The sequence below is a fragment of the Aquila chrysaetos genome, chromosome 9 (assembly GCF_900496995.4).
Source record: "Aquila chrysaetos chrysaetos chromosome 9, bAquChr1.4, whole genome shotgun sequence".
Lineage (NCBI taxonomy): Eukaryota > Metazoa > Chordata > Aves > Accipitriformes > Accipitridae > Aquila > Aquila chrysaetos.
Window position 1 is genome coordinate 41,364,163 of NC_044012.1, and position 538,278 is coordinate 41,902,440.

Here is a 538,278-nt window from a genome sequence, read left to right on the forward strand (position 1 = left end):
TTAAGAGCAAAAGCTTGCTTTTTTGTCATTTTTATCTCAGCCACTTAGATTATATGGGTCACAGTTCCTTCTCTTTCCCTACAACAAATGGGAACAGTTAGACATCGTAGTCTTCTCTCCACACTTTTTGTGCCAAGTTTTCATTACAGACCATACGTATTTCCTTAGCTGCAGTCTGCCCTACTTTGTAAGCATGGTTTGAAGAACCATAGGTAGGAAACAGCGTCTTAAAGGCAAGTATTTGTTAGACTATTCTGAGAAATGTTCTAATAAACTATCTGTGCAAGACAATGTTTTGATGACTGTTATAGTAATATGGCACTAGAAATAAATTAGATGCCCCAGTCGTCAACCATGATGAGTTCTTTTAAGAATCCACTACAATTTATAGCACAATGACTAAATCCATCTTGTGTAGTTGGGTGTAATTTACAATGTAATGTACTAAAATATAGCCACCCTAATAAAAAGCTATATAAATCACATAGGAAAACAACAACCATTTGCCAGGAAAAAAAAAGGAAAGACATGTCAACAAAGAGAAAAGGCTTTCATTTTCAGCCTTTCCCTACTTTAGGGTCTAATCCTACCCCTGCGAAGTGCACTGCAAAAGTCCAGTTCAACAATGGAAAATCAGAATCTTGAAAACTGACATTGTTAATCAGGACTGACACTATTGAAAACAAGGTAATTGTGTGGGGCTGATGCAGTAATCAGTCTAAAGCCTGCAGAAGATTTGCATAGCTATAGCATGCCAGGTCCTTTGGAAGGCATATTCTGATGGGAAAGAGTTAGCTTTGAGGTTGCTCTGCTTCGTGCAAGAGCAAATTCTTTCCCTTCCAGTGGAATACGCCCTTTATTTCCCTTCTCGACTGCAGAATAATCTAGGATCTGTCTTTTATTTCTTAAGACCACACTTTAGTATGGAAATGGCCACTTACTGCAAATAGTCAGCTGTGGTGACATCCTCAAAACATGGAACTTGGTAGCTGGTTCAATGGGATGAATGCTGCTGTTTCCCTGCCCTTCTGGCATAGCAGCAAAAGAGCATTCCTTGCTTCTCACTGTTGAAAGGACTCCTGAACGAATATCCTTTCTGCCTCGTGTTACCCTGATGAATAGATAAATACAACTTCAAACATGCTACAATGACACTGGTATGTTGGACTGTTACCCAACAGTCTCAACTTTTCCCTCCGTCTCCAATTTTGTCATAAAACACAAGCATCAGGTAGACCAAAATGCATCTACATTCCATCTTTGACATTGGGTGATAACAGATGATTAAGAAGAGTACAAGAACCAGGGCAATTTCAGGGTGTTTCAGGCCCTGGTATGTCCTCCCAGCTTCTCACAATCAGCTGTTTATGATCTTTTCAGGACAAGGTTAGACATTGATTTCTTTCAGCCAGTAGTCAGTTAAATCAAGGAAGCTGAGGTTTTGCTAAAGAAAAATAACCACCCAAATACAGGGCCCCAAATTGAGAAACGGGAAGAAATTACATTTCCTACCCAGGAGAACTGAGGGGTAGGATGGAACAAGCCATGCCAACCCTTGTGTGGTTATAACAGAAATAGAGAGGGGAAGATGTCTGCTTCCAAAAACTCTTCTTCCAGCTTCTCTAGATGATAAGCCTGGTGGGCTGGCTAAGGTAATCTTCCCTGATACAGAGCCTGCTATTACTTTTAAAGGTACAATTCAGTTCCAGCCAAAGTGGGAAAGATTAAGCTTTACTTTCGCTCATTGCACTCCAGACAGTGGATGAAGAACAGTCCTTATCTACATATACATTTGGTGTCCAGATCAATGACGTCATGCCCTTGGTACAAGTCCAGCACTCATCCTTCTTTGGAAGCTGCTTTTAGGCACACGAGAAGAAATCTCACCAGAGATAGGAAATTAAAGTTGGGGTATCTGAGAATTCTTCCCAGCTGTATTCCTTCTGTCACATATTTTTTTTTCTCTTTGATCACTTTCTCTTGGTGGTTGGTCAGCTTTCCTACTGGGAAATGTATTTTTATTTTGCTTTGTGTAGGCTCGCTGCATAGCAAAAAGTATGGCTACAAATGCTCAGTTAGTGCCTTGAATAAAAGATCGAGCTGCTGGTTACAAGTTCAGTCGTTGCCCTTGTCATAACAACCTGTTCTGATTTTACAGTAATCAATACTCAGCATGGTCAATAAGAACCTTTCCAATGACCTTAATAGGAGCTGGAGCTGGTCCCAAATATCCTGGGGTTTGTTAGCCTAAGCTTTTATCTTCTGCAATGCTACAACAGTGGTATTTATTAAAACTTAGCAAAAAGATTTGCTGTTATTAATGTGTGAGGCCAAATATAGTTGCACCTCTTTAACATGCTGGCATGGTGCCATTAATTTACAAGACAGCAGAATAGAGTAGTGATACATAAAGCTGAAATTCCAATTAGAAAGACGTTCCCTGATTTCTGAATACCCCAACAATGACTGTGACATTTATTTACAATAAAACAGCCTATCTCCAAGAAAGATAGAGATGTTTATTTTATAATCCCTATTTATAAGATGCTGCTTTTTATCTCCAATAGAAAACACAGTGGCAGTATTGTTGTTGATATAATAGGACAGTTGGCTTCTTTTCTACCATGGTGAAATCTTACCTATGAAAAGAGTGTAGAGATGACAATTTCAGAACCATTGTGAAGCGGAAGGGTAAATGGTGAAAAAGGCATTACTTACTATTTTAATTGATGAGTTCTCCTGTAACGCTTGTCAGCCTAATATCCAAGCAATTCTCATCCAACAGTAACTTTCTGCCCCGCTACTAGTGAGACCCAGGAAAATGTTCTTATTTCAGTTTTGCAGAGGTGTAATCTGAGGAGGGTGGGATTTAGACAACACTGGGAACACATCAGGAAACAGGATCAAGATTCTCTGCGAGTTCAGTGTCTGAATCCCAGAAACATCCCTCCAGTGCATGAAGCAAGTGACCAGCCCAAGCTTGCATGGTTTGTTTTGGCTACTGGAATTTGTGAATGGCTGGCCCATTAGCTGGAATTGTAAAGGACCAGAACAGAAAGGGAGGAAGGATGAGCGGACAGAACACTAATTGAAGCAGCTCTACCACATGCTCTGTTGACCTTTAGCAAATTGCTTGGACTCTTGGTGCATCCATCTCCAATGTATTAAATAGGTTACTTTGAACCTACCTCACAAGGGTTTATTGAAGCGGTGAGTCGAAGATTGTGAGATTGTTCACGGAAGCATTTGGGAGAATCCAAGATATCTGCAGGAAAAAAACCCCAAAGTTTTAAAAGCCCAAGTCTTCTTTTATCTGGGTATGGACCTCTAACCTCTTTGTATTGTTTCAGTCCTTCAAATTGGCAAAGACTTGAGCAGAGTTGAGGATCTTGCCTGAGGAAACTGTAAGTTTGTCAGGAAGCAGGAAAAGGGAAGCTGCTCTTTTGCTCCAGAGGAGCTGTTCTCCACCTCAGAGTGAGAGAGGCAGAAAATTTTTCATTAGGCTGGTGCTGGAGGAGGAGAAAAGACGATCTATTTTCTTTTTTGAGGAGTCGTCCCTCTTGTTACCTGGTGCCAATAGGAGAGAAAAGAGCCACTGTCAAATGAAAACATACATAAGAGATTTCATAATCCCACAAAAACATTAGAGACTCCTAACATTCAGCATTGGCATCCTGCTTTAGGAGCTCAAAGAGCTGCTCAGACATTAGCTAATTACATTTGGCACAATCATCTCATCTTACATGCAGGCAGACACATTAGGTCACGTGCTCAGCTGGTGTAAAGTTTTGATTTCAGCAGCATGGCTCATGTACTCCAGCTGAGGACAAGCCTCTTTGTTTCCATTTCTTATATGTAAGGAGAACTCACCACCTTGTATCTGCAGTTCCATATAGTGAGGAAGGACCAAGATGAAGGTTTCAGCTTGTGTAACCACAGTTCAACCAGGAACTCCCAAGCTGCTAAATTAAGATTTCTTTTTGTTTGCCACAGGGTTAACACAACCACACTGACAATGAAACTTGACTCAGATCATGGTGAAATGATGCCAAAAGAACAGCAGCATTGGGGTTTCTCAAAACCCATGGAGGGCTGCAAGGAAGTTAAAAGAAACGGAAGAATACAGTGACCAGTGGAGTTGAGGTGTCACAGGTCAGAATTGGACCACATCCTGTTCACCTGGCGGCAGCACTGCCACCAATTTCACTGGGCAGTAGATCAGTCCTACAGAGTTTTTGAGGGAAGTTTGCCACTGGATTTTGAGATGGAGGGAAAGAAAAGCATGGACAGGGGAAAATATGGCTTCACTACCTGTACAAATACTAGCTTATCACTGCCATATACAGAATGAATAAAGTGGGAGCGCAACAGAACTTTAAGAGCTTACTTTTCTCTGATGGCTGCAAGTCATAGAAATCTGTGTTCTTGGCTCTTTTCCTTGAAAAACATTTATCTCTTGATAATGAGGAGGGGACAAAATAAGACCATTAATCAATAACATATTACACCTCAGGGGTCACTGTACTCACCTATACCCTAAGCTGGCATTGTTTCCCCTTATTGTGGCTGAAGGATCAACAGCATTTCTCCCCAGCGGGTCTTCTGGAAGCTTTGACAGGCAGGTAAGCAGGTCATTAAGATCATCAGCTTAGAAGGTCGCTGGGTCACTGATTTCATCACCCAGCAATTATGACCCACCATGAAATACACAGTTAAGCCCAGACAGGTTCACAAAGGTCATGTATTTATCACTGTCTGCGAGTTCAGGGGTGTCATTCTACTGTCTTACCCAGCAGAGTAATAGCAAACATATGCTAAGGTAAGCAGGGGAAAACATATCTTCAGGTGAAAACCTGGGAAATGCATCTAAGGATGCTTGGGTTTTCAATATTGATTTTAATAAGGCAAGAATTAATCTATAATCACAAAATAACTACAGAATAAACCCAATGCAAAAATAAAACATCTGAATTACAAAAAGAATTAGTGCACAAAAAAAATTGTCTTAAAGCTTACAACTAACCTGTGCTTGGGGTATTTTTTATAAAGGAGAGCTAAAATGAAGAGCAAAGAGAGGCAATGTCATTTAGATATGGAAATCAGTATATCCATACTGAGTAGATGGCTTGTTATACTATAGGTATTGTTAGAGGAATGTCTGAAGAAATGACCCGACCTGTCATCAGAAACTCAGTCTTCATTCTACATGGTTAGATGAGATTGAAATTTGATGGTCTGTCCAAGACATCATACAGGAAGGAGCAACAGTATTTAGCTTTTATTTTCTGTGGCTGACTACAGCCAGCAGAGCACTGTAGAGGGACAAATTTCATTTGTGCAAGAGTGGTCAGTGGGACTTCCTGAAGTCAGCTCCCCTTCCCTAGTCTTCCTTGAGGCAGATCTCAACAGGCAGTAGTTTTCTGCTTGAAGACAGTTGTAGCTGGAAAACCATCTCATCTGGCTGTTTGATTAAAAGGTGGAGGACTGTGCACTGAGGGGGGCTACTCTTGTCTGAAACCACTCGCTGAAATCGTCTTCCGGCATCTGCACAATACTTTCACGTACAAACTGAAACAGAAAAAGGTTCTTTCCTGAGCTTTTGATTTATGTGTAAGAGAGAGATAACGTGAGAAAATTTGACCATTGTGACAACAGAACAAATATAATAGCTTTTGCAAACAGTTAGTACAGTGCTTTTTATCACCAAAACATTTTTAATGCAACTTTCAGAGCAGCTGAATATGCTCTAAAATGAATTAAAAGGAAAACTCGACAATCTTTATTGCAATTTATATCCTGAATCCTTCCAAGTCAAGTCTTTGTGTTTTAAACTTGCAGCTGTCTTCTACCTACCATTGCAGTACATACATTAAAGCAACTTGAAGTTAAATAAGAACTTCATCTGGAATCTCTGTCAGTATCAGCCAGGTCATATTCAATGATGCTCTTCTTCCTCCTAAAATGTGACAGTTTCCTTTATCTATTCATCAGAAGGAACACCAAGGTCCTCCTTCCTCTGTGGCTATTTTTGAAAGACGTATAAATAAATAGATAGGAGATTCAGCTGTGCTCACATGTTTTTCTCCATTACTATTGCACTAATATGAGGGATCAAAATGCAAACGGAACAGAATGGAAACAGCAAAGAAATAGATCTAAACCCAGCAAGCAACAGAGACATATATTGAACATTAAGGCAAGGCTGCCTCTCTGGTTATGACTATGCAAATTAGTGCACAAGACAAAATGGCTATTTTTATAAGACATCAAGAAAATACAGGCTGTCTGACCTTGACGTGTTGGGTGCTAAACCTTTGCCTTTGTAAGGCATGGTAACTCTCAATATGTGTAAGATGCACAGTAACCTGCTGCCTCTCAGAGATTTCTGTTGGTCTTGCAGATTAGGGCAAATAACTGTCATGAGAACAAAAAACACAAGGTGGCACCATTGCCATTTTTTCTAAGTTAATTACCTGGTTAGACTACATAGTGGTATAGATTCTAAATGTATTCTCTTCCCTTTCTTGTGTCCTTCCTCTTCTGCCAATTGCTTCTAGAACTACAAGAATTGAGCCCACCTTAAGAACTTGAGAAGCAGATGTTAATGTTGCTAAAGCAAAACGAAGATATCTGCAGAGTTCCTGGATCAGTGATGTAACATTACTTGAATAGCTCATGGATGTAACTACTTGGAATGACGGGTCTTTTCAGGGCACAAGTTAATGTTTCTCTTCAAGTGTCCTAACAATTTATGACAGATGTCACTTTCACTGTGATGGTAAATAAATCAACAATGACATAATAATAAAATGATACCAATTAATAATCCAATGCTTGTCATAACATCTTTCTTCTGAGGCGTTCAAAGTGCCTTGTGAAAGGTGAATAGTAGCATCTTCATTTAGTGAGATTCTAAATGATTTCATCTGGTAACTTTCCACTGCATGAATTTCACCCATAGGTGCCTGCTCTCCCCACCCTCATCACACAGAGAATCAAGAACTGGACTCATCTCACCTCCACAGCTGCAGCAATTTCTGGAGAACACAGCTCCCACACCTGTAGGTCAGCCAGAACCTTAAGAAAGGTGTCTGGATGAATTTTCAAGTCAGGAGTCTTGCCATATTTTTCTAGTTTCTTTAAGATTTTCTGTACATAATGGTCACTCTTCACAGACTCTGGGAGTCTGGCAAGCAATACAGGAAACCTTTTAGCAGAAAGAAGAACAGCAATAAAAGAGAAGCCATGGGAACAAATGCATATCTGATTAATAACTCTGGGTTTGCCTGGCATTTCTCCCACTTCACCACCACCGTAACTTCCATGGAAAAATGGCTCTTTGGGGAATGCAATACCCGGTGTAATTCCGAGTGAATAATGTGAAAGAGCTTTACTTTATTGGACTTGTGCACCAATTCCCTTTGCAGAGCATTGAAATAGATGCTTCTTCATTGTCCATTTAAATTTTGGATGACAGACTTGGGTATGAGAGGAAATAATAAAATCCTAACAAATATTTCCATTTTACCACAGATTTGTCCTCTTCATCTTTTCTGTATTTATTTTGTTTAGCCTCTACGGATTTTCCAGTGCAGTCAGTGCCTGATCTGAAACACTTTCTGATTCTCTTTACTATCCCTTTTCCCTATGCTATCATCATTTTCCTCTCTCTACGTGCTGACATAAATCTCACTGATGTAAGTGCACTGTAACATGCAGTCTTTACCATCTCACTCTGAATATAGAGATTCAGAAGGAGAATTACACATTACAATAAAAATAAAACTCTTGTGAAAAGCCTGCCTTTTTTTTTAATGTTCTGTATAAATTCTGCAGTGCTGCTATGACAGTCCTGGAGACTGATGTTCCAAACCTTTCTAGACTGTGCATGACTGGGGTGTGCTGTGGCTTTCATGGCAAAGGGCTGAGGATTTGGCAACACATCAGCAGGAAATGCTGCCTCCCTCTGGTTTAGGACACATGTTACTGGGACAGCAGGAGAGGGGTGAGGAATTTCCTCCTTAAACCAGTGAAAAAGGAAACATGTAGGTTCTTGCCTTCACTAGGGCCAGTTCTACACTCAGTAGTACACTGCTGGTATGGGTATGGCTATATAGCCAACTCCTTATTAGCACTGGCTAGATTACCCAGGTTACCGTAATCATGTCACACACAAGCCTTTTATAACCCATCCATGCATTAAGTTATTTTATTTGAGAAAGGAAACTATGTTTAGCGTACTCTTACATTGCACTGTTCATATTTTATATTATTTTTGGTTTTTTCGCACCTCGAGAGAGATAAGACAACTAGGCTGACAGCATATACCAGTAAAGTGTTCCTACTGTGATTCTGTTTTCTTGGCAAGGCAGCGTTTGCAAGAGTATGGGAAAAAACAGCACTATTGTGAATTAAACAAGTGGTACGGTGAAAGCAATTTCTCTGTCATGACTTGTGTCTCCACAAGGGGGTTGACCAGCCTTGTCAGAGATCTCACTCTTCATACCCCTCATGGATAGCACTTTGCAGAACAGGCCTGGCATAGAAAGCAGTACGACTAACTACGCTGGCATAGTCAAAGCAAGATAGCCTCCTCGCTATGGAAGCACGATTTTCATATGAATGAACAGCGGACTTGTAGTACTATTCTTGCATAGGAGGAAAAGTAAAAAGCTATATTGGTATAGTCTCCTTTATACTCAGGGAGCTTTGTCCAAATTAAGGCTTTTTCTAGTGGAACAATAAGTATAAAAGCAAACTCACACCCACTCCAGTTTCAGGGCTTATTTACCTGCCTGATATTAAATTTGGGGGACAGCTGGAACATATATGTTTGACAATTAAAACCAGAGTTCTGCTAGATAGGTCAAGACTAGGTTTATTCATTAATGCATGACTGATGTGCTCCTGACATGTCCTGGGCCACCTGCATTTTGGACCCCAGATTAGAAGTGGACTTTTCATTATCTCAAATTACGAAAGACAGAAGGCTTACTAGCAAGGAGAGCAAAAGAGGGCAGGCTGAAAAAAAAACCCATTCCATGCAGCATGCATATTCTGTAATCCCACGTCCAAGTAGTTCTCATGGACAGGGCAGTAGGGAACATGCTGTGAGCTTGCTGAGGTATTCTGGTAGGCTATTTCTAGTGTGTATCTGGAAGCTGATCACTGGATACAGCTAATACCCTTTCAAACATAAACCACTAGTAATCTGCAGAATTGCTGTACTGGGAAGCGTTTAGGTGATTACTCTACTTGCCATTGTAAGTGTTGCAGTATTAGCCATATGCAGTTCAAACATTGGCAGCGAAATATTTTTCTTTTTAACATGGATGAACAGCTAGAGTCAAAGTCTCCTTTGCCATCAGTTTTAGTACTGTGAATATTCAGTTCAGTAAGAAGTTGTGACTCTAACCCATGTACATTTATATAACTTCTCTCATCTTCAGGGTACAGTGTGTTTTACATACTTCCTGGTGGAAGAAGTCTCCTATAAAGCTGCACGCTGGGGAGGGTGTGAGAATGCAAGGACTAAGTGCTTTTTGCTGAATATCACTGGAAAGGAACTCTTCGTTATCCTCTTTCTTACCATTTCCAATTAACCTATTTACTGAGCAGGCTGAGATCTGCTCCTAGAGATTCTATCTGTAATTTTGTTGCTACCAGTTTGAAAAGCCTGCGTTTCCAGCAACTGATTCAATGGTTTCTAGTGATACTTTGCTTTGGGGAGGTAAAAAAAGAATAGAAAAAAAGCTTTTTGTACTAAAGACAGAACTCTGGGACCCTGACCATCTCATTTGAAATGAGGGTTTCTGTGCCCCCTTACCAGTTTGGTCCACCTTCATCATGTTCTCTTTCAGCTCTCATGCCCAGCTGTCTTATTCTTTCCATGTCTCTTCTGAAATACTTCAATTGTTTCAAAGCCTGGTATTTTTGACAACATCGCTCTTCCTGCCTCCTACAAAAAACCCTTAAAAGTTAAAGCTGTGTTTTAAACATTACCATACTTCTGCATAGTTAACTGGGAGGATACTAAGGAAGACAGAAAACAATCAATGTGAAGAACACATTGTATGTTCAGTCTGTGGACACTAATAACAATTTTTGCTTTTGCAGTGTTCTGTATACATTCAAATTTCTACAAACATATTAAAAAGTGTTTACATTTTATATCAAGTCTAGGCTGTAGGTAAGAAACAAACTTCAGAATCAGCATTTAAACTGAAATTCAACCACCACTTTCTATCAGGTATCCACTACTTAAAAACAAACAGAATTCTGTACAGAGATTTAGGGTAAAATATTATTTAAAATACAACAGAAGAGATGTGGAATAGAGTGACCTGAGCTAGAATTTTGACACAGAGATTGGGCTCATGTATGCATTCCTACAAAAAGTACTACTGTGTTATAGCAAAAATTAACATCTGCTTTACTTTCCAGTAAATTACTTATACTATATCCTGCCAAACTGAGGTTTCATCTCCAAATGCTGATCAAACAGAATACGCTTGTGTGGCTGTATGGAGAATGGTAAAATAGCTGCAAGTAGTAAGTTTCCATCTGACTAGTCCTTCCATACTGCAGGATGCTGGAATGATTAGTTCCTTATGCAGTCACAGCAGCTGTTCAGGGAAGAAAACAAGGACCCAGCTCCAGATAAAGAAAGCTGGAGGAGAGGACAAAAAAAAAAAAAAATCTAAGTACAAAATGGAACAGAAGAATGGAAAGAAGAAGGAAGTGAGAGGGGGAAAGAAAATTGTGCCTATAACACCCTTCAGAACAGCAATGTTGAGAAGGATCTTGGGTCTGATGCTTAGTGAGACAAAAGAATTTGCACAAACATCACAGATGAATGTTTCTGGGTGAAAGGAGAAGGATGACAGGCTTCAGCTGGTCAACAAGGTAGAAATGTCACCGATCTGGGAAAAGGCCTTGAGAGAGGACATTGCAACTGTTACTATGAGAAGAATCAAAATAAAGTTGAAGAACAATACAGTGATCTCTGAACTGAAAACACAAGACAGCCATATAGATTGTATGTGGACTGAATTTATTATTTTGTCTGTGGTGAAAAGGACTATGATGTCCAAAGTAAATATATCCAATGTTTTTAGCAAAACTATTTCCAGAAAAGTCATTCAGAAATATTCCAAAACACTGCTCTAAATATTTAACCTGTAAAATATTTTTTGTACGCAGTCATAAAACTTTCTATGATCATCCCTATATTCTTATTTTAATGTCAATCAATACAAATGCATCTTTAAAAGGCCTGAAGACAAGTCCTAAATCTGGTCAGAAGCAAGGTGTGTAGTGTTTTAAGAGTATACAGAAAACAGTCTCTTCCTACCTCTCAAGGCTCACTAGGGTATTATGTAAACCACAAGCTGCTTCTTCACGTACCGCTGTGAACTTTTGCCTCATATCGGCACACAAGTTAGATTTGCTTTTAATGAAAGAGCTGATATGGCAGCTGCAACTAAAACACAGAAAACTGGAATTAACATCTTGTGGTAAGCACCTATGTTGCTCAGAATATACAGTGATGTGAGCCCACATAAATTTTGATATTTCCTTATTCTCAGTAAAAATCCAAATTTAATAGCATTTACAGTTTTTTTTTCAATTCATCAAATTGATGAAAGAATTTGATTAATTAAAAAAATTGTAAGTGATATTAAGTTTGTATTTTTACTGTTTTTCCAGTCACATCCTTCCAGCAAAGTGCCTTCGCATTGCATTGAAATGTACTAAATGTGCTGCAAGGTTTCACTGGCCTGCTCTGGTCTCATGTAATAAAATGTTCTCTGACGTTTGCATGCCAAATGCTTTTCACACATAGAGCTGAGTTTATACAGCATATAGCGTGCTTCAAAACCAGATTTGTACCCTTACCCCTGCCTTCTGGGCCTCTGTTTCCTTGGTATTATACTCTCTTGGTCCTTAATGAATGGCATGTTTACTCTGTAGTTCTTCTGAGCCACTGGCAACAAACTGTAAGACACAACAGGGTTTTAAATAGTGTACAGTATGCCTTCTCCAGAATGTGAAATATTCTACAGGTGCCGATAAAATGTTCTTAATATTACAGACTCACTGGTATAAATTTATTTCTCTTGACCTCAACTCAAGGGAAAAAATGTCTCAGCAAAGTCTAGTTGTAAGAATGGTTTGTCATGTTGATCTTATAGCTGTGGAAACCACTACAGAACTGAGTAATGATGGAACACATCTAATGTAAGCTTAGCTGGAAATGTTATAGAGATACTACTGAAAAACGCAATGGTAGAAACAGAAACAATTCTACTGGAATAGGATAGACCATCGCTTTTTCTACAAAGCTGCTAGAGCATAAGATCTCTTCTGTTTGCAAAGGCAAGATTCATGGGGTATTTTCCATAAAACACACACCGCTTGCACAGCAGTAAAATGGGCTATTCTGCCACCCAGCCAAAAAATGTAAATGTCATCTGAATTCACCAAATGCTGAATTCAGTTGTTCGGGGGGAAGGGAAGGAGGGAAGGAGAAAGAGTGAGAGGGAAGGAGAAAGAGCGAAGAGAGTGAAGAGAGTGAAAGAGTGGAGAGAGTGGGGGAGCGAGCGCAAAAGAGCACCAAAGAGCAGGAAAGAAAAAAAAGCATAAGCTCTGTCCTGATGAGTTGCTTCTCCTAGTCATTCAGAAACCCACCAGGTAACATACCGCTGCAGTCCAATCTTCTTGACCATATCTTCTTGTTTATGGGCATCTTTTGACACCTCTTCATGTGTTATTTGGATGACTTTCTGTAAGGCTGATAAAAAAAGTTCTGTAGAAACATACCAACTCAATAGTACATTCCTCTGTTTCTTGCAGAGAGGATGCCATATATGCTGGCCTGAATGAGACATCCTAAAGAAACCTGCTATTTAGTATTTCTAAAAATTTAAGTTTCTTCAAAAAAATGCAGCTTTTTAAAGAGGTTTCAAGATAGGTACCCAAATACAAATGCACCCAATTCATTAATCACTTTTGAAAACATAAGCTTTGCTCTTTCAGCTATGAAAAAAAAACCCCAACTCATCAAGTAGAAGGTACTAAATATTTTTTACATTTGATGCTTATAAAACTAGTGTATTAGAAAAAACAGGTAGATTTGAACAAACTATGCAGAAAGTCTATTTTCAGTTCCGTACTGTGCTGTTAGCATTCTACTGGCACAACTGTCAAGTTGTCTGAATTTTGCCATTGTTCTTTTAAGCGTCATATGGAATTTAATACATTTAACATCAACAGGTATCTAATTACCTCTCTGTGTCTCCTTATCAGCATCCACTAAAACTTAAGACACGTTCTCAAGTAGCCCTTCATTGGCTATAATTTCCAAATTATCCATCTTTGAGCAGATCTCTCTCACTAATAACACTCTTTACTCTTTCTGCATTCCACTGTAACGTGAATGCTTATATTCTCCTCTCCCTTGAATACCTGGAAAGCCAATTTAACTCACTGTTTTCCTTCAAATTGACATCTTTGTTTTCCTTCCCACTGCTCTTTCATTCCTGCTTTGATGCCAAACCCCTGGAGAGACACTGAGACGGCCATCTTCTCTGCATTATTCCTTCCACTCACTCATGCAGTAAAACAACTGTCACACTTGTTATTAAAAATCCCAGTGTTAGCTGTCAAATTCTAAGTCATCATCTGAGGCACTCAATATGTCCTACATGGTAATAAGTGACATTTTACTGAGCACTCAACACCTTGAAGTTGTAATCCTCAAAATCAAAAGGTTCTTTTCCTACGTTTTTGTGAAGCACCACATGTAGTATAATAGAAAGTGACTGCTGAATGTTGACTGTGTTAAATAGCAGCACAAACTATTTCTACTTGTTAAAGATACAGATTTGAATATTATACTGTGAATGTATAAATGTAAGACACGGATGGAACAAGTTGCTGGGCACCAGCTAATGGGCTAAAATTTTAAGAACCATGCTTATAATGAAGATCCTCTACTAGCTGTGGCCAGGTGAGTTTCAAGAGTGCCAAGGTCCCAGTAAGAAACTCCTAAGTTCTAGCAGTGACTGGTTCTAATGGTGGCTCCACTGTGACACTTACTAGTCTCAAAGTATAAGCCTGTAAGATGCTGGCTACGCCCCTGGACCTTATAGAGCTCTAGAGCTGAGGAGCAGTTTGAATACAAAGGCTGACCCCCACAGGGTCTGGGAACCTGACATCAATATAGGCAGGGAGCCTCTGCTCAAGCTGAGCTAAGGCTGCATACAAATCTCATCTGTTCTTGGCATGCAGTGTCAGAACCCTTCTTAGAAGAACCCAGTCCTTTCTATTTATGGTTACCATTTGGGCAGATTGAGTAGCTGGATATCTGAAACCATCTACTGTGCAGATAATGGTGCCTTGGGGGAAGAGGGCTATACTAACCCGTGGCTGCATTTGATGTTTTCTCCAAGATCAGTTGAGTTGTCTAAAGCCAGTCCTGAAAGCAGTCCTGTTGGCAGATTTTGTAGGGAGATGACAGGAAGCAGACCAGGGCTAATACCATAAAGATACAGCTCCTCTTTTTGGTTGATCAACAGAAACAGAGGGCACAATACCTCTCTGCCTTCCATTTTGTAGCATTAGAACCTGTTCCAGTTCTCTATCTTGGAGAAGTTGGGAAAACAAATACTCAAGCCTGTCCGTATTCATAATATTTTTGAGGTACTAACCTCCATAGCTGTAAGCTAGTCAGACATTAATTAGAAAAGAGAAAAACAGTGAAGAAGAAAGTCGTAATTTCACCTGACCTTGATTTCTATGTCTTAGTTAATCATCTGTGAAATGGGGTACTAATATTTACCTGTTTTGCAGGGATCTCACCATGATAAATGAATTGACAAGACATTGATCAATCCCAAAGAAAAGCCCCTAATTCAGGTATAAGTTTTATAATGAAGATCCTTTGCACAAGTATCATACCTCCTCTTTTAAAAGTATGTATTTGACTGAGAATTCAAAGCTAAACTGATGGCCAGAAAGCTTTGAGGATAAAATCCAGTTAGTGTTTAATCTCGCAGATACAGGTCTCAAGTTTTACTTCTCCGTGTGAAGAAAATGTATGTCATTTGGCCTGATCTGCATACATACATTCTTCATTACACAGTAACCAGAAAAAATTAGGCTTAGATTTAGAACATTTAGATCATATACTCTCTGTCTGCACAAAGAAAGATATTTTTTTTTAAGTGTGGTGAAGGAAGCAAGCTTAGAACACTAATCTGCTTTGTAAAACCTTTGACTGATTAGGTGGCGACTGAATGATAAATGACACTACCTCAGCAGTGACCTGTTGTTATACCACAGCTGCAAGGACTGCAGCTTCCACATTTTCCTTGTCAACATGATGTAACATTTAAACTTTTGGACTAGTACAGGTCCTCACTCAGCCAACAGCATGGAAAAATCAAGTTGGTATAAGCAGACATTCTACAGCAGCAGTCCCCAAACAACAGCATCTAAATTATAGGTGGACAAAAGGCTTTTTATCAAGTTATGAATTCTTTCTTAAAAGAAATCTTTCTTTGAGTCACACTCAGCTGTATCTACTGATTAGCTGCCTAGTACAGAATCTCTTTCCCACTTTAAAAATATATTTATATGCTTACATGTGGGTTAGGGTTGTATGTGCTCTCAAAATTATGTCTGAGTTACATGAAGCTTGGTGAATTTGGGGTGTAAGGCTACAGAGCAGCTGTACTTGTAATCCATTTCTGATTTGTCCACGAAGCATCCTATAATCAGAATCCTGGATTAAACATGATTCTAGCAGCTTCAGAATTCATTATCATCCAACTTTTGCTACAGAGCTGACCTGCAGAAACTAACTTCCCATATTTTTTAGAGCTAGGAACGTAATCCTTGAGAGGACCAGACTGATAACTCAGGCCAGTCCCCTGAAATCACAGGCAATCGTGTGATAGACATTGTTCCAAAGGGTACACTGAACATACTTCCCATACATCGCACATACTGCAAGATATTTCTTTATGTCCCACAGCAAATGGAGGCTCCCAGGTATTACAGCTCTCAAGATTATTTTCAAATCTCATCTCACCCACAAACCAATTGTTCACCTATATCTGTAAACAAATTGCTTGAAATTATAGCTTTGAATTCTCCACTACTCCCATTCATGTCATAGAAGGGCCATTCATCTGTGCTCCGTGCCAAGGACAGCAGCAGCTTGTGTAGGTAGTATATGGTATTAGTGCAAGCTTCCTGATATATCCACCCAGCTTCTGGCAGTCTGAACCTAAAGGTCTTTCAGACCCAGAGAATGTGTCCATTCCTTTACATTTAAGAGCAATTAATTGTTTGTTCTTCTATTCAGTTAAATTGTTTTTGGACTTGAATATACTTCCAGATATATACTGTAGCAATGAATTCCTAAGTTTAATCATGCATTGCATGAAAACACTTCCCATTGCTTTAAATTACCTGTCAGGTAATTTAATTTGGTGTGCCATAAATCTGGTGTCAAGGGAACTTGTGAATAACCACTCTAATCACTTCTTTCCATGCACTTCGTGATGTTACAGAGATCTGTCATAACCTTATATTCAGACATTTCTTTTCTGCACTGAAGAGCCCTAGTCTATTTAATTGGTTCTCATCTGGAAGCTATTCTGTGTCTCTAACATACCTCACCATGTTTTTTCCATCAAACTTTACTACTTTTGATACTAGCCTGTCTGAATTGGAAGGACCAGAACTGAAGAAGCACATAGATGTATTTTGTTTTCTGCTTTGTCTTCCACTTCATTCTTAGGGTTCTTCTTGCCTTTTTGATAGCTACTGAACATTCACAGAACTATCCCAAATGACTCCAAGAGCTCCTTACTGAGTGGTAATTTAGAGTCTAGCAGAGCAAGATGTCAGCCTAATAATGATAATATAAATATCAATTAAAAGCTAATTAGCAGTACTAAATACTAATGTGGTTTTCTGATCCAGCTTTACTTAGAAGGAAGGGAAAAGACTTACGATTACCTAGCTTTGTACTGAAATGCATTGCAGAGCAAACAGATAAACTATTCTGTCACGTTTATCAAGCGCAAGTAATCGCTGATGGATGAGTAGGAGGAATACAGGGTGAGAAACCCCTAAGTTAAACAGAACCCCCTAAGTTAGACAGATACATATTCAGTAGATCAGTTGGTTATGGCAGAGAACAGTTTCACTGTTTTCACCGCCTGTTGGACCTTACAGATGTGGATGACAGTCTGATTATACAACTGCTGTAACTGAATATTAATTAAAACTCTTACTTAATATTCACATGGGATTATATTGTCATTAAATCAATTTGCTAATGGGGAGGGCACAGAGAGACTTGTACGAAGTTCCATATGCCTGAAGAGAAATACACTGGTACATCTAGCAGTGTCTTTGACATAGGTTCTCCCTAGTAACACTGAAAGCAAATCCATTTGATATTGGCAGTCAAGAAAAGTAACTTACAGGGGAAAAGAGGTTGTTGTTCTTTAGCTTGTGCTGACTCACTCATAACATCAGATGAAGCTATATTAATCTTGACATTGTCTTCAGAGCAAAGTACGGTGGAAGTTTCGCTGCCACGAGGGGTTTGACTACGGGGAGATGACTGACTGCTAAGCTGAGAGATACCTGGAGTAGATGTCTTGTTTATCTTCCTGCTAAGTAGACTGTATCGTGCTTTCCAGGTGCATTTCTGTACATAGAAGAAAAAACAAATAGGAAGAAGGGTTTTCTATAGCAACTTGACAAGAAAGAATCATATTTCTGTTACTAATTCTAATATTAGATCTTTCTGATCCACCTGTAACCTCACAGATTTTTCTCCAGTGACTTCAAACAAGCTAGTGATTTTTTGGGTACAACCTCCTTCATTTTGTTATCTTTCTTCAATACTCCTCTGCTATAGCATTAATGCCAACAGATTAAACTAATTTGTAAACGAGTAACACTGCAGCTGCAGAGAGGGTTGGTAATAGAGCAACCTTCTCATACAGGGAAGAATAAGTCACAGTGATTTGATGAATGTTCAGGTCTCCTCCCAACACCCAATAACCTAGCAAATGAATTTCCTGTGTCAGGAATGTAAAACTGAAGTCTGAAAGCAGACTGAATTCTACAGGCTTGATAATCAGAACAATATGTATTACAAAGCAAGTGCCCGTGAATGTATTTTCACTAGAAGTTTCATATCAAATATGAAAAGCAATCTTCAAGTAATATTAGCGTAAATGACAAAGGAAATTGTCATTAATTCAGCGAGGGAAAAAAGTAAAAGTCTCAGCAATGCAAATGGTAAAAGAAACATCAAGACTGACATGCACTTTAGTTTCTTCTGCTCATGTTCATTTGGACATGCCTTTGGAGAACTGGTAAGACTGTATGGAAAAATCAGAAAGCCTCTTATTTAGAAAGAACTCTGGTTTTTATGTGACTTGCTGACTTTTTCCTCTCTGTTCGCTAGCAGCAGGAAGAATATTTGTATAAAACCACAATCTTTCTCTTTTAAGTTTTACAACTTTTGATGCTTATTCCCCAACAAAAATCATTATCTTCTATTGAATCATTTTAATTATTATGTTGCATGGGTAAAAGCTGCAGGTGTTGACAAATAACGAGAGCAAATAGCCTACATATGTAACAACAGCCCATATTTCTAAGAGTGCCTCACCTGGGGTTCTAAAAGCACTTTACAAAACTTTTTAAATTTAGCCTTCTAGGGGGCAAAGCAAGACACTAAAAGTTTAAGCAAACTGTTGAAGATAACAATGTAAGATGTGCTACGGAGTGAGAAACCCACTGGTTCTTTACTGAGTTCTAGTTATATTCATAAACATCACTCATTCTGCCTTCATTTTCTTCCAGGCACTTCAGCAGTTTCAAAAATAAAAGTCTTTTTCTGGTTTCAGAATGATAGTAAAACAGTTATCAAGTGTTACAGATAGTTTTATAGTATTTAATTTCCTCTCAGGTATTAACTTTATTTTTCTTTTAAAAGGCTTTCATCTGAATTGCTTGTTTTTTCCTTTCATTGGCTTTGCTTTGAATGTGGCAAGTGAATCCTGCTTTCTTTAAAGGCCTCAACATTTGGCATTTGTTTCCAAATTTAGCTTTAAATTCTGTGTAAAGAGGCAACCAAACAAATCATGACTACAACTTACTAGAATAAGGCCTCCAGGATACCAGCCTGAAATCCCCATTTGACTGAAAATGACCTATTTGTGTGAATAAGTACTGCTACGTGATTCTGGGTCATAAAAAAGGGGGGCAAATGCAAACAAGAGTCTAGTTACATTTTAGCTGAATATTTAATTCTTCCCACATCAGTACTTATCACTAAGACCAAGCCACAGTTTCAGTCAGCTACATATTGCTCTTCCTATTACCTAGCATCAGATTGTTATTCTTCAAAACCTAGAGACAGTCTTACCAGCTCTTGCAGTCACAAGATCCGTAGCATAAAATGTGATATCATGGAGTTCAATTAAGCAACAAAACAAATGCTTGGAAAGTTGGATTAGGTCCCAAAGAAAGAAATTAACAATGAAGTTACCTTTGTGTTTGTAATAAAGAGCTCCCACATGTATGTTGCTAACTTTTCCTCTTCAATTTCTTTTACTGTTTTTTTACAACCACCAGGGTGCCTAAGTGAAAACAATTTAATTAGTTTTCCATTTGGAGAGTCTTGCTTTATTATAAGTTCTTTTAAGAAATGCAATAAATGGAGAGTGAATAGTGGCTGACCACTGCTATGATGTATATCTTTGATTATAAGAAATGGAAAGACAATGCAAGGTGTATGAGCCATGAGTAAGTTACAGTCACAAGTGAAGAAGAACCTAAAGAAAGCACAGCCATGCTACAAACTATCACGCATGTACTGGGCCAGATTAAGCTCTCAAGTTCCTCTGTACAAATACTGAAGAATTTTCTCCAGTATAGCAAGATTTCATGGATAGAAATGACAGCAGGTTCATACAAGTTTGATTTTTCCATGCTATTAGCTAAATGAAGACCTATACTTGTCCAAAAGTTTAAATGTTTACAGAGGTAAATGTGGAAGCTGCAGTCTTTGCAGCTGTGGTATAACAACAGGTTGCTGCTGAGGTAGTCTCATTTGTCATTCAGTCCTCATCTAATCAAAGGTTTTACAAAGTGGATTAGTGTTCTAAGCTTACTTCCTTAACCACATTTAAAAAAAAAAATCTCTTTTTGTGCAGACTGAGACTATATGATCTAAAGGTAAGCCTAATTTTTCATGGTTACTGTGTAATGAAGTATGTGTGTATGAAGATCAGTTCAAATGACATTGAGGGAGAGGAGTGGTGGTTAGAGACAGCAACAGGGAACAGGAGGAAGTATACAACAAGAGATTGCACTACTTCAGAACCTGGAAATGAATCCAGAGCTTTATGCATTTATACTCTGCTGTCAGCCTGTACCTGTGAGACTTTCTGACAAACTGTTTCTTTTCTCCCAGTCTATTGGTTGGTCCTCATATGTAAAGGGGTGAAAAACCCATCCACAATACATGGTGGACTGATTCTCTCCTCCAATTTATCAGGCTAATTCTATATAATGCTACTCTGCCACCTCTGTTATACATAGACACAGTTTGTCTTGACTGAGAATATACAGAGTAAACAGAACAGCTTTGAAGAGCTCTGCCCTGCAAATCAGAGCATAAACCATTACTGTTTTACGAAACACTCATGAATAATTTAAATGCATGTTATGCCAACATGATTATATTGACTAAAAATGTTGGGAACTTAAATTAATATTTACTTTTAACAGTATAAAATTTCAAAAGCAATGCATCTTTTACAAGTACCCACCACTGTCATACATAATTGATAGAATAAAACCAGCTACTAAGTATCACTTAATAGCTGGCTTTGTTCTGTAATTATAATGTATATGGAATTCCTGTTGAGTTCACTGAGATAACCCTCCAAGGGAAGGCTATGGGAATATACATACATCTATTACTACATGTATTTAATTTGCATAATTGTTAACGAAAAGAGAAAAAGGAAAGAAAACCCAACTAAATTTGGCTGGGATATCTCAGTATTTTCTCCTAGTTTTGCAACTTACAATAATAGAGAACCATGCTGTGCTACTGATTTGACTGTACAACTCCCTGCTGACTGCATGGGGGAAAAGCTGATGCAAAATTTGTTTATGTTGCATGGCACAGAATTAATAACATTTCACTCAAATAGTTATTACTTGAAAGAAGAGAAACAACAACACATAAAGCACAAAAGATCCCAAACATTCCCAAACTCCTCATTCCATTTACTATCATGCATTATGCACATACATTGGATTCCAACAAGTTAATATGGAACACATGGAACTGTTGGATTCAAGAGTCAAAGCTTCCAAAAGCCAGTGTATGGCACACAGTTGTCGGAAAAGATGTTCACTGCAAAGAGGAGAACAAGTGTGTTACACTGTAGAGTCAGGGAAACAAACTGGCATCATGTTAGCTGAAATAGATACATCTAAGCATTTCTGTAGCAGATGATTTTTTTTCATTGTCCCAATGAATTCTCGACACCTCTCAAGGTTTTTGTAATGTTAATACATAACTGAATCCTTAAAGCATATTTTTGGGCGTGGAATTTTCAATGGACTTATCTTGGTGATGTGCTCAGTGCTTTCATACCTATGAGGATTCTGGCATTTATCCCTTTATGGTATGGATTCTACAGTAGCTTCTAAGTTTTGCATTTAAGAAAAAGCAGTGTGTGAGTTTAAAATGTTGGATCCATCTCTTTCTGAACAGATTATCTTTGGCAGTTTAGCTTATTCCACATGGAAATGTAAATATGTAAAGACACTTTTGGTGAGCAAGTGGATTAATGATATCGGAACATAAAAGTGTGTGTTAGTGACTAATATAAAATATATAGAAGCATACATGGTACAAGTACTATCTTCTCCCTCTCTCTTTTATAGGCCTACTTTTTTTTTAACTAGGCAAATAAAATTTTAATATTGACAGCCTTTCCTTAAAATGAGCCTAATCTTGGAAGCTATACCACATTAGCAAATTTTACACAACTTAGAACTTGCCGAGTCAAGATCAGCAAGGCAAACGATGTGTGTTTGTGTACACGCACACATACAAGGTTTTCAGTAACTCATTAGGATTCAATCACTTAGAGTTTAACAGTTGCTATTAGTTAAGACAGACTATTTCACCATAAACTCCTGAATTCTCAGGATACGTGTTTACCAGTTGAACAGCAGCTCTAGGTATACGTGTTATGGGTCTGTGTTGCTGTGAATTTTGCTTATGTCCTACCAAGGAGGGCAGAACATAAATCTGCCTTCAAATATACCTTTTTGCTCCAGGGGGGCTTGAAAACAAGACACTGGTATAAACAGGAGTGAAAGACCGTAAGGTCATCTTTTTTTTCTTCTTCCCTGACTTCCTCAGGTGGTTGCCTTCTGTTAGAGAGCAACTGTGGGAAAGGACAAAGACTGAAGTTAAAAAAAGGAGTATGTGAAATGAAGACAGAGCCAATAAAACTGTTTATTGTGTTGACATCACCACACTCTCTCTTCTCCTCCTTACATTTAAAAAAAAATACTTAGGTGTATTTCTAAATTCTTAATTACTGCATTTATTAGCATTTATTAGTATTACAAATCTGATATTTATGTTTACCAGGATATATAATTATTATTTATTTCTAATATGTTTACAGTACTTTATAAATTATAAATATGGTATTATTTGCATTAATGTATTTATACTACTACTTATTATTAGCAATTAAGCATTTATGTGAAATCAAATTTTGGGGCAGACAAAATAGTGTGACTGGTTTGTTTGAGAAAAGATGCTGAGATACTGCTTACATTCCATTACACTTGTTTTCTGTTGCTATCATGCCAATGGAGTCAGTAGGATTATATACATGAGGCCAAAGTCTCAAGACGTGCCTCAAATTCTGTTCAGTTTTTCCTAAGTTAACATATTGTGTGCACAGAAAACAATAAAGATTAAGTTGAAAAGATTCACCCCAATGAAAAAAGAGCCTTGAGTGCTGGCCAAACCAATGTAACAGAAAACTGAGCTCTTTATAGGCTGTGGGCACTGTTTCTTAGCTGCCACAAGCCTGTTTGGCCATTTACACCCGTGCAAAGTGTTTATAAAATGCTACCAAGCAAGAAAAGGAAATGTTTACAGCTGTTTTTCCCAAATGTAAATAACTACCTGCACCTGGTGTTAAACAATGGAGATTCAAGCTTAAGAAGCACAGTGAGATATTGTAGCCTTCACATATTGATAGTATACAGACGATAGAAGGTCCACACAGAAAATATAACACAAACTATTGTATGCTGGATCACAAATTAGTAAAAAACTGAAATGATACTGACCATAACAAAATAGCTGAGAGGTTAACTGAGATCTAAGTGGTGGGTGAGTCTTAAAGCTTTACGCAGATTTCTTTAGCAAAGACTTCCTAGATGAATGAATGAATGATTCTGGATTAACATTTCCTTTCTAGATCTGAAGCAGTTTGGGGATGTCAGCTTACTATTGCCTACTATAAACCAGCAAATATTTGGAACAAGGGTTGAGGAGTGTGTGCCCTAAGCATTCCATTGATACAGATTTTCTAAATCAAAGCAGCAGCTGTAAATGGTACATACAACACTGGCATGGGCATCTCAGCACTATATTTAAATATAGATCAACATGTCTATTTTCTTCAGCTAATTAAGAAATGAATACACTTACATATTGTTTTGTCTAACAAAGGAGATGTCTAACAAAGGAGATGTCTAACAAAGGAGGTATCTAACAAAGATACAAGCTGAAATTTCTTACACAAAACCTCAAGAAGTGGTGGTCTTAATTCAGATAATCTTAGACAAATTTTAACTGCAAATTTGTACTTATTAGAGATGACTGGGCACATGAATTCCACAGACTTTGTTGTTCAAAACCACATGTCTGTCTTGTGCTTCCTCAAATCACACTTCCAATTTTCTCTTCTATGTAGTCCTAATGAACAACAGAATGCTAGAATAGACAGTGGGACCGTTATATACACATTAAAGTGTTTGACAGAGTCCATATTCCTACTAATGAGGGATAACTAAATTTACTTCTACTTTGTCTACTCTTATGATAAGAAGCTGTTACCAAGTTTCGAGTATTAATAGATTTTAAATAGTTGATAACACAATTAAATGCTACAACTTATGTAACAGTGGTAAAAAAGTCCCAGCAGAGGCTTAATACTTGCTCTTGTCTTACAGGGAAAAGAAAGGAAGGGGGGTGGGAAAGGCCTACATCCACCACTGGAATCTGTGCATATAAAATCATGCCAACAGTTTCAGCCACTGTGAAAGACTGAAACCAGACATCATTTGTTAAAAAGACATTTTGTGCCCCAGCAGTCTAACACTGCTTCAGAGCTTTTCTTATTCCATGAAATTCCTAATTTTTGAAGTCAGGACTGTGAAAGCTAGGTGTGAAGTCTCTACAACAGATAATGAACTGTATTTTGTACCTAGGCTTTTGCCCCATGCCCCCATTTAAACTGTTTACCACGGCAGAAAAGCATATGTATAACAACTGCAACTAACACATGCTGGCAGAGTTCCCAAATGTGTGTAAATCACATGGGACAGTTTGAATGAGTAAAGGCACACCTGTCAAAGCCACGCATTTCTTGTTTCACACGCGTTTCATTGTGTCCTCCTGTCCCACCCAACACATCCTGGAGTTGAGAAAATTCTCCATAAGACTCCCTAATTTTGACATCTGATCTAATGATTTCTCTCTTAGAAATGTTGGCAGATGTTAGAGTTCTTTCCCCTAAAATGAAGTTAAACTCTCAATTAATATTAGTTTTAAGCAACACATTGAAAATATTAAAGGATATCAGGTTTACACTAGGAACTTTTGCTAGTGTAGATTTTTAGGTTAGTTGTAAGATTTTTTTTAATAAATTTTTACAACTGGCAAAAACCCTGGTGCAGATGTAGGATTAAAGTGGCTTTGTCAGTATTCACCCACAAGCCTGGTATACTATGCACCAGTAAAAGCTTTTTTACTGCTAGAGAAGCTGTACCTAAATGCAAATAATTTTGCCTATGCAGGTATACCTTCATAAAGGAAAGAGGAATGTTAAATCTTTTTAGGTCAGCCTTGCTGAAGAAAGAAGCCTTTCCTTACAGAAGGAAATAAATGACTTCAGTAATCTGAATGGTCACAATAATAAAGGCAATGGTATTTTTCATATGTGTAATAAATTATTTGTCTGCAATAAATGTGGATTAGCTGAGTTATGGGTAGATAGAACAGTTACATATCAAAAAGAAAAATAAACATGGAGTTTACAAAAAGCTTCCAGGGATGTTCTTATGTATTCAATTTTTTTTTTTCAAATTAAATAATCTTGTTTACCTAAAATGTTCACGTGGTCTTCATTAACCTAGGATCAAAGTGCTTCATAGTGCCATTTAAATAATACAGCTGTAGGTGACTTGTTTAAGTAACAAGAAAGTTTTAGATGATGGAGACCATTAGAGGCTAAGATTCCAAAATACTTTGACTAATACCCTATACCTTTTCTCCTTCCATAACACTATCTCTCAGTAATACTCTATTCCTTTCCTACCTTTCCTAGCTATTCAGTTAGTGACCATTTAGAATGCTGGATATTAAATATTACTGTAGTAAATATGATACTTTTCTCTTCAGAATCTCTCAGCCTGTCTGTGCTACATGTTTGCTTTTTGGTCTGGGTTTCATACTAACAGGAAAGATTTTATTTCTTATTTTTTAATAATGGTTATATATTGTTGTCCCACTTTATGACTAGGGCGTAATTGCATCTCAGATGACTCTGGAGACTGAGTTTTCCAAGTTAAGAGTTAGTTCATGGAAGAAAGGTGAATGAGAAGAAGCTAGTACTTGGGAGTGACAAAAGCCACAGCAAACTGATGAGAAAAGACTGTTAGAGATGGATAAGCTTTTGATGCAATAAGGCTCCAAAGGTGTGTAACCTCTAGAAGAGCTACTCTGTCCTGCTGGGCAAGTATTTAATCACCTCACCACCTAGTGAGGGTTGACAAATGGAAGACAACTACAGTGTTATAACAGGCTTTAGAGGTGCACTGAAAAGACCAGCGTGAGCCAAAGGATTGAATACTATCTAATGATCAAACGGAGAGAAAATCTGAAAAAGGTAGTAACAGGTCTGAACTAGCGAAGAAACCCACTCTGCAAGCTAAGCCACTTCTGCTGAATGCAATTCTTTTTTATTCTTAATGCTGCGGTCCCATTGTGGGAACAAAAGCATGGCACAAACTCACCAGGCCCCCTCCTTTTCTCCTCCAAGAATCAGGTCTGAGTTGGCTATGAAACCTCTCTTGAGTTCACTAACCTTCTGCCTTCTAAACTTCCTCCTTTTTAAGCAGCACCTCAAGCATTTTTCTTCCATGCTTGCTACGCTTACAGCTGCTCGCTTACCCAGATTTTAAGCATTTTCTCTTTCTAGTTCACACAAGTAGTAATATTCTGCCTTAATACCAAGTAATGACAGAAACTGGAAACTGTTGCTTTTTAAAACCACTGCCCTCAGACCACCAAAAGCCCTCTGAATTGACTTACATGTTTATTTCTTCCTCTGACTCCTCCACATCAGAGGAATATTCGGGTGCCTGGAACTCAGTCCTCCATCTCGTGCCCTGAGCCTGCTGAGCTGCTTTCTGTCTGTTATTCCTCTCCAGTGATTCTTGGTGAAGTAGATGAAAGTATTCTCCACCTTGCTTCACAGAATTGATATGATGCCTGCAGAAAGTCGTCACAAGTTGGTCAGTGTACTGAAGACACATTATCAAATTGATTAATTTCTCTGATGCCCACCAACTTAATTTTTAACAGAGATTTCAAATTCTTCTATATTCAAGAGTTCAACATTAGTGTTTCCTTCTGCAATATACCTATTGGATGTCTTGAACTCAACACCACTTTGTCCACTACTTGATTTAAGAACTTCCTGCCTAATTCTAATTTATAGCAGCCAATTGCCCATTCGGCCCCTCACTGTCTTAACTCAGTTGTCAGCCTGACAGGCACTGCCCTAATGCTAAACTCCACTCGCTGTCAGAAGGCTGCATTGTTAGAAACAAGAAAGGTGCCAGTGAAGCCTGTGAGTGAGCTGAACAGCCAGGGTATAACTGCAAGAGAAGAAAATAAAGAAGAAACCATAATGCACTCCCTGTAGGATGACAACAGAGATTTAAAAAAAAAAAAAAAAAAAAAAAAAAAGAAAAAAAAAAAAAGAAAAGAAAAGGTGAGCTAGGGCAGTGAAAGAGATATGGCACACAACTACTTTACAGCCTTAGATTAAAATGTAAAATTAAGAATGTAGCAGCTGATCCAAGTTAGACGAGCATCCTATCCATGTATAGGACACATCCCTTTTAGTTAATGTATTGCTGACTTTTGAATGAAGTGTCATCAGGCTGTATTGATTCTTTCAAAAACAAACTAGGCTTGAAAGCTGGGCCTTATTTGTTTTACTGACAAGTAATAATTCTCTTTTCTTACCAGATAGGTATTAAAGCACCTGAAGGTCATATAGGTTGCAAATTTCAGGCACCAAATTCACCAGTTCTCGAGGGGAGCACAGTTTACCCCCTCCTTGTTTCCCTTGATGAAAAACCACTTGCACAATTTAATGGTTTGGGGATTGGGTTTTTGGTTTTGTTGACATTATTTTTTAAGTCCAGCAACTACAAATACAAGACTGAAAATATTTCCAGTTCAGCTAGATAATCCGTTTGCTAGATATTCCTGTACTAACTTTGGAAAAACTAAAAAACCCACAAAAACCCAAAAGAAAATAAGATGTCCCTGAGAAGAAATGCTGCATGCTTTAGAAAAACATAAGGATTTCAGAGTCGTTTCAGACTGGCTTAATGTTTTTCATAAGAACCTAGTATTTTGCATAACAGACTTCTCTTTGAATACTTTAAAACATTTAATGGCCTCAAATTCTTGCTTTATGTCTTTTTCCAGTAGTTTTCTCTCTCTCCTGTCTGCCAACTCTCAAGATATTTGTATGTAAAAATATTTTTTCCCCTTTGTAGTGCTTTTTCTACATTTCTGCACACACTAATGTAAGTATTCCTTCTTCAAAACCCCTGCTGTAGCTGTGTATTATAATGCCACAAATAGCGAACAATGAGGTTATTACATGAATCAAAGACAAGTGGTAGAGAAAGATACATTATAAACTAGGAAGTTCTTTTACACTAACAGCCATAACCAGTATTATTGGAGAAAGATGCATAAATGGCAAGTACAATGAGTACTTTTTTTAAAGGTTTATCTAATATAGAAGGCTTTAATATGTATATACCAAAATCAATGATCACTCTCATACACCCATAGGAATAGGAAATGTTATGCACACTTGTGAATGAATATTTTTAGTCTATGACTTCCTTGATGCCCTAGGTATTACAAAAAGTATCTCTACAGTCTCCAAGTATGGAAAAAGAAATAACATAGAATTAACAGAAATGCAGCATATAAAGCTGTAATAACTACCTGATTTATACCAAAAAAGTCCTCTCATAATTCCATAGAATAATTTCTGGGATATTTATGAATGACCCTAAAGGTTCATGGATTCTTGTCAGGAAAAAGAGTAAAATAAATCCAAACTTAAAATACAGACGTCATCAACGTACTTTTCTACACTGTAGATTTACAGTATATTGCTGGAATAGGACATCAAATATTTCTCCATTTAAACTCTGGCATCACAATACCCTGTTTATACAATAACTTAATAAATTTAGCTGGGCTGCCTATTTGACAAGTAGGTGAGAATAATTCATTAAAATGCAAATGTAATCAAGATGAAATTTGGAATACATTTATTAAAGTAATTGAGCTTCAGTCAACTGTAGTCACAACACAGATTTTCAACTGCCATTCAGACAAAAGGATTTGTCTTATTTTTCTAAGTTAATATCTTTATCAGCATGAAAATCAAAAGAGTTTCCTGAGCAGTAATAATGTACCATGGAATACTTCAAGTTCTCTCTACAGGAATATATTATAGATAAGGGTCAATGACATGTGCAAAGGAGTGACCCAGTAGTGTACTACACATACAGAAGCAAGCATATTTTTAGTGCTTGGTGTAACTACGTACTTATTAAATTACTCTTTAAATCCTTTAGGGACTCAAGGTCATCAGTTAATTGTTATACAAGGCCATTAAAGTATCGGGGAATTGGACTTTTACTGCTAAGATCTGAGATTCTTGGTGCCTTTCTTTGAGTGAGAAATGACTCATAAAAATAAAAGGAAATCATAAATTTGTCTTAATTATAATTTAGGTGCTAGAAAAACAGTAAGAAGCTATAATAACAACAATGCCAGAAACCTTTGCATCAGGGTAAAGACAAGCTAGATATTTACCAGTTGTTTTTACCTTCTGTTTAAATATACCTTATTTAAGTACATCGGGTCATCATCACTAAATTCAAAGGAATCATACTAAGGGTGTATTTGTCTCAGAAGATCAAATTTTACAGTTAACAACCTCACATCTACTTTGTAGGTAAACAAATTCAGTGGGAGATGGTTTAAAGGAATGACATGCACTCCTGAACATGTGATGCCAAATCCTTGCTCAAGTAACCTGGTATAACTCCAGCCTGAACAGAATTGCTAGAAAGATAGGCAGAAGGCTGCACACCCATGTGGCTGTCCCTGTACTAAGCAACTGTATTGGATGCAGTGGGTGGTGTTACAGGGGTCCTTCAGTCTCATTAACTCTTCCTGCTTATCTCCCTCTGTCCCATTCCCTGAGGTGCAAAGAAGTTGCAGTCTATTTATACCAGCTTGATTCTCTGTCGCTCTAAAGCTGAACATTATGTTATGATCATGGTGAACAGAAATTGTGAGCTGTAAGTAAAATAACTATGTATCTATCAAACAATTTACATACATATTTCTCTGATAATGGAAATTGTTAGCCACTGTTTCATAAAATGGCTTATTCAATTTTCTTAATGAATACAGCCTTTACACCAATAAAGCTAATGACTGAACATCTCCAGATGCTATACAGAAAGAATTTAGCCTTTTTCCAGAGGCCTATAGCCAATTGTAAATATAAATGAAACCAACATGGCATTGCTCTGAAAACCACTGAGAGCACAGGCTTTCTAAAAACCATTTCCTTTATTTTCATAAAAGCATTTCAATCTGCATCTGCAACAATTCCCTACTAGACCAGTGAAAGCTCCTCTTTGGGCACAAGGCCAGACCCTGTTGAGGGTGTTGCAAGGTGAGTATCAGCTGGGTACTGCCTAACTTGTTGCTCTAGTGACAAACTGAATATGAGCTAAGGCTTCCCAGGTGAAAAGCAAGGGCAATTTTATGCACAATGCCACTTAAAAGCATTCTGAGTAAATATTTTCGACAGCAGAAAAAGTAACACAAACAACAATCCATTTCTGTATAAAACAGGAAGCACAGGAGGCAATAACTTTGAAACTACAGTAAATACAGCTAAACTGTATTCTGAACATTACAGACTAAAACCATAGATTAAAACCCAGTATAATTCTTCTAAATGAACACTTAGCATTATTTGCAGCTATGCCATTATGAGCTCTGACCCCATCACAAATCTCAAATGAGGCTAATGAGTATTTGGATCCTGAAGAATTCAAAGAAATATCCACTGAAGGAAGTGGTGAGAGCAGCAAGCTTGCTTCATTTGGATTAAACTTGAAATCTATGCTCTTACCTAGTTTTAGGGGGCATTGTGGTACTAGAAGGTCTGTGGTTTTGAACATATAATAAAATAGAAGTTCTGGCAACCTGAAGTTATTAGGGATCCTACAATAATCTCTGCAGGAGCACAAACATTAACACCTGCATCCTCATAGATTTCAATTGATTAAATGTTACTGTCCTCACTGCTGTTTCAGTTAGGACACTTATTTTTTATCATTCCAGTCCCCCCAAATACTATGTTGTGTGTATGTGCATTAACACGTCAGACTCCATTTGAGCTGTTGCTGCATTCTAATAGCTGTAGTAATTCTTGTATGTCCCTTAACTTTCTGACAAGGTGGTGTAACACCTAAATAGCTAATAATTTTAAAACAGCAGGAAGTACCAAGATAAAAGAAAATCCATACGCACACAGTGCTCTTCTGATTTACAAAGCACACACAGAACAGTAGGAGAGCAAACTCTGCATTTCTTGTAAACTGTCAGCAGTGATACTGATTTATACCAGTGGAGAATCTGTTCCATTCTCTCAAATACTGGAGCTGCTGACCATTTCACTCAGTTCTTCAGTGCCTTACATTCAGCGTTGTAATCTATGCCAGTATGTCCCAAATTCATTTACATTAAGACTGCTTCACACCTTTCCTGAGTGATGTAAGGCAGTCTCATTGTAAATAAGAATTAGTGCATTGTTCACTTAAAGTATACTCGGTGAGTTGTTACAGGGTGCATATGCTACCCACCTTCTGAAATTACTGAAAGCCATGGAGTTAAGTTTACATGGTGGTGAGCCTGAGCTAGCAAGTCCTACTATTAAGCTCCACATTCAGGTCATATCTTGAAAGCTTAGCATGTGGACAAGAAAAAGCTTGCAACTATTCACAATTAATATGTAGATACTAATGTAAATTAATTACAAATTCTGGTTTGGTAGCGTTTACAGCCAAGTTAGAGATGCAAACATAGACACGAGGCAACGGAGAATCAGCAACACGCTGGTTACTACTCCTATTAAATGGCTGAGTAATTACACAGCAAGAACCAAATGGGTAAATATTCATACATCTACCCTTCCCAAATTCAGTGAAGGCCAGATGATAATGACATTAAAATCTACCAAATGTAGTTACTAACCCATAGAAACTCAGACATATGCGATCATTTACCATACTGAAACATTAACCATTTTGGGAAGGAACTGAAGTAGTACCATATCAACATCTGTCTTGAGTAGCTGAAGACATACAAACAATCTGGAATACCCACGTTATTTCAGATGTAGATTCCCATTTTATTCTCCTGCAGATGAGTACAATATTCTGTACTCAAATATCTGTTTAAAAAAAACCTCCAGGATCTGCATAATGGGAAAGATGCATATTATCACATGAAAATCTGACCATCAAATAAGTCATCTGTAGTTCACAGAAGGTTGTGCAACAAGAAATAAGGATCTTCAATAGTCAAAACACCACCCCACACTACTATAAAAAATGTCACCAGGTGAATGTGTTAATGCATCACTGCATATTTAAAGATGTCTCAGAGTGGTTTACAATTAACTACAAAGACATTAAAACGTAGAAGATGCTGCTTCCATTGTGAAATGAGGCAGAATGTCTACTTTGAAAATGAGGAGAGGTTGTCTAACGTTGAGAAGCACAAACATATTTGGCTACCTGGAGGTACAAAAACCAACATAGCAAAAAACTGGCTTATTTTTAGTTGGAAATGTGTTCTTCTCAACCTAGAAAGAATGGAGTGCAGCAATTTCTCTCTTAAGAAGTCCCAGAACACAAGAACATGCACACATACACCCCCCTCCACTTCTGCCATGCTGCAACCCCCATTCCTGTTGATCTTCATATAAAAGTTTTCTCTGGGGGTAGGCACATTTAGGTTTCCAGCTCTTGGTGTCTCTGGAGAAGTACATAAACAAAGGTGAGTGGGGGAATTACTTCCAAAGCAGCACAGAGAAGACAGCTTTGTATTGATAAAAAAAAATAAATCTGTGAGATTTCAAGGCTTTGCTTTAAATTCTTTTCCACGAAGCTGTGGGGAAACTATTACTAAAACTTCAAAAGAAAAAATCATCTGGAGATTTCTGGGCTTTCCATTTTCTTGCTGTAAGAATGTACAATAATAACTTTATGTTCATATTACCAGTAAAAACTCACTGCTTGTTAAGTGGAACTTCACTGAGGTCCCTGATCCTCTACCAGGAAATAATGCTGGTTCAAGATTTTCATGTGAAAGTAGAAACCACTCCCCATGATCTAGTGTCTTGCTTTACCACATAAAGGTATTTACAGAGCAATGACATTTTACTACTAAATAATGGAAAACCCATTTTAAGTGTTAGCTTTGTTCAAACATTCATTGACAATGTGTAATTTTGTATGTGGTATTAGACTGTTGTGTTTAGATAGATAGCAAAATCTAATAAGCAATGAACTATTTCCACTTACAAAATTTCAAACACACACAAACATATTTTTGCACAAAAGGAAAGGAGATTGAGACTCAAATGAACAGCCTGGAAAGGCAGAAATGTTGATGGGAATAGCAGCCTTTCCAGTGATTGATGATAATGATTCATACATCCATACACTTAGATGGTTGTCTTTGCTCATGACTGCTGTCTAATTAATGTGAGCCATCATTCAGGTAAAAGAAAATTTTTGCTTGTGGAAAAAAAAAATAATGCTGCAAACTGCCAGCAGTGACAGTGCTAGAAACACGCCAATTAAGAGTGATTTCTGCCAAGCAGCAAAAGGGCACAAAACACTAGTTTCCAAGCAACTGATGTTATGAAGTATTAAATACATTGGAAACTAATATTGGCAGATAAACATTTCACCTTCTCAGTACTGCCTCAGTCTCTTCTTTGCTTCTTAACTCTACGTTGCCTCTCCTCCCTGCTTTTACAGACTCCACTGTATCTTCCAGTAAACAGTATGCATTAAGAAATGCCAACTTATCAAAACCTCTAAACACTAACATCTTTTTCATCTGCATATATTAGAATAGGATCAGTATAGATTCACAGGTAAGGACAGACAAGGTCATAACCAAAACTCCAAAAATAACACATTTCTTGCCATTTAAAATCTTCTGGTAGTAGCTGCCATTTCAATCACAAAATTTAAATGGTTTTGTATTAAAGTCAGCTACACAGCCACTAGCAGGAAAAGAAGTAAGAGAAATGGCTCTTGGGGTAACAGTCAGTCTAACTGTTGTTGCAGGCATAAAGAATGCATTAGTAGAGGCTGGGCTTTCTGCATGCAGAGTGACTTTTAGAGATCTGCCTTCAGGAAACTTGAACCATTTTAAAGAGCCATCCAGTTTCTAATTTAAAACATAAAAAGCAGCCAGTTGAATACTGTTAAACTGCCAGCAGTTTGACATTTAGTTTTATTTAACTAGCACAGCACAGTGAAACAGATGCATGGGAGCCATTTTCTTCAAACTATGGGAAATGCAATGCAGAGGTTTAACATGCCCTTTTTGCAAGTAAAGGCTTGGACTGGCTCATGGAATGGCATGGACACTTCCCCTTTGAGCTTGCAGCTCAAAGCTGTGGACTCCTAGACACCATCAGCTGAGGATGACCACAACTTGTCATTTTTACATGGGCACCTATGCTTAGATGACTGTCACTGCACAGCTTCCAGTTTCTATCACCTTTCCTACCTCCTTTTCACACAAAGAAAGTATTTTCAGCTACTCTCATTTGAAGCAATATGCTTATTTTTAAGCACTGCTTTTTGTGGTAATGTTTAACAAGAGTATTTCCAGCACACTTGCATGGTCTTTGTGGGCTGAGTTAGTCTACAGAAGTGATTTATGGCAACCTGCTTTTATTATGGATTAACAACTACAAGCTTCCCTTGCTTTGGTAATCTCTTTTGCTGTGTAACTGTTCCTACATCTTTCTACAATTTATTAGTTATAGACACATCTACTTTCTTGGTTCTCATACAATAAGTCCTCATGCAAGCATGGATTACTTAACATTATTTCCAGATCCCATTTACAGATGTCATTGGAACAAAGCAATAAGAAAGGATCTCCCTCAGAGCTGAATGTCATTTCAAAGGGGCTGTGCTTCTAAGTTTTGCTTAGTTTTAGAAAGAATAGCAATAGCAATGAAAACATAATTCTTAGCTCAAAGCTAAAGATATTTGAATGCTCAAGGACAAAGTGTCATTTCTGCCATACTGTATTCCACCCACTGAATCTGACATTGGGAAGTACTTAGTCAAGTAAGTCAGAGCTACTTTGTGTCTACATGGGCAATCTCCACTGGAAGTAACATTCATTGATCTACAAAGGAAAAGGAATGATCATTATCTACAGATTTCCCAAATAGTTTTTCATTTTATGCTGCACAAAGATAAGCAAATTCCTTCCTAAATTTTAATCCTGTGTTTAGGTAAAATGGTATCTGAACACTGGCAGGTGTCTCCCTAAAGCAATTGGGTACAACTCATCAGTAGGGAAGAGCTGGTACAACTTTCTACTTGGCACTAGTGACTGACAGTTTTGAAAGATGAGTAGTTTGAGCAACCTCTGCGTCTGTCATCATCCTCTATCATCATGAGGACTCAAGAAAGTATAAGAGAGTATTACTGAGAGGAGGTATGAGGTCATAATTATAAGGTTTATCTTCAGTTTAATTATGCTTTTAATGTGTAAGGTAGAATATTAAAGCTTTATGAATGCAGCTAAGTCTGTTCCAGTAATGACTCTCAAAACATTTTTGAGATAATTTTAAAATAATTCATACAGCTGTGCTATGTCACTGTCATCATTAAAAAACTTCCTCACAGTTTGTTCCATTATACTCTTTCATACAAACAAGCTGCAAGATCACAGGCACTACTTCCTGTGAATATGTATCAATTATCGTCCAATTAAGACAACTGCTGGGTGTTCCTTTTCAATCAAGAGGAGGAAAAGCAGCAAAAAACAAATCCACAAAGGCCATTTGTATTCACTGACTCCCTGTAGTATGTATTAGCATGCTGCTCTGCTAGCCTGACTGCTTTAATTGAAATTAAAAGTTGCTGCCCTGGAGAAGAAAACTCCAGTTTTCTTCTTTCTTTCTTTCTTGCATTTTCCACTCTGCTTCTTTTTTCTAAAATAGCTCCTTTTCTATTGTCCGAATTTGTTACTAAGAAGTATTGCTGACATGTCCTTTGGGTACAAACCAGCAGTGCAGTCATTCTCACTTGAAATTATCTTTTCCCCCAACTTCACATCTCAATATTTGGTTAAAAAGTCTGTGGGTTTGATTTCTTTGCTCTTCTTGCTGTTCTTTTTTTCTACATGCAGATTTAGTCAAAGTAACATTGTGCAAACACTCAAGATGAATGGCTAACATTTTCATCGTTAAAAAGTCATACAATGACACTCAAAGAACTTCCAGGCTTACACAACACAAAAATTTAAAAAACAGCTAATGTGTACCTTTGATTTCCACATATTAAGTCTGTTGGATATTTTCTGCATACTAGGTCATTTGGCTACTGTGCATTTCAGAAAGTGAGTTCATATTTCAAAAAAATCTGTTTCCCTGACTTCTCAATAAAATTTCTCCGTGGCCATTACAGCCCATATCATACTTCACTTCATAAATAATATAAGATATGTGGGATTCATGATTTAATTGCCACAGTAAATAGAACAAATTATATTAGGTGTGTTACAGGATCACTATTGGGATTACAATATAAAGAATGTGTGGTATTACATGATATGACAGGCAAACTTCATTTGAGCATTTATTCAGACAACAGTGTTTTCCAGAAACTAGTATTAAAGTGACCATTGCCTACACAAGAGCAAAAAGGCACATTTCTCCTGAGTGTACTAAGCAGCTTTGACTACACCCTGACCATGCTTCTGATCTTCAAAAACAAAATGTGTGTAAATATATCATTTACTGTTCAGTAAATGTAAAAAGTAAATATACATTTATTAGTGCAGTAGCACAAGATTAAGTCTTCCCTTTCTTCATCTTCCATCTGTTTCAATTGTCATGGAAAACTTGTGGTCAGGAATATTTCCACCCAGGCATTTGAAATCACACGAAGTTAGTTTTGAATGCAACTGTGAATTAAATTTAGGGGACTAGAAGAAGATGGCAGAGTCGGAGATGCTTTAACAGGTAGGTATTTTCTTACTTATCAGCACACTTCAAACTCTGCTTGGGATATTAAAATGGAGTTTGGTTCTTTCCATCTTCTGCATCAGCAGTAAAAAGGATTCTGCAAGCCAAATTAGGTATTTAAGAACAATTGCACAACATCACTATCCTCTGCAGGTGTCATGCAGGTACAACTGATCAGGACACAACAGACAATTCTGCTGATAATGTACATAAAGGAATATAATCTCATTTGTCCCTTTAGCTGTATTAGCTTCTGGAGGTAAGAAGGGATGAAAGACTGAAATCTGGGTTTTTAATAACTCGGAGGAAAGATATGACATCAAAACACATCAGGATAAAATCTGTTCACATCATTAAAAATCTACATTTAACATAATTTTCCAGATTGCATTACCATTAAAAATTCAGTGGAAGGCAAATCTGCGTTTATCATAACGCGGTGCAGGAAACAGAAATGTTTTCAGTTAAAAGTAGGCTAGACTAAACACTTCATCTGTTATAGGCCAGAGTAATGGGCTGGATGTCTTAAGAAGTCTTTCCCTGAAGCTTCTAATTTAGTAGGCCAGTTCTGAAAATAAAAATAAAAATCAGAGAAACAGAGGCATCACTGAAGTCTAGAAGAATAAGTAAGGCATTCAGTTACCTGAGACACCCAAATTCCAATTGTAGATGTTCCAGTGATAATTAACCTTACACCCCCAACGTGACTTTCATAGTTTACCTATGGGAGTAATAATATTTATCCACCTAACACCTAGCAGTGCTGCAGAGATGAAGATGACAATGCTGGCATGTATTTGAGTGCTAGGCATCGTAAGATTTATCAAACATTCCTAAAAGCGTAAGATAGTGGTAATAAGATTAAAAATTTAAAAAATTTACATGAAAATAGCAAGAAAAAAAAATATCCCCTATATGTAAAAAAAAAAAAAATTTTGCTTTCAGTAACAAAAGCAATCCTCATTCACACTCCACCATCCATATAAATTTAAAAGCTATATATTTATGCAGTGAGTTTAGTTCAGATACATTGTCTAGTTTCCAAGCCCAATTTACAATTTACTTGACAGAGCTGCAGAGGGGTCAAGTGATTTGCACAAAGGTACATAAAAAGTTAGCTGCTCAGCCAAGAGTTAGGATCAATACCTTGACACTTCAATTATTCAAACTGTAAATTATAATGAAATGAGTGGTCCAGCTTGCTTCATCCAAATGTCTACAAATCAATTTGCTAAGATTTAAAAAAATCAAGCCTTTTAATACCCATGGTGATAGTAATTTTCATCCTGTAGAACACTTGCAAGTATTTTTTATCCTACTCATTTGAGAATAAAGAATGTAAAGCAACCAAAAGCAAGCTCCAAGCACCTGCAACTCATATATAAAGAAGTAAACTGATCTTTGGCAGGTTATCATCAAAAGAACTTTAACTTGACCTCGAGGAGACAATCCCACTGAAATTTAGCAATAAACAATGAATGCAGGCAGTCAAACATAACTAACAGTGGATTTATGGCAAAAACAAGTCATGCTTTACTAAAATGGCTTATCCAACCTTCAAAGTACACAGCATTTATTATTTTGTTTAAGGTTTATTACTATTTTCGGCCAAGTTTATCAAGTGAAAAATTCACTAAAAGTGAATTAACAAAGTGAATAATAAAAATAATTGGGGGAAGAGAAAGATAAAAGGGAAGAATGTGAAATTTAATGTTATCATGAGTAACTAGTATAAAATTTAGAAATTGCTCTGATGTAAAAATTTGAGAATATTTAAAAACACATTATTGTGAAATGTAAAGTTCTGATTCCTCTACAGTACCACATGCAAAGAAGCTACTTTTCTCTAACTTCCTTGAGTTTTATGCAGTTACAATCTCAGCCAGACAATGCAAGAGCCTAATTTGTCTTCAATATATTATGCTAATACAATATCATGTGTTCTCGACTGCCCTATTTGCTTAGATTTAACCTAATTAATAATTTTTTATATAGATGTCTGTCTTATTGCTGCTTGCTTTAGTTCAACTATTTTTATTGAGTGAACACTCTTCAAAGACTTAAAGTCTAGGAACCTTGTAAACACTTGTGTAATCTGTACCCTGCTGGGGCTGGCAGTGGTAATTTGTCAGTTTTATTTGCAGCAGGCTGTTGCTAAACCTTGCCAGATGTAAATCATCTTTTCGTACTACTGCTTGCTGTTTCAGTTGCAAATGAATCTCATTTCTTAGCTTAACACTCACATCAGGAAAGCTAGAAGGTTCCAGGAAAATTTAGAAAACCCTAGAGTCACCTACTGCAAGGCTTATTATGCAGTTTAGCAACTGTTTAAGCTAATACTGAGAAAATAGAGCGAATGGTCTCTGTAGGCAAGTTTGGAGTGCAAGCAGAATGTGTGATTGCAACAGAAAAGCATATTCAAGCCTCAATCTTGTCAACTTAAGCACCACCTGCAGTGACTGTGGTGAAACACGGGTGACAACACAGCCTAAGTACATTTAAGAGTATGAGTGCCTAAATGGGAGAGTACTCTTTGCTAAAGCTTATTACCAACAGGCCTCCCTGGTTTTTGTTTTGGTTTTTTTAAGTGAGACCATAAGAAACGCCCTGCTGGGACAGAAGTTTATTGTGTCTAGTGGCAACAGAAGATACTTTCTAGGAAAAGCATGAGCACCCAGCTACTTTCTGTGGTCAGTCCCATAAAACAACAGTTGCTGTCCAAACTCTGCTGGCTAAAAGGTATATAGGATCCCAAATCCATATCTTATTATAACAGCTCACTATCCATCAGGTAAGGGGCACAAAAATCAATCCTTCCATGTCAGCATCTTCCTGAGACTCAAGTTGGTAAATTTCAAATGAGTCCATGCAGGTGTTTCTATAATAGTGGTAGATATTTTCACTATGATTTTCTATCACGTAATATCACATTATATGTCCTAACATTGCTCATTTTTTACTACTTTATTACCAAATCTTGGCACAACACTGTGTCATGCAAAAGATTGCAAAGAAGTAACAAGCACCTTTATAAAGAACATTAAAACAATATAGTATTGATATAGACAGAGCTATCAATCATTCATACATTCATACAGCATTGAAAACATTTTGAGTCTGCATATAGCCTATAAAGGAAGAATTGTAAACTATCTTTTCTAAGCTGTTGGTACATTTGATTATTTCACCTGTGATTGAACTGCTGCCACTAAAGAACCAAAGATTCCTTTAGCATTGACTGGCCCAAATCTGTGTGCTCTGGATTCCCTTACCTTGAGTGAGCTAGAGCTTTACTAAGAGTCTTCAGCTCCTTCCCTGTGTCTCTAAATGGGGACACCCTCTTCACTGGTTCTGGTGGATCAGACTGAAAGTGATCAAATTGAAAATAAATATGACAGTATTAATTAAGAAGAACTTAGCATAGAGATGGTATGTGCAGTCTCAGGGTTCAGTTTTAATCACCAAATATTTTCTGAGATGGTCATCTTCTGGGACAGCATTGTGTCATTTCACAAGCATGTAAACAAGTCTTACATGATACTGCTGTGCATGCCCATGTGTACCTGTGTTCCAACAGCTTTTAATTCATGGGCTGACTTCAAGTTTGACAGAGATCTTTACAGGCAGTTAAGCACTCATGAGCTTTATTAAACTACGAGACAGGAAGAAGAGATTGTTCAATGGCCTAGACTTAAGTAAGGAATGACTGCTGTGGGTGCTTATGCATTAACACACTACAAAAAGCATGCATAGGAGAAAAATCTTTTAGAAGTCCCAACCCAGAAAAATTTTCAAATCAGGCTCAAAACAAGGAGAATAACATTTGTAAAAAACAAAACAATAAGAAAAGCTCCACAGACATAGCTGGTTTCAGAGCTCAGAACATAATGGTTTTATTATTTTCTTTCTCTCATTTTTTAAGAGTGTACAAACCAGGTCAGCAATTTTATGTAGGGGAATTAAAATCACCTACTTAGTATATTGTTCAAAATGCCTGCAACATTTTTTCTTCTGAGTAGCTATGGAACTGAAATACATTGGAGATGAAAGCTTATATTTGTTGTTGAACTAGGCCTGGCTTAGCAGTAGTACCCTTGGGGTTTCCAGAGAACAGCTGCATCAATTTCATAGAATTATGATTGCATGCTGTGCATATGCAGTGTTTTTGCATGTGTCAGGTAATAAAATAGGCAGCTGAGGCAGTGCTCAATGTGCAAAAAGTGCATGGCTAGATTGCTATCCATTGGGAGGCATAGTGCTGGTGTGCAGAGACTGAGGTGCAGCCCAAGGTATTCCTTGAGGCAAGTTCTGTGCATTTCATAAGTATCCTAAGGTGTCCAGAAAAATAAATTCCTGGTAAAGGAAATAAAGAAGATCCTTTATTATGCACCTGGGAAAGTATACAATAGGATATTGCAGATCTCAGTTGGATCTGTAGAAAAAATGCTTGCCTACTCAAGAGAGGCTGCAACTCTTACTTCAAATCATTATGCATATCTGAGTGTACCGTTCTTGGTTGCTGAAACAATTGGTACTCTGTATGAACAACAGCTTCTATGATAAGATTGAGCTGCATACTTCACTCTTTCTTAGTACATTTTTAACTTTAAGAGAACATTCTGGAAAGTGCAAACAAAAGAAAAGTCTTTTTAATGAGATGTGTAGATAAAAATAGTAATTGTAAACGAGAACTGAAAAGAGAAAAAAACAATAAATGAAGGTGGTTGGTGGAATGTTTCTGGTATTCAAGCCAGAGTGCTTCTGCCAGTAAAACAGCTGGCAAGGCTGCACCTTTCAACAGGACTTCCACAGCACATCTTACTTTTCAACTTTGTTAGCTTCCAACAAATCTGACTGATTTGAGTTAGATAAAAAAGGAAATCAAATATTGTGTTATGATAGGTGAGATGTTACTGGATGCTAAAGTCAGGCTAACACTTGTGCTTTCTTTCTTAAAGAAAAACTAAAAAAATTTAAAAAAATCATTAGTGTTAGTTGTCAGTTTTCATATAATTGCAAATGTAGCATCCTTTCTCTTTTGTTTACATTTTATTTTTCTCTTTTAAAAAAAAGTTATGATCTAATCAGCTGCCTGGCATTCAGTTTTGTTCTAAAGAGAAAGGAGATGGATCAGGTTTTAAATAAGCTAACAAAGACAACATGATGAAAAAGTAAATGTTTTTGCTGGATTGTCAAATAAAATTCAGGTACATTGTTGAATGCATACAGAGAAATTAAAATGTGTTTTAATTCCAACATTTTATTCATATTTACAAGGCCTGAATTGCTTTGGGATAGATAGGCCTGTCATGCAACAATGCAGAGTTAGTGTAATTTGTGGCTAAGTACACATCAAAATAGAGCATACGCTCGGGTGGTCTTGGATGAATTAGAACAGACTCACCACAGTAACTGTTCTGTGCTGACCAAAACCTGTCATTTAAGTAAAATTATGCCCAAGCCTTTCAGTATTTAAAATTGTACGTTAAGGTCACACCAGGCAAAGGCTGAAAAACCAGGTATAGGCTAGATCTTCAACAATTGTTAATTTGTGCAGCTCTACATAACACCCAAAGGAACAGCTCTTTCAGCTTCAGGTTTTTGAGATCTAAGCATGTGCAATATTGACCTATGTACTCTAGTAAAAATATGAATTTTTGAAATAAAAAGTCATTTTGGATGTATTAGCCATTTCTGTGCTAAATTGTAATATAGTTTAAAGGTCAGTCTTCTAGAATTGACACATGGAATAACTAACACAGCTAAACTGAATTTTCAGAACACTATTTTTACCAAATTACAATAGAACCCTACATCTCACTCCATCATCAGTGATTTTTTTCTGATAGCTTCAGGAAGAGTTTTATTAGATAAAACCTATGAAATGTTCATCAGTCAGCAGAAGGCTGGTTCCTTAGGTATAGTAATCCTTTAAACCTTGAATTCAGCAAACAGACATCTATATGAATAACTAAAACATTATGTTTGTCTGTTGCCTTCTTTAACTCCATCTTGAATCAAAGCTTCACCAGTAGTCTCACCTCTGGATTGAAAGAGCACTTGTTAGTAGTAACCTCAGCCACTTCTTTGGGTGGTTTTTCCTGCACATCTTTTTTCACTGGTTCCTAAGAAATGAACAAAAACATGTAACCATATTTGAAATACTGCCAGTTACCCATACGGTAGCAGGTCATAGTTTTCACAACTGAGGGGTGCAAATAAATTTTTCTACAGAGATGCAAACTAAAGCAAAAATAATGGCTAGTCAATTGTAGAATAACTTAAAATATCAGTAAGTAACTTTGGTGCACAAATAGATTCTCATATGAAGTACCAGCTGACAAGCTACTGTGCAAAATGAATACATACTTTCTAAATTACTATGCTTAAATGCTCCGAAAATGTAACTTTTCTCTTGGAAGACTGTTATATAGACTACTGTGCCTAACATAAAAAGAAAATCCAATTTCCAAAACCAGGAATAGAAAATTACTTACCTGTAATTGCTCTTCCCTGAAGATACACACTGTGATAGACCAATATTCTTGGGTCTGTGCTTTCACCCACAAGGAAGGCACAGACTCATAAAAAGCCCTGAAGCCAAACACAAGCACACTTTTAGAACTCCTTCAACCATCAGTTTATTCAAGTGGAAGGAAGACATATTCCCTCCTATTAAAAAAAATTGTATAGGTAGATTAATAAAAGACTTTAGATCACTCAGCAGTGTATGGTGCTCAGGCTAAAAGGATATGAAAACACTAATTCCTTTCTGCACTGGTTTTAGATCAAAGAGCTAATTTACTGATTCCAAGCAAAGCAAAGCTGGAGGCCCTAGCAAGTTGCATCCATATAGTCAGGGTAGAGCCAATGTACAAAAAAGACTGCACAGCAGACTCAAAGCTGCGGCTGAAATACTTGCTATGCTGTATAGCTTTTGCACAGCAGAGCAAAGCCTGGAAATATTCAAGTATTTAAAAAAAAAATAATTAAGAGCAGAGCATTTTGCTCATTGGAATCTTGACTTGAGAAGGCACAAAATTCTTTCTGAATTTATGTTCCTATGTAACATTTCAGCAGAACAAAGGTTCAAAGCGTAAGGAACGGTATTTTCACTCACTGGAGAACTGAAGATACTAATGTTCTAATATAATGACAGAGGCATCCCAGAAACAAGTAGAAAACTTGGGGGTGTGGTGGGAGGGTGGGAGGTGGGTGTGTGGGGAGCAAACCCAAACCCAAAATGGTACTAAGAGCACAGTAGCTGTAATGGAAAGATTTTCTGCAGCCAGAGTGTAAGGATGAACTAATGAAGTGTCAAAGTCTGAAGGCTCCACTATTTCATGCAATTGGGGCACATTTGACCAAGATTGGTCAGCAGCAGAGACAGGTGGCAAATTGACACTGCTCAGGAGCACAAGTCTTATAGAGGGCTACCAACGAACCTCAGAGTCCGCCTCAGTGATTGTGAAAAACTCATTCATGCGCTGAACAAGAGAGGAATCATTTTACAGCCTGAGTCAGCACCCATACTTCACCTGTAGGAAATGCTAATCAGAGATTACTGGGGATGAGTATGCATTCGGTATGGAGAATCTGTTACACTGAACTTTAGGGAAAATAAAAATTAAGTATTTGTCATTACATAAATCTAATCATCAATATTTGGTTTATTTTTTTCCAGAGATCAAAGTGTATTTATTTTAACTATTTGTAGTAAGAAGCAGATTCTGAATACTAAATATCTTTGTCTGTGAAAACAGGCTTTCAGAAGTAGACTGGATTTTAGAAATGAGTTGCCAAACAAAACCCTTTTTAAAAAAAAAAAAAAAAAACAAACCCAGAAAATAATTTCCAGCATAAGAAGTCTGAAATATTTGTAACTACATTCCTATATATTCATGAACACAAATGATCTATCCAGAACATAAATAATGCTAAAAGACAAATAATTATTTATTTCCTCTGATTTACCCTTCTAAATTTCAGGGTACTCTTAAAGGTAGAAAGGTGCCAGATGGACAGAAGAGAAGACTTTGTAGGTGAAACATTTTCAGAGAAGCTGGCTCAGAAGCAGTTTGGTTTTAAATTTGGAAAAGTTTTCATATTTGGGGCAATATTTAACTTGTATCAGGGCACATGTTTTTTTGAGAGTACAATGAAAAATCCAAGAAATTCTAAGTATTTGGACATCCTTGAATCCTCTTTCTCCTTTTCTGTTACTATTTCCATATGGCTATCTTCTCTGCATTGCATGTCTTTTTGTAATCTGTAATGCTAACTACCACACCATCAACCCATAGCACAAGCAGCAACAAAACCCCAAACTGTAAACTTGTGTCAGTTTTCTCATCATCTCTGCTCTGGGAATGGCATGCAGCAGACTGATGCTGGTGGAACTTTTTTTTTTTTTTTTTTTTTTTTTAAATTGCACACATAATCTTTATTTAAAGAGAAAGCTAGAAGAAATTTGATTTGGACTTGAAGCAGAAGCATTTTACACTCCAGGAACTGCAGAATTTCCAGTCTGCTTTGCTCCTGACACTTTTTTTTTTTCCAGAAGCAGCAAAATGGTGACAACAGCCAAGTGCCACTGCTTTTACAGCTGGCAATACCTTGAGTGACATGATTAAAACCAATTAGAGTCTCTCAGAATAACTTACTACTCAAGGGAAGAAAGAGTGGTGGAATGTAGCCCTAAGGTTTCAATGGCTTGAAAGCGCCAGTACACTGACCACCAGTATAGGGTCTGGAGCCATTTAGGTATATTCAAGTGTCTAATGCCACAGAGCACTGAAGAAAAGTTTTCTCAGGTGCAACATTTCCCTGCATCCTACCTCTGGCCAGCCAGCTCTGCCAGTTCATGAGGAAAGGAAAAAGAGCTGTGAACCTACCTAACCTTTGCACAGTTGTTCAGGGAGGGAGGTATCACAAACACCACCCCTTCCACTCAGGCACTGATAATGTGATTCAATCAGACTTATCATAGAAACAGAAGGGAATAGCTTCCTTTTCTACAACATTATCTTTCATTACAATGTCAAGTATTGAAAAGGTGCAATCTGCGCTTAAAACAGTAACAGTACATAATTATAGAACAGTAGAACTCAATTTGCAGTGCAGATATAAAAAAGATGAAAGAAGACAATACTGCTGTGTCTAATTTGTTAAACTCAACAATATATCATCATGACAATCTGAGTTTAGGTGGGTTTGTTTTTTTTTTTTTTTAGTGTTTCCAACTTATGAAGATTTTCATCATAGTTCATCTAATTTGCTTTTAAGCCATCAAAAGGCCTGTTTCAGTGATCATTTCCTGCTTTCATTATAGTGAAGTAACAAAATCTCATACAACTCCATATGTAAGAAACAATAATTTAAAAACAAACAAACAAAAGAAAATTATGAAGTAATATATGAAACATCATCTTAAAGTGAGATTACATGAGGAAATGACCCAAGAGTTTTCCATGAAAATTATTACGGTCATTTTTCTTGAGACCACATCCAGCAGCTCTAGGTAAATGAACTACAGCCATACTGCGGTAGGTGGAGCTCGATGCCACCTGATTGTCTATAGCAGACCTGGAGGCAATCCCTTTCAGTGCTACTACCACAGGTGGCTAATGGCACACAGGAAGCCCTGGCATTCCTGCTTACTGCCTTAGACAGCTCCTCTTTGTGTGTCCTCTTCATCTTATAGAAAGAAAATTGAAGGCTCTTCAAGTATTTTTGGATTAACGAATTCTTCTGAGCAGCTTGTTTCAGTAGAAAACCACCTCCTGCAGACTCTAGATTTTAACCTAACAATTCCCAAATACTTCCACTTACTCTTCTAAATAATTCTGGAGATTAAAAATTGTTCAACTCTCACAAATCCTTCCTTTTATTAAACATTCCCTCCATTTCACACACCTGTCATCTTTGCAGATGTCATTCTGTAAGTCTTGAGAATTTCCAGCTTTCTTATCCAAACCTTTTTGTGGAAATAGCCTGAGTTGGTGGTGTACCTGCCAGCTATAGATGGAGAATTGAGGAACAATAAGCATACTTTTAGGTTGTACATTTTCAATATTTTTTTTTGTTTGTTTAAGCTGGTGGAAGAACCTTGTTTCCTTCGCAATTCCTTAAGTTTTTTCATTCTGGGTAACTCATTAAGTTTATATGTTGTTGTCAAAAATAGCAGATTGACACACCTATTGCACTCTTCTTTCTTCTAATATATCACTTGAATAGGACCATTATGATTATTACATTTGCAAACTGTGAATGTGTTTTGATGAAAATAAATCAGCACAGCCTCATCACAAGCCAACATTTAGTCATCCAAATGCAAGATCGACCTGGTGAAATATAATTTTTAATTTTACAAAAATGTTTAGAAAGCTTTTGGGAAGCACTACATATAGAGATGACTATTTCTGTTCTGCAAGTGGGATTCTAAATGTTGAATTTTAAAGGTAATATTCTAGCCAAGCACTCAGGATTATTTTTTTTCCCCCTGTGTCTTCTTTTAATGCTGCTGCTCAATACTGACCCTTTCTGCCCTTTCACTAGAATGTGGGAACATGGAACATACATCCGGACCAAAAGAGAATTTTCAATTAAACACAAGAAGCTCCAAGGCAAAGGACTTCACTAAGAATATATTGCAGAAAATTAAGATTTCTTTAAGAGTAATGCTATTTTAGTGCTTCAGCTTGAAAAAAAAAAAAAAAGCCACAACTAAATCTGCAGATATAAATATATATCAGCATCAAAGACAAGATACCTGATTTGTTAAGGTTGTGCTGTACCATATCAATAATGCAAAGCACTTTGCAGTTGAAAATCTCTGTTGCCAAGGAGAGCACTTGATAGGAGCTACTGCAGCAGCTTCCATTCCTTGGTCTCTGGTCAGAAATGGTCCCAATATCAACGGAAAGGGGCATTCATTCCACTCTTTTACCATCGGTAGTTTTAATGAGCAAGGGAGTTCCAGTCCTGTTAGGTCTTCTACACTCCAATGAACACATTACTGTCAATAAAGACATATCAGGAAAATGGAAGGAGACAGCTGAAAAGTGAGAGAGAGGTTGTCTGCTAGTGAAGGCATGAGAATGAAATTCGGAATAAGTAGATTTAATTTCACCTCTGTCAGAAATTTCCCCTGATATGCTAAATAAAACATTTAACACCTCATCCCAGCTAGCAGAACTTTTTTTTTTTTTTTAACACTACAACAAATTTTAGTACAAACTCCACAGCTCATTGTGCCTCTACTCCCCATGTCTGAAATGGGAAAAAAATAACACTTCTCTTTCACTAACATCTGTGAAGTATTCAGATATTATAGTGATGGAACGCCTATGTACAGAAAAACTGTAATTTTCACAACAAACCAAGCTCAAATAGCTTGGTATTGTTTATTTCATCAATTTCCCTCCTTTTCTTGTATTCCTTGGGGAAATCCTCTTTTTATTTTCTTGTCTCCAAAGAACACTTACCTAATTCTGATAACTTTGGTAAGTTTTGTAAAATAATTGGATCAAATTAATCTCAGTTGTAATACCATTGTTATCAGTGCATTTACCCCACCGTTAGTTTTAACCCCTTAAGCAACTACATTATTTGAGCTGCCATCTTTATCGTCTCCATGAACTCTTTTCATTAAGATGATCTGAAAATTTTGAAATGTGCCATTGGAAGTCAATGTAAATAAGCAAGCAAAAAAAATATTATCACTTCTGTGTGACATCTCTCTATACTGCTTGTATTTCTGTCTTCTGTTTCTCTCATTTACATGGTCTCTGGGCAACATGCCAGTAATTTAGGTACATGCAACACTCCCAAAGCCTTTTATTCACATTTTTGGTTGCATACTGGCAATGATAATATTACTCAACTTTAGCTAATGTTTTCTAGATATTTCCCCCTACTGAAGTCAGAATTACAAATGTCCTTGCTAAATCTTCTTCCAGAAGACCAAGTGTCCCAAAGGCATTTTGGATTGCCAAAAATCCATTCTACTACAAATGAATGTAATCTGTGTTAAACTGAAAAAAGAAAATCCTTTTGCACCACAGTAGTGCTCACTTCCTTCTTGCATTTAGCAGAGTTTAAAATAGATTACAAGAGTACTGAAAAGAACCCTTTAGGCACAAAGGACACTCAGAAAGCAGAAACATCTATAAACACCTCTAAAAAATTAGTTTCTTACTTCTGCTAGTCTAACACAGGATTTCTTATTGAAATGCTATGCTAAAAACATGAAAGTTCATGAACCAAGGCAGGAGTACCTAATAAAATTATCAGATCAATATCTGCTACAGCACAGACTCTCTATTCAATCCAAAAGTAACAAGGAAAAAAAGAACATGCTATTCTGTTTTATTTCATAGTGAGAACAAAGTTAATTTGAGAAGGAGTTGGGGGAAGACACAGCTGGAGAGCAGAGTTACCAGCCTCAGGAAATTCAAGGAAATGTAATTGAGAACAAATTATCTCTTTAATTACTTTTGACCAAATCAATAAAAACCATGGAATAAAAAGCATGATGACTGCCACCTGGTAGAGGACAAAGGACACCAGAGTTGAAAATTACCACAAAACCAGAACACAGCCACGTTAAGAACAATAAAAGCACTTCTCTTACAGAAGAAAAAAAAAAAAAAAAAAAAAAAAGAGAGGGTGAAGGATATTAGTTCAATAAACAAGCAGTGCATGCAGGAGTTAATTGTTGGTTTTGGCCACTGCTCACTGTTCTCAGCTGTAAAGATTGTTAACTCTTTACTATGTTGTTTGAATTTCAAGTTGTCCCATCATTACTTAGGGATCAGAAAAAAAATACCCCAAACGCCAAGACATCCTGTTTCCTTCTGAACTTCCATAATTTCTCCCATGCTGACTTTTATTTACTAAACACCAATGTAGGAATTATTTATTATTTAAGGCACAGCACTTATTCTTGTCAGTGTGTTAATAAAACAGAGCAAGATCTTACCTCTCCTTTGGCTTCATTCCCAGATATGAGTAGTAATACTCACATCTGGAGGTCACAAATGTGTAGCTAAGCTCTGAGTGTGATGGATGGGACAGTCTTCTGGTTCGGCAGAGATGGAGGGACTACAGGGGCTACAACAGCATCCAGTAGCAGTGAAGACTCCAAAGCCTATCTATCTATAATACTTACATGGTCCCCATTACTGTAGTAGTTTAGCAGTTTACCACCTTTAAGCCATCAATCCTCACAACATTCTTGTCAAGTAGGAGTGTGGTATTATCCTCTTTGTATATATGAAGAATGAAGGTAGAATGAGATAAGTGACTTGTTCTGGTCACATACAACGTATACAAGAAGAGCGGGGTATTGAAAGCAGGTCTGTGAAGCCAAAAGCTTGCATCTTAGCCCAGAAGTCCCAGATCCCCTTCCACAGTCTGAATCCTACAGCATTTGCCAGTGTCACTGAAGAACCAATATTGAAGGAGGCAAATTTCTGAACCTCCTCCTTTCTCCTCAACCATGTTTTAGTTTAACATTCCACAACTGTTCTTCATGTGGATGCTGAGCACTGAAGTTTAAGTGGATTTCAGATGTGCTGTTGACACCTTGCCCTCTGCCTTTTTCTGTCTTATCGCAACTCCTCGTGGTCCTTAAGATCTTCAGAGTTTCAAACAGCTCCTTTAAAAGTCTTGGCATTTATATGCAAGCAGGACAATCTGTTTATTTTACAGGCTGAGTAAAAGAAATTTCACTCTAAGGTGACCTTTGCTTGCATTTTTTCTTGGAGGGAAGCAGAGTGGCTATTTTCAATCTCCAGAATGCTGCATCTAGATTCATAGCAAATATGCTGGGATGACTGGCTCAACCGACCCATTAGCAAACCCTTCACAAGGTGTCTGACAGCGATTATCTGCTTTATCCTGCTTCATAGTAGACCCAGTTTAGCTTGAGATGAAATTCGATTTTCTAGTAGAAACCAAGTTTCACAGCACCAAGGAAGTAGCATCAAGGTGGCCTGTAGCTAAGCACTCATTTTTCTAGGACATTCCTCTGCTGCTTTCTCACAGGATCTTATAGTTAGGAGTTACTTCAGCTGGCAATGGCAAAAGACTGCAAAATGCTAAACTGGATCAGGAGCCTGAGACAAAGTACACTACTGTGTAATAATCTTCACACCACCCTGTGCTGTCTGAATAGCTTAAACGTTTCACAGAAGTAAAATTAGAATTAGCAAAAATAGAGGCCTTAAAACCAAATAGTTCTTTACCTTACAAAAAAGGTAAAGCAATTAGGCGGTTTAGGAAGATGTCAATATCTCATTGATTTTTAAGCGGTAAACTGTCTTTTTAAGATACACTCTTTCCCTAGCAGTAGCTAATTCCTTCTTCCTCTCCTGCCCAGCTTATACCTTAAACTCAAGTACCGACTAAGTCCTTCACACAGGGGTAGTATATCATCCCAGTCCCACCAAAGCCAGTTATGTGTAACCTCTACACAACAGACAGAAAAGACAGGATGGCGATGAAGGATCAATCCAGCAAACGGAATGCCTTTGCTCTCTAAAACCACAGCCACGTTAGCTAGAATTTCAAAATTATTGAAAATTCAATATTACAACACAATTTCCCCCCCCAGGAATATATGTCTTATAGTTTTTGAATAGGTCTTATTAAAGTGCACACATGCCTAAAAAGTTATTTACTTTTTCAGTGGAACAGAGGTGACTTCTACTAAAAGTACGATCACTGGCCCAGAAAAAAAAAAAAAAAAATCTCGGAAAGATGAGCTACTTCCTATTTCACTGTCAGACCTACAACGGAAAAAAATTTCAAGTGACAATATAATGCAGATAATGCAGTGAGATATGCTATATAGCCCAAGGTAAACAAAACTGGCTTTGCAGTCTTTTTTCTTGTCAGTTGCTGTAGCCCACTTAACAAATAAATGGATTTGGGGCCAAAACCATTATCATCACTGCATCCATTCCCACAGAAATGCATTCTCTGAGAGAGAGAGGTCCTGAGGTCCTGGGAGAAAACGTGCACCACTCCTACTGGTTTTGTTGATAAATAGAAAATATCATTCTGCAAAGACTGTTAAGCAAGCATTTTTCATAAGATCTAAAATAATTTGAAACCCCAGCAACAAAAAAAACCACATTAAAAAATACAATATAACAGGCTTCCTGGCACAATTTTCTCAAACAACAGCTGGCCAAGTATGCCAGACTCACAGGAAAGAAAGAGCTGGCTGTGCTTTCTAAAGGACATTATTTCAAACAAACTAGATCTCAGAACTCCCTTGATCTTAAGAAAGCAGAAAAATCTTTTTAGTTGGCATAGGGACAGCTAAACTATTGGTAGAATGAACAACTAATTATGGTTAAATTCACCTCTGGAAGGAATTGGGAATGCATAAGCAAGCCCAGCTTTGCCTTGTAAACAGAACACACAGTGGATCAGTCCCAAGAACTTCTATCTCAAGCTCCAAGACCCTTACTTCCATAAATTTTTAGAAAACCTCTTTCATGACAAAGTCGAGTTCAAAATTATCAGCTTTATGTGGGCAATTTTGCTTTACTGATGTCTCAGAACACCTGATAGCTTATGTTAGTAAGGCTGGTTTATTAGAATGCATTGCATCCACCCGTATTTGAGTTTTTTAAAGAAAGGAGCAGGGGAGAGAAAGGGCTTAGAGAATTTTCCTGCTACTTAGAGTCAAATTACTAGATGTTAAGTTCCTAATTACATGAGCTAGCTTTGTGTCTACCCAGCACTTATTTCTAGAATGTCTCAACCTGATGAGGTATGCTTTTTTTTTTCCACATAGACAAAGCCAGCCAAAGTCTGAAAGCCATCTGACATGAACAATGATTTGTTAGAAGCCTCACAGCGGACTAAGCTCTGATCTCTGGGCAGCCAGACCCAGAAGTGGTTCACGCCCTGTATATAAGGACAAGGTGATTTTCAGAAATAGTTCTTAAGGAGGATGGGCAGGACCAATGGAGGCTGGGAACAGCAATATCATGGAAAACCACACCTTTATTTGATTAAATGTCTTAGCTTCCAGAGCTCTATGACCCTGGTTGCTCAGACATCTGCAAAACTTCACACTTTACAGTCAAACAAACATTTATTTTGATACAAGGTACTAAAGTAAAAGTGGTACAAAATGTATTCATCATTTCCATGATTAAAATTGGTTACTCTCAGATAACAGTAGAATAAGTTTAGGTGCTTGTGTGTGAGCAACTGAAGAGCTAGAACTGCAATAACCAGAGGTCTAAAACACTATAATTGACTGTCATTTCAGATTGCATGACCCTATTTGTTTGCAAGGAATATGCTAAAATGTGTTTTACATGATTCTTCTCTAGAGAAAAGCTGCGAATAACTGGAATAGCCATGGTGATTTTTTTGCTTGTATATTTATACTTGCAGAACACAAAAATAAGACAATAATCTTCATCTCTATCCTAGGCTTTACTTTGTCCTTGGCATAGTAAAAAGAATGGACATTACTGAACCACTTTCACAGTAAAACTTTAAAAGGTCTCTTAGTAATGAACTTTCTTCCTATGCTGAAGACTGAGGGTTTCCTATTCAGGTTTGTGCAGAAGAGATCTATCTTGGACTTCTCCAATCATAGATCATTTGATTTACTCAGAACTAATCTAAGCAGCATTCAGTCACATCAACACACATACTTACCAAAGCTCTGTTGCAGTAGACAATTTATTTGGTCCATATACCTAGTTTGGTAAGAAGCTATAAAGTCTAGCATAGTCTTAATCAGTGTGAAGGTTAAAGGTCTGAGGAGTCTTAGGGATGTGTCAAGAATCTAATTTCCCTACAATCCATATGGATAGTCTAGAATTAGCTGTGGGACTATGACACATTCTAGAGAAATAGCAGTGTCTTAGGATAAATGCTTAAGCTAATGTGTTCTGTTTCATAGCTCTGTTTTTTTGCTGAGTAATATCTAAACCTCATGTAACAGGAGCCTGAAGGTGTTGGAAAGGCTAGACAGCAATATTGTGATTGGAGAAGAAAATGTCGAATGTATAGGGAAAGAGTAAGCCTGTGCTTGTTAGAGCAATTGTTTCACTTGTATCTTCCCAGCTCACTAGTGGCACTCTAAATGTTGTTATTCTGAGATCACAATGACTCATGTTTCTGTGGAAGAAAACAATGGAAAGCCAACATTAACAGAAAGCTCAGCTGATTAAACATCACTTCCTCCCATCTATGGCTTTCCTAAGAAAACTTGTGTGGAGGAGAGCTGTGCTAACAGATTGCTTTCCAAGTAAGAAATCCAAGTGAATTATTACTCAGGCCAAATGGTTATCAAAACTAACTACTTTTTTCCAAAGTGGTAGCTGTTATCTGTAGATCTCAAGCTTTTGGCAAACAAACATTACATCCAGTTTGGGGGGGGGGAGTTTTTTTCCCCAAAGACAGCTAAGGCTCAGTGATTAGGAAAAACAAGTTTCTGCAAAGAAATGTTAGATAAGTTTAGTAACAGTAATTCTCTTCCATTATCACAGCACTTTAAAGCATTTCTAAAAGGATGCAGTTTTCTAGCCACGTCAAGATAGATAATATCCTAATGCACAAATTTCTGCTACAGATTCTCTCCTCTAAGAATGCAGACAGATTAATCAAAATCTCTAAGCAGATTAGCAAAGACAAATTTTTTGTTACTCTGCATGCAGTGACATACCTAAGGTCAGAATGTAACCTTCCATATGGAGTAGCTAGACAATGAGAATAATATAGTAGGTTCATTATGGAATTTATCTATCATTTTTTCAAATCATGTTTTGTCTTTCAAAATTTAAACTTCTACATTTATCTTGCACACTGTCTAATCTTTTGGATATTCCAAATCATATTTTAAAAACTCACACGATTGAGTTTGTATAATGCGAAATTTAATGACCTGTAAAATGAACAGAGTGCATCTGCCAGCCCTAAAAAAGTCATCTTTTCACCACATGCACGTCACAATATGGGACTGACAGTTCCATTGTTATTTTTCCAGGCAGCCACTCCTGTTGCTTCCCTAAAACATACATGCATTTTGGCATGCAAGTTGAAGACTATTTTTTGCCAGTAACACTTTAAATAGAATAAACAGAAAGTATACAATGGTTGCTATATAAATGCACATTCTCCCCAGGTAAACTGAAAATACAAAGTTTACAAACAAAAAGATAACCAAATTCTGAACCACTATTTAATTTCACTCAAGCATATTTTTGTTAAAGGGTCAAATTCTCTGCTGCAATAAAGGTCCTGACTGAATCCATATTTTGACAGAGATGAATACAGTCCATACTGCAACAGCAGAATGGATGTGCATCTACAGACTGGCTGGCACCAACTTCATCCATTATAAACATGAGACAGATGAACACGTCAAGAAAAGGATCTTAGCAGCTACGTTTTATGCAAGATTACAGAGTATCCTTTAATCCCGATACAAAGCCCAAAACACCCTTTATATCTATACCAAGGTCCTAGCAAAAAGCTCTCCATGGGTTTTAGATATAACATACTGAACTAAAAATGCCCTTTATTATCTATTTGTAATTCATGCTAAAACTTCAGCATGCACACACCCATCCCCCTCATTTGTACCTAGTATAGGCTGGATCATCAGATTAAGTTAGCTAGCATTCTGGCATAGATTTGACTTTGGTTATCTGAAAATAAAGCTGTAAACCGTTTTATCTGCGACTTAAAAAAAAGAAAGTATTAATATTTAGGAATGACTCTACACTTCTTGTAAAAGAAGTTCAGTCCAAACTGCTAATATCCGACACATAAATAAGGGAATAACCCACAGCTAAACCATCAAACTTGACTTTCCAAAGGACAGCTATTTTCAGAAGCATTTTGTGGTAGCCATGCCAGCTGCACACACAGACTGCATTACATCTGTGGCCCATTCTCCTTAAGCATTGTCTTTGTTTTGATTTCCTATTTTGTATTCCATTAGTTTTAAGGCTGTATGTCATACTGCCATTAAATCACTGTTTTCAAGCAATAGTGTCTTCCAGCTGACCTCAGAGCAAAACAGCACAAAGACTTACATTCATACAGTTTGGTGTTACAACCAATAGGCGCTGGAAAGCCTTACTCCAGAGCCTCCTTCTTACATGGCTAACTTGCTCTGACTTACCAGTTATTGCCACGCACAAATTCAGATCTCACATAGATAATATAAGCTAACATTAATTTAGGAAAACAGCTGAAAGTTAAATACCTGAAGGGAAAAAAAAAAAAACAAAACATGCACAACATTTTACCCAAAGCAGCTTTCTTAAAAGGGAATGATTCAAACATTTCTGATGAGCTAATGGAAAGCGACATTTTGGAAAAGGTTTTTTGGTTGGTTTTTTTTTTTGCATCTGTTTTTATCTGCTTTCACTAAAAGATGAAGTGGGCTCACTGTCAGCAAGAGTGATTTCTGACTATCAGACAGCAAAGTTGAATGGATTCCATGCTGCTGAGCTTTTAGAAAAAGCCAGAAAAAAAATAAAAACAGCTTCCATCTGATGAACCTGGATAGGGATCACTAGGTTCCTGCCAAGGTTTAATTTCTCATTTTTCATGGATTAACATCATTGTTTATAGTTCAGGCTGTTGCATAGTGACACAAGCTCTAAACAGGGTGACAAGAAACAAACCCAACCAACCAAATAACAATTCCAAGACATAGCAGTGCCTCTGACAGGAGTTTAAAATGAGCTTATTTTACAGAAATCCACCTATGAGCTTCACCAACAATGGCAGCATTTGTCGAGGCAGAGTTTGCGGGTGAAGTGCCCGAGAACCCTCCAGCGATGGTACAGCTGTCTGCACAGAGGATTCAGCTCCCTGAACTGTAATGAGCAATTTGTCTCACAGCTTTGATCCACTGTCAGTTTAGCTGACACTGACTCCAGGAATTAATTTCTAACATTTCAGGGTAACCTAATAAAAAAAAAAAAATGGAACCAGCGTGTGGTACATATCTGTAGATAACCTATCACCTGCTGCAGGTGTTAACAGAGAAGTTAAATGTGTTTCTGTTATAGTACAAAGACTCTCAGTTTCTTGAATGCATAAATACATAACCCTAAGACAAAGTATCAACAAGGTAAAGCAGCATAAAGGACAGAATGTTTTAACCATATGCTCTAAGCTAATACTGTCTTGGTCCCATGTATTTGAGAAGCTTCCTTAGAGAAAAGGCTTCAGTTGTACAACTGAACAGATCCTTTATTTGATCAGTCTGCTCACTTCGGAAAACAGGTTAAGAACTACAGGGAGATCAGTTTCCAAATTTTTAAAACCATCACAATGGAATTGAACTAGAATATGTTTGGGTTTTAATTACAAGACAATTGTTACAGACTTTCAATTATTTTGTCAATGTAATCAATGCACTGTATGAAAGTCATAAATACCTCTAGCTCTGGCATAACTGATCAACACTAAGTAGAGCAGTAAATACTGGCTTTAGAAAATATTTAGGACAGGAATATAAAGTCTCTTTAAATTCAGTCCTACCGTTATGCTGTCATTATGCTGCAGGTGGATCACAATCCACCTATTTCAGTCTGTTCTGGGCAAAAATCTGTCAGTAACAAACTGCCACTATGTTGCGGCTTAAGGTTGTCACACTTGACCATTGTGAAACAATGGCAGTCACACCATTCTTCACCAGTCAGCCAACAAACCTGCCAAAGCATTACACCAGCAAGAAAGTACTAGTCCTAAGAGTTACCAATGACCAGACTTCCAGACCTTTACTATTTCCTATTCCCCTGTATTCAGGCATGTGTCTGGCAGTAGGTTATGTGACAGGAGGGGAACATTGCTGCTGGGCTCTCACATGTGATTTTTAGTGGGAAATGTTGTGCACGTAGGCTCCATAAGATAACGTTCACTACCTTCAGTATTGTGTCACAGCCTCTCTGACATATCCAACACAGTCAGTTGGCAGACCAGAGATCAAGATGACCAGTAGCACCTGGCAGCTAGGCTCAGACAGCACCAGAAATACAGAAGGTATCAGTCTAGTCATAGGGGAATTCAACCACATGAATAAGTCTTATTCTAAAACTGTGAGACATGACAGGTTTGACTTTCTGCCATTAACTCGCGAGTGAAAAAGAATGTTTGTCCTTTATTTTTAGGTCATAGTTAAGAGATAACTTCATTTACTCTTTAAATAGCTCTCCAAACAACAGGGCAAACAATTAGCTATGAGGATCATTTGTATTCTAATAAAGCTGTAAGTCTTCCTCTATCTGGACTGGGAGCTAACAGATTCAAGGGGTACAAGCAGTTAAAGAATGACTTTGGGGAGAGAGGGAGGAATGAACTGAGAACAGAGTTCAGAAACACAAGGTTTCTGAGGCACCGAGAGGGAAATGTTGACACATAGTGGGACCAAATGATGCCACCTAGGAATCCTGGACAGATCAGCGTGCTCAGTACGGAAGGCTCAGTATGGAAATGAGGCACTCTGATCACTGGGAACCATTGGTTGTACCTGCAGGAGAGAAGTGAAGCACCGAGGTCAAAACTGTTGAAGTAAATACATTTTGGACTGAAGTACCACAGCCCAAGGACTGCTGTAACAGATGAGGAATGACATGATTTCACCCTCCCAGAAGTGCCACAGGCATTAGCTCAAGGCCAAAGACACAGTAGAGTGCACTCACAGAGACTAGGATTGGCCAGAGGCTTCAGTGGGTTCTGTAATTTACTGCAACCTAACTTTAATTGCAGCAGAGAAAACAAAAATAACCCTAACAGCTTTGCAGTCTCTTTATTTCAAACATATGGATTATTATCTGGAGGCCAATGTAATACAGCTAGAATTTGCCTTTTATGAGTAAGAATAGTTACTAAAAAGTCAAAATAATTCTTAAAAAAGGTAAGATTTTTAATGGATGCAGTGTATGAATGAGTGATTACAAATTTTAATATATCACAACCGCTTTATGAAGCATCTTTTGACCCTTAAATGAAATTGTGTAGGTGTCTATGAACCAAAATGCTTGCAGACCAAAAATCTAGCAGTGTTTCACTTGAAGAACTGTGCCTTACTCCATGATTACTCCACTGAGGTTGATAGGCATATGAAATATCCGAGTATTCCACCCACACCAATAAGGACTGTGGAATCTGTCATTTGTACCTGCTTAGATCAGCAGAGGGGACACAAACCTTTTAGCAGTAAGTCATTGAGGAATTAAGTTAAAACCTCCCTCTTAATACACCAGAAAAAAGGTTCCAGGCTAAAATACCCCAAACAATATCACAGCCTAGTTTTCACAAATAACACAAAGTAACTGCTTTTTCCAAATGAACAGAATCCAAAGGAAAATTATAGCTACTGCCTCCATTCCCCATACATTGCTTTTGAGCTCTCAATGTTGAGACTGACAGTTATATAGCTGCCTAATTAAATTGACTATTGTCCCCTAAAAATACACGCTCTCTTAGCTCTCCTTCTGTGCAAATAGCATAACATTAATTTAATGGAAAGGTCACATTATACTACAAGGAATGTAGTGACAGTCCGTTATGTCTTTCTCTCCCTGCTTACAGTCCTCCCCGCCATCGCTGTTGTGCATTCAACACTTTTTCTATAGGCATTTCATGAATAAGGAGAAGCTACTCTAGCCATGGAAAGCACTGCCTTTCACTGCTTTCAATTTAAGACACATCATTCTACAATCTCAAGGAAAGCGAAACACCACCAATCTGATTTTACACAAATGGTTTTTCCTCTGCAAGCCATTCCCATTTAAGAACAGGTTTCAAAGTTCTTGCATTCAGATCAACTTACCCCAAGACTATTATTTTCTGTATGAGAAGGATGATTCCTCCTCTGCCATGCAAAGTCTGGGGGAAATTAGCAAGGTCTCCTTGGCTAAACTTCAACTTGCTTAAACTGCTGTCTGCTCGCTTAAGTTCACCTCTCCTTTTTCAACTGGATACATTATTCTTCATCACTTTCTATCCTGAACTCTCAGGTAGTATTGCTCTGCTCTGTTAACCACAGTAAACCAGACCAGGGATGGCTGATATGACCTCTACATTCAGTCTGCAAAGTGCTTTTGGCATCATTTTGGGTAAAACTGATCTATAAATATATTAACCTTCCTAGAAACGAGCATAACCCAACCTATCTACAAATCCAGTCCAGCATGTCTACATCAGTTCCAATTTTTTTTCCCCCCTCATGTGAATATAAAAACCTCCACATTGTTCATGTTCCCCTGCCCCTAATTAAATACCTACCACTTCCTACTAGTGATCACATTCACAGAGAGGTTCCTAAGTTCGACGTACACAAAAGAGCTCTGCTTTCCCACCTGAAACATTTTGTTATATTTTACTGGTACACATACATTCATTCCTGACATAACTCCACTGAACATGACATTAGAGAAATCCACCAGTGTCTGGTAAGGTCAGCATTAACATTCCTTTGTGCTATCAGTGACACAAAGGAATAGGAACCAGAAACTCATCCACGAATTACAAAGAGTGTTAACATTACTGTCCAGTGCAAGATCTAAACCGATCATACCCACAGACAGTAACAACCATTTCTTTCTCACCTAGAACTTTTAGTCAAATATCAAAATGTTTTTTCTCCATTCTCTCCCAACAGTAGCCATTTGATGAAATGTTTTCAGTTATCAAGAGTCAATTTTAACTGCCACACTGCAGCCAGAGGAGCACCATGTTCTTCAAATACAAGGAATAGCCTATTTCTTCATTATATAACCTACAGAGTATTTGTATGCACTATTTAAGAGAAGCAAACATTAAACCTGTTAAAAATCTAACGTTTTGAATACACTCTGAAGTGTAACCTTTGTAATGCACTTCTCTCCTGCCCCAGGCATGATATTGCAGATCAATTCCCAAACCTAGGTGAGCAATGCAATTCGCTATAATGACAACTCAAGCTGTAATCACAGAAGTGTAATGCACCATGACTGTACCAGCAGCCTGACATTTGGCAAGTTTACTAAAACCTTAATAACAATGCATTATTACATTTGATATGCTTCCCGTAATTCATTATGGAAGCAGCCTTTAGGAACAGAAATTGAACTTTTGAAATTGATTAGACTGTTTTGAACTTAATAGCATGGAGATTGTGCAGACCTCACCGGCTAGCTGCTGTTCCAGAGATATGTCAAACTAATTTAGCAATCATAAACCCTTTATTTTTATAGAACATAATGTTTTTGCATAGTTAGGCTCAGGTCAGGAGTACCACCTAGCATTTAATATTCATGTTAGAAAGTAATACTACAAATCTTAACCAAATAAAAAAAGCCCAATCTTAAAAACGTAGTTCCATAAGCATATGCCCTATCTTCAGTCTCATTTATATCACTATTTTTGTTCCACACTCTAAAAGAGAAAGCAAGAACACCTGCAGGAAAAACCAAGAGCTCAGGAACAGAAAGTTCTTCACTATAATACCACGTTTATACTTTCCATACGCAATTAGCTAAGATAATCCACTTTTCTAAGTCACTTTCTCCAAAGGTACAAGAAAGGTAATGATTGTCAGTCTCACAAGGCCATGAAGAAAAACATTTCAACAAAACTCTCAGTACATGGGTGCTTAAACGTTATGGTTAACAGTAATAAAACCAACTACTTCACCATTGAAGGACTGCTGCTCCTCTAAAATAGCCAAGAATTTCTAACAGACACATGACCACAATGGCAGAGTAGATCACAGATAACAATAAAAAATGAAATTCAGAAATTCCGCATCAACAACAGCTTCACCATGCCTGCTTAATAATCTCAAATACTTGATCAGCAATGTTGTTATCCTCATTAGAATTGCTGCAATATGATGTAATATTTCCCCGTTTTGTCCATAAACATGTCAAATAAGAATTTTAGTTCCTCAAAAATGGCGTGACTGACATTTTTCAACTTTTTAGTAAGGGCTTTTAAAAAATCTAACCCAAGTTAAAAGAAATAGGTTTCTGGTTCAGGCTAACAAAAGGGAATAAACTTAATTAATAAAACCAACAGTAGCCAGTGTACAGACTAACAGCCTACTCTAATGTAACATTTGTTGAAGAAGGCAGAAAACTATCTGCGATAGCAATTTAGGCGTATACCCAAATTAGATAAAATGTCTAAAATCAAACTTTCCTTCTTATATCGTTCTCTCTGTTGCAGTTCTGTTTATGACAACACCATTATCTATCATCTCATTTCACAGCTTCTGTTTATCTTTCATTCCATTCCTCCTTTTAGTACCACTCTCACACAATCAAACTGCTCCAGACCGCTAGTTCAGTCACCTAAAGCTATACCCTTTTCTGTTATTCCATAGCCAAATTATCCACAGTCTGCTTATTCACCACTTTCTAATATGCCCTCAAACCTTATGCATTCAGGCTTACTAACATTTAATAACATGTACATAAAAGCAGCAATATAATGGTACATTATCATTACATTGCAAATGGCTGGTGGGTCAATGCCTCCTTGGATGGGTGAGAAGAAAGTCACCTATATGAGAGAGAGAGAGAGGCCATTAGGCTGTTCATTTCCAAACACTCTCCAAGTTTGTCTTTTGCAACAAGAAATGCATCTGTTACTATTTTTAAAAAGGAAAAGTAGTGTAGTGTTATGCTTGCTAACATAGTAGAAGGCTATAGAAGACAAGACAGTTAAAAAAGTACTTGAGCAACTCATTCTATTTACTGGAAATCAACATTATCCATAAGAAGCATACAACCAGAGTTTCACTTGCTTTTTGCTAGCAGCGACCCTGGTGAAAGCTGGAAGTGTACATCAGCTTTCATCATGGCAAGTGAAGCAAAGATGTCCCCTCGGATGCATAACATGCATGAATTCTGTTCTGCCTGATGATTACCATGCTGAGAGCTTGCACACATATGTTATCGATAAAGGTTATGAAGCTTGTAGAAAAGTCGTTGGTGTAACACCCACAGTTAGTTTCCCCCCCACACACCCCCCAGAGCAGAACAGCTACTTCCCTGTATGTTTACTCCAGAAAGAAGAAAAAACTAAACACCTCACAACTCGTATCTGGTTAACACCAGAGGAAAAAAAAAAAAAAAAGCCAAACCACAAGAAAACCCCATAACACCCTTTTACCTATTAAAACCAAGAAAAGGAAACTAGACAAGGTTAGCAAAAGAAAAACTACCTGTTAAATGCACCTGTGTTAATTAGGTACAAGAAATCTCCATGGAAACCTAAGTCAGGCATACCTATATACCCACTGTATGGTAGGCTTTCAAATGGAAGCATCACACACTGGTGACAAAGTCTTTCAGACATTAAAGTACATTCAGCCAGGTCTCTCAGAGGCATAAAACGATGCACCCTTTCATTTCCGTAACAAGTAGTAGAATCTTTCTTACAATGTGAGACTATCAACTCAGAAGTTGTAATCACAGTGTCACTGTGCTTGCACCTGCTTGTTTTGTTTTACATGCTCTGTACTTAACATTGCTAATATGTTTCGGCGACAGCAAGGTGATAAACTGTAGTCAATTGATAAAGGGTAGTTTTCCAACTACTGACTTTTCTTGCACAACCTATTTCTTTCTCTCCTGTCCTGGAGCATTTCTAGCACATAAGCTTATGGCCAGCTGTAAACTGTCATGACTTCAGAAAGCAAGAAAGGGCAAAAAAAAAAAAAAAAAAAAAGGAAGGAAGTAATTTCTTGAAAAGTAGAAGTGTCCCACATTAACTGTGTTGCACTCAGGAAATTCATTTTCTTCATAATCTGCAACAGAGAGCCAAGATAGCCAAGTCACGACACAGTCTATATTGCAATGGAAGGGTAAGGACAAACCTGGTTTTGCAGGTGCTTTTAGTTTTCACACTGATTTTCATATGGGGGGCATGCACCGCGGTCATAGCTTCGAAAAAGAAAAAAAGAACTTGGGTATAATTTTGTGTTTCTTATCTTCATTCCCAGTTCTTCATCAGAAATGCACAAGGACAAACAAGATAAATTTGGATCACAGAGGAAGCTGAAAGTATGACTCTCACAGCTACAATCACTTCTATAGCCTCCCTGTTTCTTCCTTGTTCCCTTCATTATGTTCAAAACACCAGCCCATATAAACATTGTAATTCATGAGCTGACACATTGTCATGACGTGATGAGCCTGGCAAAATAGTACAAGCAGAAAACCCCCAAATAACCTTAAATCAAACATGAATTAACCCTTTCAAACAAAGCACATCTCAAAATTCTCACTTTCATACTGCCAATATGTGTTTTGTAATTGTTAAAGAGATACTCAAGTGTTTACCTCTAGCAAGCAGTGGAAAGATGTGGAAGGGTTCAATTTCACCAGCCAACAATCTAACAAAATAACCTGAGATATACTTGAACCTGGACATCTCTGTCAATGCTTTGGCACTTCTGAATAACAGCCATCCCAGCGATAACTCACCCTTATATTCTACTTCACATAGCTAATACAGAAAAAAATACTCTAGAAAGTATTTTATAGCTTTTCACTTTCAAAGCCAGTTGAGTAGTTAACAGAAAGAAATATTGTGCTGTCCTCTTTCTCACTAGCATTTGTTGAAATTTCACATTCTTCACATAGGAAGTTTCAAGGTATTTCTGAAGCTTCCTCTAAATGTATAATAAGGTTGGTTGTTTTTTTTTTTTTTAAATGACTCAGGCATAGCACTTCTTAGATGCAGGTGTGAGACGAGAGTTGATCAATGACCATATATTGGTTACTCAATTCAGAAAGCATTACAGATGTCACCACACCAGTGTAGTCTGGCCTGACCAGTTTCCCCATTTTGGAGATACTAGGAAGGCTACCCACCATTAATGTTTTCCTGCTCTTCCCAGAGTGATAAGGAATTTTATGATTGACCTTCACATCAGAGAGCTGGCAGGAAAAAGGTTCTTTGCATTAGAAGTTCTGCCTTGAAATACATGGGTTTAGTCTTCTGGAAAGCAAGATTTTTAAACTGGAAACCCTGACAGATCTTTAACTGCAGCAATAGCAAATAACATCAGTGTAATTTCTCTTGAAAGAAATTGCTCTGTTTTCTTCTCCAGTTCCCAGCTTAAAACCTTTCATTGCTGATGCTGTTGTCAATCTTACCTAGTGACCTGTTTACCCAAAGCACAGAATTACAGAACAGAATTTTATGACAAGTACAGCGCAGGCTTTGACACTAATAATACTCAAGATTTTGTGGACTTGGTTTGTTTTCAGGGCTTGGTCAGAAGGGCCACCTTTCTTTCATGTAAAAAGTCAACAAGCCACCTCAGAGGTTTTGCAAATGAATTTGTCATAGCAATTAAGGGAAAGAAGCTATATAAACATGATAAAAGGTGACTAACATCACCGTGCACCGTTACATTAAGGAATAAGAAAGAGACCTTTAACACATTGCTCTGAACACTTAGGAAATCAAAAATACTGTCTGGATAGCTACATTCTTTGACTTTCAATGAATCAGTGCTGTCTGCAATGCGCACCCGACCTTTGAGAGAGAGAGGGGAAAAACCTCAAACCAAACGAAGTAACTTCCAATTATCTGTAATGGAAGCTTGAAGGGCTCTATCTCACAGTATGGGTATGGACTGATATTAACACAACGCAGAACCAGGCAGCCCCACAGGGAATCTCCTCCCCCACCCCCCAACAAGCTTTGAAAAGGCAAGAACTTGAAATCCATTGGGAACACACTTGGTGTAGCTGCTCTTGCTAAAATACATGGCCCATTCAACATATTGGGATTCTTCTAGAAAAGATATTGGCAGGGAGCAGACAGCACGTGTAGAAAGCCACCACATAAAAAGCACATCTGAAAACACTGAGACACAACTGGAGATAAAAGTTGGGATAACTGGCAATCTAAAGCCATAATGGTCACAAAATCCGCACCACTGTGAAAGCTGGCCACTCAATTACGCTTGGATAATACTGTACAGGATGGGTGAAAGAAGCCTCCTTGTTGTGGGTTTTTTTCCTGGGGTTTGGGGGGTTTGTTGTTTGGTTGTTTTTTAAACACAAATGCTACACTTCCTGAGCTTCTCCCATCCCTTGCTGGTATTGCTAGTAGTTTGGAAGGGGTTTATTTTGTTCCAGTAGGTTGCAGTGGAATGCAATTCTTCCACTGCGTTGGCCCAGCTTTACCTAGTGTTTTTGCTGCAAGACAGATACCACATTCTCTGTGTGGCTACAGAACAGCAGAGTTTCCAATGCAACAGTGAGAACATTCAAATATCAGCTCTATATTTTCAGATACCAAATTTACTGAATAAAGATACAAAAAGCATCCATGAACGCACAGCTTTTCTGAATGCATTTGTTGCCATCAAGTATATAAAAAAGCATCTTAAATGTGCAATTATTACATATAATATCCTATGCCTGTATCATTTTGACCATCCCAGCATACTTACTCAAAGGTTTTTAGCTCTTAAAAATCTATTTTTTTAAATAATATCAGTTTAGAAAGTAGCATTTGCCAGCAGATACTAGCATATTCAAGCCCTGTTGAATTCGCAGGGCTTTTATCATCATCTTGCTTTTTACAAATTTTACTGTCATTCACCATTGCAAATCATCATCTATACTTGTGGCTGAAGAAAATGCAAACTCAGAAGGCAGACATGAATGCAAATGCATTAATTGGAGATCATGAGTTTTACTACTAGGAATGTTATGCTCTCAGACACCTGTAATTAGACATATCCAGTATCTACAATCTTTTCAGTTATGCACAGTATGATGGGGACTGCTAGGTGTGGGTGGGAATGAGGTAAATAACCCATATGAAGCAAAAATACAAGTAATACAAAGTAGTTTTAGAATTAGGCTATAGAAATACATTTCTATTCTGGTATCTCTGAAAAACACATAAACAGATTTCTGCAGAGCACACTGGCAGCTTAAACAGTGAGTGTTGGTGTGTGCACAGCATGAAAACCCTGGGCCTTCCCCAGTTTGTGGGAATGGAGGGAAGCAGAGGACAGGTCAGATTCATTGCCAGGAATTTTTTTTTATTTATTTATTTAGTTTTTCAACTTAGTAACCATTACCTTCTGGGAAAAGGTAAAAAAAGTGGTTACTCTGAGATTTTCAAGACTATGTAGTGCTTTTAGCCACACTCTCCACAAAAAGGAGCAGCAGGTGTGACTACATCCCCTCCGATAGCTTCATGAATCTAAAGCATAAGCCACAACCACGCATTTCATGGCCTACATATAGTTTATTTTCTGTATAAATCATATACTTTTAATTTGGTCAAGTAGCTGAGTTCCAACTGGGTTTCAGAGCACCCTTAAGGATCAAATCCTGACATCATTTTTCAATGCCAAAACAACAACCACCACCACAAATTAACCGACATTTTCAGGATTATCAGGTTTTTAAAGAGTGTATCTACAGTTGAAAAATCTTTAGAACAACTTCTAACATTCAGAAGGAAAGATGTTTTAGAAGTTAAGGGTTAAAACAAGAATACTGGCAACACTTGCTGGATGTTGACTAATTTACAGAAACAAGCCTCTGAATGAAGACTGGCAGCAAGATGATGCTTTAGGTAGTATGTAAAAATAAAACAAATGCCAACCATTGTCTATTTAGAACTTAAAACACTTGATCTAAAACTTTAAGCTCTGAATGCAACACACACAATCAGAGCAGAAAATTAAGTAGTGGGTGGACAGAATCGTTTCCGTCTACCCTGAATAATAACCACACTGCTTCTGCTGCAGCTCTCAGACTATCCCTTTGGGCACTCCATTAGAAGGCACATAGCAGAGCATAGTCCTCAAAGTCACAGAGACTGATGTTACAGATAGGCTGGAGATACTTCATTCGGTTTCCACAAGGAAAACTGCTCTCTGCACAAAACAGCACAGAAAACTCAGAGAGCTTCAGATCTCCTTGCATGAGCCAACAGCATTGAGGAAAAGAAAACAAATAGCAGAACACTGCAAGCTCATCTCAAGCATCAGTAACAGAGTTCTTGTTCCTGTGGTTTAATGATTCAAGCTTAACTTAGAAGCAACTTCAGACAGTTCAAGACCCACAAAGTCAGTGGGTATGCAGCACCAGGAGACCAGGAGATAATAACCACACAAACAATCAAACTATTACAGGGACACTCCTGGCTAATTCCCTTACACCTTCCTGAAACACAAATACAGATGCAAAGTAAAATGCAAAGTAATTAATCCACTACCTCTGAAGCCATCCCTACTTACGTAATACAAACACTACTCTTTGTATCATTCTTATGCTCAACTTTTGAGCTTTTTACCCACCCCTCAACTGCCACCATTTATCATCCCTGCTTTTTAACCCATCCTTTACCCTCATGCTCTCAGTAAGATTTCTCTCCTTCCGTTTTCAAGACTTGTTACCTTTCCCTGAGTATTTTTCCTTAAGTACATTCTCATTATCTCATGTTTTCCCTTTCATTCATTAGCCTGCTATTGTCTCTGCTCCATTTTAAGTGGTCTCATTAAGAGCTTTAAAGACCAGTTTCAAAAGCCAGTTCCCAAATCACAATATATACATCAGTTTGCTTTGTTTACAAATACTCCGTACCATCATCAAATATTATATCAGATTGTGATTATTCACAGGAAGGCATGGAATATTTCTTGAAACAGAAATAATTATTCCTTGCCCTTGAAACAGGGCTTGCAATTTACTTAGCGTCCCTACTTTTCTATTTAAAGCAGAACCAGGAAAGTCAGGCCTACCTGTGCAAGCTGCCCCAAAGAGTAGAGGGTGAGTTTCTTCGGGTCTGTGTAGAGAATCTCTCCAAGCTCCCGATAAGGCTTCCCAGTGGGGGTGAAGTGTCCCTGAGTAAATTGCTTTTGCCTCCTATGGTAGTTTTCCCAAAACACTTGTTCTCTTGGAGGTTCACTGCTTCTGTAAATTGTTCTGCTTCTGGCCAAGACCTTTCCCTCCTTCTGAGCAAAGCCAGGCAAAGCCTGAATGCACACAAAATCTCGAGGATTCAACATTTTAGTGGCTGCTAGCACCTTGATTCTGCTGTTCTTGGGTGGATCTGGTACCACAGGTGCCTTGAGTCTGCTGCTCTTAGGTGCGTTTGCTACCACAGGTGCCTTGGGTCTGCTCCCACCTACATTTGCTGCCACAGGTGCCTCAACTCTGTGTTTTTTAGATGCATCTGGTACCGGCATTGCTCCAGAATGGGAACCTTGGTGGTTTTAGTCCCCAAGTTATTAAAAACTCTAGTTTCTCAGTCATGAAAACGCACACCTGCTGCCCAAACTCTGAAGCAAGTCTTTTCAGTTTTCTAAAGGATAGCCCAGCAGAAGAACCTGCTGCTGACTAACAACTACATGAGGTCTCCTTCCCCTCAGCAGCCCCTCAAACAACAGAAAGAAATCCCGAGAGGCCGGAACACCTAAAATCTAACCAGTCTCCTGGGGAACACCCAGAGCCAGAGCACCTCCCTCTGAAGGGCTTGCGTTACAAATAAAAACTTCCTTTATACCTTTATTTTTAGCAACGGCACGACCTCCCCTGGCCTCGCTCCTCACGCCAAGGGCCTCCCACCTCCCAAACCCTAGGGACTTGCCTAAATTGCCCCCACCTTCCTCCTCAAGGCGCCGCGGAGGCGGCGGGGGAGAACGGGAACGAAGGACCGACCCCCTTCTCCTCAGCCGCCTCAGAGGACGACGCCGTCCCCGCGCGACGCTTAACGGCCAACGGTCCCGCGTCCCCCTGTTGCCCGGGAAACGCCGCGCGCGTGCGCGTGCATGGGGGGGGTGTGTGCCGCGGACGTGAGGCGAGCGGCGGGCCTGGCGGCGGGCTGCGGAGGTAGAAGGCGGGCTGTGGGGCCCCGTGGGTGTCTGAGGAGCGAGATCTGCGCCGGGGGCCGTGCGTGGGGGTGCCCCGTGGCTGCTCGCTTAGCCTTAGGGGTGAGGCTGCGCTGTGTGGCTGTGCCACGCGAGCGTTGCTTCGGCCCCCGGAGGCCGGCGTGGGGGGTGTTGGGGGGGTGGGGGGAAGAGTTGCAAAGGGATTCCTCTTGCAAAACCCACGCTGGGGGTCACCAGGAGGTAGCAACGAGGTTAGGGTTTCTCCAAGGGTGAGGTTGCCTGCGGAGCTGGGTTTTTTCATCTTTCTTTCAGCTGAGGGGCAAGCTAAGGTGTCGTCCCCTCCCCGCCCCGAGGTTGGGGACACCAGAGCTTGTGTCGGAGGGAGGACAGGGCCATAAATAACATGTTTTGCCTTTAGGTAAACAGAACTTTATCACTTCACGACACCGGTGGAAGGTGCAGTGGTTAAAGCACTGGCAAGTGGGAGACCTGAATGTCATTATAACAGTAAAAGCAATATTCATCAGTATTTCAATTAATTAAATATAATCTTTGGCTTCTCTCCCGGGCGGCAGCTTGGGGAGCGTGACAGAGCAACCCCAGCCCCCTCAGGCTCTTCGGGCAGATGCTGCTCAGCCCTTGAGAAAACTCATCAAATCTCACTCCTCCTACAACCGTTTTCAGTAAAAGCCTTTCAAACTTCATTCAAACCTTGTCAAACAAGCAGTAACTGGTGGCAGATGAGAACTCGAGATGAATTTAATACTGTATCTATTCAGCCCTAAAATAACACAGATGATCAGCAGCAATAGCACATTATTTGAGGTATATGATTTCCAGCAGATTGGGTTTTTAGCCTGTCAAGATCACTCCAACCATTTGAATCCTGTGAGCTCTCTAAAGGGATGGGATATCTGGAAACACCTCCTCCCCCCCAAATCTTTCCTCTCAACCCTGAAAATACCCACCCTTGCTATTATTTCACTGCATTTTAATCTGTCCAACACCTATTCGCTATTATAACTTTTGATTTAGAGTGATGTGACCAGACATGAGAGGGCAGAAGCCGCGAGCCGCAGCCCAAGGAGCGGAGCTGTGGAGCTTCACGGTGCTGAGGCTGCAAGAGGACATGGGGAACGTTTGCAGGTGGGAAGGTTCCCCCCACCTCCTTTTCCTCCCCAGCTGTATATTTTCTGCCGGCTGAATTGTTCCCCAAAACCTGGTGTCTTGTGCTCCTTTGTTTTTCAGGAGAAACTGCCCACCCATGCGCGGGTCGGGGCCAGGGGTGCTCACACATAGATCTGCTAAATTGTGGAGCTGGAGATGCAATTTCTGCTACTTTTCTCATTGGCTGCAGCTTAATCATAGATGTTTCCAGCTGAAAAGAAATATTCCCACACCCAGTGTTTGAGACAGCCACAGGAAATATCACAATTTGGTAATGACGACCCTCTGAGCACCTGCTTTTGTTGTACCTGCATGTACGAGCGTGTTTTCAACTAAAACATTTGCGAAAAAGAACCAGTTTCAATGACTTCCCTAATACAAATGTTGACATCTCATCTAGCACTGGGATTTCAGCTCCAGGGACTTAAGGGAAATATCTGCTAGACAATCACCATGTGAAAAATGTAAAAGTGGCATTTGGAAGCAGCCTTCATGCCTAAAAATGTGCTTCTGCATCCATACAGCAATGCTTTTGCATCAGAAAACAGTGCTTGATTGGTTTTGCTGATTGGTTTGCATTTGAAGAAGCCTCAGCTCAACCTTTGGCTGCAGCAGGTTAAGACCTGCCAGGGGCTTTGGGGTCCTAGAGCAGGAGCACCCCAGCTGCGACATGTCACCCCCGGCACCCTCTGATAATTTGAGTCAATCCAGATGTTGCAAGTGCTGCTGAGGATCGGGGTGGGCACGTGAGAGCCGTCCCGCACCCACAGCCTGCAGGCTTTACTGCTGTAACACTCTGGAGTTGTGCCCAAAACACACTCTGCTTCCCCAGCAGATCCATTTTTTAATGGCCTTAAAATAGGCAAAGTGCCGCTTGGCTTTTTGTCAGGATGCTCAGGGGCCAGTGGGGCTGGGAAGGACCCGGAGTGGACGTGTGCAGGGCGATGTCCTGCTGGTGCTGGAGACACCCCGTCTTTCTTGGTCTCCCCACCCTGCTCCTCGCACCTGGGTTCCCCCATCCTGCTGGCATGGGCACCCGCACCCCGTGGGCGGCTTGGGACAACGCTCTTGCAGAGGTCTTTTCACCCTGGGTGGTTTCTACAAGGCCATCATGCTGTTTGCAATTTGTTTCCCCCAAAGTTTGTCACTGGGACCCCATCCTGCAAACCCCTTCCTGGCAAGAAGTTCCCTCCGGAGCCCTGACCTTGGGGCCATTTCCATAATGCCATTTCCATATAAATAAGCTCCCTCCAAGACAGAGGAGGATGTATTATTCAGAAACAACAAAAAAGATGACCTATGGGTTTGTGTTTTTGGAGACACGCAAAACCTTTTTCCTCCTGCAGCCCACAGAGGCTCCTGGGCAAAGCTTTTGTAGTGACCAGCTCCTGTCGCCCAGCTGAGGTAGGTGACTTCTCCCAGCTCTTCCCTTCCTCAGCTCCATTTCTCCTCCACCCTGTTCATCATCTAGTCCCATTTTCAAGCAATATTCTGGGAACGACAGATATGCATTTGTTTCTTTTTTCCTTCCGTGTCATTTCTCCATCCAGCTTACAATTTTTGGTGGCAATTTAACAGCTTTTACAAATTACATTCCTATCTTTTTCTCGGTTATTGTTAGAGAGGAGAAAGTCTCATTTTTCACTGTGATCCTTCAGGTTTCTGCTGTCACTGTATTTAAGACTTTTTTTTTTTTTTTTTTTGTCCTTAGCTTTTATTTTCTTATCCCTCAAGGGCAGCCTTGGAAATTCAAAGCTGTTCCCTGACTATCAGCGGATCTGGTATTCTCTCTTGGCAGTTCTGCAGCGACTGTCTCTCTTCCTTCCGTCCTTCCACCTAAATGACACCCTTTTCTCAATAAATTACCCTTTGTCTTTCAAAGCGACGTTTCCATTTGTGACAGTTTGGATGTATAATAGTTGTATCCCAGCGGATACCTTCAGGACTGTCAAGTAACAGGCCAATACAAACTCAGTGGTGCAGAAAATAAAGAGATTTACATATTTTGGGCTTTATTTCTTCCCCAACAATTGGGCTGTGCTCTGAATTTTCAAAGTTTGAGTTTAAAGGTATGGTTTCTCATCACCAAAAAAACTCTCCTGGAATGGAGGAATGGCTGAACCCATGGCAGGATTCCCTTTTTTCAACGTAACATCCCTCAGGGTCCCTAGAAAATGCCCCAGAGCAAGCCCACCCAGCCGTGGCCCGCCGGTGTAGAGCTTCGTGGCCCTGGCATGCTGACCACAATGCGTAAAGCACCAGAACCTGCTGAAAGCACAAATCCGGCACCACCAGCAGCGCATGCCCAATTCCTCTGCCCTATTTTGGGCATTTAGCAATGTTCACGCATCACTGGCGCGGAGCAGTAGGTGCGAGGGGAAGGCAAATGGAAATACCGCCTGCAGTAACGCCTGTGGGCATCTCGCATGGTCCCTAAACACATGCAAGTGGCCTGGGAAGGTTTCCCCCTGTACGGCAGCGCATGCCTTAGCGTGCTGGGTTGCTTCAAGTGTTTGCAGAGGCTTGCACGGAGAGAAGGTAGTAGCTGTGCCGCCAGGAATGAGGAAATCTGTTGCATAGTATTTTGCACTTATCCAGCTTTTTCCACTCTTTATGGCAGAAACGTGCCCAACAAAAGCCCTGACTGCTTACGCTGCAGAGGAAACATTGATTTTGCAAACATTTCCCAGCAATAATGATGGTGATCGATTAGCGCTGCTGTTGCTCATGATCTCGCTAATGGAGGGTAAGTGTGCAAAGTGGCTGGAGCAGGCTCAGCTGGAGCAGCGGCTTTAGGGTGTCCCCAGGAACCCTCCCTGCCCACGGGGACAGGCACACACCCAGCACTGCTGGAAGGGGGATGCAGCAGATAAAGCTCAAGAAGATCAGATGCTCACACCCCGCTCCCATCGGATGAGGATGGAGATGTCCAAGCCCAGGGCTGGTGACAAGAGCATCCTCCCCGGCTCCTGCAAGCTGCCCAAAAGCAACAGATCGGACATTTTTGTAGAAGTTGTCAAGATCCAGTCCTTGGCTTTAGCAGCCTGGGACTTTCCTCTCGCAGCCCTGCACCTTCTGTCTCCTTTCCAAACACCAGACAAGCCAAACATTATTTTACAATCCCGGCATCTGGCACGCAGCTCTGGGCAAGCCTCTCAGCCTGTCACTGGTGAGATAAATGAGCCCGTTTCAGTGGCCGACTTCATAAAAGTATATGAAAAGTAGTTAACAAAAGGGTATTTCACAAAGCCGGGAATGCAAATGCAACCTCCAAGATAACTAATTAACTGAAGCAGCCATAAAAAGGGGAAGCAGCTTCCCATCTGTGGAAATAGATGTCATTTTATAGAGACTCTAATTAGTTATGCCCAGTCCTGCAGCCGTTTTGTCGTCAGTGCGCACAGGCTGCCTCCTGCTCTGCAGCTCCTGGGGCTTTCGAGGTAGAGAGGAGGAGAGCAGAGCTGGAGGAAGAGCTGCTTCATCTTGCAAAAGTCCCCTACAAGGATTGTGTTTTCAGCTGGTACCCAAGCAGCAAACAAAGCCAAGGTTGTTTTGCGGAGGTGGCCGGCGTGGCCGCGCAGAGCCATCCGGCACAGGGCAACGGCAGCGCTCGGCTCTGGCTGCACGGCAAGGTCGGTCCCACCAACAGTCCCATCCTGGCCCTGGGGAGATTTGCGCTTATCCGTCTCCTCTGAGCCCAGAGGGACTCACAGGGAAGGTTTGCTGGGGGCTGTGGTTTGGCACTGGGGTCCCGAGGCGGTTACTGGTTCTCCCCAGCATTGCTGCTGCGGCCCGGGGGGCTTTTGCGCGGTTTGGGTGTTCGGTGTTCACAACGTGCCTGGGAGGTGTGCTTGGGAGGGTTAATTGTTCAGCAGAGCTCTGGGTTTGCCAGCTTTTGTTTGGTGGGAGGCAGCATGTTTACAAATACAGATTTACAGTCGCCTTTTTTGAGTCCTCCAAGCTGCCACCTCCTTGACAGGGAACGTCCCTGCTGGGGCAAAATCCCCTCCTAGCTCTTCCATAGAGAGGGATTTTCCCCCTTCCTCAAACCTTTCCAGCAACTTTTGGGCAGAAGCTTTAGGTTTTGTTACACCCCATGCTTTGCACAGCTCACACCGAAGCACTCCAGAGGGAGGGTGCTGGCATTTGTCCCCACGGTGCCACCGCCGCAGCCGGCGCCTGCCCCTTTCGAGCTCTTCTTGTGCAATGTTCAGCTTTTTCTTTGCTCCTCTGCCTGCAAGGATCCCTGCAAACCCCGAGCCTGCAGTGAGCTCAGCAGGATTAACGCTGGAGCGGGGCGTACCATGGGAATTAGTCACCACTGGGACCTCAGTCAAGTGTTTTATTTAATGCCCTTTTCCAAAGACATTTGTACTTGAAAAAATGAAGAAGTATGAGATTTCTGCTAACAACCGTGACTCAGAGGAGCTGTGGGCACACACCATTTAAGTGAGAAGTGTCTTCACAGCGCTGATGCAACGTGGGTGAGGAGGGGAAAGGGGCTGCTGCCGCTTGCCAAAAGAGCCAAAACCCGCTTGCCGCCTGCTTTCCTCCCACCGTGGCAGAGCTTCGCCCTCTGCCATGGGAAAAGGTGCTGCTGAGAAAGTGGTTTTTGCAAAAAAACCACCCAAACAAATGGCTTACATTTCCACTGACAACAGCTTTGCTACAGAGGGAACAGCTCCGACTGCCAACGGGGAGAGGCCACCACCAAAACTGCACCCGGCAGCTTGGCCACGGTCTGACCAGCCCTGGTGACAGCAACCAGAGCTGCTCTGGACCAAAAGCGGCTCTGGAATTTAGTGCACCGAGCAAACGTGTGCCCAAAACTTGGAGTAGGGCAATGCTTTGCTACCAAAGGCCATGCTGCCCCTCGCCATGCCGTCCCACCTGCGTGACTGCCAGGAACTTGCTCAGCAAGAGGTTCGTGGGACATTGCCAACCCCCCCAGGAGCTGGCTTTAAAAACAATGTGCCTTTGCCAGACATTACCTGTAAACTGCCCCAGCACACAGGCCCATGCATGGAACACCAAAGGCACAAATGTTTGCAGAAGCCATTTGGGGGTTGCCTGAGTCCCTGCGCCAACACCCCAGCACTTGCTTTGATGCCGGGGCCATGGCAGGGTGCAGCATGGGCGTTGTGGGAGCCAGGAAGGTTACAAGAAAAGAATAATGATAATTTATTCAGCTTTTCTCAACACATCATCTCCCACCTGCATCCAGCATCAGCCTTGCTGGGAATTAATGGATCAGACATCGTCAGCAGCTGGGAGATGCTGTACAGGGGACGATGACCAGCAGTGCAATTTATAGGGACAGAAGCCTTGAACTTTCTTCAGATCGACTTCCAGCGTGTTACTGGGATGGTGGCGATTAGCTGCCAAATGGAGGCATTTGGAAATCCTCCCAGCTCTTTCCCAAAATGGAGGAGGAGGAGGCTTTACCCACGCCGAGCCCGGTTACTCCCACCCCCATAAGGACCCCAAGGGAACAGCTGGGAGAGGGGACATGCACGCCCCATGGGACCTCACCGCCGCCGGTCAGGACAGGGACGGTGACTTTGCACGATGCTGCGTCTCGATGACTCGTCCGCAGCAGCTGGCAGAGGCTCGCCGGGAGCAGGTTACAGCCCGGGTATTATTAGACACGGTGGTTTTATTTCTGAGGGCAGGGCTTCGGCCAAAGTTCAGCTGGTGTAGTTTGAGCTCCAGCACCGCGATGGGCACTGGATATGTCCCGTCCTGCCAGACACGCTCTGGCTTTTTGGTGCCTGAGGGTCAGAGGGGCCCAGCCCAGACAAACGTCACCCTGTCCCATGCACGCTGCCATCCAGCCATGCAGCTTCCCACATCAAAGTATTTCATAACCCTTCTTTTGTTATTAAAAAAAAAATATACAAAAAAAATAAAAGAAGCAATGACAATGAATGATCCTAAGCTGAGGCACGCAAGGCTCTGGGTTGTGCAGCACCAGCTTTGCCAGACCACATAACCCTCCCCTTTTTGCATTCCCTAAGGAAATTTCCTCCCCTCTTCACAAAGCTCAAGCTGTCAGAAATCTCTCCTTGCTGCTGTCCTACTTAGAGGGGGGAAGAAATGAAATAAGACCCTGTACAACATCTGTACCAAGCTGCAGCACATTCCTCTTCTCCTCCAGTATCACGCAGCATCTCCCCTGCGACTTGCCCAACCTGGGCTTGCCGACCAGGAAGGTTGGGGAGAGCAGCGGGGCTGGGGCTTGGCGTGGGAAAACAGCCGGGCTCCATGGCTGGAGAAGGCAAAGCGAGCGCTGCCATCAGCCCGGAGAGGCGGCGGATCCCTCCGTGCCATCCCGACATCTGCGGGATGGGGGTTATTTTTCCGAGACCCTGAGCAGCAATTCCCGGCACGCGTGCAGCCGGCTCCTCGGAGCTTGTCAAAACTTCCTCAAGTGCAACACTGAGTCTGCGCTCCTGGCTGCGGCTTGTTAGAATAAATTGAAACGTAGAGGGAAAGTCATTAAGATCTCTTTCATTAACACCATTCCTCACAGGCCTGGAGAAGCTGAGGTTTTGTCAGATCACGTTATCACCACAGCTTCGCCGTTTCCGAACCTTGAAGAGAGTCTTCCAAAAAGCACAACCGCCCCCTCGCCTGCTCCCCTTTCAATCTCCAGCTATTTTTATTTCACTCCTTGAGATAAAACTATGCATGTGGGGGAGGTATTTACACACACATAAGAAAATATAGATGCACATAAAAATAACCTGATGATTTGAGAGAGACATTTCACTTCTGCAGATCTTTCCATTCTCCATTCCATTATAAAAAGAAAATGCTGAAGTTGTCGAGGCTTGGGGAGGGTTTTGCTGTGGCTCTCGTTGCGGATGCAGCGAGCATCCTCCCGCCCACAGCAGGCTCTGCTTATGCACGAGTTCTGAAGCCCCCAACGAACGGGGCAGCAGCTGCGGGAAGCATGCACTGGGTTAGTGCTGAAATTCCTCAAGAGAAAAAATAAGATACTTTTGTGACGCTGCAAAGTTTACAGCTCGCTGTGGAGCAAATACAGTGGAGATTAATTCCTACGGAAACCTTCTCATACCCTTATTACATTCATGATACGTCTCCAGATGTGTAACTGCCTGTCTTCACATTGCTTTTACGTTTGAAATATCCTTTTTAAAGGAAAGAGGGGGGAGAAAGATGAGTGCCTGGTACCACCAGCCACAAGCTGATGCTGCCCGGTCTGGGAGCTCGGCTGTGCCCGGGCATCAGGGTGATGCAGCATCTGCCCGTCCTGTGGGATGAAAGCTGAGGGTCTCACACGCCCACCGCTCCTCCTGCACCCCACACATCCCACGGGATGGATTTAGCATCCACTGACCCCAACAGAAATTTGGGATCCATTGGTCAAGACCAGCCTCTAAGCAGCACGTGGATTCAGGAGGGAGCGAGCTCACACAGCAAGACAGGCGGGCGGCAAGGGCAGGCTCAGCCCAGCTTGGGGCGAGCATCTCTGCCAAAAACAAGACGACGACTCAGGAACGCGAGACCTGGGGTAGCGCTGCCGGTGTCCCTACAAGCCACAGCACGCCAGGACGTCGCCACTGCCCTACCGGCGAGCGCATCATGGGCTGCACCAGCCAAGCCAGCATAGCTCTGCGGTACAGAACATCCTTGCTGGCTCCGGCACGGAGGAAACACAATCGTGCTCACAGAGCCCTGGCAGCGACGGCGATGCGCTCAGGCTGGCTGCTGCCAGCCTTGTTTTGACTTTCTTTTTAACAGGCTGCCACACACAGCATTGTTGGTGACAAGTGACAGCCTTGTTGCATTAACAGCGCTCCACCAAATGGTATTACTATTATTATCTGTTTTCGTGAGTATAATAGGTAATATGACTACCCCCCTCCAAAATAACTTGGCGTTTGAAGGAAAGATTCGGATTATTTGCTGAACATCTCAAGCTGTGATAACACGAGACAGTACCGTGTCATATCAGAAAGCATTGCTGTGTGTTACACACACCGTACCTGCAGGAAGCTTCTTGCATTAAACCGCAGGATAGCTGTCACTGAATCATTCTGTAATTGCAGGAAGAGATAACAAGAAAAGGCAGCGCTCTGGCAAAGCCTGCCCGGCCAAGGTTGTTTAAAAATACCTAGCCCCAGCCCTCACGGCTTTCTGCAGCTCTGCTGGGTGTTGGAAAGCCCATGCTGCTGGCGAGCAGGTGCTCCCTGCGGGCTCAGTCCATTGAAATAACTGCTGGGATCTCGCCCAAGATCTCTTCTCCCAAAACTTAAGCCAGATCCCAGGTGGGAAGTGCTCCGCTACACTGGAAAAAACCACAGCAACATGCCCCACCTGCGACCTCCATTTCACGTTAAGCACAAAGACGTCTCACCACCCATCAGGAGCATCACCCTGCCTGCTGGATGGACCCATCTGCCACAATGTGTACGTAAAAAAAAAAGCTTGCCCGGAGATGGGCTGAAGGGACAGCTGCCCCATGCAGACCAGGCTTGAACGGGGCTGGAAGCAGCAGTTTCTGACCCAGCAGTTTCTGCCCAGGCACCATGGCTGCTCGCCCCATCGGTGTTTGCCGGCACGAGCGGGGAGGGAGGTACGGAGAGAGGAAAGGCTTCGCGAGAGCCCCGGCGCTGCTCTCCTGTCATCCCCAGCACATTCTCCTGGGAGGCAACACAACCAATGTTTGCATATTTGCTGCTATTGCTCACGGTCTCCCCCGAGCACCCCAGCCCACCCCGGAGAAGCGAGACCGGTCAGAGGAGACAAACCAGCCCGCGCACGTTTCTTTTGCCATGACTAACAGCTTAAGTAAACGACCGGGGTAAACACACTAATTTTACTTTCAAAACAAAAACAAAAAACCACAAAACCCAGTTCTTCCTCCTTGAGTAAAGACTATTGGCATTTGTCCTCTCAGTGCTTTTGCAGGTTGCCAGCATTTTAAAACCTGGCAGCCACTACAAGACAAAGTGACATATTTAGCTCAGGAGCTAAAATGCTGCTTGCTTGTGAATACCAAGGAGGGGGAAAAAGAAAAAAATCCTGTGAGAGAAATGCCTGCTGCCCCACAGAATGGTGCCAGGCAGGCTCCACACCATCATCTCAAAGCCAGGGGCACAGAGTCTGTCCCAAAAGCAGCACAGCTCTGGGGATGGCTGGCGTTAGGGTAAATTTATAGCCAAATGCTTCATTCTTACATTTGGGAATCTATGCATCCTGCGGCAGGTGGCTTTCCAAAGAGAAATACAGCTCCAGCCATCGCATCTCGCTTACACTGCAAACCCCAAGGCTGAGCCCTGACAACCGGGGTTTGCCTACGACTCTTTGCTTAGAAATGGGTTTGGGCAACCCCCCCAAGAAATCCCAGCCCTGAAAGCCACCTTCCCAGGGAGCGGGTGGGGAGGTTTGTTACCACAGAGGTTGCCTTCGTTGACCTGGACTATTAATTTTATGGCAAGGCTTACTCCGAGGAGCAGCATCTCGCGCACATCCCCAGAGCTGTCGCTCTGCTGGGTCCGACAGCCTCTCCCCCGTTGCTCTGGGCTCACGCCGTGGTCACACAAAGGTCCCGAGGAACCCGAATCCTGCAACCCCTCCTGCTCCCCAGCCGCTGCAGAGGAGGAGGTGAGGAGCCCAGACTCGACGCTGCCAGGTTTGGGGATCTCTCAGTGTTAATTGCCGTCAGATGCAGGATTGAGATGAGGTGGTTTCTTAAGCGGTGCACCGTAAGGATCTCACTTGCTCTGTTGATGACTCCTCTTGTGTCGTTTCAGTAGCAGGTGGTGGAAGGGGGGGAAAAAAACCTATAAAATTTTTAGCATCCCTTTAGCTTCAATTTATCTGAAGAGAATTCAAACAGCACAATTTCCTCCTGCCATCTGGGTGCCACTTTAAAAGACATTTTCTCATATCATTGCAATTTCAGAAAATCTTGTTGTATAGCTATAGAAATGCAAGATGCTTCCCCTAAATTGTGCATCAATGTGAAGCTTTTTAAACCTCAACTGCAGCTTATAATATATTTTGACAGGTCACAGACAGCTCCCAAGAGACTTTCCCAGTTCCAACACGACCCATGCAGGCGAGCCCAGCTTTGGGCGCCGCAGTCCTGTGAGGCAAAGCCCTCCGCTTGGTTTTGCCTTGTTTTGCTTCAGTAATGGGAAGAGGATTCCCGTGCAGAGCTTTGAACCTGCTTGCCTAAACACTTGAACCCACAGGCTGTTGCATATGGGTGCACACAGGTCAACGTGTCCATGACACGTATTTCCCACTCATGCGCCCCAAAATAGCTTAGAAACACATTGAGCTGCTCCAAAACTTTAGAGAATTCTCAAAGGTCGCTTATAAGCATCCTGCAAGTGGGCAGCCTGGAAACTCTAGTGATGTCCCTGCTGCACTCAGCTCTTCTTAGACACCCCAAACTGCTGCAAGGAAAGCTGCTCCTTGCAGACAGCCAACCCCAAAATCCAGTTCCATAGGAGAGGGGTTTCGGTGCCAGCACAAGCCGCCTCCTTCAGTGCCCCAGCCCCAGGGGAGACTCTCAGCCAGCCCTTGGTCCCAGCCATCGGCCAGGTGAGAGAAACACCCCAGACCCCAGCTCTAAGCCTTGGCTTTGCTGAGCTCCGGGCTCGACCCTCGACCCCTGCCTGCATAAGCGGATCCCCTAATCATGGGGCAAACTCCTACGGCCAGCGAAACACAGCTCAGCCAATTTCTCCAGCCTTGTGTAAGCTGTTTGTTCCTGTCCCTCTTTGGCAGAGGGAGAGACAGAGCCTCCGTGCATCCCGGCGTGCTGCTCCCCTCCAGCCTCGCCGACCGCGTTCCGAAAGCGCCCGAGCTCAGGCATTGATTCACAGCCAGAGGAAGTGACTGAAGAACGAATTGAAGGGTTAGCGCAGGTCAGCGGGTGGTTAGCGTTAGTCGCCTTGAAGCTTAATGATCACATAAATACAGCAGGAATAACTCCGGAGCAGCCGGTTCATCAAGGGGATGCCCAGCAAGAGATGGGACACGCGGCGACTGGCCGCTCCTCCCCACGCGTGGGCAGGGTGTGCTGGCAGAGCTGCACCCATTTCACCCGCAAAGGGTGAAGCCACAGGGCACGGAGCCGGGGTTAAAGCCGGGAAAGCGCCGTTTCTTCCCTGGGGGGGGGGGTCCAAACAGCCCCTACCATGGAACCGTTACCGGCTACGCAGCTCTGCTCGCCTTGACACGTCCCCGTTGCTGCCTGTGTTTGAGCATCCCCAACCTCAGCAATGGGTCACCGTCATCGGCCGTGTTTGCTGGGGTGCTGGGGCAGCCGAGGGCAGGACCCTGAGACAGCCCTGGGCTGGGCATGGAGAGGGGGTCACTCCTTCCCAGGGGACACACTGGGAAGGGAAAGACAGGTGTTTGGGAAGAGTAGAGATTTTGTTTCAAATCCAGTGGGTTTGCTTGTTTTTGAAGATATTCATGATTTTTTTCCCCCACGTGGCTCCTGCATGGCAGAGGAAGGCAGCTGCCCCAGCTTCACAGGCAAAGCCAGAGCCGACGCCAAGCCAAGCTCCCAGCACAGAAGGGCAAAGCTTTTGTCGTCAGACACCCCTGGACTCTGGAGGGGTCTGGCAGCTCACCGAGGTCATGGGCTAAACTCAGGTTCAGTAAACCCAGGACTGGGTCTACACCTGGCAGATCGGGTCTGGATGAGGCCAAACGATGACGTTACTGCCCTGTGTGATCCTAAAACACGAAGCCCCATCTTGAGAAATTCCTGCCGTGCACAGTTCAGGGAAGTCAAGGACATTTTAAGTGGAGAAATGGATGTCCCCAAGGGACCAAAAAGCCATCTAAGGGCTAAGGATCAGCCTTGCTAGCCCATGCGTGTCGCTTCATGAGGGCCTCAGTTTCCCCAAGTTACAGAGCAGGACATTTTCAGTCCTTGAAATGCAGGATGCATCTTCCAGGTTTGCACCGATACCATCAGAAAACAGCCCTGGGAACTCAGGTAGGTGCTGGTTCCGTCACGTTCTTCCCAAAGTTGGCTCCTGCCGGAGGGAGCCTCTTGCAGCTCTCCGGGGAGGAGTTGAAATGCCGAGCACGCCTTCCCAGCGCTCACCCTGATTTTCAGAAATTGCAGTAAATCAGTATCGCTGCAAATTGGCCTCTTTTTTTGGCTCTGGCTTGATGGAAAAAGGAAAACAAATGGAGTTTTAAAATGCAGCTAATCAAGGAGTTAAAGAGAGGTTAATCCTAATGGATTAATCAACACGCAGGGGGATGGGAAGGAGGCACGGACAGGGAGGAGCAGAGAAGCAGCCAAGCCGGGTTACTCCTCCCAGGGGTGACGGCACGTTTCAGGGAGAGTTTGGAGACGGAGGCAATGCTCCTTCTTCCACCCAGCCGCATCCAGCATCGGGACCACACAGGTTTGATCTAGCGATAACAGGAGAGTCCCGGGCTTAGGTACACCTTCCCTGAGAAAACACTGAATCCTTGATGTGTTCATTATCACCCCCTGGGAAAAACAGTGAGCGATGTTTGACTTCACCACCCTCACCTACTGTCCATCATCTCCCTTCGGACACCAATAGGTGATAAAACCCGGGACGTGGGGCAGCCCTGGCTGGTGTCAACCCCGCTTCTAGAACTCGAGGTGACTGAGAAAGGGGTTTTAAACAGAGCGGAGCTGCCCCGAGGCTTTCCACCATCTCCTGCAGAAAGCAGCAACCGCCAAGGCTGCCCTGACCACCCTGCAGGATCCAGCCCATGGCTCCTGCAGCCAAATCCCAGGATTCTTCTGCCCAGTAACCCAAGACATCAGCATCTGCCTCCCGGTGCAGCCGGGCATTCTTCATGGGGTAAAGCCTCTTTATAGGCAGCTAATTGGGCTTAGGCATAAGAAGGGCTTGAACATAATTAGTGACAGTGAAAGCAAGGAGGTTTGAAGAAGGTTATTAATGATATACACCGCTGTATACAACAGCATAATCACCAAAAAAATATTAGATCCATTAAGTATCATTATCAAGGCCTGGAGCTAATCATTTAAGCTTAATGAAACTAATACATTTCTCCAGCACTGGCAGCAGTGCTCATCCCTTGGAGGCAAGCAGCAGGCAGGAAGGCTCAAGCCACGCTCTCTCAGCAGCATTACCACTGACTTTGGCTGTGGCACCAGCGCCCGTGCTGGCTCTGGGCTCCACGTTCCCGAGAGCTGAGCCCACTTCCAGGTGCTTTCAGAAGCGATTCGCTCATTTCAGCAGGAAACCTTTTGCTTTGGCAGCTCAAAGACCTTCTGGTCAATGAAGTCCTACGTGGGCGTTTAACACATTGCAGAAGGCTTTCCCCAGAGCCCCGCTGGTGGTGAGCCCCTTCCTTGGCATGGGTCAGGCTGGTGATGCTGGTCTTTGCTTCTTGGGACCTTCGGCTCGAGCGTTGTCATTGAGGAGGACAGCAAGATCTCCCAAACCTTCCTTAGCTGGTGCAGGAGTAGGGGTCCAAGGTGTCCCCCTCCAGCACCCATCTCTGGGGGCGCCTGGGCATAGGCAGGGCACCCATCCTGCTCTCTCCCCCCCACACACCTCCCTCTTCTCCCTTGTGTTTAGCAGCTCTTTGGAGACCGGAGGAGAAATGACTCCAAGCCAAGGCGGTCGTGATGATCTCACTGCTAATTATGCAGAGAAGTCATTTAGCTGTGGCTGCGCGTGATGAAGTGATAAGACGGGGAGGAACAAAACCCCACAGCCACTTTGCACAACGCAAATTAAAGAGGGAAAAACCCCAAAGTGAGCAAACCCAAGCACCTCAACCTGTGCCTGCCCCTCTGTGAGCCACTGCTGATGCTGCACTACCCCCAAACCCACTGCAATTACAGAGAGGCAGCTCAGATTGGGAAACAATTAAAAATCCCATTAGCTCCGCTTTCCCCTCGCCTTTGTCTGGGTCTGTTTTCTGCCCCGGTCCCAGCAGCGGGATCGTCGCTGCAGCAGGACTCACCATCACTTTAAAGAGGAGCCTGGGATTAGCACCAGCCATATTAAAAACCCTCACTCACACCTCATTTTACCTTCACACTGGAGATGATTTAGCTTGATTTATTCTAATTAGTAGTAATTTATTGTTTTAATGAGCTCTTCCGCAGGCTTTTTGTGCTTCATAACCACCCTCCTTGGCTGTTATAATAGGTTTCAAGGAGGTCTTTAATAAGGAGAGGTTTCCAAGGCCACCTAGGATAGGAAGCTTTTTGTTGCAATATGAAAGAAGAAAATGAAGACAAAATTTGCCTCTCCTCCAGGATGGGTTTGCTGTGGAGCATCTGGCTGGGAGCAGGAGGTTGCACTTCAGCACATCACCCAAATGGCAAGACGGCCCTTAATTACCAGCAGCGTTTGCAACCGGGTTTAAAGATTGACAAAAGAAAACAAATAGAAGAAAACTCTCCTTCCCTCCAGCTACAGCTCATTATTCGAGGGAGGAATTCATGGCTACAAGATGTCACAGTGCCCGCAGGCAGCTGCGGCTCCACGAAGGGGTTAGCGATGCTTAACACCACGGTCACACACACTGCCCACCCGCAGGGTCCGTGCTGCTTGTGGGGGTCACCGGCCTCGAGCCTCAAAGCACACCCAGTCCCCTTCCGAGATGGGTACGGGCAGAAGCATCCAAAACACAACGCTGTAACATCCCACCAGCATTGCTTTATCTACGGAGGTTTCTCCTCCCTTTGTCTCTGCTGGGATGGGCAAAGCTTCAGGAACTTCTTGGTCTGCTCTCAGGGGTGGTCGTGCCGGTTTGTGGCCAGGAGCTCCTGCTGAACTTCACGGCCTTTGATTTAAGAGACAGAAAGGCCGTCTGGTCAGCCAGGGCGGGTTATTTCTATGACACTGAGTTCTTTCATTAGAGAAAAAGAAAGTTTGCCACATGATGGCTGAGGGAACAGAGAAGCGAAAAGTCTTCCCATTGGAGACATCCAAAATAAAGCAGATATATGCTTTGCAAGTAAAGACCAAGATCACAACAAAGCAAAATCTCCAACAGAAGAGAAACTCTCAAAGAGAAACACGAAAAACCCCAAATGACCTCGACTTTAGCAGAGAAACACCTGGATGGTTACAGGATATTCTCTGGGGGAAAAGGGACTGGCTTGTACCGAAGGGGCCCAGGTTTGTGCGAGAAACCCTCGGGGAGCCAGGGATGCTCCAGAGGACTCTGGGAAGGAAAAAACACCCCGAAGTGTTGTATCAACCCCTCCGTGCAAACCCAGCTGGTAATCTGCAGGAATAAGACCCAGCTGCCAAGTGAGAGCCTGGAGGACTGCAGCACCGGGGGACCAAGGAAGGGGATGCTGGAGGAAAACAGGCTGAGCCTCTGCACGCCCGTGGCACGGAGAGCTGTGCAGAGAGGCTCCCGGAGCGGCTGGAAAGCACGAACATCCCCATCAGCCAACAAAAAGGGTCTCTGTGGCCACCCGAGGACCCCGCAGCACGATCCAAACTGCGCGCCGGGAGCAAGCGAGAGGCATCAAGTGCGTCTCTGCAGGGCGAGCCAGCGAGAAGCGTGTCCCGAGCCATGGGCACGGGTGGATGCAAAAGCGATGCTTGCCCAGAGCAGAGCTGGACGCAGCTTTGGGAGCTGCTGTGCTGGCCGCTGGCCACGGCTCTGCCCGGGCATGAGCCGGCTCCTGCCACCGGAGCTGGGGAGTCAGAAAATAAGAGCAACCCAGTTCTTCTAGGAGAAGAAACCGTGCCTCTGGAGATGCCTGGTGTTTCTGGACAGCTCTGGAGCTTCTTGTGGATTATTTACCCACGTGCTGCCAACCAAAATAAATCAGTTCAGCTTTTGCTTCCTTTTTAGGAAAATAAATCCTCTGGGACAGGTTGGGAGCCGGTGCCCTGTGAAGAGCCACGTGCTTGCCCAGCCCGGCCCCAGTGGGGTGTAAACTGGTGCTCAGAAACTGCTCAGCCCCCCTGGCCCGCGCCCCTGCTTTACCGAGGGCCGGTGGTGCTGGCAGAGCCTCCTCGGCAGCAGGACACGGCCGAGAGGTTTATTCAGCCTCCTGCAAACCAATCCTCCTGCTGGCGAGCTCTCCCAGGGCTCGGGTGACCTTATCCTTATCTCTTTATGTCCTTCAGCCTGTCTGCAGCAGCTGGTTGGGGTGGCGGGTCCCCCGAGGCCAGTTTCCCATGATGCAGCCCCCTTATCTCATGGTGCTGAGCCAGTTTCCCAGTTTCCCCTTATCTCATGGTGCTGAGTTCCCAGCCTCGAGCCCTCCCCAGCTCCCCATCTGCAGCACTGGGAATCACCCGCTTGTGCTGCAGGAGGGATCACCACTGCAAAGAAGCTAGAAAAATCTTTCCCAAAACAAAAAGACCGCGCGAACCACCTGCATTTCCCTCCAGCTGCCCAGGAGAGCTTTGCCAGGGCTCAGAGCCGAGCTTGAAAGCTCCTGGTCCTGAGATGGATCGAGAGCTGCTGGATTTCCAAGCTCAGCCCCGATCCCAGCATCTCCTCTCCCCGGAGCAGGCACATCCCTCACGCTCCTTGCTCCGGCTGCTGCCCGGGGAAGCGAGGCACATGTTGGCACCGGTGGCAACAGAGAGCCTAATGCAAATTGCCCAGCATCTGACTGCTTAATTACACCAACCCCTTTCAGATGCGATTGTGTATTTTATCAGAACTGACTTCTTAGAAAAAAAAAAAAAGAAAATCTTTCAAACATCTGCTCCTCTCCCCTCCCCAGCCAGGGGCAGGGCCCCATGCCAGGAGCATCAGCATTGCTCCGAGAGCAGGATTTGAAAGGCCTGATTAGGATGGCTCCTCTGCCTCCTTCAGCAGTAAAAATCATTTGGCTTTGAATGATGTGGATATTGATAAGCCTAACACAGCTCCAGAAGGAGAAATAAGGGAGCACTGGCCTCCCGGAGCGATTTGGACACAGCCAGCGGAGAGGTGCTGCTGTGGCTGGGGTACCCCATGCAAGGTGAATTGCTGAGAAACACAATCCTGCCCCTTCTCCCGCCTGCGAGAGGGGTCCCAAAATGCACATCCCCTGGTCTCAGTCCCTCCCGAGCCCCCTTGGCCGGCCCCGGGGGCAGATCCGCGGGAAACCCGCTCCTCCCCACCCCGAGGACGCTCGCCTGCAGCCGCGTCCCGCGCACAGCGTCTCCCTGTTAGAGCCGATATTAAGCTATAAACCGTAATGTGTTATGACACCACCCGATGCAGTGTAATTGCTATAAACCCATGAAATGTAATGTAATTGGCGGAGTGGCCATTACAGCGTCGTGTTACGGATCTAATGGCTTCAAGCCGTTATCTCGCACGCAGGCTGAGGAGGAGTAAACAGCTCCCGCTCCCCGCTGGCCCTGGCTCTGCAGCACCCTGGTACCCCAGAAACTCACATTTCCCACCCACACTCCTCAGACACAGAGGGGAGATGCTGATGCAGAAATGCCCCAGCGTTTCCAAACTTATTTTTCCATTTGCAGAAACACCAGTAGAGATTACTGGTTTTAAAACCTCCTTCCCTTCAATAATCAGGTCATACTTTAAAAAAAAAAAAAAAAAAAAAAGAAAGCAGATCTCCATTTACAATTATTTCATTAGTATATGATACTCCAGACAATCCAACAGCTTGAGAAGCCGCTGGCTGCACAGGTCCAAGCACGCTGCTTGTGTAAGAGGTCCTTAGAGCTAATTGCCAATGCCAACCTCAGCCATTAAGAAATTATTGCTAATGCATCTTACGACAGTCTTCATAAGACGTTATTAAGGAATTAATCAGAAAGCAGAACCAAATAAAACAGAAAGTGATTAAAGAAAAAAAAAAAATCTTCCCCCAAACTGCACAATCAGCAGGAAGGAAAGCTGGGAGCCATCATCTGACTATGGCAGCCCTTACCTGTGCTGCAGCCCCAAAGTTGAGCCTGGAATTCCCTTTGCCCCAGCACCGGTACAGCTGCGGCCTGGGGACCTCCCCATATACCCTGGGGTGGGAGAGGGGCTCAGCTGTGCCTAATTCCCCCCCTGCAGCCCCCGGCAGGATTGTAGCTGGTCCCCTGTGCCTGCAGCCCTGCTCGGGGGAGTTCTCGTGGGGTGCACGGTCAGGGCTGCCGTGGGGCCGCATCCAGCCACTCGCTCCTGTGGGGCTGGGGATGTTTTTTCAAAAGACTGGAAAAAAAAATTTTCTTTGTAGGGGTGAGGAAGAGGAGGGACAGTTTGTGCTGGAGAGCTGTCACCTACGGGGCACGACGGCTCCAAGTGGCGTGAGGACACAGGGCTGGAGCTGTGACTCATGACTTTTTTGCTTTCCATCCTGGTGTCGGTATTACATTTCAAGGATTATATTTTATTCATAAAAATTGCTGTGCTCACAGCTGCGCCTGGCAGAGCTGTCATGGCTGAGCCCGGGGCTGGCTCCTGCCGACACGCATGGGGGTGTTGCGCACCGCCTGGGGGTCCAGGGTTCATCACAACTGCCGAAAATTAAATATAATATACAAAACCAGGGCGAGAGCCCTCAGGTTCCCCTCTGTGACCCGGAGTACGGGTACCATCGTGGCCCCCGAGCGCTGGGGCCGGGGTTTACAGCACGTGATGGGCTGTTGTTGGTAACTGCATCCCAAATGAGACGGAGCGAAGCATGTGAGGTTGTATTTTTAACTCTGAGGTCCTGGTGGCATGGAAAACCGGGTGCCCGGTCCAGGTGCCACACAGCTCCGTCGAAAAACTCCTGCCGCCCATCAGCACCTCTGCTTTGTCGACCCTGGGCATTGCAGCATGCGAACAAATCTTACCCGGTGCTTTGCCCCCGGGAATGGTTTTAAGGCTGTGTCCAGAGTCCAGCAGAAACCATTTGCCGTTACCTCTGCCAGTGAATTAGCCGGGAAGCGCTTCCCGGCGGAGCTGCCGGTGGGGAGCTGGCAGGGTGAGACGGAAATGGGGATGGTGCAAACCCAACTTTCCCGGCTTAGAGGCTGATTTAGCATCCCCAAGCAGGAAAAACGTTCTCAACCCCTCAAGAGGGTAAGGAAAGGATGAGCCCGTGGTCCTCGCCGGGCTCGGTGCCTCCCAAGCACAGCGTTAGCCGGGACTCGGCATTCACAGGCTGCAGAAAAGCCTTGAGCAAACGCTTCAGCTGCCCATCAGTGCAAACATCCGCACGCATCTCTCTTCTCCTTCTCCCCGTGGGGAGAACCCCGTGCCGGGCTAGGAGGTGGCACAGGGTGGCATCCCCCCTCCTCCCTGCCGCCCTCCCGCAGCCCTGTGCCCTCCCCGCCGGGCTCAGCCGAGACAAGCGGAGGCTAAGAACATCAACTGGGTTTTATTCCTCAAGTCTGACAAGTAAAAGCACAAATTCTCTTTGGAAAAAAAGAAAAAAAAAACCCAAAAAACCCAAAAAACCAAAAACAAAACCAATGTTCAAGCCACGCGGACAGTTTGCGTTTCTCAGGACGGAGGTCAAGCTCCGCCGCCGGACGTGCGTCCTTTGCAGAGATGTAGTTTAAAAAAAACCCAACCCACGGAGGAGGAAAAGACACATGGCTATGGGATTCCACATCAATTTTAGACAAAAAAAAAGGGCCCTTTTTTGCTATCGTTATAAATATCCCATCGGAGCGCCTCGGAGCGAAAAAGAACCGTAACGAGGACATCTGTTCTGCTCAGCCCCACGGGCACAAAATCTCTACCGGCACCTCAGACCGCTAGAAGCCCTCGGGGACAGTGGCCTGGCACCCAGCGCGCGTGCCCCGGCTCTCAGTTGGTCCCCCTGCGGGGCGGCGGGTGCTGCCGTCCCTGCGAGCGGCACCCATCACCCTTGCCGGAGGCTATCCGGATGCCGTGCCGCAGGGGACCGGGGAAGCGGGGGTCCGGGGGGGGGTGGTGGGGAGAGGAGAGAGGGATGGAGGGAGATGCCGGGGTGCGGGAGGGATGCGGGTGGCCGGTCAGGCGCAGGTGGCCTCCTGGCTCTCGACGGGGATCTCGCTGCCGCAGCCGCCCTCGCCGTACTGCTGGTAGGGGGGGATCTGGGGTGCCTCGATGATCAGCAGCCCCTCCGGCGACAAAGAGGCGAAGACCGTGATGGGGTCCACCTCGTAGGGCAGCCTGCGGGAGGGAAGGAGAGATGAGGCGGTTGAGGAGCCGGCTCCGCTGCCGGCTCGCAGCGTGCCACGTCCCTGGTGGACGGCGACCCTTGGGAAGCCCACGCAGGATCCCCGGCGCGTGGGGAACCGCCGATGCCGAGCCGGCAGCCCCGGCGAGGGGCTCGGCGAAGCCTCTGTTATTACCGCAGCACCCGGGAATGTGCCGGGGATATTTAAAGCGGCCTCCTGGCCCGTCTGGCCCCTGTGGGCGCTCTGTTTAATCTCCCCGGCAGATGTGTTTGACGGGATGTCACCCGCCGCTTGTGCCGCCCGGGCTTCTGCAAAGCAGGAGTAAATCATCGTCGTGCCGCAGCCCGCGTCGGCCGCGAGCCTTGCCCCTAAAAGGAGCCACCGCGGCCGCCCAGCGCCGAGCGGGAGGGAGCGCGGTGCTCGCCCCAGCTTTCCCACGGGAGTTTGGGATGCACGGGGCTCCTTTGGGGTGGAAAAGCAAAGCTGAGCTGCCGCCAGCCGAGGAAACCCTTCCCGTGCCCTGGGCTTTGCTGTTTCTCCCTGTTAACCCCGCAAGCCCTGTGCCTGGGGGTCTGGCCCCCGCACGGGTGAAACGCTGCGGTCGGGGCTCGCCTGCCTCCGGACTCGCCTTTCCTCCCTGCCCTTTGCCGTTGTTGTTGCCGAAGTGAGCCATCGCGGTGAGTCAACGCGATAGCAATCTAATTGACATCATTCAGATAGAGAGAGAGAGAGAGATATTTACATTCACACGCAGGGATGTATTTTGAGGCGGATGATGGTGTCAGCCCATCGTGCCCTGCTGAACCCCGGGGGATGTGCTGGCACCATGAGCGTGGCTCCTTGCACCCCTCCTGCTCCCTGCGTCCCGGCTGGCTCCAAATGCAGCCCCGGGCCCGGAGGAGACTGACAAAGCACCCAGAAAAAGACCTCCTTCTCTTTTACCTCCCTCGGGAAATCACCGTGTGGCCTGAACCAGCCAGGCGCGTGCTGCAAAAGGGCAGATTTTTGGGGTGAAAATAGGCGCAGGAGGGTGTGAGCCTGCGCGCGGGGACTGGCAAAGTCCCCGTGCTGCCTGCGACCTGCCTGCGCCGCAGGGATGGGGTCCCACAGCAGGCTAGCGACATTTGGGTGCTGGTTAAGGGGATGTGGCAGCCCCCCCCCCTGTGTCCCAGCCCCTTCGGCGGGGGGACACCCCGGGGCTGGCTGGTACCTACTGGATTTTCTTGGTGAAGTTCTTGGAGACGATCCCTCCTTCCACCTGCTGCTCCTCGTGTTTGCCTGCAGGGAAGGGCAACACCCCACGTCACCACCTCACCGGGAGATTATTTTTTTCCCCAACAAACAACAACAAAACCCAACAGGAAAGTTTGCAGAGGAGTCGTTTCCCTTCGCCGGTGCAAACCCTTCCCTCTGGGGAGGGCTCAGGGAGCCCCTCCTATGTGAAGAAGGAGATGCTGGACACAGCACACCCATATTTCCAGTCAGAGCCTGGGCTCTCACAGCCCGCCAAGAACTGGGGCTTAAGAAAAAGTCCCCAAAAGTAATAAAACCTTTGGAGGTGGCAGCGTCCCCCCCTTGTCCCGCTCCCCTGGCTGGGCTCCCCTCCACCGTGCTGTCAGGCTGGGGGTCCCTGTGCCTGGAGCATCTCTGAAGTTAAAAACCACACCAGCAGCTGCCCGGACCCCCCCCCCGAGCTGTGTTTTTCCCCCCTCGTGATGCCGTGAGCCGCAAATAAATACCCAAGGCCATGCTGCGTGGCAGCCCCCAGCCCCTCCCTGGGGACCCCGGCCCGGGGCACTTGGGGGTAACGCGGGATGTCGGTGCAGGGCTGAAGGGATGCTCAGGGCTGGGTGTCCGCGGGCACCCCAGATGCGGCGCACCCCGCACCCACTGTCCTTACCGTTAATTGAATTTTTAGGGACGTGCTTCTGGCCGGCTCGCCCCCAGACCGGGGTCTCTTGGGGCTGGGTTGGGGTGGGGGCCATGGGGCGGCTGCCCCTCGCTTCCCAGCACCAGAGCTGCCTCTCTCTCGGCCCCTTTAAAGGGAATCTCCCTCCGCGCTGGCCTCACCCTGGCTATAATTAACCGAGCCAAGCTGGGGCCCCTCTTGGCAGCTCGCTGCAGGGTGCTGCCGGCCGCAGCGGTGCCTCCCCGGCTGGCCGGGGCGGAAAGCTGGGAGATTTACCCCAAAAGAGGCTTGTCCTTTTCATTTTTGCAGCAAACCGCCGTGGCTTCTGAGCCAGGTCCCCCCGTGGCACCCCCAAACTTTCCACCAGGCTGCCCGAAAGCCGTGCCGCAGCCCTGGCCCTGCTCCCGAGCACGGGGCTGCCATCGCTGGCTTAAAATAAAGGTGATTTTTTTTTTTTTTTTGCATTTCACAGCAATTTCTTGAGCTGGCACGGGCAGGGCAGGCTTTTCGTGCCCCGTCCTTCTCCTCCCCGGTACCTCCACTCTCACCTGACACCTCGACGTAGCCATCCTTGGTTTTGACCGTCAGCTCCTCGGGTTTGAAGCTGTGCACGTTGACGCACACCTTCCAGGGCTCGCGGGGAAAAGGCACGGGGCTGCGGCTCTCGGGGTACCCCCCGAAGCGGGAACCGTAACCGGGGGCCATGGTGGAGGCTCGGGCCATGCCGGCACGCAGGGGACCCGGCCAGGTAGTGGTAAGCCGGGGCCGAGCCCAGTCGGGCCAGTCCGCCGTCAGGTCCCCGGGGAAGGGCGACATGCCGAAATCATCGTCCAGCAGGCGCGAGGTCAAGCCGGGCTCCCGGAAAGGGTCGCGGACGCTGCGCCTGCCGGGGTAATGGCAGGAGAAGGGCATCTGGCTGTCGGCCATGGCTTTCTTCGGAGGGGTCCGAGCGTGTCCCCGGGGCTCTCCCACAGAGCTTCAGCCTCTGCGCGGCCGCTCCTGGCTGCAAATTTGCCCGGGGAGCCTGTCCCGGAGGAGACGCATCCACCCCGGGGTGGGACGGGATCTTGCGGCTGCGGGTGGGAGCCGCGGGGACGGTCCCCTCCTTCCCCGGCACCAGGTGAAGGACGACGGAGAAAATCAATTCCGAGCTGAATCACCGGGAGCCGGAGGAGCGCAGGAAGGACGGAGGGAGCTCTCCGGCCGCGAGAAAATGCTTCCTGTCTGGCTGTGATCCCAGGGACCGGGGAGAGGATAATAAAACTTCTCGGTGGGAGAGGGGAAAAAAAAAAAAAAACAACGAATATCCCGAGATTAAAAAGCTTATCTCTTCCCTCTCGCTCCCCAGCACTTTATGTGCGACTTTGCCTGCCACTCCCGGGCGAGAGCTGCAATAAATGCCTGAGCTCGGAGCCGAGAAACTTCTCTAACCTTCCGGCTGCCGGGCTATTTATTGGATTTGGGAGGGGGGGGGGCGTGTGTTTTGCAATTCCTGCCCTGTCAGCCGAGTATTTTGGAGAGGATGAAACAGCCGTGGAGAATCTGGGCTGCGGCAGCTGACCTCTCCCGCCAGCCCAAGGATCCCGGCTGCCGCAGGGCCACGGTGTTTCGGCAGCTGCCCCGCCGCCCCCTCCCGCCACCCTGCGCCCAGCCCACCCGCCCAAAATAGCCCCCCGAGCTCAGGCCCAGCTGCTTTCACCCCAGTGTCACCCGTTAAAAATACCCCCCCCTCGGCTGGGCTGGGCCAAGCTGCTCCCCTCACTGTAAAGCCACGTGTCCCCTCGCCGCTGAGCAACCCGCCGTTCTGGGAAACGGGTCACCGGTGGCACCCCTAGCACGGCCGCTGCGAGGGCGCTGGGACCCCACGGGTGGGTTTTTTGGGGGATGATGGGGCAGGGGACGGACCCCTTTTTTGCGGCCAGCAGCATCTCAGCCACCCGGGGTTGCCCGCGGAGCCCGGGTGTGAGCGGGACTGCGGGATGCCGGAGGAAAGCCGCGCTCCGAGGGATGTCCATCTCCGGCCATCCTTCCTCGGCCGCCTTCACCAGTCGGGCCCGGAAAAACGTCCCCCAACCGCGGGAAGGAGAGGGACCCCGGGCAGCAGGTCGGGCAGGGTCCTTGCGGCGCTGCTCGGCACCCACCTCCTCCTCGCCTTCCTCCTCCTCCTCTTCCTCACCCCACCGCGTGCCCAGGCCCTGCCGCAATCGCCGCGCGCGGGCAGGGCGAGGCGGTAATCACAGCCGCGCGGCGGCGGGGCTAATTACAGGGCAGCGGCGGGGAGCAAGCAGCGCGCCGTGGGAAGAGGGTGCGGCGGCGGGTGAGCTGCCGGCAAGCATCCACCCCGGGGAGACACGGCCCCGACCGTGCAAGCTGGGGGGTACCTGGTGGCAACGAGGGGCTCCCCACGGAGGTGGTCCGGGCAAGGCTCGGGTGGGCGATGGGATGCCGGAGGATGGGATGTCATCAGCGAGGGTCATGCTGGATGCAGGACCACTTCCTCGTGCCGCATCCTCCCTCCTGGCTCTGCCTCATGCTCCTTCTCTCCAGCATCTGCAATTTTTCTAATAGACCTGATGGAATTAATTACAGCAGGAAGACTTTAATGCAGCGCAGGCCGCGCAGCGATTCAGCCGCTGGTCACTCCGAGGGCATTAATCACGCCGCACCGACGCGGCATCGCTGGGGGAGGGAGCTGCCTCTCCTTGGCGCGGGGCAGGGCTGCTCCCCCGTGCCCAGCTCCTTCATCCCCTCCGCGTGCGGGGACAGCTGGGCATCACGGGGGTCTCCCTGGGGACCGGGGTGGGGGGATGCCTGGAGATGCCTGGTGAGGTCCCAGGTGCCAGCTGAGCACCCCTCTGGGTGCAGGGAGGCAGCTGCCAGCGGAGGGGCAGAGCATTCCCCCCCCCCCCCATCCCCTCGTCCTGCCCCGCTGCCCCTGCCCGGCTGGGGGCTGCCCGAGGGTGACAGCAGGGTCTCCTGGGGGACATCACCACACACTGAGCCTGGGCTGGGCACCTCTCACCTTGGCCAGAAAGTGGGATCACCCCAGCACCCAGCTCTGCACCCGCTTGGGCAAACACCGGCCCACAGGGAGAGGGGGATGAGCCCCAAAGAGGTTTCAGGCAGCCCCAAGATCCTGCCGTGTTTCCAGGAACCTCCCAACATCTCCAGTCCCACGTTTCCCCGCATAGCTCTGGGCCGGCCTCCCTCCCCTGTCAGGAATCCTCCCTGTCGCCTTGTTTATCCCACACGTCCCCTCCTGCCGGCTCTCGCCCTCTCCGGGCCATCCCAATTTAGCTCCTGTTGTCACTCCAAATCTCCTGGCTGCCTCCCGCCGCCGAGCCGGCCCCACGACATCAGCTCTGGGGGGGGAGCAAAGCGGCCTCGCAGCCTCCCTTCCCCTCCGAGCGACCTGGGGACGCTGCCCCGTGTCCCCAGGATTTGTCCGTGCTGCGGCCGGACCCTGCCTGGGTGCCCATCCGAGCCCTACTGGGAACAGCATGGAGACCTCATCCAGTGCTACTGCTCCCCTGTGGGACTTCCAGCCAGTCCAGGGGAGCACCCCAGGGTAAGTGGCATCATCTGGGGGTGCCGGAGAGTCCCCACCGCCCCGTTGCTCACAGGGAAGCGTCCCGGCTCCTGCCGAGACGGCCGAGGAGGTGACCGCGGTGGGACCCTGCGGCGTGGGAGCACCGTGGGGGGCTTGGAGCGAGGGCTGTGCGGGCGGGGAAGGGGACGGCGGCGAGGAGAGAGCCGGCGAGCCCAAACGGTGACCTCCAGCTGCATTTCTGGCTTGGGCTACCAGTGCCTGAACAGGGCAGGAGGATCCAAAGCGCCTGGCAAAGGGCAGCGAAAGCCTGACCCAGCAGGGAAGGGAGAGCTGCCAGAAATACTAGCCCACAACTTTTTTTGCTTCAGCCAGTGCCCCGAGCAGCCAGTCCGCGGCAGCTGGGAGCGGAGGCACATGCCCTTCCCTGCGGAGCAGCTGAAAAAACCCAAAATATCCCACCGAGCGCAGTTGGATCCAAAAGGAACATGACAAACAGGGCTGCGATGAGAAGGAAATACTGTCTGAACCTTTATTGGAACCCTTTTTCTAACCAGGCTAACAACTCAAATACCCCAGGAAGACTAAAGAATACAGTATGCATTTCGATGGAGAGCAAAGGGAGTTTTACAACAAAGTCAAACGAACAGATGCGCCAGAGTCATTTGGTAAGGAATCGACCAACAGGCGAGAAAACAAGAGACACCGTTTCCCTCGCGGCTTTTCTTACGTCTTGGCTTTTGTTCTAAATCTTCTCATTCCCTGGGTTTTGAAGGCAGAGAGCTGCCCTGGGGCCGGTGAGGTTCAGGGTGTTGTTCTCTAGGCAATAGCCCAAAAGTCGGGATGCTTGACCATGAAGCTGTTGCCACAAGAGCGGATGTACCAGTGCTTCGGAGACGCTCCCGGTCATGTGCAAACTTCCAGGTAGCAGCAAAAGTCATGAGAATTATTTATTCTCTAGTACAGAGGTAATAAAACCCCACGGGACACTAAAGGGCAAAGTCTTCACGTAGGCACCTGAATCTGCCTCGTTCTCAAATATCCTGATAGCCCAAGGCTGAGTGCCCTGCAGCTCCTGGCCAGCTCCGTGGGAATAACCCAGCGCTGGGCGCTCGCCTGGCGATGACGGAGCCGTATCCACCCTCGGCCAGCCCAGGCAGCTCTGCCCACGGAGCGCGAACGCCTCCCACTCGGGTGAAGAGGACAACGGCTGCAGCGTTGGTGGAGCCACACTGGGGCAGGCTGTGATTTTTAGCACATCCCATGCTTTTTTCAAAGCTAGGGGAGGGATGCTTGCAGCAAGCTCTGGCTCGTGTTGGAGACGACAGGAGAGACATTCCCACTCCTGTCCTGGCCACCTTTCCCGAGCTCACGTCCGGGCAAAGCTACTGGTTCTGGCACAAAGCTAAAGGAAGGGGGAAAAGTAGGACATGGCGTGAGGACAAGTGTCTCAGGATGGGGCTGGGTGGACATCCTTGCTTCCTGGTAGATACCACGGCAAATCACTTCAACCCTATCCCCTTCCTCACATCGACGAAAGGGCGACAAGACCCCCTTCCCCCAATAACCTGGAGAGCCAAGAGGGGGTCAGTGGTGGGAGATCAGAGATCTCCAGGGATCTTTGGCGATCCAAGCAGCCCTACGCGGCACGGAGGAGGAAGAGCAGGGTTATTCCTCCGCCACAGCTGGCCTGTCACCTCTGAACGCCCAGCACCTTTCCAGGGGGTCGTGATTTCTCAATAGAAGCTGGCCCAAGAAGATGGAGTATTTTCCCCCTGCCTGGCTCATCTCCATCTAAATGAGGTTCCTCCCTAAATCACTGGTGGTTGAACTACAAACGAGCCCAATTTGTCTGCCAGATGCCTCCATGCCAGCAGGTGACAGCCTCAGTAATTCACCTCTCTGATAACCTCTCTCCAGTGTATATGGCAACACCTCAAAGGCTCCTACCTTCATGGACCCAATGGCAAGACCCAAATAGCTTTTTATAAATTTATGCTCAATAAATAGAAGAAATAAATATTAAATAGAGGCCAAGTCCTCTCAGCCTGTTCAATATATGTACAATGCATAGCAAAATAACAGTGATTGGCTGTTGCAGACAAGTTTGGTACAAATTCAATCCCCCCAAACAACAAAAACATTGAGAAAAGTTGCAGTCAACATAAAGCAAAGCTCAGCTGAGCGCTGTAACCCATGAAGAAAAGAAAGAACACAACAGTGTTTTGAAATATCCCTTATCTTTGCTTTCCAGCAAACCTGCAGAGATTGTCTTGGGTTTTCTGGAGCCTGGCTCCAGCCCTGGGGTTGGGAGAGGTGGGACGAGCCTCACTCAGTGTGACAAACCCCGAGCCAAGGCAGGTCCAGGGAGCGGGGAGAGCCAACAGCATGAGTCTGGGGTCAGGGGGACATTTGGGAGCGGGTGCTGCGACGCGTGCTCTGCCGGGGAAGGGCAACTGGGGCATGTGCAGGATGGAAACAAAATCGTGGGTGAGAAAGAGCCTCTGTGCTTGAGGAAAGCAAACCCCTCTGAGATAGGGCCTCCAAAAAATGGCCGAGATATTTTCCTGAAGCCTTGAGGCTGCAGCCAGCCCTGGGCATCCCTCGTGCGGCTGACCGCAGGCAAGCAGTGATTCACCAACACCAAAATGACCGAGTTGCCTTTCCACCAGGTGAACACTGCTCTTTGCAGAAAGCGCCAGCAGCAATCTGAGATGCTGGACGCAGAGCAAAAAATCCGTAAAAGCAATGAATGAGCAAAACAACATTAAAAAAAAAAAAAAAAAAAAAGTGCTGGCAAAAGGCACAGAGACAGAAAAGCTCATGAGCTTTATGCAAACCGACAGAAAACCCAGTCGTCCACTGACAGGGAGGGTGACGTTCCAGGTTGTGCTAAAAATCTTAAATAAGTTAAAAAATAAATACCACCACTGAGGGAAACTCCTATGTATATGCACATATACACGCACATATACGCACACATACACACACAGAATTGGTTAGGTCCTGTCACCAGAGGCTGGATTTTGCAAGCATCTTCAGCATGGATCACTCTCTCACGGTCTCATTTCTTTAGTTTTTCCATGGGTGGGTCATTGTGCAGCGATAAACACGGCAGGGGAGTCCTAGCGACGGCATCCTCCCAGGAAAACCAGCGGTGCCTGTGCAGAGCAGCTCGGTTTCGGGTTGTGCGCTGGCTGCGGAGCCAAAGGAAACAGCGGTGGCGGCCAGCTGGCACCCAGCCGGCGCGAGCACGAACCGGGGCGAGACTTCCCCTTGCAGCACTGCAAACACCCCGTCACTCAGCCGGCCAGCGAGCAGACCCTTGCCGTCACCTCCGTGAGGTCCTAGACCCGTTCCTGTGGTCACATCCATCGCGTTCCTGCACAAATCTAATGAGGAAACCCTAGCTTTTAACATGAAAACAGATAAACAGCTCTGCCCTGCATCCCTCTGCCCGTCACACGCTCTCCGCCCTGCTCCGGAGAGTGCAGACGAAGGGACGCATTGGCAGCAGGAGTGACCGTCACTCCTCCAGCCACCTCAACGAGAGGGGCCAGCGCTGTAAATCTTTACATGAGAACAGTGGCATGGATACATTCAAACAAACACATAGATCCAAAAATAACTTACTGTTAAAAAAAAAAAAAGGAATAAATAAATACTGGTAATGGTGACCACCTGCATCCATTCTGACATACAATTAAAAATATAATAATAATAAATAAATAAATAAATAATTTAAGAGGTTTACTCCAACGTAAGTCTGCTTGGGAAACCCCAGGAGCGTTTAGCTGCCACGGACTGTACAAGCGGAGGCAGTCCTTGAAGCACGGATCAGCCGGATGGGTACGAGAGCTGCTGTCAGCCCCGTGCAACCCTCGGAGTCATCTCCTGTCCCACAGTCGGTGGGTGCTGCTGACCCTGATGTGGTGCTTCGATCATGCGTCCCCAGCCACGAGGAACTCAAGTCAGTGTTGTGTTTGATATTTACACCAGTCGCACAAAGCCCCTCTACTTTTCTTCCCTAGTTTTTGACCTCCTGGCTCGCTGCTTCCTTGTTACAGATGCACGTGCGTGTTAGGGGGTGTTAAGCGGCATGAGGCTACTCTTGAAACACCAGTAGATCTGGGGTTTGGGCTCCCATCACTGCCTTCGGATCTTCCCGGGGAGCAGAAGGATGGGGTGTTTCAGCGTCAAACTGGGAGAGACTCTTTGGGGAAGAAGCATGAGGTTTTCAGCCCTTTAGGAGAAGGGAGTTCACTGCAGAAGATGGCCAAGGGGCCGCTGTCAGGGCCAGCGCAGGAGGGTAGGCAGTGTCACCCCACTGCAAGAACATCCTGTCTCTGATCCCTCAACCACAGCCCTAGAGCGTTTGCTCAGCCCTACCAGGAACGCTTTTCTCTATGTCCTAGAAAGTGGCCTCCTAGGAGATGGACACATGTCCCCACCAAGCCACTGACCATACCAGTGCCCAGCTCTCTGCCTCCGCCACCCCCATCCTCAAATTACCTGCAGGGAGCAAGGCGGGGGATGAGGGACTGGGCAAAAGGGGGGCTTTGGGGGTTGAAGGCACAGGACAAGGGGGACCAGCGGTAGCAAGGATGCTGGGAAAAAGGGACACCCCACGCTGCTGTGCTTTCCAACAGATAATAGGTTTATATGCTTGCTAAGGCAGTCAGCCAGCTCCATCAGAACACAACATGGCACTTGGCCTTCCTCAACCTGCGACTTTGACCCTTTACCTGCTGCCAGCGGGACTGGGGGGCTGTAGGTAACTCTTTAGCTGGGGGGGGGGGGGAGTTGCATTTCTTTCTACCCCCTCTCCTCCTCCAGCAGATGCTGGCTCCACTTAGCCCTTTTCTGTGACACTTAAATGACACACCTCCTTGACTCATTAAGCCCAAACTCGTTAATAATCATGCAGGATGGAAGGGGAGGGGATGGAAAAAGGGAGGGAGGGAAGTCTTAAACCCAAATTAGCGTCTCTAAGCACCCAGGTGTTGTAAGAGAAAGAAACTCCTCAGCACCAGCTCAGCCTGTGCTGGGAGAAGCCTTTGTTACCCTGCAAAACACAGTAATTGCTCAGGCAGCTGGGCTGGCAGGCCTGGCAGGGAGACAAAACCCCAGGGCCCGGGGCCGCCCAGGCAGGCAGGGCCCTCCTGCCGCTGCCTGAGGCTCCTTGGAAAAACAGGCAATTAGCGGGGGGCCCTTTCTGTCCCCCTGCACTGCTCTGTCCTCCCAGCAACAAACTGGGGTGTGAGCGCATCCCGCTGCAACCCTGCACAGGCTCTGTGACAGGGCGAGAAGCGATTTCCTGAAATCCTCCCGGCATTGCTTGGAATTGCTGCCTGTTATAAGGAAGAGGAATTGGGGTCCCCTGGCTCACGCGATGCCCTTTTAACCCTGCGTGCTCTCACTACACCCCACAGCTAGGCTATCTCCGTATCTCCTTACCAGGCCCACCAGAATTGCACTCCAAGGGCAAGGCTCCCTTTAGAAAAACTTAAACCCAAACTGCAAGAAGGTTCGTCTGAGAAGGGAACCCCATGACCCCTATCTCCCACACCGTGGCCTGGCCCTCGGAGCACAGTGTGACAGCAGCTCCCTTCTCCCTTGTACCCCACCGGCCCCACGTCCGCTTCAGACCTCAGCAGTTTGTTTGCAAGCAAGTCACAGTGCTGGAGGGGGATAAAACAACCCTGTGAAAGATGATGCATACCTGGTAGGAAAGGGCAGGAGAAAGAGAGGGAATGGCCTTTTTTTCCCTAGGAATTACATCAGGAGGGATTTCTAGCCTTCTATTTGTAGCAGGGACTGGCTGACCGGCAATAAATAAATATTCTCTCATGGAAAAGGCCTGCTGCCGAGTGGGCAGAAACTCTGGAGGAGAGACCCAAGGGACCTGATATTTGCCTTTATGGGGACAGGTCACCCCTACTCATCACCAAAGCTTCCCAGCAAATTCCTCCCTAACTGGGTCTCTCCCTCCAACAGAAATTAATTTGCTGGTTCCTGGTTTGGCAGAAGAGCAAGGAGCTGAATACTTTCCTTTGGACCAGCTGGTAATGCTTTGGAGAGCAGCAGAGATGGGGAGACGGGGGGACGTCGGGGAGGATGGAGCAGATCTGTCGTGACAGACCCTCTGTAAAGCACTGACCCTTCTTCCAGCCCTGGCCAGGGGAGCTGGGACTGATCCACCCACTCCGCAAGGTGGCAAAGGGGCTGCACCGGGTGCACGAAGGCTCTTACTCCGAACCGGGGAAGGGGGACCTGGCTCTGCCACCACATCAGTATCGGGGATGATTGCTATCGATGGCCAGGTAGGTGGGAAGGAAGCGGAGAATGCCAGGAATCCGGAGGTGACGCCGGCACGTGAACCGTCGGTGGCACTCCCTAACGATGCAGGCTGTCGGAGCTGCCTCCTGAGTCATAGCTCCTGCTCCTGCTGCGGCTGCTCCTGGGGCCTGAACTCCGGCTGCGGCTCCTGCCCTCGGCACTGCTGCTGCTCCAGCTTCGGCTCCGGCTCGTCCGGTAGCTGGAGTAGCTCCGGCTCCGGCTTGGGGAGCGGCTAAAGCTGCTGTACCAGGAGGAATAGCTGCTGGCGCTGCTGGAGGAGGAGGGACTGGGACGGTAGTAGGGGATGGGGCGTTTGCGGGCACTGTGGGGACAGAGACACATGGGTTACCGCCAACACAAGGATGGATTTACTGCCAAAATCTCCAAAAAGCACTGTTTACGCTGCACAACACTCCCCCAAAATGCGGCTGTGTTTGTGTAAAAGAAAAAAAAGGAAGAGATCAGGTAGCTGACAGGCCTTGGGATTCAAACCACCCACCCCTGCGGCCCTGGGGAATGTCCCAAGCACCACGTCTGCGGCTGGTCTCTGCTTGATGTTGTCCAAAGAGCCCTCAGCGTGAAGGTTAGAGTCAATATTTGACTGTCTCTGCAGTGTGGGACATCTGCCACAGGAGAGGGTGAAACAAAAAGCCCGTGGGGGGATGCTCCTGGCACCTGGCAGTTGAGTCCCTGTTCTGACTTCATCTGCCTTTTTTCTTCAGCTGTTGTAAATGGACACCCCACCCCGCATCATCCCTCCGCCTGTAGCTGGAAATTCCCAAGCTCTAGGAGGTGTGGAAGGGCCTGCTGATCAGGCTCGGGGAAACCGGTCTCCTGCTGGAGACACCTCGGCTGGCAAGGGCTGGGACCCAAGGACAGTCCATGTACCCCTGGGGCGTGCCAGCGGAGCCTGTCTCCAAACGATGGGACCGCATCCCCTTACCTCGTGATGCGTCGCGCTTCGAGGTGGCTGGGAGAGTCTCTCCTGCGTTTCCTCAGGGGTGAATAGGACCGCCGCCGCCGCTGCCGGTCACGCTCCCTGTGCGACTCCTTCTCGGTGGAGCCATACTTGTGCTCTCGCTCACGGTCTCTGGGGAAGGCACAGATTGGAAACTGTCACTGCTGGGTTTTTGTGGGGTGGGTTTGGGATGTGGAGGCAATGACCCATGAAGGCACAGATGAGCGGAGGACGCTCAGCTCCAAAAGGGACCACTCTAAGCAAAGTGCTCTGGTGGCATCAGCCCTGTGCACACTCAGCTGGACAAAGAGACGCTCATCTGGCTGGACAGATGGACACCCACTAATTGTGACTGGAGGTTTCAGCAGAGTCTCCTGCTGGCCTTGCGCTGCCAAACTAAGATGGCTTTCTGTATACCTGTGTCTGTGGATGCGCTCTGTATTTAGCTGTACTAAAACTGCTCTTGCTGGCCATGCCGCAGAAGCAGGCGAGAACCAGCCTGCCAGCAGGCCCCACGAGGGCCCCCGGTATCCCTGCAGGGCTGTGCAGCTCTGCACAGCTCACCCGAAGGAGTGCCGGTGTTGCTATGGTTTTGTCTTTTGTTAAATTCTCATACGCGTCAGCACAGGCCCTTCTATGGAGTGTGGCTGATTTCATACACCCTGCTCAATGCCATCTACAAAGTGACATGTTGCAGGTCAAGGGCCTGATCCTTGCACCCAGGGAATGTTCTCCTGCGCCAGTACAGGAATTATCACAGCCTGCAAGAGTCAGACCCTGGGAATGTAACATTTTAAGGTGCAAAATGTTCACAGCAGCAGAGACGTTACCAGAAAAACCTGCCCAAAGGCGTCTCTAAGGCTGAGCTGAGATGTGTGCTTTCTGTGGGGTACAGAAGGTATAGAGTTGCCTGGACTGTGTTTCCCTCTGCAAGGCTGTGTGAGTGCCAGCATGAGGGTACCTGGCATCTGCCCATGCAGCAGGGGCACTTCTGAGGGCCTGACAACTCTTTGGCAGAGCCACAACTCTGAAAAGCAGAGTCTTTCCCTACTGCAGTAAGATCCCCCTCTGACAAGGGCTGCAGCCCTGCTGCAGGGGCTGCTGGCTGGTGCAGGCTCCTCAGGTGATGAAAGCTGTGGGCAGACCCAAGCGGAGCCTAACGCTTTGCCCACCATATACACCAGCACGATAGAGAGATGCTCCCTGGGTTTTCCTATGAGGCATCTCCCACTTGCATGAGGCCCTGGCAAACACCGCCAAGCAGCCATCTGTGCACTCTCAGCTGCATGGCATGTCCCCTGCGAGGGCTGAGAGTGGAGGAACAGCCACTTCACCTGCCATATGCTCTGAATGTGAGATACCATGATGCTTCAAAGCCAGGGATAAACCAGGTCTCCTTCCCAGCAACCTAGCCCCAAAAGTGCTTTGTGTGAACTTGCCCTGAATCAACGCAGGGCAGTCCTTGGCTATAGAAAATCCACTTTTCCCACAGAAAGTGAAAGGCTCATCTCTGGGCTCTTTCCTCTGCAACCAGCACCAGTTCTGGGGCAATACATGAAATTTCCACTGGACTGAGGGCCAACAGAACATACTGCCATATGCCTTACTCCATGTCCCCCTGCTCCCTCTCACCCCAGATCTGAGGACTAAAGTACCCAGTGAGGAAGCTGAGGGAGCAGTTTGGGGCTGGCATGAGCCAGCAAGTGTGCTGGAGTCCAAACAAGTAATGGAGGCAGTGAGAAAGCATGAGGCAGCAGATACATGAAGAGAGAGCTGTACCTGCTAGGGCTGTAGCGGGAGTAACTGGGGCTCCGACGAGGCCTTGAACTCCTGCTCCCAGGACTTTTTTTGCAGGATTTGGAGGAATAACTGGGGGAACGTGAAGAAGACCTGGGGATAGGCAAGAACCACAAAAGAGTTAAAGATGCTGGAAGGTGAGGCTGTTCCAGACTCCTCCGAATCTGGCTGGGAAGAGATGCCCCACATTTCAGTGTCTCAGCTCAGCTCTGTGCGGCCAGTTCACCCCAAGCCATGTGGGTCCTTAGGCACCCCCCAAACTCTTACACCTCCCCCTGAAAGGAGCCTGCCAGCCTGCAAGAGTTAGACATTGCCCAGGGTCACAGAGACAGCCGTTGTAGCTGGTCTTACCTCTTTTCTGAAGAGCAGGACCTGCTTCGGGAGTACCTGGGAGAGGCCTTGTGGTGTGAGGAGCGGGAGCGGCTGGAGCGACTGGAGCCAGGGGATGATCTGCCCGTGCTGGTGTACGACTCACTGCGGGAGCATGGCCTCAGCGGGGAGCTGTGGGTTGGGGACGGGAGGAAGTTTTGCTTCTCCTCCGAACAGCTGAGACATAAGGACAGGCACCCTCTGTGAACATACATTTGGACAGTCATTGAAACTGTGGCCGAACTGGGACTGGTCCCTGCTTGAGGGGAGCACCACGCTCCAGCCAACAAATACTCCCATCCTCCCATTCCCCAGCTGAGGATAAAAAAGACCTCCCGGCTCCCCAGGCTGCTGTTGCAGAAGACCCCATGTGTGTGGGTCATAGCCCAGGAGCTCACCCGCCAGGCTATGCCAGGGAAGGGCTGTGGAAGAGGTCTCTGGTGGCATGAGGGGCAGCTCTTCTGCCCCATGCCCAACACACCAGAGGTGTCTGGTTGGCAGAGCCTGCGTCAAGCCAGCGAGCGGTGCAGGTCCTGGGGACGGAGTGAGGTGAGAAGTGCTGGAGCAAGGGAAAGCCAGAGCATGGCAGGGCAAGTGCCTGTGCTCCAGAGCAACATGAGCGGGCACGGAGCGGGTATGTCCTGTTGCCTTTGGACAGGGCTGCGTGAATTCCTCCACTTCCAGAAGTGCCCTGGGTATGAACTGGGGTTAGAGCCCAGCAGCGAGGCAGCCTTCCAACAGCCAGGGCCAGCTGCAGTCCCAGCTCCACCCATGTGAAGGCAGAGTTATCCCACTGAGTCACATTGTGAAAAGTATATACAGCCCTAAAATTTTACCCTCTGACTGAAAATTGAGGGCTTGTTCTTCCTAACACCAATTCCCCTGGCTCCCTCTCCTCTCTCATTCAGTGCTCCCACCCCCCAGACCACATCCTGGCTCTGACTTTCAGCCTTTAAGACCCAAGGGCCTGAGCTGGAAGAGCTCCGTAACACCACTGCCTGAGCATAGCCTTGGGTACCAGCCACCGTGCTTCAGTGCCTTCACCCCCACCATCACCTGGCAAACCCCCAGGAATGGGAGGCGGTGATTGAGGCCAGCGTCTACTCCCTTCTCCTGATGATGACCTGTGGGACCAGATGGTGGTTTGATTCCTGACCCCGACCCTGATGCCCCGTGGCCCCAGCGCACAGAGCTGCTGCTGTGTTATCCTGCAGCCAGCGAGGTACTTGTCCCTTCCTGTGCTCCCCATCTGCAGGAGATGCTATCTTGTCACCCAGGACCAGTCCTGAATGAGCTAGGAAGGGGCAGGCTGGATTTGCCTCATTAGACACGTGAAAGAACAGCCCGTAATGGTTTTGGTGGAGATGAACCCCACTTCCCTTCCCCTCAGTAAGCAGAGGGGAAGAGTTAGCATGGCAACCCCCGATGCACCTTTTAGATTTTGCCCAGAAGGGCCAGCGACTCTCTTCTTTGACATGGTCACGTCCAGCTGAGCAGGGATGTGTTCAAGACACAGCTCGACCCAGGGCCAAACCCTGCATTAGCCACATTAACACCAGAAGAGCCGACACAGGCAATGCCAAGGGCGTGATGGCTGGGTTTTCATCTTCCTCCTCAGGCTACAGTATTGGTCATTGCTGGGTTCTGGACTCCAGACTGGCAAGACCGTGGGTCTGATTGATATCTAACTGCCTCCAGACCACAAAAACCTCCCTGCCAGCTCACAACTGCAACTGGCGAGCAGGCAGGAGATACAGAGCAACAACGCACCAGGTATTTGGCTGCCAGAAGCAGCTACTGGTAATCACTGACCTTCGGTCTTGTCCCTGGGCATCTGGAGACAGATTTTCCAAAGCTGTTCCCTTGGTCTGGGAAAAGCAACTGGTGAAGGAATTTCCTGAATCAGAGCTGTTATCGCTGTTGGCCAGTTTGGGCTTCCCGGACGAGAAGGCATGGCCAAAGCCATCATGGACTAGACTTCTTTTCTCCTGGCTGTCCTTTGACCTGGATGAGCTCGTTTGAGTGGAGGGAGGGGAGGAAGTATCGTTTCCTGAGTCATATTCATGATACTCTCCGTTCTGGCTGGCTAGGTTGCCAGGCGGGCTGTCTGTTTTGGTAAAGAGGTCAGCAGAAGACCCTGACTGAGAGATCTGAAAGCAAAAAAGCCATTTGGCATTGTTTGAACGGTTTTGGGGGTGGTGGTTTTTGGTTTTACTTTGCTTTTTTGTTTTTTAAATAAACCCAGAAATTTTACCATCATGATGCACTGAAACAAAAGGAAAGGAAAGAAACAAAGTAAGAAAGAAAGAAAGAAAAAAAGAAGAAAGAGGAGAAGAAAACAAAAGCACATATCCCTGAAAGAAATCCACAGTAAGAAGAAACTTCTTTTCCCCCTGCTATGATAACGGGAAGATTTAGAGATCATGCAAAGAGTATCAGCATGCAATTCATGTTAAACAAAAGAGTTCAACAAAGTAAACGGGCAACCAAAGAATCAAAATAACTAACTAACTAAATAAAAAAGGTGTAACAGAGGACAAAGCCCTTATTTAACCTTAAAGAGGGGGAGAAAAAAAAAAAAAAAGAAATGGGTATATACACAAAAAAACCCTATATAATCCTTGGAAAGAAAACAAAAATGAAACAAAATCTTAAATGAGTGAATTTTTTAAGCTTCCTTAATAAAGAGGCTGAATGAATGTCACTAAAATAAGCAAAGAAAAATCAAATCAAATCAAATTAAGGGCTTCTGTACAAAGTAAAAACTGGCAAATAAACAAGCTTATCACTTTGATACTTAAAAAAAAAAAAAAAAGGAAAAAAGAAAAAAGGAAGGGGCAGGGGAAAAAAGAAAAATCCCTCTGGAAATAAAAGGTATACAGATACTTCTTTGTGTGCTTTTTTTCCCCCTGAAGAAGATATAGCTAATGCGCTCGAGTGACCTCTAATAAATTCCCTGGTGTCTTGCGGATAGCATCCACTTACCCATCAAGAACTCCTCCTTTAGTAGGTAAGGTGTAAGAAAAAAGGAAGAGCGGGCAACATAAGTCCATCATTAGAGTCTCAAATTACATGAAAAAAACATAAACCCTCTCTTCAATCCACACTGCCAACTGTTCGCTTGCCTCCTCTATGCAAATGTCATGACTGCTTTTTGTCTGCTTGCTTGTCTCACTTATTATTCATTTTTGTTTCCTTCTGCTTTAAATTAGGCTGGCTAGCCCTTTCCTGGAGGCTGATCGCTTGTGCTGAAAAGTCGCAGCTTGCACTAAATCCCCTTGGGTTTCATGGAAGTGACAAAGGGAACTCAAGTGAGGGAAGTGGCAAAAAAATAAAGTCGAGGAGGAAAAATACCCCCCCCCCCCCCCGTACTGCACTGGAGACCTATGGGGAAGGGGACAACAGCCCTGCTCCTGCCAGCCTCTGCGTGGGGATTCAGCCATACCCTTGCCAGGTTTCGGTGAGTTGCTGAACCCAACAGGGTCAGCAAGGACCCCAAACCCACACAGGCTGCCCTGGGCAGGGCTGTTGCCTGGGACCTGAGCACCACCAAGGGGATTTACATCATTTGAATGTTTTATAGTCCAGTTTTAACTCCACTGGCATTTACCTGAGCCAGTCCAGGAATGTACTGGCCCTGTGAGTGAGGCTATATTAGTACTAACCTCTGCCCTTGCAATGGGGTGAGAATTAGGGCCAAATGTGGACCCAGAACGTCTGCACTCTCGTGTGGCCTCCTCCTCTTTCACTCAGATGCTCTGCTCTCCTCATTCCCACCCATAAGGTCTGGTCCTTAGAGCGTGGACACATAGTTTTGGTTGCCCCCACTCAGGATAGTCCTCCAACACGTTCCCAGCAAGCCATTCTTCCTCAAACACCTGCACACGTCCTCACGTCGCGCTCTGGGGCACACAATGCCCTCCCTCTATGCCATGCTCTCCACACTGGGGACCTGGGCCATGCCCTTACAAATCTGCAGTATTCTGAGCCAAGAAAACCACATTGCAATGTTGGTAATATCTCAGGGAGCAGAGGAGACCTGGATCAGCTGTCACACAGTAGGGACAGGGCCAGTACCTTTGGAGAGCTTAGCCCTGGACTGGCTGGTGCAGGGACCCAGCTCTTTCTCATCCACAGAAGGGCTACAGACCCAGCCTTTGTCACTTTTTACGTAGAGCTCCTTCATCCCGTCAGATGGTGCCTTCACATCCACCCTCCTGCCTGTGGCATCTGATCTGTGTCCCTGGCGGGGGGGAACCTAGTTCAAGAGGTGCTAACTGGGACAGGGACAGCAGACTCAGATGCATGTGCTAAACCAGCAGCGACTGAAACCAGGCTAGGTCTGCCAACACACAGAGCAGCTCTCAGGACACAGTCCACGGAATGATGACTGCCCACAACATCCTCCTGCTTTGAAAACACCTGGAGTTGAAGGATCTCCAAGTACTTCCTATGTTGCCAGAGAGGGAGGCGTTACTGCTTCTTGGATAAGGGACAGAGGGACAGGAATTAGTTCATCCCAGCAAATCCATACTGGAGCTGGGGACTCCCCCATTCCCACACTAACTTCTAAGCCATACTCAGTCCTAACTTAGAGGCATCAGGAGCCCCAGCAGCAGACATGGGAAATTAAGTGATCTTTCTTCACTAGCTAACTTGCACCTTCAACACAGAAGCCCTGCACAGAGCAGAAACGTCTCCCAAATATTCCCAACTAGGAATGGGTGGAGACACACATTGCAAGTCCTCATTTCAGCATCTGGTACTGCTCCTTGCTACTTCTCAGCTCTAGCACTTCCCTACCAGTCCTTGTTTGCTCCAGTAGAAATTGGAATGTCAAAGGAGCATAAAAGAGCCAGCTATCCAGCTCTGTTTTTCACCAATTCTTTGTGAAACCCCGAAGCCACATCCAGAATCCCGAGAGAACTGGCCCCCTTGCTATGAACCACTGCGCTCTCCCCAGCCACATCCCAGAAGATACAGGATTGTGCTTTCAAATATGGCACCAGATATTTTTTTTAAAAGGTGGGTTATGGTTTGCATTAGATCTGAACCCTAATCAAGAGATGACCAGCTTTTGACCACCTTTCCTTTACAGACATAAACCACCATGTGAGGTACTCCCTGGCTACAGAGGTAAGAAAGGCCTGGAGCAGGCACAGGGCTGCTCTGAGGGACAGTGACCCCAGCATTGCACACGCAAACACTTAGCTTCTGTTTCCTCCCAGTCTAAACCAAAAGGCCTTTATTTCTGCCAAGAAATACAGCAGTTTCTCGGCATTTCTAAAAGAGCTTTTAAGACTGCCACTGGGACCTGGGGTGCATGGTTTTTCTTTGCCTTCAGTGAAGTCTACCTTCAAAGTAGCAACTGTTGTCAGCACATCACAAAATCTGTCAAATGACCTGGAGATCAACAAGCTCCTCTGTAGCTCAACATCTGTGGTAGCAGCACTCTGGGAAGAGGCAACATCTGGATATCAGTGAAATATGGAGCCCATAGTCCTTGTGAGGGCTGGAGGGTCTGGCTGGGCTGTGCCGGGGAGGGAATCCAGCAGCTTCCCAGTCCCACCACCTCAGGGCACCAGGCTGTAGCCAGTAGCTTCCTTCGAGCTCCAGGGGAGATTTCTGTCCTGTGGCAAGAGCCAAGACAAGTCTCAAGGTGCTCGACTTGCCTGTCTGCTCGGACAAATCCCCCGTCTGAGGACCTTGGCTTTGCTTCTGGTCCCATTCTACTGCTTCTGAAGGGCATGCCCGCCACACGAGATGGAAACGAGCACCACATCTGAAAACACTGTGCGGAGCTCAATTGAATTCTAATGGCTTTTTATTTTTCTAGGATGTCTTAAAAGAGTCTGCTCTTTCATGAATCTAATTTTCTCTATGTGAACACTTGGATTTTTTTTCCCCCTCTCTAATAAGTAATTAAATAATCTTGGTGAACTTTGCTTCCTCCAGCATTCAGCAGGGGACCTACTGCTGCCCTCAAGGGAACCCAAGATATCTATGTATTGGATTTTTTTGTTTCAAATCATTATTTAATCAAGATGAAGGGGGATTAGAAATGAGGCCCTCAGTCATACTCCAGACTGTAATTTTAAGTGCGATCCTAGACCAAGAGGCAGTGCAGTCTGATAGGTTACAAAAATACAATCACTACTCGTCTTCCAATTAAAGTGAACAAGTCCATTTACTGTGCTGCAAACAGCCCTGAGGCGAGAGATGACTATACATTTTCTCAGCCATAAGGGGACTGAGACCCATCAACAAGCAGCATGGCACAGCCTCACTTATAGTGATAGAAATTTCTTTCTTGGGTCTTTTTTCTCTTGTTTGGCAACTCGCTTCAAAGTGGAGTTAATTTCTTTTTCAGAGGTGCATAATGTCTCCCTTTCTCTCTTTTTCTGTGCATTGTAATAATGAAAGGAATAAAAAACTTGCGTCAGTGACCCCAGCGAGCCTTGCTCTCAGCAAGGGCCCAGCAGACATCTGCTGAGGAGCCGCCAGCGCAGGGAGCAGCACCTGCTGAGAGGGGGAAAGAGGGTCTGTGCCTGCTCTGGGGTACCTCCATCTTCCAGAGCAGGGGACTGGGGGGAGGCCTTCTCCTGGGGGAAATGGGCTCACCTCTGCTGGCAGTTTGCCCCAGCTGAAAAGCCAACCTCTTATTAAGGGAGTACAAAATATAGCAGTGCTGTAGGAATACAATATAAGCCCCTTTTGCACAATTATGAATCCCTGACTCAAGGAATATTGAGTGGAAAATACTTTGGTGGGGTTTTTTTTTTGTTTGTTTGGGTTTTTTTGTTTTTTGGGGGGTTTTTTTTGGTTTTTTGTTTTTTGGGGTTTTTTTTGCTAGATGGAGACTTCAGGGTGAGGCTTTCTCTACCACAAGGGCTAAGCTAAGTCCAGGAGCATGGAAGCAATGACACAACTGCCCCTGCAAGGTCAGAGCTTGGGTTATTTGGGGCTGGACAGCAACACGGCTGAGCAGCCTGGCTCACAGATCCATTGCTAGGGGTAAATTCCAGAGAATGCCAGGCAAAGGTTTGTTCCTTTGCAAAGAATTTTTCAGCCTGCTGGGGTACAGCCAGTATGGCGTGATGCAGGCCAGGCTGGCACTACTTTGGAACAAGGGTTTGCCTTCCAGCACCTCCTTTGGTACCTGGTATACAGCACAACCCTTCAATGGCTGCAGGCATCCCTCCTTCACCCCAGGCTGCTGGCCTCCCTGCAGTCCCAGCGCTGAGCTGCGAATTTACCGGGCAATAACCAGGGGGTAACCTCAGTCCCCTGGCTGGGAGGGGAGAAAAGGAAAAGCAAAACCAGAACAACTTCCATATTTATGGAAGGCTTTGCCTTTCCGCTCTCCAAGGGCCCTGTTTGTTGTCAGAAACACGCTGCCTAAGAGTTAAAAGAATAGGTTTTCCTACGTAAACCAAAACCCAGGCTAGAAAACAGAGAGCAACAGCAAGCCAATATGCAGGTCTGCTGTAAAGTTTCCTGAGCCCTCCTGCACACACTGTCCCAGCCCCTGCACAGCATTTCCCCACTTCTACCTTTCTGCAGACACATGAGCACAAAGACAAACAGCATCATTTGGAACAACTGTACCCCACTGAGCCTCACTGAAAATCTGGCTCAAGCCTGTGTTAATTTGTGACATCATAAATGAGTGTCAGTGGAAGAAAAGGAGCTGGCAAGGAAAGTGTATGCAGCGCGTAGTTATCTTCATCAGGTACAACAAAGGCAATTAGATTTGTACCCTGCAGGTATTTATATTGCATTGCTCAACTGAAAGCACAGTGGCATGTAATACATCTGTGTCGGTGTGGAATAAAGTGTCTGCAGCAGGTTAGGGGTATTCTGTTCAAAAATAGATGCTGCCTATTACCCACAGTTTCTCTGCATGCTGAGGCACAGACCCACAATCCTATTCTCAGTAGGTGGCTATTGCAGCTGCATGGGATTAAAGTGCGAGCGAGAGGGAGAAGCTTAGAAATTCACTGCCAAAAAGCAAAGTAGCAGGGAATTTTGGGGTGTTTCTGCAGGTGTGCGTGCATCAACTTATGCATAAAGGCAAGAGGGAAAGAAGCAGCAAGGTAGATGCACAGGCAGGGCATTATTTTGTATGCTTTATCCCTCCTAAATTACAGGTAGACCTAGTTCGAAATTGTGGCTGTTCCAGTAGAAAGGAAAGAAAACAATCTGGGGAGGGGGGATGGCAGAATTTACCACAAAATGCTTCAAATTTCCAGAAGAAAAAGAATATAGAATAAAAATTGGCTTAAAAAGCAAGATCTTTGATTTGGAAGTGCTATAGCATTACCTCATGGGAGTTTGTGTATTGTCTCTCTGGGTCTTTTCTGCGCATTGGGATCCTCCCTGGACAATCCCTTTCCTTTGGAGATATGACAATGCATCTCCTCAGGTAAGGATGGTTTGGCTTGGAAGCCCAGGCCAGAGGGAAGGGTAGGGAGTGTGACACACCAACCCCCATAGAGGACTGAAACATAGCATTTTTGAATCCCAATTCTGGAATTTTCCACAAAATCTTTTCTTTTCCAGTAATTTATTTTTGACATGTGATCAACATTTTCTGCAAGAGCAAGTTTTCATTTCATAACACATCCAGGCTGCTCTCAAAGTAGATTCTGACAGAACTAAGTTTATTTATAGAGCAACCATTTAACTCACAAAAAGGAAAGGCATCAAAGAGTTGCGTATAGTCATTAATAAATGGGACTAAAAGTTCCCATTCCATTTTTCTCTTGCCAGTTTTGAGTACATGATATTTAATGACCTTATTCAGAAAAATTTCAGGGGCAGCACTTAACCAGGGGCTTCAATTTAAACAAGTGCTTAAATGTGCTCTTGAATGATGCCCCAAGAGAGCGTACTTCTTTTTGGGAACAAAAGGACACTAGCGGGTTGCTTAGTAAAAGCACTGATGCCTTTTCGTCATTGAAATATTTGCCTGTGTTATTAACCCTTACTAGAAAGAATGCAGCAGGGGCCTGATGACTTTTACCTTGCATCCATCCCTTGCATCTGTAACTATAAATCTCTGATTTTCCCTGCCCCGCAGCTTGTGTGCTCATTTACTCCAAGTGATTCAAGTGGAAAGGGGAGTGCAGCATGCTTGAGTTTAGCTCATTTTAAAGGTTTTACAATTTTAAATTAGAGTTTACTCTTGCTCAGGGAACAGAACAGCTGGCAGTCGGCCTCACAGGACTCAGGGAGCCTGGCTTCAGAGAGAGGAAACCTAGTACCAATTAAAAACCAGGCTTAGACTTGAAAACATTTATGTAAAATATGCAGCTTGAATCAAAAAAACCCTGGTGACATGATGCAGTCTTTGGCTGGTTGTTTTCTGGGAGGAGCTCTTGACTCATTCCTACCTTTAAAGTTGACAGAGGGCAACACCCCCGGCTCATGGCAATAAAAGCTTTGTACCTTGTTATTCTTTCTTTGCGTGTGCGCACACACACGCATCTAAGTGCGGTGTGCAGGTTCTGCTATTCGCTCTACCTTATATGGGTTTATAAGCAATGACTCGTATGTGCGCTACACACTCAGTAGATGTATGTAACGAGAGCAAATATGCATATCTATAATGTTGAGAGACAGCTTGTGCCTGTCTGTACCCACATATAATCTCTGTGTATTTTGATGGGAACGCTGTCTGTGCAGGTGAGCGGATAAAGTCTCTCCTCTTGCTGGCACTAACTGTCTCATATCTGATATAGCTAATGTGTATGGCTGAGCTATTTCCAATGATGACTGGGCCTAAAGGAGAAAATCAGTTCCCCATTATATACCACTTTGGGGCTTGGAGGACTCTGTACTCAAGACACCTCTAACATTACACATCCACACACGAGTACCAGATTCTGCACTACCTTGAGTCCTATGTAGCAATTTATCTCTCCAGAATGCCTGTCAGATACTAACACCACAATCGAAGAGTATCACACCTCTGCTTTGCAGCTACCAGGAACAAAGGGGAAACATGCCACGGAAAAGGAAGACTTCATATCGATCTGTATCTAATATGTCTCTCCATCTCTTGCTCCCCCAATTCTAAGGCATGTATTATATCATCTCTTTCCATGTATATGGAAAAACATCCCAAGGCACTGAGCCTGATTTTACCCTCGGCTGCACATGCAGTTCCCATTAGCATCAATGAGAGCTGCTCATAAGTTCTGAATTTGGCCCCTGGGCTTGTCAGTCCAGAGCAACAGTGATCCTAGAAGGATCCTGATAGTCAGAAAACATCCCCTGCCAATAATCACCAACTCATTAAATGTAAATGTTTCTTTTATATATGTTTGATTCCCTTTCTTCCCCTGAAGGACTAAACTTTTGGACATGAAGACCAGTGAATTAAGTTCACATCCAGCTGAGCAAAGACTGCATAACAAACACCTCCCTGTAAAATATCATTGCTGGAGGCCACTTTTTTTTGTTAAATGTCCTCAATTCATTATTCATAGGCTAGAGCCTTTGCAAATTTTTCCCCTCTCCAGCCCAACCCTCGGTGCGAAAGTGCTGAAGGAAGGAATGACTTTAAATACATTGGAGAACAGCACCATTAATAAATAATACAGTTTTAACCAACTTTGTCTAACATTGCTATAATTGAGTTATAAAAATTTCATATCAGATTTCTTGCCCAGATTCCTGTGGCTAGTTCAAGCAAAGAAGCACAGTGTGTAATACTTACTACTTCCTTAGGAGACAGGAAGCTGTAGAGCGGGAGGGTTTGGCTGGCTTTTTGGCTGGCCTGAACCTCTGCAGAGGAGCTTCGCTTTGCCGTGATCCTTGAATGGTGCCGGGAGTGTCTTCGCCGTGTTTTACGCCCTTCCTCCCGAGACCTGGCTCTGTGCCTCCAGAAGACATGAACAGTCAAACCGTTATTCCTCGGTATTGTAGTAGTGCCCATTACCAGCTCCATACAAACCCTCAGCAGCTCTGTGCTAGGCCATTGAGTGTGGGAGAAGGTCTTCCACATGACTGCTCTCTGGAGTCATGGTGGAGAGAAAAGGGCTGTTTTGCTTTTCTACTTTTTTAAAAAATATTTTGCATCCAGGCTTTGGACCCTAACCTCAAATTTCAGCTCCAATTCATGATTTTATGGTGGCTCAAGGCAAACCATACTTTCACACACATGTGAATGTCCCTATCGTAATACACTTCCAAGAGAAGACACACTCTGCTCTTGCATGAACACCCCTCCAATTACTGACTGCATTCCTCCCCCCACTGATCATTGGGTTTTCATAAGAAAATTCCCAGTAGTTAGGAGGAGTGAAGTGGGAGCATGGGGGTGGTTTGTTCAAGTGCTTTCAGAAAACGTGAAACATGAACGCATAATGTGTATAAACTACACGACTTGCTATTGCAGTGATGCCGGGTCTAGCACCAGCATCCACTTAGCTGGCCCCAGGATGCATCTGTCATCCACAGGACAGAGATTTTAATCAGGTCAAACACGGTGGCTATAGATTGCCATGGGCAAATATATTTCCATTGCTAAGACCATGTTTAAGAGTTTCCTGGGACATCAGCAGTACAGAGCCCTTGGGCTGAGGAAGGGAGACTAAGCTGGAATCAGCTGTCATGGGCTGATCATCGGCCATAGGGATTAGAAGTGACTGTCAAACTGAAAAGCTGCAGCCACTGCTCCTTGAGGCAAAACCCTTCCACGGCCAAGACCACAAGAAGCTCAACCCCCAGTATGTGGCATAGCTGCTACCGGAATGGGATGTGGTTCTGCACAGAGTTTGTGGGTCACACAGGATATTGCAGTCACATCTGTGAGCCCACCGGGAAGTGTTGCAGGACACTCAGCTCAGGGAGCGGTGACGTTACCTGCTTCGGCAGCTGGGGGAATGGGAGTCGGAGCTCTCTGAGCGAGAGTGGCAGTGGCGGTGGCGATGGCGATGAGATTTCCGGGCGCGCCCACGAGAGCTTTAAGAAACAGAGAGGAAAACCACAGTTAGACTGGCAGACTGGGGGGATGCAAGAACCAGCAGCTGGAGGCTGAAGTCAGTAACATTCAAATCAGAAAGGACATCTGCGTTTTAAACCAAAGGGATTGGTGTATGAAACATCATGCAGGACACCGAGGCATGAGAAATTCTCCATCCCCTCACAGCTACACTGACATTTAAGGCAAGCCATCTTACCGAGATCTACGCTAGCATTTTAACTACAAGATATTAGGTTGGCTCTGTAGCCTGCTGGGGGAAGATCTATGGACTAGCATGCAGGAGTGCAGCAGACAGCACCAATCCTTCCTGCTTTCAAGACTTTAAAGAGCTATGTGCTTGCCCACTCATCTGGTTGCCCTTCATCCTGCAGCCTACCCTAAGACAGCCAGGAAACAGCCTGGGACCTTCCCACTGCTGAGCCCCATTGGGGGAGTGCCGTCCCTCTGGGCAAGCCATCGCAAAGCTCCAGCCCTCGCATTTCTTGCTCCAACCCTCTCTGTAGTGCAGGCTCCTTGTTAAGGAGCAGATGCAGAAGGACGGGCTCCAAATAATGCAGTACACTTGGTAACAGCCAGCCTTCCCCACGCTAGGTGGGAGGGTCTAGCCAGTCCTGTGGGCAGCTCTTATGGTTGCTATATAAACATAAAGCACAGCTTCCCTAACTGCAGCCTGCCCTATGCATGGGTCCTGCTTGAGGGGCAGGACCATTTTACCTGGCTTCTTGTAGGTGTCCAGCCACTGCTGCTCCCTTTTCTGACCGGGCCACAGGACAGTTACCAGCAAACCGTGCATAGGGACCCAGGTTCAGTGCCCTGCTGCGCTTTCCTTTGCTCCATTCAGGCTGTTACTGATGGACAAACTGGCTCTATTACTGAAGGGCTGCTGTTGCCTGTGCCAACAGCTGAAGTCCTGCATGCAGAGAGCAGGACGATGTGGGTGGCAGGCTACCTGTCACCTTCTGTGCCCATTCCCTCTCATCGTTCCCCGCCACAGCAGTTATTTTAGATCTGGTAGCGTAACCATCTGCTCAGGCTGGCATCACTGTGCCAGCAGGCAAAGCTAATGACGGGTTAGCTGGTGGGAACAGTCTGGTTTCATGGCCACACTGTACTAGTCACTGACAGCACTAATACAGCTTGCTTGGACAGCATTTAGCAATTTGCTCAGCAAAAAAAAACCCTCAGCAAATCAATTGCTTGAGAACAGCATCTCCTTTAAGACAAAAGGGCAGCCTCCAGGGCAATTGCTTGAACTCTGCCTGGCTTTTTTCTCTGATGCTTTTCACGCCCTATGATTATATTTTTTAAAAACTTCACATTTGGGGATCCTCGTTCCTTATTTCCATACAGCTGAAATCAGCAACACTGAACATCTCTCCCTCACATAGTGGATTTGTGTGAAAATCCCCATGTTTGCTCTTCACTCTCTGCATCAGTCCCTCCAGTTTAAGAGTTTTCCCTTTCTGCAGGAGGAAAAACTGGTCCTGTGTGATTTAGATAACCGGTTGCTTTACACAAAGATAAGCCAAAGCAGCGTGATTATACAAAAATCCTGATCAGAGATGGCTCATGGGATCTATCTGATCCACGCCTGGGAGCAATAAGAAGGTTTGCAGAAACTGGGAGTGGCTCAGCTCTGATCTGTGAGCTGAAAGATGCGGGCTAAAATGCCTTGGCTGGTTTATCCCCAAAGAGCAATTCTAGCAGTGCATATCTGCAGGGCATCTGATCTTTGTTTTAACCACACCGTTAGGCTATTGCATACTGGCCAGTGCTATGCTGGGTTGGGGAGGTGCCTGCTTTTATTGATAACCTAGGAAGCCTCAGTTTTACCACTGAGATTTCTAGGTGCACAGCAGCCCAGTTTGAGGAAAAAAAAAAAAAAAGTGGCTGTGCTACTGAACATGCAGAAATCGTAGAAAAAAAGGAGGTGGCCTTTCTGCATGCAATAGAGATGGCCTGTGCAGGCAGTGCAACATATAGCATATTCTGCACCTCATGGATTCCCAATCTCTTCAGTCCCAGTGCGTACTGGGGTGACACTGGTGGTGTTGGGCTATTGTCCCTCTGTCACCTTTCTGCCTAAGGACTAGAAGTTCTGTTGGGAAGAATTAAAGGGCAGGTCCTACTATACACCAACCCAACCAGCAGATTTCCATCTGCTAGTTCAGCTTCTGTCTCTAGTAGAGTATCCCAAGCACCAGCGAAGCCAACCAGGGGTTTGGTGCCCAGGGTTCAGCCCCAGAACTGTTTCCTTGCTCTGAAAGCAGGTGACAAGCCGCAAGCTGCAATCCCCAGGAGAAGCCAGTGAAGGAAGCGAAAAAACAGAGAAGGCTTACAGGCTTTCCTTCCAGCCCTGAGGAACCACATTTTATACCATACCCCTTGATTGTATCCCCCATAGGATAAGGATTGCGCTCTGCTAACACTCCATGGCAGAAGGGAACCTCAACCCCAGATTTTTACAACCTCCATCACCTCCAAACAATCCCTTCTCTTCCCTAGTCCCCATTGCCTTCTGCTCCCATTTGGATATTTGGTTGTACTGTATGTCATGAGTAGCCCCTACCGTAACCTCCAAAAGCAGCAAACAAGGAGGAGCTAAGGCCCTTCCCAGTAAGAGTGTGCCAGCCTGCCCTTTGGGCAGTGGAGGCTGTGGGGCACCGCGATCTGCAGATTTGAGTTCATCCTCTCATGCTGACCTCATCAGAAAAGCTGGAGTCTCTGCTCAGGACTGGATGAACAAGACACTGTACATCCTTGTGAGATTCAAAGAATGTACTGAATGAGGTAGCACAAAAGAGAGGGAGAGGAAAGATCTCCAGCCTCTACAAACCCTTTTCCATTCCAGCAAAACCAGAATTGCTGGCTTTAGCTGCAAAATAATCCTGAGAATTGCTTAGGGCTGTGCAGCCAGCGTTAGCTCCAGGGAACCCACCACATCAAGCACTTCCTAGCCCCACAGCTCTGCGCAGGCAGGGCAGGGAACTCCATGAATCGCTACTTACTGTTTTTTGTGTTTTCTTTCTTCCTTTCTCTTACTTTTGGGGCTTGAAGAACTAAATAAGAAATGGCTAATTAATTCGGAGATTTCTGTTCCGATAAAAAGCTGCACAATCACATGTCAATGTTACAGCTAGATTGCCCAAGAGCGTGCAATAAGAATGAAAGGGATTAAATGGTTCTGCCGCAGCACAGGGGGTCTGAGTGCCTGCTGACAAATCTGGCTCGTGGGCTTGGCCAAAAAGGATCCTCAAAGGGATCAGCCATCCTGGCGATTTTGCATTTTCCCATAGAGAAGATGAATACTTCTTGATACTGTACACACACGTACTGGAATCTGGAGAGTTCTTCCAGTACACACCTGGAAAGCCACTGAATCTGAATGTTTCAAAGATGGGCACTGCTGTGGGATGCCATACTGTTTGCAAATGAAACTATAAGAGAAATGAAGACTCAATATGCAGGATGGATGCAACATGGATGAGGTTGTCAGGGGCTAGGTTATACTAAGAGGTCTTTGTCAGTTATGTGCTTGATTGCACAGGCTGGGCTGGAGACCTGATTCCAGCGGAGTCTGAGGAACACATAAGGCTGAATAGGGAGAGGGTAGCCCCAGACCCACAGGGAATGCAGGGAGCCAAAGGGATTCCACAAGGAGATACAGAAGAAAAGTGTCTTCTGCCCCCACCCAGTGAACATCAACCTTGTGAGACCTTGAAGAGACCACTGAACTAATTTCTAAAGGACCACTCACACTTTCTCAACTCTTACCTGTGTCTTCTTTTCTTTGAAGATAGCCTGCAAGACACAAATATGTACACTGAATACAGGGTCTCACAAAACTGGAAATTTGAATCAGAGACAATGTGTTTAGGCCGAGCGTTAGCCTGAGCATCGCGAGACCACCTCATGTTGGGCAGTATGGCCCTGGCTGTCCTTTAGCCAGCTGGCAAGGGGGTAGCTGAGAAATGCTGGTATGGTAGAAGTGACTAGCACACTCTACAAATAACTGAGAATATGATCTTCAGGATAACAATTCTACAGAGATCAGATACATGCCATCCCTGGTGGGTCCATTTTCTCTGCTACTGCCTGCACTTAGTTTGAGGGTGCAGAGGTGAGTCCATTCCCTGGTTTTCTGTATGAAGGACCAAGTAGCAGTCAAAGGAAAAATCCTTTCTGTATAACTCCAGAGCAGCATCATGCCTCTGTCTTGCCTCCTGGAGCATCTCTGGGATGACACAGGAGCCACTGTGCTGGTGGTCCTCATAGAAAACCCTGGGAGCAGGGAGGACACTCTTCCTTGCAGTGAGGCCTGGCCCCAGTACACCGCACAGCCCGCTGTGTCTCATCTTGGCTTGGAGCACAACATCCTGCAGAAGATGTGGGCTGAAGTCCTGCCTAGAGGGGCCGTGAGATTGCCTGTGGCAAGCTCAGTTGGGATCTGTAGTTGAAGTGCTACTGGGTGTCTGGAAACAACCTCCATTGGTCACTAATGCTTAATGGTTTATCCTTTGGGGATACTTCTGGGGACCAGCTACAGCTTATCCTTGGCTTACAGGGGCATAAATGGGTACTAAAGGTTCAAAGCCAAGGAGCATTAGACCCAGGACTTCCATCAGGAGATGACATGCATAAAAGACCATAAGAATCTCTCCTTGGGAAGGAAGTATTTTAAAGGAGTTTCTATATCCTTGTCTCTCCTCCTCCCTCCCTCCCTTTTCTTTAAGATTCAACATCGGCTTTTCACCGTTATCCATTTTTGGTAGCTTCTCTCTTTGGTTCAATATATTATAAATACATGAACTTTCCAAGGGAGACGCATCCACTGTTCTCTTCAAATATTGGTTTAACGGTTGAGAGAAAACAGTGAAATATTTGCAATTTTAAAATTTAATCGTGCTCTTTGAATTAAACATGGGCTTCAGAAGGGGAACGTGGAGGCAGTCACCCAGAGCTGGGAGGGAAGACCGAGATGTGGATGTAGGGAGCTGGGTCTGAGCCTTTTCCTGGTCCAAACACTGACACTTTCTGCGGGCTGGGGAGAAGGGAAAGGGACCGGTGCAAGCCCCGAGCACCGATCCTGTTGGCATCCCAGAGGATGGGAGCCATGTGAAATGGGACAGCAAGGACAGCAGGCAGACCTCGTGGCGATTTGGCTCATCTGCCTCTCTTCCCCCGCGCCCCGACAGCTCCTATTTATCTGTTTGCACTGGGAGTGCACCCCATTTCACGCCCTCCTCGCCCAGAGGGACACCGGCTCTGCCCCTCCTCAGCCGTCCGGCTTTCACCTCCCGGTGGGGCTCTGCCCTCTGGGCAGCCATGACGGAGAGTCGGGAGTTTGACGCCTCTCTCTGCCTCCTGGCGCTGGGCTCGACCAGCTGCCCGACGGCAGTAACGCCTTCCACCCCTTCTCCAAACCTTCCCCAGCAGCCGCTGCCGGCGAGGAATTCCATTTTGGGGGGGGGGGGGGGGGGGGGGGAATAAAAAATACCTGTTTCTTTTTCGCTTCTTGGAGCTTTTCTTCTTCTTCTTCTTCACAGGCGAGGGGCTGTAGGAGGGAGACCTGAGGAGGCAGAGGGGCATTAGGGACCCGCAGGGCTCCCCACAGCCCTCCCCAGACACCCCAACCCTTACCCTGTCACCAGTGGCATCCCCACGGGGCGGAGAGGGGCCAGGGGCTGCCGGGGCCCCCCCAGGACGGGCTGTGGGGTGAGCCCCAGCCCACCATCTGCTGCCCTGAGGGGAGGGTGAGAAAATGGCGGCGCCTCCCTGGGCCTGTGGAAACCCCCAGCCCCTCGCACCTCCCCGCAGGTGAGCCTCCATTTTACACCCGCTTTCTTCCCTCACACGCGGCCGAGGGCTGCCTGTTCCCTCCCGCCCTCACCTCCTTCGCTTCTTGCGGCCGGATTTCTTCTTCTTCTTCTTCCCCCGGGCTGGCAGCGGCGCACTCTCCCCATCGCACGAGGGGCTGAGGAGGGGGAAAAACCAAAAACAAGCGAAAAATCAAAAGTAATAAAAATAAAACCTGAATCAGCTGACATGGGACTGCTCTCTCCCCTCCCCACCTCAGGGACATCTGGGGCAGAGACATCAGTTTTCACGGCGGACCTGGGGTGCAGGCAAGTGCCTAATTACTCTCTAACGAATAATTTAGTCACAGTTTAAATGAAGTGTCTCCTCCGCGGGTCTAATGGAGATATAATGAGACAGCTACTGTACACCACAGCGATGCCGGCTGATTATTTAAAACGTGTTTGCTGAGGTTAACAACTCCGTAACAGATTTATAGGTTTTGTTGCTCTTTGTAAATATGCTTTAAATAATTAATTGGCATTTAATTTGCATACAATAATTATTGCAACTATAATAAAAGACTTGACATATGTTAAATAGCAATTGATTAGAAATATATATTTTTTGAGATGCTATGGTAATTTAATGAGATATGCATCTCTTACACAGTTGTTAAACCTTGGGAAAAAAAAACCCCTCCTGTAAATTAATTTCTTTTTTAAACATATGATGCCGAATCACGTTACATTTCAATGAAAAGCAAATACCATGGTTAAATTAATTCAGAGCACTGGGCTGAAAATATGACAGATACTCCATGGCTACTCATTAACCAAAGCAAACTCTCATGAAGACAGTGGCAGCCTGGGGATCCCCAGGTTAATCCCCTGGATCAGGGGGATCAAATCAACCTGTGGATCCCCTAATTGATCCCCAAATGGATCCACGGATGAAGTTTTTGGGGGGCACAGCCAGCTTCCCAGGGGTCCTGCAAAATCAGTGTTGGAAATGAGAGTGCTGCATTTGTGCCTCAGTTTCCCCACTTCTCACCCCACTGGCAGGAGGAGCTGCTAGCAGGGAATGTGCAAAGGCAGCCCCGTGTTTGGAAAATGCTGTAGGATCTTCGCTGCAGAAACCGGCTGAAAATGGAGCGGTTTCTGCAGAAAGAACAAATGTTATCATTATTAAGAGTCCTAACACACAGCAAATGTCACAGCACATTGACCTGTGTAACAGGGGCTGTAACAGGGGGATGTGGTGGGGAGACTCAGGCTCCACTGCCCCCTGACACTTGCTCACCCGGGGCTTGAATTACTACCAAAATTACACTATCAGAAAAAGCCAATTGCTTAGTACTTTTAATACACTTTTCCTCGCCCTCTTTCTCCTCCCAAGGATTTCACCAACCAGTAGAAGCACTGTTAGGAGATATGGCACACCTTGGGCTTAGTGGGTCTTTTGTCTGCATTAAGGCAGAAAAAACATGTTTTCCAAGACAGCTCATTGTCGCTAAGCTCAGACATCTGCCCAAAGACACCTTAAGGGTCCGTGCCAGAGCAGGGACCTGAACACCCATCTCTGCCCCTCAGTTATCAGGATGCTCAAACCCAGCTCCCACGCCCTTCCCCTAACACAGATTTGGGCTCCCCACAGCAAAAAGGTCTGGGTGCATCTCAGCTCCCCCTCGCCCAGGGCCACGGCCAAGGGAAAGCAGGGAGAAACCTCTGACTGTACTCTGCGGCCACAGGCGGTTTCTGTAGAGCCCTTCTCCCTCTCCCAAGACAAAGCCTTTTGTCTTTGATGTGGAAGCTTTTACCCTGCGCTGATCTGACTTTAATTGTTTCTCCACGATTGTAATCAAAGTCTAATTAAAAGTACGCTTTAGATTATTGTTCCGCTTAGCCTGAAATCTGAAGATACGAAATGTGCTTTCTTGCTCTTTCTTTCCAGTATCTTTAACCGAATGGAGAGGCTTTAATCCCACAGAGAGTTTAGCAGTCAGGGCTCAGAGACCCTCGCCGCTTCATTTACAACATTCAATTCATTTTTCCCCTCTCAAGTTGTCAGGGGCTAACAAAGAACTGATAATGAAGCTGTGTCTTAATGAAACCAACGCTGCTGGTCTGCTCTAGGCTTGGGGAGAGGGGAATCGCTGAGGGTGATGCTCAGCCAGGGGTACCCTGCACACCTGGTAGCACACAGGGATGCTGGCAGGTTGCCTGTCTTCCAGCCGGGGCTACTTGCAAGGAGGCTGTAAGAGCAAGATGCAGAGTGGAAGCGAACTGCAGGTTTGCTGGTTTCTCCCTGCAGACACGCACAGGGATTTCATACAATTGCATACATTTGCTGTACACTCACACAGTCATTTAAGCCATCCCCAGCTCTCACAGACCCCCAGAGGAGCCGGGTAAACAGTCACAGACGCCTCCTCTGCCATCCCCCTGCTTCGAGGTGACCCTGCTCACAGCCCTCTCTCCTACCTGCGTGACCTGCGGTGACCATGGTCTCGTCTCTCCTTCCCTTTTGCACAGCCATTGGTGGTGGAGCTCTCCTTGACTGCACGACCACTCAGCTTTTCGGGACGTCTATCCTCCGCAGGGTACGACAGGCAGCTGAGCGTCCCACTACAGGAGCAAGAAGAGAGAAAGAGAGCAATAAAGAATTGTCCATTCAGCTGGGCTTGTTGGCTGAAGGTTCCCCATGTACTGGGGAATCCCCTTTCCTTTCCACAGGTAGGACCTGTGCTGCTGTGAAGGAGAGCTGCAGGTTGCTCTCAGGCCTCCTGAGCCCGTGGTGCTCAGCACCGCAGTGGGAAACAGTCCTACAAGGCTCCGGAAAGCCCCCATTTCCAAGCCAAGCTGCGCCCCAGCACGGGCAGGCTGTGCTCAGCTTTCAGGCAGAGATGCCAGGAGCATCGTGCAGCCAAGGAGCAGCTGGACAGCCCCATACTGCGGGGACAGCACAGGGTCCGGATCCAATGCCACAGAAAGGGGCAATGGTAGCTAATCAGACCAGCACCGCTAGACATCTTCCTCTGTGTTGTGGGTTTTAGCTTACCAGCTCTACAGAGATAGCACTGGTGTTACACTCTGATAGGAGAAAAAAAAAAAAAAAAAAAAAAAAAAAAAAAAAAAAAAAAAAAGCTTTTGCATTTCAAATGCCATTCTCCAAACCTGCTACTGCATTACCAATATCTTGCCACACATCCTCATCCTATCACCCTTGCCAGCACTCAAGTGGAAGCAAACTTTTGGCAGCTAGGGAAAAGCCCTCTTCCCGGCTCCTACAAATAGGGTGCTGGGCCAGTAAACACACCTGGTCCTGCTGAAAGCCCAAACTGGAGAACCTGGAACAGCCCAGCAGAGCTAAAGGGAACCACCTGGGCCAGGCAGGTGCCTGCAAGGGTCCTGGGGAGACCATGAGAGCTGGCTAGGAGCAGAGCCAGGGCAGGGAAAGCCTGGGCTGAGAGGTCTCCGAGAAACATGAGGCTGGGGCAGGGTGAGTTGAAATAGAGAAAAGCAGCCAAATGGAGAAAACAAACCCAAACGAGCCTGAGCTCAGACACTTGGGAGGAAAGTAAATAGGCTTCCAGGCCCTGCAGTTGTTTATTTCAAAGAACCGAAAGATTAATGGAAAGCCATAAACCATACCCAGCAGGGGCGCTGAGAACACTATGGTTTTGATGTCTTCCAGAGTATTATTCAAATAAATAAAGCAAGCATTGGCATGTCCAAGCCCAACCTGGCTGCGGGGTGGTACCAATGGTGGGTCGGGCTCAGGTGGCAGTGAAAGTGTTCCCATTTCTTCCCATTATCATTTTGAAGCCAATCTCAGGAACAGGTTGTGGGTGTTGCTTTGGGGTTTAGCCATTCCCAGGTCAGCTCTGCAAGGTCCCACTGCTGTGTCTGCCACCTGACCTACCTCCTCCCTTCGGAAAACAGCACGCCAAAGCCCCCGGGCCATGTGGACCCCGCCAGAGCAGGGAGAGTTTGGGATGCCCCCCTGCCAGCCCCACAACCACAGTGGCTCAGGGATACTGGGAGGGTGTTTTGGCTGCCATCACACGTAGGCTGTGGGAATAGGAACAAGGGGCTGGGGCCAGGTGCATGCTGCACATCTGGGGAGTTAAATGGGGGGCCAAGAGGGTGGTTAAAGAGCGATGTGATGCTAAAATGGCACGTTAGCCCTGGTTAAGCATGGCCAGAGGTTTGCATGCCCCAGGGAACATCCCGCTGCCTGCCCCAGCCATGAGCAACACTGTTTGGGGCTGGAGTTGGCACAGGAGCACCTGCAGAAGAAGGGTCACCCCTCTCTTTTCACCTGTGTTTTCTCTCTCAACAAACTCCCACTTTCTCTAATAGCTGACTCCTTTTTGGAGGCCCTTTTGTAATGCCTGAACATTTAAGGATGCGCATCAGCCAAATACAAGCAACAGGGATCAGTGTGGGGAAGCTGGGTGAAATATTTCTGGCCCAGGACATGCAGGAGGTGATGGTCCCTCTGCCTTGAAAAATCTATTACTCTGCTTGTAATAAATCCCCCAGTCACTTCCCAACATCTATGTTATTTTTAACCATCTGGGAAGCTACATGGTTAATTGCTTTCTTTGTGTGAGCTAATTAGCTCGTGGCCTTTCCGGAACCCCTTTTAAGAACAGTCTTCTGAGGCTCAATCATTAGGATCCATTAAAAATGTCCCCAAATTAATGACCTGTGCAAAGTCTGGGCTGGACCAGCTCCAGCAGTGGAGGCGGGAGGTTCCTCCCCGGACTGGCGGCATGCTGGGGCACCACTACCTTGCAGGAGGGACCCGGGCACGGCCGGTGATGTCCCTGTCACCCCGGCCTCCGCTCCCACTAATGGGATTTTCAGGTCCTGGGGTTAAAACATACTGGCCTTGAGGCAACCAAAGACTACTGTCCTGAAACGCGCTAGGAACCCTTTCTTCTGGGCTTGGAAGTAATTATTGATGGAAATAATTATTTTCCAATTCCATCAAAGGCTGGCTTCAATTCAACCAAATGGTCTCCTCTGATGAATGCTGAGAGTCACTAATGCTCTAAACTGGCTGGTAAACCCCTTGTGTTAAGTTCCGTAGACATTGATTGAATATATATATAAAAACATTTTTTTTTGTTGTTGTCTTTCCTGTCTTTCATGACTGATATAAAAGTGCTTGCAGTTTGGAGTGAATGATTACTGTGGCCTCAACGGAGAGGATTATCACACCTTCCCCTGCCGGTCCCCACCTGCAGCAGAAAGGAGAAAGCCTCTGTGGGTGCTTTGCTGGAGCCCACGGAGACGTGTGCCGGAGCAGGCAGGAGGAAGAGGAGGCAGGAAGGATGCCCAGGGTTTGCCCTGCTGGGGGGCAACAGTGCTTCACCATTGGAGCGAGGACCGCAGCCTCTCTGCCTAACGTATGGGTTGCATGTTTGTCCCTGGGGATGCACTTCTGGCCATGGGCAGCCGGGCCAGGACAAGGCAGCTGCCCACCCGTCCTGCCTGCCCTCCAAGTTTCTCCATTTCCATTAGGCAATTCGATTGCTTGCACTCATTTTTCTTTTTTCTTTCTTTTTCCCACGCAGAAATCCAGCCTATCCATCAGACCTGTCCAAAAGCAGCATCCCTACTCCTGACGGGGAGACCTCACACGGCAGGGCACCTGCCGGGCTGCCTGCAGCCAGCTCAGAGCAAAACATGCCCTGTGCAACCTCCCGCCATGGACGGCTCGCCTTGTCCCTTCCCTTCATAGCAGTCTCCAGTCCAGGAGGGGTTTTTTGAGCTCACGGCAATTTTTGCCAGCTTTTCAGCGGCTGGAAGGGAAGCAGCAGGCACGCAGGGCTCTCGCCTCTCCCACCAGCCCAAGCCCTTCACTGCTTTTTACAAGCCAGCCAGCCCACCTCCGCATTGTGGTATCAGATTTGGGCTCTCCCATATTTTCCTAACAGAATGTGTTGACAGCAGAGGGAAACGATCTATTGCTACCCTAATAGAAATGATGCAGAAAAGGTCACTGGTGGGAAAGAACCCAAATATTCCTAATTTAAGGGGGGGTGAAACCACTGTAAAACACTATGGCCATTTGGAAGAGAATGGGGCAGGTGATGGCAGCCTGCCTGTGAGGTGTGTGGGGGGGCTGTTTATTTCTGCAAAGCTTGAACCGCTTCCCACCAGCCTTTCCCAAACACACGTCATGTTTCTGAATCCCACCGGGCTCCCTGCTGCCGGCCGTGCCCCGTGGAGCACCATCACCAGGTGCCACCCCATCCTTCCTCCCTTCCCGGGGGTGCTGGCATGTCACCTCCAGTTTGTAGTGGCACCAAGGAGGCCAGTTAACCACGCTGCGGCCCCTGCACGCCGCAACGGGTCCCTTTGGGACTGGACATCACTGTTTGCTGGGGAAAGGTAGAAAGTCACTGACAGGATCAGTGGGAGGCTTTTGCACTGGTCGTCGTACCGGAGCCAGAGGTGGCCATGCGCATGGGTGGCAGGATAAGGCCACTTCTCTGCAGAGGCCAAGGAAAATGCAAGACCTTGCAAACTCCCAAGTTTGCAAGACATGGGAGATGCGCTGGGCTCAGCAAAGACCCCTCATGGAAGTTGTTAAAGACGTGCTGTGGCCTCCAGAGCCGTGGGTGAGCCCCACAGGTGAGTCGTGGGGGCTTAAACCAGCCCATCCGTGGGGCAATATCCCCCCTCCCCGTTAGCCCCCAGAGGATTGCACTGACCTTCCTGCCCACAGATGGATCCCGGCACCTTTCACAGAGGACGGGACAAAGGCACAAGGTATTCGCTGCCTCAGGGAGCAGACCTAACTCCCAAACCATCCCCATTCCTCCATCCTGGGCCGCCGCGCTCGGTGCCATGGCCAAGTGCCATCTCATCGGGCCATGAAATGTGGCACTTGGTGACACACGCTTCACCGGGAGCTAGACCCAATGACACCCGTCCCCCCCGGTCCCGCAGCGACGTGCAGTCGGTGTGGGTTTGGTGTGCACTTGAGATCCCGGCGTGCTGGCGGCTCAGCGCTGCCGGGGCCGGGCAGCTGCCTTCCCCTGCCTGCAGGCTCCTGCGTCCCAGCCGAGCTCCTCTGCCCTGGCCCCGCAGCAGTCTCCTGCCACAAAGCTTTCATCAATCATCCTTTTCCCCTGCGGTAACTCAGCTCCTCTTCTCGAGAGGAGAGAAAAGCAGGAAAATTGCCTTCCTAGTGACCTTTCAGCTGCCAGACCCTGCTACCAGGCCATCTCCCTACGCGCAGCAGCATCGTCCCTCGCCTCCGCAGGATGGGCTCCAGCAGTCCCAGCCCTCGGTGGCCTTGCCACAGCCCCTCTGCCCTTTTCAGCTGCTTTGCAAGCAGCAGCTTAAGCACGCTGGGGCTGGATCATGCTAACCAAGGCTTTTTTTTTTTTTTTTTTATCATTTATTTTACTTTGCACATGCAGCTGGGTTGGGTGCTGGATGCACCCGGCCGCATACACAAGCACTTTGGAGGCCCCGAGCACTGACTGCACTTGGCAGACCTGCACTGACAGCATTTCCAAGCTCAGGACAGAGTATCTGGGAAAGCCAATACAGAAACTTCACTACCTTACCCTTTTCAGCCCTCGCTGGCTCCACATTCCCATCATCTCTACAGCCCCCGCTGAAAACACAGGAGCGGCTCCAGCCAACCGGAGCCCCGAAAATGGAAAAGGTTAAAGCATCTCTGATGATCCTATTAGTCGTGAATGTTTCACTGGCATTAAACCAATGATGGATGCCTCGCCAGGGGACTGGGAACATCAGCCCGTGAAAGCACGTGGCGTCGGTGGCAGGCGCACCGCCCCGAGGGGAAGCAGGAGAAACTCCCGCGCCCGCAGCCCCTCGCACCAGGGATGGTCTTGCTGCTTCTCCTGAGGAACGTGGAAAAAGTGGGTGGACACATGATTGAATATCTCACCTTTCCTCACCTGGAGGTTTTGGGTGTGCAGGAGGAGGTAGGCGGAGGTTTGAGGTCCCCGCTGTCCCGCATCCCTGCGGCTCTCTGCCACGGCTACCTCCGATGCGCTACTGCCTTGGGCTCTTGGCCCCGGTGGACTGAGCTGCTCCCGGGGTTTCTAAAATCCACCACTTTGGGCTGAGAAGCCTTTTGGTGCTGGCAAAATGACACTTTTATTTTCTCTCTTGCTCTCTGGCTTTGCTCATCTGATTGAAAAAGAAAATGGTCGAACCGTTCCTTTGTCCCGGGAGAGGGAGGGGGCAGAAAAGATGGTTGTAAAGACATTTCCAAGCGAAAACTCCAGCAGATATGTTTACACAAATCTCTTTGAAATATGCACTAAAAATACCTCTTCAAAATTAGGAGATCGGGAAAATTGTAAGTGCTTCCCACAAACACACACACACACACACACACACACACACCCCATGGCAGGTTCTTTCCCCACCTCATTCAAACCGTTATTATTAGTGCGGCAGGAGCCCTGCAGTTTGTTATTGAAAATTATAATAGCAAATAACCGAGATATTTTCCCTGATTACATAGACTTCAAGCCAGTTCAATTTTAATCTTCTCCCCACTATTTTTCCTGTGCATCAGCAGAGGCACCAGCTGCAGAAATGCGCGTGGTTTTCTTGAGGCAGTTTAAACACAGAAGAGAAATACAATTCTGCAATATACATTTTTCATCCAATTTTTGCCAGCCACGACTTGCCTCCCCCTCCTGCTCCCGGGAACCCTGCGTCCTGCTGCAAGCCTGTATGCAGCAGCGTCTCCTTTTGCTTCTCGGACTCCAGAAAGATTTAACGACCGCTCTTATCGCATCCCGGGCCAAAAAAGCAGCTTGGCTCTTTATTTTCCAGCAGTTGATTTGCTATGCATGGTTGAATCAGAACAGAGGAGCTTCCCTGCTGGAAGAGGCCCCGGTAGCGGTGCAGGGTCAGTGCCAGATGCTTTCGGGGGATGCTGTGCGGTGGCAGCCCACGGGGAGGGCTCTGTCCCGGGCACCAGCTGGCGGCGGCTCCCGCTGCGCAGCACAGGATGGATGGCTCTGGCGGAGCGTAAAACTCCACGAGGGAAAGCGATGCTCCCGTGGACCATCTTTCTTAGGTAGGGTCAGGCACAAAGGCGAGCGCAGCTTCTCCCTGGCTGCCCACGGTTGGGTGCCCTCCTCCCCCGGGGCACCGGGACCCCCGTCCCCCTTTTTTCCTGAGCACCTGGCTGCCTTGCAGGGCTCGGCGTCAGCTTCCCTTCGCTGCCAGCAAACCAGGATGGGTCCGCCGACCGCCTGCCAGCGACAGCAGAGATAAACCCGGGGAATATGGCACGCGGTCCTAGCGTTTCTAAAGGAAACCTGGACCGCTGCCCCATCTCGAGCGGTTTCTGCTGCATCTTGTGCCTCCCACGCTGCCGGCTCGGAGGTCCCTGCGGTGCTTTGTGCCCATCAGCACCTGCACGCTGCCAGGCCAGGCTTGCTCTCAGGGGGACATCCTGTGCCTTTCCTATCCTTAAATCCTCATCCTTAGACAAATACCCTGGAGGTTCCCACGCCTGTAAAGGAGCCAGTTTTCTCCTCAATCAGGGAATAGGAAAGAAGGAGCCTTGGCTGTCCCAGCAAACACAGCTGAAATTGCCGACATTGCCATGCTGTACCAAGGCACAGCAATCCTGCACATCCCTGATCCATGTTTTGGGGGACTCCAGGCTCCTGAGTGACCCTGGCATGGCAGGGACTGGTCTGAGGAGGGACTGGGACCGAGAGCTTGTACTAAACCCTCCCATAGCCCCATGGCCACTCTCCTCCTGGCCGGCTGTCATGGTTTAACCAGGACACCGGCCACAAACTGCACTCCCAGACCCCATCCCTGCCATCATCCCCAGGCAGCATGGAGCGGCCATGGGGACAACTGCTCCGCAGTGAAGGGGGCAGAGCTGACAGCCAGGCACGGGGGCAACCCTAAGCAGCCCGTGCAGAGCTTGCAATTAGGAAAAGTCTGGATCTGAGCTCAAATTTCTCATTAATCGCTCACCCACGAGCAGCGCAGGGCAAAACCACGCCGGGCGAAGGTCAGGACCGTGGGCTGGGAGGGAGCCCAGTGGCTGTGGTTGGGAAATTCCCGACACAACACTGGGAGCTAGAAGCTGAGGAGCACCAGGAGATGATGCTTAATGTTTTAGGAGGGTTTTATTAAAAAAACCAAACTGAAGGATGTCCCAGAAAAGAAGCGCTCTGCCACTATCTGCAATGCGGTCAGGCTGGAGAGCACCTTTGCACCCAATGGGCTGCACAGTGCCAACCCCCCCTGCACCACGGAATGTCCCCTGTGTCACCGCAGCACCCCGGGTTCAAGCCAAGCCCCCCCCCGCCTTGCTTCAGTGCTGGCTGCTACGGATGGGACCACGCTTGCATACAAGATTCCAGTCCCTCGCACAGTTTAATCTGGGATTTTTTGGAGATCACTATCCTCCCAGCAGGCCTGGGCTTGCTCTTTAGTGGGGAAGCCATCCTGTGTGCTGCCAAGCGATGGCAGGGCCAGCCCGTGGGATGCCACATCACGGTGCTCGGTCGTTACAGGCGCTCTCTGCGATGCGCCGATGCCCTCCTTTGTCCAAAACCTATGCCGTCTGGCATGGCGAACAGCAGTGAAATAGTGTATTTGCCAATAACACAGCTCATTAAATTTTAATCAAATAAGGGATTGTAAGCGCACAGTTACCAGGAGCTCCTGGGAGTGCTGAGAAGCCACTTTAAAAATGAATTAGTAATAAGGCACGTTGGAAGCAGCAAGGAGAAGACGGCTGGAGAAGATCCACTTGAAGCAGCAATGCTCCCTTTGCTGCTCACATAAAGCTTTTTCCTCCTGTCCTTTAATTTGCTTTTTTTTTGAATTGCCACTGGAGGAAGAGGGGAAAACACATGGGATATCCCAATACTCAGATAACTCCAAAACACCAACCTGTTCATGCAGCTGCCGCCTGCCTGCGGAGCTGTCCTGGGAACGACTCTGGTTGATGTTGACGGGGAGACCATGGAGAAGACGGCCACCCCATCCATCCAGGCTGGGGACAGGGACATTCAGGTCACCGCACTCCGTTAATAAACCACCCCCTGTGCCGGGACACAGGCACGCATGCCTGCCTGCAGCTAACAAACAGCAATCCCAAGAGCTCAGCTTGAAACGACTCCGATGCTAAAAAAAATGCTCAACCCCCACCCAGGACAGACCTGTGGGTGCATCTGAATGGGTGTCCCCAAGCCAGGTGTCCAGGAGCATCACCCGAGCAGGGCAGCACCGGTGCTGCTCTGCCCCGTGGGGCTGCCAGACTTAGAGGAGCTGAGAATAACATTTTCTGCCAACCTGTGAAAGGCAGAGCCAGTCTGCTGCACTTGGGGGGGGGACTGGTGAGAGGGGGGTCCCTGGACATCCTCCCGTTTGGGACTTGTCTCCTGAACATCCATCCTGCCACGATGCCCAGGGCCGCGCTGCCAGGGCCACACGGGGCCGGGAGGGCTCGGTGACGCCGCGAGGAGCAGATGTCCCTGCGCGGGGATGCGTGGGCAGCAATTAGCTCCCGCGGAAAGGAATTAAGGAACAGATTTCTCCTGCCGGAGACACGAGCCTATAATGTTCCCAGCCCAGGAAGTGCGGTGGCAAGCGGGCTTCAACCCCCCGCTACATGCTGCCAGGGGCTTTTTATGGCCAGAAGCACCCTTTGCCTCCCTGTATCGCATCTCCTATGTCAGCTGAGCTGAGAAATTCCCAAATTGCAGCTTCATGGGTGGGAGGGTTTGGTTTGACTCCAATCCTCCTTCCCTGTAACACACCCTGGTCCCATGGGAAGCACCTCGGTGGTCTTGCAAGCTGCCCGGGAAGGACTGGTGAGGGGGTTTTAAGTTAAGGAGAGTTTCTGGGAGGGAACACAGGGCCTTTTCTCCTCTCTCTGTGCTCCGAGGAGGGAGAGGTTGGTATGGCCATGCCAACCCTGCCACACGGCAGACACCGGGGTGCTCGGTGCTGCAGCACCCAGGGCTGTTTGGGGGTCAGAGCCAGAAAGAAACCTCCTTCTCCGCTCCCAGGTCTTGTCCCCAGCCATCCACACCACCCTGCAACTCTGATGTTTTAAATCATCCCCAAAAAGAAAGGCGAGGATATTTATCGGCTTGCTGCTCCCTAGGGGGAAGGTTTGGAGGAGGTAGGTGGGTGCCTGGGCTCCTGGGCCCTGTGGCAGACCCTGCCAGGAGGGGCTGGAGAGAATCATTTCACTTTTCGGCACATCCACCTTTAATTGGGTGTAATAATAATTTTATTGCTTGCTGGGATTTGTGAGGCTGAACTAATATTTGTAAAATGCTTTGCTATCGTCAGTTGAAAGGCAATCTAGAACGGCAAAGCCCCGGTGTTATTCACATTTGGATAATCCAGAATTATTCATAAACAAAATCAAGATTATGCAAATATATTCATTAGTTCTCAGAATACCTCCAGGAAAATAGAGGAATTAGTCTTGTTAACAATTATATGTTATGTAAGAGTGTGTCTAAGCACGCACAGACCCGCTCGCTATCGGTGCTGGGGCACATTTGCCTGGGACTTGTCCCAGGATCTCAGAGCGCTGAAGAACAAGGGCTTGGCCTGTGCAAAGCAGCCACATCAATTTTGGGATATCCGGATGCCCTATGGCAAGCAATAGCACCCGGCACAGACCCCTGCACCGCCACCGCCCCGCGGTCCCGCCGGCTGCTTTTCAGCCAAAACAGCAGAGACATCCCCAACGTCCCCTCCGCAACCATCACGGATAGCCTACGCATGAAAACCATCACCTTATTCTAGCCAAAACAGCCTTTCCTACCCAAATGAGGATTTTTACGGTACGTGCGGGGCCAGGAGGCTGAGGAGGTGGGATTTGGATGCAGCCCTCTCGCTCAGGACCTGCCCTTTTCGCTCTGCACGAGCCCTCGCCCCGATGCGAGCTTGTGCCCAGCTTGGCTTTCTGCAGTGCAATGCCACCCTGTATTCGGGGTGTGCTGGGAAAGGGGAGATAAAGGTGCATCGAAAATACCGCGTGGTTTAATTAATGCCACATGCCTTTCACTGTATAGGTTGTGTGGATTGTTAATTATTTTTATAAAGAAAATAATTAGTCCCAATCAAGGCAGAAGCTCTCCAGAATTACAGCTCATTAACTGTTCTCACATTTTTCTGTTCTATAAAAAGTCATGTGGTGCTGATGAAAATTATAGACCCTTGGAATCAGCATTAAATACAAATTCAGACAGTGTTACCATCCTATTACCATCAACCGCATCGACTTGGCTTCGGTAATTGCAGCTGGAGATGAAGTGCAGGGATTTCTGCTCTATACTATCTCTGAAAACAAGCACTCTGCCCATTAGTTTGCCGGAAACAATGTGACACCAAGCCCCGACTCAGCTAAGTACGTCCCCGAGGAGATGACAGCCACCAAGGAGAAAGGGGAAAGCAAGGCGGCTTTGCCGGGGATGGGAAGATGAGGGTTGCTCAGGTTCGGTTCAGCTCCAGTTTGCAGCGGGGCTGCTCCTGCACAGAGCAGGGGTGACCACGCAGGTCTGCTGCTTGCCTAAATTAGGAAGGTGAACCAGCTAACGATGCGGCAAAACTGTCCTATGGGCTGGGGTAGCAAAGCCACCAGTTCAAGGGACGGAAAGAGCTAGGAAATGCAGATGGAACAAGGAGCAACCTTTAAGCAGTGGGATTATCCTCATGGGACATGGGGAAAATAGGACATGGAGGGATGCTCTTGTCGGGGATGCGGGAGCATCCCCAAGCCTCTCCCTCTGGACCATCCTGGTCCAGGCACCGTGCTGAGGCTGACTCTATCGAACGCTGCAGAGGCCTCGCTCAAAGCCTAATTGAAAGAAATCACAGCACATTAAAGGGAGTTCAGGTCAAATCAATACGGACACAGTGGGGAGGGCGAGCGGGGGGAGCGGGGCAGTGCCCGTGTCCTAGCGCCAGCTCTGCAGGCAGGGCACAGGCTGCGGCCGCAGGCTTCGTTGCCTGCTTTTCCGCCGTGCAAAGGCAAGGTGAGACCCGCTGTCCCCCGCTTCGCGCAGGACAAACCCAGCAGCAGTGCAGGGCGAGGGTTGGCAGCGGCAGCCCGCGGCAGGGAGGGGGCAGGGGAGCCGCGGGTCCTCAGAATCCTGCTTTTCAGTTTCCATTAATCAGGGATGAACGTGCCTTCGGTGGCATTCGCAGCCCAGCAGAGCCGTCAGCCAGCTCTTTGGCCCACGAGTCTCCACCGCAAAATTAACCCATGGTGGCAGCTCCCATGCTGAGCGCCTGCCCTTGAGCATCCGAACCTGCTCAGGGGGATGAGGATGGGGAAACTGGGGCTGTGGGTGGAAAAAACACTTCTGGGAAGCCCCTGAGGGCAATGGGGCAGTAAATACTGCCACGAGGCATGAAATAGCCGGGAGCCAAACCTGCCGCTGGTGTTGTGCCTTTAGCTCTGTCCCTGCAGGTGCTGAGATGCTCATGGCGAGGGCAGGGATGGGGCCACAGCCACACGGCCCCAGCGCACCTGAGGGCAGGGATGTGCCTGGAGCATGAAACAGCTGCATCTGCCAGCCTGGACTCTCCGAAACATCCAAAAAGCCCTCCAAAACATCCGAAGGACATTCTTCACCTGCGCTGGCTCCTGAACCACGCATGGGAAATGTTTGGGAGAGTACAAGGACCGGTCCAAAACTGTGGCAATGACTTCTCCAGCCGTCAGACAGAATGGACAACGGAGTCCCTGCAGCTGGGGCTGCCCTGGGATTCTGGGGGAGAAGCAGCCAACACGTCCCCTGTCCTGCAGAGCTCAGACCCGCACAGGGACCCCCCAGGGCAGCCAGGGTCTGGGGACACAGGGCCAGGGGAGGTCACCAGGAGATCACATCCATCCTCGATTAGGAGGCACGGGGCACACCCGGGCCGACAGCCCGTGCGCTCCACCGCTCCCCGGCGGGTCAGGCTGCAAAATACCCCCATCTCGGTCATTAACCAGCGGCTCCCTTTGTTCCCCAGCACACGTTATCCGCCTGCCTCTCTGCTCTGGTGACCCTGCACCATTGTCCTTCATTAACTTGGCCAACGCGTGGCTGATGGGCAGACAAAGGCAGGGACGGGGCAGGTGGCTGCGGCAGGCGGATAACCACAGAGCCCATCCCACACGGCAGGCGAAACTGGGCTGCTTTGTTGCTTTGGGTTTTTTTTTCCTATATGTTCCTGATTTTGGAGTTTTTTGGCAAATAAAAACCCCATCCCTTGGAAGAAGCAGTGTTGAACCCACTTGTCTTGCTTCTCCCCAATCGTAACAAACCTGGCCATGCTCTGATCAAAGCAGGGGGGATTTGAGGCGGACAAATGCTTTATAGACAATAGGTTCCCAGAGTTAAACCACCAGCCTTGGGGGAAATCAGCCCAAAACCCTGACTGCCTCCCGCACTCAGTATGCCATGGCTGTGGCCATGCCTGCTCCGCCAGAGAAGGACTGCTCCACTGGCTGCAGATGACGGAGCAGTGGAGAATAAGTTATGATATTTACATGCTATTATACATTGGTGTTATATATGCACTGCTTTGGCGGGCGGTTGGTTATACGGCAGCTCCAGGTGACCCGCAGATTAATTCAGCAGGTGGTCTTTAACTGTGAAATCTCTCATAATGCAAAAATATTTCTCTTGCTGGGCAATAGATAATTTTTCATCCTGACAGTAATGTAGCTAAAATCACAGCCTCCTCCCCATCTCTCTTCCAGTCACACCCCAACACATGCGCTCCCAAGTGCATGCGGGCACGGAGAAAAATTCAATACAACCAGCCCATTGCCAGTGCTGTCAAGTTCCACCAGGATGATGTGCTGCTGGAATTTGGTATTAGTGGCGGAGAAAACCTGTTTTCTCGTCATGGCCCATGGGTCTCAGAGCATTTTCAGCCACCTGCGTGCGTGATGGGCATCTGACCCCAGCCCGAAGGTCCTTGCAGCACGTCGCAGCCTCCCCTGCCCCCAGGGAGAAAGCGGGACTGGAGGAGAGAGCAGAGCAACCCTGCAGGCAGCAGGAGCCTGCCCACGCTGTCCCTGACCCCTCTGCCCACCCAGGCACCCGCTCGGGGGCAAAGGAGGAGATGGCCTCCCCAGTGCCCCCGCTCCCACCTCTGCCCCTGACAAAGCCCCCAGCCAGGGCTGGGCAGCAGCAGCTGTTTCTTCTTCCATTAATGATGAGATATAAATTAAACATGAAGTGTCAAACGGGTCATCAGTGAAGCAGTTAGCCCCAACGTCGCTGCCTCCAGACTGGGGATCCGTCTCAGCTGGCCTTAAACACCAATAGAGTTTTTAATAGACCTTTTTTCCCCACGTTTGGTTTTTGGTTTTTTTTTTTTTTTTTTTTAAGCCCTTCCTGCAGTCCCCACTGCACTGGCAGGGAAAGCGCTCCCACCACATGTGAAAAAAACCTATTTTTAAACTCCCAGTGTTTGTCAGCGCTTTCGGCTCAAGTGGCTGATGGAGAAGCCAGTTTTGCAGCACACCCGGCATCCCGCAGAGGGTTGCGTGCCCTTTGCCAGGCGATGGTGGCACCGAGACGTGGGCACTGCACCCGGCCGCGCTGCCGGAGGTGGTGGTCCAGCCCGCTCATCCCCCCGGCATGTGCCAAATCCGCACCGCACCAAAGCCCCGTTATGGATGCTGTGCCGCTGGGATCCACCGCTCTTCCCAAATTTCAGGCATGACGACCTCTGCGCCTTTGCACACATCGATAAAATCAGCAAGCGGGGCTGCGAAGGCAAACTGGCTCCTGGGGTTTGGCTTTTCTCCCTGCCCTTTGCTGGGAATGCCAAAGGGCTCTCCAATCTGGGCATCAAACCCAGTTCCGTTTTCCAGCTGGTGGCACTGCTGGGAATCGGGGCCAGAGTAGGACCCAGGGGACTGAGAGCCACGTGTGGGTCTCCCGTGGGGCAGGACAGGACTGTGGGTCACAGCAGACCCACGCTTCCCTAACAGCAAAAGAGCCCCTGGGGTCTTGAGACGGACCAGGGGCTGTGGCAAAGCCCCAGTGCCACCCGCAGCCAAAACGCAGGTGGGATTTGCTGGCCTGGGTCAGGCTTTGCAATGATGAAGAGGTTTCAGTGGCCGCAGGGAGAAAAGGAAAAAAAAAAAAGAGAAAAGGAAAGGGTGGTCATGCATGAAATGATTTCATTTCAGTGACGCGGGGTTTGCATTTGATAACTTAATCTTATAGAAAAATGTACGTATAGAAAGGTCTAGCCGCCAGACACAGAGATGTGGGAAGGGATAGGAACGGGGCTGAGCAGAGAAGGGTTCAGCTCTAGCCATGGCCCTCTGGAAGGAGAAATCTCCCAAGCCTGGAGACGCCAGGGGAGAACGGGGACCCCCACACGCAGCAGAAGTGGGGTCTGCAGGGCCCCTTTCTGGGGACAAGCCGCAGCAGGACAGGCTGCCCTGGATGGTGGAGCTAGGATGGTGACAGCAAGGAGACAAGAGCGGCCACAGGACCCACCGGTGGGCAGAAGCTCCTTAGCAATCCCAGGCATCAGGGTCATCGCTGCTATTTATTATTTAGGGCTTTGCAGCCCCGGCCCCGCAAGACCCTAAACTGCCACATTTTGCCCTGGCCTGTTACTCCACACTTCGGTACCTCTTTGAAACAGCCTCACTCAAGTGCTGGGATGGTGCTGAGCCCGGCAGGGAGGGGACCCCATGGCCAGCACAGCCCCCCAAGGTACTGGACCCCACTGGGACTGCGCTCACAAATCCAGCATCCACGGCCGAGCCACTGCGGCATCTGCAGACACAGGGGCTCCCCGGCAGCTGGGGGAGCATCTGTGGGAGGGTCTGTTCAAGAGTAAAATCAAATATTTCTACAGAATGTCTGCCAGCCAGCAGACATTCCCCCCTTTTGCTTCCTTCCACCTGATTTCATCCCTCATCTGAAGAGGAGGACAAGGAGAGGAGATCGGATACGGTGCTTGCCCCAGCGCAGCGTGGGCACCGCAGGCTCCCTCCTCCCCAGCGATGGGGGCAGCAGGAAGACCCAGATTCGGAGAAAGCTGCACCCCACGTCTCCCCACGAGACGCCGTGGACCTTAATTCTGAACAAGGGCTGGGTTTTGCCCGTGTTCTTGCTGGCGAGTGTGGGAATTGGAGCCACGGGGCCAGATTTGGGCCCCGAGGAGAGCACTCAGATAAACTTCTACAGGTCAGAAATTGCCCATCCTCCAAACCACGGTGTTTCCCACTGCCCTTCTGGTTTCCAGTCCCTGCGACACTGGTCTGGGGACAACCCTCAGCCCCACGTCCACTTTTGGGAGCTTTTAGGTGAAGGTGACAAAACCCCACATGACTGCAGCAGGGGCAGAGCGGGCAGAGCTGGTACTTTCGGGGGGTACCCAAAGTCTCTAAGAAGTCCCTGTCCATGAGCTTGGGGCTCCTATGGGGGCTTCCAAAGGCCCCTTTCCCTAAATCCTTAGGTTTCCCTAAATCATCCCATGCTGATGCACAGGTCGCCTGGCTAAGGCGCCCATAGGTGCTAAGCCCGGCTGCGCTGCCCGGCGCTCGCTGCATCCCACCCAACCTGGTATGGGTCCATCCCACCCATGTGCCAGCAGGGCCACCTCTCTGGGGACAGAGATGTCCCCCACCCCACCGAGATATCCCCCACCCCACCGGAGAGGCCAGCGGGGACACAGTCCCCAGCACTGGTCCAGCAGAGGGGCAGATGGATGGGGGCTGGGAGGAAGGAGGAGGAGGAAGATGAAGGCTCTGTGAGCAGCAGGGAGGGGGTCTCGCAGGCATCCCCGGCTCTGCCCCTCACTCGGCTCCCCCCAGCCTCCCAGCAGCTCCCAATCTGCCTAATTAGCTCTCCCTGCTCCCGCAGTCCAGCTGGAGCTGGAGGGCAGGGGCAGACAAAAGCCTCCCTATTGACAGCCCCTCCGAGGAAGGGGCTTTTCTTCTCCCCCTCTGCTTTTCTTTTCAAGCCCCTCTCCCCCCCACTTGGGCCGGGGCCACGGGCTCATTAGCGCTTGGGCTCATTGGGAGCAGGAGGGAGCAGATGGCAGCCAGGCGGCTGGCGCGGCCGGCCCTGCCGTCGCCTCTTCCCGCAGAGCAGATGCCCGACCAACAAGGGGGAGGATTAACGGGAGCGGGGGGCCATGGGCACGATGAGGCCACCAGCGGAGGCTTCTTCCCCAGAAGCACATCCCGATGCCTGGGGGCCGCCAGCCTGCTGGGGACGAACGGGGTTCGGGGCCACCAAAACGTGGCTGGGAAGCCAGAGGTCAGGGTGGGAGAGAGCTGGTCCCCAGCCCATCAGGGACTCTCTGCTGGGCCAAAAGTCATTGCAAAGCCCATGGGGGAATTGCAGCCACCTTCTGCCCTTTCTGGGGGTACTCTGACCCCCTGGCACTGCAATGCCACGGCTGCTTCTGCCCGGTCCCAGCGTAGCCGGGGGGGGGGGGGGGGACCCGCTGCCACCCTTGTCCCAGCAGGTTTGCCGCAGCAGCGCCCAGACCCGTCTCCAAAATCACCCGCGATGGCAAACCAGGCAGCAAAATTGCGCTTAATCCCACTTCAGCAACACATCCCTCCCCCCTGCCTCCGCGCAGAGTGCATCCTGGGGGATTAAGGGTTAAAGCACAAATCCCCTGCACTGCCCTGATGTGACCCACTTAGACCATCTGGCAGGGAAGGATGCAGGAGCCTCCTTTCTCCCAGCACCGCCGGTGCTCACCCGGCATCACCGGCTGCCCCGGGAGCTGATACCGGCACCTGCAGCCTCCAGCCTCAGCAGCACCCTCGCTTTTCACGTAGAAGTGGATTTCAGCTGAGTTTGGGGGTGCTGGGACGGGGCAGCCTGTGCCACACTGCCATGGCTGGTAGTGTGGGAGTGGGGAACACAAACACCCCCAAAAGCATCCCGCAAACCCCCGGACTGCCACCAGCTCCGGGTCCCTGGGGGACCCTGGAGCATCTCCCAGCCCGGCTGTCGCTGGCACGTGCAGGTTCCCCAGCAGAAGGGTGCTGATGAAAGACGGAGCAGCGCTGGGAGAAGTCAGGCTGCCGAGCGCGAAGGGGCTCCCAGCTACCACGCCACAGCCGAGGTCACGGCCAGGGAAGAGATGCAGGCAAAAGCCCAGCCAAGGGGGAGGAAAGGGGATCCCGGTTGTGGGGACAGGGCTACAGTGCGACGGCGATACCCGTCCCCAAAGGCTGGGCAGAGACCGGTGGCACCTTATCATGGGAGGTTTAAAGAGCATTTTTAGTTCACAAGAGCCAAAGCCCCTTCCAGCAGCTGTCGAGTGGGGATCGCAGCATCCTTATGGACCAGTGAGAGGGAGCAAGGGCACCCCGGCTCAGCGGAGGGGCTTGGGGCAGGGTGGGGGGGCTCCCTGTCCCCGACCCCATCCTCAAATCCCACCCTGGGGTTTTGCATGTGCTGGAGCAATCCCCCTGTAAAGGCGAGCATGGGGGTAGCCCTAGCCCTGCCTAACCTCCCCACACCACCGAGTCCCTCACCCCCAGCTGCAAAAGCACGGCCCCAGGCTGCACGGCGAAGCCCCGCCAGGCCCTGCGTAGGGAAAGGTTAATTGGAAATGCCCCTTTCCCCATCACCTCAGTTTTTCCTTTCACGCTGCAAAGTGGTCAATAATCCATTTACTTTGGCAGAGCCCTGCTCTAGGCACGAAGCTGCGTTGGGGGGCCGGAGTACACAGCCCCCCCAGCTCCAGCAGGACAGGGAGGGAAGGGATTAATGTATTCTTTTGTTCCAGGATGAACCATGGGTTTAGTAGAGCTTTAACCCTCCAAACCTCCCAGAGAGCTTGATGGGAATTTAGATGGAAGAAGCTTTATCTCTAGGACCAGCAGTAAGGTGGTGGCAAGGAATGGGGCACAGAGCAGAGCAGGCTGGAAGCGGGGGAGGAGAAAAAAGAAAAAAAAAAAAAAAAAAAAAGAAAATCACCTTCTGCCCCAGAAACCCCACCATTGCCCCACAAGGATGCAGGATTGAGCCCTTAGCCATGCCCAGGGCACCCCGTGGGGATTGATTTGGGCTATGCCCACTGTGGGGGTTCCCAGCAGGACCCCCATGCCGCAGCTGAGCCGCTTGGCACCCCACAAGGGCACAGCCTCAGCCAGCAAAACTGATGGGGAGACAGGCAGCGCTGGCCTAGAAACCAAGCCATCGCCTCCACCGCTGCGGGAAGCGCGGGGCCGGATCCAGGGCAGAGATCTGCAGCGTTTGCACAGGAGCAGCTGTCAAGTGTGGGAGAAAACAGAAATCCAGATGGTCATCTTAATTTTTCATTTGGCTAACTGGTCTCCCCGTCTCCTCTCTGGTACGCTCTGCTTGCTGGCACCGCAGTCATTTGCTCTTAAATTAGCCGGGAGCATCGTCAGGGAAGAAAGGCCCATCCAAGCAGCAGCGGCGCAGCAAAACCTTCAGGAAAAACAAACCCAGAGCGGAGCCGGGCGCGGAGACGGCTGCAAGAGGAGCTGCCGCAAGCCTTGGGGCCGTTCTCCCCACGGATGGGGAGCAGGAGGCCAGCTCTGGCTATTGCTGGGCTACGAACCTGGTGCCAGCTCAGGGTGCTGGGGACATCACTGTCTACCCTGATGGGGTGCCGCTGCAAGGCCCCTGGGGATGCGAAATCTGGCATCTCACAGGCGTGATCCTGCCAAGACAGCAGCCTCAGGCTCCCGGCAGAGCCCCGCGAGATGCAAGCCGAGCCGGCAGCCCTGACGAGAGAAGCCAGCGACCGCGGTTTCTCTGGTCCCCCAGCCTTTGGCTTCAGCCCCCTGCCGAAAAGCAAAGCCCCTCCGTGGCACAGGGACAGGAGCGAGCGCAGCAAGTGCCCCGCAGACCCCGGGGCGAGCCTCGCCGGGGCTGTCCCCGCTCGACACCTGTAGCGGAGGCGGTGGCACAGATGGCTGCACCACGGGGAACGTCCCCCGGCCCCGGCCGGCGGCACACGCTGCGAGGAGACAAAAGCAGCCGCGCTGCACCGACGCCGGGACCTGGCAGCATCGTGGCCGGCTGCGCAGAGTACACCCCGGCTCGGGGACCCCGTCACGCAGGATCTGCCGGTGCCAAGGTGCAAAACGCTGCAAAGCCGACTTGGCGGGTCTGTTTTGCCGTGTGTCGAGAGCTCCCGGCCCCGGCACAGGCGGTTCCCCTCCCGCTGGAGCTGGCGTTGCCAGCAAAACAGAGGCACACGCGTGCGTTAACTTTTTAACAGAGCCGCAAACGCTCCCTGCCCGACCAGGATATCCGTGGCAATCCAAATTGCCATGTAGAGCCATGCATCACTCCTGGTACTTGGGCTTGCTGTATTTCCCCAATGCCCTAATTCGTCGCTATATTACATCTCCAACTGCAAGCTATTTAAGCAGCACATTCAGGCAAGAGAGAGCGTGTGAGCCAGCACCCAGCCCGCTGACAGCCCCATCGGGTGCCAACCGTAGCCCAATGCAGGGGAGGAGAAAGGCGCGGTGGTTCCTCTCCCCCACAAAGGCTGAAACCCTGCAAACACTGCCTGTGGAAACGAGAGTTGCTTTTCTCCTTTGGAAGCCTAAGTCATGCCTTTCCCAATTTCCTACCCTGATTAATGGCAATCAGAGAGATCAGAAAAGGGGCAGAAGTGACCCCCGCATCGCATGAGCAGCGGGACCCCCATCGCACAAGCAGCGGGACCCCCGTCCCCGTCGCTGCTGCGGCTCACAGCCTCCACCGGTACAGGAGGCACTGGAAACAGCTCTCTCCCTGTGAGCTCTCTGCTCTTTAGTACAGGCTGAGCCCCCAACACCCAGCCCGCTGCAGACCGAGCCCCTCTCCTCTACAGACCCATTGCCCCCGTGAAACTTTGGGTTGTTCCCCACATCGGGTGGGGAGCAGCCAGCAGTGGAAAGAGAGCAAAGAGAGAGGAGAACCAGCAAAAGCCTCCTTTCCTTACAAAAACAGTGCAACGAGGATATTTTTAACCAATATTGAGACAGTCAGCAAAATAAAACTGGTCTAAATTAGAGAGCGTGATGTTGTGAGGAAGCCACACGGATCCTTGCCCATGCAACAGCCCGGCTGAGCGGCTCGGTGGGTACGAGCAGCCCCCTCGCCTCGTTTCATGGGTTTTGGCCATTGCTCTGCCTCTGGCAAACGTGGGGGGCACCGGCCTCCCCGGGAGTAGGAGGGACAGGGCAGGCAGGCAGCAGATGTGCAAAACCGAGACTGCTCGGCTTTGGGACCTGGGGGACACGAGCCCCAGAGCTGCCCCGATCCGCGGCTGCGTGCAGGCTCCTTGGGCAGCTGTAGCCTGTGGGCTGCATCAGCCTCCCCCCTGGTCCAGCTGGAGGTGGGGGGGCTCTTCCCCTCCCTGGGCATCACCTTCCCAAAGGTCCCTGGTGAAGGAGCGATGCGGAGACAAGACAACCAGCAAGACGCACACCCCAGGGGTCTGCGTGGCAGGGATGGACGCGGTCACACTTTCTAGCTGATGACCCCCCCCCCCCCCCCTTCCACAGCCCAGCTAGAGCTTTCCAGGCCCCCACCCTGCTCCCCTCAGGAGGCAGCCAGCTCCCAGGCTCCAAGCACCACCGAGCCAAAGTTTCCCAAGCCTGCTCCCCTCCGGAGCACAGCACCTACCCGGGGAGGGGGCCCAGCCAGCCATCATCCCCCTGCCCCAGGCACCGGGGGGGGGGGACCCCCAGGTCCTTCAGCCCCTAACCAGGAGTGGGGAGAGGAGACACTCCAGACCCTCATGATGGGGGGATACTAATTGGGAGTGGGGAGGAGGATGGGGGTGGTGCAGCCCCCATCCAGAGGCAGATGGGGGGTGTCCCTGAGCCTCCCCCCCCCCCCGGTGCCCTGCCAGCCCTTACCTGGGCAGCGGCTTGCGGGCCGTGATGCTGGCCACGATGATGCTCTCGGGTCGCGGCGTGGCCACAGCTTTGAAGGTTCCTCGCCAGAACTTCTCGAAAAGCTGCTTCTCGCCCTGCTGCACGCTGGCCATGGCCCACCACCCCCTCCCCCGGACCCCCCCCACAGCTCTCCGCAGTACTGAGCGCTACATCCCCCCCCCCCCCGGTCCCTATCCCGGCTCGGTTCGGTTCGATCCCGGGAGCCCAACCCGGCTCTGCCCCGGCTAGCGGGGAGGTGTGCGGTCCCAACCGCCCCCGCCTCCCGTTTATGTGCCGGCGAGGCGGGGAGAGGGGCCGGGCCCGGCCGCCGTTCCCTCCCCGGTGCCGCCTCCCGCAGCAGCGGCAGCGCCCGGAGCCGCGGGGAGCCCGGCCCGACCCGCGGAGACGGAGGACATGGGGGGGGGGAGATCTACCCCGGGGGCTGTGATCCGTCCCCGGTGCTGTGCCGGCTGGAGGAGGGCTGCTCCGGAGAGGAACCGGGCCGGTCCCGCTCGGGCTTGGATCCAGTCTTCTCCCGGTGGAAAACAGGGGCTGCCTCGCCGGTCACCCTGGATTTGATGGCTCTGGGGGGCTCGGGTGGGTTCCCACCCTCCGGGCGGGTTTAGCACCCTGGCCCACAGACCCGTTTCCACCCCGGTGTCTTCACGGTCCCCAGGACCTTCCTTGCTCCATCCCCATCATTACCTTCCCCGGCCGAGGAACCCCTTCCAGCTCGCTGCCGGATCGTGGGCACCCCCACGTCTTGCCCTTTGCGGGGCACAAACCCTCCAGACCCCCACAAGTCCCCGTCCCCCAACACGGGCTACCAGTAGCCTTTGTGTTTACCCACTCCCAGCTCTTTACCAGGCACCGGGGAAGAAAGAGGCAGAGCCTAGAGCCACCAGCTCGGATGGCCGAGGGAGAAAGCAGCAGGAGGCCACGGAGACCTCTCTGTAACTGGTCCATGCTGGGACCTGTATGGGGAGGAGATATTGGAAGAAACCCCCTTTTTCTTCCCCCTCCCCATTCCTTCCCATTTAACGGGCACTGGTGTGGAGGGGCAGGGATGGGGCACGCTGCTGCTTGGACCCAGCAATGGGGCTGGGCAGCGGCAGGCTGGGAAGCCCTGCGGTGGGGTCCCGACCAGCTCAGAAAACAATTCCTCACCTTCCAGGGCAGGATTCGACCTGCTGGGACCAGGCACATGGGGAGGGGGAGGGAAGGGCTGGAGCAGCACAAGTGCAGCGGTGCTGTTTCCCTTAGCCTCTGCACCGAGTACAATAAAAACATCTTTAGGAAAAAAACGCTGCTTCTACCAGATGCTTTGAAGCACAAGTAAAAGCTGGTGACCTTGGATGAATGAGACTCTCTCTATTGTGCCTTGGAAACCCGCACGATACGTTTATGTAAGCGACGGGGGGATAATGGAGCCAGGAACAATAAGCGGTGGGAGCCAAGAAAGAATGAAAATCACGGAGAAACTTAATCGCTTTCATGCAATAAATATAAAATTACCAGAAGGCTCATTCTGACAGCGCTGTCTGTTGAACTCCTCCTTCCCTGCCCCTTTTTGCTTTCTGCTCCCGGTGCCAGGGCTCTGCCCTGCTGGTACCCGGGGACAAGGTGGCCCCGGGCTGCGTCCCCACGCCAAACGCCGCAAAGCAGGAGCCTCAGCGGCACACGCCGGCCGGCAACGGCGGGCTTTGTGCCGCGAGGCCACGAACGGCTGGAGACGGATGCTGGAGAAGCAGCGGCGGCAGTGGGAGCGGGCACGGATCCAGCAGGGCTTTACAGTCAGCTCTGCCAGACATCGCCTAAAAAGCCTGATAGGGAAGGACGATATTCACGACACGGTGGAGAGATGCTCGCTGGGAGGCTGCTCCCCACCCCCCGGGGAAACCGCCCAGAGTCGACGGGCACCACGCTGGGGCTGGGAAAGGCCGGCTGCGAGCTGCGGCTCCGCTTTAGCCCAGGACACATCACACGTGCCATGGGCAGGAGGTGTCGGAGTGGGGACCCTCCAGGGATTGCCGTGGCCAGCGAACGCCGGGGCAGAGCAAAAGGAGCAGGGGAAAGGGCTCGAGAGGTCTAGAGCAGCCACCCTGCAAAAGGGCAGCTGGGGGAGGGCACAGACAGCACCCCCGGCAGACACAGCAGGCACCCACCGGCCCCACGACAGCCGCCCACCAGCAGGAGTGGGTGCCGCCAGCTACCCCATCACCCTTCTCCGACGGACGGGCAGGGACAGGCACTCCCCATCCAAGCAAATCCAAGCCCGGATTTCCTCTGGCCCTTCCAGCCGTTCCCATAACACACAGCCTATTCGTTAGGAGCCCGTTTTCCTGCGGAGCACATTAAACTCATCAAAGAGAGATCAGGTATAAGCCCACACGTGCCCTGGTCTCGATCTGGTTTGTTGGCAAATGACCGAAAAGTGGGGTGGGGGGGGTCAGGCAGGAGCCCCACCGGCACAGCCGGCGCCAGCCCCAGCCCTCTGCTTGCAGCTCATTAATCAAATACCCTGCAAGGCATCAGCCCCTGCATCCCCGCCCCGGCTTTGCAGGATGAGTCCAACCACCCCCAGCTGCAACCAGTGTCCTCGTTGCACGCCAGGGCATTTCACCCCCTTCCACCAGCAATCCGGGAACAGCTCTAAACACCCTAAAATTAACTACAAAATAAAAGGAATAATAAATGTTTGCACTATTAAATTAGCAGCATGGGTGGCGTGTGGGCAGGAGGAAGGCTGCGATCATTATAACAAGAGCCCTCTCTCCTGGCATACCTTGTGGAGACATCAATGAGCCAATTAAGCAATTGCCTCAGTTAACGGAGGCTCCTAGGAATAGACTTCCCTGCTACAGAATAACCGCGCTGTAATAAATTGTCTCATAAATAAACAGCCTGAAAAAGCATTACAAGATACCCAGAAAAAAGCACTACATCACGTGCAGAAATGACACCTTACATTTCTAGCCTATTAGCCCACGGCATTGGCAATGCTTCCCCGGACCCAGGGAACCTGCGAGGAGCCGCGGGGCCAGTGCCACGGGGCACAGGCAGCCCTGAGCCCTCGGGGTGGTCACGGCCGTACTCTGCAAACAGCATCCCCAGCAGATACTGCCTACCCTGCGAGGCCGCTGTCTGCCAGCGGCATCCAGCCGGCGGTTACTCATCCCGTGGGCATCGCAATAAATGCCACCCTGGGTTATTTACAGCCCCAGCGATAACACGGGGCTCTGCCAGGTTCAAATGTTTGCACCCAAACGGGCGCAATAAACTCTAGCAGAGAGAGCGGGTCCCAGGATGCGAAAAGGGAAACTGGGACTTGGAGGATAGCTGCACAATATCCTCCAAAGAAAAAAAAAAAAAAAAAAATCTCTTCCTTAGAAAGCTCTTCTTCCTTGATTTGCTTTTTTTTTTTTAAAATTACACAAAGGGCTGAACTTGGGCTTCCCCCACCCTGCATGGGGGGGCTGCAAACGGGGCTCTCCCCGAGGCTGCCGGGCCCCCAGCACCACTCGCTGCGCCCTGTTCCGCAGCCCTACAACCGCCTGCACCACACAATTAAACACCCAGCACCCCCTCGCCCCGCAAAACCCCCCCTCGGAGCCCAAAACCCCCTGGGGAACCCGAGAGGGACCTACCTGGCTCAGAGGCAGGTGAGGATGCTCAGGCCCCCCAGCCCTGCCTTCCTCTGCTTTATCCTCTCCCACATTCAAAGGGCCCAATCTCCCCATCCCCTCCCACCCCCAGGCTGTGATTTTGGGGACGATAGAGAAAAAAGAGCGGTCTTTGCTCTGGGTGAACACCCGCTGTGGGCGTTCAGCTGCTGTCAAGGCGGACGAGCTCTGGGGCTGAGGGAAGAAGCGATCAGCAGGGCGAAGCTGTGTATGTTCAAGAGGTACCCAAGGGGAGGGAAAGGAGAAAATGTGTTTAACTAGGATTAAATTTTAATCTGTTCCCCCTAGTAGAGAGAAGAAAGCTGGGTTTGTCCTGGAGCTGCACAAATAATTTTCTATAAATGCTGAATTTTATTTTTTTTTTTTTTTCTTATTTGGCTTGCATCCGGCAGGAAGAGCCGGAGCCTGGTTTTGCCCAAACCGCCCCGTTTCCACCTCCACGCAGCGTTGGTGCGGTGCCGCTCCACCCATTCCCCAGCCAAACAGGTTTACTGCAAATTCAGAAAATCAACAATTATCTTTGGAAGTATTCATTATCACTCAAGAGTCAATAAACAAAGGCTACGAGTGCCCTCTATTCATGGCACTTCAGAAGCACCTACCAATTATTCCCTTGACTAAACCAGCCTTGCCTGGCAGGAGGGGGATTCTCCACCGCATGCTGCAACGCGGCTGCCTGCTGCAATGTCTTCCCGCTTTGGTCAGGGAGGAGGAAGAGGAGGAGGAGAAGGAAGAAAGGCTCCTTGCTTAAAATAATATTTGCAACTGAGGTGTGAACCTGCAAGGCGATGCATAGCTCCGCTTCGGATGTCGTGGCAGATGCAGATGGATGCTGAGCGGGTCCGGCCACGGGGCTTCCCCGGGCGGAGGGGCCGGGAGATGCTCGGCGGGGCTGGATCCGAGCTGGTTTTCCCAAGAAAGGCGGCGTGGAGCGGGCTGCGGGGCAGGGAAGCAGCAACGGCCGTGGGACAATGTGCAGCACCGCGTGCTGAGCTGGGGAAAGCCCTCGGAGGGTGGCGGGTGGCCGAGCAGCCCCACACTGTTGCCAAAGCATCTTTCACTCGGTAAATGCATTTTGCAGAGTCAAACGATTGCAAGAGGGCGTTCGTCGTCTTCCCGGTGGGAAATATCTGTTTAATGGCTCTTTTCCCCAAACTGAAGGGCTCCCGGCCAGCCCCGCAGCCTGCACAGCCCCGGGCAGAGCCCGGCACCCGGGGTCCCCCCTCTGCCCATCCCCACGGCCAGGTACATCCAAGGACGAGGCATTGCCAAAGGTGTCTTTTTTTTTTTTTTTGTCCTTCCTTTCTCCATCCGTGGAAAAGCCATTTTCACCCACGGGACCCCCCACATCCTTGGGGCAGCTGCAAGGCTGTGCTGGCCCGCGGGGCGCAGGACGGTAGCAGTGGCCACCCTGTCCCTTCCCTCCATCCCCCTGCCCCATGTCTTGCCAGGAGATAAATAAGGGAGAGGCTGGGAAGCGGAGCTGCAGCCTTCCTTGAAGAGCACCGAGGCCACGGGCACCCGGGCGCATCCATCGCCGGCAAGGGCCATCCATCAGCTCCTGGCTCGAACGCTTCGGGATGCTGGACGTGGTACGAGGGGGCTGCGGGGAGGAGGAGGCAGGGGGCTGATACTGGGGGGACGTAGCTGTGCTCCCCTGGTTTGAGCTGATAAAGGATGAGGGTACCCACGTCCCCTCCATCAGCGCTGGCTCCACCGTTCTGGTGCAGCCCTCGGGGAGGAAAGAGAGAAACCCACGGGCTTGGGGCGTGAAAAACTGTGATGGAAGTGGGACCAGCACAGGGTGTCACCCCCAGGACGCAGGACACCCCCAGCCAGGCCCCGGCTGCCTCGCAGTGGTCCCGAGATGCCTCTCCATCATCTCCAGACTGACACCGGGGACCTGCCAAGCCCCTGCGTCCCCCTCCCCAGGGCCGCCCACGGTGGCAGGACCGGGCGTCTCCCATTCCAGCTTTCTGCGCCAGCCTCGGTGAAGGCAGCCGGCTTCTCCGTCGGCAGGAGGGGGCTCCGCAGCTCGCCCACTCCCTCCAACAAAAGCGCTTTTTCCTCCCCGCTCACCTACCAAAGCCGCCCGGCCCTGATATTTAGGCAGCGCGAGATGAAAAGGCGCGGGGACAGATAAGTGCGTGTGTTCTCAGGCAAAGCCATTTGCAGCTGCCGGAAAAAGAGGAATGAAAGGGCAGGAGCAGAGGGGAGGCAGGAAAGCCAGACCACGGCCTTTTCTTCCCTTTGGCTCTAAAAAAAGCTCCAGAGCGGGAAGGGGGATGGAGGGATGGAGATGAAAATATAATTTTTCCCCTCCGAGCTGCAGTGGCCGTGGCGGCGAGCCGGCCCCCGGGGACCATGCGGCAAAGCCGCGCAGCCGCCGCTGCTCTCCAAGCGCCACTGCCGAAAGGTCAAACGCAGCTGGCGGAGGGGGACGGAGGGGGACAGAGCCCGCAGCCGCACGTGTCCGGGCAGGAGAGGCAGGGACCGGTTTGTCAGCCCCGGAGTAAATGGAGAAAAGCCCCTCGCTGGGCTATGGTGGGCACAGGCAGCCCCCGACCACAGGCAGAGGGTCCCAGTGCCCCGAGGATGCGCCCGAGAGATGGGGAGGGCAAAACAGAAAGCTGCCCTCCTCTTCATCGCCTTCCTCGGCTGGCAATTAGCAGCCTCTGATCACACAAATAGCACCATTGCCTCTTGGGGTAATTGCTAGTTAATGAAGCGGAGGCAGCTCAGTTGGATCCCAGCCTCCGGCTCGGGGTCTGGCTGAAGGGGTGGGTTCAGGGATGCTCAACACAGATTTGGGCTGCAGAGCTGGAAGGTATCAGGCTTTTGCCTCCAGCTTGGGAAGGGTAGGATGGGTCAGACCCGGGATGCACGTCCTCCTCCAAGCCGACACCGGGATGTTCCCATTCCCGGCTCACTCCAGGTCCCGGTGCCAGCGTGGCAGGGCCAGCTCCTGCCTCCTCCTCCTCCTCCAGCATCTCCCTGTGCCCGCCTGCACCCCACTGCACTGAACCCATGAGCCAAACCAGGGCTAGGAGGAGGTTTGGTTTCCCCAAACTGCTTGAGCTTTAAAAACCCGCCAGGCTCAGCATCCCTCACCTTTCCTTGGCCACCCTGGCTACAAAAGCCCATCTCCCCGGAGGAGCTGAGATCCGGACGAGGTGGGAGAGGGACAAGGTACAATCCCCACCCTTTCAGTTTGGCCTCAGACCTCAAAATTCATTTCACACCATGAGCCCCGCATCCCAAGTCTACCAGGGATGGGGAAGATGCTGCCCCAGGAAACACAGAGCTGGCCACAAACCCAAAGCTATTTAACCAAACCTGCCTGGGGTATGCTGATGGGACGAGTGGTTTGACTCCATGCAATCACCTCTCATTGAGGTTTTTTCGGGATTATTGTGCTGGGCTAGCAGCAGCCATGGGCAGAGGAGCCCTGTTCTACCTCCTCGGCCCCCGCCGTGCAGGGCTGCCCATGCCGCCGCGGAATGAAGCAGGAGGGAGCAAAGTGCCGCGTTCCGTCTTTTATAGACTATTACTTATAATGGAGAGGAACAAAAATACTGTAAAATAAAGCACTTGAGGGCATCAGCCTAAGCGTTAAATAGGCTTCTGCTAAAAAGCTGCTTCGACTGAAAAAGCTTCCTGATTTGGATCGGAGGCATTACCCTGCTTGTGAGAAAGCCGGAGCTTTGATAAAGCCGGGGGGACAGGCAGCACCATCCCCAGAAAGGGGCTCTCGTGCTCCTCCTGGGATGCAGGATGCTCCCACCTGGGGTGCGGGGTGCTCCCTGCTCAGCTCCCTCCCACCAGCAACTTGTAGGTGCCTCCGGAGAGCACCCAGTTTCCCTAAATTTTAGGCTTCCCATCCTGTCCCTGTGGAGCAGCGCTGCCCCTGCAAAACATGCGGAGCATTTTGCAATGTTAACGGGCAGCACAACTGCTAATGCGTAAACTTTTACTGCTCCGGCGAACAAACGGAGAGTTTGGGGAGCAGACACTTCCCATTAAGACGCACTAATGAAATGTGAAAATGTTTTACTGTGGTGTAATTTTATATATTTTTGAACACAGCCGCAGCTGCAGCGCTGTTCCATTTGTGGCTAATTTAAGTGCCAATTAAACCGGGCTAAATTACAGCCGAGCACACTGCAGGAACCGATGTGACAAGGGACGTGTCCAGGAGCCCCAAATCTCGCTGACCTTGCCATCAGCGTTCAAGCTGGTTTGCAAGCTGGATCAAGAGCCACCGGCTCCTGGCGCTTGCCGAAAGGTCACGGCAGATCCCGGAGGTCTGCGAGATTTGCCGGCCGGGGCGATGCGAGTTCCCTGTGCCTCCCGCGGGCTCCGGAGCAGTCGGGGGCATCTGCAGGTGCCCGGCTCTCAGAGGGGTCCTCTTCCCTCTTGGCTGCCAACTGGGAGCTTGGATGAGGCTGGAGCTGTAGCGAATCCTTCCCGCTCGGCCAGGGACCCCCGCTCCCCCTCGCCGGAGGCGCGATGGCCTTCCCCGCGCATCTCTTCAGACCCCGATTACGACCCACCGCACGCTGCATCCCGCACGTCGCCAAAGCCGCTGCTTGTCCCGGCTGCCTCCTGGGGAAGCCGATTTGTCTCAAAACAAAACCCTCATTTTTCTGGAGAATGGGAGGAGCTGGTGGGATTTTGTTCTTTCTTTTCGGTAAAGGAAGGAATAAAGGACCTAAATGCTGGGTCGTGCCCGCTGGCCTCACCTTCAGCCTCGGCTCCTGTGTGGTTTGGGGTGCAGAGCCTGTCCCTAACAGTTTGGGGTTGTTTTTTTTTTACTGATTTAGTTAGCTGATGATGGCCTTAGGATTTGCTCCAGCAAGGATAGTTTAGAGGGCTTCAAAAGAGCTGCAGGTCGGCATTTTGTACCAGCAGCCAGCTCAGCTGCACCCCCATAAACCCCAGCATGGGGAACTGCTGGCTTTCCTAAGGGCACTTTTTTTTTTTTTTTTAGTTGATTTAGGCAATTGCAATAAATCCCCTGAGGCCCCTGGTTTCCAGCTGAGCCAGGTTAGACCCAATTTAGCTCAGGGAGAGCAGGGTTGGCATCCTCCCACAGCCTGTGGGTATGCTGCTTGTGCCCAGGGGCACCCCATCTCCACAGACCCCCCCACCTGCCCCCCACCTTTCCTCCAGCCAGATGGACAGCAGGCTTGGCACAGGGTCCCCAAAAAGCTTTTTCACATACCTATACATATATATATATATTTTTTAATGGGCATTTCCCAAAGGCAGCCAGGGAGCCAAACTGATGGCACAGACCCCAGGCAGCAGCGCAGGATCCGGCCCTAGAGCACAAACCCAGGTTGGGGACAGGCTCCTTCAGCTCGCCGGGCTCCAGAGAGGTCTAGCGAGGATGTCTGTCTGTCTCTCTGTCTGTCCAGAAGAGCCACCACGCTGGCACGCAGGCGTTGGGACTGGAGAGCGGGGCTGAGCAGCCGCCCTGGGATGTGGGAATACGGGATTTCGCCTTCCTGACGCTCGGCAGAGGCTGCGGGAGCGGCGGGACGGCGCAGGAGGGTCCGATGTGGCCAGGCTGGTCCCGCTCACCCCCCGCCGCAGGGCTCCCAGCCCACCCCCCACCCTCCCCAGGACACGCAGCCCTCCCTGCTTCTCCCCCAAAATGCGGGACAGAGGCGACCGAAGGCTGGCGGACATCATCTGCTGCCCGTCAAACAGCCAAGGCTGATGGGGAAGGTGACCCCCGTCCCTCGCCCGCCAAAACACCCACCCGGCTCCTCACCTCCGGGTCCCCCCGGGCTCGCTGCCCCCCACGAGACCGCAGGCCCCCCCCCCCCCAAGTCCCTCAGCTGGCAGCAGAGCCCACCCACAGTCCCCTCTGCTCCCGCTGCCTCTTACGAGCACCCATTAACCAGGCCATGCCTCGTAAACTCCAATTAGCGGGCAGGTCGTTTCCATCGGGGCTGTCACCCAGCTCCAGCGACCGCGCAAGCCATAGCCCCGGGGAAGCGGGGCTGGCCCCAGCATCTCCCAGTGATACTGGTCCGGCACCCGGCGGGCACAGATCCCACCGCTGGAGGAGGCTGCAGCCAGGGACAGACCTCCCGAGAGCGGCCGCTAGCTCCTCTCTAATTAATCCAATTACAACATTGCGCTGGCCGCGCAACCAGTGGATTAATTGCGGTTTGCTCCAGGTAAACAGCAGGCGGAAACACTCCTGTGTTCAAACAGGCTTGTTATTTGCTATTAACTCTGAAAAGCCTGGCCTCAAACCTGGCCGATGAGGAAGGCGGTCCTGCCACCAGCATCATCCTCGTTGGGAAAGCGGGGAGCTCGCTTCTCCCCAGGCTCATTGAGTGCCTGCGGAGCCCTCACATCGCTCCCGAAAAACAAATCCTCGCCTAAGACTAAAAAAACAAAGATTAGGGGGACAACGCTGGGAGCAGGAGTGTAGAGTGGAAGGCTGCTTGCTCTCAGATTTTTTTTAATAGAATAAAAAGGAGATTATTGGAAACAATTAATTGTTCAGACTGTCAAGAAGATGAAAGTGTCAGGAGTAAACAGATGCTGGTCACGATTCAGCGCTCATTAAGGCAGGAGAAGGATTCATTTCATATGCATGATTAACTCCTGGCCACTGATGATTTACACAGCAGATGATCAAAAGAGAATTAATTATTCCACAAATCGGGTTGCTGCCAGCCCGGCCCCGGTCCTTGCTGGAAAGCAGGGCTGTCGTGGCCGCCGCTGCCCCGCAGCCGTGCCTGGACCCGGCTGTGTGCTATCTGCCCCTGCCCGGGGGTGTTTGCCCCCCCAGCCCACCCTCCCCACCATTGCCCGGCATCACGAGCATCTCCCCATGAGCCACCTCCGGCATCACTACGTTCAACGTCGAAGGGGTTTCATGCCGCCCAGCCCCGCTGGAGCGGCCGCTGGGGAGGTATCGGCTTTCTGACACCCGGCCCAATAATATCCTCCTCCGTTAGTGGTAATTAACCCAGGGAAGGTTTCTCTCCGCTTGACACCTTTTCTTTCTTTTGTGATTGATGGAGTCTCTTGCCGTTACAAATCCACGCCGTAATTAAAGGAAGGAACTCCACTCCCTCTACCTGATTTACTTTTTAATACAGTCCCCTTTTGATCTCGTCTCTCTCTTAATTAAATTACGAGCCATGAATCAACACCCTGCCACTACAAAAGCTGTTCTGCCTCGCTCACTTTCCTCCACCGAGAGGAAAATAGCGTCTCCAAATCTTGGCAACGGGGAATCGCTGAGAGTTACGCAAAACACCAGCTCTGCTCTTGCTTGGATTTCATGAGGAGCGCAGGGGCCGGATCCTGCGTGCTGGTGGGCTCGTGGAGAGCAAGCATGAACCCCCTAGAACTGGGTGCAGAGCAGGGAGCGACGCTGTGACGTGATTTCTTTGCAGCCGCCCCATGTCCCTGGTGGGTGCTGGGGCTGCTGGGGGACACGGGGCAGCCGGGGGACCACGGCCCCGGCCCCAGCCCAGGCATCGGGCTCCTGCTCGCGCCCGGTCCCGGGCTCCGCCGGGCTCGTCTGTCCTCGGGAAAAACGAATTGTCGGTCCGCAAAGCCCCCGGCAGTTCTCGCCTGCTCCGGGGGCTCAGCCCATCCTCGAGCATCCCCAGCACATCCGACGCCCGTCCCTGCCGCGCCGGCAGCATCCCTCCCGCACCGTGACACCCCTGGACCCCCAGGCCCAGCTCCCCTGCACCTCCCCTCCCTCTTCTGAGGCCACCACGGAGGGAAAATCAGCCGCTTCACGTGGCAGAGCCCCCGGCCACGCACCACCGACCCACCACGGGCACCCGGCACGGCCGACGTGCATCACCGCGGCGGCTGGAGGGCTGGGGAAGCCGCGTGTGGCTGGGAGCGTAATGGCGTAATAACTCTTTCCCGTGCAGTCTGGGTGATGACAGAGCTTTTAATGAAGGATAATGGTGTTTTGCATTTAAATATACTGCGCTGTTGACTCATGACTGCAGCAGCCCCGGGACAGGAGGCGTAAATCAGGGAAGGCTCCCGGCAGCGCTCGGAGCCTCGTCCCACTGGAGGCATCTCCTGCGGACACCCCGGGATCGAGGCGAGGGGAGGAAGGCAGGGACGGGCACCCGCACCCTCTGCCTTGTCGTCTCCCCCACCGCCGCCAAGTGCAAATGAGCCTGATGCTAATTTAATGAACTTCTGATGATTATCGCCTTTATTTTTAAATTTGAATTCCTGCAGGAGTCACCTTCAGCAGGGAAAGGCAGCCCCTCCCCAAGGCGGTGGCGGAGGGGAGGGGGGGATGAATTGATTGCCTGTATCTGATTAGCAATTACGCTCGGCGCACTTCAGCAGTAAATACTGTCACCCGGGGCTGCGGACGAGGTGATGGCAGATTGGGGGGGGTCCCTGGGGAGGGTGCTGGGGGTGGGCTGCAGGGACGGGAACAGCATTTCAGCATCCGGATGGTGCTGACACCCACCCTGGGCTCGGTGCCCGCACAGCACGGAGCAGGAGGCCACAGGCACCTTCTGGCTGGAGGGGACAGTCCCTGAAATAATTTGCTTCCCGAAGATTTTCGAGGCTCCGGGTGGAAGCCGCTGGGGTGAGCTCGCCGCCTCTCCCTCCCCTGGGATAACCGTCTCCTGCCGCCGAAGCCGCCGGGCCGGTGCTTACGGGCATTTATGAGTTGTGTCTTTAATATGGCGCTGGAATATTTGCCCTATAAATTCTTAAGAACAGATTTATACATGAGCTATTACTGGCATTACAGACTATTAATAAATGAGTTAAATCTACAGGGAAAAAAAACTGCATTCCCCCCCTTTACGTTGGCGTAATAAACATATAAGAAGGGACACGAGGCAGCGCTGCAGCTGGGGGCGGTGGTGCCTGGCCACCGTGGCAGCGGGGCCACGTGCCGCGTCCCCTGGGCCACCTGCCCTGCCCCAGGAAGCCACCGGCCATCCTTCCCTGCAGGGATGCGGGATGCACACGGCTGAGCGAGCTGCAGCAAAGCTGCGGATCCTCCCCTGATCCCAGACAGGACCGCCCGGACACAGAGGACCCCGGCACATCCCCGTTTCCAAACTGGCAGAGGTGTCCCGGGGGAAGCGGAGGGTTTCTGCACGCTGGAGCCAGTGCCGAGGCGCTCAGGAGCGTGGAAGGGACACAGGGGACGATGCTCCGATGGCGCTGCCTCCTCCGTTTTGGGAGGCGAGCTATTTGCAGAGCTGGCTGCTCAGTGTACACAAGCTATTTCTGGAAAAGCCTTGACTGAGAAAAGCCATTTGGAGAAAGGCGGCAGTGGAGCCGTGTCTCCGGGAGCAGCTGGCTCCGTGCTGGGATCCGGTGGCTTTCGAGGGCTCTGATGTACAGGGAAAACACGGAGTCTCCCCTCGTTCCCAACTACATTGACCAACTGGACATCGGGAGGTGCTTTGCCAGTGAAGCCCGGTGGCTTTATCCCCATTTGCCCAGGGCTGTTTCCAGCCTGGGGAGATGCTCAGGTTCCCCACGACCGAGGGCCACAACACATCTAAGATTCAGGCAGACAAGTTAAGACCTGGAGATGCCATAAGACCAGATCCTGGCGCCGTCATGGGTGATAGGAAACCCGGAGCGGAGGGCTTGAACCCAACACCGGCTCCTGGGATGGGGGTATCAAGAGAGACCCTCTTCCCGAAAAGAAAGGGGTAGCAGGAGGACATTCCCACCGCTGCCACGGGGATGCGTGGCCAAGGAGAGGGGCTGGGAGGAGGTGGGCTAGCGGTGGTCCTGCCGCGATGGCCCCACGTACGGCGTGCTGCTTCGGTTAACAGCAGGGCAAAGCTCGCGCCCTGCGGGGCTGCCGAGCGCGAGGAGCCCCCGCGAGAGCCGGGACATCTCCAAGGGAGCGTAGGGGGAGATAAACAAACAAAAATGCAATATTTTCCTCTGCCGCCAGGATTACATCAGTGCTGGCTGGCTGAGTTTGATTAAAACTCTCATTTATTACATTTGGGAAGAATATAATTTAGCTACCAGATTAAAAGCGAATAAGACCCCTATAAAGGGTCCCAGCGCATCCGTTTCCCCAAAGCCACCGCGTGCCACGGCAGGACGCTCCGGGCGGTGACGGTGACACCTCAGGGTACCCTCGGCATTCCCACCCAGGCTGCCGGCCCCTCTGCCAGCCTTTCTCTCGCTCGGGAGGTTGCCTTACGGCTCCAGCACTGCGTGTGGAGCTCCCCTGGGGATTGCAGGCACTGGGGACCCACGCGGCCAAGGAAGGGCCACCGCGGGGGTGCAGGTGGCTCCTCCAGCGGGCAGGGGCATCGAGGGACCCGGGTCCATCAAGACGCATCACCTGGTGAAAGGACACCCGAGGGCTACGGCCATCCAGCCCCGATCTGCCCGTGTCGGCGAGCTGGACCGTCCCCGGGGTTCTCCGTGGGGGTATGAGGGTGACATGATCCCATCCCTGATCCGACCCAGGCAGCTGCTGGGGAAGAAGCCCTGCTCTCCCAAACCCCCTCCGTACAGCCTGTTCAAATAGGCACACGCAAGGTTGCTGCTCTGGCAAGCTTTCGGCTCTTTGCCTATTACTTTTAGATGAGCTGGCTATTTAAACAGCACTTAAGCATTACAGCTGCTGGTCTGTAAAGCGTCTCCGTGACACGAGCCCTTGTTCCCAGGCACTTCAAAAGCCGCTGTGTAAAAGAAATTAATAACAAAGTGAATTGTACTCGAATGCAGCTTCTGGAGAGGTAAAGCGGCGGCGGGGGAGCGGCAGAAGGTGAGGGAGAGGAGTTTAACCTCCCCTCCCATTCCTGACCCCCCCGGGCAGTGATGGATGATGCCATTTTCAGGACATCACAAACCCAGGTCAGATTAAAACCAAAACGGGCTGAGGTCCACTAGGCTTTCTGCTCAGGGTCATTACCGGCGATGACGGGCATCTGAAATCTAAACCAGCATGATGGCAAACGATTGCTTTCTAAGCAGGCTGGTTTTTCTTCCCAGCCTGACGTTCGGAAGCCGGAGGGATGGACACCAGTGGGGTTTTGGTCGAGTCTGGCCCAGCAGCCAGCGATCGATGCTCAACCCCTGTGCCAACAACTGTCTCTAGCTTCAAGCTGCTCCTGGCCGGTGGCGTTTGTTCGCTTTGTGATGGACAGAATTTGGGAAAACTCAAGCCTAAAAACCTCTACAGTCTCAGCTGGAGGCCTCAGGGCTTTCATCCCTAGCCTTTGCGAAATCAATGCAGCAGCAGACAAACCCACCAGCCCTCCACGGAGCTGCCCTTGATCCCAGCAAGCATAGAGAAGGAAAAAATGTATTTTAAAAAAGATGCAGGTTCACTCGGACCAACCATAATTCACGGCGTGCCCTGCGGGCAGGAACAAGAGGCTGGCATAGAGAAAGAGCATCTTCCGTGGGCTTCAGCCCCAAGGGGGATGTGGTTTCTTCCCAGTTTTCTGCTGGAATGTTCGAGGAGAAGCGCCGCTCGTCTGCAAAATATCCCCGGCTGGGGAAGAAGCAGCGATCGGGATCTCAGCATCATGGCTCCACCAGACGCCGCACGGCCATCGTCAGTGTTGATTAATGAGACATCGGAGCAGTCGCTCAGCGCTGCAATGAGTCTGTAAGCAAACAAGATATATTAGGGGAAAACGCTTGTGGGAGAAGAAAAGGGCTGGGCTGTTAACTCCAAAAACCTCACAGACCCCGCGGGGAGACTCCTGTTGGTATCTGACTGTTCGGACAGGGAGTGTCCAGTCCCCAGCCAGATGTCATCTCAGCTGGCATCCCTCCCAAGCACCATTTTGCTCCCGATTTCTGAGGGGATTTGTCTCACAGGGGCCCCGCAGGTGCTGGCAGGAGAGGGAGGCAGGAGCCGGTCCCACCTGCCCGGGGAGAGCAACTTGATGTCGTTCAGAGCTGGGATCTTACCTCCAAATCCCTCTTTCTTTGACAAGAGCAGAAATCATCCACTCCATCTTCAAACAGCAGTTCAAAGCCTTTACATCACTCTCAAGATTAATTAGCAGCTAAATAATAATCCAGGATAAGTCTTATCAAGGCATAAGAAAAGCGACATGGTCAGTCAGTGATGTGGGAGATCCAAGGTTGGAGAAAGCTTCATGTTCCTGCTTAAATCCAACATCTCCCAGGAAAATGCAGCCTCTTCCCATGACAAATAGCAGCGTCAGGAGTTAATCCTCACCAGAGGAACATTCCAAAGAAAACCCACCTCGGGCAGCGGGTCTGTTTGCTTTATGTGCGTTAACACGTGCGTGCTCAGGCAGGGGAGCAGCAGAGCTCTGGTCGCTGTTGGCCAACTCAAGAGCCCACCAAGGCAACGCATGGCTGACCCTGTAAAGGACGGGTTAGGGAGGGCAGAGAGCTGACGGTCAGGCAGGTCCTGGGCCCGGAGGCTCAGGAGAGAGTTGCGTGCATAGCCTGAGGATGGCTGTTAAATACAGGGACACCATCTCAGATCTGGGACATCCTCAAATGCAAACAGCGGCAAGCAGAGAAGAGACTTTGGAGGCTCCCCGCGATTCCCCTGTCCCGTTCTTACATGTCGTGGCTGGGCACCGAGCTCACAGACCTCCAGCACGACCCAGAACGGCTGCCTTTCTTGCTCTGGGCTCCCATCTGGTGCTGATGTTCCACTCCAGCAGCCGTCACTGCAGGATGCAGGGTGCTCCCCAAGCCACGGGTGAAAGCCTCGCAGCCCCACCAGCCCGGGGGTGCCATGCCTTTACTTCCAACCCCCCTTTTCCAAGGCACCTCCAAATGCTAGGAAAGAAAAATAAATAAATAACCAGCTGCAGCAAGCTGGCTGCACCAGAACATTTATTTCATATAATGCATCATTTATTTTCAATTATCGTGGTACTTCCCCCCCCCCCCCGCCCCGCCTCCCTCCCCGCGCGCTTGGCAGATTGCTGGTGGAAAGTTTGCAGAGTTGCAAAACAGCCGTGGCAGCAGCGGCGGCTCTGGCGCAAGGCGAAGGGACGGACGTGACGGGGACAGCGCTGGCACCTCTTACAGCAGCGCGGGGCTGGGAGGAGGATGGCAGCCCGGCGGGAGGGGGGTATGGATGGACACCTCGGGGCTATGGGTCAGACAAGGAGAGACGTCCCAGCTGTCAGCTCACCTCCGGACTAATGCGCTGAAGGAGGTGACAGCAGCGAAGCAGAGGCGGTGACAGGGACACTGCAGGGGAGGGCGCAGAGAGGGACGAGAGCAGCGCTGTGGGCATCTTCTCCCTCTAGACACAGTTTCACCCTCCCAGCACCGGCCTTCTCTCCTTTTCCCTCTTTTCCAGGGACCTACTCTCAACACCTTGGGGAGCCAGAGCTTGGGGATGGAGCCGGGTCAACCTCCAGCTCATGGGAGATGTCCGGACCTGACCTCTGGGATGCAGCTTGAGCTGCGGTTTCCATAGCTGGTGGTTGAAAAACCCAAGCCCACCCCAAGTCCCTGCATGGCCAGGAGACCTCCAAGGGCCAGGGTGGCCCTGGGCACGACCACAGCTCCCGTAGCCAGGGTGCTTGTGCAACACCCGCCGTGTCCCGCAGCATCCCCATCCCCTGGGAAGATGCTGCTGCTGCAGCCCAGGCGCGGAGGTGCGGCGCTCACCGTCTTTGCCCCATACTTGCACACCAAACAGCTTTTTTTATTCCCAGGTCTCTCTCAGTCAAAGCCATTTGAAGATCTCTGACATATCATGAAGAATTTTCTAATGGGGTTCAGCCGACTTTAAGATTTATATCAAAAAGCCCCAATTTATTGAATTAATGCTGCAGAGCAAACCCACGGCTGCTTAACAACTGGAGTATCAGTATTTTACAGCAACATAACTAATAAGGCCATTAATACAAACTGGGCTCACTCCTGACATTTATATCACTGTAAATCTCTCTTTCAGCACTGGAATTATTTATGCCATCCCAGGCACTCGAGAAGCCCTGTCGTCCTTTATCGGGCTACAAGATTTAAGCCAAGAAATGACAAATATAAACATAATAAAAAAAAGGAGCTCAAGAAGAGCTGGGCCAGGCCCCCAGCGGTGCACACCTGGGACTGTCCCTTGCTTTCCAGCAGGGACGGGACCAGGAGGGACCTGCACCCCAGCCAGGTCCCTTCAGCCCAAACCCATCCGACGTACCCGGCTGCAGCTCCCCACGTGCGTCACGTTTGCCCTGGGCAAGGAAAGCTCGGATGGTTTTAAGGAGGGATCACGGATGCAGCCGGTCCCCTTCTCCCCAGCATCCCCTCCAGAGATTTCCCAGCACAGCCCCGAGCCTGGGGCAGCCAGGAAGGCTGAAAGCTGCACGGGGTGAGAAAGGTCTAAACCACCCCCCAAAAACCCTCCCGAGCCCTAACCGAGCACCCAGAAAACTGCAAATAGCAATGAGATCAGGGCAGGGGGGTAGGAGAGGAGAGGAGCCTGACAGACCTCACTGAGTACTAATTATTTGTGGCATTATCTGCACAGACAGATAAGGTTCTCATTAATAAACTTGAAGAACGTGGGGAGCGGGGGGACACAGGCACAGAGAGAAGCAGCAACAGCCGAATGCCAAGCAAGAGCTGCGAATGAACCACAACCACCAGCGAAATGCAATCAGGCACAGGGAGCAATTAGAGGCCCGGCTAGCAGCGGTGGCAGCGTGGGGGACAGTAATTAGCTGCCAAGCCTGTCCCCACTCGGCTTTGTTTTGCAGGCTGCCTCATAATTCACGACATGTTGGAAATGAAATCATTAGTAATCTTTCATAGGCAGGGCCTTATTAAACCCGCTATCTGCACTTATTTAATTGGAAGGAGATAAACCCAGGCCAGCGCGGGAAGCGGGGCGAGGGAGATGCATCGACTCCTTATACAGCCTTGCTGCAAAATAAATGCAGGGGGTGCAGGCGTGTATGGGGGACAGGGGCTTGCAGGGGCTCTGAAACCGCTAATTTTGATTTTTATCTATGTGAAAGAACCCCGAGAGGCAGGAGGATGGAGGAAAGCCCTTGGTTTGCAGGTGGTGTCACCCAGGCCATGGGCTCCGGGGCAGGATTACGCAGGAGCGGGGTCTGGCCAGCTTTGTGCTGGCTGGGCAGACGGATGGAAGTTGGGGAGCAGGGGCGATGGCTGGAGGAGGGGGGGGGGGGACCCAAGGAGCTGCAGCAATTAGCAGATGGGGGCAGGTCCCCGTGGCAACGGGACGGGTCCAGCACGTTCCAGCGGCAGCACGGGGGCTGCTGCTGCCTGCGGTCGGAGGAGGGTGGTGGGCAACCTGGGGTCCCTCGGGCCATGCCGCCGAGACACGGGCTCCGGCTGACACGGGGGGCCCCCGCAGCAGCTTCGTCGTGGTTCTGCTTCAATTCAGACTGGTTCAAACCAGACATCGTTTTTCCCCTGCCCCAACAGAGGGGAAGATGCTCGGTCCACCCAAAAGAGTATAATGTCGTAAATAGTTGAAATCAGGGTAAAACAACCCCCTTTCCCCAACAGCTCAGCCTCTCTGAATGACGCATCCATCCCAAACAGCCACCCCCGGGTGACTGGTGACCCCACACAGCAGCCCCCCAGCCCGACCCGCTCCCCCCAGCTCCCCTCTCCAGCTCTCCCCCAGCGCCTGCGGACGCACGGGGTGACATTTCCATCATCCGTGCTGCTCTCCCCGGGGAGCTGTGCTGCTCCAGCTCCCTCCCCGGGGAGCTGTTCTCTTTGATTGCTGTTGAAAGGAGATATCATCCTACCTGATGGGGAGACTTCCAGCCCTCCTGCGAGAGCCCTTTGCTTTTTGAGAAGCGGGAGCTCCAGGGCCTCTAGTGAACCTTATTCACAGACGGGGAAAATGGAAAGAGATTGGAAAGGTGGAGAGAGAATTGCTTTCCTCCGTTTTATTGGAGCCAAGGCTTTAAATGGCTCTCCTTAAACTGCAGCATTGCAAAAGAGGTGAGAGCCACGCGGAGGTGAAAGGATGATATTTCTTGAGGCAGGGCGAGGTGCCATCTTGGTAAATATTTAATTAGGAGTCAAACTGCTAGACCAAGGAGTTTTGCCTGCAGAGATTTATCAGACACAAACATCATCTGTTTGAAAAAGTAAGCAGCTCATCAGGAAGTATTTCTTTCTGCTTGAGCCTGAATCCACACCTAGCTATTTAAAGCCAGAGTACTCTGTTGAATCTCTTTATGCCACTCCAGCCCAGCGATGAGACGGGCTCAGGGGCTGGGGGGGGCAGTTTGGCCAGGGAAGATGCTCTTAAACCCTGTCCTCGTAACAGGATGCATTTCCTCCCCTCCTCGTCTTCCTCCCTTCCAAAATTGAGGGAATATTGGTACAAAGCCCTGAAGACCCACCCGTGCCCCCTCCTGGGCATGGGGTGGGTGTTTGGGGCTTTGCTCTGGGTGCAGATTTCCTGCCTCCCCCTGTATCCCACCCCACCAGACACGCACGGCCGAGTGGCACGTGGGTGGGCAAACCCTGCCAGGTAGCGTAGGAAAACAGGGCACAGACGAACCCCGCTTCAGAAGGCAAAACTTGCACTAAAGCCTACCTAAGCCAGGATTTGGTCGCAGCAGTGAGATGCTAGTGTTTTCCTGCCTCGCCAGGCTTGCAGGACTCTTCCAGACATCCACTAGCTCTGGAGAGTCCCAAATGTGGGTGGCCACGGCCACATCCATCTCCCATCTGGCTTGTAGGCACCACGGGACGGGAGGGTCGAAAATCTTCTTTGCTTCCTTCAATGAACTGACCCCAAGATGGGGAGGTTTGGTTGGAAATCTCCCCGTGCTGGCATGGGGACAGCATCAGGTTTTAGCAAGGGCACCAAGAATGGTCCATCAGTAGCTCGGGATCCCAGGAAACACAGGTTGAAGTCCTGTTAGGAGAGGGAAATGTTGACTCTTTATACACCTACAAACATTAAGCTTGCAAATCAAGCCGATATTTAAGAAATCACTAACGCTTAAGGAGCTAAAACCCCGGTGTGTGATTGATGGAAAACTGAGAGCTGCTCTACATCAAGCTGAGCGCGAGCGTGTCCTCCAGTGCCCCCAATGCGTTTGCAGCACAGCTCAACTCGTGTCCCGGATGGGAAGGACTGCAAGGATTTATCCCAAAGTCCATTCCTCCCTCGTACTGCCGGCGCTGGCACCAGTTAGAGTCACCCCGCCGATTCCCATTTAATATCGCAGGGAATTGCCAGCATCTCCTTTCTGTGCATCTCTTCCCCTCTCGGTCACTCAAGCAGAGGGAAGGTTTCATCGTTTCCTTCAAGGTGATAAAGTGCTGCTTCTGCAGCGCTTGTTGTCTGGAGCGATTCGTGTGCCACAGACTCAGCCAGATCTAACAAGAATGGCAGCAGCCAGAGCAGCTTTTCTTCCAGGTTTCCCCCTCCCCACGTCATGCCCAAGGTCCCCAGTCCCCTGTACAAGCCACTATACGTCCTCGGTACTCTCCTAGCCTTCAGCCAGGTGAAGCTGGCCTTGAACCAAATAGAGTTTGGCCCCAAGTTAAGGTGAAAAAAAAGAAAACCTCAGAATCGTCTCATTGAGAAAAAGGGTTGAAAGGCCAAGCTCCTCACCGCTCCGGCTCCTTTGCCCTCAGCAGAAGAGCAAGCAAACTCTGGGCTGCTTAATGAAGAATTGCAGCACTCGGTGGACGTAGCGGGCAGAGCGCTGTCATCTGTGGCTGCCTTTCAAATTTATTAAACACGGCATCGCTCCGCTAGCGCTGCCAGCCCGTATTCGCTTCCCCGCAGCCAGCGAGCACGCAGGGCACGGCCGGGAGCTGCTCGGGGTCTGCACCGGTTGCAGACCCGCTCCACTGCTGCCTCTGGGTCTGTGCCACCCCATCGCCTTCGCTGTGCTGCGCAGAGCAATCCCACAGCCCCGGCAGCTCGGGGACATCTCGCCATCCAGAGCAACAGGAGGATCAAAGCTGCGGCGGCAAGCGAGAGGCCAGGATGAGATTCCCCAGGGAGGGAGGTGACCCCAGCGCCGGCACGGCAATACGGGGGGGGTGAGTTCACGTTGCATCGTGCAAGACTGGAGAAGGGGAAAAAAAAAAAAAAAAAAAAAAAATCCCATCCCCTATCCTTCTAGGATCTCCTTTCGCATACCTTGCTGCCCAGCTTCTCCACAAGCCAAATAAAACCTTTCTCCAGATCCTCTTGGTAACAGCAGTGACTTGCCCTGCTTGGCTGTAATTAGCTGCAAAACCACCAAAAAAATTGCCCAGCTGAAGAACATTTAAGGACCGAAAGAAAAAGGAACTGAGCTGCAAGAAAGCAAGCAAAATCCATCATGGCTAATTATTTGCTCTTAATTGTCAAAATAAGATGGATTGATGAAAGGAGTTGGTAAGCAGGATGATAGCAGGCGTGTTCTCGAAGGCAAGCACTGTAGTAGGATCCAAAAGCAAGACTTTTCATAATCCATGGGCTGTTAATTATCTAAACACAGGTCCCTTGGAGCTGCCTCAGTGAAGATTAATTAGTTTTTGAAATAATAGCTAAATTGATACTGGGAAGGAGTTTGGGTTCCCAAATAATAGCTGAAAATTAGCCAGTCTGTTTCTCCATTTCTCTTTGCCACGTTCAGGAGGACATTTGTCTCTGTTGCTTTTTCAGAAAAGGGCCATTAATCAAATCAGCAGCTGGTCCTTCCCAACCCTGTGATGTTGCAGAGAGACAAAAGGGAGAAGGAGGAGGAAGCCATCACCCACAAGTGTTAGGAAAAAAATCCCCAAACCCAGTGATTAGCAACTCCGGAGACTGTGTCCCCAGAAAGGGCTGGATCTGTTCAACTGGGGTAACTCTCCTGGAGGTGAGGAACGTCTCCTGTGACAAGCAGGCACCTACAGGGAAGGGATTTGTCTGTCTTTAAAACAAATTACCCGCACTAATCCCAAATACCGGGATTTATGTCTCCTGGTTCACCCAAGTTTGACGTCTAAGTTGTCGCCGCCTGCCCAAGCTTTCACCCACGAGAGGGCCACACGCGTCCAGGACTCGTTCCTGCGTGTCCTGGGGGTGTGCGCACGCTGGCTTGTCCCTCCATGGTGATGCTCGCCGTCACCCTCTCCCATCTGGCTGCACGTTTCACGGGACACGCGGGAACATCTCTGTGCAAGAACATCTCCGCGTAGGAACATCTCCCGTCAGCATTGGTGACAGCTCTGCTGTCACACGCGGCTGAGACCATCTGAGGGGCTCAGGAGCTGTCAGGTGTACAGGCACATAAAAAGCCTGATGGCACGCGTCTTGTTCCCTGGGAAAAATCAGCCAGTGGGAACCTTGGCTCCTCCAAGCAGCCCCCCCAGTGCTCCCTGCCTCCCCGGGCATCCGACCCTGCCTTGGGGATGGCGTTGGCCATCGTCACACGCAGGCGAGCAGCTCTGAGCACAGAGCCTGCAAAAACCCCTCACAGGAGGTACCCACGCAGGTGGGACCCCGCTGCCCAGAGGGACCCTGCCTTCCCAGCCCACGGCGATGGGGTGCTCTGGGGAAGCAGATCCCCGTTACAGCCAAGCGAAGGTGCGGGCAGCTGAAGGCTGCCCTATCAATCACACCAGCCTCCGCTCACGGAGCCCCTTGTCTTGAAAGAGCGTCTGCTCCGTCACATACGCGTGGCTGACACGCATGAAACCCTTTGCAGCGTTTATTGATGTACATTACCTTGGATTTTATGGCATAATAAATAACGGGGGGAGAGGCAGGCACCCATCCCCTCAATGCCGTCTGCACTGCATCACCCACCCTTTGTGGCTTCTCAAACCCAGGGCTGCAGACAGCATCTTCCCCGGGACGTCATTACTCAGACACCCCGCCAGCCACACGTGTCCAAGGGACAGAAGGTCCTGCTCCCAGGCGGGGAGGCCAAGACCTTGTTCCCTTTCCTATTCAGCAGCCTTTAGTAAACAGGCATCACCAGCTACCAACAAAAAAAAACGTCCTTCCAAGCTGCTCGTTATCGTTGGCGTCGAACAGCCGCAGCCAAACGAGGGGCATGCTGGCTCTGTGCGGGGTGGTTCTCCTCCAACATCTGCCGGAGCCTCTCCCCGAAGGCGACAGCCGTGCCCTTTGCAATACGGAATTCCAGCAGCCTCCTACGGACCACCGCCCCGCTCCGACCCCGGAGCGGAGACTGCCGGCGGACAGATCCGCTCTCACTTCATGGCGCTTGCCGGCAGGATCAGACCTCAGCGGTTTGTTACGCTACAGAGGAGGCTTGAGAGGTGCTCAGAGGAGAGATCCTATTAGATAAGAGGGAGCAGACGGCAGGCCCGGAGCAGAGGGAAGCCACTCCATCTCCGGGAGGCTCGGTTTATCGGCGCAGGTCTCAGGCAGCACCGAGTCCCTGCCGCCGCGTCAGCCAGCGAGCAGCAAACATCTCATTAGTAACGGCAGGGCTCCCGCTGCTTCACCGGCCGGGGTTGAACCAGCTCCCGACCGGGAACGATATTCCCCCCCCGGCAGCAGATTAAAGGCAAGGCAGGGAGAGGGAGGGGGAACAAACCTGGCGGCTGCTGGTCCTGCATCGTCCTGAGGTCCTGGAGCACACGGGCTTGGGCTGCGTAACCTTGTGGTCTCGCCCTGCTGCAATGCCTTAGCTAGATTAATCGCTCCCGCCATGGGCAAGAGAAGTCAAGTGGATGCTGTCTCCTTGGCCATTACTCTGATTTTTCATCCTTCGCCTACTGTGAATAAAAAAACATGACAGTGAGAGTGGCAGCCCCCCAGCCCAGCATCCATCCTCACCGTGCAAGCACACAGAGCAGGGCGAGGAGCACCCATCGCTCACTGTGCCCTTCACTGTCCAACAAGCCACTGATTTATGTCCAAGTACCGACAGTCCTTAAGCAAAATCGAGGTACCTCTGCCTCGAGGAAGGGCCAGGTCCTGCGCAGAGCCTGGTGGTGCTCCCTTCTGCGGCATTGCTTCTGACACAGGTTTGCTTGGATTCAGCTCATTGCCAGAAACCCAGCCTCAGCTGAGGAGATACTTCTATTGCCAGGTTTTGGGGTGCCTCCGCTAAAAACAGAAGTAAGGGGAGCACCAGGGCCCAAGGGAAGAGCTATGTTTCAGGAGCCGTTACACCGAGGTGGCTTGCGGAGGCTTTGGATGGGCAGCATCCACACCACCCTCCTTCAGCCAGGCATCACGGCCCCTGGGAGGGCAAGCACAGCTCCAGCTCCTGGGCAGGACGCCGGGGCTCTGCTCCACTCGGACATCTCCGTGCTTGATGTTTTCAGCATGGGCTTTTTGAACCTCTGAGTCCTCCTGGCCAACCCCTGGCTGTCTGCAAGCACAAACACCAGCTCTTCTGGGCTTTTCAGCCCAGCTAATATGACGGAGTGAGCACGCGGTCTCTTTTCTAGATTCCCTTTTAGCTATTTCCCAGCCCCAGGGGTGGAGATAGTTTTTCATCCCCTTTTGCAAGGTGATTAAACGCTGCACTTGTAAAACACTTCATTCTGGGAAACAAATTATGCAAAACACACTCAGAGGGATCTAATACAAACTGATACAATCAGCTAGCAGTGGGGACTCCGCTCCCAGGATTTACTTTCCGGGGACTATGAGAAGCTGCCTGGACAGCCTGCTGGCCTGCTCCATCCCAGAAGAGGGTCTCCACCGGGCACAGCGCTGAGCTCCGGCTGATCCTGCTCCATCGCAGCCTCCCGGGGACCTCGGAGCCTGATTCTCCTCTGGAGAGGGCTGGATGGTTGCACGTGTGGCATAGGGACAGGCCAGGCTGAAGGAGACTTGGGCATCGCACAGAGCGGCTCTGGATCCAGCAAATCTGGATCTCCTGGTGTTGCTCATTTTAAAATTCACGTGAGTTTTTTTCGAGCTTTTCTGTTGCTACTAGCCACGCTGCAACACTCTCACGCACCATGCTGGGAGAGGAGCATCTGGATGGACCTTCACTCATCGCCGTGTTTCCAAGCAGCTCCGGGGACGCTCTACCTGCCCGCAGCCTCGGCCAGCGCTTACCCAGCAAGAGACAACGCTAACGAGACAGAGCTTTCCATGCCTCAGACCACTAACGATGGGGAACGATGCTGCTTGCCTCCGGACAGGCCACTCGGCAGGTGTCAGAGAAAGGAGTTCCTACTTCTTCTGGACAGGCTCAAGGGTGCTCCAGGGAAAAGCACTGTGGGCAGGGAATGTGCTGGATTAGGACAGAAACCAAGCCAACCTGGAGCTCACCTTGGGTGCATGGCTGTTGGAAAAAAAAGGAAGAAAAGAGAAATCAAGATTTCCCGCCCCCGATTTGCTGACTCAGTAATGACTCAAGGGGCTAAATTTAGCTATCGAAGCGCTCAGCAGCGGGGTGAGCGGCTGTTGGCCTCTCCTTAACCTTATTATCAGACCTTTTAAGTAAACCCTTCACCAGCTCAGGAGAGATTCTGCTCTGGCTCCAGGGGGATTATAAACCACCTTTGAAAGCTGGAATAAAGCACATGTACGTACAGAGGTACGCACACAGCTTTCTGGTGGCGATGCAAGACCTGGGAGTGGAGAGACAGCACTTGAGCGCATCACGCTTGGTAAGTTGTCATAGCAACAGGGAATTTTAAAAGCAATTAGGTGTGGGTTCATCTGCATCGCACCGAGGGATCTCCAAGAGCCCCGGTGCTGCAGGCAGCCTGCTGGGGCCGCTGTGGACAAGGGACTCCTCTGGTTCAGAGAGATGTGGTGGCACTGCCTAAACATCGGCGGGCTAACCCCAAAACGGCTTTGCAAGCCGGGCGGGTGCTGGTTCAACAGTTCAGCCTGCCCTAGGGAGACGAGATGCCCTGTGGGGAAACACAGAGCTGTGACCCAGGCCTGTTTCTGTACCAGGGTGCAACAAGACAGAATTGAAGGACTTTCCGACCGAAGAAAAGTATGAATTTCTAAACAGCAACGATATCATCTTCTGCAATACACCTTGACCCGGCTGCAAGCTAAGCTGGCTCCGTGCTTTAATAAGGCCCATTCCTGTAAGGTCAATCATTATACAACCTCCCACAAAACCTTCATCAACCATTTCCCAGAAAAGCCCAGCCTGGAGAGCAGCTCGCCTCCTGCGCCGCTCAGGGTTCATGCCGAAGCAGTCAGCGTGTGATCCAGCGAGCTGCTCCTCGCTCCTCTCCAGCCCCAGGGCAGGAGCTGGGGGAACCTGCCCGCCCCGAGCCACCCACGCTTCCCAAATCCTGCTGATGGGACCATCGGCCACGGCAGGGATGGAGATAGATTCACCGACGTTCACCGTCACGCAGGCTGAAGGCATCACCCCTTCTCCGCAGATAACACCACACGCTCTACTTTTCCAATTCCGATAGCACTGCTAAGAGCTTTTTTCTTTTTCCCCTTTTTTTCATATGCTAAAAATCAGTTCATCCTCCTCACTGCTAGAAATTCTTCTGAAGTTTCTCATCGCATCTTTTCACTTCCCTTCAAAATTTCTACATTTTCCAGGCTGTGTGCTGCATGAAGTGCTGTTGATTCCCAGCTTCTCCTTCCACTTTCCACTTATTTTTCCACATTTTCTGCTCACAGTGGCCACTCTGGCCAGGGCACATGCTCTGGCATTCACTTCTCTGGCTGGGGATGTTCCCTTTTGCATCAGACAGCTTCCAGGAGGCCCCGAGAGCTGCCGAAGCGTGGGCGATGCTGTGTTCATGCCTTGCTTTAGCATCCAACCTCCCCTTTTATTTATGGGCTAGAGAAGAGGTTGTAGCATTTACCGGAGACCGGGCTGGGTAGCAGCATTTCAGCTGCTTTCTCCCAGTCTGGCGAGAGAGGGGGGTAACGTACATCTGCAGCGGGGAGATAAGGTAGTCGGGCACCTCAAATGCCTGGGATCTTATTAAAGGAGAGCTGGCTGGCGAGATCCTATCGCTGCGCAGAAATATCTGCAACTTCATCCTCGACTGTAACATGAACCAAAACAAATCGAATGAGCAGGGCGGTCAGGTCGGGCTCTTCTCCAAGGCAGAACGGGCAGGGAGCCGGGGGGAGGTTGCCCCCCACGCGGCCGGGACCCCGGCAGAGCAGCCGGAGCGCAGGGCTGGGAGGACGCGCGGCCGCGGCAGCCCGGCGAGGGGTGGAGGTGGCTGAGCCAGAGCGATAAGGGAGAGCCCGGTGGGTGGTGAGGTTTGGCCGTCACATCCACGGGGCGGGATGCTGCTGCAGGGTGTAGATGCAGGGACCAGGGAGACCTCGTGAAGGGCAAGGGACGGGATTCGGCCTCACGTGCCAAAGGGCGCGCAGCCCAAGGGAGCTCCTGAAAAAGCAGATGCCTGGCAGCCGGCTTTAACCTGGCTCGCAGAAGTGCCTCTCTACGGGGACCTTGGGGACCCCGAGTCACGCTGTCCCCCCCCAGGGCTGGCCAGCATTACTGCTGATGGATAAATCTGCGGCAACCCGAGGCAATCTGACTGCTAATGCAGGCAGCAGAGCCCGTCCCTGCTGCCCACGATCCTGGGAGCACACAGGGAGCCAGAGCTGGATTTTAAACTCGCTCTTCCCACATTCACTCAGGGACACGGGGGACAGGGACAGCTCTTGGGCAGCCAGCATCTCCCCTGCCACGGTACCACCTCCCAGCCCTCCAGACTGGCTCAGTCGGTCCCACCTCCTGTCGAAGGGCTGGCAGCCCAGCAGGTACAGCAGGAGAACCGTGCCCAAGCGTTTTTCCACCCCACGCCGTTTCCCCGGGGACAGCGTGGTTGGTCTGCCAAGCCTTCTTCCCACCCCTCTGCTCCAGCCGCGGCAGAGCGAAGCGGGCAGCGCAGGCAGCTAAGCACCTGCACGGAGCCAGGTCTTGCCCTGGCAAAGCCCCGAGCAACTTGCACACAAGCGAAGCTCAGATTTCCAGCTCCTTTCCTTCTGCCCAGGAAGCGTGTCCTGACACCTGGGAGCCCGCTTTATTTCAGAAGCCATCACGTGCAGCTCGTTCCTCTTGGGAACAAGCACGAGGCAGGCAGCAGCACAGGGAGGGAGACCTGCCAACAAACACCGTTCGTGCCAGTCGTGGCCAAGAGGAGCCAAGGGGAGAGGACCCAGTGCCACAGGCTCCTTTCTGCCAGGGCAAAGCTTGCTTTGACCCCGCCGTGATTTGGTGAAGGGGTTTCGGAGGGCAGGTAGAGCCTCACCAAGGCTCCTGGGGCAGGGACAGGTACAAACAACATCCCAAGCAGTTATAGCACTCTTCTTGTCACATTAAACTTCACAAAAGCCACACGAATAATAGCAACAAACTCTCCCCCACCCTTCAAAAGGGAGGGCGGGTGTGCACGAGCCTGCTCCGAGCCCTCCTGGGAAGCAAAAGAGGATGCAGCCTCCGGGTCCCCACCGTGCCCCCTCCAAAAAGCCTGGGAACAGCCCGCCGGCTCACGGCACAGAGCAGCCTTCGCCTGAGTCGCAGGGGTCTCGGTGCCACCTCCCACCCAGCCACGGGAACAAAAGGAACCTCGTCATCCTCCCTTGCACGGCATGTGCTGGCGGCGGGGGGGGGGGAAAGAGGTGCCTCTGCCTGCCGGCAGCGAGCTCTGCCCTCCCCACCGCTCTGGGAGAAGGAGAGCAAACAAATCAAGCCCCCGCAGCCAGGCGCGTGGGCAGAGCGTGACAGCATCTCACCCATGGGTGGGCTCTGCTCTGAAAGGGAAGCGTTCCAGCGGCGTTTGGGAATAAGGCTGTGCAGGCTAAGGCAGCACGGGGAGAGGAGTGCTGAGCTTGTAGCACCAGGGATGGGAGAAGAGGCCAAGCACGGCAGCAGGGAGCCAACATGAACATCGGTAGAAGGACCATCACATCCACGCAGGGGAGCTCAGAGCTGCACGTCACGTCAGGAGGAGGGGGACAGGCACAGCTGCTAAGAGTCAACTGAGAGCAGCGATATTTGGGAGAAAATGAGTAGGCATGGGGAGGCAGGCCCATTTACACCAAAGCAACAGATGCAGAAAAGCTTCTGCCAGCTCCTCTCACCCTCTGGAAACACCACGCTGGGAGCACCACGCTCCCCTGCTCACCATGCTGGGGATCACAGCCTGCCCAGCCCAGCCCCTGCACCAGCAGGGCAAGAAAGCATCCAACACGGGGGGCAAACACAGATCTGGGAAAGCATAACGCATCAAACCGGCCAGCAAAGTCTGTTATCGGCTGGTGTCTCTGTGTTGCCCCACTGAGACTGACAGCCCACACGCTGCCAGAACAACTCCTAGATAGCAAGGGCAATGTTGACCAACCTACCTTGAGAAGAAGTCCTGCACCTTGAGATCATATCTTGTGCTTCTCGAGATGGGATGAGTACAGAGGGCAACAGCCTCATTTAAAGCAGCCCTGCTGCTTCTAGACTCCACAATTCCTCACTCAGTGTTAGCTCTCTGCATCCCACTGCGGTGGAAGCAAGGAAGCCCCTTTGGGTGAAACAGAGACCTGGAAACCTTCAGATGATGCGGAAGGAGGATGTTACTGCCTATTACCTGCAACTGAAGATATGCTACCTGATTTATCCAGGGCAAATAACGCTTGTCAAGAGCGACATACTCATTGAACTGCTGTATTGGTCAGTCTGCACTGACAGAGGTAATCAAAGCGCTGCTGCAGAAGTAACATGTAGCAGCTCTACCCAAGCTCTCAGATGCTGATGGGAAAAGGAAGGAGGCGAAAGTGCTGGCAAGCCAGCCTCATCTATAGTAAGCAAGAACAAGGGCTGGCATACAGCTTAACGTATTAAATAACACAATGAAGGAATGAAAAAAACTCAGGGGATTAAGGGAGAAATCTGTTTCCCTTATAATTTATAAACATCCAGAATGCGATGCTCTTGGACTTAATATCATCAGTATGTGATGAGGTAAAAGGGGATGCACCCTCCGATCTGCACCCAGGTCGTTAGCTCACCTCTACTGGTTTTGACAAGGAAAGGTAGCAGAATTTAGATGAAATCATGGAAAGAGGCATACCAAAGGGCCAGGGCTACTCCATGGTGGGCCGAGTCAGGCTGTCACCACAGCAAGTGGAGTAGACCATGGAGCTGCAGGCACCTCTGAGCCCCCAGCGGGTCTGGGATTCCCCGTGTCAAGGTACTTTGCATTGTCAGAGTGTCCCGGTCAGGCTCGGGGTCATTTTCACACCACCCGAGACTTCGCTGCTAGGACCCAAGTCCCTTCGCAGAAGGTGGTTCCAGTCAACCGATGGGTGCCCCAGTTTGCTCCTTGACTCACACTCACACACTCATCTGGGCGGTATTATCCCTGCGGTTTGGACCCTAGGTTTCCCACAGCAGTGTCTCAGGCTCCAGATTCCATAAAAGAAATAATTTGAGGGGTACAGCAGTAGGAACAGCTCGAGCCGGGTGTCTCCAAAGAGAGACCCCAAACAAAGAAATCCCTGAGTAATTATCCCCTTGCAACCTGCGCACCCGCCCCTCCCGCGCTCTTCACGCGCCTTTCGGTCCAATGGTGATTTCTGGTCTGGGATCTTCTAACACCTCACTGGGTTCCTTCTCCATGTCCAGGCAGACTGTTAACAGTTCTTACCTTGCCCGAGCTGCAGCTTCTGCTGGCGGCTGTAGCCTCCCTCCCTCTTGGTTTGAGCTGGCTCTGGAGACCCTCTTTTGCTTAACTACATAAAAGTTCAGCAAATCTAGGTGAAAGCTCCCAGCTTGCAGCCTGAAGCTTCAGCAGATCTAGCTCCTCATGCTAAGTAAGTAACGCTAGACAAACAGTATACTAAATCGCACAATATTATGCTGTAACTTCTCTATCCTAATGCTAAATGATTGACTCTGAGTGATTCATTCTATTTAAAACTTATTTATTTCTTAACACCTGGACAGGTCCCAGGGCAAGCACCAGCGACCCAGCTAATTGTATGGAGTTACTCTGCAAATGCTGGCTCATAATAAATGACTATGCTCTGTAAAAACCTTCTTAAACCAGCTGTGTCATGCAAATGTCCTCAGGAGCCAAGGTGCTTAGCAAAATCAGTGTGAACATGGCACTAGAGGCTCCTCCTGAAGACAAGATCCCATCTGGCAACACTGACCTGACGAGGAAGAGGAGACATCCAGGCAGGAGGAGCACAGGACCATCACCCCACGTTGAGCCTCTCTTCAGCAGCTGCGGGAAGGGCACGTCAGGAGATTTGGTATCACGTGGAAGAGCCACGGGTCCGGTCTCCTGGTCAACAAGAAAGCAACATACGGGAGACCCGTATTTTAGCGAATTCAGAGGACGAGGTTGTATCCCTGATGGCACATCCCTCCGCCTGCCTTCCCATAGCGGTGTTTTCTCTTCTCGGGTTAGCAAATATCACCGACCGCGGAACCCGACCTCTGCGGGCAGATGGCTTTTTGCCTTCATAGCAGCACGCTAATAGGGAACTGGCGGGGGACAGATGCTCCTGCCTTCCCACGTTAAGCGAGAGCATCGGCGCCGGGATGGCAGCATCAGCAGCGCTCGCTCGCGTTGGCACCGAAAGCCACCGAAAGCAGCAGGCGGCAATGGTGCAGGCAACCTTGGTGGTAGGTGCTGGGAATCGAGCTCCGCGTTCATTCCCACACAGCCGGAGCTGATCGCTGCTCTCAGCCACGGCTGATCGAGATCAGTTCCCCTCTCCACGTCCACAGCCGCCCCGATGCCCCAGCCCGTGCCGTGAGAGGGGACCAGGGATGTTCAGGCATCCAGGGAGGGCAGCAGGCACAGGGTAACAGGAGAACATGGTTCTGGCTTAGTAATGAGTTTTGCATTGTGCTGCATTAACCCAGACTAAATTATCTTTTACGCTACTATGCTTCAGCTAATAGAATAAATAATACAACCGGCAAGCAGCAGCAGATAAGTTCTTCCTTTTGATAGCTGTCAAGGGAAAACAGACCCTTTTATTTCGGCCCCTCTGCTGCTGACGTGAGGGCAGGTTTCCAGATACCCCAGGTGCTGCTGCGTTCGGCATGTGTCACAAACACCAGGACAACCGTCCTGGCTGGGTGGAAAGGAACGGCCGGTACTCCTAACGGAGCTCCTAGCTGGTTAAGGAAAGAGAAGTCTATTTCAAGGAGTCAGAGCCTTTTTAACCTACCTTCCTTTGAAAGGAAAAAAGCCCACCTAAATATACCTTACCAGAATTAGAGCTTTTAACCTGTTTGCCTCCTGCAGCCCATTGTCAGGTGCGTCAAGAGCTGTTTCTCTGGAAATGGCGATGTTAGCTAATTGCTGTTTGAAGTCTTTCCTCCTACGGAGCAGAGCAGCAGCCTAGGAACGCCCGCTCCCTTCCCTGACAGCTCTCTGCAGAGCAGGCTTTCCAAGCCATCAGCAGGAATGGGGCCGAATCCTACTCTCCGGAGCAAACCACAAACGGATCCCGAGGCAGAAGGGGGGACAGCTGAGCTCTCCCCATCACTCTCTGCTCGCTCACCCTCCCAAACGCCATGGGCACAATCTGGAGATGACCGCACCAGTCCTGCCTATGGGGCCAGGGATGTGCCAGCATCTCCCCCAGCACAGCGTCAGCGGGGCAGCGAGGGTGCCCAGGGCCGTGCATCTCGGGGGAACTGCTTTTTTTGCTGCAATGAAAGGCCAGTTCCCCTGCCTGGAGGAGATCCGCAGGGGAAGGCAGTGCAGGCAGCCAGCAAATCCCTCCCTCTCCCAGCACAGAAGGGCCGGCATACTGCATTAACGCACAGCTCCCAGCACCCTGGGACGCCTACACGACCCTCCCCGAAGAGGGACAGGGTCTGGCCCCTCTTCTCATAGCAGCATACGGACCAATAAATAGCTATTTCTCCCCAGTTTTTTCCCTAGACAAGCAAGATTTAAATGAGAAGTATTTCCCTGCAGAAGCCACCCTAGGGTGGGTGCAAATGGGAAACTGCTGGGGACACAAGTGGGCTCCAGCGGAGCTCAGGGGACCCTCCGGCAGAGGGACAAGCCTGCAGCCTTCGATAGAGATGAGGAGTCAAGGCAGCAAGGCAAGGAAGAAATGTAAACGGGGAAAAGCACATCTGATTTAGCATTGGGCAGATGCGTACTTTTGTCTGAGCTAGTGAGAAGAGCAGGTTGTCAGGAGGCGGAACAGGCATTTCAGCAACAGCTATCTGTAAGGGTTTCTTCTTTAAAGTAATTGCTACACCTCAGGAAAAAAAAAACCTATATGCCTTATCATGAGCCAAGATAATTTTCCTTCAAGGAATCCTTGAGGTTTGCCATTTCCATGAAGCTCTGCAGACAAGAGAGCCCTTCTCCAAGACAGCAGCCAGGGCTGGGGAAGCCACTTTCTGGAGAGGCTGGGGAGGAACGTGGCACGGCACTGCCCTCTTTGGGTACATCCACCCACTGATCCCAGGCTGGCCACTGTGCTTGGTTCAGGACTGGCGTACAGCTGGATCTTTTCTTCATGTGCTGGTAAACACAAGCGACCTTGTTCCCCACCGCTTCGGAAACGCACACGCATAGCAGATGTTTGCTCCGGCAGTCTCACCCTTACTAACTGATGGCCAAGAGATCCTCTCCTCACCCACAACTCGCCCAAACCCCGCTTCCATCCAAGCTGCTGCCGTGCCGAGCCTCACCACTACTGCTGTGGGGATCTGCTCCTGGTGGGAGAATGCGCAGAACGGAGCCAGGCTCCCTGTCCGCATCCCCAGCCCTGGCTGGGAATCGAGACCCCAGCAGAGCATCGGGTAAGAGCACGCATCCCTTTTGGTGGCCCTGTGTACCCAAAGAAGCTGGGGCTCTGCTGAAATGGCTGCTGAGGCTTGGGGTGACCGTACAGGAGCTGCAAAGGACAGCTCAGATGGACAAAAGGCTGCCAAGATCAGAAAACCCCAGAGCTGCAGGGGGTCAGCAAATTGGGTTCTCGGTATTGCAAGAATCGGGGAAAGCTTCAGGTCCTCTTCCATCTCGTTCAAACTGCGGCCACGCTCCTGGCATCACTCTTGTGATAGCCACGCTCTGGCTTTGAGAACTCCACATGGTAAGAAGATGGAGCAGCATAAGGTACATCTATACCCGTGCTATCCAGGCTCCCCTCCACCCTGCATCCTCACAGCCCAGCCAGGGGAGGATTTCACACCGGCAAAGGGCAACTTCACAGAAGCGGCAGAACTGAGGGTCAGTGTGCATCCTTCACCTCTTCCCTCTTTCCCACAGGACTATGGCACATGCTTTGGACGTCTTGTGAAACACAAGGAAGCATCATTAGGAGAATAAGATAAGGACATAAAAAAAAAAAAAAAATCACAGCTGAAAGCCCTGACCTTCAGGCACGTGCCCTGACTGCTGGGAGAAGACCTGCCAGACCCAGGCTACAACATGAATCATCTGCAAGAGGAGCCATCCAGACCTCCCCATTTCATCCCGCCATGAGCTCCTTGCACAAACCCCAAGGAGGGCAGAGACCAGGTGTCTGCAGAAGCTGGGGTGTTTGGATCCATCAGAAAAGTGGTGGATGCAGGAAAGGGACGTTTTGAGGAGGATTTGCCAACTTGGGACGGGTACCTGGTGCCAGAAGACTGGTCATTGATCCATCTCCTCTGTAGATAATGGTTAATAAAGAACTTGGTTCATTTAATAGTCCCAAAAGACTCTGTGCTAGGATCTACCACAAGCTACAAGAAGTGCAATGCTTCTGACCAACTTCGCGAAGCTCACAGCAAGGACGGGGTAATTAACTGCAGAGTAAAGTGGCAGCAGGACCGAGACGCTGGATACTCCGACAGCTGGAACAGGAATAGAGCCCAGCCGTGGAGCTGAGCAGGGAAGGGAAAGGCAAGGTGCTGTTGGTTTGTTCACTGTTCCCAGGAGGAAGAGAGAACAGGGAAGGAGGGACTGTACCCAGGAACAGCATCAGAAATACCGCTGAGAGGGAGCAGGAATTTTAGAAACATATGCATCTACAAACCAATCTAAATGCAAGGAAAATAAGAGTAATGAGCAGCTTACTGCAGAGCTACAAACACTGCAGCTATTTTTAGTTACGTAAAAGACCCCAAATTATAGGCGGGATTGCTGTAAGACTTTGGGAGAGAAACAGATCCAACACCAGCACATTTCCCTTGACGCCAAGGGAAATCTCAGTGCCTTAGAAAAAAAATGAGGGAGAAAATACACAGTTTAGGCAATTAAAGTGGAAAGCAACTCTCCAAACCCCAAAATCACCGCACGGGACTCCATCTTCTACTCCCTCAGCGGGCCTGAGCTCTTCACAGCTCCCCCGAGAAGCAGTCCTGTTTTCCTAGAGGAGACGGCCAGCAGTGAGAACGGGCATCTGCCTCCACTCTGCCAGATTATTTACTTGAGGGGCTGTGGAGCCAAAGGCTTGAGTTCTGCTGCCAGTTGCTTGTACCAATAGTAAATTACGGAGCTACTTTCTTTTTTTCTCCTCTATATGAAAAGGACTTAGCAAACCGAGTGCAAAAAATACAGGGTAGAAAGAACATCCCAGGGCACGGTGGAGACAAGAGCAGAGGATGGAGGAGAGACCAGCAGGTTGCTTGATCGCTGCAGATGTCCCCTTCATGTGGCCACAAGGAAGGGGATGCCTTACAGTGGTGGGCAACAGTAATACTGACACGTCCTTTATCTGGGAGGATGGGATTTCTCCAGTTACCCGTGAAGAAACAAGCAAAGGCTTTCACTGAAAGAATTCCCTTAGGACTGGAAGGAAACGCCCAGGGAGGAAGAAATCCATCCGCTTCCCACGCACAAGTGTGGGGCGGCAGACGAGGCAGGTCCACGGCCAAGGCACTGCCATTCACAGACCAACCCCTTCAGTCTGCTCCGGGGCTTGGCGATCCCACTGGGAGAAAACCTATGCATCCATATGCAACAACGTCCCTGCAATTTGAGTCAAACTTCTGGATGGGTAATGCTACTTCAGCCTTGTTTTGCTCTAGCCCTTCTCAGCTGCAGGTCTGGTCGGGCGTTCCAAGGGGGAAAGCCGCCTGCCCTCGAGCTGCATTTGGATGGAGACTATTTTTGGGCTCCTTGCTGGCACGCAACACCGCTGTAAGTAATCACCTCCGAGGTTAATTAAATGAGATTCTTTGGCAAGGTCTGTGGAGGAGCAGGATTTCCTTTTCTCCGCATTAAGCCCTTCTATTAACACTCCAACAGATCTCGACATCACGGTGCCCCTTCGATGCTACCCATCATACCGCTGGCAATAATGGCGGGTCTATTGCAGGAGATTAGGGGTGAGCTACAGAGAACTGCAAGCAGCAGAGAAAGCAATAAGAGCAGAACAAGCTTAGAAATTGTCAGCTATAGTAGCAACCCCAGAAGTCACAACCGTGCTCATGCCCACAGCAATCAGCCCAGCGCTGCAAGAATATCACACAATATTAGAGTCACTGCTGCTCGCAGCAATCTCTCTGGCTCGTACCCCTACAAATTTCACAGGGACTGGAGATGCTTCGGAGCTCTAACAGGCACCACAAAAAAAAAAAAAAAAAAATAAAAAAAAAATAAAAGGACAGTGTTCTCAGTTTAATGCAACATGACTATTTGCTTGCAAAAATGACTTGGCTTCTCTGTCCCTGAACCTTGCAGGTGTTTGTTTAACAGGCTGCATAAATTGAGGCTAATCACAGCTCCGCCAGCTGCTGAGGAGTCCGACAGCCAGGAGGACACAGCCTCGCTTATCTCAAGTGCAAGCTGAGCGAGCTGCTCCCGAGGGTGAGAGCTAATCTATTCCGCCCTAAACGAAGCAGCCGGTCTCTCATGCCTGCAGCCTCGCCAGGGAGAAGTGGAGGACGGGGTCTGAATGGGATTAGTGCAGAGGAGAGAGGGGATATTCGGGGCCGTGCCTTGGCTGCTGCCAGGGATGTACCTGGGGAAGGGTCCGCCTTGGCCGCCCCTGCGATGCCGAGGGCTGGGCTGGAGGCCAGGGACGTCTCCCCGGGTCTGGCGGGGGAGCGAACACGTCTCCAGCCTCACGTCCCTTCTGATCTCCCAGCACGATGCAGAGGGAGACGGGCACCAGAGCCGGCCAGACAGCGAAGCTAACGCGCACCCCTCCACCTCCCTTCCATCTTGCTGCACAGACGTGCCATGGGGTGGGAAGGGACTGGGCATGGCATGAAGGAACCGAGCGCCACTGATGAATAAACCATTGGGATGTGGCTTTATACACCCCCAACGTGCATAAGGGCACGAATTCTATATCTTACAAGCCGACAAAAGCAATTTACCTAAAGGATGCTTCTGTCGTGAACCCAGGCTTCTCCGGCGCGCGAGGCAGTTTCCAGGCAGCGCCGTTCCCTAAAAGCACCGCGGGTTTCCTGGCTTCGCAACGCCCTCGCTGGCTTCATTCACCCCCAGCTCTTTGTGCCAGGGGACAAGGAGGAGGCAGGGACTCGGGTACCGCTGGATACGTGCGCTTGCGTCTCACCTCGGGGCTGCGGCGGGAGAGGACGGGACGGAGCAGCATCCCCCGAGGCAGTTCAGATCCCAACCGGGCCACCCGCAGCCCAACGGGACGGAGCCCAGGCGACGGAGAGCAGACAGGGAGGAGGCGGTCACCCTCGTTTCCCTGTGTTAATCGAGAAGCAGCAGTCGCTGAGCACCCTCCTTCCCCAGCCGACGGCGTGTCGGGACGCAGCGCCGCGCTTGAGGGCAGAGGTGCAGCTCCAGCACTCACAGCCTCCTGCCGCTCCCCGTGCCCGAGGCCAACGCGGGGTGCTGGGGGGGACCCTGCCACCTCCTGAAACCACCTCCTGGGTCCCACCACAGGCTGACACGGGCTAGCAGCGGTAGCGTCGTTCGTTCTCTCTTTCCCCTGCTAACCAGGACCCGTGACATCTCCTAGGTCCTCCGTCCTGACCTGGGCAACCCTTGCCGCTGTGGGCTTCCCGCAAATGTCCATCCACCAGCAACTCTGCTCACGTCCTCACGATGAAGCAGGGCCATTAGCCAGCACAGTATGGGCTCGGGCTTAAAACCCAGCCCTGCACACCTACAGGGATCATCCCTACACATGAAATCTCCTTCCCCAGGCACCCATACGTCCAACAGAGAAAAGCAGAAGTGATGGACTTGTACTCGTGGCATGGCAAGCACTAACGATTTCTGGGCAGTCATAATCATTTCCGATCAGACTGACATTCACAATGACTAACCCTGTAATAAGGCCATGGGGAGGTGGCTGTGAGACACTAATCACACGCCCAGCCCTCGCTCATTAGCCAAGCACAGACCTCCCGCCAGCCAGGTTCCCCGGTGAAGGAGTCCCACCGTGACCTGGGGGACGGCTCAGCACCGTTAGGAACCAGCCCCCTCACTCCTCTCATTTCAGTTTATTCCAACCTCGTGCTTTCTTGTTATCATAAGAGCCCAACTCCATTTCAGGGGTTTATTATGCACGTCGCTTAAGCCGCTGAAGAACACAGTGGTTAGAGGTTTTAAAAGCAACCCTAGCAGCGCAGGCACTTATTTCTGCAAAGTACAATGGTCTTCAGAGGAGCTTTTTCATTAGCAACCCATATTTAAAGCTGGGCTCCCTACTGCTGTGTTAAGAAGCAAAACCGTGGTCTGTGATCAGCCCTTTGCCAGGGAAACGTCCCCTCACTTGAACAGGCAGCAGGACCCTCAGCCTGGAAACCAGCTCCTGACTGAGGTTACGTGCACTTTAATCCTGGCCTGGGAGACACGAGAGGGACCGTGGTCAGGACATAACTCGGCTGAAGGCTGTGGGATCAGGTGAGGCTGCGACCACGCAGAACGGGGATGGTGGAGGGGCGAAGGTGGGGAGGGAGTGCTGAGTAGGTGCCTACCTGAGGAAAAAAAAAAAAAAAAAGACCTCATCCAGCCATCTCCAAGGCTCTCTGCAAACCACTCTGGGAGCACAGACACCTTCCCCTGTCACCCCTTGGCCCACAGGACCAGCCACCTTCACCACCACCGTTTCACAGGAGAGCATGCTCTGCGTTGCTCGTGCACGCAGATACCGACTCAAACCAGGGAGAAAAGGGAGAAAGAGGCAAGCACCCTGCTCTCCACCCCGCTGCTAGACCCTGACGTCCAACCTGATCTCCCCACCAACTCATCCGCGGCCCTTGCTCTTCAGCCACCCGCGTGGGTCCGGGCGGCAGCAGAAAGCCAGCACCCCGGCTCCGAGTCATTAACCTCGCTTCTTAGCGGCTGGGTAACCCTCGCTCAGCCCACCCCAAGGGCTGGCGGGGTTATCGTGCTGTACAACTCTGCAGCGCCTGAGCTTCAGAAGGCTTGGGCTGCTCCCTCCTCCCTTTTCGCTTCATGGAAATGCATAATAAGATCTCAGCGTGAGCCGAGGAAATTGCCTTCCTTTATCTTGCCAGCGCGTTGCCCAGGCTAATCAGGGAAGAACACCACAAGCAACAGCTAGAATACAATTCTCCTGCAGGCAGCAGGGTTCAGCGGTGAAGAAGTCAGCAGCCCCCTTGCCCCTCGGCTTTCCATTTCATTTACATTTCATTTTCTGGAGCTGCCCAGCTCAACATCTGAACACAAGCCCTGCAAAGGGCAGGGGATGCTCCAGGGCTGGATTCCTGCTACACAGGTCAGCCACGGAGAGAAAAGGCACGTTCCCTGCTTGCCACATCACGAGGCATCACCAAATGCACAAGGAAGAGGTCAGGCTTAAGAAACAAAACCAGAAGCTCCTCCGGCAGCATCCTGGCACGCTCAGCCTAGGAAGAAGCAGGTCACACTTCTCCATGGATACCTGGACCGGGATGTTCAAGAGGAACATCACAGCCGGTGGGCAGTGGTCCAAACTGACTGGTTTTAGGCACCTGAGAAGCCAGGACTCCCCCCGCCACGAGCTCCCAGAAATTATCCCGACTCTCCCTACAGCACGGAGTTCACTGTAGCATCGGAGGCTCTTCCTGCGAGATCCTCGGTAACAAATGGCCCAGCAGCATGCCAGATGGCTAATAAATCCAGACTTCGCACACCACCCGCTCCTGGGAGCGCTGAACGCTTCCCGTGCCTACAAACAGGCATTATAGATCAAGCTCAACTGGAGACGATGGCTGATGGCTAAATCCATTGTGTAGAACAATTGCTTCATTAACAGGCTGAGCTGGGTACACGGTCAGGCCTGCCAGAAGATAAGACAGGGCTATTTTGCAATCATTTGTCTAAGTCTGCATGAAACGTCAGGGTTACAGCAGTGCCTCTGGAGCCAAACCAAGACAAGGACCTCATCATGGGTCCTACACAAACTCACTCACCCCCAGCAGTCCCCCAGCCCTGCGCGAGGGGAAGGGGAGCAGCTCTGGTTTGCCCTTTTCAAGTGGTCCTTGGGAAGCACAGGAAGGTGAAGCCAGTGTTTTGACTCTGCACGAGGTACTCCGATCAATCTCCAACTTCTTTCCCCAAAGAGCCACCTGGGAGACTCCCCTAAAGATGTTGCTCGTCTAGGCGGCAAGAGGCAATCCACTGAGTCCATGCACAGGAGGAAGGAGAGCTTCTCCTTCCCCAAAACACAGGAGGCTGCTCCCCTGCCCCAGAGCCCACCTCATCCTGGAGGAGCTGGTGTCTCACAGGTGAACGGCACAGCCTGCTCCGGAGGAATTAGTCGCAGGGCTTTGCATGTCAGCAAAGCTTTAGTACAGCGTCTCTGCAGCTCTGAGCAACAGTCTATGCCAGAGAGAGAAGAGGGGGAAAAAAAAAAAAAAAAAATAGCCTTGAGCCATCACGCTGCAAAGATGCCATCCCCCGTGCTGGCAGCTTGAAGGACAAGCATGTAGTACCTCATCTTCTCTTGGCCCCATTGATTTTCTGCAGCTCTGCCTCCAGATCTACAGAGAGGCAGCTCACTCAGCCTTGCAGCAACACCGGAGCGGGATGAGGATACCCGTATCACGCTGGGGACAAATGAACCAAGCCGAAGAGCAGAGAGAGCAAAAGGCACTGCAGAACAGTTGGGTTAATACAGCCGCGAAAAGAGAACAGGAATTCCTGCTCCTTGGCCTGTTCCCATGCCCTAGGACAGGGACTGCTTTGAGCAAAAGGGGTGCCTGGGTCAGAGCCAGCTCCTCGATGAGCTCCTCGTACCCCCAGGTAGCAAGATCCCCCCAGAGCCAGCCCTGCCTGCCTAGCAGCCACATTCATGGGCTTTTCAAGTCTCAAATCCTAGGCTGGAAAGCAAACTACAGCAATTAACAGCATTTGCTGCTGTGAAGGGGAACACTTTGTAAATAAATTACATTTTGGAAATTAATAAGTGTTGCCTAATTGAGGTTTAGCATCTTAAATTCCTGAAAATTCTTACAACTCAACAGAAAAGGAGGGAGGAAAGACATTTGCTTGGCTGGAGAGCCCTAACCCAGACCTAGCAGTAGGCAGGACACCCGAGGAGACTCACCCCTGCCTGTTATCGGGTTGCCCTGCTCCAACACCAGGATATGTACACCCCGGGGTCAGATTAATTTCTCCTGCCAGCAGAGCAGCAGTACTGCAAATGGCTTTTAAATATCAAGCTAGTGCTTGAGTACTTCTAAAGCAATGCACAACATGCATCAGGAATGAAAAAAAAAAAAAATAATCAGCTAGTATTAGTCAAGCCTGGGCCTTAGCACATGAGCCAGAGGAAACTTTGGCATTCAGCATTTGCAGTGGATGAAGCTTGATGTTCCTCTCCTCCTCCTGATGTCCGCCAGCTCTTTGGCATGCCCCACCGCTGGTGAGAAGCGGGTATGGTCACGCTTTGGTCAGCTGGCAGCTCTCAGAGCTGCTGGTGTACAGCATGGGGTAATCATTTTGCGGCCAAACTCCCGTGGCATCACAGATTCCCAGCAGACGACTCCCGTGCCACCACGCTAGCAGCTTCCTCCTGGCTGCAGGCTCTCTCATGCCAAGTCTGTGCTCCATCCAGCCTCCGAGCAATCTGTCCCCACAGAGGGAGCAATGTGTTGTCCAGATCTTTTCCTGGCCTAGAGCAAGCGTGGACTCGTGCCCGACGAGAAGCAAGTCTGAACGCATACTTCTGTGTGATGCTGATATTTTGATCTCCTTCAGATTACTCCCACCCACCTCCCAGACACCCCAGGCGTCCCAAGGGACTCCATCTCCCAGCCTGTTAATGGGAGACCAGCAGATGGGCAACTGGGATGAGAGCGTTTTCCACACTTCCAGCTTGCTGGGGCTTTTGTCCCAGTCCTCACCTCGCATCCCTCGGCGCAGGCTGATGGACACACTTCCCAACTTGCTGGCAGCGGCACACAGAATTATTATGTTCATTGCTGTGGAGTCAGTGTCCCCCTCCCTGCTCCACACATGGGTAATCTTGAAGGTTAAAGCAATAATCCCCTCTTCCTCTACCCACATCATTAACACATCCAGGTGAGCAGGCAAACACAGCCCCCTGACACAGAGCACTGGTTTTTCTCTCCACTAACTCCTGCGGGGCTGGTGTGTAGAAACCTTTAATGAATTTGACATAACTCCTAGCACAGAGCAGCTCTACTATTTGATGCAAAGTTTAATTTGATTTCTCACTTGAATAGCTGAGACATCCTTGATACGCTTCCTTCAGCTCCTTCCAGATAAATCTGCTGCATACAATTAGCACCAGGAGTCACCTGCATTTCACCCTCCCCTTTGCTCCACTCTAAGCTCCACCTGCATCTCCCAGGGCTGCAAAACAACCCCAGCTCCGGTCTTTGGAAAGGGCTTCCCATGTCATTCACCCTCCTTCAGCAGAGGGAAAGTTGAGCTTAAACAGCAGCAGCGATCGACCCGAGATGATTAAGCAGGCAGAAGCCAAGGCAGGAGCTGCAGCCGACTCTCCCAGCTCAGGTCACCACCAGCAATCTCTGCAAGAGAGCAATCACGGGCAGCAGCAATCCTTTCTACCCCAAGCTGTTGTGCTCCTCCACAGAAGCAGTTGCATTTCAGCAACAAGGCTTGCATCAGTTATACAGCACTTAAACAACAGCAGAGTACCATGCTTTGAAAACAGGGAGCAATCATTGTGATTGCTATGAAAATATGGGAAGCACAGATGGGAGCGTGGTGGTGGGTTTTTTTTCTTTTTTTTTTTTTTTTAAAGTCTTCAGGTTTTTCTGGCATCTGTTGACAGGACCTACTGCAGCTTCAGCCTACACAAAGCCTGGGGACCACAGACCTGCTGAACCAGGTTCACTGCTGGGGCAGGAGGAAGACCCACAGCTTTCCAAAGCCCCGTAAGACCAATGTTCTCCTACACCACAGCTAAGCACAGGTAAAAGTCTCACCTGAGACTCGAGAGCCCCCACGGGCTCTGTCTGGTTTCTGTCTCATTCAAAACCCACCGGCGAGCCAGCACAAGCAGCATCAGCTTGACTGAATCTGTTCCCTTCCCAAAGCTCTGAAGCACAACAGTTGATTGAAAAATCTTAAAGCAAACCACTGGGGAGCGAAAGATGGATTTGCAGGCATTAAAGCCCCAGACCAGGGAGAAAACAGACACCTTTGATTGAGAAATCAATGCTTGGGTTTTACAGCATTTCGCACTAAGCAGCAGCAGAGAAGAGCCCTGCATGCAGCTCATTCCTCCAGAACAGGGGAGGAGAAACCAGCAAAAACCAGAGAAGTGAGACACTGATGCTTCCCGTAGTCTTACCAAAGCCAGAACAGGCTTTGGAGACCTTCAGTCCGTGGGGCATAACATGTTTTCAAAAGACATCCCTCAGATGATAAACTGATAAGAAAAGGGCCCATTCCATACCTCTTTCAGAGAGGGCTTCACCTCGCCGTTCTCCTGCTTCTGCCCTGGGGACAGCTCAGGCACAAGTCATCTCTGGGCCGGTTATAGCCAGGTTGGGGAGCACCTGAGCACAGCACCAAGGGGTACCACGCCAAGGACCCCGACGGACGGACACGTCCCACCGCATCTGAAGAGGGTGGGAGGGATGCACATCGTGCAACGAAGATCGTAACCCGCTGGCTTTTGGATACATGGGGGCCAGCCAGAGCAGGGCTGTGTATTTGGAGGCTTATTCCCAGCACGCAGGCTGCTGCGGTTGCTCGAGGCCAAGGGCTGGTGTCTCCTCACCCCCTGCTAGCTGAGACCCTGGGTGCCAAAAGGTTGGCCTAGAACGGAAAAAAAAAAAAGGGGGAAAAAAAAATAAATCCAGAGACTGGGATTGATGAAGATGCCAGGGAGAAGGAGCAAGTCGTGAAGGGAAAAGGAGGGACAAGCCCTGCACCCGGCAGGGGTGTTACGAGCAAGAGAGACATGCTAACAAATTAAAACAGACCACGAGAACCCCTGATATTTTTTAAAGCCCTTTCTTTCTCTCAGCTTTCTTCTTCTCCTTTGTATGTTCAAAATTCATCTTCAAAAGCAATCGCAACGGCCCCAGAGGGAAAAATACCCCAGCACAAGGCAGACTTCCCTCTAGGCAATGTGAATCTGTATTACCCGAGTAAAAAGGCTTTCATCTCAAAATCATTCGTTTCCAGAGCACTTGACCCAAAAGGAAGTCTCCTCTATTTCTATAAAAGTCACTTTCTCCACCAAAGTCCCCCGGCCTCGGAAGGGAGCTGTTAGGCAGTTTTCTGTGTTCACCGTCGCCCGCTCAGAGCCCTTCTCCTGCCCGCAGCAGCGGGCAGTGCCTGCACCGTGCTCCTCAGCAGCCCCACCGCTGCCCCAAAGGAGGGCACGGGGCACTGATGGGGCAAAGACCGGCCCCGCTCTTGCAGCACCAGGGTAGCAGCGGACCCCGGAGCCGGGAATTCAGGGACCCCCCCTGCTCCTCAGAGGGCTCCTCTGCCCCTGCCAGGCTCCACAAGCCCCTTCTGCCTGAAGACGGTGGCAAAGGGGGACCTTTCTCCGACCGTTCCCGTGCTTCAGCAAGAGGCAACGCAGCAGACGCAGTCGTTGGTACCCGACTTGTTTCTCGTCGGATGCTCCAAGCCAAAAGCGAGCTCCCTTTCCCAGAAGGAAGCCACGGACAAGGCTGCGTCTGCAGCGCCTGGGTGATTTTGGACAGCTCGGCGGTGCCACCAGACGTGCCAGATAGAAACCAGTTCGTGCAAGCGGCGTAGCCGGGGCTCGGAGGGACCGATTCTGCCCAGGGAGCTGTCGTGGCTCCACGAGAAGCCAGCTGTGATCTGCACCTCCAGGAGCTCACAGACCACGGGGATGTCCCCTTGAGGCACTCAACGCCTGAAACGGAGGGGAAAAGCGGTACTAGCAATTCAGCAGGAGGCAGGAGAAAAGCTGTTTGTCGGGGACAGCACGCAGCCAGGCAGCTGGCCTGGGCGAGACGAGAGCTCCTGGCTCCCGCAGCCGCCTGAGCTGCGGGGAAGATGCTACCACCGACAAGGATCCATGAACCAGAGCTCCCAGCCCAGTTTAGTCCTGCTCGGGCACCACCAGCCACTGGTCTGCGGGCGACAGGACGGGGGGCACGACGTGCTGGGAGGGGGCACGACGTGCTGGGAGGGGGCACGACGTGCTGGGAGGGGGCACGACGTGCTGGGAGGGGGCACGCCTGCTCTATCCTGAAGGGCACCAAATACCAGACGGTCTTGCTCACGTGGGACACGGCTCGGTAAAGCAACCTCACGCTCAGTAAAGTTGCAGTCCATCAAAAGTCACTGTTTCAATGCCGAGTTTTGCAATACCTGACGTGCAGCTTAATGGCCCAGCCTCAGGTCAGGGAAAGGACAACAGGGCACTTGGCTCACAAAATTATAGCAAATCTCTACCCCTCCAAGCTGGGGAGAAGAACTTGAAGCCCAGTCCACAAAGTGCTGAAAAAGCCCAGGGACTCCCAAGGCTGGCTGCATGAGAGCTCTGTCAATTCTGTGGTTTTTAAGCAACCCTCGGCGTCGTTTCGAGCGCCTGTTGTTGAGAACCCTGCGAGCAGCTCCTGAGCATAAGCTCTGCTCTCTCCTAAATACATACACGTACAGTGGGTCTGGCTTACTCGCTGGGCTCGGCCGTCCCGGAGGGAGCAAATTTATCAGGCAGGACTGGCAATAAAGATAATGGCGTTGGTGATGATTCCTTAAGCTGAATTGCTCACTGTGCGCTGGGAGGTGACATCCAATGCAAGATACCTACAAAGTTTTATAGAATAAATACAACCTGGTTCAATTTATACAAACCATCGCTGCAGAAACATTAAAAATCAACAGTACGGCACTAACAGGGAGGAACAGGAGGAGCCAGGATATCTGAATCGCCTTTCCAGCGAGGATGCGGTCTACCGGAGGCACGGTATATAGAGCACGGGAAGGCAGCACGTGCACCCTCGCACGTCGGCGGTACATCCCCGGTGGATGTAGCAGCTTTAACATCACAAGGCGATACCGTCGCCCGCGTAGGCTCAGCATCCCAGAGCGGGTTCGGAGCGAGTCATCGCCTCCAGCCCCATTTTACCCGCGAGGACAGCGCGCGGCCCCAGCTCGCAACACTGCACGAAGCGAACTGAATGCAGCTCTTTCTGCTGGCACGGCCACGCAGAAACGCAGCTCGCGCTTCCCCCTCTTCTGGGAAGCGGTACAAAGCAGGCGGCTCTGCACCAGGCCATCAGGAAGAGATTCCCACCGCATATGAATTAGCGGCACGTACAAACGAGCCTGCTCCCTTCCAGGCAGGAGCAGAGACCCTGCGCAGGATGAGGGAGTCACACCTTGCCTCACTCTCTTCTTCTGAAAAGCACGTACGACAGTGGTTTTTATCTGTTCAAGGAGTACCATCCCCAATCCTTCGACGGCAGCGCTAAGCCAGATGCTTAGAGACGATTTCTAAATTTCCTTGGGGGGTTGCTAGCTATTTCAAGTTGGGCTGATTTCTGCATCCTTCGGCAGCATTTTCGGGGGGGCTTTTTTGTGGTTCGAAGGTCTCCCCCCAGCCTCCCTTTTCTGTACAACCCAAGGAAAAGGCAATGAAAATCTTTAAGGAAAAACAACTTCCAAAGCTCCTGGAGATGAAAAGGTCCTATAGACTAATTCTTAGGAAAGCATGGGATGCAGGGAGAAGAAAGCTTAAGCTAGGCAAACTATAGTGGAAAAATTGATCTATTAAAGCAGTGGATGCTATCAGGGAAGCGAGCAATTTCCTGCAAGCCAGCATAGCCAGATGCATTTCTGCTAAAGCAGATCGGTCTTGACTTCTCTGCAGCTTTCCCCTCTACCTGCCTGCCTGGCTCCCGGCAGCCCAGCTCGACAGCTCTAATGGTGCGATTCACTTTATTGACCTATTAGCTGCCACCTGCTTGAGACGCAGCCACAGCAGATTTACCATTGTGTAAGCAGCAGCAAACATAAAACCCTAAATAAATTTTCAGAGGCTGCGGAGCAGTATAATTAATCACAAGGTCTTTCACGAGGCGGCAGCAGCAGCAGGGAGGCAGGCAGGGGAACACAGAAGGTAAGGCTGCAGGGGGGGACGGGGACATCGGTGTCCCCCCTTCTGCTGCCTGCCCTCACCCTGTCCTGCCAGAGGTGATGCAGGAGCCAAAAGTTAAGAGGCAAGGCAGCAGCTGGAGTTGGAGTCGAGGTCAAACTCTGTTTCACTGCTCACCCATTTCTTGAGCCTGAACAAGTGACTGTCTCCCCAGGGTGCTTCGTTCGGGTACATCCTCGATCAGCAAATAAGTAGCACTCACTGCCAGCGTTTGCAGAGGTGTAAAGTTAAGACTGCTCCAAGCCCATTCCCTGCCTTGCTGAACTTGCATCTTCCCTTTCCCACATTATCTCTGAATCTGGCCCAGACCCGCTAACGCAGAGGGAGGGCAGAAAAGAGAAGTCAAAGGAAGAAACAGAAGGAAAAGCTTTAAACAGCCTGAGCTGTTTCTCTCCAGCTCCTCACTTGGCAAATGCACAGCCCTCGGTTCTCCCTCCCTGCTACATCTCACAGCCACCTCTCCTCTTGCACTCCGTGCGAGCGCACCCGTTTGGGATGCAGCTGAACTGATGCGTGAAGGCACACAAAGTCTGGTGACCGCTTGGGAAAAAAAAAAAAAATAGGAGGCCTCAAATTTTACTGAGTTTAGGACACCGCACATCTCTGCGTCAGTGTGCCTTGCTGCTTGACAGCCGTGCTCTCTCCCTTGACAGCCTGCCCCTAAGTTCATCAGCAGAAGCAAATGGAATAGCTTGGCCCTGGGAGAAACCTCGTACCATCGTCACTTCAGAAAGTCATCAGGGACTCTTGGGGACACTTGGACTCACTCACCAGGATGCCAGAAATGGTAAGTTGGGAGCCGTCGGGACTTCTCCAGAAGGAGCCGACAGATGCCTTGGCTGAGCCCTCTGCTCCTCCTGTCTTGCATCCTCCCTAACCCAAGGGCAGCGGTCAGCAGGAAGGTGTCGTCCCACTCCAGAGGAGCACTGCCCTCGTCTACAGAGACAAGAAAAGAGTTTTTATTTCCTGCCATTGAACAGGAGCCAAACGAGACTAAAGCACGCGTCCTAAAGGCTGTGGTGGAGTTGAAGTGTCAGCGTTCACCCTGAGCCCCGAGATCAGCCCACCCGAGACATGCCTCTTCTTCCTCGCTTACTTCAGCCCCACTCCCCGCTCTCTCCTGACGGCTGGCATCCCTCCTGCTCCGACCAGCTGCTGTCTCTCCGAGCCACGCTGAAGCACTTCTGAGCAGAAGCCCTCTTCAGAAAGGGGAAAAAAAAAAAAACCCCACATATATATTCCAGCCTTTGAGCCATGCTTTTAATATTTCATCTTTCTTTTTCTGCCAGAAGAAAGTAAATTCCTTATGCCAGCTGGGCTGCAATTGCACCACCACATCTCTCTGCCTCAGACAGCCCTGGCTGCCAGCCCCTCCAGGCAGATGGCAAATGCAAGGCTCATATCCCCTCCACGCAACCACTTCTGCTCCTGCGTCCCTCAGCAGCGGTCAGGCGGAGGGGTGGCCACACAGCTGGCAGCACAGCAGGAATAAGGCACCGAGGGGCTGGGGAGGGCTGGGCAGGCTGCCCGGGAACCACAAAATTCAAGACAGATCCGAGTATTGCAGAGGAACCCTGCACTGAGCTCCACAGGGCTACCCAGACGCCTCAAAGGACCCACTCGTGTGGAAGAACTTGTTTGGGAGAGGTGACAGGTCAGCAGTCACCAGGTCACACTGAGTGACATCTGTCAATCACTGCTATCAAGCTCTGTCTTAAAGCCATCCCACCCCCACAGAAGCTATCCATCAAGCATCATCTGTGTCAAGCCAGTTTTTATTTTTAAATTTAATGTCTGTAAAGTATTTTGGCTTTAAATTATTCTGCAGACTCAGTTCAGCAGCGCTTCCCCGTCTAGACAGAACAATCTTGTTGTCAGTGAAACAGATTCACCCTGACATCCCCGTGGCGTGCGGTGATGCGGTTGCTATTTTGTAGAAAGGAAGAGAGCTAAAAAGCTCTTTCTCTTACGGTTTTGAAACGTGATTCCTGTCCGTTCAACTTCAAACAAACACCTTAATAAATAATCCTGTCATCTTTGATTTGATCTCTCTCTCTATTAGGGAGCGGGATGGATGGAGAAAGGGGGAATGGCTCAGTGTCTGCGGGATCCGGCATCTCCCAGTGCTGCTTGCAGCATGCCTGCCCTCCTGCAAGAGAGGGATCCCCTCCTCTCCTGCTCCAGCTTTTAAGCGCACCTGCTTTGGCTCTCTCCTCCAGGCTCCAGAGGACTGGAGTTCGGAGATCTCGTGGTACCCCTCTGTGACACCGAGGTCCCTGCTCCCCAAACCAGACCTGCCTGATCCTCCACGGCTGCAGGACAAGCCTCGGATGACTGGCGGGGAGATGCAGGAGAGGCGTCAGCAGCCTGAAAGAGACATTAAAGCAAGTCAAAATACATTTTGCATATCAGCTTTGCCCCGAGGTCTCTGCCAGCATGAAAGACTACAAATGCTTCCTTTGTAATTAAAAAAGCACTTCTCTCCCTTGTGACTAACCTGCACCAAGGCAAAGGTAAATCAGAGCGAGCATTGGGCAGCATCTCGTGTCTAGTGAGCCCCGCTGTAGCCTGCAGTACTTGGAGAGGGAAGACAGCCTGATCAAACCAAAAATAATATCGTTCCCTTTTTGCTCTGCCAGTGACAGATCCTTGATGTCTGCAGTCAGAAGTAACAAACACCGGTTGGGGATCTTTTCATCTCCTCTCCTGATAACACGGCCGCCTGCCTGTCCAACCCGCGGCACGGCAGCAGGGAGGCGATCTCTGCCTTGTGCGAGGCACCCCCCACCTGGGCATCACCCGGGGGAAACGCACAGCCCCCAAAACTAAGCCCGTGAAAAGCCGGTTAGACGTACACAATCCCACGGGAACAGCGGGGTCCTCCATCACAGCGGGTTGAAGATCAAGAGCTCAGCCCCAAGGATGGCTCCTGAGGGTGCCTGTGGTGAGGTGGGGATGGAGAAGAGTCTGAATGCGCCAACAGGCGCATCTACAGGGTGGCAAAGGGCCATGTTACACAGCTGATTTTATTCCCCAAGTGCCTACAGACTTCCAGGAGCTGCCCAGTTCAAAGCAGACTGTATCAGCACACCTGCATTAACATTTAATCCCAGCGCCAGAGCATCACACAATAAATCCGCCGTAAATGTTCTATACAGAGACACCTGCCTCTAAATATTCAAGCAGAAAAATGCCTCTATACATTTAAATAACAAAAAATGAAATCAGGAAGCAAGAAGGACTTGCTCTTTGCACCGGCACTGCCATCCGGCACCGTACCGGGAAGAACCACACGAGAGAGCTGCCTCAGGCCACCGCACACTGGTTTCCCACCCTCCACAAGATTTATAACCTCGTGGAGCCATCCCCGTTCTGGCCCCCGTGGAGATATTAACCCACTCAACAAGAGTGATCAGAAATCCACCCGTCCCAGGAGCAAACCGGCTCTGCCCAGTAGGAAAATCCCGCCTGTGTGCCTGCTCCTGCCGGTGCAACCCTGGGCGTGCGAGAGCCAGCAAAGCTGCTCCTCTGGAGCGGCCACCAGCACGTCCACCGCCGCGCAGCCAGCGACTGCGCCCAGGGATCCGGAGAGGCAAAGCGGTGGAAGATTTCATCGTCCGAGAGACGGGCCGTGCAGAATCAGACCAAAGGACCGACTGTACCAAGGGAAACAGCACCAGGAAAGTGTAGGAAATAGCACATGGGTAGTGGCCCTTCCCCAGGTGCATTGAGATCATCTTCCACAAGATTCTCCCCAGCCATATAACCTGATGCTCATAGCTGGCTGGAGAGAATCCTGCAGCGGCAAGTTCCACCTTGTGTCTCCTCCTTTACCTGCTAGTATTATTTTACTTGCTCATTAATTCAGCCAGAAGGTTTTGCCCTAGGTCTGGGGGACCAGCCGTTGCTCTTTTGATCAAACCTGTTATCTTGAGCATCTGCTCCCTGTTGATGGGGATCTGAGCCAGCTTTCTGGGAAGGCACCTTCTTCTCTCCTCACCCCCTCCACCCACGCATGCACCAGCCCTGTTGATGCCCAGATGCATAAAAAATGGAGTTACAGCACCAGCTGAGTGTTTACTGTCCTCCTGAGAGTGTTAACGCAGGGGCTGAACTGGGGGCGGGGGAGCGAAGTGCTGAAAAATGATGCACGCGATGCCTCATTATCACATCCTTAATAGCCCTGAAATTGCTGTGAGGCCCTCTGTCATTTCTCCTCCCCCTGGGTCACAAGGAGCCCTTCCCGTCTGCCTCGGCAGCAGGACCTGGTTTCCTCAGCATTGCTGCTGCCCATCCAAGCAGACAGGGCACCTCAACGCTTGCAGCCAGCATCTCTGCATCAGGCATTCCTCCAAGGAACCGCAGAAGAGCCGCCACACCGGCTCAGCTCAGCACGTCTGCTCTAAATCCAGTGACTCCAGGAGGGGCCACTGCCCTCAGGCATCCAAATTTTACTCCTACACCCCGCTACTGCCCTCCCCAGCGAGAGGCAGACCGTGCCTCAGTTTCCCTGCCTATATGAAAGAGTTGTAACATCTCCCACCCACCTCGGTGAAGATCTTTTGCTTTTCATTTTTGTTGCGCACTCAGAGCTTCACCTGTACGTTTTGGGGAATTTTCAGCCAGTTCAGAGGTGCTAATGGCACTTCCAAGATCACCCAACATCTGGGCTACAGCTCTGCTCAGGCGTATTTTCAAGCACAAGTCAACGGATCATCCTGGATGTCTTTATGCTCTCTCCAGTGGGAGAGGGCTGTGGACACCGACCACCTTGCTCTGGCCAGGTCTCCTCCAAAACCACACCAAACAGCTCAGCTCTCCATCAACGGAGAGATGCTCTAGATACAGGTTTGATCAAAGGAGCAATTGCTGGTTCCCCAGACCTGGGGCAAAATCTTCTCGCTGAATTAATGAGCTGGTAAAATAATACCGTCAGGTAAAGGAGGCGGCACAAGGCATTAGCAGGTCCTAGGACAGCGTGGAGGTATTTACTACTACTACAGAGCTGGTGGTTGCACCTTTAAGCATTGCATCCCAGTTCCACTTTTCGTGACACCTGCGCTGAAGGTATTTGATGACTCCCAAGAAATGCCAAGCCAAGAAGCTTTTAAGAACTACTGAACTGCCTTTTTAAGAGGCAAGGGACATGTGCACCTAATCCAGTCTTAAAACTAATGATTTAATTTACCTTAGGAGAAGCAAGCCAGCATAAATTAATATCTCCCAGTAGTATAACATAAGCATGTTTTATCTGGAGATTATGTTGATTAAATCATCAAGTGCCATAATCTTCCCTTCCTACCTCAATAAGATGGGGAAAGAAAAAAAGCCTAAAAATATAGATATAGCCTTCTAAGCCACAGGAGGGAACTATACATTCATCTCCAAGCACTCTCCTCACTCGCTAGAGCATGCACACAAGACTCCCCACCCTGGAAGAAGCTGTTCCAGCTGGTGTGGTACTAAGAGGTAAAATGAAGCTACGTGTTCAGAATTGAAGAGATGCCAGGAGACGGAGGCTGGAGGAGCTTAGAGGCACTATAGGAGTTACACTTAGGGGCTTTCACTCTGCAAATGTAACTGAAGAAATTAGATCTGACTTCTCAAGGCTATATTTCTGCTTTCAGGATATAAGATACAAGGCCATTAGTCACGCAAGCTGGAAATTCGAGTGGCTTAGATCCACCATGCACGAAGACAATGCCTTGGCAGAAGGGGAAAACACAGAAGCCCATTTAAAAGGTCTTCCTCCCACCTCCCTAATCTCATTTCTGCTTGTTCCTACCTCTTTTGCTCTACACTGAAACGAAGGACTAAGCCACCCACCTTGACAAATCAACAAGACCTACCTTGACTTTTTCCAACAGAGTTATCACCTGCTGAGGGTGGTTTTTCAGACAAAGCCTATTCCTGTGGGACTCGGCTGCAAACACTTTTCTACAGCTTTCTGCCAGGTAATCACGCATAGGCACTTCACATTTAATGGCTTTGTCTGCTGGCTGTTTGGATTGCATGTGGAGTGCTCTAGAGCCCTTGGGCAGGGCACTTCAGAAGCACAACACCTTTTATTTAAAGCCAATTCAAAACCACAGTGGTGAGTTTGAAAGCTTCCCTGGAGAATGACAAAGGATCTTGTTAAGCTTGTGGCAGAAAAGAAGGGGTCCAAGGCCAAAAAAAATCCCTACAACACAAAGCTCCCCCTGAAAAAGCAAACTGTAAACACTGTTTATACCGACCCCTGACACCAACAACAGGTCTCCAGCAAGCAATCTGTATTTACAAGGCCAAACCTCAACGCGAACAACATTGACTCACCCTCTTAGCCCGTTGTTACACAATTCGGCATTAGTGTTTACGAAATGAGTGGATTTTGCAAAGGAAGGGCAATTAACAGATGTAGTTTTATTTGCTTATTGGAAAGTTGGGACAAGCCGCAAGCTTCTGCCAGCAGTGCTGAGCACAGGCTGCGGCAACCGCAGTCCCCTGCCTCAATTTCCTCACAAATGGAATAATTACTCCGCTGTTGTAAAAGCTTGGAAGCCTTCAGAAGAGAAACAGCATTATCTGGAAAATTATTTTAATACCAAAATGAAGTTATCAAGAGGAACGCCACGTCCAGCGTCTAATGCAGAAAACACATCTGCATTCAAATACCCTGACCCTGCAAGGGAAGAAAAAAAAAAAAAAAAAATATATATATATATATGGATGGTGTAAAGGAACCACAGTTTCAGGTTCTGCAAGGAGGCATTTTCTCAGCAAGAGTTTCTCTCAGAGAGGAGAGACAGTGTGCTGACTTGCAGCCTTACAAATCTGGAAGCTGCAAGAAGCCTCCTGACTTTTTTTCATTATTCATTTCTGTGGTCCTGTAAACCTGCATGATGATTCCGAGCAGAGGATGGTGTGTTTCTTTCCGTGAACACCTTTGAAATTAAAACTCAGGCCCACGCCCCTTTCTCATCTAGAAGCAAACCACCTAGTCTTACCATATAAAAGCAACTTCCCTAAAATGATTCAGGTTAAGGAATGTAATTTCGGAACAATTCTTCACATCCTTCTGATGGCATTTTACAGTAGAAATAACCTATTCTGACCCTCTCCCTCTGCAAGTGTCTCTGCCTTCCCAGCTGTGAACAGCGTCTCCCTTCTGGGCATTGTACCTCTTCAGTTCAATTAACAGGGTCCCCAAAAAGCTGAGGACTTCATTACTTCTAAATGAAACATCCTCAAACACACTAATGCCACTTGTCTTCTTCAGGACCTTGGTTCCAGACAAGACTGACATTTTGACAGCACCTTCACACTCATTTTCCCCAAGCAAATGCACCATTACACAAAGTTTAATTTTTAGGATGGCTAGAAAATCTCTCCCTCTAAGTAAACATTAGACAAACATCTATATGCTGCATGGAACTGCACGTCAAGCCACTCAATAAAAGCAACTTATCTGCCAGGAACAAGCCTGACAAATCCTCGGTACAGATGCCTTTTCTCCCCCCACTTTAAATTGTACACGGAGTCCTCAAAGTCTAGAGGAAGGGAGGGGTTTCCACTCATCGATCAGCCCCAGCCAGCCAGCACCGTCTCTCTTTGTGCTTCACCCTCCCTGCCGAGACAGCTGCCTTTGGAAAGGAGGATTTTGAGAACAGATACAGAGAAAAGCATTACAAGACAGACACGGAGGTTGCTTTACCTCTACCCTCAGCCCCAGAGCTTGAGGTGCACTGGGAGAGCGAGCGCTGCCTGCAAACACCACCTTTGCCATGTTTCCTTCTCTCAAAACAGCAGACAGCCCTGCAGGCAGCGCAGACCCAGAGAGGATGCTCAGCTCCTCGGTGACACCGGCCATTGCATTCACATCATTCGGCTGGTGCTCATTCACAGCAGTTCATTCTTTCCTAGGGAGAAAATTCAGTTGAGGGACTTGCTCCTCACTTCAGTGCTCCCAACAGACGAGACCTACAAGCGTTTGCCCCCCTTATATTTTTTTTTTTTAAATACATTCCCCCTCTCCCCAAGCTGGAAGCAGAAAGCCTTCACAGCAGATCAAAGCCCACAGCTGTCAGCCAGCTTTTCTTCCTTGCTTTTGCAAGCCTTTAGCTCCATGATGCCCTGGGAAAGCCAAAGGTTGTAGGCAGAAAGCCCACGATCCCCAGCAAGACGAACTTAATTGTCTCTAGCTAGTGAGTTCCACCTTGGAGGGAGAGATCCTCCTTTCCAGGGAGCTCAGGTCCTCTGAGCTGTCTCACACAAAACCCTTCTGGTAGAATCTTCACAGGCACTGTCATTCCATACTCAACATCCTGCATGAGCAAATGATTAATTATCCCCAGCAACTTGCCATCTGTCAGCTGATCACTGACAGATCTGATTAACAGACCATCCCCATGTTCTCCACCTACTGCAAAGGAAAACACACTCTCTTCCAACAGTTTATGCTAACACATTTTTACTTGAGATTTGCAACCAGCTTCTCACAGTCAACTACCAAATGTAGCTGATTAGCAGTAACTCGTTATCCAGAATTCATCTGGTCACCTGTCCTGGACTAAACCTTAGCCTGTCCAGCTGGATAGAGAAGAGACAAGAGGGTAATGCTGAAGAAGAAATTATGTGCTGAGAGGTATAGATGAAGTTCTGACATAGCTGAAACCCCAGAGCAAAACCTTGAGGAAGATTAAGTTGCCCTAAAGCCCAGAGTATAAGCTAAGTTAAGGAAGGAGAAGGGCATTTCTATCTGAATAACGGACACAGTGCTCAGTCTTTGGCAAGACCACTGCCCCCCTATTCCTCAGCCTCCCCAACTGAGTAATCAAGTATGTTCTTATTTACTTCTCCCTGTAGAAACCTTCGAGATTTGCATATCAAAAACACTATAGGGGTAAAATCACTGCCAAGCCAGGCAGCAGCAGGCACTGGATGCCCTTCACAGCACTGACCGTGTGGGAAAGCAGGATGCTCTTGCACTGACGTTGGCTTCTCCCACCCGTTCTGCTCAGCAGCAGTCAAGATTGCCACAGCAACAGGAGACAACAGGAGAAGGAGGAGAAAAACACTTCTCTAGAACATATTTGGTTGCTTTTTAGTGGATTGACATAAGAGAGTTCATTTATAAATACATCTGGAGCACGTTGGTGTGAAATTGGAAACGCGAGTGGATGGCAGCAGGGTGAGCAAAGTACATGGGGTGAGGAGAATGAAACGCGCAGGTTCACCTGAGCGAGGTGCAGATTGAGCGCCCCGCGGGAGAACGCAGGATCTCAGCGCTAATCAACTCCATCGATCGAGCAAAGAAAACCCATTTCCCTAATGCAAACAGCTTCGTGGTTACTTGCCTCCGTGCTGCCACGGGGCCTGAGGAGCCTTCTGCCTCCAAAACGCCCACCGTCACGCGCAGGCACCGCGCGGCCGAGCCGCAGCCTTCAGCTTTCCCCTCGGGAAGGGAAAGACCACGGCGCCGGTGCTCGCACCAGGCTGCTCCGCTCCCAGCACCGCCACTGCTCCGTCAGCCCAGCCACGTCGCGAGGCGGTAAACGGGGACAATAAGGTCACGCAGGAGACAGAGGTCTTCCCCAAAACAATTTAAGAGGCTCATTAAACCAGTTAATAGCGCAGGAGCGGCGCTGACACCATGCCGTAGCGTTTCGTTTCCCTTGTAACGACGTCCCAGAAGACTCGGGCATCTAGCTCGAGCACTAAGTGGCACCTCAAGAGCCTTGTCAGGAGCTAGAGAGGGCAGCTCGTCCTGAAAAAACACAGAAGGTAACAACCCCCTTCTTGGAAGAAGAGCGAGGCTTTCCGCATGCTCAGATGATGACGGCCGGGCTGAGCACCCAGCGAGCAGGCAGGCACAAACCACCCTCACCAGCCTTCACAGCACCCCAGTACAGGAGGTGCATCAGCAGGCGTTCGAGAGACAAACCTGCTCACTAAAAAACCACTCGGGGGAAGCGGGGTGAGTCAAGCAAGCGCTTTCAGTTAAACAATAACTGCATTTTTGTGATTCTGTTGGAGAATACTGTAGCAAGGCACAAGCAACAGATGGGGTCACAGGACCAGGACACCTCCTTGGTCAGAGGCATCACGTCCTGCAATCCCCAGTGATAAACCAAGTACGCAGAACCCGCCTGGCCACACACCACGTTCTTCTTCATCTGAGACGCCGCACTGATTCAACAAGGTATATATCAACAAAACGATGGAGAAGCAGTGAAAATGCTTACTATAATAAATTAACAAGAAAAAAAAAAAAAAAAAGAAGTGTGGCAATGCCTCGAAATTTAATATGCAACAACAACTTTGAAACAAGGTGCTGTAACAAGGCACAATCAGTTGGCTGAAAGAGCGAGAAGACAACTGCCTCTTCTGGGCTTGTGCCTCTGCGCAGTTGACTGGCTGTATCCGTTAATTAGATCCCCATTACACAGGTGGGAAATGCACCCATCAGAAGCACCTTACCGCTCTGTCATTCAGCCCAGGAATATGACAGATACAACAAAGAGCTCAGGCATAATCGAGATGGAATACCTGTCAGGCGCTCTGATGGAAAGGGAAAAACCCTCAAAAAAAAAAAAAAGCTTAGAGGTTTTGCAGATTACTACCTTTAGTTACATCAAACAGTAAACAGGAACTAGCATGCCTTGTGAAGGCTACAGCCAGTATTTAAGGTTGTTCACATCCACTACAAAGTAATTCTGTTGATATGTTCCCCAAGGTCTTTAGCACTCGGGTAGCAGCGGGCAGGCACGGGCAGAAGACACTGCAACAAGGCAGTCCCGAACACGTGCTGCTGAATCCTTCACGCTCCCTTCGGCTCTCAAAGTACTTCAGACCAACTCAAACCCTCAGACTTCTTTGAGAAAGTCAGCCTTGGAACAGAGAGGTACCGAACCTCGGCTAAATGCTCTAGAAACTCCTCCCTACACTAATCCCAGCCATTCCCTCCAAGAACAGCTCACCCGTCGGTCTTCCCGCAAGCCGGACCTCCCTTGCCCAGACACACCACAGCAGCGGTCCAGGGAAGAAAGCACCAACACTGCAGCTCTGCATCCCACAATATCTGCCAAATACTCATCTTCACAGCGGCTGGGAAGGACAAGCAAACACCTATATCTTGTCATATGGATGAAATAAATCCTCAGTGAGCAAAGCCTTGCTGCGGCAGAGCCACTCATTGGATTGCCGGCCAACTGTCCCTTCCTTGGGATGACGTTTTTCCATCTTCAGGCAGAGACCAGAGGACAGACGCTTTATTTCTGTGTTTTGCCCAGACTTTCAAAGCTCTCCTCAAAATAGTTATTTCAATGAAAGAGGAAACAAATCAATAGTTTTGAATTCTATTAGGGGTGAACAAGACCGATAGCCTCAGCCAGGGCTGGCAACTATCCTGCCAGCTTCGCCACGTTATTTCTCTTTCCTGAACCACAAAACTTCATACTTGGTACAAAATGAGACCTAACCAATACTTCAGTGCTGAAATACTATTACAGAGCATGCATCCCTGGGTCCCAAGTTACATGTGAAACTCTTCTGCCATGTCTTACGGTCTTCAGGACAGTCTTAAACCAAGGGGTTTAGTTAATTCCCAATTTCAATGGATGAGATTTTTTTTTAATACCACAGAAATCCTTATTAGAATATTTGCCTTGCGTGTTTATATTAATTTTGTGCAACTATGTTACGTGATTTAGTATCATTAGTATTCAGAGTTTTCCCCATTACCTGATGCCTCATGATGTATCAGGTTTGGAACATTGCTTCCTAATCACATTAGAAAAAAAAATATTCATGTGACTGTTACATATCGTTACTAAAATCTAGTTCATGGGCAAAAGGGTATTTCTTCCCCCAAATGAATAATTCTTCAGTATGCTGACATGATCAGCAGCTACCTTCAACCATTTGTTTCAACAGAAATCAATTATTTGTCAGACATCCACTACCTCCCTGGAAAAAAAGAAAAAAAAAAAACCACAAAAAACTCCACCTACCTTTTAATTTTATGAAGCAAGCAGACACAGAGCTACGTCCATGTGTCCTGAGCCAACCACTCTCCAAACCCATGCTCAGTCAGTGCAATCAATCCATTCACTTTGACACCTTTCAGTCACCAATTCCAAACAGGATTTAAACCACCAAGCAGAAACCTTGATTTAAGACACCAATTTTAACGTTGATGTGCATTTGTTTTATTTTCATTAAAGATCATTAACTGGGATAGCCATTCAAATAGCAGAGATCTGCAGGCAATCATCACTGTCAAAAGAATCCTCACTCAATAAAAATAAGGAACATAAATAAAGTGAAATGAAAAGATTTGGGGCAGAAGACGTGGATGCAAATTAGAACTAAATGAAAAATGACAAAGCTACCTTAGGCATATGGGACAACTGATAGATTTCAAATTTAAGATTGATTAAATAAATCAGTAGCTGTTTTTAGGGGCTTAGATCTCTTGGTTCCAAAACCGTAAAAATTACTGGCTTTGCTCAAAGCATTGCTATTTTAGAACCAAAGGATGAAGTAACTCTTCCTGTATTGCTGTTCAGTGTCTCATTTATGTGAAGGAAGTTTAGACACCCATCCTGCTTATATATACACCATGTAAAATATTTTACATTCATGTCTTTTGTCACCTAAATGTTATTTAAACTTTGGTCCCAGGGGACAAGGTTTCTGAGCCACTCTTCCCTCCACCCATTCCTTAACATCTGATCAGAGGGAAAAAAAACCCAAACCCTTTTGTGGTGTTTTTTGGCTCTCAGTGAAGTAATATAAATCCAAACTGTTCTTTACGCACATTTATTAACTAAACTGAAATCAAGAATATTTCAGAGAAAAGCACTCATGCATAAAAAGGAGGAATCTAAATACCAGCATTGACTCCACTGTATATTATGAGATACTTGGGCATCCCAAATTTGAGCTAATGATAAGTGTTAAAGGTGTTTCCCAAATTCAGCACAGCATTAAAATAGTGGAATTCTTTAACTCAATGAAATGTGAAGTTCCAGCGACAATGGGTTTTCAACAAATCCTAGAAAAATGGAAATACTCATTCTTTTGTTTTCTAAATAGTTTAATAAATTTTTTAGAATTCGACAAACTAAAACTGATTAACAGCAAACCTTAAACACCCATTCAGATTTTCTTAATCATTTAGCATTTGCCGTTTACTTCTGTGGAATAAGAACCCAAAAGGTGTGTTAATTTTTCTTTTTCTGAAAGAGGAAGGACCTCAGTTATTCACAAAGGTCACAGCAATTTCTTGCTCTTTTAGGCTTTATTTTCATAAGTGGCCTGGGAATGTACAAGAAATTACTAACAATCAAGACTTCTGTTGTTAAATTACTTTGTCTCTTTACAAAATTCCAGACAAAGCACATGAGCTAAAAAAGACAATTTATTTTATTAGCAATCATTCTAGGAAAAAGCCTCCTTTGAAACCTTTCAGTGAGTATGATGTCAAAAAGCCACTGGAAGTTGGTTCACTGATCTGGCTTCCTGTCCATTTCAACATCTAATGGCAGGGAGGGGTGCAGGGGGAGAATCTTTTTCATTTTGCACTTGATCAACATCACGGTCCATTTCTCACGCCAATGAAAAAAAATGCTTAATACGAGTTAACCGCCAACTACAATTTAACCCTCAATAAAAGTCTACTTCTGGCAGAATGTTCACCTTTCTTTAAAATTACTATAACTGCGAGTTAAAACCATTTCTTAAATTTACTTTAAATGCTGTTCATGAGGATTAAATCTTTTCATACCTGTAGCAAAGCCATTTCTGTTCACTGAGGGTTTGAATTCTTCAAGAGACTGATGTTAGACAGGCAAATAGCAGACAGAAAAGCCAATTTTCTCTTAGAATTTAAGCAAGACCTTGTCCATCTCCTTGAGTAACTCGTCTCTATTTTTCCAACCAGTGGCAGGAAATCTTCATTTCTACAGCTGATGTCTATACTCTTGATCTCCACATGCATCATCCTCGCCACAACACATTTTGAGCATCCTTCTAGGATTAAAAAATGTACTGCTTCCCTGAGTGCACAACAAGGCACTGCATTTTTATCGTTTCCAGCCTTGTAAATGGCACAGGCCATTACAGAAGAGCCTGCTTGAGAAAACAGGATACAATATTCATGTACTTTGTTAGAGGAGATAAATCTACATTTTATGGTGATCAACTAAGGCAAGAAAGACTTTCATTTCATTAAATTAAGAAACTAAGGATGAAGTAGCCTTAAAAGAAAATACCTTCAGTGTAGTAGTTAAATTTGAGCACATAGGGCTACAAGCCCACACTCAGGACTGTCAAAAGCAGAAACTACAGTTCACAGGTTGATTCAGGAGCACTGGGCAAGGAACTCTGACAGAAGGAAGTTGTACAAACCTCACACATCCTTCTTGGAGATCCAAGATCGGCGTGAAAGAGTAGAGTAGGAGTTTGAGATTGAGTTTTGGCAACTTCCATGCTGAAGCACTGCCCTGAATCAGTATCAGTTTATGTAATCCATCTCCCCAGTCAACACAACAGTACACTTAAATTTCTTCCTTCCCACTCTGACTGCTCCCTGTCCTCATTCTTAGTTTCTTTTTCACCACCAGAACTTGCAGTCCAAGGCTACGCTCCTTGATTATCTGCACCAACACAAGATGACTCCTTATGGTAACAGTAACCTTCTCAGCACAGCAGAGCGTCCACAGGGGGGTTACAGAAGAGGGAAATGGTGCAACAGTCCCACAGGTATTCGCTTCCAGAAGACTCTTCAAATTCTGATTAGGCTGCGAACTAGAAATGTGTGTCCCATCCCATCACCCCCACCACCACCCTCCCTACCCCCCACAAAAGACCACAGCCGATGGGAAGACAGGCTTTTGGCTGCAAGAGCAGCTATTCTTTCCCCCCTTCTGCCAAGGAACAGGGATGGTGAGCAGATGTTGTTGATTGAGATTAAGATGTGGTATCAAAGCTATAAAATTAAGCTTACACAATGTGCACCTATACCAGGCCTGGCTCTAAGAGAGCTGCTGCACTTCCACACTTCTACCAATGCCTTTAAAGTTACCCCAAAACAGGTAACATCACAGCAGCAGAGAGATCACCTGCTGTTAGCAGGTTGGCAAGCTATCTCCCCAAAACTGAACCAAAGTTTCCACCTATTTCCACAAACACATATGGATAAAACGATATAGGTAGGAAATAAATCCTGCTATTTACTTAGCACTTTTTATTATAAGAACTACGATGTTCGTTTTAAGGCTCAGTGACAAATCCTGCTTGGTACATCATCACCTTATTAAAAACCTGTCACACGTGCAGAGAATGCTAAGTTATATTAAGTATGCTGTTAACTTGACAAAATACAGCCTGCTGCTTTCCACCTGACTGATGCTGCAGCAAAGATGGCACATTTTCAAGGGGTGGGAAACAAACACCATCTCCTTTCCTCGCCAAAGCTCCAGATCCAGTTGAAACTCTAAACACAATAAAAATAGGTCTCTCAGCCACAAAGGCAACACATCAGAAACTCAGCCATAACACTCCACTCCAGATCCACATACATACATCAGTTATTGGGATGTGACTGCCACCCAACTGCAGTAAGTAAAAGAAATGGAAACAGTCATTTAAAATACTCCATTTATCCAGATATGAAAGAAAGGCTAGACTGATGCTGAACAAGAAGGCAGTTCAAAAGCAAAACCAAAAGATGCCTCAAAGTGACACATACTGATAAAGGCAGAAATTACAATTTCTTGTCCAGTAATCAAAAGGAGCACAAAGTTCTTTTGCACAGAAGGCAAAGATCTGACAGCATTGCCAGTGCACTGTGTAGTTCATGCCAATGCAGTCACACACGGTATTGGTGGTTTCAGCCATCAGCAGAAGACTGGGAACAGTAAAGGAATGCCAGAGTCAGATCTTTAAACATCTTGGAAAGGAGTACATTAATATCATCACTTAAGCATTTTCACTTGTGCTGCTGGAAGGCAAGTGTAGAAACCCAGTGTTACCTCCATTAATTAAAATACCCTACAAAGGGAAACCTTTGCATGACATTTTAGGGAATGAAGGTTTCGGCTATACACTAAAAGCACGTCAATGCTGCTTTCTACTCTGTACCAGGCTTCTTTGGAAGATACAACAGATCCAGTATCTTCTGTCAGCAGGATTCCAGCATGACCTGTTACTCTAAGCATCAGTAAAGAAAATGAAATTTACCTTTCATGTCTCTACACGTATGAGTGGTTATACTCATACATATAGTTCATATAGTCTCTCTACCTGCAAAGTCCAGTTAATCCATCCTTTGATTTATACTCTTCCGCCTATTTCAGGAAATTACTTCAGCAAATAGATATACTCTTTGCCTGTTCATTGAAGGGTTTTTTAATGTGAAGAGAAACGGAAGCTTCTGATTAACCACATGTGACCGCTTAACTACATTAAAATCAACTGGATTTTCAGCAGTTTCTAAGCTGTTCACACTTTCCTAAAAAAGCCTCAGTGCTCAAGTCTTTAAACAGTTCATCCAATAAAGCTGATGTCAAATACCAGGTATTACAGATGCATCTCTCAGCTGCAGCTGAAAGCTGGCAAGATTAATCTCCTTTTGCCCAACATCCCAAGCCTTGCAGGAAAACAAAACCAGAAAGAACGAATAACCTCAGGTCTTGACAAGCAAAGCTTCTTCCATTGGTCTGATTCAAAACATAAATGTTACGCGGTTTTCAACATACGAGTCCCATCTATGCACCATGAAACCATGATGAAAAAAGTATGATGCAAAGTCTTCTTAAATAGTCACCCAAAATATAAAGAAAGCATACAGAAGCTTGATGCAAAATCCAGAAATAGTCCAGGGCAGTGCTTGGGTATCACTAAAGATTTAAGGACTACTGGGGATTATGTGGCCAGCCACAAACTGTCTCGTAAGAGGTCATGACAGTGTTCTCTGCTGCTAACATGAGCGAACACACTGCCATTCCCCGTTAGAGGTTTGACTATCAGTTTAAAAAAAGGAAAAAAAAAAAAAAAAAAAAAGACCAAGGAAGAGCATACAGTCATGCAGCTGATCGTCGACGAATCACAAAAACACCTCGCTGCAGCTGTCCCAGATAGATTCTCATCTTTGTGCTGTCACTGGTTTTCCTCACCCAGATCTGCATGAAAGAAAAGAAAAAAGAGGGGGCAGGGAGATATATTGGGGAGAAAAAAGGAAAACCCACTGTAAGCAATACACAGACAAGTAAGTCCAGGTATTCTTATTGTCAGATCTGAACATCTGTTACTCAGGGTGCACAGATGATTTAGCTTAATCCCTTCTCCCTCCCCACATTAGGCATTTGCAACCTGAGTAGAAAACGAAGTAAGGTTTCTAACTTTACCACCTTAACTTCCTGCTCAAAACAGTCATCAAGAAAAATTACTCTTTCCAAGCATCATCAGGAAAGCAAGTTTCCTTCTGCTACAATTCACAACAGAACCCTGGCATTAAGCTTTACCTAATCAAGAATAAGTCTCTCTAGATCCACAGATCATAAAATTATCTAGCCTGGGATTTGCCCAGACAAGTAACTATTAGTCAAATGAAAAGCTTATTCTGATTTTGTTCAATGAAGCATTTCTCACAATGTATTAAATAAATTGTATCTGAAGATAAAAGGGCCTCTTTTTTAAACACCTGCATGGAAGAATTCACATAACTTGTAGATACACAGTATGTTTCAAAGGAAAAATTGCTGCCATGGAGGCAGCCACTCAGAATTTTTGAAATCACTGTCAAGAAGTTTAGATCCAAATATCCGTACTTTAAAAATCAGATCTGAGCAAATCTCCTCTGCATTTTATCATTCTAATACATTTAAACATATTGAAATAAATGAATGGAAAATAAGAGTTATCCAGCACTGAGTACTAGAGTATTTTAGGACAGAAGTCCAATATTTCCTACTGCAAAGGATTATAAACTCAGTGCTGGCATGCAATTTACCCAAAACTTTTTTTTTTTCAGATATTATATTAGCTACAGGCTTGGCACAGTAGATTGATATAACTCTATTATTTTAATTATAAATTGACTTCACTAACAGAAACCCTCAATATAAAATAAATTTAATATTTGCCTGCATTTGTACTTCGGTTATTTCCCCAGAGAAATTAAAATCCACGTTCACTGATAATCATCTCTCTACTGCAACATTTCCAAGAATTTGGTATGTTTTACTAACCAAAAGAATTCGAAAATCTACAAACTCTGAGCAACTGTACAGAACAATAAACATGTACAGTTTTACATTCTATCACAATATGATGGAATGGTATATTAGTTTTGCTAAAGTCAACCACTTTGTTAAGTTCCATTTGGAAGAAAATTAAAATTCTGTTTTAAGTGACTACAACAGCAAAATTACTTATCAACACTAAAATGTGCCACAGTGTTCAGAAAAATAAAAGCATCAAGACACATTCTGAACTTAAAACTGATATTTTAGACATACAATGTATTTTGCAATTCAGAAAATAACATCTATTAATTCTAAAGAACTGAAGGAGATGGTGAATAGAAACAACCAAATCCATCTCTGAATTTCTTTTATTCCTAGACTGTAAAAGGAAAATAAGCTTCCTCCTTTTTTCAACTTCCAAACTGAGATTGCTGAAAAAACTCATGGGAATAAAAAAAACCCCAAAACCCTAACTTTCTTGCAAGTACTGAAGAGTTTATTGTTGTCAAAAGGCAAATGATTGAATTGGTTCCATGTGCTTGGCCAATGATTTCCACCAATGCAGTATTTGATTCACAGTTTCCAAGGAAATCACATCTAAAGTAACAGAAATTTATTCTGTTTAGTTCTAAACACATCACCAAGTTTTAAAGAATTTGGGCCCGGGAAGATATTTTTGGTTTGCTTTTTTAAAGGGGATTGTCATAGCTCAGACTCTGTGTCGGCGAGGCCCACAGCCAATTACAAAAATCAAATCCAGTTTAAGAAAACTGATTTAGACATTCATATGAACAAAGATGCCTCTGATACACTGTTAACTACTTCCTTTTCCCAGCCACAAGAAGGCAACTGTATGCCATCTCTCTGATGTTTCTCAGTTAAGTCTTTTCATATTAAGCATTAACAGAAATGCTGGGAGACACTCTGTGCAAATATTTTTCATAAAGTTCCTTTGAATAACTTGACTTCCTTTAGAAATGCTATCAACTTTTGACTCCAGTCTACAATTAGAGACCTCAAATCTAGGTCTGCCTTCTAGCTTCTAAATTCAAGCAGGAACCAGTAAGATCATAGTTTGGCAACCATACTTCTGAATGTGTGATGAAATCTGAGATAGGGACATTGTACTCCTAAGAGAACAGCTCATTTCAGTATTCTGTTAAGTATTTATCTCCCTTGTCTTTATACTGTTGCAGTGAACCACCACAGGGCAAACAAATGCCATGCCTCCTCCCCAGCCTCTCTCAAAAAACACCCCACAAAATCAAAACTAAACCTATGTCTCACTTTAAAGTGGAATTCATGCAATAATAATTAACAGATGGCATTTCCCTCAGGTTTCAGGTAAGACGCTCCCAAAAGATTGAGTTTTAATGTTATAAGTTAACAGTAATAACTTCAATCAAATTAGCAGTACCATGTTTTTAACACATCCGTTAGCAAGCTACTCCTACTTTATCTAAATAGCCAACCGTCAAGCATAACAACTCTTATTGCAAGGGGAACAGTTGTGATACAAAGCATATCCCATATGCAACTCATTTTGTTGAAAATAAAATATTTTTCCTTAGCTGCAAAAATAAATTAAAGTTTCTTTATTGGCTGATTGAAGAGAAGTGCATTTAAGCCTATCTTCTTTCCTTGAAGTGTCTGGAATCTGCAAGCAAAGAATAAACTGCTCCCTTTGCCCAACTGATGCACTGCTCAAGCACTAAGCTTATTTTGCAGCAAGATTCACATCAATCTCAGGCATGCACCTCTCTTCACCTGCTTCTCTAAGCCTTAATCATTAGCCACACTGAAATTGTCTCAGACAAATGACTCACCTGCCCTGTCTCCCAAGTAGGTGATGAATGTTGCCAGCTTACCTCACATGTACTCATGTTAGCAGGAAGAATTTTCTCCCCTTATAACAACTAAATTTGGTGACAAAATTTTTCCTCATCCTCTTCTGGATTCCCAATAGGATATTTTATTTTTTTTTAGTTTTGCATTAATAACACCTGTAAGTATGTTCTTGAAATAACAGAAATGGAACTAATGTAGTGCCAGTGAGATGCAACATGTCAGTTCTCCCCATTCTTCCTGCCTGCCAAACTACTGCTTGCAAAATGTAGGATCATTCTTTAGAAATGGAGCAAGTCTCTTCCCATCTCAAGAAGAGATCTCTCAACTCAGTTTTATCTTGGATTAACTTCTTTAGACACCAGACAACTACATCTTTTCCAAAAGTAATACTGATTTTCTCTTAGTCCTTACTAGGCAGCCGTCTACCTGCCTATGCTGACCCACAGCTTTCCCCACCCCCATGAAAAAAAAGGAGCCCGCTACCTCATTGGCACCCACAGAACTGATCACACAGCTGATCTTAGTGTTCTCTTTAGACTCCAGGTAAATAGCCTGGCTCTTGTGGTACCTGCAAAAATAAAAAATAAAAAAAAAAAAAGGAAACACATGAAACCATTAGCTGTCCAAAGACTGAGAAAACGAACAGTAATAAGATTGATAAAGCTAGGATTCTACAAGCATTGGGATAGAGTAAATATGAAGTCTGTCTTTCCACACAACTTTCCCCACCTTCACAACATAGCGGGTGGTCTGATTCTACACACACACACTTTGCATTTAAATGATACTTTGAAGCGCGTGAAGCTCTCAATTCTATATGCAGATTACTGAAAACAGATTTCATATCTGCAAGAGGGAGCAGCAGAGCACCAAGCTACAAGACAGGAGAACACTGATTGACAATAAACCTGTGTTTCAAGAGTTAATCAAACTAGCCTTTCACATTTCAGACACAGGATGGATTTTAGAAGGCAACTCCATATTATGCCTGATAAAATATGACAGAGCAAATCAGATACTCAAAAGTTATTCACATTCCCCAATACAAAATTACTAGTGCACCATCACCAACAAAAAAAAGTGAACTGTACTCAATCAGTGCAGTCAGTGTATTGTTTAAACAGAGACCTCAAATTTCTAATACCGCCTTATTTTGTGAAAATACACAAAATGGTAAGTGATGGGTTACTGACTCTGTAAGAAGCTGTATATACCTGCCATAAGGAGGCCGTGTCTAAGCATTTCCATTTTTTCCCCTTTTAGATCATATTTTAGTCATGCTGTATATTTTTCTTAGTGCATTTTGTATAAAACAAAGTAAAAACTTCAACATTCCTAACTCTGAATTCTTGATTTCATGGTCTTGCCTTCTTCACAGATCATATTTCTGGTAAGTGCTGCAAAGTGTGCTAGACAAAACTCGCCAGTTTCTGTTTATTCTGTCTAGGAGGTAGGCAGAACTAATTATACTGAAACAGATTATTTGTAAGTCATCTTAATCAAGAGAGCACCAAAATGCTTTATAGTTATAAAAGCATAACTGTATTTCCACCTTTACCCTAACCATGATGTGCTTCATATATAACTGGGCAATCCAAGCTGCAGAATCACTGCGCACAGATTCCCTCAGTAACTATTCAGTATGCAACTCCCTGCAGTCTGATTGGCTGACAGGCATTTGTCAAAATGCATAGACTTGCATAATCTTTACAGTTATTTCTACAATAACCACACTGTAAAAATGAAAGTCTTCCAATAGTTTATTCCACAGTCTCTTCCCACTGGCTCACGTACTCAGAATTTTCACACTGCTTGCCAGTAACAAGAATAATAGCATCAGCTTTCAGCCTTCCAAACATACTAATTACCAGTGGCCTGGGCAAGGTAATAAAAAAAAAACCCCAAAAAACAAAAAACCAAACAACCCCAAATCCTGCAACTTTTAGACACTTCTGCCCAACCACTATTCCTTCTCCCTCATTTTAACAGAAAGGATGTCAGTGGGTTCCAGGGCAATGCAACAGCAGCAATGATCTGAGCCAAAATCTCAGCTTACTGAACCCAGACGATCATTAATTGATATAAAGAAACAGTATAAGCTACTATAAACCAGACCTCACTAAGATAAGATGTAAAAACCTCAGTCCAGTAGTGTCCTACCATGCCATGCTGTGACTGCTTAAGCAAGGAGAATTGATGATCTTGGTACAACCAGTGCACAAGCTTTCGCGTGCAGAAGATACCACTGCAAACGACAACTCTCAAGTGATATCTGTGCCTGCACAGATAGTGAAATAATTTTTCCACTCAAAGCTGTTCCTTCCAATTTTTGATTATCAGTGAATTCCAAAGCTAATGACACGAAGCTGGCTTCAGCCCCTGGATTTCACATCACAAATTACTGTCCACCAGTAAATTTGTGTTAACTCTGCACAGAAAAGGCAAGGTAACAAGTTAGTTCAGCACTTTTTCACTGAAGAGTTGTCTCAGCTGTCTCATGCTCCATGCACGCAGAGAGACAGGTCAGCTGAAGGCACAGTAGCCTGGTACATCTCAGTTACACATTCATGTCTCAGCCTTTTGCTGAGTTTATATACCCGCAGGGGAACAGAGGGGTAGAACTGAGGAAAATACTTCAAGATGAAAAATGCAATGGAATGTAAGTTGGCTTTCAAGAGAAGGAAAGTGCCAAACAATGCTTGCTTTTGCAGTAGGTAAAATACACCACAATAATGACAAGTGAGGCAAGCAGAAATAATTCCACTTTCTGCTACAAAATATTTTGCTGAAAGGCCAAGATTTTCAACTGCATCTCCATCAGAAGATTGAAAGAAATCACTCTGCATTATTGAATGCAGACAAAGCTAAAAGCGAAAAGATGGCTGTTTTACAGTGAACTGTATTTTAGGATCTGATGGGGGGGCATAGAGCAAATTGACTGAGGATAAAAAACTAAGTCTAATTTCACATCCATCTGAAACTCCCTATACAAAGTCTCCACTTGAGACGTGTTTGTGAAATGTCTCTGCAAGACCTTAGGGAGTCCATTACTAGCCTTAAACATTCACTATTTTGAGATAATGGTGCTTCATGGCTGCCATCAGGAAACAGAGAAAGTAGTCACTCCCGAGCTGTTAGTTTTATTATTTCTGGTGCATGCCAGCAGCTACAGCCTTAATACACCTTTGAAAAAATTACCCTCCCACTATCAAGAGCTACTTCATTATTTTAAAATACCAGCTATTTTGCACAAGTATTATTACTATCAATCAAAAAAAATCTAAGCGGGATTATTGCAGACAAAAAATGTAAAATACTTATCTTAAAACAGCATAAGAACACGGAAAGGCAACAGCTGGAATACCTGACAGTGAGACGCTCATCACAATTGAATTCAGCAAGATGAAAGTATCTGTTAGTGTTTTATGTCCCAACTAGATATCTTTCAGAGAGAGCTGGTGCTTTCGAGAGATTCATCTGGGCTCACTGAAGCTCTCCCAGGTTTAAATTTGGTGGGCGCCTGGGGAACTTTACTGACCAATTACTCCAGATTCCATCTTCCCTCTTTTTTTTTTTTTTTTTTTTTTTTTTTTTAAACTTATGCAACACTTTTCAATACTCCACATGCTTAAAAATTCTGAAGAACAGTTTATTCATCCAAATATATCCCCGAGGATAGTCACTTTACACAAAAAAACCCATTATGAAAGCAAAAAAAGAACTTCATGAATTTGTGAAATAAGCAACCTGTTCAGTTCACGTCTGCTTTACGCTTCAAGGAAGTTTAAGCTCCAGGCAGCAGCTTTTATCAGAGCTGTGTACACTGAACCCTTGATGAAACTTCACTGTTAGAAGACCAGCAGAAGGAAAAACTGACCAACTATACAAGATGGCTGTCATGTAGAAAACAAGCTTCACACCTATCATTTTCCATGATAAAATTACAACCTCGTCACTTGTTATTTTGAGCCACCAGAACACTGAGGTAGGCTACAAATAAGCATGCAACTTGCAAATTGCTTTCTGCTCAAGGAGTACGAGAATGCCCCCTTGATTATCCAGTTTTGCATGTCTCACGGATTTAGTTTAAGACCTACTAAGATTTCTCTGCAGAATTTAATATTTTTCTTGTATTTTGTGAGGCTTGCACAGCTATATGCCCATAAAACTTAACAGAGCTAAATCCAATCAGCAATTCTGAAGTTGCTTTTCCCGTGTGGGTTTGATCTTTAAAGGTTATTTGGATTTATTAGAAACATTTTTCATTCTGCTTATCTAGCGCACAACATTTCTTCTGCCACCTTGTGGAACGATGGGTTAGCGCTCTACAAAACTGAACACGAGGACTGTGAATACTGCCAACACTACTGTACCTGCAATCACAGAGTATCTGTATCCTAGCTGACCGGCTTCACAGCTACATCACACTGCGTCTGCTGGTGGCTCTTACTTCACATTAGTTTGACAAAAACATTTCCCAAGTGTCACAGTGTGCACCACTGACTCCATGGAAAAGATTTAAGTTTCCTTTTGAGGCAGTAGTTACTTCTGAAAGTCTATGAAACCTAAACACTCCATTATCACTTCTGATTTACCAAAGTCACAATGATTAGCCCTTGGAGGAAGCGGCCAACATCTGCCCCAAAACATTTTGTCCTCAAATTTTTTTCTCAAAGAAATTTCTCTCTGCAGTCTTTGTCTCCTCACTACACAACACTCAGACTGCTTAAAACAGAAATTTACCAGGACTTACCATCTCTTATCATAGTAGAGTTTTCCATCTTCTATCCGGGCTTCAAACCGCTGTGCTGGAGACTCTGCTGGTGTAGCTGGGAGGTGTTCAGGAGAGGAGGGAGAGGCTGAGAACAGGAGAGAGACTGTGTTTAAAGACCAGCATGTGTCCACCACACAGTAGCACATCTGACTGCAGAACTGCAATTAATAAGGTCATATTAAGCAGAAATAATAAACACAGAAAGCTACAAACTCAAATTTTCATCAGAAAAATATTCTCTATTGGGACTAATAATTCAACCTCTGCCTTGAATATACAAATGATAGTATTCATTGAAATATAACATTTATCTGAAAAAATGTTGATATGTAGGTGATACGACAGTATGTCCTTGATTTTATTTTAATTCTAATCCATAGTAAAGTAGTTAAATTACATCAGAATTACTTAGGCAAGTTAGTACCACTCTGTCTTGAAATAAAGTGTACAGACACATCTAGATTGCTGAAGGCATAAACCCCCAAGTTCTCTATCCCTCCATCTACCCGACAAGCAGGCAAGCTGCCCAGATGCATCTGAATATAATGGAAAAACCTCTTTACACAGTTATAGATAGTCCCATGCCCAAATGTTTCAGCCACCAAAGATGTGCATACCTCCCTTCCCATCCCTGACAAACTTCAGAACAATGAAGAGACTTCACACAGCACCCATTTGCCACAATAGGTACACAAAAAACAGCAATTACAGAGTCAAAACAATTATACAGTCAAATTACACAGTCAGCAATTATACAGTCAAACAGTCTACAATATAATTCTCTGTTCAAAACAGCATGACTGTTCCAATGCAACTGTTAACTCACCTGGTCTCTTGGGTGATTTAAGCTACATGGAAAGAGAGCAAAGAAGCGTTAGAGACCTGACATGAGCCATAGAAGTCAGCAGTAATAATTTCAGATAGTCTTACTTTCCATACTCTAAATGCTTCTTTTTTTAAATGTACTGTTAAGTGGCATAACACAACCAGAACAGCATGCTATAAACAGCCAAAGGTGTAGATAACCGGTGTGATGATACAGAAGGTCTACAAACTGAACTTCAGAACATTCAGGTAACCCACTAAAACAAGTCAAAACCAAACCCATCTAACACACTATATTTTTGAACACGAGCCAACATTTCCCAGGGTACACAAAATACAGGAGATAAACCATTAGACACACCTCAACAGCTGGCACAAAAAACATGCTCCGCTACCATCCTCAAATGCCTTAATGAGCAGCTTCTATTATAAGAAATTAGATAAGCCTTAAAGCGTTTAGCAAGAAAGCAATACGTTAATCAAATCTAGAAAAACTATAAACATGCACACTGCACCCTATCCAGTTTGCTGAAGTATTGCACCAGTGGGGAGGAAAAAAAAAAAAAAAAAACCAAACCAAAACAACTACAAAACCCACCCCACACTAAGGCCTAAACCAAAGGCAGCCTGTGACCTCACAGAAAAACATGTTAACATCTGCTCAGCCATGCGGAGGAAGAAACTCCTTAAGATAGCTCATCACTTGGTTCAGACAAAAGGTAACATTTTTAGATGACAGTCATTTTAATTAGGTTAATTAAACCTATTAAAATAAGAGGGAGGAGATACCATCTTACTAAATTTTTTATTGTGTTACTTCAGAAAGCCTACTGGGATGAAACAGTCCCACATCTCAAAAAGGAACATAAAACAACAACAACAACAAAAAAAAAAAAAAAAAAAAAAAAAAAGAGCTCTCTTCTCTTCAGGGGGAAGCATTAGCTTTCTCTTTAAAACAAAGAAATACAAATCAAGCAATAATCCCTACCTTATTCAGCGTTCTCAGGTCCTCCATTATTTGCTCATCAGTCAACAAATAATTTAGCTGAGGTATCCAGAATTAAGGTTCCCATAAGCTCTTGACAAGCAAGGCTAAAAATTAAAGGTCAATGACATATCACTTGATTAAACGTAAGCCAAAAGGTTTCTGTAAAGTTGCATAAGATTTTAATAAGTGTCATACTTGAGCTTTTTTTGTCATATGAATTAATATAAGTCCATCTCCACAGAGCCTCATATTTAGCAGCAAATAGAGTGCAAAATCATTTTAACTTATTCAGACATAACTGTCAATGAAAAACCTTTAGTGCATTGACATTTACTTCACAGAGGCATCAAGCACAAGAGTTTTCAGTGTTTTTCATCTTGCATTTCTGTAGAGAACAATCTGGGAGCTGAAACACAACAGACTCACTTCAGATTTTGTACAAGGAAGCCGAATCCCACTCAAACCTAGGAAAAGAAACTCATCATTTTGCAACTCAGTAAGCGGGAATAGAGAGATAGAGAGAAGAGGGGAAAGCCCCACAAAAAAACCAACCACCCTCAAGAGAGAACCAGAAAATAAAGCCAGAGGTACAAAACACATCCTTTGTGCGGATGAGGATAAATAAGAGCCTACCATTCACCTGAAAACAAACCCAAAATCTCAGAACGCAGAAGTTAGTGTACTACAGCCTTATTAGAGCTCCGCTGTCATTTTGTGTAGTTTCACAATCGCATCTTCCTAATTCCCTTTCCTACCGCTCCTCTGTCACTTCCACACAAGAAAAACCTAAGTACACAGAAGGAAAAAATACCCAAAGCAGTGGACCCTCTCTCAAGCTTTAATCTACAGTGTTTCTTCAAAACAGCTCTTAAGTCAAAAGCATTCAAAGTAGCAAACTAAAGTTAACAATTGCTAGGCTGCATTTTAAGGATTTTGGCTCTGATGGACTTTAATCTTCTCCCCAGTGAGGAAAGGCAGATAGACTTTCATACTGTGGCTGCCATATCATGCTCAATTAGTAGGTCATGTTCACCATGAAACTCATTTATTTTGGATGAGATAGAGGCACTAATAAATAGATTATTTTTTTTCCTGGAAGAGTGAACAGACTCTCCAACCAGAAAGAGGTTAATTAAAACTGGAGATGCTTGTGACCATCCCGCATGAACTCTAGAAGTTCAAGGTTTGATATTGCCTTCAGAAAACGTGAGTCACTCAGAAGTCATAAGATAAGTTTTTTTAATCTGATTTAAGCCATACAAGTTTGGAATCTAATAATAAGCCTCTGCAAAGCAAATATCATTGCTTTCCTTTCCAGGTGAATTTAATATACAAATAGAAGAAGTGCTTATCACAGAGGAGCTAAAAACATATTTCCAGAAGCCAAGAAACATTTTAATTATAAGAAACATGCAACAAGGCAGAAGAGAAGGATTACATATACATGTTTTTCTCTTTCTGGTTATATATAAGAAGATGGATTTTCATCTTCTTTTATTCAAAGAACAAATCTAGCACTCCTTACTTTTGCTATGCATCTCTCTGGATTAGAGATCTGAAGCCTTTATCAGAAATGGAAAAACTAGTTTGATATGACAAATACGATCTTTCTGGCAAATGTTTTGTCACATCTTGAAATGAGAAAAGCTTTGGCTCATGTAAAAAGCCATTTACTATCTATGGAATCAATTACCTCAGCATTTTATATATAAAGTTCTTTTAAAGCTCTTCTTTTGTGAAAAAAATTGGCTGAAGAACTCAAACTATTCCCACTAACAAAAAAAAAAAAAAAAAAAATCAAATAAACTTCACAGTGTCGTGAGGTATCTCCAAAGACTGGTTCTGTTACATTAGTTTATCACACATTATATACATGACAAATTGTGCTTCAGTATTTCCTAGATTAAAATCTGATCCTAGCACCTAATTTCATTTTCCTTCCTGTACAAAACAACATAGATGCAGGTAGCATGCTGGCTTCAAATACAATAGCCCTCCAATGACTTTGTAAAAGGATATCAGGGGCAGGTTTCCTCCTCTTGTCTGGGATAGGAACTGGATCATTTGGTCGTCGCCTCAGTTTCCTTGTCATAATAGGCTTCACTTCCATTGAATCTGTAGAGTAATGAAGTTGGAGAGCTGATAAGACCAGAGGAAAAGGTATAAGAAGCAGCAGCTTTCTACACAAGGGACAAGGAAAATAATCTTTCCTCTTTCATACAGAAAATTGGATTTTTTTTCTTTATTTTTTTTTGTGGTGGCTTCCAGCATCCAAGCTGAAACTGCTGACAGGGAACACAAGTTCTCTTTCACACCAGGTCACTGTTCAGCAACAGCGTTGTAATGCCATGGTTACAGCTTCCATTGGCTGGAAGTGGCACGGTTGGTTTGGGGGCATTTTACAGCTGCTTCAGGTACAGATAACAAGCACAATGATGCTACAAGGATTCAGGGCAAATTTCTTTAATGCTAATGCTATCTGCTTTAGAACAGATCATTTAAAAGGAAAAGTTCATGGAGTTCTTTGCTAACAAAACTTGGACAGTTAATAGCACGTAAAGCATCAGCTACAAATCAATTGCTCTTTTTCTTGTCTTTAAGCTGGAAAAATAGCTTTGTCAAAGGAATACAGATAATTACTGCATTCAAGACTGATCCAAGTCTGCTGGAGTAATTTTAAACACAAATAGTATTTAAATTCAGATTATCTAAAAATGCTTCAAATTATGATTAATGAAATGAACCTAATTAATAGCATGCAGAGCAGCAGTTGACAGGAAATAAATTGTAGTATATGCACTGGGGAAAAAGAAAAAATCTGTTTAAAATTGAAACGCAAGTCTCATCACCAAGTAATTACCTGAAATTACAGTTTGTCCAAATGCCTACAGGTAGTCTTAACTGAACTACTTTACTCAAACTCTCACAAATCATTCCTTAATTTATGAAGACATCTTGAATTGGCAACCAAGACACATCTTAAATGCTAAACACATCATCTTACCTCTCCTTCTATGTGCTGAAAATTATTCGCTCATCTTTAAGTACACCTGAATCACATCCTAGGTAGCACTTAAGTCTATGAAGCCTCTTTGGCTCCCTCTAGATGCTAAAACCTTGAGCAGCTATGCATGTTCAAAATACACAAAATTACTTTTCTCCTTATCTCAAGGGTGAACAAGGATGACCATGCTACACATCAAGGGAACAAATATTATGATAAAAGCTTTAAAAAAAAAAAAAAAAAATTAAGTGCCACCCACTAAGTGTATACCAAAGGAAACCTTATCTCTAGGATTCAAAGCTGAATTTGAAAACCACTGAAGATTAATAGCCCTGCAGACACTAAAAACATAACTTACTGTGTTGAATGTAAGCCATTCTTCCCATTTGTTAAAACCTATTTACAAGAGCCTCAGAAGAGGGGTCTGAAGCACTTATTCAAGGCAATACACAGCCAAGTCAAAAGGCTTTTTCTCCTCTTTAAAAATTAGTTTCAAATGAGTTGTCACAGAGCTGTTATCTATATTGCTTAAAATGTGAATAAGGCAGAGAGATCAATTTTCTTCTCTCTTTCTCTTCCCACCCTGTATCTTAAAATTGTGACAAGTCAGCTGAAAGTCAGCACCAAACAAGTTTTCAGAAGAAAACCCAGAGTTTGAGAGTCTTACATTTTCTGTTAACCATTTGAAGAACTTTAAGATTCTCGAGACATTCATGAAAACTTTACAAAGGAAGTTTTGAAGAGCTGCTAAAGCACCAACAGATTTAACCTGAAACAGTCCTGCATGAGGCTTAATAGTCAAGAACCGCACTATACAATGCTCCAGAACAGCAGGCAACTATTGCAACCTAATGAAACCACAATGCTCCCAACACTCGCAGACAAGCCTATTCATCAGGCTGCTAACTTGCATCCTTGTATACGCTGAACTTCCACAGGTTTTAAAAACCATCGGGTCCACATCAGGTTCAGTATTCTTATTTCTTAGCCTCCAACACATGTTCACCACAAAATCTGTTACTTCTAAAGAAATCACATTGCACTTCTGCTAGTCTGGAAGGAAGTAGATAAGGGAGGGCTAACACACACAGAATGCATCTCTTCTCTACAGTTACTTACATGCCTTTTCCTAGAGTTGTATTTGATGAAAAAGCTCAACACTTCAGGACACGCAACAACGGGGGGAACACATTTCCCTGATGAGGATTAATCCGGTCCCCAAATCAGACTACTAAATACTTTTTACCCCTCCTCAGTCTCTCTTTAACTCTGCAAATCTGAATCCTGATGTTAACAGCTGTCCCACTGATAGAGAAGTTGTATTCCTTTAGACTCCTAGAACATTGGTATGCAGATTTCCAAATGTTAAGACCTAGTCAGATCCTGACCCACTAATGAAAACCTGCTTACAAGATTAGTACTGTATCCCAACTTAGTAGTGAACAGACACAGGCAGAGGATAACAAAACAAAAGTTAAGGCTAAGGCATGGTTTGTAAGATCAGACTACATTTCATAATTGAGAGAGAGATCAGGGAAACAGCATAGCTCAAGCTGTTTTCCAGACCAGATTAGCCCTAACAGTTTGTACAAAGCCAAGAGTACTCCTGAATACGTCCAAACAGGTTTTAATTCTTGCTTCTGAACACTGATTAAATTATTAGCTTACATAACTTCTAAAGATACTATACAAGAAAGATATAAAAGGTCTAACTCATGGACAGGCCTCAGCGACACAATCAACATTATCTGTCAACGAAGTGAGGGAGTTGCTCTTAAAAAAAAGAGAATCAAATCAGACTTCTGGTTCAGTATCACAGCAACACAATTGGTGAAGGAGCCGAATTACCCTGCTACTTAGGTCCACTGTGTCAATTACTGCAAAGAGCGTTGCCAAGGCACCAAGAGTACCAACGGGTTTCATGAAAGAAATCTGTCCATTTAATGTCCATTTTCCAGAATCTGGACACAAATGTAGCTCACAAATCTATTTTTCTGGCTTTAAGCAGCATATTTCAACCTTTACTGTTTGCCTTTCTTCAACTTCTTGACCACCTATTACTGGAGAAAAAACAGGACACAGTTTGCAACCTGGCACGGCCGGTTAGGTCAATATTGTGATGTATCTCAATAGTGTTATTGCCAGATCACAAGAACTGAAGAAGCCCCTCTCCTATTATATAAGAAAACCTATCCACTCTGCTGCTTTACTGGCACTATTTTGATTCACCTGTTAGTAATTCAGGTCACTGAATTTTATTATGAACTGCTTTCTCCATTAAAAGACAACCAATTTGCGTTCTGTATCTCTTGGCATTTAGAAAGCTTTAAAGCCTTCACACTAGCTGTCTGTATAAACCAGCATAGCTACCTTTATACCTTTTTTCCTAAGCAATAGCAGAGCGGATAAGACAAATGACAGATGCCTATCTTGTTTTTACCTCCTGTTAATTCCATGGTTAGCTTTTCATTCTCAATCATCTTCTTCTTCTCTTCCAACTCTGCAATCAAATTTTCCTTAAGCTCAATTTTCTTATCTTCAAACTCCTTTGCTGCTGCCTTCTTTTCCTTGACGTAATTTTTTTCCACCTGATCGGTCTAATGCAAACGAAAAGAATAAAAAGGTTAACTAAGGAACCAATGACTCAAGTTAACGATATCATAACAGCTTCTTTCAACTGCTGTATTGATAAGCTTTTCAGTTCAAAACTGTAGCCAGTTCTAAAGATTATAAATATTCATAATCAACAGAAAACCATCTAAAAATAACTAAGCAGTACTTAGTATATTGGCAAAAGAATTACTTTTAAAAAACACTTTAACGTTGCATAATATATCAAGTCTCTAGCAGAGAGCTCTTCAGATTTATAAACAGCACTGACATTTATCACCTTAAACAACCTTTTTAAACAAGCCAAATGCACAGCCAGAATACAACAGCCCAAGAGCAAATATTTCTTTTAACTCTATTTTAATGACAAAGTCCAGAAGTTACTTGAAGTAATACCAACAGTAGGCTGTACTACGTCTCAAGTGTAACAACGCTAGCTAGAGGAAGAAAATTTCTTTAAGTCTTCTGGGAAAACAAGCACAAGTACTAGCTGATGAAACAGCAGCTTTATACCTGTTCCATCTAGTTAATATGTATTTTGATAAATTAAGAGTACTTACTTCCAGCTGGAGGAACAGTTCTGAAAGACAAGAAAGAATTTATTATTTTCAGAGATGTACAAAATTACTTCCCTAACATTTTAAGTCATTGACTATTGCAGCCAAGAGAGGCAGTGAACCAAACAGTGTACGTACTCATCCAACCTCTACTCACACTTCGTAGTTTTATGCTGAAAATAAAGTAACTATGAAAAAACCCCCACAAAAATACATTGTCAATTGAAGTTTTCAACAGATTGTCAAGCACATTTGCAAAGCTTGCCCAGCAGTATTCCATATTATTCAGTTTAGCTACCATTTCCAGCAGTACTAAGCATGTAGTCCATCTTTCTTCCAGTTTAATTACAATCAATTAATAGTAGATGCAAACTTCGCAGATAGAAGCTTGAAACATGTAGCTGAATGTATGGCTGGCAAACATTCACAGTTTAAGCCAACTTCATGAATTTCAGCAATGACTGGTTCAGAAATAATTCTGCAGCTGTTAGAAGATTCATCTACTCAACACACGTGTCTGATTTCAGGCTGTTTATGACTGAGAAAACAAGCAAGGAAATTGTTATGTATCACTGAAGGTTAAGTTCTAACACATGGCAATGATTAGTTCAAGTCACACCTATGGATGAGGCAAATGGATTTCTGGGTGTGAAATAGCCCTGCTACTGATGTTTGTGCTGTTGCTAACAACTTGAAATTAAGCTGAATGGGACCCTTCTTGTGTTTCCTGGAGGACATAATGCCCAAAACAAAGTGTTTACTCAAGATAGTGGCAAGAAAAGCAAACTACAGCACCTGATCAGTCCTCAAGTCACCATATTTCACTAGCATATTAAGCTTTTGCAATACCTGAAATCATAAAAACTTCTGTAAAGATCACAGGCTTCAAATATGTTTTGGAGAAGACTGTAGTAGCAACACTGCAGTACTGTGCCTTTTTTTTTTTTTTTTAAATCATTTTAAAAACAGCAAAATAGATACCAAAGACGATAATGGCCCAATTAAAAAAAAAAAAAAAAAACAAACCTTTTATTTGCAAAGGGCTCTACCAGTTGAGCATGGAAGTAGTATTATGGATGTAATCAAACACAAGTAAATCTAAACTGTTGCTTTAATATCTGTAAATTCTCAAAAAAACCCAAAACAACCCACAAGCCCAAAACCTCAAGATGGGAGGGATAAACATAAAAGACTATTCTTCCTGTAGTACTAAGCTGTTGGATTTTTTTAATCATAAAATTGAAAGTTATCACCATCTGCCCTCCTGTGGAAGAAATATGTTGCTGCAGCACTGGTCTTTACCAGCCAGAAATACAAGTTAGCAGTTAATCTTAATTTTATCAAACCAACCCAATATTGCTAGAATGCAGCTCTAGTGTACATGAAATTCATCTCAGGAGACAGATTCCTGTTACCAAGTAGTTCAACTCACTTAAATTCCTCAAGCAAATCCTTTACCATCCCAAGCACTTTTAGAAAGACACAATTTATACTATTCAAAGGTTGGAGTACATTAGCCATCATACAACTGCCACTGCCTCTCTCTCATATTTTCCAGAGTAATGGCCCAGGCATTAGGGGATTCATCCACTATTTTTCTAAAGCAAGGACAGCTACATTTCCTATTTCCACATAACAGCTTCTATAAAAGGCCCTGTTTCAGTATTCAAGATAAGAACCTGCTGGAAAGGGAACAAACAAGAAAGAGGGAGGGCAAGCAGACGGATCTGATTTCCAAGCCATTTCTCTGCACTAACACAAAAAAGCTACCCAGAAGGGCTGAGAGCTAGGCACTTCAAAAATTAACTTGGGCCTTTGCTCCTGGAACAGAGCGTAACACAAAGAACAGGCAGCCCATTCAATGTCACAGCTATACAGAGTAACAGTTTCAGCAGCAAACCCTCTGTATTCGTTGTTCCAGGGCACAAAACAGATCTTTGGGAATGCATATAGTCCAAACTTTCCATTCCTGCAAACTGAAAGAAACAGTGCACCTGAAGGTTTCATCCACGTTGCACAAAAGAATAAGCCAAAGTAGGAGACTGTAGGTTAGGCACGGTACCAGATAAAAAAGAAATAATTTTTTTACTTGTGCTGTTTCATACAAATGAAGACTAAAACTGTTTATTGGTGTTCAGTAAACAATCAGCAAACAATGTTGATGAAGGGGCGGGGTTGGGGGAATCAAGATAGATCCTGTCATGCTTTGTGCACTCTCAAAAACACCTACACTATACCGTTGGAAGTAGAAGAACGCTTTGCTCCAGCAAGTTCCTTTTCTTTAAAGAACAGAATTACCATTATTTTTCTTCAGGTGTTATAAAAACCATAAATTTGTATACAGCATCTTAGAAACAAATTCAGCTCACCTGCATTTCGTATCCTTTCTTTGTACTGCTGGTCCAACTTTTTCATTCTTTTCTGATATTCCTGAAGAGTACCTAGTTGAAATAAATTGTGGATTCCCACTGGAATTTATTTTTTTTCCAAGTATTAAATTTTCTCAAGGAGGCATACACCACTTGAAACACAAATACTAGTATCTGAAGTCAGAAAACTACAGTTCTAGTTTGCTTATTTTGATAAGCACAATCCCCGTTTTTTCAGAAAGCAGACTACTCCTTTCAAGAAATGATTTAGTATACAGAGGCTTATCTACAAGTGTTTAGAGGGAAAAAAGATGGAAAGTGGCTGACTTTTTTCACTCAGCAGCATGACTGAGAGTCAACATTCAGTGAAGGATACTGCTTACACCTTTCAAAACCATCATCCTTCTATGACCTTTGAAAAACGCTGAAAATTGTTTAGGAAAGAAAAATAAGCTACCCCCTTCAAAGCTTACCTTCCTGCAATTGTTGTAACTGCCTCTTAAGAGATGCCAGTTTGTCCTGATACATCCTGCAAAGATAGAGAGCATGCTACTTTACTTTGAAAAACAAGCATACATCATTTATTTCACAATCTGTTTAGGTTACAACATGTTTACACATAATTAAAAACTTTTCAGAAGAACTTCAGGAAACAAACAAATGACAGCTGAAAGAATATTATTCAAATGAAAGGTTATCATTCTATCTAAAAAGCCTCCCACCCTATTGGTTTTACAATGCACCTAAACCAATTATTTTGGGAACAGTTCAGGGTAAAATAGGATTTTTACTATTTTTTTTAGATGTTGAAATCTAAAATGACATTTAGCTCTACAGATGCCAGAAACTATATAACAGAATCATTCTACCACTTTGTCAAGCCTTAATATTTGTGTATTAGTTCCCTACTTATAAAACAGAACGCATTTCCTCATGTAGATCTTGACATTATAAAAAAAACCCCAAAGTCTATTCCTTGTGCTGTTGCAAACCTGTGTTTCCTTTACCACATATCTGTGGTTTAACACAGGCCAAGTCTTCCTGACCTGTATAAAAACATGTCTCTGCCAGTAAGCAAGAACGCGAAATATTGCAAATACACCTAAACATCAAGGGAAACTATTCCAAGTCTCCAAAAAGCCCATCTTCTTGAACAGGACTAGCATTCTATTGTTTAAGGGATTTTAACAGGCATCTTGTCTTTGCTTGGCTTATATAAAGTAGATCTTTTATTTTATTTAAAGGATCTGTCTGCAACAGGATTCAGTTGCAGCAAAATTCAGCTGTTCCCAGAAACATGTACCTATTTCTTTGTCCAAAACAGTAGCAGCACTTAGTTTCTTCAATACGATAGAACAGAGAAAATAACTGAGGAGAGAAGAAATACAAGTATACGGACTCATTAGCTGTTACATTGGGCTAGGCACTTAAAAACCCCAATCTTGGCCCAAAACATTGCAAAGTTTTATGCAAAAACCGAACCAACAAAAAAAACCACAACTAAACCCAAAACCAACCAAACAAGAAAACCCCAAATAAACAGAACATTACCTTACTTTTGATTAGAATGGGTTACTTACTGTTCTTTCATTTCTACAAAGTCCTCTTCCTCATGTTTTGCCAGGTCAGTTTCACTGGCATCCTCAGTGTCTAAATGAGGTAAAGAATGACTTGTTAAAACTAAAGTAGAATTAAAAAAAAAAGTAGAAAATCATTTAAAAACAAAGAAACAAACAAACAAAAATTCCCAAACCTCAGGCAACTTAACCTCAAATACACAACCAGATAGGCCTCTGGAGAGATGAATTCGGAAGTGAAATAAACCATCTCATCTCTTTCCTGCAACTGCAAGTTAACCTCTGTAAATCCTCTGATAGTTTTGCAGTGAAGCTTACATCAAATCTAAACAACTTCAGCTTAAGATAGTCTGGTAATTTCTTCCAAGGTTAAGACAACAGGTTCTACATTAACACACGTACAAAGGTGAGACAGAAACAGTCTAAAGACTCTGGAAAACATTTCACAGACTTCTTCCTATAGTTTCGCCCACGACATAATATATATGGAAGACAATGACTGAAACAGCTGTATTTGATTCTGCGTCTTGACCTGAACGAAAATACTACGACTAGATGCTGTTAGGGTTAACCACAAAGGTCTTGCTAAAGATAACAGAGTTACTTGCTGTGATCTGAACTTGACTTCTCAGCTACAGATTGCACAGAAGTACTTCAACATTTATACGTAATAAAGACCAGCACTACCATAAAGACAGCCCTAATTTTATGAATAGATAATATAAACTATAAACAAATTAAAGCAGTATGGGACTGCTAGTTTTCTGCTATGCCTTTTCAGGCTTCTATTTATAAGACATGGTTAGCCAAGAATGAATTACCTTTCCTCCCCGAGGAGAGGGCTGTGTCTCCAGGCTGGAGTTGTGGTAGGCAGAATACAGCTGTAAAGCCTAAACCACAGCTATGTTCCCTACATATGGATGGGGGCACCAGCCCTTAAGTGTTCTTCAGATTTTTCTTAAACTATGAACAAACGGTTTAAGCTTACATACATTAAGATAAAATTCAACACACCAAAGACAAAAAGTTTTAACTGCAAGAAAAATACTTAGATGTCTAGGTCACCATAAAGGACTTCCATACTCAGTTTACTCATGTGCAGCCACAGGGAGCCCCCCACTGACCAGTACGCCGTCATCCTTTGTAAGGATCTACGGGTTTGGCTCCGGCACCTCATTCATGAACGTACCAGACGTGATGGGAGGGCTCTGGCTGACAGAGCAATGGGCACAGTTGAAGGGTCATGCTTGTCCTGGTTTCAGCTGGGATAGAGTTAATTGTCTTCCTAGTAGCTGGTACAGCGCTATGCTTTTCAGTTAGGTATGAGAAGAATGTTGATAACACTGATGTTTTCAGTTGCTAAGTAATGTTTAGCCTAAAGTCAAGGATTTTTCAGCTTCTGATGCCCAGCCAACAAGAAGGCTGGAGGGGCACAAGAAGTTGGGAGGGGACACAGCCAGGACAGCTGACCCAAACTGGCCAAAGGGGTATTCCATACCATGTGACGTCATGCCTAGTATATAAACTGGGGGAAGTGGGGGTGAAGGGGATTGCCGCTCGGGGACTAACTGGGCATCAGTCAGCAAGTGGCGAGCAATTGCATTGGGCATCATTTGTATATTCCAATCCTTTTATTATTACTATTGTCATTTTATTAGTGTTATCATTATTAGTTTCTTCTTTTCTGTTCTATTAAACTATTCTTATCTCAAGCCACGAGTTTTACTTCTTTTCCTGATTTTCTCCCCCATACCACTGGGTGGGGGGGAGCGAGTGAGCAGCTGCGTGGTGCTTAGTTGCTGGCTGGGGTTAAACCACAACAACACTTCATCTCCCTTATTTGTTATTTTATGCATCCTACACCCCAGGATACTTCCATTTCCTCTTCTCCACTGCTTTCCTGGTTCTTCTACAAACCCTTTCTTTCCTCTAACATCCTCCTGCACTCCCTTACTGCGTTGCACACTTTCTTCTACCTTAACTGCCTCCTTCCCCCTTCACACCACAGAAATATAACTAAGCTTCATACACCAGACTTCTCCGCTACTTTTACCCTGTTGCCCCATATGCTCAATCCCACCTCTCTCTCTGCCACTTCTTCACTTGGGAAACCACTTCAGTTCCACCTCTCCATAGGCTTTGCTTTTCTACTCTTCCACAGGGAACCCCAGCAATCTAACAGGCCCCTGTCTTCTTCGCTTTTTCTTGCTGCTCCAGACCACTTCTCCCCCAAGCACTCTCCCCCACCTCCTCCGCGCACCCTGTCCGGAGCAGTCCCCTTCTTCACCCCGCCATCCCGGAGAGCCCCCCCACGAACCCCAGGCGCCTCCGCTTCCCCCCGCCACGCCCCAGCCCTCCCTCTCCCAGGGCACCAAAGCCCCCCCCCGGCCCCGTCTCCGGCCCAGCCCGCCGCACCACCAACCCTCATCGGAGTCGCGGGCCCGAGCGCTCCGCTCGCCGTCCTCCTCCTCGGCGCTCTCCAACTCCTCCTCCTCGTAGTACTCGGGACCGGGGGGCATGGCGGTGGCGGGAGCCCCAGGCGGAGCGGGGGCCGGCGGCGTGGCAGACACCAACCCGGCCGCGCTCATAGCGACGGGACGCAGCCGCCGGCCCGCGCCTCCGCCCGGCGCTCGGCAACGGCGGCAGGGCCTGCGCCGCCACTTCCGCTTCCGGGCGGCCGCCCTACTGCCGGAGCGCCTTCGTCCGGCGAACGCGGCGGGCACCTAAAGGGGGTCCTCGGGGGCGGAGACTGGAGGCCGGCCACGGGTTCGAGTCCCGGCCCCGCCGGCAGCGCGGGGCGAGGGTTAAACCGCGCTCGCTGTGGGCTTTTTCTGCCAGGCTTTGCTCTTCAGGGGGCAAAGGGGGCTTTGCCTGGACCTCCAGAGACGCGTATCGTCCCTTTTTTGCCACCAGCATTACTCCATCTGCCACAAAACGCAGGGCACGGGCACGCAGCGGTGCCGCTGCTCGCCAGGCGAGGAGCAGAACCTCGCAGAGGTGGGAATGGGTTTGTCACAGGACACGCTACTCTTTCCAATTTTTTTTTTTTTAAATTTTTTAATTTAATAAAAAATTACTTCCCTGTTCCTCCATACTCTCAATAAAGCACCACCACGGTACTGTGATCTCGCATTCACCCAAGTGAAGCAGTTGCTTTGTGCCAGTTAAGGAGCAGCTTTCACAGAACAAGCGTCCAAATCCATTAGGAACGCCTCGCATCGGCCAGGTACAGGTTATTCTACTGACTAGACACTGCCAGAAAATTAGGGACCACGATACAGATCCTGCAGTGAGATTCACATGCAGGACCCATTAAATACAGGATCCCACTCCATATGAAAATGCCTCCCATTGATACTTCAGGCTAAATATCTCATTTAGCCCTTTTCTGCAACTCCCAAGTCACCTGGGAAGAACTAATTAGTCTCACTGCCTCCAGCAGAGCCATACTAAAGGCTTACCTTAACAGTTGTGAGGTGCATTCCTCAAATGCACAACTTATTGACTCACTGAGATACTATAAACATCTCGCCAAGGGAAAAGAAATAAAACAGAATAGGTTTTATCTAAGGGAGGACTGAACTCAAGAACACCGCAGCGCTTTTTCAAACTCGCTGAACTGGGCGCTCAGCAGCCCAGAGGAGCACCAGGTCACACTCTTTGTTCTGAAAAGAATTGTAATAACGCAGCGTATGCACTTTGCTTTCCTGTAGTTCACCCCAAAGATCTGTTTGCCCTGACTGACAATATTTAACTCAGAACACCCATGTAAAGTATGCCCGATACCTTTTTACATAAGTAAATACTACGTTTTACAGGAGATGAGGCTGAGACACAGCTATAAGTCAACACTACCAAGAGCAGTTCCCAGAGCTCAATGTCCCATTTGAGGGCATTTGACTTGGCACATGGGAGATACAATGCCAGAGCTGCTCGCCACCTCTCCATTGCCGAGTAATGCTGGGTGCTAGGGGTTATCAGCATCTTGGAAAGGAATCCTTTTACCTTTCTCCTTACTCAGGGCAGCGGTAGCTGGCAGGGCTGCCTGTGGCCACAGGGCGAACAGGAAAGGGTGCGGTGGCGGCTGCCACATGGCATGAGCTGACTGGGTGCCCATGCTGCACCCAGCGCCGATGGGTTTGTCCTCTCCCTGTAGACTTGCACCTGGCTTGAATTGTTCAAATAACTTTCCCAAAGTCATATAGTCACAGAGTTAAAAATAGAGATGGGACTGGCTAAAGCCCTTTCTCAGAACTAACCAGAGCCCTCTCAAAAGCTTTATAAACACGATTTTCCCCCTTTCTTCCCTCTTTCCTGTCTGCACCTCTTCCACCTGTCCACATATTTAGCCCACCAGCTCCCCTGCAAGCCTGGTTCGTACTGCTGTGGATAGCAAACAAGTTGCAAGGGTGTCTGAACCAAGGCTGCCCTTCCAAGGTTAATTCTTCCTGCGTTACACTGCCTCAGCACTTTGTCTGAAGCCAATTTATCCTTTAAGAGCAGCCCATCTTTCACACATCACACAAAGGGCAGGTGCATTTACTAATATGAGGGCACACAAGAACCCTTTGAACAGAAGGAGCTGTGTGCAGCCAATGAGTAAGAAACTGCATGCAGCTGCTGATGCAAAATTTTTTAGCTCGTTCTGTGGTCAAAACTGGAATCTCACTTGCTGTTGCTCCCTCCATTCTAATTCCTCATGTTTAATATTAGCCTTCTGGAGACACCCTCTACTGTCATCTCTCAGGCATTCAGTGGGAACCCAAGGGAGAAGGTTCAGCTTTAAGGAATGCCATGTTTGCCTTACAAATGCAGAAACTTAACTGTCTACGCCCCAAAGAGCTATCAGGGAAAGTTTAAACTTCTCTGTCAAGCTATTGTTCTTGGCTCATGTTTTCATCAAAGCTGTTTTTCTCATCACAACTCATTTATTGTTTTATACACCGTCACTCAGTTTGAAGAAAGATTTCTGCCTCCTGCTTTGTCAGCGTCAACTATTCACAGAGTAGCTGACGCGGAAGTCATGCTCGCTATGTTTTTCTTTCCATTTGTAAGAAATAGAGAAGAAAAGGTTACGAAGCTCAGCTTATAAACAGAGATCATGGCAACTCATTTATTGTATGAGCTGGATGACTGCAATGAGAAAACCTGTAATATAGTACCTTGGCCTTTGAAGAACAGAATGCATACCAACACCCTTAGCCTGGAACATGTGGCTTTCAAGTTTCTGTACCTTTAGTTTCAAAGGGCTATACGATGATGGTTCTAGAAGGCAGCCCAGGAGGAGAACAGTCGTCAGAAACAAGCTAGTAGAATCAGGTACTGGCAGAAGATAAATCTCTGCTCCTTCAGTTTTGTTTAGCAAAAAATTATAATAAAAACTATCACAGAATAAGCCACTATGAGCCTCTACAGCAATAAAGGAAGGAGGATTTGCCTCGATGGAGAGGCTGTAGGGAACCACAGTGTGACAGAAACAGCATTAAATCACCTTACCCTGTCTCTGCTCTGAGCTCTTCCTAATCCAGACCTCTGAACCACCGCTAAAGCACCTTCTTCTCCTTTGAGGCCTTTCCTCCGTAAGGCACACCACTGTTTAATCAGACCTTCTCTTTTCTTTGGTTACTCGGAATCTCTTCCAGCTGCGACCTGCCACAGGACACCCAGTCGCCGTGAAACCTCCCCCCAACCCTGACAGCAGGTACTTAAAGACTCAGAGCTGCCTTTTTACCGGGCCCCGACACCCCCCCCCCCCCCACACACACCTGAGGCTACTGCAGGCCCGAACCCGGACCCTCACACACCTGAGGCTACTACAGGCCCGAACCCGGACCCTCACACACCTGAAGCCGCTACAGGCCCCGACACACCCCCCACAACACACCTAAGCCCGCTATGGGCCCCGACACCGCCCACTCTAGGCCCTGAGAGTCCATCCCCCCCCCCGCAGCCGTTAACGGCGGCCGCCGGCCCGGGACGCCCCGAGCCCTCCGCTCCCGGCGGGGACCGCGCAGGCTGCTGAATCGAGCGCCGATGCTCCAGAGGAGTTGTGCTCGATGAGGAGGCGGCGGCGCCGCCTCTCCGCTACCTGCCCTGTGCCGCCGGGCTGGGTAGCCGAGCGCCGATGCTTACTCCCTTCCTCCCTCTCCCCCCCCCCCCCCGCCTCCCGCCCGCGGCGGGCAGGCCGTGGAGCCGATCGCCGAGCGATTGGCCGCGCCTGGCAGGGGGAGCCGCACCTCGGGCGGCGGCGGGGCCGTGGCAGGAAGCGGCGGGGGACGGGAACGGCGGCGGGGACGGCCCGGCGGACACCTTCCTGCCCTCCTCCCGCCTTTCTCCTCGGCCGCCGCGGACGTGGCCCGTTGCCGCCGGCCGGCCGGCAGGCAGGCAGGCACCAGGTGAGGCGCGGGGGTGGGAACGCTCGGCCGTGAGGCGAGGCGGCTGAGGGAGCGCGCGCGGCGCCTTCGCCTCTGACAGGCGGGTCCCGCCGGGGCCGGGGGGGGGGGGGGGTGTTGGCAGCGGTTTTGGGGCTAAAAATAAAAAAAAAAAAGCACTTTCTCGTTGCTCCCGTGGCGCCCGTTGACGGGCCGAGGGGGTACCGGGTTTCGTGTGAGGGGGGTTTTGGGGGGGGGGGGGGTTGCGAGCCCCCCCCCCGGCCAGCTGCGGTCTTCCTGCGGCGGCTGTGGTGCTGGGAGTGCCGGGATGGAGGGACACACACACACACACACACACACAGGGGTTGGGGGGGGTCCCAGCAGCTTGTGCTGGTTTTTGTAGGACCTCTGACGTGCGGCTCCCTGGTGTGGTGAGCTGTCCCGAGTTTGCTGGTCGTGGTGGAGGAGCTCAGTGGGAAGTTGGGAGCTACAGGAGAGCAGCTCCGGCGCATTGGAGTAACCCGTGCGGAGGGGGAAATGCCTCGGTGGGAGGGTGGAGGTGAAGAGAGGAGGGAAAGCCACTGCCTTTCCTTCAGCTGCAAGGTAGGGACACTGTCACAGCTCAGATAAACGGCGTTTGTCCATTAAGATTACCCCTCAGATCTGTTTGTGAGCAAGTAATTTGAACGGCATTAGTATTGGCCTAGTGAAATTCAAGTGAAAAGGGGAGCTTGGTTACTGTCAGCTTGCTTTAAACTGAGTTGGAAGTAATTACGTAGGTCTGGTCTTAGCAGATGTATCTGTCCTTTTAATGACATAAAGAAATGATTTACTGTAGGTGCTGAATGTCATCTAGCAGTACTCATATTTGCGTGGGAAGGAGAAAGAAGGAGGACACTAGGCAAGTACTAAGCCCTTAGAATTCTGTTTTACATATATCTCTTCGTGTCTCCCCCCCCCCCCCCCCCCCCACCCCCAGGAACATAAGCAGAATTAATTCCCTAATCTTATAACTATGATAATTCTAAAATTGAGTAGCCACTGAGTAGCCCTGGTAGCATCCAGGTTTTCCCTGGTTGCTTGCTCAGCCTGGACAGAATTGAGCAGCTCAGAGCCAGATTTGCTCTCTGCAACCAGGGTGTTCTCCTCAGGGTTGTGCTCTGGCCGTTGAACACTGATCTCATAGGTGTGTGGAGTACTTGGGCTCAGCACACAGTCTGGTGGCAGCTGCCATGTTTGTTTAAAAACAGCGAAACAGGTGGTGCTGGTATGGCCTACCTGCTGTGCAGAAGCCTCCTAGCAGAAGGACTTACCCAGGCTGTCGGAGAGCTGTGCTCAGTTCCCCTTTCTGTCGAAGAGGATTTCAAATCTCTTCGCCCACCTTACAGCATAGCGATCGAAATGAGAAGATGAAAGCAGTTCAGGGTTATGGATCGATGGGGTATGCTCCTCACCTGTCCTGCGGCAGCTGTTCCGCAGTACACAAAGTGATTAAAAGTTAACTGGGTAAGAGCGCAACAGGGGTATGACACTGTTACTGCAGTTTATGGTGCTCGTGTTTGGGTGAGGATAAGTGGACTCCAATCTGTTCTCCAAGGTCTGCTTACATAACAAAGGTTTGGAATGCTACAGTGCTTAGAGTGATGTAGCTTATTTTGCTAGTGGTCATTAGTTTAATGTATCTTGTACCAGGTTTATTAGAGTACATGTGTTGGCATTTCTACATTGATAATGGATTGTTCGTGGACAGAAGTAATACACCATGCTTGTTCCTCTCTGTTTTTGTCTTTAAAACTGTATTGTTTCTGGTAGCTAGCTAATTTTGAGTTCTCGGGGAGTAATGTAACAATATAGGGAGTGTTTGAAATGTAAATACCTGTTCACAAATTCTCTTTTAACATTGAAATTCTACAAATATCTGACAACTTAATTCTTTTATGCCTTCACAGTGAGGCTGCAGACTGTTCATATCTGCATTAATGTATAGGGTTTTTTCAGGTTTTTGTCAAATCAAGATTTCTTACTTATAACTCATCATATAACTTCCTCTGGCAACTGATTTGAGGAAAACTTGAGCTAGATTGTTTCCATCTTCCTTTCCCAATATAATGGTTTTCAGATTGCAAACTGATTCTTCTGTATGTATATTACTTACAGTGATTCTCTGTCCCTTTTGCTATGTTACATTCATTATCAGTTAAAAAGGATCCTTGCAAGTCAAACCTTTTAATGATGAGATGTTTCTACTTCTGTGCATTCTAAATATGGATCTTGTATCAACAGGCTTTTGCTGTTACATTTACTTTTCATAACGTGTTGCAGGATGGGGTGGTCTTTCAACAGAACTGGGCTCTGTCTCTTCTGACTGATCAGCCGTCTTGCCTGGAAGAGAAAACCCTGCTTGTACATAGCTAGCCTGGAGTTTGCTGCGCTGACGCAGGCTGTTCAGTAAACCCTGTGGCTGGGGAGGAGAGGGGTAGCAGTGGCAGGGAAGTTTGCTGCACAAAGGGTGCGGTCAGCGAATTTGGACCAGGAACACAGACGAGTTGTTTTCTCCATTTACAGGTTTTTGTTCCAGGTTGTTCTGCAGCCTTGTGAAATGCTGCAACATTCAGGTTATGAGAAATGGCAGGGGAGAAGGTGTTCATGAAACGCTTTCAATTTTATTTATTTGTTGTTTTTTACAGGGGAAAAAAAAATTAGTGTAAGGTTAATGTTTTTAAATAGAAAACAGATATTTTGTTTTAAGAGAGAGTTCAGATTCTTTCTACAGAACCTCTCTGTGGTTCAGTCACAGCATTTACAGCAAAGTGAGTTTGAATAAAAGTGCAATTTTGGTGTCAAAGATATTCAAGAAGTAGACTTTTATAATATATTTCAGTACATGTTCAGCTTTTTTAATAAATGTGCTTTTACACGACAGGAAAAAAAACGTAGTAAACCCAAAAGAGTGCTTTATTTTATGCGTATTATTTTCAAAATGCTTCCTTATTTGAAGGCCATTGATTAAACCAAAATTATTTGATTGCCTTTGGCTTAGTGCTGTGTAATAAACATTATGCAATTGCATTGTGCCTGCTTGTTCATTAGTCCTTTCAAGGGTAGCGCAGTGAGTTTTCCTGACACTATCTTGTTATCACTCTGAAATCACTGTGGTAGGTCTGTTTTAATTTGAGTGAAACATATTTTACAGAGTATTGATCTGATAAATCTAGGGTTCATTAGATATTTGGGGTAAAAAGAAGGAAATCTCTCTTCCTATTTTTACATAGGTAGCACACGTTCTGACTTTTCATTTTGATCTGCTGGCTGTATTACAGCACACGAAGCACAATCGTATAGTGTGCACCACTTAAAATCATCATGGGCATTGCATGCCAGGAACTGTAATCTATGTGAACCTCAGTTCCTAATTAATGAGGAGGAAAGTTGAAATAGAAATTGAAGTAAATTAATTGGGTGTGGTCATCCATCTCCTGAGCTACTGAAGGATGTTGGAAATCCGAGTGCCCTCCTAGTTATTTCTGATACTGTGGCAGCTTCTGTTGAATCTTTATAAAGCCCCACTTCACAGCATTAAAGAGCAATGCTTCTAATGTGACATGCTATCCTTATTCTGTAGAACTATATCGTGGGTATTTAATTTTTACCTCTGGTCGGAAATGTGAAAAACACATGTTTGTCAAGGTCAGTACATTTTGCTCTCAGATTGAAAAACCCTGGAGTACTGCTAGTATTGTTGGTTTTTTTTTTTTTTAAAAGAAGTCGTTTAAGTGAATTCAGAGAAATTGTTGAAATTAGGTTGTCTAGGTGGCTTGGGTAGGCTTGTTCTTATTGAGGATGGCAAAGAATGCATTTGATTTGGGCAGTTTGGAAGTTCTCGTGTTTATATACTCATCCTTGTGTTTGTGTTGTCTTACTGGACTTTCCCTTTGTGTAAGAAATTGTTAGTTTAATTTGTAAGGGCAGGGAAATTTCAAATTTAATATAGGGAGCTTACAAAACAAGTTTGTCCGAGTTGTTAATGAAGTAAGCACTTATGCCCTTCAACAGGTAATAGCTTGATGTTGATGTAATTACTATTTTTTCCCCACCCTGAATATTAGGTCAAAATGGACTCTGGTTTATTTCGAATTTAATGAAACCAATAGTTATGTGGGAACGCGCAGTTGCATGCCTTCCTACTTAGCTACAAAAGACTTTCAAATAAAGACATTCTCACAGTTTGTTTGGCGTATTAATTTCAGTCTGTCTTTCTGAATATTAGTATAATTGGACATGGTTGGATCGTGTGGGTTAGTTGGGCAAAGCTAGAGAACGTAGCTCATTCAGGTGAACTAATCTTCATCAACTTTAAAGTTTTCAACCAGGGAATTCCCCCCTATTTGCAACCCCTTCTGCTGTCACTCTGTTAATTATGATGCTGGGTTACCTGAGACCAAGTAATTCCTCAGAAGAAGGGCAAATGGTGACTTTGGGGTGCCATGTTTTCAGGCCTTAATGACTTTGCTTCGGTACAAGCGGCTTTTATGCTGCGGGTTGCACTGTCTTTGGGAAGAGAGAGAAAGCTCTTCGTACTTAATCTAAGAAATTGTCACTCTAAGAGCGGAGATGTTAATGCAAAGTCCTGGATAAACTCCTGTCTAGGAAACTACACTGCCTACTGCATTTCCCTGTAGCCTAAAATGCATACATGGGTTTTGTTTTGTTTTGTTTTTCACTTTTCTGACAAACTACTCTCCAGAATTACTGTGAAGCAGAACGTGGCAGATGCCATGTTCCAGAGTAGTTGCTTTTCAACACTGGGAGGAATGAATCTTGTAGGTAGTGTACGTATTTTCACATACATTAAGCAGTTTAGGATGAAAGGTGTTATGAATACCAGATACTATCATCATTTTATGAGCAGGATGTCTTTATTAGATTGGAATTGATGAATGTGTGCCAAATCTTGTGCATAGTGAGTCTGCTTCTGGAGAGGTGCAAATAGTGAGCTCACTTCCTACATTAAAACTCCTTTTTTCTTTAATTTTAAATAATTGATCTGCGATTCTGTTGCACAGAATCTGGCATAAAATTGAGCAGATTTATTTAGGGTTGCCCTTGAACGTTGTGAGTGTTTAAGCCAGATTTACAAGAATATAGTCACTGATGATTCATATTGAGATGATGTTTTTCTTCCCTGTGATGGAACATATGGGACTACATAGCATATGGTACCGCTGAAAATTGTTAAACGCAGAGCACTGATTTATTACACAGCAAAAAGAGTTTGGATTTTTAGTCTAATGCTAAGCAAAAAGCTTTGTAAACTGCTCTGGCTGGTGGTTTGTGTTGGATGCACCACTGTGTTATAGTGGTAAATTTTCAAAGAATTCCTTTAAATAAAAACAGGATTCTTCCAAAAGTTGTGTATGTGCCCGTTGCACTGGAGTGAATATATGAACTCACTGGATGTTTCGTTAAAGGAGGTGGCTATTGCCTCAGCAGCTCTGCCTTGACAGTTCACCTACCCTTTTAGCCATCCACAGGGATGTCTGTTTTCTTACGGTTCAGTCTCGCTTTATGGTATAACAACTTAAAACCTGAAATCCTTTCTGTCTTTTATGGGAAGTAGAGGTATTAAGAATGTGTAAATATATAGTTTTCTTCTAGTCTTACTAGCCAAAACATCTTCCTTCTGTGTTTTGGGGGTTTGTTTTGTTCTTACATAGCTTCTAGGGGGGGTTTTTGGTGAGGCAGGTGGAGGAAGAAAATGTACACCTTGATCCTTCCAGTGCACAAGAGAAAGTGTACTGAAATGCAGTTACAGAGAACATAAATTCCAGTCGTCTATTTCCTTGTGCTCTCCTGTGTTTCTTAACTATTCATCTTTTAGATGATGCCTGCTCTGAAGAGATTATAATCACCTCTGCTGTGGCTTTGTAGGTCTTACTTTGGTGTAACTGAAGCTTACAGGTGCTGCAGTAATATAGATAATAAATAGTTGGTCGTAAGAGTACATTGATTAAGCTTTTTAAAAAATGATTTAAGCAATAAGCAGGAACCTTCATTTAAACCTCAGAATGGTGTTTGTGTTTGTCTTTTTTCCTAATGAAAAACCTGATTCTAATTTATTTGTAAACATTAAAGTACTGGTTAAAACAAACTTTATGCCAGATTTGGTACTGCTTTTGTTAGGCCAAAGATACACAATATCTGTAAGAACAAATATATATGCTCTCTCAACTTTGTAAGTTTTTGCATAAAAATCAGATGAGTCTTCTTACTTCTTACTTGGTTTATGACAAATCTGCCTTTCAGTTCAGGGTTTCTTGTGTGTTTCTTTCTGCTTATTGTGACTGCTTCAGGTAAAGTTTAAGTATGCTGTATCCTTACGAAGAAAAAAAAAATGACATCATTAAAAACTGATGTTATTTAATAAAAGGAAGTAGTATCTATCGTTGAGGGAATTAACTAATGACCTCTTGTTACCATCGCCTTCAGGATCTTAGATCCTCCCTTCGCTTGCCTCATTCTTAGTCATAGATTGGAAAAGGAAAACAGGCTTTTTTTTTTCTCCCCCCCTCCCAACTCTTAAGCAGTTTCTCAACTTCAGATGAACTGATTGTTGACCTAAACCATGTGAATAAACTGGAAGTCAAGAAAATACTCCCTTTCCAGTTGCAGAACATACTACTGTTACTAAAACTTACATAGCATGTCAATTAACTCTAGTTCCCAGTTTCAACCTGTACACAGAATATTTTTAAAAAAGTATTAGCCTTAAATGAGTTTTAACTTATAACATTTTTTAATCTTAACATTGGCTGTGGTTTCAGTTTTAACTCTAAGCGTCTTTCAAAAGAGGGGAAAAACATTTCTTATCTGGAAAGTATGCAAGTGGCAGAGCAGATAAGATAATTGAGACCTAAATGTGAGCTGGGATGGAAACAGTCTCTGTTAAGAGTCAGGTCTCATCCGCTTTGCCACAGTCAGGCGGTGCTTTAATGCATACTAATGCAATGAGTTTTGTCATCCTGTGGAGAATGCAGTGAATTTTGACTCTGCTGCTGCTTTTGCATTAAGAGACGTGAGCCTTTAGCTGAAGTGTTAGAGGCTCATGTTTTCATAGTCATGAGGTTTTTGTCATTTGGGAAGCAGACAGCCAAAAATAGGAATATTTTATGGCTCTCCTGCCTGTAACCGCATTTTGCTCCTGAAGTGAGGAATAGAAATAAAAAACGTTCCAACTTGTTGTTCAACTCAGTTATTTCTCAAAATTTCTTGTGTATGTTTCTGCATGGTGTCTTTTCTCTGTGGAGGATCCCCACAGAAGATAACAAGCTTTCCATTTTCAGCTCTTCCCATAGACAAAAAGCTCCTGTTATGGTTGTAAAGGTGTGTGTTCAGCACTTGATGATGGCCCAGGTGGGTGGGAGGTAGTAATGCAGGTATCTAAAACTAGAATAAATGAGCAACTACTGGAATTACTTTTTTACTACACAGTCTTATTTTTAGTTTGTTTACTTTAGCTCTGCTTTTGCAATTTTCAACTTTGTATTTTAGGGTTGCCTTACCAGAAAGTATGTAATTTCAAGTGAATTTTTTTGTTGTTGTTGTTGCAAAATCAGTATTGGGCTTAGTATTTTGCCACAGGAAATGTAGTCCAGGAATTAGACCTGCTGCAGGTGTACTTACGCATCTGAGAGCTGCAGAAATTGCAAGTAAATGTGTGATATACAGTAAGAGCAGTTCAAATCCTAAAGGCTGACTCAATATTAACTTGGACAAGTGGTCCAAATTTCGGGTGTGTTGGGGACATTTTCTGTTTCAGGTTTCCAGCTGTATGTTGTAGTGAGATTTCTGCCAGTCTGACCATGAACATTTAGTGCCTTAGAATAAAGTAGCAGAAAGTTGCTGACTAAGGCTTGTTGTTTATTTTCTTTTTCCTGGCTACCTGAGTATTTTAGAACAACATTGTTTATATTTTTGAACAGTCTTTACTGTTTCTTGATATGCTGAGCCCAAACCAGCCAGAGGTGGTCAAATGAGATTGTGGTCTGATCTGTTACACAGTTTGTATCAGACCCAGGCTCTGAAGACATCCAGAGAAGCAGAGGGACAAGAACCCCGGTCTACTGACATGCAGGCTAGTGACTGGAGCCCCAGGCTACCAGTGCAGCTCTGCTGGTGTTTAAGGTCAACTCCTTGCAAATATTTTAGGAAGGCTTATATTCAAATGCTATTTATAAGAACAGACTAATTTCTTTCTTCATAATGATGGCCTTTTGGCTGATGACAGGGCTGGAATCTGGAAGATCTGGATTCTGTATGCCACTAGTCAGCTGCATATCCACAGGGAAGTCGTTTGCTAGCTTTCTGCCTCAGTTTTTTATCTGTACTTAAATGGAGAGAAAAAAAAAAAAAAGGTTGACTAATACCTGCCTCACAAGGCTATGAGAGCACAGTTAGTAGCCTCATGCTGTGAGATCTTCGGAAAACACTGTAGGAATGTTCAAGGGGCTTATTATGGTTAAGGCCCTCGCAATGAGAGAACTGGTTAAGCCTGGGTTATTGTTAGACCATTCATTAAGGAGTCTTAATAGCTGAAGCTATGATAGTAGCTGTTCCTGGCTTCACCTTCAATTACCCTGGGTAGATACAGACTGCTGCAATATCGGAGCACTGCAGTGGTCTGGAGTAAAACTAGAGCATATGCATTAATGCTTGAGTCCGCCTTGAGCATTTCTTTTCTATTTCACGGCTGGTTTTGCATGCAGGTCATGCCGTAGCCTAAGTGAATTTTGGCAGTTTAACATCGTGATGATTACTTATCCTGCCACTAGTGAGCCCTTAGTACCTTCTTGCCAAAAGAAATGCTATGTATTCAGCTGAATTTTTCCTGTGTATCTGCCTAGGTATTTTAATCTGCCATGTTTTCACTTTGTAAATTGAACAAAAGATTAAAAAACATGTATTAGGCAACAGAAATTTTAGTCCTTAGTATTAAAAGGTGTAAATCAAATATTAAAAACCTCCTAAGATTTGGTGATCTTCAAGCTCAGGTTGTCTTTTGACAACTGTGAAACTTCTGCGTGAATGCTCATGTTGTGGTTTTTAAAAATTCATTTGAGAGTATATTTATAAAATATCTGTCAGAATTTTATCTCTTCTGGCCAGCATTATAATAAGCCACTATGCAAGAAAGGAGGAAACCCCATTTTAGGAAAGACTGGATGTCAGGGTTTTTTTCCAAAACTAAATAATCTTGTCAGCCATTAGTAATGGTATCTTATTAAACTTTAACTTCCTTAAAATTCAGCAGTGCCACACTTACGTACTTGAAGGTCAAGATACAGCCTTGATGACTGAGGTCTAAATCCATACATTTTTATTTGGTTTTGGAGTTTCATCTCTTCATGATTATATACATAAGCTGTTTTCTGTGTCTTGATGGATTTGAAATGTATTGACTGGAAGAAGAATACAGACTCGGATTCTTATTGAAACACAGGGCTTGAGGAGGTAGGGATCAGGGGTTTGGGAGCATGAAATTGATTGATTGTGAATTTTAAAATCATGAGTCTGTAAATTAACATGAATTTTAAGCTGATGTTACTGCTGAATTAAAATCGGCTGTTACTTTAGCTTCTCCTTTCTCCCACTGAGTTGTGTTGGCACGTACCTGTGATACGGATTAGGAAACTGATCCGGCTGCAAAATAACTATGTGTAGCAAAGCCAGTGGTCTGGGGGTAGGAACAGGCAGATGGGGAATGAGGATGGGGCTGGAAGGTAGAAACTTCCCTCTCAGGAAGTAGGGGCAGTACTGCTAAATTATACTGTGAGTTACCTTTCTTTAAAAAAAAAAAAAAAACAAAACAAAAAGCCCAAAACCAAAACCTCCAGACCCCCCCCCCCCCCAAACAAAAAAACCCCATACCACTGTTGAGTTTAAGTTAATGAGTAAATTAGTGAGTTTCACTTTCTGTTTCTTATGCATTAGCTGGGTCTAGCAGCATTTGTGTTGTCTTTGGCTGCAATCTGCAGGGGAAGACTTGAATCATAATTAACACACCCTCCTTTCACTCTATTTTACCTTGTTTTCTGAAGTGCTTTTTTAGGAAACCCAAGTTTGGTACTTTATATTACTTGCACCTGCCTTTTTTTTTTTTTTTTTTTTAAATGGGTTTGTGTTCAGATATGTGATATAAACAAGGAAAGGCTTTTTTGAAAGGCTGACATATTTTGCTGCATGTTGTTCAGTGTTTTATAGCCTACATAGAAAAATACCCTGCCTTAAGAAGTGGGAGAAAACCCCAAGCAGAATATTTCTCTCATAGGCACTGAGAATATTGACTAGAAGATGATAACATGTAAGCAAACAGGTATTGCCAAACAAACTTTTATTTCATACTTCAGGTGTACAATGGCTTTTTAAAACGTCAGGTTATGGCACCACATGACAGGAATCATGTGAAGGTGAAAAGTTATTTCTTAATATTGTCCTATTTGTTCCTGAAGTGAGAGAATTACTTGCAGTATATAACAGAGAACCTAAAGTTAGAAAAGGAAGCACCAATGCATATTAATTTTCTTCAAATAGACTGTTTCATTAATACAAATGAGGAAAGTTTCTGTTTGTTTGCTTTTTTATTTAGGAAGTTCTTTAGTTTAGGTAAGCAGTACAGCACAACAGAAATCTTTCTGAGCACTGCTAAGCCCACCTGGCTTCCGAAGCCATCCAGGGAATTTGTGGTGAATGCGTAAAGGATAAAACATCTCGGTTAAAGAACATTTGGCTTCTGGTGGCAGGGCCTCACCATCCAAAGAGCATTTGCAGCTGTTGTCAGTGAAGTTGTGGGTAAGAGTCTCAAGGGTGTATAGAGAGGAAGTCAACTTTCGTATTTATGATCTCTGTCTTCCCGGTTGCCTTAAACAAAAAGGACAGCTTAATTTGTGTCATCATTCATAAATTAAGAACTCTTGCGAAGTTCTGCTGAACGCTGAGTGTCTGGATGAAAGTCCCTCTGTATCCTGTGCTTTTGTATTCCTGCAGCTCAAAAGCTGCGTAGGAGATGGTAGGACTGTGTACGTGAAGAGTTATCACTCTCATCTTGGGTGCCTGTCAGAAGGAACTTCCTAGTGCTGACTGCTAATGTCACAGAACCACAAGTGTTTGCTACTACTATTAGTAGAAGGGGGATGTAGGGTGGAATCTGCCTCCCCCCAGCTGACGACTGATTTAAGAAAACTGTTGCAAAGTTCAAGCTGACTTAATGAAACGGATGGCTGTCCTTCAAGTCACCAGGGGTCTGTCCTGGTTTGGGGCAAGCAACTACGAGGAGTTGTGGTGGTTGGTTTGTTTTGGTTTTTAAAAAACAGGGTGTTTAAAACCAGGCTTTTGCACTTCAGTGGTTAACTGGTGGCCAGGGAGCTGCATTTATATGCAATAGGGAAGGTTTTGGTTATGGTTTGGGTATGTGGCACACCCTGTCCAGGCTGCTGTACCCAACAGGTAGTGTTCCCACTGGAGGTGGGTTAATATGAGCTCTATGACCTGGAGCCATCTCCTGGTCTCGGTGGGTTTTTAAGTGGTCTTTTTAGTGTCAGGGTACCAGTAGAGCACAAAGTTTGGTGTTTTTTTTTTAATAACTGTCATGTGATTTATTCTGTCTTCTCAGGGGAAAAACTGTATGCATTGTAGAGGGGTTTTTCTGTTCATGCATTTGTGTGTGCTGCCTTTTGTTTAGAGAGGTCAGGTCAAAGGAGAATGCATTGCCTTTTTACTGGAAGCTTGCAAAGATTTTTGGAGGATTTTTGCTGCTTTTATATATTAATCTTATATCTAGGGCCACCTTTTGAGTGGGACATCTGCACAACTGAGTTTTACCTTTACGTTATCCTAAGTTTCCTTTGTTTTTTCTCCTTCACCCACTATTGCTATCCTCCTTTATGTTTTCTGTACAAAAAGTGAAGATCAAATACACCTAAAATGTTCTTCTTAAAAGGTTGCATGTTCAGGGGGGTTTGATCCCTGTATTGGCATAGTGGCAAGATAAATGAGCATGCTGATGTTCTACACTGTGATTTAAAAAAAAAAAAAAAATTAATGAGACATCTGGGTGGAGAACGCAAACCTCAGAAATGAAAATTACTTTTTTTATTTTATGACCAGTCAAAATATTTTGGAATTAAAAGCAAAACCGAAGTTGAGTAAATAGATTTTTTTTTTTTTAACCACTTGTATTAAGAGCTTATTTTATGTAATTACTGGGGTGTGACTTTAAATTCTGGGCAGGACTTTGTGGCTTGTTAGTATCAAGTTCAGCTTCTGATGTTGCAACGAAGAAGGAAGTGAGTGCTTGGGGAGGGGGAGAGCGAAGCACTTCTGCCTAGCCACATAAGGTGGGAATTGCAGCTGGCCGGTTATTTTTAGCTTCCAACTCTCTCATTGTGAATGTGAATCTTTGGTGGTTTTGGTTTTTTTGGTTTTTTTTTTTTTTTTAAATCAGAATGTTTGGTAAATGAAGCTGTCAGTTATTGTTTTGAAGAATTTTTTCCATACCAAAATGCACTAAACATAGATGACTTCTTCACCCCAATTTTATTCATTAAATCTTTAAGTCTTTTTAAACCTCCAAAGCTGCAGGACTTGGTGTGATGCATTTTGCAAGTATCTCTATCTGTTGTTGATTTTTTGCAGTTGTGCATCCATAGCTAAGAATATAAGCATAGTAGGGATTCCAAGGAGAGGTGAGACCTTACAGATCAGCCTCTGTAGCTGGAGAAACACAAAAGCTTCCTTAAAGGAAAAAAGTAAAAATAGCGGATCTGATTTTGCTCCCTCTTTGCAACAACATGCAATAATTTGTTCATATGGACTTTTTAATAGGTAGGAGGGAAAGGCAAAAGATATCGTCAGTTTCCATCAGTGTGTTTTCCAGTCACTTGCTATAGTAGTAATTCATTTTTGTTGGTTGTTCATCCTGGCCTGAAGAGAGACATACAGAATGTTTCCATTTTAAGCTCTTCAGCTTAATGGATGAATGAACTCACCCTTCCTATGTTGATTTTTGCCACAGTGGGTGAGCTTTCCTTCCTGGGATCATTCTGGCTGCACTGGCCCAAAATATCCACCTTTTGAAAGCTCTTGGTGTGCTATCAGAACACCGATGGAAGAAAATGTTCTAACCATTTTGCTTCAGGGTTACTGATATTAAAATGCACTATTAAAAATAACAAGGTTTTTAGATGCATACAGCAATGTTTTCCTGGCTCCCTGCCTCTTCCCCCCCCATAGTAGGTGCCACTAAAGGCTACCAAAACTCAGCGATCCCCTCGTTAAGTGAATGGCCATGTGCATTTGCTGCAGCATTGATAAAGTTTATTCCAAGCCAACTTAAAGAAAATGAAATAATTTTTTCATGGATGGAAGCCCCCTGGTAGCAGCAGTAGTGCACGCATGCTTTTTCTGCACCAGATAGTATCCTTCAGTCTGATAACAAGAGAGAGTCTGAGGATCCTAAGTTGTCTCCTGATCTTTGATTAGACTGCCAGCTGCACAAATTGTGTGGCTGCCCTTTGTCAGGAATAGCTGTGAAACCATCAGCTCATTTCAGAAAGGCTAGTAAAACAGCATTTGGAGTTTAAGTACTGTCTGTACCTGCTGACCTGTCACAACAGCTCTTAAAACCAGTGATGATCAGAAGGGATGAAAAGCTTTCTGTGTGCAGGGGAACGTACTCTGCTATAATTTTGGGAGTGAAAGAGCAGAGGTAGATACGACTCATGGTAACCTTTAATAAACAGTGTGGCACTGACATGACAGGGAAATGCTGCCATATTGGTGTACCAGGGCATATAGTTTCTGTCCTCATTTACTCTTAAACAATGTGTTCAGAAATTATTTTTATACTGCTTTAAACTGTCTCATGCTGACTCAGTTTGGCTGTGATAGTCTGAAGACTTATAATCTGGAGCAAGGTTTCCTCTGTCAGCAGAACAGGTGTATCCTAGATATTTTGATAATAGCAGAAAAATTGATACCTTTTAGGTTGATCTTGAAGGATCTGCTGCTCTTGATGTCTTTTTCTCTCCCCAAAGACCATTTCATTCACCAAGCTCATGTTAGGCTCAGTCTACCTTTGCAATTATGTTTGTGGTGGTTCTTTCACACTTTCTGCTCAAGAAGCTGCATTGAAATCTACAGTGTCTGATTTTAAATAAGAAAGACCTGATGGTGAATGCTTTCAATTACTGGTTGCATAAACCAACTCTGGAAGGAAGTACAGGGCTAAGAGGCATTTCCAGGCCAACAGAGGCAGAAGTCTATGTAACAGTAGCTGAATTCCTTGTAGCTGTTCCAGAATCTTTATGTAGTAATCTGGGCATATTCCACTGTTTTCAGAAGCAGCTTTAAAATTTTGTCCTCCCTCCTAAATTACATGCCAAATGGTGCGTTTACTGAATTGAATCAAGAAACCTCTGGTGGTTCAAATGGAAATCTTGAACCCATATGTAAGGCTGCCAAATCTATCTGCTGAAGTGTGTAACTTAGAGCAGGTAGTTAAGAAGCTGTGCCGTCTGGGTTGGGACTGTCTTAAACCCAGATCCCAAACCCCCAGAACTTCCAAGGACAAATGCAATACCAGAAAACAAACAAAATTTTGCTGGGGAATGTTTGAATAGCTTCTGAGCATTAGAACATTTACTGGCCCATGATTAATTTCAATTATGATATATTTTGATTGGCTGTCAAAAAGGTGCTTCAGATGAATTTGATAAACTTCTCTTTTTGTGCTGGTCATCTTGTTCCTTATCCTTAAAGTGCTTGTGCTCTGTGTCCCTATTTTGGAAGATAGTACAGCCTTCTGAAGGACACTTTGGTTTCTGTGTAGTCTTTAAAGTCTACCAGGTTGTTTAGTATTTGTCTTGGGTTACCCTTTGAGATTTACAGAGCATTCTGTGTTTTGACTGTTAATTTATCTCACTTAGAAAGTCCAGTCTCTTCTGGTGGTGGGTGATAGGATGGGAGGATTAGGATGCTCTTGGAGCCTGTGTTTGGAGTGCTGCACTTCAGAGTGCACACTTGGACTCTTTTTCCCTTAGTCTTTGTGTTGAATGTATGATTGAAAGGGCTGTAAAATTAACATGATGACAGAAATTAAATAAATGGTTAAATGTCTTAATCATTCAGACATGAAATGGCCTTGCTGCTTGTACTTCCCTTAGTGCTTCTAGGGTATTGGCCCATCTCTGGTGACAAAATACTCTAATAGTTCTGCTCTTGCGTAGTGGTGGGGCTTCCTCTGCTCAGTTCGTGTATTAATTTTTAAGCTTTATACTGACATTTCAGTTGCAGGTTTGGAAACTATTTTACAATCTGTAGGCGTAAATGTCACTGGTCATATTTACAGTATGGTGGTTGGTTAATAAATATACACATGGCAAGCTATGGGATGATTGCCTACTGTGTTATTCTTAACATGCCGTGGAAATGGTTCTGTCTTCCTGAGTAACACTCATATAGCAATAATGTACATTAAATTTTTTTTTCTGAAAACTATTTTAAAATGCCAGTGCTCCTATTCAGCTGTTGACTAGAGGTATGAATGATGCAATGCTGAGAGTTGGTGGTCTCTAAATTGAAGGATTTATGCAAATGTGCTTCAGGGGTTTTTCTAAGAAGCATTTTGAAGCTATACTTGTTCTATGTGTGTATAGTAGGGTAGCTGAATTATACTCTGTGGAAAAGGCCAGTTTAAATCTACTTGATCCGGTACTAGCACAGGTGAAATCTTTGGATCTTCCCTTCATCCAGACTAGGTGAATGCAGAGCTGCAGTGTAAGGTTCCTGGTGCCTTTTAGTGTAATTTAGTCTAGAATTATGGGTGCACAGTGTTGAACTGAAAACAATTTAACGCTGAGCTCTCTCTGCATCCTGTAAGGGCACCTCAGGAATGCTGTGCTTTGTGAGCACTGCCAGCTGAAAATTAAACTGGGGCAACCAGATCACTGCATACGTCCTGCAGGTGTTCTTCAGGTGGAACTTCTGGTGATGACTGACATCATGTGCCCAGCAGTCCTTACTGTTTGGCGATACTGCTGAATCTTAAACCTTCCCAGTTCTGGAAAATCAGTTGATGTAGTTCTTGTGACTGAGGGGAGCAGCAGTGGTGTACTTTTCTCCATCAAACAGTTAAGCTCCTTAGAAGCTGCAGTTTTATTCTTTGTAGAGAGCGAAATAAGGCAGAGGGGTGCAAGCATACCTTGCATAATACACATACTTGTGCTTAAATTATACACACTTCTTACACTAATACAAACTCTTATGCATACAGTTGATGCTTTACTAGAAAGGTGAAACGTGACAAATGTGTGATGGCCATTTTGCTGAGCAGGTTTCCTGGAACAGCTACATGTGAGCTTTTCTTCACGCTCCCAGAGATCCGTTTGACAAATTTGTTTTGTTTTGTTTCGTGTTTCAATAGTGCTTCCTGTAGCATAACTTAAAATACGTTAGGGCAGATTTTTGCCATTGTATGCGTAGGCCTCCCTATCTAACGCACTTTCCTGTTGCTTCAGGGAATTTGGATTTGCGTTTTTTTGGAAAACAGGAGGGACCTGGGATTTGAATGGATTTATGTACATAGACGTTTTGGTTATAATTGACAGATTTTGTATCTTCGTCGCATCTGTGTAGCACTGGTTGCAGCTAGAAACAAGTTATTGGATATATTAATATGATTGTGTTGACATCTTTTGGTTCTGCTTTAGTATTGAATGAATGCAGCTTTGCAATTGAAGGCCACATGATGTCTGAAAAGAAGAAATACTGATAAAACTGGTATTCTCCTTCAGAACTAAAACCAGCTACAGATCGCTACAGTGCAGGTCTGTGCCCTACTTTGCTGCTACCAACTATAGTGGTATTTTGGCACAAACCCTTAATTTATTGTAAATATTTGCAAAGAATTCCAGCTATTTTACATCAGGTCATACCTGAAAATCCCCTCATCAGGAATCTTTTAAAGAAAATTCAATGGCTGGGAAAAAAAAAAAATCATCTAGGCTACATCTGATGCTGGCAAGGGGGTTCTGTGAGTGCTGGGGAAAACTGTGTGTGTTCTTATAGTCAGCTTTATCACCTGATGCGGAAGACTTGCTTATGCCACTGATTTCAGAATAAGCAACTTTTACAATGGAGTGAAAGTTTCCAATTGCTTCTTTGAACTTGCTCTTACGCTTCTTGTTACAATGCTGCTGTGATAATTAAGCACTTGTCAACAGCCAAATACTAAGTATTAGTAGTGATATTTAGCAGTAGTATGTCAACAAGGACAATTTATTACAATAGCATTAGACTATTCAAATGTAGTGCCACATTTAGCTAAGCTATGTAGGAATATATATTTAAGTTCATGCTTGGAGAAATTAATTGTCAGTATAAATATTGCAGATAAATGGGGTGGTGTCCCATTTTACAGAAAGTGTCTTGTCTTAAGAGAGCTAATGCCTGGTCTGTTGTTGTACAGGGAACCTGTATGAGTCTGGGAACTAATTCTCAGTAAGACCAAACTGCCTCTTATGGACTGTTACTGGGATAGCAAAAAGTTTTGTGTACTCAAATGCTAGGGCTTGTAACTCTCTTTGCAGTCACTTTCATGGTGAAAAATAGTGAATCTTATTCTGTGTCATTGGTGGGTGTAAGCAACTGTCCTTCCAAGTAGTTCAACCAAATGGGTTAGGGTGTTGCTGGTTTGTGGTGGATTTGTTTTAAGTTCACTCCATTGATAGATGAGAATGTAACTTTCAGGTATTCAAAAGTGAGGTGGAATTTCTCTTTTGTCCTTCTGGATTTTTATCAAGAGTCCCGGTAATTTAAGAAGGCCATCTTGTACTATCTGAAGGTGAGACTACCACTATTCAGTAATTCTAGGAGCCTGAGGGCTTATCTGGAAGTGTTATTAGTTTGCTACTTGCACACAAATGTTTGAGCTCTTGTTATGAGATTAGAAGTCAAAACCAAAAATGTATCATAGCTTGAAGTACACAACCAATGCTCCAAGACTGGATGAATCTTCATAGAAATCCTGTATCCTCCCAGTTTCCTTGCAGCTGTATTGACTGTGGAGTAAAAATGTTGAAATTGGTCAAAACAATATAAAATAACTTCATCAAAGTTTGGCTTAGATCTTGAATTTGTGCCTAGCAAAAGACACGTCCTCAGTACCTACTAAAGTAAAAACTAATTCTACGTTGTCAGTGAAGTTGCATTCCTTCATTAGAAGGTCATCTGGTAATTTGACCTGACTTTAAAATCCATACTGTTCTGACTGACCAACTTCAAACCTAGAACTTAGTTAAATTTAGACTTTGCACATTGCAGTCCCTCTCTTATAGAAGGTAGTGGCAGACTGTTTGGAAAGTGAGAGGCGAACATAACCAGGATGCTTTTAAGCTCAGGACAGACTGAGTTTTACTCCTGAGGCCAATCTAGAGGTGGCTGCTGCTGCTATGGATGTATCTTCTGAGAGGTTTTCGTGGGACTGTCAAGCATCTGAGGGGAGGAACAGAATGAACCAGCTCTACAGTGTGAAGGATCTAGCTGTCAGCAGAGTAAATGCGAAGTGTCTCTGTGATATGGGCCATCTGGGGTCAGGGGGAAGGAGTATGCCTGTTGAAAATGAGGCATTTCTAGTGTAGTATTTTGGAGTGGAGAGAAATTGGAAGGTGAGAAGTTTGATCCTTTGTAGTTTTAGATAAGACAGAAGCTGGGGGCAGAGCGCTGAGATTATTTAAAGTTTGGGGAGGGACAGATGTGGTAAGAGATTATACAGTTAATGATGCAGCACTTGAAAATGCAGGCAAGTGCTATGAGGTGTTGAAGTTCTGTTGTGTATTTACTTTCCTCCTTCAAAATGTCCTCAAATTCATTCAATTTATTTAAATTAGTTTCTCTTTCTTCCAGTCTCTTCTGTCTTTTAATGTATCTTGACAAAATTTATGTTCCATTCAAACTAAACTGGGGAATGTTTTCCCAAAATATTTTTTCTAACTGTAATCTCTTATTTGAAATCTGCAGTCAGTATGTTAAATATAATGTGCATTTATTGATAGAAGTTATTTCTTCTCATTTGTGTGGGTGCATACATAGTCAGATCACTGGTTCAGTCATTGGCTGCTTAAACTGGTTCCTAGAAAATATAGGGGAATTTCCTACCATGACTCATCTTAGAAGTAGCAGATGCCACATGCTCTCAAACTGTTTATGGTAGTTTCTGGAGTCTCAATAAATATAATTGAGTGTTGGGGAGTCAAAAATATATTGGATGACATTAATTATTACACACTGCTACTGTTTCTCCCTTTTTAATGAGGACACTTAAGTGAAATCTTTATAAAGGGTGCTTTCTTCCATTTCTGTTCCTTAGCAGTACTGTGAAAATGTGTTTCCATTTTGAAATTTCATTTTCACACTGCTGTCACCAGGGAATGGCTCTAGTTTTAGTATGCAATAGGTCTGAGAGACCTTCCCTATCTTTTTTTTTTTTTTTTTTTTTTACACTCTTTAACCCCAGGGGATAAAGTGACTCTTGAGCCATGTGCCACTCACAAGCAATTCAAGCACAAGTCCCTTATCAGAAGTAGATCATGTCACTGGCAATGGGTCTGTGCTACTGTGGAGTTTCTGGGTAGCTGCAAATCTCAGATACAAGGGAAGTGAGTCTGGAAGTGCTGCATAATTGCCAGCAGACTCACTTAAGTGCCTCTGAAGGGCTGAAGAGTGTGTTATGGTGTAGCTTCATGTTCAGTGTGGTCACGTTAGGGTGTACAGCAGCACAAGGAGGATGGAGTTAAAGATGTCACGGAACTGTGCCCAGCTGGGATGTCCACCTGTAACTGCATCTCTCTGCAAACTGGGAATTGAAGAGACAAGGAGCTGCTTCGTCTGGAGATGATGGGGATGCCTGCCCTGGAACACAGCTCCCCCTGTTCTGCCATCTGAAGAGGCAGAGTGAGAGAGGAGGGTGGAGGAGGAGGAGAGGACAGAGGTGGTTTGAAAGGATATCTAAGGGAGTGGCTGTCCTGCAAGCTGCATGTGCAAGATACGGAGCTCAGGCTTGTACTCTAAGAATCAGTTCTTGTTCTGGCATTGTCCAAATAAAACCAACCTACTGCTTCAGAAGCTGACATGCGTGTTTCTTCCAGCGTGGAAGTCTGGATTCCCATGCAGGGGGGGATCTTGCATGGAGGCGCATGGGGTGCTCCAGAGAAGCCCCAGAGTGCCAGTGGAGTGCTATCATGTCTAGACCCACTTTGAAATCCGAGAGCCCTAAGGCTTGCTGTGTTCCACAGTTGCATGAGGGTTGGCTTGCTGAAGGTAAAATATAAAGCTTTGGGAAGCAGCTGAATGGCAGGCAGCTGGGCTGTTAGGGTGCACGGCTCTGTGGTGATGCCCTTACTCAGCTCCTTTGTGTAGTAGATGCTGTGGTCATCTCATGCCTGGGGAGTATTCCCTGAATTTGCTCCCTTGGTTGTCCAGGACACGTGGTACTTGTCGTCCTGCCCTGTCTTATGAATATATTTTAATGTGGGCCTTGTTAGGTTAGTAAGGTTGCCCATTCTTGTGTTGGTGGCTAATATGGCAGTGAAAAGAAGAATACTGGCTGGGCTTTCTCAGTCACTGATATTAGGTGCCATGTTGTTAGGAGGGCAGCTCTTTTGTTTAAAACCACTAAATGAGCAGTGCGTACCTTATCTTCTTGGGCACACAGTGAAATATCTAAGGAAGGATGGAATTACATTGTTACTTGAGGTTTTCATGGGAAAAGGGCAAGTCCTTTAAATGCTTTTCCTACTACGGATCATACGGGCTGATGTCTCTTCTAGATTGCAGAAATGGGCTTTTCCTGTAGTTACGGTAGAGTGAGCAAGCAAGCAACAGTTCTCAGTGGAAAACTGCAATGTTGCATTTGTAACAAGAAGCCAATTTTGCAAAGCTGGACATAATTGGCAGTTCCCAGCCCATTATTGCTGTGTTAAGTGGAGCAGGGAGGAGTGCTTCATCCCTGCTGTGCGGTGGAAAAGGGGAAGCCTGGAGCTGAACCTTTCTGCTGCATTGCACTTCCTTAGAAGAGCAAGATGAGGAGAAGGCAGTTCCTCTGTTTGGCTTCATGTATGTTTTACAGAGAGTTTAAGCACAGTATAGGTTTGCTCTGTAACCACTTCGTACTCTCTCATATTCTCTGCAAAAGTTTGTTTCTGACCAAGGAAAGATGTAGTTGTGTTTTTTCAACAGTGTCTGCATGCAGCGTAATTTCAAATGGTTTGAAGCTTCTGGGTTGGAGTTTGCAAGGTAACTTCTGTGGTTATTTATTTCAGTGGGATTTTTTTTTTTTTTTTCCAGTCACAGGATACTGAAATTTGGCTAGGTTAGAAATGTTCAGCTCTGATCTATGTTGTTTGTATGCAAATATTTGGTGTTTTTCTCCTGTAGTTACACTTCCAAAAGTGTTGGGTTTTTTCAGTATTGTGAAGAGAAAATCACAAAACCATATGGTTACTTGATAGAAAAGGGCTGATCAGAAGAGTTCAGTGCAGCTTCCCCTGAAGGGTTTCTCTCCTTGGAGGCAAGTGCTTTAAAATTGTAAGATATAAGTGTAAAATTCATGATAGCTCTGGTAATCCTTATAAGGCCTTTGTTCTTGTCATATTAGTTTTAGCTATACATTTATACTATGTATAGATTAGTTAGGTAGACCCAGAAAGTTTTTCCCCAGTCTTCCTGCCTAGAGTATCCTCTTCTAATAGCAGGAGTGACTAGATGTTCCTGTACAGTAGTGACCCTGGTACAGTTGACTTTCTGAAGCCTTGACTTTCTGAGCTGCTTTAGGATTTTGGGCTGATGTGACTTTACAGTAAAATATTGAACTATCATGAATGTGTTAGTTAATGCTAGAATTTTTCATTCTTAGTGGTAATATGCCCCAGTCTGCAGAAGAATGTACTTCATTCATAGAGCATCTCAGAAAGCTGTGCTTAAAATTAACCAGAACAAAATAATGGGTCTTGCAAGCTAACCTGTGATTGAGAAGCTGTCCCTGATTAAAATATTCATCACTTAGACACTGTAGTGTGTAGAAAATATAGAATTATCTTTTAATATTTCAGTCAGCTTTTAATTTCTTGCCAAATATAAAAATATGTATACTAAAAAAAAGGGCACAAAGAACTGTAATCTTCTGGCTAAGGTAAGGGATTGGAGTCTTTCATAGTTTTGCTACTAGTATCCCCTTAGGTTCATTATGCCTTAGATGCTGAATCCATAAAATAGGGCTGTTACTATGTACATGAGGCACCAAGAGCTAAAATAGTGCTGGAGACTTTCAAAAACTGATAATTCCTTCATTTATTCATAAAGCAGGGAGCATAACTCTTGAAAATTTGATCAGATGCCAGTTCCTTCAGTAGCCACTCGATTCAGAAACCTTTTTATAGCTGTGCTAACATCTCTGAAGACTGTTAGGCTTAATTAATGTTTAAGACTCTTGAACAGAACATGTCATGAAAAGGGAAGCTTTTCTAAGGGAGCATAGGGAGGCAGGCAGGCAGGAGTTTTGCTTCAGGGAATAGGAAGGCAAAGGATGTACCAGCATTTGAGTTGAGTAAGTTCGTGTCTATTCTCTCACTTAAAAATATCCTGTTTGTGTTTTTTAGAGAATTACTGCTACTTGGTGTTTTGAATTGACAGGTGTGTGTGCAGAATCCTTCACAGGGACTTTCTTTTAAATGTTTAAAGGCAATTCTAGTATTAAAAAAAAAAAAAAATATAATGGCCTTGTTGAAAGTATGTACTCATCACAAAAAAAAGTTTCTGTTCTGTGGTGTGAGTATGGCTAAGCCTGATAAAATGGTCATGAAAATGTTCACAGTCAGGCAAAACATTTATATTTCTCCCACCTGCAAAACAAAATAATATTTATATTCTCGCAGGCATCAAGTGTGGGGACCCTTTCTCTGGGAAAATGAGCATCTTCTTGTGCATAAACCTGTTGTAGATCTTAAGATGAGTATTTTCCCATGACAGTGACATTTTCCTGCAGAAATGCTTTCAGTGCAATGCAGAACACTATCAAGCAGCAGAAAACCTTTATCCTGTGGGCATGTTCAGTGCTTCTGCTGCTGTAGTAAGGTTGCGTGATATTCTTTATCAGTAGAAGATGGTTTTCATGTATTGAAAACTTGCTTAACAAACATATCAAAAAACCCTCGAACCTCTTTTCCCTGCTTTTCCTCCTCAATACATACTTCCCCAAAGTCTAAATTACTAGTAGTGAAATATTAAGTGGAAAAGAAACTGTAATCACGAGATAGGAATGGTTGTATAGATGTTTGTATAAACTTACCTGGGCAAAAAAGATTGGATTATTTCTGAAGAATTTGCTTTAATAGAGTGAAGGGTATATTTTTGTGGTTGTCTTGTATCTTTGTTAGATACCAGGATCTATTTCTTAGAGGAATTTAAACTGAGTGTCCATACCCAAACAGGTGAAGGTCTGGCATCATGAACAGAGAGGAGAATGAAATGTGGGAAAACAGGCATTTTACCCAGCACTTGCAATGGGAATAGGACTTCAGTCTGTCTTAATAGAAAGCAGAACTGGAATAGACTGACATAAGTGACTGACTTTTTCTGATTTAAGTCCAACAACAGTGCCTGCAGGGGAAAATACTCTTGGCAAAGACGTTACTAGTGATGAAAGCTTTACTGTAGCAGTTAAGCTTAGTTGACTTTAGATAAAAACCTCATGTATTATTTAATCTCTATTCAGGCTTTTTTTTTTCACCTAGTTAAAAAGGTAACAAGTAGGGCATCAAGATCATATCAGTGAATGAACTTTAGATGTTTTATTCACCAAAAAGACCATTTTTGTTTCTGTTAGGAAAGTTTAATGGCTTAATTGCATGAGATTTAAGATTATTTTAAGTTACTGAAATTCTACTACAGTCTTCAAAGACTGCTTTGTTTACTGTTGCTGCCAAGGCTGGGTTTGCAGAAAAATATAGTGGAGGAGTTTTTAATAGAAGATGGGGAATTTTTGTCAAAAATCAAGCTCTGTAGTGTAGACTTAAGGATGTGCAGCCACATCTGGTGGTCTTGATCTCTCTTCCCCCCCCCCCCCCCGCAAAGACAGCCTTGCTGCAGCAGAGGACCTAAATAAGCAATTGTATAACTAGGTCCTTGCTCACACAGTAATGTTAACTTGTAGCTATTTTATCTCTGTCCAAATAAACAAAGCTTCAAGTGGTCAAGGGATGCCTAAACATGTGTCTCTTGAAATCACTAGGCCATAGCTACTCAAGTGGTTGTGTTTTAATCCAGAAGGGTAGAGCTAGATCTTGTTTGGTTTGTATATGTGGGAACCTTGCAGTGTGTCTGCTCTTAGTCGAGCAAAGCTAATGCTGGACAATGAGGAGAAACGGGGTGCTGCAGCATGGACCCGTCCCTGGGTGTAGCTGCTCCAACACCTCTCTGCTGCTCGCCAGCTCCTTTCTGCTCTGCTCCAAATGAAGCATCAGTTGGAAGAAAGTTGTTTATATTAAATTTGGAAATCATGGAGCACTGGGATGCTAAATGGCAGTATTTCTATTGGTTTAGCTTTGGCGATGGTCAAATGTCACTGTTTGCCAGTGGGGACCAGTAAATGAGGACCAGTACTGAGCTGCAGCCTTGTAGATGACGGGATCTGTGGAATGCTGGCTTGTGTGTTACGCTTTTGCTCGATATTTTGATTAGTGTATTATCCATAGTAACCAAACTTCAAATAATAACTCTTATTCCCAGAACATCCTTGGAATAAGTTTGACAGCTCCAAGGAGCTTTAGAAAGTGTAACTGGAATTTTTCTGTTAGATAAAAACAAATCTACAGAAGGAAAAAGTGACTTTTCCTTTCCTTGCGTATGTAAAAGCTGTTGCCCCAGGAATTTGCCACAGAAGTAATGAACAAAAAGACTCGTGATCTATTTCTTATCTGCTGTTATTATTCACTCTCAGCATTGTTGGAATACACTGATGTAACATATCAAATAGAACTATAATATTTGGCAAGGATAATTTCTTACCAGGAACAATAAAAGTGGCTTAAAACAGTTTTCATTACCGGTCAGGTTAACAAGAAGTTTGGGGTCAGATGGTATGAGCAGGTGTATTTTTTCAAGGAAAGAAAAGAGTGATCTGAGGAGATGATACGACGAGTAAACATGCTGGATTGCAGTGGGAGTCTGACAGGGATTTATTGTCAAACTCTGGATCAAGAAAAGAGAATTCCTGAAGTAAATCTATAAGGAAATGGTTATAGCATGTGGGTGCTAGGAGCAGGGGGACGGGGACAGGGTGTGTGTGATGAACTTGTATCTTACTGTGAAGGATGCTGAACTTGATCTTCTCAGAGATGGGAACAAAAGCCCATTGAGTGGGCAAAATTAAATAACCTACCTACGAAGGAGGTACTTCGGGGGTTTTGCTTTGATACTGGTCTTGGCAGTCTGTGGTTGTCTTCTGACTGAGGTGGAAGTGTTCTGTGTTTTCCACTGCAATTTTCTGAGCTTTTAGCTCTGAGCCTTCCATTCAGTACTACAAATCAGTGAATTCATCAATTGAGAAGGTTTTGTTTCTATACTCAGTATAGAAACACATAATATTTTAATGTCCATCTATCTGAATTAGCTGTTGTATTTTGAAGTTGAAACTTGTTACCTTTGGGCTGCATTCCTTCCTCTGCCTCTTCTTAGAGGGGAGAAAAAAGGACAGGCTTGTCGTGTGCTCTTTTCCCCATTTTATTTAATGCATCGTACCCCTTCTATTTATCCCCAGTGTAAGCTGGCTTTATTTTCGGTTTACCTTCATGTTGATGTCTTCCCCTACATCTAATGCTTTTTTTATTTTTCTGCTTTATTTCTAAAGCCTTTTTCATGTATCTGATGTGGGATATTGTATTTGGGTAATACAATATCTTTGATCCTTAATTTCTGTTGTGACATTAGTACTTTTGGCATGGCTTTCTGTCATTCTATTTATGCATCCCAACACTCCATTTGCCTTTTTGTCTGCCTCTGCACACTGAGCAGATGTTTTCAGAGAGCTGTCTACAGCAACCCCCAGGTCTTTTTCCTGTGTGGTTACAATTAATTTAAAATTCAGTAGTATGTGCGAGTAGCTGAAAATGCTACTACTACTGTATGCCACCCTACTTTTGTAATAAATGCATTTCATCAGCCACTGTTCTGCTTCTGACTTCTCTCAGGTCTGAGCCATGCAAGGTGGACCTAGCTGTGTTTGTTTTTAACACAATGATTTCATCACTGCTGCTATGAATGAGTGTTATCTACAAGATAAGTGACTGAAACCTATTTGGTGTTGTTAATACACACAAATCTATGTCATTACTCTAGATGCCTTCTCAAAAATAGCAAACAACTAAATGGCTATCTTGGCGACAATTCAAAAATAGTAAATTATCATTAGAGCGAAAATAAAACTCAATCATATCTTATAGCAGTCTCTAAGTGATCTCATCTTCCTACGCTGTGTTTACCAATAAGCCTGGATTTTGTTGCTGCTTAGCTATTGAACACACACATTCCAACATCAGCTGCCAGTTCCTTGGCTGCTGCTCATGCAGAAATATAGATATTTCTAATTATTCTTTAGGGTATGGTCTTCTTTCATTCTCTTTGGTATCCTTTTTGTTATATTTTCTTGTTTTAGTGATGTCTCTCATCTGAATTTCTCATCTGATCCCTCCTGCCCTCAAATGCCAGTGGAAGTGTCTGCCACTGGCACCCATGGAAGACACCTTTATCGAGTGCCCCTTTGTCCCTACAACCACCCTCCCAAATTCTGTCACCTTTTATTTTTGTGCAGATGTGCAATAATCTGATGTGATTTAGGTACACTGCATAGAAATTGGGCCAGCAGTTAATAAGTTTGACTCTCCCCTCATAATAGTTTTCTTTCATTGACTTTGTAGGTCTTTAGATGTTTTCATCAGGTAGCCCAACGACCAGAGAATTTAATTTAAGCTTTGATAATAATTTCTGTTACCGATATCCATGGTGTCTTCTGCAACATCAGTTTTTCATTATTGGAAATAACAGCAAACAGAAATGTACTCCATGTTTTTGCTAAAAGCTTTTCTATTTGTTTGGAAGAGGACTGCTTCTTGCCTTATCTATTATGTTCATAGCATAGCATATTGCAGTACTAAAGTATCTCATAAAATACTCCGTTGCCATGGTGATCTACCTTCCCCTTTTCCTAAAAGGACCCACTAGGTCCTGGGAGACTAAGTCTACTTTCTTTGCCTGTGAGAAGATTAGTCCCATCCCTTATTTTACCCTTATTTCTATCTTGTTTTCTTGAGGACACCAAGTAGGTTTTGTTTACTGATAATTTTTTTCTCTCTGGGTTTAACATTCTGAAATATTAAATCTTAGTACTTTAAAACTCATCTGAGGATATGCCTGTGCGTAAGGATGCAGTACTGAAACTTGCGTTTTGAATTTCAAGTGGAAAAATGAAATTTAAGCATAGATTATTTAAAATGAGAAATAATGTCAGTTAAAACTGTATATTGATTCTTTGTGACTGCAATGCTAATAAAAAAAAAATAAGAAAAGAGTATGCTGAGGGGAGAGGTGCTTGCCAATTTGCATGTCCTAACCGAGGTAGCTGTTTCTCTTCTTCGCTGCCTGTGTCTGCTGATCTCCCTTCAGTTGGAACCAAAACTATGTCCGAAGAAGGATCCGAGCTGACTGCAGTGTGCTGGCTTGTTCACAAGCTGAGTTAATCTTAAACATCTGATTCCAGTGCCCAGTGAAGCAACCCCACCCCCCTCAGTTCTAATATAAAACTTTTTTTTTTAAGTCGCTAAAAATGTGCATTGAAGCAATGTTAAGGGTCTGTTCTGACCTGATAAATCCCAAGAAAATAAGTCTTAAGGTCTTTCAATAAGACCTGAAAATAAGTCTTTCAGACAGTCTTGTGTCTGAAATCACAGACGTGGACCTCTCCGTTATCCAGTTATTGGAAGAGTCTTTGAGTGCTGCACGTTCTTATATAATGGGAATGATGGCATGGTATCGTGAGATATAATTTCAGTCTTAACTGAGAATTTTTTGTGTGCTAAAGCAAAATAGTTGTTTCAGTTCAGCAGTCTTCCCCGCCTGCGTCCCGCCCCAGTTTTACTCTGGGACTTGTAATTGATATGCTTGACAATATATTGAGGGGTTGTTGGTTTTTTGAGGGTTTTTTTTCTGTCCATCCCCTGTCCCCCCCATCATGTGCATGATGTCCATTTTTCTCTCCTTCCTGGTAAAGAGCCATTCATCATTCCTGATTATACCCCTGGCTGAAAACTGGCATCATTCACTGTGGGTTTTCTTTCTGTCTCAACAGCCTGCTCTGCGAGTTGGAGAATACAGGATTTCTGACTTCAGTGTTGTCTTTGAGACAATTACTGTATCCTGGTGTCTTATACAGTAGCATATTAGCAGCACAATTATTTTCTCAGCTTACTTGTCAAGTACAATGTATTAGCAAAAGGTGGTAACAGTATATTAATTATAGGAAAATACAGTCTCCTGAAGGGGTGACTGCAGCACTCTACTGGTGAGCTGCCAGAGTCTTCAATAACCACCCAGGAACCTCCTGATGGAGGGAAAATAAGGGTGTGTAGGCTTCAGGATGAGGTATTGAATTCATTGTATTTTGAAAAATGGGTGGCCTGAAATTACTTTTCTTTAAAGTCTTAGCAACTGAAACTCCAATGGAGATGTTCTAATAGCCTCGTTTGACAGTTTTGGCAGCGCAGGCGTAAGCAGTTCCTGCCCCTGGCTGTTTGCTCCTGTTTGCATGGATAGATGTGGTGTGGGGCTGGGGAACAAATCTGGTCAGAAAACAAGTTTTTTCTGGGTTGTTAATTGTCTGGATCAGCTTCTTGATGGAGTGAGTGTAGGGTTGTACTAGTGGCTGTGCTAGCACTATGGAGAGGGAGGCTGCTGTTGAAAGCGGTTTATGAAATGCAGGTAGAAATTTTGTCTCTCAAAGTCCTGGATGTTTCTCGTGCCTTGCTAAATTAAGATGGAGTTATCCAAAGCAGCATGTAGACAAGCATGGCTGCATAATGCAGTTAGGTTACAAGTTAAGTTATATCTGAGTTAGTCAAAACTGCTTAAGTTGCTGCAGAGCTGTACTCTAGAATCCTAATCTTCAATTTAGGGAGTGTAAATACAGGAAAACTCCTGAGGCCATACCAAAATACTGCTCTAGAACACTGGAGTAATCTGATGCAGTGATGCTTGCTGGGCTTTGGGAGGTCTCAAGCAGTTTCAGGAAAGGAGGCGGCGGGGGGAAGTGGTGGTCAGAAACATGCATTAGTGATGCAAGATGCCGCTGATCTGGATTCATATGTATATTAGCTTACTCATTGCATAATGAAATGGCAGTGGAAACAGCTTCTGTAGCGTCTTAAAGTCCTGAAAAAGTCGAAGGAAATAAGGACAGTTTCCTGCACCTATAACAGTATCTACACTGTTTCTCCATTCATCCAGTCAGCATTAAGTTTTATTCCTGCCCCTTCTTGAAATAATCTGTGTACAATGCTTGATTTTGAAGGGGTAGCAAGGTATTGTAGGTGAAGCATGCTGTATATAGTGAATTTACTTAATGTTAAATTTTTTCTCTTGTCTAGTGATCTGATACTTACTAGTTTATGTTCTTTGTTTCTTTGAGCTGATATCCTGATGGCTGCTCTTTAAAGAATAAAAGACAAATTTGAAGTCTTTCCTGAACTTCTTCAGCTGATGGAAGAAATGCATGTTTTTCTCAGAATAAACAGTGAAAGGGAAATAACATTTCCTGTCTTCTGTATATCCAAAACATAAATCACCTGTATGCCTTTCTTTACTGGAGTGAATGAGGGAGGGGCTGAATCAAATGAAGTCCTCTTTAACCTTTCCTCAAATGCTAGGATTTTTCTTTTTTATTTTAACAAGTAAATTTGTGCATGTGTGTTTTAAAATGGAATGTATGTTTTTCCCGTATTAAACTACATTCGGAAAAGAGCTGCCGCAGGTGGCAGAGAGATGCAAATATGAACGTGACCCTAATAATATAAATGTTTCTCCAAGCACTCTAGTAGTATTTGTGGTCCAGCTCTCTATAAAACATAATTGCCAAAAACAAGCTGTGAGATAACAGCAGTATTTGTGCTTTTCCTTAAGTGAACTTGTGAGAAGATGGAGGAAACTTGTGTCTGTATATTTGTTCCTAAAATAGAAAAAGCTATGAAAAAAATCCCTGGAGATCTGGAACCATCATGGAACAAACTTACCAAAGAAAAAATGGACCACCAGTAATGAAGAGAGGTACCCAGTGGTTTTTGCTGGTGGTGCCATGGTTCAGGCCCCATGCCTGCCGGTTCAGCGGGAGGACTAGGGCATAGAGCAGGAAAAAGAGTAAATACCTGTTGAAATACTTTAGTTTATATGACCAAGTGTTATTACTTATATCGCTTAGTGATTAGTTTGTGACCCTGTAAGATAGGAGAGGATTTTGCAAGCAGTGAGGCTTTTTATTCTATGCACAGTCCTTTCCCAAGAGCCTAGTGCAGTGCTGGTCTGTGTGAACCGTATTAGAGAGTGGCTGAGAACATGCTTGCAGGGTGAAGGAGTTACTTTAGCAGCATTTGTCTGATGCTGAGGGTACTTGGTGATGATGAAATCACTCCTGCTTGTGGTGTTGAGGTACTGCAGAAATGAGTACCTTGGAAAGGTTGCATATATTTTTAAACTTCATACACTTATTTGCTTTTATTCAGATCTTTAAGAGATACTGGGTGATTTATTTTATGAATGTTCAGTCAGCCAGAAAACCAGCTTCCTATGTCAATGTGTGTGATAGGTAAATCAGCCAAAAAAAAAAAAAAAAAAAAAAGCAGATGATTATTCAGCAAGATTGCTGCCCCAGCTCTTTCTAATCTGGAAACCTCGCTTTTGGTTTTTGGGTTTGTGGTTTTTTTTTTTTTTTGTAGTTGCTGTATTCTTTGGGTGACCTTGAGCAGGTTTTGTTTCTCATTTTATCAGCTTCTGTGTTTTGTAAAGTGTGGACAGTACTGCCCTCAAAACCTCTGAGGGACGAAAGTACATGGACACCCATAGAGGGTTCCAGGTAACAACAACCCCCCCAGCTGTGTGGTCCTCCCTGATGTGTCCTTCTGCCCTGCGGAGCTTTATCCCTGCCCTATGCACCAAGTAACTGTTAGCTTCACTGAGGCTGCTTGGTAAACGAAATGTTTTACGGTTGTAAAACAGACCGTGTATTGTGTAAAGCTAGATGCTTTCATGGTGGTGTTTATGGATGGTTTACTGTATTATGGCAGGTAAAAATATATTTGGTACTTTCATGATGCCATGATAACTGCTGCATGTAAATAATTGCTGTAATTGTCATAAGGATGTTAAAATGATCCTGTAGAAGAGGTATGTGCAAGAGGGCCATCTTATAAACATGTATGATGGCTGATATAGCAAACTTTCAGTTCTTTCTGGGTGTTGAATAAAAGCAGCGCACTATCTTTTTTTCTTTGCAGATGTTCAGCCATCCAGTGCTTTTTTCATAGAGGATATATGCTCTCTTCTTGCACATGATTATTAGATTATAATAAAGATGTTTTGGACATTAGACATCTGTATTTCACTTCTATGTGTGTCTTTTATTACTAGCCATAAAAAATACAAATGCTATGAAAGAATAAACTTAGAAAGCCAGTGGGTAAGTCGTGTAATATTAATGACTGATTCTGACTTGGCTGGTATGTGCTAGGTTAAGTTTGTCGTCTTCTAATAATAGTATTCCCACATGAAATTGAATTTTTGTGGATTTATCAAAATAAGCTTTTTCATGTTTAATTCCACTCTGGAAGCAGACTTTGAACACCTGAATGAAACAGATGTAGCCATTTTTAATAATATGAGTGTGGAAAAAAATTCCTGTTACATATGTTAATGGTTGCAGTGGTGCCTGTAAATAGGTCAGGACGAGAGCTGGATGTGTTGGAGTCAGAGTCACTGAGGGCGGACCAAGCTAAAATGATAAACCGAAGTAGTCAAAAAGGCTGTTTCCTAAAGTGTTATCTCTGGCTGGCACAGAGGAGGCAGGCAGGAAGGAGATCTATAAAAGGAGAAGTGTGTGGTAGGGAGAGATTCATGGGGCAGAGAAAGGGTGGTGTGTAAGGGGGAAGTGTAATGCAAAGCAAGACTAGACATCTTGGGGGAAATGTATTGGAGTGCTGTGGCTTTCTCTGCTGTTTATTAAACCAGCAGCAGTACAAAGTTAGGATTCAGAAGCCTTTCTCTCTAAACCTTATCAATGGAGAGGATGAACACCATGTGCTGCACTGTGCAACTCTCTTTAGAAATTCAGAGGTTTGGGGTTTTTATTAATAGTAAGCTCATAATGAAGATCCATGGATTTTCTTAGAATCATGAAGAACATACTTCACACCTTCCCCTGTCTCTTCAAACAGAAGAAAAAAATTTAAAAAAGATCACAATTTGGTTTGTTGTGAGAGCTACTCTGACCCTCCATGACCAGAGAATGTCTTTCCCCACCACCACCATCACCACCACCACCACCACCCACCCCCGCCTCCATAAGTGCAGTCTGCATCTGTTTTCTTTTTGTTAAGAACCTACTGCATGACTCTCTTTTTGGCCAGTTTTACTGTGGTATAGCTTCCAGAAAATCAGTATCTGAGTTACATTTTCTTGCAAAAAGAGAACAAACAGTTTTTTAAATAGAAACTTACTTTTTCAAAGTCAGTTAGTGTTACGACAAAAGCTATGTAGCTACAGTAGGACACTGTTACATTAGAGGATCTTATTCATTGTCTTCTTGCACTTACATAATGAAATCACTTTTTGCCCCACATGATATCACAAGGCTTTTCATATGTAAATATATACATGTCCCTCTGCTAAAACACACCTTTTCCTTGGGTAGCACAAAGTAACTGTTCAGTAGTGTAACTATATGTTAACCTCAATTAGTTAAATCTAACTGTTCCCTGCAGTTTTTTACTTACTCTAAGGGACACATCAAAAGTCATGCCATCTAAGCTAACGAGATGAAAACTAATTTTAAAACTCAGAGAATTTTTTTGTGTTCAAGGTTATCGTAACAGTCACTTCCTACATTTCAGAAAAACTGAGCTTGAAATACAGACGGAGATGTGCTTGCAGCCCCATTATGCGTTTACTATTTAAATGATCTGGTGGCATGTAGATCTGGTGGCCGCTGTGATCGCTTCAGTGTCAGCGTGTTGATCCTACAGTTTTGAGTTGTGATGCAGGTGAGTAGGAGTAGGTCAGCTCTTACTGCAGCATCATCCTGGACAGTCTGGAGAGCTGTGGGAATAGATTTATCCAGTTGCTGTCTTTTTTTTGTTTGATTATGTGATGGTCAAAATATAAACTCTTTAAAAATAATCTAAAAATAGCTTTAAACCACGAAATGGATACAGCTCTTTGGAAGCCATTACATTAATAGGTAGGAAACTCTGAGTGTGCTGGTGTCTCTTCAGGCTTTCATAAACAAATTTGATGACTTATTTTTGCCTGTGAGTAGCACACAGCATAATACGCATGAATTTGTAATTGTCTAGAGTTCACTGTCTTTTAAGCAATATGATGAAGAGCCTGATAAAAATGCTACAGAAAAAATCTGATGAAAATAGGGAGGCAATTTCCTCAATTTCATGACCCATCTGTGATGTTTTAGAGATGTTTTGATGAGAAGATCTGATGAAATTTATACTTCTCTGTATGCTATTTGGGCTTATGTACATTAGGATTTAAAATTCTTCATATATCTTTCCTCCCTTCCAGATGTACTACTGAATTATTTCAAGCGTGCCATGATGAAATACTATGAAATGTTTTTCAGAGCAAGAAGCCTTTTTCTTTCCTTTTTTTTTTTAACTATACAAGGTTTATTTAATGACTCAAAGTTCTTAATCTTGTCAAATAAACCTGCAAAACCATAATAACACACTCTAGATTGTATAATAAAATACAGGTTCTGGTCCAAGAAATGTAATAGTGTTAATTACCCTTAAACAAAATAAGGACATACGTATTTTCATTAAATTGTTTTAAATTTAACTGGAAAATTATTGGCAAGCATCACCCAGTGTCTTTTGCTGTGAAGTTTTGCTTTTTCATTACATATCTGTTGTGAAGAACAATGCTGTTTGACTTTTTAAAATAAAGCCCAGGCTTTACCCCATGATCTTGGGTAACTACAGTTAGATGTGTTTAGCAAAGTGAAGTGAAGGTGAAGGGCTTGCCTCTTGCCTGTAAAAGACAAGTCTCCAGGTACTAAGAAATGCTATCATGCCTTTTATTTCAGTTCATTCTTAAAATGCCACTTGCAGAGAAGATTTGGGAGGTACTAGCTTGTTTGGTACTTTTGATGACTCTGCCAATTGGGCTGATCACCTGAGTTTTTAACTCATACATAGTTTCCTCACAATTTTGTCATTAAAACATCATGTGTTTTTTTTTTTTTTTTTGACAGCTGCAAAATTTCCAAAACGCTAAAGCATCTGCAGCAGGATAGTCACAAGCATATGTCTTTTAAAGTCATTTGCTGAATTTTGAGCTATGTGGTTATTAGGGAAAGGCCGCCTGATACTAACTTTGTTGTTAGAGATGTTCCTAGGTTCCTTGAAGAGGAAAAAAAAAACCCCACACAAACAAAACCCTCAACTTTTGTTTTATGGACAATAGCAAAGGAGGGCTGTTCCTGGCAGTAGTTTTGGGGCTCAGTTGAGGAACCTGTCTAAAAAGAGGCACCTGAATTTTGAGCTGACACCACATTTCCTTTTCTTTCTGCTGTTCCCATACTGTGAACATAGCAGATAATGTTGTAAATATTTCTAGTTCATAGGTAATGAAAATACTAGAGTTGTATAAAGTCCTTAATAAATAAGCGGTGTTCTTTGTTATGCATCCAAGGGGAAAAAAAGGTCACAGAATGGTCTATAGGAACATGTTATTGGGGAAGACCATGTTAGTTGTCAGGTTTCTTTACCTGCTTTCATAGAGGTTTGTGGGTATAAAGGGGTGGTTACTATAGAGAAAAATTACAGAAGCCCTTTTTAAGCTGGGTTTAATACTTCAGAAGGGCTACACGGTGCTCAAAAGTAGGTGTGAGATTAAGGACTATGTTTGTGTTGACCTAAATGAGTGTATCAATTATCTCAGATGTATGCCTTCTCATTCTGTTCCTGCTTTTTTTAAACAACCTTTGATGAATATGTAAAACGCAAAACTAAAATTAAGCATGCTGTTTCACAGGTGTTAAAATTCAGTGGGGTTTCATGAAGCAAGTTGCAGTAGGACTAATAGTGCTGGTCTGTATGGAAACATTCACTGAGTCATGAACTTCGGGTCAGGTGCAGAGAAAAGATGGCACTTCGCCTTTGAACAGTAGGTTTGGAAGAGGATGTTGCTTTCAGAATAACTGTTACTCCTATTTTCTGCTAACCTGTGATACCTGTGATACAGCTTATGTCCCGAAAGGATGGCTAAACTTCCTGGAACATAAGCATGGTGTCAGAATTTGGGGTGTCAATGGTTGCAACTGTTTATGGTGCACGCTGCTGCGTGCATTTGTCTGTAATCGCTGCATTCCTGTGTGTTGTGTTTAGCTCCCAGGGTATCTTGACAGCACGATTCAGAGTAATGTTACTTTTAGGAAAATTAGAGGATCAGTGTAATTTTTACCTTGTATATCATGCTTTTCCATAAGGTGTTCATAAACAAGAATATAAATTAGTTTTGGGGGTTGGTTTTTGGGGGTGGGTTTTTTTTTTTCTGGAGGATTGTAGTTAGTGTCTGGCTGCAGGTCATGATAGACCAGTGCTATAGGTGCCGCTAGTTTCTCATTTCAGTGCCTAATCATCATTGTGCAATTACTGAAACTTAATACATCAGCCATAAGGTCTTTTTGGAGAGCAAGAAGGAAGACAGTGTATAGATATTTTTTGATGCATTTGCGTTTTATAATATCCCTAAACTTCCTGCAGTAGCTAGTGTGTCTTTGCCAGTAGGACTTCCAATGAATGCAACTGGTACTGATTCCTTTGGAAGGCTGGCATGTTGCTTGACTTCATGCTTGTTGAAACATTCCCTATGACTAAAACTAATTGTTTGTTTCTTGACTTTAAGCCCACTGGTTTTATGTTTTTATTTTTTTCATAAGTTTATTGTCCTACTCTTGACACGTAAATACTAGTCATAGAGGAGTTGCAAATGGAACAACGTTTCCTTTAAAGCTACTGCTTCTAATCAGGAAAAAAAGTTGCTTCAATGAAGGTATGTATCTACAATAAGACCTGCAAGTTACTAGGTTAATTTCATATCCCGGGGCACTGTGCACAGTGATCACCTTAGTCAGTAAAGTTCTGATTCAGGGGGTTTTATTAGCATGAGTAATCTTGTTAACTCTAAATGACCTGATGCGCGTGTGAACACTGGAGAATACTGAACCAAAGCATGTATGTGTCAGGATGATATTCGAAGTGGATTGCTGAGCTGAATACTTGACAAAGAAAAATTCTTGCAGTTCTTTTTAGAAGTTGTAGGTAGTGAAGAGCTGTGATTGCATCCAAATATTATGCAAATGTTAAAAATGGTGTGTAATTTGACTTGAATGTTCTGGGAATTTATTTCTTTGAAAAGCAGAGCAAGAAAGGTAGTGTTTGAGGAACTAGTGTACGAGTCTCAGCTGCTAACTATATGACTGGGTACCTTTTGTGCTTATGTTCTGGTTACATTACCCAGCTTTCCTAGCAGACTGTGTCCTGATTCCTGAACGTGGTCCCCCTGGTGCATGCCCTCAGGGAGTGCTATCCTGATATCTACAGAGCATTTTCGAATGCTCAAAAATATTTTTCTTTGCTACTGAAGGTCACTGAGTACCTTCCATTTCTGTTACGTACAAATTAGATCATTTCGCTTCTTAGAAATTTGCAGAAAGGACGTGAGAGGAGTTGCTGCTTGTGCAAAGTGAAATCTTTTTTCTGAGTTATCTTGGAATCAGTGATGAATTTAAGTAAAAAAAAAAAAAAGGCTGTAGTACCGTTTCTTTTTGTATACACTGTCAGTAAACTTGTAAGTAGCTTGAATTTATATACCAGATATGTCTATCTGACTGTTTTAAGCATTAAAATAAACCAAGCGTTAATAATACTAGGAAAAAACACATGTTACTTTTGGTTACATAATGTTAGCTGGAAAAGTAATTCTTGACAATCAAAGAAATGACACTTGAAAAGCTTAAAATATGGAGGTTCAGGAGTCTTTCTCAAAAAGCCAAAGTACCTGCTTCTGCAAAGTGGTGGACTGTTCATCCTACATTCTGGTCTGCATGTGAGGGAATTAGCTGCAAAAGCACGGGATGAAGTGTTTGTGTATGGCCTTGCTAGCTAGCCATATGTAGCAATTAAAGGAAGAAGAAAAGCTCCTACTTCTTAAAAACAACAACAACAAAAAAAACCAACCCCAAAATCAAACAAACAATATAAATTTACGTGTGAGGACTGCAGTGGAACTTTAGCATGTGCCTACTTTGAGCTCAAAAGGTTTCTTATTCGGGACAGTTTTTATCGACTGAGTTTATCTGAGAATTTCCTTCTTAATGTTGTCTTCCAGATTTTTGGAGATTTTGTAGAGACTGAAATGGAGAAAGGGGACTCTATGTGTTTGTCATTCTTGGAAAAAGAATTCTGGTGTAAAATTATTCCCCCAAAAATATTCATCTAAAAATGAATGCATGAGCCATGTCACGTTGCTCCTCCTATGAGTGGAATCTGCTGCTGTTCCACCCTGTTTCCTGTAGTTTGTTTTTCTGCTTGAAGTGGAAAACTTTGTCCTTGTTTTGGGAAGTAGCGTGGTGTAGTTAGCAACTAAAATTAATTTTATATATTTCTGTACTCATTTGAAAGGGGCCTATAGTGTTGTGAGATGCAAGTCGAGCTGTGTTTTACAAGCCACACACTTGCACTTTATGGGAGTGCAATTGAGATGCTTGTAGGGTGTGGAAACCCTGCCTTGTGTATTGAATGTGCTGTGAGCTAAGGGTGCTGGGCGGGTTGCCAGTTGTTTAGTGAACTTGACAAAGGAAGAAGTAAATATCTTAACTCTTCTGATACTGTGCTCTGTGAAGACACCTCATTAGCAGTTATAGAAATTGAGTTCTCAAGTATAACTATCTCCTTATCCATGCATGTAGTTTTAGATCCATGGAATACTTGCCAATGTGGGTAGTTTAGCTCTTCTTAAAGGCACTTCCAGTTATGTTTTGTTGCTTCCTTTATATTCAGATCAAGGTCTTTTCTGTTGTTACTAATATAGCGCCTGGCGATCTTAATTGGTAGCAAGAGAATTTTTGTGCAAACATATGTAGCAAAAGCAATAATGCGTGCTTTTAAAATGTGAGGGTTGCTTATGATTGAGGAAACTTTGCTTTTCTTTAAACTGTTGGGGGAGAAAACCCCACTTGTTTGCTATAGTAGTGAGACTAGTTACAGCATTATCCAGGGTCCAGTCTATGAGTAGTCTGCAGGATGCGTCTCTAGTTTATCGTTCCTTGTTCATAGGCAATAGCACGCTGCTATCTGCTTCCTGGCCTGACTGTTCCCATATTATCTACCACAATTTTCTGGTGAAACTCCATGATGAAACCTGCTGTCGTCTTGCCCCAGCCACTAAAAGCAGCAGGTTATTGTGCCATTTAGCGTGAGGAGTAGCAAATCTGTGAAACACTATGATAAGATGGCAACGGGCCAGAACTACAGCAATAACTACCCACTCCATCGAGAGGGATTCACTTAGTCTGGATTGCATTCCTGAGTTTCTGTGTTTGAAGGGTGGGAGAGGAGGGGAGTAGTACAGCAAACTGGTCTAAGCAGAATTGCTTCACTGGTTTAAGAACATAATCATCTTGCGTGCAGTTTTCAAGGCAGTTCTTCAGCATTTCACTCTCGCTTTGGGCACTTCTGTGCTGGGCAGTCCACAGGTCGCATCGTGCATTTCTCATAAAAGAAGTGAATTTTAAAGTAACTAGTGATTTTGCTTTTCTCTGCCTGTGACATTACTGGGAAACAGAGACATTGCCATATAGATGCATCCAAAGTAACACTGGTTCCCCAATTGTGGCTGGAATAGTTGTAGGCCTTTAAAAAACAATTTTCTTTCTGGTTTTCATAATATGTTCTGTAACTTTCATTGGAGAATTTTTTCTCAGAGAACCTTTTAGATATTTTTCTTAGTGTCATTTCTGATGCTGAATTTACTCTCAAGAATTCATCCTATTTTTCTAGCCCCTTACAGTATTTCAGAAATGGGGCACAAGCAGTTTTTGCTCCAAGGCAGGGATTTTTCACTAGTAACTGTTGATTGAGAGCTTTAATTTCTAGGTAGGCAGTTTGAGGCATCTCCAAAAGGCCTTGTGTGAACAAAATGCTGATCTCACAAGCTCTGAAAATCCTGAGTCACTTGTCACTTCTGTAAGTCACCGCCAGTGTGATTAATGCTATTTTCATTTGAGGTCTTCAGAGCATGTCTCAAATACTGCTTTAGGTGTGCTTTTTGAAGGATGAAAAGTAGAAATCTGGTTTCTAGTAGAAATTGTTTCTTGATGTGCTAATTCAGTATTTTGGTAACTGAAAGAACTTGCTTAAATTGACCATACCTTGAACTTGAGCTTTTCTACTAATGGCATTCAATTCCCATGATGCTCTGCCATTGTTTAAACCATCTTTCTTTCAGTCTTAGTGTGTGAGGAAGAGAGTTACAATATTAAGAATTTGTGACCTTGCCAACTTACCTCAAAGTGGTGTGATTTGTATCTTTTCTGTTTTACGCTGTCCCGTGCCAGAATTGCCTATCTAGTGCTGTAATGTGGTCATGCAAAGGATTCTCAATGTTTGTTCCCAGGAGGCACTGCAGGCGCTATGGGATCATATGGAGTAGTTGGTGATCGTGTTCAAATCAACAGGACTCAAGTTACTCTTGATACACTTTCCATCCTAAGTTTTTTCTGATAATCATTACTGGAAAATAATAGTCCTGCTGAGAAGATTTACTTATTGTACAGCTTCACTATATATGTCAGTCCTAATTGGAGACTGACGTTATTACTTGGGGCTTAACTTTAAGTATTGAGATCTAGTTTCCCTTTTCAGATACTAGTTTATCCTTGAATATTAGAGCTGCACAGACTTTGTTTATGGCAGAGAAGTTCATTTGACTAGAGATGGATAAATTGTTTTCTTCGTCAGTTTGTTTTTATTGTTCTAGAGCCAAATGGATTTTTCACTTGGCTGAAGAACGCCAGACCTGAAATACTGCATTCTTTGCCCCTGTCTGCAGGCATGTAGTAAATATAGCACCTTTGGGTGAGGCCAATCAGCTGAGAATGAATAATCATTTCATTCATCTGGCTTTTGTCATTTGTTTATATTTGAGATATTTTTTTTTTTTTTAAACTAAATATTGCAGAACCTTTTTCTGGAGCTCTTCAAATAGCTTTTTAACAACTCGGTAGTATTGCCATGTGTAGAGAACAGTAGACAAAAGTACCATGTTTTGGTAACGTTAGCTACTAGGAAAGATGACTTCTGGTCATATTTTTTCCTAATAAATGAGAAGATGAGTTAGCTTGTTTGTCATTAATTCAGGTGTATATTAATTCAGATTTTGGCAATGTAAGTATTGTAGTATGCTTTACTTGGAAGCTTTTCTACTGTGGATGTGGCTACATGATAATCTTTTCTATGAAAGCAAGCTAATTTCAAGCTCTCTATGTGTTTGACTCCACTGAGAGAACAGCTGTGGCTGTTTGGGAGTGTTGCTACACTGGTAGGAATGAGTGACTGCAGTGAGTTGCATCCTTAACTGTGAGCAATCTAGACCTGATTTCAGCTGATGGGTCTAACTGGTTGCCCTCCTTTTTTCATCTTTTCATTGCTCATTCTCTCCCTGGTGGAATCCAACAATGTTTGACTTATTAATGCCTAGGACTTTCTTTGAAGTCTTGTATGTCATCAGGTATAACATACTGAGCGAAGTAATAGACTCAGCTTTGTGAGCTTTGTCCTTTTTATAGGCAATCTAAAAAGTATAGTCTGAGAGCAAACTTCTATGCTCCCCTGTGTCCCAGCAAGCTTAAGAGTCTTTGTAAAAGTCAAAGAACTTGGCATTTAACCTCTTTTCCTGGTTTCCTATCTTATAATGATACATAGCAAGCCCAAAGGCCATAGAACACAGGAAGTGCATTATTTCACCTAAAGAGACACTATTACCATTCACAGCCAGTATTCCTTTTAACTGTGCTTTCAAGTGGTTCCTTGATAGTCCGTGATCTTTTCTAGATGTAGTATTTTTGTGTATTAGAATAAGGTATAAAACTTAAAATACTTCTTCTAATTATTGGTATTTGTTTTCCTTTGCAGAATAAGAGACCGCATAGAGTCTGGGGGGACGAGAGCACAGGACAATGCTGCTGAAAGGAATCTGAGCCACAGAGCATGCTTTGTGCCACAGTTACCCAGGTATGCACCAGCAGAGTACTTTGCGCACCTCTAATGAACAGCAGTTTGTTGTGCTTGTTGCTCCATTACTTATCATCCGGAGCCAAGGAGACTGTCTCAGCCCCAGACCAAAATTATGCCCTGCCTACATCATTCCATCTGGATGGCACTTGCAGTCTGAAACCTTCTAAAGCCTTTTATGTGTGTTTTAGTTTTAATTTTATCCAATTGCTAAATTTCAGCTGGTCTCTCTTTAAATGTTACACTGGTTTATATCATGAGGTAGGCTGAACATTTTAATGTATGTTTTCAGAAGTCTTTTTCTTTTATGCACACAGAAGATGTGGCCTCAATAAATGAGGTGCTGAACTACAAATCTGGAAGTAGTTTTGAGACTTGCTCCAGACTGTTAGAAACTGCTCCAGTTGACTCACCTGTAGATAATCTGCTGGGTTTCAGAAGTCAAAAGCAGATGGGTAGGGGCATCCATCATTGCTTTGCACACCAGTGTCCAAGGAACCAATGCAGTTTTTTCAGGATATTTTGATAGGAAATGTGAAACTTTCTGATGGTGGGGGTTTTTTGGGTTTGGGGTTGGGTTTTTCTCCATAAATTTTGGGGATGAGTATTTAAAATCTTCATTTAAGTGCAGCTCAGTTCTGTGCTGTCTAATTATATGCTTATGCTAAAGAAAGATGTTAGAGGTATAGATCTGCCTTACATGATGGAGTCTAGGATCTTGCAAAAGCAATTCTGTGACCTGGGAGCCATCACAATCCAACAGCACTAGCTGTCTTACAGCTCTGAAAAATAAATAAATAAATCCTATATTGTGAAGTGTTTCTGTGGAATAGAAGCTAACTTTTCTATTGGCACCAGCTGGGAAGTGGGAGTAGAGAAACAAAGCAAACAAACAGCAGAGAAAAGTAGGAGGAACAATGGTGATAGTCTAAAAACTGACACATTAGGAGACCAGCATGAAGAATAACAAATTCATATCACAGGATGTTTTGCATAGCAACAGGACTCTTGTCTTCAAGTGGACTTTAGTGTAACTGCAGCACTTGCTTCCTGTATGAGATAAAGAGCTGTTGTACTCTGAATGCATTTTAATCTCTATATCTAAATTGGACTAATAATTAAAAAGAATTAGCTGAAGGAAACAATAGTGAGGTCTATTGCTCCTGAAAGTGTTTCCTCTTGTTTTGCTGTCAGAGGAGCGAGAACAGAAATGTGTGTAAAGGAAGCATATTAAAGATGAACTTTTTCACCAGGTGCTGAATGCTGTCTACAAACTACTTTGTCGATGAAGGAAGAAATTGATTGGAAATTGAAAGTGCGAACTAGTTTGTAATACTGTTCAACATGCGCAAAGGGGTGCCAAAGGACCCAGAAATAGCTGACCTGTTCTACAAAGATGATCCTGAAGAAATATTTGTGGGTTTACATGAAATTGGACATGGAAGTTTTGGAGCAGTTTACTTTGTAAGTATAGTTCTTTACCTCCTTTTTGAAAAACAGAACCATTTTAAGTGGCATTTTAGAGATTTTCAGCATCTGTAAAAGGGAGCGTCCTTTGAGCTCTTAGTGCTTTGTGTGTATTAGCTTTCTCACAACACATCTCAAAAAATGTCTCCAGAGCACTCCTGAGCTCTTTACTGTTACAGCTGTATTTATAGTAGCAGTTGACTATAGTCTTAATAGTGTACCCAACCATTCAGGTTAAGTATATGGTATCTTGTGCTGTCTGATGCTCAGTGTTGAATTTAAGCAGTTGGAAATTAATTTGCCAAACTGGAATGTCAAGATACTCTACTTGGTGCTTATATGCTTGTAAATCATTGCAAATTAATAGATCTAGTGAATTAATGATTCAAAATGCGTTTGGAGTTAAAAGCTACTTTTGTTAATGAGTTGGTATTGTGGCTGCTTGGGTAAAGATACCATGGAAGTCACATCAAATTGCGTTTGGGGTTTTGAATGATTTCTCTGCTGCTCTGATAATCTAGGAGTTAGAAATGTCTTTGAAATACCATTTTGTTTTGCTACCCTCCTTGTCCCCATGTTCGTCTCATAACCTACTATCTTCAATAGAAAATGCTTACATGACAAAAGCAAAGAGAAGGTCCTAAAAGGAATGAGAATTCAAGCGGGAAGGATGTGTTGCATTAATTGATAAAGTCAAGAGAATTTAATCTGGAGAGTGAGAAGAATAGTGCTTTTACCATTAGTATCAAACAAAGCCAAATCCAAGATACTGGATTTGGAAATAATTATAATCCAGTTGCTATCAGTGAAACTAAAATAGAATTCACTATGAAAAAAATCAGTCAAAGACAGATTGAAGCTGCTTGGTAGCGTGGCCTGCCACTCCAGAAGATCAAGTTCACTAGAACCGAGATTTCTGAATATCAAACATTAAAGTATTTAGACAAGTAGTACCCTTACATCTGTAACTCCAGAACCTCGCAGTAGCTAGCATGAATTATTTGCAAGCACTTCAATTCACTGTTTATAGTTGTGTACAGTGATGGAGTTGTTGTTGGAACTGTTGTTAGAACAGGAGAGGAGCCTGATATTTTGTGCCAGATAAGCAGTGCATGTGTGTTTTGAGGGATAATGGTATAATTCCTCAATGTATACTCTAGTAGTAATGATACGGGGCGGGGGCGGGGGGGGTGGGGTGGTGTCTGCCATGGGGCTTGTCAGCAGTGGGGCAGGCACTTTTAGATGTTGGAGTAAGTGACAGGTAGGTGAAAGCATAATGTTAAATGTACTACATGTGTAAGAGGATGAGGCTGTAAAACTTAGAGTACATGTTGATCCACTCCAGAAGAGGAGCAAGCATGGGAGTAGGGCGGTCCTACCCAGTGCTTTTCAAAACCAAAGGGAAAGGATGCATGGCATGCTTTAGGGTAAAGATGAAGTAGTGAAGGTGCCACCTTTATCATTCAGTTTTGGTGTTCAGAAGTTCCTCATACTTCCAGGGGAAAAGCGTGAGGAGTGTTGCACATCCAGTCTACCAGGCAGGCTTACAACTGAGATGTCGCTACGGTTAGGTAAAAGACTTGTGATTCTCTGATGCTTCTTTTCCTCCTTTCCCTGCAAGCTTTATTTAACTGGTCTGTGCTTTAAAAACATTGGAGAGTTTAGCCAGACTGCAGCTTCTTGCAATATCCTAGCAGCAGCAGCAGCAGCAGCATCCTCCAAGCTTGATGGTGATTGCTGTCATACCTGTAGTAATACTACTGTAGTAACTTAGTAATTAGATGCATTGCCACTTTTCTGTGGTACGTCCGCACTTCTTTGCCACTGTTTGAAACTTAAGGTTTCCTTCCTGTTGCATGAAGTACTTGGCATCCAGTAAATTGTTCTTCAGAGTCTTTGCCCTGTCCTGCTGTGTACGTAAGTCACAAGCAGGAACTCACCTCTTTGCAATTTTCAGTGCACAGTAGCCTGGGATCCATCCGTTCACCTGAGGAAGGCCTCTAGCTATACCCTGCTTTGCATGGGTCATGCTAGAGCTTTTCCCTACCACGCAGGGGATGCTGTGCATCTTTGTTTTGTTTTTCCTCCTTTTTAAAAGCTTTTGTAGCCTGTCTTACATCGTGATTCTTACGCATCTTGGAGTAAGGCAGGGGCTGAGAATAAGATCTCAGATTGTCATGGCAAGATTCCAGGGATCCTGACATGCTTGGTATCAAAAGAGGAGAATAGGTCAAAAAAACCTTTGAAGGACCAGGGCTTTCTAAGTCATCCAAAAGAATGGGGAAGAGATTTCAGATACATAAAAAGGGGCAGGGCGTGGATTGCTATGCTGTTGCTGTATCTCTTTGACCTTTTTGTTTAAATTGGTACTGACACTACTACAAACAGCAAATACGTTGATCAGTATCTTGTCACTGTTGTTATTGTGGATTAATATGATTATTCTAGTATAAACTTCAATTTAAGCTAAATTTTTGCAAGCTGTTTTGTTTTCCAATATACTATTGGCAAAGCTTGGCAAGATAATTTGAAATTTCTTTTCTTGCTTGAAAGAAATGATACTTCATATATCAGAAGGCTAAGAAAAAGTATATTGCTTCTCACAAGGTTTTAAAGTTGATGCTAACGTGACTTGAAATCAACTAAGTTGATTTTGCACTTCAGAAGTATAGTTTTCATCAAAAAGAACCTACTTATATCCATGTTAGAAACATGAAAAGTGATAAAGCAGATGAGGGCAGTGTAAAGAAGGTTTTGTAAGCAAAATGTCCTTGTTTTCTGCCAAGCTTTTCACTAAATATCTACAAGCATGGCCAAAACCACTTTAGCAAGTGGATATTTCTGTCAAGTGTGCTTGTACAGCCCTTTAAGTTACTTCAGCCAGGAGGATCCCAAGCGCTTGGTACAGCAAGAACTTCACCCACAACTGTGAGAACATGGCAGTGTGCCATTCGGCAAAAGATTATGGCTGAAATGAGAGATACCATGTTCGCATGAAGATACTTGGAATTAATGTAACAGACACAAATACTTGGAAATTTCTTTAGAACACTAGCATTAATTCATCTATTTGAGTAAAATACTCTTGATCTTTTATGTGCTGAATCAGGATGGTGAGTGATTAGGAAGGGTTTTGCCTTATCCAAAAGTTACTTGTTTTCAGCTTTCTCTAACTTACTTGAGGAGGAGTGTGTGCTGTGAAGAGTCTAAGTGTGTCAACTCGCTTTATTAATTCCTATGCTCTGTTGGTTCACCCAACATCATTTTTCTTTGAAGTTACTGTATGCCTCATGAAATGTCTTTCGTTAATATGTTACTTGAAAGTATAGTATTCATCCTCTCAAGCAGTTGAAAGAAGGATTTACCACATTTAGCTTCTATTGTATTCTAAGCTTTTAACTGTCCTTAACTTTTTGTCCCCAAAATGGTAAATGCTTGGAGGTACAGGGATTTCAACAACTCTTTTAAGACTAAAACCTTCAAGTTTTCTGTCCTTAACATGCAGAAATGATGGCAGTGCCAATCCAGGCAAGTAGAGCTCTTTCTAAAACTGAGTTTTCAGCTTCCAGTTGCAGAAAAGTAGAATTTTGATGACTGAGTAATATTCATTGCAAAACTGAGATCCAGTGCAGTGAAAGGAAGGTTTCTTTTTTTTTTAATTGAGATAAACTCCAGAATGAAGCATCTTCTTGAAACTGGAAATTGAAATAGCTGTTTAAGAATATCAGTGTTGTATTGGGGTTTTGGATGAAATTACAGAGGTTTTGACATACCTCTTTATTTGTTTCTTTGCAAAACATTTTTCCAAAGGTTCATCTAAAACTTTTTTTACTGCAAATCCAATAAAACCGTATTTTGTGTGTTCTCAGTAGGTGCAATATTGGGCCTTGGTTTGCGTATCAATAGAGACGTAGCAAGTGCAGTAAGGGCTGCGGGAGGAACAGTGGATATGGAAAAAGTGTTGTAAAGAGTTGTCTGGTAAATCTTATCACAAGGAAGATGTCTCTGAAGTGTAGGAGCTTGCAAGGTTGCGATATAGGAGAAAAAAGCTTGTGTTTGCCAAAGGCACAACTCACTCCATGGGGAGGAAGAAAATGAGACTTTTTCAATCTATTTCTTTCTCCCTACTCCAGGCTACAAATTCCCACACTAATGAGGTGGTGGCAGTCAAGAAAATGTCCTATAGTGGAAAGCAAACAAATGAGGTAAGATGAATAAAGACATTTCTGCATGCACAAGCTGTTGCAACCATAATGTAAATCTGAACAGTGAAATTAGCTGCATATTTCATTTGACCCTAGCAGTCCAGCTTTTTAATGCGGTAGCTGTTGCTCACTTCCGTAGGAAGCATGGAGGTTTGTGGAGGGAAAATGAGTTTATGCAAATTCTGACAAATAGTTCAGTTTAAGGAGGTGAACAGGAATTCAGAATGCTTGTATGGTGGTTATTTCAGTAATAATTCCAGTAATAACTGCATTAAGAGCACACTGGCTACTGGAGCCATAACCACAACTCTTTTAGGTGTTGACTGAAATGTATAGCTGACTTGAAACACTTTTCAGGATCTGTAATCTAAAATTGCATAGACCTTGTATTTAGAATATCAGTCTCGCTTCAATTGTTGCTTGTTAGTTGTTTCTCTTATTTTTGTGTTGCGGTGCTTTGAACTTGGATTGACTCTGTTCATTTGGATTGGTGCGTTGACATGCATGTTTGTTAAGAGGAAACAGGGATGTTTTAAACTCATTTTTTCCTTGCTTACCTGTTGGTCTCCCACACGTGCTGAGGTCTTCCAAATGTCAGTGGTTTTGTGCTGCATTACAGAAGGAAGCAAACAGCTAACTGCTGCTATCTCTAGCATGTATTATAGGTGGCATTGTCTCTTGAGGCAGGTGAATTTGTTACTAAGTTTGAGACCACTGGACAGTTCAATATGCAAAATGGTAGCAATGCTTGAACTAAAATGTGTTGCAATTAAAATGAGGAAAAAAATATTTTTGCAATCCTCAAGCTGTTTAAATATGTCTTGGGAAGTCTTAGTGCAATAGGGATCCAGACAACTGATGTACAGTTGTGCTTTTGCAACTATGACTCTTACCATCTTCACATTGTAAAATGGTTTTATGGTTGCTTTTCAGACTGTACTTACAGGTGTGGTGTATGAGAGTATGTAGGGGATTAAGCAGAGAAATATATTTATGCCTTTTTGCCTTTTTTTATTAGAAATGGCAGGATATCATCAAAGAAGTCAAGTTTCTACAACAGCTGAAGCACCCCAACACCATAGAGTATAAGGGCTGTTACCTGAAAGAGCATACGGCATGGGTGAGTGAGTGATGTGGCATTCAGAGGTCTTCATGAGCAGAAAATGTACAGTACAGCAATCAAATATTCAGTACATGCAGTGTCTTTACACGCAGCAGTATTCATCCCATGCTGCCTGTAGTCCCTTTCATATGAAGAAGCTTCCAGATAATTTTAAGGGAATAGATATTTAGGATATTGCAGCAAATCCCTGCTTCTCTGAGGCAGGCCTCTGTGTTCGTGCAGATTAAACAGTTATTATGGAACATCCTCTACAGTATCTCCCCACGAACTTCTGAGTGCCTAAACCTTCTTCACAACAACGAAAGATGTCTTGACGTTGCTGGAATATTTGGAGCATTTTATTTTGTTCATCGCTTATTGCGTTTCTTACATCTTCAAGTTTTATTTGCTTCTATTGTTACTCAGCCATTCAAGTAGTAACTGTTTGTGGGGGAGTGTCTACCCTATTATTCAAAAGCATGCTTTTTTTTTCTTGCAGTTGGTTATGGAGTACTGTTTAGGATCAGCTTCCGATTTGCTAGAGGGTAAGTTTCGTATAGTCTTTGATTTTTCTTTTTGCTAGTGCCCTTTCTGAGTATAGTGGGAGGTTGTTTTTTCACAGACTGGTACTTTGCAGATGGTAGAGGCTGTCTGTCTATACTACTCCATTCTGTAGCTAGAATGCCAGTGTTTATGATACCAAGGGTAAGCTGAGACTTTCCCACGAGGCCAGTGCTACATATAGTTGGCATGCACATTTATGTGTTGTAAACTGAAGGTGTAAATGTATATAGCTATGTTCCTGTAATTTGTGCCTTCTTGATGACTGAAGCAGACTGCTTGTTTTCTGAATTTCCATAACAAAAATCTACAGAGATCACCTTTGTCCTTGCCTTGCAGTTTGTAGGAATAATTACAGATAGTTTTATAGAACAAGAGACTGATATGACCTCAAAACTAGAACAGCAGTACCTGCAGAGGCATGGGGAATCTAAGCTAAAGTTTGTAAAAACTAGTACTTCTTATGGGCCATATCTTTTGTATATAAGATATGGTCAGCCAAAGGCATATGCTGGTCATATTTAGGGATATATGGAAGGTGTTTTGGGGCATCTCTTTGTAGCAGGTATTCCTTGTTTTCCTGGTTTTGGCTCTTTGGGGGAAAAACTGGGAAGTTTTCCTTGCTAAGGACCAAACCAGTATTTCAAATATATGTGGCAAGCTGCACTCAGGCCTATCTCCTGGTATTAACAGTAATTGTTGGCCCTAGCAGGAATGTGAAGAAAAATGTGGTTTCCTATGACGTGAAATACATGCACAGGCTGTGCATAAACTCTGAGCTGCTAATGGCCATCAAGCCACAGGAAACTAGTACAGTGAAGATGATGTTTACCTCATAGCTGGCAAAATTGGTGGTGTTCCTTCTCTTTAAAAACACTGTCTTGGGAAAAGATCACACTTACCTTCTTATGGTTTTTTTAAATTTTTTTCTGTAGTTCACAAGAAACCACTTCAGGAAGTGGAGATTGCTGCCATCACCCACGGTGCCTTGCAGGGGCTGGCCTACCTGCACTCTCACTGTAAGATTCATAGGTAAGGCTAGAGCTTGGTGCTGCTAGATGCCCTTCCATCTTCCGCTCTCTGGAGTCTGAAAATTGCTTTGCTGTGTTTAAGCAACTTTGGTAAAGGTTATTCTACCAAAATTTTCTCTAGTGAACATGTCAGTACTCCTACTGTCAGGGTAGATACAGAAATAAAAGCTGTTAGCTGTTAAGGAGTGCATTTTTTTGGTTGAAATAATTTCATGTGACTATATCCTGTGCTGAATTCTCTTCCATGTTAGCAATTTTTCTCTGCAGGTCCTGGTAACAAAGAATAAACAAAGTGGAGTGATAGAGCTAGACTATTTTTAAGATTAGACATTGTGAGAATTTTTTATGTATGAGTAAGTAAAACTTCATGCTTTCAGAAATCAGTCGATGAAAGCATAAGTCAAGGGTAAAACTACCTTGGGAGAAATCAGAACACACAGGCAGAGGAAGATGTTGTAACAGGCTGCTCGTGGATTCTGCTCCTAGATCTGTCTTTCGTAATGTGGTGTTTTTCAGGAGTTTGGATTTTTTTGACTCATTTGTCAACAATGTTGCATGTTCTTATTATAAGGGTTTTTTTGTCTTAATTTTGGTGCTACTAGTATGTCAGGAACTTGTGAAATGGGTGAGAACTAGATTAGTGTAATGAGTGGGGAGTCATCAGAATGAGGGAACTTGAGACTAATTTACGGGGCTAAAAGCCTCTTCGTAGTTTACTGGCAAGTTTGAGACAGCAAATTGGTATATCTGAGGCTGAGACAGTGAGGGATTTCTATAGACCCAGGAATTATTTGTCACTTGTTAGAATAACTATTTGGGGCGTATCTCCACATGGTTATTAAATCATATTTAAGTGAAATATTAATTTAAACATGAATGCCAGTTTATGAAATTAATATTATTTTTTATCAGCCCGTTGCATATATGCCCTTATCTGAGCATAAAGATACCTGTTCTGATATATTTTACGTGCATTCAAAGTGCATTGAATTCTTATTTACAGTAAATGACTCCCTGTATGGACACTATAGAGAATTAGTTTTTCTCAGTATACTCATTAGGACTTTCTAACATGGTGCAATTAATGTGTTGTAAATTTAGCAATTTCACATACTGAAACCTAGCTACTCTGTGTGACCTTTCCATTAGCATGCTTATTGCATATCAAGAACAAAGCTGGTTATTTCTCTTTCAAACTGGAAAAAGTTACTTTGCTGTTGCAGCGTGCTGAGAGCAGCCATAGGGAAAGTTACTGCTAGAAGTACCACGCAAGCCTTTCCTGTCTAGCTGGTTTTCTTCCATGGAGGGTATTCTGCCTTTTAACTTCTGAGATGGGAAGGCAAGTCTCCTCTCTCAGAAAAGAGGACCATCAAGAGATTTCTAATTTTTTGATAGATGTTGTATCTTAAAAAGGAGAGGCAAAAGAGTGCGCACACCTGGAGGAAAACACCGCGCTTGCCTCTGCTGTGGCAAGTTCCTATAGACTGTGAAAAGTAAAGCAAACGCTGAATGAGAAGGGACCAAAACTGTGGCAGGTGGGACAGCTTTGGTTTCCCTGCCCCACAGCAAGGAAGGCAAAACCGAGCGTGACCTAGAATGGAGGGACACCTTGTGGAGATGCAGGAACAAAGCAAGTCTCTAATCTCGCCTCCTGAGCTCTCTGAGCATCTCTGCTACCAGTTAGTTCTCACGTCATGCTATGGGATGGCAAAGGATGAGATTATTTTCCGTTTAATTGCAGGCACAAGGCAAACGTAAGTTAGCAATTTCGTTTGCTGATACCTAATGTGGCTCCTGAGTCCTCTGTTGATTGTTGTACAGTGAAGGTAGCGGTGGAGATGATAGCAAAGAGGACAGTCTGTGCTGTCTCTTTTGTACTTTTGAGGTGTTCATTCTTGCACATACAAGACATCTTTAGCACTTGTCCTCCAGCAGAGGTGAGAGATGCATAGACCCAAAACATGAAGACATGTCAGGATGTATTTGAGTAGCACATGTGTACAAATAATTCTGTAATATTAGTTTTGAAGCACTACTGTCCTGGGAATGAGGGAATAGAGGTTCTTTACTCTGGCTCTGCTGCTGAAATACTGTAAGTAAATTCCTATCTCTGTGGCTGTCTTTATCCCAGCTTTGCCTATCCTGTGGGCTGCCCTTTGGAAAGGCATCTCACCAGTGTTTATCATGCTGAATTTAAAGGGTCTTTCAGCTTAGCTGTTGACCGGGTCTACAGTGATACTGGATTTGTGTTTGATGCACAAATCATTATGCTTCAACCGTTGTATGATAATTCAGTGTATGCTCTTCCTCTGCAACAAATACAAGATAGCTTTGTTTCCCTTCCCATTTATCTAATTAGCTAGTTTTCATAGGGTCAGAGTATGAGTGCATTTGGCAATACACAGTAACTTCTTTGTGTTGGAGGTCTACTACTACTGATAAGTGGCTTTGGTGCTTAGGGACTTTTCTTATCTGGTGTTCAACTGTAAAGCTGATATTTTTCTTGATGAATTTTTTGTATAAAGATACATTATATATTTTGAAGACATGGCAAAGAAATATTCCAGACTGTATGGTGTATACAGCCTGGCTGACAGGGATCCCTTAAGTGTATTCCATTTATGTTGAGGGTCTGCTTGTGCAAAAGCAAATAGCTTTGCCCATGTAAAGGCATCTGTGGCATACCTAGTGTGCAATTTTCCCTTTGTTATTGAAGTGCTGTATCAGGGTTTTAAGGAACTTTCACTATATTGTGGTTTTCAGCTGACACTGTCTAAGTAGACTTGAATGTCTTTAGAGCAATCCTTTTATGTCAGATGGGTGGAAGAAAAAAATATTTCGGATATAACTGACAAGTCTGTCTCAAACTTTGAATAGGGTCATTGCCAAGTGTCTTGGAAGGTATGCAGATTGAGTTAACCTTTCTCAACATTTCATGGGCAGTTAATTTGAAATTATCCTACTTACTGCTGGAATTTAGAAACTTACGGTGCCAGAGATGTTGAGTGTATCTTGTGCCTTTTGTATTTCATTAGTGTCATTATTGTTAATCTCTTAAATGTGTGAATTATGAGAGTTGTAGGAAGGATTAGATAAGGGAGCCTAGGGCATTTGAGAGATGAAAATGACATGTCTGGTATTGTTTAAGGGTGTCACAGCTGGGTATTAGGATACATCTCTCCTGCATTTCAGTTTGGGGCCTCAACCTTGCAACCATGACTCATGTCTTCTTTTCTTCCCTCACCCCTTACCTTTTTGGGTGCAGCCAGGTTTCCATTCCAAAAAAACCCATGTATCTGATTTCTCTAGCTTTCTGTAATAGTAGACTTCTAAATTTTTGTTAGGTTTTAATGAATGTTTAATTGAGAAAAAGTTAGTGGATTTCTGTGTGTTTGTAAATTTTGGAAGTTACTGTAGCTGGAAGTATACTTTTCTTTTTTTCTTTTAAAGGGATATTAAAGCTGGAAATATTCTTCTAACAGAACCAGGTCAAGTGAAGCTAGCTGATTTTGGGTCTGCGTCTATAGTCTCCCCTGCCAATTCATTTGTGGGAACGCCTTACTGGTGAGTAAAGCCTACAGTACTTCAGTCCTTTATAAGACTGCTCTCTTCCATTTCCAGTGTTTCACAATCTGAAAATAATACCTGGCATAAAAACTTTATTAACCAAGCAGTTTTCTTAAAATCCCTGTGTCCAGCTCTTCAGGAAATGTGTTCTTCCTCAGTACCCATGAGTAGAGGTAGGCTGTGCAGCGCTCTGAAATGGCACCAGTTAATGTTTTGACTGTTGTAATGCCATTGGCTTAAAAATTATTAACACTTGTCACAGGTAATGGAACTAAGACAACCACATGGAGAAAGGGAATCCTGTTAATTTGGCCACGCAGACTGCAAGTCACACAGCTACTTAAATTCTGTTTTGAAGAAACTTGCTTAAGGGTCATTTGAGTTGCTTGGCATTCCTAACATAGTGGACCAGCATAGCTTTATGCTCCACTTACTTTGTGGCAGATGCCCCAGGCATTGACGGGAGGTCACCTATCACCCAACCTCTGAACGAGTCCATTTGGCAGGAAGCCTGCTTCATCTTTGAAGATCAAAAGTTAAGAGGCTGAATTTTTGCAGGCTGGACCCGCTGCTTCTTTTTCCCCCTACTCATCCCTTTATCCTAGACCGCCGTATTTCCCCACTGTTCCAGATTTCCCTGTTCCTTTCATAGCTACACTCACAGGCTGCATATATCTGCTGGAAAACTCTCCTGGTGTGCCAATGGAAAACCCATCATCTCTGGTGAGAGTGAAAGTGATGCCTTTAGGACTCTCCCAGCCCTTGCTGTCTGCCTGCAGGTACAATGCCTGTGAGAGTGGTGTGGGTCTCCCACGTGACAGCATGTTGTGCTAACAGCAAGATGATCAGATTGGCCTCTTACTTTCTTTCTTTTCTTAAACTGCCTTTTGGAAGAGTTGCTAGTGCAGGCAAGCATTGTTTCATTTCAGCATGGCTTTACTCAGCTCCATGCTGGCTCTTTAAGTTCTGGTCCGCTGTGCTGCTGAAGATGATGAAACCATCTCATTTTAAGTTATGTGCTGGGAATCACAGTTTGTATCCTCTAACCCACATGTTTTGCACTGTGGTTGGTAGGATGGCACCAGAGGTGATCCTTGCTATGGACGAGGGACAGTATGATGGAAAGGTGGATGTCTGGTCTCTTGGGATCACGTGTATTGAGTTAGGTGAGTAAATACTTGGTAGCTGAGATGAATCATTAACTGTTTGCAATATTTATTAGGAAATCCTGAAAAAATGGAAGATTCTTATTCCTCAGAAGTTGGTTTTTGGGTTTTTTTTCTTTAAAAAGCCTATCTTGGAAAGCTTTGACAGTTGAGTTAAACCTTTTACTCACTGGCAAATCAAGAGCAAGCCATTAATGCTGTTGTGCTTTAATGTTAATCTGGTGTGCTCAGTTATTCCCTTAACTAGAGGATTCTAGTCTTGTATGAGAGGAAATTATAGTTTGTAGACTGTATTTTTCAAGCTGGATTTTGAGAAAGTTGTTCCAGCTATTACGTAAAGGGAACTGGTGTCCTAAGAATTGTGTGTCAGAAGGGACCTACATTTAATTTTCAATTCTTCTTACTTCCCCACTCTCTGAAACAAAAATCTTCAATCTCAGCTGAAAGTTTGTGACATGAATCAACGTGGACAGGTTCTTTACATGAGAAGAAAAGGGTTTGCACTGCAAAGGGCAAATGATACGCATCCACACAACCTGAAGCAGATGTAGATGTGATAGCAGGTATACAGAGCAGATGTGTGCATTTTAAGTTTGAATATTGACATTGCATGTGCTGAGTAGATTATTTTCAAAGATAGTCTTGATATGGATTATACTTACTTTAACAGCAGTACCTCAAGAACTTATTGTGAGGACAAGTTCACTGAAAATGTTATTTATAAATGTTTAATAAGCAGAAATATATATGAGATAACAAAGAGGAGGACATACAGAGTGGGAAGAAATGTTGACTCCAATATGGAGATGGTAATGGCGTAGATGACTAGTAACTTCCAGTGTTGTATTTCATGTGCCAGCACTAATGCCTTGCTGACACAGCCTGTATTTTGATACAAAGAATGCCAGAATCAGAAGTTTTAGACTTCTGTTCTTCTGCATGGCCACTGATTTTTTTTTTTTTTTTTTTTTTTTCCTCATGCAGAGTTTAGGCATGTTATGACCTCTCAAGGAGTAAATCACAGTAGTAGAATAGATGTTATGCTACCCTACGTAGGCACTGAGTCTTCATACTAGAATTTCTATGGAGCTTTTCAGTCAAGAATCTCAAAGTCACTTTACATAGTTGATGGGTTTGCTTTTTTTAATATTACCCTTTTAAGAAATATTAAACTTTCTTTTTTAAACTTTGAACTTTGCCTTTGCATGATTCCATATCTGAACATGGGGTCAGGTAGCAGTGGGAGGAAATGTCTCTGAATGCTGATGTCTTAATTTCTTGTGTAGCTGAAAGAAAGTAGTGTTTAAAGAAAAGAAAATGCAGTGGTTTGCATGCATGCTGCATGTCAATGACAAGTGATTGCTCTGACCTGACACAAACTTAAAAATCCTGGCATCACTGGCTGATTGGCATGACTGACCTTAGATGGTGGTGAAAACTAGCTTTTCTCAATTTCTGTGTGAGATGTGCTGCACTCCTGAAAGGTCAGGGGCTGGTAGGTAGGTGTCCTCTTGGTGCAAGGACTAGAAAGAATTTCAGAGAGAGTTAACAACACATCTGGCAAGTGAATTTGGCAAACTGTCCCACTTGCAGGTGACTGCCGATGGCAAATGAAACGGGCAGCCAGCCACTCTTTTCCCTTAACACAGATGCTACAGCAGTGCATCAAAGATCTGTAGGGATTGATACATAAATTTCCTAGCCCTGACATGCTGTATGTCGAAGCTCTGCTTTAGTCAGCTTCTGCTGATTTTACCATAGCAGGTCAGGTGTGAAATGTTGCAGTTAAGGTAAAATTTACTGGAAACTTTTCCTTATAATCTGCATCCTGTTCTCTTTGGATTTCATCATCCCCTCTTCAAATGAATAGCAGCTTTCTTTGAGTGGTTGTCCTGGTCTAACCTAGAATATTAAAATAATTAGCCTAAATGTGATGACGACAGTAACGAGCTATTGATTTAGCAGTGATACCCTGCTCATACTTCTATATCTTTCTCCTTTTCTTTCCAGACTACCTTATCACACCTTTCTCTTCTCTTTCTAGCTGAAAGGAAGCCTCCACTTTTCAACATGAATGCAATGAGTGCCTTATATCACATAGCCCAGAACGATTCCCCTACGTTACAGTCAAATGAATGGTAAGAGAGCTATTACTAGATTTTTTGTTTGTTTGTTTTATTTCCCTGAAAATGCTTTGCAAAACTCTCTGCATGGTTAAAGTCTGACAAGAAAAAGCGTTTGTTGCAGTGTAGTGATTTGACTGCGTTCTCAAATAATACTCCTTAATACCTCTGTGTAGGCAGGCTCAATTTTGACCTTCCATCACTTTGACTGTGCTACTATCTAAATGTGTGGAGGTGTTAATTATGGGGCTGTAGACGCTGTAGGAATTAAAATATTCTTGGATGCATTAAGCCAGCCATAGCTCAGCTTCAGCAAAGTTTCCAGCTGCAAAAGATCCCTGACAGAAGAATTGTTAGCATTGCAGTGCAGCTGAAATATGGAGAAAGGGAGGGGAGAGGTACACAGAATATAGAGGTAATTAGATATTTTCAGTGAGTGACTTCAAAAGTTATCAGAGCTCTGTGGCCAGTACATATCCCCATGCTACAGGCTCGTTCCAGAATCTGGGCTTGGATGCAAGAATGCTTTGTTATTCTGTGGGAGCAAAGGGGTTACCCCGTTTCCTGTTCTCTGTACCCAAGAGTGGAATGTAGCTATGGAGTAGTGCTTGGCAGAGTCTGCAGATGGCTTGAAACAATAGCTCCTGGAGAGGTGTGAAGTTCCCCCTGTTACACTGCTAGGCATTTAAGCAGCATAATTATTTCACTGCTAATCGCTTTATCAAAACCACTCTACTTCAGTTTCCTTATTTCATCGTCTCCATTTTGTCCATTTTTCAAGATTCAAAGAACTTGGTCTTGTATCTGCACACTGATACCCATGGTCTTCTGTGCAGAATTTGCAATGCAGAGTAGAGACAACTTGTGAATACAGTATAAGAATCAGTATTCTTGATTGCAAGCAGTTTGTTTATAGTCACCTGTTTGCTCTCTGTGGCTTTGAGAAGGGAGTAAGCAAGGTGCCTTTTATGCCGCTTTCGAGTTCAGTGGCACCTAGATGATCAGTTTTCTTCTTTCCAGTTGTGATACAGCCTCATATATAGCCTAAAGTTTTGTTGAACTAAGCATTGTATCAAGGCACTGAGTCAGTGTTACAAATGGTGGGAAGCTTCTAGAGAATAGAGAGCCATTTCATTGGCTAACTTAAGTGCATTTCTGGAGTTACCAATAATTTCATTGTCATCTATTTTTAAGTAGTTGAAGTAAAATTGAAAATAGTGACTGGTACACGTAGTTCTTGCTTGGTTTTCAGTTTGTGGTTGGGGATAATTGTGTGTTTGTGTTTGTTTCGACAGTCTTTAACTGTTTGAAGAGCTGATGGGATCAACTTAGAATTTGAAAAATCCAGTTAATTTCTCTGCCCTAGAACTTAAGAACAAATTAGTCAAGGTTTTTCTTTTGCTCTGCACTAATAAGTGTGCGTGTATTCCACATCCTAAGCTTCTTTTTCATTTAGAACTTTTTTTTTTTTTATTTACAGGTCAGACTCCTTTAGGGGATTTGTTGATTACTGCTTACAGAAAATACCTCAGGAAAGGCCATCATCAACAGATCTGTTACGGGTAATTTTTCACATCTTTTCCAGAAATTTTGGAAAAATCTGTTTGTGTACCAAAATAATTCTAAAGATGGTGAAAAAATATTTAACCTTTAAAAAAAAAAATTGTTGGTTTTGCTCTCATCTGAAGCAGTAGAGTGTTGGGTTCTTCTAAAGAGTATTTTAGGCTGTTTAACTTTGTTTCCTGACTTTGCCTGTTATGTCCGTCACAATTCATATCACAATATGATGCTCAAGAGTCAAACTACTGGAGAAAAGTAGAGGTAGGCTGCGTGGTAAAACAGTTATACTGCTGAGTGAGGAGTTATTTGGGGGAGCAGCCCAGCACCTTGTTCCTCTTACACCCCAGAGCTCTGCAGAGATTACATTTGTGTTGGAGAACTTGCAAGCCTCATGGGATAGTAGTGTGAGTAACAGATATTTTTTTAGTTGAAGGAAGGACCTGTCAGGAGGAGGGGGATAGAAGGATTTAATCTTGATTTTTAGTTTTTTAATTTTTTTTTTTTTCCAAGATAATGCTGTACATACTTTAACTGAAAGTATTATCAAGGACAAACAGGTCCAGAGCTGGGTTAGTTAAATCTGTGCTGCAGAAGTGAATTCCAACCAATAGTTTTCTGTGTAGGCAGGACTTAGGAGTGTGTTTCCTACTGCTTTGAAGAAGGAGTTTTCACCAGCCTCTCTGCTGTACTGTGCTGTCAGTACGATGCCCTGAGTTGTGACCATGCTGCACTATGTGGTCTCTGAAAAAGCAGACAGAAATGAGGGAGGAAACTGGAAGCAACCCTATTTGCCCTCTAAATGGGGGAAGAGGGAGTGGAGAGACCATAACTTGGCACAGCTTGTGTGAAAGCGAAGAACTTTTGGGAGTAGTTACGCAGTTTTGTGTAAAATAATGTAACTGTTAACTTGCTGATGTTCCTTTTTGGTTTGGTGGTGTTTTTTTTTTTTTGCTTACCTTCTCCAGTAAGGAAAAATGTTATTTTTCTGTTGTGTAACAGGCAGTACTTGCTACCAAGCTTATGTGCAATTTCAGTGAGATTTAAGGCTTGTAATTTGCTACAGGCTTTCTCTGTAGAAGTGATAGAAAATCTAAAAAGCCATTTTAATTGCTACTCAAAATCTAGACTTAACCAGTCTTTATAAGATGTACAGGCAATAGCAAATCTTTTGCAGAGCTACTAGTACTTTGAGAATTACGCTCCACATGATCAGAGGATTGAGCTCTTAATAAAGATTTACAGATAGTGGCTGATTATTTAAAGGAGCATGGGTATTAGAGATTGAAAGAGACTGGATGACTTATGTTTATCTCCTGGCCAGAGCAGGATTGTTCTGTGTGGGGTGCTCTAAACTGTCCTGTCTTGCCTGGTTTTTTGGCAGACACTGAAGAAGTTCAGGAAGGTTATCTTGACCTTTTTCTTCTAGTAATGCTAATGTGAACATGATTAATTCTTTATCTGTTCATACCTTTTGAATATGTATCTTTTAATGATCTTTTTGCCTGATCTCAGTTCAGCTCTTGTTTTTGCTCTATTCATGTAAATCATTCATTTGGGCCTTTCTGATCCACTTTTTGGTTGTTTTTTTTTGTCTAGTGTTCCTCTGGCTGGACGGGCATTTCTGGCACTAATACACATATTGTGAAATGTTATTCCAGGTGTGGTTACATGGGAGCTGGGAAAGGCAGGCTCTACTCTGCTCTGTGATGTTACAACAGGAGGTTTTGATGCAGTGTTCTGTTGACTGCTGTCTGGTGCAGAAGTCCTGACAAATTTATTGATAGGACAAGGGGTAATGGCTTTAAACTGAAAGAAGGCAGACTTATATTAGATCTAAGGAAGAAGTTGTTCCCTGTGAGGGTGGTGAGGCACTGGAACAGTTTGCCTGGAGAGGTTGTGGATGCCCCATCCCTGGAAGTGTTCAAGGCCAGGTTGGATGGGGCTTTGAGCAAGCTGGTCTGGTGGAAGGTGTCCCTGCCTATGGCAGGGGGGTTGGAACTAGATGATCTTTGAGGTCCCTTCCAACCCAAACCATCCTATGATTAGTGCCAACTGTAGATCCCGCCTCATATTATTACTTACCAGACATACTCTGCATATGTTGTTGTTTGTTTTTTTTAATAGTGTATTTCCAGACATCACATTTTTTTCAACTTCTCTCTCTAGTCATGCAGTGTTGTATTTCCTATCTGTGTTTCTGGTCTCCATTTTCCAATCATCTCTTTGTCCTAGATGGGTTTTGAGCAATTGCTCTTGTTTCATTAACATCTTGTAACGTGTTTGCTTCTTTTCTATATTCATCCATCATGCTTCACTGTTAAAAGTAGCACTAACAGGGTAGGCCTAGGTTAACTTCTTCCCCAGTCAAACTACCAAACCCAAAAGTTGTTTATATCCCCTTAATAGTTTCTATACTGAATCTAATTAATTAGAACTTGTTTTGGAAATAACTGTACCATTTTGGAAGGTGCCTTGTACAGCTTCATAATTGACAAGAGCATGTAGGAGGGGGACCTGTGCTGGGAGTGATGTGTCCAAAGTTTGCCAAAGTTTTGTCAGTGAATCATAAATCAGTTCCAGTTTAAGTCTCAGTTTACCTGAGAGGTATAGGAACTGCTTATAACTCCAAGGGCTTTGTGTTTGGGAAATTCAGGAGCAGCCTTCCATTAGAAGGTAGGGATGTGTGAAATCCTGTCCAGCCCCTTTTCCATCATGCTTTTTTTTTCTTTTAAATATTTCCTTTCTTTAAAATTGATTAGTGGCCCTGCTGTTCCTCTGGTTGCCGTACATAGCTGCCGGTGAGAATTGCATTGCATGCTGCTGTTCCACACCAGGTAAACAGGATTCAGTTTTTCCTTAAATATTTGAGCAGAGGAATTGCTAGCTCCATTGAGCGTTTTGCTGAATTTCCACAGTAGGTTAGATTGCTGCTCTGTGTCTACCTGACAGCCTTTTCATGCTGATTTTTGTTCTAAGGCTACCATTCAGCCTTTGGTTTATGGCTTCTCTTGTTACTCTTTCAGCTCAGTAAAATGCATTTTCATGGATGTTTCTGAGCCTCTTGGTTCTTGAAGAAAGAAATCAAAACGCTGCGCTCTTTACCGAACAGCTAGCTTTGCATTCGCTTCTGTCCTTGCTTTAAGCCTGGACCGTATAGAATATTTAACTCTCATGCCTTCACTCTCCAGGTAAAGGCTGATGAATGAGCTTGTTTGTACTCTCTCTTCACTGCCTGGTATATTTTTTTTTCCTGTGATACATTTGTGCTGTGGCACATAACCAGCGTTTTGTTCTCTGGTTCTGCTTGCAGCACCCTGACAATCCTTTGACCAGCTAATAGGTTTATGTTGTGGGTTTCAGAATGATTCATTCATGTGGATTGGCAGCCTTTCTGCTCTCTAGGAATAGTGTAAGTTCATTGAAGGATATGATTTCATGAGTACCTTAGGTTGGAGTCTGTGCAAACAATCGGATCTGAGATCTTATTCTTAAATCATGTATATGCAGTCTTTTTATTTGGTTTAGACTTTCAGAACAGTACCCTAGATGTTCCGTCCTGCAGTAGCTCTCCCTAAAGCTTGTTAGACTATAAGATTGAAGATCTTTTTGTCTTTTGAGGGTTTTTCACTTGTCTGTGGTAAACAGGGATAGAGCAAATTTTTTGTGGCCACATTTTCCTAGAGAACTGAATTTTAAATGAGGTATTTGAGAATGAATTCGGTTTCCATTCACTATCCCAGATGAAAATAGTCAAATGACTGTAGTGATATTAAAATGCAGTTGAAATAAAAAAAAAAACAAAAAAAACCAAAAAAAACCCAAAAAAACCCCACAAACCCCAAACTTCCAAAACTCTCTCACTAATATTTTTTCACTTTTAAAATTAAAAGCAATTATACAATCTGTTTTAATCACTTTTTCCCCTGTTTTTCTCAGCTTGCATGATGTTCCCAGGAGACTTGAGTTCCGTTAGTCACTCTTCCAGCCAACTTGGTACATGCCTTTAGACTAACCTTTTCCCCCCCTTGAGTCCATTTTGGTTTTGTTGTTTGCTTTTGGAGAAAGTAGACAAATTAAGTACTTTCAGCCTTCACTTCTTAGAGTTGCACAGTACCTAGCAGTGGGGTGTCTACATCTCTTATGTGCAGTTTTGACAATTAGATAATGCAAGTAACAGTCAGAATTGTATTCTCGCTATGCAAGACCCTTTTGGTTTTCACTTCTGTGCATCTGCCCTATGGTTTCCATGTGGTTGCATTCTGATATTTGAGTAGTGCTTGAATATGAAGGACATAGTCTTTCCAGTGAAATGAGTATTTGCACTGCTAAAGAATATGGATAAACAAGTAGACACTGGATATATAGGATGGATTTAAGTTCAGGACCGTTGTTCCAAATGCATTACTGCTTTCTAAAAATTATCTACAATGAGATAAAAATTATTGCCTTTTTTCTAATTGTAGATAAGCTGCAGATTGTTGCTGTTTATAGAGAAATAAATGGTGGTTATCTGTGTTGAGGAGCAGAAATTATTCATTTTGCTTTTGTGTGAAATGATGTTTAGAACTTTTAGCTATAATTCAAAAGTAAATATCATCACTACTAGCAAAAAAATGATAGTGAGATGACTAGCCACCCCCATTAGTAAAACTCAAATGCACAACAGTTTGAATTCAATTAAAAACAAGAAATAAGCCTGTGGCATGATACTGTCCATGTTATTTACAAATCGTTAAAAGAAGATCGGCTTATCCTTTTAGCTTTTTTGTATGTAAGACTCCTGTTTTAAGGAGGACTGGGTTTCATGTATCAGTTACTCCAGCTACAGTTGGATGTATTAGTTCTTGAACTTGAGGAATGGCAACACGTCTAGGGTAGAGGTGCTTTTCCCTATCCTATGGGACCCTGAGTTCACCAGGTGTGGAAGGAGCTGTGAAGCCAAGTGGGCAGACGTGACCCTCCTGAGAATTTCTTTGCAGGTAGGGTCCAGCTGTTGAGTCTCTCTAACAAAAGGCCATCGTGGCACTTGCAATACAGGGTAGAGAACAACTATGTTTCCCATTTCTCTCTTTCACTGTTAATGTTTCCAGAAGCATGTAGAAGATGTCTGTGCCTTCCGGCCATCTCCCGTGGCACATACTAAGCAACATACCCAACCGTAGTGATACCATATAGAATATTGGCTAGTGTATACTCAGGCTGTCTACTTTAGTCAAAGGTTAATGGGAAAGCTGCAAGGCTTTCATACTCTACTGGCAGCTGTACAGTTCAGGAGAATGTATCTGTTAAGTCAGAGAAGAGCTTTTAATCATATACTTAAATTCCATTGAAGAATTTATTGTGAAGCCTGCACTTAAAACCTGCACTTCCAGTACCTCCTTAGCAGGAGTTGGTAAGAATGTGATTTTACTTTAGCTACAAATGTTTTGAGTACAAAAAAAAACCACAAACCCTTGCAGTCATCTTATTGGTTTTATGTATGAATCAAAACAGATAGATGCAGGATAAGCTTAGGCAGGTAGTCTTGCATAATCAGGATTGATTCTTCTTTGTCCTTTATGCATTTTGTTCATTTTAAAGTCCTATGCCTTTGTAAGGTTTGAAGTGGCACCGTCTTGTACCTGGTATGCTTCAAGTGAATGAGCTCAGGAAGGGACAAATCAGCTGTGTTGCTTGGAGAGCTCGGAAAACCTGACCCTGGTACAAACTGTTTCACTTCAGACAGAAAAGTGAATAAGGGAGTCAGGGCCAAAGAGACCTTGCAAAGGGTCAGCCAAGCCTCACACCTTTCCATCCACTACCCAGCTTCTCCTGCTGCTGATGTGCCTGTGCGCATGCGTACACATGCACATCAGTTTCAAGCAGCAAAGTGATTTCGCCTCACTTCTCTGTACTGTACATTTGATTGAGTTCTGTGCTTAAGCAGATCTTTTGACTTCTGAACAAAATGTTTTGCACCTTATGCTTCAAAACTCATAGTGCGTAGCATGATCAGTTTGGTTATTTGATGTCGTGGTGAGCCCAGTCAGTGTATTTCAGCGCTCAGTGTGTTTGGAGTCTTTCATAATGGGTATTACTAGTTACTGAATATGAACAGACCAGTTACTGAACATTAACTGTCTTTTCAGGTGTCTCAAAAAAAGTCACTTTGTCCCTGTTTTTACATCAAACATACTAGTGTCATGTCTGAAACCATCTGTTTTATTTCCTTTAATTTAGCATGATTTTGTTCGCCGAGACCGACCACCAAGGGTACTAATAGACCTCATACAAAGGACAAAAGATGCAGTACGTGAACTGGATAACCTTCAGTACCGGAAAATGAAGAAAATCCTTTTCCAAGAGACACGGAATGGCCCACTGACCGAGTCTCAAGAAGAGGAGGAGGTACTTTTATTTTGTTACCCCATTTGCACTGTTATAATTTTAGGGCAAGTGAGGTGTTCCTGCCATTAGGGGGGCAGAACAAGGACAGCCTAGGTGAGGATGCAGTCCATGTTATTGGAATATCGTCTGGATCAGCAGAAAGACAGGATAGGATAATGAGCGATAGTAGGCCTTACTCAGTATTAGATGTGCATTTATTGGCAGCTTTAAAACTTTGGATTTATTTCAAATGGTGGCCTTCTGAAAGCTTTAGGGAGAAACTTGTTTGGAGGGAGAGTCTCTGTGAGAAGAAAGCATCTCACAGCCTGTGTGAAGGAGGGTCTATTGACAGTCCAAGCTTTTCTTTCTCATAAGTACAGTCAAGACCACTTGATTAATGTTAATATTTTTTTCAATTGCCATAACTTTACTGTAAAGTAATTGGCCTACCATGAGCTGAAAAGCAAATCACCAAATTAGTAAGACTTATTTTTTAAAATTCTTTAATGTTGAAGAAGAAAAAAAGTTAAAGACATAAAATTCAGCTTCAATTTAAATCTTGTAATAAACAACCCACTTAATCAGTGTATGATAATTGACACTAACTGTGGCTTAGAGAAGGAAACCAGTCATTTTTCAATTGATGAGCTTAGGTGGAAATTAATGTCATTTGGTGCAGACACATTGGGTAAATAAATCCATGACTGGTTCTCAGTGAAAAAAATTGACAGACAAATTGATGTTTGCATTCCTTCTTCCTGCAGTATAGCTAGATAATACGCAGTGAGATGCCCAAGCTCAGTATATATTCAGGGACTTGGTTTTGAGGTTTGTGTATGTCAAATGTTCCTTTAAAGCTAAACCAGAGCTCTGGTTTAAGAAATGGGCGAGCCTGGGTGTCAGGTAGGAGAGCATACAGAAGGAGGGGACTAGCACTTAGCACTGTCCTTCACTTTGAAGGAGATGCACAAAAGGAGCAAGAACAGCAACCACTGTGATTAAAGCTACGAAGTGCTAACCTCTAGCTAGACAACTTCTAAACTTCAAGCTTAGTTGGGGGGTGGGGTGATTGTCAGACTTTTGCACTGAAACCTTCAAGCTTTTTCTGCCCATGTGTGAAAAGCTGTTAGAAGGGTGACAGGGTAGGAAGGCGCAAGGGAATGGGTTCCCCACTTGGCTGTTCAGCAGATCGGAGCTGAACAGCTAAGTGGGATACATGTGGTAGTAATTGACTCCAGGATGTATCTTCTTCTGTTCCTCCTGTACCCACTCCTCAAAAGAGGGGGGGGGGGGGGAAAGATATTGTATCTCTAGGAATTAACACTCTAATGAAGCTCACACTCTGCACGTGCACAGCATGCTCTGCACTGTGTTTTACCACTGAGCTTGTGTACCATGAAAGGTTGTATTGCTCGCGTGTATCACTAACTTGGCAGTGAAAAGAAAACCTAGCACGTGCTTCAGTTACTACTTAACTGGTTAACAGAAGCTGCTCAACTGTTAATGCCACAAGACAGTTCCTTTTTCTACCTTAGACTTTCTAAGGTGGAAAAGGAGCATTACAAATCTTTAACACTCAAAATATTACTAATGCTTTAATTAGAGCTCTTGCAAGGAAGTTAAGGTCATTTGGAAAGTATTCAAGTCAGGAAGTCAATGTTAAAGTTGCATATGCAATCTCATCTCTGTCCTTTGTGCGTATACATTAATTAATTACATAGCCATATCCTCATCTCAGATGCTTCATTATGTTATTTCTTCTGCAACTTTATATAAGCATCCTGGAAATATTTTCATTCTCATGTGCATACGTTCTCTCTAAAAGAGTATTATTTTGTATTTTGGATTATAAGTGCTCTCACGCAGGCTCTGAATGATCTGCTGATTGCTTAAAAAATAATCACATAATCAAATACAAATCTGTCCAGTCTGTCAACTTTATCTTTCTGTCAGTTTCCAACAAAATGAGTACCCTGTTAATTGATTTGTAATGTAATTCTCCCCAAGATCACTTTGGAGGCCAGGACAAACTGGGTGCATTAGCAAGCCATTCATTTTGGTGAATCAAGGCTATTTTGGACCAGGAGCTGAAGGATGTTCAGAGTTCTAAGTCCTCACTGTGAACTCCTTGGAAGCCTCTTCAGTGCCACTAGTTAATTACAAAGAACTCCATAAATTCTCTTAAGTCAGTCCAGATTAAGCACATACTTTGGGATTACTGTGCTCATATGAGTATGCAACAAGAAAAAAGGCTGCTAACTTCTAATATTAGTCTGTAGAATCAAAAATATGTCCTATATGAGGAATATTTATTTACGTATGGCTACATTACGGCAGTTTAATCACTGTAGTAATGCAGGCTCTTCTGAATCAGCTGTTTTAAAGGTGAATGAAGAATTTATCTTGGCCAAAACCACAAGATTAAAGGGGTTTTTAGCTTGACAAAATGTAATTCCTGACTGCTTGGGACATGGAGGTTAAAACCTCTACACCTGTTAAGCACCATGTGATATTTATCAAATAATAAACAAATGGGTTCATTGTCTTACATCTTTTCTGATTCACAAAATGTGTTGTAGCATATCCTGACTTGGAACACTGTTTTAATACAAACTTAGATCACTCCTTTTAATTATGAGACTTCTCCGCCAGCCATCCAGTATTCCTGGATGTCTCCTATTCAAGCCAAGAGCCATGCTCAGACTTACTGATATGTAGAAAAAACTGACTTGAAGCCTGATGTAGTAAGATTGCAGGGGAAAAAGCAAAAGCTAACTCCCCATATTGAGTATTTTATAACCTAAGCAACCTTGAGAAACGTAGTTGCTAAAATAATGAGCAAAGAAACTGTAACTCTGCAGAGCTGCCTTTAAAAAAAACTTTGGGCACTGCAGGCACATGCTGGGCAGGTGATCTCCTGCAGTATTTGTAACTGATGCCCCTTGTTTTATAGGACAGTGAGCATGGATCAAACCTGAGTAGGAAGATGGACAGTCTGGGCAGCAACCATTCCATCCCAAGTATGTCTGTGAGCACAGGCAGTCAGAGCAGCAGTGTGAGCAGCATGCAGGAGGTCCTGGATGAGAGCAGCCCTGAACTGGTCATGATGCATAGTGACGAGAGCACAATTAATTCCACTTCCTCCGTTGTTCACAAGAAGGTATGTTCTCTGGTGCTCTCCATAGTTTCCTGCAGTCCCTGCTATTGCTCACGTTGGCTCACCTGCGTAGGGCCCAACCATCAGTGTGCTGTGGTCTTGTGCTGAGCCATCTGCTGAGAGCAGGAGCTGGTGCTGGGCTTGCCAGAATCAAGTTCTGTGTTTTTTCTTTAAAAGCTAAACTGCATTTAAATAACGTCTGAAAATAAAAAGAGGCCGCTAATGGAAGGTAGCGCTTTCAGTGTCTAGGCAGGGTTCGCACAGAGTTAGTGCATGCCTCCTTACCCAGCCCTGCATGTGCACTTCTTCATCTCTGCTTGTAACATCAGTCCTTGTTTCCTTGTGAATGATTGTGCTGTATTATGTAGTATGGTGACAAGTGCTCATAGCAGCTAAGCTAACCATTTACCAGTCACAGTGTATGATTAAAATCTGCTTGCACTTGGATTTCCCTCATGAGAAGTGGAAGTGTGCAGAACTTTGGACCCTTCCCACGAGGTATGTTTTGAGTCAAGTTCCACTCAATGCTTTTCTGCTCTTTTGCTGCATGTTGTGATCTGTTGCCTTTTGTTTTCTTAATGCTAGATATCAAGCTAAAGTTGTCTAGCTGTAAGTCAGCATCTAAGCTAAAATTGTTTGACTAAAATAGTTTTGGCTTGGCCTTAGCAGTGTCATTTGCTAGTGGGCAGTAAAATGTAGGTTGTTTGTGTGAGTGCGTTCGCAAAGAGTTTCAAAGTGTATGTATGCTTTTTGCCGGAGGAGCAAAACATTACAGCAGCATGAGAAGTATGAATTTCTCGTTTGTAAGGTTACAGTAAAGCCTGGTTTCAACTAACTAAATATTTGTAAGCAATTTTTCCTCCTGAAATACTGTGTGTGTGTAATTGGATATTGAAGCGCTTATAAAAGGGAGCTCTCAAGAATTTTTGTCTTCAGCTAAAGATTGCCTTACATATTTAAAGATATTGGCAGATAAGTTGCATAGGTTTCAGGGGTTTACATCCTTCTGAAATACATTCGCAACAGCACCTTTAGAGAAGATTTTATTTTCACCTTTCTGAAAAAACAGTTTTAGGTACAAAATACCAGCCCGAGGAACCATCCTGAATGAAGAACGGTGCAACTGATTATATGTTTTGGGTGGTTATAGTTGGAGCTCTTTCTCATTTCGTGTAAGCTTCAGAAATGTGTATTAACTTTAATTTCACATTGTTAAGTAGTCCTATTTACATATGCATTAAAATAGAAGTTTGAGGGTCAGATTTACACAGTAGTCATATGTTACAATATTGCTGACTGATCAGTGTCATTACAGTTGAAGAAAACAAAATGTGAGCCACTCCCACCAGACATAAATTGTGTTTGTGAAAGAAGTGGAGTTCCTGCTTGTTTTAAGAATAATATTTTGGTTTACAGTGATTGTATGACACCTGAAGTACAAATACAGGAAGATTTCTGATGCTATGAATTCAGTCCTCTTAAACTTATGTATAGCTGTTTTTTTTCCTTGAGATTAAGACATTCAGTTGGCTAGAATGCATAAACATGACACCACATGAAAGTTTTTGTTACCTGGTTTGAAAAAACAGGGTCTCTTGCATACTTGTAACTGAAGTATTGTAAAAGAAATCACCTGTAGATCAATTAACACAGGTGTTTTAGGGTAATTTTGGAAGCACAAAACCCAGGTCTGCACTGATGGTCTTTACAAAATAGTTAACAACTGGCTGTGATTACTGATTCTTGCAGTGGAGTAGGTACCTTCTCAATTGGCAAATGTTACCTTCCACTGTATGTATGTATGCATAAGGCAAATTTAGACTATGTGTAGCAAGATGTATTCCAGTCTGCAAATATATTGTTTTAATTTAGTACATGATTTTTTTTTATTCTCTGTTACTTTGGGGAACGCAATTTTAAATGGCAAACTGCTTCACGTGTATATTATATATATATTAATACATGGGAAAAGACTAAAATCGGAACAGTAGACTTCAGGGGGTTTATATACATGTACATCCCACCCTATTTTCAAGGTAAAGTTCCTTATTCTGAAAAGACTTCAATTTGTCTTTGTGCTTGCTTTAACTGTGTTTCTGTAAACTGTGATGAAGCTCATCCACACAACTTGGTTTTGTTCTAGCAGGTGAGAAGTAGGGAGTGCTGAGTTTGGTAGCACTCTGGAGCCTAATCACAAACAAAATGGAAAGAACCTGGGGTTCAAGTTTAATTTAAGCTTTTGTTTTGCATTTAATCAGCGTTTAAAGGCTAAAAAGAAAATACTGATGAATATAATTAGCCATCTGTCTCCATTATGTGGGCATGGGGTCACATACGAGATTGTTTTGACATGGGTCAAATCGAAGTGTTGTGTAAAATTATGGTATTCCACAAATGTGTTAATTAACAACGTCTGGATGTACCACACTGTGGAAAGTGACCAAGATGGCAAAATTGCCTAGACTGTTGATATTTTCTAAGGCTCAAAGCTCTAAGTGTCAGAGGCCTTTTGATTTCTTTGGACCACAGCCCCAGAATGTCACGTGCAATTGTAAAATGTAGGATGAAAGAGTCTGTGGTCATGTGTGAAATGTAGTTCCCAGCCTTCAGTGCTTCAGGCTGCTGGTTGGTGTGAAGAGCCAGTTTGGAGTGGCATTTACTTGGTGTAAATCAGGAGCAGACCTCAGGCTCTCACAATATCACCTGGGCAGCGCTAGGCTGGGAGAAGCTTTAGGTATCCCTATCAAGCACTCCTAGCGTCTATACTGTGACCAGTTAGTCTGAGACAGAGACAAAGCATAAGAAAGAGGCTGATACAGTAAAAGCATTTGTAAACAACTTTTTGTTTGTTTGTTTTAAACAGCTGCTAGTTGGCTGTAACATCCGAAAATGTTTTGTGGTCATAGGGTAAGTGAAATGACCTGCTTCTGATCTGGTTAATTTTCACTGCCTATACTAGATCATGATAGCCAAAATGCTTGGGTTTTGCCTGATGGAGAGTAGCAGTTGTGATAAACCCTCCATGAAAAGCAGGCACAGACTCACCCCTTCCACAATAGAAAAGCTTTGGGGCAGCAGTAGAGCTCCATGTTTCTGAACTTGTGCTTAGAACAAAGGTGACTCCCACCTATCAGCAGAGTAGAACTTGTAGATTGGAAGAGAAATCACTGGAGAGGAAGAAAATAATAAAAAGCCATAATTGAATGTGTATCTTTTTATATAACTTAGTTTATAGCTGTGTCCTAAACTCCTGAGAGGAAAAAAAATTGCAATAATGTCTGCTACTCGGGCAGGAAGCCTGCGTCCTCCCTTCCTGGGATCTCAGTCCATCTTTAGGATCAAAGACCGCTTCCTCAGGAGGATGCCTTAATCGCCACCAGATTCTTTACAGGAAATTCAGATGTTCAGCCTGGATGAGCTGTCCTGCTAGAACTTTTCCTTGCCCCTTTGCGGGTTTCAGATTGGTGACCTCCTCCACAAAAGTCACAATATGGTCAGTGTAAGAGTTCTGGCTTTCTAACGTCTCTTTTGAAGACAGTTAACATAACTGTGCTTCTCCATCCAAGGATCATCTTGCCTATGGATACGCATTCTCGTGCCCATCTCCTGTTGGGAACTAATTCAGTTGTTCAGCTGCACAGGTTGAGAACTGAAGAGTAAATCGCAGCTCTGATGCAAATCCAATTGTATCTGAGAGCGCAAAAAAAAGAAGACAAAAGGGGCAGGGAGTTAAGTTCCAAATACACTGTGCTTCAACGACACGTAACGTGGATCTTAAAAGCAGATAGGTATCAGTTAATTCATCTTAAAATGAGGACAAAGATTTTGTCTCCCTAAGAATACAGGCATCAGTTGATGCATCGTAGGTAGTTTGTCATCTGCTTTGTTCAACTGCTGGTATATGTCAGTGTGTGTACAGGTGGCTTCCCAGAAATATTATCTTGTTGTCCAAAATGAATATGCCAAGTGGTAGAATTTAGAATGATCCCACATGGTATTATTTTATTTCCATAACAACCTTTTTTACTATTATAAAGTTTTATCTTTTAATCTAAACAAAAAGCCAGTACAGTACTGTTTTGTTCAACTGCAGTACAGAGTTGTTGCTGTTACTTACTTCAACCTTAAAAATCATCAGTACTTACAAAGATGAAACTTGGGCAATAAAAATGTCAGGGAAATCCTCTGATTAAAAATCTAGTTTATAACAAAAGGATGAAAAGAGGATGTTCATAGTTGATCATCACAAATTCTTGCCCAGTGTCTGTAATAAAAACATACTTCTGTAATAACTGTTGCAACTTGAGTGACTTTTCAAATCCATTAAATTAAGCTTTACATGTCACCTATCGCTGCCGTGATTAATATGCAGGGTCCATGTTGAATTCTGTGGATGGAGAGTGCTCTGGCATGGCAGTTCTGCATGAGTTACAGCTGAGGCAAAGCTGAGGGTGTTTTCCCTACATGTCAAGATTTATGATTCATACTTGGAAAAAGATGTTTTTATGAGATTTAAAGGATATTTAGGTAATGACTTACTCAGTTCTGGCTTGTATGTGCCAGCAGTGATGACCCCTCGTGTACCCTCTGGAGTCATGTCAAGCAGGTTGGTGACATGAAGCCTTTTCTTGAAAGACTCTTGATAGTTAAGCCTCTCTGTAGATTATTGAGGCATTTAGTGCAATGTATTAAAATGAACGATGGCACACTGCTTCCTTGCTCTTTAAATTCTTAGAAGGAAGGGATTTGCTGCAATTCCATTAAAGTCCTTACTATGGCTCAGAAATTGCCTTTCCTATTTGTCTAGGAGACTGGCAGTCCTTTCCAGTTAGTGAATCCTCTTGTGTAAACAGTGTTTGTGAAGGTCTTTATTTGGTGTGCATAACAAAAAGTGCTATGTGGAAGTGAATGCTCCTTCTGAGGTGAAAGTTTACATGTTTCAGCTTCAGGCGAGTCCAGTGTGATCAGAGTTCGCAGTTGGGCTGTATGTTAGTTTCTAAATCAGCTGCTGAAGACGATGGGACTTCTTTCTCTGTATTTTGTTAATTCTTGTGTTTGATTCTTTGTCAGTGCAAGGGTTGCTTCAACCATATAACAACGTTATATACTGAAAAAATGTAAATATCAAATGCAATTTATAGATCTGTCTGCCTGGTTTTGCTGTGATTAAAATCTGAGGTGAAATTCTCATTGATTTTTTTTTTCTGTAGGAAAACTCCTGTCTACCTACTGAGTTGTTTTCTGTTTGCTTCTATACCTTGCTTGTTCCAGTTGTCTTCTGAGCAGGTATTTTACTCACCTAGGAAGTTTTGTTGCAGCAATGTGTGCGTGGGTTTTTTCCCTAGTGTTTCTTGGAACAAGCTACATCTTCCTCTAAAAAAAACAAAACAAAAAATGATCTGATCAGTGTAATTATTAAGTGTTATGAGGAAGGAGTCTAGTCGGAATATCTTGAACATAAAATGAAGATACTGTTAGCAGCATGCTGTTAATGTTGCTCTTAAAAATGCGTGGCAACAGTGTTAAGCAGATATTCCTGAAATGTTGTTGGGAGGCAGTGGCTGATAAAGCCCTTTTTTCAGTGAGGAGGATGAAAAGACAGCATGTGATAGAACTGGCATGGGACTCTAGAGAGCAAAATTCAAGTTCTTACTCTATAGGGTGACCTTGGGCAAAACTCACTGGTTTGAGCAGAAACCCGTGTGCATTGTAGGATGCTCAGACAATATACCAGTGGTAGCCCTTTAGATACCCAGCTGGAACCCACTTGAATCAATTTGTATCTGAACAAATATTCTGACTGCTTCTCTGTATTTCTATTTATCCAGAGATTAATTTCCACAAGAACAATTTTTTTGTTTGTTTGGGGTTTTTTTTTAGGTTACTTATTAATCCATAATATATGTAGGAGTCCTGCCTTTGGGGTTTTTCATTGTTTTTGAGAGACTTGCTCTTTACCATCTGCTAAGTAACTGGAAGCTCTGCCAGCTCTCTGATCAAATAATACTATAGAAAAGTTTGAGAATTTTTGTCCTGACAAATATGATCAGCAATTTCAAAGCCAACACCCAGCCAAATACCCCCATTTGTTGTGATCAACCTGAAAACTGTTTATGTAGCAGATAATATAGTCAGAAGAACAAATTATTTCTGTAGCAGGAGGTTGAAGATTCTAGATTATTGACCCTAAATAGAAGGATTTTAATGGTTTAAGGTGAGTTGTTATCTGAGCATGCCTGAAGTTGTATTCATAAAGCAAATATTGCAATACACACAGAAAACAGTTGGAAAGTGAAATACACATGAAGATACATTACTTTAAAAACAAACCAATGTTTGAACTGCAGATTTAGGGCCGAGAGATACCCTGACCCAAACTTGGTGAGTTTCTGGGGTGCTTTTGATCAGATTTTACTTACTGAGTAACTTGAGCTGAGATGACAGTTTTGTATCTTTGTTTCCCACAAACCTGGAGCTAAAAGTTTGAAACAAAATCATCTGATTTGTGCCAACATCTGAAAGGAGATATGATTGCAGTGTCTCTTAGCAAGCTTATTGGAGAAGAAAATAAAATTAGAAGAGCAGAAATCTATTTTCTGGGTTTGTAGGTAGATGTCTGTTGTAGGAGCCATCAGTCACATTGTCTGAGGAAGGCTGGTGGAGATATGGCTTCTCTTAGGTTTATCCTGCAGGTCTCTGTGGTAGTGTAACTTGCTAGATTTGGTAACTCTTCATGTCAAGTGATTTTATTTCTGGTAGTGTGACAGTTTTTCAGAAAAATGTTTTGCCTGTTAAGGTTGCATGGGCTTATTTGAGAGTTAATAGTGGTTGCCTGCCTGATGCAGAAGCCTCAGATTCCAGATTAAGGGATGCCAAGGACAACCACTAAGGTTTTTGTCCACTTTAAAATTGGACCTTTTGCTCAGTTGCAAAGGAATTTTCCCATTCCTTGCCCAGTTCAGTTTGAAATGGAGAATGCAGTTAATTCACATTCCAGAAGGGCAGTTAGATTCTGCTGTGGGCTTCTTATGTGCACTGAAGTTACTAGAAGTCCCATAAAACAAGACCGGGATGACATTCTGCCCTCTTAAGAATCCATCTCTTAGATAACAAAGTAACCTACAGATTAATTTCTCCTATGTAAGAAGTAATTAGAATTTCAACTTGTCTTTTTAGGTGGTGTTTTGGAGCATTCTGAAAAATCTGAATGCCCATTTTTAGTCTTTTTTTCAGTGATTTGCTGCTGCTCTGGTTTTAGCATTTCACATTCACCCTGGCATACCAATGTAATGGAGAGAGGGATGAAGGTCCAGGGATTGGGATATTGCTAGCAGACCTTAGGAACCTTGTACGTTCACATGTGCTGCTGCAGGCTTAGTGTGTGACCATGGGTAATATTTGTCCTGTCTCCACCTTAATTTCATAGCTACAGTAGAGGAATAGTAGCTTCTGTGTACTATCGTTTCTCTTCAGTCTTCCATGCTTCAGATGAGTAAGTCTTGTATAGATCTTTACCACAGGACTTTTTTATTCAGCTTTATTTTTTTATGAGGTGCTCCAGTTTCAGCCTGTAACAAAGGAGTTCCCTTTTGCAGTTGCTGACTCCCTTCCCCTTGCTGCAGCTTGCTTCGTACCAGTGCATTCACATGAGGCTGTGTTTGCACTAGCCCCAAAGATTCAGGTTTATCTCTGCAGAGCTGCTTGTTGGAGAGCGAGAGGCCAGCCTCAGCATTGCTTTCTACCCCTTGCCTGGCTAGGGGGCTGTTGTGCCGGAAAGCTCCAAAACACATCACCTCTTAGTTTGGTATTTCTACTAAGGTTAGTAGCCAGCCCATTTGCTTTGGGTTACCGGGGTATCACCGATTGTATTTCAGAGTCCTCCTTATACCTACTTGATAGGCAAGAGTGCTGCAAAGCTGTATAAAGCTTGGGATTGGTATTCTTCCAGTGAAGCCATGAGTCCAATTAAACTGAGTGATACTGTTAAACTTCAAATGTTTAAGGAGGATTTTTTTTTTGTATGACTATTGTAGAGCCTAAGACATACCTTTCTCAGGAAAGCATGTAAGTCTGAGAGCCCTGCCTGTTGTATGAGCATGCACAAGTTGAAAATCTAAGATCATCCCAATTGCCAGTAATTGCCCTTTTGTAACACTGCCTTGCACTGTCTTAACGGGGGAACAAAAGGCCCAGTATAAGGATGGCCAATATAAAATGAAACTGCAATTTTCCGTTATGCTCTGTAGCCTTACTACTTCTATGGCGGACTGTCATTTTTAAGTGTTTTAGCTTGGTCTGTCTCCCTTGGGTGGGTATGGAGGAGCTGGTACAGACTTGGCTCTGTGATGCCCTTGGATGTTGTTGTCTCTCCATGCAAAGGCAAGTGAAAGGTGAGCGTGGAACATAAACGCTCAAAATGAAGAATATGAGAAAAGGTATTGGGTTTAAGGCACTTCAAATCAACACGTTGTCGAGCTCTTTATATCAGCATTTCTGTACCTGTTTGGCTTTTGCTTGAAATCATTTACAGAATCATATTGAAAATGGCTGAATGTGCATGGATCCAGACTAAAAGCAGCTAGAAATTGAGGACAGCGGAGAGGGAAACAAGTGTCTGCAGAGTGGGAAAGGACGTCGTTGGTAGGACAGCAATGTCATAACAGAGATGCTACTCCATATCGGCTGGTTTCTCACCATAGGGCTTTCTGACCTTACTGGTGTCTGCTCTGGCATGGCAGGGTGGCAGAGCTGCCTGTGCTCGCCTGCAAACACCGGGTGCACGGAGGCAGCGAGTCACTCTGATGGAGCCAGCCGTTCTCTGCAAGGGTTGGAGTCTTTTGTTTGCCTTTTGGTATAGGCCTTTGCTCACGTTTGCAGCCTTTATTTTGCACCCCTGACAGCTGACGTAATTCAGGAAGAATCTCAGTTTTCCTTAGAGTTTTTTAGGAGGGGGAGCTTGAGGCATGAAACTACGGTAGATGGCAGCGTGGCAGATGTGCCAACGCTGGCTACCGTCACTGCTGCCCCGTGGAGCCCACGCCGCTGGGCAGGCTGAGGTGGGAGGCAGCGGGACGCGCCTGGTGTCCAAAGGCTGCTCCGTCCTGAAGGCGTAGCCTGTGGGTGCACTGAGTTTCGGCAGTCACCATTTCAGTTAGCAAGATTGTGGTGGTGTTTTTCGCCGGCCTTTCTGATTAGGGTCTCTCCTCTCTACGTGCGACAAGAGCGTTGTTCTGTTGGAAAATTCGCACGCGCCGTTTTGCAGATGCACAGTCGCTCCTCACGAAGCCTGGCCAGCGAGCAAGAGGGAGGTTGTACCGGGAACCATTTGTGCTAAAACCTGTGAGCTGTTGCTTTAAAAGGGGGAAAAAAAAAAAAAAAAAATCCTTTGTGGGCTGTGGAGAGAAAGTGCTAGAACTGTGCAGGATCATGACTGGAAAGCAGGATCCCTGAGCGGTCACGGAGGCTTTCCTGGTCCTCTCCAGCCTGCCATGGTTTTAGCCAGGATGCTTGTCCTCCACAGCAGATAGCAAACAAGAGACAAAGAAACCCTGTTGAGGACGAACCGGCAAAGGGAATGAGGCAAAATGTTGCTCTTGTGTTAAAAGGGAAAAGCATCATCTTTGCTAGACATGGAAATCACGTTTTTAATGGGATTGCTCGGTTGCAGTGCTTGAACCCGACCTTTCTGAGGAGTCCGATTGCTCTGCATCGCTTTATGCTTTTGAGTCTTTTTTTTTTTTGCACATATGTAATACTGGAGGTTTAAAAAAAAAAAAAAAAAAACAGCCAGGGATTCAGAAGGCATCCCGCTAGCGATCAGCTGACACGCCGAACCCAAGCCTGCAATGTGTTGCTTATTCATTTTGTACCGTGGGAGCTGCCGGGGCTAGCAGAGAGCTGAACTATGCCTCTCAAACAGCGGCGCTTGTGCAGACAGAGGGGTGAGAGAGAGGCAGCCGCCGCGGGAAGAGCACAGCCGGACTTTCTCCTTGTTTTTATCCATTTCTGCAGGATCATGTATTTATAAGGGATGAGGTGGGCCACAGGGATCGCAGGCCTGAGGTGCGGCCTACCCAGTCAGTGCAGAATCAGGCCCTCCACTACCGGAACCGAGAGCGCTTTGCCACAATCAAATCAGCATCTTTGGTAAGCAGCCACCCCACCCCACCTCCTCTCATCCCCTCTCCCTCTGCAAAGGGGTCAGGAATTTTTTTTTTTTTCCTCTCCTAATTTTTTTGTTGTTGTTGTTGTTGGCATAGCAACTAGATATTGCACCGAAAGATATTTTAGCTCTGTGTGTGTGAGATGTAAAATGCAGAATATGTTTAATTTCTCTGTGTATTTCCAGTATATGTGAGATAAGCCACTTTCCTGGGTGAAGTTAATATCATCTCAGATTCCACACCCCCCCCTTTCCACCTATCTCTTTTATTAATATGTTTATTTGCATGTGCATAAAGTGTGTTTATGTGCTCGTGTGAAATATGCTTAAATGCTATGGAGATGCAGATGGGTTTTGAAACAATAAGATTGCTGCTTCCCGGCTGAGCTGCTGGCTGGTTTTTTTTTTTTTTTTTTTTCATTCATTCATTTATTTCAAGCAACTGTACCGTGACTGCATTTTTCAGCTTGATCCCTAGCAAGGATTGCTGGGTTGCGATAACGAAGAGGGCTTACAGCGGGCTGTGGGCTTACAAAGAGGAGGGGGATGGGATGAATCCATCAAGATTTGTACTATTGCAAATGTGATTGCTGTGGATGCCTTTGTAGTAGGGAAAGGGGTGTGTGCTGGAAGAGTTAGTTGTCGTGCCGCCTCCCCCACCTTGCATCCGCACAGGCTGCAGTCGGTAGCAACCTTTTTGACGGAAAGGAGTGAAAAATGGCCTTTTAAAGCTAGAATAAATGTAATCTTAAATATCTCAGCCCGATGGTATTAGAGGTCAGATGGACAGGGAGCATTAGAAAGTACCCACTGTTGGCCATGGCACTTGCTCAGTGCTATGACATCATCCTAGACCAACCCCGAAATTACACCAGTGAGCCCTCCCCTTCTTGTTTTACCCTGCCTGAACGGTGGGATTTTTCCTTCTATACCACCATTTCTTGATCCTCTGAATTGCTTCCCATTTCTAGATGCACTAGACAGAGTGTGTGTGTGTGTGTGTGTGTGACCACAGCTAAAGGTTGTGAGTGGAGGGAAAAAGCAGCAGCAGTGCCAGTAGCCAAAATTTTTCTGTGTGGTGGTTGCTGCTGCTGCTGCTGTTAAAATCCAAAATGATGCTGTGGCATTCAGACTTCGGGCCAGATGCTTCATGGGCTGACATTTGAGGGGAGCATCTGAGTTCCATCTTTTGCAGGTGTACTTCTGAGTAGCCATAGCCTGAGTGCTCCCCATGCCAGTGTCCCCTGCTCCCCCTTCCCTACCTGCTGCCCCTTCCACCCCCTCAAAATTTAAAGAGTGACCTAGAAATGTGTGCATTAGAGGACTTCATGCAGCACACCTGACACAGGCAGGATCTCTGGTCTCCTGGATACCCTCTGGCTTGTGATTTTTTTTCTCTTTTGTATGTGTATGTGTGTGTGCATGCACCCAGTATAGTGCCAACACTATTGCCTGCACTGAGCAAATAAAAGTAGGATCCAGTTAGGTTGGCTGGAAGGAAGAAATGATGAATGACTCAAGTATCATACTCCAAACTTACATATGATTTGATTGATAAATAGGTATGGGTGTTGAATATATTAATATTCTTCTACTCCCTGTGAAAAGCTGCTGCACCTTCTTGTCCTGCCTTCAGCAGCAGAGTCCATAACTCCTATCTTCCTTGAATAGGTCATCCTTGGGCTACTTGGGTGGCTTGAAGGTATTGCATGGCAAGGCCCCCTTGGGAGCTGATGAAAGATATTGGTATGAAGGTATGGACTGTGAGATCTTCCCAGACCTCTAAGCTCTGGGGAAGACAGCTAATGTCCCAAGGTCACTCCTAAATCCCATGGCAGCCTCCTGTGGGGCTGGGACTCTGTCTACCTTAATTCCTTAGTCACTTGGATTTGCTAAATCTTTCTGCTTCAGTGACCAAATGATGATAAAGATAAAATTAATACGGGGTGGAGAAGATGGTAGGCTTTTTTGGAGAACTTTTTTTTTTTTTTTGGCTTTTTGTGGAACACACTCTGGTATGGAGTATGTCTGGGCTCATGCTGGGAGGGCTTAGGGTGCACATTTAAGGTGAGCAGTACATGCACAGCACAGTATCTTTTGGGGGAGAGGGAAGTCCCACCCATTAGCTCACTATGTTAGCCAGCAGGCCTTTGCAAAAGCACATGGAAGTATGTGTCATGCAAAAGCTTTGTTGTCCCCATCATATGCACAGATATTCCCTTCCCAGTATAGAGGAAAGTTCCCAAAGCACCTCCTTGGTGCTACAGGAGGTGTTACTGTGTCCTTAGGTTCTGAGGTTATGTGGTGGGGGAGAAGTTTCCCTGTGTTTACAACAGAAATATTTCATTTCATTTCATTTCAGTTAACCTTGTGATGGGCTTTCCCTTTAATAATCTTTCATTCCCACCTCTTCATGTTCCAAAATGGAAATCTAGGAGGAGAAAAAAAAAAAAAAAAAAGGCTAAGCTGAAACCTATTGCACAGAACATGAAGAATGCCAGCATACGTGCTTGGGTTTGAAGTGCTGGTGTGGCTGTCAGCACACTTTTTTTTATCACTGTGCATTTGATCACTGCTCAGTGGCTGGATGATGTCAGTGGGTAATGGTGCTGAACGCTGCTGCCCTTCTGGCCAAAGGAAGGCTCTCATGCCTGCCCCCTTGACTTCCTGCTTAAATATCTGTGGGGAGGGCAAGGTCAGCCATGTAGCTGATATGCTGAGAATGACCTAAACGTGTCTGGAATTCATAGTGTGAAACCAGAAACTGATCCCACAGTATTAAAAACTAAAAAAACCAGCTTGCTTTCATTCCCTACGTCATTGCTGCTGACCATCAGTTGGTTTCTCAGCAGCTGGGTACCGCTTTCTGGGCGCAGAAAGATTATGCAGTTGAGAGCATCAGGTGGCCTGTATTGCAGAGAATCAGAAAATGGGAGTTCTGACCCCAAATTCAATAATATGGGATGATATTTGGGTGTAAAAACTTCTGCTTGTGGGATTTGCTGAACACTACCCCCCAACACGAGAGCAGGGCAGCATTATAGAGGAAAAGCACCGAGTCTGGGTGCTGGGGGCTGTTGCTTCACAGCTGTTCCTGCTGGTGGAGTCCAGGGTCTTGGGCCCTCAGGCCCTTGTTATTCACCCTTAGATCAGGGTATTGCAGATGGAGGGAAGACTGGCATTTCTAAAAGGATGCTCCTAACTTGGAAGTTGGATCTCTTTCTAAAAACAAGCTCAGGTAGCTTCAGCGAGTGCAGGGGTGACAGGAGAACTACAGTAGACAGCTCTATGCTCCAGATGTCCCAGTGATTTTAAGCATCATTTTAGTGGCCTTGCCCAGTTGCTCTGCAAAAGCATCACGTGAATAAGAAGGAAATTGGACATACTTACAGATAAAATAGTGAAATGGGCTGTCCACAAAGAAACAGGCTGTGAATATACCTTTCTAGTCTTTCAGTGATGCTTTGATACTAAGGTTAACGAAAAAATGAGCAGATGTGGTTCAGAAAGCTGAAGGTGCTTACCTTTGGTCATAATTGAAGCAGCAATTTTAATAGTCACTCTTTCCTGGACCACCTTTCTCTTTGGTCATTGTGGAGACCAACCTCCCCCAACCCTCCCTTTTTTTTTTTCCATGACACTCTTGTGGCAACAGTAACCATCACTTTGGAACAGTGGTGGAAAACACACTGCATATTTCTGCTGTTGCAGTGGAAGTTATTATCTGAAATGGGGATCAGGTACCTACTACATCTCCATATTATTTTGCAGACTATCAGTGATCCATAAATTAAAAGTTACAACTAGAAATCTAAGCCTTGAAGCTCAGAAAGCTGCTGTTTAAGAAGAATGGTAGAGGTTCTGCATGTTGATAAGACTACACCTATCAGCATTTTCAAGTGAAAGGTGTTTTTTAAATATGTGCAGAGATGCATCGATCTGCATTTCTGGATGTCTTTCATGCTTGACCTCTTAACTCCCCACCGCCTCATGCATTTCCTTGATAGCTGCTTTTACAGTTTTCAGATGAAATGATCTAATAGTTAAAATTTCATTGAAAGATCAGACAGTGTGGACTCTTATCGAAGGCCTTGGCATTCTCTTTGAAATCCAAATACCAGCGAAAGAATGATGTGATCTCATCCAGGGTCTGCAAAGCCAAATGCCTAGCTATGTGTGAGCAGGCTTCTCTGGATGTGGCCATTAAAAGGACACCAGGGCAGTCTGACTCCAAAACCAGGTACATTTACATGATGGCTGTTCCCTTGCACCCTCTTCTGCTGAAGCAGTGACATTTTATTCCAGATGGTTGAGTTTCTCTTAACAGACTCATCTGGCTGCTGCCTTTATAGATCTTTGCTCTAAAAATACTGAACTTGTTCTTTCTTATCTCAAAAGTTCTTTTCTTGCTGTGAGAGGCTGCCAGCAGTGTCTTGCTCGGTACCCTGCTTTGTCCAGCAAAGAGGAGCTCAGTATTTTCTTTGGTTATTGTGAGGTGAGAATAACCGTCCTTTAGGAGAGCATTCAGAATCTTGGTTAAACAATGTAGAAAAAGGAACTCTAAAGAGCTGCTGGTTTGGAGGAGAAGTTGAGTCCAACTTCCTTATGTAAAGCAAAAATCTTGGAGGGGTGAAAGAGGGAAAGTTTGGATTTTTATGGCAAGTGAACTGCCTGTGGGAGTAGGTTGGAAAAGACATCTCTCAGTTCTGTGTGTGCCAAAGATACAGAGAGATAAGAAACTGAGAAAATGTCATACCTTAATAAAAGCTGTTCTGTTTTAGACAGTTTTTTTGGTTCTCCTGATGATCTGCTTGATTATTGCATGCTGCAGATAGAGCTTCAGGAAACTGCTGTTTTCTGCTTTAAAAATCCTGACATTTTCTGGTTATGTGGAGAACAAATTTTGCAATGAGCAATTCAGTTATCTTTTTTCCCCATAATAATCTATGGGATTATGTTTGTGAAGTACTTCATAAAGTTCCAAGTGCCTTTGTCTAAGAACACCAGAAAGGTGATTCCTAGAACTTCCCCAAATTTTCTTTTTAAAATGGTTGCTCAAACTGTTCATTCATTAGGGGCTTAATCTTTAAAACCATAATCCTTTATTAATTCATGTGTTGACATGCTTAGTCTGAAGAACTTCTCTGGTACTAACTGGTCATATTCAGTAACTAATATTAATTTCTTCCAATTTAATCCATTCCCGGAGATCACCATTTGGAGACCTTGTCTTCAAAGACGGAGTTCTGAAGAGTGTTGGTCTTGATTAGAAATTACGGTGATAAATTAGGTCTTTAGCACGAGCATGCTGTATGCAGACATTAAATCTACGAGATGTCCACCAAGTCTACTGTTCTCCTTCTCTCTTGTCTTCAGGAATGAAATGCTTCTTTTGTTTTCCTCTGGCTTTTTAATGTCTCATATTCTGCTGTGACTAAAAGGCTTTATCAGCTAGTGTTATAATTAGTAATTGCATCCTATTGTTGGGGATAAATATCCCAGACCTGATGTGAAATCTTTCAGAGATGGAATTCTTGTCATGAGAGAGACAAGCTGAGCAAAACTGGAAATGGTGTGCACAGGAGCAGCAAAAAAAAAAAAAAAAAAAGGATAAAAGTTCATTTTTGCTGTAAATAAAACAAGTGCATGTTCTAAATCTCATTAGAGATTAGACCGAAGGGGAAACTGGGAACGTTGCTAGCGGATTCTTAGATCCATTTTTTCTTATACTCTTGCTGTTTGCTTCATTCTGCCAACTTCTTGGAACGGCGTGTGCCGTGCAGAACGTCCCACCGCTCACAAAAAGGCCGGGCCTCAAAAATAGCACATCCAGGAAGATCTTGTACTGCTGCGTGGTACTTATCTCCATGTCTCCGCAAGTCCCTGACCAAGTCTGTTCTCTCCAAGTCGTATGTCATTTAACATGGTAAATGGCATATGTGAAATGTTGGGGGTCTGCCTGTCTTACCTGACATCTGTCTCTTAAAATTAACTTGGATGACTTCTCAGAGGAACTTTCATTACCTGGAAGCTTCTGTCAGAGATCTTATTCCTGCTGAACTTGACTGAAATGTGCAAATTCCTTCAAATGCTTACCAACTTCTGCGAAGTATGGCTGTCATTGTTAAGCTTTAAAAAAAAAAAAAAAAAAAGCTTTTTGAACTATAGCAATGCAGAGGGCTAATACTGTGTTTGTGTTTCTGTAGTCATTTCTACAATCTCACATATTCCTGGTATCTGGCTTAGATCTATTTCATTACCTAGCCTCAAGCATTTGAAGGCTGCTATGTTACACCAATTGCTGAGGTGTAAGCATATATTTAATCCAGCCAACTTCAAAATAACATCCCAAAATTCCTTGTACAAGGAGGATGTGATTTATGCATCATCGCTTACCTTGTAGTTGATGTTTGCCTTCACTAATGTGGTAAACCCACCATCATCACTTCTTGGTAATGGAGTCTGACACAGCACTGTAGTCAGGCTAGTTCTTTGTTTTCTTTGCAATCAGATGTTTCCTTTTCTCTCTGGGGTTGTCTTTGGAAGGGATAGGGGAAGACAGAGGCTGTCCACTTCAGTCGCTTCATCCTTTCACGTCTTGTTTCCGTTCTGGCACTCTGGCTATCGTTTTCTTGGTTGGTAACTATTTACTGTAAATTGTTGTTAATCTGTTTCAAGGTGAAGGCTTTGGAAGGCTCTTCCTAACCTCCTCTTCACACTCCTTCCAAGTGTTGGTAGTCATTTGAGCTGAGACAGGTGGCAGCATGCTGTCTGCCTTGGGTGATACATCAGTTATGGTGTTAAACTTGCTTGTTGATTTTGGAGCTCTTACTTGATCACTGCTTGCTATCAGCTACCAGTCCTGAAGCACAGGGCTGCCAGCAAGTGGCCTTGGTTTGCTGCTCGGTAAAGCAGCTGCTCATCTTCTGTTGAACTTGAGCCTTCTCAGGTCTGTAGGTGCATCCCATCCTATGTCCGAACTTACTTTGAAGATCTCTGAAAAATAGCCTTCAAATGACAGCAGTACTGTAGCAGGTGCCAGTTCTTTCTCTTGGCTGCTGTCAGAAACGCGTCAGGAAGGCTGGGCTCTTGCAGACTGCAGGAAGGACTGTTGGTTCATATAGCTTCAATGATCACCATCAAAGGGCTGAGCTCTTTGCTTCATACTTGTTAAGTGTGAAAGGAGAGGTCCCCTTGTACAGAATCAGGGACTGCAGCTCTACACATGTACTAAGGACTCTAGCTTTTGGCTCCCAGGACTGTCATATAAAAGATCAGTAGATCTTTATATGTGAAGTTCCTGGGACTGTATTAAGGAAAAAAAAAAAAAACAACCTCAGTCTTGGACACTTTTCTTCTTTTGAAATGGAAGCATTACCATTCGCATTTTCTTCTGAAAATTTTTGGCACGACTTACTGGCGGTTTTTTTTTTTTCCTTTCACATGGATACACTTGGGCATGGAAATGAATGTGGAACTTGTGAGTTTGTTTCAGCTGAGCAGAGTTTAAAATCTGCTTAGACCATCTGATCAATCTTGTTAAGAGCACACAGTTCCAGAACACTGTTCCCTTGTTAGAAAACTTTCAGTTCTGGTAGGGAATGAGCTCAGTCTTGCCATACTCTTGAATTTTAAGAAGAAATTTTGAAGGAGGCTGCTCGTTGCAGGAAATAGGTATTGAGGGACTGAATTGGAACGGTGGTGACTTGAGGAGGAAGGAAAGAATGGGTGGGTTGGGGGGGGGGGGGCTGTTCTTAAAATGGCTGCCATCTTGTAAGTCCATGTCACCCTCAAGATTTGAGTCCTGTGTCTGAAGAAGGTTGTCCAGCAGCCACCTTTGTTTCCGGATCTCCTCTAGTGTTTCGTGGAGTGATTAGTAACCTGCTGTTTCCTTTATTCATAACATGGCATTTTCTGCTGTGTTACTGAAAATGCACATCAAATTCTCAGGAAAAGATGGGGGGTGAAAATCAGGAGAGAGAAACCTTATGGCCTCATTTTTCATATTAAACAGCAGCACCCTCTGAAACCTGCGACAGCATTCCCTGAAAGTTGATTTATAAGAGTACAGCAAAGCAGGGTCTGGTTTACAGGTAAGCAGCTAATATGGAGACAGCTTGTCTGTGAAGGAGGCCATGTAGCACTTCTTCCCCTTTTCCTGACATCAGGTTACAAGACAGATCCATGAGCATGAGCAGGAGAACGAGTTGCGGGAACAGATGTCAGGATATAAGCGGATGCGGCGCCAGCACCAGAAGCAGCTGATCGCCCTGGAAAACAAGTTGAAGGCCGAGATGGACGAGCACCGCCTCAAGCTGCAGAAGGAGGTGGAGACGCATGCCAACAACTCGTCCATTGAGCTGGAGAAGCTGGCCAAGAAGCAAGTGGCTGTGATGGAGAAAGAGGTGAGTAGAGTTACAGGCTCCCTAGCTGTACATCAAGATTGGAGGGAAAGGTGTGTACCAGATCTCTAAGAGAAGGCTGTGGAAGTACTGCTTAAAACCCATGTTCTTAAGTGCACTGTGCGGTTACTGTCCGGAGCTGCCCTGGCTAGTTTTGCGAAATAGCTTCACAGCCAAAAGTCAGCCTTCTGGATGATGGGCACTCCATTGGCATCGACCAATAACTGTAGCTAGTGACAGCTGGCTAAAAGAGACTGACAAACTCAGTGGAGACCTTGGAGGGAGCTTCTGCCTCATGGCTGAGGGAATGACAAAAGCTTGCTGCTGTTACTCAGTCTGTTTAAAAATCAACACATTAATCCATACGGTAAATTAGTGGGGTTTTACCCTCTGGGGTGGTTTTGGTAAGAGAGGTAAGAAGCATGAGGAAACCCTTAAATGTATGTGAGCGTTACGGGGTTTTTGTACAAGCAGCTTTCATGTGGTGGAATACTCATGGCTTTGTCTAGCACAGCGATGGGAGAATGACAGACCGAAAAACACACAACAGGAGACTGATTTGTGCTGGATTCAGTACCTGTTCCCTCACCCTTTGGTTTTTTTCTTTCTTTTTTTTTTTTTTTTTTCCTCTCTCTGTGCCTTGCAGGCAAAGGCAGCTGCAGCAGATGAAAAGAAATTCCAGCAACAGATTTTGGCTCAGCAAAAGAAAGACCTGGCGACCTTTTTAGAAAGTCAGAAGAAACAATACAAGCTTTGCAAGGAAAAGATTAAGGAGGCAAGAAACCATCATTTTCAGGGCTGAAGGGGTGTGGAATGAACATGAACTAATCTTTCGTTTTGACAAACCTGGGCCAGCCCAGGGGTTTAAGGGATACTGTCATGCTTGGAAGCACATGTAGATTCTCAGCAAGTAAACTTTCATGAACTGGGAGCATCTGGCAGCATTTCTAGAATAATCTGTAAGGGTACTAGAGGTGCCTTCACAATTTGCTGTAAGAGCAGAATCTTTGAAACCAATGGTGATGAGGGAAAATGGGACTTCACAGAGAAGTCTTCTTCCCCTTTTTCCTCATCTGGTTTGTTTTATTTTGGGGGTTGGGTTTTTGGGGTTTTGGTTTTTTTTTTTTTTTTTTTTTTTTTGCTTAAGCTGGAAGTAATCAGAGAAGCCATTTAGATGTCACTTGACTAAAAGCCCTGTGATCACTTATATGAATTAGAAAAAGAAGTAACTTAGTATATAGCTTATCTATTCCAAATTGCATTACTTAAGTACAGTGTTCCCACCACATCACAAAAATTATTTGCTGTTAAGAATGTCGAGGTGAGAAAATGAATAGCAGGGAGCTCTGTTAGGTATCTGATTCGATAGCGAATTGAGCATGAGTCTTGTTGAAATGAAACTTAAGCCCAAGCTGGACTCCTTTGTAAAACAGGTGCAGAGCTGGGAAGGGAGCCAAGGGGTTTGACCCAATCTCTTTCCTGGACAGCCAGAGCATCCCTTGCAGTGGTGTGTTACAGTCTTTTCATTGCTGCACTGTTTAGCCCCCTGAGATGTTTGTGTTTAATGGCCACTTTTTCCTTCTCCACTTGGTGGGTCATAATACAACTCAAGAGGCAGTAGGGCTGGGCATGGCAGGTGACGAGTCTGGTTCTGCTGGTACCTGGTGTTGTAGTCAGGATTTTGGTGTCCTTTTGTGAACTGAATGGCAGAGTAGCCGCCAGTGACTGAAAGTCCTCCAAGTCCTGTGTCTCTGTAATCCTAAGGGAAGTGTTGGTTTTGACCCTGTATGCATGCAGGAAATGAATGAGGACCACAGCACGCCGAAGAAAGAGAAGCAAGAAAGAATATCCAAACATAAAGAGAACCTGCAGCACACACAGGCTGAAGAGGAGGCCCATCTTCTCAGCCAGCAGAGACTCTACTACGACAAAAACTGCCGTTTCTTCAAAAGAAAAACAATGATCAAGAGGCACGAGATGGAGCAACAGAACATTCGGGAAGTATGGCACTCTTCACTTCCTTTCCCAAGTGTTTCTGTAACTGTTTTAGCTTCACGTTTGTAACACAGTTTGCTGACATTAGATCTTCATGTTTCCGGTTGCTAAACAGAGCTGAGAAAAATGTAGGAAACGTTTTGGGAAATAGTTTTCCACACAGATATGGATGCTTTTATTAACTGAGGAGGGGTGGCATTGTTGATTTGCAGATGGAAACATTATGTGGGCCACCCACTCTGTCATCTGAGCTCCTGGGCATTAGATTTTGGGGGATCCTGCTGGGCTTCTTTGCAGCACAGGGCAGTTTGTGCCATGTTGAGTGCCAGGGCCACCTGTGGGACAGCTGAAAGGGCATCATCATGTGAGGAGTTCTACTTGTTGGCTAAAGAAAACTTACGCAGTTGAAATACGTTTAATAAACCAGTAATAACCTTAAAAGAACAATATTAAGGTTGCAGAATGAAATGCTACAAATGTAAGAAATACCAAAAATTCAGTCCTTTCTTGTGTCTGCATTCTGGTTGTCTACAAATAAGCAGATGTTGCTTTTCCATTGGGCTCTGCTCAAGTTAATGCACAGAATGGGCAATAGTTTGTTAATGAGAAGGTATTCAACATCTTGCTTTTTCTCATTAGTTATTAACCCTTGCCTTACAGGCTGCCTGTAGTCAAATACCACTTTGGAGAAAGAATTATTACTTGTAGATTTTTCTGTGGTCATCACTACAGTATCTGAATTCTTCATTAATGTTATTTTTGGATAAAGACTATCAGATGAGAAGGTATTTTAGTAAAGGTGAGAGTGAGTGAGTAGTCAAAAATTTCTAATAATCATGTACTTAGTCTGCTACCATCAAATTTTCTGGCATATTTAGCATTGCTCTATATTTCACCTGTTTGGAGCTTTGCTTCCCTTGACTTCAGATGTGCCTGGGGCTGCTCAGCTGCTTTGCAAATCACATCCAGACATCTCAACTTGGACACCCTGAAAATCAATGACTGAAAAATCAGATTTGGGCACCCTTATCACAGCATATAAGCTCTGTGGCAGGGATGAGAACAGAGTTAAGTTACCTAGCATGGTATTTTAACTAGGAAACGCTCCTCTGAGCTGCTGCATTTAAGCTCTCGAGAGACCTAATTTTCAGAATGATGTGCTTATTTCCTGAAAGTAACATCCCTACTAAGTAGTTCAAATTCACTGGATCAGACACCTGAAGTAAGTAACATTTTCAAAATGTTTTTTTCTTGATATTTTAAGTAACCACTGAGGTTCTTTTTTTGCAAGTGGGAAAGTGTTTGAGAGAAGTGGAGTGCCTCTGTCTGTTCATGCTGTGTGAACTGAAATCAGGTGTGGAACGGGCACTAGAGAGGCTGACATAGTGCCTGTTCAGTGTGCTGCCTGCCTTTGTGCAAGTGGGAAATGATTCAGCACACCAGTAGATCTAATTTTTTATCTTGGCTGTCAAGGTGCAAATTTTGCTTAAATGTAAGCATGTGCAACATCCTTATGGCCAAGAATGCAGAGACAAGACCTGGCCCCATTTCCTTCCCCATCCTCCTAGCTTAAACCTGTCACAGTTGTAATAGCCAGAGGGGCTGAAGTGCCTGTTTGCAGGTGCTGATGTTGAGAATTAAAACAGGATTACAGCATGCAAGCAACAACTCAAAATAATTAGATTTTTTTGCTTTTACTGCAGAAACTTGTTAGACTGAGCCAACACTGGGCCCTCCATGTGCTGGGCACTGTGTGTGTGCGTAGTGCGAGGCAGCTCCCACTGTGCCTGTCTTAGTCTAGCATGAAGCACAGTGATGAGTTTGTAAACCTGAGAGCTGAAACTGAGATGTACCAGCAGACCATCTGTGAAGGTCACCAAATACCAGCAAGGGGTACAGCTGTAATCACTGCTTGACTGAGCTGGATTCAGCTCCATGCTCCACAGGTTGTTGCTGATACCCTGAGCCAGAAATACTAGCAGTAATCAGGGAGAGAATCCGGTATATTCCTCTTCCTTGGCTTGCAACTCAGTGAAGGTTTTCCTAGACTGCAGGGCACCACGTGCAGGAACTCTGATGTGCACATTGCAAAACTGTGTGAGGCTTGGGCTGTATCCTCATTTTAAACGTGCTGTGCCAGGGGCCAAAAGCCACCTGTACACACAATGGTAGATTAAACTCTTTTTCTTATCGGGTGTGGTGTGTTGGAGCTGTTTGCCTCCACTTTGGCCATTCTAGTATAAGTGATATGAGAGAAGCCTCATCTCCCAGCGCCTAGCAGGGGCTCAGGATAATTTAGAACAGACAAATAAGAGCCCCTGATTCTGTCAGTCACCCCAGCTGTGGGCACCCCAGGATGTATTTATTATAACTTCCGTGATTCTCAGCAGTCACAGAGGGCTTGCGTGTGGTCCCAGTGCCACCTGCTGGAGACTCCCTGGGTGATCCAGGAGCTGCCAGAGGAGCAGGTTACAGGGGGATGGATGGATGCTAGGTGGCCGCTTTATTAGCGTTCCCATCGTGCTGCTGGGTTTGTGTTTCCCTGCGGTACATGGAAGTCCTTGATGTTGCCTAGACAAGTGACCAAAACACCCAGCCTCACAAACTCAACTACTGCGTCTCAGGGCAGAGAGAATCACTCCTCAGCTTTTGTCTTGTGCTCTGCTGTCCTCTTGTGCAGGAGTTAAACAAGAAGCGGACCCAGAAGGAAATGGAGCATGCCATGCTGATCCGGCACGACGAGTCGACGCGTGAGCTGGAGTACAGGCAGCTGCACACGCTGCAGAAGCTGCGAATGGACCTGATCCGGCTGCAGCACCAGACTGAGCTCGAGAACCAGCTGGAATACAACAAGCGGCGAGAGCGGGAGCTGCACAGGAAGCATTTCATGGAGCTCCGGCAGCAACCAAAGAACCTGAAGGTGCTGGAAGCTTTCCTTCTTCCTCTTCCAAACTCTGTCCTGCCAGGCAGGCTGGGCTGTGCGCTTGCTGCCTCCTCTGTGCAGCATCCATGCTGCAGAACCACTGTTCTCCACCAGCACTGTGTGCTCTCCCTTGCCTCCCTTTCCTTTGCGCAGGGCTGTTCTGGTATAAGAAAGTTGTAGGCTATTATAGCAAAGAGCTCACTGAGGAATTTTTAAGTGCCGTGCTAATTGAGGCTGCTGGGTAAAAATAGGCTAGTCCTTAGCAAAGTATTACAGAATTTGCTTCTGATGAGCTGTGCTTCTTTAGGCCCTTGCTGGTGTCAGCCTATAAACCTTGATATGGAAAGGGGTTGGGTGATGCTTCCTTGCTTTCAAAGTCAACAGAGAGAGAGAGAACATGGGTGTGCTGAGTGCTGTGCTCTGTCCCAGTTCGGCTGCAGGTTGATTAGAAACCTCTGACCTGCTTGCTATGGGAGATTTCTGTTCCTCCTCTGAACATCCAAAAAGGCACGTTGCTTTTATTCGCTTTGTCACACCCTCACTAGTTCTCGTATCTACAGTCTCCATTGTAGGACATGGTTGAGGTGGGGGAGGCAGTTTGTGGAGGCCTTGGTGAGGTAGCAAAATGGGAGGCCTTGAAAAAGCAAATGCTTTTTGGGAGGCAGGGGGCAGGGTGAGGGGCTGGGCGACCTGCAGGAAGCGGGGGTAGGAGATGGAGATGTTCTGGGCTGAGGAGGGCTTAGTGGATCCTCTTCCCAGCCCAGGCCTGTGGTCAGTGCTGAAGGAGAGCCTGAGTTGATGCCGCTGGTTAGGTTGCTGTGTGTGCGGAGTACACCCTGCTCAACCCGCGTGCAGGGGCAGGAGACAGCGCAGAGCACAGGAGAACTGTGGCTGTCTCTCACCAACCTGCCCATTTGGATGTACTACAACCTCTCCATTCCCAAAGCTCTTCATGCTCCTCACATCGTTCCTTCCTTGGCAGGCTATGGAAATGCAGATCAAAAAGCAGTTCCAGGACACATGCAAAGTGCAAACTAAGCAGTACAAAGCACTGAAGAATCACCAGCTGGAAGTAACTCCAAAGAGTGAGCACAAGACAATTTTGAAGAGTCTGAAGGATGAGCAGACAAGGAAGCTCGCCATCCTGGCAGAGCAGTATGAGCAGAGCATCAACGAGATGATGGCCTCACAAGCGGTAGGTGCAGCATCCGGCACCTCCTGTCCCTGGGCAGGGGGTCTCTGACCAAGGTGCGTGGAGTTGGGGTACAGTTGGGCCATCGGTCCTTGGAGCATATTGTGTTCTTCCCGTCCTAGCCGCTGGATGGTGAGCGATGCGGCTGTGTTTTTAACAACTGTTTTAAATAATGCATCAGGTGGTACTTTCCCTCTTGTAATAAGCATCCCGCAGAACACGCATCCTTTCCCCGCTGCCCCTCGCATGCTGGGGTTTAGAATTGGATCTTCTCTGAGGCTTCTGCCTCTGTGTCAGTGGGGAAGCAGCTGTTTATGAAGCCCTTCCCGCTTTCTCATTCTGCCACCAACACCAGAGGCTCCCTGGCTTTGAGAAGGAAGAGCGGTGTGTCGCTAGCGTCGCAGCAGAGAAGTTACTAGTGGAGGCTTGAATGTTGTTTTCCCAATGATCTTACAGCTACGGCTGGATGAGGCCCAAGAAGCGGAATGCCAAGCCCTGAGACTGCAACTCCAGCAGGAGATGGAGCTGCTCAACGCATACCAGAGCAAAATTAAGATGCAGACAGAAGCACAGCACGAAAGAGAACTCCAGAAGCTGGAGCAACGGGTGTCGCTGCGCAGGGCACATCTTGAACAAAAGGTACGTTTTGGGTGGGCTGCCGGGGGGTACCTGGTTAGACGTGTCGATCTCGCCTCGGACACGGGGTTGGCACCGTGCGCCGGGAGCTGCCATACCCGGGGCGGTCGTGCTCTGCTAAGGGGCTGCTGACTGTGCTTCTTTCAGATCGAAGAGGAGCTAGCCGCCCTCCAGAAGGAACGCAGCGAGAGGATAAAGTTTCTGTTGGAAAGGCAGGAGCGAGAGATTGAAACGTTTGACATGGAGAGCTTGCGAATGGGCTTTGGGAATTTGGTCACATTAGAATATCCCAAGGAGGACTATAGATGAGATTAAATTTCTTTGCCATTTAAAAACAAAAAAAGACAAAAAGCAAACAAAACAATGATGAAACTTGCAAAACCAACATTCCCCATGTTAACGGGCGTGCTCTCTCTCTTTCTGTCTCTCTTACTGACATCGTGTCGGACTAGTGCCTGTATATTCTTACTCCATCAGGGGCCCCCTTTCCCCCTGTGTCAAGTCCCGGTGCAGGACAGCTCCTGGCGGTCTTTTCCATAGTATGTCACAGTATTGATGTCTCTGTGCAATGATTAAAAATGTTTCAGTGAAAACTTTGGAGACAATTTTAATGGAAAAAAAAAAAAGTGGATGTATGTTGCTTTTGAGCAATCACTCATTTTACCACCAATCAATGAAAGTACAAGCAAAAAAAAATAATAATAATCAAAAGATATATACAAACCCAGGGGGAGAGAGACTAAATCCGCAGCCTTACCTTAACTAGCTGCTGCATAATTTTATTTTATTTTTATTTTTTTGGTATTTATTCATCAGGAATAATTAAATAATAAAAAATTTTATTAAAGATTGAAAAATTTGATACATTTTACAGAAAAAAAACTTAATCGTGATGTACATATCAGTGGTGACATATTATTACTTTTTTGGGGGTGGGGAGGGGCGGGGCGAAGATCTGGTGATTTTTAGAAGAACCATGCCAGGCGAGGCGGGGATGAGACCTCGGTCCTCGGCATATTCTTGATTGTATCATAATCATTTTCTGCTGTCGCAGAGAATGTGAATACACTTAAATGAGCCCACAGGATCCCAGTAGCACAAATTGGGCTTTGTCAAATCGTGTATTTTGTGTATAGAAGGAATTTAAGGAGAGCTTTTACTTATTTTCATATTGTATTTTAACTGTTTCTCTGATCAAAAATTTTTTTACTTCTTTCCCCCCTTCCCTCCTGCTCCCAGCCACCCCGCCCACTCTCCAGTTCAGTACTTGGAGTTCAACACTGTCTGTTAGATCATCCCCAGCCCTTTTTTTTCTTTTTTTTTTTTTTTTTTTTTCTGTTCCTCCCCCAAGTCCACCCCCAACCCCATGATCTTGGTCATAAATATTGCATTATTCACACTTTCAAACTGTGTATTTTCTTACAATAAAAAGATAAAAAAAAAAGGCTTTACTTCTTTTGCATGCACTTTAAAAAAAAAAAAAAACAACAAAAAACAACAAAAAACCAACAAAACAACAAAAACATTTTTCAGGTTCCAAGGAAGAGCATGAATAACTGTCAGAGCTTTTAATTATATTTGTAAATAAAAGTGTTCATCACAACGCCTCGCTGTCTCATTGTGGGAAGAGCGGCTCGTGGCCTGTCCCCGGCACAGTCTGAAGGTGGGAACAGGGGAGGTGACCTCCTGCACTCCCACCAGCGCACCTCTTGTGGACGCGCAAGGGGCGAGGTGTCCCTCCAGCCCCGTCTGTCAGCCTGGGGCTGTGCCGGCAGGGCTGGAGGAACCTCTGGGGCTTTGTTCCAAACCTGGCTTTCTTGACAGTGGAGGTTTTTAGGCTAACGGACTGTGGCTTATTCTTTATGTCCCGCTTCCAGCCCAAGGTGGGTCAGCCCTGGCTGAGCCCGGTGAAGTATGGCTGTTCAAGCTTGTCTCCACCCACCTGGTGTGTTTCATCTTGTGGGTCTTGGTCATTAGAGCGTCACGCTGATTTTTACAGGGCCCTGAAGCAGCATGGTGAGGTTTTTGATACCTGCTTCTCTGATCACTTGGGTACAGATCTTTGAGAAAAGCAGCAGTTTAAAAAAGGGGGAAGGCTTCTAGTTCCATGAAGTAGAATTACATTGGCTTCCTCTTTTTTAACCTTTTAAAGATGTCAGACTGGACCAAAAGTTCATTTTCTGCTTTAAGTGCTTAGGAGACACCACCAGGCCTCACTGCAAGCTGTCGGAGGATCAGGAAAACAACTGGGACCCTGCAGCTTGGCTGGGAAGTGGCTTCAGGTCAGTAAAGCTGGTGGTGCTTCTCACAGGAGCTGAAATCTGCAATCAGGGTTCAGCTGTGGCGGTGCGAGCTCCTGCAGCACAGCACCTGCTGGGTGGAAAGGAGGAGGCCTCCAGGGAGCACCATGCATGGGAGATCCTGTGGGACAGGCGCCTCTGCCAGCTACCGAGCATGGGCTAAAGGCACTGGGCTCCCTCGGCCACAGGGAGGCTCGTTCCAGGGTGGAAGGGCTCGTTAACAGCTGGCTCTGCTCCCCCACAGCTGGCCAAGGCACAGGACAGAGCTGTGAGCACAGGCTACCCCATCAGCTGCAAGGAATGTCAAGGTTCTAACAGGGGACAGGAGCTTTTCAGGGGATCCATCACCCTGCTGCTGCTGAGATGGTGGCTTCAGAAACACCCTGGAAAAAGAAGTGTCCCCTCTGAATTTCTAAAGCCAGCCTGCCAGCACTCTGTTTGCCATAAGCCTTTACTGTGAAGGCAAGCTGCACCTCAAGGCGAGTAGACTTCAGTTGGCACAAGGCAGGCTGTTGGATAGAAAGACATTGACTGCTTTGAGCTGCACTCCTCCAGCATCAGCACTTGTTTCAGGTGGCACTGCCAGGAGGGTGGAGCTCCTGCCAGAGGGTCCAGCCTCTCTACATCAGGTGGGGGAAAGGAACCTGTTGACACCGACCTGCTCCTGTAAGCACTGCCCTCATCCCCCAAGAAGACAACCACACCATCCACCTTGGTAAGTTTTTAATTGCACTGTGAGCAAACAGCACGTTAACATCAGGTCACAACAGAACTTGAACAAAATGACAGTGGTCTCTCAGCTCTGAGTGGCAACAGGGAACAGAAGGTAGTGCTATAAACCAGCTTCCCTGCCTCCTCCTACCAGCTACGCCTTCACTGTTTCAGTGGTTCACTTCAGTGAAGTGGAGGCACTGGCCAAATACTTGAGGGTAAAAATAACAAAAACAAACAAAAAAACAAAACGAAACCAAAAGAACGGTAGTTTCCCTTAGACTGCCATTTCCTCTCCTGGAAAGGGGAGGCTACACTGCCAGCACCAACCCAGAAGTGGTTCTGTACCCACACCGCTGCAACATAATACCATTTCAGTACAGTAGAGACACTGAGTGACACTAATTCGCAGAGGGTTTGGTTTCCCTTAAGCAGGTCAGCTTGGAGGGGGTGGCCCTTAGAGGGACACCTTGTCAGAAGCTCATCTAGCTAGCGATTACCTGTACCTACAGCAATCAGCTGAAGCACAGCACAGGTCTGGACCACACTGACACAGAAGCAGGTTCAGGCCAGGGACAGTGACAGGGTTACAGTTCCAGCAGTCAGCACAGGAGCAGTTGGGTTCAACTCACTAATCAAACAAAACTACAGCGATGTGCTTTGACCAGCTTGGTCTCCAGGGGCGCAGAGTGTGCTGCACAGTGCTTCTTCAGGGCCCCTCGCCCTACTTCCCTGACAGCTGCTCGTAGAGCTTTGGCACATAGTCATCCCACTCTGCCTGGTAGCAAGTGCCAGCCACCGGCACCCCCAACTCATACTTGCTGCGGAAAGAAGCCACCTTGAATTTCCCTCGTTTGTCACCAGAGCGATTAGAGAGGATGGGCTCGTTGCAGGTCAGCTGCTTCGGCTGCTCGTACACCAGCCACACATAGCGATGCAGCCCTGCGGGGAGGAGACAGCATTACAAGTGCCAGTCACCTGCAGTTCCCGGGTTTAAGGTTTGCTTTGAAGTGACCCCAGGAATGCAGGGAAATGGACACCTGCATTCCCCAGGATCAGAAGGGTAAGTATGATGGAGCTAAAGGAGCTTAGAGAAGATGTACTAGATAGGCTTAAATAGCTCATGTCCTGCCTGGGCTAGCGCTCACCCTCACCAAGCAACACTGCCTACCAACTGCAGGCAGGACAGCACAAGCCTGCCATCCAACAAAGGGACGTGTCCGTGCTGGCCGTGGCTACAAGCAGCTGCAGGCAGTCCCGCGTGGTCCGTTTCCGCAGCGCAGGACAGCGTTTGCCCAGCCATGCAGCACACGCCAAGCAGGCAGCCAGTTTTCTGCAGGCCTCCCCACCCTCCCCTGCGCACCGCATTTGATCCACGCGGCACGGCTGTGCTCAGAGCTTGGGAACTGCTGCAGCCAGGTACCGACCTGTTCCCTTGGGAGGTCCGGAGCCGACGTAATCTGACAGCACAGTCCCACTCCCCACATTGTTGCCTTTCATGTTGGTCACCAAGAAGTGATGCCATTCCCTGGAAGAAGGCAAAAAGCAATCAGACTGCATCACAGCCTCAGCTAAGACCCTTCATTACTCCAAGCTGCTGCTTTTCTGTCAGGCTGTCAGTGTAGGGTAACTGAAGCTAACAGCTGCCACTCCTGCTTTGCCAAACCCAAAGAGCACCAGTCCTAGAGCAGGTACTGCCTCCTTCAGGCAGCAGAGCCTGTCAAAACCAGCTCTGTCGTCCTGCCTGGGTTTCCCAGAGCCTGACCTCTAAGAGTGGGTATTCCACATGCTTCTGAGCCTGATTTGAGAAAGGTGAGCTGGTCCCAGGTTTAATGCGCCACTGCTAGCACTGACAGACCTAATTCCAACTCACACATGTGCCAAATTGGAGCAAGCAGCCAATGCTGTGCTTCTCCAAGCAACAGCAGACCTTCAACCACCCCTGGCAAAAGCAGCTGCTCCTCCCCATGCTGTCCCTGTCTCAAGGAGAGATGCAAGGGCACTGTTTCTCACTGCTGCACCTTAGGCAGAGCACATTCCCGATCTCCTTCTAAGCCTCTGCTCAGATCAAGAGAGATGCTCCCTTTTCCCCAGGCCAGATAGGGAGCTGCCCACTCCCATTACCTGAACTTTGGGTCCTTCCTGCTGGGAGCATCTGGGTCTGTGAGAACCAGGGTGTAAAGCTTCTGCGGATCACAGCCATCCCACTCGATGCTGGTGGGGCGATGCTGGACCTGGAGAGATGACAGCCTTAGCCCAACCAGCCAGCCCTCCGGCCCGCACCACGCAGCCTGCGCCAGCCTGCTGCACTGCACACGGAGGCCACGCGTGACCAGCGCAGCCAGCAGCACCCGAGCGAGTTCAAGGCCGTTCAGTGCCAGCTCACGCCCGGCCCACGGCAGCCGCCGGGACCTCTCCCGCAGCGCGGAGCCAGGCCTGACCGCGCCGCCCCCGTACAAAAGTCGACAGGAAAGCGGGGCACCTCTCTCTCCCCCCCCCCCGCACCCGGTGAGGCTCCGATGGGAGCTGCCAGAGCGAAGGCGCAAGAGGCCCGGCCGCCTCCCGCCATTTTGCCGCGCCCCCGTGCGACACACCCCCCCCCCCCCCCCCCCCCCGGAACGCGGGGCCGAGCCCTGCTCACCTGAGTGGGCGTGAGCACCTTGCCCAGCTCGTCTATCTCCACGGAGCCATACTTGACACGCAGCGGGTGCGCCGGCTTCTGCTCCACCTCGGTGAGGCTCAGCGGCCCGCTCCACAGCCCCAGGTCCACCGGCATGGCTGCTGCTCCCCTCCGCTCCGCGCACTGCGCCCGCACCGCCCAATCCCCGCCCCCCGCTCCCATTGGCGGAGGCGCCGCCACGCTCCGCTCTCATTGGCGGCGGCGCGCCGCTGGCCTTTCCCCCGTTCCAGCCGCTGGGGCGCCCCCAGGCGGGGGGGCCGCGGCCGACGGGAGAGGGCGAGCAGAAGCGGAGCGATTACCTAAAGCAGCGGTGCTGCCCCTGCTTAACGGCCTTGGCCCTGACGTTAATTAGGTTATAATTCATGTGCCAGGGGCCAGCCCCGTGGATCTCGGTGCTCTGCTCCATGCAAGCCTTAGCCCAATGTGCGATAGCTGCTGGAGAGCTGGCCGTGTTGTGCCTTTCCCAAGCGGTAAGGTGTCTTGGAGGAACCTGAGGATACCTGCGTGCTTTACAGCCCTTGTTGTGGGTTTACGCAGAGAAGTAATCTATGCATCACTACATACAACAAACCAGCGTGGAAGCTGCTGTCTGCAATGGTGGACAATGCAGGACCGTTGGGTCTACTTGGCATCAGTCAGCAAGAAAAAACTGTCATTGGGACAATTTCTCCTAACACATATGCTGCAGAAATTGAACACCACGCTGGCTGTGCTTTGTTACATTCACCCAGGGGAATCCGAGGGATGCCTTTAAAGAAACCGAAAGCACTAGTGCCTTTCTCTTTGTTGCCTGTTTCCTTGGGACCCCTCCAGCTGTGGAGAAGCTCATCCTTTACCCTTTCCACCTGCTTCCTCCTGCCAGTCCCTCTTTGGTCTGTGGTCTGCTTCTTTCCAGCTTTGGTTTATGCTGCTGCCTGGGGTTTGTTTTGTTTGTTTGTTTTTGCCCTTAGCCAAGAATCATACAGTTTGTGGCACTGTTCGTAGTCATTTATCGCTGTTCTTCCCGCTCCCGCTGCTTTTGGGGTGTCTCTAAGTGGTTGAATTATGGAAGATCCTCTGGGCGGGGGGGTTTGCTTACTACCTTCACTTAGTTTTGCCGTCTGGAAACACCATCCTCCTTGCGTTAAACGCTCCCGATCCTTGGACTGCACCCCGGGTCAGTGCCCGCCTGCCCGGGCAGGGAAACCGGCTTCGGGCCGCTCTGAGGGGGCTGCCCAAGATGGCGGGGGGGGGGGGGGTGCCCCCAAGATGGCGGGCGGGGGCGGGGGGGGGGGGCGCCCAAGATGGCGGGCGCTCAAGATGGCGGGTCTGAGGCGGCGGGGATGGATACCCGACCCCCTTCACGGGCCCCAGCGAGCGGGCAGCGGGGCAGGACGGGCCCGCCGGCCCTCCCCTGCCCGTTCGCCGGGGCGGAGGCGAGGCAGCGCCGCCTCCCCGAGGCGGGAGGCTCTGGCGGCAGGACACGGCGATGCGGTTCCCCGGCGGGACGCCGCCAGCCCGGTTCTTCCTCGCCCTCTGCGTCTGGAGGCTGGTGCAGCGCCGGGACGCCGCAGGTAGCGGGGGCTGAGGGGAGGGGAGCGGCGACCGTGTGCGGGCGACTGTTAGAGCCGTACCTCAGTCCGCCGTGCTCCTGAGGGGAGCTCCCCAGTGGGCCCTAACGCCGATTTATTTTTTTTTAAAAAGTAATTTTTTTGTGCTGAAGGTGACATGATTCCCCTTTGAAAACAGGCAGGGCAGACGCTGAGGCGGCTGGTAGAAGCGGGGACTCCAGCGGACCCTCGAGCTGGCTGTAGGGTCCAGGTGCCATTTGGCAGGGAGGGGAAAGTCGGAAAAAGGCGAAAGGGGGATATCGACAGTTGTGTCATCTTCCTCGGCGGCAGGCGGGTTTTGTCTCTTTTTTCGGTACCGTGCGCCCTCCTGAGCGGTGCAGGGATGAGGCTACTGGGGCAAGTGGTCCAGCAAAACGTTGGCGGAGCATGGCCGTTGCTGTGACCCCACGTCGTTAGTGCTCTAACACCGCTCTTCTCTGGCTCCTTCGGGTCACTTGTTTGTTGCCCTCCTCTCTCGGGCAGAAATAGCCTGTCCTTGCTTTCTTCTTGAGCCCTTTAAGCTGCGTTCCTCTTCCTGATCGCGCATCTGCACTCAAACGTTTTTAGTCGCCAAATGCATCTCGGAGATCCTTTGACAGTAGCCCGCTAACGAGCACCCCAGAGGGTTGATATATATCAGATGTCCGGGTGTTTGCTGACAGAAGAGGGCTTTGCCGGTTCCCTACATCCCTAACACTGTCCCTTCTGTTTTGCAGGAACAGAGGAAGTGGTCTTTGGGAAGGTTGGAGGAAGCATCCTCCTTTTATGCCGAAATGTCTCCAAAGAAGCAACCGAGGTGGTCTGGTTTCAAGGGGATCCGCACTCTTTCCCCCCACTCTTCTCCTCAAGGGTCACCTTCCCCCCGGACGTCCGTTTCTCCCTGGTTGACAACAGCTCTCTGCGCATCACGGAGCTGCGTGTGCAGGACGAAGGCAACTACACTTGCAAGGAAGTGCTGAACAAGACGGACCATGAGCACAGGGTCCGGCTCCTGGTAGCCAGTAAGTCTGTCCCGCGTCTGTGAATTTCCTCCCCTCGGTCTCACAGGTCCCCAGATTCATCTGGCACTGGTGGAAAAGTAATGTAAAAAACGGCAAGGTGGTCTTATCATGCAAAATCTGTGAGCAGGCTGATACTACTTAATTACACATTCACTCACGAGCACCAAGACTTCTCTAAATGGTCTGTCAAGGATCAGTTGTTTGCGATGCAGAGGATGAAATGCCAGCTGTCGAGTCCTCACTATGTCTCTTCAATTCCTTCTTCACTGGTGATGATAAACTAGTTTTTGGTCAGATCTTTCATACCCTGTAGCTGTTCCAGGGTGGCCCTTTGCCTCAGAATCTGGCTGACTTGAGCCTTCATAAATCTTAGGGTGGGGGCTGCTGCCCGCTCTCTTTTTTTCCCTTGATTGAAATACATGTTTGAAATAGATGTGCTGTGCCATTTCTTGTTGCCGTCGCTTTGGCAAGAGGATGGAGGGTCCTCAGCTGACGAGCTGTCTGTGCCAAGTCTTACTGTGCAGCCTTCCAGTTTTAATGGAAACACCACATTCCTCAAATTTACTGCTAGGAGCACTGTCCTGGGAGCATGCTTGGCATTACCAGCACAGGCCATTCTTTCAGCCTTTTTGTCCTGTTGTGTCTTTTGGTGCTCTCTCCCATTTCCATCCCTATTTCATTCATTCATTCTCTTAGAAATCTTCACAGCACGGGTGAAACATCGGGCCGGAGAGCACTCAAGTCGCTTGCTTTGCACACCGCTGCCACAGGTCCTTCCTGCTTCTGCCGGGGAACCATTATCTTGCCCAGATGCCTCATCTATTCTGTGAGAGCAGCCGCCTCCAGATTAGCAGGGACTGCAGGTCCTATGGCTGGTACCACTCTTGGCCCCTTCACCAAGTCGAATCAGATGTGATGTAGGCTCTGGCCCCTCACACCGGGGCTGTGACCTGCTGTCCTTTATGCCAGCCAAGCCCGTGTTATAGGGAAAGACTGCTGCCGGTTTGCGTATTTCAGTGACACTCTGGTCTGTTGGCCCCTTCCTTTCTTGCTGGTCTTTCTGTCAACACCTACCGTGCATGAGACCTGTTTTCTGTTTGCATTCAGGGTGTTCCTTCCTCCTAGGTGTTTGGTGAAGGGTTCGTGCTGTTGTACCTGTTTTGTGCAGATTAAATATCTGTAAGGTCACACGAGTAAAAATTCCCTTCCTGGGGCAAGGAACCTGTAGATGGGGTTTGGAGGGTCAAGGAGGGCTGGAGTGAAGGAATCGAACCCCAGGCTGCTTCAGAGAATATATATGTAGGCGCAGGGCTTAGGAGGGGGGAGCCCTAAATCTGGAGCATTGGTGTAAAACACTCGTGAGCAAAAGATATCTATGGCGTGCCAAGTGTTGGTGCTGCACTCTGAACTTCATTTATTAGCACGGAAATAATGTGTCAATTAATTTCCAAAGGTTACAAAGGTGATATGGGACAGTGCCGTGCCCTTAAAATAGGTGAGAGAGGTACTTCTGGTGGTGCTTTAGATCAGCAGAAGAAGCATCGGCAAAGGCCAGAAGCTGAAGCTTCTCAACCTCGGACTAGAAGCGCAGGCCCTGATTTTTCACACTTCACTGTTACTGGACCAGCTTAGCCTGGGCTGGAGTGAACCTCTCAGACACAGACTTGGCACCGCTGTAAAAGAGCCACCCAGGATCTGTGGGCTTCATGTGGGAGTTACCAATTGACAGTCTTCAACCCACCTCGTGGCTTGTACCAAAAAGTTCTCTTTGCTTAAAACTGCATTTAAAAAAAACCACAAGCAGTAGAGTAAACATTCTAGCAACATGACAAAGGTGCAGCCCTGCCTTGAGCTGCTGTTCTGTGTTTGGTTTGGATAGGAAGCACATGGTATGAAGAAGCGTGCAATTGCACACCTCCAAGTGATTCCTTGGTATGTTTGTCTGCAATTTGATACAAGCTGCTGTTGGCTCTTCTGTGGGCATGAGGTCCTTTTTGCTGGTGTTTTGTGAGTCTTTTTTTGGTTGCGGGGGATTGGAGTTTTGTTGTGTTTTGTTGTGTTAACATTTTGGAAAGAGATCTCTGTTAGCATTTGGACAGAAGAGTAGAGTTGCACTGGGAGAGCCTGGGAGTTCAGGATGTAAAGCTGATGGCTTCAGGAGGCAGGTTCCTGGAACCAGCGCAAAAAGTGCAGCTCTCTGGCTGGACGTCCTGGAAGGGCTGCGTCTGCCTCTTGACGTGGGGCAGTTTCTGGTGATTCAGGCTGACAGGTTGCTTTTATTAACCACAGCCAGGTTTCGGGATTGGTTATGAGACCTTCCCAGAGCTGGGACAGAGGAAGTGTTATAGAGGACTTTCTTGCCAGAGCTGGATGGTTTCAAAGATCATACGAGATGTGTGCGTATAATTCCTGGAAAGCCAAGCCCCAAGAAAGTATGTTCTTGTCACTCACCTGGGGTTTTGCCATGATGTGTTTTTTTTTTTTTTAAACTCATGTCATTTGAAAGTCACTTGAATAAATGCTCTGCAAAATAAGCATCAAGCTATCCCTCTGACACCTCTTGTGTGGGGCTTGCTTTGGCAGCATCCGATCTCTTGGTGGGGTCTTGTTCAGTTTTGCATTAGGCAAGCCAGCCACAAGGGTACAGTGTGTTAATTCTGCCTGGATCGGAGTCCAGAATCCCTATGGCTGTTAAACGAACACGTGTGTCTATCTGTGCACGGGTGTGCGTGTGAAGCCAGCTGATGGGAGAGAGGCAGGAACTCATACTGCATCATACTGCATGAAACGTGAGACCCCGCTCTGCCCAAAGGGATTGCTCTTGGGTTTCTATTGACTTCTGACCCATTCCTGCTATCGTGTAGTTGTTTCTGTATTTAAATAACAAACGTAGTCCTGGCGGTTACCAAGTGATCAGCCCTGGCATGAGGCCAGTGGTGACTTACCCTACCTATGTTCTTTGTCCCCCCTGCTGAGGTGTGGTGCGGACACAGACCGTGGTGCGTGGTTGAGTGATACTGTCTGGCCCCACGTGGCAGTGACAGTGGTGCCGGGAAGGAGCGGAGCACGTTTGGTTTGGCTTCAGTGGCACGTGTCTGTGGCCCTGACGCTGCGAGCTGGAGTCACCAGGACTCCCTGTGGAGAGAGAATCTTGTATGCTGGGAACAGCCTCCTCCTCCAACAATGTGCTGGGCTTGCTGGGGAAGTGCTCCAGCTTTGAGCTGGTCGCTCTGAGAAGCTGGTTACTTGCCCCTTGGCAAAAGCCCTCATGCTTTCCATGTTCCCTTGGGAAATCCGAGCGCTTGTATCAGCGACATGGAGAGGTAGAGCCTTGTTCTTAAGTAGCGTGAATCAGTGTCACCCCCTTGTATCTGAGGCATGAGGACCTGTGCTGTGATGAATTGCCAAGGGCAGCACGGAGATTTTGTTCTCCTGCTGTGTTTTTAGGTGCTTACCTTCTCTCCATTGGATAAAGCTGGGGCAATAATTTTTTTCCTCCCTGTGCATTAGTCCCTCAAGGCTTGGCTGTGGTTGCTGTTACGGCTTTTGGTCCGTGTTGACTGTCATTCAGAGTTGTGCTCCCCTGAGGCTGTGGGACACAGGTCAGGGAGCAAGATAGGCAGGGGAAGCAGGAAGACTTTCAAGGGGAATGATGGCAAAAACAAGCGTTTCTGGGGGTTCCAGCCCTGAGGTGCTGAGAGCTGTGACTTGGAAATGTTTCTAACTATGTGCTGTTCTCGCTGATAGATCCACCGCATTCAACCCCAAAGTGCTGGGCTGAGACTTCCTCGTCGGGGCTGATGCTGCAGCTGTTTTGCAGCTGGCCTGGGGGGTACCCCCACCCCACCCTGCACTGGAGAGAAGAGGGGCACGATCTGGAGAACTCAAGCTGGGTCATCAGCTCCACGAGCTCCTCGGACATCCACGTGGAAACGCTGAACAGCTCCCACCTCTCCCACCGCAAAGTGTTCAAGTGTGTCGGGAGCCATGTCGTCAAGCAGGAGCAGCCTGCATGCACTGTGGAGATAAGTGAGTTGACTTGCCTACCTTATTAACTATTAATGAGCCTGCTAATGGTGGGGCAGACAGGCACCCCCATCATTCTCTGCCCTCCAAAGCACTAAGGCAGTGATCAGGCAAGCCAGGCTTGCGGGGGGGCACTTGCCGCAGGGGGCAATGCTAATGAGGCAGCGTGGCAGGGCTTGGCTTGTGCAAAGGTGACTGCACAAGGCACAGAAGTCCTGCAGCTGAGATCCATCATGGCACAGTCGTAGGTGAGTTGTGTTTTGGCTACATCTTCAGGGGCTGACGAATCTCCCTGCATCAAGCTTATCACCTGTGCAAGCACTCATGCCTGTGTGAAAGTGAGAGGTGGTTTTAGTGCCTTGCTCATCTTGAGATTAAATTTGGCCGGGCTGGGTTTATAGCAGAAGGGTTGTGCGTGCCCCCAGGCCCCCTTCAAGCAACTAAGGGGTCTGACTAAAGTGGCTTTTGAAAACCTGAGCTGTATTTATCCTCCAAGGGTTGTGAGCTCTGCTGCTCCCAAGGAAAATTCCTGGGCTGCCTTTCTCCTCTCTGCCATCTTCCCACTGGCTACCCTCTGACTGTTCCTCCCTGGGGATATAAAGACAGGTGTCAAAAAAGGGACTGAGCAACGTGAAAGTTGCTCAGATTGCTCCTTGGAAGGCTGCTGAAGTCTTGTGAGTGAGCTGAATGCCAAACCCGTAGCGCTCAAGTCCCAGACTCCTGTCTGACTTCCTTCTGTTAATGATTATTAATCAGTCAGATGGCTGATTGCTTGTTATGTTAAACTCCTCCATTCCCTCCTTGACTCTTTTCTTTTTCTTTTTTTTTTCCCCTTGGGCTGTTCAGAAATCCCTTCGCTGGAGTCGGAGCCCCCAAAGACCTGCTTTGTGGGTGACAACGTGACCCTGACATGCCGTGTGACTGAGAGCACCCCGGCAGCGAGGCTCACCTGGCTGCGGGGCATCACCCAGCCAGAGGTGGAGATCCAACCCGGAGGGAGGTACCTCATCGCCCAGGAGGGCAACGTGTCCCGGCTCACCATCCGGAACTGCTCCCAGGGCACTGATGGGGGCTGTTATGTCTGCAAGGCGCAGAACCCCGTGGGACTGAGGGAGTTGTTCGTCTGCCTGACAGTGAAGCGTGAGTGGGGCTGCCTGGGGTTGCTGCAGCAGGGATTGAGGAGGAGTTGGCGACACAGCTCATTGGCGAGCCCCCTAGGGGCTCCATTTGGCACTGAGAGCCCTCTTAGCCTGTTGACGCTTTCCATACTTTTGTGGCAAGTGTAGATGCAGGACTGGCTCCCTCCATCCTAGGGTGAAAAGGCCTGATTCCCCTCTCCTCAGTGTAATGGGCCTGAGAGAGGAGCATCGTTGGTCCCTCCTGGGGGTTGTGAGTGCAGAGGTGCACCTCCGAGGGCCAAGCTGCTCAAGGTGCAATGGGCAGGGGTTGATTTCCTTTCACTTAAACGCACATGGGCACAAAAACAGGGGCCTTAGTGTGGTGCTTTCTATATCAATGAAGTACGAGTGCCGAAACCCTCGCCCCTTGTGCTGGTGGGACTGTTGCAGTGATGGGAAATGGGAGCTGAGACAGCACCAGGCACCGAGATTTCCTCATCCATCCGTGTCTCGTTGACAAGCTGGCCTCCTGTGTCTCCTCTCCACAGAGCCGGTGAACATCGTCGGGGTCGTGGGTGCAGTGGTGGTCCTGTCCCTGCTGGCTATTCTCACCGTCACCGGGATCATCTTGTACTACAATCCCCTCTTGTGCCTGAGAGGTAGGAGCTCTCCTTTGCATAAGACAGGGAGGAGGTTACTCCTTCCTGGGGTGGCCTGTTTTTATCCCTAACCAGCTAGCCCCTTCTGGTGTGCTGTGACAATCACCCCAGCCCTTGGGCCTCATCCTGCTCCTGGTCAAAACTCTGGAGGCAGATGGGTTAGAAACGCAAGGCCCTTCCCCAACTGAGTGCTTCAGGCACCTTCCCCTTGCCTTCTCCGGGGAGCTGTGCTGTGCTGGGCCTTCTCCCTTTTCCTTGTGACCTCTCTGGTGTTCTCGTCGTATACGTGGGCAGGTCAGCTTCGCAGCCGTGCCTCTACGTGTGGCTGCCAGAGACCATCCTACCGCAGGCAGGATTGGCAGGGGTGGTACAGTAAAACCAGCAGCGCGCTGCCCCAGGGACCGCTCTGGGGCCGGTTTCTAACGCTGTCTTTTCCCTTCCCTTCTCTCCCGTTCAGGTGCTGCATTCAGGTGAGTGTTGATTTTCCTCAGCCCAGTCCTGCGTGGCCTTGCTAGTCCACCTCCCGACAGAGGTGATCTCCCTGTAGGGTAGGGAATCCACCTCTGAGGCAGGAGCCATCCCCAGAGCAGAGCTGTTCTTATGTGGGAGCTTCCCACGGGAAGGGGATGGTGGGGCTGGGTGGGTGAGACTCGGCGTGGGTGTGGGAGCAGGAGGATGGGGGGAGAGGAGAGCACTTGGCATCAGAGCGGGAGTGGTGTCGCTTTGGGATGCGCAGGGGTGGTGCTGGCAAGGCACCCGTTAGCATGGGAGGAGGTTGTGCGGGAGAGCTGCTCCTTGGTGCGGGTGAGCCTGAAGACTTAGAGTAAATAGAAACGGTGATCTTCTGCTGCTCTGTGTGGGTGTTTGCCCATGTCCTTCCTCTCTCAGGAGGGATGTCTGATAACTGCACGTGAACAAGTGGCTTCTTGGGGTTCAGGTGCACCGGATTTCTTCTCTGCTTCCTGCTCGCACCCCTCCTGGCCCCGCTCCCTTCCCTTGCCCCTCTTGGTTCTGTTCCCACAGCTGTGGTGCTGCGGCGTGGGAAGGCTCTTTTCTGAATGCCTTCGTATCCCCATGTGTACAGGAGGGGAGAATAACTCCACTTGGGAGGGGCTCGTGCAGTTTAGTACATTAGAATATTAGTGGTTGAGGACTTTGGAAGACGAATGGGAAGTAGTGCAGAATGCCAGTGGTGGTGTTGCTGCCAGCAGGGTCTGAAACCAGCTGTTCTTTGAACATAGTGCAGGATTGGGAGAATCCATCAGAATTGGCCATTTTGGCGTAGAGGGTTGTCAAAGCCAGGGGAGGCACAGGCTGCAGGGAGGGGTCAGGACAGGCCCTCCTCAGCCTTTCAGCCCACCTCTGCTTGCTCCGCTGTTCACAGGAATCAGGACTCGGGTGATATCTTAGTGCTGGTGGACTCAGAAGATGACGAGGAGGGAAAGGGGGAAGAAGAGACCACGAGCAGTTCCACCAAGCATGAGGCGATGGCGCTGGTCAATGGGAACGGCGTCCAGACTGCTTACCTCAACTGCCTTACGGAAGGTGAGCCCTGGTGCCTGCCTGACGGATGAGTTTTGGGGCCGGAGCCGCCTGCTCTCCTGCTAAGCTGTGGGTCTTCCAGGAGAAGCTGCCGGGGAGGGAGGAATTCCTGTTGTCTGGCTTGTTGGCTCTTGCTGAGATGCTGCTGCTCTGTGCTCCATGTAGGTGACGATGGCGAGCAGCACGGCGGGGACTCTCCGCAGGAAACAAGGGGAGAAGAGGCACGAGGCTCATAGTTTCCATCCCTTCTTGCGGAAACAGCCAGAACTCCGGCTGGATGCCCAGCGTCAAGCACGTCCTCGTTGCCGCGTGGCTGAGAGCAGGCTGTTAGTGTCCTGCAGCAGGCTGGTTCGGTTGGAGCGTCCCCGCTTCCTTCTCCACTCACCTCTTCCCCAGCTTCCATTCCGTCCTTCCCCAGCCTTGTTTTTCCATTTCTTTTCCCCCTCTCTTCATGTTCCTCTTTGTCTCAGGTGTCCTTTTTAACAAGGTGGCACCCAGCACAGGCAGAGCTCGGGAAGTGGGTCCCAGTAGCCCGCTCCTCTTGATGCCTGTGACGGACTCCAGTACTGGTACAGGATTCTGGCTCAGTCGCCATGAGCAGTGCTGGGGTTGCAGGGAGTGTGATGGAGAAAGTCGCTGTGGGGCCGTGTTGGTCCCAGTATAACAGAAGAAACAACTGGTGCATGGGCAGGACATGGGTGGGTGATGCTGACTCTAGGGAGGCTTAATTGTTTTTGGTGGTTTTTTTTTTTTTTGTTATAAATATTTTTTCCCCAAGTCCTTCTGAAGTGTTGCTCCATACCCAAGTTGGGAGTTAACCTGTACCTTGCGGTGTGGTTTTGAGGGGGATGCCTGGCCGTGATGGAAAGCATGGAGGGAACTTATACAGGGAGGGGACGAGGGGAGCAGGATCCGCAGGGAGGGGATCACGGCAGCCGTGCAGGGGAACCGTAGGGTGGGTAACAGAGGGGCCAGAGCGTGCAGGAGGGGATGGAGGGACAGATCGAGTCTGAGCGCCCTGCGAGGGTAAAGGGGGGGATTGAAAAGGCACACGGAGAGGAGCTGTGCGTTCAGAGGAGAGCAGGGAGGGATCGGAGGGTGATGGAGGGGATCGGCACGTATGGATGGGAATGGCCAAACAGAGCAGGATGGGATCAGGGTGGAACAGAGGCTGGAGCGGGGTGGAGGGCTCGGAGCGGGGTGGAGGGGAACAGGAATAAACTGTGTGAAGTGGGGAGTGAAAGAGCGCATAGAGGGTGATGGAGAAGTGAGTGCACAAGGGATCTGAGTGCGTGGAGGGTACTGAGGGGAGGTGGTGAGCCCACACGCGGGGGGAGCGAAGGGGACCTGAGGGCACGTGGAGGGGAAAGGAGGCACTCCTGGGGCACGCGGGGAGGAGCAGCTTATGCACCGTGGGTGAAGCCGCGGGGTCTGCGCCCTCCCTGGGACGTGGGTGAGAACAGCGTGAGATGGAGGAGAGCTGAGGGAGTACGGGGCGGGGGGGACCCGAGCACTTGGGGGGGCAGGGGTTGGGGTCCGGTTGTGCGCGGTGGTCTCCGAAGGGGTGCGGAGCCTGAACAGAGGTTTCTGAGGGGCTGGAGCGGGGTCTGAGGGCTTGGGGGGGACCGGAGCGCGGGCGGGAGGATGGAGTGTGGTTTGAGGGCTGCGAGAGGGACCGACCTGCGAGCTGGCCCCCGAGCAGCCTCGCCGCGGTCCCCGTGCCCAGCACCCCACCATCGCGGGCGATGCTCGGAGCCGTGCCGGGAAAATCCCAGGGAGCCGCGGGAGCCTCCGGCTGCCCCTGGCAACAGTGTTGTGCTGCCGCCATCTCGGCCGCCCCACGTCCCGGCCTCCACACCGGCCTCTCGGCATAGCAGGAGGCACCGGCAAGATGGCCTTCGACCTGGAGGAGTATTTGCGGACGGCTTTCCGGGACAAGCTCCGGCTGCCGTGAGTGAGATCCCCCCCCCTCCATCCTCCCCGTGGGACCGGCAGCTGCCTGCCCGGCTCCCGTGGCGGGTGCTGCTGGCTGGAGGCGAGCGAAGGCTCGGCAACGGGGCCAGCGCGTCCTCCGTCCCCGGTGGTCTGTCGGTTTTACGTTCCCGTCGCTGGGTCCCCGGGGTGGGCGTCACTGGGTGGGCGCTGAGGTTGTGCCGTGAATTCTCCTTCCCTGGGACGCTACAGCGGCGCTGGGGGTCTCCGAGCGGAGGGAGGCTGAAGAGGAAGGGTGGGTGAGGGGACAAGCGGGCCAAGCCCCCCCCCCCGTGCTGAGCCCCAGCAGGCAGCGGTGGTCCCTGGGGGTCCCCGGCCACGACACAGTGGTGGGTGCCCCCGCCCGGGCTCTCCCCGTGAGCTCCGCGCGACCTGCGGCAGGACGGTGCCGACGCGGGACGGTGCCGCGCTGCCGCCTTCCGCGCGCTTGCCGCTGAAACGGAGGGAGGTGGCGGAGGTGGAACGGGCGCTGCAGAGCCAGCGGGAGGTAAGGGTGGCCCCCCCCCCAGCCCCTCCGTGTGCCCCCTCCCCGGGGGCCGCAGCGTGCCGTGGGAGACGAGGAGCCGGCGGGCACGTCCCCAGCCGTTCAAGGGCCGGCACCCGTCCCCAACTCGGGTGCTCCGGCGTGGGACGAGGCTCCCGGCACCCCGCGGTCCCGCAGGAATTTCGGCAGAGGATGGAGCGCCTGGCGCAGCGCCGGCGGCAGCTGGGCCGGAGGGAAGAGGAGCTCCGGGATGTCGTCCTCAAATTCGACGCCTTCCTCAAGGTGCCAGGGCGGGGACCGGGACCGGGACCGGCCGTCGGGGCCCCCGCTGACTCCGTCCCCGCGCCGCAGGCTTCAGCGGCGAGGCGGGAGCGGGCGCTGCGGCGGGGAGACGAGGAGCGGGCGCGGGCGGCGGGGCAGGGTGCCGAGGTCGCCCGCCTGCGCCGGGAGCTCGAGGGGCTGCTGCGGCGCAGGGAGCGCCTGGCCCGGCGCCTGCGGAGCCTCCGCGGCTTCGGTGACTACCTGCGGAGCGTGCTGGCCGGGATGGGGCAGGTGAGCGCGGGGGTCCCCGTCCTGCGGTGCCGCCTCCGTGTCCCCAAGCCCCCTTTTTTTGGGGGGGTGTGTGGTCAGCCCCATCCGGGGCAGCAGCTTCTCAACCCCCTCCTGCTGCCCAGTTCCAGGACATCCCGGCCATGCTGGCCCATTTCGGGGCGCTGGCGGGGGCACGGGCGGCCCTGGCGCAACAGGCAGAAGCCGGGCAGGAGCAGCTGGCCCAGGGCCGGGCACGGCTCCGGCGGTACCGCGAGGAGGCCGGCAGCAAGCTCCTGCGCACCAACGACGAGCTGACCCGGCTCCGCGCACGCCTGGAGGACGCCCGCCGTGACGTGCTTCAAGGGGTAAGGGGGGGGGACGGATGTGGGGGTCCCCCTTCAGGGAGAGGGGCAGCAGTGTGGACCCCAAGCGTGCCGCAGAGGGGAGATGCCCAACGTGGCGGTGGTGGGAAGCTGGGCTGGAGGTCCCCGTGCACCCGGAAAAAGCATCATCAGGAATTCTGCATGGGGGGATACGCAGCCAGGACTCCCAGGTCCCCCTCTCCCAGCCGGGGGGGGGCGCAGGGGACACGGGGCAGTGGCTGGGGTGGGGGGCCCAGGGCTCTCTGTCGCTCTGTCCCCCCAGGAGTCCCACTGGGCCCGCGTCCAGAGCACGGCCACCCAGAAGACCCTGCTGCTGGGGCAGATCAAGCTGGCAGTGCTGAACCTCTTCCAGCTCGCCACCGCGCGGCTCGAGGTCCCCACGGACGTGGCCCTGGAAGACACCGAGGCCCAGCTGGACACGGTCAGTGCAGCCCTTTCCCCTGGGCAGAGGGGCTGGGAGGGACACGGGGACGTTCATTCACGTCCCCGGACGGCCGTGGCACCGAGGTCCCCGTCTCCACAGGTGCTGCTCTGCATGCAGGACCTGGCTGCCATCTCTGCTGAGCTGCTCCCCAGGCAGCCGGGGACGTGTCCCCCACGCTTGCCCGTTGCCACCAGCATAAACCCTCTGCGCCACGGGGGTGCCAGGGTGCCCCCGAGCCAGGAATAGCCCCTGGGGACAATCCCCCCCCCCCAGCTCCCAGGGCTGCCAGGGCCAGCGTGGAGACACAGGACCCCCAGCACCTCCCTGGGGATGGAGGTCGCTCCCCGATAAGTCTGGGAACCCCCATAACGAGAGGCGACACACATGGCGGCGGGCGCACCGGGATGGCTCCGCGTTGGGGCAGAGCCCGCAAGGGGCACCCCGGGCAGCAGGAACCGGCTGCCGCTCACGTTCAGGCTGTTGGGTATCATCGCAGGTGTCTCCTGCCAAAATACAACCCAGCTGTGGACCCGCAGCACCTGGCTGTTTTTGGACTGCGCCCGGGGGTGGCCCAAGGAGGGGGGAATTATCCCAGGCACGATGCTCTTGGCGAGGACAAAGAGGAGTCAGGATGCAAAACCAGCCACGTATTTAATGTCTCCTTCCCCGGCACCCAGCCCAGGCACGGGGGCAAGCTGCTGGGGCACGGCCCCCTCTCTTACACCCTTTTCCGCAGCTTGCCCTTCTTGGCGGCCCCCACCCGTCGCCCGAAGGCCATCTGCCGCAGCTCCTGCACCCGCTGCCGGTTCCTGGCCTTCAGGCGCTTCAGCCCCCCGCTCTGCAGGAAGCGCTGCTTGGCCGCCTTCTTGCGCTGCTTCAGGATCTGCTGCTTGTTCTTCAGCTCCGAGCGTACCCTGCCCCGGGCTGGGGGCTGCGCGGGTCCTGCGGGGCGGGGGGGAACACGGCCAAGCTCAGCTCAGAGGCCAGAGCGAGGTGGCGGGGGGACGAAGTGGGGGCTCCGCCGCTCGCTCCAGGTACTCACCGTGCCCGTGCCTGTGCTTCCCTCTGAACTGCGCCCTGCCTCCTTCGTCTTCCCCGTCCTCGTCCCGCTCGTCTACCTTGTATTTCTGCTTCCACTTTTCATAGCTGGGCCAGGGTGGGTTAAGGGAACGTGCCGTGACTCCCCATCGCCCGACTCCCCATTGCTCGACCCACCGGAGTGCCTGGCCAGCCTCCCTCCCCAGGCCGCTGCCCTGGCACGGGATGGATCCCCGGGAGCAGGGCACAATGCCGCACGGCTGCCGGCGGGTCCAGCCCCGCTCCCCGCCGGTGCCCGCAGGCAGGATACAGGTTGTTCTTGTAGGAGCCGCTGATGTAGCGCCCGCTCTCCGTCCGCACCTTCTTCTTGTCCTCCTGGCCCGTCTGCCCCACGAACCGCTTCTTCTTGCGGTCCCTGTGAGAGAGCGGAGAGCGGTGGGACCGGGTGGTGGGACCCCCAGCCCCCATTCCCACCCGCTCCCGCCCATGGCCAGATTCCCCTCACCACTTCAGCAGTTGCTTGCTCTTGTTGAGGTTGTGGTTTTCATCCCCCATGAGATCCAGGATGGCTCCAGCTGCCTGCTGCTCAAAGGGGCTGCCCTCGCCGCCCACGCTCAGCCTGCAAAGGGTGGGCGATGAGAACGTTTCCCCCCCCCCCGAGGCAGGCCACGGCAGGACTGCAGCGGGAGCCCTCCTGGACTCACCCCCTCTCGCTCTCAAAGTCCTTGGGCCGGTATGGGATGTAGAAGTCTTCGTCCCGCTGCGCTGGCTGCTGCGGCTTTTTCCTGGAACCATCTTCTCCCCCTCGGCCCCGTTTTCGCTTCTGGCCCACCACGGTAGAGAACACGTCCTGGAAGGGGATAGTGGATGGGTTGGAGGAGCCGTGCCCCCCCACCAGTCCCCACACTGGCCCCCTGAGCCCTGGCACAGCCCCGGGGCCCTGGTGCTGCCAGCGCCCAGCTGAGGCCCCCTTGCAGCAGCTCCGGTGGCCACGGCAAACTCCTCATCCCTGCCGCGTTACCTGGAGGTTTTCCTCCTCTCCTTCTCCTTCTCCTTCTCCCTCCTCGGGCCCGGGGGGGGCCGGGCACAGCCCCTGCCCTTTGAGAGCCGCTGCCCGCTTCTCCTGCTGCCCGCGCTGGTACTTCTCGATGAGAGCATGGTCGTGGCGCCGCTTCGACCGCATCACGGTGCTGGCCGGTGTCCGTGACGTGGCGTTGATCTCAAAGATGGTCTGCTCCCGGAGCGGGAGTGCAAGTCCCGGTGAGCTGCATGGCTGGCCCCACGGAGCTTCCCTCCCACCCCAACCCAGGCGCCTCGTGCCCGAGGCCGGGTCTCAACTCACCGCCTTGGACTTGTAGGTTTTAATGCTGTCCACGAACTTCAGCCTCTCCAGCTCAGTGTCTTCGAAGCGAGCACCTGGGGAACGTGGGCACAGAGAGGGGCACAGATCAGCTCCCTGGCGAGGGGGACAGGGTCCCCTCCCTCGGCGTCCCCGAGGCACTCACTGAAGAGCGGGTGGATGCCCAGCTGGGACACGTCCAGGTCCTTCGCCCTCTTGATAGACTCGGGCGAGGGGCCGGGCCGGGACCGCAGGTACTGCCTGTGGGCGTTGTTGGCGACGCGGCGCAGGCTCCGCAGCTCCAGCGAGCCCTCGTGGTCCGTCAGCAGCAGGCACTCCTCGTCGTCCACCAGGCTCTGGGGGACACGGCCCAGGACCCCGCCGGCATCTGCAGCCCGGGGGACGCCGCGTCACCTCGCTGGCACCCACCCTGGGATTACTGCAGCAGGCACGGCAGCAATCCAGGATTTAATGGAGCAGAGCTAACAGCCACGAGGAGCTCGGTGGCGTTATATCAGCGTCGCCGACACACGGCGTGTGTCGGAGCCCCCAGCACCCCATTTTCCCCAGCTGCACCCCAGCAATGAGAGCGTATCGCCCCTCTGCACGAGTGCCAACCGCAAGACCGTGAACTCCAGCGCTGGCCGAGGATAAAACCACAGCAGCCACACGGCCAGCGTCCCAGCCTGGACGTGCAGCCACCCCGATGCCTGCAACCGGGTCTGGCTCACCAGCGGGCATCTCCTGGGCACCGGCAAGGACGAGCGGGCGCCCCAGGAAGAGGTGGAGGTCAAAGACGTAGGGCATCTCATCGGGAGCCACCAGCGAGTAGGCAGTGCCGCTCCGGCCAGCTCGGGCCACGCGACCTGGCAAGGGGAGGAGGAGAGTGGGAAAACAGACCCAGTGCCAACCCAGCCTGCCCCCACCCAGGCAGGGACCCACTGGTGCCCCTGGGAGCCCACGCACGTGACGTTTACCCGGTGGGCATGGCTGGCAAGGGGCTGTGGGATGCTGGGGAAGGGGGGAAAGGGGAGCCCACCACGGTGTCATCCTAAAGGGAAGGCACCAGCCCTGCCCGCAGGAGCCCCTGCGGTTCAGCTGGGAGATCAGGGACGTTCCTGACACTGTTTTGTCCCCAGCCTGTCTCCTGATGTCACAACACGCCAACCTCCTGCCCCAAAAATATCACCACCAAGTCCAGGGCAGCAGCGCCAGCCCAGCAGGACACAGAGATAGGAAAACCAGGGGACAAGGGACAGCCCACTCGCACCCTCCCCGTCACCCTGAGGGACCCCCAGGTCGCAAGGATCCCTGCGCGGGGCAGCGGCACCCACCGACACGATGCAGGAACAGCTTGGCCTTGGCGGGGAAGCTGTAGTTGATGACGTTGTCCAGCATGGGGATGTCAAGGCCACGGGCGGCCACGTCGGTGACCAGCAGCACTGGGCACTTGCCGTGGGCGAACTTGGCGATGTTGATCTTGCGGGCGGTCTGGTCCAGCGAGCTGTAGATGTGTGTGCAGCGGATGCCCTGGGCCATCAGCAGCTGGGGAGGGGGGAAGAGAGATCAGATCCCACCTGGGCATGCACCCTCAGCTGAGAGACAGGGCTGCCCAGTTCCCTGAGACTCCTGGATGCCCGCCCGGACCCCCAAATCCCGCTGTGCTCCCCCCTCTCTCCGAGGGGTAGGTGGATGCAGCACCTCCGCGATGACGTGTGCTGGGATTTCTCCTTCGACCCAGCGAGACAGAGGCAGAGATTCCAGCAGGGACGCGATCACAGATGCAGACCGCACGTGGATCTGGAGAGGAGTCCGAGGCACCCCCCGCCCGGCAGCGTGCCCTTTAACAGGGGGACATGCCGGGCAACCCCAAATGCCACTTGCCTCCTTGAGATACTCCGTGTGGTGCTTGGTGGCCACGAAGACGACCGTCTGGTCCTGGGGCTTCACCACGTTCCGGAGCAGGTGGAGCAGCACGGCCGGTTTGTCGTCCCCGCGCACGTGGAAGAAAGCCAGCTGCAAGGGGAGGGCAGAGCTCAGCCCCTCTGCGTCCCCACGCCAGATGCCACCACCCCTCCTGTCCCCTCCTCACAAGCCTGGAGCCACCGCAGGGTGGCTTGCAGGGGGTGGGGGGCACAAAGCCCATCTCGAGCCCCCCCCCCGCCGCCGGCCCCTCTCACCTTGAGCTGCTCGCTGAGCTTGGACTCCACATCCAGACGGATCAGCATCGGCTCGGTGAGACCTGTGGGACGTGGTGACACGCGGGACGTGGGTCGCACGTGGGATGAGCCACTGGGACCAGTCCCACCTCTCGGCCCAGCCTGGTTTTACCAGTCCTGGGCCCAGCCCCGCTGCGGGACCGTGCCGTGTCCCCGTCCCCAGGTTCCCCCCAGGTCCGGCCCCCCCGCAACCGCCGTCTGCCCCACGCTCCTCACCGGCCCGGGCAAACTCGACGAGCAGCTTGGGCAGCGTGGCGGAGAAGAGGACGGTCTGGTGGCAATCCGGGAGGCGGGCGATGATCTCCTGGAGCTGCTCGGCGAAGCCCATCTCGAAAAGCCTGCGGGAGAAGGGACACGGGACATGGCAGCGCCTGTTCGGTCCCTCCGTGCCCAGCCCTGCCACCCCCTCGGGGCACTTCGCTCCCACCGTCGCTCACCCCACACGCGGGGACGCTGCCAGCCCCGGGGACCCCCCCCACCCCGCTGCACCCCGCTGACCTGTCGGCCTCGTCGAACACCACGTACTCCACGGTGTGCAGCTTCAGTTTCATCTCCACCGCCACGTGCACCAGGCGCCCGGGGGTGGCGATGATTCTGCGGGGACAGAGCTGCCGATGGGACCAGGCCGGTGGTGGTGGGGGGGGGGACGACGACACGGCACCCCCACACCGTCCCGGGTGCGGGTCCCAAATCCGCCCCAAAGAAGACCCGCTAGAGACCCCCTTGTCCCCCACGGGGAGCACGGGAAGATGGTCCAAAGGGAACACCAGGACACGTCCATCGGGCGCAGTGGCTGTAAACGCCAGCGACGTCCCCGGACGGCGGGTGGCTCTCGGGGGCCATCTCCCCCCCCCCAGGTCCCCTCCCCGCACCCCCACTCACATGTCGGGGTTCTCATGCAGGGCGGCAAACTGGTCCTCCATCCTGCGAGAGGGGAGAGAGGCTGGGGCGGCACGGGGCACCTCAGCCCCTCGCCGGGTTTTGGGGAGGCTTTGGGGAGACGGGGACCGGCGGGGACGTGGGGACGACTTACTTGTCTCCTCCCAGGATCAGGGCGGTCTTCAGGCCTGTGAACTTGCCCAGCTGCGGGGTGAGAAAGAAACACGTCGAGGCGGGGGGGGGGGCGTTAAAACCAAACCCCCTTGCCCCCCCGGGTCATCCCCGCTCGCCCCCGGTCGTCGTCCCCCGTACCTCCTTGGTGAACTTGAGGGTCTGCAGGGCCAGCTCGCGGGTGGGCGAGAGGACGAGGGCGCGCGCCCCGGCCTGGCTGGGCGCCTTCAGCCTCTCGAACATGGGGATGAGGAAGCAGGCCGTCTTCCCGCTGCCCGTCCGCGCCATCGCCACCACGTCCCGGCCGCGCAGGATGGCGGGGATGCTCTGCGAGACGCCGTCGCCGTCACCGTCCCACCGCCGCCGAGCCGGGACGGGGGTCCCGCCGCCGTGCCCCCCCCCTCCCCTCCCCGCGCTCACCTTCCTCTGGATGGGGGTGGGCACCTTGTAGCCCTTCTTCATGACGCCCTTGAAGACGGGGTAGCTGAGGCCTGCGGGGACGGGGACGGGTGAGGGGACGCGGGCGGGAGGGGACGGTCCCCGTCCCGGGGACGGCCGCGTCGTCCCCCCCGTCCCCCCCGCCACGCACCCATGGACTGGAAGCCCCCGGATTTCTTCTTCTTCTGGTTCTGGGCCCGCACCATGGCGCGCGTGTCCGGCTCGGCGTCGGCGCCGTCGTCCTCCTCGGCGGCGGCGGGGAAGGCGGGCAGCGGGGGCGCGGGGACCTGGGGACGGCGGAGGGGACGCGGCTGCGGCGGCGGGCGACCCGCAGCTGCCGGGGCACTGCGGCTCCGCGCTGCCGGCCTGGCGGGCAGGGACGCCGGCGCTGGGGACGCCGGCGCTGGGGACGCTGGCGCTAGGGACACCAGTACTGGGGATGCTGGCACTGGGGACGCTGGCACTGGGGACGCCGGCACTGGGGATGCCGCTGCTGGGGACGCCGGTACTGGGGACGCCGGCGCTGGGGACGCCTGTACTGGGGACACCTGTACTGGGGATGCCGGCACTGGGGACGCTGGCACTGGGGACGCCGGCAGTGGGGATGCCGCTGCTGGGGACGCCGGTACTGGGGACGCCGGCGCTGGGGACGCCTGTACTGGGGACACCTGTACTGGGGACACCGGCACTGGGGACACCGGCACTGGGGATGCTGGCACTGGGGACGCTGGCACTGGGGACACTGGCACTGGGGACACCGGCACTGGGGACACCAGTACTGGGGATGCTGGCACTAGGGATGCTGGCCCTGGGGACACCAGCACTGGGGACACCGGCACTGGGGACACCGGTAGTGGGGATGCTGGCACTGGGGACATCAGCACTGGTGACATCAGTACTGGGGACACCAGTACTGGGGACACTAGCACTGGGGACACTAGCACTGGGGATGCTGGCGGTGGGGACACCAGAACTGGGGAGACTGGCACTGGGGACAATGGTACTGGGGACACCAGTACGGGGGACGCTGGCACTGGGGACACCACTACTGGGGATGCTGGCACTGGGGACACTGGTGCTGGGGACACCGGCACTGGGGACGCCGGTACTGGGGACACTGGCACTGAGGATGCCGGCGCTGGGGACACGAGTACTGGGGACACGGGTACTGGGCAGGCCGGCACTGAGGATTATGGCACACGGGGACTGGGGGACGCCGGTTTCGGGGACAGCAGCACACAGGGACTGGTGACACCGGTACCGGGGATACCGGTACGGGGGATATGGGCACGGGGGACCGGAGACACCCGCACCGAGGACACCGGCACCGGGTGCAGCGGTGACGCCGCCCTGGAGCCCCGCCCCGTTCCCGCCCCGCCCCCCCCCCCCCCCCCTCGTACCGGCGCTCCCCGGGGCTGGCGGCGGGCGCGTGACGGCGCCATGTCGGTACCGGCGGCGGCGGCGGCGGAAGCACGTGGTGGTGGGCGGAGTCGGAAGGGGCGGAGCCAGCCGTCGCCCCGCCCCGGGCGGCGCGCTGCCATGCGGGCGGCGGGGCCGGTACCGGGAGGCGGCTCCGCTCCCGCTCCCGTTCCCCAGCTGCCGCGGGCGGGCCGGGGCCGGGGTCGGGGTGTCCGCCGGGCGCGGGCGTCCTTCGTGGACGAGTCGCTCTTCGGCAGCCCCGCGGGGGCCCGCCCGGTGCCGCCCGGCTTCGCGCCTCCCTGGGCGGCGGCGGTGGCGGCGGCGGCGGCTCCCGCTGCCGGTCCCCGGCCGAGGAGTAAGTGCAGGTGAGCGGTCCCGCCAGCCCTCTTCGGCTCGCTGTCCCGGTTTTTCGGGGCTCGCTAAGCGTCGGTGGCCCCGGGGCTCCTTAGGGTGCCGGTCCCTGCGAGCAGCAGCCCGGGGAGGGCGGCCCGGTAGCTCCCCTCGGTTTCCCCAGCCCGGGCGGCCCTCGGGAGGGTCTGGGGCGAATCTCAACCTCCCTGTCCTCCCGTGAACTTCCCACACCGCGACCGGGGCTCCGTGCTGCCCTTGCCCGCTTTAATAAACCCGCGGCTTTCTCTCCTTGCCGCCCCGCGAAGGTTGAGGAGTCACACTCCGTCCTTCTGCGACGAGACCCTCTTTGGTACCAAGCCCGAGGGTCCGGCCTGGGCAGCTCCTTGGATGAGGAAGGAAGATGTGGCCAAGCTCCATCCGCTGCTCTGGAGCCCACCGCCTGCCCCCCGAAACCAGCCCAGCCTTTGCCCCCGCTCCAGGGAGATGCCCTTGAGAGCCGTCCACCCGCCAACCCCGGCGTCTCCGGCAACGGAAGGCTTCGAGGCGGGCCGTGAGGGCAAGTCCTGCGTCTGGAAGAATCCCGAGAGCGGTTCTTGCTCCGAAGGCCGGGGTGTTCCCTGCAGAGGACGTTCTCAGTCTGTCGGCCGGCTGAACACCCCCTCAGACGGGCTCCGCCTGGCTTCAGACAACCTCAAGACGGAAAGGTGTAAAAACCGAAGCCCTGCGACAGCCCCTGCGACCCCCCGAGGCCCTCTGATGAGGGGTCGGTCGAAAAGCGTGTCCGGACCTCCTTTGGCCAGGAACTCCACGGCAGCGGGTGGCTGCAAACCCAGGCCTCCCTGGAAGTGAAACCGAATGTCCCTCTGGACATAAATACAGCCTTAGCCTACCCGAGACCACCCGGTGACCGAGTCCGTGAGGACCCTGGGCCTTTCCGTGGCTGGAAACGAAGGATGGGGCTGCTCCGCGCTGGAGGACAAGCCAGGAGCCAAGGGTGACTGCAGCGTTGACGGGGCAGTGACCTCCCCGAGCAGGGCACAATCCTGCAGCACCAGAGTGGGACAGCCTTGGTGGTAACAGCAGCTTCCCTTGACTGTCCGGTGGTCGTCAGATGAGGTGTGATAACGAGTCAGGTTCCTTCTGTCCAGGAAGTCCAGCCGGGAAGTCGGAACAGCAGGAGACAGGGCTGCCTTACGGCGTAGGTCCAGGGCCCATCCAGGAGAAGGACCGGGCACAGGTACACCTAGAGCATAGCTTGGCGGGGACGGGCAGGTCTGATGGAGCTCCCAGACCAGGGAGCGCACGGTGCCACTGGGGTGGGGGGTCCCAGGCGAGGCTGGCCAGGGCAGTTAAGGTCTGAAAGCCCCGACGGGGACCTCCGCTGATCGCTTCTGGGGAGAGGAGTCCTGCTTCGTACTGCCTGTCGCGTACTAGCACAGGATCACTCGTGCTCGATGGGACTGCAGGAGATGTCTAGCCCAAACTCCTGCTCAAGCCAGGTGAGCTATGGGCTCAGGCAAGGCTGTCCGGGGCTTTATCCAGTCGGGTGGTGGAAACCCTCAAGGACAGAGGTTGCACAACCTCTCTGGCACCCCCTCCCACTGCTTGACTGTCCTTGGGGTGAAAAGTTTCCCTTTATATCCAGTCAGAGCCTTTCTCGTTTCAGTTTGCGTCCTTTCATTCTGCTCTGCACCTGTGCGCAAAGCTTGGCTCAATCCTCACGGTTACCTCCTCTTCGCAGGCACTGGGAAGCTGCTCTGAGGCCCCCCAAAACCGTCCCTTCTCCAGGCTGAACGAGCCCCATTCCCTCAGCCTCCGCGCACAGGACGTGTGCTCCAACCCTGACCGTCTTGGTGGCTCTCTGCTGGCCTTGCTCCGTTCCATCAACGCTTTAATGATCTCCTTTGTCAAGGAAGGAGAAGGGAGGACGAGCACAGAGGTGAGGAAAGGCATCGCCCTGCGTCCCGCTGGTGGGGGGGTGCCCCCAAGCTGGATGGGGTTTGTGACAGAGAAGGATTTGCCGCGGGGATTTCAGCAGCTTCTGGTGACGAGGGTGTGGTGAGTGGACACGTAATCCCATGGTTTATACTGAGTGTTGTGAGGTGCTGTCACAGCAACGCCATGCTCGTTACCAAATAAATGATCCAAGGCGAATCTGCTGGGGCCTCATGTTTGGTCCGCGGGACGCTGCTGTGCGATCTGGGCACAGCTAGCATCTCCAAAAACTGTCTGAGCAAAGCAGCTCCTCGATTTCCATTCCTGAGGTGGGAAAGAGCAACTCGGTCTGTAGGAATATAGGCAGGGAGGCATATAAAGGACATGGGCTGGGTGACTTGGGGTTTGCAGCCTGTGTCACTGCTCCCCTGGGAAGGGAGGCTGCAGTGACGAGCTGCTGAGGTCAGGGAATACAGGGGAGTTGCTGGGAGTTTGGTAACTCTGTCCCACACAAAGGGAAACATTCTCTCAAATTCACCCAAGGACAAACCGAGCCAGGTTAAGGGCATCATTCTGCCCCCAGAAATTATTTTATTGCCACCTTGAGCAGCAGCAGGATTGGGCCTTGACCCACTCCAGCACATGAAGGGCACTGAAGCTAGGAAGGCCAGCCAGAAGCCTGCTCTCCTGGTCCAGTCCTGTTGGCAAGAAAGGTTATTCTTGCTTTTGAAAGGCAACAGAGCTCAACCTAAAATAGTGAGACGTATCGTCATGCCACTGCTCTGATGTCATCTGTCTCTGACAGCCAGCCGTGGCAGGCTCGGGCCTTAGTGCAAGTGCTATCTCAGTTAATGCTTGTAATCTGGGAGAGCTGAGCCCCAGGGGAGCAAGCAGCCTTGCTGGGAGGAAAGACTGGAGGACAGAGCATGGGTTTTGTGCTTATTTCTTGGCCTTCTGGCCCTCTCCCTTTTTCTTCATCTTCGACGTGAGAAGTGTCTGGAACAAGCAGCTTTTTTGGATGTGGGTGGCAGCACTGGTCGTAGCTGTCCCCCTCACGTCCTGCTCATTCTTCTCCTGCCACATTTAGCGCTCCTCCTCAGTCCAGGAACAGTAGGTAAGCACACTGTGTTTCTCTTTCAGGGCCAAGCCTTGTCCTTGGTGCAGACAGCACCTCTCGCTCAGCCTGGCAAGACAGCAGACACCAGTTACTGCAAGCCTGAGGGCCTTCAGCAGGTTTTCCCTGCACATCCCTACGGAGGGATCATTTTACCTATCCGAAATCCGGGTAGAATTGCCCCTGGCTGCTGAACTGAGCCTTCCCAAAGGGACCAAAAAAGGAAATGTGCCTGATGGGACTTTTCATGAGGTGCCAAGTCCAAATGCCTTCATGAGGTGCCAAGTCCAAATACCTTCATGCTCCTTTGAGCTTCCCCCACCAGCCCTGACGTTGCAGACGGCCTCTGTCCACTGATGGGGACTCTGACCGAGTACTGCGCACGTGGGTCAGAGCCTGCTTTGCCACCACTCTGAAGAAAAGGCCACATCTGTGTGCTTTGGATGGGGCTGAGCCTGAGCCGAGAGCTTTGCTGAGAAGCAGGTTATATCAGCGGTGCTGTAACCCAGCTAATATGCTGTGAGCTGTTGGGAATGTGGGAAAAGCCAGGATGCGTCTGCCTGCAGAAGGCCGAGGACAGGTAGTCTTGGTGGCACTCGGCAATGATTTATTCCTTGCCCATTGAACTAGTGAGCCATGCGGAGGAGGAGGAGAATTAGGGGAGCCAGCAGTTCTGGGGCTCGCTGCTCCAGCTGCCCTGGCAGATAGGAAGCGAGAATAACCTTATGTTATTAAAAACCTGAGAAGGTGAGGATCCTTATGATTAGCACCGAGCTTTTGGGTCTCTCCCTACACTTTGCATTGCAGTAGTCTGGCAGCTCTTCTCCACCTGGGTAAAAGCTGCAGGGACTTGAAAGCAATTAGGGCCTTCTCAGAGGAGGCGTTGGGGGTGCTGACGTGAATCTGAGCCTGTTCAGCTTAATTGGATGTCGGGCACAGTGACATGCAAGCTGTTAAGCCTGCAGGTCTCTCAGTGGCCTAGGAGAGAAACCGAAGTGTGATTTGGACACTAGATGGAGACAAGAGGGTTAAGGATTGACACAAAAGCGAGAGCCCTGTTCCCTAGCAGCAGGTGGGTGAGTCAGATCCAGTGAGGTGAGTCATCAGCAAACTGGGGTAACTGCCCCGAATGCAGCAGAGAACGGCTGAACCCGAAAGCAGGACACAAGGTGCAATATTGGAGTGCTGGAGTACTTGAAAGATGAAGCCTCTTAAAATGAAGAGAGATTTTTATCTGAAAAACAAGTTAACAGTGGCTTGTATGGCCAGGGGTGGCCGGTTTACCCCCATTGCTGCATTCAGGCTCCAAGGAATCAATGGGGGAAACTAGAACCCATCGCATCAGCCACACGCTTTCCTGTCCCACACTGGCCCAGGTTGTCACCGAGGGCTTTCAGGCCATCAGGAGGTCAGAACTGGCACTTCCTCGCTATTTACTCCACAAGGACAGTGTTGTTTAGGATATAAATGGGTTGTTTGGATTTCATACTGCAGTTCTCACTCGCATTTGATGCTTTACTACTGCCCTGTCTTCTTGTTCTACCAGAGCTGTGCAGTCCAGCACGAGAGCAAAAGATGCTCCGTCACTGCGGTGGGCTGCCCTGACTGTAGGAGGCTGGTGCTTGTGTGGAGCAAACACCAAGTCTGAGTAAAATGAGGGAAAATGTTCAGTTGTTTCCTAGCTCCAGATTCACCCTGTCCAGTATCACTAATGCTCACCTCGGGTGAGAGTTGTTGATAGAGAGGCCTGAATCGCAGCTGGGACTCCTGCCTGCTGCTGCTCTTATTTCTCATTTTTCTATCTGCTCAGCACTCTGATTGATCACACTTTCCACCTTTGACTCAACCCGGACTCCTTGTCTTGTGTCTCTCAGCAAAGTACCAGCCAATCTGGGAACTGCTTCGCTTCCAAAATTAGCTGCACCCAGCCCTAGGTGCTTCAAACGAGTATAAAAGATGGTTTTATGTGTGGGCAGTATTACGATTGCTCTGCTTAGCCCACACCAGCTCCCTTGTTTCTCAACACATGCCTCACCCGATCTGTGGTAGCCTCGCTGCTCTGCGTTCTGGCTAGTGTGCAGCCTCCCCAGACTGGCATGGCGCTTTGCAGAGGAGGTTTCAGAGCTGAGTCAGTGGATGAGGAGGAAAGGCGGTCCTGTGAGTAAGCCACTTGCTTGGTGGTTGCGGTTGTGTTGCTACAGGGCTGCTTTCCACTGAAATCAGTGGAGCATTGTGATGGAGCAGGTATACTCCAAAAACCAGCATATGCATCCTGCCAGGAGCTGGCAGGAGCCAGGTAATGACCTGAAGCAGGCAGCAGCCTGACCCAACAGCGCTATGACATGTTTAATCTCCTCCTGCAGTACCTTTCTGAGAGCCAGTGCTGATTCTCAGTGCTCCAATACAAGTGTATTGAGTTGTGTCCTTAGGTGCCGCGTGTCCTGCTCTAGCTCCGTACGCTCGTTTGGGGAAGCCTGCAGCTCCTGTTTCTGCTGTTTCACCACTTCCTGCTTGGTCTGCGGATCTTGAAGTCTTCTGGTCAGCTGTTGGAAGCTGCTGTTGAGATCTCTCATCTCATTGTCCTCCTTGTAAATCCAGCCCTGGAGGATGACACAAAGAAGTACCACTGAGAAGGGGAGGGTGTGTTGAGGCATCAGGTGGGCAGAAGAAAGGCTCATTTGCAAAGGTGTTGGTAATTTAAGACTGGACGCATCTAATCTGATAGCAAGGGGGATGCTCCAGCTGGACAGAGGCCTTGCCTACCCATTTGTAACACTGACAGGAGTCCTGCCGGTGGCAAAATCAATCCGACAGAGCCCGGTGGCTTTATCAGGCTGGATTGGGCTGGGGGACTGTCCTGGGGACTCCGCTCAGTGGGCTGCCTGTGAGAAACGCTCAGCCTGGACCAGTGGATCAGATGTACTCGTTACACACCAGGCTGCTCGCTCCCAGCTTGAGAATCCTCACCTCCTCAGAGTTGGATGTAATCCTGGGGTTTGGGGAACGTCGTGTTTCACTGACGGGGCCCCCGGCCCTTCCCGGCACCTGCTGTACCCGCTGCCTCTTGGGGCTGGGCTGGGCTGCCCTTCCTCAGGGCCCATCTCTTCCCTGCGGGCACCGACGCCCCCGGACCGGGGCCTGGGAACAGAAACATCGCCTCCTGGAGCCGAGGCCCAGCCCAGGAGCGCGGGGACCGGGGGGTCCCCGGGCCGGGGCCTCCCCTCGGGGTCGGGGTCGGCGGGCCCGGAGCTCCCGCCTTCCGCCCGCGTCCCGCGGTTGCTAGGTGACCGCTCCGCTCCCCTCTGACCCCGGGGGCGGGGCCTCAACACAGCCAATGGCAGCCCGCGCTCCCCTCCTCGAAAGCCCGCCTCTTCCTTCCCGTGGTTGAGGCGCGATGTTCTTAGCCCTCCACCACCTCGGGCCAATCAGCATCCCCGCCTGGCCGGAGAGGCATCGCCGCTACCCAATGACGAGACCAAGTGCGGCAGGGAGGAGGCGGGAATAATCCGGACCCTCTCGCAGGAGCCGAGGGCCGGGCGGTGGGCTGTGGGAGGGGGAGGGGGGCGGTGACGGAGCGTGGATTGGCGGGGAGGGGAGGGAGGCTCGGCCTCTCCGGCGAGAGGCCCGAGCCGCCGCGGCCAATGAGAGGCGGAGGGGCGGGGCCGGGGCGGGGCCGCGGGCGCCGGGCGCTGAGGAGAGGTGTCGCAGCGGCCGCGGGCGCCGGTTCGGCGGGGCCGGGCCGTGTCCGGGGGGCTCGGCGGAGGCGGCGGGGGGGGTCCCGGGGGCCGCAGGCGTGAGGGGCTGGTGGTGTGTGTGTGGGGGTAGGCTCACCGGTGGGCTGCCCGAGGGCTCCGCAGGGTGTGCGGGAGGGCGGCAGGGCCGGTTTGCGCGGGCCGGGGTCGGCGGGGAGCCCGGGGAATGGGCCGGGCCGGGGCCTCCACAGCGCGGGTGACAGCCCCGTCTCGGTGTCCCTCTCTCGTAGGCCGCGGGAGGAGTCCGGTCCCGGCCGTTCCGCCTGTTTCCCAAGCCCCCGAGCGTCCGCCGCCAAGGCTCGCGTCCCGGCCCTGGGTGCCGGCCCTGCGGGAGCGGGGCGGCTCGGCCCCGGTCGGCCTGTTGCTGTTGGGGGGATGCGGCCTCCGCCGTGACTTCTTTCTGCCCTCGCCACGGCCTGCAAGGAAGGAGACGGGGAGAGTAACGGCTGCGTGGCGGCACCGGTTGTGGAGCGTCCCTGTAAGGTTGCCCAGGCCCTGCGTGATTTTTCTTTTCCTCCACCTTTTAAAGAAATCCGTGACTTTGTGACAGTGACATCGCCCAGTAAAAAAAGCCTGCGGGAACTTCATGCGTGCGGACTCAAACTGGCCTCTTTTTCTCCCTCTTTCCCCTCCCCACCTGAAATCGAGGCGTTCTGGCATGACAGGGGAAAGAGCCCTGTGTGACGGTGACACTTAGCATCATGCTGGCCCTGGATGCGTCACGCCCGCCTGCTTCTTGTGCTGAGTGGTCAGGAGTTTGTCAAGAAGCACTTTGTTTTGCTTCCATGCTGTACTGCGAGCCGTGCACTGACTGGAGTAGGCAGCCCAGACCTGACTTCTTGAATTTAGCTCGTGCGTAAATACTGCCATTGAGTCTAGCATCCTGCGCTGCTTTTCAAAAGCAAATAACTAGATCCTTTTTTGAACTGTGGTCTCTGGAGATGGGTACGCATACCTTTATATTCTTATGTCTAGAAGACACCCCTGATGGAAGACTTTCTGGGGACAGTTTTTGACGTAAGCGTTTTACAAGTGGAACTGAAAAAGGCATTATTTAAAGTTCTTGGAGTAGGAGCCTCTGAAGGGACAGGATGGCTGTGAGCATGGATGATGATGTTCCCCTCATCCTCACCCTGGACGACAGTGGAAGCAGCGCCTCAGCCCCTCTTGATGACCTGGATCGGGAGGAGCTGCCTAACGAAAGTAAGATCGCTTTGTTGTTTCCGGCCCGCTGTGACGGCCTCGCTTGTTTTTCTCTTTGCGGTGGCTGCTCTTTCTTGCGCTTGCCAGGACCTGAAACTCTCAGAGCTCTCGTTCAGTGTCCCGGCGGCTGCCTGAGAAAATCAGATCAGGAAGTTGCTTATTGTGTTGCTTGTTTACTCACAGTACCCGTGTTACACCGAGAGGGAGGAGGACGCTGGATGGACACGTCCTACCGATGCCATTTCTAACACACATTTTTTGTGGTTTCCGTGTAATAACCTGCGACCTCGTTGTCCTTAAGCTCAACTCTCCTTTCCTGCACATTGGCCCTGAGCGTCTCCTTTTCTTGGCACTGACCCGCCGTGCCGTACCAGTGGCCTGAGCTGTCAGGCGCAGCAGCTGCAGTTATGTCATGTAGTATTTTCCTAGTGCCATAAAGCATCTGTCCTTTGCAACTGTTGTTTTGCCTATTTCTAGTTTACGTTCCGATTTTTGCGATAAGGAAAGTGATACGTGTTGATAAATCCCTTTAACATCTTTATTGTATTCTTATCAAAGAACCAGGAGTACTTTTAGAAAATATATTCGTACTCCTGTTAGCCCCAGGTATTTAGTGGGATAGAGCCAGCCTATGAGCGTTGAGAGGGGGAAAAGAAAAGCCATCATCCCTTAGAAGCATTGCTTTCTCCTCAGTATATCTTTGGTAGAGCCCTGCACTAGGTGAGATGGGAACAGCAGATGTGTTTGAGCATGTTCAGTGAGCTTCTGTTTTATGTTATACCTCACTGAATGTATTTGAGCAGTTTTATTCAACACATCCCTTTGACTTCCAGTTGACATTGCAGGTGTATGCACAGGTCTTGTGATCCTATTCAAGCCCTTGCTGCCATAAGCTTAACATTTGTAACAAATAAACCGTTGCCTGGCCTGGCGTCCCTTTTTTCTACATTATACCTCTATTCCATACTGCCTCTGTGACTCTGTGATTTGATTTCTCTCTTGCAATCTTATGGGTTCCCTTAGTTTTCTCCTTTTGTGACTTCCTGAGCCAGCAGGATTTCTGACAATCAAGATTCCTCCTCCCTCCTCCTTTCCCACCCCTGCAATACACATCCCTGGCTAAATTGCCCAGTTGACTTTCTCTAAGCTCTGCTGCATCGTTGCTCCATTGCATCTGCTCTATTGCATCTGTTTGTCTTTTAAAGTTTAGCTCGCTATTTTTAAGTTCAGTAGAAGAGAGAATGCTTCCTCTGTCCACTGGTGTATTTATAGGCTTTCTTGTGACTGATTTTAATCACTCTCATCTATTTCTTCCACCCGCCTCCCATCCCTTTAGAGAAGAAGTTCTGTGAGGTTTATCATTTGGTTAAAGCCAACATGACTGTGCTAAAGCACAAGCATGAGAATGAATGTATTAATAAATAAAAATATTCCACAATCTGCTTCCCTTGAAATACAGGGAGATTGTTTAGGGACCAATTTTGTGCTGCTTAAAAGATCGCTGTGTGGTTTTTGAGAATTCATTTCCTGGAATTCTTCAAATGAAGTGTCTCTTGGTATTAAAGAACTGTTATTTTGCTATATGTTTTAATCACTGTTAAAGTTGAATTTGCTGAAAAAAACATAAAGCTTATTCTGTGCAAGTGATGCTGAATGATGCGGAGCCTTCTGAAGTCAGTGGGTACTGTGAGAGTGGGATAAAAGATTAGAAAAGGAAGGCTGGCATAAACAACTTGAAAGGCACATCTATCTCTGAGAAGCGGGAAGCTTAAATTAGTGAGCGAGCAAGCCTAACGCCATCACTTGCAAAAGTAAGCTTGTTTAAAAACAGAACATGTAGTCCAGCTTTCCTCTTTGCCCGCAAAGAAAATCTACTGTGAAATGCAGAAAAGTTGTGTCTCGTGGAGGCTGTGAGGAATTCAAATGTTTCCCCTCTGCTCTGCCCCCACTTCTCTGCTGAGGACTGAAATGACATTAACAGTACTGTATAATTCCACGTTTTTATTCAGAGACTTTTCTTTTTCAGGGAGAAAGTCCTGCCCCAACCAGTCCTTTTCAGGAGAGGGAGAGCCTGCTAGGGTGATGATGAGGGCATGGGGACAGGGAAGGTCAGGAGGCTGGTTTTGTCTTCCTTATGCCTAAAGTCTTAGAATATTCAGCCAGAATTTGGAGGAGTAGCTCACTTGTTACTGTGCCTGGCCATCGACTCCTAGGGATTTGGTGGCAGGTTAAACACAAAGCTATTATTTAAGTGTGTCCCCAGATACCGGCTGGGACTGTTTGCAGTGAGGGACCCGTCATCCTCTTCCCAGGTGACAACGAGGGAAAGACAAAGTGGCTGTAACCGCCCTTATGTTAAATCATGCATCTGAGGTTGATAATAATTAAGTTGCACTCTTGTTTTGTGTTGCTATGTCAGTGAACCTCTCTAAATTTTAATCCATATTCCAGCTTGTCACAACCATCTTGCTAAATGCTGGGTATCTGTGTGATTTCAGTACATCAACTCTCATGTTTTTTAAGGAACTTCTTGCGCTTTTTTTAAAAAAAAAACTTGATCCATGAGGTAGCTTTGTTACAATCGGGTCCTTGGATAAATGAATCTGTAGTTTTGGACTCCTGGTGTTGATTGTCTGGCAATGCAGACAAGTTACTGGGTTGAAATAAGTAGTAACAGGGTTTTCTGAAAGCAAGCCTGTTGCAGATGTAAAAAGAAAGGACTAAAATGCAAGAGTGTATTCCTTTCTGAACCTTGCAGTAGAGTCTTATTCTGGGGAAGTGAATGTCTTGGGGTTAGAATATAAGAAAGCTAAATGAGAAAACTGTGTGGAAAATTACGTTCTTAAAGAAAATGTCCAGCTGCAAAAATTAATCTCCCTAATCATACAGCTCTTAAGCACTTAATGGGAGAAAATACCTGCATGGGAAAGAATATTAAAACTCCGCTTTCCTTGGCTTGGGCTGGGATCCATGTCTTCCAGGGATCTCCCGTTTGCAGCCACAGCGAAAGGTCAGAATCCTGCAAAGCTGATGGGAATTCAGACCACATCCAGAAAAATGTAGTCCCTGTGGTGCCAGTGGTTTTCTGACTACAACACGTAGGACTGTGGTGCTGGGTAATTTTTCTTTCAAGCTCCAACAGCTGAAGGAGACAGAGAGAAGCGCTTTCGTCACTTGAATCCACGCTAATTAATATGATGCTGCCCTTCCCTGGTACATCTTATCTGAGAATCTCTGAGTGCTGTACACACTCTAATTAAGCTTCCCAGCAGCTGTCTGAGGTGAATGACTAATACTAACTGAATTTCTGTAGAAGGCAAAAACAGGGATGCAGTCCTCGCACGACCTTTCCCAAAATCGTGGTGAGAAGCAGCTGGGGTTGACTGATTTCCCGTCCCTCACCTGAACTCCGGGGAAGCGTTGGAATGGGGTTCTCAAAATATCTCAAAGTGTGAGGTATGTTTTCCATATACAAAAGCAGTGTGGATAGCCTTGAAACTCTAGGATGGTGTCTCTCCTTGAGCTGATGGGAACTATAAGCAATAAATGAGTGCACATTGATTTATCCTGTATTAGATCAGACACGAGAATCTCCTTTGCCTCCTGCATGGAAATTGCTGTAGCCTCAAGTGGAGTTTCAGTGTGTTCAGAGCAGAAAGTACAGCTCAAAGTGTTGTACAGGGAACAATATGATACTGTATGTCTGTTTCTCCCACACAATGGATTATGGCAAGTGGAAGAAGTCATCTTTAAACTCTGGGTTTTTACAAGAAAGCAACTGCATCTGCTATTGAGGTAAAAATGAATTATTGCGTATGTGTGGGGAGGTGGGGGGAGCAACCGCAACAGCGAAGTGCAATGTTTTCTAGAAGGATTGTTGGAAAATGGGAAGTTAAAACTTTGATGTTGAGGTTTCAGCTGAGCCTTTGCAATCTGTTTCTGCTGCCTGAAGAGTAAATTGTCAGGAAAACTAGAGCCGGCCTGGCCTTTTGGGTAGTAGGAGAATTGTTGACGCATGTGCCCCCATGACTGTGCACTGCCGTGAAGGAGCAGGTGGCCCAAACCGCGTAAAGAAAATGACATTTTACTGTTGGTGGAGTTGGAGGGGCTGCCCGAGGTGTGCTTGGTGCGGAACGTGACTGTGGATAAGGAGAGCAGTGACTGCCTCTGAGACTGTTGGTTGTGCCTGTAAAACAGCGTGTGGTGTGCGCTGTGCTTCCTGGAGCTGCTGGAGGGAGGGCCTCTTCCCTTGCCTTGCTTCTGCACGTCGGCCCAGTTCCTTGGTGAAATGTAGGAAGAGGCTTTCAGCAAAGCTGTTCTTTTTGTAATTGGCTGATGGAAACTCAAGCGATGTTTCTGAACACAGAGTCTAATTACAGCATTAATGGATGTTGTATTCAACAAACATGTCTTTTTTTTAAAAAAAAAAAAAATCATTTACTAATCCCGAGGTAGACATACACTTTTGGGGGTGGCCCAGGATTGGTGGCAGTTAGTGTTGTTCTTTTGAGACATGTGAGCCACCTGGATTTCGATGTGTTTGGCAACCAATGCAACCTGAAGTGATATAATTCTCTTCTGTGTTGGATCTGGTTCCAGAACATGTTTCTATCAGCAGTGAGAGAAAGTAAGTCTGCCCGCACAGTACACAGCTTCAGCTCATCTGGTCGAGTCCCTGCTCTTCAAACATCTCTGTTGCCTTCTTCCTACTGCCGCTTCCTGTAGTGCCGTCCGTGGATGAAAGAGATTTCCAGGTGTAAAATAAGTGTACGTTTTCTGATGGGCTGAGGGAACAAACAGAGAATAAATACCTGACCTTTGGGGAAATGCTGCAACCACACAAACTCGGTAGCTGTGCTTTTTGAGGTACCACTTTAATTGCAGTGAAAGCATTCTGGCTTTGCTACCTTTGAAGAAAAACAGGCATTTTAAATGTCAGCCATCTAGTAGATTTAATAAATCCTCCAGGATCTGTAGTTTTTGATCCCTGTGTGAAAGCAAGGATTTCAGAGATGGTTATTTGGACTTGGGCACTAGTTATAAAATGCTGTCGCTAATTGGTGTGAAGAAATAGGGACGAGGGAACAAGCAGACACTTGCGATGGACCTGGCAGATCCCGACATCTCTGACAGCCAGGATCTTAAACAGCCTTTTGGATTATCTGGTGGCTTTCTTGGATGCTACGCAGGATATTTTCTTGCATCATGGCTCCTAGTTCTACCGATTTGCCTTTAATTAGTTCCAGTATCAGCGCTTCTGCTGCCGCGTTTGGAGGTGAAGCATGGCTAGAGCACAGGACTGGGACCACCTTTTCGGAGGCAATCTAGTTCTGTTGAAGCCGCTCCTCCTTGTACCTGGGGTAAGTCAGTTAACATCACTGTGATTAACACGTCTCATCTGTAAAGCACAGATTATACCTTATGTGGAAGTGGACAGGTAGGCTTCATTACTTTGTTATGAAGAGGTGCTGTTTTGCATTGCTGTGCATGATTTGTTTTTCTTGGTATATACCTGCTTAAAATTTATAGAGGAATTTTTTCTGAAGCACAAGTGGTAGTTCAGTGCTGGATTGTTGTTTATGCCTCTGAAAGTCTCATTTCTCTGACCTAACAGCCTTGCATTTTGCAACTTCTGCCAGTGCTTCTCTAATCCTTTCCTGGCCTAGATGACTTATAATGAATGTTTTAAGCAAGCAAAGCGAAGCAAAACTGCCTCTGAGATGAGTGAGGGGTAAAAATCTTGGAAAGGGAAATGAACACCCAAAACATAAGGAGATTATTGTTTTCTCCTTCAGTACAATTCGTTTCCCTGGGTGATGAGCTCTGTAAACTCAGAGGAAGGAGGCAAATGCTGCTTTTTAGGAGATGTTGGGTATCTTTTGATACAGTGTTAGAAATAGTGGAAAATGTGTTTGTGCTCCTAAGTTCCAAATGCATTATCCTCTGGAATCTCATTTATCCTGAGAATTCAGGTTTTAAGGGAGGACCGACCGCCTCAGCTGTGCTTAAATACTTGCCATAATGAGAGGGTAGAGCTGGTACCTTTGATTCAAGAGAAACAGCACTGCGTTGTCCAGGACTCACAAAAGCATTTGTATCAAGACATTCTCAACATGGCTCTGTAAATGTGGTACCTATAGAAGAAAAACCATGAGCAGAGTAAAGTACCAAGAGGTATTGCGGGCTGCAGTTATCTTGTGGGTTTTTTTTCGAGCCTGCCTTGTTTTCTTAGCCCTGCAGGAGATCAGTTTGCACAATGCACACATTGTGTGTTTCACAGTAGGATGCTTTGTCAAACAGAATCTCCTCGCTGTTGACTCTTTCGCGCAGTAAAAAAAAAAATCCTAGTGATTCTGTCTTGAATGCCCCATGCTGTTCAAATCTGAGCGAGTAAAAGCGTATACAAGGTAAAGAAGACTTGGGTTAGTGTTCCATTATCCTGGAGTCAAATAGTTCTTTCTCCTTTGTCATCTCCCGGAGCACTAGGGATGGATATCATCTTTCATGCATGCTCACTGTAAATGAGGGAAGATGCTGCAGAGGGGTTCGAGGAGTCTGGAAGCTTCTTCTCACTCCTTTCCTGAAGACAGGAGTAATGACTTTGATGCTTTGAGGGAGCGAGGCTGTTCCCTTCATGTATCTCTTCTCTAGTACACAGCTTGCATCTTTTTCGTGTGAGAGCAGAAGAACGGGCTAGGCTAAGTGTCTTCTCCCCAGGCTGATTGCTTTAGTTGGAAGATGTGGGGGTAAGGGCACATGCTATGGCATCGGAGGGCTCCGCTTTTCGAACAGGTGGTCCTGGAGCTATAAAAGATGTTAAGGAGTTTGAAAGTGTTCAAGCTGCAATTTTAAATCGACAACTTTCCAGCTCTAACCGGTCACTCCTCAGCCACCGCAGCTGACTTGGGAACATTTGGCTCAGGAAGCGGAACAACAGTTGGAAACAAATAGCGATTAGTTTTTTCATGGCTTCCCAGGGAACGCATCAGTTTGTTCGTTTTTCCCCTCATTTTTGTGATTCCTGTGGATTTTTAAGGCACTGTAGATGCAGGATGTTCAGTTTAGCCAAGCTTGCTTACTGGCAGATTAAAATGAGCAAAGGCTGAGCACGCTGAGTTCACTCATCATAACCAATATGATGCTTCTCAGAACTTCCTTTGCCCTTGGTATCTTCACCGAGGAATCCTGCTTGCTGCCGTCAGCCCCCCTGCGTTGAAATCCCATTTTACCCATTTGAATGCTGTAAGAAGTGCTGTATAAACTAAACAGGAGCATCTGTGAAGTGGTTAGAGTTGTTGTTGATTGCCTTTTCCTTATTGCCTTCAGGGGATTTAAGCTTGAATTTGCTGGAAGTAGAATTTATGAGCCAGAACGCTCCATTTCTGATCCTTAAGCTGGGAAAAGTACAGTGAATTTGATAGGTCTTTCTCTTGCCTCCAATGTCTCTGGCTTTTGATCTGGACCTTGCAGGGCTCTCCCCATGTCTTTAGCATAATTGCTTTTTGCATGTTGAGAAGATACCTGATTTTTACATGACTGCTTTCTTTATGGAGAGCTGTAGGAGCAGCTTTAGGATTTCATCCATCTGCTTCTAGTGAGCAGTTCAGCAGGAAGCTTGTGCACCTGTAGTGGAGAGAGGGAGGCAGAAGGGGTGTGTTTGTGTTGATCCACCGCAGCACTGTATGGTTGATGAAAGATCTTGAGGATGACAAGAGGAGACTGCTGTGATTTGAATCGTAGTGTGGGGGTTTGAAGCTTGTATCCAGTGCTGCTTTTATAATCATGATCTGGTGGTGTTTGCTTGGAACAAAAGGCTTTTCTTTTCCTTCTTACATGGGGGAATAAAATTTAGGATGGATCTCTGTGCACAGCCATGTTAAACCCTCTGATTCTATGGGGCTGGACACCTTAGCTACTCCCTTATGTTTCCTGTGTGACTGCCTAGCACATGCGTATATGTGTTTGTTGTCATCTGGGAATTTCCGATCATCTGTATTTTATTCTAACTATAACTGTTTTTCTGAGAAGACTTTCACTATCCTCAATGGATTTGGGAAAGTTTATTGTACAAAAGTAATGTAGCCTGCTAAAGGATTTCACTAGAATGCACAAATATGTTCCTGCTCTTTGTTAACTAAATGAAGAAATGCCTGTAGAATTAAGACTAAGTGATCAATCCTGCAAGTGGGAGCACTGAAAACTCTCCAGGGTCAAATTGTACTGGTGAGTTGGCTATGCCATTTACAGGATAATCAGACGTGGGAGGAGGAAGGAAGGGATGCCATCCTCTACAGCTAGCGCTTTTGCGGCCGCTGTCTGTGGGCGTGGGGTTCCAAAGGAAGAGTGTAAGGGCCGAAATTTTGACTAGTACAATATTTCCACGGTCTGTCCCCTTTATTCTGTGGCACCTGGTCAACCTGGCTGGAGGAGATCCGTGCCTGGTGAGAGGCACAAGAGCTGTAGTGTAATCCATTCTGTAAATGCAGTGTTCTTACAACACAAAACAGCAATGCCCAGCTGCTTATTTAGTTAGGTAGTGGTGAGTCACTACAGAAATAGAAAAATGCTGCTGTTTGTTGCCCATTTGCTTGTTTTTCACGGTGCAGAGGGGAACATTGTTTCTCCAGGGCCCTGAGCAAACCAGAAGTACTGGAAATGTGATTGAAGAGAGGAACACTTGCTGAGACCGGTTTGCTCTGTGGCTCTGCCTTGCTACCTGCAAGTAGTATTAAATGTTCTGCTTTTTCTGAACTGCTGGCACGTGCAAACAAGTGACCGCTTTGGTCCTGCCTGTATTAAGTAAATGCTCGCAAGCAACTTACCAAGGAGAATTTTGGCATTGGGGTTGGAGGCGAAGTGACCGAGGCAAAGCCCCTTCCTTTCAAATACGAGGCTGGTGGCAGGACCTTATCTCTAGTGGTTGCAAAGGGGAAGACTTCAAAACATTGAAAATTATTCGTATACTTTGAGAGCGCACAAATGCATACAAAAGAAAAATGCTAATGGAAGCTTTAAAGCTGTTGGAGAGACAGCAAAACGTCACAGTACAGACATGCCTGTGCTGGCTAACATGAAAGCAGCTGCACCGCTATATAGTGAATGAAGAAATAGAAACTGGGAGTGGAGGAGAATCACAAAGAGAAATGTGGTCAGCAGAGTTAAAGGTGCTCTAAAGGACTTGAGAAATAAAAAGACATGTTAAGTGATACTGGCCTGTTAGGAATTCAAGGTTGAACACTGGTCAATAACACTACAGGGAGGCTCAAGAACTACTGTATGTATTCTGGATTTGTTGAAAAGCCAGATGACCTGGTCATTGTATGATCTATTCTTCCATTCCCGCAGTAAATAAAGTAGAGATAAAGCAGCTGATTCTAAAGGTAGGCATTTAAAAATCAGCAGATGACTTTTTATTCTTCCTTAAGGCTGCAGCTGAGGCAGTCTGAATATTGCCGTGATAGTGACTTTCTTCCAGACCCCAAAGGTATTTTGCACCAGGCGGAAGATTGCAGGCCGGCCAGCCAAACAAGGTTTCCAGGCAAAATAATGGGAAACCAGCAATAGCTCTTCTAAAATATGGATTTAAAGGATGGGTTTTCATGTCAATCAGTGTGGCTTTATGAAAAAGTGAGCGTCATATGAACCCGAAGTCATGCATTGACTTATTTTTTGAGGTTACAAGATAGACGGACAGTGTTTTGAGAGGGTATTTGTTTTGGCATCTGTGCGGCATTTTGATTGAGGAAGTGAGTAGTACGAATCAACACTGTGTAGCTAATGGTTCTGCAAACTGGCTGATGGACGGGTCTCAAAATCAAACTGGTTATAGGGACTTGTTAGTGAATAGGTATGTTATTAGCAGAGGCTCTCACAGGGGTTACATTTTGTCCCTGTGCCAACTGCAACATTTCTTTCTGACCTGGAAGGAAGGAAAAAAAAAAAAAAAAAAGGAAGGAATTTCTGATCAAGTTGGGAGATGCCATGGGTTGAGGGCATAGTAAGAGTAGTGGAGGGGAGCTTAGTGATTAGAACTACTTAGTAAGGTGGATGCAGGCAAGCCACATGTGTACTGCTATGACCAGCTGTAGGGTCATGCATCTGCAAGGGTGGAGAGGGCTGCCTTGGCAAGCAGAGAGGCTGAGCTGAGTCTGATTTCATGAGCAATTGAGCTGAAAGTGAGCATGTGGGACACTTGTCCAGTGAGATGGTGAGTGTATTCCTTGGTCGTTCCAATAAGAATAATGATTAGAGTAGGTAGGTAGGTGATGTTGCCATCCGTGCTGGCTCTAGAGTAATCGATGTGTTCATGCTTGGCGTGTTTCTAGTGGCCTTGTTCCAGCTCATCCAAGATCCAAGAGGCTTGAAGGTAGCTGCAGTAACTGGGTAGCAGTGGAATTGTGTCTGTTGGTGGAAGCTGGGGAAATTTAGACCAGGAATAAGGCATGTATTTGCAGTGTGGTTAATGTTTGTAATCACTTCGTAAGAGTTGGAGGGAGTTCTGCAGTGCTGGAAGACTTTCAAAGTCAAAATTGTCCATTTTCTGAAGATACAGCTCTGTAGGAGGACTGTAGGACTTGAAGTAAGGACCACTTACTTGAGGGGAAGCCCTCTGGCAGCTGGTTTGCAGATGTCAGACTAATGGTTTAACTCCTTCCTTCCTCTCCAGCCATTACATGTAACCACTTCAGTTCCTGCCAGCAGCGGTTTCTACCAAATGTGCAGAAGTCTTTTTTTTCTTAATGGAGAGCAGTTACGCAGCATTAGAGGCTGGGGTTTTCCCCATTCCTTTACATGCATCTTCCTCTGAAGTTGGCAGCTTCTCTTTCCTGGCTGAGACTCAATGACAAGGCAGAGGAGATGTGGCAGTGTTGTATTTCAAAAGAACCGGTGCAGCGGAGTCTTGTTCTAACACGACGAAGTGCAATTACCTACTTCTTACTACTGTACCACAATAAATAACTTTCATTGATCTCAGCCTGTCATAGTAAGATGTTAGAGTTTTGCTACGGTATTGTTACTTCACTTAATTTATCTCAATTTCTTGCTATCCCTCTCCTTTTAGGGCAGAAAGGTCAGTATGGCACGTACCTTATTACTGCCTACTCCATTCTAGTCCAGCTCCAGCGCTGGTGGCCGTGCGGGAGGTTTGTTGCCCCAACTAGTACTGGTTTCTCACATAAGGGAAGTGCTTCCTCTCTGCTTCCCACTGCTAACTTTGCAACTTCCCTGGAGAGCTGCTGGCGGCTGGAACTGGCAGTCGGACCTGGCAGCACACTGCTTTCGTTAAAAAGGCCAGATTGCAGCTTAATCAAACGTCTTTCCAAACTGCATCAGGAAAATCCAAAGGCTCTGCTTTGGAGAATTGAAATGAGGAACGTGCTCTTAAAATGCTGACGCTGTGTTGTTACTGACACTAAAGCAGATCTTTAACATGTTAAAACCACGAGGCATTGGTTTCCCTTTTTGGAATAAAAAGAGGAAATTCCTTCATTTAACAGGATGTGTTAAAGAAATGCTATATCTGAGGGATTCCGATATTGTCTCTTTCCCTTTCTGTTACTTCCTCAAAAATTATGAATTATAAATGTGAGTGTGTGTGTCTCATGTCTGGCCTCTCATGAGCCATAGCCTTAGGCAGAGCTTGTCCCTTTTTTTATTGTTGTTGGGTTCAGCAAAAACTTTATTCCAATTGTTTTTTCCATTCAAAATTAGTTGTTTCACAGAGCCCCTCAATGGTTCAGATATTTAATTCCAGTTACAGAATAATTTTATCTCTGTGTCTGTAAAGCCTTTGTTGCTGTGATATGATCAGACTGACGATTATAGAGCATATTAGTTGCTAAAAGGATGGTAATGTAAGGTTGTAGATGATCCTTCTGTTGTGGCTTTGACTTCTCCTTTTTGTGGTATGGAGGTTTATTCGTTAAGATCAGAAATAAAGGATATGAAACCGGCAGCATTTTGGCTTAACACACAAGCGAGATTCTTAATTGTATTTGCCTAATGCAGCCTTTCCTTTCATGTGAGTTTTACTGATTAAAAATGCTTTGGTTTTGACTTTGCAGCTATGTTAAGAAGCAGGTACTCCTGTGTTACACGGTCTCAGATTGTGGGAGTGCCTGGTTCTGGCTGTCCTTACGGTATTTCAGGACTTTCTCATGCAAGAGGATTTAGTCACACATCTGTCAGAAAGCAGCTTTGTGGAAGAGGGCTTAGGCATGTGGTGGTTTACGTGAGCAGCTGGAAGGTGGTACAGCTGAGGAGCAAGAGCTAGTGGGGTAAGTAACGTTTTTCTTGCAGGATGCAGCTCTGTGAATCGAGGAGTGATCCTCCCACTGTTGACTGCTGCAACAGCTTTTGAGCTGTGTGGTCTGGCATACTAGTGAGCTATGGGAGGCTTTTAAGGGTCAGGGCGAAGTGGCCTCTCTGAGGGTGACAAAGCATCCATCAGTTCATCTTCAGCCGCTGAAGCCTCTCGCTAGCCTAATTGTGGATCTCAAACATCCCAAAAGAGAGGGATCTGTCCTTCTCCCTCTTGCTGCTACTTATTCAGGAGTGAAAATTGTCCAGTGATTAATCATTTTCTGGTCAAAACTTCCCACATAACATTGCAAGAGGAAAAAAAATGAAGTCCAGAGTGACTCAGGGTTGAGATCAGAGGAGAGCACGTGCCCTGAAGAGACAAGGCAGTAAACTGCACAGGTGAGGATCTCCAACCAACCGATCTTGGCTGGTGTAGTAGGTAAAATTATCCTCATCCTTATTTTCTTAGAAGCCTTTTACTGTTTTTCTTTTTTTCTTCTTCCTTACAAATGTGTCTTTTTGTCCCCAGCAGGGTGGTGCAGGAAGTAAATGTCCGAGTGAATCGTCATAGCTCATCCCTCGTTTTGAACAGTTAGTGAGCCGCAGAGCGAACGGTTAACTAAATACAGGCTCTGACCCACTCCGAGCAAGAGCTAGCTGGAGGCATGGCTTCTGCAGAGACAAAACAATTTCCTACCATGCTTTAGCTCTTCTGTCATTGTGTTTAGCTTGTGCATCAGGGTTTTTACATGTGTGCAGTGCAGATGTTAGCAAGGATACAATGGTCCTCTAATTAAACAATGCAGGGCTTAAGTAGTCTTCAATATAAGCAGATAGGCAGCACAATTGATGAGGCAATAATATATAAAAAGTGGCTTACCATGCTGAGGGACATCTGCTCATCTTTCATGTGGATTCAGCTCCCTGTAGTGTGGTGGATGATAGCATGAAGTGAGCTCATGTTGATGCTGTAGGAACTCACTGGAGTCTCGAATAAAGGTGAGGACGGTAGACTTCAGTCACCTCGTACCACTAACAGGAAGTGGCAACATCCATATTTTTAAAAAAACTTTTCTGTGTTAAATAGGAAGCTGAAGTGACTTTATTTCTTGAGCTTCACAGCAAGCGAGTGCTGTGAGAATATAGTAAGACAAAGAGCCCCGAGGCCTTTGCATATGTTTCTGCTGTGCCGTCGCCTCTAAGGAAGAGCATGACTCAGTTACGCTGACTTGAAATATTCAGAAGTATATTATTTCTCTTGCAACAGAAGGGCTTGGCACTGCACTCTGTTGGAGGTGCCTTGTTTTTCCTAGGCAACAAAATGATAGTAAATTGTTTAGACTTCCTCGTGGCTGTTAAATTCCTTCCCATAACACCCCCTGAAAACAGGACAAGTGCTAGGATATTTTGGGCTGCAAAGATCAGTCCTGCGATGCTCCTGTTGGCACAGCGCTGAACTGGCAGTCAGGCACTAAAGGCAGTGATTTCACTCTCTGTCTCTCTTACCTCTGAGATGTGTGGCCAAGTGCCAAACCAGCTGTGCTTTCCAGGCGGCTTCCAGCTTTTTTTCTCCCGGGTAGGTGAGTCTGGCCTTGAAGAGACAAATGCACGCATGTTCATGCCTCAGCACTTGAAAAGAAAAGGAGCAGTTTCTTATCAACCGCATTGGAGCAGGGAGAGAAGATAAATCCTCTGGAGGTGAAGCTACATGGCATGTAAGCACTTGGAAGGGAAAATGCCATTGTTGGTGCTGGTACAACTCCAACATACTTGACATTTGAGGATCGTGCTGTTTCGTGGCCAGAGCTGCTTCTGGGCTTTGCCTGGATTGTGTTATATAGTACTGCTAAAATCTTGGCTTTGGGATGGAAGGTACCTGTTCAGCTTGTGTTGGGGAAGGGTAGCCATCTACTTAATTTCCTTTTTTTTTTTTTTTTTTTTTTCCATGGAGTTGCATCTTTCGTAGTGGGCACGCCATGCAGTTCAGCTGATTAGGGCTTTCCATGAGAGAGAAGTGTCTCTGGTTGGTTTTGACAAGCAAATGCCATCCTCCTTTTGCAGCCTTGTTCGTCCTCACTGCAGCCTCAGGGAGCAGAGTCACTGAGGGAGCCAGCAGCTTTAGCCAGCACGGTGACCCGCACTGGGACAGGTCTTGTATGTGAGGTCAGGAGGTCCGGGAACCCCACGGGCAGCTCTGATGCTCCTAGGATCTGTCTTCTTCCCTGGGCACATGTTCAGTGTTGCTGGATGCCTGGTTATGTTTCTTTTAAACTGAAAGCTTGAGCTCTGTGACTAGCTGAGTTTGGGTAATTAGATATGAATACAGTCAAGATGGATGGTATAAGAAACAGTAGTGGTGTGGCAGTGAAGAATGCAGCAAAGCCTGAAAATAAATGGCTCCAGTTAAATGGTGCAGCAGTCGTTGCGATAAGGGACTGCAACTGAGTGAATCACAGACTGCTTTGTGCCCTTTTTACTACTTGCAAAGGGATTGGAGCCTGCCAGCGACATCCTCGTGCTGGTAAGTTCAGGTTGCGCATCTGCGTTGACCCTTGCAGCAAACGTGTAAACTCCAGGAAGTCACATTTGCCTTGGACAGCCTGCGCTCCTGGAAGTGTGTCTAGCTCCAATGGAAAAAGACACTGCTCCTGTGAGAAAACAGAGCTGGAAGTGTGTTCCCTAACAGGGTTCGTGCCTCTTTCAAGAGCAGAAATAATGACTATAAGGGTAGGGGTAAATGCAAGACAGCGGTTCTTACAAACAAGGTTGCAAGAAGGAAAGAAAGGACAAAATTGGTACCAGATTGTATTTAATTAAGAAGGAATCTGATGGTTAACTGACAATTTGGCCTTCTCTTTCCCTGTCCTTCTCCTCTTCTGTGGCCTGGTGGCTGGTGCACTGTGGAGTGTTTATCAGCTGGCACACCTCCGGTTGTCCGAGACGGTTACTGGAGCTGCCTGGAGCACGTGCCCTGGACAGCTTGACCTTTCCCGACTGCGGGAGGTAACGCCTTGCTTACTTTTTTCTCTTGCTGCTCTGTTTGGTGAATCCACTTGCAGGAACCGTGTAAGGCAATGTGAATGAAGATGCATCCTGTCTCCGAAGTCAGGTGTCCTTGGCATTTCTTTTTTCAGCTATCAAGAGAAATTTTACTTGCACACGCAACTCATTAGATGAGTAACTTACATATTGCTGTCTTACATTGACTACACACATGATATGTAGCAGTATGAATGACGGATTTAACTATAAGAATATTTTTGCTGAATTATGTCACTTGCCCTGCCTTCCACACAGTTTGCAGAGTTCTGTCATCAGAGGTATGCTTGCTAAAATAGCATTATCTGGACAGGATGGCAACTAGCAGCTCCATCAAGACCTTCCTCAACCTTTTAGGAGAAAGCCCTGGTAAGTCTGGTAAAGGCACATGGCTTTGGAGTCAGTGGAGGAGCTAATTAGAGGCATCTCAGTCTGTTTCAGTGTAACACCATAAAAAGTGTGTGCTAGCTAGAAAGCAGAACATCTGGCAAACAGGCTAATGAGAGCCAGACTGGGGGAGCTCTGAGGCAAATGTAAGAGCTACCCTGTAGAGTTTGTTTATAACTCTTTGAATTTGTAGGAGGTTACTAGTTTGTTGGATTTTTAAAATTATTATTATTACTTATTAAAACAAATGCAGACACTAAAGATCAAACAATGAAAGTCTGAATTTGACATGTAATAGCCTGGCTGGGAAGGGTGATTTATCCCTTGTTCCCGTGAACGTTTTCTGTCCCTTATTCCCCTCTTGGCTCTGCCCTCAAGATCCCCTGTGGCCACATGAGCAACTCTGAATGAGAGGAGTTTGTTTGTGTTCTCAGCCAATGGAGAGTTTTTCCTTCCCCTAAGCAGGGCATTTGTTTTGCAAAGGGAGAGGTTTGGGCTCTGGAAAGTTTATGCTCTTTCTCTTTCTTTGTTTTTTGTTTTTTTGTTTTTTATTGTAATGATGACATATGGAAACTATTTACACAGGAGCATGCTCTGCTGCACTGAATGGAAATGTTGGAGTCCCGGCAGTATCGTTCCGGATGCCTTGTGTAAGCAGCCAGCTGGTTTTGCTTTTTCTTTTTTTCACTTTTCTTTTTTTCCCCTCCCTCTCTCCCTTTTCAGTGAACGTCTGGGATAAGTTACAGAAGTGTGGAAGGAAGCTTTGCCATCTGTGAACAGCTCAGTTCGTCTTACTTTTTCATGCCCCTTGTACTGTGAACTTCACAAATATCTGTTTTCTTTTTTTGCTGGGGGCGGGGGAAGACTCCTTGCTGTGACTAGTCAGCACTTTGACTCCTTTCCCATTAGTTGTTCATGTTCACTGGGGAGCAAATTCTGCTATATGCCAAAATAAGAGAGCATGGCACATGAAGTCTTGCTTTACCACCACACTCATGCTTAAAAGCTCTTTGTCCCGCAGCTAAGCCTTCCAACAACTTGCACTTAGAAACATTCTGCCCCTAGGACAGTGATAGGGAAACGATTTAACTGAAGTCTGAGCCACCTTCCTCAGAGGGGAGGGGAGAAAACGTTTAGTTCTGCAGAGAGCAGAGGAAAATCTTTTGTGCGTGGCTTTCCCTTGAGGAAGCTGCAAAATTGAGGGTCGGCTTTCGGAGGAGAGGGAGGGAGGAACTTCAGATCTGACTTGTCTCCCTCTCCCCAACTCCGAACACAAGCGTGCCCGCTTCCCGACACGGCGGCTGTCATGCAGTGGAGAGAGCCGCCTGCCATCTACTTCGAGGATTACGGGAGTCCTGTGGAGAGATCCTCCTATCTCATTGAGCTCAATACTAATGGTAAATGCCGTTGGGGATGTTCGGCAGCACGAGCTGAGCGGAGCGGAGGTTGCATTAGTCTGTGTCATTGTTATCATGGGAGCAGCTGAGGAAATTAGCTAGCTGGAGGGCTGCCAAACAAACAGTCAGAGGGTTGCTTTTCAAATTTATTATTATTTTTATTATTATTTATTACCCAGATGATGCTGTTGCCTCAGGGATGCTAGATCAACCTTCTGGTACCTGATGGGGAAGGAGCTGATCCACAAAATGCAGCTCCCCACCGGAACACTTCACCAGTACATTTTCTGTTGTCTGTGCCTAGAAAGATGATGTCTGGTTTAGACAGGAGGAAAACATCTTGGTTTCTGGAGTTATTTTTTGTTTCTGATTTGCATCTTTGAGTGCTGTTTTGTATTCGCAACCTTGATCTCACTGGGACATCTCCTCTGTTTCAGCTGCAAGTCCTCTGTGTGAAACACAGAGAGGGGTCCTGTTTTTTTACTGTGGTGTATCTTTTCCTAGTGTTGATCCTTTTCAAAGAGAGGTTGGTCTTTGTGAAAGAACTACTTCAGCATTAAAGATAGTTTTAGCATGTTTTGGTAGGGTACATTGTTTTGGTGTTTTGTTTAATGCTACAAACCTTTGCTGATTTGACCACAGTAAGTTTTGATGTACTTAAATTTCGTATATACTGTAATGCTCCAACAACACGGTAATATTGTAAGCAACCTGCTTAATATGTCCCTCTTCCCCAGAAGAGCTAGTGCAGTCAAGGTATTGATTCTGTGCTTTTTCAATATCCCCCGAACTGTGTGAGATGAATCACACTCAGATTTTCTCTGAACGCTTGCTGTGTTTTGATGGTAAGTTCTGGAAAGGCCTGAAACTCCAGCTCCTGTTAGTGCCTTCACAGTTGTTCATGGTTTGAGCCAGGCATCCTGCAGCCTCACCCCAGCTACCAGATAATGAAGGAGCTGTGGGTGACGTGCTGTAGAGCTGTCCGTGTAACATCGTGGATGGCACATATGGCCCTGGGCATCTTCAGACGGCAGGTTATGCGTGGTAGGAAGAGGTTGCACTCTCTGCTCCGATGTCCCAGTCACTTGTGCGCCTCAGCAAAGTCTGGGGGTGTTTGACAGCTCTGCGCCTGTCTGTGGTATTGCTTGAGGTCTTTGAGGCTGGGGGCTGAAGGCCACTTTGTGCTCTGCCTCTACTGTGACCCAGTTTAGTGCCTCGCAGAGGGGAAGGCAGGCAGGATGGGGCTGCAGTGTGTTTCCTCTGGCAGCAAACGACCTCTTAGAATGGGAATGAGGATTGGAAAATACTTGTCTTCTGCGCAGTAAAGAACTTCAGCAGTGAGTCCAGGTTCTGATGAAGATGTGCTCCTTCTGCAACTCTGTTAAGCATTAAATGCAAAAAGGTTTTTGCTATCAGGCCGCAGTTTGAGGGAGTCTGTCTCTTTGAAACACACATACAGGAAAAGCTTTGTAAATAACATTTAAGAACTTCTTAGAGCTCACAATATAAAGCTTCTGATTTTTGCATATTGGTGTAATCTTTTAGTTAAAAGGCAAACAAACCTAGAAGACTGCCATCCAGTTCTGTGGATAAATAAAATCTCTGTTATTCCATTTTTTCAAGAACCATGCTCATTCAAAGTGTAAAAGCAGTGTGGGGGAGGAATCAGCCTCATTCAAACATTTGTCCAGATTTTGAGTGGTATTTTAAGGGTACGGGGGAAGCAACGAAGAGGAATAGGCTTAAATGCTGCAGGATTGTCAGCAATCTGAAAAGTCTTCACAAATCCCAGATAAATGTTATCTTAATTTGATTTGAGGGTGGAAAAGGCAGCTGTGGCTCTGCATTGGGGAAGGGGTTTCTGGTTTCTTCCCACTGCCTGCCTTTCTGCCAGCAGCAAGTGGTGCCATTTCCCTTGGTGGGTGCAGAGTTTTTGGCATGGACTCTTTCTCCACTCCGGAGGGTGTTCTAGAAAGACTGAGTCAGTAATTCAATAAGGATTATTTTGTCATAGCAAAGAGATGCAGCAAATCTTCAGCATGGTGTCACGACAGAGGAAAAAACCTCATTGTAATTTTTTCCCTCTCATAACTTCTTGTAAGTCAGAGAGAACAAGCTACCGCATCACAGCTTCAGTGCTCATAAAAAGAGGGAAATCAGCACTTTTGCACTGGCAAGATCAATTTTACGTGTACCCTCTTTGGGAACATGAGGCACTGGAGGAGGGAAGTCTCCACTGAGAGCAAGAGCAACCATGTGGTTTGGGTAATGATTGAAACTCTGCAGAACTGAGTGCGTGGTCAGCTCTGCCACAGGTTTCATGTGTGGCCCTAAGCAGGTCTCACTTCTGTGGGGTCTCTGCTCAGTATTCTTTGTCAAAGGTGCAAAATAAAAATTCCAGTCCCAGAAGAAGAAACCAAGTGACATTCCCTTTTTGAACAATACTTGTCTTCATGCATGTTTTTCATGTGTCTTAATAGCACTGAGGCTGCTGAATGCAAAAAATGGCAAATATTATGGAGTTTATGTATGTGCCCTGCGTAGCTCTTCCATGGGAAGGGCACTAGTATGTGTTGCTATGCTTGGGAGTTGCTTTTTGCAATTGAATTGTATTCTTTTAAATGAAATCTTTAGTTATGAAATCTGGTACAAATGTTCAGTAAAGCATTGTTTTATAGTGCTTTACTGGTGAGAAAGACACGCTCTTAGAAGTTTCAGTATCAGTCTATGGGATATGAACAGAAAATTAATCTTGCTGTTTGTTTTCATCAGAGGGATATTGGTACTTATCTGCATCAAAGGGAGTGTTGCAAAGATGCATTGTTTAATGACTCTGGAGAGCTCTGAAAAATGAGGCTTTCTACTAAAAATACTGACTGCTGCTATTAGTGTACTATGCAGCTTCTATGCTGAGACTTGCCAGTGGTAGTCCTGTACTCTGTTCTTCTGTGGTTTCTCCTACCATTAAATGTGAAAAGGCAGTGTTCCTTTAGCAAGCCCGCTTTTATTTTGTGGGTTGGACATCCTTGGAGACTTCTAGCTGTTAGCTGCCTGTTTATAGTTTATGACTGCTGATAGTATGCTACGAACATGACAGCACAGATCTCCTGAGCCAGGAGACCTGCTTATAGCATTAAATAGGATGCTGTCTCCTTTGATGATCTTCTGGGAGCATTCCTGTGTTGAAGTGCTGAGTTTGAGTGTGTCTCTTAAAAGCTCCTACATGGGAAGAGTCAATTTATCTGTGTACAAGCTGCCAGTTTCCTGGGTACTCTGCCACCTCTTGATACTTGTCTCTGGTCCCAGTGCCTGGCTAGTTTGCATGCCTCCTGATCAATCTCAGTTCGCCTAATTGTAAATCAATTTTTCTCTTATTGTACTGATGCAGATGGAGGTAGCTATGACGTTATTAATGATGCATCCAGCCCTGCTGCGGGAGACTGCTGCGCGCAGCAAAGCTCTGCCCGACACAACTGGGAAATGAACTACCAAGAGGCAGCAATCTACCTCCAGGTGAGCCCTGCTGTTTGGTGTATTGTGTGAAAAATGGACTTCTGAAACTACGGTAGTTCTTGATTATAAGAAACAAAGAGCTTCTGTTTTGATGGTAAAAATTTGGTGCTTTGCAAAGGAATCTGCTTAAAGAGCAGGTTGATGCTGGAAGCACCTTCAGATGGGCTCTGGCAAGTCATTTGGGAGCAACAGAACAAGCTACCCATCCTCTCCCATCTCTCCCAGTGTCAAGGACTGTAGTAGTTGAGGGCTTCAGCATGTGTTCAGTTCTGCCACCTTGCCATGGAGATTTCCATAACTTGTCATTTCATCTCTTCAGGAGTGAATGGTCAGTGCTCTCCTGGAGACATCTCGTGTTCTGGAAGTGCAGGTCCTAATCCTGCCTTGGCCACAGATTTGGTGGGTGGTCCTGGGATGTTTGTTTAGCATCAGTCAAGCCCTTCAGGTCATGTAAGACACAAGAGAAGGTAGAGGTCTTGATTTCTCCAGGAAGAAAGCATACTGAGATTAGGATCAGCCCATGAGTGAAATTTATCATGTTTTAAAAGAAAAAACAACAAACAAACAAACAAACCCCACCCATGCTCCAGTCACAGGAAACACCATCATTACTCCAACAATGGTATAATATTTTTAAGATTGCTGTAGAGTCTGGTGTGATGAATTAGCTACCAAAACTGAGCTTCTCTCAGAGCTGTCCAGTCTGAAATTGTTGCTGGTTCCCTTACTGTCCTTCCTTCCTCCTTCTCTTTGTTCCCTTTCAAAGGCTCTGCATTGCAGCTTGAGATGCTTTGGACCCAGTTAGGTTTTTTGCTTAAGCCACTGCAAGGTGATTGAAACCATTTGTTCCTCCCTGCTCCTACCCCACAGGACTGAGAAGTATTGCTTCTCTGACATTTTAAAACTGACTAGGCTTGAACCTTGGTAATACTTCAGCTTTGTCATGTGCTAGAGCAGCACTGACAATATAATGGTAGCTCCAGCCCCTCCCAGGCTTTTGTTTAAACTCATGATTATTGGAGATGCTCTGCAAAGGGTCATTGAGTTGCTGCAGTGTCTGATGGTAATGTACGCAGCAGGCTTGGCCCTTCAGATGCAGATTATTCTTGCTGCTGCTTTGAACAATGGTCATGATGACAGTGTCCTTGAAGTAGACATAACTTAAAGAGCATGCAGATTGTTTATTTGAACCAGTAGCTGCAGGCAAGAGTGTCTTATCTGAATAAGAGGACTTTGCTGTCCAGCAACGTTTTGAATTGCTTGTCTACCAAGAGGCAGAATTTAGATTATTTTTCATTCTGCAAGTGTGTTTTGTCAGGCATGAATAAGAATGCCCTGCTGATCTAAGCTAGCATTCTCTTTGAGTGGGGGGGCTTGCGTTTTATGGAGCTTGCTGCTGGGTTTTGTCCTGCTCGCAATCTGGCTCACTGACCGGGCAGTGTTTGTTTGTTCTTAAACAGAATGTAAGCCTGCTTGTGAGACGAGTAAATGAGAAACATTTGAAACCCTCTTCTGAATTAGTCTCAAGAATGCTTCACTTCTTAAAGGAGATCCTGTTTCCTGACCTTGTTATCCATTTGCAATCACAGTTATTCCGCTTTGATAGTAATAACTTACTGTCCTTAGAGTAATTGCTTACCTGGAAATATGTTAATTTGAAAAAAAAAAAAAACCCAAACTTATTGTGCATCTGTATGTCCCAGCTGGGAAAAAATGATCTCTTATGACTACTTCCAAGAGGCAGCAAGTTTCCTGTGAGTGACAAAGGCTCCCTTGCTTAAACTATTGACTCAAGAAAGAGAAGCTGTTGAGTGGTTCTGCATGAAAAACCTCTAAATTCTCCCCAAACTAAGTTTTGTTCTAGAGGTAAAAATAGTAATGATGTAGCTGTTTAAAAATCAGTTGTAGGCAAACTGTTAAGATGGAGTATCTGACCTTTTAATGTTAATTAAGCTTTCTAGTTAAAAGGGAATGACAAATCAGCATAGAGACTTGTTAATTTTTCATGGAGTCTGTCTTCTCACATTCCTGAAGGAGAAAACACTGTGTGTGCTCCAGTGTTTTCTCCCAGATATTTTGCAAGGCCAAGATAAGGAGGAGCAACTGTCAGCCAGGTGCCCTGGAGCTTATCTGTGTGTTTTCGTGTTCTGTCCTGGAGAAGTTTAATCAAATGAGTCTGTAAACATGTGGAAGTGGTTGCAAGTAAATGAAGTGCTGTGTTTATGTTGGGATGTTGACTAAAGTTTCTTTGCCTACCTTTATAAACTCTTTCAGCACTCTTCCTTATTTTGAAAAGGCTCAAGGGTTTCTGAAGCAGGAGTTTGTGGATATTAATGAGTTTCATTACTGAAATATGCTTATGAACAGAAGGAGATGTCCCATGTGTGTGGAGTTCATTCCTCAATAAACAGATCAATGTCAGGCTGTGAAGTGGGAATAGTCTGTTGGGAATTGTATCTAATCCTTATAAAAGTCTGCATTCTTCATGTGGAAAGCTCTGTTATAGTACCAAGAGTCACTAATGCTATTCTCTTCTTTATTCCTACTGCCTTAGGAAGGAGAAAATAATGATAAGTTCTTCACTCACCCCAAAAATGCCAAAGCACTTGCTGCCTACCTCTTTGCACACAATCACCTTTTCTACCTAATGGAGCTGAGCACAGCACTGCTTCTCCTGTTGCTGTCTCTCTGCGAGGCACCAGCTGTTCCTATGCTCCGTCTTGGCATCTTTGTAAGTACTTTGGGGCAAAATGAAGAAGTCCGCCTGTTTTGCAGTGGTGGGTAAGAGGAAAAAGAAGGCTAAGCATGGAGGAAGAAGGTAGTAGTAGTAGGAAAAAACACCTGGCCTTGTTCTGTAAATTGGTTGACAGCAGATATGTCAACTAGCAAAAACATCCTTTCTCCATCTGATGTGCATAGACCACAATGAAAGCGACATATTTCATGTTACCAATTTGTGCAGTTCTTAAATTTTGTAACTGTTAGAGAAGTGTGTGGTTTTTGCTTTTCCTTGAGGTAACTCAAGAATCTGTGTGCTTTGATGGGGTGGTTTTAAAGTCATTGTCAGGGTTGGTGCCGTTAACCCAGCACCACCACTGGTTCCTAGAACACAAACAGATCTCAGCCTGGGACAGGCTGCTAAACCTTCTCCCGTCCTCTCCTCCCAGTGTTGTGAGGACTCTTTTTAGTGTGTGTGTGTGAGTGACTTGAAGTTTTACATCTAACCTTCGCAAAATTTAGGTTGAGAGAAGGCATACACAAACTGATGTGTACTGTTGTTGGTCCACAACCGCTTCATGAGGTACTGCTGTCAGGCACAGTGCTAGGAGCTGCTGTTGCTGGTGGGAGAATCTGCATCTGCTTCTGGAGCTGTTAATGGCACCCTAGGACCATGCCAGGGGTGTAGAACAGCCTTGACAACCCTCAGGTCAAAGTGTTCCTCAAAATGAGTCAGGGCTGCATAACTCAGTTTGGGTTTTGAGCTGTGACTAAAGCTGAGGTTGTAAGAAAATGCTGGTGTTGTCTTCGTGGTGCATTTTGCATCTTCTGACAGGGAAGGGGTTCTTCAGCACTGCCAAAAGCAGTGTTCTGTTCCAGAGCTTGATCAGGACCCTGTCTGTGGTTATCCAGAATGTCTGGTTCAAGAGAAAAGCCTTCTCTATGTAAATTCTCTCTGCCCCACAGCTCTCCTTCCTGCATTTCACTAAGAAAATTACAGTCTCAATCTTTTAAAAGTGTTTCTGCTCAAATTCCTGATTGCTGGTGTCTTGCCCTTTTGTTTCAAATGTATCGATACTTTTTTTTGATGTGTTATTCAAGTCCAAAAGGGATGTGGATTTCAGGAAATTCTGGGCTGATACTGGTTAGGGGAAAATTGTACAGGCTTTAATAAAAGCACAAAGCAATACGTATAGAAACTTTGAAAAACAGTGCTATGCTAGATTTAAGAGTGGCCTTGGGCTTTCCTGCATGTCACAGAGCTGTGCTCAGACTGTTGTCAAACCCACATGCTTCTTGAAAAAGGAAGGGCAGAAGTGTGGCCTCTGATGTGCTGCTGTTTGTAATCAGAAGCACTGGTTTAAGCTTTGCTGTATTGTAACAGGTCCATGCAACCCTGGAGCTGTTTGCGTTAATTGTGGTAGTCTTTGAACTCTCAATGAAGATGAGGTGGCTGGGCTTCCAAACCTTTATCAGGCACAAAAGGACTATGGTAAAGGTAAGTTGTCTGTATGATTGTCAGTGTTTCTCCTTCAGCATCTTCGGGAACCAAAGAACCAGATTAAATATTGCCCTGTACTGTAGCAGAGATGACTTAACCGTGTGTCCCAGCTGCCAAATGATTCATGTGAGATCTCCAAGCTGCCTGGGACACCTCCCATCCTTAAAGAGTCCAAATAAATGGGTGGTCAGTGAGAGCTTTGCCTTTCCCAAAATGAGACTGCAGCTGTGCCTCTCATTAAACCCCTGTTTTGCAGACCTGCGTGCTGTTTGTACAGTTCATAGAGGCCATCGTGGTGTTGGTACGCCAAACCTCACACGTCCGGATAACGAGAGCTCTGCGCTGTATCTTCTTGGTGGACTGCCGTTACTGTGGTGCCGTCAGAAGGTGAGTGGTCAGCTGGCTGGGTTTTCTGCTGTCATGCTTGCGACTAGGGTGGAGGAAAAGCACTCTGATCCTGCAGGCATCTCAAGAAAATAAGTGTCTTTCATGGGCATTTCAGATCTCAGAGATCTTTTGTAATTGCGACTGAAGTGTACCTAGTGTCTTTCCTATGTAGGGAAATTTCATAGATACTAGCTTTGGATGTGATCACGGTACACAGTGGTTATGTGTACCGTCCTCAGAGGTATAAACTACCTCAGAGAGCACAACGCGAGAACGTGGCTGTGCTGTTTCTGGCTCCTAGGTTTGCCTGTAAACTGCACAATGAATCGCAGAGCTAGACTTTAGTCTGGAGAAGGTGAGTTGACAGGGTGACATTAGTATTGTTGGCAGTACCTGAGAGCTGACTGCAAAGGACAGATAGGTAGCTTGGAAACAATCTTAATTTACCTAGCTTTCTACTTTTAATCCTTGGAGGGAGTGGGAAGAAAGTCCTCAAGTATGGTGTGTTGTTGGGTTTTTTTCCCTGCCAACCCAGAGGAGAAAACATGCAAGTTTTTGTTCATTAATGTTTTCTTATTTTTCAGAAATCTGCGACAGATCTTCCAGTCCCTCCCACCATTTATTGACATTCTTCTCCTCCTGCTTTTCTTCATGGTGATTTTTGCCATCCTGGGTGAGTTGTATTTATGGAAGGTGAAGTGATGCTCTTAACCAGTTACTGTCCAAAAGCAACACCAACAGCCTGGATGACTATAAAGGTGATCAGATTCAGAGTCCTGCCAGGATCTTCCATTTATCCCATTTCATCTGCTGTCATCTGGAAGGCAGAATTAAAGATCAAAAAAATCTAGAAGCTGGGTATTTGATTTTGAGACAAAGGTCCTTTTGACCTCTTCCAGAGGATAGTCTGTGGTGTGTGTGTTTGTGGTTTCCAAGTTCTGTTTCCATCAACTATTCCTCAGTCTTGTAAGTTTAATCTATGTTCCCACGAATGCATGTGTCTGTAGTGTACCTACTACAGTCCTAGACTCAAACCATCCCCAGAAAGCTTGTTTTCTGAAAGATTCGGTGAAATACCGATGACGCATATTGGCAAATCTGTATGGAGAAGCCCTTCCAGATACTTTTCATGGTGTCAGAGAGGGGTTACTCTTAGTGTGACCTTCTTTTTGGGAGCAGACTCACCACTCTGCTGCTTGACATTAAACAGACTTTATTTTTGTTTGTACTTTCCCCCTTTCTTCTCTCCTCCTCTGCCTTCTCTGCCGCTTCTCTAGGTTTTTACTTGTTTTCTCCCAACCACTCAGATCCGGTGAGTATCGCTGATTTTTTTGAACTGAAGCTTGAGTCCCATTTTGACCAGCTTAAGAATCAAACGTTACTGTGTAGATGTAGCTTATTCCTGCGTGGTGGCCTGGGAGGCCAGATGCTAGCTGGTCAGAGGCTGCTTGGCAGTGTTACCCTGGTTTACCCCCTGCTGGGAAGGAAGACGGTGCAGAGAACTTCCTCAAAGACAGGATGTCCCAAAGGGAACATTCCCATAGTTGTTCCTTGTTCTTGGTGTCTTAATTCCGTCAAACGAGCCACCTGCCACTCTCCCCAGGGGAGGAAGGTATCTGGGTGAAAGCTCGGCCACCTCAGACTGTGGCTGTCAGAGTAGCAGCCACTAGTTCCTGCTGCTGCCGAGGCTGTAGCTTGCTAGGAGTTACTACTAGAAGAATGTGTAGGTGAGCTTTTGATTGTTTTAACTCTTCACATGCCATCTCTAAGGGACCTTTAAAAAGGATTAAGGCTGAAGTGCCCTTTCCCTAGGGGAGGCATCAGGGACTTGTAGAAGTGCCTGTATTCAAGTGGGTGGGTGGGCTGGTTGTTTTGTTTTTTGAACGAAATGTCACTATGAAATTCTGCTTGCGTTTTGTCATGGGAGTTTTTTCTTTCAGTACTTCAATACCTTAGAGAACAGCCTCGTGAATCTCTTCGTGCTTTTGACCACTTCAAAGTAAGTTCATGCTTTTCTAGCTCAGTCTTTCCCCTTGTCCCCAGAGAAGTCTAGCAGAGCCAAGAGTTTATTTGCAGAAATGCTCTGTCTCCAAATGTGACCCCTTTCCTCTGCATGAGAGAGAGGTTTCCTGGGTCAGCCTGCATGGGAAGAACTGGTACTTCATTTTGTTTTAGGACACTGTGACCTCAGATGCAGAGTTATCTCTGAGTGACTCAGGCCACTTCATCGCTGTGAGGGCAATAAGGGGGGGAAACGGCTTTATTAGGCCTTGGTCCAAGAAGGGAAAGTTTCTATTTGTGCTCTTTTGTCAGTCGACAGTTTGCTGTTGTGAAGTAGCTTCCTATTCCTCTGCTTCGGTTCACCTATCTGCTAGGAAAGGGGGATAACAACAGTGGGTAAATATTGATCTGCTGTCAGGGAGAGCTCTGAGGATTAGGAAATTAGCACAGGATGGAATAAATCTTAGGTTGTAACACTCTTACACCAAGGCTGTATTGCTAAGTATCAAAGCACAACCCTTAGCCATGTTACAAATCCCCTTTGACCATTTGGTTTTCCGGATGTGCAAGGAATGTGCTTTTCATATTTATCTTTTTCATCATGCCTCCATGTTCTTGCTGCTCGTTGCTAGGCACAAACTTCTGTGTCATGAGCAACCACGCATTTTGCAGAAATGTGCAGATCTTTGGATGTGAGTTTACACACACACCCATGTCCTGTGCCTCTTGCCTTTGTAGTGGGAAGTGTAACATGAGATTTTTGGTGCCTAAACTTGTGTCTTTTTTGGATGCAGTTTCCCTGACGTGATGATGCCATCTTATGCCCGGAACCCCTGGTCCTGTGTCTTCTTCATAGTGTATCTCTCCATTGAGCTGTACTTCATCATGAACTTGGTGAGTTTCTTGTTGAAGCACTTGACTTCTCTCTGCCTGACTTTGGAGCTCATTGCCCAGCAGAGTTTCCCCATTCCCAAGAGTGCTCTGTAATAATCTGAGACCCTTTGGCAGAATACTTCTAGAAATGGCAGCTTTGCTACACATAGGAGTCTTTTAAAGTTTAACCACAAGGAGTTGAACTAAATCACAGGAAACAGAATGATACGAATATCTTTCAACTTCTCTCACATTAATATCATGCTTGGAGTGACATACTCAGTTGCATGAAATTTATTGTCCTTTTCTGTCTTAATTATTTATCGTAAAATGGCATTTTATTATCTGGGCTTGCCTGAAATACTTTGTAAATCAGTTTGAAGGAGATGGAATTACTAAGTGTGGCAGGACTTGAAGAGTGCTGATAACTGCAGTGTGAGAGCATGGCTGCTGTGCTGGCGTTGCTTCTCGCAGCATCTAGGCAGGGCCAAGACCAGCTCAGGTGAGGATGTGAGCGGTGGAAAAGGGCTTGTCAAAGGAGTTGAGGAATTCTACAGCTCAAGGTGAGTGATTTGATGCTTATAGTGGGCTTGGATTTCGCTGCTGCTGTCCTAGATGGAGGGTTAGTTTTGACATGTGTTTGCCAAAGCTCCCGTAGAAGGCTAAGTCCAGAAAGCAGCCCTCAAAACCCACTTTCCAGGAAGAGATCAGGGCATTTTAACAAACCTTGTGATACTGTTTTCTGTTGGCATGTGTGGGGTTTAGTCTTAGCTCTTAAAACCACTAGTGTGCAGCGTGCTTGGCGATCCTTTTGTGGGATCCCGTATGGCCAATGGGCCCTTGCTGACTACATTCTGCCTCAGTCAGTGTAGCGCTTAGTAAATTCCTCCTGCAGGCAGTGCCTCTCCTTGCCTCTGGATGTTCCTGACTGTTCAAGAAGCACTGGCTCAGGTAGCCATAGAGTATACGGATCTCTCCTGTCTTCTCTCTGCAGCTTCTCGCTGTTGTGTTCGACACTTTCAATGACATCGAGAAAAGGAAGTTTAAGTCCTTGCTGCTGCACAAGCGCACAGCCATACAGCATGCCTACCGCTTGCTGATCACCAAACAGGTACAGGGCCCTGCAGGGAGGCTGAGAACAGCCTGGGGTGCGGCAGGAGGGGAGGTCAGCAGTGTTTTAAGAACACAAGTGGTCTGGAGTGTTTAAAGAGCATGTTCCAGAAAAGTTGATTTATGTCTGTTGACTGTAACCATACTCGCCAAGGGCTACTGTTTTTTCATTGTGTAACTTGTTTATATCTGTTTCTGGAGAAAACGCAAAGTAGTCTGAATTTCAGACCCATGTGAGGTTATGGAAGTGTCTTGATAAAATGAGTGAAGTTTGTTCTGGAGAGCATGCAATCATTGATTTCTCTCTGATTCAGTGTGGGTCACGTGAGGACTTGCTTCTCAAGCACCAGTACTTAGAAGAGGGGTGGGTTATACCTGTGAATGTACAGTACAGTTGCTAGATACTGCATGAGTAAATGGTGTAGAAACAGAAGTAATTCACCTACAAACAACTCTTTACAGGGACAGAGCACTGGGGGAGAGGGTTGATTTCTTGCTTAACTTGTGGGGCAGGAAGAGAAATAAGGCCCCAAAATAACTAACCCACTTCTAGTAGATTAGTTCATGTTTAGGGCACTTTCATTGTATGAACAGTTCCTGAGGAATAGCTGGTAGTCTTAATAAAGTGCCAGTAATGGGATCTGTTAGGCTCTCTACTAATTTTTGCAAGAAGAGTGCTTGAACTCTGTTGCTTGGGGTGTCTGGTTGGACAATTTTCACATGATAGGGCAACAGGGAACAGCTCTGCATTTGCTGGAGGGACCGACTGCCAGGAGAGCTTTCTGATCTCCGTGCTCTGGGATAAGCTCAGTACGTTAAAGTAATAGCTTAGAGTACTTTTGGGGCTTAGTTATAATGGCATCTTACGATAATGTAGAAATCCTGCTTAAAACAAATCCAGAGTGAGAATTAAATACGCTAGCCTCTATGTGCTTCTGCCTGATGTCGCTGCTTATGACAACATTCCCTTGTTTCTAGAGGCCGTCTGGAATTTCCTTCAAGCACTTTGAAGGGCTGTTGCGGTTTTACAAGCCTCGGATGTGTGCCAGAGAGCGATATCTCACTTTCAAAGCACTGAATCAAAGCAATACTTCTTTAGTCAGGTAGGATGGTCTTACTGCTGCACCCAGAGCAGGGAGGTTGCTTCACTCTCTGAAGCTAGGCTGTACTTCAGAGAGGATGGCTGGGTTTATGGAAGGAAACTTGTCTGGGATGTGGGAATAGAGTTACGTGATTGAAAGGATTTGTCTGGGAAGCAGGGAGCTTGGAGGTGTGGGTACCCTGAGAGCTGAGGTTTTTCTTCAGAGGTGATGGAGTTCCTGCATGCCCTCTTGTGGATACAGCGATCTGCTGGCAGCCACCAGCAGCCTCTATTTTCCACCTCCCCTGCCAGAACAGAGGAGCGAGAAATTAAGGAACAGCATTAGAGCCTGCAAGGAGCATTTCTTCACACAGTGCAGCCTCACAGCTTAACAAGTTTTTTGTTTTGGTTTTTTTTTTTTTTTTTTTTTCCAGCAGCTGGCTGTGTCCCCCAGGGTTTTGTTAATTAAAATCTGGTTCTGCTGGTGCTTTCAGGACTGTCATCCTCTGTGTTATGAGGCAGAGAATTACCATTCTGGTGGGTGGGTGCAGCTAACTCCAGCCAGCATGGAAGTAGAAGAAATTACAGCAGGAGACCTCCTCTTCTTTTTCCTTTGTTCTGGCCACAGACAGGCTTGGAGTGAGTCTCCCATGAAACAGGTGCTGATCCTTCTCCTTAAAGTCAAGTGCCACAAAGAAGTGTTGAAAATGGCATAGGGAGAAAGACTGAGTTTTTAAATTTAGGCACCTGATGACACCAGTAAGAGTCTGAAAAGTTCAGCATCCTCACTTTCAGATACCTAAAGCTGTTACAGGCCTGACCTTGAGCACCTAGACAGGTACTTACGTTTTATGAGTTTCTTTGCTTTCATGTCCTTTTTCAAATTTCATTGTTACCTTGAAAAGAAAATGTGCAAAGTCGTTAGAAAAGGACTGTACAAGTAATTAAGACAGTCCAAGACTTCTTCATGAAGAGCAGTACAATCTCTGTCCCTTGGAGTTTATTATCTAAGCCTCAGGTCTTTCCTCTCAGTGGTAAAATTCTGGAGTTCAGGAGAGTCAGAGTTTCCTCTAAGGGCTGTAGCATTACAGAAGGAAGGTAGGCTTTGCACCCTGTTCTGGCTATTGTCAGTCAGTAACCTTTGGCCAGACTGGCAAGAGGTCAGTGTTGAGTTATATCAGCTGTGGTTGCAGTTCTAATAAGGAGTTAATAACTTCCAGGGACTCTCTACTGATGATGCCTAACAAGGACAATTAAGGATCTAACCATCTCCAAGGCTCTGATCAGATGCTTCTTTCTGTTTTGCAGTCTAAAGGATTTTTACAATTTCTATGAAGTTGTTGGCTTAAAATGGAAGGTAAGTATTTATTGTGTGGAGCAGAGGGGAAGTGTGTGTGGGAGGGACAGCAAAGGAGACCAGCAATTAAAGAGAAGGTGGGTAAGAAAAGGCAATCTAAAAGAAGCAGATGATGGGGATAAGGTGGGTCTCTGTCACTGCACATTTTTTGTATGGATGTAGCATTGACTACTTCTGATCGTGGCTGTTCCAGGCAAAACGAAATCGCGAGCACTGGTTTGATGACCTTCCACGGACAGCATTCCTTATTTTTAAAGGTAACAGGCTGTGTTTTCATGACAGCATGTGTTCAACTAACAGGAAGAGCATTTCTTTACAAAGACAGGGGCCTCTGTAGGGACCTTCTCTTATGTCCCTGGTAAACAGCTGAGGGAAGGCCTACTAACCAACTCTCTGTGTTTTCGGAGCCTCCAAGGCCAGAGCCTTGTATTTAGAGTCTCCACGGAACATCTCTGTCATGTAAATATTCCTGTGCTCTGACCCAAACCCTGGCTTCCTTAAAATAAGAGACTTCTTGGTGGAACCTCTGTAGCAAACCAGACCCTGAGGTCATGGAGGGCTGTATTCCTTTTTCAGCAGAGAGGTTAGGTGGGGATTTATGATTGCTGAATCTAGTAGAGTTTACGGAGTTTCTCCATAGCCCAGGCAGCAACTCACAGCAGTGACTGTGAAGTGGCATTTGTGTTTTCACAAAAGCTGCTAGGCTTCCTCGTCCCAAGATGTGGTTGCAGCGCTCGTACAGGTCAAGTGCAGCTGCTCGGGAAGGGGAAAGAAGTCTGAAATACCCATCAGTGTAATCTGTCTTGCAAATGTGATTTATCTCCCATGTCCCGAGTGTCCTGACTGAAATAAGAACTTATCTGCAATTGTTTTTCAGTGTTGTATGCTAGTGGGAAACAGTTAATACCATCTTGATCCAAACACGCAGCTGTCATACGAGTCCTACATATCTCTGCTGATGCATTCAACCCTTCTTGACAGCAAATGTGTTGTTCCAAACACGGGCAGCGCTTCAGCAGCTGCATTTACCTCTGTCCACACCGCAGAACTAGTATGTAGAGAAAAAAAAGGCATCTCGGGGGTTAAGGATAGTGAGTTCATTGCTGCTAAAATTCTAGAGGAAACCTGAACTTGGTCCCAAGAAGTTAATAATCTGCTAATCTGTTTAGCTTCTGTGCTGAGGATTGGTATGAAAAATGTATCTAAGAAAAAGATAGAGCAATCTGTGTGTGGGGTATGGAGGATCACGTGAACATTTGTTTTGTCATACTTTCCCTCATGCAGGCATCAACATCCTTGTGAAGTCCCGTGTGTTCCAATACACCATGTGTAAGTAGAAGTAATGAGCTGTCTCTCTGTTAGGCTCCCTTGATCACATAGGCCTGGTATGCTCGCAAGGACTTAGCGTGGTGGGGCCTGGTCTTTGGTCTGAGCCATGGCTCACGTACAAATTTTGGAGTTTTGGCAGAGAGAGGGGCAACTGCATACTCATACTGACCACTGCTGCAGCCTGGACTCTCAGCTCTCGCTGTGTCCAGTCTTCTGGAGAGGCTCGTTGGTCCACTACTTCATAACGCACTTGTGGGTCTGATTCTGTAGAAGTCAGCTCATTGCATTTATGTAGGTTGGTGGTTAGCTTTCACAAGCCTTGAGGTTTTTATCTTGCAGCTGAAGGATGCTGGGTAAGGAACTGCCTTGCTAGTCAACCACCTTCTTCCTTTTGCACTTGAGAAGGTGCAAGCATCCTCATTGCTGGAGAGATTGCTTGGCAACTGTACTGCCTGCGAGAATGATTCTGTGCTCCTCTTCTCTAGAGGAGAAAGAGTAGCACTCGTGGTGCTACTTGCTATGTTCTAAATAATCTGCTCCTACTCAGTAATTTGGGGTTTTTCTGAATGTTGGAGAAGTATTTAGTAAATTGGGATGCTAAACTAAAGAGGGTGAGGTGAGGTGGAGCGAGGAGATCTGAGTGAAAAGAAGTCCTGCACCTTCAGTTCTCAGGATTTGAATGTTAGGGAGCAGCGATAGATCCAAGCTGACAGGGCTTTGTCCCGCACTGCTGGGGACCGAGTCGTTCTCGAGATCTTGTGCCAGTGCTAGGAGGAAGCTGAAATATGGCAGAATGGAAGATAATGATGAGTAAAAATGATTGAGCATGATTCAGACCATTGTTTTGTTTTAGTTTTGTTTCCTTCTGAAGATAAAGGTACTACATCTGTTAAAGGCCTGGGAAAAGTCAGGGTAGAAGACTCTCCCAAGTTATGAGGTCAATTTGTTCGTTGAATTGGAAACAATGACCCTGCCACTTGTCCTATATTGTACTCTTTTTGTTAGCCTAGGAAGTGGATGTCCTCTGGTCCAGGAGTGTTCTTGCTATGGGTTTTTACTTTGTTTTCCAGATACTGTGGTGGCTGTGAATGGAATTTGGATTCTTGTTGAAACCTTCATGCTGCAAGGTAGGAAACATTGCAGCTTGTTTCTTGACTGTGATGCTAGGGGATTAAAAAAGAGAAGGCTAGAAAAAGTTCTTCTTGTGTCTTGCAGGAGGGAATTTCTTCTCCAGAAACGTCCCGTGGAGCTACATAGTCTTCCTCACAAGTAAGCTGGTGCCTCCCAGCAGAGCTGTGTCATTTCATGAGTTGGGAGGGGAATAGGCAGCTCTGTTCCCAGAAGTTTATTCAGTTTGAAGTTAAAACTTAGCCACAGGCGTACAGACTCCATCTAGAACAATGCTGTGCCTGGCAGGGATTGTCAGCATCCACACAGACCCATGTGAACACTGCTGCACTGTTACACAGCTCCTGTGCCACTGCCGCCTGGGGAGCCTCTTACCTCTGGTGCAACTCTCTGCAAAAGCTGCTGTATTACTCTTAAAGCTGGCTTCAGCCTGAGAGCAGAATAGCCTCGTTTGTTAGGCACAGCGTGCAAAGTGATAAGCTCCTCCAGACTTGTGATGGCTCTGTGTGGAGTTGCTCACGTTGCTCTGCGCTGCACTGACTATTCCAGGAGGCATTACCAGCTCTGATCTGATTGCATCTGTAAGCTGGCTCTCTGCCACACAAAGCAAGGCAGTCCTGTTGGAGTACAGAGTGCAGGAGCATGCTGAGGAGAAGACTGAAAGGACTAGATGAACTAGTTGACAAGCTGAGTTTTCTAATTGAACTTCATCCCCTCCACAAACATGTACCTTAGTCTTCCTTTTCAGCCTAAGTATAAGCAATTGCATCTGCATGTGCTGGTTCATTGCACTGCCATAGAAGTCTTCAGTGATGTGAATTCACTTCCCTTCTCCTAGTACCTCTTGCTCGAGGAGAAGGAAGTATAGCTCCATTGAATCAAAATAGTGTGTAAAACTGCCGCAAGAGGTTCTCTGGAGAATCTAGGAGAGGTTGCTAACCTCTTATTTGACTGCTGGGTAGCTGTAGTGCTTCCCTGGCCATTAGTCTTCAAAACAGTTGTTACAAAAGTTTGAAGGCAGAGGCACTCTGCAATGCTTCTTTTCACAAGGATGTTGTCATCCAGCTCTTCTCTTCGCTGCTTTCCTGCCTGCCCTGCCCCCCCCCACCTTGGAACCTGGAAGAAAAGATTTGGGGATGACAAACAAGGTGTCATCATGTTGTTATGGTGTTCTTTAACCTACAGGCCCACAAGATGCTGCTAGGACAGAGGGTGAAAGTAGATGGCTCTTCTTTGAAAGGATCTCTCCCTGCAGATCAAGGCTAGGCTATGGGATGTGGATATGTTCCACTGAGATAGAAGGAAATAAACAGGCAGGACTGAATTCCCTACACTACTTTCTGGCCTTTCCTGCGGGAGCTTGTGCCTCAACAGTTATAGTGTGTTAGCCAACTAAGTGTTTTGTAGGCTGCTCTGGAGAGAAATTGCCATGAATACAGGAAAATGTTTTGATTTGGAGGGAAAATGTCTCTTTGGCATCTCACCGATAATAACGAGGATGGGTGGGGGTCTGTTAAACCTATGTTCAGAAGTCCTGTACTTAAAGTACCACGCGTCTTTGAGGGCAAGCTTTTGCATGAGCCCTCCCTGTGATGCTGCTTATTTCTGACCATGGCTGTCATCTTGTTTTACAGTCTATGGCGTGGAGTTGCTCCTGAAGACCACTGGACTGGGGCCCGTTGAGTACCTGTCCTCAGGTTGGAATCTGTAAGTGCGCACTGATGTTCTTGACAGGTGGTGAAAATTGTTGGATTAGAAAGACCGACTTCTGAGATGAGTTTTTAGGCCTGTAGACAAGGCCATCAGCAGGCTATTATAATTCTTCTGCCTTTGGCCTTGTGCATCTTGTTAGGCTGGAGCAGCACCAAGTACCTCTTCTCTGCTGAAACACTAGTGATAAATCATTGCTCTTATTTTCTTTTCTTTTTTTCTTTCCAGCTTTGACTTCTCAGTCACCCTGTTTGCATTTTTGGGGCTCATGGCACTGGCATTTAACATGGAGCCATTCTACTTCATTGTGGTCTTGCGACCCCTTCAGCTGCTGAGGTGAGACAGGAGGGCTGGGGGGGCGGGTACAGAGAGCAGGTGGGGAAGAAAACAGCCAGGCTTGTTTTCCATCAATCCAGTTGGGGACCGAGCTCCTTACCAGGAGAGGGCAAGGATTGCGCTGTGGGTACGTGACCATGGCAAACAGGAATTGCTTGGGGTAATGAGATTAGCCAGAGTTATCAAAATGAACGATAACAAAAACTTGGGATGGGATATGAAACCCCGTGCTTTGGAGCTTAAGCTGATCTCTAATAGAGATCAAGGGATTTACCGGGGGCAGATTATCCTGTGTCTGCCTTCGTGGGGTTCTTACACCTCCTCTAAATTGTCTGATGCTGTTCAGAGAAAAGCTCTTCTGTCAGGGTGAGACAGTCTGAGCCAGTTTAATAATTTCCATTGAATTACCAGAAATTACAGTTTTCAAAGGATGCTGCTTTCTAGGGTGAAGTACAACCCTGCTCTAACTGCATCTCACACTTTAAGCAAGACTGCGGCCTGTAACCTCTCTGCAGCTCAGTAAGATGGGTCTGATTAACCCTCTCATCTCGAGGCTGTTACGGAGGTATATTCACCTTCGCAGAATACTTTAAGAGCCATAGAGGGAAGGCATTTGAGGCAAAATGTTGTTTTGTTAAAAACAAGCTAATGTAATTTAGCTCTTCAGCGAGGATTTAAAGAACACTTTATGACACTCAAGGGGGAAAAAAAATAATGTTTTCTCTGTTGCTCCCCTGCCAAAGCCTGTGTTTGGCAGCTGTGTTTCTCTGTAAAGGCTGATGGAGTTGCCAAATCTTAAATTAGCAGGCACAATGTAGTTTTCTTTCATCAATTTTTATTGGGTCATGGGGGAAACACAGAAAAGCTTGTGTCTGAGGAAAGGAGTAACGAATCCTGACCCTGTACACAGGACTAGTTTAAGTTCTTATGATTTTTATTTTTTTTTAATAGCTATTGATGCATCATGCTGTGTAAAAAGATGTAGACTTTTTCTTGAGATTCCTCAATCCTGTAAACACCTAGTTGAACGTGCCATAAACATTCAGATGGGACAGCAGGATGTTGTTAGGTGAGCAGAAACCATTTAAGCAAGAGCAGATCCTGTGAGTTTGGTGTCAGGAAACCTTACTGTTCGTTGACCTGAGAGGTACAGAGAACTGTGATACTCTTAACTATTTCCAACAACACCAGGAAACTTGCAGTGCTTAGGTAACTACTGGCTTCTCCTTTCAGGCTATTTAAATTGAAGAAACGCTACAGAAATGTCCTGGACACTATGTTTGAGTTGTTCCCCCGGATGGCCAGGTACTAACTGCTTCTCTTTGGGTGATGGTGGGGAGAAGGGAGTGAAGGTTTAGTGTCTAGGGCTGGGGTCAGGATAGGGACCTGTCAAACCTTCTGAAGGTGTTTATGCTCTGATCTGTCAATAGATTGTTGCTGATTCTTCAGTGTGCTGCAGTGGGGTGTTAATCTTCCAATTTCTTGGAGCAGTATGCGATAAGCAACACTCCAGCACCCTGGGCCTCCTGCTTTTGTGTTAGGAGGATAACTAAGGGTCAATGCTTGTTTAATTTTTCTCCCCCATCCCAGCTTTTGGTGAGAGGGGAGGCCCATGTGGGAGAAACATTGGCATTAATATACTCAGTACCAGATGTTGCCCTGCCCTTAGTACAGCCACTTGAGAGCATTATGGTGAAATGGTGGGGCAGAAGGAGCTTGGTGTTTGAGTGGGGCATCCTCAGACCTTATTCCCTTGAAGGATGTCTGAGCAGAGCATGTTAGCTAGAGAACCCTGTTCTTGGCACAGTCCCTGCATCCAAGGACGCAGAGAGGGCAGAAACAGTGTGTGTTGTTCTTTAATAAAGAAACTGCAGAGAGACGTTTGTTTACCAGAAAAAGACAGACTGGGAGGGAATCCAGGCTGCTCTTTAGTTTCTCTCTTCAGCGAGTGGCAAGCTCCTTGTCCAAGGACTTCTTGAATGAGAGCAGGAAAAGAACGGCAGAGCCACAGTGGCAGGGAAGGTGGTCTGGGGTTTTCAGTGCTGCTTCCCATCCGTTGGAAATTCCTTCCAGAGCAACCAGCCCGTGACTTTGTGTTTCCCTGCCTTAGCAACTCTTCAGTAGCACAGTACTCTTTCTGTTTTTGCCTCCAGCCTGGGTTTAACCCTGCTGATCTTCTACTATTGCTTTGCCATTGTTGGCATGGAGTTCTTTGCTGGCGTGGTCTACCCGAACTGCTGCAAGTGAGTACCGCAAATCCACCCCCCTCTGCAGTGGCTTTGGTGCACAGCCAGTAGCAGCAGGCTCTGGCAGCTCTGTCTCCCTGTGGAGAAGGGGCCAGAGGATGGGTGTGAAAGGGGTTTTGCAGCTAAGGCAACATGCTGTGAAAATCTAGGAGACACTTCACTTCTCTAGGTAAGATTGGATGAAATGGCTTTTGCATTGCATTTGGAAAGGGAGAGATTTCTGTGGTAGGGCTGGCTGGTTTTAATGAGCTCTGTAACTTGCCTCAGCTAGCTGCACTGGGAGGACTTCTTCATGGTACTGTGGCTGGAAACTCTTGTAACATCTGCTCTAGAGTGAACTTGGGATTTTTGTCTTGGTGATGCCAGAGTTGCTTGGCCAGACGTGTTACATATTTAGGCCTCACTTTGTACCAAGATAAATTCAGCTGGTCTTGGAAGCTAAGCTGTCCTGTGTCCTTCTCATCGTAAATGATGGCAGACCACTTGGAAATGCCAAGCTTTAAGGGTCTGAGCCAAGGAGTCTAACTCAGACTCAGTTTCTCTGGTATAATATTTGCTGAATGATTAGAAAGACTCCATGTGCTCCCTGGGCTTGTGCTGACCTGTGAAGGAGGGAGGCGTTCTTTCAGAGAAAAAGGCAAGTGTTGGCCAAGAGGTAGGAACTGCCACCCTGCTCACCACCTTCTAAGTGTTCTGGTATTTATAACCCTTGAGATTTTCCTTGCTTTTCCAGTTCTCTTCTCATTCTTTGTCCTGGTTTCTCCAACCAGCACAAGCACAGTTGCAGATTCCTATCGCTGGGTGAATCATACAGTTGGCAACAAGACAGTTGTGGAAGAAGGTTATTACTATCTCAACAACTTCGACAACATTTTGAACAGCTTTGGTAAGGGCAGTTTTGTCCATAGCAAAGACTATTCCTTACTCCATCTGTGTTCCTGCAGAGCTGGATGGCAGGACTGTAGTGCTCATGTAAGCCTGGGGTTCTCCCATAGAGTCCTACTAATGCACCTCAAACGCTCAGCATCCTGCTTTTTCTGTCTGGAGAGCTCCAGCTGACTAATTGTGCCATGACTGTTTTGCAAAGTAAGCAGATGTCTCTTAAAAGCCAGTGTGAAGCCAGCAGGTCTGTTCTGACTGGTGATCAGACCAGACTTCCAGAGATGTTTAAGGAGGGCTTTAAGTCACTGCCCTTCTAAAGAACCAATAGTGATGCTAATACATTTCTTTAAACCCACTGATGAAGAATTAATTTGAATGTGTTGATTACTTTCCAATTGATTTTTCTTAACGTGTGAGCAGAGATGCTTATCTCCTGGAGATTTCAGAGGTCCCCATGCTCTCTAGTGGAAAGAGTCACGTATGTTTCTGATTCTTTTAAGAAATATAGATTAAGCCATGCTGCAGGTTCTGTGGATCTAACCCCCTTTGTCTGAAGTAATTGCAGTGATGAGGGTCTGCATCCTGTCTCTGGATTTGCTGGCTGTATTGAAACTTTGGTGTCTTGCGTCAGTCTTTCCTGTCAAACGCTTTGTCTAAGAATCACTGTGAAGTAGGTCAGGATGGATAAAGCAATTGTGTCTATTTTTTCTCCCACTTGTATACAGTCACGCTGTTTGAGCTGACAGTCGTCAATGACTGGTACATCATCATGGTAAGTAAACGTCAGCTACCTTGTGCGTATAGACAGCACAGACTCTTTGGCAGTTGAGCTAGATCTTCCATGCCACCGCTGCTTTCTTCCCTTGGTGATTGGAGATGGGCCCAACATTGTCACTTGTTGTTGTCAGACACCTTTTGGTCCTGATCGTTGACGGTGGCATTTGACCTCTGGCATGCTGCTGGGCATGTTTTCTTGTGAATCTTGACCAGCCTTCAGGCCAGGTTTCACAGTCTGGACAAATGAAGTCATTCTGTATTCCAGCTTGTCACGCTGGTGTCCAAGCTGTGTTCTCATAGCAGCAACGGCTCTTACAGCCACAAGCTTTAAATGTTCTGTGTGTTTGCATATAGGAACCTCTCTTTGAGAGGCAGATTAGCTGCAAGGACCAGTTGGGGCATTGAGCATTGTGCAGGCAGTCCCTGGGGCTACCTGTGGAGCCATGAATGAGCGACAGATCGTGTTTATGCTGCTTTATGTCTGTTGGCAAGCAGTTAACAGCAGACTCTCCCTTCTTTTGTGCACTACTGACTTCTTCCCTCTCCTCTTTAGGAAGGGGTGACATCCCAAACCACTCACTGGAGCCGCCTTTACTTCATGATCTTCTATATTGTGACCATGGTAGGTTTCTGGACATGCTTCGTGCATCAAATGGTGGGGATGAGGAGGGGAGACAGCTTTTACTGTTCCAGAGGGAGCTTCCATCCCTAAATGAGGACAACTTTGCTATTCTACATAAAAGTCTTCCAGAAACAGGTGTGAGTCCACATCGCTTGCAGAAGGTTGAATTTATGGGCATTGACAAAGCTGATGCTGCACAAATCTGGGCCTGGGGTGAGGACTAGGGCAGCACAAGAGTTTTGTTCTGTCCCCGTTGTGGTTGACTGTTAGCAGTTTACTCACAGGTAGATGTGTGACGTGCATCCCCTCTGCCTTGGAGGAGCTGGGGAGCGTAGAGTTGAAGCCCACACCAAATGCTCAGCTTCCTGTTGAATTGGGCTGGAAGAATCCCCCAGCAGCAGCCTCCTGATCTCTTCTGTTCATATCCTCTCCCAGGTGGTGATGACAATCATCGTGGCTTTTATTCTGGATGCTTTTGTCTTCCGCATGAACTACACTCGGAAGAACCAAGATTCAGAAGGTCAGAACTGAGGACTGGTTGAACTACAACGTTGTGTCTTCTCTCCCTAGTGTCTTACGTCTGTAGGAGAAAATGAGATTGGCCAGCAAAGACCAGATTTTTTTTTTTTTTTTTTTTTTTTAGCCTGTCTTGCTAAGCTCATTCTTACGCTTTTGTGTGATATTTATATCTGGTCTTTCTGCTCTGCCCCTCATCCCTCCCACAGCACTCCCCCAAAAACTGTGTGTGTGTGTATGTATGTGGTTTTTTATATATCTGTGTGTGTGCGCGCGCGTGCATGCGCATATAAACTTCAACTACTTGAGCCGTTTCAACAACATTATTTGAAGATAGGAAGTCTGTGTGCATTTCATGAAAGAAATCTAGGAAATATTACAGCAATGATGTAGCAAAGCTCAACAAGAGACCTTACAGGAGGGGAAGGTGATTATTTTTTTTCAAAACCGATTTCCCTTCCTCACTAATACACTCACTGGCACCAGAACATGTCTCCAAGTGGCTTGTCCAGCTTTCAGGCACCAAAACGCTGGATCCAAGTGGTTTGCCAGCACTCTTTGCCATGACATGGAGGACCGCCTATCCAGTTCTTACCACATCTCCCAGTTGTACTTAGACTGGTGACTATGTGCTGGTTTTGGGCATGCCTTCCTCTACCCTTTAGGAACTGACAGTGACTTGTCTCCATCCCGTCACCCCTGCGAGTCGCAGTTTTACTCACTGTCCTTTGTCCCCTGAGCTGGGTGTCTGAAACTGCATGTAACTTCATGACCTGCTAATTTAGGTGCCATAAACACATTAATCTCTTAGAGCCCTTCCCCTGCTATTCCTTCAGGTGAGCTACACCCAGACTTCTCTATTCATTCTCCATGCAGACTAATCTTAATTCTTTACACATTTCTGCAGGAAGGGGACATAGCTGCTGCATTCATACGTTTAATATCAGACAGTCTTCCCCTCAGAAATGTGATGCAGGCCCCAGCCACAGGAGTAGCTTTGACCAACCCCTCATCTTTCTTAGGTGCCAGAAGATCAGATTTGCGTGGCACAGGCCCATAGGAGCCAGGTGGTGTTAGTTACAGAAACACTTTCCATTGTGATCCCTCCTGCACCCAGTTTGAAGGGTGCAGTGAAACACATTTGTTAACACTGAATTCCCAAGCTGTGTTAGGCAGCTGAAGGTCAAAAGGCAGCAATTCCTGTGTGATTATTTGGTTTGCTAGTTAATTTACAGGCAAGAAAAAGCTACAAGAGTTCTTCTTAAGATACTGAGGAGCCTGATGTTTTAAAAAGCTGAGATGCTTGCTGGCCCTACACGCTAGTTAACTTCTTCCCTGCCTTGTTGGGGGATGAGGACATACACGTTCTAGTCACAAAAATAGGTACAGACTGTGCCTGACATCTGTCTTGGTCCTGTGTGCTGTTAAGCTTTGCCTTCCAGGATTATCGTAGTGGCTGATGAAGCAATGTTCATCTTGGAGACTTTTTTTTTTTCTCTTTCTTTTTGTTGCCTCTCCAGAAGACAATGGCATTGTGCTGGAGAAGGAGATCTCCAAGGAGGAAGTGGTTGGCATAATCGAGCTGTACAAGCGGAGCTCAGCTGCCACTGAAACTGCACAGCTGCAGAAAATTGTTTTGCAGATGGACAAATATGGGGTAAGAGGAAACACTTACTGCAAGTTCTCGGCTTCAGGGGAGGGAGGCATGCCAGGCCCACGAATGCCTTTTGGCTGTCTTAAGAGAGAAGCTGCATGTGTCTTTGTAGTGTTGAGAGCTGAGCTACTGGAGGGACTCTGCAGCATCATCACAAAGCTTTGCTGCTCTAGAAAAGTAGCAGCTGAATTTCCCCTGCACTCTGAATAGCCTTGACAAAGGCTCGTTGCTATTGCCTGCAAACTTTGCTTAGAGCTGTCCTGGCCCAGTGCTGACTGGAAAAAAGTCTATTTGTTTTTCTCTAAGGAAGCCACTGTCTTGTGATTCTCCTGCATCTCCCTCTGTGCCATCGTACAGTTAGGCTTGGACAGTCCTGAAACATTATGCAGCAGTATGACGGTATCGATTCCAAACACCAGGCTTCCTTTCTCCTTGGCACTGCTTACATTTTCATTCTAAAATAGGATGGGCATTTGGGCAAATGAGCTGACCCGGGTAACTGCTCTTGTCTCAGAACTGTTGTCTCATGCATCTGGGAAGAGCTTAAATGGTTGTTTTAATAATAGCCATTATGTTCTTGTATCACCACTACAAAGTGCAGGTGCTACAGTCTCTTAGGCAACCTTTATTTGCTTTGGTTGGCTTGGTAGTTAAAGGCTGAGTCTTGTTCACGCAGGCAAAATTCAGAATAGCGATGATGATACTGATCAGAACCAGTTTTCAAGACAATAAACCAGAGGAGATGCTGTCCTCAACCTTGCAACGGAGTACAGAATGATGATGCCAGACCTGAGGTTTCTTTTGCTTCTCAATTCTGTTCATATAACTCATGTGTTCAGAGAGTAATTCAGACTTCGGCTCTCTGCTTACATGATTTAAGAAGTCCAGGCCCATGGAGTAAATGGTGTGGTTTAGACAAGTGGGACCTGAAATTGTTCTCAGACGAGATCTTAGTTGGAGGCTTGGGTTTGAGCCTTGTTCCAGACGCTGATGTTATGTTCATCTGACTAAATTAAGCACCACTGACAGATGCATCTATCCGAGCTACAGCTTCCTCTGTAGCCTTTGGGGATCTGCTCAGTGTGACTCATCTCAGCCTGCAGTAGATGCCTGCATTTGTTTAGGTAATGTGCACCCTAAAATGCCTTTTTCCTGTGACAGCAGAAGGAGCCCAGGATAGCCCAAGGTCATCAGTGGATGATGGGTGTCCTCGTGAAGGATGCCTGGAGTTCCAGGGACTGATCCTGTGAGCTGCTCGGTGACTGATGAATGTCTTTTTTGTTTTTTCCTCCTCCTTCCACCAACTCTTTAGCAAATGTCAACGCTGTTTCTGGGACGCAGATCAAGGACCAAGAGTGATTTGAGTATGAAGATGTATGAGGAGGAGATACAGGTACGTGGGCCTGAGTTGGAAATACCAGCAAGTCTGTGTGGTGAGCAGAACGTTGCCTAGAATAACAAACCATCCTTTTAAACACTGGAAGCCTTCTTCCTCCAAGACCCAGACAGCCATGTGCTCTGTGAGAAGGGTGGGCGGTAGATGAAGTGTACTTTAGATTCATCCATTCTGGCATTCAGGGACTTTCTTAAACCACAGAGCACGTCAGAGCCTCTTCAGTGGGTCCAGGTGCCCGGCTGCGCAGGCGCGTGTCAGCCGAGTCGCGGTGACCGCATGCTCAGCGTGTGCGTAGGCACTCCAGCTCGGCTGAGCTTACCTAGAATCACCGAGGTGGACGTGTTTGCTCGGGTTATGAGCACATGCGTAGTGCGTTCCTGGGGCTTGGCTGCTGAACGCTAATTTGTTAAGCCACTGGAATGTGATTTGTGTTTGAGCTTGGGCGTGCCTGTCTGACACAGAAACCCAGTGTTCTCCCAGGCAGAGAGCTGCTTGGTGCCGGCAATGCTGCCCGGTTTTCCATCAGAATAGCAGGCTAACAAAGATAGGAAACGCTTATATCGACTGATTCTCTGGATTGTTTAGGGCATTCCTGCTAGTGCCCTTTGTGGTCTGGAGCTTTATGCCGTGGATTTGGTCACTGTAGTGCCTGCCAGACACTAACCTCCAGGTTGAAGGTCATGGGCTAATGTAATGATTAGTACTGAAAGAATTAATCTCGTAACCATCTGAATCTGTCCTTTGCCCCTTGGGCAGCTAGCTCGGGGATGAGTCTTCAGTCCCCCTAACAAAAATAAACATGTTATTTACCATGGAGCTGGGTGGAAATCTGCAGAGAAGCTCCCCGCCTGTTCTGCTTGGTCTCTGATTCAGGGATGTAACATGCTGTAACACCCTGGGCGCTGCCCAGGATTGGGAGCAACTCTTCAAATCCCAAACATCACAGAGACATCAACACTAGACTCCTAGAGGTTCAGGAGGGACATCCTGAGAGAGGGATGTTTCCTTGCCCAGCTTGGTCAGTTCAGCCAACTGTAGCTGAGCCATAGCTGGTACTCCTTGCTTGGAGTGCGGGTGGCAAGGTCTCGGTGCATCCAGCACAGCCATGCTGCAGTTAACGGGGTTGTTCCAGGAGGTTAGGCTATATCCAGGGCTTTGGAAAGAGGCCCTCTGTGCCTGAGCAAATGTGCCCTCACATGGCAGAGCAGCCGAAGGCTCTGCCCTTCGGGATCCTGCTGGGGGGCTGCGAGGCCAGTATGGGGCAGAGCCTGATCTCGGTGTGTTTGATCTCCTGTTGCAGGAATGGTATGAGGAGCATTCCAGAAAAGAGGACTCTCAGACACCATTGCAAGAGCCTGCATCTGCTTCCAACAGCTCTCTGAAGCCCCTGAGCCTCCGACAACGCTCCCAGACTGTCATTTAGGCCTAGCTAACGCAAGCCGCCTTCTATGCAATAACCTAGAGTATTACTTCACAACGTATATATTGGGATGATGTATATAGATCTGTTCAGTGTACCGTTCGGCTTTAGGGTTTAAATCTCTTCCCCTAGGCAGTGAATTGCTGAAAAACCAGAGGCCCGGGGGACTCTGTGTAAGGCTGCTACACACAGATTGAGCACGATGCCCGTGCTCAGCACAGAGTGAACATCTCGGACAGAACAGAGACCTTCTCCCTCTGAGCCACTTCCCAGGCTCGAGCCTACTGTTTTTCTTACCACTAACAGACTTTGGGGAAAGGGATGTGTAATCCATTAACAGCAGGAAATGTGCTGAAGCCACCTGCTTAATATTAAAACTTTAGCCCTTTTTGAAGATCTCTTTTGCTTAAAGGGTACCATTAACCTAGGAATAAAAGATCAGGGAGTGAGTTTTTGTTTCTTCTCCACCTTCCTTATGCAAAGAAAGGGGAGGTGGTCTGAAATTTCAGCACTTTTGGAAGAGCAGTCTGCCTTTCCCCTCCTTTTTGGCACACCTAGATGCACTCCCTGTAGTAGATCCAGCTCTGATTATTGAATTTAACTGTCCCCAAGCAGTTCTGTGGCAGCTGGAGACAGAACTGAGGGCCAGCATCTCGTCGCATTATGACCATAGGCGGGACAGGAGTTTGGGGAGACAAACTCTGTCTCTGCTGTAGCTATCCAATATCTGCATCAGTGCTGGTCGGTTCTGCCTGCGGCACTGCCCGGGATTGGGATCACCTCTGCAAACCCCAAAGCTCCTGTCTGTTCAGTGAGAGGGGGAATTCTGCAGAGTGAAAGTGGCTGTTGACCTCTGCCACTTGGCCACCTGCTCTGTAAATGGCAAATCTCTGGCCAGTGCTTAGCTCAAATAGATGACTAGGAGGAAGAAATGGAAGGTTTTGCATCTCCAAGTCTGACTTCTTTCTGCCTGGCTCTGGGTTAAGGAGAGCTTATGGGCATCAAACAGTACTGCTGGTTAGTCCTCACCCAGGTCACTGCTTATACTCTTTATACAGGTGAGCGAGTCCCAGCGCAGCGGTGTTGCTCCTCCCTTGCTCTCACCCTTGCAGAAATGTTCCTCAGGCTGGCAAATGCTGACCGAGTCAGATCTTAGGAAGATCCACCGAAGAGCTTTACGGTTCCCCTGAATTCTGGATGCAGGAGGAACGTGGAAGACGATGATTCTTCTCACCCGTTTGCTTTTCTGCACCTGGCAAGGAGGCTGCCAGACCCGGTAGCTGAGGGATGGGGAAGGAAGGGGGAGAAGGGATCCCTTCCCAGTTCTGCCACGTTTATTCTGTGATCGTGGCAGGTTGCGACATCGCTCGTGTTTCATTGCCTGCAATGTGATGAGAACCTGTCTCTGTGAAGTCCCCTTTTTCTCCCTGTCAGCAAAGAAAGTGCTGAGGGCTAGAAGTATCTGTCAGCTGGGAGGCTCCCCTCACCTCTTGCTGTTTGATCTTTTCTCAGGTTCAGACTCAGAGTAGAGCTTGCTGGGGAGGCTTTCTCCTTCCTCCAGATAGATCAGGCAGTGGGAGATCTGTGTGCCCATTCCCTTTGTCCCACATACCTGTTTTTTCCTTGGTAGCCTCGCCACATGGCACAAGGACAGCGGGAGAGGACTGATCCTACCCGGGCAGCTCAGGAGCATTTCCTGGGTGGATGGGACTTTCAAAAGTAGGCAAGATAGAGCTGCTTCTGAAAATCTCTCCCTGCATAGCATGGTGGGAGCATTTGGGCTATGGGATGGAAAGAGCGAGTGAGCAGCTTTCCGGGCAGCGTGCACACCAGCATCTGCTCTCAACCCTTGCCAAATTCCCTGGGTGCCTCAGGGCAACTCTTTGTTTCCTTTCTGGGTACTGCAGGTATGAAACTACTTCTGAGCTGAACCGTGAAGGACCTTAAAGGGCTGTTTTCCAAACCATAAATTTGACCACAAATTAATGAGCAGTGCAGTTGTTGCTCTTGCAGTTGCTCTGCATGGAGTCGCAGCCTGGGAGATTTATCCAGATTAGTCCTGGGGCTGGAGGAGATGTTGTTTATTCTGTTTTCAGTTGTGGGCAGGATGAATGAGCATTGTGAAGGTTAGGGGGGAAAAAAAAAAAGTGGCTGTGTTTAAGCTCCGCGTTCCCCTACAGCCTATTTCTCCTTGTAGGGCTGTCAGTGACTTTTCTGGGGTGTTTTCTGGGTGCAAAAGGAGCTGCAGCTTTAAGCTATATTGAGGGGGGCACTCGCCTGCTTAACATGCAATAACAGGGCTCTCGTGTCACAGAGATGGGAATCCTTGGGCTGGGGTTCAGGGCTTAGGTGCTGCTTCCGTGGTTTCGTGCTGAGGTGTTGATCGGCCCCCATGTACACACTATATTAATTATTTTTGTAAACGAAGGAGGGTCACAGAAGTTTACTTCTTCCATACAACTTTGGAAGGAAACAAAGTTTGAGTACGGGGCATCCCCTTCTATTTATCCTCCTCTCCCCCACCTGACACACAGACTAACGACAGAGACAATCATTTTGTAGGGAGCAAGGGAGGAAGCACTGCAGGATTTTGTATGCTGGCGTTTTGTTTATAAAATGATTTTATGGACATGTCTGTAAAATGTTCTCTAGATATTTTCAAGCACACTAATAAAAAGCATCCTCGGCTTTGTAAAGACACTGGCTTCCTTTCCTCCTTCTCATGTTATTCCAGAAGTGGGGCTCGGCGGCAGCTGAAGCATTTCCACGGTGTTTGAAGAGGAGCGGTGCCTGCCCTCCCTCTCCGGTGGGAACTGCTTGCGTGGGCATATTTTGCATGCATGCCCTGCCGAGCTGCTCTGAATTCTTGTTCCTGGACATGGCAAAGCCCAGCTTCCCTTCTGCCCTCCCCCCTGCCAGTTTTTTTCCTAAACGTTAAGATAACGCTTTCAAACTTACATTTTTTTTTTAAAGCTATCCCAATGCGATGTTTAAGGTTAGAAGGGGGTTTCTTTGCCCCTGTACCTCTGCATTGGTACGTTGGCTGCGGTTTTGATTGCTTAGCCCTGCTGTGTGTAAGGAAGCGAGGCTTGTCTCCCAGGATAATTCCGGCAGCTGCTGGTAACTTGCGAGCAGGTTCAGGGCAGAGCCAATAGCTGCAGGCGCAGGGAGCGTTATTTTTTGTGAAAGCCCGTATCTGGTTAGAAAAAGGAGAAATGATCCAGGCCCAGGAGGCTGCCGGCACCCCTAGAAAGGAGCAGGAACCAGGGCCGGCGGTTGTGCTTCTTGCAAAACAGCCCCTCTCTCCCCACGGAGCAGAAATGCGGTTGTCCGTCCGTAACGGCAGTTTGCTTTCTAGCCCGCGCTCTGCAGACCCTCTGACGGGGACCAGAAGCACCAAGCCCACCCGCTCCGCTTCTGCTGGGACCGCGGGCTGCCCAGCCAGCGTCCCCATCCCACGGGAGCTGAGTAATGCCCCTGGCAGCCCGTGCTGACCCCGTGCTGTGACTGGCGTGACGCCGCAGTTCCCAACCGGGCAACTAAATGGCCGAGTCAGGCGCATGTGACTGCTGTTGAGAAATCATCTGCTGGTGAACCTGGAGGAAACCACTTCCCCGAGCTGCTGGGGAAAACCGCCCTGCGTGGCCGGGGGTCTCAGCCCCCCCCAGGCCCCTCTGCTGCTGGCTCGGCTCCGGAGAAGCTACGGGTATTCCCTGTCCCCTCCAAAAGCGCCGTGCTGGGTAAGGGATGTGTTACGCTAGCGTACAGCAGGAAAAAAACACCCTCGTGGCAAACAACGCAAGTCAAGGTTGGGTTTGTGTTTGGGGTTTTTATTGCAATTTTTTTTTACAGTGCCTAAACCGAGTCTTGCCAGAGGCTAACACTGTGTGTGGAAACCTTCAAGTCCTTTCCTACAGCTCCGTCCGCCGTAGGAGGAGGAGAAAAGTAGGATCTGAAACTCAGGTTGAAAAACATAGCTTAAAAAAAGCAGGGGAAACCAGCCTCCCTTGGTTTGTTGTTGGTTTTTTTTTTTTTTTTTCCTCCAGCTTCGCTTGCATTAAAACTAAGCACTGCCCTGGAGCTTTGTCTCACCTTAACCCCACCTCGCTTTGCCTCTGCTGCTATTTCAAACCTGCGGTGCGAACACGTCACGTCCTTCGCGATGACAAACTTGTGCTCAGACCTTCACTGAGCTACCCCGTGTAGCACGACCGTCCTACCCCTGTCCCAGAGCAGCCAGGATGGAGACAGGGAGGGGAAACTAAAGTGGCTGAAGAAGTAAAACCTCTCCTGTTGTGAGCCTGGGCTGGAGCTGTCTTCTCCTCTGCCCCTTGCCACCGGGACCAGAGGAAGCTGAGGTCTTAACCTCACTCCTGCCCAGAGCCGCCTTGAGTTAAACAAGATTAAACAGAGCGGGGAGGGGAAAAAGCTAACGACTAACAGCTCCTTTTCCTGTCCCAAAGCACAACCAACAAACAGCCCCCCCCCCGCCCCGTCCCCAGAAAGCGAGGGCTGGGCTGGCACGCCATGCCTCCGGCATGGGATGGCAGCAGCACGTTTAGGGGTCGAGGTGCCCTTGTCCCCCTGGCAGGGACAGGGAGAGGGGACGGCGAGGCCCCGATCCGGTGGGGAGGCAGAGCGAGAGCCGGGGGTGGATATCCCATCTCCTGCCGGCGCTGGGGCCGCTCAGATGGCGGAGAGACGGATCACCCTGAACTCGGTCAGCAGGGCCACGCAGAGGAAGGCCAGGTAGTAGAGGATGAGGCAGACGCCGTACGCCTTGCCCAGCTGGAAGCACTGCGCTGGCACCGACACGAAGGAGAAGACCAAGCTCAGTCCTAGAGCCCCAGCGAGGATCCAGACCAGCAGGCTGTCGGGTTCCAGCTGCCGGAGAGATGGGGAGCGACGCGGGGTGACACCGGGGTCCCGCTGCCGGCCCGACCCGTGCCACCGTGTCCCTGCATCCTTACCTTCACCGCCAGCTGGCTGCTGGTCATCTGCAGCAGGCAGCCAAGTCCCACGCCGACCAGGATGTCTGGGGCGCGTTCAGGACGGAGACGCAGCGCAGGGGGGGACATTGGGGGAGCGACGGAGCCGGCCGCGTCCCTCCCGTCCCCGGGGAGGGGGACGGCACCGACCCTCCTGCTCTCTGCCTGCACCCCGGGGGCTGTTGCCCGGCCCAAAGTTTGTGGCAGATACAGCCTGGAGCACTCGAGGAGGAGAAGAGGCTTCAGCCTGGGGCTGGGGACCGCACAAAGCCTCCCGGAGGGTGGCACGGCCTCTTCCCTTTGGCAGATCCCGAATCTGGCGGACTCCAACCCAAACCCCCGCCCCGCCGGGGCTGGGACAGCAGTGGGGAAGGGGGGGGGGATGCTGCTGGCTCCATCCCCGCAGCTCACGAATACCACGCCAGTCCCCCCCCCCGCACTGTGCAGGCACCGGGGAGGTTGCCAAAATCCCAGGGGCTCTGGGGTGGATCCTGCCCAGCTCCTTCCCAGGGATACCCCAGGAGCAGGGGGCTCTCCCTGGGCTGCAGGCAGGGAAACTGAGGCAGCCCCTGCCCCAAGTACCACCACCTCCCCCGGCACCCAAAGGATACTGAAGATGATGCCCCCGAAGCAGGCGGAGAAGGCCATGCGGGGATAGCCCTGCCGCGCCATGGTGAGGTCGGAGAAGGTGTCTGCAGAGGGACAAGGGGAGAACTTGGGGGATGCCAGGAGAACGGGGGCACCTGGGGTGGCACTGGGGCACGGCACGGCCCTTACCCCCGATGCTGTTGCCCCAGGCCAGCAGCGTCAAGCCCAGCACGGTGTTGCTCAGCTGGAAGATGACGCCCAGGGTCCGGAGGATGTTCACCAGCTCCGTGGCCGCGGCGTTGATCCACATGGCGCTGGCCAAAAACCCGAGGAAGGCAAATACCTGCCGGGCAGAGGGGTAAGCCGGTGCGTCCCGCAGGACCCCGCACGCCTCCAGCCAGCCGTGTCCTTCCTGGGGACACTGGCGACCGGGAAGGAGGTCCTGGCTCCTGCTCTGCCCCCAGGACTCTCAGCCCAGTCCAGAGTGGGCTGCGCTGGTCGCCGGTGGGCGTTTGGGGCTGGGGGGCACCTTACGCAGTGGTACTTGGGTGGCTCCTCGTTGCTTGTGGTGATGAAGGTGATGACGGCCAGGACGGAGCCAACCAGTGTGACCAGTCCCCAGACTGGGAAGATGCCCTGGATCTGGTACAGCCCATCTGCACGTGGTAGAGAGAGGGAGCATCAGAGTGGCCCCGCAAGCACCACGTAGGCTGGGGCAGGATCTGACCGGGCTTGTCCCCTAAAGCCACCTCTACCCTAAGCCCTCATGGTGCTGCTCCCCTCTGTGCCTCAGTTTCCCCAGACAGGCGAGGCCTGCCCCATTTTTCTCCCGGGACCTGGGTGCTGGGGGGGGGGCCCAAACCCCCAGGGGAGGACAGAGCCATCCAGCTGCAAACCAGCCCCCCCGGCTTGGCTCTTCACTGGCCCGTCCTCCCCTCCCCAGATGAGGTGCCAGCTCTGAAGGGCTTCTACGGTCCCCAGGGCTTCGGTGGCCGTCTCGGTCCCGTCCCCTCCGGGTGTCCAGAGCTCCCAGGGCTCTTACAGGCGCCTGACTTCAGGGTGAGGACACAGAGCAGGGGGCTGGTCAGGATGTGCAGGCAGTTGAGGGGTCTCTTCCAGTTCAGGTCATCCTTGTCGGGGTCCACGACAGGAACGGTGAGCAGCAGCACCAGCTCCACGGGCACCTGGGGAGAAGCAGCCGTGAGCGGGGACCCCCCCAAGACGGGACACCCCAAAAAGTGTCCCATGACCTGTTCCCCCCCCCACCCGCCTGCCCTTGGACCACCGTCCCCGTTGCAAAGCCGAGGGGTGACGCAGCCCCAGGGGCCAGCAGCGAGGGGGATGCCCCGTACAGGGGGGGTTGGCTCCTCGTATCCCCCCCCCTCCCTACTCACCTTGAGGACCTTGAAGAGCCGCCAGTACCAGGGCTTCCTCCTCCACTTGAGGTAGTCCAAGGGGCTGAGGGCAGCGGTGAGAATCCGCAGGGAGGTCTCCCGGGAAGGGATGAGGGGCCGGTATTCCTCGCCTGCGAGGGGCCGCGGTGGCTGAGCGGGATGGGGTGGGGGGCTCCCCGGGCCCCCCAAGCCCCCCTCCCCGGCCCTTCCAGTACGGGGCTGCGGTCGCTTTTTAGCCCCAGGGGGATCCCCCCGCCCCGCTGGCCACGGCCGCCCCGTGGGTTCGGTCACGCATGCGGCAGCCCGGGGGTCCCGGGGACCCCCGAGGACAGAGCGGAGCCGGCCCCGAGCCCACCGGGAACGACGTACCGTAGTCTCCGCTGTTCGTGCCGGAGGACTCCTGCTCTTCAGCATCCGTCGGCATCTCTGGGGGGAAGAGGAAAGGGGGGGGGGGGTTAGAGGGAGACCCCAGCACGCCGGGGGTCCCGTCGGCACAGCCGGGCGGCCCTTACCTGGTTCCCAGGGTCCGGGGGGGGGCCAGGCCTTCCCCCCGCTGCCGCCGGTGAATCCAGGTGCAGAGCACCACGGTGAACACGTAGAAGACATACAGCCCCAGGTAACCTGGGATGGGGGGGAAGCGATGGGGGGGGGGGGGGGGGGGGGGTTACGGCACCCCCAGGCTGCTCCCACCACCCCCCCCCCCAGCACCAACCCCTCCATGATGCTCACCCAGAGCCTCTCCCAGCGTGATCCTGCCGAAGTAGAGGACCACGAAGGTGAGGAAGACGGCCACCATGTAGAAGACGACATCCCTGAGGAAGGGCCTGGAGGCGGCCGTGAAGGGCTTGACCAGGGCGATACCCCCGGCCACCACCGTGGTCACGAACACTCCGGCCCCTGCCGACGCAACGGGTCCCTCTCAGGGGGGGGGGGAACATCCCCCCCCCCCCCACCCATCATCACCCCCAACCCCGAGCAACCCCCAGCGGGCTTCTCCTTACCAAAGACGGCCCCGACGGCCAGCCCCGCCGTCCGGGGGTTGGAGAAGGCCACCACGGCGCTGAAGACATCTGGCGCCCCGTTGCCAAAGGCCAAGAAGGTGACACCATGGAGGGGGGGACGTCAAGGAAAAGACCCCGTGGGCTCTTCCCCGAGGGGACACGGGGCACGTGCCCGCTCCGGCCGCCGCGGGACTCCCTCCCGGTGCCGGCACACCTCCGCTCACCCCACCGCCGTCTCCGGCTCGAGCCCCAACTCGGTTTCCCCTGGCGGGGTACCGAGGAGGGGACACAAAAATGCCCCCGTCGCGGCCGCCCGCTCCATCCTTGCATCCCCCCCCCCCCCGGCTGAGGTCCCCCACGACCCGCCGAGGATACTGCCACGTTGTGAGACAGCTTCAGGTTGGTGGAGATGGCCGATAAGTTGGGGCAGAAGCTGGAAAAGGAGAAGGAGGTGGAGAAGCGGTGACGGGGCTGCTCCGGGATCACGGGGCCCCCCGCTCACCCCCGGGGACGGTCCCCCTCCTCCGCGGGGCTACTCACAATTTCTCCGCCGTCACGCCGAGGATGATGAAGAGGTACAGGAGCCAGAGAGCCTGCGGGGTCAGGGATGGCAGAGAGAGGGGGGTCAGGGGGGTCCCCGCGTCCCAAAAGCGGAGCGTCCCCCAGCGGCATCGCCCCCGGCTCCCATCCTTACGTAGAGGGTGACGGCCAGGGGCAGCAGCCGGGGGGGGAAGACGCAGAAGACCCCCTGGAGGTAGTCGAGGAAGCCACCCTCCAGCCGGCAGTCGGGGTTGCTCCGGACGAAGCGGCACCACTCGGAGCCGTTGCGTTTCCGCACCTCCCGGCACTGCGGGGTAGAGCGTGGGGCGCTCGGTCGGGCACCCCAAGTCCCATGCCCACCCCGAGAGCCCACCGCCCTCCGGCGAGGGGCTGAAATTGGGCAACCCCGCCCGGCTGCTGGGCTGCTTTCATCCCTGCCTCAGTTTCCCCATCTGCGCTACGCGTGCGGGGGTCACCGGCTACGCCAAGGCCAGCGGGGGTGCAAACCCTTGTCCCCATCCCTGTCCCCGTCCCCGGCAGCGCGGGGTCCCGCGCAGCCCCCCACCCGACCCCAGCCACGGGAAAGCGCCGGCCCGGCAAGCGATGAGGTTTTCGGAGGAGAAAACGAGCAGCGGAGGGAAATCCTGGCGAGATCCCAGCTGCGATAGCAGGGACAAGGGAAGCAGGGACGGGACGGGACCCCACCACCCCGGCAGCACCCGCATCCCTCCCCCCCAAACCCCACCCGCAGCCCCCGCACTCACATCCAGGCCCCGGCTGTGGCTCAGAGCATCCCACCCGGGAGGGACGGTGCCCCCCAGGTCCAGCGTCAGCGGGGTCCCGGCCGGTTGCACCCCGCTGTCCCCCGCCAGCACCCCGACCAGGCTGAGGACCCCGGCCAGGCTGAGGGTCCCGGCCGGCCCCATAGCACCCTGCCCCATGGCACCCTGCCCCATGGCAGGGGTCGGTCCCGGCGGGGGGGGGGGGGGGGGGGGGGGGGGGGGCACCTACCGCTGGCAGCGACCCCCGGGGAGGGAGAGCGGGGGCAACTCCCGGGTCCCCATCCCACGCTCCCCGGGTAGGGCGGAGGAAGGGTTAAAAGTGAAGAATTAAAAAGGAAAAAGATGAAGGATAAAAGATAATGATAAAAGGCACAGCGACCCACGGTCACGCTGAGCAACCGCCGCCACGTCCTCGGGTGGGGTGAGGGGGGGGGGGGGGCTCAGCCCCGGGGCCGCTCCGAGCGCCTGCGGAGCCACGGGAGAAGGAGGGGGGGGGGGGAGTACACGAGTGGGGCCGGCACCGACACCCCCCGCAGGATCAGGGGACACGCGGGGCACCCCCCCCCCAAGCCAGGGAGGGGACGGGGAGACCCCGATGTGTGTAGGGGGGATGCTGGGGGGACCCGGGGGACCCCCACCCGCCCCGCGGACCCACCGTGGCGGCGCGGCCCCGCTGTCGTGTGCGGGCAGCTGATTTCCCCCCCCTCGGTGCCCCCCCCCCCGGCGTCTTAAAGGGGCCGCCACCCTCCGCTCTTAAAGGGACAGCGCCACTTTTTTCCGCGTGGCTGGAAGGGTGTCTGCCGTGGGGGGGGGGGGGATGATGGATCAGCCCCGACCCCTCGCACCATCCTCGGTCTGTGCCCCGTCCCTCCGCATCCCGGTGCCCACGGGCTGTGGCGGGACAGAGGTTGGACACCCACCCCGGGTGCTAGCCCCCTATTTGGGGGGGTGACCCTCTGAGACCGGGCGAGCTCATCACAGGCATGGCCGAGGACGTTGCGCCGGAGGGAGCAGCGGGCCGTGCCCCGCGGCAGGGCAGCTACGCCAGCGTCCAGCACCGGGGCTGCGGTCCGTGGAGCTGCACAGACTCCCCCCCCCTGGAGCTCCACAGACACCCCCCCACCCCGTGTCAGTGGGCCCGTGACCCCGCAGAGGGGCCTTTGCTGCTGTCGGTGTCCCCCTCCGCATACCCTGCTCCCGGAGACCCTGCTGCCCCCAGCCCCGGTCGTGCCCCTGTGCCGTGCGTGCAAGCCCCCACACCGGGTTTTTTGTGGGGAGGGGGCTGCAGGCTGGCCCCCACGGCCGGAGCTGACAAGGGGAGCGTGACCGTCAGTGCGGCCCTAAGAGCCTTACTGGATTAAATGGGCCACTTCCCACTCTGGCCGGCTTCTCTCCGAAGCCACATGCCGGGCTTCTCCCCAGGGAGAGGGGAAAGGAAGGAAAATAAAGACCCAAAGGCAGCACCCAGCTTGGAGGGTCTCCAACAGGACCCCACGTCCAGCTTGGCACCCAAAGGCCAGCGGCACCCGCCGGGTGCAAGCCCTGGGCATCGCCCCCAGCCCCGAGGGATCGTGCCTCTTTCTGCTCAACTGGTTTTTCTGGTTTTAGGCCAAATTTCGGTGCTTGCCGCACAGCTCGGGTCCCCGCTCATGCAGGCGGTGGGTGCGCTGGGCTCCCCGCTTGGTTTCTGCACCCACGTCTCCGCGTGTGGCTGAGTCCAGGTGGCCAGCGTGGTCTCGTACAGCACCGAGTGCAGGAGCGGGGCACTGGGCAGTACTGGAAAATGAACCAGCAGCAACTGGGAGAGGGTGGGGCATGCTGGGCCCCACCACATGCCTGTATGAGCCATGCCTTTGGGGTGCTGCCCTGCCCAGAATACCTCCAGGCGGGTGGCACCTTTTCCAGCTCCACGGCTGATCCAATAAAGGGCATTACCAGTCCCCTCCCTGCCGGGCACTGGGACGCGTCCCAGCGCGGTGGTCCGGCAGTACCGCCACCCCGGCGGCTCCCAGCTGAGCCCCCTCACCCCCAGCACCCGCTGGGCATCGCGGTTCAGTGTGGGCTCCGGGAATTTGGGGTAAAGCTCCGTCCTTCCTCCATGCTACGTGGCACCTTGCTGTGGCATGGCACGAGTGTGCCAGGCCTCAGGCAGGCGGCTGCGGTGGTGCTCGGGGTAATACCGAGCCGGGGGCTATATAGCACCAGGTAATGGGGACTTCATGCACCCCACGGTGATCTTGCCACCGCGGGTGGGGGGGCTCTGAGCACTCTGCCCCCACCCCGCCGGGACACCCCACGCCTCAGGGGGACTTTGCCCGCCGGAGGAGCGGGGAGGGCAGTAAACAGGCGCCGCCAGGGATTACACAAGGCCGGGGCTGCGGCGGCGCTGGGGCCCGTGGGCCGGGCACCAACACCCCCCCCCCCGCACTCGGGTCCAAAACCCCAGTGGGGTGCAACCCCCCCCCCCGCTGTCACGCGTGGGGCTGGGGAGCTGGGTGTGCGGGAGGGGGAGATGGGGGCGTGGCCCTCGCCTCGCCCCGCCCTCTACCCCCGCCCCTTGCTCCGCCCCCCGCCCCCAACCCCGCCCGTTGCCCCAACCCCGCCCCCAACCCCGCCCATCGCCCCCAACCCCGCCCCTAACCCCGCCTCTTGCCGTTCGCCCCGCCCCCGCCGCCGTCCCCGCCATGGCGGCGCTGCGGGCGGTGCTGGGGGCCGCGCTGGCCGCCGCCTTGACCGGGGCAGCCCCCGCCGCCGTTTCTCTCTTCTCTCCTTTCCTCTCTTCTCTTCTCCTTTTCTCTCCTCCGCCGCCCCGTAATGTCTCCGTGCTGCTGGAGCCCGGCTCCGGGCAGCTCCGCGTCCTGCCCGGCCGCCACCCGGCCGCCGTTGCCTGGGCCAGCCTCGAGGACCGGATCCCCGCTGTCGGGTAGGACCGGGCTGGGCTGCCCCGGGTGGGGACCGGACCGGGCCGGGCCGGGCTGGGCTGCCCCGGGTGGGGTTGCCCCGGGGAACCCCCGGAGCCCAGCGGGGATGGGGCCTCAGGGGAGCCGCTGCGGTTGGGGCGCCCCGTCGTGCCCCCCCTGCCCCGTGGCCGCGTCTCCCCGTATCCGTGTCCCACTCGTGTCCGTGTCACACCCCCCCCCCCCCAGCTGGGCTTTCCTGGAGGTGACCACCAACGCCTCGTACAGCGACAGCCTGCAGGCCTACGCCGCCGGGCTCGCCGAGGCCGCCGTCTCCGAGCAGGTAAGGGGTGACCCCTCCGAACCCGGGGTCTTCCTCCCCTCTTCCCCGGGTGACCCCCACCCGTGACACCACCGCCGTGTCCCCCAGCTGATGTACATGCACTGGATGAACACCATGGTGGGCTACTGCGGCCCCTTCAAGTACGAGAGCGAGTATTGCGAGAAGCTGCGGAGCTACCTCGAGGCCAACCTGGCCTGGATGGAGGAGCAGATGGGGAAAGGGGAGGACCCCGAGTACTGGCACCAGGTGAGGATGGGGTACCCCCACCCGGGGTGAATCCCCCCCCTCCCCCAATCCCTGGGCTAATTGGGGCGTTAATCAAGAGGAGGGGACAAGACAAGGAGGGGTGCCCGGGGTCCTGGCCGGGTTCCAGGTGGGATGACGGGGATGCTGCCGCCGTGGATCCGCTTCCCTTGGACGAGGAGCAGAGGTGACTCGTGACTTTCTCCCCCGCCAGAGCCTCACGTGCCGCTGTTGGGGCGCACAGGGGGTGGCTCGGTGGCCCCCCCCCCCCCCCCGGCCACCAGTGCTGAGTCACGGCCCCGCTGACGGTGACGCATCCCCCCGCGCCTCCTCCTGCCTCTGCAGCAGCACCGGGACCCACCGGATCCCCTGCGTCCCCCAGGGGAAGGGCGGGGGGGGGGGGACCCTGTCCCCCGAAATCCCTCGCCCTTCTTCCCGGCGGGAGCCGAGTGCCAGCTCTGTCCCCTGTCCCCGCAGGTACGCCTGGCCCTGCTGCAGCTGAAGGGGCTGGAGGACAGCTACAACGGGCGCCTGGATTTTCCCCGGGGCAGGTTCACCCTGGCACCCTTCGGCTTCCTGTAAGTTGCTTCTCGGAGGTGATGGGGTCTGGGGGGGGGGTCTTCACTTCAGGGGTTGGGGTGCTGCTGCTGAGGGGGGGGCCGTGGGGACGATTCCTGGATGTCCAGGGACACCCAGTTCTGCTCCCAAGTTCCCCTTGCCCACCTTCTCCGGGCGCTCGTCCTCTGCTGCTGGGGCAAGGTGGGGCCGAGGCAGGTTCTCCTCCCCCCCGGCAGCATGGGCTTGGGTGGTGGGTGCCCCCCGCCCCGGGCTCGCTGCAGCGCCCTGCCTCAGTTTCCCCACTGCTGTGCTCACCCTTCCCTCCCTGCTCAGGCTGCAGGGGCGCTCGTACCCGCTCCCTGGCGTGATGGAGAAACACCCTCCGGCCCAGACGGATGGACGGACGGAGAGCTCTGAGCCAGCTTGGCTCGTGGGCTGGGGTATCCCCGGACCTGACACCCCATGTCTTGCTTCCCCCCAGCCTGCTGCAGTTGGGGGGTGACCTGGAAGACCTGGAATCTGCCCTGAACCGCTCCTCCCCACGGCGTGTCCTGGGCTCAGGCTCCTGCTCTGCCCTCCTGAAGCTGCTGCCGGGCCGTCGGGATCTCCTGGTCGCCCACGACACCTGGACCTCCTACCAGTCCATGCTGCGCGTCATCAAGAAGTACACGCTGCCCTTCCGTGCCTCGGCTGGCGGTGCGTGGGCTGGGCTGGGGGGGGGGGTCTGCGTCTGACACCCCCCCCTTCTGATGCTGCCCTGCTTTTGCATCCTCCCCACTCCAGGCGATTCTCAGATCCCCGGGAGCATCCAGGTGTTTTCCTCCTACCCCGGCACCATCTTCTCCGGGGATGATTTCTACATCCTCAGCAGCGGGTTGGTGAGTGGGGTCTGGTCCTGGGGGACCCCTCCCCGGCCCCGCTGCCCTCCCTATCGCTCCCCTCCCCACAGGTAGCGCTGGAAACCACCATCGGGAACAACAACCCGGCACGGTGGAAGTACCTGGACCCACGGGGCAGCGTCCTGGAGTGGCTGAGGAACATCGTGGCCAACCGCCTGGCCCGCAGCGGTCCCGAGTGGGCCGCCGTCTTCCGACGGTTCAACAGCGGCACGTGAGCGGGGTGGGATGGGGTGCGGGAAGTTATCCTGGGGAGGGTGGGATCGGATGGAGGGATGCTCCCCCCGCCCCGAGGCAGCAGGGATGTCCCCGGGAAGAGGCTGGCTGCCAGAGGGATGCTTTTCCCCCTTCTCCGTGCCAGGTACAACAACCAGTGGATGGTGGTGGACTATAACGCCTTCACGCCGGGGAAAGCGAGCCCGCCGCAGGGCGTGCTGACCGTGCTGGAGCAGATCCCGTGAGTGCCCCCGCTCCTCCCCGAGCTCCGGCTCCTGCGCTGAGCCGCAGCAGAAGGGTCTCCTTCCCTGTTCCCCATGGATTTGGGAAAGCCCTAAGGGTCTTGTCTGGATGCCGATGCAGGCAGGAGCTGCCCGTGCTGCCAGCCTGCGCCTAAAGGCTCTCCAGGGATGCTCGTACGCGGGTGGTGGGTGCCCAGCACCCCTGGCTAGGGTGGGAACCCACCAGCGGGGACCCCCACCTGGGCTGCTCCCCTTCCCAGCGCGTATCGTGTCCCCCCTGCCTGGCTGGATTTCCCAGTCTGCTCTAATGGATGCTCTTCGTCCCAGCGCAGGGGCCTGGTGGTGGCGGCCGATCGGACAGAGCTGCTGTACCAGCAGGGCTACTGGGCCAGTTACAACCTGCCGTGAGCTCCGGACGGCCTCATCCCACCCCGCTGATGCTCCGTAAAGGGGGGGGGGCAGCCAACGCTGGCCTTGCCCCCCCCCCCCCCCCACGTTGGGTGCTGACTCGCTGGGTTTCCCCCCCCCCTCCCCCCCCAGGTACTTCGAGGAGATCTTCAACGCCAGCGGGAACCCGGAGCTGGTGAAGAAATACGGCGACTGGTTCACCTACGACAAGAACCCGCGCGCCCAGATCTTCCGACGGAACCAGACGCTGGTCCGCGACCTGGACTCCATGGTCCGCCTGATGAGGTGGGTGCTAGGGACCCCCCCCCCCCAACCTGGGTGTTCCCCCCCCCCACCCGGATTTTCAACCCTCAGGGGTGATTTTTTTTTTTCATCATTATAAATTTATATATATGTTTTTCCCCAACTTTCACCGTGACTCTCTCTTGGCCATTCTGCAGGTCCAACAACTACCTGCGGGACCCGCTGTCGCGGTGCGGGGGCTGCGACCCCCCCCAGAACGCCGAGAACGCCATCTCCGCCCGCTCCGACCTCAACCCCCCCAACGGCACCTACCCCTTCCCTGCCCTGCGCCAGCGCTGCCACGGCGGCACCGATATGAAGGTGGGGGAGCCAGGGCAGCTGGGGGGGGGGCCGGGGGTCCCCTCTTTGGGGGTGTACCCCGCTCCAACGGCTCCCCCCAGGTTGTGTTGCCCCTTCCTCGTGCTGATTTTCACTCCTGTTTTGTTTTTGGTCTTTTTCTTTTTTTTTTTTTCCTTTCTCCCCCCCCCCCGGCGCTAGGTGACCTCCTTGGGCATGGCCCCCACCTTCGGGCTGGTGGCCGCCAGCGGTCCCACATGGGGTGACGTGCCCCCCTTCCGCTGGAGCGCGTCCCCCTGCAGCGCCCTGCTGCACATGGGTCACCCCGACCTCTGGACCTTCCCCCCCATCAAAGTCCGCTGGGACTGAGCGGGTGTTACTGGGCTGAACCTGTCTGTCCGTCTGTGGGCGTCTGTCCTGCGTGGGAATCCCTTACGGGGTGGGGGGGGGATGACGCAGTGCTACCCACTCTCTCCTATCCCCAGGGGACTGGTTTTGGGTGCAAGGGGGGGGGTCCCCTGCCCCCTTGGCTCTTTCTGCTTCTGCCTCTCGCTGCCACATCCCCGCCAAAGGGCTCCGGCCCTGGGATGTTTCCTTGGGTGCTGACACCTGGTTTTGGGGGGGGCTCTTCCCAGAAAATGGGGGGGTCCCGGGGGGCTGGGGCTCGCCTGCAGGGCAGAGAGGAGGGGAGCGAGCTGATTTGGCCGCGACAAATAAAGCGCTCTGCGTGCAGCGGAGGTGGTGGCTGTGCTTTGTGCTCTGCCGAGATTCTCTGGTGTCTCGTATAAGGGTTGGGCTCGCACAGAGGTGTTCTTCCCCCCCCCCCCCCCCCCCCGCCAAATTAACGGGGTGCTCCCTGCTTCCCTGCTGGCTCTGGTGGGTGAGTATGCAGCCAGCCAGGCTGGGCTTTTTTGGGGTGCAGGCTGCTTAGGTTTTTCTGCTGCTGTATCAGGCTGGGTACCTTGCGTGGGGTAGAGCTGCTGAAATGGGGGAGCCCGCGGTGTGGGCTGGAGGGGGGGCAGGTCCCGCTGCTCACCCCCCAGGTCGGTGTGACTGTCCTCATCCCTTTTGTCTTCCCCCTCCTCTGCCACCTGTGTTTCCCCCCCCAGCCCCAAAACCCCCGTTTGCAAAATCCTCTTACCGCAGCTCCCTTGATCCGCTCTGCCTCGTTAGGAATAACGAGGTCATTACTGGGGGATTAATGAGCTGGTGCTCGGCAGCGCTTTGAAGGCGCCAGGTTCCCACCAGGGCTGGGGGCTGCTGGGGGCCCCTGCGGCTCCCCGGGGGCTGCGTGGGGCCAGGTTGCAGCAGGTCTGGGCTGTTGGGGTGCTAGCACCCCTAAAAGCTGGGATGGGTGCCCCGGACAGGGCAGGGTGTCCAAAATCTGCTGCGCTGGGGGAGTTGCGGGTAAGGTGGGGGGTGGCAGAGCCTGTGCGCGTGTCCCCTGGTGTCCCCGTGGTGCGTGGGCTTCTGGGGTAGGGGGTTGCTGCTGAGGGGGGGTCCCCGTGACTCAGTTTCCCCAGGTAGGAGGAGGTCATTGCCACCGAGCGACGGGGCAGCGAGGAGGGACAGGCGGCACGTCGATGCCAAGGACGGGGCACGCTGGAAATGCAGCGGCGGTTGCGTTGCTGCTTCCCTTCCTTTTTTTTTTTTTTTTTTTTTTTCTTTTCTTAAAAAGTGGGCAAACAAACCAGTGGTTAAATATCGCCCCAGCTGCCGTGGCCCTTGGCTGAGGCTGTGTCACTCGGGGACCCTGGCCAGGGGACGGGAGGGGGTGACAGCTTGGCATCGCCTTCCCTGGGGCAGGGATGGAGCCAAAGGGGGGGGTAAAAGGGGGGACGGGGAGGTGGGTGCGGGGTGGAAAGGGACCCCGAGCACCCCAGGGCTGAGCTGAAACCTGGTGCCCTTGCCGAGGGGGTTCCTGGCCTCTTCCCCGTGAGGGGTTGGGGGGGCTCCTTGCACCCCTTCCCCAGCGCCTGCCACCGAGGCCCCCCCCCAGGGACACGATCGCAGCCCCGCTGCAAGATGGGGGATCACTCCAGGGGAGCTGGAGCTTGTGTGTGTGTGTCCCCCCACCCCGCCTTGGTGCCCCTGTTCGAGAAATCTTTATCACCCCCCACATTTCTAGTCCGCCGTGCCCCCAAAGCAGCGTGGCTCAGCGCAGAGGTGCCTGCTCTCTGTGCTGACCCAGCCTGTGCTGTGTGCCGTTCACTCTGAAGCCTAATGATGGTGTGAGAAGCGGGGAGTTAGGTATTTCGTTGCCTCTGAAGGCCAGCTCCATCAGGAGCAGGGCTGCCCTGGAGCCCATGCCCTGCTCAGTGCCTGTCATTAGCGGTACTCTCAGGGGGGGCTTTGCAGCACAGTTTGGGTCAGGGGACTGAAATTCTGTGTTCTGGGGGGCAGAGCCAGGGGGAGCGGGGGGGGGTTCCCAGTGCACTCCCTTTACCAGCTCGTGTGCAGCGGCCCCCCCCCTTGGGACCCCCACGGAGCCGTCGTGGAGAAGGACTGGACTAACTTTGTGCCAAAGCAGTCTGCTTTCAGAGTCCACCCGGCCGGAGGGACAGAGAAATCCTCCGCGGGAGCCAGGGTCGGACCTTCCTCCAGATCCCACCTTCCTCCTCCTCGCCTGCCGGGGACAGAGCCAGCCCCTTGGCACAGAGGTAGGGCGTGTGCTGGGGGGACCCTTACCCTGGGGGGTGTCACCAGGACTGGGGGCTGTCCCAGAGGAACGGGGCGGGGGGGGGGGGCTCTGCCTGCTTTGCCTGGGGGCTGCTGGACCTCGGGTCTTGGCCAGGTCCTGGCCGGGCAGCCCCCTCTCCCAGGGATGCTCATGGGGCACCTTTGCAAGCTGTGCGGGGACTGTCCCCCCCCCCCCAGACCCCTCCTGCCCGCAGGGTGCCCGGCTTGGCCAGCCAGAGCTGGGGGGGGGGGCCTCATCCCAGTGGGTTTACCCAGTTGGCAGGGCTGAACCCCCCCCCCCCCCCCGGGGACATGGCGTGGGGCGGGGGGGCTTGGCAGGGCCGGCATAGGGGTGCGATGGTTTGGAGGCGATGGGGGCGTCTCGGCTGCCTGCTGGGGATTTGGGGCGTGCGGGCTGCCCTCATTACGCCGGGGGTCCGGGTCAAATGGGCAAAGTCCTCAAATCCGCTGGGATGTGTTTCTGGCTGGATGCAAGAAGAGCCGGTGCTTGCGCCCAGCTGGCGGGGGCAAAGCCTGGGGGACCCCCAAAGTCATGTGCGACCTGCCTCTCCTCCCCCCCCCCCCCCCCCCCGTCTGCTGGGCACCCACATCCCATCTCCTGGGCACCCACATCCCATCTCCTGGGCATGCGAAAGCCGCTGGAATTTGGCTGCCGCGGCCACACGTGACTGTCCCCGCTCAGGACACCCGGCACCCTGCCCGGGCCGTGGCTGGGCGCTTTCGGCACGGATCCAGCCCAGCAGCTGGAAAAACCGGCCGGGCGCTGAGCAAACAGCCGGGGGTCAGGGCAATGTTTAACCCCTGCCCCTCGCCCTGCTGCGCGGCCGGACACGGGGACTTGGGGACACGGGGACTTGGGGACACCGGCACGGCCCCTCCGACGTCACCTCTCCCTCCTCCGTCCCCCAAATCCTGCTGCGGCTCTGGGCGAGGAGCTGGGGACACGCAGCGAGGTCCCACGGGACACCAGGTAATCCCCCCCGCCGTGGGGTGGCCCTGGCTGAGCTCGGGGACGGGGAGCATTTGGGGACACCGGGGTCTCGGGGACCGGGAGGATGGAGGAGGGGGTGACCCAGCTTGTCTCGGGGCTCTGGCATCCCAGAGCCGGGAGGTGACACCGGGCGCAGCCCTGTCCCTCCGGAGGGGCTCCCGTGCCCCGAAGGGGATGGACACCGGGGCTGCGGTGGGGGGGGGACGGGGACCCCGAAGGGAGCAGCCGGTGCCTCCCCGCACCTCTCCGCGGCACAGCATCCGTCGCCGGGACCATGGCAGCCCAGCCCGACGGAGGCGAGAAGCCCTTCCACATCATCTCGCCCACCCTGGAGAGCCTACCCCTGTCCAGGGCGGCGGGCACCAAGGTCTACATGAAGCTGGAAAACATCCAGCCCACGGGCTCCTTCAAGATCCGCGGCATCGGCCGCCTCTGCCAGGAGGTGAGGGTGGGCAGGGTGCTGCTCGTGCTTTTTTTTGGGGAGCACGTCGGGGGGGGGGGGACGACGACGCAGCCATCCCCCTTCCCTCCTGCTTTTCAGGCCGCCAAGAAGGGCTGCCGCCGTTTCGTTTGCTCTTCAGGTAATCGGGGTCCGAGCTATGGGGGGATGCTCACGAGTAATACGGGGAGCGTGTATTACCTGCCTGACCCCCCCCCGCCGCTTTCCGCAGGGGGGAACGCCGGTCTGGCGGCAGCGTACGCGGCCAAAAAGCTGGGGCTGCCGGTCACCGTCGTGGTCCCCAGTACCACTGGCCCCACCACGGTGCGCAAACTGGAGGAGCTGGGGGCGGAGGTGGAGGTCTCTGGCCAGGTACCCCAGCCGCAGCCCCTAAAACTGGGGTCTGGGGGGGGGGGACACACGACACACCAGAGGGGGCTGAGCCTGAGCTCAGGCTGCTTTGCGATGCCGGGGCTGTGCATGGCAAACCCCAGCCCGAAACGGCCCCCTCCTGCATCGCCCACCCCCCGGCATTGCGGTACGGTCACCGCAGGGACCCCCACCTCAGCCCCGCGTGGGTTTCTGGTGTCCCCCAGCCCCGCGGTGACAAGGGACCGATCTCTGGGGCACCGGAGCTGGATGCGGCCCCGCTGAGCCCCCATCGCCCCCCCCCCCCCTCCCCTCCTTCCAGGTGTGGGATGAAGCCAACAAGAGAGCCCTGGAGCTGGCACAGACCGAAGGCTGGGTCAGCATCCACCCCTTCGACCACCCATCGGTGTGGTGAGCGCTGCCGGGGCTCAGCTCCTGCCTCCCCATCCCCGAGGTCCGGGTCGGCGCGGGGTACCCCCGCTCTGCATCCTCTGCCCCCCCCGCCTCCAGCTCCCTGCTCCTCGCCTTCCAGGCAGGGTCATGCCAGCCTGGTCCGGGAGCTGAAGGACTCGCTGGAAACCAAACCGGACGCCATCCTGCTGGCGGTGGGTGGCGGGGGGCTGCTGGCCGGCGTGGTGGCCGGCCTGCGCCAGGTGGGCTGGCAGGACGTCCCCATCGTCGCCGCCGAGACCCGGGGGGCCCACAGCTTCCACGCGGCGCTGGCGGCCGGCCGCCTCGTCTCCTTGCCCGACATCACCAGGTGAGCCGGGCTTTGCCGGAGCGGCCACACGTGCGACGAGTTGGCGGGTCTCAGCCCGGCTCACCGAAGGGGGTCCCGGGACCCCCCCCCATAACCGCCTCCGTCCTCTCCCATCCCAGCGTGGCCAAGTGTCTGGGAGCCAAGACGGTGGCGGCGCGGGCGCTGGAGTGTGCCCAGGAATGCCGGGTCATCTCCCAGGTGGTGGAGGACGCGGAGGCCGTGCGAGCCGTGGAGCGGTTCCTGGGTGAGCAGGGGTCAGCCGGGCACGGGGGGGGTGGTGTGACGGGGGACACCGCCGGGTTTTGGGGCTGGCCTGGCAGGTGTCGAAGTCGGGGTGCTGGGAGGACCCCGGTTCCGCAGGGGGCTGATGGGGACGGGGCGGGTGGGCGACTCGGGGGGGTTCCCCCCCCCGTTTTTTTTCCCCGCAGATGACGAGAGGATGCTGGTGCAGCCGGCGTGCGGGGCAGCCCTGGCCCTGCTCTACGCGGGGCGGCTGCGGCGGCTGCAGCGCGAGGGGCGGCTGCGGACCCCGCTGGCCTCCGTCGTGGTGGTGGTCTGCGGGGGGGGCAGCATCCAGGCGGCCCAGCTGCGGGCTCTGAAGGACCAGCTGGGGCTGGAGTGACACCCACCCCGAGGAAAGGGGGAACGCGACGGAGCCCAGCCGGCACCCTCTGCTTTGCTTTCCTTCCGAAATAAATAAAATAAAGCCCCGCTGCCTGGCGGACGCGGGGCCGGACTCCTCCCGCGGCCTCTGCGCCAGAGCACAGCATCCGTGTAGGGACAGGGAAACTGAGGCACGCGGGGTGGACGAGACCGGGGCTCGCGCTGCAGGCAGGGATGGCGCCGGGGTCCTGCCTGTGCCTTCCCTGCCTGTCCGAGGGCAGGACCGGGGTACACACGTCCCCCTCTGCCCCTTGGATGTGCCGGGCATCCCCCTCCACGTCCCCCAACCCTCGGTCCCCCCTCCTCTCCCTCCCCTGCTCCTCCCCAGGCTGTTTGGACTGCAGCTCCCCGCCTCAATTAGCAAGCGCTCCCTCTCTGACTAATTACTTTGCTACTGTCTTTATGCATTATTATTCTAATGATTATTAATTATTACAATCTTCTCCCATTCCTGCCGCGCTGTCTGCGGTCAGAAGAGAACAACACACACGGACCCGCTTGTTACGGTGATTTATCGGCGGAGCTCCCCGGCTGTGTCTAACACCCGCGGGCCCCGAGGTGTACCAACATGCGTGTGCACCCCATCCCTGAGCCCCCTTGATCCCCCTTTTTCCCCCATCCCACTCTTTTTCCCATTCCCGCTTTCCTCCAGGCTTTCCTGCTCTCGCCCGTTCCCACCCTCTAGTGCTGCATTTGCTTTTAGCCCTTTGCTGTTGCACCTCCTGGGGTTTTTTGCGTCCCCCCACCAACATTTCTCTCCCCTCCTTCCTTCCATCCCTGGGTGACGGGGGGTCTTTCTCCCACTGGGGCTCCCCGACTTCTCCTCTGTTCCCCAGCTGAGCCCGTGCCCCAGGCATCACCCGGTGATGCTGGGCAGGGAGACAAGCCTTCTCTTGTCCCAAAACCCTTCTCAGCCTCCTCCTCCTCATCCCTTTTGGAGCAGAGGGGGTTCAGCCCCAGGACCAGCTCAGACCCCGGATCACAGGCATCCTCCACAAAGTCCTTTCCCCTGGCCGGGCGCCTGCCCCTGGACCCGGCTGCCAACCCCCCCAGAAACACCCCCCCCGCCTTCGGCCCTTTTTCCCTCTCCCCCTCGTACATCCCACCGGCCAGGCCAGCTCCCCAGGTGCTTCTTGGAGGCCAAAACCCCATAAATCAAAACTCTGCCGCTCCATCGTGAGCAATATCTTATGTAAAAAGGTGTTTCCAGGGAGCACCGAAGGCTGGAGAATCCTATTACGAGGCACACTATTAATTATAAGGAGTCAGCCCAACGTACTCCAGCCATTTTTTATCCCAGGTCCAAAACCTGATTACTTTCCACCTTCTGCAGACCTTCCCTTTCTGGGAAAAAAAAAAAAAAAGGGAAAAAGGTCAGAAAAAAAAAATAGCATTGATGTTTGCCCAACAGCTTTTGAAAAGAAGTTTATTCCCAGGACTGATGCTGCTCTGCGGGGGCCTGGGGGGAGCCGGCAGTTGTGGGGGTGTTTTCGGGAGGATTATTGCCGGTGGTGACACGGGCACGACCGTGGGGTTTGGGGTGACTCCCCTGAGCACCCCGACAGGGAGCTTTGTCCTTTCCTTGCCTTGCCGAGGGACCCCTTGCCCTTTGGATGTCCCCAGCAGGGACGTGGGGGTGCAGGTTACCTGGGGGACACCCCACCGGGGGTGGTGTGTGTGTGGGGGGGGGGTCACCCATGGTCACCCTGCAGCTGGAGGGCAGGCGTGAACCCTGGGTGTGCTGGTGCCTTCCTGGGACTGCTGGGGGGACGGGGACCCTCGTCTCGGTTGCGGTGCTGTACCCTGACCCTGGTTGCGATGGGGACCCCGGCAGCTCCCCGCGAGACCAGCTCCGTGGCCCGCATCCAGCCTTTTGCGCAAAAAACGCGTTTTCCCCAGCCATCGGGTCCCTTCTGCCCGTGCCAAGCCGCAGGTGGGTGTTTGCCGGGACGGGTGAGCCCTGGGGAGGGGGGGGGGCAGCAGCCCCCGGCCGGTGACTTGGGGGAAGGTTTGGTTTATCTCCTGCACCCAGCTCTGAGCTGCGGGGTCCAACCGATAAACCTCCTCCGTGCCAGCGGGTCCCTGCTCGGGTGGGTGCTCCCGCTGAGCCCCGTCCTGCACAGAGCCCCCCCCCCCGCCAGCCCCCGCATGGGAGGTGGGTGGCAGCTTGGAGCACACCAGCATCATCCAAAATCCCTCCTGCAGCCCGTCCCTGCCCTGGATCCCAGAGATGGGGTGCCCCAGCAGCCTGCAAACAGCCCTCAGGTGTATGCCTTGGGAATAATAATAATAATAATAACAATAATAATAGCAGCAGCCAGTGTTTACCCAGTGAACGACCTTGTGCTCCATTTTATAATCCTCAAAATGATGCTGGGAGGGAATTATTTAACAATACGTTGCCCCGTCCTTATAAAAAGCGCTCGTTACCTGATAACGCTGACAGCCTGGCAGGGGTGGAGCAGAAGGGAGTGGCCGGCTGCAATCCTGCCTCAGTTTCCCCACCTGTTAAAAGGGGAGAAGGTGCTTTGCTTGGCAGGTGATGAGAGTCCAGTGTCTTTGTGATGGCCGCAGCTCCTGGCTGAGGGATCCCTTAGGGCTCGGCCTGGCTCGTTTGCCACCTTGTTATTAATGCTGGTAATGGTATAGGAAGGATAAATTCCACCACTTGGCTGAACAGAGAAAATATGCAGAGAAGTGGCTGGCTTTTCATAAATCATTGGTGCTCCATGCTACAACCAAGCCAGGACTTAAAATTCAGGTCAGGAGAGAGGGACTCTCGTAAGCCAGTGAGGGAAGGTAATTTATTCTGTTTATATCTTTTTACTGCAAGACAAGGTTGGGGGGGGGGGGGGGGAAGTCTGCCATGATTTTGCATTTTAAATATTAGTTCAGAGCTGCAGCCTGCCTTGGACTTTATTTCTTTTTGTGTCTTGGAAAACAAGAGAGGGAAAGCAAGGGACGGGTGGGGGGGAATGGGGTGTTGGGGGAGGATACCCCCCTCCTGCCTGCCCTGGGTGCCCCCCTAGGGCAAAAGCTGCTGAAGGCGTTCATGGACACCCCCCCCCCCCCTTGGTGTTGTCCCCTCCTGGTGTGTCGTGTCCCCCCCCAGCAGCCCTGCTGACCCCCCAGCACTCTTTCCAGCTCCCCCATGGGGATGCTCTGCCAGCAGGGCTGTGGGTGCCCTGGTGGTGGGGGGGGGGTGTCTTGGGGGGGTACACACAATACCTCTCCCCCCCCCCCAGGGAGAAAGAAATGATGCACCAGGCTGTCTGCTGTGGGGGAAGGTGCTGAGCCGGGTAACGTGCCCCCCCCCCGCCCAGTGCCAGAGAGCTGGGATGATGGGGGGACTGGGGGGGGGGGACTGGGGTACCGGGTGGGTGATGCAGCCCTGGAGAGAGTAGCATCACCTTGTACGGGGACCACGGCACCCGTCCCACCCTGGGGACCGACTGCTCCCCCAGACCCCACGCAGGGTTGGGGGACGGTGGGGGAAACAGGGCAGCCCAGCCAGCATCTCTCATGGTCTTGTCTTAAAAAAAAAATAAAATAAAATGAAAGGGACCAGGTGACCGAACAGTAGGTAACTAAAAGGTTTTTTATTCACATTGAACAACAAGAGCCATTCACACTAACAGCCTCCGCAAGAGGCAGCGGGGACAGGAAACCCACGACGCTTTCAGAAAACAACTTTTTTTCTTTCCTTTTCCATTCTCCTTCCTTTTTTTTTTTTTCCCTTCTATCCTCTTGCCCCCCTCCCCGGCGCCACCCCCTCCCCGCCTTCAAAATAGAAAAATTCGGAGCCTCCGATGACTAAAGTACAATAAATAATCAGTAAACACAAAAACATACTTTATTTGTTTCTCCTTTATACAAAATAAAGAAACTAGAAGCAAAAACTATAATACATCCTTAAATTGGCGGAGCCTCCGGGAAATGTTGGGGTGGGACTCGGCGTCGAGGCTCGGGTTTAATTTCTGCTGTTGTGGTGGTTGGGTTGGTTTTGTTCTGGGTTTTTTGTTTGTTTGTTTATTGGGGTTTTTGTTGTATTTTTCCTGTTTCTGCCTCTTTCTGGTGTCTTTTCTGCCGCGTGGGAGCCCAATCTCAGCCAGTCACTGGGGCAGCCCTGGGCCCGGTCCTCCCCCCCCTGCACCCCCCCCCCACTACCCATCACCAAAACCCGGGTCCAAACCCACCTTCTCCTTGGGGATAAAATGGGAACAACAAAAACAAGGCCAGGGGAGGGTGTTTATTCCTGCTATTCCCCATTTCCCCCCCACCCCCTTCCACGACGTGGTAGGGGATAATTAAAAAGGATGCTAATTAGCGGGGGGGGGGAACCCTGGCCTAACACCCCCTCCCCAGATGCCGCCAGGGCGGTGGGACCTGTGTCCAGGCGAGTTCAGCTTTGGTCCGAGAGGCGGTGGTCCCGACGCCGGCGGGGGGGTTCTTCGGGGCTGGGCACCATTCATTGCCCCCCCCACCCACCCAGTGTTGGGGGGGGGGAAGGTGCCGGGAGGGGGAGGTAGCGGGGTGGCCCCAAAATCCCAGGGAAGGAGGGTGTGTGTGTGGGGGGGCGTTCTGCAGTGATGGGGAGGGTCGGGGGGATGCAGGGATGCGTTTTGGCATCGGAGGAGGGGGGGGTCTTTATCCGGCGACGTGACGCGCCCCGGTCCGGGGCTGGGGAGGGGGACACGCGTGGGCTGGGGGAACGCGGGGGTGTTTTCTCCCCCTCCACGCGCGCACGCGTGCCCACGCCAAGCCTACCACACCGCCGCCTCGCTGAGCTCCGGGTTGGGGTGCGAGAGAGCCCCGCTATAGCCGCTATTGCTGGACATGGAGAAGGGTGGGCTGGGCCCCCCGCTGAAGACCTCCCCCGGAATGGGGTGCAGCGAACCGGTCATCCCCGGCTCGGGGCTGGGGGTGTCGGGATGCGAGATCATATCCGTGTACCTTTGGTTTTCTGAGGAGTGGTGTCCGCTTATTGGGGGCTCCAAGGGTCCCAGGGGTGTGGAGCCGGGTCCTGAGTTCTGAAGGTAGCTGGAGTCGGCCGGGGACTGGGCTTGGGAGGGCGGCCCGTGGGGGAAAAAGTCATAATTGCCTCCCGGTCCGTAGTAGTCACCTTGGTAATCTGCGGGAGGTGGGAGAAAAGGATGGAGCCGGTCCCCCGGGGGCCAAAAAACTTCCAAAATCCCACCGTGCCCCGTACCCAGCCCTGTGCTCCCCTCTGGACCAGCGTTGGCCGCCCCCTCCGAAATACTCTGCTGGCTCCTGGGGTGCGGGGCCCAAAGCGCCGGCTGCAAGTTTGAGCCCGACCCGAGAGAGAAATAAGCCCGTCCTAAGGGCTGCAGCGCTCATCACCCTCTCCCTGCCTGGTCTGGAGGGAGGGAAGGGATATAGGAGGGCAAGGAGCCAGGGGCTGGGGCGTCTGGGGGGGAGGATGGGCTCAATTTAATGCTTATTTAATGGGGGGGGGGAGAATATATGTCTATAAAGGGAAAGGGGGAAAAGTATATATAAAAGGAACTGGAAAAAAAATATATGTAAAGGGAATGGGAAAAAAAATATATGTACAGGGAATGGGGAAAAAAATATATGTAAAGGCAGTGGGGAAAAATATATATAAAGGGAATGGGGAAAAATATGTATAAAGGGAATGGGGAAAAAATAGATATATTGGGGGAAAAAAATGTATATAAAATGGGGGAAAAAATATATCATGGGGAAATTATATATATGTTTAGCAGCCTGGAAGGGTTCTAGAAACTAACTGCAGGGCAGCAAGGGGTGCCTGGAAAGCCCCTCGTCAGAGGGGAGGCTTTGAAAACGAAGCTTATGGGGGGGTCTGCAAGGAACGGGGGGAGAGGGGAGGTGGGGGGGGCCAGCCCGGCGGCAGTGACCTTCCATATGCTGCGGAGCCGGGAGGTAATTGGAACAAATGTGGCCTGAAAGGGGCACAAAAGCCCCGCAGCTGGGGCTTTGTTTGCGGGAGAGGGGCTGCCGCCCCACCACCATGCCCGGGGGGGGGGGGGGGGGATCGTGCGTGGCCGTGTCTTCGTGGCCGTGTGTGTGCATGGGGTGGTGCGGGGGTGCGAGCACGCGTGTCTGCGTGGGGATGCCCACCGGTGTGCGAATTGCACGGCGGCGGCGTGCGTGGGGCGGGCAGGGATGCTGCGGTGGGGCGGCTCCGGGGGTCGGGGGAAAAAAAAAAAAAACAAACCACAAAAATAAAACCCAGGGAGAAGCGGGACAGGGAAGGAACAAAGAGGAAGAAGGAGGGAAGGAGTTGGTGGGGGGGGTGGATGGGGTAGGGCCCCCACGGCCGGTCCCTCACCTCCGTAGTACGTGTAGGGCGTGGAGCCGAGCATCTCGGACTCGTCGAGGCGGCCGCCGAGGGGCCGCATCCTGCGTGGGCTGCGGAAGAAGGCGTGCCGGCGGGCACCCAGCGCGCTCAGCTGCTTCATCCGACGCTCCTTGGACCGGCGGTTCTGGAACCAGACCTGTGGCGGGGCCGGCGTCAGCATCCACCGGGGATGGGGTACCCTCTAGGGTCAGGGGGACACCCCCCCCCCCCCCCCCAAATTTGGCCGGGGGATGGCTGGGGAAAGGGATGGAAATCTTGGGCCCGCCTGGGAGGGATGGGTTTTCCTGCCTCTGGGTGGTTTTTAATGACCCCCCCCCTGCTGCCAATAGCCCCACAAGGTGCACGGGGCAGGGGGGACACACACGAAATAACAAGGCTTGTGAAAATCCTGGCTCCCTGGCTGCGTCCCCCTGTGCGCATCCTCAGCCTGTCTGTCCTTACGGCAGCCAGAGGGTATGGGAAGAAGAATTTTTCCTTATGAGGGGGGAAAGAAGAGAGGAAAAGAGGGAAGGAAAAAGGGGAGAGGAACTCCGGATCGTGGCAGAAGTAGGCGGAAAGCGGGGAGCAGGGAGACGAGCACCTGCTGCAGCGGGTGGGGAGTCGGAAGAAAAGCCGGCCGGAGAGGATGGAGATAAAAGGGAAGGGGAAAACGCGGCCGCTTCTCTACGAGGCATCACCTCGTCCAAACCGCACGGCCTCGGCCCTTGTACGCCTTTCCCCCAGCCTGGTGGGGTGTCTGGATTATTGCCCCGCTCCCCCCTCTCTGTCCCCCCCCCGGAACGCGGCAGCTCGGGGGAACGAGCACATCACACTCCTCCGGGGACTTCTCCTGCTCCCCTCCACCGGGAGCCGGGACTCGCAGCTCCGCTACCGGCAAAGCCGGAAAGTCCTCCCCTATTAATGCCTTTATTAAAGCCCATTAATTCCTACATTTCCACAGGGATTTTCTTCACGGGGGCGGCGCGGTAAGAAAGTGCCGGGCTGCCTGCAGAGCGCAATGGCTTCTCCTTGCTTTCACAAGGCCGGAGCATCCATCTCCCCGGCACGCCGCGGGATCCTGCTCGGCCCCGGGGGAAGCCGAGCCGGTGAGGCAACGGGGGAACCCAGCCAGCTCACGTTTTGGGGCTGTTTTTCATCTCTTCCCACGGGGCCGGTGCATTAAAGCACAGGGTGGGGGATCCCCGCTAACCCACGGGAGCGTGGGGTGGGTGCAAGGCTGGGCCTGGGGTGACGCTGGCGGGGGACGGATGGGGTTTGCCTGTCCCCGTTTCCCCCACTCGTGGGTCCGGCCTCAGTGTCCCAACGTCTTCCCAGCACCTGGGGGAGACCGTCACGGCCTCGAACTATCTGGGCTCCTACCAGCACCCCTTCTCCTTCCCTCCCCACGCGGGTCCTTTCCCCGTCCCTGCGCGCGAGGAAATCGCCCCGCGAAGCTCTGATGTCACGGGAACCTCGGTCTGCGGCGGGAATGACATCGCTGGCGAGCCTCGTGACATCACGCCGTCGGGCGGGGAGGGCTACGGCGGGGCAGGGGGACGCGCCGGGGCGGTGGGCTGGGGTTGCCCTACCTGGATGACTCTCATGTTGAGGCCGGTCTCCTGGGCCAGCTGCTCTCGGATGTGGCGAGTGGGTTTGGGGGTGGCGGCAAAGGCAGCTTTGAGGGTCTCCAGCTGCTTGGCTTTAATGGTGGTGCGGGGCCCCCTCCGCTTGGTACCCCGAGTTCTGCTCCTCGTTCTCGTTGTTGGTGGTCTCCTTGTCCGAGGAGGTCGAGTTGTCCGTCTCCTTGGTGTCGTCCTGCATGGGGTCCTGGAGATCCGGGGACAAACTCCTGTCTGTACATGAGGACACTGTAAAGGAGACCCAGAGAGGAAAGGGGGGGGGCGCGGATGACTTAGGGGAGAGATCAACCCCCCTCTCCTCTGCCCTCCTCGGCCCGCCCGGCCCGGCCGCTTTCCAGGAGAGGGGTTGGGGGGGGGGGGTGCTGGAGAGCAGCAAGGGGTGCAGATCGCCTCTGCCCCCCCGGTACCCCTAAAGCATCTTCCCCCCAACATCAGGCAGAGCTCCAGGCAAGCGCCGCCCGATCCGGCCCCGCGCACCGTGTCGCGCCGGCCGGAGGGAAGCTGGGGAGGGGGTGATGCCCCAGGCCCACCGCAGCCCCCGGCGCTCCCCCCTCTCCCCCCCTGCACCTTTCACGTGGGGAAGCGGGATGCACCGCTGGGAGAAACGCAACCGGTCCCTGTCAGGGTCTGGGGGGTCTCCAGTCACTGCCTTGAGCTTGGCTCACCCCCCCCCCCCCAACCCCCCCCCCCCAAACTTGGGGACCCTGATGCCAGCACTCCCCCCCCCCCCAAGGCCAAGCTCTACTCGCCTCGCTCACAGCAGCGGCCCCACTGACTGGCGTGGCAGGATCCGGCCCCGGGTGCTGGACGGAGAGAGAGCCCACGGAAGGGGGTGAGCACAGGCGCCTGGCATGTCTGGGACAGCAGGAGTGGGCCTGATCCTGCTGTCCTGACGCAGAGACAGCTTCCAAGGAAGTCAAATGGGAGCTTTGCCTCTGGGTGAAAGGAGGCGAAGGATCAGGCCCGCGGTGCGGGGAGGGGGGGGAGCGGGCACACTGGTGGGAGTGGGGCGGGGGGGTCCTGCTTTCCCACCGCCCCTCATCCCCGCTGCCGTAGGGGCCGTGTGCGGGGCAGGAGCTGGAGGGGGGGGGGGGGGGAAGAAAGCGATGCCGCGGGGCTGCACCTCGGCCACCGCTCATCCCACGCGTGTCCGCGTCCCGCGTGGGGGGGTGTCACAGAGCCTTCCGCCCGGTTTGAAGGCTTTCACCCCCAACTCCCCTCCCTTCCCCCTCCCCCGCCCCGGCGGATTAACGGGGGGGGGGGGGGGGGGTGTCGGGCTGGTTGCGGGGTGCAGCCCCTCACCCCCCAAAACCAAACGTCCTTCCCGGCCCGGCGGGAGGTACCGGCAGCACCACGGCGGCTGCCCGGAGCGATCGGGCGCTGCCCGTTCCTGCCTGTACGAGCGGTAGGGTTGAATCCCCGGGCGATGCGGCGGGCTGAGCCGCTCGTACCTGAGTTGAGGCTGCCTTCCTTCAAACTGGGAGAGTTCAAATAATCCTCTTTGCAAACAAATTTGTTTTCGTCTATGATATAGAGTTCCTCGCCCGTGGAGAGCTGCTTGTTGCAGACCATGCAGGTGAAACAGTTCAGGTGAAAGACTTTATTCCGGGCTTTCCGGACGAGGTCGCTGGGGGAGATGCCTTGGGAGCAGCCGGCGCATTTGGTACCAAACCTCCTGGAAAGGGGGAGAAAAGCGAGAGCTGGAAGCCCCGGCGGCGATGGGCTGCGGTGGGGGGCTCCTTTATACCGATTTCCCCCCCCCCTCCCCTCCTCAAAATCCCCCGGCGGGAGCCCGGTCCTCCAGCATCTCCCGTTGGGAGATTTGGGGAAGCAGGCGATTCGCACTCCCTGCCTCTTTGCGGGGAGGAGGAGGAGGAAAGCCTTCATCCCCGCGCAGCCCCCGCTCGCAGGGGTGGGCTGCGGAAAGAGCTCGGGTTTGGGGTGTCCCCACCCGGGACACACACACACACACACACGAGCATCTTCGACAGGATTTGGCCTCAGAAGGGCCAGAGGGGAGAGCGGCGGGGGGGGGGGTGGATTTCGTTTCAGCCGGTGCCTCCCGGGCTGGGAACGGGGAGCTCGGCTCCGCCCGGTACCGGCCTGAAAATCCCGGCGAGAAAAAGGGGTTAATTACGGCCAGAGAGAGGGAAAAAGGGAGCGGCGGGTGCCCGGGGGGGGGGGGGGGGGGCACAGCGCACCCCGAACAACAACGGGCGGCGGAGGAGGGAGCTCCGCTCCCCGAAGCATCCCGGGGTCCCCAGCCCAGCGCCGGCACCGTCCCGCTCTCCCGAAGGGGGATTTTTTTCCTTGTCGGGAAGAGCGCTTTGGAAATCTCCAATTTTCCTTCCCTTCGCTGGAGGCAGAGCGGTTGTTTGGTTTTTGTGTTTTTTTGTTTTTTTTTTTTTTTTAATTCCCCAGGAGATGCCTTTTTACAAAAAAACCAAAAAAAAATTCCAGAGAATCCGAATCGGCTGGAAGCGATGTCCCCAAGGAAAAAAAAAAAAAAAACCACAAAACAAAAAAACCCCAAAACAACAACAACAAAAAAACATAAAAAAACTCCACAACCCCCAAAACCGCTCAAACCCCCAAACAAACAAACAAAAAAACCACACACACACACACACACACACACAAAAATACCCCCAAAACCCGGGAGCCGGGGGCTGCTGCTGCCGGGTCCCCGGGGAAACCGGGGGCTGCCAGGCCCCGGGGTGCCCACGCAGGGTCCCCCCTTTTTCCCCTCCGGTCACGGCACAACTTCTGCCTCCCTGGCTGCTCCCCGTGACGTTGATGTAGTGAGAGCATTAGGAGTCATAAGTCATCGCCCCCCCCCCCCCCCCCCCGCCTTTTCCCATCCCGGCCCCTAATTTCCTCACCGGCACCTTATCGCAGTCATTAGGGGCGTTTAAGGAGCGGCCGAGAGGGGGGCTCCGGGGGTGGGGGGGAGACAAAGATTTTGGCCACCGTCTTCACCGGGGCCTGTGGTTCCGGGAGGGGGGGGCGAGGAAAGCCAGGCCGGGCCCCGAAGCGGGGGGACACACGGTTGCCCACCGGGGCCTGCCGCGACGGGGCGGGCGGTGGCACCGGCGGAGCGGGACCCGGTGCTGGTGGAGGCAAGGTCATGGGGAGGCTGAGATGGGGGGGGGACCAGCTTCGTCGCCCCTACCTCGGGCTGCAGCAGCGGCTGTAGCGCAGCCGCCGCCCCCCCCCCCCCCCCCCGCCAGCCCTCGGGGGTCCCCCGGCCCGGGGGTGGGCTGCTTCCCCACCGGAGCCGGGGGGCAGGCTCGGTGCGGATCCCCGGCAGGGAGGGATGGGTGGGGAGCCCCCCGAAGCTTCCCCCAAAGCTCCGGGGGAGACCCCGGGGAGGCAGCGGGGGCCGGGCGCGGTGTGAACCTCCGCATCCTCTGGTTCCCGTACGACTCACCTGAAAAAGTCGTTTTTGCAGTAGAGTTTGCCTTCCCTGGAGAAACATTTCTCGGTCAGGTTGCACTTGCACTCGCAGCACTGGACGCATTTGATGTGCCATGCCCTGTCCAAGACGTTCAGTAGGAACCGGTCCAAAATCGGCCTCTCGCAGCCCGCACAATGCACCATCATAACCTCCGCCGGGGGATGGAGACGCGCAAACGAGAAGTCAGCCCCGCGCCGGCACACGGCGGCGGCTCAGAAAGGCAGGAAAAAATAATGATAATAATAATAATAAAATAAAAAAATTTAAAAAAAAAAAAAAAAGAGGGAATAACGAAAAATTCAGGGGAGGGGAGCGGAGCGGCTGTCAAGTTCTTCACCCTCTTCTCTCCGGAGCCTCGGCGGCGGGAGGGAAAAAACGATGCTGCCCTCTTCCCCCCCCCCCCCCCCCAAAAAAAAAAAAAAAAAATCCAAACCACCCCCGCGAAACAATAATAATACTTAAAAAAAAACCCCAATCCCCCCCCCCAGGTCCCTCCGGAGCGTTCCGGGAGCCGTCGGAGCGGCGGCCGCGCTGCTGGCGGGCTCTGCGGCAGCGGGCGCGGCGGGAGGGGTGCATGAACCCCCCCCCTGCAGCCGGCAGCCCCGGTGCCTCGCTGTGCTCCGCCGCCGCCGCACCGCCACTCTCATGCTGTCCCCATCGCCAGCTTTGTCCCCCGCCTTAGTAATTCGCGCATCCTTATTCAGATTTGGTGACGTGGAGGGTCGCGTCGCCCAAAAGGCGGCCAATGGGAGGCCGGTAACCATGGCAACCTCTTAATTTATAGCATATCTAAATTGGCTCCAGCCTTGTGCTTGGCACAGAGGGAAAAAAACAACGCGCCTCTATTGTTGAAGGTGGCTTGTACCTGTGCCGCGAAGTGAGTATGCACCTGGCTGGGGGGTCGGGGGGGGGACACACACACACGCTGCAAACCGCCCCCCCCCCCCCCCCGTTTTCCCACCAAATCTTTTATTTTTCTTTTTTTTTTTCTTTTAAAGGGATGCTCGGGGAGGGTCCCGAGTTGGGCTGGGAGAGCCCATCACCTGGGGTTACTTGATTTTATTTTATTTTTTTTTTTTGCACAAGGGGGGAGAGAGACTTTCGTCTGCAAGAGCAACAAGCGGGAGAAAAAGGCGGGGGGGGGGGGTGGATTTTGGGGGGGGGGCGAGGAGGAGGAGGGGGCCGGGGGCGCGGGGAGGGCCGGCTTCTCCGCGCAGCGTGGCGGGATGAAAAGTTCCCCCTGGCAGCCGGCTGCGCGGAGGTATGCGACCCCCCCCCGGCCCCTGATCCCCCCCCCGGCCCCCCGCCACCCCCGGCCTTTGTCCCACGGGCCTGCCGCCTTCCCGCCCCTTCCCCGCTCCGCGCCCCGCGTAACTCGCTGGCAGCCCCCCCCGGGGGGGGAGTAAGGGGGCAGCCCCCTCGGACACTGTTTTTTCTCTTTAATTCCAGGTGCGGCGGAGCTGGAAATCGTCGGCTGGCCCTGCGGGAGGGGACGGAGTGCAGGATTGGACCCGGCGCTGGGGGGGGTTATGGGGGGGGGGCTGGGGGTGTTATTCTGCCTGGGGACGGGGGGGGGTCGTTGCCCCAGCCAGGCGCTCCCAGCCGGAGCGGTGGGGTCGGTGTGGGGGGCGGCCCCGCCGCCTCTTCCCTCCGTTTTCCCGGGATTTGGGGAGGGGAAGGGGCGGCCCTGGGGTCCGGCCTTGTGGGGAGGAGGAGGAAGGCGGCAGTGCAGATGAAGGCCGGCCCTCCCCCGTCCGTTTCTCCAGCCAAAATCTCTAAATTTATAATTTTTTAATTTTATTTTTTTTTTTTTTTTTTTTTCCCCGGAGAAGGGCTCGGCCAAAACCCGCTCCGGGCCGGCAGCGGCGGAGCATCCCGCCGCCGGCTCCTCACCGGGGCGCAGAAACGCTCCCTGTAGCGGACAAAAAGAAAAAACAAAACAAACAAACAACCCCCCCCCCCCCAAAACCCAAACCCGCCGCGGCACAAGGGGCATCGGCGGGGAAGTGGAAGAGGTTTTGTGTGAGCCCTTGGGTAGGGGTGTTCATGGAAAGAACGAGAATCGAAATAAGAAAATACGGAGAGAAGAGACTAGGAAAAAACAGAGAGAAAGAAAAGGGAAATAAAGAGAGAGAAAAACACAAAAGGAAAGAGAGAAAACGTGTCCGGAGAAAAAGAGACAGAGGAGAAGAAAGGGAAAGAGAGAGAGAGAAAGGGGGACAGTGAAGAAAAATAAATTAACGGAAACGAAAAAAAGGAAAGAAAGAAGCAGAGACAGAAGGAAAAACGCAAGAAAACGAAGAAAAGAGAAGGAACGAAAGAAGGAATAAATGAACGAAAGAAAAAAATAAATAAAAATAAAGGAAGCAAGAAAGGAGACGGAAAAAATGAAGGAAAAAGGAACGGAGAAAAGAAATAAAAAGAAAGAAAGAGCGGCGAGAATGGAAAAGAAAGGAAACGAAACAGCAAGCGTGAAAGAAAAGCGCCAGAGCGAGCAAGAAAGAGGAGGGAAAAGAAAGAAAACAAAGACGGAAGGAAAAAAAGAAAGGGAAGGAGAAGGAAAGAAATAAAAAAGGCAGTAAATTAAAAAAGGGAAGAAATGGGCAAGAGAGGCGAAGGCACGGGAAGAAAGAGGAAGAGGGACCGGACCGGACCGTCGGCCGATGGCGGCCGCGCTCACGCCGTGGCTCTGCCCAAGTTTTCTGGGGGCTCCGTTGGCTTTTTTGGGGAATTTCGGAGCCGCGGAGCGGGGCCCTGCCCGCCGGCCGAGTCGCTCCCGCTCCAGCCTCCGCGCCCGAGGCCCCGCTGCTCGGGGAGGGGGGGTGGATTTCGGGGAAGGGTCCGGGGGGGCCCGGGAATCTCCTTTCACCGTGGAGAAATAAATACCTACCCATCTATTTCGGGAGGTAGGTGTGTATACACCCACGGCTGGACGCCTGTGTGGAGATAGAAATATGTACGCACACGCGTATACACGAACAGCTATAGGGGCACACGCGTGTCCGTGTGCCCGCCCCCCCCCCCGGCGGCAGAGCCCCGCTTGCAGACACCGCCGGTTTGTCACTCCCACGGAGAAACGCGGGCGCGGGTGGCGGCCCGGGCAGCCCCACGCCGAAACGGGCTCCTATGGATAATCGTATGGATAATCTGGTTCTTATGGATAACGTGTAACGCGCCAGCACAGGGTGCGGGAGCGGCATTCGGGCGTTTGCCTGTGCCCACGCCCACGCACGGCCGTGGCCCGCTCCCACGGCCCCGCACACCCCCGTGGCTCTCGTTACCGGCCGGTGCCGATACCGGCAATGCGGTGCCGCTCTGCAGCCGGTACCCGCGGCCGGGGACCCCCCCCCGCCCGGTTCCTCCCCGCTGTCCCCTGCGGGCCCGGCCGCGGCGGGGCAGGGGCGGGGAGGTGATGCCGGGGGGGGGGTCCCGCTCCCCGCTGCCGGGCTCGGCTCCCTTTTTCCTTTGAAAGTAAAGGAATAAATACAGCCAAGGGGAAGGGGAGGGGAAAACAAAAACCTCAAGCAAACAGCCCCCCCCCCCCCGCCCGCCAGCCCACCCCATCAGCCGCATTCCCCTATGGTTACAGATGGTAATTCAGGCCCTATAATATCCACCTATATGTAACTAATAAACCTATTGTGTTTTAACAGGGTAATGCATGGAGAAGCAGCGTCGCTTATACAAGATGTTGATGGAATTTACTATATAAAAAAAAAAATCCCCTTTCAAGAATAAAGTGTATCAACTTACAACACAACAGACGGCAGAGGGATAAGTGAAACAGACAAAAGACAAACAAGATAATAATCTGTTTCCAATCAGTTAAGCCCTGTAGAATTTGTAATACGCGGTTTGCATATTCCCCCTGTGTTTTGTAATTAATTATCTATCTGTTAGGATGCTCCGCCGACGACTTTGTTGATATTTCCAACTATTTTTGGTTGTTGGCGGCGGTCGCGCCGGGAAGCGCGGAGGAGCGCGGAGCGGGGCCGGGCTCCGCGGCTCTGCCCGGCCCGGGGAAGCCGAGCCTGGGCTCGGTGGGAGGCGGCGGTTCCGCACCGCTCCGCGCTCCTCCGCGGGGCTGCAAGCCGGCGGGAGCGTGTTTGGGGGCGGGCGAGGCTTCTCCTCCCCGCGTTCCCCTCCTTTCCCCTGGTAAGAGGGGGGACGGTGCAGGTTTTAACATTAAACAAACCCAGCAAGCATCTCCTCGCCGGGCCATAGGCGTTTCTGAGTGACTGCGTTACAAATTGTAAATTTAAATAGCTCACAGGATTCATTACCTCCCGCGTCTGATTTCACCCAGCCGTGAAAAATTGTCCTGGTGTACCACTGAGAAAGGGTTTGCTGCAAAGAGCCACAGCCTAATCACCAGCTTTCTCTCTCCAACAAAAGTGTAATTATTTTGTTTTGGGTGTAAATATAACCCACGGTACAAAAAAAAAAAAAAAAAAAAGGGAAAAAAAAGATAAACCTCCAGCAGCGTCTGAATGCATTACAGGGCCGTTTAAAAAGATCCGTCCTAAATTAATACCAAGGTTAAAAGGGGAAGGCAGCTGGGACATGGAAATTTCCGTGTTATGGGGGGGGGGGGGCGAGGTGCGTGTGAGTGTGCGTGTTCACACCGCCGGCAAACAATGCGGCACCCCCACCCCCGCGCACAAAGGGCCGCGGAGCCCCACGCAGCCCCCACGGTGCCACCCGGACCCCCCCCCTCCGACCCACCGCTCCTTCTCTTTCCCCCTCCCCAACCCCCGCAAAGGGGGGGCCGAGGAAGGGCCGGGGTCCTTGTGTGTGTGTTTCCCCCCCCCCAAGTGCTGGGAAGAGGGGATGCCCCAGCCCGGCCTGGGGTGGCTTTTTGCTCCCCGTGGGTGTTTCTGTAAACGGCGGGGGGGGGGAATGTTGAAAAAGAAAACAAACAAACAAAAACCCCCAACCCCACCGCGGCCCAAATGCAAACGAAGAACGCGGGGATTTTTATTTTTGTTTCTCCTCCTTTTCTTATTTTTAACGAATTTATTGTTTCCTTCCTTCCGAGCTCCAGCCCGGGGTTTCGGAGGAAGAAACGGCACAAACCGAAAGGCGATGCCGGCGCCGGCAGCAGGGTGAAGCCCCGGGAAAGGCGGAACGGCTGCGGGCTCGGTGGAGGCGGTTTAAAGCGAAAAAACAAAACCAAACCACCAAAAAAAAAAAAAAAGGGGGGGGGGTGTGAGGAAATCACAAACCAAACCAAAACGAAACCACAAAAAAAAAAAAATCAGGCGAGGGGCCGCAGGGCTCAGCCGCCCGTCGGTGCGAGCCCGGGCGCGGAGAACGGCCCCGCGGAGAGCCCCGAATCCCCCGCGGTACCCCGGCCCCGGCCCGGGCTGCCGGAGCCCTGGAGCCCACCGGTCCCGGTTTTGGGGGGCGGCTAGCACCGACCGGGGGGCCGCTTTTCCCACCTCCGCTCTCCTCTCGCCCTTTTTTCCGCGGCCGTGATTTCCCGGCACTTCCCCGGCCTCTCCCCCCGCCCTCCCCACAGCCGTTTTAATCAGTTTTTTTCTTTTTTTTTTTTCTTTTTTTTTTTTTTCTTTCCCCCCCGTGGGCGGCGGTAATTGGCGAAGCTTTAATTGCCCCCCCCTCTCCCTCCCCGACCCCCTCCTAGTTCCGGCACCATCCCGGGGCCCCGTTCCCATCGCCCCGACGGTTCCCCGGGGTTACCCCCCCCCCCCCCCCCCCCCCGTTCTCCCTCCCCGGGCTGGGGGTCCCACTCTGCGCGGAGCCGCCCCGGAGCCCCGTGGCTACCAAATCACGGGTGGGCAAAGCCTGGTTGTGAGCAGCGTGTGTTGCAATAAACGAACCTGGAAACAGCCAAACCCAGAGCTTGGGAAACTTATTGACTTGAGGGGGATGCGGCGAAGAACTCGCTCCAAATTTCCTCGGGTGATCCCCGGCCCGCTACAACCTCCCGTCGATGCGACCGCCCCCCCCCCCCCCCCCCCCCCCGGAGGGGCTGCTCGAGCCGTTCCCACCCGCTCCCCCCCCCCACCATCTTTCCCGCTAATGAGCGTGTGTGTTGACACGGCGAGGCGATGCCCCCGTTTGCCTTTGTTTGGGAGGTGTGAAAGAGGGAATCTGCATGAGAAAAAGCCGGCGGCAACCGTGGAGCTCCGCATAGCAGCGGCGGGACGGAGCGAGCCGGTGCGTGGGGAGTCCGCCCTGGCGGGGCAGAAGCCCCCGGAGCGGGGAAAGGGGGGGGGGGGGTGAGTGGGTGGGTGGGGGGACTGACACGGACGGGGATGCGGGGCGGGGGGGCAGGGCTGAAGCTGAGGGTTGTGGTGGTGTTTGCAAGACAGGGAGGGGAAAAGGAGTTCGCCCCGGTGCTCCCGTCGGGGGTCGGGGCTGAACAGGGAGCTGGCAGGGGTTTTACCCAGCCCCCCCCCGGGAGTCCCAAAGCTGGCGGGACGCTGGGTGTCCCCGCTGGGCTGTGCCCCCACCCCCCGGGTCCTTCCCCTTCCTTTGGATTTTCCTGGGAAATAGCGGGGGGGAGTACACGGCCCGCACCTGCGGGTGGGATGATGGGGCCGGGTTACAGCGCTCCCACCTTCCTGATAATGGGCACCGTGGGGCGACTCGGGGGGGGGGACACGGGTGGGCTGAGAGCACCCCAAAGCCACGCGTGCCAAAGAGCCAAAGGGGCCAGTAAGGGCGGCGGGGGCCAGCTCCGGCGGGGAGGGCGGTTTGCCGGGGCTGGTGGCGACGAAAAGCGGAGCAGGGCCGCTGGTCTCTCCCTCCCACGCCCCGGGTGGGCGCGAAGCCCCCGCTCCGGGACGGGTCCCGACACCCATGACTTCGGCAGGGCCGAGCCCCGGCACGGAGGGACCCTATCGGCATCCCGGCCCCGAGCCACGGCGGGTCCCTCCGAGCCCTGCCTGGCCCTGGCACCGCGGTGTCGTGTCCCCGTCCCCCCCCGTCCCCCCGTGTCCCCTGTCCCCCCGTGTCCCGGCCGGCCGGCGGCGCGGAGCTCTCCAGGGTGCTGAACCGCTCGGCCCCCGCCGGGCCCGCCCGACCCCCGGCCCCGGCCCGCCGCCCCCGCCTCGCCCGGCGGGCACCGGGGCACCGGGCACGGCTGCCCCCCTCCGCCCTTCCCCTCCTTCTTTATCTCGTTCGTTCTCTCTCGATCGCTCTTCCCCTCTCTGATTTTCCGCTTGTCTTTTTTTTTCCCCCCCTCCGTTTTTCTCCTTTTTTAAAAATTCTGGTTTTCTCCCCTTTTTTTTCCTTTTTATTTTTCCGTTTTTCTCCTTTCCTTTTTTCTGTTTTTCTCCTTTCCTTTTTTATCTGTTTTTCTCCTTTCCTTTTTTCTGTTTTTCTCCTTTCCCTTTTTTCTGTTTTTCTCCTTTCCTTTTTTCTGTTTTTCTCCTTGTCTTTTTTTCCCCTCTCTATCTCGCTCTCTTTCTCTCACTCTCCTTTGCTGCTCTATTTCTCGTTTTCCCCTCTCATTTCACACACATTCAATACCGACTTCTCTGCCTCTCTCTGTTTTTCTCTCCTTTCCCGTTTCTTTCCCTCCTCCCACAGAAAGCTGCGTTTGCCAGAAAGGCTGGAAATTTTGCAAACACGACGATATAATTAGCAGACACTCATCGGAGACACCCCCCCCCACCACCACCAGTGCTGTGCTAACATTAACTACTTAATCCCGACGGGAGCCGGGCTGCGCTGCCCGGGGACACCGCCAGCTCCAGGCACCGTCCCCGCCGCGGGGGTGGGGACCCGCGGGATCTCAGCGCGAATTTTTTTTTTATTTATTTTTTTTTACTTTTACAGCGGCAGCGATAAAAACTGAACCCCAAACTGCCGGCGCCTGCCCGCCCCGAGCGGTGGCAGCGCGGGGGGAAGCCCCGCGGTTCGGCCCCACGCCCACGGGGGGACCCAGGCGGCCAAGAAAAAAGAAGTGGCGGACCCCGAGTGTCACAGAGAGGCGACGCTCGGCCACGTCCCATCCCTTCTTTTGCACAAACGCTCCTGCCCTTGCACACACACACATCGCATCGCCCCCTTCCCAACCCTCCCCGGCACAGTGAACCGGCCAGACCGCCGAGTCCTTCCCGGGACCGTCTGCGTGTAGTCCCGGACAGGGCTCGCCTGGCTTCCTCCGGCCCCGACGCCCCGGTGAGGGGCCCGGGCTCTGCCCCTGTCTGCCCGCACAGCTCTTTGTCTGCCTCATCCTCTCCTGCACACACGCATACACCCTTTCCCCGCGCCCACCACCCAACCTGCACGTTCCCTCCCGTTTCTTCATGCGTGTCCACGTATGTGCACATACCCGACTCACACGCACACGCTTCCCTGCACACACCCCAACCCTCTTCCCCTGCACCTCCATGGCTCAGAAACACACCCCTTCGACATGTTACATGCACACACCAGCCAGCCTTAATAACACACGCAAGCGCGCGCACAAAACCAGCCCGTGCGCACAAAACCAGCCCGCGCACACACACGTTCCCCCTGCAACACCCATCTCGGTGGCCCTGCCTTCTCTGACGTACCCAGGCTCTGTGGGAGCTGACACTACTCCTCAGCCCCATCTTTTTATACCAGGAGATGAGGTTTTTCTCTCTGTGTAGGCCAAAGAGGCCTTCCTGGGGTTGTCTTGGGGCCAGGAGTGGGGCTGAGTGTTTGGCCTAGACCACTCCAACGCCCGTTTCACAACCTGGGTGAGAAGCTGGGGGCAGAAGCACCTTGGGCTGGGCAGGGATGTGAAAACACCTCCATCGCCCCAGGGAAGGGGGGGACTCTGCATGGGACCTCTCTAACCTCATCAACTGCCTAATGTGCAGTTCTGGTGAGGGTGCTTGGACTGTCATTGTCACCTGGGCGCATGGCCACGTTGCTTTCTTTCTCCTGCCTTCCCCTCTCCTCCATCCCCACTTCCTTCTGTTGACAAGTCCTCCCTAGAAATACACAGCCTGCCTCTCTTAACCACAATCAGGACCGCAAAAGCAGCCCCACCTGCTCTAGTCAAAGGGGTCTTCCATCGATACCTGGGTATCTTGGGCTTCCCAAGGTGCCCGGGAGCCAGGAGTGAAGATCTGGCAGCAGGGTACCGTGAGGTGGAGGACTGAAAGGGGAGCAGAGTCCCTGCAGGCTTGGGCTCCATTTTTCTTTAAGTGCTTCTGATCTTTTTTTTTTTTTTTTCTTTTTTTTGGAGCAGGGCAGAAACCAGCGTGGGGGAACAGAGGTTTAGCATGTCCATTGGATGCGACTTCTCACAGCTGGAGGTGGGGATGGACAAAGGCCAGCCTTGGAAGGGCTCCTCACCTCAGCCAGCGTGGGGGATGGAGCCCTGAAGATGCATTGCAGGGCAGAGGTGCTCCCAAGGAGACCTCCATCCACCCAGGCCTCGCTGCAGGTGAGTCCCGAAGCAGGGGCAGGCACCCTGTGTGCGGGGACGGCCTTAACCCTTGCAGCGCCTGGCTGGTGACAAAGTCCCCTTGTCCCCAGCACTGGGGCCGATCAGGCAATTGGCTAATAATGACCGTTCAAACAAGCAAGGACTTGCTGGGCGGTGTGCTGCTGTATTGTGCTACCGTAAAGAAATGATGTTTTTGGGAAGCTTCCCGTGTGGGCTCATGTGTGTTCGACAAGTGAATTCGGGCAGGGAATTGAGGCGAGGCTGATGCAGGCTTGCTTAATATGAAAAGAAGGTATCTGTAGGCGTATACATAAAGGCAAAGGTGTTGCACGTGTATGCACACGTACCCGCACCCTCACAAATGATACAGGTCGAGCCTGGGGTGCAAACCTTCCCCCGACACCCCACACCCTGCTCGCACAGCCCAGGGTGCTTCCACCCACTCGCGCACCCACGCACGCTCACAGGCATGGCTCGTGGGTGCAGAGGGAAAGGGGGCTCGAGGTGTGAGCCTGTTTGTTCCTCCTGTGCCCCCACAATCCCAACCCAGGGCAGCAATTAGAGAGGCCATTTTCTCTTTGCAGCATCTGAACCTGATTCTGCACTTGAAAGCCAAGGGGGATTAAATCCGGCAGAGGCAGGCTCAGGTCTTTGGCTCGCAAATGCTTTGTGCAACTTCTCTGGACTTCAGCAGGGACAGCATGTACGGAGCTGAGAGCAGCCCCTGGCCCCGGCTCTTAATTTCTTTGCACTGGTGCATGAGAGGAGATTAACGGAGAGAGCAGAAGGCTGCACCTCTGAACTCTTTGGTCACTCCTTGTACAGCATCTTTCTTTGTTTTCCCTCACATCCACATCTCTAACCCTGTGGAAACCAGGCTTTGGCTGGCTGCAAACTGCGGACACCAGTCCTGTGGTGGGCCTGGTACAATTTCTTCTTTTTTTTTTTTCCCTGCAGAAACATAAGGGATAAACACAATAATTTCAAAGAAGAGAAAGCTTCCCGCTGGAGAAGCCAACAGGGACCTGCCGCGAAGTCCTGGTACGGTGTGTCACTGACACTGATTCAATCTGACACCTGGGTGTCTCCAAAGCCATCACATTGTGTGCTGCAAATGTATATTAACATTAGTATGCATTGGCACAATATGGATCCATTATTCCAAATGCTTATGAGAACTAGGTGCTGCATAGGAGCAGCTGCTGCTTTTTAAGCCTCAGAGCATCAATAGATTCATAGATTTTAGGGCCAGAAGGGACCCCGACGATCATGTAGTCTGACCTCCCATGGAGCGCAAGCCACAGAGGCTCGCCCGGTAATTTCTGCATCCTGCCCCGCGACTTGTGGTTAAGCAGCAGCCTCCCCTGCGAACGGCAGCCAGCTTAGGGATTGCTAGTGATGGAGAAGTTGCTGTCTCCCTCCGTAAATTTGTTCCCTTCTTTTATCACTCTCCTCGTTAATCGTAAAAGGGTAATTTTTAATTTCAAGGCTCAGCTTGTGTAGATCCAGCTTCCCACCGCTTGGTCCTTTCGGGTGTTCCCCCTTCTCCCACGTCTCCTGTACCAGAAAAATGCTTTTCCCTTTTTTGTTGAAGTAGTGACTACATAGAGGAAAAGGAAAAAATCCAGTGTCCTGGAATGTCATCTGAAAAAGGATTGGTACTCCTTGTGGGTGGAAATGGTATCCGGCAAATGTTCAAGTTTTGGGTTATTCCCTGACTGTAACCTTTAGTCTTTGTTTAAAAAGAAAATCTGTATAAATGCATTTTGCAGCAAAGGACTGATGCTGTAGAAGGGCTTTGGTTTATATTACTTCTCTTGCTCCCAGAAAATGAAAGAAAAAAAGACAATGAATATCCAGTAAATCAATGAAATAAAAAGAGCTGAAAGTCCTGTATTATGGTCACAAAAATTCTTCAAATAAACACCTCCTGGGTGACAGCTGAAGATGGGTAATATCATTCAAACGACCTCTGATCCCCAAATCACTGACAAAAACTCACTGATAAATGACCTGGGATCAGATGCAGAGTTTGCCTTCCTACAGGGGTTCATCCCTTCGGCCCCCCGCCAATTTCCCCTTCATTTTGGGGACAGCAGCTCCGTCCCCCGTTGCCTTCCCATCCTGATGCTATCAGATTAGCGGCTGCAAGCGCAGTGCCAGGCTGCCTGCACGAGCTCCCCCCCGAAACACGTCGGCTCACCAGCCTTTCTGGAAATTATCTGATCTGAGCGTGCGTCCAACCTCACGCTCAACTTTTAAAGCAGAAACTAGTTGAAAGGGGCTGTTTTCCAGCAACGTCACCCTGCGTTTGCTGCTGAGCATGTGGGAGAGGAAGGATTAGCAAATGGGATGGTTTGCAAGGCATTATCCAACGGGAAAAAAGGCATAATTTGATGATCTTCACTTTGTCCCCCATAAGCAGTCTTGAGTCGATGCAACACTATGAGCCAAAGTCACCCGATAGCCATGGGAGAAGAGGTAACCTCACGACCGAGGTTTTACAAATCCAGAGAGCGGAGGGGTGCAATGGTGGGGCTACTTTCACGTGGTTGTACGGGACTGGGGGAGCAGCTCAGGGACTGGGGCACTGAGCAGGGGTGGGGAGCTGAGGAGTGGACTGGTGGCTACAACCCAAGGGACCTCTCCTGTGCCCTCGTTCGGGGTAACTCCCAGTCCCTCCCCATGCAGGGCTGCTTCTAGATGGAAAGATGCACTTCTGCATTCCCGGGGGAATGTCTTGGCTGACCTCAGGAGTTTTTTGTCTCCTTTCTGAGATTATGTGATGCCTTTGACAGCACTTCCTACATGAAACAGCTAGTAGGAGACCAACATGAAACTAAACCCCCTTTCGTATCCTCAGGTGAAGGTGGTAGAAGCAAGATTTAAGACAAACTGTACTTCTCGCAATGATTTATCTGTGGAACTCCTCACTGCAGAAGCTTAACGGATTAAGAGGAAACTGGACAAGCTCATAGGAGAGAAATTCCTTGAAGGTTGTTAAGAACATTGAACCCACAGCTGGCCCTGGTGATCCCCAAGAGCATCCCAGGGAACTGTTACATATGCTTGCCCCGCTCTGCTGCTCTTCCCCAGATAACAGCTCTTTGGTCCCCCTGGGGACAGCAGTTTGAGAGAGGTCCTTTCCTCGGTCAGGATGTGGCCACTCCTCTGTTCTTATAAGATGTTTGTTTTTCTCCAGCTCAGTATTTTCTCAAGATCTGAGAAAGTAAGGGACAATTGTATTCCTGGAAAGGATGCCTCCAGCACATCTCCTCCTACCCCACCTTGCGTGAATAGCTTCTTTCTTGGCTGCTAAGCTGAATCCTGGTTTGCCTTTTCTGTTCCATTGCTCGGCTAATGTCACAGCAGACATATCCCTCACCTCTCATAATCTCTGACAATGATGAGAGGAAATGAAAAAAGATTATTTAGTATCATTTTTTTCCTTCTACTAGACGTTTCATGTAGGAAACACTTTCAAAGAAGAGGGATGAATCACACAACCACAGAAATTAGAGATGGAAAAGACCTTTTAGGTCAGCCAGTCCATTTCCCTGTGAATGCAGAAAAGCTTCTGAGTACAGTTAGATTTTTCAAGGACTTTGTCCAGTCTAGACCAACTTTAGCAAGAAAGCTTCAACTTAAGTCCGTTCCAGGATGGCTGTAGCTGCAAGAGGGGTGGTTTTCATCTGAGTGTGGTTTGAATGTTCCTAAACTTTCTCCCAAGGGAGGCGTGCACCTCTGCCGAGTTTTCCTGAGGAGATGTTGGAGAGCTGAGCACGTGGAGCAGCCGGGTGGTCTTTGATAACTCACCTGGCTGGGGAGCCGGCCCCTTCCCCACGCCAACAGCGAAGCCATGGGTGATTGCATGGTGCAGATGCCAGGGGTGTGAGAGCGTGGGGTTGTGTGTAGTGTTGCTGTGGGGCGATGGACGGCAGATCTGCTGTGGCTTGCATGGGTTGGAAGCCAAGGGGCCAAGCTGGATGGGGGCCTCTTCAGGCATTTCTCGGCAGCTCTGTTCCTCAGTTTCCCTTTGCCTTTTTGGCTGGCTCCTCGGGGCTCTGTGTGTCGGGCCAGCACAGTTCACGCTATGAATGCCAAATAAACTATTCCCACCTTAGGCTCTGAATTCAGTATCCTAGGCCACCTTCCGAGCCGTGGAAAGCCTTCCCGGAGGTCAAGCTACAATTAACTAACAATACAGCTAGAAGAAAAAAGGAAAAGATATGCTCAGACATTTCATCTCCAAGTGGAGCCACTTTACACACAGCCTCGGGGCTGAGGCGCTCTCAGCCCAGCTCTACGTGCTCCCAAACCCCCACCGATGTTTGAGCAATGGGGGGACATCTGTACCGAAATACCGACAAAGAGCTATCCAGGTCCTACAGAAAACTGCTTCCCTCTTCCCAGGGAAGGAAGGAGGGAACAGAACAAGTAGGGAAGGGAAGGGAGATAAACTCGTAATGTCGTTAATGTTCAAAGAAAGCTCTGATGCAGGGATTTGCTGTTGAATACAGACTTTTGGCCGTGTGAACTTTCCCCCAGTGACTCTGCAAATCCTTATACTTACTTTTTTGGGGGTCATTTTCAAAAGACATAATGTCGCAGAGCATGGGATGTAGACGAGAAGGGCCTTTCTAATTAACCCAGGAGGGAGAGCATCCCTCTCGCCTGCTCTGACCCTGCGCCGTTAGGGATGGAGCAAGATTGCCAGAGCTCACCTAGAAACGGTGCCTTAATCACCCTCCCCAAAATCCCCCACCCCTGATCCGCACAGAGACAACCATTTTAAAGAGACAGTGTCACAACGTGCCACCTCCTTCTCATAAGTGGTCACCTGCCAGCTTCAACTGAAGGCGTAATTACCATCCTCGAGGCCTGATCCATCTTATTCCCCTTGAAGTCGATGAGGAAACCTCCCAGACTCTGCTGGAAGCAGTATTAAGATCCCTCCCTACCCCCCCTCCCCATCTCTTTTCCCAGGATTTATCTCCTTGTGAGGACGGAGGATCTACCCAGCGTTGAGGCTGGAGTGGCCGGGGGTGGAAGGGTCTGGATGGAGGCATTGCCTTGGGGAGCCGGTGAGAGGGAGAGAGAAAGAAGAGCAAACACAGGTCCATTAATCCGCAGTTAGTCTGCCTTTTTTGTTAGGAAGATGAACTTGATGAGTTAATTAAGCCACAGCCTGTAAAACCAGTTTATTTGCATAGCAAACTCCTGGGCCAGTGTGCTGTGAGCGGGCATAGACGTGCAGACAATTCCGGGGAAATTACAGCCTCATTAATATGCTAATCTGGTTGCAGGCCTGGAACGAGTTTTGGGTTTGCGGTGCTTGGGGGGGGGGGTCGGGGGGGGGGGGTTGCTTAGCAACCCTTTCCTCCAGGTAACCCTTCTCTTGCTTGCCCTTGATATCCCCCAAGGATTGCCAGGGAAGGAGGGGGGCTTTGCTGTCACGCAAGAGTGAGCCAAGTGAAAGGCAAACACGGGGGGCAGGAGCGACTCGCTCCCCTCGTCCAGCATCCAGGCACGCACCCCCAAAGAGCGGCTGGCAGCTCCCCCCCCCTCCCCAAATCAGGGTACGGAGGCGATGGTTGCGGTGGTGGGCGAGCGTCCCGTGCAACGTGCGTGGGCGCGTAGAGGCGGGCACGGTCGCTGGGTGAGGAGCGCCCGCAACCCCTGGGCACCCAATTTCTTCTCCATCGGTGCTCTCCAGCCGTGCGTTGGCACGGGCTGCTCCCTGCTGAGGGTCCCAGAGACCCGCAGCGGTCGCCCCTTGGCCCGCCGTACCCAGCCCTGGGCACGCAGCTCCCTGCTGAGCACCCCTGTCCATCGAGCCGTGCTTCTCCAGCCTGTCCTTCCCATGTCCCCTGCCAGGCCCACAGTTGCCCCCTTACTGCCCCGTCTCCCTGACTGTCTTCCTGGAGTGGCACCAGCCCAGTGCTCCCTGACTATCCCAGTTCACTGGTTGGGATGGGAGCATCAGGCATCTGTGGGGGGGGATGCAGCATCTCTGCCCCCACCAGCCCCTGCAGCTCCTGGACCACCCCGTCAGGAGCAGGAAGGGCACTGTGTCCCGGCCCCAAGTTGGTTGCACGGTCAGGACCTTCCTCCTGCACCTTAACCTCCAGTGACACACCGTGACAGCAGAGCATACCTCCTTCACCCACCCCATCACTGGCTACCAGGGGAAGGAACATGCCCTGGGTGTCCCACAGTGCTGGTGGCCACCAGCCTTGGGCCACAGAGAAGAGTGGCAGTCCAGCTTCTGCTGTGATACTGGGGATTTCCCAGCAAGGGGTCATGCTTGTCACGGGGCGGGGGCATCTGTACTACTCCAGTCAAGAAGACAAAGTGCCCACCGTGAAGGTCTGAGAGCAGATCAAATCTGGGCAAGCCCTACATCCTCCATCCCAGAGGATTATAGTCACATTCACCCTGAGCCCTTTTCTCCCAGCAAGTGCTACTACCTCCCAGGTCTCCCCGATAGGTAAGCAATGGGAATTCACGTGCTGCGGTGTCTGCTCTCCCAGCACAGGGTTCAAATCCTTTCCTGGGTTTGACCAGACCTACCCTTTCTTTCCTGACATGGTCCTTGTTCAGGGTCTGGGTTCCTGCCTTGCTGTGGAGGGGGAGGCTGGGTTAGAAGATTTTCCGCATCCCTTCTAGACTGCTTCCCTGCAAGCCAACGCGGCTCTGGGGTGAGCTGGGGCTCTCTTGTGGAGCCAGACTGAATGCCAAAGCTGTGTGACTTTCTCCCCAAGCCCTGTTCTCCACGTTGTGGTGCTTTCATAATCCAGAGGTGATGTGCAGGCTTATGCCAGCTCCAGCAAGGTTTTTCGCCCAGCTCTCCCAATAGCCAGGCCTCTGCCATGCTCAGCAGCTGCAGATGCTCTCCTCGAGGTGTCGTGTGGGTGCAGCCTGACAGACAGACAACACAAGTCCTTTAAGTTAGACCCAGCGCCTGCAAAACAAGGCCAGACCAGGAGCCTCAGGGCTGATGAAGACATCTGGGTCAGCTCCATCCAGTGCCTCTGCTCCTAGACCATTCCCTCAGTGAGAGGAGAGTCAGCTGGAGTTTAAAACTCTGGAGGTGTGTGCTCAGGTCCCTTGCTCCACCACTGAGCTTCTGTTCGGATGAATCTAGACCTGGTTGCAGTAGGAATTAGATGCCTAAACAGCTTTGAGGCTGGGGCCCTTTGCTGACCAAACCCAGCTTTTGTTCAATGGAGACTGAGAGCTTGTGCTGGGATGGAGGAGGCTCTCCTCTCTCCATAGCTTTGCCCTGTGATGCTTGGAAACTCCTACCTCTACTGATTCATCAGCCCAATTGCTCTTATTCGAAGTGTAAACAAGTATGCCAGGCAACAAGTTTTTGCGTCAGACGTTTCCCTGCCAAGAAGCACCTCTGACTTCTCTGGAGGAGGCCGATTCCCTGGATTGCTGCTGGAGACACCGATATGCAGAAGGGAGCTGCTGCCTTCCCACCCAGGGAGTCCCAGTCTCCAGGGCTATCCATCCGTTAACCTTCATGAGCTCAAATATTTATTATTCATATTACCCTGAAATGTGCTAAAAAGATGAAAAAAGGAATTAATGTGCCAGATCTTGCATCCACCTTTTAGCTTATTACAGTGCTAAAGCAGTATTAACATTTACAGTATATGAGCTCTGCTTTGCTTGTGCCTGAGGCCAGGGGGTTTAAGCCAGTGCCGAAGTTAATAGCAAGCGCTGGTTAGAAAAAGCACATTATGTCATAAAGTTGGAATTTCACTTGGGCAGTGGCCACTGGCTCTTTCCAATCGGGATGCAATGCCATCCTCTCAATCCCTTTCTGCTCCGTCGCCTGCTCCAGCTCGCTCTCCCTCTCACATTCAAACAAAAACAGAATGGGGGAAAATTGTGTTTTTCTTCTCAGTGCTGGTGAATCAAAGAGCATCACGTTTGCCAGAAGATAATTGGTTCCGACTCTGGCCAAGAAGCCTCGTCCCCTCCTGGAGTGATGCTAAGAGGTGCCATGCGGTCGGAGGTGTTCCTGGGCCCCGTTCCATCTGTCGTGCTGGAGACGCCGGGCTCCTCGACATCTCCTCCTTTACAGCTTGAACATATTGATTCGTCCAACATACATGTGTTCTGCTTAAGGTTGACTTTATGAACATCTTCTGTCTCCCACTAGGAAGGATCTGCCTGTAAAAGTGTGTGAGGAGTTCCGTGGTGTGGCGGCTGTGGTGTGCTGCCGTGCCAGTCTCCGCTCCGGGGACGACAGAATGAAACTCTGCAAGCCATGTACGTGCCCGTGGCCGCTCCTCGCAGCTCTTTGAGGAGGCACTGTGCTCTCCTTGAAACCTGACAGCTTCATCGTGAGGCAGGGTCTGTTGGGGTGCCTGTTGGGGGGCTTCGTGTTACGTGGTGGTGGTGATCAGGTGGATGTGTCCCTACCCGACAGATATTCCTCTACCCTCTCCCAGTACACCTTGTAACCCTGCAGAGCCCTGGGTCTTGCAACCGGTTCACACCCTTCAAAGAGAGAGGGTACCTTGGCCAGTCCTGTGGCTACCAAAACTCACTTGGCTCTGCCACTGCCAGGAGCTGCCATGGAGAAATTGTCCGGGTTTCAATCTAACCAAAAAGTTCAAAGCCCACTTGAGATCCAGTATCTTTATTCACACCAAATCACACCACTTAATTTCACTAGGATGCCAAGCAAACACCCAGCCCAAGGTGTAAGAACGTTTCTGCTTTGGTGCACTCATACCATTGAGATAAGGCTCCCAGCCCTGACGGCAATGAGGGTCAGGGCCCCGTGGGCACTAACAGGCCATAATGGCCCTGACCAACCTCACCTGGGGCCTCCACCCACACCCTCTGCCCATGGGTGGGAGGTCTATTTAAGCTCAGGCCTGGGTCTTTGTTCTTTTCTTGAGCTTTGCTGTAGGTGGACTTGTTCCAGCCTTGTCTTTGCCTGGCTATGGACCCTCTTGATGTGGACCCCAACCTGTGGGCTGACTTCCTAGCTTGGACCTGTCTGATGACCACTGGCCTGTGCCACTGGACCTGACCCTGACTTGTGTTTCCAGCCCGATGTCAAGCCTGCCTAATTACCATGGATTTGCTGCTGAGACGGACTCGTGGCAGACCCCAGCTGCCATCCCTGGGCTGACCTTGTTTGGAGAGGATGGGATGGGGCTTGCTGTGCCCTGGTAATGGGACATCCTCAGCTCAGACACCACAGAGAGCCCTTTGCTGACGTGAATGTGAGTTTGGTACAATTGAGTTTGTCTTTGCCATATTTGAGGCTCAGCTTGTTTTCTTCTAAGCACAAAATGTGTTAAGATCATTGCTGTTTTTATATTTCAGCGCTTCTTTTATGTTCCTGTGCAAGGGGTAGCTGTTTAAGCAATCCCATTGAGGAAGAGTTTATATAGAGGAGAGGGTTTCACCCTTTAGGAAATCAAATATTATTTCTAGCTCTCCTTGTCCTTGATGCATGTGACTCAGCAGTCACAAGCTGGGGGTACTGAGTGTCCAGCAGGATGATTGACAAATTCACACCATTATGTACAGAAGAACTAGATTTCTGGAGGGTTTGCTATCAGCTTTTTTTAGCAGGTGGCTGGTTTTGAACACGAGCAGGTGTGGAGATGTGGGAAGGCAGCGGGGTGGTGCTTGGAGAGCCTGGAGGTGCTGGGAGAGTGAGTCATGTCAGCACAGCAGAGCTCACACTGACCTGAGCACCCCCTCCATCTCCTAGCCTGATGCCTGTCTGGCTTCTGCAGTTCCACCTCGGGTGATGACAAGTCCTTTGGAGAAGTCCCTAGTGCTGGTATCTAGCGGAGGACCTTGGTGATCGCTGGAGACCTGAGGTACATTGCTTAAGCCCCTGCGTAAGGTGCCAGCTCCAGTGGGATCTGGGAATTGCACAGAGCCCTGGGATCTGTTCCTTTTCCAAATGAAGAAATCGGGTCTCAGCTTTTGGGGCTCTTTCCTCTCTGTTCGTTTTCTAGCAGAACTACCCAGACTATCAAAATAGAGCCAAGTCCTATTTGAAATTCAGAGGGCACCATCAGTCCATGTCATTGGCAGGGAATAAATAAATACCTCCTTTGAACGAGTCAGGAGTGATGTGTTGCTGGGCTCATTCAAGGTCACATCCGTAAACATGTGGTGGAGGCAGGAAGCAAATCCGGACTGGATCCGATCTCAGCCCTCGCTTTCCTGCAGGACAAAAATCCCCCCTTGCTGCAGGAGTACCTGGCAAACACGGGCCAGCGCTGGGTGCGTGTCTCTGCTCGTGTCCTTGATGGGTGGCTGAATGGGACTGTCTGGGGGTGTGCGGGAAGGGCCACCATCTCACTGGGCAGAGATGATGGGTTTCTGGGGGGGTCTGATGGTGTAGCGTGGTGTGTGACATCCAGCAAATGAGATTTTCTGTAAGAGTGCTGGATCCTGGTCTGGAGGCTGCCTCAGCACCCTTAGGACCCAGCGGGTTTCAATGTGACTGGAGGATTTTGGTTCATCTGCGTCTGGGACAAAATTTCCCTGGGGAAGGAACTCCGTTTCTGGCACGACAGGTAAAACCCAAGCAGTTGTGTGGATGGGTCCAGCCGCGCGGCCACACATAGCTCACCCATTCTAGGCACTCTGCAGACCTCCTTATGCACCATTCCTCCCAGGGCAGTCCCCTCACCCTCTTGGGTCTGAAGCTATTCCAGGGCTGCGCTAGTCCCCACGCTCCCTTTCTCCATCCTGTGTGCTTAACCTATGGGAGAAGCAACCAGAGAAGGAGAAGCCAACAAAAAACCCACCCTCGCTCTGACAAGAACCTTTTCCTCCCGTGCCAAGGCTCAGACCCCAAGTCCAAGGCTGCTCAGCTCTGTGTCTCAGTGGCGCTCCTCACCCTTTGACGAATCCTGGCATTTGCAAAGTTATTATACCTCATTATGAATTGGATTTTAATCTACTGTAAATAGTCCTACCATTATAGTGTCATAAGAAGCAATTAGCCCCCCTGCTTGCTTCTATGCATGAGGGGAAAGCTTTAATATCACGGAACTGTGAGGGCTTGATGGGGCTTCAGCCTACATACATACATGCAGGCGGAGGCTTCGCTGTCGTGGCATTAACCTGTTCGGTGCATGCCAAAGATTTCCCCTCTGTGTCCTTAGGAGGTCTCCAAAGTGGACATCTCCTGAGCTCCAGGGTTGATTTCAGCCTGGGATCTCTGCCTCTTGTTGGGTGTGCTCTGTGGCACAGCTGGAAATCTTCTTCCAGAGGATGGATGCAGTTCAAGCAGATGATAAATCGTGGTTTCCTTGCCTTGCCCTTAACCCACTCACAAAGGGGATTATCATCCACAGGGGTGAGAGGCATCTGGAGTCCGGTCCCTGCCTTGCCTCAGGGTGATTATTTCCAATCTCGGTGAAGCTTTCCTCCTTTGCCTCATGGAGGAAATTCATTATCTGGAGCTGGTGCGCTTGCACGGTTATAAACGAATCCCACCTTCTCCATGGCTGTGTCACCTGGAGCCGGACCGGGGGAGCTGGCAAGAGCCTGGGCACTCAGACGTCAGGGCTGTCCCCACTGGGTAATGTTGCATGATTAATAACAACCCCAGGTTAATGGGGTTTTAATGTTCCTCCAGCAGCGGAGAGAGGGGGTAGTATCCTCAGCTCCAAGCTGGCGTGGTGCAGAGCAGAGGCTTTGGTCTTTGTTTTAGGGAGGAATCAAGGCGTCTTTGTGCCTGGTGCTGTACGTATGTCTGTGGACACCGTGGCACGCGTGGGTTGAACAACACAGGCAGAGCTAGACGTGCTCTGGGGTTGGGAACTGTACTTGAGTGATCGTGGCATGGTGTGTGACGAACACAAGCATTGAATACTGTCCCCAGTGATATTATGGGGCTCCCAGCACATGGTGGTGGCTTGCACAGAGCAGGGGGTGCGAGCATGGCACGGGTCCTGCATCACGCTGCTCAGCCTAAGGAGCACCCAGATCCATCCTTATGCCATTTCCAGCAAAGAGGGGCTCCCTGCACTGTGGGTTTAGCAGGGAAAAGGCTTTTCTTTCCTCTCCCCGAGGGTGGGAAGGGACCCAGCTTGCACATGGAGGGGCAGCAGGGCTGGGCAAAGGGGCTTGTGGTCCATCCCTCCTTGCCCCTGGGGTCCTGTTCACAAACTGTATTGTAGTCTCTGCTCCTGTGAGCAGTCCTGCAGAAACCTGCTTGCAGGGGATGGGCCCCGAAACATACCCCCCCACCCCCCCGACACGCACTCCCCATCCTTTCTTTGCCACATGAAAGAAAAGCTGGCTGGCTGTTAATTACATGAACCTTCTTATGGGCAATTGAGCTGGCTGCGTGTGTGCGTATTCATGCTGTCTGCAAGTTCTTGTCTGATTCATGCTCACAGGTGACTGAAATGAAGCCAAATTTTGCAACAAAGCAGGGCACTGCTGGCTGTGTCCAGCTGCATCCAGGCCTTGTCCACCCAGTAAGGCAGCATCTCTTTCTCCAGGGGCAGAAACAGTGGCCACCTCCATCCCAAACTCAGTTTTTGAGTCCTTGTCCCCGTGGCCAAGACGTTACAGAGCCCCAGAGGGATGGGCACCGCTCTGCCTGTTACCTCTTCTCCCTCTGCTTTCCCAGGAAAGGTCCTTCAGGCTAAGCTTGGGCAGAGGAACACAGTCCTTCCCTGGTGTGTGGGCCAGGTGAGGATGCGGCCCCTTCCCTTTGCTGGAGGTGGAGGAGATGGGTGCTTTGGGGAGGGGATGGGTTATAATGTCAAGGGGGGGCTGGGGGAGAGAGGGTGCTCTGCGTGGGGATCAGTGCTGCTGTTCCATCTGTCCTGGGTGTACAAGTGGAGCCCAGCAGTGAGCCACCGTGCTGGCTGGGGACTGTCCTCTGGTGGCAAGGTCAGCCTGGGACTCGAGTCGCCGTCACTGCCGAGGTGCTGGTAGCCCAGGCAGATGCTGGTCCCTGGCTCTGCTTGCTGTGCATCTGGGATGCTCCCCAAGGACCCTTCTCTCCCAGTGGAGTTGGTCGGGGGTGTTGGCCAACAGGGCTCACAAAGCCCTCCTGTATGCTTCCATAAGGTGTAGATAAGAGTGTTGGCCACCTCTGTGCACACATCCCAGCACAGTTTGGCTCATGCCCACCAGTACCCTCCCAGTCAGGGTCTGGGCACAGGACACACGAAGGGACATGCCCTAGACCTCCACGGCTCTGCAGCTCCTCTCCTTCCTGCTAGATTGACACCAACCTCTTCAACACTGAGTTTCCAGGCCTTAATTTCCAGTGCTCATTGCTATTCATCGGTGCATCTGAATATTTTAATCCTTGGGGGGGGGGGGCTGGAGAACAGCATGCCCCCCCTTTCCCAGCCACCTTCCCTTGCTTATCTGCTGAAACCAGGGCCAAACTGTTCCCAGTCTCAGTGGGTGAGACAAATTGTAGAAGAAGCTTAAAGCAAGACCAGCATCTCCCACCTTGTGCTTGGAGGGGGCTGGGGAAGAAGAGAAGGAGGGGGCGAGGGAAGCAGCTTGTAATTACAGAGTAAGAGGCAGAGATAAAATGATAATGGAAGAGTTCTGACCCGGCCGAGCCAGTTCTGCAAAGCTGTGAAATAAATTTAGCAAAAGAGCGAGGGCACGGGGGCTTCCAGGCTGGGTTACAGCTGAAATGCTGGTTTCGCAAACAAGACTTAAATTGGATTGCAAACATCTAATTAACCTCTTTGCTTATATTTTGTTGGGAAAGGCAACAGATTCCAGCCAAGGCCGGCACTGTGGCTTGGTATCCCCTTGCAGGAGACAATCTGGAGGAGAGGAAAACGATTCTGTGCTTTCACCTGCTGGCTCGCTCCTTGCTGTCCAGACATTCGGGAGAGGAGAATTTCAAGCTCTTCTGGCCCCTCTGCCTTGCGGTGGAAGCTGTGTGTTATGTCCGTGATGCCCTCGCCGTGGGAGGAGAAGGTGCTGGTGGGGCTTCTCCCCATGTTTCTTTGTTCTTCAGCTCACTTGAAGTTCCCCAGTTCCATGAGGACAGGGGTGGGGATCTCTTGTGGCCTCCCCAGCTGGGCTGGCTGTGCCGGGGCTACTGACTCTTCTGGGTTTGACCCAATCTCTTTGGAGAGGAGAGTAAGAGCAGGAAAACGACCCTCTGCTCCCTTCTCTGGGCTCCAAGGGTTGCTGTTTATCTTGCTGGAGGGCAACCGTTCCACATGGATTTCAGAAGCGATGTAGCTCTGTGACCCCCCTCCCTCCCCATCCCCTCTCAGCCTCCTGCCTTCCCCTCACCCCAACCTCTTCTCTTTTTCACCCCACCTTCCCCCAGGGGCATCCAGCCAGTGCAAATGGTCCCTTGGCAGCAATGATGAAGATGGATGTCTGATTGATTCTCTCTCCTCTGTGCAACCCCCTCTCCAGCCCCCCCCTTTCCCTCTCCCCCCCCCCCCCCCCCTTTCCATGCCCTTCTGGCAGAAAATTAAAAGGCTATTTGTTAAAGGGTGAAAGCCCTCAGGTGCAGCCCCCGGCTGGACAATTTGTCTCCATGAAAAGGATGCTATTATGAGAGCGGCTGGATCCAGGAGGAGGGGGAGAATGTGCCAGGAAGAGAAGGGAGAGGTGGGGAGGGGGAAGGAGGCATCTCCCAGGGACAATGAGGTTGGGCTGGGGGGGACGGGAGATTGTCGGGGCTTGCCGGCTGGGCTGCCGTTCAACGGGGAGCGCGGAGGGGAGGGAGAGCCATGTGCTGGAGGGAGGCAAGCCAATCCTCTTGTTATGAGGCCTGCCGCAGAGCAGAAGTGCCGACCTGCCAAATCCTCTCCGGCGGCGGCTCCGCAACTCGCCCGCTTCAAAGGGAACAGACGCTCGGGCCGGCCGGGCATCCCGCTGAGTAGCGGTACCCCGACAGCCCGCCTGTCCTCGGGCAGCAGGGGCAGAGCCCTGCCGCTGCCTGATGCCCCTGGCTGCTGCCAGGACGCTGTGCTGGGACAGCCCTGCGTGTCCCCAGGGCTGGCCATCCTCTCCTCTGCTCCAGGGAGGAGGAAGAGGAGGAAGTAATGTACTGATGTGCCTCTTGTCTCTTGAATCCATCAGCCAAGTGTCTGCCTGCACGGCCATCCCACGGTACCCTTCCCTGCCTGCCATCCCTCCCTCCCTCCCTCCCTCCATCCCTACGTGTATCTGTTTGCCATTCCACCACCCAGCTCTTCGTCCTTCTGTTTATCTTCTCTCTGCCATCTAACACCCATTTGTCCATCCGGTCATCCATCTGTCTCTCTGATTTTAGGGTTTAATACAAACACCCAGTTGTGTGGTCCCGGAGGATCTGCAGTACTAAACTGGAGGAAGGCACCCAAAGGAGCTCGTGGAGCCTCCAGCCCTTTCCCGCTCCAAAATACCATGAAAACTCCTCAAGAATTAGGCATGGTCAACAAAAAGCCACTGCTGTGAGGAAATTTCTGCAGGAGTGGGATCTCCTTATCCAGGTTTGAGTTTGGCTTTGAACTGGAAGAGGCTGAGCATCACTGAGCTCCCCTGGGAGGGACCAGGGCAGGTCTGAGACCTTTCGTTCACTATTGATCCCTCGTAGCAGCTAACAGCTCCGTGCAGCAACTCGAGGCGACAGCAGTGGAAATGTGCCTGGGCAGAGGGTCCTGCAGAAGCTGGGGAGATGCATTGGTTGTGCTGCTGTGCTCGGCAGGATCCGGCCACCCAAAGGGTGAGGCTGGTCGCACATGCTTTGTTGTGTCTGGGGAGAGTCTGCCCTTTGCTCTTCTACTTTGCTGCCCACAAGGAAAAGGAAAAATGAGGGAAACAAATGGTCACTTGGGAGCAAGCAGAAAAGCACTCGTGAAGGGCAAGAAGCAGCCTGATCTGGGATAAAAGTGGCTCTGCTGGAGCAGCGTTTCCATGTGGGATGCTGCTTTCCAAAGGCTGGATGGGAAGTTGATGTTTCAGTGGGTGAGATGACAACCCTCCATCACGTCGCGAGGCTGGTCTGGAAACAAGCAGCGGGTTTTGGTGGGTTTAGTTTCACTGCACGTGATGTGGCACCCTGAAGGGAAAATGTGGGGGGGGTTAAGTGGGTGGGAGAGGTCAGAGCCCTGAGATGAGCCAGTCAGCTCCACGCTGGGCAGTTTGCTCTGGGGAGAAGGCATCTCTGCAGGGACTCTTCCTGAAGGTCAGTCTATGGGACAAGAGCCTCTGGCCATGGCCACGCGGCAGGATAGACCTCTGGGTGTTCAGGTGCTGAGAGCATCATCGTCTCCTTGCAGATCGCTGAGGGATGCCTCCACTTTTGTCTTACCCTATCCCTAAGCTGCTTGCTGGGGCACAGGCGTGTTTGCGAATATGCCACGTTGGGCGGAAGGGATTGGCAAGATGCTAAAATAAGACTGCGAATAGCTATTAATAATGCCTGGAGCCAGCAGATTCCCCAGGCTGTGATTGTTCTGGGATCTTTTGCCCAACATCTCGAAACTCATTTCTCCCTTCATCTAGTAAGGAGGGAGAAAAAAGGCAGCCTGTGAATTGTGAAAGAGCAGATGCTGTGTCCCAGTGCTGAGTTTTCCTTCTCATCCCCCCACCTCCCCGAATAAGATGCCAACATTGGTGTACATTTATGGGATGTGGGGTGGGGAGGACGAGTGCTTGTAGGAAGGCACTGTGCTCAGTCCAAGCATCCCACCTACATCTCTCTGTGTTGGCAAAGTAGGATTACACTAAGTGGTAGCTCACACTCGGACCTGCTTGACCCAAAGGTGCAGCCAAGGCTCAGAAAGCAGCTCTGAATTTGCATTATTCCCATCAGAGCTGGCCCTGACTTAGAAATCCTCATAAAAAAAAAAAAAAAAATCAGAATTCTTTTTTTAGTCTTAACTCAGGACAAAGTCAAAATACACAGTTCTTCACAGGGGAAAGGATTTTTCCCTTCAGGCAGGGACTGAAATGGGCTGGAGCCACCTTGGCCACAATCAGGAAAACCAGGGATCGCTCTGCTTTGCCTTGGGTGTTTTGGTTTTGTTTTGCCTTTAAAGCCCATTGACTGCATCCATGATCCTGGATATACGTGGACGGACACGCTAAGGTATGTGCGCTCCCACGGGACGTGCTAGCCTTGCAAGGCTAGAAGCTGGTTTCACCTCTTTACAAGCAGCGGGGGCTTTGGTGGGGAGGGTCACCTTGTCCAGCCTGAGCTCCAGCTGCTGGGAAGATGATGTGGAGGTGGGTTTCTGTCTCGGGCAGGAGGGGAAGGACTAAGGCGGTGGTGTAGCTGAGACGATGAAGGGTGGGCAGCCCTTTCACTGCTCTGGGGTCTCAGACCACCTCTCTGACTCAGGCAGGCCTGGAGCATAAGCACAAATACCTCCCCGAAATGAGACCCAAGCCACAAACCCAGACGTGGGGTCAAGCAGGCAGCTGCTCCGAGGTGTACAGCCCCATAGCACTACCAATTTTGTTTAGTTTCAATGTGGATCTAGCCAGAGCCTGCAAAAATGGGTGGAGGGAGGAGAGAAAAGGGTGCTCATGCTCTCCAGACAGAGATGCTGCTTTCCTGCTGTGGGCATTCCTGTTTCAATACCAAAGGCAGCGTGTGTGTGTGTGTGTGTGTGTGTGTGTGTGTGCTCTCCCAGCAACTCGCTACTAAACCCAGCTAAAATAGATTACTGCATAAGATTTAATGATTCAGCACTTCTGTTGCCACTGATTTACTGACTGATGCTCAACTTTTTTATCAGCCGAAGAGCTGCTTGGCCATCAGGAGCTGCAGGCAGCTGCAAAGGGAATTAAATAATAATATCTTTTGGAGGTAAAAATGGATGGATCGAATGCAGCAGTACCACCATCCAGACAGGAAAGTAAAGGTCAGGATAGGAGCTCAAACATGAAGGAGGGGTCTCCATGTGCTTCTGTCGCCTGACAACACTAACACAGACTTAACTCACGTACATGCCAAGGTCTTTTGTGTATTTATTTTATATTTCTCTCTTTCCCAGAATCGCTGATTATTTGATTTGGGGATACAAAGCGATGCTTTGATTCTGTATGAGGTTTGTGTGATGGGTAATCAAATCCCTACGGGGCACCCGAGAGCCCCAGTGGCAGTGAACCAAGGAGGGCAGAGCCCTCGGACAAGTTTCCTGAGCCCCAGCCCTGCCCTGGGGTGCCCCTCACCAGTTTTGCTGGCTGAGGCTGTGTGGAAGACCCCCAGATTTTGTCCCCAAGCCCACCCAGGGGCATTTCCCAGCACAGGCTGCCTGGGGCAGGGGGGTCCCTGGCACCCTTGGGTGGGATGGAGGGGTCCCAGCTGTGCACCCAAAGTCCCACCAGCACCGACATCAGCATCTGTTTTCCCCATCGAGCCCCAGGTTTTTGCCCCCTAAACTCAGACAGGATTGAGTGGGATGTGAAAGCCAGACCTCTAATCCAGTCCCCAACCCACACCACCTGCATTATGCAGTTAGGCACTTTTTTTTTTTTCCAAAAGTCAGAGAAACAGCCACCTCTTTAAGCCCAGAGGCAAATTTTTTTCCCCTCAATCTCACGATGCTGAAGCAGCATTAGAAATAGCTGAACATTATCCCTTCTCCTTACCATGAACCCTCTAACCTTTCTTGGCTCTGGGTCTCTTCTGTCTCATTCCTACCAGCGTTGTCCCCTCAGCTCCACTGCCCTGGATTTGAAGAGAGACGTTCCCACAGCCCAGAACATCAAGTTTCTTCTGGCCAAAAGCCTTCAGCGAGCCGGAGCGGGGAGGGACCCCAGGGCAGCCTGACCACCCTGAGGGTCCATGCGGCTGTGACACCAGCCCTGTGCGCGGGCAAGGAGGAGGCGAGGACCTGCTCCGTGTGCTCTGCAGTGGAAATCTCTCTCCACAGGTGATAGGATTGATGGAGACAAGCAGGCTGAGGGAGAAATGATTCAGCTCAGTAGGAAATGTCGCTGGGGAGACGTGGCTTTGCCACGGGAGGATGCGGGTGCCGGGGAGAGCCGCTGCTCCGGTGAGATGGTAGGCAGGGGAAGTTCTGCAAAGAGGTTTTGAACTGTCCGAGAACACGCCAGCGGGTGAAACAACGGGGGGGGTGCTGGTGGCCATCCTGGTCATCCTGCAGCACCTGATGTGTGCCCAGGCACGGCCAGCCAGGGTCTACTCTTTGAGCTGGCCCAGGGGAGTGCTGTTTGAATGAGCCTGGGGGGAAAAAACGGGGGGAGAAAAAAAAAAAGAAAAGGGGGGAAAAAAAATGGCCTGAGTCCAAAGGCAAGAGCTCTCTGGAGACGGCGCAGAGCTGTTCTGCGATGGTGTCTGAAAACCATGAGGAACGTGAAGCGGAAACCAATGAACCACAGTGAGCACGCTGGAAATGAGGCCTAATTGATGGACAAAAACAGGAGCAGATGGGCAACCCTGCCCACCACCCCTTTTCAGGGGTCTAATTTGCCACCGAAGCCAGGGGAACGGCCATCCCTGAATAACCAAGTGTCGCTGCTGCAGACGGGGGGTCGCTTGTCCTGGCATGCTGCTGAAGGGGACCCGGGGGGTGTCCGTGCGGAGGGGGAGCCGGCAGCATCCCACATCCACCGCTCCAGTGGGGTGGTCAGGTATGTCCCCCCTCCCTCCACTTGCCACAGCCATCCCCCGTGCTGGATGCAGCAGGACACGAACACACAGCAAAGCCTGTTGGGGTGGCGATGCTCTAGCGCTTTATCCTCAGGGCCAAATTCAGAGGTGAGGCTCAGGGACAGGCAGGGGGGTGTTACCAGGGCTCAGCAAGTTACTGCATCTCTGTAAGTGAGACTTGTCCTTTGCTGAGACCTTTGAGATGTGGACTCATGTCTTTTATGGCAGAGAAGAATGAGTCAGGAAGGTTGTTTAAACAAGTCTGTCTTGCTCCACAGTCAGAGCTGGCTAAGACCCTATGTATTATACTTTGAGACCCTATGTATTACATTAGGACAAGTGGCAAGCAGGTGAAACACAGCAATCCCATCCTAAGGACCAGGTGATGCAGCCCTAGCACCTCTTTGGGGATGCTGAGAGTCTGTGCAAGGTGCTTTTCCTTTGACCCCTGAAAGATGGTACAGGTCCACCTACCAGAGAAACCTTATGTCCATCCAGCTGAGCCTTGCTCCATGCAGGAAAACTGATGAGTTCCCTACGGCAATGTTTGTGGAGCCGGGGACCGAGTGACGCTCGTGGCTCTGACCCCAGCTGCAGCCCCAACTGCCCTCGTGCATGGGGCTGCTCTCGAAACAGGCACCGACCCCTGCCTCCTCCCGCTGTGGCCATGGGGAAGCTTAATGAGTTAATGCTGATTAAGTGCTTTAGGATAATCAGATAAAGGTGTCATAAAAGTGCTTTACAGTGATGATGATGTGTTTTATGGTGAGAAGAAACTGATGAACCCAAATAAAAATCCACATTAAACCGGGGGGGAAGTACAGAGGTGTCTTCAGATCTGGGGTGAACTTTACATTAAGGACAAAAAACCATTGAAGCATTTGCAAAGTTCCCATCTCTCCTCAAACAGTGCTTCATTTTGACCTCCCCCCTCCTCTCTAAGAGCCTTTCTGCTCAAGACCAAGATTAATTACCTCCCTCACAGCCCTTTGGGCTTCCCCCATCTGATAACGTGTGAATAAGGCTGACAGGACCTGCTAAGGGTCTCACAGCTTTCTCTGCTCCCTGTCTTGCCTCTCAGAGCAACCGAGCTCCCGTGGCACGTCTGCAGGGTCATCGCATCCTCGTGCCTCCTCGCTGGTCCCCAGTCTCCTACCTTGGTCAACACTTGACTTGTCACTCAACTTTTGGCATTTAGGAAGGGGGAAGCCATAGGGATGGTGCTCCTGCCTGCTCTCTGTGCTGCGACAAGAGAGAAATCAGCCCCAAAGCCTGAATCTACTCGCACCAACTGCGTGGGCATCAGGTCCAGAGCACACCAGCAAGGCCCTCAATAAACCAGGTAACAGCATTTTCCCCACTTCGAAAGCTGGCTTTGTCCAGGCTGCCAGAGAGATCAAAGTTGAGGGACACATATCAAGATCTACAGCAATTAAAAGGGGCACCAACCTTAATGTGCTCAGCTGAAAGCCCAGGTCCCCAGGTTGTATGCGGGAAATTGGCTGGTAATTTAGCGGCTGGTGCCAACTGGCTGCATCTGTCCAGCCTTGCGATAGCCTTTATTTTCTTGCTCTTTTCCAACCGCTTCTCCTGGCAAGCGTACAGCCCAGGGAGGAGGCAGAGATGTCTCAGACAACCTGCTCGCTCGACACACTGGCTTGGGTTTATGGCCATGGCCGGGCAGTCCCCCCTCGGGGTGGCACAGACGGGGCTGTCACCCCCGTACCTTTCCCTGCGCTCCCTTGGGAGCAATGGGACCTGGTACGAGGGATTCCCAGATCCCAGCTCGTTTTGGGTGGCTTAGTGGGGAGATGATTCTCATTTCACTTTTACTCGAGCGACTAAACCGATTTTCCCCACACACCAACAAGGGTTTTTTCTTTTTCTCTTGAGCCAACTGAAATGTTTCATTAAAAATAAAATACCTCATAGTATTTTTTTTAACGTATGTTTTCCTTCTTCATCAAAGTAAATGAAAGATCCAAATCTGTTTCACTTCAGTTAAAAACATCGAGATGAAATGATCCAACTTTTCCGGTGTGATATTTCTGTTAGAAACACATTTATTTAGGCAAGCTGGTTTGCCAAATGTGACAGGAATTTGCAGCTTTGAGCTGAATTTCCCAGTCATCCTAAGACAGCGTTTTGAAGAATGATGGATTTGTCTAACAATTTTTTCCAGGCTGGAGTCCACCGGATCTTCAAACCAAAGGATGGGACAATGTCCCAGAGGGATTAGCTTTCATCCTACAAACACAGTGCTACAGAGTAAGCCAAAGGAGAAGCTGAAGACTTCAGTCAGGTTTGCCTCAGGGAAATTGAAGGTAGTTGATCCACAGAGGTCTCTCCCAAGCTCACCTCCCTGTGAGCTGATGATAAAATCATTTCCCCATCAGATCAGTTGACTCCACGTGGCCAAGCCCAGCGTGGTCCTTAGTGACAGTCTAGCAGGGCTGGGTTCCCAGTTGGGTAGGGGTCATCAAACTTGCTCCAGCCAAGGGGTTTAGCAGCTCTGGTAGGGCTTGCCGTGCTACCAAGCTGCCCCTGAGACACCTCGGCTTGGTGGAGGTTGCAGAGAGGGACTTCAGGCCTGAGCTGGGGAGAAGGGATGCAGATGATGGAGGAGTTCTTCACCACTGTCAGCCCCGGGTTCTGCCTGGTGCTTGCAAAGATCTGCTGTGTAAGTCCCATCTCTGCTTTGGCGCTAATACAAATCCACCTGGAATGAGGCACGAGGCAGGATTTGGATTCCCGGTGTTAGCAGCACCTTGTCAAGTGTCTGGCATTCCCTCAGGACTGTCAGCGCGGGAGGCAGGAGATTTGGGTTGACTCTTTGCCGCTTTCATTAGCAGAAAGCGAGAAACTTAGCACGGAGAAACAGCGCTGGGAAGTCACCTGCTTTAAAACGCTGTTGAGGTGCTCCAGGGTGCCGGCAGGAGCATGGACAAAAGAGAAAAGACTATTTTCCTCCCCGCTCCCCCCCCCCCCCCCAGCCGCTATGCCCTTCAAATGTCCTTGACCCCTTGGCAGAAGAGGTCAGTCCCTCATCTGTACCACTCACAACGAGCATCAAGTGACGGCTCCCCATGCATCACCCCAGCAGTCACGCTGGAGCTTGCGTGTCATTTCAATTCGTCTTTCTCCGAGCGCTCCCTGTCACCAGCAGTGCTGCGGGAGACGCGGGGGGAGTAAGGGGAGGCAGAGTCAGATGGAGCCAGGGAGAGGCAGGCAGGAGCAGGCAGAGAAAGAGAGACTGCTGAAGGGAAGGGGGAGAGAGACAGGGTGAGGGAGGTAGAGCATAAATAGAGGTTCTATTTGTTGAGGGCTTCTTCTTCCTTTCCTGGAAAGTCCCACCAGCCATGCCCTGACGGCAGCTGCTGGCTTGGGAGGGATGGAAGCGCCCATCCTTCATCCCAAAGCGGGCACAGCGGGGCAGCGAGCAGGCAGAGCGCCTCGGGAATGTGTTTTGAGGTCCCTCAAAACACCATAAAGCTCAGGATTTCTTTTACTTTGAGGCAGTGGGGCAGAAAGTCTCATGGCCCCCTTAGGAGTGCAGCCCACCAGGACTGGCTCTGCCGGGTAGGACGGGGAGCTGCGGCACAGAGCGGGAACCCAACTTTGCACCTTTTTACGTTGATTTGAGTCGAGAGTCACAGTTTGAGATCTGTCTCCCGGCACCCGACCGCAGCAAATGAGGTGAGAGTGGGGCAGACCCTGGCGTGCCCATGATGGCATCAGACCTACCGCAATGTCCGGGCTGCCTGTTTGATGTCCAGGGAGGACCAGCCGGCTCTTGCTTCTCAGCTGCTCTTTGGGAACAGCTGGGATGGGAGGATGCGGGGCTGGGCAGTGAGATCCCTCAGACAGGGACCACTTGTGCGACAAATAGACTCACTTGGCGCCAGCTTCCTCTTCTCCGAGGGAACTTGGCCGGTCTGCCGCCAAGACGGAGCTGCCTTTGTGCCGCGCTGAGCGTGGCCCCGTGTTTCATCTCCCGCCTGGCTGGACTGCCTATGTGGGCTGGGGGAGCGCTCCTCGGGGTCATGTTTGTTATGTTTCCAGGAAGCCCCTCCAGAAAAACATCCTTGAAACACAGAGGTTTCCCTTCTGCCGGCATACAAATGAACCCCAAACAGAGCCCACTTCAAAGCGTCCAGCTAATGAGCCGGTCTCTCCCCCCTCCCCGCCCTGGTTTCAGGAGGGCCCTAACGATGCTGCGGTATGACAAAGGCACCAGCTTTGCTTTTTTGAGTCTGCTCAGTGGAAAAAAAAAAAAAAAAAAAAAAAGAAGGAGAGGGGGCAGGGAGCAGTGGGAAGCAGGCACGCACATGCCAGCACAGGCGGCCGCGGGATGCTCCCCAGCATCCCGGTAGCCCCGTACCCACGCCGGGCAGTGGGGCAGCACGGCACGGAGGGGCTGAGCACAAAACGGGGCCGAGCATGAAACGGGGCTGATGCTTCCCTTTGGTGCTGCTTCACAGCTTCAGTGGTGCAGACCCCCACCCCTGCACGGGGACCAAGGTGGTGGTGGTGGGGTGTGCAGGGGCGGGGGTCTTGGTATTTTTGGTTTTTTCTAGGGATGAGGTGGGGATGGTGGGGGTAGGGAAGCAGATTAAACAGAGGGAGCACTGCTTGGACCGTCCCCTTGCATTGCAGCGGGCTTTTATTCTCCTGAGCCAGCCTTTTCAACCTTGCTTGGAGGTGCTGCCTCCTTATCCCCTAGCCTGGAATTCCCCATCCCTCCTTGTTCCTCCTCTCTCCCCCCCGGCGTTCAAATCTCCGTTCAAACTAAAACCCCCATAGAGTGCCGGGGGGGTTGGCTGTGCTGGGACCAGCATCGCTTCCCAGGGTGGCTGCATCTCCCTCCCGGCAGCCCCCGGCCCTTGCGGTGGGTACCCTGGGGGACTCGGGAAGCTCGCACATCCCCAGGAGCTGGGGCTGCCAACGCCGCCCTGAATCCCCAGCACGGATCATCCAGCGAAAGCCGGTAGCAGGTGTGGGGATCAGCTAAGAGAAAACAAGAACCGCAGGGACCGTTAGCTGCAAAGCCAAAATGGAGCGCCGAGTCGGGAAACGGGGTTTTCAGTTTTTCCTCCCAAAGTATTTTGAGGAGGAAACAAACGCAGAAATTTTCTTTTGCTTTGTTCAAAAGTTTTCTTCTGTTTCTGACTAGTGAAAAGTAGTGTTTTTCTGATTTTGCTCACAAAAAAAAAGATGTTTTCCTACTTTCATTTTATCCACAATATTATTTTTGTCTGAGAAAGCATTTTCTGCCACTGAAGTGTAAAACAAACCTAAAAATAACTCATTCCCGCTCGTGAGCCATAAATATTCACTGTGCTCTGCAGTTTCCTGTTTCAGGTGGAAGTTTTGCCCATCCAGCAAGCAGAGAGGATGTTTTTCTCAGGACCAGCTTTGTGCGTGCACCCAGGATTGCCACCACTGGAGAAAGGTTTTTGGTTCAATCTCTTGACCTCAGAGGGTTCCTACACCCAGTCAAGTCATTTTTCAGGGGAACACTCAGCTCCCTGCTGCAGAGCCGACCCATTATTTTAGGGCTGCCCTACCCCTAGCAACTCTTATAAGCCAGAGCAAAAAAAAAATTAAAAAAAAATCCTATTTATGAGAACCTTCATGGTTTCACATCCTCCACGCTGGAGCCTTTCAGATACTTCCATAAAAGAGAATTGCATGGATAATTTTGAATCAAGAGCATCAGAGGTTTCTCTGGACCCTCCCTCCAAGGGTCTTGCATCTCAAGAGACTTCCTTGCAAACCTGCCCGTGCATACAGCCGCGCTCCTGCAACACAAACGGTGGCACAAACTGATGGTGTTGAGAGCTTCACCTGCCAAATTTCAGTAGGTCTCAAGGTTTCCTTCTGCCCCTTACCCAAAGGATGCTCCAAAGCCCAGGGTCTCGAGCTGCTGTAAATCAGTACATCACGCTCAGGCAGCCCCCAGAGCCCTTGGACGGGTCGGTGTCGAGCAGCAGCGCACGCAGAGAGGAGGAAACTCCTTCCTCTGCGCCGCCAGCATCCCCCATCTCCCCAATATAAATAAATAATCTGCAATCTCAACATATTTCCACCCCTGAGGGCCGGAGCGGTGATGAATATGCCCAGCCAGGCTATTGTTCCACCGCTGGATAATAACAAATCTTCGATTTCTGGCTGGCCGTTAATGCCTTTGCTGACGCTCGGCTGTGTTTAGCCGGGCTGCGGGCGTCCCTCTGGCAGCCCCCCGCAGCGGGGGCAGCCCCTGCAGGCACGGGGCGATGAATGGGAGCCGTCAGCCCCTTAGCGAAGTTGTCAATACCACTGATCAGCTCCGGCATTGATTTCCACCCCTTCCCTCCTTCTCCCTGCCCTCCCACCCGCCGCTGCTCACTCCCCTCTGTATTTTTCTCTCTTGATCGGGGAATAAATAAATACGAGCAGCCGGTCTTATGTGCCCAGAGGTGTCTGGGCTTCTGCCGTGTGTTGGCTTGGGCGATTGCTGTGACTCTCGCAGCGAGCCATCAGCTCCAACGCCGGCCAGAGCTTGGCCGAAATCATCACCTCTCCCACTGACTGTGGCCGAGAGCTGAGCATCGCCCAGCCCTACGCATCTCCCCTGGGCAGGCACGACGATGCGAGGAGGGGTCCTGGCACGGGACCAGCGGTGCTGGGCTGGGCTGGAGCGGGGCAGCGAAGGCTTTCCTCTGGCTGACCCATCCCGGGGCTCAGCCTCCCGTCCCTGGGATGGGGCTTAACTTGAAGCGGAGCCCTGGAGTGCATCCAGGCATGGAGGGCTGCTGGAAAGCAAATTTGGTGGCCCTGTAGCTGCTGACTGCGTTGGGTGACAAAAAATGAGGAGCCGGGGTTGGAGACAAGCCCATGTCTCCCATCGTACCCCATCCCTGGGCGGAAAGCAGAGGGAAGGGGGGAACCATCCCCCCCTTCATGGCAGCATCCCCTCTCGCCCGCACCGGATCCGGGACAGATATTCAGCAGCTACGAAGAGGAAAAACCAAACAAACACCCAGACCCCCCTCCTCATCCCTACTGCCAACGGAGGAACAAAACCCTGCAGCAAAGGGCCCTCAAGTGAGTAATCTCTCCTTCATATGTGTCCCAGCATCCCTCCGCCATGCGCTGTCCTGGTAGCCACCACTTGAATTAGCACCAAAGGATTATGGGAGCCAGAGTCATTAATCTAGGTGACAAACAGGACTCTGAAGGAATATTTGCACCCCGAAATTGAAAAGATTAGGCCATATTTGTCAAGGATTGGTAGGCTTTATCGCCTCCAGAGCAGATGCTGTTAAATATTCATGAGCTGCATAAGTGGGAGAAGACCTCGCTAGGCCTGATGACTTTCAGAGAGAGGAGGGAAGAAGGGGGGGGGGACGAGGGCGGGGGGGACACGGTGGCATCGACACGCGGTGGTGGTGCGGGTGGGAAAGGGGGACGCAGGGCTGCTCTGCGGAGCGGTGATGTCGCTGGTACCCAGGGGGAGGTGGCCGGGAAGGGACGAGGGGTGGTGGGACCCCATCCATCCCTCCGGACACGGGGCGTTGGGTGCAGCTCATCCACGCCGGGAGCCCCCGGCCCCTGTGCGGGCACGTTTTGCCTTTCCTGCTCTGCAACGGGGAGCGGAGCTGGGCAGGTGGATGAAAGGCAGCTGCAAGTTCAGGGGAGGATGTCACTGTTGTCCCCCCCAGCCTTGCAGCCAGCCCGGAGGTGGGTAACGAAGGGTCCTCCAAAGGACCGGGCTGTGAATTGAGCTGGGCTAGGTGCTGCAGGACTTGTGGGCCACCGGGCTGGGACACTGCACGTCCCCATAAACGGCCCCCGAGACAGAAACAGGTTGTGAGATGGAGAGATGCGCAGAGGGTGGGGAGGAAGGACCTCAACAGCAGCGGGAAGATGGGGAGGTGGGGAGAGGAGCTGGATGGGGGAATGGCTGGAAGAACAGGGAGGGGGTAGAGGAAAGCATTGTGGGCAAGGGGAACATGAGAAAGAACAGGATGATGAGAGAGGACGGAGGGATGGTCAGAACAAGACAAAAAAATAAAGAAGGAGGAGGAGGAAAGAGGGTAAGTAGAAAAAAAAAATAGAATAAGTAGAAAAAAATGTGCACAGACATGGTCTTCTTCACTTCCTAAGCCCTATTTTCCCTCAAGTTTAAAAATGACCTTCCCGAGAGCTGGTGACTCCTGTTGCAGATCCCAGACTTGCTTACGCTGCCTGGGGGACGGAGGGCTGGGGTCGGCAGACGTCCGCCTGGAAGGACCTCGGCTGCAGAACGGGTCAGAGGTTCCCGCGGCACATCCCTGGACTCCGGCTCGCTGGGCTCTACCCCTCCCGCGTTAGCTGGAGTTTTCCAAAATGCAAAATAGCCTCCGGGGAGAAACGTGGAGTTTCAGGCTTTCCTGAAGAGGCTGGAGACACACGGGAGCTGCCGTCCGGGTCTTTCCCCCCGGCTTTTGGCAAGGAGGTAGGCAGGAACACCAGAGCCATGCGGGAGGGCTGGGGGCCGAGATCTCCTCGTCCTCCCCAAGTTTCTCTCTGTATCTTTCACGCACACATGGTTGGGTTGGATCCAATTTGAACCAAAACTCCAAATCTCCAAAAAACAGGGAGAATTTCAGCAAACCAGAAAGCTTGATTTTCAGCCAGCTGTTTCCCCTCGTGTCAGTCAACTGATAAAGGGAAAAGCCAGGGCTGGCATTAGGAAAAGCATCGAGTAAGCTGCAAAAGCAGCAGAAAAAGACTCCATTGCCAGGCTGGTGGGGCAACAGACACTTAATTTACTGCAGTACAGGGATTTTTTTTTAATGTTAGTAGAAAATCCTGATTCATCAAAACCCTGATTCTTTGAAAGAACAGGTCAGTCCCACCAACATCTTTGCTTAATTTAAAGAAAACCCAAACCAATAAAAGTGAATCAGATGAAATTTTGCACCCGACCTCTTCTGAAAGGGAAAATTGTTTGCTGACGGGTGACCATGGATTTAAATTGCTTGTTGCTCAGGAGCTGATGGGTGACCGTGGCTTGGGTGCATCCGAGCCCTCCTGCACATAGGTGCTGAGCACCCACCCCGATCCCTTTGCTGTGCAAAGCACCATTTCCCAGGATGCTGAGAACAGGCAGGGGAAAAAAATGAGAGCGCTTGAAGATGCTGCATAATCCACTCCCCCAAATCCTCGTTTCCATCTCAACCTTCAAGAGATCTTCGTCAAGTTCTGGCTTCAATCTGAGAGCAGGAGCCGGGCTGCCCGGCTCTCCTCCCTCCCGCTCTTCCCCGCGCTCCCCAGGCCCCCGCCAGCCTTCGCACAATTTAATGTCTTACAGCTCTGTCCCTATTTGACAAACAGGTGATTTTGCTAATGAGGAATAAATGAGATTCACAGGATGAGAGAAAGGGAACAGCAGCTGTCGTGAGCGCAGGATGTGCTGGCTTTATTAAAATAATATATGGCCACATGCTTAGTATTAGGACTCGCAGTTTGAGAACTCCCATCTCATCCCTCCTGGCTCCCCCCAGCTTTGGCTCCCCCCGTGCCCCCCACCCCCTCCAAGCCTCTCGGTCCTCAGCCCCTTCCCTGGAACATTTTCCAATCAGTGAATTACTGGCTGGAGAGCCTGGACCATCCCAGGCCATGCATATGAAATACGTCCTCCCGCACAGCAGCCCCGGTGCGGCCGGGGCTGGGCTGGGAGGGAGGGGGGGGGGGTGCGAACGCGCGTGTGCATCTGTGTTTGCACGCGTGCGTGTGTGCATGTATGTAGGGAAGGGAAAGGGAAGGAAAGAGGAAGGGGAAGGGAACGGGGAAGGGAAAAGGGAAAGGGAAGGGGTTTGGTGCGCTGAAGGGGACTGTGATGAATGCTGGCAGCTACTCCTGGAAAAGCGGGTGGTGCACAGAGCGTGACGGGCAGAAGAAGGTGTAACAGCTCATTTTGGCATGGGGATGTGGCTGGTGGCCCCATCCAGGAGGGAGGTGGGGGCATGGCTGGAGGATGACTCTGGAAGTGGGTGGAGACCTGTTGGACGGGAGGGAGATGCTCTGGGCTAACTCTAGTGTAGGACACGGGGAAGGACCACGGCATTCCCGGGGTGGGTGACCCCGGGCAGGGCAGGATCAGCCCCGTGTCGCGGAGCGGCAAGTGGGATGGTCAGTGGGTTGAATTATTTTGGAGGAAAGCTGCAAGGTGGGGTTGGATTAATGCAGAGATAAAGCAAGTGGCAATCCCTAGAAAGGGATGGAGGAGTGGGAGAAGATTAGAGGAGGAAAATAGTCAAAGTAAATAGAGGGCGAAGGCAAAGAAATCTTGCAGCAAAAGAGGAAAAGTGGGAGAGAGGGAAGGAGGGAGGAAGGTAGAGGAGAGGGATGGGGAGACGGGACTGGGGTGCCGGGTGGACGGGGCACACTGGGACGCAGAGCCCACTGCACTCCCGTGGTACCTCCCTGGTAACTGGGGAGTAGCAGGTTTATGATAGCCCAGATGTCATCCCAAATGTGGCAGAGTAGATACTATTTTTCTGCAGGTTTTTCATGGCTGGGGTTTGGTTAATGTCTCTTCGCCTAACCTTTTAACAGCTGGGTGGAAGGTGCTTCCTCGCCTAAGCAGGAATACCTGGCAGTTTTAGCTAGAAACCAAAATGCGGACTACAAGAGACACTGCTGCTGCTGGAGTATCAGGGAAAACTGCAGTTTTAAAACAGTATTTCTGTGCTCCCAGAAGCCCAAGAAAAAAAACAGAGAGGAACTGGCAAAAAATCTAACCCGGCAAAAAATCCTACAACCCACCACCCCCTGTAGTTGTAAGTGGTTAAAATGAAAACAGAAATTATTTTTTTTAAAAAAGAATGGTTTTACAATTGTTCATGAAAAAAAATCAATTACTTTCAATGATTCCCCCACTTCTTGGGCAATATTTCAAGGTGATGTGTATGCTCTGTCCATGACCTTTATCTGTGCAGTTGGTTGTCATCCCCCAAAAGAAAGCAGCTCGCTGCAGCCCTGGACTGGAGCTCTCCTGGGGTCCGTCGGTCTGAGCCCCCACTCTGATTTAATCGGTGCCAGAGCCGTTTGCCCAACACGGAGGGGTTTAGGAAACACTTCTCTACTGCTGCAGGGCTCCACTCTGGAGACATCATCCCTTCCCTCCTGGGCAGGCGAGCAGGGACACGTCTCAGTAGAGGGGTACGGCGATGAGGAGAGGAGGAAAAAAAGTGGATGGTAATATTTAGTTTTATGAATGTGATGATCTACTGAGCCTCTGCAGCCCAGAGGATTTTTGTCCTATAATCACCCGACTGATCTTCTCTTTCCAGGCTTGAAGGAAGTAAAGGGATCGCTCTGGCAATGTCTCCTCTGCCAGCAAAGCTCAGACCTGTGGACTTCTCTGCCCCAGGCGGCCCATCTCCCCTCCCAGCTCATCTCCCACCCATCCACTCTGCACACACGGGGATGCATTCCTCCATCTGCCACCCCAGAAGTTCATCCCCCGAGTCGCTGAAAACCGGTGGCAAGAGGAGCAGACCCGGGACACGGGTGGGTGTAGCGTGCAAGCGTGGGCACCCCGCGGGCACTGCTGCCTCCAGCAGCATCCCCTCACATTGGTGTCTGGCCCACGAGCCCTCCTCTACCACGACACGGACCAAACCCCAGATCCGGACGCGCTTCCCAGCAGCTCTTCCCCATCCCCAGCCCTAACGAAGCACGGACCCCAGCGGGGTTTCAGGGACTCGGGCAGATGCCCACCCCCTTGCCTGTTTGCTCAGGTGCCCTCCTGCTCCTGCCTGCCCCCACGGCAGCACAGCACGGAGTAAACAAGTGCTCAGTGAATAATTTACTCAATGAGTGACAGAAGAATTGCCGTTTAACAATTTGCTGGGCAAATATTATTTGACCATTTCTAGAGCTGCTTGAAGAGTACAAATATAACCTCCCTATACATTGGGAATAATTCATTTGACAAAAGCAGGCTGCAACTCATCAGATAAATTATTGACAGGGGATAATGCAGCCCCATTGAGGGGTGTCACAGCAGTCGCCAAAGTCCTCTTGCCATGCAGGCACAGGTCTGCGCTGTGGCCCTTGCTGTCCTGCTCGGCCCAGATGGACACAGAGTCTCCAGAAGGGTCTGGGTGGGAGGGTGGCTGCATCGCTGCCTCGGCGGCCCAATTACTTGGAGGGGAGATGGGCCCCATCTCTCCAGGTCGGCCGGTAATCCGCGTGTCCCTGCGTCTCTGGAGGATTAAGCTCCCATATGAATGCTTCTGGGACGCCAGGGAATGAGAGGAAGCGTCTCAGCTTCTGCATGGGGGGACACAGAGGGTAGAGGAGGGGACAGGCTCCTAGCAGGGAGGTGGGAAGCATTCCTCCCCCCACACGGCTCAGGTTTTGGAACAAAAAGCTGGAGTTACATGAAGAGCAACCCCTGCTGAGGCCCTGGGGCTGGAGCTCCTGCCTCTATTGAGGCGGGCTCTGGCATGCATGGCTCCAGGTGTTCCCACAGAGGAGAGTGGGAGCCCAAATCCTCTCCCCTGCATCCTTGCCTGGGGCACCTGAAGCTCAGCAAGGTACCGGGGAGCTCGGCGTGGTGTGGGGAGGGAAATCGCCCTCTCCCGCATGCCCTCCCTGTTCTGGAGCAGCAAACCCCTAGGTTTGGTGTTGTGCATAACTTTCAAGAGAAGAAGCCAAGGGCTCTGGGATACAAAGTGCTGCTCGGGATGTCCCGGGAGCCCCTGCGAGCTGGGTGTGTGCAATTCCCCGGGGGACTTCCCACTCCCTCCCCTTCGATGCCCTGGGGCCTGCCTGAGACATAGCACCTCTGCCTGGAAAGCCCAAACCTGCTGGGTTCACCCCGTTCCCCCACGAGTAAGGACACCACGGCAGTGTGTCATCCCAAGCAGGCCAGCTGGCACGGGAAGGGGAGCGCCAAGGGGGTCCTTGGCACAAATCTGCGCTCTCTCGCTCATCCAGGTCGGACAAGGTGTACCGCAGGGCACGGGGGATGCTCAGCCTCATCCCACCACTGTTCCCAGCTGCTGTGTGAGATGGGAATCCCGGGGCTGAGCACCCCTAAGGAGGGACTGGGCAGCCTTGATGTCCAGCGGTTGTGGTGGCAGTGGGGACCTTGTAGCAGCAAATCCCTGCAGCCCTGGGAGTTTAGCTGCTCTCCTTGGCCCAAACCATCCCCTGGCACAGCTGTGCTCTCCAGCTGGCGACCCATGAGTTGCCTCTCCCTTGGGGCTGGCTATGTTCAGGGCTGAAGCCACTGAGAAGCTCTGCTTTTGACCAGTCTGTGCCTCAGTTTCCCCAGGGTTATCCCAGTGCAGTGCTACTTCTGGTTAAGTGCTCTGTACATCCCAGCTGCTGGGAATGGGAAGAGAATGGGAAATGATTCAATGACCCGGAAGAAACCTCTCACTCTTCTGTGGGGATCAAGCAGTCAAAATTGTCAGGTACCATAAAAACAATTAATTACAGAAAATAGAACAATTTTAAGAGGAATTTTTTAAAGCTAACTTTAAAAAAAATTATTTTAAAAACCAGAACGTGAGAAACTTGGTGGCAGTGGCTAAAAGTTTGAACTCTTGTGGAAGTGAAATTAAAAGCAAGCCTTGCTTTCAATCAGCAGCACCACAGGGGTCACCGCACCTCTCCCTGCCAGCTCTGCGCAGACCCCACTCCGTTCCATTACCATTCCACTGAGCGATTAAACGTAGTATTATCTTATTTATTTTGGCTTGCCTCCTTGCCAGTCCCCGGCTGTAAATTAAATGATTGCCGAGTTAGATTAGCAGAAAGCATATGTGGAAATTACCTTTTAATTTCTTAATTACATTGCACTCACCTGCAGCTCAACCTGCCAGTGTAAGGAAAGTGTGAAGTTAATTTCCATTGATATATTATCTGCATTCTTATAAATTAGGATCCTATTAAAGAGGAAGCGTATCAGGAATTCATTGTTCCTAATCAGACTGCGGGACATGGATGGGATCTCCTTGCAGGTTCTAGAGATGTCTTACAGAAACTGGGCTGGTTGCAGGTCTGTGGGAAATGATGCCTAAACCTGGGCTGCTCTAAAAGATGTCACCACAGCGTGAGTGAGCTTTTCTGCATTTTTGTAATGTCAGCAAGGATGCAGGAATAAGAGCCAAAAGCCCAATATTTTCTCAACCCCAGCTTGCTGTTTCTTAGGGATGGTTTAGAAGCAAGCTCTTAGCAAGTTGCTTTAGTCACAGGACTTTGGTCGAGGCTAGAAAAGGCTCTGGGGTGGTTAGGTGACACCTTTCAAACCCTGTAGCAAATGAATCAGAAATTCTGACTTCATTTCCCTTCCGATCAGGCTGCTTATCGAGGCAAGAATGAAGAAGCCTAAACCTGTCCTTCTCAATGGCATCCAAGTCTCTTGGTCCCTCACACCAACCGATGAAGCTCAGAAGCACCGACAAGTCCCTGTAGTGCCCAGGGATGCAGGGAGCACCTCTCCGTGGGACCATGCTGCAAGGTGTTAAGGGTAGAGCTAGCGAAGCTCTTCAAGACATGCCTCACCTTCATGCACGCACCATCGGGGGTCTGCTTGGATGCTCAGCTTGTACCACCGGTCCTGAGGATCTCTGAGAGTCACTTTTTTGGTGATCCGTGGTTCTGCACTTCCAGTATCTGCTTTCTGCTTCCTGACACAACAGACTTGCTTTGTTCTCTCTTCTGAGACTTGATTTCTGTAGTCTGTAATGTTTTTCATATTCCCTATGCAGCCTGTATCAGAGGAAGGGGAGACAGCAACCTGATTTCCTGTGATAAACCCATTCCTACTGTGAAATATCTTGGCGAGGGGACCCGGTCGTACACTACGCTACTTGTAGAAAGGCAGATGTTGAAACAATTTGGGGCTGACTTTGTGTCCCAACCTAAGCAAAGCCAGGGTGGCAGAGTGATCTGGCAAGGTAACTGATCCAGCTGACAGATTTCAACCTGCTGCTGGAGGATAACATAACAAATCCCACAGTTTTATTTACAAGATAAGTTCCTCTGAATAGGATCAAATGCAGGAGCAAACTGAGCAATTCATTCAAAGGAATGATTGCTGGGGTCAATCCTTTTATTTCATCTTTATCTTACGTTACAAGCAGAGTTATTCTGGGAGCTGTCCCGAGACCTCTCCTGTTTCATATGTTCATCCTGCGCAATATGTGACCTGGAGGAGGAGGTGGGATGCTCCTCATCAAGTTTCTGGATGACAGTAAACAGTGGGGTTCATCCTGCTGTAGGGCAGGGCAAATTGGCTGGCAGGAAACACATGGAATTTAACAAGGACAAATGCAAACCCCTGCCCCTAGGGTGGACTAAGATGTTGATAAATAAATAAGCGAAAGAAAGATGTAGAGAAATAGGTGTGAGTTCAGCAAAGGGATGCCAAGATGTTCGGGGGGCTGGAGGGAGGAGAGGCTGAGGAAACTGGGGCAGTTCAGGCTCTTTGTTGAGGTGCATTACAGGAGAAGAGGTGGATATAAATTGAGGCAGGGGAGAATCTGATGGGACATAAGGAAATAAAATTCACTGTGAGAATAAGGAAGCAGTGGAACAGGGGCCAAAAGAAATCATGGGATCCCCATCCTTGGAAGTTCAAGAACTGGCTGGTCAAGTCCCTGAAAAACCTGGTCTGAATTCAGGATTGGGCTTGCTTTGAACAGGAGGTTGGATTAGAGACCTCCTGAGGTCCCGTCTCACCTGAAATATCCTACAATTTGGTGGTGGTGGTGTGCTGCAAAGGGCTGAAGTTGCCTCCTGTGCTCTGCCCAGCATGTCAAACATAGACCTGCATTTCTGCTTTAAACCCTGCCAACCACACCTGAAAGCCATCAGGAGGTGGCACAGTTCAGTTGCAAAACCAATAAATTTACTTCAGATCGAAAATGTCCAGTAAAATTCAAAGCTAAGACAGAAGATGCCTGATTTTTTTTCTCTGCACAGTGCCTTACCTCACTTGACCACGCTGTGTTCATTTAAAACTCCTCATTCCCCACCCAGAGGTCACATCACCTATTAATTATGCTGAAGAGCCCCTCAATTATCTGAAACCACGATTACCCCAACCCATTCCACGTCCCCCGTGACATTTGGATAACTGAGGTTGTTCTGTATTATTATTATTTTTCAATTGTGGTAATTATTGTACATTAAACCATTAGCATTCATTACTCCTACAGTGTGTAATTAGAACAATGGTGGATGGATTGCTACCGACTCTAATGAAGTTTTTATAATTGTAATTTATGGTCATCAAATTACCTTTCTTAAAAATGAAGCCTAATATTAGCCTCTTAAGTTATGGGGAGGGGGTGGTAATTACTTCTAATTGATGCTTCTTGTTTGCTCTCCGTACAGAGCAATGCCGATCCAGCCCCGCTCCAGGTCTCCACCTAACCAAGAACGGGAGGGAGAAGCGTCCTTGCGAAGCAACCGTTCATCGCGCCCTTTCCGACGACTCCGATACGGCGCGAAGGGTCCCGAGGAAAACACCGCAGGATCCGTGCTTGGACCGCTGCTGCCTTGGACTAAAGAAGGAGGCAGCAGAAGCCCAGGCCGGTAGCTTTTGGGCTAGCAGGCAGGAGAACGGGCAGCTGCCCGTTGGCTTTTTGGGGAGAGCGTTATAAGCGGGGAGCGCCCAGCCGGGCGCTGGCCATGGTGCTGAACGCCCCCTCCGCGCCCCTCCGCGCCCCTCCGCGCCCCTCCGCCCAGAAGCCTGCGGGTGAGGGTGGGCGCTCAAGGGCGGTTCGACCGGTTCGCTTAGCCTGCCGTTCCGGCTGAAGGGGAGGGGGGGGGGTGTAATCCCGCCCTTTAATTATTATTTTTTGTTGTGGTTATGAGTTAAAAATAAGCTGCGCCTTTGCTTCCCAGCGGGGATCTGAGTTTTGCTTTAATTGCCTCTGTTTGAATCAATTTAGGCTCAATTATGCTCCTTCTTAGGTGTAATTGAGATGTTTGTGCCTATCTGTCTGAGGTAGATGCAATCATCCCCCGAAGCGCTGCGGAACAGAGAGGCAGAGGGTGGCGACTTGATCACCTTCCTAATGGTTGGCCCTAGCTGAGCTCAGGAGGAGGATTTCCCTCAGTCAACTCCTTCCCTCCTGGCTGGGGCACGCAAGGGCTAAACCTGAGCAGGGAGGCCCCTAGGCAAGTTAGGAAGCTAGAGGTGTTGGCACCTTTTTGGATTACAAAGCTCTGCAATTGGGTCCTGCTAACTTGCCCTGAGATGTGCCAGGCCCTGGAGAAGACCAATAGAAGAGCCCTCACGACCAGAAGGCTTGAAACTTTAAGCTCCACACCATACAGGCAGTATCAGGAATCGGTTTTTAAGCAGCTGATTGTGGACAATGCTTCCCATATCGATGGGATGGGTAATGATGTCAAACCTCCAAGCTGGAAATCCCATCTCCCATCAGGATGTCCTCAAGGTGTAGGTACAAGTCTCCTGCTTGGCTGCAGTAGGAAAGTTTTGTTCTAACACATGAGGAACAGTTGAATTTTCACTGCCTGAGAAAACTCCAGCGATAGTTTTAAGATTATTTTTTTCTTAGAACTAGCAAGAGAAGAAAAAAAGAGAGCTGAGGGTTTTTTTTGGGGGGGGGGGGTGGGTGGGGGAGGTGTTTATTTGGGTTGTTGTTTGGGTTTTGTTTTTTTTGCCTGCAAAAGGACATTTCACTGTCGTTTTCCTGCATTACTGGGATCTAAGATCAGGCTCATGAGAAAGCTAAAGGCTGATTCTGAGACCTCTGCTTTGGTTACTTGGATCCCTGGTCACAATTAGAGAACTGGTCAACAGATGGATTTTTCAGAGGTTTTAAAAAAAATAATTAAAGCATTTCTCAACTTTTGACTGACCTCCAGGAGATTCACGTTTTCTCCCTTGAATGTAGCACAAACCCAACACTTAGATCTTGGTCTTTTAATGATGCATGAGCTGTTTCTCATCCCCAGCTCTAGCAAAAATGTAAAAATATGGAGTGGAGGATTACTGAAAAGTGTCACCGGTGAGTAGTGTTTCTTTTGTAAAGGATGGTTGAGGCTTTTCTAACAACCCTATTTTCCACTTAAAAAAAAAAAAAAAGCTTACAAGCTTACGTAGAAGTTTTAAAACTGAGGACTATATTTGCAGGTCTCATTGTGTAGTTCTTGGCTATGAAACACCACAAGCGCTTTCCTTGTCCAGAGAAGAGTGTTGGTGATGGGAGCTTGGGCTGGCCTTTCCCTCCCTCCTCCCGCAAGAATCATTCTCCTGTCATCCAGTTCTGAAGTACACGAAGAAGCAGCAAGGACTGATTAACCTCCTGTGAGCAGCAGAGCTGAGAAGAGTCCAAACACTCAGGTTTCCTTCAGTTGCGAGCCTAAGGACCATTTGGACCGTTCAGCTCCACGCAGTGCTCAACGCAGGGTGGGCCTGGCTCTGTCTGGGGGCTCCACCACATCACCCCCAGACACCTCTTGCAACATCTTTATAGCATCATGCTGCTGCTGCCCTCTGGCTTCAGTTGGCATGTGCTACTGGACCACCAACAATTAGGACTGGCTGGTCCGGGTCTGCACTTGGCCAGAATTTCATAGAATCATAGAATGGTTTGGGTTGGAAGGGACCTTTAAAGGTCACCTAGTCCAACCCCCCTGCAATAGGCAGGGACATCTTCAGCAAGATCAGGTTGCTCAGAGTCCTGTCCAACCTGACCTTGAATGATTCCAGGGATGGAGTATCTACAGCATCTCTGGGCAACCTCTTCCAGTGTTTCACCACCATCACCGTAAAAAATTTCTTCCTTGTATCTAGTCTGAATCTACCCTTTTTTAGTGTAAAAACATTACTCCTTGTCCTATTGCTCTAGGCCCTGCTAAAAAGCCTGTCACCATCTTTCTTAAAAGCCCCTTAAGTATTGAAAGGCCGCAGTAAGGTCTCCTAGGAGCCTTCTCTTCTCCAGGCTGAACAACCCCAACTCTCTCAGCCTGTCTTCATAGGAGAGGTGCTCCAGCCCCCCGATTGTCTTCATGGCCCTCCCCTGGACCTGCTCCAACAGGTCCATGTCTTACTTCTTATGGGGGGTGGTGGCCCCGATTCATTCATTCAAGGTCTCCTCACCGTGCTGGCAGAAGAGCCTTCGTCGCCAACTTAAGCCGGTCAGCCTGAAATAATCCAGGTTGGTCGTCCATGGAGCACCCACCCCATCCCCAATATAGGGCATGGTCGAAGGCCCCCCCCTCCCCACGCTACCCAACCCCTGCACAAAGGCTGTTGCCTTTGAGCTGCTGGCACAGGCCTGGGCGCAGCGCTGATTAGATCGCTGTCACCAGGGAACAGGAAGGTTAATTGCCATTCTCTTTGTGTGCCGCTCGGAGAGGAGACCAATTTCAGCTCAGTAGCAACAAAGTGTTGCCTGCTTGCTTTGGATGGGGGCAGGGGGAAAGCAAACCAAAGTGGAAGGCAGGGAGGGGGGGTGGTGTTGGACAAGCGGGCAGGATTGTGCATGGACTTTGAGCATAGCTGTGTCTTGTCTGGTCTAGCAAAAGAGAAGTGCTTAACAAGTATTAAGAGACACAAATAATTCTCCTTTTCTCCTCTCACCCATTCTTTTCTCTCTTTCTCTTTGCTTGTAAATCCTGCTTATCGCATCTGAATAGCAGAATGGTTTCACACCGGACCTTTAATCTGGCCCAGAGCAGCCCCCAGAGGGGCAAAGTGGCTGAGGATTACCTTTTATTTTATTTGATTTTTTTTTAGCTTTCTTCCACTCCTCCCCTCCCTCGTGGTTTTTTTTTTTTTTTTTCCCCCTGTGCTGCATTTGTTCTTGGAAGGAGTGAGGAGCAAAGGCTTAAGGGGGGGAAGGGGAAAAAAGAAGTGTGTAGGGGGTGTTACAAACTTAAGGGGATCTGGATCTATTCAGAGCGACTTGTCCATAGCCTTGCTGCTTTTGTTCGCCTGCCATTCTTTAGCTGATTTCTTCACTCTAGTAAAAGCGCTTTAATTCCCTTGTAGATACCGAGAATCCCTCCTTCTCCTGCTCTCCCCTCCTTCTCCTCCTGCAGCCCCGCGCACCCTCTTTCACTTTCTCAGACTCTTTATCCAGTGTCCTTCTAACCACCAACAAAGCCCAGAAATCGTCAAGTTTTCTTTCAGAAGAATGAAAGAGCAAGAAGGAGCAGGAGGAGCCGGAGGAGATGGGGACCGGGGTGGGTGTGTGCGCGCACACAAGTGCATCCTTACGTGTGTCATACCTGCCCCATGCTGGAGGTTTTTTTCAGCTCTCCCTGACTTTGCTGATATGTTTTTTGATTCCAGGAAGCTTTATTCATGGTCTATTCAGCTCCAGCTGTAAGACATATGGCAAAGCCCTTCAGGAGAGAAGGGCTGAGGAGTCAGCCAGCACTGGAGGATGCAGAAGGATCTCACCCCCATGCCCTGGCCGAGGGCTGCTGGAGCTGATGCTAGCAAGTGTCACGAGAGGACAAGCCAGGAGATCAGCGTGGGCTGGAGACCCCACCACAGACCTGGGGTGGGTCTCACTGGACCGGTACAAAGGTCAGCAGAGCAGCATCCCCGCCGGCCGCTGGACATTGAGGGAGAAGTTAGTCTTCTCCCACATTTAGGGAGGGGAGATTTGCCCACAGGGGGAACATCTCAGAGCACCAGGCTATGAATCACCCTCTGCAGACAAGGGAGGTGCTGACAGCTTGGTGGTGAGAATACCTGCCCATGCTCTCAGTCCTCAACTCTCTGGGATAAAAATAGCTCCTTTGCCCATGATTTTGACTCTGAAGCTCAGGCAGCTGTTCAGCTGCGTGGCCTTGTGCAGGACCACTTGGTGCCCGACGAGGAGATGCTCAGCTCCAGGTGACGGTGCCAACTCCTGACGTGTTGTGGGGACAGTCTCACTGCGTTTCAGGAAGGAAAACTTCACGACCGAATATCCGGAATTTCAAAAGGCAATGGGGATTTTGGAGGCTGCCCTTGCTGTAGCCAAAGATTCAACCGTAGGGAATCAAGAAGAGCGGACAGGTTGAATCTGCTGGCGTTCAGTGGTTCACCCCATAGGCATGAAATGAGTTTTATTCATGTGAAGTCTTTAGGTGCGATCTCCAAGAATCCACAACTGATCGAAGTGTAACTGGTTATCAGCTCTCGTTAAGTGATAAGCAAAGTTACCACGCTGAGCTCTCCACAGAAAGAGCAATCTCCCATCCTGGCCAAGGCAAGCTGGCGTACAGCTCTGGTAAGGGCTTGTGGATGCTCCTGCTGCCAGCCGGCGTCCAGGCCCAGCTGGCACTCATGAAGATAGGAAGCCCAGTAAAAGGGGAAGGGATTGGCACCGTCCACCAGTGGGGGTGAGTCGCTGCCTGTCTCACGACGGGGAGAAAGAGGTTCTGCACTGCTTTCCAGGGACAGTGAATATATGGTATGTGCAACACCACTGCCAGGCTCCCAGTTGGTTTCTCTCCGAGTTGTACTTGCGTCTGATGAAAACCAACGCTGTGAGCTGGCACTCGATCTGCAAACAGCAAGGCAGTCAAGAAGAAAAACACTTGGACCAAACCCGGTGTTTGTGAAGCGGTTCTCTGAGCTCCAGCACAGCCCGTGCTGGGATGTCCCTCTTCACCTTTCAGTCACTGCTCCCTGCTTCCAGCTCTGCCTGGGGAGCTGGGACGGTGTGATGGAGCCAACTCACGGCGTCAGGAAAGCCTGGAAAAGGCACAGGGAGGGGAAGAACAGCAGATTGACCTGTAAAGATATTAGATAGGCTACCACAACGTGCGTCTGCTCTGCCCTAGTCCTAGAGCTTATTACTCCGGTACCAGAAAGGGAGACGTGCCTTTATGTCCGATTGTGAACTGCAGCTGATGAAGCACAGGCAGATATTGCCCAGTGCTGCTTCTGCTGCAGAAGGTGGTAAATTCCTTCCTCTCCTCCTGTCCCACCTTTTGACTTCAGTGTAAATCAGAGCCTTGGTCTTGCCTGTAATGCTAAATACATTGCACTGAATCAAAGCCATCTTCATGGTGGGAAGATCCTCGGTGCTGTTTTAGCACTTACCACCATCACGATATTTTGAGCTAAACAGACTGTACCTAGCAAGTGCGTGAGCTAAAAGCACGCATGTGCCTGTTGTCACAGCTCAGCTGAAGAGCTCCTCAGACTGGAGAGATGGCTCCAATAGTGAAAGGAGTCAGGTAATCCCAGCTAATTAACTCAGCCAGTAAGCTCAAATTTCTGTGAGACCCGGGAGCTTGCATAGATAGACCTAGAAGAGATCACTGCAGTCTGTGAGGTTGGGATCCTGCTAACACTGATATTATCTACACAGGAGACCAGAGGCATCTGCAGAACATGAGTTCTACATGTTCATCTCACCATGGGCTACAAAGCAGTCATTAAACTCCATCTGCAAACCAACACCTCTGCATTCAAAGACCAAAAATGTTAAATGTGGTGCACTACAAGAAAAGAGCAGAGGGCAAAACCAGGTGCCTAAAATTAGAGTATCTCATGGGGAGGTCACATCTTTATTGCAGTTGATACCTGATGGAGAAAACTAAAGCCAACTCACAGGGAAGGAATAGGGATGCAGAGATGAGCCTTGTCAAGGCCCTGAGGGCACTGATTGCCTTTAATTGCCCTGAGCAGCCTCCCCTGGGGCTCCACCCACCTCCACCCACCTCCACCCACCTCCACCCACCTCCACCCATCTCCACCCATCTCCACCCATGGCCCAGGAACTCTATATAAGGGCAGCCCTGTGCTTTTGCCCTCTCCCTGGGCTGTGTTGTAGATGTGCATGTCTCTGCCTCCTGGATGGACCTTGGACCTACACTGTAAGTAGCTCATCTCCTGCCCCTGGGTAGACCCTGGACCTGGTTTCATCCCCTTGTCTTGTCTGGGACTGTTGCAGGAGGGTGTTACAAGCAGCCTGCACGGGGTTCACCCTCGGCTCCCCTTTGCTTGGGGAGCAGTTGGCCCTTGCTGCTCCCTGACAAGCCTCTTCCCACACCATGAGCAGTCGTGAGATGCAGGGAAGATTTCCCCCCTCCCTGCACACTTTTTTTTGCTCAGTCTGAGTGTGGGTGGCTGTTACTGATGCTGCCTGGGACAGTCGGCGCATTGCTGAGCGTTTCACAGGCTGACTTTGATGGGTTTTGGTGGGACAGCCCCAGGTGTATTTTCCAAGTCTTCCTGGAGCTGGGAAGGTTCGGTGTGCCTGGGCACGTGCTTCTTTGCAGGGCAAATTATGGGATCAGGACCTGCTTTTACAGCAGGGTTTGTTCCTACATTGGCTGGGATTAACTCCCCCCCTTCCCCTCGCAAGCGGTGGGGAACAGGAGAAGCTGAGGCATTTCCTGCAATGACTAATTAGATCCAGCTCCTAACAACAACATGCAGCAGAGAAAAGCAAAGCATTAGCCAGGACAAGGTAATGAGACTGTTCCCCTCCCCAACAATTTCTCCCACTAATCCCAGACAAAGCTCCCAATGCTGGACGAAGCTGCCAGGCGGTGTAAATCAGTACTGCTCCACTTCCTTCAGTGAAGCTTTGCTGATTTATAGGAGCTGAAGATTTCTCACCACCAATAATTTACATCTTGAGAAAGAACTAATTTTGTGCATGTTCATTTCTAATCCTTCTCCCCTCGGGTGCCATGGTGGATAGCAGGGCATGGCTCTTTCTTGGAGGCACATTAAAGCTGCCACCACCACCACGAATGGCAGTGCCACTGCTGACAGAGGTAGGCGTGAAGGGTGTTGCTCCTTTTACAGATGGCTGGATTCCTCCTGCAGCCACTGCGGTGGCATTGGATTAAGCCACAGGCCAAGCGTCCGAGCAGTTTAATAATGAATGATGCATGCATTGCCAGCGATGAGTAATTCACGCAGCAGTGTGTGTAGCACAGCTGCTGTCTAAGCACCTGGCCTTCAAAGGGTGAATGAACATTAAGATTGTTCCATAAAAGCCAGTCCAGCAGTTGCAGGAGGGAATGTTTTATGAATGGAGGTGGCAACCTGGACCTAGCGTTTTTGCAGCAGTTGGCCAGTAGCGGAAGATGATTTGCGGTACGGTTCAATGAGGTGTTGGCCAAAGGCTGGAGCAGGCGGGAGCATGGTGGGGAGGCCTGAGGAATATGGGAGGAGGTTTAGGAACACCCACGAGCAGAGGGACATGGAGCATCAATAGGTATTTGGAGGAGTTTCAGGGTGGGAAGACAGCCCAGTATTTCAGCCAGTTTCCAGAGGAGACGTATCTGGACTTGCTTAGAAGTCAGAAAGGAATGGGCATCACAGTTCCCATCTTCTGTCCTCTCCTTTGAGCCAAAGCCATCAGATGTCACAGGTAGCAGGTCAAATGGCTGTCAGAAGTGTGCTGCAGGTCACCCTGGAGCAGCCGGTGCTGCCGCTCACAGACCATCGGGGTGTAGGTTTGATTCCATAGACAGAAGCAAGGAGATGACGACTGCTAAACAGGGATGGTCAAAGCTCATACTTGGTATGCAGGCACTCAAGACCGGATGCAATGATGGACATCTCGAGAGAAAGTGGTTTTAACAGCTCCCTATAGATTGAATGCTGATCAACCCCTGGCCAACAGCTGAAATGCAACCGGCTGGACTGACCCCTCTGGTGCCTTTACCTCTTCCTCCAGAGCCTTGCAGCTCCACCCTTATCTGCCAGTCCCAGTGACAGAGAGATTACATTTGTCTCATCTGGACGTGCACTCAACACAACAGGGGGCCTGGCACTTCAGCCTTGGCGTGGATGCGTCCAGACAAGGGCTGCATCTTCTAGTGTGACCCTACAGCATCTCCAGAACAGGCTTGCTAACTTCTTCCAGATCAATTCCCCACCATGGGACTGCAGCCAGGAGAGAGGGGTTTGAGATCAGCATCAGAACCCAAAGAGTCAAGTGAGGCCAAAAAAACCCAACCCCTATCTTGACTTGCAAGAAGCAGTTCTGCTCTGCAGCAGCTGAGCCCCAAGCCTTTCAAAGCACAAGCTTCTCCGTAGTGATACCTAAGTCCCTGCAGTGTGTCTTGTGTTTTGCAATGCCCTCAGTGTCTTCATCTAGAGTGCAGCCCTTGTTTGAGATGGAAAATACAGCCCAAAGAAGTAATGCTGAAGATGGGGGGGGGGGGGTGACTTCTTGTTGTTGTTTTTTTTCCAAAATCCACCCCCTTCCACAAGCCACCACTATCCGCTTGGCTGCTCTGGTGCAGGCATGTTGGTGAAAGAAAATGCTTCTCCCACGTTTCATCCCTCCCATGGGAATTTCACCCCTCCTCCTCTTGGGAGACATCATCCAGCCTCTTTGGAGCACAAGCTGGGGAAGGCGCAGGGAGGAACGGGGAGGGAGAGGAGGAGCTGGAGATGTTTGCTAGCAAATAAAGGACTGTGTGCTTAAACACTCTTCCTCTGCCTATCCCCACCCGGCAGCGTTTGCTCAGCAAACACTGCTAATTCACCAGCTTTCCAACGTTTGATTCAGTCTGCAAAAGCAAACCTCGTATCCCACGTCCCCAGTGGCCTCCCCTCCCCCCCCCCCCGCTTCCCCCCAAGACGTGCTGCTCAGCACCAGCCCTCTGCTCTTCCCCACGCTGCCTGTTCTTCCCTTCCACCCCCCAAAATCTGGGAGATGGTTAAAATCAGGCTGCGGTGCACATGGTGAGCAGGTGATGCGGCAGCCTCCTGTGCAGCAAAGCTCTCCTGCTGTGCTGCTGCTAGCCCTCATAAACATGTGGGAAAACACAAGCCTGGACAGTGTTTTCCTGGGATGCCGTCTATGCCCGGGCAACAGGCTGAAGCCAGCCGATAAAGGGTGAGCACAACCCTCACAGGCTTCACGCAGGTTTGGTCACGAGAAGGGTCGCAAGCTGGGTTTTGTGGAGGTGGAAGGGGGAAAGCTGGTGTGGGACAGAGGCAGTGATGGTGGTTGTTCCCTTTGGAGAAAGGCAAGAGGTTTTGCAGAGGGGCTGGGGGAACTGCAGCCCTGATTGCAGAAGGGAGTCAGCATGTCTTTTGCTTTTGAATGATTATTTATAACCGGTAGCCCTCCTAAGGACAGGGCTCAGACCCTGCGTCTTCTCTGGCTGCAGCAGTGGGAAACGGTTTTTTGATTTGTTTCGAAGGTGCCCAGTAAAGGAGTTGCTGTTTTAAGTTATCAAACTGCCAGACACAAGAAAACAACACGAAACCACCATGTTCACCCAGATGTTGTCTTATATAGGAGAGTCATCGGCTACTATGGTACAGTATAGTATGGAGGTACTACAGGATACCATAGTACAGCTGTGGAGGGATCAATACATCTCACAGCGAACACTCAGATGCCAAAGTGCTTCGATAACTCCAAAATGTTGAGTTTGAATCAGAATATAACATCCTTTTAATTTTGGGATAGCAGTGAGAATATTCTGCTGAAATTGTCATCAATTTCTGCTTGCGGCTTGGCCAGGAGTTTGGAAAGACTTTCCTTTTGGAAACTTGTTTTATTGATGATGCTGACCAGCAGCACTGAGGTAAGGAGATACCAGGGCTGCCTGGCTCCAGGTGTGCTCGGACAAGAGACTCGAAGAACCGTGGTGGTCTTGCCAGATGGCTCACACCCAGGCGCCGTGTCTTCACTGTGTTTCTCCTGATCACACTTGAAGCCAGTGTTGTAAAACAGTGCACGGACCTTTCTTTCTGCTGCTCAGCCTCTGATCTAACTTAGTATGGGAAAACACTGATTCAGAGCTGGGACCAAACCCAGGGGAGGCTTGGCTTCCTTGGTTTGGGTTTGCTTTGCATTGTGGCTTTTGTCGTAGCTGTTTAGGAGAGCTGCAGCTCTTGGCCACGCTCTGCTGGCCTTCGTCCTGGCAGGACCTCATGCTATGGGCATCCAGACGTCCATCACCCATGCTCGAGTCGCAAGCGCGCGGGTGCTAGAGGCTGCAGCAGGTCCCTGCTGCGCTCCTGGAAAAGGAGACTGGCTCGGGAAAGCAATCTTCTCTGCTTGCCTATCTGCATGGGAAGCATCCCCCTGTTACTTAAAACCAGCCCCGGAGCTCAGGCTGTGACATATGCTCCCTTCTTGCCTCCTCTCCCGCCCGCCTTTCATCACAGGTCCTCGCAGGAGGCCCATTAAACACTTAGATGACCTTGGACCTCTGCCCGCGACAGCTGCCCATGAGCATGGGCAGGAGCGTGCTTGCACCGCGCCGTGCCCGCCGGAGCTGTCACCGGTGATTTACCACGCTGCGGCCGCGATGCCGAGCGCGGGGAGCCGGCACCGCTCGGATGGGGAGGGAGGGAGGGAGAGCCGAGGTGGCACGGCGATGCCACGGGGCAGCGGCAGGCTGCTCTGCGTATCTGCTGGCCAAGCCGCCCCTCTTAATGCCCCTCCGGGTTCAACCCTGGGTCTTAATTTTCCAGCTGACTACACTCGTTTCTAGTGGGAGTGAGAGGGGAGATGCAGATTAAAACAGTCACAGCCTCTGGCACTATGTCTGTGGTTGAAGGATGGATAACAACTGGGGTGGGCTGTTTTTCCCCCTCCTCGTGCTGTCCTGATGGGACCAACCCTACCATGGAGGTGCTTCTTCTGGTGAAGGGGTGGCATGTCCCAGCTGCAGGCTTTTGAAGTGAAGTGTGTGGATGCAGCTGGGCTGGTTTTGCATCAGGAATCAGAGCGGTGCCCCTCAGACCATCCCATACACACCGCTGTCCAGGACAGCATCCTTTGGGTATGGCATTAAGCCCTTGCCATTTTAGTTTTTGATTTTACACCCTGAATCTGGACCATCAGCCCACCATATCCTGCTCAGCCTTTCAGATTATGTGGCCTTATCTCTAAAAACCAAATTTTCCATGACAACTTATAAAAGATCTTCTGTGGCCTTAGCAGAGCCTGATGACCCCCTCCCAAGCCCCTCCTGCCCCATCTCTGGGGTCCTCTCTGCTACTGGACCAGAAAGCCCCAGACCAGGTCCTGTCCCCAAGCTACCTCTGGTGTTTCTCGGGGCTGTCCCAGGATGTTCTTTTTATCTTGAGTTTGCAATGGGAAATGCTGAGGTTTAGGCTATTCCTTGGGAGGAGAAGCAAACAAGAGCTGCCTCTGTCAGACTGTTTGCAGGCAGTTTTAAGAGAAGAAGCCATGTGAAAGAAGTTAAGAGTGGAAAGTCCTGTAAGGTACTTCAGCTGCACCACCAGCAGAACAAGGCGATGGCAAGCTGCAGAGCTGCATCCCTGTTTTTTTCCCAGCTATATTTGGGGAGAGCCTTAGGGAAAAAGGGTATTAAAGCATTCCTAGCTGTACCACCCCGTTCGTCACATCCCCAGGGTCAGAAAAAGAAGTTCTGCCTTCACCACCCATGCTTCTCTCGGGTCATATTTGGCAGTAATGAGGTTTTGCTGGGAGCCTGGTACGATATAGCGAGCTACCAAAAGGAGGAGACATTGCTGCTCTGTGTCCCAGGGGAAATTAATATGTATGTGGGAAAGGATGGAATATGTGAATCTCTCTGCCAGGTGCAGGGTGGCTGCTCAGGGAACCTCTTCAAGAGATGGGAACATTTTCCCTACAGACAAGCTGCAGGCACCTGTTAAATTACAGCAACCTCCCCACAGTGAACCTATTTTCCTACCCTGTAACAGCGAGCAAATGCTCATCTGAAGCTTGGGTATCCCCTGTAATGAGCTTGCACCTTTTTACTCAACCCAGCATGTAGAAATGCCCCAGGGAGATTTTTATGATGCTGTCCCCACCCTGAGGGGAGAAGTCCCCAAGACCCATCAGACCTCACCATCCCCTTGTGCCTGGAGGTCAGGATTGGGTGCAGGGGAGGGTGTAATTGCAGCCGTGGTGGCAGCAGTCTGGGATTTCTTTGCACCCCGAAGATAGGCAAGCTGTGATTTTTCAGAAATAACCTTTGATTTTGAATGCATTTGAGCGACATGAGGCAGTTCAAAGGCAGCTCGGCTGCAGCAGGCAGGCTTGCACCACTCCTACGGTATCTCTGTTGGACACAGCAGAACTTGGGGACATGAAACTGAGGATCTAAAACTCGGTGTGCCTTTGAAAAATCTTCACTTGGAGACTTTGCTTGACATAGTGAGGAACAAAAAAGGATTTGGAGCCGTGTAGGGGCATGGAAGGAGCAAGATGTGAAGGAGAAACGCTGCTCCTGATACTGCCAGTGCTATCTTGGTGTCTTGACTCTGAAATAAATGCTCCAATAGGTGCTGGGCTGAGGCCCGCTGGCTTATTTCTCTGCTCAGCCATGAAACCCCATCACCTTTTGCTTTGCTTGGCTTGGAAAAGAAGCCCCCTTCAAGGCTTTGGGGTTTTGTCTTCATTCCTACCGACCAATTTCTTGTTGTGGAAAGCTCTTCAGAACCAGACCTGCTTAAGCTGTAGCTGGGAGGTGCTGGTGGGACAGGCAGGTACAACCCGGTGTGGGAAACCTGCCGTGACTTCACCACCATCATTGCAGGGATGGAGCGCTCTGCTCTTGCTGCCTGGTGCTGGAGATCCATTGCTGAAGCTGCCCGGAGCCTGGGCATCTCCTGGGGGAGGCACGGGGAGGATGGAGCCTGTGTGTGAGCAGAGAGGAGCTGGGCTGGTGCTATGGTACCCACTGTCAGGAGCATCCTGGAGCAGGCTGAGATGACTTTTTTGCACTGGCTCCCACCTGTGGGTGCTGAGCATGTCCCATGTCGGTCACCTCCTTGGCCAGGAGAGAGGTCTGCGCCTCTGAAGTGTGCTGCCCTGCAGAAGGAGTCCTCCTTCATTCCCCCTCTTTGTATTATTATTTCCCCCCCTCTTTAAATTCATCTCCCTCTGCCATCCGGGGCTGTCCCTGCTGGAAAATTACTCTCACAAAAGCTCCCTCAGCAGTAATTACCTAAATGGGGGGAAGGGAGGGGAGATCCATTTAGAATCCACTTCATTGCGGGATTAGCTAATTAATTAACGGTTTCACTGACAACTCGAAGGGGAAGAGTGTGTTAAATAGGAAGGCTTCAGAGCTTGATTTATGTGATCTGACACCCACGGTCTCTCCGCCAACTTGCCATCCTGCCTTCCTTTGGCCGTGGGGTCCCGCTCGCTGCCTCTCCGGGGATGCTGCGGGGACGGTGCCCGCCCGGGGCTGCCAGAAGGCTCGGCCACGTGTGTCTCTGTGTGGGGAGACAATGCGGAGGTGGATGGAGCACGGGGTTATTAGCTGGCAGATGAAGCTGGGCTCGGAGGGGGCTGTGGCCACTGAGCTGGCAGGGCCACCCATCTGCCTGGCTGTGGCACAAAGAGCCGGGGAGGAGGAGGATGGTCCTGCCCTGCACCCCCCCCTCCATCCCACCCTCTGTTGCTGGGGGAAGTCAGTTGTGTAAAGTTGGACCTGAGCCGCCTCCGTCTTGTCACCCTCCACCTCCAAACTCTGCCCGTGGCGGTCGCAGCGGTCCTTGGGTGGGGATGGGTTGGGGTGCAGGGTATGTGTCTCCCTTCCCTGCCCGTCACTCGGTGCGGTCCCTCGGCTCAGCGCCTGCAGACCTGGAAGGACCTTGGGAAGCGTCCTGGGTACCAAACCTGATTGCACATCCCCAAACCTGCTCCTCACAGAGCTGGCACCGGTGCTGGCCCCAACCCAGTCTCCCTTTGGGGACCTATCCTCATTGCCCGGTGGCTGTGGAAGGCCCCAAACTGCACCAGGGATGGGGTTGGCCAGGGTGGTCGTGCAGAAGAGAGGACCGGCATGGCCCCAAATTCAGCCCCCGCTGCCTGATGCCTCTCACCCACACTGGCGTCTCGGGGGACAACCAGCTGCGTGTTTGGATGGGAAAAAATAAAACTTGAGAGTTTCCAGCTGGATTTGTTAATTTGAGCCAAAGGTTAAAACGTGTATTGAAAAAACATGCTTTTTCAGGTTAATTTGCATTTGTTTGTTTGTTTGCGTTCTGCAAAGACTGTAATTCCCCTCGGAGGGAACAAAACTGCTGAGTTTCACACCTTTGCTGGAGGTGAAAATTTCTCACGTTGGTAGCGAGCCCACGGATTGGTTTGGGGAGAGATAGGAGGGGGGAGAGCAGCAGGACCGGGTTTCCATCCACTTTCATCTGCTTCTGCAAGGATGAAGGGGAAATACTGAATAACAGTTGCACCGGAGCTGCCCATCCTTCCTGCAAAACTGGAGGGGACCAGAGGGATGTGGTAGGGGGACAAGGTGGGACATCCAGAGCGACGGCCATGGGATGGGGATGGAGAGCCAACGTGGACAGGTAGCCGGGCTCATCCTGACCTCTCTGCCCTGCTGCGGTGCAGGGCTGGAGGGATGCTCCTGCCCACCCCCTGCCAGCACCCGGTCCCGACCCCCCCGGCGCTGCCCAAAACCTCTCGCCATTGACTTTGACGATTGTTTCAGCCACTTGAATGCCGGAGGCAGGGAGCGGGTTAAATCTCAATAAATGTTAAATGCCAAATAAATAAATAAAGGCAGTAGTGGGGTGGGGAGCGCCCGTGTCTGGCAGGCCTGAGCTCCCCCATGTGTCCCCCCCAGCACTTTGATTGCTTTTTTTGATGGCTTCTAAATAGAGGCGCCCGATCGCATCTGGGAGGAAAATGAAACAGATTTCATTTTTCACACGCGGCACAATGGCCACGCTGACAAAAGAGGAAGGCGGCCCATTGTCCCGCTCTGCATCTTCACATCCTACCTCTGTCCCCTGAATTAACCCCTTTCACCTCCGCCTTTGTGGCGACACCACTTCGGAGTCGCTGAACAAAGGCGGCAGAAAGCCCTCGCCGTGTACCGGGGGGGCCGGGCGGGCGGTGATGGGGGGCAGTGGGCTGAGGCACTTCGTGTCCCTCGTCTCGCTCCCCAGGGCTGGTGGTGGCCGTCCCTGTCCCCTTCCCATCAGTCGTTCTCCAGGCAGGACCTTCTCCATCAGGTCCTACCTGCATCCCTGGCCGGAGGGGGGGAGCATTTCTTGCCCCCATACCTCCTCTTCCACTAGGACGTGAGGTTTGCGGCAGCAGGATCAGACCCAGGGAGCAGCTTCACCCAGGGAGCCCGACGCCTTCAGCAGCATCGCGGCCCCGGCCATGTGGTTGTACGGCACCCGGCTCCCTGCGTGGGTCCCCCAGAATCCTGTGCTCCCCCTCTGCTCCCCGGGGCTGAGACCTGCTAGACCGAGACCCAGAGCTCTGATGACCCCATTAACCACATCCTCCTTTTGCACATTAAGAGTTCATTGGGCTTTTTTTTGTTTCTTCCATAGCTTTTTATTACCAACTTGGTGATGATTTAGCTTATCATGCTTAGATCCCGGCTGTGCAAAAATAGAAAGCTAAGGAGGGAAAAAAGAGCAAAGCTCAGAAGCATTTTGGGTTTGCTCAGGCCAGTTTTGATCTGAGCCTCGTGTCTTCATGGAGAGCACGGGAGGGCTGGCACGGCCGGTGAAGCTGGGACTGAGTTACATGGCAGCATGAGGCCACAGCATGGCTTGGACAGCAGAGTTTTAAGCTCATGGGAAAGTGATTTCAGAGATTTCAGTATTTCTTGGAGCCGGGGGAAATCTCAGGATTTCTCTCTCCAGTGTGTTGGTTTATCTCCTCGAGGTCTCATTTCGGGGAGGATGCCGTATTTTGTTTTGCCTGATCATTTTGACTCCTGCGCTCACATCCATCTGACAAGCCATTCTGTTCAAAGATGACACCGCTGCGATGAAGCCTGTGATAATTTCCTCTGTCCCTGCAATCAATGCCCTCTCCCGCAAAGGCTGCCTTCAGCTGTAGCGGTATTTTTAGATGAAAAAAAAAAAAAAAAAAAATCACACCAGGAGATTTGTTTTTCTCTTTCTGAGCTCAGTCTTTGCAACAGGCGCCTGGCGTGCTGCGGTCAGCGGCTCATCGTGGGGTCCTGCATCTATTTGCTGCCTCCTTGGGCTTCCCCGGCTGGGATGTCCACTTGCATTTGAGTAGAACAGAGGGGAAGGATCAGACCAGGCAGATATTTTGGGGGGGGGGGATTTTGCTAGCAGTGGGATTTCCCTTCCCCAACCAGAAGGTCACCATGTGCATTGCAGAGGGGACAAGGGCCTGGCCAGCCCTGTCCCTGGTGGCACCTGGGGCCACACGGTCCCTCTCCCTCTCTGCGGCTGCCTCGTGCCGTTCCCAACTGCAGCATCCCTTTAAATAGCAAGGGACTGCACTCCCACCCGGGGCCTGCAGAAGGTTAGATAAGAGAACACAAACCACAATGCTTGCCCTTTTTTTTTTTTTTTTTTTTTTATCTTTCCTTTTTTATTATCTTCTTATGGCTTTAGAATTATCTTCACAGACACTACATGAATTTAGTCAGGGCAGGTAAGGTCACACACAGACACAGTTGCTCATATTTATGTATATTCACTAGGCAAAGGAGATAAATGGGAAAACAGGCGCAGAGGGGGACGGGGAGGGGAGGCAGGCGGCGGGGGGGAGGACGAGATGCATCGACCCCAGGGTAGGATGAGGAGGGGCAGCGAGCGGGCACGGGCATCGGGGCTGTGACTAAGGTGGGCTCGAGCAGGGTACCGTGGCGTGTGGTGGAGGGACAGCTGGACAACAGCCAGGAGGAGGGAGAACAGCACCTGGGCAACGGCAAGGCCAGTTCTCCTGCCGTGGTGTTACAGCCTGCGAGGGGAGGGTGGGCAGGATTTCCTGCAAGGTTGATGGAAAATCACCCTGGAAAGTCTTGGGGTTTTGGTCAACCCCCAACTTCTGCACGTTTGTGACCATAGGAGTCAAGCCAGCAACCTCATGGGTGGGCTTCTAAAGCGGGTCTCAGCTAGTTTGGGCTTTGATAGCTCACTTAAGACACCAAAAAGTGAGGTGAGATGATTCTTGCTCCTGGTCCTTGGCACAGAAGACAGTGCCATGATGAGTGATGTGTCTGGGCTCTGGCTTCCAGGTCAGATGACATCATGGAGAGGTGGAGTTGACCACATCATGGAGAGGTGGAGGTGACCACATCATGGGGAGATGGAGATGACCTTGCCATGGCAAGGTGGGTGCCTTGGCTGGGATGGAGCGAGCACAAAACCAGCTGGAAGCTCCTTCCTCCTGAACTGTGCCTTGCCTTTCCCAGGGATGCGGAGCAGCACCTTCTCCCTGCTGCCCTACGCAGGGCAGGCTGGAGGGAGCTGCGCGTGGGGGTCCTCGGCGGTGACAGAGCTCCTGCAGCGATGGGTCCCCTTCCTTGGGAAACCCCATCGCTGCCGGGTGTGTGGGAGAGGGAGCAACCTCCAGCCCAAGCAATTGCAACCTCATGTGTGGCAGAAGGGACCTCGCATGCGTGAGCAGGGTGATGGAGAGGAGCTGGGAGGCTGATTTAACCTTAGCCCCAGCCATGGACAACATGTGTAGAGCTTCTGAGATGACCAAAACACCAACCTGAGCACAGAGTGACCTGGTACCCACTTGCTGGCACCTTTTCAGGAGAAGAAAAGCAGACTGAGACCTAAAGTGCTGCTGAAATCAGGGTCAGCTAGTTCGACCCTTACTCATGCCGGGTGGCACCTACCCACGCAAGCCTTTGAATCGTGAGCTGTGGGCTCACCCACCCACGAGCATCCCAAGGGTTGAGCATGATCTGTCTCACGCAGGCAAAACTTCCCATGGGCTCCAAGCTGCAAGCCTGCAAACCAGGAGGCGTTGGGCCAGCTGTGAAAGAAATGCGGCGATAAAGGTGATTTTGCAAAGGTCTCTTTCCCTCGTAGAGATCTGGGTGGGAGGTGAGCTGTAGGGCAGGGAACTGGGGCTGGGCATCAAATCGTTAATGGCAGGAGCCTTTCTGGGAAGCTGGGTACCTGAGCAGCGTGTGATGCTATTTCAAGGAAAATATATAATGCACCTAAAGAAATTGTACAGAAATTGCAAACAAAGCATGCACAGAAGGATATAAAATACCGAGTACAAGGGCACCCACCGATTATAACTTGATTTAAAACCACTTAATTCACTAAATAATAAATGCAAATTTACCAGAGGTGTCAGGACTAAAAGCATGCCTAACAATGCGTTTATTTAATAACTGTTTGCTCTCAATGTCAGGGCACTGTGTCTAGAAAATACAGGCAGCAAACGAAAGGCTGCGATTTTTTTTCTTTTTCCCAAGGTCTAGTATATCTAGGAGAAAAAAAAAAAAAAATCAAGAAAGAGAAGTCAGAAATTGTAATGATCCAGCCGAGATGAAACCTGGCTTCCCTTCACCCAGGGAAATAGGAAACCCCAATGGGAAGTGGGAGGCAGAACAAATCTACCAAGCACGTTAATTCTCTGCTGGTGTGTGAAGACGCAAAGGAAGGAGAAAGAGGTGCTGGTTTAAACGAAGCCTTCCTAAGTGAGCATCAGCCAAGAGAAACGGTCGCAGAAACGGCTCCTTGCTTCACAGATGGGAAGATGATTTGTAATATCGCATCAGATGCGTTTTTGCCCAGGAAAACTGAAGGAGCTGGTTGCTCTGCTGATGACTTGTAAGGTGCTGTTAGGATAGCGTGAAGTTAAACGAGTGCTGGGTTGGACTGGTTCACCCCCCACGGTCTTTTGAGGAGTAATTTTTACCTGTCTGGGGGACCGCAGACTTTTATTGGCTCTGCACTGGCAAGATTTGGACTGCCACCCACCAGGATTTGGGGAATACAGGAGAACAGAACTGGGGCATTGGTGTTGACCTAGCAGAGCATTTCACCAACATACCCGACCTGAAGGAAGGTTTCGGGGTCTTTGGCGGGTTCAGCTCCACCCAGGGAAGCCCCACACTACCAGCGACGTCCCGGGCTCTGGGTTTTTAGCCATTAAACCAGGATGTGGATCATTCCGCATTACATGGTTTTTCAGCTCAGTGCGATGGGGTGCTGAGCTCAGGTCCTTGGAAAAATGTACGGCCAAGATTCCACCACCTGCCAACCTGTAGTTTAGCCCGTAGAAAATAATACAAGGCCAAGAAGACCTTGTTCAGGAAGACCTGTCTTCTGCAAAGCTTGCTGAGAGGCATTTGCTGGAGCTTCACATCAATGTGTCTTAGTAAAACCAAAGTAAACTGCTCGCCCACCATGACCACCACTGAGAGAAGCTCATTTGAACCATTATTTTCCCTCTAGTTGAAACTGAGCATCCATGAATATTTTGAAATCTTTGAACCTGACCGGGAGGTGAACCAAAATGTTCAGCCCTGTGGGTGGCCCCACGTGGGGACGTGCTCAGGAAAGGGGTGGTTTCCCCCCAAGCCCCATCTCCTGGCCTCTCCCCCCCTTGCCTTCTGCTCCATGCCCAGCCTTGCTCAGCATGGTGTGGGAAATTCAGGCTCATCACCTTCTACATCCTCCTTTTTCAGTCTTTATGTATAAACTCGGTCACTATCGCCACTGCTGCCGTGTCGGTGAACATGAGCTGCTCCTTGCCCAGGTCTTCCTCCCCTAGGTCTAGCCTTGAGGCTCTCTGAGGTTCACACAGGGCAATTTCCAACAGCTCCCCAGGTTCCCCAAGCACTTACTGTGCAAGCTGATGTTGACAAGAGTGTCAGGCTTTGCACAAATAGCCCCGTGGTGATATCAGTAGTTGGTGCCCACTTCTGCGGGCAAAATGCGAAGGACCCGGCAGGGCTATGGTGGGACTGACAAGCCTGAGTCAGCAGATGACCCTGCTTTGCTCATCTGAGTGGGGCTCAGCATCGAAGTAGGCTGTGCCAGGGCAGAAGAAGGTATATTAATGAATTTTCCTGTAGCCTTTGAAAAGTCTAAGGCTGGTTTGCTGTTCGCCCCATGCGATATTTTGAGTGCAAGACGTGCATCTCCAAGGCCATCTTTGACCCTTGCTTTGGGGAAAAACAGCACACGCGAAAGCTTTGTTCCCCTTAGCACCTTTCTGCTGAGTGTGGTGTTGGCATAAAACCTCAGGGCTGGATGCAACGGTGCTGTGCAAATGTTGAAGTGGGGGGACCGGTCCCTCGAGGAGCTGTAAATGAGCAGACCCGGTGGGATGCTTTGCTGGGTGACCCTCCGGCTGTGCCCGGCTCTGCCTCCGGTGATGCTGGAGGGATGCAGCACGACATGATACGCAGAGACACCTTGCTTTTAAGTGGTTAAACCAGGGAAAATGAATCTCTAAAGTCGAAGCTTAACACGGCACTGCTCCCTGGCTGCACGTGGGTTTCTCCAAGCTCATCCTTTTCCTTCCCGCAGAAACATTGCTCCCACGGGGCTAGCGGCATTCACACCGTTCCCAGCACGCCTGAGGGGCACGGGGAGTCCGGCACGACCCTCGCTGATGCCCCCTGGGGTGCCCGTCACCCTGGCGAGCTGCCCCTTCTCTGACGAGGACAACCCCAGCCCTCCGTGATGGTACCACCTCTCTCCAGCCGTAGCAGTGGGGTTCGGGGAGGGGAAAGCGAAGCCCACGTTTCTTTCCGCTCTTTCTTAGTGACGCACGTCCCTGAAAAGCCGGTTATCTTCCCCAAATCCTGCGCCTGTCAGGGCAGCGACGCACAAAGAGCCCCCAACCCCTGCCAGCGCCGCGTTGAACCCACGGCGGAGGTCTCTGCTGGGCTCCTCTTCCTTATTCCCCCCGCCTCGCCTCCCCCCCCCACTGTCTCCCAGCCTTATCTTCTGTTGTCTTCTTGTGGAAGAAGAGATAAAAGTAATTCTTATGGATGCTTCTCCAGCGAAGGCTTGCCTCCTTCCCCCCTCGCCTCCCCCAGCATCTCCCTGCTCCGTCCAGATAAAGGGTGAGGACCAAGCACATGTCATTTTCTTTGTGCAAAATCAATATTCAGCAAAGTTTATCTGTCCGACATAGCAGGAAGCGCTAATTTCATCCGCGTCAATTACTTTGATGAACGCTCATACTGTTCAGGGTGCGAGAACAAGATAAAAGAATTACTGAAATAAAAAGCATACACCCGCAAACACGTGCCCCCCCCCCCCCCCCCCCCCGGGCTCTCCCCCACCCCAAAATCACCCCTCCCGGGGTCGTGCGGTACAGAGTGAGGCTGGGGGTGGCTGCCGAAGCCAAGGAGCGAGAGTCTGGGATGCCAATGGAAACGCCCAGGCAGCACGTACAGCCTGCCTCTACGGGAATTTCACCTGGTTTGGGTGAAAAAAGCCATGGGTTGGGATGGGTGAAAAGTCAGAGCCCCCCAGCTCCGGGCACGTGGGCATCGCTCGGTGGCAGGCACATCCCGCAGGGCCTTGCATGTTTGTACGCGGCTTTTTTTGATGCGCAGAGAGGAGGTCATGGGCAGGTTGAAGGTTTTCTGATGAGCTGTTTTCCCCTGGTGACGGTCTCAAAGCGGAGAGCAGCAAGGTGCCCGCGTGCCTCGTCACAGCCGGCTGGACCCGAGCGCGGTGACAGAAAAGCCAGGGCAGAGCACAGGCGGGATGGATGGATGGATGGATGGATGGATGGGTGGATGGATGGCAGCCCAAATCAAGGCTTGGAGATCCACCTGGAGAGGGTGAAAGCTGTCGCTGAGATCAGCCAGGACAAAAACTGACTCTGATGCTGCTGCCTGTGAGAAATGACCCCAGGGGAATAAGACGAGCCCCTTCTGCCCAAAGTTACCGGCTCCTCTAGCCCCTGCCACAGCCTCTGCGCGTGAAATGGTGCGTAACAATTTTATAGTATTGCTACCGCAGAACTGAATAAGCAGATCTCAGGGCCCAAGTCTTTAATTAACCAGCCAGGCTTGATTTTTCCGGCAGGGCTGAACGCACACCCACGCTGTCACGCTGAGAGTGTGGCCCAGACCTCGGAGACACCAGCTCTCCCCCTCCCCTGCAAAACCTGCCTGCTTGTGCCGGTGGGTGCCAGCCTGGCCCCGCCACTCGTGTCCCCAAATTCGGGGCGACAGGAGGGGTTGAGCCCCGGTACCCCCCAGGCTTGGAGCTCCGTTCTTGGAGGATGAGGTGGTTGTTTTTTCTCGGTTTCTAGAAAGTCATCCCATTAGCGCTGGGCTTCGTTGGAGCTCTGTGGCAAGCCCCCTTCTCCTTCCATCCCAAGCTCAGCGGGACTGGCTCCTGGCTGAGCCGAGCGTGATTCCCCCCATCTCCACGTGCTCAGCAGCCCTGGCAGGAACATGTACAAATGACTCTTTCAAATATCTCTGATGCCGTCCGTCCCAGGCAATTTGTCAGCTTGGCTCTCCCCTCCCAGCCCTTGGGTGCGTGGGGGCATGGAGCAGCACGAGCTCTCCCGCTGGGGTCCCGGGAGGGATGGGGGTTTCCCACGGTGATGCCTCAGGTTCTTGTCTTGGGAGATAAAAGCTGGCACAGCTCTGGGTGAAGTCTCATCCTCGGTTAGAGCTGCCTGATTTTTGCCCCATTTTCTTTTGGGAGGCATCACCTTCCTTGCCAGGAGCAGCCATCCCAGGCGGGCAGATCTTGCCCCACCGGGCAATCTGGCAGCAATGCCTCCCCCCCGCTAAGGCAAATAAAAGTCAGGACGGGGGCGGTTCTGCTCCAAAATCACTGTTCTCTACAAAGCATTGATATATATTGTCACGAGAGGCATAAAGAGATCCTAGAAAATCCCAAATGCCTGGGGTCAGATGAGGATGGCCCCACGAGGGACAGGCTGGACCCAGCTCCCTGTGTGCTGCAAGGGGCCGGGGAGATGCTGGTGGGGGGGGGGGGGTCCGTAGGATGCAGCTGAAGCTCACCCCGAGGCTGGGGGGGTACCCAGAGGTGCAGGGCCACTCTCCCACTGCCGGACCCCAGTACCGAGGGAGGTGGTGCCGACTGGGGGACTGCCGGTCGCCAGCCCCTGCAGCCAGGTGACCCTTGGGGCGCATTGCAAGCGGTAAGAGGAAAATGTGGCTTAAGCAAAAACGCTGCCTGCACATGTGCAGGGGGGCTGGGAACGTGCACTGGAGCGATTTCCACAGCTCAGCTCGGCAGCGGGAATTTGTTAAGTCACGGCAATTTGCCAGCTCGTGGTGGTGTGATCAAGAGGCTGTCCCCATTTCCTAGCCAGCTGCGCGCGTCCCCGCCATGCCAAGGCTCCCTCAGCGTCGGGCTGGCACCTGCGGCAGCAGGATCGCCCCTCGCCCGCGCCGCGGGGCCGTTTCTAGCCCAGCTCAGTGTTAAAGCAGATCTGTTCGGTCCTATATGAGGAACACAAGTATCCCCCCAGCCCATGTGTCGGTGGGGCTGTGGTCCCCCCCAACTCACGCCCCATGCCCAGGTGGGCACAGCTCTGCTGGGTACCCAGCCCGGCGAGGATGCTCGGGGCTGGGGCAGGCCAGGGATGCCCCCAAATGAGGTTTTTGGGGAGCAATCTGAACTGGGTGGCATCTCAGAAGCAGGGGGACAGTACCTGGGCTGGCAAGGGACAGGGAAGCCCTGGTTCACCTGTCTGGCAGCCGGGCCCCCCTTTTCTGGGGGGGTGTGTCTGGGGGTGCCTCTCTCTCCACTGGCTACAGGGGGAGCCAAGACATCGAGCTAAGCCGAGATGCGCATTTTATCCAGGGATGAAGGTAGGCAAGGCATATGGTGATGATGTGCTCCCACGGGAACCTGCTGACGGGTTTGGGGACAGCTGGGGCAAAGCTGCCAAATCCACGAGATATTCTTTTTTTCGGGTGAAGCTGGAAGTGCAGCATCCCAGCGCCCCGGGGGATGTCTCCGTCATGGCAGATGTCTCCATCTCTCTACCCTCGCTGGAGCGGGCAACCCAGCCAGGTGCTCGCCCGTCCTTGCCCCAGCCCACCTTTCGCCCCCCTGTTCTGCAGCGAGGACTTCCCCACCGTGGCAGGAGGACGGCCCCGTCCCTGACTCTTGCTGCGTGGGGGTATTCAGGACAGGAGCTGGATTGCTGGTGACAGTGAGGGGTCCCAAAGTCACTGTGGGGTGGCCCGAGGAAATATAACCCGGACGCAGGGCAGGGTCTTGACCTCCCATCCCGCAGACCCCCTCCTCCTCCTCCAGCCCGACCCAGTGGGTCTCCTTGATGTCGGTACCGAGCATCTGCACGTTTTGTGCAGCAAAAAGAGACCCAAAAGAGGTGAACTGAACTAAGAACGAGCTGCGCAAATGTCAAAAAGTCCTTACAACCACACAATTACTGCAGGATGCTGTCCTCCCCAAAAAGCAAACCGACCAACAACCAGAGGCAACCATGTAAGCCACAGCCTTAAAAAGTGCCTAGTGAAGAATGACTTAATTTTGGAGATAATTTCAAATCATGTAGTTATTTTCTTGTTGGGGTTTTTTTTTGTCTTTCTTAAATTAGATGTTGTTAACAGCACTTCAAGGGTTTTACCGCGAGTGCCAAATAAAAAAGTCTCTCTAATTAGTAATACTTTGTTTGGGAAGAATAATCCTTTTTTGTTATTATTTGGAACAAGCAGACTCAGGCGGTGTGTGTAAGAGTGTGCGAGAGGGAGAGACCAACCCACCAGCTGAATTATGCAACTAAATATTTCAAGGTGGATGTCGGGGCATGAGGCTCCTATTTAAGCGTGTGCATGAAGTCAGGCTTAGCTTTAATCGGGGCCGTCCAGGCACCGGGAACTGCCCGAGCTCGGAGCCGATGCGTCACCAAAAAGTCTTCATCACCCAAAAGGGGCGAGGAAGGATGGGGCTGTGCCGGCGCGGGATGAAGCCTGGCCGAGGAGGGAGGTGTCGGGGCAGGATACGTCCCCCGGCTCCGAGCCTGCCCCATCCCCCCCGCCCCCGCTCCCTCCCCACTCTCTCCTGGAGAACACAAAGCTGAGACTTGGATTATCTTCATTTCCATATGGAGAGCGATGTAAGCCCGTTCAATGCATGGCCGGTCATTTTGTTCACAACTTTACAGCAAGCGGGAGCAAAACCCACTGGGGAAATCAACTATTCAGCTCCTCTCACCTTGTGTGCACACGCATGGATCAGGCAATGCAGGAGCCTGGTTAAAATAAAGCTGCCTCCCCGGGCAGGCTCTGACCACCCTGCATCTCTTGGTGCTTTTTTGGGTTGAAGTCTAGCGTGGGGAAGCCACCTGGGCCCCGGTGGGGGACAGATGTCAGCGCCAGCGTTGCCCGGCGAGGGCTGGCATCACCGCCACCGCATCCCGGGATGCTGCTGCCCTCCGTGCCCTTCGGCTGCATCCCAGCCCAGGGCAGACCCAGGCCCCTTTCCATCCCTCCTGGGGACTGCTGAGCTGCTCCAGGCCTGTCCCCACTGTGTCCCCTGCCATGTCCCTGCGATGTCCCCGCTCCTCCTGACCTGCAGCCCCCTCTGCCGTTCGCCGCTCCCGCCTCGCCCCAGCTGCATCCCGCAGGATGCGTCCCGCAGGGAGCACATGCCCCGACCCGCAGCCCTGGGTGCTGGTGTCCCCTCCATCCCTGCTGTGTCCCCTCTGCCCCTGCTTTTTTTTCGGGGGACAGAGAGGCGTGCCGTGGAGCCCCAGCGCTCCCTCCATGCAGCCAGCATCTCTTGCAGAGCCGGCGGCGTTGGCACAGGGTCGCTCCTTTCTTGGGCCCACGGAGTGAGGAGAGGAATCGAAAGAGCCAAACTCTCCAGAATTCAACCCAAAATGCCGCTTCCCCTCTCCCTCTTGTCCTCTTTGAGGAAAGGAGGCCAGCTCAGGCAGCGGGCACCAGCCGGGGCGTCGGGCAGCCCCTGCCCGGCAGTGGAGATGCTGGGGGGACAAATGGGGCTTTGTGGGGAGGCCGTGTCCCCTGCGGCCCCCCGTCTCCAGGGAATACCCCAGTTGGCTGGGGACATTGTCCCTGGTCCCCAGCATGAAGCCCCTGAGTGGCTTGGCCATAGAAGGGGTTGGACTTCCAGCCGCGAGGCCAGGAAGGGCGTTTGCTGGCTGAATGAAGATCCTTGCCATTTCTCTGCCACAATTTTTTATATCAGGCACTAAGGCCTCGTTAACAGCTGCAGGATAATTGTGTATGCTCCGGGGGCCAGGTGCAGACCCCCGCCACAGCGTGCCCAGCTGTACTGGGCAGCGCAGGGCCATCCCCAGGACATCTCTGCTTCCCTCTTGCTGGCCTTGAAACCACGCTCCCCTCCCCGGATTTTCGGTTGTTGTCTTTTGACACCAAGTTTGACCCCGAGCACCTTCCAGGCTGATTGCCGAGCCTGGTTTCGGAAGGGGTGAAGCTAGCGATGGGTGCATCCCCGTCTTGTAGCTCCGTTTGCCAAGGAGGCGATGGACTCTAAGGCAAGATGCTCCTGCAGGGCTGGTGGGCGCTGGGAGCCAGGCAGAGACCCGGCAGAAGTGTGGCGTAACACCATACTATGCACCGGAGAAGCCAAACGTACGAGCAGCAACCCGGTCCCCCCCTGAAGCCGGGACCCCCCCCCCCCCCCGCCAGCAGCCGCATACCGCAGCCACCTTTGCAGGGAAAAAAGCCCAGGCAAACCCCCCCCCGCTCCCTCCCCCGGCCTCAGAGCCGCAGCCGGTGGCACCCGTGGGTGAGAAGAGCCGTTCCAGCGGCCGGCCGCCGTTCCCAGCCCTCCCGCGGCCGCCGGCCTGCCCCGCTCCGCGGCAGATGGAGGGAGGCGGCGGGAGGCGGCAGCCGCCGGCAGCGCGGCCCGCAGCTGCTCCCGGCTCGGCCCGGGCTGCTTTTCCTTCTTTTAGCTTTTTCCTCCTCCTTTCCCCCCCCCCCCCCCTTTTTCCCCCTTTCTTCTTTTTTTTCCCTTCTCCTGTTTAAATTTTTTTTCTTCTCCCTCCTCCCTTTTTTCTTCTTCCTCTTTTTTCTTTTTCTTCTTCTTTTTCCCTTTCTTTTCTTTTTCTTTTTCCCTTCCCGTTTCCCTTCTTTTTTCTTCTTCTTTTTTCTTCCTCTTTTTTCTTGTTTTTTCTTCTTTTTCCTTCTTCTGTTTTTCCTTCTTTTTTCCTTCTTTATTTCTTCTTTTTTCCTTCTTTTTTCCTTCTTTTTTCCTTCTTTTTCCTTCTTTCTTCTTTTTTCTTCTTCCTTTCTCCTTCTTTTTTCTTCTTTTTCCTTCTTCTTTTCTCCTTCTTTTTCCTTCTTCTTTTCTCCTTCTTTTTCTTTCTTTTTCCTTCTTTCTCCTTTCTTCTTTTCCTCCTTTTTTCCTTCTTTTTCTTCTTCTTTTCTCCTTCTTTTTCTTCTTCTTTTTCCTTCTTCTTTCTCCTTTTTTTCTTCTTTTCCCTCCTTCTTTTCTCCTTTCTTCCCTTTTTTCCTTCTTTTTTGCCACCTTCTTTCCCCCTTCTTTTTTTTCCCTTCTCCCCCCCCCCCCCTTCTTTTCTTCTAGATCTTTCTTTTTTCCTCCTCCTCCTCCTTTTTCTTTTTCCCTTTCCCATTCCTTTCCCCATTCCCCCTTCCACGCTGCTCTGCCCTGGTGTCAATGCGGCACGGGTGATAGGACACGGTGATAGATCTGCCTCGGCCACACTCTACAATAGCTCTCAGACAGTCTATTAGTCAGCAATTGTCTGCCAGGCAGCCTGGCCTGGCCCGTGTGCCGCAGCTGATAATGGCAAAGAACAAAGATGGCAGCTGCTTTGTAGAGGAACAGATTTGTGGCAAATCGAGATAAAATAAAGAGGAAGGAGAAAGGACTGTAAGGGGAAAAAAAATAGATATAAAAAAGGGGGAAAGGAGGGAAGAGGCGAAAGCAGCGGGGGCGAGGAGGGAGGAGGAAGGATGTCAGCTGTCAGGCTGCGGGAGCATCGCTGTGCTCTGATCTGGTGCGGTTGGGGGCGGGGGGGGGGGAACCACCACGGGAGAAACAGGCTGGCGTACCTGGAGAAAAAAAAAAAAAATCATTTTCAGACTTCTGGTGTCAGAAGTGCAGATAAGCACAGGCTATCAGGCAGCGGGGCTGGGGGATAATGTCTCCGGCTGTGTATCTCTCTCTGTATCTTGGTGTGTGTGTCCCCACGAGGAGCAGGGTGATGCCCGGGCAGCAAGGACCACGGCATGGGTCAGCCAGCGCTGTCTTTGCTTCCCAATGTCCGTGCACCCAGCAGGGCAGTGGGGCAGCCCCAGCAGCATTTGACCCTTTTTGGGTACGGGGACGAGGGGCTTAGCCCAGCTGGGGGGTCATCGTCCCACCAAGCATCCCTCTGCGGGATGGGATTCAGGAGGTAACCCAGCGCTGACATGGGGCCAAAGGGAGCGGGGGATTCCTAGGGACTGCTTTACGCCGCTCCAGCCCAGGACAAAATAGAGATGGGGCTGAGAGAGATTCACGTGGCTCCTTTCCCGGCTCCTAAGGATTTGCACACAGGGATTCGCACGCAGGAATTGCACGCAAAGGTTTGTGTGCAGGAGTTTGCATGCATGCGAGAGTTTGCATGCAGGAATTTGCACGCACCGATCTGCGTGTAAAGATTTACGTGCAGGAGTTTGCATGCTTGGCATCTGCCAACCCAACTTTGCCATTGCGATGGCTCTGAGCTCCTCCAGGAGCTGGCAACTGCTGCTCTCCCTCTCAAATTTGGCCCGTGGGTGTGGGACTAAGAAGGGAAACGCAGTGGCCAGTGGAGGTGACGGACGGTGGCTCGAGGCTGGCCTGGCTCTGCCACCAGCGAGGGGTGGCTGACCCCAGTGACCACGGTCACACTCGTGATGCACAAGGACTGTTGCTTATCATTCTGAGCAAAGAGTGGATCAAAATCAATTACAAAAAAGAAATTAAAAGGTGGATGTTATAATTAAAATCCGATTTTTCACTGGCGCTGGAGTTTTTAATTTAAATGAATTACATTTTGCCTTAAAAACTTAATCGAATTAAAATTAAAGTTAACATTATGGTAAACCTATGTTAAAGCCTAAATTTTGTATAATCTATTCACATTTAAATTAAATATATATATACAGTTTTATATATAAAAAGATAGCTGTACATATTTGCTGTTGAAGTTTTAAAGAAAGTTACATTACTGAGCCACCAAAAGTCAGCCACTAAATACTTAAACCCTGAATTGCTGGAATCATTTTTGCTAATAGCATCCTATGTGCAAAGGTACATTTTATTTCCTTTTGGTTTTCTCAAGCGGTGCGGCTCAAAGACTGGTTTGTCCAAGTTGGGAGAGTAATTAGAAGGTTGAAGGCAGGAAAACGTGGTTTTGTCTTCCTGCTTCTGCAGGATAAACCCACGTGAGAGGTGAAGTTTGCTGGGGGGCAATCGGTTCAGGTCCCTCGTTGCAGACAGCACCTCCAGCCTTCCAAGGGTCTATGTAAAAGGGAAAACTAAAGTTTAGGAAATGCAAGACCTTTTTTCTTACGTATTCATCTCATTTAAGGTCTTGTTAACGTATTAAAAAAAATTGTGAAGTCCTATTTTCATACATGTTTAACCGAATTCCGGTTCCCATCTAACCAGTGCTTGTTACGATGGAAAAATTAGTAATCACCCATGTGATGCCTTCCGCTCTCTGTGTTTGGGGAGGAAATCCCGGGGGTCCCCGGTCACCCGGCACCGAGCACGTGGGGGTGGCCAGAGCCGGGTGGGACCCCAGGGGAGCGATGCCCTGTGTGGGGTGAACCCGGCGGGGCGATGCTGGGGGTGTGCACGGCCAGAACACCGTGTTGACTCATCTCAGTGCCGACGGACGCTGAATTTCCCCATGCCACTGCCTTTCCCAGCATCCCAGCTTGGTGATGAAGGCTCCCTCTGCACCTTGGACGTCCTTCCCGGAGCATCCTGAGCTGCCATTTCGGATGGAGCCCCGTCGTTCCCATGTTAGCTGGAGGGAATAGCCGGGTCGCCGCTGCTGGGGATGAGGATGCCAGGCGTGGAGCGGGTGATGGGAAAGCCCCCGGCTAATGGCAGCATCATCATGCTGGTCCACCACCTCCAAGTCCCCGGCTAACGGCAGCATCGCTCTCTCCCATCTCCCTCCCGCCCGCCTCGTCCCCGCTTTGTCCCGGGAGCCTCCCCCAGGGCCCAGCTCCGGGTTAGTTCAAGTCTAGCCTATTTAGATAACCTTCTGGTGGGTCTATAGAGAGCCGAATATCCCTGCTGGAGGATCTCACTACAAATGAGCCAATCCGCCTAATCTCCTTATCGTTGTAGGCCTCAGCCTCGGGGCCTGGTTATCTATATGGATAAAAGAAAAGGGACACTGCACAGCACCTATCCCAGCAGAGACCCCTCCCCTTTAATCCTGCCAGGGTTGTTTCTCCCTTTATCCCCCTATTGCAAATCCCCAGCGAGACCCCCCCCCCCCTACGCCCCGCTCCCCTCCCTTCACGCCTGAGCAGGGAGGCAGAAAGGATGCGAGAGGGCTGAGCAACGCCGGGATGCTCTTATCACCAACACCTGGAGTGGGAAAGCGGGGCTGGGGGGCACAAATCCCCCCCGGCCCCGGCCGGGAGGAAGGCTTAGAGGGGCTGGGGGGCTGCTCCCGTGCCCCTCCGGAGCTCCCCGCCTGATAAGTACCTTAATCATTCAGGGCCAGGAGTCCCCCGGGGTGCAGGCTAAGCCCTGCGCATTCCTGCCGCACACAATTAGGGCTCTTTCTCCCTCCCTCTTTACATTTTTCCCTCGCTTTCATTCCTGCCCTCCACCCTTTCACCTTTGCATCAGCCCCCTCTCCCCTGCTTGGCCCCCAGAGCACCCCCCATCCCCATTTCTTTCCAAGCCCCTTTCCCCCCCGTCTCAGATTTCCATCTTTTTATCCATTTTTTTGTCCCCCTCCACCCTTTCCCCGTCCCATCTTCTCCCCTACCCTATTCGCATCCCTCCTCCCTCCAGCCCTTGCTCCGCTTTCCCCCTTTTCCCTCTCCGTTTGCTCTTTGTCAGTCTGTTCTCCATCCCTCAGTCTGCCTCTAATTTCTGATTAATATGTTCTTAGCCAAGGAAAAGAGAGAGCGAGAGAGAGAAAGAGAGCGGGAGAGAAAAGAAGGAATCTTCTAAATAAATCATTTAGTCATGTGAGGAGCTAATCTCCAAGTGACGGCCTGTGTTTATCTAGTTTTTAGCAGTGCATGTTAAATAGTGATATGGGACTAATTTTTTTTTCCGCTGGAGCTGCTGTGAAGGGATTTTTAACTTCATTTCCCAGAAAGAAAAATGGTGAAAGCAGAGATAAGGCCCCCGAGCAGCTCTTCCCCTGAACCGTTAGCCAGTGCAATTAAACAAGACGCCGCAGAAAGGGCAGCCGAGCCCAGGTTGCCAATTACCGATGCCTTTCCCCCGTGCCAGGCACCGGCGCGCTGGGCTCAGCATCCCTGGGACCCCCCTGGACCACCTCCCTCCTCCAGCATCCCCCTCCGCCACCTGCCTGCTGCCTGGCCTTGGTCTTGTCACCTAACCCAGCTCTCCTGGGGCTTCTGCAGGACCCGCCGGCATCTCCGATGGGGTTCGGGGCCACGCGAGGAGCAGGGTAGCCCTGCATGAAAAGTATTGGGTTTGGCTTGGCTTTGGGTTGGGGGGGGGGGGGTAAGAAGCCAGTTCCGTAAAGGAAACCTTTTGTTTTGCAATGAAACGGGCAAATATTTCCCTTGGAAAATGGCCAAACCCAAACATTTTCACTTTTCTGGGGAGAAATATTTTTTTTTCCTTCTGCGCTGGGCCCTTTCACAAAGCTGACCTGAATTTTGAGCTCTTTCTGCATCCTCCCCCTCAAGAAATGAGCATGCATAGTATTTTTTATCATACGTACTATTCCCTGAATATTTTTTTGCCTTTTCTCATTACTTTACCTCCTGGCTCACTGAAGGTTACACCTTCCCAGGGTCTCAACACCTTGCTGCAATCACTTGCAAACCCCTCACCCTCGGGCTCATTTTCTGGAGAGGCAAAATTGTTCCGTTTTCGTCCCATCTCCCTCCTTCCAGCAAGTGGTCCCACTCCTGCTCTGACCCTGGTGCTTCACAAACCTTTCCCCATTTTCCTACCTCTTTTTAAGAGAAAAAGATGGGGATGCCTGGGTGACTATTTCTCTCTCCTGTAGATACTGGTGGGAGATGGCATTGAATCCCCCCAGGGCAGAGAGTGGGGGGGTTGGATAGGAAGATAAATGGTGGGGAAAGGAGGGTGGGAGCCATTGCCGTAGCTCGACTTCTTGAAGAAGACCTCTCCTCCTTGCAACAGCTTCTCCAGATGTTCTCCAGCCCCTGACACCTGGCTGCTCCCCGGGCAGCTGGAGGAAAATATTAAAAAAAAAAAAAAAAAAAAAAAAGAAAAAAGAAAAAGAAAAATCATCATTTTTAATGCTCCGGGCAGCTCCCATCATAAGGGGCTTTTTCCTGGAGCCCAGGAAAACCCCCAGGAGCCACCCAGACCTTCTCCCCGGACCACGTCGGAACCTCCCGGGTTGGGTGGATAATGAGTGGGCAGGAGAGGCAGCTAATTTCCACCGAGAGCTTGGAGGGGGAGCCCGCAAGCGATTGCAATTAAGCCCTGAGCATTAAAAACACGGTAATAAGGGGCTACGTTGAGGGGAGGCAGAGCGGTAATTTAAATGATAGCCAGCTCAAATATGGAACGTCTAAATGTTCTCTCAGAGAGATTTATATGTGCGCGGGCCTACCTCACTCATTTATTTCATTAACTAGCTCCTTATTGGTATATCTGCCCGCTCTGCCTGTGGGAAGACGGGCGTAAGGAGGGATGCTCGTGCGGAGCGCGTGGTGGGCTGGAGGCTTCTTTTTCGGTGGGACCTACCCCAGCGTGTGCATCCTGCTGAGCCCTGAAAACTCAGTGCACCCCACCAAGGGCTGGGCAATGCTTTCCCTCCACTTCCCATCTGGGGAAACTGAGGAAGGGGGATGCTGAGCGATTTGCCCCTGGGTGGATCTGCAGCTCACTGATGCAACTGGAATGCGAAATATTCGAGCGGTGATGGAGGGGTTTGGGTCTGGGAGGGTCCCGGCACGAAGAGGGTCTGTGGGCAGCTGCCCTTAGATGTGGCCTCGCCGGTGAGATGGGCTGCCCTGCCTTTGTCTGCAGCCAATATCTTCCCACCTCGGGAGGGGAAATTAAAAAAAAAAAAAAAAAAAGCTGGATTTGTCCAAGAGGCAGGAAAATGGGACAGGTTTGCGATGCACCAGGGTAAGGGTGGGAGTGGGACCGCTTGCTGGAAGGAGGGACACGGGACTAAACTGGGACGATTTTGCTTCTCCGGAAAATAAGCCAAAGGATGAGGGGTTTGCAAGTGATTGCAGTAAGGTGTTGTGACCCTGTTCAGTGAGCCAGGAGGTAAAGTAATGAGAAAAGGCGAAAATCCTTGGGACAGCAAACCCTCCTCATCCTCCTGTGGCAGGGATGGAGGGCTAGCGGGAAGGATGGACCCCCCCAAACCCCTGGAATGGGAATATTTTGCAAGGAAAAAAAAGTGCCAGTGCCAAAATCCTCCCTCCCCTCGCTGGCTCATCCACCCTTTGGGAGGGCGGCGGCGTGGGGACCCCTTCCCTCCCGGCCCCCCACCACCCCCCGGCTGCTCCCCCTCCGGAGCATCCCTCGGGCGGGCGGCTGGGAACAGCTGTCGGAGAGCTGAGATCTAATGGCTGCCTGGAGAGCAGTTAGTGGATAATTAATATTTGCAGCACAGAGCTGTGATTGCTCTACATCTTCCTCCTGACAGTGGCGCAGGGAGGGACCCCGCGCCGGCCGAGCTGGGAGAGATCCCAAGCTCCGGGGTCGGTGCCCAGCAAGGAAGCTGGGAGCCCGACCGGTCCCGTTTTACCCAAAATGCTTGGAGATCCTTAGCCGTGCATGGCAGAGGGATCCTAAAAAGCCCCTGGATGCAGAAAAAGGGCGTCAAGACATGGGTGTGTTGGCGAAGCCACCGAGGCTCGGTCCCTCCACCCCATGGCAGCACCAGAGCCCAAGCAACCCTGGGTCCTGCCCTGGAAAACCCCCTCGGTGAGCGTTGTGGGTGTGAAAACGCTCCTCCTCTTCACTCACTTATTTTTTGTCTTTGCAGAAAGGGCAAAAAAATATAAGTAGAAAAGTGCCTCTGAGCTCCCTCGCCAAAAAAATCGGCTAGTTCTCTTCCCTGCCCTGTGGGTAGGCAGGACGGGGACGCTCTGTGCGCCCAAAAGCTTTGGGGCAGGGGGTGAATAGGAGAAACGGGGGGACCCCCCCCCGCCACGGCTCAGTCCTCTGCACAACACTCCTGTTGCAAAGCCACGCCAGAGATTGGCTGAGCAGCTGCTTGAGAAAATGAAAAAAAAAAAAAACCAACCTCGGAGCAGCTCCTGGGTTTTATAAAGTGAGAGGCAGGCTGGCGCTGGGCAAGCCCGATCCCCGGGGAGCAGCGGGGTGGCTTGCGTCTTGGGGAGAGCACCCCAAAAAACAGCAAAGCCCCAAAATCCAGCTAAGCCACGGTGGGAAGCAGAGGTTGTTAATGCCGGCGGCTCTGCTGGCTTCTCCTGCCAGACGTTGCATGAAGCCATCCGGGAGATGCTCTGAAGTCAACGGGGTACGTTTGGGAAGGAATACTGCCCCGAGCGCTCGGCCACGGTGAGCTGAGCTCTTGCCTGCCTTTGGGCAGACCCAGGCGGGCTTTGACCTTGGGCTGAGCTGATGGCTGAGCCCAGAGCGCTCCTGCTTGGCTGACAAATCCCCTCGCAGGCTCTGAGGAGCAGGGAGGCACAAGCCCACGGTCCGGCCAAGCCGCGGCTCCGGGCATCCCCATCCCAGGCACCAAACCCCGTCAAGGGAGCGGCATCCTGACCACAGAACCCTCAAACCTGAAAAAATAAGGAAGAAAGGCAAAAGAAGAAATAAAAGCCCGATGCAGCGCGCAGGGACTCTGTTATCCTTCTTTATTAGCGTTGTTTTCCTAGTTTTTTTTGGCGAGGAGCAAATCCAGCCGTCTCTGGCTGCGAGCGGGTTTGCTGCAGCTCGCGGCATGCAGTTAATTCCCTGAACTGTTTAATTTAACAGCCTCTGAGCGTGCAGACATAACACTGTCACTTGGCTCTTTGGAGAGCGGCCTCGGGACCCAGCCAATAAAGGAAAAGCGCAAATACTGTACTTGGGAGAGGCTCAAATCCTGCTCCATTCCCGCTCCCTCTGCCGGCAGCGGCTCCTGGGGCTGCAAAACCCCGCCGGGGGCTGCGAAGCAAGACGAAGTGGGCCAGGAGCGAGCTGGAGTGAGCCCAGCACCCTTGGTGGGTGCTTGGTGAGGAGCATCCCACTCAGCCGGGCCTTTTGCCGGCTATTTTCAGGGGCTGGGAGGGTAAAGGCAGCCGGTGCAGCACGCTCCGTCCCCATCCCCATCCCTATCTCATGCCTGCATCCCTACTGAAATCATAGAATCATAGAATATCTCAAGCTGGAAGGGATCCATAAAGATCACAGAATGCCAGTGGAGGGTTTGTTCTGAGCATCACCATCAGCGGCTTTGCATGGGTGTCTCCGTGCCTCAGTTTCCCCATTGGCGTGGCGCGATAGCATTGCTTCTCAGCCACACTGTGAGACGGATAAAACTGTTAATATTCAGGCGCTGCAGGGATGAACACCAAGGAAAAGCCCGGCACTGCAGTCTCCCCCCAAGGATATGGGTTGCCTTTTCTATAGGGGCAGTGTTGCTGCCAAGGGAACGCCCAAGGAGTGGGCACAGTGGTAATTAACAACGGCTAATTGCAGACTCTGGGCTCTCTGCAGCATCAGTGGAGGGAAGCAAACGCACCAAGGCAGAAGCCGTGATGTGCTGAGGAAGGGGAGCTGAAGAGCCCAGAAAGAGGAGCCTTAGTCTTTGCTCTGCCACTGCCTCCCCAGCCTTGGTCATGTCCCTTCATCCAGCCCCTCCTGGTTTCCATTCCGTACTGGGATGGGCCAGGCTGGAGGTTACAGGAACCACTCTGCCCATCACTGACGCTTTTGGGGGTTAATATGAAAAATTAGCACCCTGAAAAAAACCGACTTAGTAACTGCGTCTTGGCTCCCCTTTGTCAAGATAACAAAATAAAACCGTCGGCATCTAACACCTCCCCCCATAACACCACTTGGGGAAAAAGGGACCGTTTTCAAAATGGTTATTTCCCAGAAAAATCCCCAAAGTCTAGAAAATTCCTACCAACATTTCCCATTGATTTAAAAAAAAAAAAAGAGCGAGTGTTTGGCCGCCATGAAAAATACCTGGGTTTAGCGTAAGCACCGAAACGCGCCCTCCGGAGCCGGCACAGCCACGCCGGGGCTGTCCCCAAGGAGACGTGGGGCTGTCCCCAAGGACACATGGCAGCGACCTCAGAGGATGGTCCACGTCTGATTTCTTGGCTGGGGGGGGCATTGCCGGGGGTGGCCAAGCAGAGGGATGCTGCTGCTCTCCCTGTGCCCCCCTCCGTTCGCCGGCTTTTGGGGCTAGGGACTGCAGACCTGTCACGAGTTGGGTGGGTCTCAGCATCGCCCAGAAGCTGCTGCACCTTTAGGTAGGAGAAGGAATTAAAACAAGCAGAGGAGGATGAACGCGAGGGGCTGGGCAGGGGAGCACAGCAGCCCCTCAACCGAGGAACCACCCCCCCCTTGCACGAGGATTTGGGGATCTTGTCTCCTCGTTGGCAGCAGGCGACGCAGGGCACAAAGAGCAGCATCGGGCTCCAACGTCTGGAAAGATGCAGGAGGATGCGGGAAGCCTTTCAAAACCCGGTCCCAGCCCTGGGAGACGGGAAAGGGGGAGAAAACCCTCTTACTGGGGCTTTGGGGGGGGGGGTAGCACCTCGCGTTACGCTAACACCCCACTGACGTGTTGGCCACCGGGATGCAGCAGGACAACGTAATGCTTCAGGACGACGTGATGCTTCAGGACAACATCCGACGTGGTCTCGCCTCCGGACCCATCCCCAGCCTTTTCCTTTCAGCTCGCCCAGGAGGCAGGACGGGAGCAGGGGGGCTCTGGGTACCCCCCACCCCAGCACCCAGGGACCCCTGACCCCGTGCCTTCCCACGACCCGCGCTGGGGGCCGAACAAGTGGAAAATCAGGCTGCTTGTGCCATCGCTCCCTGGATTAAAAAATCCTATAAATAGCGGGGCGGCCGCGAGCGGCACCACCCCACCCCACCGCCTGCGAGGGGGCCGTTTCGGCTCCAGCTTGATCCCCCCGCCTCTGGTATTATCCTTCCAATTTCTGCCGCAAACCCCGGAGTGCCTGGGCTTGCACACGCGGGAGTTCACACCTAGAGAACAGAGCCTTATCTCGGCGCTGTGTGCAGGACAAGGCTGTTTTACTCCTCCCTCCATAACCCTCTTAGACTTAATCCCGTCTTTAATGCCGCTTGGAAGGGGGCTTTGAACGGCTGTGCAGCCTAACTGGCTCTGACCTCTCCGGCTGCTCTCTCATGCCCATTTGGAGAACTCCGACTTTCAAAGAGATAACAGAAGCCCGGTAAATCCTCGCTGGGAAGCTAAAGCGATTGTCACACTTAGGGGAAGTTTACTCGGAAAGCAAACTTAGAGCAGCTTCCCAGCCCCGGCGGAGCGGTGGCGGCCGGGGGGGGGGTCCTTGCAGTGGGAGGGCACGGGTGGATGCGCCGAGCGGCTTTTGGCGATGATGGTGCCTGTTTCAGTTTTGTTAATAAGGACTCGGGATGAAGCACTTAAGGGACGCTATCTGGTGGCCTTCGTCCACCTTGGTGGGGACCGGTTGCGGGGGGATGCTGGGCGGGATGCAGGATGGATGCTCCCGGCTCTCTGAACCCATCTGCGATGCTCTCCCCCCAGCAATGCAGCACCTCGGAGCCCCCCCCCCGCCCCATCCCCAAAATAACGCGGCTGCGGGCTCTGAAACACCCTGCTGTCGCCCACCCCGCTGATTGCACCCCATCCTTGGCTGCTCTCCTCCGTACCCCCATGCGGGAGCAGCCGTCCCGGTGCCCATCCCGGGGCGAACCCCCTCCCTGCAGCCCCGTGAGGTCCCTGGCAGCCCCGGGAATCGACACCTTTCTGGTCCGCTTTAAATTAATCAAACCCAGAGTCCCTATATTAATACTGTGGTGGGAATTAAAATCATGCAACGCATTAAAGATGTAATTTAAAATTAATAACTCATAATTATTTATCATGGCGTATCAGCGGGGCTATGAATTTTCTCTTCTCACCCAGCGTTCATTTCCTTCCCTTCCCTCCTTCTTGCGCCTCTAATAGCTGCCGGACCATTATGAATATCTGCAAGTGATTTTTTGGAGATGCTGAGCTTAAGATATAACACGCTTAATTTTCTTCTTTTTCGCCCCCCCCCCCCCCAGTATTTCTCGGGGTGGATGGGAGGAGAAAGGCTTTGCCGCGCTGAAGAGAAGGTGGATGCTGAGCCTGGGGGTGCTGCTCAATGCCTAAATGAGGGTGCAGGTTTTGCCACGTGCTGATGGCTTCGGAGGAGCCGGCCGGTCCCTCCCTTTGCACCCAGCTGTGCTCGGCCACAGCGGCTGCGGAAAGCCCGGGAAAGGCCTTGGGAATGGCGAGGGTTTTCCATCTCCACCCTGCTTTGGACGAGCGTGGGATCACCGGGAGCTTCCCACTGCCCTTCCCCACCAGCGCTTCAGGGGGAAACATCGCCATGAAGCGCGAGATGGATGCATCCCTGATGGCCATCCTCCACCACGCTCCTGTTCCCCCAGCAGCCAACAACTCGGCCATTTTATAGGGAAAAACGCGGAGAAAGCAGCGGTGAAATCGAGGTGGGAGGAAGAGAGCGAAGCCCAGCGTCCCTCCCAACACCACGCAGGTCCTGCACTCCTCTGCCTCCGTCAGCGAGCCGTGCTGACAGGGGAATCGAATCCCAAATAGCGGCTGGCGAAAGCTCGCAGGAGGGGAAAAAAAAAAAAAAAAGAGGCAAGAGCAGCGCTGTCTCTTTAAAAATAAATAAATAGATAAAGACTAAAAAAATGCAATAAGTATATGCAAATGTGTTGAGCCGAACATCGCTGTCTGTGAAACAGATGAGGGAGAAAGTGCTTGAAGCTAGAGAGGAATGAGGCAGCCAGTGCTGACCTCGGGGTTAATAATTTTTACTTCTCCATCTCATTCCCTCCATAAAAAAAAATACGAGGGGGGAGGGAGGGAAGAGGCGGCGCGGGAGGGAAGGGCTGGGGCTCGGGAGCCGCGCCGGCAAGGGGAGCTGGTGGTGCCCGGAGCCGGTCCCACCCGTGGCAGCACCCATGGGTGGGAGCCAGAGGGGCCGGTGGGGGGGGGGAAGGAGCTGATGCGGTGTGAGCCTGAGCCCCGGTGCTGAGCGAGTGGTTTGCAGGAGGCATCTCACGAGAAGGGTGCAAAAAAAAAAGCATCGGAGATCCAGGCTCCAGCTCTCCTCTGGGTGAGGGTGACCATCGGGAATGAAACATCCCATTAAATACTCCAAATATTGTGACTTTAGCAAAGCCGCTGCGCCCACGTGGGTTCGTTCAGCCTCGCGAAGACGACGGCAGACGGTGGGTGAGGACGGAAGGGAAACGCCGCAGCATCGCCCAACGCAACGCTTTAACGAGCTGGCGAAACCTCTGCTGGGAAACGTTTCTTTTCCCTCAAATCAACGGTTCTGGATGGAAAACCCATTCGGCGCCAAATTTCCACCAGCTTCGGCATCCTGCATCGCGTGGCACTTGCCGGACTCTCACGTGCTGCACCCAAAGGTGGCCCCAAAAGTGGATGCACCACCAAAGGGGATAAAGCCTCGACATATTTACATGTATAAATATTCCTTAGCCCCCCCCCACTATTCCCAAAACAACCAAGCAGCCAGTTTGGGTGTTTTCTAACCAAAGCCTTAAATTTTGCTGCAATACCTGGAAAGACGAGGCCATAGCGCAGCGCCCAAGATGGTGCTGCCACGTTTGCTGACCTGCAACTGGCTGAGTGCCTTAACTAAAGCAACTTTTCTGGTTTCTTTCTAACCCAGGCTGGTTTTTAGCTACAAAACCCCCTAAAATTCCTCCCTGGGTAGGGAAGGATTGCCCATATTACTATTTCTAAGCTTGGCGGGTGTGCAGGGGTGTCCAGGAATCATTACATCTCCAGTGAGATTTTTTTTTTTATTTTTCTTGCTTTTCCCCCATTACATATGACCCTGCTCCCCATATAATGAATTAAAGGAAAGGCCTTTTCAGACCCAAATAACCCCCAAACCTCACCTGCCACTGCAAATGGGAGTGGGAGACGTGGCACTGGAGCAAACCCCACTGTCCTCCACCCGCAGCCCCCCCAAAAAAAAGTCTTCCCCCACTTTGCACCGTAGGGCAGACCCAGCGGGAAGGCTGAGCCTCATGGGGCTGCCCGGGGTCTCGCTGGCTTTTGCGGGTCCTCCCAAACCCTCCTGCAACCTGGCAGCCTGTGCAAGCCTGCAACCCTCCCTGCATCCCTCCCCGCATCCCTCCCCGCATCCCTCCCCTTGCAAACCTGCATCTCTCCCTGCATCCCTCCCCTTGCAAACCTGCATCTCTCCCTGCATCCCTCCCCTTGCAAACCTGCATCTCTCCCTGCATCCCTCCCCTTGCAAACCTGCATCTCTCCCTCCAGTCTTCCCCCCCATCCCTCCTCATGCGAGCCTGCATCCCACCTCCCCACGCAAGCCTGAGCATCCCCTCCCCAGGCACCCACACCCTCCCCACCATTTTGCATCCTCCTAAATCGCAGCCTGGTCCAGACCGACCCCCTCTCCCCTTCTCCCCGCCATCCCACCCCACCATCGCCGTCCCGCTCGGCTGAGCCCGTGACCCTGCGACCGTCACCGAGGCGTCGCGCCCGCGATGCTCGGGGCTGCGCCGAGGAAGCGCCTCCTCCACCCCCGCGCTCGGGCGCTAAATGGAAGCGGCAGATCGATCCCGAGTGTGCCAAACTGACACGGAGGCTCATTAGGGGTTAGTTTTCATCCTCCTGCTCCCTGGCAGCCTTCACATTATCCCATAAAATTTATTTACTATTTCATGAATACATAAGCAGCAGGCAAACGCCGGCTTTTTATATATTTACACTGTATATATTTCACGGGAGAGTTATGTATGTCTCTGAGGCAGAGTGGAGGGAGCGAGAGGGGAGCAGGAGCAGAAGGAGAAAGCAGCTGCGAGGGAAGGAGGGAAGGAAGCCGTGGGGGAGGACGGGGATGGAGCACGCTCAGCCCCCACCGGCGCGGGAGAGGTGGCACAAGGCGGGGAGAAGCTCGGAGCATCCTTCGCCCCGGCCCACCTACCCGTCTGGAAGCCCCCCCCCCTGCCAGCAGGGGTGCCCCAGGATTTGGGGATGGCTGCAGGAATTGGGGCGCGGGGTCCGGACCGGGAGGGAAGCGGGACCGGGACGGCGTGCTGTGGTTGTGTGGCTCCAGGGCACTTTTGGGGACACCCCCTTGGCAGCAACCAGGTGGGACCAGACCCCCCCGTCAGCCCCCCAACCCCATTTACCCCAGCAATGGAGCGCAACTCGCGTTTGTGCCTGCCGGGCAACAGGGCTGGGGCATCGCCCTACGGCCATTCCCAAACCAGCCCTGAGGCCACGGTGAGGGGCTCACGCCTGCGCTGGGATCCATCACGCAAAAGCCCCCGCAGCTGCCACCCCGGGCACGGTCCCCTCGCCCACCGGGGACGGGCACAGCTTCTGCCCCACGGCCCGAGCTGCGGCGAGGCGGCGCTCGATTGATGGGCTGGAGTTTACTTCAATACCTGGCTCCTGTCTACCGCTCTCTCCTTTGTGAAACACGACCTAAACACGCTCCATATTCAGGAATCAGTTAATTTTGAGTGTATTAAAGTCTCATGGCTGTGAAGTCGATCATGATTTTCATTTTGGGGCAAGGGGGAGAAGAGAGAAATGGCAGACAGGGGACTTAATTCATAAAGCTTTGGCTTGACAACACTATATATTTCTTTAAAATCCAGCTGTGATGTTTCTATTAACCCCACAAATTACAAGAGGATTGATTGCAATCTCATTTGTTTTTCCCTCGTTTGCTCTGCATTCAGCCTGGCCAGAGGAGGAAGATCTGTCACCCTCCCCACGTGGTTCGGGGCGGGTTGGCCCCACGGTGCTTAGCTGTTGGGATGCTCAGGCTGCCAGCACCACAGAAAAATAGTTCAGAGAGGGGGAAGTAACCTTTTTTTTGCCTGAAGTTGGTCAATTCAGCTCCTGAGGAATAAACTTGGAGGAGCCTGGCTGCGTTAATTGCTATTTCTAAGCCAGCTGTAGTGCAGGGGTATGGATTTATGGGGTGCAGGGAAAGCTCAGGGCCACAGCAGGGTGTGTGTCAGCACCCACCACACCCCAGGGATGCTTTCAAGCTGCAAACCCCATCCCATCTCCCCTGAAGCACACACGATCACCCCTACAGCCCAGCCGGGGGCTGCGTTTCAGGGTCACTCTGTGCTCCCAGGACCAGTAAAGATCTTATCCCGGATCCCATCCCACAGAGGACCAGGAGACCACAGCCTCCTGCAGAAGGCAGGAGCACAACCCAGCCACCTCCATCCCAGCAGGACAGGATGCAGGGGATTTAGAGCCGAAGCGAGGAAAGCACTAGGAACACAACGCAGTAGGTGGGATCCACACAACCTGGTGGCTCAGAATTCCATTTGATTCCCCCTTCTGCATGAGCAGAAGAGCCAGGTCCTCCATCCATGGGAGGACCCGTCCCCAGCACTGCTCGCCCGGCAGAAGTGATGGCTTAGCTTATCCTACGGTTTCATTTGGTGAAGATATCAAAGGATCTTCTCCCTCCAGGCACCTCCTCGCCACCCCCAAAGGTATGGGAGCACCACGTTTTAAGGCCTCTCCACATTCACCGAATTTGGTTGATGTTCGGTCAACAGGCTTCGAAGGGGACGGAGGGAAGGGGACATACCCTGTCCCTTGGGAACCCAGCTAGAGAAGAGCAAAGATCCCCATTTCCAGAGTGAATGCAAGGGATAAAAAAAGAAAAAAAAGCCTGATGGTGTTCATTTTAACTGTTCAACCACTTGTAGCCTGATGCCATTAGAGAAAATAAATAGACAAGAGCCACTCGAATGGTATGTGCAGAGAGGAGACGGGAACAGAGACAAAACAAGTGCTGGAAGACAGGAGGAGGCACTACGGCTTTGAAGAAAAGCGAAGAGCTGGAGCGATGCCGCTGCCGCCTCAGCTGCCCGCCAGCCCAAAGCAGCCCTGAGCTCTTCCCAACTTGCCGCCGGTGCCCTCCCCGGCTGCGTGATGGACGAAGGGAAGCCGATGCAGCCGGCACCGTATCCGCAAACGCCGCTCGATACCTCCTAGAGCGCGGCCATTTATACGCCGTGATGGATGCGGCTATCGAGGGGAAGTGGCCACGGCTCCAGCAAGGCTCCTGCTGCCCCCTCCCTTCACTGGGAAGGGGTGTAAATTCGGCAAAACAGCTTCACTAACCTTTGGTTGTTTATTACACCTTCCCGGAGCCTCTGCAATCACACCGGCAGCTGCAGCCCTGCGCCGGGCACGCTGGCCGCAGCACGACCTCAAGCCCCCTCTGCGTTGGGGAAAGCTGGGTGGGAGATGCTAAGGGGTCTTCCCTACCTGGAGGAGAGCTGGGAAGCAGAAAGCAGTAGCAAAGCGTGGCTATCCAAACACACCTTACCACGGATGGGGTTTTTTTTTGGAGGTCTCCTGTTCCCCTGGTGCAACCGAGCAGCCAGAACCCCCCTGTGCTTCCCCTCCGGGTCCTCATCACCTGTGACAGAGGGGCGGCAGGATCAGTGCCCGGCAGATAGCTGGGCTCCAAGTTATCTTCCCGCAGACCCTGCTTAAGAAATCATTGTTTAGTCCAACCTCCTTAAGCCACTACCAGGCGTGGGGCCTCACACCCCCCCAAGTCCCCAGCAAAGCACCCCGATCTTAAACCTCCTCGTGCATCCAGCTCTCTCAGCAGGACCCAAGAGCTCTGCTGCAGAAGCAGCAGCAACACGGAGCCATCTCCTGGTTTCCCATGGAGAAATGAAGGTATTTCTTCTCTTGAGCTGCAAGACAACTGCGTAAATGGGTTTTCTTTGCCAGACACCCACTTTCTTCCTCCTCTCTGCCCTGTATCACCTTCCACCCCAGCCCGCCGCATCCCTAGGTCAATCACCATTATGCTCTGATATTGTGTGATGCTCTTCAAGCACCAGCTAGCCCAAACCTGGGCTCCCATGTTAAATTTTCATGAGCAAGGGGGAGACAGAGCAAAAGGACAGAGCTGGGCCGGCAAACAGCCCAGCCAGGGCTGCAGCTGTGCAAGAAGGGGAGATGTTACGGGAGAAAAGGGGAAAAACAGAGTGAAAACGAAGAATTGAAGGGAGGACGCAGTGCTGGAGGGTGAGAGCAAGCAGCACAAGGCGAGGGTGGGGAAAGCCCCATCTGAATTGAGAGGCACCAACCGGCCGAGGCTGCTGCAGGCATGGGGTGATGGAAGAGGACTGGCCCCATCTGCTCCCGGTGTCACACCGTCCCTCCTCCGGGTGCTCTCTGGCAGGCATGTGCTCTTGACAGGCTGCAGAGCTATTGATGCCATTTGCCACTGCCCTGGAGGCTTTTTGGTGATGGAAGATGCCTCCGTTAATACAAGGGAAAGCAGGAAATGTCTGGAGATTAAAAAATAAATAAATAAAAAAAAAAATCAGAAGCGTTCAGGAGATTGATTCGACAGCTGCTGTCACTTTGCTGCTGGGGGTGCAGAAAGGGTTAACCACAGGTTCGCTTTGGGAAATGGGCATAGACACCGGGAGCAGAAGAGCTTCGGTCCAGCAGCCAGTGAGAGGAGCGATGCTGCAAAGTCCCTTCGCACGGTCCCCGACCGTCCCGGGCATCCCAGTGTCCGGCATCGCTTCCCTCCCCGCCATCAGTCATTTCTGTGCCGCCGCTCGCCGGAGCCACAGCTGCGAGGAAGGAAAACAAAGGGGGAAGATGGCTGTTCCTCCTGGAGACGTCACGGGCAAGAAGGAGCAAACCCTTGGTGGGAGGTCACGGGCTTTGGCGCTTCGCGAGCCCAAGCGGAGACGATCCGGGGAGATGCAGATGCCGGCGGCAGCGTCGGCTCCCGGCTCTCCGCGCTTTGATCGAAGCCTTCCTGGAAGCGGAGCTGGGACCTCTCGTCTCTGCAAGGGTGGTTTGCAGATTTGGGGAGCGCAGAGCCGCTTCCCCTGGCTGCGGCAGGAGCATGTATTACAACCAAGCAAACCCTCTCCCGCAACATCCCCGTCGGGCTCCGACGGTCCTTCCTCCACCGACGCCAGGTCCCCCCTGCAAGCCACGCCGGGGGCTGCCCCTTCGCCCATCCTCCAGGTCCTCTCCCTGGCACTCGTGCTGGATTCGGCCCTGCTGGTTCCCCAAGATCCAAACTTCAAAAAAAGCCGTGGTGCCAGGAAAGCCACGGTGTGACACGGTGCATCATCTCTCACCCATCTGTGACAGTTCCCAAAGATCAGATTTTCCCAAGGCCAGACCATCACACCCAGCAGCTCCCCTTCCCAAAATCAAGAGGTTTATGTTAAAACCAAGTCACTGACCTCTCCGGTTCCCCGCATGGCTATTTTCCCCTTGGGAAAGCCCACTCTGCAGCCAGCCCAGCCCTCAGCAGACGCTTCAAACATTAGCTGAGCTGGAAAAGCAGCTTTTCCCCCACCGTGCCCATGTTACGGGCAAGGAAAGAGGGGAACGGCCGGTGCCACAGGGCAGAGGCAGGTGACAAGGGCTGCCTCTCCCCATCCTTGTCCCCAGGCCCGTAGAGTGATGCACCAGACCTGGGTGGGTGTTTTAAATATCAAACTGAAGACCTAAAAGGAAATTTAAAAATATTCCCAGCAGTGCTGAAGCGGCTCCTGTGACACTCTTGCTAGAAAAGTAATATTTGCCAAAAATCATTTGTCTTTAGTCAGACAGAACAATATATTTAGTTTTATGTCCGTTCTGTAGCTATCTTTATTACCTTGGGCCACTTCACTCGGGAAGCTGCTCCTCGATGCTCTGCCAGGGACCAGCACCCCAGGAGGGTGCAGGGGCTGGAGCCCTGAAAGCCGAGGTGCTGCAAGAGAACAACAACAACAACGAAAAGAACTTTTGCATTTTATCAAGCGACTCAAAGCTTGGTGGCGGATCCATTGGAGGAGATGTTTAATTCACTTCTGATCTGA

At 49.1% G+C, this 538,278-nt stretch overlaps 15 protein-coding genes and 4 long non-coding RNA genes across 48 annotated transcripts; 9 read left to right on the forward strand and 10 right to left on the reverse strand.

The window, feature by feature from the left end:
- Window positions 1-4,102: 4,102 nt before the first annotated feature.
- CCDC60 (coiled-coil domain containing 60) lies at window positions 4,103-69,683 on the reverse strand. 3 transcript variants are annotated; one of them, XM_030025441.2, is made up of 14 exons: window positions 68,797-69,683; window positions 43,064-43,147; window positions 40,295-40,386; window positions 26,690-26,869; window positions 22,392-22,514; window positions 21,365-21,469; window positions 19,589-19,679; window positions 17,503-17,731; window positions 12,703-12,793; window positions 11,899-11,997; window positions 11,354-11,482; window positions 9,827-9,958; window positions 7,018-7,207; window positions 4,103-5,568 (listed from the first exon to the last, which is right to left on the reverse strand). In XM_030025441.2, exons 1-14 carry the CDS (start codon window positions 69,241-69,243, stop codon window positions 5,470-5,472), a joined length of 2,091 nt encoding a protein of 696 aa, XP_029881301.1. In that variant the 5' UTR covers window positions 69,244-69,683; the 3' UTR covers window positions 4,103-5,469. The 3 variants fall into 3 exon arrangements, with proteins under 3 accessions (XP_029881301.1, XP_029881300.1, XP_029881302.1); XM_030025440.2 differs by having other exon boundaries at window positions 11,354-11,476; window positions 40,295-40,401; XM_030025442.2 differs by lacking the exon at window positions 11,354-11,482 and having other exon boundaries at window positions 40,295-40,401.
- A 1,244-nt stretch (window positions 69,684-70,927) lies between these two features.
- On the forward strand, window positions 70,928-71,406 carry LOC115345921. The gene is made up of 2 exons (XR_003924967.1): window positions 70,928-71,031; window positions 71,134-71,406. It is a non-coding gene; the product is annotated as an uncharacterized LOC115345921 (long non-coding RNA).
- Window positions 71,407-90,342: 18,936 nt separating this feature from the next.
- Window positions 90,343-94,490, reverse strand: HSPB8 (heat shock protein family B (small) member 8). The gene is made up of 3 exons (XM_030025445.1): window positions 93,609-94,490; window positions 92,366-92,429; window positions 90,343-91,143 (listed from the first exon to the last, which is right to left on the reverse strand). The coding sequence occupies exons 1-3, from the start codon at window positions 93,985-93,987 to the stop codon at window positions 90,984-90,986; spliced, it is 603 nt and encodes a 200-aa protein (XP_029881305.1). The 5' UTR covers window positions 93,988-94,490; the 3' UTR covers window positions 90,343-90,983.
- Window positions 94,491-95,837: 1,347 nt separating this feature from the next.
- SRRM4 (serine/arginine repetitive matrix 4) lies at window positions 95,838-147,900 on the reverse strand. Of its 4 annotated transcripts, XR_003924964.1 has the most exons (14): window positions 147,754-147,896; window positions 126,342-126,485; window positions 123,953-124,036; window positions 123,560-123,631; window positions 121,837-121,863; window positions 121,071-121,121; window positions 117,942-118,040; window positions 116,794-116,956; window positions 107,883-108,220; window positions 106,053-106,271; window positions 105,684-105,794; window positions 103,890-104,036; window positions 101,907-103,268; window positions 95,838-95,847 (listed from the first exon to the last, which is right to left on the reverse strand). XR_003924964.1 is itself a non-coding variant. In XM_030025444.2 (13 exons), the coding sequence occupies exons 1-13, from the start codon at window positions 147,882-147,884 to the stop codon at window positions 103,004-103,006; spliced, it is 1,851 nt and encodes a 616-aa protein (XP_029881304.1). In that variant the 5' UTR covers window positions 147,885-147,900; the 3' UTR covers window positions 97,126-103,003. The 4 variants fall into 4 exon arrangements, 3 of the variants coding, with proteins under 3 accessions (XP_029881304.1, XP_040982059.1, XP_040982060.1); XM_030025444.2 differs by lacking the exon at window positions 95,838-95,847 and having other exon boundaries at window positions 97,126-103,268; window positions 147,754-147,900; XM_041126125.1 differs by lacking the exon at window positions 95,838-95,847 and having other exon boundaries at window positions 97,126-103,268; window positions 116,794-116,950.
- An 11,475-nt stretch (window positions 147,901-159,375) lies between these two features.
- Window positions 159,376-235,280, reverse strand: SUDS3 (SDS3 homolog, SIN3A corepressor complex component). Of its 5 annotated transcripts, XM_030024001.2 has the most exons (26): window positions 235,036-235,280; window positions 232,617-232,686; window positions 231,510-231,565; window positions 231,037-231,108; window positions 228,671-228,690; window positions 227,941-228,097; window positions 224,516-224,611; window positions 222,497-222,558; window positions 221,510-221,531; window positions 220,663-220,768; window positions 216,393-216,477; window positions 212,896-212,996; window positions 203,525-203,729; window positions 201,681-202,492; window positions 198,687-198,770; window positions 198,329-198,426; window positions 198,029-198,198; window positions 196,603-196,767; window positions 188,946-189,068; window positions 177,697-179,630; window positions 174,713-175,376; window positions 172,329-173,680; window positions 169,036-172,151; window positions 167,204-168,330; window positions 164,605-164,663; window positions 159,376-164,243 (listed from the first exon to the last, which is right to left on the reverse strand). In XM_030024001.2, the coding sequence occupies exons 1-12, from the start codon at window positions 235,199-235,201 to the stop codon at window positions 212,898-212,900; spliced, it is 1,011 nt and encodes a 336-aa protein (XP_029879861.1). In that variant the 5' UTR covers window positions 235,202-235,280; the 3' UTR covers window positions 159,376-164,243; window positions 164,605-164,663; window positions 167,204-168,330; window positions 169,036-172,151; window positions 172,329-173,680; window positions 174,713-175,376; window positions 177,697-179,630; window positions 188,946-189,068; window positions 196,603-196,767; window positions 198,029-198,198; window positions 198,329-198,426; window positions 198,687-198,770; window positions 201,681-202,492; window positions 203,525-203,729; window positions 212,896-212,897. The 5 variants fall into 5 exon arrangements, with proteins under 5 accessions (XP_029879861.1, XP_040981633.1, XP_040981634.1 ...); XM_041125699.1 differs by lacking the exons at window positions 164,605-164,663; window positions 167,204-168,330; window positions 169,036-172,151; window positions 172,329-173,680; window positions 174,713-175,376 and having other exon boundaries at window positions 232,617-232,716; XM_041125700.1 differs by lacking the exons at window positions 164,605-164,663; window positions 167,204-168,330; window positions 169,036-172,151; ... (2 more) ...; window positions 177,697-179,630; window positions 188,946-189,068 and having other exon boundaries at window positions 232,617-232,716.
- On the reverse strand, window positions 222,601-224,509 carry LOC121233509. The gene is made up of 2 exons (XR_005933121.1): window positions 223,137-224,509; window positions 222,601-222,902 (listed from the first exon to the last, which is right to left on the reverse strand). It is a non-coding gene; the product is annotated as an uncharacterized LOC121233509 (long non-coding RNA).
- A 3,555-nt stretch (window positions 235,281-238,835) lies between the features above and the next one.
- Window positions 238,836-333,868, forward strand: TAOK3 (TAO kinase 3). 5 transcript variants are annotated; one of them, XM_030024903.2, is made up of 22 exons: window positions 238,837-239,008; window positions 239,823-239,885; window positions 280,552-280,650; window positions 281,904-282,114; window positions 286,251-286,322; window positions 287,341-287,442; window positions 287,924-287,969; window positions 288,921-289,017; window positions 292,467-292,580; window positions 293,658-293,749; window positions 295,794-295,887; window positions 297,353-297,434; window positions 303,652-303,819; window positions 306,752-306,958; window positions 316,967-317,101; window positions 325,286-325,522; window positions 326,166-326,294; window positions 327,317-327,520; window positions 330,195-330,434; window positions 331,420-331,632; window positions 332,086-332,268; window positions 332,413-333,868. In XM_030024903.2, exons 4-22 carry the CDS (start codon window positions 281,995-281,997, stop codon window positions 332,572-332,574), a joined length of 2,697 nt encoding a protein of 898 aa, XP_029880763.1. In that variant the 5' UTR covers window positions 238,837-239,008; window positions 239,823-239,885; window positions 280,552-280,650; window positions 281,904-281,994; the 3' UTR covers window positions 332,575-333,868. The 5 variants fall into 5 exon arrangements, with proteins under 5 accessions (XP_029880764.1, XP_029880763.1, XP_029880762.1 ...); XM_030024904.2 differs by lacking the exon at window positions 306,752-306,958 and having other exon boundaries at window positions 238,836-239,008; XM_030024902.2 differs by lacking the exon at window positions 239,823-239,885.
- A 1,405-nt stretch (window positions 333,869-335,273) lies between these two features.
- Window positions 335,274-338,120, reverse strand: PEBP1 (phosphatidylethanolamine binding protein 1). The gene is made up of 4 exons (XM_030024906.1): window positions 337,918-338,120; window positions 337,401-337,510; window positions 336,704-336,804; window positions 335,274-336,218 (listed from the first exon to the last, which is right to left on the reverse strand). The coding sequence occupies exons 1-4, from the start codon at window positions 338,116-338,118 to the stop codon at window positions 336,001-336,003; spliced, it is 630 nt and encodes a 209-aa protein (XP_029880766.1). The 5' UTR covers window positions 338,119-338,120; the 3' UTR covers window positions 335,274-336,000.
- Window positions 338,121-339,255: 1,135 nt separating this feature from the next.
- On the forward strand, window positions 339,256-348,766 carry VSIG10 (V-set and immunoglobulin domain containing 10). The gene is made up of 8 exons (XM_030024907.2): window positions 339,256-339,509; window positions 340,262-340,546; window positions 344,294-344,575; window positions 345,419-345,712; window positions 346,239-346,349; window positions 346,807-346,819; window positions 347,734-347,894; window positions 348,057-348,766. The coding sequence occupies exons 1-8, from the start codon at window positions 339,425-339,427 to the stop codon at window positions 348,125-348,127; spliced, it is 1,302 nt and encodes a 433-aa protein (XP_029880767.1). The 5' UTR covers window positions 339,256-339,424; the 3' UTR covers window positions 348,128-348,766.
- Window positions 348,767-349,132: 366 nt separating this feature from the next.
- Window positions 349,133-352,240, forward strand: CFAP73 (cilia and flagella associated protein 73). Of its 2 annotated transcripts, none has more exons than XM_030024920.2 (7): window positions 349,133-349,841; window positions 350,173-350,370; window positions 350,545-350,649; window positions 350,719-350,919; window positions 351,042-351,263; window positions 351,544-351,702; window positions 351,805-352,240. In XM_030024920.2, the coding sequence occupies exons 1-7, from the start codon at window positions 349,536-349,538 to the stop codon at window positions 351,949-351,951; spliced, it is 1,338 nt and encodes a 445-aa protein (XP_029880780.1). In that variant the 5' UTR covers window positions 349,133-349,535; the 3' UTR covers window positions 351,952-352,240. The 2 variants fall into 2 exon arrangements, with proteins under 2 accessions (XP_029880780.1, XP_029880781.1); XM_030024921.1 differs by having other exon boundaries at window positions 349,661-349,841; window positions 350,265-350,370.
- A 97-nt stretch (window positions 352,241-352,337) lies between these two features.
- DDX54 (DEAD-box helicase 54) lies at window positions 352,338-359,310 on the reverse strand. Of its 2 annotated transcripts, none has more exons than XM_030024910.2 (20): window positions 359,190-359,310; window positions 357,941-358,076; window positions 357,772-357,842; window positions 357,493-357,678; window positions 357,335-357,384; window positions 357,184-357,225; window positions 356,800-356,895; window positions 356,518-356,639; window positions 356,263-356,324; window positions 355,967-356,098; window positions 355,417-355,627; window positions 354,814-354,948; window positions 354,249-354,470; window positions 354,086-354,159; window positions 353,765-353,974; window positions 353,448-353,593; window positions 353,249-353,362; window positions 353,054-353,158; window positions 352,748-352,851; window positions 352,338-352,647 (listed from the first exon to the last, which is right to left on the reverse strand). In XM_030024910.2, exons 1-20 carry the CDS (start codon window positions 359,229-359,231, stop codon window positions 352,424-352,426), a joined length of 2,484 nt encoding a protein of 827 aa, XP_029880770.1. In that variant the 5' UTR covers window positions 359,232-359,310; the 3' UTR covers window positions 352,338-352,423. The 2 variants fall into 2 exon arrangements, with proteins under 2 accessions (XP_029880770.1, XP_029880769.1); XM_030024909.2 differs by having other exon boundaries at window positions 352,754-352,851; window positions 359,190-359,290.
- Window positions 359,230-364,276, forward strand: RITA1 (RBPJ interacting and tubulin associated 1). Of its 2 annotated transcripts, XM_030024923.2 has the most exons (4): window positions 359,230-359,573; window positions 359,865-360,796; window positions 361,301-361,498; window positions 362,635-364,276. In XM_030024923.2, the coding sequence occupies exons 1-2, from the start codon at window positions 359,230-359,232 to the stop codon at window positions 360,406-360,408; spliced, it is 888 nt and encodes a 295-aa protein (XP_029880783.1). In that variant the 3' UTR covers window positions 360,409-360,796; window positions 361,301-361,498; window positions 362,635-364,276. The 2 variants fall into 2 exon arrangements, with proteins under 2 accessions (XP_029880783.1, XP_029880782.1); XM_030024922.2 differs by lacking the exon at window positions 362,635-364,276 and having other exon boundaries at window positions 361,301-361,713.
- Window positions 364,277-364,943: 667 nt separating this feature from the next.
- LOC115345694 lies at window positions 364,944-366,142 on the reverse strand. The gene is made up of 2 exons (XR_003924920.2): window positions 365,576-366,142; window positions 364,944-365,208 (listed from the first exon to the last, which is right to left on the reverse strand). It is a non-coding gene; the product is annotated as an uncharacterized LOC115345694 (long non-coding RNA).
- A 311-nt stretch (window positions 366,143-366,453) lies between these two features.
- TPCN1 (two pore segment channel 1) lies at window positions 366,454-415,942 on the forward strand. 6 transcript variants are annotated; one of them, XM_030024917.2, is made up of 28 exons: window positions 367,469-367,563; window positions 372,804-372,923; window positions 388,078-388,202; window positions 390,757-390,933; window positions 392,305-392,418; window positions 392,678-392,808; window positions 393,393-393,481; window positions 394,086-394,120; window positions 394,749-394,807; window positions 395,604-395,703; window positions 396,677-396,793; window positions 397,771-397,895; window positions 399,182-399,230; window positions 399,424-399,487; window positions 400,515-400,559; window positions 401,630-401,686; window positions 401,775-401,828; window positions 403,322-403,394; window positions 403,626-403,733; window positions 404,967-405,038; window positions 405,887-405,976; window positions 406,750-406,865; window positions 407,587-407,633; window positions 408,192-408,260; window positions 408,696-408,780; window positions 410,297-410,433; window positions 411,743-411,823; window positions 413,127-415,942. In XM_030024917.2, the coding sequence occupies exons 3-28, from the start codon at window positions 388,170-388,172 to the stop codon at window positions 413,247-413,249; spliced, it is 2,250 nt and encodes a 749-aa protein (XP_029880777.1). In that variant the 5' UTR covers window positions 367,469-367,563; window positions 372,804-372,923; window positions 388,078-388,169; the 3' UTR covers window positions 413,250-415,942. The 6 variants fall into 6 exon arrangements, with proteins under 6 accessions (XP_029880771.1, XP_029880777.1, XP_029880776.2 ...); XM_030024916.2 differs by lacking the exons at window positions 367,469-367,563; window positions 372,804-372,923 and adding exons at window positions 381,988-383,274; window positions 383,878-383,942; XM_030024911.2 differs by lacking the exon at window positions 372,804-372,923 and having other exon boundaries at window positions 366,454-367,563.
- Window positions 415,943-415,945: 3 nt separating this feature from the next.
- Window positions 415,946-417,327, forward strand: LOC115345695. Its single transcript, XR_003924921.2, has 2 exons — window positions 415,946-416,986; window positions 417,099-417,327. It is a non-coding gene; the product is annotated as an uncharacterized LOC115345695 (long non-coding RNA).
- On the reverse strand, window positions 417,061-423,225 carry SLC8B1 (solute carrier family 8 member B1). Its single transcript, XM_030024918.2, is given in 16 exon segments — window positions 417,061-418,130; window positions 418,217-418,281; window positions 418,846-418,926; window positions 419,012-419,165; window positions 419,357-419,478; window positions 419,865-420,006; window positions 420,217-420,347; window positions 420,586-420,642; window positions 420,729-420,750; window positions 420,752-420,837; window positions 420,946-421,113; window positions 421,218-421,323; window positions 421,593-421,650; window positions 421,758-421,810; window positions 421,912-422,064; window positions 422,522-423,225. Coding segments are annotated over 16 exon segments (1,788 nt in total). The 5' UTR covers window positions 422,714-423,225; the 3' UTR covers window positions 417,061-417,932.
- A 1,978-nt stretch (window positions 423,226-425,203) lies between these two features.
- PLBD2 (phospholipase B domain containing 2) lies at window positions 425,204-429,671 on the forward strand. Its single transcript, XM_030026241.1, has 13 exons — window positions 425,204-425,293; window positions 425,333-425,462; window positions 425,686-425,779; window positions 425,867-426,025; window positions 426,500-426,600; window positions 427,062-427,276; window positions 427,364-427,458; window positions 427,530-427,690; window positions 427,838-427,933; window positions 428,267-428,338; window positions 428,475-428,627; window positions 428,783-428,945; window positions 429,123-429,671. Exons 1-13 carry the CDS (start codon window positions 425,224-425,226, stop codon window positions 429,288-429,290), a joined length of 1,677 nt encoding a protein of 558 aa, XP_029882101.1. The 5' UTR covers window positions 425,204-425,223; the 3' UTR covers window positions 429,291-429,671.
- A 1,104-nt stretch (window positions 429,672-430,775) lies between these two features.
- SDSL (serine dehydratase like) lies at window positions 430,776-434,922 on the forward strand. Of its 9 annotated transcripts, none has more exons than XM_041126261.1 (9): window positions 430,776-431,581; window positions 432,257-432,591; window positions 432,724-433,054; window positions 433,154-433,193; window positions 433,284-433,423; window positions 433,743-433,831; window positions 433,953-434,180; window positions 434,300-434,424; window positions 434,609-434,922. In XM_041126261.1, exons 3-9 carry the CDS (start codon window positions 432,887-432,889, stop codon window positions 434,800-434,802), a joined length of 984 nt encoding a protein of 327 aa, XP_040982195.1. In that variant the 5' UTR covers window positions 430,776-431,581; window positions 432,257-432,591; window positions 432,724-432,886; the 3' UTR covers window positions 434,803-434,922. The 9 variants fall into 9 exon arrangements, with proteins under 9 accessions (XP_040982195.1, XP_040982194.1, XP_040982196.1 ...); XM_041126260.1 differs by having other exon boundaries at window positions 432,749-433,054; XM_041126262.1 differs by having other exon boundaries at window positions 432,865-433,054.
- A 4,684-nt stretch (window positions 434,923-439,606) lies between these two features.
- On the reverse strand, window positions 439,607-446,613 carry LHX5 (LIM homeobox 5). Its single transcript, XM_030025844.1, is given in 6 exon segments — window positions 439,607-439,974; window positions 441,178-441,343; window positions 442,776-442,922; window positions 442,924-443,054; window positions 444,278-444,501; window positions 446,257-446,613. Coding segments are annotated over 6 exon segments (1,209 nt in total). The 5' UTR covers window positions 446,430-446,613.
- Window positions 446,614-538,278: the final 91,665 nt, after the last annotated feature.

Excerpts from the sequence above, each read along its gene's own strand:
- DDX54 (XM_030024910.2), bottom strand. The coding sequence starts at position 359,231 with ATGGCGCCGTCACGCGCCCGCCGCCAGCCCCGGGGAGCGCCG. Across the intron at positions 357,226-357,334 it reads CTGATCCTGGGAGGAGACAA|GATGGAGGACCAGTTTGCCG; the intron begins GTAAGTCGTCCC and ends CCCCTCTCGCAG. Across the intron at positions 353,975-354,085 it reads AAACCTACAAGTCCAAGGCG|ACCATCTTTGAGATCAACGC; the intron begins GTGAGTTGAGAC and ends CTCCGGGAGCAG.
- PEBP1 (XM_030024906.1), bottom strand. The coding sequence starts at position 338,118 with ATGGGAGCGGGGGGCGGGGATTGGGCGGTGCGGGCGCAGTGCGCGGAG. Across the intron at positions 337,511-337,917 it reads AGGTGCTCACGCCCACTCAG|GTCCAGCATCGCCCCACCAG; the intron begins GTGAGCAGGGCT and ends TCATCTCTCCAG. Across the intron at positions 336,805-337,400 it reads AGGAAGGACCCAAAGTTCAG|GGAATGGCATCACTTCTTGG; the intron begins GTAATGGGAGTG and ends GCCTTCTTCCAG.
- TPCN1 (XM_030024911.2), top strand. The coding sequence starts at position 367,452 with ATGGCTGTGAGCATGGATGATGATGTTCCCCTCATCCTCACCCTGGAC. Across the intron at positions 395,704-396,676 it reads TGTACTTCATCATGAACTTG|CTTCTCGCTGTTGTGTTCGA; the intron begins GTGAGTTTCTTG and ends TTCTCTCTGCAG. Across the intron at positions 400,560-401,629 it reads TGTGTTCCAATACACCATGT|ATACTGTGGTGGCTGTGAAT; the intron begins GTAAGTAGAAGT and ends TTTGTTTTCCAG.
- VSIG10 (XM_030024907.2), top strand. The coding sequence starts at position 339,425 with ATGCGGTTCCCCGGCGGGACGCCGCCAGCCCGGTTCTTCCTCGCCCTC. Across the intron at positions 339,510-340,261 it reads GCAGCGCCGGGACGCCGCAG|GAACAGAGGAAGTGGTCTTT; the intron begins GTAGCGGGGGCT and ends TCTGTTTTGCAG. Across the intron at positions 340,547-344,293 it reads GGTCCGGCTCCTGGTAGCCA|ATCCACCGCATTCAACCCCA; the intron begins GTAAGTCTGTCC and ends TCTCGCTGATAG.
- TAOK3 (XM_030024903.2), top strand. The coding sequence starts at position 281,995 with ATGCGCAAAGGGGTGCCAAAGGACCCAGAAATAGCTGACCTGTTCTAC. Across the intron at positions 303,820-306,751 it reads AGTCTCAAGAAGAGGAGGAG|GACAGTGAGCATGGATCAAA; the intron begins GTACTTTTATTT and ends CTTGTTTTATAG. Across the intron at positions 317,102-325,285 it reads CAATCAAATCAGCATCTTTG|GTTACAAGACAGATCCATGA; the intron begins GTAAGCAGCCAC and ends TCCTGACATCAG.
- CFAP73 (XM_030024920.2), top strand. The coding sequence starts at position 349,536 with ATGGAGTGTGGTTTGAGGGCTGCGAGAGGGACCGACCTGCGAGCTGGC. Across the intron at positions 350,650-350,718 it reads AATTCGACGCCTTCCTCAAG|GCTTCAGCGGCGAGGCGGGA; the intron begins GTGCCAGGGCGG and ends CCCGCGCCGCAG. Across the intron at positions 350,920-351,041 it reads TGCTGGCCGGGATGGGGCAG|TTCCAGGACATCCCGGCCAT; the intron begins GTGAGCGCGGGG and ends CCTGCTGCCCAG.
- SRRM4 (XM_030025444.2), bottom strand. The coding sequence starts at position 147,884 with ATGGCCAGCGTGCAGCAGGGCGAGAAGCAGCTTTTCGAGAAGTTCTGG. Across the intron at positions 126,486-147,753 it reads GCCCGCAAGCCGCTGCCCAG|TGGGACGCTCAGCTGCCTGT; the intron begins GTAAGGGCTGGC and ends TTGCTCCTGTAG. Across the intron at positions 106,272-107,882 it reads GCCCAGGGACAAGACCGAAG|AGGGTGCCTGTCCTTATGTC; the intron begins GTCAGTGATTAC and ends GTATGTTCACAG.
- RITA1 (XM_030024923.2), top strand. The coding sequence starts at position 359,230 with ATGTCGGTACCGGCGGCGGCGGCGGCGGAAGCACGTGGTGGTGGGCGG. Across the intron at positions 359,574-359,864 it reads CGGCCGAGGAGTAAGTGCAG|GTTGAGGAGTCACACTCCGT; the intron begins GTGAGCGGTCCC and ends CGCCCCGCGAAG.
- SDSL (XM_041126258.1), top strand. The coding sequence starts at position 432,154 with ATGTGCGACCTGCCTCTCCTCCCCCCCCCCCCCCCCCCCGTCTGCTGG. Across the intron at positions 433,424-433,742 it reads AGGTGGAGGTCTCTGGCCAG|GTGTGGGATGAAGCCAACAA; the intron begins GTACCCCAGCCG and ends CCCTCCTTCCAG. Across the intron at positions 433,832-433,952 it reads TTCGACCACCCATCGGTGTG|GCAGGGTCATGCCAGCCTGG; the intron begins GTGAGCGCTGCC and ends CTCGCCTTCCAG.
- HSPB8 (XM_030025445.1), bottom strand. The coding sequence starts at position 93,987 with ATGGCCGACAGCCAGATGCCCTTCTCCTGCCATTACCCCGGCAGGCGC. Across the intron at positions 92,430-93,608 it reads TGGCTACGTCGAGGTGTCAG|GCAAACACGAGGAGCAGCAG; the intron begins GTGAGAGTGGAG and ends CCTTCCCTGCAG. Across the intron at positions 91,144-92,365 it reads AACTTCACCAAGAAAATCCA|GCTGCCCTACGAGGTGGACC; the intron begins GTAGGTACCAGC and ends TCCCTCCCGCAG.
- SUDS3 (XM_041125700.1), bottom strand. The coding sequence starts at position 235,201 with ATGAGCGCGGCCGGGTTGGTGTCTGCCACGCCGCCGGCCCCCGCTCCG. Across the intron at positions 231,566-232,616 it reads TTTGTAGAAATGAAAGAACA|GATGTATCAGGACAAACTGG; the intron begins GTAAGTAACCCA and ends CTATCTTTGCAG. Across the intron at positions 228,098-228,670 it reads AACTGTTCCTCCAGCTGGAA|ACCGATCAGGTGGAAAAAAA; the intron begins GTAAGTACTCTT and ends CGTTTGCATTAG.
- CCDC60 (XM_030025440.2), bottom strand. The coding sequence starts at position 69,243 with ATGCCGGTACCAGATGCATCTAAAAAACACAGAGTTGAGGCACCTGTG. Across the intron at positions 43,148-68,796 it reads CTTTGGGGCAGCTTGCACAG|GAACCAGTGAAAAAAGATGT; the intron begins GTAGGCCTGACT and ends TTCATTTCTTAG. Across the intron at positions 22,515-26,689 it reads TCAGAGGAAGAAATAAACAT|TTGCTCTCTAACAGAAGGCA; the intron begins GTAAGTCAATTC and ends CCTTTCCCACAG.
- PLBD2 (XM_030026241.1), top strand. The coding sequence starts at position 425,224 with ATGGCGGCGCTGCGGGCGGTGCTGGGGGCCGCGCTGGCCGCCGCCTTG. Across the intron at positions 427,277-427,363 it reads CTTCCGTGCCTCGGCTGGCG|GCGATTCTCAGATCCCCGGG; the intron begins GTGCGTGGGCTG and ends TCCCCACTCCAG. Across the intron at positions 427,459-427,529 it reads ACATCCTCAGCAGCGGGTTG|GTAGCGCTGGAAACCACCAT; the intron begins GTGAGTGGGGTC and ends CCCTCCCCACAG.